We start from the raw sequence: 510000 nt of genomic DNA, 5'->3' as shown, positions 1-510000 counted from the left end.
TTCCATGGTATTCCTAGAGCTTCAAGGGGAGGGACCTGATAGAGATCTTCTATATGGGCTCTCTCTTTGCCTAATGTTTGGGCATGGGTCTCTGTGTCTGCTCTCATCAGTTGCCAGGAAAGCCTTTCTGATTTTGCCTGGGCTAGGCAATGATTTATGAGTATATAGGGACATTAAAGATATCATTAGGAGTCATTTTATTGATTTTTTTCTATTATAGGTCTCTGAGCTATCCAGCCTCCAATTCCTGGTCATCCAGACAGTGTGGGGCATGGGCTCCCACTTGTGGCATGTGCCTTAAATTAGACCCATCATTGGTTGACCACTCCCACAAATTCTGCACCTTCATTGTCCCAGTATATCTTACAGATAGGATAGATTATAGATCAAAGGTTTTGTGTCTGGTTTGGTGTCCCAGTCCCATGAAATTCTTGCCTGATTTCAGAGAAAGGCCAGTTCAGGCTCTTATTTCTCTGTTGATAAGAATCGTTGCTAGGGTCATTCTAAAAGAATTCTGAGATTTCCTACTGGTCTAGGTTTCTACATAAACCCCTCCCCCACAGATGCTGTCCTATTCCAGCCCTTTCTCCCAGTATCTCTCCTATCATCTGTCTCTGCCCTCCCCCAACTTGATTCCTGCTGTTCACATTCCCAGCTGTCCCCAGTCCACCAACAAAATCTGTTCTATTTCCCCTTTCCAAGGAGATGTGTGCATTCCCCGTTAGAGCCCTCTTAGTTACTTAGCCTTTCTGGGTCTATGGATTGTAGCATTATTATCATTTACTTAACATCGTGTTTATCTTCCTGGGTCTGGGTTACCTCACTCAGGATGATTTTTTCTAGTTCCATACATGGGCCTGTGAATTTCCTGATGTCATTTTAAAAAAAAAGATAAATAATAGTCCATTGTGTAAATGGACCACATCTTTAGCCATTCCTCTCTCAAGAGCCATCTAGGTTATTCCTTGTTTCTGGAAATTATAAATAAAGCCACAATGAACATAACTGAGTATCTTCATGGTAGGATGGAACATCTTTTGTGTATATGCCCAAAAGTGGTATAGCTTGGTCTAGAGGTAGGTCAATTCCCAGTGTTTTTGAAGAAACACCATATTGATTTTCAAAGTGGTTGTATAAGTTTGCACTCTCACCAGCATTGGAGATGTGTTCCCCTTTCTCCACACCCTCAAGAACATGAGCTGTCTTTTGATTTATTGATCTTAGTCATTCTGACAGGTGTAAAATTGAATCTCAAAGTAATTTTGGCTTTCATTTCCCTGATGGCTAAGGATGTTGACCATTTCTTTAAGTGTTTCTCACCTATTTTGCTTTCCTCTATTAAGAATTTTCTGTTTAGTTCTGTATCACATTTTTAATTGGGTTTTTTGTTTTCTTGAATTATTTATAAATTTTGGGTATTAGTCCTCTATCAGAGGTGGAGTTGGTGAAAAATGTTTCCCATTCTATAGGCTATTGTTTTGTCCAACTGATGGTGTTCTTTGCCCTGTAGAAGCTTTTTAGTTTCATGAGGTTCCACGTATTAATTGTTGATCTTCATGTCTGTAATATCTGTTCTCTTCATGAAGTTGTCTCCTGTGCCAATGCATTCAAGACTATCCTCCATTCTTCTTCTATCAGGGTAAGTGTATCTGGTTTTATGTGGGGTCTTTGATCCACTTGGACTTGGGTTTTGTTCACAGTGATATATAAGGATGCATTTGCATTGTTCTGTGTGCTAACAACAAGTTAGACCAGCATCATTTAGTGAAAATTATTTCTTTTTCCAGTGTTTATTTCTGGCTCCTTTATCCAAAAATCAGGTGTACACAGGTATGTGGATTTATGTCAGGATCTTTAATTTGATTCCATTGATCAATATGTCTGTTTTTATGCCAATACCATATGTTTTTTATTATTATATCTCTGTAGTGAAGCTTGAAATCAGGGATGATGTTACCTCAAGAAATACTTTTATTGTATAGGATTGTTTAAGCTATTCTGAATTTTTTTCCATATGAAGTTGAATATTCTCATTTCAAGGTCTGTAAATAATTGTGTTGGGATTTTGATGGAGATTTATGTTGAATCTGCAAATTGTTTTTGTAGGATGGTCATTTTTGCTTTGTTTGTTAATCCTACAGATCCACGAGCATGGGAGATCATTCCATCTTCTGATAACTTCTTCAATTTTTTTCTGCAAAGATTTGAAGTTTTTAACATAAAATCTTCCCCTTACTTTGTTAGAGTTACTCCAAGATATTTTATGTTATTCACAGCTATTGTGAAAGGTGTTGCTTCCCTGATTTCTCTATCAGATTTTTTTTTATTTGTAGATAGGAGGGGTACTGATTTTTTTTTTTTTTTGGTGTGTGTGTTTATGCGTGCGTGCTAATCTTGTATTCAGCCACTTCACTAAAAGTTGAAGCCTACTTTGTCGGTTGGATGATCTTTTTGATGTGTTCTTGGATTCAGTTTGCAAGTATTAGTATTTTTGTACCTAGATTCATAAGGGAAATTCATCTGTCGTTCTCTTTCTCTGTTGAATCTGTGTGTAGTTTGCTTATCGGGGTGACTGTGGTCTCATGAAATTTCACGATGTTTCTTCTGTTTCCCTTTTGTGAAATAATTTAAGGAGTATTGGCATTAGCTCTTCTTTGAAAGTTTGGTAGAATTCTTCAAGAAAACTGTCTGGCCCTGGGCCCTTTTTGGCTAGGAAACTTTTAATGACTGCTTCTACTTCCTTGAAAGTTACAGGTCTATTAAAACTTTTTATCTCATTTTGATTTAGCTTTGGTAAGTGGTATCTATTGAGAAAATTGTCCTTTTCTCTTAGATTTTCCAGTTTTGTGGTGTATAGGTTTTTAAAGTCTGGCGTATTCATTCTTTGGATTTCCTAGGTGTCTTTTTTTCTTTTTGATTTTGTTAATTTTGATATTCTCTCTCTTTTAGTTCATTTGGATAAGGATTTGTCTATCTTATTTATTTTCCAAAGAACCAAGTCTTTTCTTTATCAATTCTTTGTATTGTTCTCTTTGTTTCTATTTTATTGATTTCAGTCCTCAAGTTGATTATTTCCTGCCATCTACTTCTCTTGGATGTGCTTTCTTCATTTTGTTATAGAACTTTCAGGTATACTCTTAAGTTGCTAGTATGAGATCATTCCTTCTTTTTTTTTAATCTAAGTACTTGGTGGTATGAACTTTCCTCTTAGCACTGCATTCATTGTGCCCCATAAATTGGGTAGGTTATGCATTAATTATCTTTGAATTCTAGGAAGTCTCTAATTTCTTCATTTCTTACTTCACCCAACAGTCAGTCATTAGAGAGTTGTTTAGTTTCTGTGGCTTTTAGGCTTTCTGTTGTTTCTGCTGTTGTTGAAATCTAGTTTTAATCCAAGGTGGTCTGACAGGATACAGGGAGTTATTTCAGATTTCTTGTATATGTTGAGGTTTGCTTTGTGATAGAATATGTGATCCATTTTGGTGAAAGTTCTGTAAGGTGATGAGAAGAAGATATATTCTTCTGTTTTTGGTTGGAATATTCTGTAGTTATCTGCTAGGTACATTTGGTTCATAAGGTCTTCTAATTTCAGTATTTCTCTGTTTAGCTTTTGTCTGAATGACCTGTCTGTGGTGAGAGTAGGGTATTGAAGTCTCCCACTATCAATGTGGGAAGGTCAATGTGTGACTTAAGCTTAAGTAATGTTTTGTTGGTGGTGCTTTTATTGCTTTATTTTCAAACAACAATTTCCTTGTGTTTGGGGCATAAATGTAAGTAATTGAAATGTCACCTTGGTGGACTCTTCCTTTGATGAATATGAAGTTTTCTTCCCCATCCCTCTTGATGAACTTTGGTTTGAAATCTAATTTGTTAGATATTAGAATGGATCTATTAGCTTGTTTCTTTGATCCATTTGCTGAAAAAACCTTTTCCAGCCCTTTACTCTGAGGTGATGTCTCTCTTTTATGTTGAGTTGTTTTTCTTGTATACAGGATGATTGATCTTACTTACACATCCATTCGGCTGGTCTATGTCTTTTACCGGGTCCAATAATATTTAGAGATGTCAATGACCAATGACTATAAATTATAAATTCCTGTTATTTTTGCTGTTGTTGATGGTGGCAGTGGTGGTGGTGGTGGTGAGGGTGGTGTGTGTGTGTGTGTGTGTGTGTGTGTGTGTGTGTGTGTGTGTATTTCTCTTCTTTTGCTTTTGCTACTGTGAGATTACCTGTTTCCTGTGCTTTCATGGGTGTAGTTAACATGCTTGGGTTAGAGTTTTCCTTCTAGTACCTTCAGTAGGGCAGGATTTGTGAATAGCTATTTTTTAATTTGACTTTATCAAGAAATACCTTGTTTTCACCTTCTATGGTGATTGAAAGTTTTATTGGGTATTGTGGTCTGGGATAGCATCTATGTGGTCTCTTAGAGTCTGTAGCACAAATAACCAGTTTCTACTGGCTTTAGAGTCTCTATTGAGAAGTCATAATTCTAATAGGTCTACCTTTATATGTTACTTGATTTTGTTTTTTTCTTGCAGCTTTTAATATTCCTTCTTTGTTAGTATGTCTAGTATTTTTATTATCATGTGGCAAAGGAACTTTCTTTTCTGGTACAATCTATTTGGTGTTTTGTAAGCTTTTTGTAACTTTATAGGCATCTCTTTGTTTAGGTTAGAAAAAAATTTTTTTTTTTTTTTGGTTTTTCGAGACAGGGTTTCTCTGTGTAGCTTTGTGCCTTTCCTGGAACTCACTTGGTAGCCCAGGCTGGCCTTGAACTCACAGAGATCCGCCTGGCTCTGCCTCCCGAGTGCTGGGATTAAAGGCGTGCGCCACCACCTTTCTTCTATGATTTTTTACTGAGAACATTTTCTGGGCCTTTGAACTGGGATTCTTCTCCTTCTTCTATTTCTATTATTCTTAGGTTTTGTCCTTACACAGTGTTCCAGATTTCCTGGATGTTTTGTTTCAGGAATGTTTTAGATATAACCTGTACTTTGACCAATGAATATTTTTCCTCTATCACATCTTCAACACCTGAGAATCTCTATTCCATCTCTTGCATTCTGTTGATGATACTTATGTCTGTATTTCCTGTTCACTTAAGTAGATCTTTTTATTTCCAGAATCCCCTCTGTTTGTATTTTCTATTTTATTTATTGTTTCTATTTCTATTTTCAGGTCTTGAAGAGTTTTATTCATTTCCTACATCTGTTTTTGTTGTGGTTGTTTGGTTGGTTTGGTTTTTTTTTTTTTTTTTTTTGCTTTCTTGATTTTTCATTAAGGGATTTATTCATTTCATATTTAGGGAACTCAATCGTCTTCATAAATTTGGTTTTAAGGTCTTTTTCTTGTGCTTCAGTTTGGTTGTAATAATCATGGCTTGTTATAGTGGGATAGCTGGGGTCTGGTGGTGACATATTTCCTGGGCTATTATTTATCGTGTTTTTCTCCTGGCATCTAGGCATCTGGGTTTGGTGCAATTTTATGTCTAGTTGCTGATTTTTTAGTTTGTCTTTGTTGGATGGATGTTTTGTTCCTTGGTTTCAGTTTCCTCTCTGGTCTTCTGGTAGGTGTGGACTGTGGTTGAGCAGGGTGTCACCACCCAAGCTGGGGCTGGACTTGTAGCCATCATGGACTCTGGTTGATCCGGGAATCTCCACCCAAGTTGGAGACTGGGACACAGATATAAGGCAAGGTTGGGAGATTGGGAAAAGGATAGTGGGGTCAGTGAGTGAGCAAAAGAGGGGAGAATTCTGCTGATAGACAGCCTACCTGGACTTCTAGTAGTCTGTGTGGTCTTTGGTAGAGTGGTGAGTCTCTTCCCCAGTTGGAGGTTGATCTTCTAGAGACAGGCCCGATCTCTAGAAGAGCAGGGAGTCTGTTCCCTAGTTGGGAGCTGGTATGTGGTGGTGACTAGGAGAGCACAGGACTGGGGATAGGGTCAGATACAGAGAAAGTGAAAGAGTGAAGGAGTTAGGTGAGCTGGAAACCTACCTGGACTCCTAGCAGTCATTGTAGTCTCTGGTGGAGTGGGGATTCTCTACAACAATAAAGAATTGATTTTTCTATGTATTCTTTTTACTAAATAAACATTTGAAAGCTGTGATTAAATATGATTTACTGGACAAAGCCTTTGCTTTTTAAATAATCATTGCCCTAAGTACATAAAATCCACTTAAAATATGAAGCCTTCTTAAAATATTCCACTAAATTACAACATAATTTTCCTACTGAACAAATATTTAAGTCTGTTTATAAAATTTAGTCTATTAAATAAACAGATAACACATAGCATTGTAAAAGACTTTTACCTGTAATAAGTAACATTTAAATTAGTTGCAGTCTTCTTCCAAAAATAAAATCAGATGATTTTATCAACTAAAAAAATATTACATCAAAAATTCCATTCTGATTTAAAGCTCATGACTGTATCCAGGTACTTCTAACTCACTGCTAGGAGGTAATAAACTTGGTCACATTAGACACATTATTTAAAAGCTTGCTCATGTGGACTTTGAAGATGCTGAATGTATTCATTTCAATGCCACTTAACTAAGCACACTGGGTAGCTAAATGTTCCTCACCTTTTATGTTACTTAAATAATTTTGTGATTACATTTTAAATTTCACCTGATATATTTCTTAATGATAATATGTTATTTGTCTCAGTTTTAATAAAATTACAAATAAATATAAAATGTCCATTCAATGATCTCACTTTTTTTTTCTGTCTGTTTGCTCTCAGACTGGTGTTTGACGGATACAGGTTTTTCTTTATATGGTCTCATTTTCCCATATAATTTAGATGAAACAAAAAAATTACAGTTTTTGATCAAACTTAGACTCCATTTACTCTGAATAAAGATGCTTAAATATTTTGGTTAGTTCTTCTTATCCAAATCATACAAAAGACACCAATGTCTAATAACAACATTCATGATATTTTATGTTAACTGCTGATGGACAGGCTAAAGTATTCTATAGCACAATTGGCCAAGATTAAAAATATTTAATTAAATAACATTTTAGTTAAAAAAAAGCAAAACAATACACCAATAACTCAATCAAAAGTTCTATTTTTAACTGTATAAAAATAATTAAAGTAGTGCATCAAACACAAATAACTATATAAGGGGGAATTATATGGGCACTCTCATAAGTTTTGGTTATTTTATATATTTGTTTCATGTGTAATCTTCACTCTATTAACTCAAATTATTCTTGATTATTTAAACAGTAATATATGTCACATGTAAATGCTATGTCACATACAGAAGATATAAAAATATAATTCAGATCTGGTTCATAATAGTTAATCATTTTTATATGATTGAGTAGTTTTTTTTCTTAATAGCCATTACTAGCAATTCAACTCTCTTGAAGATTCTTCTTCTGGCCAATATTCAGACTTCATTTACATCAGATCCTAGGAATGACCTCTTGGCCATGACAGGCTCTATAATATTCAATATATGGCCTGTACATGCATAAAATGTTATAAGTGGTCAACAGTGAAAACTAGGAATGAAAATTCTTTCTGAAACAGCCATTCCTGTTCCCATGCTTTTTCTGAACTAACACCTTGCTATAATAAGTAAAATCTCCTTAAAACTATTAACTTAGAACTAATATCTCATGAGAATAAATAAAAACCTATTAAAATATATTAACTTAGCAAAATACTAGCTTTTATCAGGATTTCTTAGGATAACATTCTGGGGCTATAGAATAGCTTTCCCAACCCCCATCTTGATAAATCTGCTTCCCACCAATGTTTTTTAAACATGCCTTCATTTATTACTTTCTTTGTTCTGTAAAACTATAAAAATTTCATAATATTGCTTCAACTCTGGAACATGTATTTTGAGATAATCTAAATCTGTGTTTTGGGGCCATGGTCACTCAGGATGCCTCCTGAATAAACTCTCTAATTCCCTTTAACATGACAGCTGTGGTTTTTATGTTGCCACAACACCGTGAGCTATGACTTCTAACCATGTTTACATATACATTTCTAAGTGGGTCTTGTGTTATAGGAAGTTTTTTCCCCAAAATAATGACATCACTGTACAAAATACCTATTTGTTATATACACAGAAACTCTTGGTTCTACAAATATAAGAATTCTCTCTGAATTTTCTTTTTGAAGCTAAGACCAGTAACACAAACACTCAAATAACAACATTTACTTACTAGTTTTACTGAATGCATCATTTTGAAATGACATGTTGGCAGTTTGGCTTTCTCACTCGACAGCGGTACATCTTCTGAGTCAGGACAAACGGTTTAATTCTATTTCAGGTCACTGATGGCACTGCAGTGACACCTAGTGTATAAGTGAGCAATGTGCAGAAAGTTGCACAGCTAATGCTTTAGTTTTAATTCTTTTCCATTTGTGTTATTTATTTACTTATTGATCTATTTCTTTGATAATCGAATACATATATTTAATACATTCTAGTTACTCTCTCCCACTTCTACTGACATTCTCCTCTCTTACCTGTACAGACTCACACTTTCAGTTTTGTTTTATGATTGGTTCAGTTTGACCCGGGCCATCTGTGTGACCATTGGATTGGAACTGTCCACTGAAAGATGATGGAGTCAGTAGTGGGTACACAACTGAAGACACTGAGTCCTTTTACCCTAAAACTATCAATAAGAAATAGCTTAGCAATGACTTGTATGGTCACCTGAATACCTCCTCAATCTATGCCTGGATATTAATGGACCCATTGTTTTGCAAGCCCAGTGGAGGCATTCACCATTGTTGAGTTTGTGATTGCAGTGGCTATGACTTACCCAGAAGATGGTATTTCACAGTCTTCTCTTTGTCTTACCATGCTCTTGTTTTTCCTACCCCTTCACAGCAATGTTTCCTGAGGCTTAGAGGGTGTAATATAAATGATTACTTTAGAACTGAACAGTGAACCATAACTTGTTCTCAGCATTAGTTATAAGTATCTGAATCCACAAAAGTTCACTGTAAATGGAGCTTTCTCTAATTCAGGCTGAGAGTAGAAAGTGTCTGTGAGTGCAAATAGTTATATTTAGACATTGATTTAATACTATTTCAGCTTAGTTAAACAATAGACTTAGACTTCCCTCAGAAGGGACTTCTGTCTTAGTCACTATTCTATTGCTGTGAAGAGACACCATGACCAAGGCAACTCTTATAAAACAAAGCATTGAAATGGGGGCTTGCTTACAGTTTCAGAGATTTAGTCCATTATCATAATACCTGGGAGCATGACAGTATGCAGACAGGCATAGTGCTAGAGAAGTACATAAGAGCTACATCCTGTTCTGAAAGCAGAAAGGGAAACCTTAAAGTTCAATCCCAATGATACACTTTCTCCAAATGACCACACCTCTTAATCCTTCTAATCCTTTCAAAGAGTTCTACTCTCAGGTAACTAAGCATTCAAATATATGAGCCTATAGAGGCCATTCTTATTCAAAACACCACAACTTTTCTTGCCATAAGTTTTTGTTGTTGTTGTTGTTGTTTTGTTTGTTTGGTTTTTTTTCTATATTTGCAGTACAGTTGGGATTCCCTTTACTAGTTCTTTAATTCCAAGCTATGTTGTTCTTTATTATACTAACTCAGTGCCCCTATTCCCAGGGAAGCTTTTAAAAAAGTATAAATGTATGGATTTATATAAGACAAATTAAATCAGATTTTTATACAGAGAAAATATAACATTAACATTTGAAAGTATATAATTGGTATTTTAAACTTAAAAATGTGCTTAGTTTGTATCACTAGATGTATATTAATTAATTGGGAAAGCCTGACTATATTGATGTATGTCCCCAGAACACCCACTGAAAAAGTAGCTAGTATATTTCTTAGTAAATAAGTTTAGCAATTTATGTAAGTAATTTAATGTGTTTATATATTTAGCAAAATAAGAAAATACATATTTCTAAATATGTCTTTGCTTTTTAAATGTTATAAATATGAAGATTGACATGTTTACAATTAGGTTTTAGTGGCTATCTTCATTAGCTGCCTCTTTCATATTTTTTGTATGTAAAGCACCTGCATATAAATAAACATTTTGGAGTAAAATCTCAATTTTATTATGTAGCAGATAACAATTGAACATTGTCAAAATCAATGGTCACAATAACTATGTGCTTGTTATATACAGTGTTCATTAGATCACAGCATTGGTGCAAAAACAAGTTGAACTGTAATTCTAAAAACTGTCCAAATGATTCCAAGAACTCTTTGTGTGAGTATTGAATATGTGAAAAATATGACCTTTGATTTTAAATATAGGTTGTTCTTAGTTTCTTTTCCTGGTGTGATAAAATATTCTGGCAAATACAACTTAAAGGTGAAAGGATTGATTTCAGTTCACTGGTAAAGGCAGTCCAATATTGAGGGGAGGTCAAGACAGTAGGAGATTGAAGCACTTGGTCATACTACGTCCACGTCGGAAAGCAAAGAGCAATGAATGAATATATATACATGCTGATGTCCAGGTCTATGGGTCTCCTTCTCCCTCTGGGATTGTTGGCCAAAGGTCTGGGAGAGAAGTGGAAGCAGAAGCAGTGAGCGGGGTTCAGACAGCTTTAAGTAGGAGAGAAATAACCTTCCAGGAGGCAGCTTTAATGAGATAGCTCAGTTTTATTCCAGAGGGAGAGGAATATATAGGATGGGGACAGCAGCTGGGGCATCACCTAATTTGTGTTTGGCAGCACTGTTCTTTCATACAGTTGGAGCACAACATCTAATTATCATATGGACAGCAATTGGGGAGCATTTGCAGGGAACTGTGACAAAGGTCAAACTTAAGTCAGGCCTCCGAGCTCAGGGACAGCTTCCAAATAAGAAGAATAAGAATAAGAATAAGATCTCAAAAAGAGATCAGAAAGCCCCTGCTGCTGGGGGACATTGTGTTGTCTAGACATGGTGGACTGCAACCTTAAGTAGCAGGACCCTCCAGCACAGGTCCATATTCCCTGCATAGGGAATGGTACCATCACAGTTGGCAGATCCTCCCACTAATCAAGATAAATCTCCTACAGACACAACCACAGGCCAACCCCAATTAGGTAGCTCCTCACTGAGATTCCATTCTCAAGTGATTCTAGATCATGTCAAGTTGATTAGTAAACTAACCATCACAAGATCTAAGTACAAAAGAATGATTACTGGCAATCAATAAGAGAAGCAATTATTAACTCTGGAATGGAAAGAGTTGATCTAATTTGATCATATCTCTCATAACTGAAAAAAACATATTGGCAAACCCCATTCCCCCTTCTGATTGTCAATTTTTCTATCCAACATTCTGCCTGGTAGCCACTCTATGTGGAATCTGACTACAACCACCAGTAGATTGCTGGACACACTCTCTCTTTCTGCCAGCAGCCTCATTCATGACTTTGCCAGACACCTGCACACTGTGAAGCCTTGTCTGAAGTGACCCTAAGCTGAAATCATTTCAGACACCCAATTCATGAGTCAGAATAGAGTGAATACAAGAATAAACACTAGTACACATTTGGTCCACAACCTTACAGGTTAGAGCAAAACTAGGATCTAAACAACCACTCCGTTAAGGAGTGACCAGACATCCACAGTATAAAACACCAAAAAATACGAATTCCAAATGTCTAGGTCCAATTGCAAAAACCCAAACATTACGGATAATGTAGACAACACATTTTCCCTAGAAATTATCGCCCCCAGTGTATTTTCTGAGACAAGAAACTTGGCTAATACACTAAACAGTTAAAACAATGATCACAGCCGGGCGGTGGTGGCGCACGCCTTTAATCCCAGCACTCGGGAGGCAGAGCCAGGCGGATCTCTGTGAGTTCGAGGCCAGCCTGGGCTACCAAGTGAGTTCCAGGAAAGGCACAAAGCTACACAGAGAAACCCTGTCTCGAAAAACCAAAAAAAAAAAAAAAAAAAAAAAACACAATGTTCGCAAATATGTTCAAGGAGAGCAAGAGGATATAAACAAATAAAGATATGAACAAATGCCCACATAAAGACCATTAAAACATTAACAACTGAAAGAAATCCAAGATATGTAAATGGAATTTAATAAAGAGATAGAATCATTGAAGCAAATCCAAACTGAAATAAACCTCAAAAAAAACTGGAGAGGACAAATAAGTATCTCAGGTGAAGGAATCAACAACAGATTGAGTCAAGTTGAAGAGGGAATACTAGGTCTTGAAATCAAGGTAGAGAAAATGGATCACACACTCTAAGAAAAGGTTAAATCTAAAAAAAAAAACTCTAAAGAAGACAGCATGCATGAAATCTGGAACAATATAAAAACATCAAAACTAGAAATAATTGGTATATAAGAAGAAAAAAGCCCAACTCAAGGGCACAAAAAAAAGCTTTTCAATAAAGCCATAGAAGAAAATTTCCCAAGTCTCCAGATAGAAATAACCATTAAGGTACAAGAGGAATACAGAACACCCAATAGACAGGATCCTAAAGGAAATTCCTTACGTCACATAGTAATCAGAACACTAAATGTACAGAATGAAGAAAGAACATTAAGAGGAGCAAGAGAGAGAATGTCATTTACAAAGGCAGGACATCAAAATAACATCTGACATTTCAAAGGAAAATTTGAAAGCTAGAAGGGTTTTGACTGTCCTGTAAGTTTTAAATGACCACAAATGTCAGTCTGAACTATTATATCCAGCAGCAAAACTATCATTCACAATAGAAGATGAAAGAAAAGCTTTCCACAATACAAATAGATTTAAGAAATTTATGTCCACAAAACAAACTCAAAAATTTAAAAAAAAAAAAAGTCTTAAATTTCATTTGGAAACACACACAAAACAGAATAATCAAAAGGATCCAAGAGGAGGAGCTACTGGAAATGCTTTGCTGATGGAAAAGAGGGGGTCACTTATCTCTAAGAGTATAGATTCTGAGAAGTCAACTACTGGGGGATATCTTTCTGTGTGTTGTGAATGTATGTTGTTCCCATTGGTTAATAAATAAGCTGCTTTGACCTATGGAAAAGACAGCTTAGAGACAGGCAGGAAATCCAAGGAGAGAGACAGGAAAGAGAAAGGCAGAGTCAGAGGAGACATAAGTCAGCTGCCAAAGGAGCAACACGTGATGGGACACAGGTAAAGTCACAGAACACGTGGTGATACATAGATTAATAGTTACAGGTTGAGTTAAGTTATAAGAGCTAGCTAACAAGAGGCCTGCCATAGGCCATACAGTTTGTAAATAACATTAAGCCTCTGAATGTTTATTTTATAAGCAGCCATGGGACTGCAGGGTCGGGCAGGACGGGAGAAAACTTTCTATTACATTTGACTGCCCAATGTGTTGGCTCAACTTCCCACCTAAAATTTGAGAAAATTTAAAAAGAAGTTCTAAAACTGGGCTAATAAAATGTTCCTTTTTCATTTCTCATGTAGGCCAAGATATAGAGACACCAAGGTACAGAAAGATACCACAGCATTTGGGCTTGAGCACATCATGGCAGATTCCTGCCTCAGTACACAGAAGTGTCTCTGAGCTGCACAGCACACTGCATGGTGGATTTAGCTTTTAATCACACAGACAAAAAAGGTTTGTGGGCTAGCTACACGCTATCTGGTGGCAGCATGGACCCCAGAGTTGGCAGGGTAAGCGTGACTCTCCTGGGTACCTCCACCATGTTGGGAGGCTGAGATAGGTGGAGTCAGCAGCCAAGGCTGCCACTTTTCATCCTAACCTGACAGTTTAATAGATTCAAAATAGACAGATTCAAATGGAATAACCCTGTAAATATTTACATTATATGTAAAAATGTATGTAAGCTTGGAAAAGAGAGGAAAAGAAGGATAGACAGTTATGTAAAGAAATACATAATTTTAAAAAATAGAGTCTTTAAAGAGACAGTAAAAATAATGTAAAAATTAAGCCACATAAAAATGGAAATCACGCAAAGTCTGGATTATATTATATTTGGGATTTTTAACTGCAGAAAGACATTTGATTGTAAAGGCTTCTGAGTTAAACATATATATGTTTATATTTATATATATAATATATATATATATATATATATATATATATATATATATATATTATATATATATTTTTTTTGCCCCAGCCAGCGGAGTGTCAATGGTGGCGACCCACCTGCAGGAGAGAATGAAAGGGACAGGAGACATGAAAGGAAGACAGCAAGACAGTGTTCTGATCAAGCTGCAAATTTTATTCTCCTCAGCAAGGCTTATACAGCATGGGAGGGGGAGGGGGCAGGAAGGAGGGAAGGGGTGCATGATGTGCCGTATGTGCAGGTGAAGGGAAACGTTCAAGTCATGAGGCCACAGGATGTTGTGCTAGGTGGTAAGGTCACTGGTCAGGGCCCATTGTTCTGTTGCTATGCTACCTGACCTACCTGACCTGTTCTTTATCTTTGGGGACATCTGGTTTAGGGCAGAGGCTTGTTCTCTGGCCTAACTAGTACTTTTCCATGGTCTATGTCTGGTCCCTGACATTTTTTAAGGGATCTTGGCTTTAAAATATATGTCTAAGGATATGTTGCTTTAGAAAAGAGTTTCTGCTTTTCTTTCCACAGAAGATAAGAAGCGCCGGGCGGTGGTGGCACATGCCTTTAATCCCAGCACTCGGGAGGCAGAGGCAGGCAGATCTCTGTGAGTTCCAGGCCAGCCTGGGGCTACCAAGTGAGTCCCAGGAAAGGCGTAAAGCTACACAGAGAAACCCTGTCTCGAAAAAAAAAAAAAGATAAGAAGCTGTGGATTTCTTCCAGGTTAATATGTTTCCATCAAGGAAGACCCCCTAAGAGGTCTCCAGATGATCCAACATCCAGAACAGCTTCAAAACAACTGGCTCAGACAGTACAGCCTCACAGACTACTCCAGTCAAGACTTGACCATTATCGCAAATTTTCTCAGGATCCCTATAAGATTACCAATGCCCCTAATCATCAGGAAGTAGTATGAACAGCTTTGCCCAAATTCCCAAAATATTGTTTATAAATGTTTATTTTTATTTAAAGTGTGTTGATTATAAATGCAATCTCTTTCTGAAGAAGGAAGGGGGATATTATAGATATGATAGGATGAAAGGGAAGATTATTGAATCCTCTTTTAAAGAGCAACAACTTGTTTAAAATGTTTCACATTGTTATGGATTTTAATTTATTGATATAAATTTAAAGTTAATTTTGTTATGCTATATCTATTTCTACTCTTGTTTAAGATATTGTTTATGCAACTCATTTAAAATTGTAATGTATAATTAAGAAATACAGATTAATAATTTGTTATCTATGATAATAACACTAGCAGTCACATTAGTTAAGTTTTCTAGGTATACATAGATATATTTCAATTAGGTAAGTAATCTTCAAATACTTCAAAGGCCTACAGGATAAGGCATTTGAAATGTTTTTAAAAACTTAGACTTTCTGGACAATGAGACATGTCTGCTCCTGGCAGCACCAATTTACTTCAAAGAAGATGATGGGCATTGACAAAACTCCATATAGAGTTTGCTTTCTTTATGGCAAAAAGTTAGCCATTTGGGCAAGAAACCATTCTTGACTGAACTGCTTGACAAAATGTTGTATCTACTGGACATACAGGACCAATGGAAAAATGACCACTAAATTTTGCTAAAAGAAGGCAAGATGGTCCTTCAGTTTCCTTTTTTGCAGAGGAGACTGTCAAACTTCTGCAGGACACAGGGAGAAGCAACTGAGAATCTCTAGGTCTGTAGGCTAAAGATGGATGCCCCAATGTTGCAGAGGAACTTTGGGTGACTGTCCAGGCAGTCAGATATCTCTGTCATTCTAGAATTTTGGAAGTTGCTTACAAAGTACTTCCTGATGCCTTAGGTAATGTTATATCCTTCTAGGGTCTTTGATGTAGTTGAAGAGTAGATAGTTATAATTTTCCTTGGTTATGATAAAAGATAAATTAGATATGAAAATTTTAGACTCACAAATGTAGGACAGATTATAAAATGTTTTCTTTGATTTTGCCAAATACAAATGGACTAGGTATTGTAACTGTAATTCTTGCTTGATAACTGTTTGTTATATATAATTTTACTATATTAAAGTTAAAACCTTTTTTTTTTTGATTAGACAGAAAAGGGGAAGTGCTGGGGATATCTTTCTGTATGCTGTGAATATATGTTGTTCCCATTGGTTAATAAATAAGCTGCTTTGACCTATGGCAAGACAGCTTAGAGACAGGCAGGAAATCCAAGAAGAGAGACAGGAAAGAGAAAGGCAGAGTCAGAGGAGAGAGTCATGAGTCAGCCACCAAAAGAGCAACATGTAATGGGACACAGGTAAAGCCACAGAATACGTGGCAATACATAGATTAATAGTTATGGGTTGAGTTAAGTTATAAGAGCTAGCTAGCAAGAGGCCTGCCATAGGCCATACAGTTTTTAAATAACATTAAGCCTCTGAATGATTATTTTATAAGCAGCTGTGGGACCATGGGTCTGAGCAGGACCAGAGAAAACTTATAACTACAGTCAACCATACACAAACTGGCCTTGACTTGGGCAAGAGAATAACACAAAACTGGATGTGAAAGGGAGTAAGAGTGGAACTAATAAAATATATTTTAAAATAAAATGAAATGAAAAGAGGTTAAGTTTAAAAAAACAAAAAACAAGATCTTGGTTTATTGAGGAGATTTACAGCAGGTAAAGATCCATTCTTTTTTTTTAATATTTTTTAAGAAAATTTTTTCATTCATTTTACACACCAAATCAAAGATCCCCTCTTCCCTCCTCTCACCCCCCAGCCTCCCCTCCCAACTCATCCCCCATTCCCTCCCACAAGAAGGAAAGGCCTCCTATGTGGAAGCATACTCAGTAGAGGAAAGTCCAAACCCTTCTCCCTGCCTCAAGGCTGCAAGAGGTGTCCCATCATAGGTAGTGGGCTCCACAAAGCCGGCTCATGCACCAGAGATGGATTCTGATCCTACTGCCAGGGAGCCTCCTAAGCAGATCAAGCTACACAACTGTCTGACAATGCAAAGGGCCTGAGTGAGGTAACCCAGACTCAGAAGACAAACATGGTATGTACCCACTCATAAGTGGATACTAGATATAAAGCAAAGGGGAATCAGGCAACAACCCACAACTCCAGAGAAGCTAAGTAACATGGAAGACCCAAAGAGGGACACATGGACAGCCCTGGCAAGGAGAAATAGATGTAATCTCCATGAGTAAACTGGGGATGAGGGTGTGCAATGGAGGGTAGGGGATAAGGGATGAGAACATAAGGGAATGGGATGGCTGAACTGGAACAGGGAGGGAGTGGGAGAGCAATGAAAGAGATACTATGATAGAGGAAAACATTATGGGGATAGAGAAAAACCTGGTGCTAAGGAAGTTACCAGGAATCCCCAAGGATCACCCCAGCCTGGGCTACTAGCAATAGTGGAGAGGGTGCCTGAACTGAGCTGGCTTACCCCAGAGATCAGACCGATGAATACCTTAACTGTCATCACAGAACTTTTCTGCAATGACTGATGGAAGCAGATGCAGAGATCCACAGTCAATCACTAGACAGAGCTCCAGGAGTCCAGTCAAAGAGAGAGAAGAGGGATTCTATGAGCAAGTGCATCAGGATCGTGATGGGGAAACCTGCAGGGATGACCAAACCAACCAATCCAGAGGGAACTCATGAAAGTTGGATCGATGGCTGTGGAGCCAACATGGGACTGGATGAAGATCCATTCTTCTAAAGCTGATGACCTGAGTTCAATCCCAGGAACCTACATAGTAGATGAGAAACCCTACAAATACAAGTTGTGCTATGACCTCCATAGGCACACAATGGCATGCTCATGCTCACATGCATACACTCAACATATATGTATATATACTCAACATATATTTGTATATATGATACAAAAAATTTTAAAAAAGAACTCTCAAACCTAAAGTGCACTTTCTAAATACGTTATCGTTTTTTCTCCATTATAAAATAAAAAAGTTTGACATAAATAGGAAACTATCCATATCCCAATTTCAGGATTGACAGTTTTATCCCTGTAATGAGATAGTATATAGTACAAATGGCATTATACCAGAATGTAGGATTCTCTAGTTCTTTAAGTAGCCTTAGTTGCATATATATATATATATGTGTGTGTGTGTGTGTGTGTGTGTGTGTGTGTGTGTGTGTGTGTATTTGATTTCTCTGAAAGGGGATAAAGGGGATATGTATTCAATTATTTTTGATTTGATTAAAATATTCCATAATATAAATAATTTAAAACTTGTTTTTATGTAGTGCTGGGAAACATAAACCAACTATAGAAAAGTAGAAAACCATAAATTTTGGACTTTCATTAGCCTTCAAATATTTCTGTAAACTTTACCTAAATATCATTTTTCTTATTTATAAAGTATCTCATCAGAACATATTTATGTCTTAAGTCTATAATTTGTGGCTTTATGTACTAAACACTACAACTTACGTAATTTCCAAGAGTTTCTACATGCCCTGAAGTTTAACCGGATTCATCAGTCATTTTTAATCTGTTAGATCAGTGAGAGATCTAAGTTGGCTGCTTATTCCCCAAGAAATAAAGCACTCAGCTGCTATTGCTTGTCATTTCTAAGTCCAATCTCACTTAATTATGGAGTGATATCTGTAAATTCAAATATCCCTGTGGGAATACGACATTTGGATTGAAGTCATATCCAAAAATGAAACACAGCCCGGCCAGACCCATCTTAGGTCTGTGATTGTAAGCCATTAACATGAACACACACACAACACACACACACACACACACACACACACACACACACACACACACACTTCCTGTTCTGACTTTTCCACCTTACAAGTAGCTGGAGCATCAGATGTCATCTCATATAGCCTTTGCCAAGAGTCTGCTCTGCTCTTGACATTCAGCATTCCTGCTTTATGTATTGGCCAACAAAGACTGCAAAATTCACATTTAAAAATAAATAAATGTATAAACCAACCAACAAACAAACAAAATAAATAAATAAATAAGCCAGTCATAATCCCAGTGCATTGGAAGCACAGACAAGTGGATTCCTTGACTCTTGGGGCTCACTGGCCACCCAACCTAGTCTACATGATAAGTTCCAGGCCAGTAACAGAACCTGTCTCGTAAAACAATGTTAATATCAACTAAGGAACTGAGGTTTTGTATTGAGAGCTGCTGGTAGCAAAAGGCCATGGGAGTATACAGCAGGTGACATCTAGTGTTCGAAAGTTCAACCTATCAGAACCAAAGGTTTTGGTAGAGGACTAAGCCATAATGCAAGACGTGTTGGAGTTATTGCCTTGAATGAATTGGCTGTTTCTTTTTGTAAACTTCTTGTACAATAACAGCTATGATATCTCCCCATTACCATGCATTTTCATAAAATGTATATATGTAATCTCATGATTACATCTCAGTCTTATATGCACATATATCTGTGAGTGGTCAGGAAGATGACTTTTCATTTAACTATACAATTTTTATATATAGAAAATATACTAGGATACACTTTATAGCCAGATCTATTGTCCCATGAGACTGGAGACACTTAAAGCCTACTTTGTTCCTTTGCTCAGACTAACACAGAAAATAGTAATCTCTCCTCAGTCTTACACAAACTGCCCATATTTAGCTCATTTTACCTCAGAGCAAATTCAAACTAGACTGAAGGCCTTTGTAAACAGATCGTAAGTTTAAAACTTAACAGTTATGCAAAAGGTCAGAGTCACAGGTGTCTCACCAAGGTTACTAACACAAAACACCCTAAGAAAAGCCTGCCAATTCTTCACTTGCTAAGTCTGCTGATAAAAAGCTATGTCTCAGAGTTTGTCTCACTAGGCACTGTGCCCCCTCCCTCTGGTCCAGAGACCTTGGAATCTTGCATTACTATGGTAATGGCTCTACTCCTTATCATCTATTCTAGGAATGTGCTATGACCTTGAGGGTTTTGAAACTTTTCTCAGGATTGAAAAGAGTCTCCTGTTAGAAATGTAAAGATAGTCAGGCAAGAGAAGAGCTAAGAATGAGAGCTGAAAAGGAGCTGTAGATTTAGAGAAGCAGTAGAGTGATCAGAGAGCTTACTTAGAACAACAAAGTGATGGCCTGAAAGAGCACAGTGTACATAGACTTATTGAAGTACCCTCAGATAAGCAGATTCATTTGATATTCCTAAGATCATAATTCCCACAGCCTTGTAGAGCCTTCCCTGGACTCTAGGAGAAAGTTCTCCAGGGCAGGTACCCAAGGAGCTTTCAATAGCTTTCCTCTGACTTCCACATCTACATGAATTTACGTGCACTAGTACATAGAAGAACATACATATTCATGGGAGGGGGAGGATAATAACCCCTTGCTGTCCTCCAGGAAATTCTAAAAATGGTCACTTAGCTTGGTCAGTGAAGACTGGACAAAGATGGTCTTCATGGCTATCCCTGGTTTTGCCATCCAGCCATAGTCATCTCAGGCTGGAGGGACAGCTCAGCCGTTAAAGACTAGGCTCACAACCAACAACATAACAGTCATAGTCATCTCAGTGTTGCATTTTAATAAAGGAACTGAGAATTCCAAATCCTTTACTTTCCCTTTAAAATATTTAACCTGATCAACACTTTAATCTTTAATTTGTACTTTCTATCCCTTTATCAGTGTCCTTGAAGAATGTCACTCTTGTTTTAAAAAGAGTATTGCTTCTTGAGCAGACAAACATTGTGTAAATAGCATGCTTAACACTCACTTGCCCATTCCCTGACTTCCTTCAATCATTCAGCCTGCTCATTTAGACATCCCAACTGGGAATTAGGCTGTTGGTTAATATGGTCATCAGTCTTGATCACCTTAAGATACTACAGCTTTAACTTGGAGATTATCATTGTCTTCAGGTTGTGCAGTATTCATTTTAAAGACAATCTTCATGAAGGTATCTGAATCTTAAAGGTTCAGGAGTTATAAGGAGAGTTGATTATCCTTCAAAGGTACTGAGTTTTGTTCTGGTAGGCACTGAAGTCTCTAGGATTATACTCAAGTATTTTAAGAATGGTTTTTATTCTTTATCATGGTAGATGTTATCAGATTTAATTTAATCCTATGGCATAGGCTCCTTATATTGGAGCTTGCTCTTTTGTCTTAAATACTTTACTTTTGTCAAGTCCCAACTAGATTTCCCCAGTACTCACAAGACTTCTCCATTCTGCCAAGAATAGGAAAGACAGTTTCAGTAAACATCATGGCAATTGCTGTCTCCTGAGGCTTGCATGTTCTCCCAGACACATGCCCAGCTAGCTGAGGTGACCAGTGCTGAAGCTATATTGACTCCTAAGGCTCAGTTTGCACAGATTGTCTTTCTATGAACACTGTTCAAATATCATAGCTGCTCCATTAGTAAGAATGTCCCCAATGCCTCTCTAGTCTAGCAAGCTGGATTTAGCCTCTTGCTGACTATACCTCTAATACCTTTCTTCAACTACTTGAAAGTGTTACCTCCTATATTGTTGTTGTCTATAGTCATTCAAGTCTAGAGGGTGAGTCTAGCACCAGTTTGTCTTTCATAGCTAAAACTGGATGCAAGTATATTCCTGTGATTTTAGAATGTAGCCAAGGTTCAGTATATTTTCCTGAAAGCACCAGCAGATGTCAGCAAAAGGCAAGGCAGTGATATGCTAGTTGTGCAGTAGGATAGCAGATGCCTAACGACCACAGTCAGAACTGAGTTAAATAGGATAGCAGATACCTAATGACCACAGTCAGAACTGAGTTAAACAGTTCTATTTTGTAAATAGATGACTTTGTCTCCACATCCCTTTAAGTCAGGAGTTCTCAACCTGTGAGTCATGACCCCTTTGAGAGGTCTAATGACCCTTTCACAGGCATCAAATATCAGATATTCTGCATATCAGGCATTTACATTAAGTTTCAAAACAGTACCAAAGTTGCAGTTATGAAATAGGAACAAAAAGTTTATGGTTGGGAGTCACCACAACATGAAATGCTGTATTAAAGGGTTGGAGCATTAGGAAGGTTGAGAACCACAACTTTAGGGAGTAGATAGCTGGGAAGTTGTGGAAGACTCATTTTTCAGGGCAGAGATAGAAATGTCCTGAACTCAACTCAGAGAGCTACACACAAAGAAATCCTGCAGGGTTTCTATAGTTTCTATAGTCCCACTGTGAGGAAGACCATAACTCATTAAGAGTGCCTTTAGGTTCCTCTTAGCTTGATTGAACTAACACATAATTTTTTTTTAATTCTTAGTTTGATTCTCTTTTACTTATAGAAGTCTAGAAAACATCTATATTCTTTCTTTGGCCCTTTGACATGTATAATCTTTAAATTTACTTTTTGATTAGCAATATTCACACATATTTATGTGATAAACTGATGTTTTGATTCAAATCTATATTAGGTGATGATCAACTCAGGCTGATTAGCTCATACATAATTTTAATAACTGTTTATGGTGAGTACTTTAAAATCATCTCTTCTACCTCTTTTGCATTGGTAATGTAATACTGTTACGTCATTCTGTTCTTACTCTCAAGGATGTTCAGAGTAGACACTAAAGAGAACAGGAGGAGGTCTTACAGGCAGAGGTCACAGCAGTTGAGTGCCAGAGTTAGACGGAAGAATAAGTTCTAGTGTTTTGTGGTGAGGTAGATAGTTTTAAAAGCTTCTGGCTCATCTTACATCTCAGGACATTCTCTTTTGAGAGATAATCCGAAGGAACAGGAACCATAGGTGACAGTTCCTATTCCAGATGGGAGCTTAACTTCAGTGATTTCACCACACATGCATGCTTCACTACCTCCAGACAAGAGGATAAGGGAACGTTCGCTTACTTTTCTCAAATGAGGAATTGCCTCCATCAGATTGGCCTGAGGCTTTGTGGGGAATTTTCTTAATTGATAATTGATATAGGTGGGCCAAGGCCCCTATGTGCAATGTCACCCTTAAAATAGTATTCTCATGGTAAACTCAAATTGTTGATCCTAACACATTTACTGGAAAGAAAAGAATCTCACAATGTAAATGTGTCATATATGAAATCATTCTCTTAAATTTTCACTTCAAATGGAAGGATTTCTTTTTTAGCTTTATTTTTATTTTATGTATATGGGTGTTTGCCTGCATGCATGTCTATGCATCAATGGTATGGATTGCATTGTCTGCAGAGGTCAAAGATGGTGTCAGATCCCCTGGAATTGGAATTGTAGATGGTTATTAGCCACTATGTGGGAACTGAGAATGAAATCCATGTCCTGTGGAAGAGCAGCCAGTGCTCTTAACTGCTGAGCAACTTCTCTAGGCCCTGAAATGAAAATTTTGTAGTTCTATATTAATATCTTTACTAGACATGAAAAGCAGAAAGAACTGTGTGAAACTGTTACTTTATGCTCAATACTTTTCTAAAACATTTTTTATTATCTATGTCATATTTATTCTATGAAATGAATCCAGAGGAATTTATATTTTTGCCATATTGTACAACATACATCTTCAATTTATGCCACCTATTTACTGGGTTTCATATTTGATGAACAGATGACTTCCTATCTCAACCTCTTTATGATGTCATGTATGGATTTTTCATTTATTTGGCTTATTTATTTATTTGTTTATTTATTTATTTTGCTGTGCTTGACTTATTCCATCAGAGCCTCTCCATGCTTATCAATGTCAATACAAACCACTGCATTCCCTTTTTTTGCAAATTTCATACATGTATATAATGAAATATGGTTACATGCATTGCCCATTCCCCCTGTCCTACTTCCCTATATCCCTCCAACACCTACTCTAAATTCATGACTTGGGTTTTTTTTTTTTCATAACCCACTAAGTCCAACTAATGCTGCCCATATATATGTCGATATAGAGCTATCCACTTGGAATCTGAAATCTACCAGTTGCCACACCTTCGAAGAAGAATGATTTTCAATGATCAACAGCCAATAGCTCTTCAAACAGACAGGAGGCCTGGAGAGCATCTCCCCTACCTATAAGGACATTAGGTTGTCTTGATTTTTGCAGGTTTTGTATAGGCATGCAAAGCTGATGTGAATTTAGTGTTATATATAGGACAGCCATGGCATCCCACAAAACAGTAATTTACAGCATAACTCCCTGTAGCTAGAATTTTCCTGCCTGGCCCACACTCAGGACAAATCCCTCTCACCCGCCAGTCCCACAGCCGCTCAGACCCAACCAAGTAAACACAGAGACTTATATTGCTTACAAACTGAATGGCCGTGGCAAGCTTCTTGCTAATTCTTCTTATATCTTAAATTAATCCATTTCTATAAATCTATGCCTTGCCACATGGCTCGTGGCTTACCAGCATCTTCACATGCTGTTTGTCATGGCAGCGGCTGGCAGTGTCTCTGACTCAGCCTTCCACTTCCCAGAATTCTTCTCCTCCTTGTCCCGCCTATACTTCCTCCTGCCTGACTACTGGCCAATCAGTGTTTTATTTACTAACCAATCAGAGCAACACATTTGCCGTACAGAACATCCCACAGCAACTCCCTATCCTCCAGCTCTTTTCAAAGATTAGTTTTTATTCATTTTTAATTGTGCATGCATGTATGAGTGTGTCTCTCTGCGTGTAGCATGCACATGAGTGTAAGTGCCCACTAAGGGCAGAAAAATATATAAGATCTCATGGGGTTTAAGTCCCAGGAGTCTGGAGGGAGCCACAATCTGGTCCTCTGAGAGTAGTAAGTGCTTTTAATAGCCAAGCCATCTCTTTAGAACAAAGCTCTGAGATTCTTTATTCGTCCTCTGCAGTGATCTTTGCCGAGCCTTGGTAGGGTAGGGGAAGTTGAAAAGGCTATCCTATATATCACTGAGCACTCAGTCTCTTGTTCTTGACACTGACTAGTCATGAACTATGGACTGACTGCTGCCTACTCCAAAAGGAACCTGCTCCAAGGAAGACTGAGAGCAGTCGCCGTCTGTGGGTAAAGCACAGACACTTTTAGAAAGCACTTTGACAGCATGACCATTCAACAAAATAACAAAAGCAGTTTATACTTTAGGAGCTCTGACATCTCCACCCATGGGCATTTGTCTGAGATGACAGGCTTGATCTCCTGTGGAGCAAGTCTCAAATGCACTCAGAAGTCAGTGACTTTGGTGGAAGTCACAGATTCAGGGTAGGGGCAAGATATCAACTAGGAGAAGCTTACAGGTACATGGGGAGACACACAACTACATTCTTTTTAAGGGCCAAATAGGGTGTAACTATTCCACATTTTTTAATAGGCACTCAACCATTTATAAATAGGTTAAAATTCCTTGTCTTTATTTAGTAAATAATGCTACAATGAACACAAATCTTTCAGAGGCAAATGAAGCAAAAGAAACCAAACGACAAAAAAATAGATTTTATTTACATGAGAATTTTGAAGGAAAGAAGATACTGTGGGGATTTTAATCCAAATTTGATCGATGCAATCATATTCGAAGCTTTTACAAACTAGGAGAAGCCACCACTGCCCAATGCCTAATTTATTTTTAGCCCCTGCCCTTGACAAATGTGAATATTAATCTGTACCTTGCGGTGTTGTCTTGAGAGAATTAATTCACATTATATACTCAAATTAGCTAAGACTCATACAAATTAAGCAAATTCTTTAAATTTATTCTGATAAGTAACAGATGAGATATTTGGTAGTAGTTATAAGTAGACCTCGTTAGATATCTGTGGAGATGCTGTTAAGCATATTTTTAGTAGGTTCAGTTGCATTTTACTTTAAAGTGATTTCACCCAACACAATTTAAAATGATCTTTTCATAACTTTACTCACATAAAACATAACACACACACACATACACACACACACACACACACACACACACGTACAATTTTGAAACTTTCTTTGCAGCTAGTTAATTTTTCCAGTAGATGGCATTATGGTCCACAGGTTGTCAGGCACACTTAGAAAATTTCTGGTAAATATTTATATCCGTTATGCACACACAAGTAAATCTATGCCTTAACCACATTGGTTTCATATATTTTGATGTTTCTGTTACCATTCTCAGATCATATATCATTGAAAGAATCCAACAAGTTAAGTTGTTTGAACTACAAGTGCCTTAGGTAAGGGATGGTGATGCCAGTCTTAGATCAAGGGCCTCCAGAAACTAAAAGGAGTTCTATAGTTCCGTACTTCCAGCTCATGTAAACACAGCTGGCTGCCAGAGCCAGAAAGATATACTTAGATGGTTACATGGAACCACTTTTGCTGTGGTTTCTGTTGGAAGGGAAGAGGCTAGAGAGCACTTCTATGTTAGTGGACTCTGGCCTTAGAGGAAGTCACTGTTTTGTTAGTGCCTGGTCCTGGAAAGATGAGTATTACAAGAGTTGTTAGGGGCAAAGCAGGGGTTCTGTTGGCCCTAACCACCTGGCTTGGCCACCTGCCCTCAGTCAGCTGGTAGGAAAAAAACAAGTAGTATCGAAGAGCAGAAGAAGGAAATTTTGTTTTCTCTTTCAATGTGACCAGGTAGGTGAGAAGAGCAAATAAAGATGTCTAGCAATAAACCTCCCTTTCCCCTCAGGCTGTCTTCAGGGTGTTGACATGGCTTTTAGGTTTAAATAGAGAGCAAGTATGCATACCTCAGCAATCCTGAGCAGTGAGGTTCCCTGCATCAATTTCCCATCACCATCTGGGCTCAGGTCTCTCCGGCAAAATGTCATAAGTTGTCATTGCTATGAGCAATTTCTTCACTGTGGATAAGTCCCTCCAGTAACTGGACTGGATTGAACTGGTCCATGCTGGTCTGAACCTGATTGAACCGGTCTGAACCGGTCTAAACTGGATTGAACCTGTCTAAACTGAATTGAACTGGTCTGAACCGGATTGAACCGATCTGAACCAGTCTGAACTGGTCTAAATTGCACTGCAGTCTGATGTGCTAAACTGGATTAAGGCAGTCTAAACCGGTCTAAACTGGGTAGAACCAGTCTGAACCAGATTGAACTGGTCTGAAAACGATCTGAACTGGATTCAGCTGGTCTGAACTGGTCTAAACCGGATTCAACCAGTCTGAACCGGTCTAAACCACATTGAACTGGTCTGAACCAGATTGAACCAGTCTAAACTGGTCTGAACCCAGGTCCCCTGCAATATTGGATTCTGTTTTTGGTATATCACTAGGTTCTAAGTTTTCTGTTTTATGTGGGTTTTTTTTCCTTGTCTTTAATTCTAATATGTATTATTTTCAGCTAATTATAGCCAAACTTACACAAATAAAGCTCCAATATGCCTTCAAGTCCTGATAGCTCTTCTGATTCCTCAACTGGATCTCCTGGAAACCATGGTAACCACCACAGTGATGGCCCCACCCAGAAGTGGAAAGCTGTTTGCCTGAAGTGGTAAGTAGATTCAGTTGGGAGAGGCATTATGCTAGACTTGTTGAAAATAGACAAGTACATAAAAAAAAGGTTTGTTGTTGTTGTTGAGGAACTCTTTGTTTAATGAGGCAAAATAGCTACACAATTATCCGTATAAATTTCAGTGAAGTCTTCTGAAAGGCAATTAATCTTAAGTCGAAAGTTTAAACAAAACTTCCCTGTAGTTACTATTTGGTTCTATTTGCCTATAGTTAATCTATTGGAGTTAAATTGTAACATTTCAATATGTAAATGTAGAAAGCTACTAGGGTCTTACGTATTTGTCCTATAAAATGGATCCTTTCAAAATTTCGTATGTAGGGAAATATCTATAATCTTACTCAAATTGTATCCAAAGAATCGGTGACATTTCCCATTTTTGACATCTTCTTCAACCCTCCTCATAAGAACTTCGATGTCTTCACTAATACCAACCACTTCAGTGTAAGAACAAACTGGTTAGGAATTTAGGAGTGGCACAGTAGCAGTTTTATTATGTCCAGAGTCATCTTAAGTTATATGCAGGTGAGAAGAAATAGTTTAATAAATAGAAAGCTATTGCAAATGTGGCTAAGATGATGTGTTAGGTCTGCATCTTGAAGAATTTGTAAAGATCAGATGAGGAAGAACAACAGGAGCACACTATGGAGATTTTAAATTTTGGGGAGACCTTTTGAATTCAAAGAATAATTTACAGGTAATTATTTTGTGTATTTTATATTCTAGATTATGTCACTTCATCCCAGATACATTCTCTTTCCTTAGGCAAGTTGCAGACTTAGGGAGCAGTCTAAATATGCCACCTCTTAGAGATGGAGCAAGAGTGCTTATGAAACTTATGCGGCCAGGTAAGATGTTTTCAATGATGACATAATGCATGCTAACAATAAACGTGTGTGTGTGTGTGTGTGTGTGTGTGTGTGTGTGTGTGTGTGTATACACATACAGTTTTTGGTTTTTATTTTGTTTGTTTGGTTTTGTTTTTTAGACAGAGTTTGTCTCTGTGTAACCTTAGCTGTCCTAGAACTCTCTGTAGACCAGGCTGGCCTCAAACTCAAGAGATCCACCTGCCTCTACCTCCCAACTGCTGGGATTAAATGTATGTGCCACCACCACCCAACAACAAATTCTTTTTCTGAATGAACCATGCTTCAGTGGTTGTAGGTCTGAAGGCCAGAATCTTCCTACAACTAATCTTTATACAGCTCAACACCTAAAGAACGTGTCTAAATTGTTTAATGGCTAAAATAAAACCGAAAGATACCTTGTGAGACGGTTCAGTGGATGAGAGTGTGTGCCTCCAGGCCTGATGAACCGTGTTAGATACTCGAGACCCACATGGTAGAAGAGAACTAACTTCCTTCAGCTGTCCCCTGACCTCCACACATTTGCCATTCACTCACACGTATACATATACAGATAAATGTAACAAATTGAAAGCATTTATTTCTGATACCAGATTTTATGAAATTTACATTTTAGCATCCATTATCTTTTAAGTTTTGCTGGTGTACAGCCATACTCATTTATATAATGTTTGCAATTTTTTGTCAATCACCAGGTAGGAACTCAGTAGCAGAGACCACGTGGCTCCAAACCCTAAAATATGCACTGTGGCCATTTGTAGAACTTGTTTGCCTAGGGCCAGTAAGATGGCTCAGCAGGTAAAGGTGCTTGCCAACAGCCTGAAAAACCTGAATTTGATTCCTAGAACCCTCATGGTGGAAGGAAAGAACAAATTCCTTCAAGTTATCCTCTGACCTCCACTTGTCTGCCCATGGCACCTGCACTCATACAAGTGCACACCAGACACAAACTTAATTGAATATTTTTCAAAGAAAAGGAAAATGATTTACCCATTAAGACTCATCTACAAGGGTACCTTCAACAAGACCTGAACTGGAACAACACCAATAGATATGCTAACATGAAAGGAGGAAATTTCATGGGTCCTCAACCCTAGACAAAGAACTACAGACAACTAAGGATTGAAGAGAGCATGAGAAATATTTTTTATCTAAGAAGAGTCCCTTGAATAGTTATCCAGTACCAAGTGGTCATCCCTGAAATGATACATACAAATGGCATTATACAAACTGAGCAGGTTGTATTTATATATTAGTAAAAGAAAAATGGAGGCTGGATAGACGGCTCGGCCTTTAAGAGCACTTGCTAATTGACGCGGGGTATCCTTTACAGTTCTTTGTCACTTTTAGATGTATACTGATTTTTTTACTATGCTGGTGAAAACTTAATTCTCACATCTTCCCAGTATTTGCTTAAATCCATGTTCAACATTTACATTTTCAAGATTGTGAAGAAATAGTTCTTTAAATTACTGATGAAGCAGTTATTTTTTTCCTATGTACCTGTCCTTAATTGTTCACACATACATTTTAAGAACTTCTCAAAGTGATTTTTCATTTTGTAACATAGTTTGTCTGAGAGTCCATATAGAGTTCAAACAGAGCACTAATAAAAGTATCTTCAGAGAATCTGGACATCCCAATAAAGTAGCTGAGTGTGGCTGAGGTTGCCTCAAAGTTAAAGGCATATATGTAACCAGTAGAGGGAAGGACTGGCTTGACATTGATGACAATGGCACAGGTAAAATGGGAGTTCTGGACTCATAGGCTGCCGTTTGTTTAAGATAGGTACAAAAATAAGTAAACCTACCGTTAATCAGGACAGTCTCATAGTCCACTTTCTGTGAAGAGACTGCGTTGCAGGTTCTCACTCTGTTTTCCTTAAAAAGTTGAACGGGTTTCTCTTGAGTCACTGCCAGGCTAAAGGAGTTTTGCTTGCTTGTTTTTGTTATTGAAAATAACAGTTCTTGTGGGGTGGTGATGGTCATGGATCTCTGAGCTTGAGGCCAAGGCAGAGTGATCACACAGAGAAAGAAACCCTGTCTCAAAAACAAACAAAAGAAAATAACAGTTCTTCCCTATAGTTGCCTGGACGAAAGTACATACAAACAGATTAACTTTCTGCATTAATCTGAGTTGTATTTGCCAGTTGAATTTGAGCTAGTTGTGATTATAGAAGTACGTATTAACAAAAGATTATTTCAATAGATTTTTTTCTTATTCTTCAGTTTCCAGTGTTTCTTACTTTGAGTTCCTTTATTATTCTTGATCTTAACTAAGAAACAGAGATATAATTGAGTTCCTCTAAAAGGAAAACTAAAACCTTTTTATACTGAAATGTTTAACTCCCAGAAAGACCAGTTTTCTCCAGTGGATTGTTCCTGGGTGTATCAGTTACAGCAAGCCCCATGTTGGCCAACACAGAATGCAGTCCATGTGTTTTGGTAGGCTTTCCCTTGGTTTACTTTGTTTTGGCACTTTGTGTTTTACTGATTTTGAAAGACCCCCGAAGGCAGTCTTCCCTCAGGAGAGACCCTCGCCTCCAAGGAACACACCGAGACCACGAATCAGATGCAAACAGCAAGAGGCTTTATTCAGGAACATGGGTACCCGGGGCGACACAGACTCTCGAGAAGCTCAAGGGACTGGCGCGCCCACGGGCTGGAGCAGAGGGTTTTTATAGGGTCGGGCACAGGTACAGAAGCAAGAAGCCTGGTTACAGGGTTTTGATTGGATGATGCAAATGAGGCCAGTTCTGATTGGATGATTCATATAAGGCCAGGTTCGAACCCAGGTCAGCTCGTGGTTTCTCCCCGAGCTCGCCCACGCCTAGCTTCTGTCTAGGGTACAGGGTGTTTTTCTGACCTTTTTGTTCCCGGCTCTGGGGCCAGGTGGCTAACTGAGCTCCTCAGTACCTCTCAGGCTTTTATTCAAAAACAGCTAAACTAAGCTATGCTAGGCGGGGAGGCTGGGGATCTTTCAATTTCTTGTTCTGTTTTGATTTTTGTTTTTTTTTTTTTTTTTTTAAAGAGAACAGGTAGTTAGGGATGTAGGAGAAGTTGGGAAAGTAGAAAAATATGATCAAAATATATTGGGTTTTTTTGTATGTTTGGTTTTTCAAGACAGGGTCTCTCTGTAGTCCTGGCTGTCCCGGAACTAGGTCTATAGACCAGGCTGACCTCGAACTCAACAGAGATCCGCCTGCCTCTGCCTCCCAAGTGCTGGGATTAAAGGCATGCCCCACCACTGCTGGCTAAGATACATTATATTTAAAAAACAACAACAAAAACTCCAGAATTGAATAACATTTACTGTAGTAGTCTCTCTCTGGTCTCCTTCTGTCCTTTGAGTGGGCAAGTTGTAGACATTTTTTCTTCATTCCCTCCACACCTCGGATAATTTATTGACAGCTCCATAGAGTTGGCTTCCTCTTGATTTCACATTGTTAGCTCAATAGATCATCTTTAATTGGTCCTCACAATTTCTGAAGATATCTTGTGCTTCTCTTAACTTTTGTTTTCTAGAGTAAACACCATGCTCTAAGAGCCGTGTTGTCCTTTCCCGTCTTGCTTTCTGGTTCCTATGTGACAGAGTAAATTTACATAATAGATTACCAGCTTAGACTCCTCAATTCAATTCAGTCCCGACCTGCCAAAGACAGTTTTTTGTTTTATGTGTGCAGATTAAACCTTCACAACGTAGTTTTTTCTACTTACATATTCTTTTTTTTTAATTTAAGAAGTTTTTTATTCATTTTACATACCAACCACAGATCGCTCACAACATAGTTTAAAAACACAAACCTGGCCAGGCGGTGGTGGCACACGCCTTTAATCCCAGCACTCAGAAGGCAGAGACAGGCAGATCTCTGTGAGTTTGAGGCCAGCCTGGTCTACAGAGCGAGATCCAGGAAAGGCACCAAAACTACACAGAGAAACCCTGTCTCGAAAAATAAAAAATAAAATAAAATAAACCACAGCAAAGCCTTGAGCTTGTGGTTTGAACTTCCTGCCACCAGATGGAGACATGGAGCTCTTGCCAAGAAGCTCAGGCAAAAAACTTAAAGGTTGCTTTTTCTTCTCTTTGTTCTCTCTCTCTCTCTCTCTCTCTCTCTCTCTCTCTCTCTCTCTCTCTCTCTCTCTCTCTCTCTCTCTCTCTCACACACACACACACACACACACACACACACACACACACACACTAATTGATTAACTTTTTTAAATTAAACTATAGTGTCTAAATTTGAAACAGCCAGTATTTGGTTAAAGTATGTATTACTTTAACCAAGTGGACTGAGTTGCTCTTCCTAAGAGCTACCTCCTTCAAGGAGTTGAATGTAAAGAATAGTTTTAAATATGCCAAAGTCTGTTGTAAGCTCTTCTCTATCTCTCTGTCTCTCTTTCTCTTTGTTTTGGTTTTTAGTTTTTGGTTTTTTTGTGACAGGGTCTTATTATGTAGGTTTTGCTGGCCTATAATTCACAGAGATCCACCTGCCTCTGCCTCCTCAGTGTTTGGATTAAAAGCAACCACCTCCATGCTTGGCTGGATTTACTTGGTGTAATTACATAATTGCTTGTATTTGGGTATCCTTTAAAGAGACGGGGGGGGGGGGGGGGGGGGGGGGGGGGGGGGGATGCGGGATTAACCTAAGGTAGAAGCTTACAGACTGCAGACACATATGGTTGGAAGCCTGCTCACTTTTCTGAATTGCTCAGAAAAGCGTATTTTCCTTTATTTCTTTTCTAAACATGCTTTCCTTAACCCTTGGGCTTTCTTAATCTTTCTCTAAAGCTTCCCTTCCTGCCATGTGGCTTCTTGTTTACCACACATCTGGCCTCCATGGCAACTTAAATTGCATGACTTTTTTTCTTCTCCTTCATTTGCCTCCTCCTGGTAGCTGCTGAGGTTTTACAGCTTGCCTGCCCTGAGGTTATTCTTTTAAGCTCTAATAAAATTGTCCTTCATCCTCCAAAAAAATAAGTAAATTTCCCAAGACCATAGTCATCTATTGATGCAAGATTATGGGTGGATTAATTTTTTCCATCCATATTTATAATTAAAAAGTTTGTATATGATCAGGGACATAAAATTATTTAGGTATACATATGTGTAAGAGCTGGAATGGCCACAAAGCAATCCTTTGGTTCAGACTCCTCAGATAGACAAACAGCATTTAAATGATTTGTTTAGCATTCATTGCTTCCTTTTGAGCTTTTTTGTGACAGGGTCTTGCTGTATATTTCTGGCTGGCTTTGAACTTGCTATGTAGACTAGGCTAGACTTGAGCTCTACCTCCTGAATATTGGGACTTAAGGCATGTACCATCACACTTGGCCTTAAACTTTTTTTTATATATTTGTTGCATTTATATATTCATTTTTGTGTAGATGCCACAATGTTTATGTGGAGGTCAGAGGGTAACCTCAGAAATTAGCTTCCTCTTTCCATCATGTGTGTTTTAGGAACTGAACTTGGGTTATCCGTCATCAGTTTGGTGGCAAGTGACATTTACCTACTGAATCAGCTAGACTGAGCTCATTTCTTCAGTCCTACTTTTTGGTTCCATCCTTCACTCAAGGTTTTTGGTTGTTTGTTTGTTTTGTTTTTGTTTGTTTGAGACAAGGTATCACTATGTAGTTCTAGCTGTCTTCAAACTCACCGAGATCTGCCTGCCTCTGCACTGAGATTAAAGGTGTGCACTGCAGTGCCAGGCTCCTCCTCCTCCTTCTTCACCTTCTTCTTCAGTCTTTTTAAGGTTCAACTTCTTGGGTACAGTGATGTCACTCAGTTGAAACAAACTAGGTAATACATACTGTCAAGGCAAACAGTAAATGTGGAGGTAAGAACTGTTCCTTTGGAAGTGTTTTTTTAAAATCAGTCTCCTGCAGCTGAACAGAGCATGTTGACTGGAGGCTCCTGGATGAGAGACTGGTCCCTTGAGTGATTAAAAAGCTCTGATTGGTGTTTTGTTTCTCTCTCTCATTTGTTTGCTTTTAAATCAGCTCAAATATGGCTCTGTGTTTTAGAAGCTTACCTGAATTGTTTGCTGTTCCATGCTCTTAAAAATGCTAGACATAATACAGATGTGAATTGTGTTTTATTTCAGACTATGCTTTCTCTCTCTCTCCCTTACAGAGAGTACAACAACAGAAAAAATTAAGAGCTATTTGTTTGGACCATGCCAAACTTGGAGATAGCAGCCTTAGTCCATCTCGACTCACTTTTCTTTGGTCCTTCTGCCTCACAAGTGCTATACCTAACAGAGGTTGGTTTTTGATTTTTCCATTTTGAATTTGTTCTTGCTCTTTAAATTTTATCTTTAATGTGCTACTGTGAAGAATATGGATGAGATTACTATTAGATGGTTTTGAAATGGTCAAGAATACCTTAGCAGTCTTTGATGAAACGGAGGTTATGTTATAAATCCCTTTTAATACAGTCCTTCTCTTCTTCCCCTCCCTCTTTTATTTTCAGGTAGTCTATGCCTTGTTAGTCAACGCCTGCTGGTGCAGCCCTGGCTGACAATTCCTCTGATTTTCACTTTCACTTCTTGAAAAGTGGTGGTCTACCCCTTGTCCTGAGTATGCTAACCGGAAATAACTTCCCACCAAATGCGGATATGGAAACTCGAAGGAGTTCCTACCTCAATGCTCTTACACTAGCCAAACTGTTACTGACTGCCACTGGCTATGGCCGTGTGCGGGCTGTGGCAGAAGCTCGTCAGCCAGGTGTAGAAGGCGTGAGTCCCATTACATCGGTAATACAGATCGGTTTTGTTTTGGTTTTTTCATTTCTAATAATAGTAATTTTTATGGTTAAATTTCTCAGCGATTCAAAAGTCTAAAGTTCAACTTTGACTCAGTGTTGAAATTGTCTTTCTAGTGAGTATCTTGTTCGTAGGAATTTTCACTTATTGGACTGTACTTGTACTAAAAGTACACAAACTCTGCCCTGGCTTCACTACTACTAATTTTGGAGGGCTGTTCCTTCGGTTCCTTTCTGACCACGTGAGTTTTGCTTGACTCTCACGGTAAACCTAAAAACAAACCTACATGAATGAATTTCTAACTTGTGCCAAACAGATAAGAAACCAGTGGTGGTGAGTTGTAATTAGTTTAGCCTTTTACCGGTTTTCTTTCTCACCTTCATTGGCTTAAACTCTAATTATGAAATCACTGTCATTCTGTCTTTGCTTGGAGGGCATCTTTGATCCATTTCGATGAAGTTTTCAAGATATATTGAAGAGTTTGATGCCATGGTGGTGGTGGTACACGTCTTTAATCCCAGCACTTGGGAGGCAGAGCCAGGTGGATCTCTCTGAGTTCGAGCACAGCCTGCTCTACAGAGCGGGATCCAGGACAGGCACCAAAACTACATGGAGAAATCCTGTCTTGAAAAACAAAAAAAAGAGTTTGATGCCTAGTTAAAGGTCAAACTCTAAATTTAATTTTTTAATAATAGTTACTACATTACTGATAGACAACAGAAGTCTTTGAGGGGATGGAAGCAAGGATTATTACATATTCAAGATTAGCCTAGGCTACAGATCCTCTCTCTACAAAAGTCTCAAGGAAGAGATATTTTTTTTTTAGAAATTATGTAGGTCATAATTGGGGAGGAATGGAGTGTTGGTGATTATGATATGTAATTGTTTTATATATAATACTGTGATATTTAAAGGAAGAACCTTCTTATTTCTGAAATATTTCTCAAAATAAATGAAGTGATAGCTTTTGGTTTTTTAGGTTGTTTTTGTTTTGTTTGTTTCAGTTGTTTCTGGGTTTTTGTTGTTTATTGTTGTTGTTTTGGTTTTGTGGGGGGGTTTCTATTTGTTTATTTGTTTTGGTTTTCGAGACAGGGTTTCTCTGTGTGGCCCTGGCTATCCTGGAAAGCGCTCTATAGACCAGGCTGACCTCGAACTCAGAGATCCACCTGCCTCTGCCTTCCGAGTGCTGTGATTAAAGGTGTTGTCACCACTGCCCAGCTATAAATGAAGTTTCATGATACCTAAGATTTGCCTAATAGCAATCCTAGAGTAAAGAGCAATGGAGATGGAAATGAGAGGGAGTAATTACATAATTGACAATACTTGCAGAATAATGAACACCTTGGAGATAATTTGTATTATCTTATTCTGACCTCTTTCACATATTAGATATTTTCTGTAAGGCAGCCAGGTATGGTGGAAGTTTAAGGCCATACTGGGCTACATAGTATCAGAAACAGACCTAAAAGAAAGGAGCAAACTTTTCCATAAATGATAAGAAATGATTAAAATTATGTATATATGCATACATAATATGTTTTTTTTAAAGTAATTCTTAGTAGGTTAAAAGGACACACAGGTTCTTGTCAGATGAGGTGTTCTTCTTACCTGTAACTCCAGCACTTGGAAGGACAGACAAAGCAGGAGGAAAACCCAGAGTTTAGAGCCGCTGGGCTTTAATTAAGACCCTTTATCTCACCCAGTGAGGGAGGGCTCTTGTCAGGATAAAACCAGATTCTTAATGTAATCCATGACACGACTACTTAATGATATATATAATACACACAAAAGCCACGAACACACTTCTTTTCTATCTTGTCTGTAATACTCAGAGAACATCCCATTTGCCAGTTGCAGGTACTAAGGTATCATAATTATCAAGTATTTGTGGGCAATTAAAAACTTAATGTAGGCCGGGCGGTGGTGGCGCACGCCTTTAATCCCAGCACTCGGGAGGCAGAGCCAGGCGGATTTCTGTGAGTTCGAGGCCAGCCTGGGCTACCAAGTGAGTCCCAGGAAAGGCGCAAAGCTACACAGAGAAACCCTGTCTCGAAACCACCCCCCGAAAAAAAAAACTTAATGTAGAGATACCTTAAACATTTCCAAGACATAGAAGTTAGAACTCAAAGACAGAATTATTCAGCTAACTACTTCTGTTTCTCATTGATTAAAAATCTTAGTATACTATTAAATAAAAATGCTGCTATCTTTTGTATGTTAGTTTTATTTTTTATATTCCTAATTTTTCTCATTTTCTTTTTTATTTAATATTTTTATTTTATAATTAACTTAATTTCACATATCAGCCACGGATTCCCCCGTCCTCCCTCCTCCCATCCCCCAGCCCTCCCCCCAATTCATCCCCCATTCCCACCTCCTCCAAGGCAAGGTCTCCCCTGGGGAGTCAGTCAGCCCAACCTGGTAGACTCAGCTGAGGCAGGTCCAGTCTCCTCCTCCCTACACCAAGGCTGAGCAAAATGTCCCAGCATAGGCCCCAGGCTCCAAAAAGCCAGCCCATGCACCAAGGACAGGTTTCAGCTCCACTGCCTCCGGGCCTCCCAAAGAGTTCGAGCTAATCAACTGTCTCACTTATCCAGAGGGCCTGGTCCAGTTTCACGGGGGCTCCTCAGCCACTGGTTCATGGTTTACGCGTTTCCACTAGTTTGGCTATTCGTCGTCCCTTTGCTTTTTCCAATCACGGCCTCAATATCTCTCGCTCATACAGTCCCTCCTCTTGATAACCGGAGATTATGAGCAGGGTCTCCCCAAAGGGTGCACATGTAAAAAAAAAAAAAAAGTCATGATTTACTGCCCCGCCTGCAGGGCTTCAATGGGTTTTCGACCACCCTAAGGACGGAATGATAGGGACAGGAGATACAAGGAAACACACCAAGTCTGGATTCTGATCAAGGTGCAACTTTATTTTTCTCCAAGAGGGTTTATATAGTTTCTGCAGGGTAGGGGGAGCAAGAAGCTGTCATCTGCATAAGGTGGGGCAAGCTAAGGATATTTGCATAGGATGTTTACAGGGTGAAAGGGTCAAGGGCTCTGCCTCAATGTCCTGTTGCTAGGCAACCTGACTGTAAGATGATCTAGTTCCCTGTCTTATCAGGGGGTCTGTATTTTTCCACTAACTAGAGATTCTATCCTTGTCCCTGACAATTTACTGCATCTTCAGATGAGATTGAACTTGATCTGTTTGTAGAGACGTGGATTAGATTAATCTAGAATAGGGATTATAGAGAAATTTGTCCTACCTGGATGACATGTTGGCAGGGTGGAGTGGTTTGTGTGTGAATGTGGAAAGAAAACATATTACTGGAATGTTGATGAGTAGGGTACAAATGTTTGAGTCAAGTTATATACAGAATATTCAAAGAGTTAACTGTTTTGTTTTTTTTTCAGGTCAACCAAGTAACTCCTGATCAAGCTGTGGTGCTACAAAATGCCCTCAGAGCATTCCTAACCCGTCGTCTGAATGCATGCTTAGAAATGTGTCTGTTCATCTTGCTCAGCAGATTTCTGATGAGGTTAGTAGTCTAAGAGTAGTATATATACTACATATATAATAGTAGTACTATATACTACGTATATAGTAGTATATATATATATGCATATATCATGTGTTACTACACAAAATTATGTATCAATAATATACATGTTATATATTGTTTATATATAGTATAGATATAATTTTGTGTAATAACTTATGTATATACCTAATGCTTTGTGTCATAAGTGTTACTATACAAATTTTTAAATTTTTATTATGTGTTTTACCTGCATGTATGTCTGTACACAACTTGTGCCTTGATGCCCTTGGAGGCCAAAAGAGAGTATTTGGATTCCCTAGAACTGGAACTAAAACTACAGACGGTTCTGAGCTGTCATTTGGATACTGGGAATTGAAACCTGGATCTTCTGGAAAAGCAACCAGTGCTCCTAACCATTGAGCCATCTCTCCAACCCCAAAACAACTTTTTAAAAATTCACTCATTTTACTGATTCAGTCTAGAAAATGTTTTCCTAATGTCAACATAATATTATTAGTACATTAATTTTTTTTTTTGGTGAGGGTGGGGAGATTTCGAGACAGGGTTTCTCCGTGTAGTTTTGGTGCCTGTCCTAGATGTTGCTCTGTAGACCAGGCTGGCCTCGAACTCAGAGAGATCCACCTGGCTCTGCCTCCCAAGTGCTGGGATTAAAGGTATGCGCCACCGCCACTCGGCTAGTACATTACATTTTAATCGGCTTTTTGTATAATAAACAGTGTTCTTTCAAAGTGCATGTTTGATACATTTTTACATACATATAAACACTACACAGAATTTTTTTTTCTGTGCTATTGAGACTCAAGATCAAATCCAGAGTTTCACACCTATAGTCCTAAAACAGATTATTTCTGTAATTCTTCCCTGTGTGGTGTTTGTTGGTTGGTTGGTTTGTTGTTTTTTTTTTGTTTGTTTTTTTTTTTTTGTCCCTATAAAAGAGGGTTTTTTTGTTTTGTTTTGTCTTTTGGTTCTTTTTGTTTTTCAAGACAGGGTTTCTCTGTGTAACAGCCTGGCTGTCCTAGAACTCACTATGTAGACCAAGCTGGCCTCCAACTCACAGAGATTCTCCTGCCTCTGCTTCCCAAGTGTTGAGACTAAAGGTGTGGGCCACCATGCCCTGCTAAAAGTTTTCGTTTTCTTGAATCTTATTCAGTTGGAATGTGTGCTGGGACAGAATCCCAACACTTGGGAGGCTGAAGCAGGATAACAAATAGAAGGCCAGCAAGACTGGATCGCAAAAATTTAAAAAAGCAAGTTGACTATGGCTTTGTGAGTTGTCAGTGTTCTGAGGCTCCATGGTTCATTCCTTTTTGTTAAATATGATTCTGTTATAAGCCGGTTGTGGTGGCACATGTCTTTAGTCCCAGCCCTTGAGGGGCAGAGGCAGGTGGGTCTCTGAGTTGTAGGCCAGCCTTGTGTACATAGTGACTTCCAGGACAGCCAAAGCTACACAGACTGTCTCAAAACACACACACACACACACACACACACACACACACACACACACACACACAAACACACATGAGAATATGCATACACTCAAATACATCTCTTATATATAAAATAAACCTATGTATTTATCCCATTATGAACATACCATACTTTCTTTATTTGGCAAAATATACTTGGGTTTTTTTCCCCTTTTAGATGTGAACAAAACGGCTTTGAAAATTCTATACAAATATTTGACTTTCTTTTCTTTTGTTGGAAACACTTGGGAGTGCAATGGTTGTCTTACAAACTTTAATTGTTATTCTATAGGCTTCAAGATACATGCCTGATATTTGTATAATTAGAGCTATACAAAAAATTACTTGGACATCAGGATGTGGGGGGTTACAGCTGGTATTCAGCCCAAATGAAGAAATCACAAAAATTTATGAGAAGGTAAGAATTATTAAGAGAACTATATCCCTTATATTAAAATGAATGTTAGTAAATTTTGTGCATATGACTGCACTTGTACTATGTTCATCTTTAAATATCTAATCATTACATAGTAATAATTTCAGCTATCATTGAATAAAGATTTACTTTGAAAATAATTTAATCCTGCTATGAGGCTGCTTTAAAATTAAAAGGGAGATTTTGCTGTTTTCACTGAAAAGGTCTATTTCAAAGAATTTGCCTTTCTCATTCCTTTTGTCTTTTTCATTATCTTTCGGGCCTATATAAGCTAGGGTTCTGACGTGTATACCTATCTCTTGGATACTACTGCATTCTTAGCTTTGGGGGGGTTTTGTTTGTTTGTTTGTTTGTTTTTGAGTTTTGGTGGGGTTTTTTGTTTTATTTATTTTATTCTTTTATGTGCGTGAGTGTTTTGCCTACATGCACCTGTGTGTACCATGAATGCTGGGTCCCCTCAGAGGTCAGAAGAGGCTGTTGGATCCCCTGGCACTGGAGTTACGGACAGCTGAAAGCCACCGTGCACGTGTGCAGAAAATTGAACCTGGTTCCTCTATTAAATGCAATACTGCTGTTAACTGCTGAGCCAGCTCTCCAGCCCACACTGCTACATTCTTTGTTGTTGTTGTTGTTGTTGTTAAACTGCTGCATTCGTAAGAAAAACTTGAGCAGTAAGGACTCCCTTGCTCAGCAGAGCTTCCCCTTTATATCAGACATTCATTGTCCTTATTACTATTTTTGTGTTCCCGTATTATCTGTTTGGTATAGTCCTCAGTACTCATTCAGCAAAGTAATTGAAAGCCTATTTCATTCACATCGCTATAATACTGACTTTTCAATAAAATCACAGCATATTTGGGGTTAGGAAATATTTATTGGTCTGTAAAATTATAATTGGGAACAAGTTACTTAAAGATTTTTTCAAAGAAAAACCATACATAACATGAAAATGTAAGGGAAGACTCCTGGCTGGGGGATGGAGAACAGAGAGAACAAGAAGGGGAGGAAGAAGAAAGAAACAACAAAAACAAATCTTATTTAAAAAGCACAATAAAGAAATCTAATTCTTTGTAAATTAATTTAGAAAGTGCTTAAAAGAAAAATCTTATATGACTTCAAAACCTTAGTGCTTAAATTTCACCTACTCAGTTAAACTACATTTGGGGTTAGGAAACCCTTACTGAACAATTGTCCAAGGAGATTGGTTGTTGGTTCAAAAGTACATAACTCAGAAGGTCTCTAGGCGCTTCTTATTAATGATACATATGCTCAGTATGTGCCTTTAACCCCTTTTGGGTCATAGCAGAATATTGATATTAGACTTCATTTTCTGTTATAGTTGTTTCCAAACTATTCCAAAAGGCCTCAAGAGATATGGATAAAGAGAAGGACCATGGGGGCTGGAGAGACGGCTGAGGTTCAGAGCACTGGCTGCTCTTCCAGAGGTCCTGAGTTCAATTCCCAGGAACCACATGGTGGCTCACAACCATCTGTAATGAGATCTGGCGCCCTCTTCTGGCCTGTAAGCATACATGCAGAACATTGTATACATAATAAATAAATCTAAAAAAATTAAAAATTCACTTTAAAAAAAAACAAGGACTATGTAGTTTAACTGAGTAGGTGAAATTTAAGCACTAAGGTTTTGAAGTCATATTAGATTTTTCTTTTAAGCACTTTCTAAATTAATTTACAAAGAATTAGATTTCTTTATTGTGCTTTTAAAATAAATTTGTTTTTATTGTTTCTTCCCTTCTTCTTCCCTTTCTTGTTCTCTCTGTTCCCCAGCCCCCAGCCAGGAGTCTTCCCTTACATTTTCACGTTATATATGGTTTTTCTTTGAAAGAACCTTTAAGTAACTTGTTCCCAATTATAATTTTACAGACCAATGCAGGCAGTGAGCCAGACCTGGAAGATGAACAGGTTTGTTGTGAAGCGTTGGAAGTGATGACATTGTGTTTCGCCTTGATTCCAACAGCCTTAGATGCTCTAAGTAAAGAAAAGGTTTGGCAGACATTCATTATTGACTTACTATTGCACTGTTACAGCAAGTAAGTTTCTTTTTAATTTTAAGAAACTTGATTCTATTTTTATAAGTAGAGTCAAATTTGTTAGCACAAGGTATCACAGAAACCAAACACTCTCCACTGTACATTAATGTTGAGGAAATTGTCATTTAACAATGTTTGACCTAACCTCAATTTGTTTAGTTTTAGTCTGCAAAATTCAATAGGATATTGGCCTCCTGTCTTGTATTCCTAGGTTCCAACTGTTAATTTAATGTGAAATTTAAAAGAGGGCTATTATAGCAACTTACAGATTTCATACTAGAATAAAGATCAATTACGTACAGTAAATCCCTCCTTTTTTCATCTCAAGAGCATTTAATCAGTATCAGTAATATTTCAAGCTGCTTTTTATGCAAGTCATTCAGCTTTAAGGCATTCAAATCTGTAGAAAATGGTTTCCATCAATTTATATCAGTCTTATCCTGGTTTTCATATGTAAGAAAATAATGGTGGCACACACCTTTAATCCCAGCACTCTGGAGGCTGAGGCATGGACACCTTTGTGATTTTGAGGCTTAGTTGCTCTACATATCAAGTTCCAGAACAACCAAGGCTACATAGTGATGCCATGTCTCAAAAAACAACCACAAAAAACTGATTGGTATCGCTGTTATACGTTAATGGGTCAGGTTCAGCTTGCCTACTCTTCCCAACACACCATTGTGATGTAGCAGAGTATCAAGTAAGAATGTACTGATCTGAAAAGAACCTTGAGTAATTTCCTTGAACGAAGCCAGTCTGGCCAATTAAGAAGCCAGGTAGTGGTAGTGTACTTCTTTAATCCCAGCACTCAGAAGGCAGAGACAGGTAGATAGATCTCTGTAAGTTTGAGGCCAGCCTTATCTACAGAGTAAGTTTCAGGACTACACGGAGAAACCCTGTCTCAAAAAAGAAACTATTTCATGGGATTGAAACAGATGCAGAACAGGGAAAGCTTACTGCCTCTTTGAAAAAAAAACTTACCATAGTTGGACAGCTCTGTACATTGAAAAAAAAAACAGGATGAATCATTCTAGTTCCATTTAATAATGTATTTGGGTGCTGGTGAGGAAGGGGGGAAAGATGATGAGTCAGCACTTTCAATGAGGTCAAACCTGGAGGTAGCAGATTTTTGCACCCTTGATTTTCTTTCCAAAATCCTTCAGTTAGCAAGTTTTCCATGTTTAGGCTAAAAAAAAAAATTAGTGTAATAGGTTCCCTGCTTTTCTCTTGAGAACGTTCCCACTGTTACAAGTTAAACTAGTTTGCCCCCTCACTTTTATCTGTGGATAGGTGGGTGGCCAGATTTGTGTGGTACTGTGGTTGAAACCCAGGGTCTTGGTGTGTGTGGGGAGGGGGGGGGGATGATAGGGAAGCCTTCTCTACCACTGAACTGAATCCATAATCCTCACTTAACCCCTCTCTTTCTGAAACGTACAGATAACAGGGCAAAGCACTGTAGGAAGCCCTTCATCTTGTCACTTTTTGTGACTGCAATAATAAAAGAAATCCACCAAGATTAGAATACTTGTGAGATTCAGATGTCAAATTTATCTACTTACTTATTTTTAAGGCATCTGATTTTTCCCCTCTCTAATACAGGGTAAAGTTCTGTCTCTTAGGTACATGGGGCCAGAAGCACTTCACATTTTGAAGTTTTTGAGATTTTTACTCCTTGCCTAGGCTTTATCATTTGAGCATTCCCTAATTCAAAAATCTTAAATTTAGGCCCAAATCTGAAAGTTTTATTGTCATTGATTTAATTGTAACTGGTTCTTGGACACATACTCTGTCTCAAAAGCCTTTGGGGGTTCTAGAAGCAACATGACAAACAGAGATGTCTCTGCCCCCTAGGAACATTTATTACAGTGAAGTTTATGTAGTATGTAAACCTTGGTGAAAGATTGATCCATAATTGTTAGATAAAATTCCCATGTCATTTGTCCTCAGAGAACATCAGAACCACCTGAAAGGTTTGTTAGCACATTCTTGGCCAGACCTACTACCATTTCTCATCAGATCTGAGAACTGACATTTCTAACAAGTTTCCAAGTTGCTCCTCTGGTAGGCCATGCTTTTGCAATCAGTACTTCAGTACTTACTGCCTGCAGCAGTATCCTTTCTGTGATAACATAATTCCCACTGACCCCTTCTAAAATGCAATTGGATGAAAATTCTGGGGGGGGGGGTGGCGGGGTTGTAGATGTTTTAAGACTTGTTATAGAGCATTTTCTACCTATAAGAGTTTGTAGCCTATTCAAAGAAAGGTTAGAAGGCATCCCTCAAAAAGTGTTTGATCTTAGCCTTGGACATGCACTGGTAAATTCACTTACTTATGTATTTTTTTCATGTTTTTTATTTCCATTTCAGAACTGTTTGTCAAGTAGTGCAGGGGCAATTCTTCTTATTCTTCTTCTTTTTTTCTTTTCTTTTCCTTTTTTTTTTTTTTTTTTTTTTGGTTTTTTGAGACAGGGTTTCTCTGTGTTGTTTTGGTGCCTTTCCTGAATCTCCCTCTGTAGACCAGACTGGCCTCAAACTCACAAAGATTCGCCTGTCTCTGCCTCCCGAGTGCTGGGATTAAAGGCATGTGCCACCACCACCCGGTTGGCAATTCTTCTTAATGTGCACCAGATGTTGCATGGGACACAGGCCTCTACTTTTCTTCATTACTCCCCTCTTTACTGTTTTAGGGGTAAGAAACTTAAAAAATATGTTTACCAGTGTAACTAATTCCTTCAACAAGGATATTCAGGAATTTGTGAATTTAGCTTGTATCAGTTAGGGCAATCTATACTTAATCAGTAAAACATAAGGTAAGTTAAGGTTTTTTGGAAAAAAAATTCCACGCATGAACATACTGATTCATCATACTGTATTTTATCATTTTCAGAGCACAGCCAGAGAGAGGGCTAAACATTCAGGCGACTACTTTACTCTCTTAAGGCACCTTCTTAATTATGCTTACAACAGTAACATTAATGTACCCAATGCTGAAGTTCTTCTTAATAATGAAATTGACTGGCTCAAAAGAATTAGAGTAAGTCACAGTTAATGCTATGTTTGTTTACATCATTGTTAAATAATGCTTCATTAATAAATGGTTCATCATTTACAACATTTTGGCGAAGTGAATAAACTCCAAATTTAAAGGGAACCGAAGAATGTACATTGTGTTGTTGGGTTGTGCTTTACAGAATGAATGCATTGCTACTTACAGAAAATGTGTGCTTAAGATTTAGAATACATGGGCTGGAGAGATGGCTCAACAGTTAAGAGCACTGGCTGCTCTTCCAGAGGACATGAGTTCAATTCCTACTAACCGCATAGCAGCTCACAACCATCTATAATGGGATCTTATGCCCTCTTCTGGCATGCAGGCATACCTGCAGACAGAGCACTCATCCATAAAAAACAAGCTGAGCATGGTGGCGTGTGCTTTTAACCCCAGGACTTGGGATGCAGAAGCAAGAACATCTTTATGAATTAAGGGCTACATAGTGAGGCCCTGTCTAGTGGGAAAAAATATTTGGCATACTGAGGTACAGCTGCAGTTTTAGTTTTTCTGCCTTTCAGCAAATTGTCATTTAAATTTAAAATGCTGGCCTGGTGGTGGTGGTGGTGGTGATGATGGTGGTGGTGGTGGTGGTGGTGGTGGTGGTGGTGGTGGTGGTGGTGGTGGTGGCGGCGGCGGCGGCGGCTGCGGCGGCGGCGGCGGCGGCGGCGGCGGCGGCGGCGGCGGCGGCGGCACACGCCTTTAATCCCAGCACTTGGGAGGCAGAAGCAGGTAGATCTCCATGAGTTCGGGGACAGCCTAGTCTCCAGAGTGAGTTCCAGGACAGCAAAAGCTACACAGAGAAACCCTGTCTCGAACAACCAAAAGAAAAAAGAAAATGCTGATGGTCTCTCAGCCCAAAGTAGTCAGATATACTCATTCTGATAAGTCTTTTGAAGACTTGTATAAAAATTTATTTCTGAGATCTAGACTTTCCTGTTGCTATGATACAGTATCCCAACAAGGGAGAAGGAGTTTAAGGGTCAATCACATCAGGAAAGGAGGGGCAGCAGAAGCAGGAAGCTGACCCGTCATATTGAAACTGAAGAACCAGAAAGAGTGAGACCAAAACTCAAAGCCAACAAACACGTCCTTCTAGTAACTAATATATTTCCTCCAGCAGGATTTATGACCTGAAGGTTTCTCAAGTGTCCCAAACAGTACCAACAGCTAGGGACCAAGTGTTCAAACATAGGATCCTGTGAGGAACATTTCACACCCAAACCGCAACAGATGCTAGTCTTCAGATTAGCATTTCTTCTAGAAATCTATAAAGCCTGTGTCTAGAAATTTCAAGATAACTTTAACTTGCTTGACTGGAAATGGAAAGGTTTAGAGTAGTCTCACATTCTTCTTGTTCAGATTCCTCCATTTCATAAGTTAGTCATCTATAATTCTTTTTCTTTTGGCAGGATGATGTTAAAAGGACAGGTGAAACAGGTATTGAAAAGACAATCTTGGAAGGACATCTTGGGGTTACAAAAGAGCTACTGGCTTTTCAGACTCCTGAGAAAAAGTTTCGTATTGGTTGTGAAGAGGGAGGTGCTAATCTCATTAAAGTAAGTTCTGTGTTCTTGATTTTAAACCACACATCCTATCCTTGTAAGTGTTGTCATTGAATCTGATTGATAGTATTAGGTCTTTTTTTTATAAAACCTACCTTTTAAGAATCTTTGTCAAGATTACAATATTTGTTTAGATAATGTAAAACAGTTATGTCTTCCTGTAGCCATGGCATGTTTCTGGGTATTAATATGCATATAAAATGTCAGTATCAAGTGTTACTTAATTTCTCTTTTCTGAAAAATCTGAACTGTTCCTAAGTCTCTGTTTTCTTTGTTTTGTTTTCTAAGACAGGGTTTCTCTATATAGTCTTGACTGTCCTGGAACTTGCTATATAGACCAGGCAGCCTAGAACTCAGAAAGATCTGCCTACATACATCATATATATTAATTCTTTGAGGTTTTTTTAAACAGGGCAATTTAGACAATAAAGTGTCATTTTAGTATAATCTTATTCAAAGTTGTCTTATATTGATAGCCATTTGATTTTTAAAGTAACTGTAAATTAGAGCCAGGTACTAGGACTTCTGAGTTCAAGTTCAGCCAGGACTAGATTCTAACTAAATGTAGAATATAAATTGTTAGGTACTATAGCAATCAGTTCTGTCTTAATACCTAAAAAATAAATAACAAGAAATTGGGTGTGTAGGTAAATAGTTTTAAAAGTGAGATATTTTCACTAGAAACCCCACTATAATTTTTCTGTGGTATAAGGAAGTCTGAAGTTGTAATAAATTTTAAAATGATTTTCTTAAAAGATAAATTTTACCCTTTGCAGAATGTCATTGCTAATATGTATTCTTTCTTTCAACTGTTTAGGAATGAATGGACGATTTCATCCTTCCTGCATCCAATGTTTAACTGCAGTATATGAGAAATGGAGAGCTCCCAGCTGAACAGGCTATTCCTGTCTGTGGTTCACCAGCTACAATTAATGCTGGTTTTGAGTTACTTGTAGCTTTCACTGTTGGCTGTGTGAGGAACCCCAGACAGATAGTAGATTCTTTGACTGAAATGTATTACGTTGGTACAGCAATGACTAGTAAGTACTTGAAAACAAAGTTGTGATGATGAGTCTATTCTAAGTTGTTTGCTCTCTTGTCATAAACATCTTCAAATCATATTTTTGTTAGTTACTAGTCTAAGATTTTTAGCAAATACATATGGGAGTGTAAGTGGTGGTACAAGTGCAAGTATTTGGTAAATTAAACGTCATCTTTCAAATCTGAAATATAACCTATCTCCACTGTAGTCAGTAGCCCCAGTAAATGCAACCAAAATCTAAACTCATGACTCAGAAAACTTTTCAGGTCTTCATAGAGAAATGACTTCACGATTTGTTTTTGTTGTTGTTTTGTTTTGTTTTGTTTTGTTTTGATTTTCAAGACAGGGTTTCTCTGTGTAGCCCTGGCTGTTCTGGAACTCACTTTGTAGACCAGGCTGGCCTCAAACTCACGGAGATCCGCCCACCTCTGCCTCTTGAGTTCTGGGATAAAAGGTGTGTACTATCACCACCCAGCCGATTTCATATTTATTTAAGATTCTCACTATGTAGCCCTGGTTGGCTGCAAACTCATAAGAGATCTGCCTGCTTCTGCCTCCCAAGTGCTGAGGTTTAAAGCATGTTCCTTTACACAGGTGTGTGTGTGTGTGTGTGTGTGTGTGTGTGTGTGTGTGTGTTTGAGATCCTTGGCTCTATATAAATCTTGGAAAAGTTTGTAAAATGATGTTATTACTAGATTGCGTTTCAGAATAGAAAAGTGGATTGTTAAACAGACTTTAAAATTAAACTTTCAGCTGTTCTAGCAAATTTTAAATATAATGAGGTGAATTTTTTTTAGCTTAATGGAGAGGAGTTTTCCTTTTGAGTAATACATTTGCATGTTACAAATTGGGTATGGAAATACACCCCTGTAATCCCAGTATCTGGAAGGGTTTCTGTGAGTTTGAAGCCAACCTGTTTGTATTAGTTACTCAATGAGCAAGGCAACTTACAGGAGGAAGAGTTTATTTGGGCTAACATTTTCAGAGGGATAAAAGTCCATCACCATCTCAGCAGGAAAACATGCCAGCCAGCAGGAACAGTAGAAGGGCCCACATTCTGGAGTACAAGCAGGACACAGAATGAACTGGGAGTGGTGCATCATTTCTGAAGCCTCAGAGCCCACCCCAAGTGACGTATTTCCTCTAATAATGCCACCCCTCCTAAACTTACCCAAACAGTGCCACACACTAGGGACAAAGTTCAAATGCCCAAAGCTATGAGGTACATGTCATTCAAAAGGACGATACTGACCTGCATAGCAAATTCCAGGACAGCCAGGAATGCATCCCAAGGCTCTGTCTCAAAAAATAAAAATGAAAGCAAACAAGTGCTAAAGAGAATATACACTGAAAGAGTGCATTTCTGCCCATCTGTTCCCCTGGCATTTTTGATACCCACCATCATTCGTGTCTGTCTTCTCATCTTCTGTGTGTTTGGGTCCTCTGGAAGAGCAGCCAGTGTGCTTAACCATTAAGCCATCTCTCCAGGCCCCTGATACTCTTCACTTTGTGTTCCACTTGATATAGCTGTCATTATTCCTTGTCCAACTCATAAAGTGTTTTACCTATTCATTTATTGGCTGTACACATTTCACTTCAGCATATTGTCGTTTAACTGTCCCCCTAGAAAATGGCATTTATACTGTTTCCAGCTTTATACTAAGTACAGAAACGTAAGAATTTTTAGTAAGTAAGTAGATCTACTAACCTCACAAAACTTTTATAATCACCATCTGGTTTGCACCTCAAAATAGCACTGTGTGGCTGGGCGGCGATGGCGCATGCCTTTGATCCCAGCACTCGGGAGGCAGAGCCAGGCGGAACTCTGTGAGTTCGAGGTCAGCCTGGTCTACAGAGTGAGATGGGGGGGGGGAGCACTGTATGGATATAAGCAGAGATAATTTTAACTATATTTGCAAGTGTCAGGACAAGGACATAAACCCTCGCTTTTTGGGATTATTGAAACCACAAACATGAGTGAATAAATTTCATTAAAGCTGAGCAAACCACTATGTGTTGTTATATGCATAAACTAAAAGTTAATGGAGTAGAAAGATGGTTCAGTGGTTAAGAACGCTTGCTGCTATTGTAGAGGTCCTTAGTTGGTTCCCAGCATCCACACTGGGTTCTGGGGTTTTACACAGACCTCTGGCATATGTATACACAAACATACACATTAATAAAAATATTTTTTGAAAATAAATAATTGAATAGTACAGATGAAACCAAACTTAAAAAGGAAATGTTAGTGGTATACCATCTTATACGAATATATTAGAGACTGCCATAGAAGCAACACCAGATTAAAAATATGAAGTTTGGTGGAGTCAGAGATGTGGCTCGGTTGGTAAAATGCAGTGGCTTTGATGCCCAGTACTACATAAAGTAGGCATGGTGTTACATACTCTAACCCCATCACTGGGGTGGTAAAAGCAGGAGGATCTTAAGTTCAAGATTATCCTCAGTTACATTGATAGTTCCAGGCCAGCCTAGCTACATGAGACTCTGTCTCAAAAACAAATGAATAGAAATTTTAGATTGGTGGGTCGCTATTTGTGGTTATATGTTACAGCCATGTTGCTGGGGATTTGAACTCAGGTCCTCATGCGAAGCATGAGGCACACGTGGCACACACTTTACTCACTGAACCATCGCCCCAGCCATACGGTCCAGGTCTTTGAACTTGCGACAGCTGCAGGCTTCAGAATGTAAAGGCTTGAAGATTATACTGTCCTAGGTAACTCAAGGGCAGTGCATACAAAGGCTGCAGGGGACCAACTCAGGATGTGGAAACCTTACTCTGGGTCTTTTGCTTAGTAGGTGTGACAGCCTTTAAACAGCTTCCAAAAGGAAAGCAAGCACTTTCTAAGTCGAGTGGGGTGGGGTACGAACCTGTTCTGTTAAGGATGCCCAGCATACCAGTGCAGCTAGGGAGAAGCTTTTCCTCCGACCTGCATTGTAAACGTGTCTTGCATAACTCAGCCTCTCTTGTTCTGGTAAAAAAAAAAAAACATTCCACACAGCTGCCTGTAGGGTAGGGGGTAGGGGTGGGATGAGGGGTGGGGTGGGGTACGACAGCAAATCGAGCAGGTATGTGGTAAGCGAGGAACTCCCATCAAGCAGCAGGGCACCAACCCTTGGGATCCACCTGGGTGCAGTGTGGGCTTGCAATGGATTGCTCCATCCAGATGCTGCATGTGTCAGGGAGAGGGTTTTCTCTGATGTCCAGATCTTACAGGCAGACACCGTGACCCTAGTGGCAATGCTCTTATTTTCTCTTCAGATGGGCAGAGCCGTGCATACCTGTAATATCAGCAGTCGGGAGACAGAAGCAGGAGGATTGCTGCAAGCCTGAGACCAGCATGGGCTGCACAGCAAGACACTGTCTCAAAAAACCCAACAAGTCCAGGGAGATGGCTTAGCCAGTAAAGCACTTGCTGTGTGAGCACAAGGACCAGAGTCCCCTTCTCCAGAGGCACATAAGTGCTGGACAGATGTGGTCGTTGGCCTGTAATCCCAGCGGCAGGAGGCAGACAGAAGAGATCTTGGGGAGAGAAGTGGCTAGCTAGAGCAGCTAGACAGGCGAGCTCTAGGTTCAAGTGAGAGACCCCGCCTTAATATATAAGGTGAAGGGTGGTCGAAGAAAATACCTGATGCCAGTTTTTAACCTCCACATGCACACACACACACACCTACACACACACACACACACCTACACACACACACACACACACACGCACGCACGCACGCACGCACGCACGCACGCGCGCACACGCACACGCACACACCTACACACACACATGCACACGCACACCTACACACACACACGCACACGCACACGCACACGCACGCATGCCCCTACACATATACCCATGCAAAAAATAAAGAAATAAATTGGGCTAAGTATGTATCTCAGCCTGGTTTACAGAGTGTTCCAGGACAGCCAGGGCTACCCAGAGAAACCCTGTCTCAAAACAACAACAAAACAAAAACCGAGGAGTAACTTTTACATACTCACCACATGTGTAGACCCATGAAGAATTTATGTAAGTATTGCTGTGTAGCTCACTGCTACAGATGTATTTCACATGCCAGAGGTCGTGTGTTTAGTAGACATTGCCTCCAAACTTTCATGTGCAGCTTCTGGTATCATTTTTTTCCAACATAATATTTTTATTGATTATTTGGAAATTTCATATTATGCACCCAATTACACTCACTTCCTCGTCCTCCCAGGTCCATCCCCCATCCTTGTAACCTCCCTCCCCACCCAAAAAGAAGGAGAAGAAGGAGCAGCAAACACAAGTCCAATTTGTGTTGCCTATATACTCACTGGAGCATGGTAGCCAGCCCCTTAAAGAAACCTAGTTTCATTTTAATCCCATGTAACACACAGACACACTGAGGCTCAGACACACGAAGCAAGCCCACAAGGTTGCAGAGCTGGGGTTTGGTGAGAGAGCATTCCCCGAACACGCTGGACCAGAATCTCCCTCCTGTCCACTCTCTGCTCTGTGACAGGATGGTAGATGTGGAGAGAGAGGCATCAGATAGCGTAGGAGGGGCTGTCAAGGTGGATTAGCAGGACTGTCACCAAGCCTGGGGACCCGAGTGCAAGACCTGGAACCCACATGGTGGAAGAAGGGAACTGACTCTTGCATCAGACTTCCACAAATGTGCTTTGAAGTCCGTGTGGGGCACACAGACACAAATAAATACATGTTAAAAATTAGCGTATGAGGACCAGGCATGACGGCACTCCTTTGTGAGTTCAAGGCCAGCCTGGTTTATTAGCAAGTTTCAGGCCAGCCAGGATTGTGTAGTGAGACTGTTACAAAGACAACAAAACCAAAACAAATTAACATATGAAAGCAGCTCCTGAAAGAAAAAGACTGAACCCTCTTCCTCCTGGGCTACGTGCCACAATCAGAGCGTGTGTAAGAAAAGCCTGTGATATACAAGCTTGGGAAAAGGCAGGTGCTTTGTAAAGGATCCATGAAGGGTCATGTGACTCATGGCCCAGCGCTTTTGAGTATTTCTTTTCTTGTTTCACTCTCCCACTCTCACTCCCAGGAGTGCCTTCCACCCCACCCCACTCCACCCCACCCCCACTCCTTGCTTTCTTTACCTTTTTTTTTTTTTTTTTGACAAAGTTTCTCTGTGTAGCCCTGGCTATCCTGGAACTTACTCTGTAAACCAGGCTAGCCTCAAATTCAGAGATCCACCTGCCTCTGCCTCCAAAGCACTGGGATTAAAGGTGTGCACCACCATCACCCTGCTTAACTGTCTATTTGTTATTTTACGTACATGGTTATTTTTGTTCATATGTATGTCACATACATGCCTGGTACCTTCAGGGACCAAAAGAGGGCATTGGATGCCCTGGAACTGGAGTTACAGATGGTTGTGAGCCACCATGTAGGTTCTGGGAACTGAACCTGGGTCCTGGAGAGGAGCAACCAGTGCTCTTAACCACTGAGTCATCTTCAGATCCTACACTAGATATTCTAGGAGTCTGTCAACTATCTTGAGGGCACCCCTGTACTCACATGGTAGATCTTATTTATCAAGGAGGCAGGCCATTGCATACTCTGTAGAGGAGGATGGTGGCCCCACCCCCCACCACAGCCACTCCATTTTCAAATGGAGCACTGCATTTGCACATCTGTCCATGTCTCCCTCAGGCATCCCACCCACGGATGGCTTAGCTTTTCATGCCTTATCATCCATAGCAAGGACAGTGGTCCTCCCAGATAAACCTTTAGTTCTGTCAGGTCCCTGTTCAGGCATTCCGCACAGACCAAAGAGACAATTCTACTGAAGTCTAGTTTGCTGGAACAATGAACTTAATTGAGACCATTTACAGGTGCATGAACAAGTTGGCAGGCACCTATACCACCTAAGAAGAGTCTCTCCCCAAACAATTGTTATCATTGTAAGTATCCTCAAAGACGGGGGTGCCTTGTTAGTCATCCCCTTCCTACCCTCATCCCCCGCCCCACCCCCACTTGCTGAGGCCCCCACAGCCTCTGTGAGAGCGTGTTAGCCAGCCCAAGCTGGGAAGGTCTTGGGTGACGATTGACCACTGCTCTGATTTCAAGAGAACAACTACCATATCATACTCAGAGGACAGAGTTCTGCTCAAAGGCTGCCTCAAGAGTGTACACCACAAGCAGAGTGGTGGCGCGTGCCTACCATTCCAGCACTGAGGAGACAGAGGCAGGAGGATTGCCACAAGTTTGAGGCCAGCCAGGGCTGTGGAGTGAGAGCCTGGCATTAAGTAAGAGCTGAGGCATGCAGCTTGGCATGCAGGAAGACCAAGCTTCCATCCCCAGCAGCGCATAAACCCGGCAGGAGGCTTAGTGAGTGGCACAGCTGTGATCCAGCACACAGGAGCTAGGGGCAGAGGATCGGGAGTTCAAGGCTTCTTCAGCTACATAGAAAGTTTGAGTCTGAGGCTAACCTGGAATACATGAGAACCATCTATGAGAGAGAGAGAGAGAGAGAGAGAGAGAGAGAGAGAGAGAGAGAGAAAGAGAGAGAAAGAGAGAGAGCGCCACACTCACCAGTTCTACCAGGGACCAATCAGCTCAGCTCTGGGGATAAAATGCCCATTTATTGGGAGAGCAGAAAGCCAGAAAGCAGGGCTCTGGCCAAAACCACTTTGTCTTCAACAGCAACTTTTAATCCCTTTGTCTGGCGAGTGAAATCAGTTCCCAGAACACCGAGGTTATTAATAACTTTGGGACCTTTTCCCAGTCTCAAATTCTCAATTGGCAGAAGTCTCTGGTTATCCACTCCTGGATGCTCCTGTTATTTAGAGTCAGGAAGTGACTCTCTCCTCAAGAACCTGTACTGCTTTTTATCCTGCTTGGAGCTGTGCAGTGACCCTGCCCCCTGCATACCTCACCCCACAAGGAGGCTCTGCCTGACCTTGAGGTTCCTTGCATAAAGTAAGTGTGCGGCTGCATCTTTGTTTCTACAGTCTCCTGGGAAGTCCAGTGTGCACCTCCCTTCTTAAATGGCTCCTCACTGCCAAGTGCAGTTCAGAGTGTTGACCGGGAACCAGGGAGCTGGCCCGATTTAGACTGAGGTCACTTTGAGCTGGCTCCTCCCTTCATGCTGGGCGCAGGCTTCCTGGCTTCCTGGTCATCTGCTGGGCAGGTCCTACACAGGGCCAAGGTCTTAATCTGGGGACCTTTTAGTGGACACTTCTTCCAGAGAAACTGGCCTGGGAGCAGCATAAGTGCCTGTCTTTCAGAGGGCACCTTCTGCTCTCCATCTCTTCTGTCATTCTTCCCGAGGGCCCAGCCATGCCCAGGCTCTCCCAGAATCTCACTGCAGCCTCTCTGGTCCTCATCTGCTTTCTCAGCTTCTGCAGACTCACCTCTGCTTACAGCCAAATGGCAGGAGATTGTCCCAGCACCCTAACACTGCTGGGCACAGTGGGGCACACAGGCCTCCTGTCACTTCTAGCCAAAGCTGTTAGCTGGGCTGAGAAGTAAATATAAGAACATGCTGTGGGAGGCCGAGTGGTATGGCTGGAAAGGAAAGGGACTTGCATTAAGGGTAGCATCACTGCGGCCTGGGGAATGACTCAGTAAAGAGCTTTCTGCATGAGCTTGAGGACCTGAGTTCAGATCCACAGCACCCATGTAAAAGCCGAGCACAGCTCCTCGCTTCCCCACGCTGGGGAGGCACACATAGAAACATCTCAGGCCTTGCTGGCCGGATACTCTAGGCAAGTCACTGGGCACCAGTTTCAGTGAGAGACCCTGTCTCAAAAAAAAATGAGGGCTCCAGCGCCTTGAGATCTTTGGCAGCAGTTAACTCTGCAGCTCATACACGATTGAGCCTGTATGATAATGAGTATTCAGAGACGGGTAATACCTGGTGGGCGCTCACCAACCTAAGACAGAGAGCCTGTGTGGCCTGGGCAGGCATCTCCATGACCGGTAAGGTGACCTGCTGATGTCCCACACAGCCTAGGTCAGAAGCTCTTTTTTTAGTAAAAGGAGGGTCTGTAGGGTCCTGGCCCCCGTTTTGGGTAACTGTTGCCTTGCTTTCGGCCCTTGACCTTGATATCCTCCCTATGCTAATTTCCTGCCGGGTTCCACCCTCCTGAATGCTTAAGGGAAGTTCCTTGTCTGTGTATACTGCATATTGAGCATTAACAGCTTAGATACAAGATTGTAAAACATCGGTAGTAAACTTCTGCCCTCTGGGGTTCTCCCATTGTGCTGTAAGCCTGTATTTAAGACCTCCTCCCTCCTTCAATAAACAGCATTCAGCATTAAAAAAAAAAATGAGGGCTCAACTAATAAAACACTTGCCCCACTTGCCTGGTGATGTGAGTTCAATTCTTGGAGCCCATTCAAAACTGGAAGAAGAGAAGCAATTTCTCAAAGTTGTCCTATGATCTCCATGAACATGTGGTAGCCCTTGTGTGTCTCACACACACACACACACACACACACGCTAGCAATAAATTGAAGATGCTGGAAAGATGGCTGCACGTTGGCTGCTTTTCTGGAGGACCCAGGTTCTATTTCTAGCACCACATGTCAGCTCACGACCGTGTTACTCCAGTTCCAGCGGATGCCTGCTTCTGCAGGCACTGTATGTGCACAATGCTCAGACACACATGTAGGCACACTCAAACACATACAATAAAAATAAAGTCTAAAAAAAATAATAAATGTAAGCCAATAAGGTACAGAGTATTGAGGAAGATATCTGACATCTACTCTCTGGTCCCTAATTTATACACATACACACACACACACACACACACACACACACACACACACACAGGAACATGAATATACATATTATACATACCACACGCTCATGCTTTCATGCATGCAAACAAACAGACAAAAAAGTGTGGTACTGTGGCTCTCCAGCACCAACCTCATCTTTCTCATGAGACCTCTGCTTCCTGGCTACCAGACCGCATCAAAGCTTCATCCATCCCTCACTCTGAGCTCATGCCACTTTTTCTGTACATCTTTCACTATGGTAAACTGTACCTGAGTTTACCATATCAACCTTTTTTTTTTTGACAAGGACTCAATAATCAATTCCTAGCTCAAGCTACCCATGTACTCCTGACTCCTCTAGCTCCACCTCCCAGGTACTGGCATTACAGGTGTGTATGTACTACTGTCTTAGTTACTGTGTTATTGCTGTAAACTATGACCAAGGCAGCTTATAAAAGAAAGCATTTCATTTGGGGTTTGTGTACAGTTTCAGGGGGTTAGTCCATGACCACAATGGGCTGGTGGTCCTGGGTGCTATAAGAAAGCAGACTGAGCAAGCCACGAACAGCAAGCCAGTAAGCAGCACTCCCCCATGGCCTCTGCATCAGCTCCTGCCTCCAGGTTCCTGCCCTGTTTGAGTTCCTGTCCTGACTTCTCTCAACGGACTGTGATATGTAAGCCAAATAAATTCTTTCCTCCCCATGTTGCTTTGGTGATGGTGATTCATTACAGCACTAGACACCCTAAGACAACCACTAAGCCATCTCTGCAGTCTGTGCTCTATTATTTATTTATCTTGAATTTATCTTAGATTTACTTAATTTTATGTGCTTGAGTATTTTACCTGCATACACGTACACGCACTATGTACATGCCTGGTGACCACAAAGGTCCAAAGAGGGCATCAGATCTCTGAAGCTGAAGTTACAGATGGTTGTAAGCTCCCAAGTAGTTGGAGGGTGGGCTTGTACTTCTGATTTTTCAGCCTCGACCTCTCAAATGCTGTGATTAATGGTATGAGCCACCACACCTGGTTTATGGGGTACTGGGAACTGGACCCTGTTTTTGTGCATGTTATGCAAGCACTCTACCCACTGAGCTACAGCCTCATTTAACTCACCAATGCACATGATTGGCCAGCACCAGTTGGAGTTGTGGACTCAGAAAGTGTGCTAACAGGAGAAAATGTTCCCATCGAAAATGAAAACAATACCAGTCAGACAACACAGCATGTCCTCTCTCTAGCCTTCCACCTATTCTCAAAAAGAGAATTGGCAGTGGGGCCAGATGCCTGCATTGCTGATGAGAGTGGATGCTGGCTGACACTTTGTAGAAGTGTGTTTTCAGTAAATGTCAAGAATGCATTTGGGGGCTGGATAGATGGCTGAGTGGTTAAGAGCACTGGCTGCTCTTCCAGAGGACCTGGGTTCAATTCCCAGAACTCATATGGCAGCTCAAGACTGTAACTCCAGTTCCAAGGCTTCTGACACCCACACACAGACATACATGAAGGCAAACCACCAATGTACATAAAATTAAAGAAAAAAGAAGAATGCATTTGTACCTTCTGAGCCCATACTTTAACTCTGGAATTGCAACCCAAGGCAAGAATTCCAAATAGAAGAGATACTTTCTTTACCAAAATACTTCGGTTCAGGGTTTTTTTTATTTTATTATTTATTTTTTGAGACAGGGGCTATGGCCTAGAACTTGTCATGTAGAGCAGATGGGCAGGTCTCTTTAAGTAGAGAAACAGAGACTAAGGCAACATTGCAAAGAAAACAGGAAAATTTGGAGATCTGCCTGCCTCTGCTTCCTGGTGCTGGGATGACAGGCATTTGTCACCATGCCTGGCTCTGATTTTTTTTTTCCTGTAATTGGGTGTCTGAGTGGGATGTGTGTGCCACTTAGAACGTATGGAGGTCAGAGGACAGCTTTTGGGAGTGTCCTTCTTGTTGAGGCAGGGCCTCTCTTGGGGCTTCTGCTGTGCTGTGTGCTCTGGACTAGCTGGTCCATGAGACTGGCCGTTTTCTGTTTGCCACCACCCATCTCCCCTTAGCAGTCCCTGGACATCTGGCTCTTGTGGGTTCTGTGGGTTGAGCTCAGGTCATCAGTCTTGGGCAGCAAGTACTTTTACTGGGTGAGCCATCTTGCTGGACCTATTTTTATTTATTTACTTAGAGATAGGATCTCACTCTTAGTAATAATCCAAACACCTAATTAGAGGAGAATAATGATTTGCGGAAAGTTTGTTATGATACATGGTTGAGTAACTGTTGGTGAAATCAGGGTAAACTGCTTAACCCGGTCTTCATTACCGGGCTTGATGAGGGCTGCAAACCCAGACACACCGCAGTTTTAGAGGAGGAAGTCGCCGGTCTGGGTGGTTGAGCATTCACCAGTCTGACAGGAATAACTTTTAACAAAGAAGAGGCTTTGACTGAGCCACCAGCTTCACAACCTGCGGATGAAATTCTAAACAGTCTTACTAAATAAGAAACACAGAGCCAAATGCAGAGTTAAAAGCCCAAGAGATCAGAGCACTAGCGAATAGCCTTTAGCTTACCAGCCGCTGCGGTCCTTCCCCTGAGAAAGAGACCTACTTCCTGTGTGTCTGTATTTTTATTGACTTTCTGTTCTGCCTTCTCATTGGTTCTAAACCCAACCACATGACTTCTTCGTCACTGCCTGTCTATACAGACCTCCAGGTCTCTATGGTTGGTACTTGGATTAAAGGCGTGTGTCACCAAGCTGGCTGTGTCCTTGAACACACAGACTCTGCCTGCCCTGTGATTGGATTAAGGGCATGTGCTACCACTGCCAGACTTCTGCTAAATGGCTTGCTATTAGCTCTGACCCCCAGGCAACTTTATTTATTAACGTACACATAAAATCACATTTCAGCACAAATAAAATATCACCATAACAACCAGAATTCAGGATACCCCAAATGTAGCACCCAGCCACCTCAGTCAGGTTTATAAAGGCAAACAACACAAAGTTACAGTTTCATCTTCTTCCCATGCAAGCAGAAGGTCATCTCCCAGAAAACAAGCTTTTGTTTACAAAGGCAGAAACAGCAGTTGACCTTTTAACCTCTTGCTGTGCATAAGCAACAGTTTTGTTAAAATTGTACAAGACTGGGCAATTACAAAAATCAACCTTTAACAGCCCTGTACATTTGGAAGTCCAGTTTTGCTTTATAGTTCTCTTATGCACAGAAAATTTAAACTTTTAAACATAAAATTAGTCATCAACATAGCATTAGCCATCACAGGACAGAGTGCCAGTTTAATGCCAGCCATCCCTGCATGATGGGGCGATGGGGCAGAGGAAGTTTTACACACATATACATATACATGATACATATCATATCATATATATATATATATATGTATATATATATATAGTGTGTGTGTGTGTGTGTGTGTGTGTGTGTAGTAGTAGTAGTAGTAGTAGTATACAAATTGTCTATTATACCAGTGTTAGGGTCCAAGAGAAGCCCCCAAGAAAGACCAACAGTCATGTTTGCATTAGCAAGAGCATTTATTGTTTCCAACAGGTTGGGGTGGCAAATATGGACCCCGGAGGGAGGTCGCAAGCTCCTTTTAAGCAGAGTTAGGGGGATTCCAGGGAGGAGGGATTAATCTGGAGTTGATTGGTGGAGGAAAGATTAGTCTGGGGGCTGATTGGTGGGAGGCTCGAGTGGTTAGGGACCTTCCAGCTACAGGGTGGGAAAAGCTATCTTTAGCTAGCAGAAGGCTGGGGGGGGGGGTGCCTGCTGAGCCAGCAGAAGGCTGGGGGCGCCTGCTGATTGACTGCCCCTGAGTTGTGGTCTTCCTGAGAACTGCTTGCTCAGCTCCAGCCAGTTCCAGTAAATTGAAACTAAGGCCTGGTCCCTGGCAGAGCTGTTAGAACCTGCCATGGCTCTGGTCTGGTTCCCCAGCACTCTCAACCAGACTACGTTAATAACTGGAAAATCAAGAACAAGCCAGTTATCCCTGGTTAGTCAGTAATATTGTTGGTTTGGTATGGAGATCTTGCTTAGAAATGGGGGGAGGGGCCAGGTATGGTGACACAGATCTGTCATCCTAGCACTGAGGAAGCTGAGTCAGGAGGTGTAATGGGGTAGCTGTTCCAGCTTTGCCCTGGAAGTACCACCCCCACTGAGGCTTCTGGTAACTGTCACACCTATGAGGCAGGGCCGAGACAGGACCCCTTAAGACCCGAGATCTGGATGTGCTGGCTCTCCTGGTTCCTGGATCCTGGACGCTGGAGGTAGACCGAGTAGAGTTCTCCAGAGAACACCGCTGGACTGCGCTTCACCTTTCCCAGACCCTGTAACCTATCCCTTCACTTGTGAGTTACCCGACAAAATAAACCTCCCTTTTTAACTATGTGGAGTGGCCTTTATACTTGCACAAATAAGGAGGATTTGCCAAGTTCCAAGCCAGCCAGGGCTACATACTGAGACTCTGTCTCAAACAGTCTCACACACACACACACACACACACACACACACACACAAATAAGTAATAAATTGAGAAAATAAAATGAAAGAAATATAATTGGGTTCCACAATGATAGAGCCCTTGCCTTGTTCACTGTTCAGCTCTTGTGTCATCTCCAGCACTGAAAAGAAAAGAGACAGAGAGGCAGTGTTTTCATCCCAGCCTTACCTGCCAGCCCCTTGTCGGCCTCCCATGCTGCACTACCTGTGAGAGCTGAATTATGGCTCATCAGGTAAAGCATTTGGCTCAAGGCTGCTAGCCTGAGTTCCAGCCCCAGAGCCTACCTCCAATAGGGAGAAGAAATGAAGGAAAGAAGCTCCCCAAGTCTTTCTTTCTCTGACTCCACCCCACCCTCAGTAAAGTGCTTTCGTAAAGAAATAGCATTCCTACCTAGGAAGAGGAGGAGACTGAGCATTAAAAGAGATTGGGGTCCAGAAAGCTTGTCCTGGGGAGTATGAGCATTACTCATTCTCATGGGTAAGAGTGTTGTGTAGCGGTTTCCTCTGAGACTGAAACATCCTATCCTGCAGGAAAGCTGCTTTAAGCAGGAAGATAAACAACTCAAAATAGCTTCAGGAAGTCCCTGAAACCCACCAGATTCACTAAGCCTCTCCCTGGGAAGCTGAGAGGCAAAGCAGACTGAGAGGAGAAAAGCTGGACTCTCAGTCCAGCTGCCTGGAAGAAGCAGAAACCAGCCTAGCTTCCTGGAAGAGACTTAGACCACAGTCTCTTGGAAAGGACAACCTCTACTCTGTTGAGCTGCCTGCAGGCTGGGCAGTGGACTCCAGATTCCCAGCTTTGTGAGCTGTCACCCATGCTGGGGTGGGCCTCGGTGATGCAGCTGTCTGTGAGTCATTTCTCTCTTGTAAGTGACCCCTCACCCATACTCCTGTAAGTCACCCCAATAAAACTCATCGGTTCACCAAGGTAGACTTTGGTGGTAACTGTACTTTGGTCTGTCATGGGTTCCCTGTCTGGGATGAGTGGATATGTGTTCCGACTCCCCAGGAAAAGTTTTGTCACACAGCACAGAGGGATCTGAAGTTTTGAATTCCAGGCCTACCTCAGTTCACACAGTGCCCAAGCTGCCTGTGTACTAGTCCTCTTCCTCACTGTAGCCAGCTTTCTTTTCCCTCTCTCTCCATCCCTCCCTCATTCTCTCTCTCTAAAGATTTATTTATTTTTATTTTATGTGTATGACTGATTTTGCTCTCATGTATGTATGTGTACCATGTGCATACCTGGTGCTCCCTGGAACTGAAGTTACAAATAGTTGTGAGCTGTCAAGTGGGTGTTGGTAGCCAAACCCAGGTCCTCTGGAAGAGCGTACATGTTCTTAAGCAGTGAGCCATCTCTCCATCCCTCCCTGAAAAAAATTATGAATTTATGTGTGTGTATCTGAGTGTGGGTTTTTGAATGTGAGTACAGTGCCCTCAGAGGCCAGAAGAAAGCATTAGATCCCCTGGAGCTAGAGTCACAGGAGGTGACTCCACCTAATGTGGGTGTCGGGAACCAAACTCAGGTCTTCTGCAAGAACAGCAAGTGCTCTTAACAGCTGAGCCATCTCTCCAGCCTCAAATTTATTTTATTTTTAAGTGTATGTACATGTATCTATTTGTTTGTTTGTTTGTTTTTGAGAGAGGGTTTCTCTGTGAAACAGTCCTGGCTGTCCTGGAATTCACTTTGTAGACCAGGTTGGCCTCAAACTCAGAGATCCACCAGCCTCTGCCTCCCGAGTGCTGCTGGGATTAAAGGTGTGCGCCACCACTGCCCCCTGTACGTGTGTGTCTGTATGTGGCTATGTGCGCCACCACCGCCCCCTGTACATGTGTATCTGTATGTGGCTATGTGTGCCACCACTGCCCCCTGTACGTGTGTATCTGTATGTGGGTGTGTGCGCCACCACCTCCCCTGTACGTGTGTATCTGTATGTGGGTATGTGCGCCACCACCTCCCCCGTACATGTGTATCTGTATGTGGCTATGTGCGCCACCACCGCCCCCTGTACGTGTGTATCTGTATGTGGCTATGTGTGCCACCATCACCCCTGTACGTGTGTATCTGTATGTGGCTATGTGCACCACCACCTCCCCCTGTACGTGTGTATCTGTATGTGGGTATGTGTGCCACCACCGCCCCCTGTACGTGTGTATCTGTATGTGGGTATGCACGTGTGAATGTGGGTGCCTGAGGAGGCTAGAAGTGTTAGGTCCCTCTGCCTGGAACAGTCAGTTATGAGACACCTGAAGATGGTTCTTGGAATTGAACTCCGATGCTCTGAAAGAGCAATACTTTCTCTTAACAGCTGAGCCTTCAGCCATCTGTCTAGCCCCGTTCTTTTTGTTTTGTTTTTGAAACAGTTTCTTTGTGTACTCCTGGCTTCCTGAAACTTACTCTATAGACCAGGCTTAAAAGTGTTGCAGCTTACCCGGGTGTTGGTGGCCCACGCCTTTAACCCCAACACTGGGGAGGCAGAGGCAGGTGGATCTCTGTGAGTTCGAGGCCAGCCTCGTCTCCAAAGTGAGTCCCAGGAAAAGGCACAAAGCTACACAGAGGAACCCTGTCTGTTCGAGGCCAGCCTCGTCTCCAAAGCGAGTTCCAGGAAAAGGAACAAAGCTACACAGAGGAACCCTGTCTGTTCGAGGCCAGCCTCGTCTCCAAAGCGAGTTCCAGGAAAAGGAACAAAGCTACACAGAGGAGCCCTGTCTCAAAAAACCAAAAAAAAAAAAAGTGTTGCAGCTCTTCGGGGGTGGGGGTGGGGTCTCCCCAGTGGGAATGTTATGTTGCAGCTCTGAAGGGAAAGGTATCCTGGCAGCCTGCAGCCAAGGAATACCACCAAGTCACACCAAACAGCAAACCTCATACAAGAGATTTATTGGGAAAGACACAAGAGCACAAGAGGGTGGCTGCCTCTGCTCAGGTGAGAAGCAGTGGGGAACTGAATGGGAGACCCGCTTTAGGGTTTCTTGGGGGAGGGGGGCTTTTCCAGGGTGAAGATTGGTGGAATTTCAAGTCCTGAGCTTGGGTCAAACTCAGGAATTGGTGGGATTTTGAGCTCAGGGATTGGTGGATTTTCAAAACCCGGAAGTTAGCTAGGACTTTTTACCCTACAAGGCTGGCCTTGAATTCAAAGATCCACTTTTCTCTGCCTCCCAAGTGCTGGGATTAAAGGAGTGTGCCATCACACCTGGCTTTCTTTTTTTTTTTTTTTCTTAAAGCTGAGTCTCATTTGGCCCAAGCTGGCCTTAAACTCAATGTGTAGCCAAGGATGCCCTGAACTTCTGATCTTCCTGCCTCTTCCACACCTGGGATTACAAGTGTGCACTATGAAGGCCTTTAAAAAAATTTATTGCGTTTATTAACTGATTGTGTATGTGCAGAGGTCAGCCTGCTGGGATTCTCTTCTTTCATCATCAGTCCTGGTGGCAAGCTCATCTGCCGGCTGAGGCAGCTCACTGATAGGGGTGGACCCCAGGGCTTCATGAAAATGTGAGGCAAACACTCTGTCCACTGAGTCACATCCCCAGCTCTCTATTGTGTGGGAATGACTGCAACCTCCTTCTAGCTCCAGGAACCTCAGTGAGCTCTTTACCCAGCACTCCAGGAGTGAATGTGTTAAGTGAACAAGTGAAAATGACTGGTTCTTCAGGCTCCACCACGGTCTATAGCTTGCTTTTCCTGTCTGCCTCCCAGGATCAGCTAGACACCAACCCTTTCTGAGGCCTTGGAGAGAGCAGTGTGGCTTTACTTATTCATTTGTACACCCATTCATTCAACTTGTGTTTGCAGAGCACCTGTGGGAACTATTCTGGGCATCTGGGAGTTAGTGGTCAGCACAGCAGTCAAACTTCTGCCTTTGTGAGATTTCGTTGTAGACGAAATTCTAAACAGTCTTATTAAATAAGAAACACAGAGCCGAATACAGTTAAAAGCCCGAGAGATCCCAGCACTACCAGAGAGCCAAGACCACCTTTAGCTTACCACTCGCTGCCGTCCTTCCCCTGAGAGAGAGACCTTCTTCCTGTGTGACTTGTCTTTTATTGCTTTCCTGTTCTGCCTTCTCATTGGCTCTAAGCCCAGCCACATGACTTCCTCGTCACTGCCTGTCTATCCAGACTTCCTGGTCTCTATGGTTGGTAGTGGGATTAAAGACTCAAGGGTCATCTACCGCTTGGCTGTGTCCTTGACCACACAGAGACTCTGCCTGCCATGTGATCGGATTAAGGGCGTGGGCTACTACCACCTGACTTCTATTCCTGGCTCGCTAACGACCTCTGATCTCCAGGCAAACTTTATTTATTAACATACAAATAAAATCACATTTCAGCACAATTAAAGTATCACCACATTTCATCATGTGCTAGAGATAGATGCCACAAAATAAATGAGGAACTGTGCCGGGACTTGGATAGGGCCAGAACAAACTTTGGGAAAAATAGATGTGGGGTACTGTATTAAGTAGGATGATTGGGAAAGGCTTTTGTGAGCTGGGCAAAGGCCTGTAGGAAGGACAGAGCAGGCCATGGTGCAAACCGGTAGAAGCGCATGCCAGAGCAGAGGCATGCAGTACCAGTCAGTTTTGATTTCAGATGAATGTTAAATACTTTCTCAGGTACCGGGGAGAAGACTCAAGTGCAAGCATGTGGACTTGACTTGGTCCCCCAGATCCCATGGAAAAGGCCAGGGATACCTGGAGTCCCAACGTTCGTATGTCTTCCACAGTAAGGTGGTTGGGGCTGGCTGATTACTCAGGTAAAGGCACTTGCTGCCAAGCCTGGAGCCCAAGGACCTGCATTCCATCCCCAGGATCCAGAGATGGTGGTGGGAAAGAGTCACCTCTCCCAGGTTGTCCTCTGACCCCCCACTTGCACATGAACCCCGTTAATGTAAGTCTCAAACATTACCTAAGGTGCTTATACTAAAAATCATCCGAAATTCAAAGAAAAAAATTTTGGGGACACAGGGTATTACTGTTTTTACCCTGGCTGCCCTGGAACTACCTCTGTAGACCAGGCTGGCCTCAACATCACAGAAATCCACCTGTATCTGCCTTCCGGATGCTGGGATTAAAGGCATGCGCCACCATCACCCGGCTTGAAATTCAAATCTTGATTTGAATGTTTTGTGGGTTTTTTTTTTAATTTTTTTAATAGTTTCTTAGAATGAGAATATCTGACTACTGTCATTTGAGAAACATCCAACAAAAAGTTCAGATAAACAATAAGGAAGCTGGATGCAGTGGTTCCTGCCTGGGACTCCAGTACTTGGCAGGGCAAGGAAGGCAAGTCACAGAGCTTGGGCTGCACAGTGAGTTCTGTGAGATCCTGTCTCAGAAGTAAAACGGCAACACGGACTGGAGACGAAGCTCAGTTGACAGAGTGCTTGCCTAGCGTGCATGATGCTGAGCTGAGTCCCATCCCAGCACTGTAGGAAAGTCCAGCTGCTGGTGTCCAGCTGTGGTCCCAGCACTCAGGAGGTGGAGGAAGTCCAACATACATACCAAGCTTGAGGACGGCATGTATAGCCCCTGTCTCAAAAAAAAAAAAAAAAAAAAAAAAAAAGCAAATAGAAAAGTTTTTGTTGTTTGTTTTATTATTTATTTGAGACGGTGTCTCATATAGCCCTGGCAGGCCTCAAGCTCACTAGGTAGCTGAGGCTGGCCTTGACCTCCTGGTTCTCCTAGGGCTACCTTCCTGTGCAGTGGGCTACAGGCATAGGCCACGGCACTGGGGCTGAGAGGCATTCTTTAAGGAATAACACACATGGAGAAGCCAACCTAAAAACAACTGCGAGCCTACACCCTCTGAGGTAATCGTGACTAAACCCAAGCTGCCTCTCCTTTTTTGCAAGCAGGCACCTCTGTGCTGTTTTCCCAGGGCAGTCCCAACAGTGACAAACAGGGTGTCTTCAATCCACAGGGATCTGTTCTCTCACGGTGCCAGTTACAGGATGAAGACGAAGGCGTCACCTGGGCCCCACCCTCTCTGAAGACTCTAGGCAAGAACCCCACTGTTTCTGTAGCTCCAGTGGCCACAGGCATTCCCTGGCTCCTGGCAGCACAATGCCAGTCTTTGACCCCATTGCTGCATCATGTTGTCTGGGTCCAAATTAAACTGTGTGAGTCATTGGATGACAGCATGCAGGAGTCCAGGATGACTTCAACCCAACGGATACCAAGTCCCATTCCTAAATAAGGTCACATTCCCGGATCCTGGGGATTAGGACTTTGATATATTTTTCTTGGGAACACAATTCAATCTGCAGCACTCAGTGCCAAGGACACCAAGCCATCTTTGTTTCGGGAATGTAACGACTTCTTTTGGTGGGGGAAGACTTGGGGAGGTGCTTCGGTGGGTAAGAGCATGTCCTGTGCAAGCCGGAGGACCTGAGTGTGAATTTGCAGCACTCAAGTACCAGATGTGGCCATTCAAGCCTGTACCATCAGTGTTGGGAGAAGGGGGGAGGCGTATGGCTGGGACTTGCTGGCTACTACTCTAGAAGAAAAGGGAACTCCATGTTCAGTGAGCAAGCCTGTTTCAAGAAAGGAAGTAGATCTGGGTGTGCACACTTTTAATCCCTGCACCTGGAGGGGTGGGTTGGCAGAGGCAGGTGGATCTCTGAGTTCAAGTCCAGCCTGGTCTACGTAGATACTGGACAGCCAGGGCTCCATAGTGAGACACTATCTGAAACCTCTTCCTCAAAACAAAACAAAACAACAACAACAAAACCAAAAAAGGTAAAGAAAGTGGAAAGTTCAATGGTAGAGCATGTGCTTAAAGTTCCATCTTGGGCACCAAAACAGACACCATAATTGAAATTATATGATGCTGGCTTAAAGCTAGACAGACAGAGGATACTTAAAGCTCTAGTCTTGCCTCCAAGTATATATATACACACAGATCTCTCTCTCTCTCTCTCTCTCTCTCTCTCTCTCTCTCTCTCTCTCTCTCTTTCTCACACACACACACACACACACACACACACAAACACACACACACACACCTTGGATGAAGACACAGTACACTTCCAGCATTCCAGAAATCTACATCCTATCCCATCCCAGTCATTACTGCAGTGTTTGGGAATCCTCCAAGGGACCTTGACTTCTATCATCAATTGTAATTCATGGGTTCCCACTACGTCCCTCAGTTACAGTAACTGAGTAGAACTCACAGAGCAGCTAAAAACTGCCATCCTCAAGGCTGTGGTTTATCACTTGGTAGATGCAGATCCAGCTAGACACTGGAAGAGAAATGTGAGGCTCAGTCCAGGAGCCTTCGGGCCGACTGCTATGGCTTCCAGTTGTCTGCACTTCAACTTCTCCAAGTGACGATATATGATGGCACACGCCATGTATTGCCAACCAGGGCAACTTACCTGAACCGTGTCGAGGACTTCTCTAGGCCTTGGTGTTGTAGACATGCCTGTTACATACGGGGCTGACCCGAGGATCTGGTCTCACCGGAGAAAAGCAGGAACTGTGACCTGCTTCTTTCCTGGTTGTACTGGCAGTCTGGTTAAAAATGAACTGAGCACTGATGTATGAGTTTATTTGATTTTTCTCAATTCTATCCCTGTCTGTCTGTCTATCCTTAAGCCAGCATCATATTATTTCAATTATGGTAACTCTGTAGTAAGGGGTTTTGTCTGTTTGGGAACCTTAAGCACATGCTCTGCCAGTGAACTGGAGGGAGCTTGGTTTAGTTTTGAAATTAGCAACCGTGAATCTCCTAACTCTGTTCTTTACTTCTAGGAATGTTTGGGGTTTCTTGGTGCTTTGCATTCTCATATTAATTTTTGAAACAGTTTTCTAATTTCATCAAAGAAGCTGGCCGGGATTTTGATGAGGATTGCTTTGACTTTGTAGATAAACCCAGAGATCTTGACACATGGTATCTTTTCATTAAGTTTTGCATTGCCCTCCTTCACCAGTGTTTACCTTGTATACTTCTTTTTTGTTTGTTTGTTTGTTTGTTTTTTGGTTCTCTGTGTAGCTCTGGCTGTCCTGGAACTCACTATGTAGACCAGGCTGGCCTCAAACTCACAGAGATCCATCTGCCTCTGTCTCCCAAGTACTGGGATCAAAGGTGTGCACCACCACCCGGCCCTCATGTACTTCTTTTATTAAACATGATCTTAAGTGTTAGTTGCTTTGATCCTATTACAAGCGAAATGTAGGGGCCGAGGAATTGGCTCAGTGGATAAAGTGCTTTCTTGAACAAACATGAGGACCTGAGTTGAATCCCCAGCACCCACAGCAGCATGTGTCTATAACCCCAGAACTGGGGGAGGGGAGCAGAGACAGATCTTGGGGCCTCATTGGCTAGTCTAGTCCAAAGGACAAGCTCCAAGTTCACTGAGAGACCCTGTCTCAAAAAATAAGATGGAGGCCAAGGAAGATACTTAATGTTGATTTCTGGCCTCCACACATGTGCACACACATCATATGCATACACACATGTATACACAACACACACAGTACAATAGATGTTCTAATCTGTATAGTTTCCTAAGAAGAGGACATTGCAAAGATTCCAGGTGGTTTTGTGGATAGGAGTTCAAAGAGTGAGTTGTCAAATTAAGTCCTAAGACTATCAGGACAAAGCCTGAACGACCAGTTTTGGTCATTCAGACCAGAAATGGCTAGTTTTCAGTTTGTCACTAGCCAGGAGTAAGGACCATGTGCATCTCTGAGCTGCTCTGGCCTTTAGCCTCCTCATAGTGAAATCAGTGTGGGAAACTGTCTCTGTTAGGGCTTCTATCGCTGTGATGAAACACCATGATCAAAAGCAACTCAGGGAGGAAAGGGTTTGTTTCATCTTATGTTCTAGGTAACAGTTCATCACTGAGTGAGGTCAGGGCAGGAACTGATACAGAGGTCACGGAGGAGTGCTGCTCACTGGCTTGCTCTTGTGACTTACCTGGGCCTGTACCCAGGACCACCAACCCAGGGATGATACCTCCTACAGTGAGCTGGTTCCTCCTACATCAATCAGGAAAACACACCACAGGTTTGCCCATAGGCCAATCTGGAGTGGGGGGCATTTTTCACAGTTGAGGTTCCCTTTTCTAAAATGACTCTAACTGTGTCAAGCTGACAAAACCAGCCAGTATGGGGACTAAATGCCATGTATTAGTTTTCTCCACATAGCTGATTTTATGACAGAATTTGAGATTCTGCCAAAAAGTTCTTTGGTCCCTTTATCTGTAATTTTTTTAAAAAATTTTTAAAAGATTTATTTATTTATTATGTATATAGTGTTCTGCCTGCATGTGTGCCTGCAGACCAGAAGAGGGCGCCAGATCTCATTACAGGTGGTTGTGAGCCACCATGTGGTTGCTGGGAGTTGAACTCAGGACCTCTGGAAGAGCAGGCAGTGCTCCTAACCTCTGAGCCATTGCTCCAACCCCTACCTGTAATTGTTTTAATAATTTTTTAAATATATACTGTTGGACAATGATTTTTTTTTTGAGACAGGGTTTCTCTGTGTAACAATCCCGACTGTCCTTGAACGCACCTTGTAGGTCAGGCTGGCCTTGAACTTACAGAGATCCGCCTGCCACTGCCTCCCAAGTGCTGGGATTAAAGGCGTGCGCCACCACTCCCCGGCCACCTGTAATTTCTATCAAACTGGTTGAACAAACAGACACTGGTGATCCCCATTTGGGATGCTAGGTTTTTCATACACTGAGGGAGATGTGTAAAGAGTTTGATGACCTCACTGACACCAGGTGGAAGTTCTGGATATAGACTAATGTTGTCTTTGTAGCTTATACTAGTAGTTGTCTGTTGGTTATATAGTAAAAATTCTGTTATACAAAATTTTGTTTGGGGGAAGGGCTGAAGAGGCCTCATCCCTCCCTGAAGAGGTAAAGGCAGTTCCTGGAAGGAGAGACATTTTCTCCATTGGTGTTCAGGCTTTTGAAAATAACCCCTCACCCGTGCTCCCATAAGCACCCCTAATGACACTCACTGGGTCAGACTCATGCACAAGAACACACAGACATGACAGGAGAGGATAAGAACCAGCACGCGTGGGAGGGGAAAGAGGGTAACGGAGGATGAGTATGACCGAAGAACATTTCATGCTTAAGTGCAAGAGTCATAATGAAACATATGAGAAGTGTCATAATGAATGTACTAGATTGTATAATTAAATACAGGTAATTAAATATGCTAATAAAACTTGAAAATGTGTTTCTGCTTTTCTCTTGGTTAGCACTAGAAGCATCTAATTTGTTTTCTGAGACTTGGAAAATATTTTTGTTTAAATTGAGATGTGCTATTGATAGACAAGGAGGGAGCCATTGATTTAAAATGCTCTCTTGCCCAGAATCAGAATATGGCCCCTGCACCTCTTTTCCTCTCCCTGGGACAGAAAGCCAAGAAGCCATGCTGTGGCTTCCTGCCTTTTGAAACCGCTAGAGAAATTTCCAGTCTTATTCAGTACCAGGCTCCATACACACCAAACCAGACTAAATCACAGGATAAGAGGCTTTCTGTCAATCTTTCCAAACTTACAGAAGTCAAACAGCACCCTTGGGGGATTTCCTCAGAAGGCCCTCCCTTTCCTAGTCCCCCCATCATGTTGTCCATGGTAGCAGTGTCTCTTCATCCTTTATCTAAACTGTCTATCTTAATAAACTCATCTGTAAATGCAAGTTTCTCTCCTGCCAGCAACTCCCAAGTACCCGGCAGTTGCTTCCCAAAGTACCACTCAGAGGCTTATATTAATTATAAATGCTTGGCTGATGGCTCAGGATTATTACCAGATAGCTCTTACATTTAAATTAAACTATGTTTCATATCTATGCTTTGCCATGTGGTTCGTGGCTTGTTACCTCATTTTCTACATGTCTTGCTTCCTCAGCAGCTGGCTGACTAGTGTCTGCCCCAACTCTGCCCTTTTTTGTCTCTGTCTTCAGTTTGATTGTCCTGCCTAACCTTATTCTGACTCACCATTGGCCAAGCAGCTTTACTATCAACCAGTGAGAGCAACACATACTCACAGCACTCATCCCTGGGTTTTAATAAAACCCTCCCCACCAGGGCACATTATTCTGCTTCTAATGTGATATGTACTTCATAATGCTTGCCCAGCTCAAGGCCCGTCACCGACCCCATAGCCACTAGGCTCTGCCTCTTAATAAAGATTATTTTGAAGGGTAATGGTCTGTTTCTTTTTTGACCAGTCTGCTCTCATAATTTGTTATAGCAGTAGCATCTCACTTTCAGAATCTACACAAATATAAAGTATTAAGTTCAGTAGGGTCAGAGATATCAAACCTGCTTGCTAGGTTCAAGAGTTGGTCTCAGAAATTACATGTTGGAAACAACTGAAGTCAATTTAATTCACATGGTGTTTGAATCCAAGAAACGAGGCAGGCAACGTAGGAGGGTTACATATTACACAGTTAATGGTAGGCAGAATGCCTGATCTTGGGTACATTACAATAACAATGCTTTGTGGTAGAGCAGTGGTTCTCAACCTTCCTAATGCTGTGACCCTTTAATACAGATCCTCATGTTGTGGTGACCCCCCAACAATAAAATTATTTTTGTTGCTACTTCATAACTGTAATTTTGCTACTGTTATGAATTGTAGTGTAAGTACCAGTGTTTTCCGATGGTCTTAGGTGACCCCTGTGAAAGGGTCATTTGATGCCCAACAGGGGTCAAGATCCACATGTTGATAACCAGTATGGCAGAGGACAAAGTTACATGAGTGAAGACATGTAACATGTGGTGAAGTGGTATGATTACATCACTTACAGAAAAAGGCAAATTTGATAAAAATCAAATTCAGGGCTGGTATGATGGTTCAGCAGGTAAAGGTGCTTACCATGCAAACCCGACCACCCATGTAAAATCCTTATGACCCAGATGAAGGTGGATGGAATGGGAACAATCCTCAGAGTGGTCTTCTGACCCTCACATGCAGGCTGCGGCACATGCACCTCCACATCAGTGCACGTTTGAAGATTAGTTTTAACGTCTAAGCAGACCGACGAGAGAGTGAGGCTCCGTGCCATCTACACTATGATTTACTTAAATTAGAGAAAGCAGCAAAAGTAGTAAAGGTGGCACAGATAGAGGTTGAGTATCCAAAGAAAAGATGTATTGAAAACAGAGAAGACAAAGGAGTTGTTGTTGGGTGTTTTTTGTTTGTTTGTGTTTGTTTGTTTGTTTGGTTTTGGTTTTCCAAGACAAGAGTTCTCTATATAACAGTCCTGGAACTAGCTCTGTAGACCAGGCTGGTCTCAAACTTACAGAGATCCACCTGAGCTTATTCTTAATTATAAATGCCTGGCCTTAGCTTGGCTTGTTTCTTGCCAGTTTTACTTAAATTATCCCTTCTACCTTTTGCCTCTGGGCATTTCCCATTCTCTTACTTGTGTAAATCTTACTCTTACTCCATGGTTTGCTATGGAGCTGGCTGGCTGGCCTCTGATGTCTTCCTCCTCCTCTGGCTACTTCTTTTCTTTTCAGATTTCTCCTTCTATTTATACTCTCTGCCTGCCAGCCCCACCTATCCTTTTTCCTGCCTTATTATTGGCATTCAGTTCTTTATTTTATTAGATCAGGTGTTTTAGACAGGCACAGTATCACAGCTTCACAGAGTTAAATAAATGCAACATAAACAAAAGTAACACACCTTAAAACAATATTCTCCAACAAAGAATTCTATTCATAAATAAGAAAATAGAAATAACTAGGAGTAAGGATGAGGCGTGTAACTCTGCAGCATGTGATTCTGCAGCATGTTACTAACTCTGCAGCATGTAACTAACTGCAGCATGTGACTAACTCTGCATTGTGTAACTACAGCATGTAACTAACTCTGAAGTATATGACTCTGCAGCAAGTAACTAACTCTGCAGCCAGCATGTAACTAACTGCAGCATCGTGTAACTAACTCTGCAGCATGTGACTAACTCCGTAGCATGTAACTCTGCAGCATGCACAAGCTTAGCACATGGGGCTCTGGCTTCAACTCCCAGCACAAATCAACCATCAATAAACACCAGGTAGAAAATATGTTAAATACAAATCTAGGAACCATTTTTAAAAATTGAGATAGGGTCTCACTATGTAGTTCTGGTTGGCCTGGAACTCATTATGTAGACCAGGCTGGCCTTGAATTTATAAATATCTGCCTGTTTCAGCCTTTCAAGCGCTGAGGTTGAAGGAGTGCACCACCATACCAGGCTTTTGGTTCGTTCCTTTCTTTCTTTCTTTCTTTCTTTCTTTCTTTCTTTCTTTCTTTCTTTCTATTTATTTATTTATTTAAACTTTTTAAATTTTTTTTTTGTTTTGTTTTTCGAGAAAAGGTTTCTCTGTGTACCCCTGCCTGTCCTGGAACTCACTCTGTAGACCAGGCTGGCCTTGAACTCAACAGAGATCCTCCTGCCTCTGCCTCCTGAGTGCAAGGATTAAAGGCGAGCACCACGACCACCCAGCTGTTCAGTTCTTAAAGTACCATTTCATCTTTTCTTTCCTTTTTCTTTCTTTTCTCTCTCTCTAAGTCCAAGGACAGTTCTCTTTGAATTTAACAGAACAGTCCAGGATATGCAAGCTGTGAGCCTTGGCAGCTGCCCAGAGGAGGAAGATGGAGATGAGAGATAGAGAAAGCCATGCCCTTTGAGTTAAGCTTCATGGTGGTGAAGCATGTGGTCGGGGTGGTGGGGAGCTTTAGAGAAATAGTAAATTCAAAGCACCATGGACAGCACACTTAGGCTCTGGTTGGTGTTGGAAAGATGAAAGAGAGAAGAAAAAAGAGAAGTAACATGTTTCTGAATCAGGAAGGCAGGCAGGAAGAGAGGCAGACCCAATAGAATCTCACTGTGGATCAGGAGTATCTGTGTGGAAGGTAGGGTTTCTGGGAAGGAAGAGTACATCATCTCATTAAGGAGATAAAGATTCTTCCTATCTCGTCCATGTACCATTTCAGCTGCAAGCTGGCAGAGGGAGGGACTCCTGCTTGATTTATTAATGTGGCAGACACAGAGAGAAGTGCAATGTGTAAGCATGGAAGTAGCAAAAATCCCCGTGCACCATGACCCCAGGCTGACAACAGAGAGTTGGAATTATCTCTTTTTATGATTTATTATTTTTAGTTGTGTGCGTGTGTGGGTGTCTTGAGCATATGTCACATGCATGCAGTTGCCAAAGGGGGCCAGAAGAGGGCGTTGGATTCCTTGGAGCTGGAGTTACAGGTGGTTGTGAGTTGCCTGATGTGGTTCTGGGAACTGAACTCTTGTCCTCTGCAAGAACAGTTCTTGCTGTTGACTGCTGAGCCAGGCCTGCAGGCCTGAGCATTGGAGCTATTTCATCCTTAACACTAAGTGAACAAACAGAAAGTAAACCATATCCCCATCAGTGATGATTGGTCTGGATTGGCCACTCAACACAGGGTTAGAATCACACAGGGAGACAGTCCCAATAAAGGACGGTCTGGTAGACATGTCTATGGGATGTTGTCTTGACTACATTCTTGGAAATGGGAAGACCTGTCAAATGCAGGTGGCATCATTCCCTGAACTTGGGTCCTGGACTGACAAAAAAGAAAAAAGTCAGCTGAGCACAGGTACGCACACATTCATCTTCTCTCTGCTTCTGTCAATGTCACTAGTCACTTCCATTTCCTGCCTTGATTTCCCCACAGTGACAGACTGTAACCTGGAATCGGAAGCTAATGGGCCCTTTCTCCCTTCAAGTTGCTTTTGCTGCTGTATTTTATCACAGCAACAAGAAACGAAACAAGGACACACTCCTGTTGTTCGAATCTTAGATGATCTTTTAATAAAAAACTCAGAGCCAGATATCAGGGTGAAAGCTGAAAAGTCAGAGAAGCAGAACAATATATCACCACACACTCCATTTCCTTTGTTTGGTCTAGAACAAACCCAGGGCCTTGTGCACACTGGGCAAAGGCATGAGTACTAAACGCCATCTCTAGTTCTGTTGTTTTATCAAAGCAGGAACAGTTTCATTTTCCTCACTTGGTTGTGTGTTAGTGCCCCCGAGATGTGTCTATGTGTGTGGTGGGCCATACACCACAGCACACTATTTTTAGAGACACTATTTGTATAACTCCAAGTAATGGTGTTAAAATGGGAAGAATAAGGGGTACTAAGAATGTATTAGAATAAATAGCCTTCTGTCTCTCTTTCTCCTCCCTTCCCCCTCCCTCCCTCCCTCCCTCCCTTCCTTCCTTCATTTCTTTCTTTCTTTCTGGTGACAGTCTCACTGTGTAGTCCTGACTGGCCTGGAACTTGTTACATAGATCAGGCTAACCTCAGAAAAAGATCTTCCTGCCTCTGCCTCTTAAGTGCTAGTAACAAAGGTGTGCTCCATCACACCCAGCAAAATAGCCTTTTTCAAATGAGACTTGGTCTAAGTCATTGTTGTAGTTTACATCATGTTATAATGGGGAACTTGTAGTTTTGTTTTGTTTTTTTCCCCTTTGGTTTTTTGAGACAGGGTCTCTAAATATCCCTGACTATCCTGGAACTTTCTCTGTAGACCAGGCTGGCCTCGAACTCACAAAGATCCACCTGCCTCTGCCTTTCGAGAGCTGGCATTAAAGGTGTGTGCCACCATCATCTGGCCAGTTTTTTTTCTTCTTGTCTTTCTTTTGTTGCTATGTTTATTAATTTTGTATGTGTGCTTGAGCACACACACATACACACACACACACACACACACACACACACACACACACACGATCATCTCTATACACATTTCGAATTCACAGAAAAACTTGCAAGAATTGGGTCTTTCCTTCTACAATGCGGGTCTCAGGGACAAAACTCCCAGGATCAGGAGTGGCAGCAAACACTTTTACTCACTGAGCCATCTAGCTGGTCATCATTTTGTTGTTGTTGTTCAACTTTTTACATTTAGTATTGCTGTGTGTGTTCATGCACGTTGGTGTGTATGCACCCGTGTTTGAAGGTAGGAGGACAGCTTTGTGCAGTCATTTCTCTCCACCTTTTTGTAGGTTCTGGAGCGCGAACTCAGGTAGTCAGGTTTGCACAGCAAACACCTTTACGCACGCAGCCGTTTTCTCAGCCCCATTTTGTTTGTGTAAGGCTATGGCCTTTTTGCTTTCTCGGCTTTCTCTGAGACACACTCGCTAACAGCCCCTATTTGTGTTGTTTGTATAGATAGCATCCTCACACATATCTACCCCTGTAGTACCTGTATAGTCTAGAAACTTGATTTATTTCCTTTTCCCCCTACTAAACACTTTCTCTAGATATAAAAATGTCTTTTGAGATGTGCACAGCTTAAATTTTAGTAAAGGAGAAGCTAATAGATAATGCATAAATGAAAACACGTTCATTTGGTTTTGAATGCCTCAGGTGGTTCTCTGCATTTGCGAGGTCAGGTGTGCTTTGGATGGGGTTTGTCTTCAGAGGTCTGAGTTCTGGCAGCTGAGTCTCCAGTGTGTCATGGCCGAGGTGGTGGGACCTTCAGGAGGCGGGCCCTAGTGGGAGGTGGCTAGGTAACAGGGAATGCTGCCCCACAAGTGGATCTGCGCACTTCTTGTGGGACCCTGGTTAGTTTTCTTGAAAGCGAATTGTTAAAATAGAGTAACCCAGACCCCTGAGGATTGCTTTCTGGCTTCCCCACAGGATCCTGCCATCTCACCTGGGTTCCTACCGTGATTCCGTGTGGTGGCACCAAGGGAACACCCACCAGAGGCTGAACAGAAGGGGCCACCTGGTCTTGGGTTTCCAGCTTCCTGAACTCTGAACTGAAGGAATCTCTTTCTTCTTTTCCTTTCCCCTAACCCTCCCCTTTGTAGTGGTTTGGATAGGAATGGCCCCTATAGGCTCATAGCTTTGAAAGCTTGGTGATGGTGGTGGTGGTGGGGCGTTAGGAGGTGTGGCCTTGTTGGAGTAGGTGTGGCCTTGTTGCAGGAAGTGTGTCGCTGGGGGTGGGCTGTTGAGGTTTCAGAAGCCCAAGCCAGGTCCAGTGTCTCTCTTTCTGCTACCTGCAGATCTGGATGTAGAACTCTCGGCTACTCTCCAGCACCATGTCTGCCAGTGTGCTGCCATGCTGACAATGGACTAAACTTTTGAACTGTAAGCAAGGCCCAATTAAATGCTTTTCTTCTCTAAGAGTTGCTGTGGTTATGGTGTCTTTTCACAGCAATAGAACATTGACTAAAACTAACTCTCTCTTTCTCTCTCTGTCTCTCTCTCTGTTTCTGTCTCTCTGTCTCTGTCTCTCTTTCTCTCTCTCTCTCCCCCTCCTCTTTCTCTTTCTCCCTCTCCCTTTCTCCTCCTATTTTTGAGACAGAGTTTCATGTATCCTAGGCTAGCTTCCAACTCACTATGTAGCTGAACATGACCTTGAACTCCTGTTTATACATCTACTTCCAGAGTGCTGATATTGCAGCCCAGTACCTCTATACCCAGTTGATGCTGTACTCTGATCAAACCCAAGGCTTCCAACTGAGCTATATTCTTCAGACCAACCATCCCCTTTTAAAAATAAATATCTACCCTCAGGTGTTTTATTCTAGAAAACTGACTAATAACCACAGCTTGGTCATTTGTCTAGGTATGAATTTGCAAGCTGTCATGGACTAGTGTGACCTGGGAGACTTAACTGATAGCATTCAAAAGGGAATCCCCAAATTTATTTTCAGGTAGTGTACTTAGTCCTCCCTAGATATAGAGGATGGTCTTAAAACATCTGGAAAGTTGTGTTTCACATGCCAGACAACAGGTAATGTTTAGAAGGCTTATTCAGGGCTGGAGGTGTAGCCTTGAGCAGAGTGCTTGTCTAGCATTCATGAAGCTTTGATTTTCATCTTTGGACACACACACACACACACACACACACACACACACACACACATCTACCTGTAGAGCCAACTGAATTTGTCACACTTCTTACAAAAGAACTCCTTTTTGTCTTATGTTGTTTTTATTTATTAATTATTTTTATTTTACGTACATTGGGGTTTTTCCTGCATGTATGTCTGTATGAGGGTGTCAGAACCAGAGTCACAGTTGTGAGCTGCCATGTGGGTGGTGGGAATTGAACCCCGGGCCCTCTGGAAGAGCAGCCAGTGCTCTTAACCACTGAGCCATCTCTCCAGCCCCCAAAGAAGCCTTTTTAAATGACTTTGTTACTAAGATGTGGGTTTTGTGATACCGGTTTCACTAGTTGTGACAGTGTAAAAAGTAGAGCTGTCCTCTCCATTAAAGGTGAGGTGGCCTTGGCGTAGTGCCTAGGCCAAATGAGGATCACTCCGGGCGTTGACATCGGTGGGGGCATTTTGCAAGTCTGCTAGCTCTCAGGTAACTCTTACTCAAGTGTCTAATGTGTCTGCTGGTTAAGAAAAGGCACCTTTACTGTCTTCTTCAGCAGGTGGTGCCTGCTAGGTAAGTCACGTTCTAGAGTCAGAACCAGGGTGTGGTTATGAGAGTGATTTAGCAAACTGGTTTGCAATCTCCCGTTTCATCATTGGCAGTGACATGCCCCACTTCTGCTGGCATTTTAGAGGCTCATGACTCCTTTGGCAAAGACACTTTCTGTCCTGCAAGTGATAAAAACCTAGACTCCACATAGGCCTTGATATGGAAGTCAGAAGTATGTATGTGCTGCTCTTCCAGAATTTTAATTTCTCTGGGCACAAAGTAGTTTTCACTGAGACGCTAATCTAGATTATTAAGGAGTATAGGGTAAAGCTAGATAATTAGCTGTTAGTAGCTATTACTGAAGTATTTAGGCTAACCCAGCCTGGAAGAAATTGCCTCACCGAGTCATATGGAGAAAAAGAAACCTTTCTGCTTAGTGATCCCCTGTTAGGGTATGGTACCAAAAAAAAAAAAAAAAAAAAAAAAACCCCAAAAAAAAAACTATTAACTTTTTCATGGCTAACTCTAAAAATATGTTTGTGGAATAAAGTGAAGAATATGACACGCATGTTTTTAAAAAGAAAATTTAAACATTGATTCATTTAGTGTGTATTCGTGTGCTGTGGCAAGTGAGTGGAGGCCAGAGGATAACCAGCAGGGCCCAGTTCTCGCCTTCCATCACGTGGGGCCTGGGGATGGAACTCAGGTCACCAGGACTGTCGGCAAGCACCTGTCTCTCTAGCCCCATAAATGTAAACATTATTTAGTTTGTTAGTTTTTTGAGACAGAGTTTCTCTGCGTAACAGCTCTGGCTGTCCTAGAACTAGCTCTGTAGACTAGGCTGGCCTTGAACTCAGAGAGATCTGCCTGCTTCTGCCTCCGAGTGCTTGGATTAAAGGCACACCCCATCACCCTCATAAACATATTGTTAAAAAGAGAAAATTGCCGGTCATGGTGGTGAAATCCCACACTTGGGAGTTAGTGGCCGGTGAATCTCTAAGTTTGATGCCAGCCTGGTCTACACAACTTGTTCCAGGACAGCCAGGGCTACACAGAGAAACCCTGTCTTGAAAGACAAACAAAAAGCAGAGAGAGAGAGAGAAGTGAAGCATTGAAGTCCTTAACTATTGCTTGTGAGAATACCAGATGGAGCCTTCAGTCTAGAAGACAGTCAAACCACCCCTGCACAGGTTAAGAATATTGGTACCCTGGGATCCAGCAACTTCACTTTCAAGAACATGTCCAAGAAAACTGAAAACCCTGGGCTAGAGACATGGCACAAGAGTTAAAAGCACTGGCTGCTCTAGAGGACCCCGGTTTGATTCCCAGCACCCACATAGTAGCTCACACCTCTCTGTCACTCCAGTTCCAGGGGATCTGACCTCTCTTCCGGCCTCCAGAGGTACCATACACTATACACACATAGTGTGTAGACATACATGTGGGCAAAACACCCACACACATACAATAAACAAACTAGTGGAGAGTGGAGGTGCACGCCTTTAATCCCAGCACTCGGGTGGCAGAGGCAGGCGGATCTCTTGAGTTTGAGGCTAGCCTGGTCTGCAAAGCGAGTTCTAGAACAACCAGGGCTGTTACACAGAGAAACTCTGTCAGGGGGTTGGTGGCAGGGTGTGTGTGGGGTGTGTGGGTGTGTGTGGGGTGTGTGGGTAGGAGGGGTGGGGGGGAAGAAAAATAAATAAAAACCTGAAAACGTATATAATGTAACATAATGTTCAAAGCAGCAGTACTCACAACAGCTCAGAACCAGAAATAATCTGATGTTTTGGATCAATGAAGGGACAAACAATATGTGACATATATATACACAGTGTTTTACTTGTCAATAAAAAATAATGAGGCTCTATAGGCCAATTCCAGAGATAAAAAAGCTGACTAGTGGTTACTGAGGATGATCAGGTTGGGAAAAATAGGGAGTGATAATTGATACAGAAATTGTTTAACTTTAAGGTTAAATCTATATACTGCTTTTTAAAAAGCTTTACCATGGTATCTTTGACAGCTTGACAGAATATAAACTCACCTGGGAAGAGGATCTTCAGGAGGGATTATCTAGATGGATTTTGCCTCTGGGCATGTCTGTTGGGGACTGCTTCAGTTGTGTTAATTAGAGTGGGAAGACACACCCACCATGAGTGATACCATTCCCTGGGTTAGGTACAGTGATAGTTTGAATGACAATGGCCCGGAAGCTCCTGTGTTTGAATACCAGGTCCCCAGTTTGTGGACCTACTTGGGAAGGATTAGGTGTCACTGGGGACTGCGGCTTTGAGATTTCCAGATACTTATATCATTCCTAGTGTTCCTCTCTGCCTTGTGGTTGTGTCTCAAGATGTGAGCTCTCAGCAACTGCTCCAGCACCATGCCTTCCTGCCTGTTGCCGTGGTCCCTGCCATGACCACCATGGACTCTAACCCTCTGAAACTGTAAACCTCAAATAAACACTCCCTTTTATAAATTGCCTTGGTCTTACCACAGCAACAGAAAAGTATTTCAGATGGGATTAGAACTATGTAAATGCAGAGGGAGTAAACATACAGGTCATTTCTCTGCTCTTGACTGTGGTGTACTGTGACTGGCTCTTTTAAGTTCCTGTCAACATCTCTGCTATGGTGGACGGGACAATTTATCACAACAACAGAAATGAAACTAGCATAAGATTTAATATTGTTTGTTTGACAGGATCTGAAGTAACCTAGGCTGGTCTTGAACTTACTTCATATCTTCAGCAGTTTGTAGTCCAAAGCTGATCTTTGGGTGGTGTTTGTCATCTTAGTGATATTATCATCATCCTGATGAAATCATTGTGGGGATCTCAGCTAGCCATCTCGAAATTGTTCTGAACAGTTTGTAGTCCAAAGCCAATCTTTGGGTGGTATTAATTAGCTTAATGGCTTTATCATAGTCCATGTGGAATCATTGTTGTGGGATCCCATCATTTTTTAGGAGATTTCAAAGTCATTGTTAGGCATGGTCATGGTTCCCTGCAGAAATTTGTGTGTGTGTGTGTGTGTGTGTGTGTGTGTGTGTGTGTGTGTCTACTCTGTGGTTTGGAGCAATGTTGTAGCTGGAGTTTACTCCAGTCCCGCCCAGGCCCACAGCTGCTCAGACTCAAGTAAACACACAGAGGGTTATATTAATTAAAACTGCTTGGCCATTAGCTCAGGCCTACCACTGACTAGCTCCTACACTTAAACTCAGCCCATTTCTGTTAATCTATACCTTGCCACATGGCTCGTGGCTTACCAGTATCTTTACATCTTGCTTCTCATGGCTGCGGCTAGCAGTGCCTCCTGACTTAGCCTTCCTGTTCCCAGAATTCTCCTCTCTCTTTGTCCCACCTATACTTCCTGCCTGGCTACTGGCCAATCAGCACTTTATTTATTAACCAATCAGAGCAACACATTCACAGCATACAGAGCGATATCCACAGCACAATGTCAATTGTATCTGTGGCAGAATCCTGTCTCACAGCCAGTCCCAAGTTTGTAGTACAACAGGTTCCATTCTTCTTCACCGAGATATTTTTTTTGAGGGGGAGCTGTGATATTTTTGGCATTTTAATAAAAACGGAAAACGTTATTTTTGTTAGCATTCATGGTGGTTCCTCCCCTTCCCCCAGGCAGACCCCCAAACTGTCAAGGAAAGCCCCCTGGAGGGATGGGTAAAGGCTAAAGCAGGGGCTGCTATGGCTACCAAAGGATGAGCTGGTGATATGAGCTGGGGGTGCTTGCCACATGACATTCTCCACCATGACCTTGCTGCTCTTGGACACTGGAGTCTGGTGGTCAGGCCCCTGACATCTGCATCCTGAGCTCTGTACTCCAAGTGGTGGAGGCCCCAGATAGGCTGGGTCAGGTGCTGGCAGTGCTCTGCCATGGTTCCTTTTGCCCTGAGGAGACCCAGGAGGTGGAGGGGCACACACAGCATAGAAGAGAGTGCAAAGGCCCAGCCTATGGCTTCTCCTCACCATGGGTACACATAGGTATTGTTGTAGACCAGCGGCTCATAGTATACAACGTTGAAGATGAAAATGCCCATGCAGACTAATGGGGTGAAGAAGGACCAGCACCATTTCATCCAGGGGCAAGGCGGGTACCCAGTCATACAGGCAATGTCATCCATGAAGCATTCAGCTCCATAAACCCAAGCCACCACCACACACTCCCAAAAGGCTTGCCAAAGCAGGGTAGTGCCGCTAGCCGAGTAGTTAAACAACTGGAAGATGTACATCCCACCATAGGTCACCATGGAGAAATCGATGACAAAGCAGAGGACGCAGTAGAGGACCACAGAGATCTCCCTTTGGAAACGGAAGTAGTAGGAGGTTGGGAGGAGATCCAGGAGCCCAGTGATGAAGCCCTCCACTCCTACAAACTGGCTGTCCAGACCGAGCAGCAGCAGCATGAAGAAGAACAAGGCAGCCCGGCCAGTGGGGCCACAGGCATCAATGTGACAGCCCGTGGGTAGGCAATGAAGGCCAGGCCAGGCCCTGATTCTGCCACCTTGGAGATGTGCACACCCTGCTCTGTGGCCATAAAGCCCAGGATGGAGAAGTCCACAAAACCAGCAAAGAAGCTGGTCCCACTGTTGATGAGTGCCAGGATGATGGCGTCCTTGTAGCAGTTGTTGTTGAAGCGATTGTAGCTGCCTAGGGCTGTGAGGGCCCCCAGGCCGATGGCGCAAGAGAAGAAAACCTGGGTCCCGGCATCTATCCATACCTGAGGGGACCCCAGCTTCGACCAGTCAGGCTTGAGAGAGTAGATGATACCATCCAGGGCTCCAGGCAGCAGCGCTCCGCGCACCAGCAACACGACGAGGACCACATATGGGAATGTAGCAGTGAAGTGCACGATCATTCCTGTTGACCCGACCCCCTTCCACACACAGAAGTAGACCAGCACCCAGCAGGCCAGCAGGCATAGGGTCACCTCCCAGTTGAGGGACCCTGGCACCTCCAGCCCCGCAGAGAGCCTAAAGACTTTGTTCTTCCAGAACTCGATGACAGGGGACCGATGGTCAGCAAGCTGGTCACATGTGAGGTTGGCCAGGCTGGCATTGGCACAGTCTTCACGGCGAATGATCTCCACACAGCCAGGAGTGTTCCAGGTGTGGCCACACGTGGCCCAGGGCAAAGTGGTGGTGAATGACTTGACCAGGTAATAGAAGCCCCAGGCCAGCACCCATGATGTAGTAGGTGTTGCAGCAGAAGACTATTACCATGGAGGCATGGCCCAGGCCTTTGAATAGGGGACAGATATTCCAGACAGTGATGCTGCCGGCCTTCATGAATTGGCCCAGTGAGATTTCCAGGAAGAAAATAGGGATTCCTCCAACCAGGGCGAACAGGACGTAGGTAATAAGGAACACACCTCCGCTGTTCTTGTAGCACAGGTAGGGGAAGTGCCACACGTTACCCAGACCCACAGCGAAGCCCACACATGACATGATGAAGTCCATCTGGCGTGTCCAGGTCTTTCGAGGCGGCATGGCAAGGTGGCCGCTGGGCGCCCCAAGGCCCGTGGGACCATCGCCCTTGGCCAGGAAACCTTCAGGCCCGGGCTCGATGAGAGGACCCTTCTTTTCGTCACCAGACACACTATAGATACCTTTCTTGGCGATCTTCTTCGCCATGGTCACTGGGCCGGGAGGCCCACCAGGGGTCGTGTGTCTCAAGGGTGGTTGGTGGGGGCAGGCATGGGGCGGCTCTGGCTACACCTGGAGAGAGGCGACTGAAAGCGCCAAGTTCTTACCTCTAAGAAATCCTCAGCCCGTTTACTTCCTGTTTACTCACGCCTTATATACCTTTTTGCTTCCTGCCATCACTTCCTGGGATTAAAGGTGTGTGTGTGCGGTGATGGCGCACACCTTTAATCCCAGCACTGGGCAGCAGAGGCAGGCAGATGTCTGTGAGTTCCAGGCCAGCCTGGGCTACAGAGTGAGTTCCAAGAAAGGTGCAAAGCTACACAGAAATACTCTGTCTCGAAAAACAAAACAAAACAACAACAAAAAAGAGCAATTGGATATTTTAAAGAGACTTGACGTTTTAAAGACTGAATTTGTAAAGACTGTGGGACTTTGAAAACACTTATGATTTCAATGTGAGATCTTGGGGATGAATAAGAAAGGAAGGGATGTGGCTTAATAGTGATGTGTTTGTGTGTCAAGTTGATAAGGAGTCAGATGTACTGGCTGGTCTTGTGTGTCAAGTTGATACGAGCTAGTCATCAGGGAACCTCAGTTGAGGAAATGCCTCCATGAGATCCAACTGTAAGGCATTTTCTCATTTAGTGATCAATGGGGGAGGACCCAGCATACGATCAGTGGTGCCATGCCTGAGCTGTTGGTCCTGGGTTCTATAAGAAGGTAGGCTGAGCAAGCCATGGGAAGCAAGCCAGTAAGCAACTCCCTTCCATGGCTTCTGCATCAGTTTCTGCCTCTGGGATCCTGCCCTGTTTGAGGTGCTGTCCTGACTTCCTTCAGTAATGAACAGTAATGCTGAAGCTAAATAAACCCTTTCCTCCCCAACTTGTTTTTGGTCATGGTGTTTTGTCAAAGCAATAGAAACCCTAACTACAACATTGTATTTGTACATTTTTATTTCTGCTTGTGTGTGTGTGTGTGTGTGTGTGTGTGTGTGTGTGTGTGTGTCCTGGAACCAATCTCCTGTGGATGTGAGGGAAGACTGTAGTTATTTTGGAATTATTAAATCTTCTGTGTATATTTATGTGTGTGATGTGCCTGTGTATATGCATGTTCACATGGCACATGTGCTCAGGTCAGACTTTGTTGGATATTTTTCTTATTTTTTGTTTTTTGAGACAAGGTTTCTCTGTGTAGTTTTGGTGCCTGTCCTGGATCTCGCTCTGTAGACCAGGCTGGCCTCGAACCCACAGAGATCCACCTGGCTCTGCCTCCCGAGTGCTGGGATTAAAGGCGTGCACCACCACCGCCTGGGATGTTTTTCTTGACTCCATTTTATTTACTGAGGGATGGTCTCTTGAGAACATAGAGGTGACTAATTAGGGCCATCTAGTGAGTCAGCCTTCCCAAGAATGTCATCTCTAAGTCTGAAGTGCTTGGACTGTAAGTAGGCTGCCATGCCCACCTGACATTTACTTGGGAGATCCAAACTTTGGTCCTCATGATGGCACAGTCAGCACTTTACCCACTGAGTCATGTCCCCAGCTTTGGAATTAATTTTTAAGGTTTGATAGTATTGAGGGCAGTCACTATTTTTCTATCTGGCCTGGGACTCACCATGACACACAGACCAGGCTGGCCCAGAATTCACAGATCTGCTAGCCTCTCTGTCCTGAAACTAAAGGCCGACACCACCCCATCTAGCTTACTGGACATTCATCTCAGTGGGGTGCCCATGGTGTTCCATCCCCGAGCACTCCTATTTCTGCCCCCTCACTGCCTCACCTCCACCACCAGTGTTATCCTTCTTGTCATGTCTATTTTACTCTTCTTAACATTTCCCCAGTGACACCAAGGAGTGACAGTTTGTACACAAAAGTTTTGAGCACGTGAGTGCCGTTTATAATGCACTCAGTCTCTGCGTCCTCGATTCTCTAACGTCAGTTTCCCTGGAGTTCAGGCCGGGATTCCTGAGGAAGATGAGGCAGGCTGAATAGAGACACTGTCCATTCACCATCTCTCCAAGGACCAAAGCAGAGTGGGAATTCTGAGGCTTTTGATTTTCTCACCTGCTAAGTGGTTGCAAAGTATTGTGAGAATACAAAGGAAAGATGTAGTGCTGAGAAGTTAATTTCTCTATGATATAAGAAGATATTCTTACCTAACAAAAGTTAAAAAGCCTATTTCTGTCTGACACCTTGTATTTCTTAAAAGCAAGACCTGTAATCAAGCCCAGGTTTGTTCTAGGGATTTGGCAGATGCAATTTTGCTGTACTGAGCCTTTATGCACATCAGTAATAGACAGTTAAGGGGCTAGAAGGATGGCTTGTCAGTTAAGAGCACATATTGCTGTAGCAAAGGACCTTGAGTTCTGTTCCCAGCACCCACATCCATCAGCTCACAACCACCTGTAACTTCAGCTCCAGGGGATCCAATTTATTCTGACTTCTACAGGCACCTGAATACACAGTATAAACATACATACACATTAACAACAACAACAACAACAGGCAGGCAGTAGTGCTGCATGCCTTTAATCCCAGCACTCAGGAGGCAGAGGCAGGCAGATTTCTGAGTTTGAAGCCAGCCTGGTCTACAGAGTGAGTTCCAGGACAGCCAGGGTTACACAGAGAAACCTCCCCCTTCTTTTTTTTTTTTAATTTTTTTATTAGTGTTTTGCCATGAGTGTTGTGTCCCCTGGAACTGGGGTTACAGACAGTAGTGAGCTGCCATGTGGGTGCTGGGAATTGAACCTGGGTCCTCGGAAAGAGCAGTCAGTGCTCTTAACCTCTAAGACATCTCTCTAGCCCTGACAAACCCTCTCTTAAGCAAAAAAAAAAAAAAAAAAAAAAAGAAACAAAACAAAACAGAAACAAAAACAACCCAAACAACCTCCCCCCGAACCAACCAACTAAACAAACAAAAAACCTCCCTAAAAGTTTTGGTGTCAATTTATTACTTCTTCTGGGTAATGTGATGAACATTGGCAGAGCATGCACAAGGCCCTCGGTTTGATGTCCAGCACAGTATCCCCACCCTGCAGGAAAGTCACTCTTATATATGTGAATGTTTTCTTTTAATATCCTTGCCCTCAGCAGTGACCTGTCAGTGCCCTCCGGTGCCCAGTTCTATGGCACTGTTCTTTCCTTACCGCTAGTGGTAATGCATGACTGTCAGGCCTTCCCTCAGCCTGTCTGTAACACAACCTTGGTTATCTCATCAAAAAATGAGGTGAGGAACAACTGTCTCAAATTTACTCCGATGAACTCAATGACGTGGATAATTTACAGAAAGCACTCACATAAAACCTGGTATAGGTACAGGCGTCCACATACATAAACGAAGTAGATAGTTAGCTTCCTGATCTTGAGGGTAAGTCACTTTCTAACAGCTCTTGGGGCTGGGGGGTCTAGCTCACTCTTAGAGCACGTGCTTAGCAAGTGTGAGGCCCTGTTCCTCCCTAGCATTGCAAACAATACAAAACACCCCCCCACACACACACTATGTAACTATCTCCAGTTAAGGTATGGGTAACAATATGAATCAAGTGTGGATTTCTTCACTTGGCTTCCAATTTTCCCCTTTTATTAAAAGTGACTTATAAAACACATTTATTTATTTCATGTGTTGAGTTCATGGGCCACAGTGCCTGTGTGGAAGTGAGAGGATAAATTGCAGCAGTGGAGTCTCCCCTTCCATTATGAGGGGGGATAGAATTCAGGTCATCAGGCTTGTGTGCCTTTACTCAGCCTCATCTCCAGCCATCTCTTGGGCCCCTAAAAGTAGGATCCAAAAGAGTACGACATCTATGTTCACAACATTGTGTACAATAGCTAATGATGCAAGTAGCCCAGGTGGTAAACACACCCTGGCATATTATTCGACTTCAAAGACGGCACTCTGGACACAGGCTGTAACACGCACAGACAAATCTAGGGTCTGTAAGGCTATGTGAAATGACCCAGTCACAAAGAGGCCACTTGTGATTCCAGTTTCAAAGTACTCAGTCTTCAAATTCATAGAAAGTAGAATGGTTGTTATAGAGCCGGAGGGAAAAACTTGGGGAATTAAGATATAACTGGTGCACGGCTTTGCTTTGTATGACAAAAAGAAAGCTGGAGGTTGGCTACACAACAATGTAACTTCACTGAACTATTCAATAAAAACCAGCCACAGTGTTTAATTTTGTTAATAAGAAAACATTTAGAACATCCCTTCCCGTGGGTTTTCTCTTTTCCTTCCCTTCCCCGCAAACTACTCTTCACACATTGTTCTCCCAGCACACCACCCACTTCCGTTTGACCCGGCGGTGTTTTTTTTTTTTTCTAGAATGCTCTTCGTGATCCGCCCCCAACTGACTATCAATAAACTAGCTTGCATTTTCATCTTAAAGATGCTACTTTTTCTATATCCAATCACGAGCCCCATCCAGCATGTGAATCCTACTCGTTCGAACCAGTCCTCTACCCTTTCTGCACCACAGAGGGTCTGCACTTGGCTTTATTGTTTTAGCTCGTCTTTCCAGTCTAACTCCCGAGTCCTGAGGACCATACAGCATTATCGCACATCTCCCAACACATTCACATTCCTGCCCCGAGGAGTCCCCTCAAACACCCATTCGCGATGGAGGAAGTCAATCGACATTTTAAGTGGTTTTCGCCAGTGTACAACTTCAATACAAAAGCGTTCAAAGGCAAGTTGTTGGGGAGCACACGGGCGTAAGGCGGCAAAACTGAGCGTCCTTAGGCTCCTTGAAGGCAGCGCTGTAATCTGCGCAGCCCGAACCGTTCACATACTTTTGAGGGTCATGCGGGAGGGCGAGGCAGCACTGTAGTGAAAAGGCTTAGGAAAGAAACAGACACGAACTCCCTGGAGTGGCCGAAGCCTCCGACTCGCGGCTCGGTTCGCCAAAGCGCTAGAACGGTTTAAAAGCTGTGCTTCCGGTAGTGGCACTCGCCCGCATGCTCAGAGAAGCGAACCGAACGCGCTGCCAGCTACGGGAAGTAGTGGGGGTCAATTCTCTTCGCCGAAATCGTCCGATGAATAGCGGGCACCCATAACCCAGAAGTGAAAGACTGTTTGCTTCAGTATCAAACACCCGGACGATCAAAGGAAGTTCCGGCCGGAAGACTTGTCCACGCTCTCCTGATTCCTCTCTGGCTCTTTTATCACACAGCCTTCTCCTAGTCTTGCTCGAGTTTTGCTTCCACTTCCCAAGGGCCCTAAATACTCCTTAAATACTCCTTGGTTACCTTTTTCATTAAAGCACCTTTACGCTACGGGTCGCCATTAGGGTCAATTAACATCCCCCCCCCCCCCCCGTGGGGCCAAGGAGCCTGGGGCGGCCCGTGCGCCGGGCGTTACCATAGAGAGGAAGCTACCTCTCTGGGCTGAGTTTGCAGTCTCTATGGTTCAGCTGAGCTGGTGGCGGTAAGGGGAACACAGTAAGGCCGCACTGCGCAGGCGCAGTTGCCTTCTCACTTTTTTTTTTTTTTTTTTTTTTTTTAATCCCCGCACCAAGCGCTTAACCATTGGGGTGGAGGAGAAGGCGGCGGCTGTCCGGTCCGCACCCGCAACAGTAGTGAATAATAGAGCTGTAAGTACCGGGTTAAAGACGAAGAATGTTCAGACTGGAGTCCACCCGAGGGCCCTGCTCCTTTTCCGGGCGGCAGCGGGCTCAGGGTCCGGGTGGGGACGGTGTCCGGCGCTGTCAGCCGCTCTGGGGTGCACTTTTGGGGGAGGGGGCGGCCCTGGGATGGGATCGGGGTGAGGACCCAGGATGAGCGGCTGCCTGGTCCAATCCTGATCGCAGGCTGCTTTGCCGAGGGGAGGTGGGGCGGCTGTGGGGTCAAGCCTGGCTTTGTGTGCCTGTCTCTTTCAGACCCCACCCCGGGGCCCCTTCCTGACCTGGAGTCTCCCCTGCCCGGCTTGGGAGACGCCAAAGCAATCCGGGGTCTCTTTGAAAGGAACCGAGATTGCATAGAGCGGGAAGGGGCTCCAGGAGAAGAAACCCCACTACAACTAGTCATCGGCGAGTGATGGGTGTGGAGAAAGATTCAGAGGGAAGAAGGGGTTGTCGGGGAGGCAGGCCGGGCGGCCGGAGCTCCCAGCCTGGGCCAGACAAAAGCGGAGCAGCCGGGGCCCCCGGGGGATGCGGAAGGTCCCCTTGGTCCCCAGGAGGGCCCCGCTGCGAGGGTCTTTGCGAAGCTGGGAAAAGCGGACAAGTGCTGAGTTACGCCTGTTCAGCCTCCTCAACTTGCCTTTGTTGTTCTTTGGTATTGGCAGAGCTGCTCTGACGAAGATGAGTGTGTGATCTTGCACGTTAGTCTGGTTGGGTACAATGGAGCAGATTGAATCTTGCTTTCCATTTTATGAGCTGCTTGGATGAGTGTGGGGTTTTCCAAAGTCAAACTCATTACATAATATATATATAGATTGTAAAAATAGTTGTGTTTATTTTTTAAATTAAAAGAATAATTAGGTGGAGCCTTAAAGCATGTGGTGTCGCATCCGAGTGGATTTCTGTTAGGGGATTCGTTCATGAAACACTGACCTAATGGTGGAACCTGTGAGTTCTTTAAACCTGATACTTTAATTTGTGATGTGGCAATGAGTGCTTTGGATGCTCTAGTCCTTTGGGAGGCCGTGATGCGGGAGAGTCAAGAGTGATGCAGTTGCATGCTACCCCGTACCTTGCACCAGATTCAGGTACCATGGGCTAGTTAGTATCAATTCTGGCCTTCGAAATTATTATTTTTATTGTTATTCATGACACTTATGGAACTCTTGGTATGAGGGATCCGAAACAGAGGGGTAGGGTTGCTTATCCATGGAGTAGCAGGGAGAATAGCAACATTGATGCAGAGACACAGAGATAGGGAGAATAACACAGCGCCCAGAGAACTGAATATTATTATCTTTTTTACTTGCTAAGAAAGATTTAAGTTTTAATGAGCTATTTGTACATTCATCTTTGTAAAGTTGGCTAATTGCACCCTTGTTGCAGTACTCAAATTTCAGTTTCTGAAAGTCATTGTTTATTATGGTAACATGTAACTGCTAGTTTTTATTGTCAACTTGACACAACCTCCTTTCACCCGGGAAGAGGGAGCCATGACCCAGGAGTTTCTCAGATCACACTGGCCTTTGGCCATGTCTGTAAGAGATTGTCTTGATTGCAGTTGATGTGGGAGTGCCCAGCCTACTGTGGCCGGCGTTGTTCCTAGTCAGGTAGGTCTGGGCTGTGTAAGAAAGCTAGCTGACGTAGTCTGTTTTCTGCTTTTTGATCTGAAGCCATGAAACTCTGTCTTGCTTTGAGGACTCCTTGTGCTTTGTGTGCCAATTTATGCTAATGAAAATTTGTTTGTAGACTTCTGAATTCTGGCTCGATGTCAAAATTAGAGGAACACCTTACCTGGCAAGATGCTACTCCAGTGTTATGAGTTATAGGTAGGGACAGGCTGCTCTGTCCCTACATGATGTCTTTGAATTTAGTCAGATTCATGCCTGACTTCTTTGAATTTATTTACTCCCTTACCTCTTACGGATTTGGGACATATTTCTTCCATATGAATCAGTGATTTTGAATAGCAGAGTTTATGTCCCAGTACCATACTTTGTTTGAAGACAGTCTAGATTTACCCTTACCCACTCCTCCCCTCCCCCCTAAAAAGTAGAGAATCACTGAAGTGCATGTGAGGGAAACAGTGAGTGAAAGATCCAGCATCATTTCAAGTGCAGACTTTGGGGATCTAACCATGATGTTAGTTGGGAACACTTGCTCCTTTGTTGGACTTTCTTTTTTCCTTCTGGCCTAAGTGGAGGAATGAAGCTGTAAATTTGGGTGATCAAGACAGCCTTGATACCAACTGCCTCCGGACGGCACCACCCCTTAAAAGTTGGAGGGATGCCTATAGATACAGCTTTTACTCAAAAGTTTTAAAATGGGTTTGTTCTTCTGTATATGTTCATTAACTTTTGGGGGTTGTGATTTTAAAAAGAGCCTTTTCAAATTTTAAAACTGTAGTGAAGGCATTTTTTTTTAAATAGAGTTTTTAATATTAAAAGAAAAGAAGAAGAGAGCTAGCTGAGCAAGTCAGAGAACAAGCCAGTAAGCAGCGGTTGTCATGGGTCTGCTGGAGTTCCTGCTGGAGTTCCTGCTGCCTTGATTTCAATAATGGACTGTGACCTGGAGGTGCAAGCCAAATACACCCTTTCCTGCCCTAAGTTGCTTTTATTCAGTGTGTTTGTCACAACAAAAGGCAAGCCAAAACACTAACTGGTTTAAATCTTCAAAGTTTGAATGAATGAGCTTATTTATTTACAGTGCTGGGAATTGACCCCAGGGTCTTGTGTGTACTAGACAAGTGCCCTGTCAATGAGCTACATCCCAGCCTTTAAGTCTTTACTTTTGTTGACATGCATTTGTTTATTTGTCTATGCATGTGTGTGTCTGTATGTGTGAGTGTGCATGTGCCACACACCTGCTGTGTGTGGCAGTCAAAGGACAACCTGTAGGAATAGGTTTTCTTCTGCTGTGTGGGTCCCTCTGGTCCTCAGGCTTGGCAGCAAGTGCCTTTACTCTCTGAGCCACCTCACCGTCCCCAGCATTTCTTTGTGTATTGACAGCAAGCAAAACACTACAGCTGAGTTTGCTTGTCTCAGTAACAACTGTGATAGGCTCTCTGAGTGTAGCACGGACAGTGGGAATTTGCTTTTTATAGAGCAAGATTCAGATCCTTAAAATAGTTTACATGGATGGTGAGGAATGATTGGTCAGGACATTGGGATTGTCATTCGAATGTGTTTCATTTTGTTTGGTTTTAGATTTAGAATTTTTCCCCCCAATCTTCTGTTAATGTTATTTTCTTGAGCAGCTCAATGTCTTGGTTTAGAAATTTGGGTAGATAATTTATGTTCTTGATTGTTATTCTTAGTAATCTACTTTAAATCAATTTCTATTGCATTTATTTATTGACGTATATTTATTTATTAGTGTGTGTATGTGTGTCAGGTACATGATATGTAGAGAAGATCTGAGGACAACTAACTTTCTTTCCTTCTTTCTTTCTCTCTCTCTCTCTCTCTCTCTCTCTCTCTCTCTCTCTCTCTTTCTTTCTTGGTTTTTTGAGACAGGGTTTCTCTGTGTTGCCTTGGCTGTCCTGGAACTCGCCTTGTAGACCAGACTGTCCTCAAACTCACAGAGATCTGCCTCCCTTTGCAGGGATTAAAGACATACACCACTTTACCTGGCTCAGAGGACAATTTTTAAGTGTCCAATCTATCCTTCCACCTTGTGTCTTCTAGAGATTGAATTTAGGCTTGGTGGCAAGTGTCTTTACCCACTGATCCATTTTAAGGGTCCTAAAATGAGCTTTTAAATAAACAATACTTATATTGTGCAGTGCTATTGTAAATGTAGCCATCTAAGGGTAAGCATTAGTCCCAGAGTTGTGTTTCAATGGCTGTCAGTTGTGATAAGTGCCAGTCTGGTTCCCAAGCTAAATGGTAGTAGTAAATGGTAGATAATAGTAAAACAGGTTTAAAATCAGAACCAATTGGAGATTTTTTTTTTTTAAACTTAGAGAAAGGTCTAGTTTTAATTAAAACAAAAACCACACAAAGAAGAAATCATAGATGATACAGCTCTTGACTTGTAAAATCTAGTTGTCAGAAATGAACCATGCTTTCTTCACTTGGTGCCCAGCAGAGCATCATCCATAAGGCATGGATATATATGAATGAGTGTGTGAGTGTGTATGTGTGTGAGTGTGTATGTGTGTGAGTGTATGTGAGTGTATATGTGTGTGAGTGTATATGTGTGAGAGTGTGTGTGTGTGTGTGTGTGTGTGTGTGTGTGTGTGTGTGTGTGATTAGCTGATCTGTAAAGCAGTAGGGTTTACTGATAGTTTCTAAGTGGCTCCTCTCATCCCAGGGCTTTACTGATTTCTTTGCTGCCACACCTGATGATATTTCTCCCCCATTTGCATGACATCCTGTCTTATCCCGCCCCTGCTCGTGGGTCCCAACAGTCCTGAGATGGTGGTGTTTCTAATACAACACCTTGTTGACTTCTGGCCTCTTCCTGCTGGAAGTCTCTTTAGTCCTTGCTCTTTCTGGTTTTATTCCTCAGCTTCCCCTCACACTGCTTCCCTCCTGGTCATTTACTCTTCTTAGATCCTTGGATATAGGGAGTTTGAGAACATTCTGTGATGTTGGCTGTTGTGACCCATGGGACTTGTATACTAGTGGGAACTGTTGATTTTGTGAAGTAATAAGGAAATGTATCACGGAGCTGGAGAGATGGCTCTGTGCTTAAGAGTCCTGGCAGCTCTTCCAGAGACCTGGGTTCAATTTCCAGCACCACATGGTGGCTCATAGCTGTCTTGTTATTCCTGTTTCAGGGAATCTGGCTGCCACTTCTGGTCTCCGAGGGCACCAGGCACTCATGTGGTGCCTAGACATATCTGTAGGCAAAATCACCCATACACATAATAAATTAGACACCCCACCCCCTCTCTTGGTAATAGGATTAGAGCTATGGAAGAGCTCCTGGAGGCCCCGTGGGCCACTGTCTCACCTGACATCTGCAGCGTTTAATCTCCAGCCTCAAATTGCAGGTGAACCTCTTTGTTTAGGACAGGCTTTGTTTACTACAGCATCAACTCTGGCATCTGCTTTTACTTGATGAAATTAGTTATCTTCCCAAAGCAGGATGATTTAAATGTTTCTCTTCCACAAACAGCTCTCTTCTAAAGTCAGCAGGCTTTCTTTAGATTTAGATTAGATTTTTCATTGAACTCTTTCATAGTTGGGTGCCAATTCCCAAGAGGTCCAGTTACAAAGATATACATGATCCAGCATGCCAGGGGCTCACAGTCTGGGAGGGGAGACTATAACCTGAATCGGTGCTGCATGCATTAGGTGTATGCAGACACAGCTGTATCGTTTGTCCCCTCCTAGTTTATCCCTTGGTGTTCAGCATCAGATCCATAGCTGCGTGCTCTCCACACATGTGTTCTGGCACAGCACTACATCCAACATTCATTCTTAGTAGAAGCTCATCATGCTTTTAAAAAAACATTTTAAGTTTATTTCTAGACAATTTCATACATGTTCACCATGCTTTTTAAAGGCAGTTTTTGTTGTTTTGCTTTGTTTGTGTGTGTGTGTACATGCTTGTGTGTGCATGCATGTGTTTGCAGGTGCCCGTGGAGGCCAGAAGTTAACACAGGGTAGCTTTTTCAGTAGCTCTCCACCTTATGTTTTGAGACAGTCTCTACTAACCCCAGCGGCGCTTGCTGATGTAGATAGACTGGTTGCCCCAGGGACCCTCCTGTCTCTCCCTCCCCAGGGTTAGGTTATACTTCGTGTGATGCCTGCTGCCTCCCTGCTCCTGCTCTTCCTCCTCCTCTTTTCCTGTGGGCTTTTAGGGGATGGAACTCAGGTTCTCATACTTGTGTGGCAAGCACCTTACTGACGGAGCTTTTGTTTTGTTTCTGTTTTTGTGGTTTTTGTTGTTGTTTTTGGCTTTTTGAGACAGCGTTTCTCCGTGTAGCCGTGGCTGTCCTAGAACTCACTCTGTAGACCAGGCTGGCCTCAAACTCAGAGATTTGCCTGCCCCAGCCTCTCGAGTGCTGGGATTAAAGGTGTGCACCACCACTGCCTTGCTGTCCCTCTCTGTTTTTTTAAGTGTTCTTTATTTTATTAATTTTTTAAGCATTACTTTTTTTTTTTTTTTTTTTTGCCTATGTGTTTTAGGTCAGAGAACAACTTGTGGGAGTCAGGTCTCTCCTTCTACCATGTGGGTCCTGGGGGTCAAACCCAGGTTGTCAGGCTTGGTGGCAAGTGCCTTTAGGAGCCGAGCCATCTCCTCTGCCCTTAGGTCTTCTTTCAATGCAATGTGTGAAACAAAACCAAAGTCCCTCATAGGACTTTATCAGAATACACGGCTCTTTCCTCAAGTTAGTAAACCACAGCAAGAAATTTCAAGCTCTGCTCTGCATCCTGGCTCTGCTTTGGGCTAGTTTTTTTTTTTGTATTTTAGAGTCTTTTTCTATAAAAAAAAAAAAATAACATTGGGGGTGGGGTGGGGTGGGATGGGGTGGGAAGGACCAGTAGAGGGCACCCGTTTATATGGTAGTTGTAAGGATGAAATGAGGTAATACATGGAGGGTAGGAAGACTGACATGCAGTGACTGATCCACAGGGCAGGAAGAAGCTCTTACTAGCAAGTGCTCTGGTGGTAAGGAATTTGCCGTGCCCATGTAGGGAGCTTGTTGAATTATGATTGGCCAGGCTCCACTTCCTCTTGTCCATCCAGAGGTTTGGTCAGCTCAGTATCAATGGGACCTGGGCAGCCACAGTGTCAACTACCCCTGATGATTCTGGCATACCTTGAAGTCAACCTTCAAGCTCTGTACTTGGTTTAATGCTGCCAGCAATGACATTACAAAGTTAAAATGTAAACAGTTGCCCAAGTAATAGCTGGATGGAACTAGAAGAATTGACTCCTGCTGACATGACGAGGTGTGGCCCCAACTCTCGAGCTCCTCTGGAGACCTGTGTTGGTGTGTGTGAAAGAAAATGGCCCCCAGAGGGAGTGGCACTATTAGGAGGTGTGGCCTTGTTGGAGTAGGTGTGGTCTTGTTGGAGGAAGTATGTCACTATGGGGACAGGCTTTGAGGTCTCTTTTCTCAAGCTTCACTCAGTGTGAGAGTCAGTCTACTTCCTGTTGCCTGTAATGACAATGCTCAGCTATTTCTTCAGCAGGATGCCTACCTGCGTGCTGCCATGCTCCCGCCATGGGGATGATGGACTGAACCTCTGACATGTAAGCGAGCCACAATAATGAAGTGTTTCCTTTATAAGAGTTGCTGTGGTCACGGTGTCTCTTCACAGCTGTCGTCTCCCTAAGACAATGACTCTAGCGGAATGGGGTGGGTAAGTGCATGTGGAGGCCAGTAGACACCCTCAGGCTTGTCTGCAGGAGCTGCCCACCTTGGTTTTTGAAGCAGGGTTTCTTACTGGCCTGGAGCTCACTGATTTGGCTAGGCTGGCCGGCCAGCAAGCCCCAGGGATCTGCCCATCCCTACCTCCTGAGTTGTCGGGGTTACAAATGCGAACCGTCATGCCCAGATTTTTCCATGTGGGCTCCAGGGATCTGATTTAGAACCTTGTGCTTACAGACCAAGCATTTTACTGGCTAAGCTGTCTCCTTAGACTGCAGACCCATCTTTAAAAACAATTTTTTTTTTACAATTATTGTGTGTGTGTGTGTGTGTGTGTGTGTCTGTGTGTGTCTGTGTGTGTGTGTGCACACGTGTGCACATGCTGAGGTCAGGGGACAACTTGCAGGAATCAATTCTCTCTGTGTGGTTCTGAGGATCAAGCTCAGGTCATCAGCATTGATAGCAGGTGCCTTTACCCACTGAGCCATCTCATCAGCTCCCATCCCCCACACCCCTTTTTAATCAGTTGACAATGCATCCTTCTAAATGCTGTTGCCACTTTTTGTAGAGCTATAAATGAATGACTTCATAATGGCAACAGCCAGCTTTAAAAAATGAAAGTGATTTTGAAAGCATTTTAATCCCTTTTGTTCCTTTCTAAGCTCCAGGGAGTGGACAGGGAGCGAGAGTGGCCACGCTGGCACTTTGCATATGAGAAATTGAGGTCTGTAGGTGAAGTCCAGTTCTCAGAAGCAGGAGACACAGGGTCTCGTGTTGCTAGTCTTTATGTTCTTCTCTCACAGGCATCATTTTGTTAATTTTATTGAAGTCGTGGTTCATGGAGTCTTCTGATCCTTTTGCCATCTGAGTGGCTGCCATACCGGATTCTCTCCCTTCCTTTAGTGCACATATACTTGCCTTAAAAACAAACAAAACAACAAACAAATAAATCCCTAAAACCAAAAAATCTCTGGGCAGTGGTGGTGTGCGCCTTTAATCCGAGAACTCTAGAGACAGAGGCAGGCGGCTCTCTTGTGTGTTCGAGGCCAGCCTGGTCTACAGAGTGAGTTTCAGGACAGGGCTACTCGGAGAAACCCTGTCTCGAAAAATAAAAAACAAAAACTAAAACAAACCACCAAAAACCAAAATGCAACAAAAGTGTAAATTCAGCCAGTTGTGAGGATATTATCATTTATAGTCCCAAACCCAGGAGGCTCCAGCTAACCTGGATATATGGGAAAATTTTATCTCAACTCCCTCCCCCCCCAAAAAAAAACAATAAAAAAGTAAATTTAAAGTTTTGTACTCACATCTGTTTATGTCTGAGATGTATCTTTCAGGGGGGAAAGTCTGGAGCTGGGGTCTTGACCATGGCCCATTTGGGTATCTGTCTTTGATCAGGCTAGCTGAGGTCAGTATTTGCACTTCCTGTCTGTGTCTGTAACTTGTTCAGGTGATTTCCGGGTGGAATCGATTAAATTAATTGACAGCTGTAGCGATGTGGTGTAGCAATAGTACATAAAGTTGAGATTAGAAGGGGAAAGCCATGTGTGACCATCCTGGAGCTGTGTGTGGCTAGGGATTGGTTCAGGACCTCGGGGATGCTCAGCAGACACTCTTCCACAGTGCCCGACTCTCAGCCCTGCATACTGTTTCTCTTTTCATTTTCGAGTCAGAATCTCTTGTATCCCAGGCAGGCTTTGAAACCACAATGTGGTGGGGAATGGTTTTGAACTCTTGAAGTTCTGCTTCTACCTTCCGTGTGTGCATTCTTGGCAAGCACTGTACCAGCTGAGCTCCTTCCAAACCTCTGTAGTTTTATTTCTTTTCAAAATAAGAAATACTTACTTTTGGAGGGGGGGGGGGTGCCGTGCCACATGGTGCAGGTGTAGAAATGAGAAGACTCCCTGGAGGGAGGCATCAGTTCTTTTCTTCCAACACGAGGGTCCTGGATGGAGCTCAGGTCAGCAGCCTTGTCAGCAGGTGCCCATGGCTGCTGACCCGCCTCACTGTCTGCTGTTATTTCTTAGTGAGATGCCCTCCTAGCCATGCTTCATAGTAAATAGTTAAGGCTGGGTGTGCTTGATGAATAATCTTCGCACTCTACGATATCTATTATTTTAACTCTTAGTAATTTCTCATTTGAATTGATACAGCAGAATTGGTAAACTAGGATTCTTTAGAGTTTTCTTCTAATTTACTTGTTTTGTTTGCGTGTGTGTGTGTGTGTGTGTGTGTGTGTGTGTGTGTGTGTGTGTCTATGTACCGAGGTGTAGATGTGCAGGCCAGAAGATAATATATGGTAGTTGGTTATCTCCTTCCACCTCGTGGGGTCTTGGGAGTCAAACTCAGGTTAGCTGTCTTGGTAGCAAGTGCCTTTACCCACTGAACCATCTCAGAGGCCCGCCCTCTCTTATTCTCTTTCGTTGCCAATAGTGTTTCCAAAGCAGTAGGAAGAGTGCGCAGCTCTCGCCCTGTGAGAGAGGTCAGTGTTTGTCCACATCAGAATGTGATCACACAACATTTCTGTGGCCTACCTTCAAGTATTTCTTTAAACAGTTGTGCACTAGTGTCGAGCTTAAAATATTTACTAGTCAGCATGGCTGTGGGTGGAGCCCAGGTTTCCAGTTTTTCAAACACATTCCCCAAGAGCTTCTGAGGCCACTAAAGTTTGAGAGCAGCCCCTGGGGGACTCCCTTCCGGGTAATTTCACAGATTGTGTCTTTCTTGTGGGTCGAGGCTGAGTCTGTTATGAACGGCTGCTCAGACGTGCTGCACAGAGGCCTGTTGTGTGTCGAGACTGAATTGTGTCGCAGGCCTTTCCCAGTGAAGAGTAGCTGGGCTCACTCTAGGAACAATAGGCCAGTCTTTGGAAGAGAAGTTGGACTTCATTCACGCAGCTCCTTCTCGGAAGTCTCCGTGCGCTGGAGCTGTTTCATTTACGTTTTTGTTCAGTTTGGTTTTCAGACCGAGTGTCTCATGTAGCTGGGTTGGCTTTAAACTCTGTATGTCTCTACCCTGGTTTCTGGAGCATTGAACCCTAGGCTTCTTGTATGTGCAAGGTTGGCTCTTTACCAACTGAGCTACATCCCCAACTCAAACTCAGTCAGTAGGTGGCCAAGGACTACCTTGAACTTGTAATTAACCCGCCTCTACTCTCAGGAGTGCTGGGATCAAGTGTGTGCCACCACTTGGGATTTATTCAGTGTTGGTGGGATCAAATCCAAGGCCTTGTGCATGCTGGGCAAGCACTCTTCTGACTGAGCCACATCTCTAGTCCTTAAAGTTTTGATAGGACATGGAGTTCTGACCCAAGCCTTTTCCCTGGGCAGTACACAGATGTATTTTATTGTCACAGTTCATAGCTGTCAAAGATTAAATGCTCACCCCTTACCGAGCACTGCTCTAAGTCTTGCAAATAGACTTCTATTCTACTAATTTTTATGGCATCATTTAAAGGACACTGCTGTCCCCCATCCCCCTTGAGACACAGTTTCTCTATGTGGCCCAGGCTGACCTTGAACTCACTGAGATCTGCCTGCCTCTGTCTTCTGAGTGCTAGAATAAAAAGTGAGCCACCACACCTCCTGATTTTCATTTATAATGACAGGAAGCTGCGGTTTGCAGCAGTTGAGTAATCCATCGTCACAGCAGCAGAAAAGCCATACTTGGCTTCCGGATGCTTCAGCTGCCCCCTTTCCCGTTCCACAGTGTTCCACAGTGGCTCTGCCACTCGCCATCCCACCAGCACTGCGAGCGTCCAGGTTCCACACAGCCTTGCCCACGCTGTCCTGGGGTTAGAGAACTCTTTCTGTTTATAGTGCGTGTGAAGTGACAGCGCATCGTGGTGTTGATTTGGATTCCCCTGATGAGTGAGATGCTGGGAACCTTTCCTTGTGTTTACATCTGAATACCTTTGGAGGAGTGTCTGTTCAAATCCTTTGCCCGCTTTAAAGTTGGGTTCTCTTTGTGTTTTAGAAGTTTCTTAAATTAAGAAAAAATGGTTTATGTGGAGTGGGTAGGTGCACACACGTTCGTGTCCCTGCTACGGCACACGTGGAAGTCGGAAGACAGCTTGTGTGAGTGGGTTCTGGCGGTCGGGTTTGGTGGCCGGTGCCTTTACCCACAAGCCATCTCACCTGCACCAGAGGATTGTTTGTTCCTCTCATTTATTATTTTTCTGACGTTTTCAAAATTTATATGATAAATAATAAATTTTACTCTCAGAAGTTTCCCGTGTGTTTAGGATATAAGTCCCTTATCATATATATGATCTGCAAATGTTTTCTCCCACTCAGTAGACTTTCTCTTTTAAAGATATAGATTTATTTATTTTTATTTTTTGTCTTTTGCCTGTATGCTTGTTTGTGCACCACGCATGTGCCTGATGCCCATGGAGGTCAGAGAGGGCGTTGGGTCCCCGGAACTGGAGTTACAGGTGGTTGTGAGCGGCCATGGATGCTGGGAACTGAACTCAGGTCTTCTGCAGAGCAGCTCTTAACCACCAAGCCATCTTGCCAGCCCCTAGGTTGTCCTCCCTCCCTCCCTCCCTCCCTCCCTCCCTCCCTCCCTCCCTCCCTCCCTCCTTTCTTTCTTTCTTTCTTTCTTTCTTTCTTTCTTCTTTTTTGAGACAGGGTTTCTCTATGTAACATCCCTGACTGTCCTGGAACTCACATAGAGTCACCTGCTTCTGCCTCCTGAGAGTGCTGGGATTAAAGACGTGTGCCATCACCGCTGGCTAGGTTGACTTTCTTAATAATAATCTTCGGCATAGAGCTTTCAAATTTCTAACTCGTGTATGTTCTTTTTTGTTGTTAATTACTGTCATGTCTAAAAATTTAGTACCAGATTTTCAGGATAATGGAAACCTACCCATGGTCTAAGATTTTAAAATTTCACATCCACCCTTCCTCCCTCCCTCCCTCCCTCCCTCCCTCCCTCCCTCCCTCCCTCCCTTCCTCCTTTCTTCTCTTCCTTCCTCCTTCCCTTCTTCCCTCTCTTCCATTGCCCCTAAATCTGAGCTCCTCTTCTTAGGTCCTCGACTAATTTTGAGCATATTTTTGTACATGGTGGGTTATAGGAGATCCACAATGATTCTGCTACACGTGGATACCCAGCCATCGGAGCATGGTTTGTGGAGCACTAATTTGAACTTTCAAGTCCTTGTGCCTCCTCTCTCAGTAGCATTTGCATTTTGCTTTGGGTTTTGATTTCATTGCCTCCTTCTTACTTGCTCTACTTTCTTTCCTTGAGAAAGGATACATGTAGGGCAGGGGTGCTTGCCTTTCATACCAGGCACCTCATAAAACTGGGCATTGTGGCCGTAATCTCAGCAGGAGGCAGAAGGATCAGAAGTTCAAATTCATCCTTGGCTACATAGTAAGTCTGAGACCAACTGGAGTACATGAAACATTTTGTCAAAAAAGAAAAAAAAAAGTGGATTCATGAATGTTTTCTTTGTGATACTGCTTAATCCCTTGTATAAAGTTCATCAAATATGTGAATTTTTTCTTCTATTTAAAATTTTGTGTTGCTTCGCAGGATTTGTTTATTTGTTTATTTGAGGTAGAGTCTCTCACATAGTTCTGACTGTCCTGGAACTCACTCTATAGACCAGGCTGGCCTTGAACTCACAGAGAATCCACCTGCCTCTCTACCTCCTAAGTGCTGGGATTACAGGCGTGTGCCACCACTTCCTGGCTTCATGTCTCCTTTTTAGTTAGACTTTCTATTGCATTTTTAGTTACTTTATTTGTGTTGGGGGGCAGTGTTAGCAGCACCCATGTGTCACAGTGTACTTTGTGGAGGTCAGAGGACAACTCTCAACAGTCAGCTCTCTCCTCCTACCATGTGGGTCCTAGGAATGGAACTTAGTTCTTAGCCTTGGTGGCAGGCACTTAACCCACCAAGGCATCGCTCCAGACCACTTTCTCCTTTTTAACCCGGCTAGACCCGAGCCCATGCAGTGGTGCCGACCGACCATATTCAGAGTCAGTCTTCCCACATCAGTTAACCAAATGTAGACAGTTCCTCACAGGTGTTCCCTGAGATTTGTTTCCTAGGTGATTCTGGGGCCTATCAAATTGACAGTCAGTATTAATGATTACAGGATGATTGGGACACGGAAGGTATGGCGGTATATGTCCATAATCCCAGCACTCGGGAGGCAGAAGCAGGGGAGTTTGAGTTCAGGGTCAGCCTGGGCTACATGGTGAGACTCTAGATCAAACATTAAAACAAAATAGAAGTTCCAGTGACAGAACTCTTGAGTTTGCTTTATTTTAGGGGTGATTTTGTATTTGATTTTTCATTTTTTTTCTGCCCTAACCTTTTTTCATTTTTGGTAAATGCTTAGTTTCAAAATTATTTTCAGTTTTTGCAATGAAGTGTGTGTTTTTCTATAAAAATGGACTAAACAGCATTAGCATTAGCAAATTGTTTTGTCTAGAAATTTGAGAGCTGAGCTAGGGAAGACATGTCCGCTCTCCCTATTCCGGCCTGTTGTCGTGTTTCCCTCTCTGCACTCTGTAGTGCTCAGGAGGGTCTGGTGTCACTTGTCCTGGTGACAAGACCTCCCTTGGGAGTCCTTTTTGAGCTTACCGTCCAGATGTGGTGCAGGAGCCCCAGCTCGCAGCCTGGCCTTGGTGTTTGGTTTTCCAGTGTGTTTATTCCAGGTAGTGTCTTAGCATCTGGTTAGGAAAACACCTTCATTATCTACGGTGCTGTTTATGTGCCTTGGAGCCTTATTACCAGTGGAGCAAAGGCATCATTTCATCTTTCATTTCCTAGTTCTAAGCACTGTACCAGAGAGCAGAACAAATGCAGTGTATCTACTGTGCTTTCAAGGGAATTGCCCGTCAACAAAGTGATTCATCAGCTGCTTAAACTCTGGACTGGGGGCTTCGTCTGTAAAGTGCTGAGTTAGATCTCCAGAATTCTTTCTCTCACATACACAGAAATGCGAAAACCTGGGTATGGTGGCCTGAGTTTGTAATTCCAGTGCTGGGAAGTGGAGACAAGCAGATTCCTAGAGCTTGCTGGCCAGCCAGTCCAGCCTACCTAGGGAGTTAGTCATAAGCCAGCAAGAGATCCTGTCTCAAAGACAGGCAGGCAGGCAGGCAGTCAGGCAGGTAGGTAGGTAGATAGATGAGAGGCAGGTAGGTAGATAGATGATAGGTAGATGGATGATAGGTAGGTAGGTAGATAGATAGATGATTGGTAGGTAGATAGATAGATGATAGGTGGGTAGGTAGGTAGATGGATGATAGGTAGGTAGATAGATAGATGATAGGTAGGTAGGTAGATAGATAGATGATAGATAGATAGATGATAGGTAGGTAGGTAAGTAGATGATAGATAGATAGATGGATGGATGGATGGATGGTAGGTAGGTGGGTGGATGGATGGAAGGTAGGTAGGTGGGTGGGTGGATGGAAGAGCTGGTGAGAAAGTTCAGTAGGTGAAGGTGCTTGCCATGGATTCTGATGACTTCAATGCCACCCCTGGGTGGGAGAAGGGAAATGACTCCCCAGAGTTGTCTTTGACCTCCAGAGGCACTCTGTGGCACATACACATGCAACCATGTGCACAATAAATGCGTAAAGGTGGACAGTACCTGAGGGATGATACCTGGCGTTGCCCTGGCCTCCACACACATGCATACATGTGTATGTGTACATGCACAGTGACCCCCTCACCCCCTGAGCTTGAACTCCTTTAGTGCCGGTAGTAGGAATGCTGCTTTATGCAGAGCAAGTAGCAGGGGCATGCTGCTTTCTTTACTACCCATGTCTTCCTAGGGAGAAATTGAGCTGGCTTTATCTGGATTGAATCTGTAGCTCTAGCTATACCTTCATGTACTCTTTTGCTCAAAGACTGGTCCAAGAAGTAGTGGGGGTTTACTTTCATTGTTTGCTTGCCATTTATTCCATTACACCACATGCATGAGTTCCCAGTTGAGGAGGACAGCCCTCTGAGAAGAGAGGTGCTTCTCAGTGTGCGCGGTCTCAGTGTGCGCGGTCTCCTGTGTGCGCGGTCTCCTGTGTGTGTGGCCTCAGTGTGCGCGGTCTCCTGTGTGCTGCTGGGCTTACTGGTACTGATGGGCATGCCGAGCATGTGGTTCATGGCTTAGACCCACATTCTAAGTGAAAAAAGCTTTCCAATTGGTTATTTTTTTTTTTTTTTTCAGAGCTGGAGTAGATTTCCAAGTTCACCAAAGCATTTGTCTGGATATAGTAATGATGTTTTGCTGAATTGTATAGTAATGATTGTATAGAAGAACCAGGGAGGAATGACTTGAGAATCTCACTGGAATTACTTGGCTAGACATCTTTCGGGGTAGGCTGGGCCTAGAATGGATGCAGATATGGTGTGTTAATGAGAACTGAGCCCCCAAACAGCTTTTAATGAGAACTGCTGCCATTAAGAATTATTCTTGGACTGGGCTGTGGTGGCACATACCTTTAATCCCAGCACTCAGGAGGCAGAGCCAGGTGGATCTCTGTGAGTTTGAGGCCAGCCTGGACTACAGAGTGAGTTCCAGGAAAGGCGCAAAGCTACACAGAGAAACCCTGTCTCGAAACCCCCCCCCCAAAAAAAAAGAATTACCCTTGGGTTGAGGGGCTAGGGCCGTAGCTCAGTCAGTACAGTACTTGCCTGCCATTCACAACGCCCTGCATTTCATCCACAGTCCCACATAAAACTGGACATAATGGCATGTGCCTGTGACCCCTGCACTTTGGAAGTTGAGGCAGGAGCATATAGAGTTCTAGGCCAGCCTGAGACCCTGTCTCAAAATACTACTACCCCACCCCCCAATCCTGTTATCCCGAGTGATTAGTACAGACTGAAGGCTATATAGATTGCTGAGTCTTCATTCAACAAACATTCCTAATGCTATGGGGTAGAGAGAAAGGCTCTCAGCCTTTCCTAAAGAGTTCTATGTTTCTAAGGGAAGACAGACAAGTAATGAGATGGTGGATTCCGTGAGTTGGAGTGCTACTGTGGGAGAATAGAGAGGAAAGTGTTCTGCCGTAGTTCAAATGTGTGCCCCCCCCCAACTGTGTGTGTTGGAAACTTAACCCCCAAATTCACATTAATGGAATTGGGAGTGGAGCCTTTGGAGGTCATCAGACTATAATGGAGCTAAAATGTTGGGGTTCCCCCAGTGGCATTGGTGGCTTTGCTTGATGAGAAAGAGACACAGCTAGTGTGTTTGCTCGGATGCTTTTTCACACTGTGGTGTGGCAAGAAAACCTTCCCACAGATCAGTGCTGTGCTGTTCTTGGATTCAGAGTCTCCAGAACTATGAGCCAAATAAACTATTTGCTGTGAGTTATTCAGCCTGAGGTATTTTGTTTTAGCAACAGAAAGCAAACTAAGACAAGTTCCTAATCTGGGACTGAGGGAAAAGACATCTGTTTGTCTGTCTCTTCTATCTAGTGTAGCTAGAGTTTTCCTGCCTGGCCCACAGTCAGGGCAAATCTCTCTCACCCGCCAGTCCCACAGCCGCTCAGACCCAACCAAGTAAACACAGAAACTTATATTGCTTACAAACTGTATGGCCATGGCAGGCTTCTTGCTAACTGTTCTTATATCTTAAATTAATCCATTTCTATAAATCTATACCTTGCCATGTGGCTCGTGGCTTACCGGCATCTTCACATGCTGTTTGTCATGGCGGCGGCTGGCAGTATCTCCCACTCAGCCTTCCACTTCCCAGAATTCTCCTCTCTCCTTGTCCCACCTATACTTCCTGCCTGACCACTGGCCAGTCAGTGTTTTATTTATACAGAACGATATCCACAGCAATTTAGCTTTTATATATCTCTCAGTCTGTCAGTCACCTCTTTCTGTTGTGACCCGGAAGTGTGTGAGATCCAGGTGCACGCTCTCCTGTTGGGAACTCCGGGCCCGTTTGTTATCTTCCATCCATGGAGAGCTTTGTTGGCCGGGGCTCATGATCATGAAGCACACAGTCTGGCCCCAGGTAGTTATTCTTGCCATGTTCTAATTTTGTAAGTGGCTGCAGATACAAGAGTCCAAAAGCACCTTTGCTGAGAGAGGCTCTTGACACTAACCTCTTGGAGAATGAGATCCTCACCAATTAAAGCTTCTATTTCCAGAGCTTTACTTGAATCAGTAAATTGGTTTTGGAGTTTTGGGGGTGGGAGGAGACATGCCCTTTTGGAAAACTGTTGCTGTTGTAGTAGTTTGTGGATAGTGATGGCATTGTTGGCATGGTGTAGTTTTTATTGTAGTTACAAGCCCTTACGTACACTGAATATTTACTTGAAAACCGAGTCTTAGAAGATTTACTTGTGGTTTTTTATTATAAGTAAATGTACTTGATGATGTTATTTTATTTACTATTTGTGTCTATGTGTGTGTGCTTACATGCCTGGCACATTTGTGAAGGTCAGAGGACAACTTTTGGGAGTCAGTTCTCTCCTTCTGTCATATGGGGCCTAGGGGTTGAGCCTGGTGTCAGGCTTGTGCGGTAAGCCCCGCCCCCACCCTCTCCTCTAGCTCATAAGTGAATCCAGTCTGTACGAGTTGTAAATGAGACTCTTCACATTTGCGTCAATTATCCAGAAATGTCGTGCTGCTTAAATGAGTGGAAGTTTTCTAGTGTAAAGCATTCTCTCCTTTTGGTGTGTATGCTTATGTGGTTTAGGTGTATGTTTGTATGTATGTGTTCATACGGGTATGAATGTGATATATGTATGAATGTGAATCCAGGTGCATGTGCACACGTGTGGAGGCCACGTGGTGAATTCAGGTGTCTTTCTCAATTGTGTTTTCCCTTACATTTTTGGAGACAGTCTCTTGCTGAGCCAGGAGCTCACTACTCAGCTAAGCTGGCTGGCCAGTAAGCCCCAGGGATTTACCTGTCCCCACCTCCCCAGAGCCGTGTCACAAGCACATGCCACCACTCTGGCCTTTTACAGGGCTGCTCGGGCTCGAACTCAGGCCCTGTACCAGCACCGCCAGCACTTCACCTACTGAGCCTTCTCCCCAGCCCCCCCCGCCCCCTCCCCGTGCATAAAAATAGATAATACGTGCATAATTTAAAGGTTCTTTCCTCTCTGCCATCTGAGAGGAAATGACATCAGAGACATCATTGTTATTAATTACATACATGAACAAACATGCAAACCCACATGCTCCCCTTGTGTGGATGGTCGTCTGTTACAGACTACTGCATTGTGCTTTTCTAGGGCTTGCGTCTTGGAGCTTGTCCTGTAGTGCATTAAGGACTTCTTCCTCTTCATCATTTCATGAACGTCTGACTAGTGCTGTTGTGCTGTGTGCTGTGTTCACTATGGCTTCAGTTGATGGACAGTTTGTTGACTCCAGTATGTCTTATAAATAAGGCTACAGAGAAGAATTCTGTATTATTTTGTGTAAGTAAATACATTTCCAGAAGTTAATTTTTCCCATTATTATTATTTTTTTAGTTTTTTGAGACAGGGTCTCACTATGTATCGTGACTATCCTGGAACTCATTATGTATGTACACCAGGCTGGTTTCAAACTCACAGAGATCCACCTGCCTCTGCCGCCCAAATGCTGGGATTAATTGCATGTACTGTAATACCAGGAGATTGATGTTGACAGGTTTTAAACAATTTTTTTTTGTCCCTTGAGCCTTTCATACATGTATATAATGAATTTTGATCACATTCATCCCCCCTCTTCCCTCTCCAGGTCTTCATATCTCCTCAATGTTGACATATTTTTTAAAAAATTATCATTATTTTTCCATTATATGTATGTGTCTGTGTGAGCTCGTGTGCATGTTAGTGCAGGTACCAGTGGAGGCCAGAAAAGGGTGTTTGATCCCCTGGAGCAGGAGTTATAGATGGTTGTGAGATACCTGAAGTGGGTGCTGGGAACTAAACACGGTCCTCTGCAAGAGCAGTGTGTGCTCTAACCACTGAGCCCTCTCTCCAGCCTCACTGGTGTTCTCTTTTGTAAGTGTGCATGGTAATGATACTCTCACCCAGAGGGCGGGACAGACACGAAGACGTTTATCCAGTCACTTGCTACTCACACACGGGGTGGGGAACAGACTTGAAGACATTTATCCAGTCACTTGCTACTCACACGCGGAATGGGGAACAGACTTGAAGACATTTATCCAGTCACTTCATGATTGACAGCTGCTGCTTTGGATGTGCAGTAACCATTTTCTTGTTTGCCTGCTTGTTAGTGCTGAGGATCAAACCCAGGACCTCACACATGCCGGGCAAGTGCTCTGCTGCAGAGCCACACCCCAAACCTGCCATGCTTAATTTATTAATTTTGTGGCAGGGTCTTGCTATGTCGCTTTGACTGACCTGCAATTTGCTGTGGATGCTAGGCTGGCCTTGACCTCGGAGAGAGATACGCTTGCCTCTGCCGTGCCGGGATTAAAAGCATGTGCTACCAAGCCTACTTGCCATGCTTATTTTAAATTGTTGAGACCGAAGCCGGCTTGAGAAGTGTGCTGCTTTACCTGTTTGTAGTTTTGAGTCCTTTGCTCAGTCGCAGAGAAGAGTTCCTCATGTGTTCATACCCCAGCCTTCCTACACCTTCTGACTTCACATTAATACTCAGACCTTAATAGGCTCTCCTTTTGTCAACTGGGTGCAGCTCACCTCCCTGGGGACATTTGCCGCTCTGTGTCAGCTGTTACACTATCAAGTGACATATCAAATGCTCGCCTTTTATTCGCCCATGTTTGGGTATTTTCCAGTTCAGATACATCTGGGAAAATCTCTCAAGCTGGATGGTATACATGCTCCTTGCTGTTTGGACTTTGAGTAGATTTTGCTGCAAGAAATAGACTATTCATGTAGTGTTAGGAACTGAAAGTCTTATCTTTAGAGGGTACACCTATATAATACAAAGATCTTAATAAAATAAGTGTGTGTGCACCTATTCATATGTGCCTCTGGGTATAGAATTATATTGTTATAATTATAAAAAGCAGGGAATAAGTGAACACTTTAAGATTTAGATAATTGCCAGGTTTTCCCCCTGAATTGGCCTAAATGGATACAAACATTAAAGTATTAAAGGTACAGATATCTGTAGAGTGCTCCAGTATGTAACAGCAGGTCAAGGACATATGAGCCTTCTATAGATAGACCATAGGTTAGATTGTAAAACAAGCCTCAATACATTTAAAAGGATGGAAGTCCTACAAAGAGTTCTCTGACCACAGTGGAATGAAATGAAATATCAATAGAATGGAATTTGAGAAATTTGCAAATATGTTCAATTTAAAATTTGTACTCTGTAACCACCACGGCTGAAAGAGAAGCTTTCATGGTCCTATTTACGGCACCATGAGTGGACTTTCCCCCCTGCATTATGTCCTTCAAATGACTGAGGTGGGAATATAAATATCCTTTATGACAGTTACACAAAACCTTGTTATTCACCTGCTCAGGAATAAATGTTATTGAATCCCAGCAATACTCCATGAAAAAACTCAAACCAAACCAAAGCGTGTCCCAAATTAGATAATCTGGGCAGGGGCAGTGCTCAGGGGAATGTGTGGTTCCTAAGGCCCCTCCCTGAAGAGCTGGTGCCAGTCAGGGGTTGGGGAGAGGAAGCTCATTTCTGCAGTGTTGAGTGAGCTCCAGTAGTAACTCCCACCTCTGTTCGTGCAAGCAACTGTGATCCAACTCAGTGGGCTGCTAGAACCAAAAAGCAGACCCAAACCCCAAACCTAAACACACAAACCCAAACCCCAAACCTAAACACACAAAACAAAACCCCAACAAAACAAAAGATAAGAAAGGAGGAGGGGCCAGGCGGTGGTGGTGCAACCATTTAATCCCAGCACTCCGGAAGCAGAGGCAGGTAGATCTCTGAGTTCGATGCCAGCCTGGTCTACAGAGTGAGTTCCAGGGCATCTAGGACTGTTACACAGAGAAACCCTGTCTCGAAAAACAAAACAAATAAACAAACAAAAGGTAGGAGGAGGACGTGTTGGGAAGAAGGGAGTTCAGCAGGAGTGGGAGGAAGAGAAGGGTAGAGGTCAAATGACTGATGTGTTCTATACAGTTACATATATATATAATATAATATATAATATATATACGTATGAAAGAATAAAGATCCCCAGTAACCTAATAATAATAATCATCTAACAGCAGTACTTTCAACAATAAATAAATTAAGCTTTTTTATGTACAAGCACCTTTTTATGTTCGATAAAATATTTTATTTTTATTTTTACTCATGTACGTGTGTGTGTTTTCCATATGTGTACGGGTACCTGTGGGGGCCAGAAGAGTGTGTTGGATTCCCTAAAGCTAGAGTCCCAGGTGATTGTGAGTCTCCATGTGCTGGGTGCTGGGATCCAAGCTCTGGTTCTCTGGAAGAGCAGTTAATGTTCTTCACCTCTGAGCCATCTCTCTAGTCTCCTTTTGCCTTTTAAAGCAGTAGTTTAACTAATGTATTGTACAGATTTAGGATTTCTTAGTGACATCCCACATATGATATATTGTTCTGTCTACCCCTTCTTCAGGCATTCCATTATTTTTCCTTTTCCCATCGTGTCCTCTTCCCTTTCCCTATTGGTTCATTTAGGTTAGCATGCTGACCTCGACTTCCATATGCTTTCCTGCAAATGATAGCATTTCCTCCTCCTGCATGGGGGTCTGTCTGTCTTGTCTGTGTGTTTGTGTGTGTACAGTCATGAATGTGATGGCCCAAAGTTGAAGTTAGGTATCTTTCTTGATTGCTCTTTATTTTTTGAGGCATAGGATCTCTCACTGAACCTAAGGCTAGCGATTTCACTTAGTGATCTGGTGAGCCCATCTCCACCTCCACACAGATCTTCCTAATGGCTGCATTAATTTGTATTCCCACAATCAGTGTGTAAATGTTACTTTTACCCTGCATCCTTACTGGTATTCAGTACTTTTAATATTGATTCTAACCAGAGTGGGATGGAATCTTAATGTAGTTTTGATTTGCATTTTCCTGATAACTAAAATGTGAGCTTTTTTTCCTGTGTATTTATTGGTCATCTGTACTTCTTTTTAGATGTTTGTTCATAGTCCATTTATTGATTAGATTTCTTATTCTTTTAACTTTTTTTTTTTTTTTTTGAGACAGGGTTTTTCTGTGTAGCTTTGGCTCCTTTCCTGGAACTCACTGTGTATACCAGGCTGGCCTCGAACTCACAGAGATCCGCCTGCCTCTGCCTCCCAGGTGCTGGGATTAAAGGTGTGCGCCACCACACCTGGCATTGGATGCCGATCTTCTGTCAGATGTGTGGGTGACTAAGCTTCTCTCATTCTTTACACTGTAGATTACTCTATAGTTTTCCTTTGCTGTCCAAAACTTTTAAAATTTGATGTAGTTCCATTTGTCAAATCTTGCTTTTTTTCCTGAGCTATTAAAAGTCCTCCTATGCAGGACATCTTTGCTTCTGCTTATAACTTGAAGTGTTTTTCTATGTATTTTTTTCTAATAGTTTTAACATTTTAGGTCTTACATTAAGTAAGGTCTTTTGAACAGGTGTCTAGTTTTAGGCATCTACTTATGAATATCCAGATTTCTTTTTTTTTCATTTTTAAAAAGGTGTTTATGTATATGAATGTTTCTCATGAATGTATGTATGTACACCATGTGCATGCCTAGTTCCCAAGAAGGCAGGAAATAGGCATCAGGTCCCCTGAAACTGGAGTTATGGGTTGTGAGCCACCATATGGATGATGAGAATTGAATCCCTCTGAAAGAATGAGGGGTTGCTGTAACCACTGGGCCATCTCTCTAGCCCCTGTTTGTTTTTAAAGCCCTAGTTGTTATATGTAGCCATTTTTCTCTAACATGAGCTTGCCATCTTTGTTGAGAATCAGATGCTATATCTGCATTGGTTTATTTCTGGGTCCTTCAGTCTGTTCCCATTGCTCTACCTGCCTATTTTATGCCAATACTGTACTGTTTTTGTTGCTTCTGAATGACTTGGCTTGAAATCTGTTTTGATGGATATGTATAGGTTCTGCAACTTGTTTTTAGATTTCATCTGTTTGCAATATTATTTCCTATCCTTTCATTTTCCATGTCTGTGCTGATAAGGTGAGTTTCTTGCAGGTAGAAATGTGTTGGATATTTTATCTGTTTAATTAATTATTGCCAAGTCCTTGACTCAGTTTCCTGGGACTTGGCCTGACCAGGGGCAGTAAGGGAATAAAGAAAGACAAAGACAGACAGACAAAAAAGCTGGGTTTGGGTATCTGGGCTCTCAGATGGGGGGGGGGGGGGAAGCTACAGCACTGTGGGAGCTCGGTGTATTTATTATGTAGAGTTGAGCAGAGAGGTGGGGTTATTGCTGTACATCTAAACACGGCATGGGCTCTTCATTGTGAGGCTGGATCAAGGGGATAGGTTTAGCCAATCAATCCAGGTAGGAGCAGTCTCTGTGCGGGAGCAGTCTTCAGGCCATCATCCCCACATCTAGTGGGGAGGAAGCATGGTAGACCTTTTCTGCACACACTATCAACACTCACACTTGGACACCCGAGGAAGGCTTTGCCATCTCTCAACATCACACATTCAGTCAGGACTTCACACATGTAGGGCTTCCTTTTCTCTCCACAAACTGTCAATTTATGAAATGTATTTTGCCAGTATGTCTCTCTCTCTGTCTCTGTCTCTGTCTCTGTCTCTGTCTCTCTGTGTGTGTGTGTGTGTGTGTGTGTGTGTGTGTGTGTGTGTGTGTGTGTTTTAAGTCATGGTCTTAGTAGGTAAGTCCAGGTTGTCCTTGAACTCAGGATCCTCCTGCCTCGGACTTTCTGCCTGCTGGCATTTTGTGCACCTTTCCTGGCTTTTAAGTCTTTAAGCCGGAGAGCGAAGACCTTCTCTGTTTGGGGCCATTCTTGGAAGGTACATGCCAGTCCTTCCTTTCTTTTCTGCCTGTGAGAATCACTTTACTGAATTAATAATATTTGATTCTTTTCTCTTTTCCTTTGTTTGCCAACTGTTCTCTTGACATTTACTCTTTCTCATGCTTTTATGCTTGTGTTTATCTTGCATTCTTTTTTGGGTGTAGGATTCCTTTAAGTGTATTTGATAATGCTGACCTAGTGTCAGGAATTCCTTTGGTCTATGCTTATATTGAGAGGTCTTTTCAACTTTATTTTTGAAGAATTATTTGCTGAGTAAAGGAATAGAGGTTGGCAGTTGTTTTCTTTCAAGGCTTGAATTACATCACTCTATATGTCCTTCTAACCTTTAGAGTTCCTGCTGAGAACTGCCAGCAGTCTAACCTATTGGGCTAGGAATGTAAGTAGCAGAATGCCTCTTGCCTAGCATGCTTGGGATCCTGGGCTTACTCACCAGCACTAGGGCAGGAGGTGGGAGGAACAAAATAACATAACTTCTGCCTTAGGAAACCAGTAACACAGTAAACTCATAGCGAGCAGAGGGAGGTGGCATACACTAGATTGGAAAGGAATCAAATAGAAAAACATCACCAGAGCAAAAACTGGTTATTTGTAAAGGTAGCAAAATTGCCAAACGTTGAATTAGACCGATCAAGGAAAAGTGTAAGACACAAATCAGAAGTGGAAGGACATGATTACTGACTGTATTGGGAGTGGGGGAGATTACAAGAAAAAATTATATGCTAACAAATTAGAAAACCTAATGATATATCCGTGTTTCTAGAAAAGTATTGAAATTGACTTAAAGCCCAGTCCCAGAGGCTTTACATTTGGTGATTCTATCCAGTGTTTTATGAAGAATTCGCACACAGTCTTAGAGTTTGTCAAGACTGTCTAACTAAAGAACAAGAGGCAGTACTGGGATTAAAAGTGCACACACACACACCCGTTATTGTTTTTGTTTTTGTTTTTCGAGACAGGGTTTCTTTGTGTAGTTTTACGCCTTTCCTGGAACTCGCTTTGTAGACCAGGCTTGGCCTCGAACTCACAGAGATCCGCCTGGCTCTGCCTCCCGAGTGCTGGGATTAAAGGCGTGCGCCACCACCGCCCGTTGTTTTTGCTTTTTTAAACAAGGCTATAAAAAGGCCAATTCAGCGGAGGAAAGGGATAGTCTTTTCAATAAGTAATGGTGAGACAAATAAGTGTCCTTATGTAAAAGGATGGATTTGGATCCCTACCAAAATAGATTATGTGTATATATTCACATATATATGAACTTTAAATTGATTATAGGCCTAAATGCAAGCTCTAAAACTATAAAATTCTGTGAAGAAAACTTGCGTATAAATCTTCATGCCTTTAAATAAAGCAGCAGTTTGTTTTTCCTTTTTACTATATTGAAAACAAGCTGTGGTTTCTTAACTATAACAACAAAGTGGGGGGTAAATTGGTCTTCATAAAGTTTAAAAACTTCGTCAAATGACACCATCAAGAGAATGAAAAGAGATCCCACAGATTGAGAAAAAGATATTCGTAATTCTTATATATGATAAAAGAATTTTATCTAGAATATTTTTTAAAATTAATCTATAGAAAGATTTGTGACCTAAAGGCTAGCTATGATGACACATGCCTTTAATATCAACGTTTGGGAGGAAGAGGCTGGCATATTTCTGTGAGTTCAAGACCAGCTAGGAAGATTTACATAATGCATTCTGGGCTAGCCAGGCCTACACAGTGAGACATTTTAAAAAACAAAACACAAAACCCAATTGAAAATGAGCGAAAGATTTGATTAAATGTTTCTCCAGCAGTGATACTCAAATGATCTGGCATGCATGAAGCTCTTGCCTTAATCCTTAGTGCAGACCACCACCACCACCACCCCTAACCTTCTTTAATGTTGTAATTTTGTGTGTGTGTGTGTGTGTGTGTGTGTGTGTGTGCGCGCGCCCGTGTGCGCATGCATGTGCATGCCATGCTGGTAGAGGCCAGAAGAGGATGTTGGATCTCCTGGAGCTGGAGTTAAGGTGGTTGTGAGCTGCCAGATGTGGGTGCTGGGCACCAAACTTGGGTCTTCTGGAAGAGCAGCAAGTACTTTTGCTTGCTACCTTCTTCAACAAGTCATGTCCATGGGAAAAAAAAAAAAAAGAAAGAAAAGAAAAGAAAAAGAAACTCAACCTCGGTAGTCTGAGGAAAATACAAATTAAAGCCACAAAAAGACACCACTGTGTACCCACAAGAATGGTGCTAAGTTAGAGGGGCAGTAGTCCGTGTTGGTAAGTTGTGCAGGAATATTCTTAATGGGATTATTCATAGTGGTCTCAAAGTAGAAAGAGTCCAAATACGGGAAGAATATGACATGTCTGTACAACAGAATATCTTCAGCCAGACTGTGAGTGAAGAACTGACTGATAGATACATGCTACAAAGTGGATAAGCCTTGGAAACTGTGCTATGTCAAAATGTCATGCATGGAGGCCACACATTTTTTTGTCTCCATTTATATGTAGTGTCCAAAATAGCCAAACGTAGTAGAGCATTCTTGTAATCCTAGCTAAGTAGGAAGATTGTAAGTGTGAGGCCAGCCTGGCTATACAGTGATGTCTTATAAAACCAAAAAAGAAGAAAAGTCAAAGAAAAAAAAAAATGCCCCAAATAAGACTTTGGCTGGGGACATAGCTCAGTTGGTAGAGTGCTTAGTTAGCATGCACAAAGCCCTGGGCTGAATCCCCAGCACTGCATAAACGGATGTGGTTATTACATGTCTACAGTCCGAGCACTTTAGAGACAGAGGCAGGAGGATTAGAAGTTCAAGGTCATTCATGGCTGAATAATAGCTAGTTTGAGGCCAGCCTGGAATACATGAGACCCTGTGTCCAATGAGTGAATAAATATGATTCAGTGCAAGGCAATACAGTACAGTAGGGCTTGGTGAAAGACGAGGTGGGGTGGGCTGCTAAAGGATAAGGAATAGCATTGGAAGCATAGAAATGTTCTTGAATAAGATACTGGTGAAGGTCGTACAGTTTGTGCGTGTAATACACACTGCTGAATTTCGGGAGAGTTAGTGATCGGTGGTTATCCTGGTACCAGAAAGCCCTGTGTAGAAGTTGCTGGGGTCTGGTGGTCTGATTTCACTGGTAGGAGACTGAAGCTGTAGATGTAGCTGTGGAAGAGGCACCTGAAGTCAGGTATTGGTGGACTGGGTGGGTGATGCCCGTTCTCTAGAGGAACCAGTGTGTGAGCTACACCCTGTCTGATGCTCCTTGTCTTCCTAACAAGCTGGTACTCTGCCAGGATCTCATCTCCATGGAGGCCCTGCTTTGGGAAGCTGTAACCTAAGTTGTTATTACCCTCTCCTATCCAGGGTTAAGTGCCTTCATTTTGTAACAAATTGCTATGCTGATGTTGACACTAATCCCTTTATGTACGTTTAAATGTTTTTTAAAAGGAGAAGAAAAATCAGCCTTGTTAAAAAAAAGGTCTTTGTTTTCAGTTGATAGTTCATTTTGGAAAACTAAGGTTGACATTAAATAAACGGGGTTTCGTTTGAGGTTTTTTTCTGTTTAAAAAACATGAGAAGTGTGGAAGTATGGGGCTAGTAAGAGGTTTAGGGGATAAAGGTGCTGATCTGTTTGAACTCCAGACTCCATGTGCTAGAAAGAGAGTTTCTCCAAGTTGTCCTCTGATCTCCACATGCATGTTGTGGTGTGTGTACACACTCAAAATGCAATGTTAAAAAGAATATATGTTAAGTGGAAAGATAGCCATTCAGTAGAAAAGAAAGCATTCATGATCTTATTAATTAGGCTTAATTTAATATTTTATATTTCTATACTTTTTGAAACAATAGGCTTTATTATATAGCATAATTTAATATAATTCCATATCCTGTGTTGTTTACTTTTTTATTATTATACTTTCCTCATATATATATATTTTTATTTTCTTAAACATTAAAAACATTTTGTATATGAGAGTTTTTCCTGTGTCTGTGCACAACATGCATGCAGTGCCCTGGCAAACCAAAAGAGGGTGTTGGATCCCCTGGAGCTGGAGTTACAGATGGTTGTGAACTGCCCTGTGGGTCCTAGGAGCTGAACCCTGCTCCTCTGTAAGAGCTACAAGTGCTCTTAACTGTTGAACCCTCTCTCTAGCCCTTCATTTGTTTTAAAACATAAACTTTACAATCCTTTTTATAAGCTAAAACCCTTTTCTTTTTTAAGTAATGGACAGTCTGTAACACATACCGAAGCAGAGGGAATAGTGTTACAAACCCTCATCTCCCATCATGGTAGCTGTCTGTGCACATGCCTCTCTTTGATCTTGGAGAGAGTTCTGAGAAGCTGAAAAGAGAAGTGATTCTTTTTAAAAATTTTAATTTTTGTGGTGATGGGAACCGAACTGGGGTCCTCTGCACGAGCATTGAACACTCTAGCTGCTGGGTCGGCTCTCTAGCCCCTAGACAACTGCTTAAAGATGCTTCACTGCTAACAGTGTCCCTGAAGGAAGGCATGAGGGCCTTCTGAAGACGGGTGATTTAGGGGACATGTACAAGCTGCTGCTAGTGAGGGAGACATACTTATCCCGGAGCAGGTGACTGGGAGGTTGAAGGTTAAAGGTCTGAGGAGACAGAAAGGAGGTGTTGACGTCATCTCTATGGGCGTTGAAGTCATGGAGGAGACCAGAAGAGGTAGAGAGGGAGCCAGCTCACTGGAGTGTGGGCTGGTGACAGGGGAAGCTGGGCTGGCATGGTGGGGCTGAGTCTGACTGAGGTGAGGTGCAAACCCCGTCTTTGGCCCTCAGCGGAAGTGCTGCTGGGTCCCTGAGTGTTTTGTCTTCCTCCTATGCTACAGGCAGCTGTTTGCCTGTCTTCCTTGTTCTGGGTGGTAAGAGCCCCGAGTCACAGGCTGTGCAGTGTAGTTCCACAGTGAGAGTCGGTTACACCTGTCTTCCCATGGCTAGGAAGTGTTCACCGAGTGAGTGTGCAGGCTGCAGCATGTGGCCTTGGGGGGAGAGGAAAGAGAAGGAAGACGAGCCGAGCAAGTAGGACAAGAACAGCGACTCCTGCTGCAAAGCATGCTAAGCTGGGATGGCTGCAAAATCTGCGGAAGGAGCCGCAGTTTAGTGGACACGTGCTGCTTTTGACTCAGTGCGAGTCAGGTCCACCACATCGGGTCTTCCAGGGTTGGCTACTTAATAACATACCTGTCTTCTACATATGTCCTGAGACATTTCAGGTGGTTTTCGTTTATTGTTAATTAATTATAATTACATAACTCTCCCCCTTCCCTTTTCTTCTTCCAGCCCTTTCCAAGTACCCTCTGATATATATTGTGTGTGTGTGTGTGTGTATTTGTGAATATGTGTACCTGTGGGTGTGTGTGCAGGCACAGCACATATATAGGTCAGAGGGCAACCTCAGGTACCTTGTGTTAGGGTCTCTAGCTGGACTTAGGCTAAGCTAGCTGGTCTGCAAGCTTCAAAGCACCCTCCTGTGTCTCCTGTGTGGGCCGGGAGGCTGTGCTGATGTCCCCTCTTCTCACGTGACCTCTGGCCTCAGGTTCTAGCTTGAAGGCTCCCCGGCTTTGCCTTTAAAGAGAAGAAGGTTTATCTTGGCACAGTTTCTAGTATGTCAGTCCATCTGGCAGGGAAGGCATGGTGGCTGGAGTAGGTAGTTCTGGCTGTGGCCCTGCACTCTGGTATATCAGACAGCAGGTAGGACTGGCAGCCTGACTGTGCTTACTGACGTTTCTGGGAATATCACTTCCTGAGAGTTTCCTGAGTGTCTGCTTATGCGTTGACTAGCGCTTCTGAGTCCACGGCACACTGCTGTAGCATCCATGTTCAATCGTGCGATGATCGCAATCCATGCGATCTGTGCTTTGAACTTTCAGTGAGGGGGTGGTGGGTAGTGTAGTGGGAAGGACCACGTAGAATGCTTTTGTTTTTCTTTTTTTTTTGGTTTTCTGAGACAGGGTTTCTCTGTGTAGCTTTGGAGCCTTTCCTGAAACTCACTCAGGCTAGCCTCGAACTCACAGAGATCCACCTGGCTCTGCCTCCCAAGTGCTGGGATTAAAGGCATGCGCCACCACCGCCCGGCTTACGTACAATGCTTTTATTTTATGTTTACTTTTTATATTTTAAAAATAACTTATGAGGGTGGTTGTATATGCCATGGCACATCTGTGGAGGTCAGAGGACAGACAACTTTGTGGAGTCAGTTTCTCCTTCTACCTTTACATGGGTTCCAGGGATTGAATTCAGGTCAACAGGTTTATGTGGCATCTTTACCCACTGAGCCATCTTCCTGGCCCTCATTTTAAATCACATTGTGTGTGTGTGTGTGTGTGTGTGTGTGTGTGTGTGTGTTACACACACCTGTGTGTGCCTTTGTTTGCATGCAGAGGCCAGAGGAGGGCATTGGATGTCTTCCTCGGTCACTTTCTTTTTTTCTTTTTTTTTTTTTTGGTTTTTCGAGACAGGGTTTCTCTGTGTAGCTTTGCGCCTTTTCCTGGAACTCACTTTGTAACCCAGGCTGGCCTCGAACTCACAGAGATCCACTGGGCTCTGCCTCCCGAGTGCTGGGATTAAAGGCGTGCGCCACCTCCGCCCAGCTCCTGGTCACTTTCTTACTCCGTGGAGGTGGAGCCTGTCCCTGGACTTGGAGCTCATGTGTTTTGGCTGAGCTGACTGCCAACAAGCTTCACCCATCCTCCCGTGTGCTGGGGTTGCAGGTGCACGTGAGACCCGTGTCCAGCTGGTTATGCGGGTGCTGGGATCTGAACTCATGTCGTCCAGCTGGTGAAGCAAGCACTCTTCCCCACCGAGCCGACTTCCAGCTCTGAGATGCTGCATCTTAGAAAAGCTGGGTTTCCTGTGCATCTTCCTGGTTTAGAATGAAAGACCTAACTGGTAGTAGGAGAGACGTTGAATGAGAAACATATTACTCTGCCGGCTATAGTTAACTAGTTAGCTCTCAAATTTGCTAGTGAAAACAGTTTTACGGACTGAAGGGGGCCAGCTCAGGGATAGAACACTTGTCTGGCGTGCGCAAGTTCCTGTGTTTGAGCCTCGGCATTGTAAAAACAACAAACTCAGTTTTCGTACTTTTTCCTCATTATGCATTTACAGTGCCCGAACGTGATTTTTGAGAACTCAATTCATAACAAAACGGTAGTCCCAAGAGGAGTTGATGTCAACAGAGAGTCCTGTGTCAACAGCCTGTCTCCTCCCTTCCCTTTGCCTCTCTCCTCCTTTGCTTGCAAAGGAGGCTCCACCCATGGTGAAACTGCGGAGCAGGAAGGACAGTGTAGGTGCTGTCTTTGACTTTGGTTAATGTGACCAAGCCTGGGTTAGGGGTGCTCAGAGGAGCCCGTCCCATTTCAGGACTGAGTCTATTGAGAGATAGATGATAAGGCAATGAGCCTCAGTGCCCACCATGACTCTCAGAGTGGTGTGAGGGCTTTGGTGGATGCAGAAGACTGCTTTCCTAACTTGTACGTTAACAAGCTAGGAAACTGAAAAATACCAGCTTACCAAACACAGAGCTCACTGGCTCAATCCTTTGGGCTTCGCCATTCTGCTAATGAAAATAATAATTACGTTTTTCTGATACACTTGCCAAGCGTTCACGCCTCGCACCCCACATGTGATGGAGCGTGTTTGTGCGGCATGTGTTCTTTGTCTTTGATGGACTGTTTCCTAGCAGTCGGGTGCTCTGCTCTCTGGCTGATGTGTTCTCCTTTCTTCCTTTTCAGAATGGACTGCTGAATTATGAAGTATGTCAGACTCAGTCGTAGATCGTCCCTCCGCCACTCTCTCCTTCATCGCCTACTAGTTATTTAAATTGGACTTTTAATATCCACCAGCTGCTCTCCAGACACACATGGTGCATTGCTGCCATTCCCCGGATTGCATCTTTGAAACACACGCTCTTCATAGCCGTCAGCGAACAAAGAGGCCACCTCCCGGTCCGGCTACCGGGAGGGAGTCATCCTGACCGCCCCCTAGCCTTGGCCGGATCTGAATTTGAATCCTACCATGGAACCTCGAATGGAGTCCTGTCTGGCCCAGGTGCTGCAGAAGGATGTGGGGAAACGGCTGCAGGTTGGCCAGGAACTCATAGACTATTTCTCCGACAAGCAGAAGTCTGCCGACCTTGAGCACGACCAGACCATGTTAGATAAGCTTGTGGACGGACTCGCTACCTCTTGGGTGAACTCTAGCAATTACAAGGTAAGCCTTGCTCTAGGAGGTGCTCTTGAAGGTGGTGTGGCTGTCTTGGCAGATCAAAATGGTCTGGAAAAAATTCATTTGGGAAGTATCAGCCTGATCGCTCGGCTTCAAACACGATACACATGGAAGTTATGGGAAGAGATGGGGAAGCTTTTATGTGGGGACATTTACAAGCATCTGCAGCCTTGACGTTGAAGTTTCATTATGTTTTGCAGGGAGGAGGTTTTGACACGTTGGTGAATGGCCTGTCACAAATACAAGGTGTCTTTGCTGATCTCTCAGGGGTCAGAATGTAGAGCATTTTAGTTTCAAATTCCTATTTGGAAGTCTACTTGGTACCTGGCCAGAAAGAGTTTCAGTTGTCAGGGAGTGACTTTGACCCATGAGTAATGGCCTTTTGGCTTTGAAGATAAGGGCTCTTCAGGTGCAATAGGTGGAATGTGGAGGGGAGTGTCTGTAGGGAGGTGGCTATCCTTAGCCCATTTAAGTTGTGAGCATGGACCATTTTACCATTCAGGGTTGAGCTTCATGAGTGAAGTTTGAAGCACTGAAGAGGTGTTCTTCACCTGCCCCCCTCCTGCATCCCCCCTCGTCCTTTCCAGGGGGTGGCATCTCTGGATCAGGGTTGAGTGGACGGAAGGGTAGGAAGCGTGCATGGCTGCTGTTAGTGCTGGAGACTTTGTCGGGGCCACAAACACCGGGTCTCTTGTGCTGCTCTTTACTGACCCAGTTGCCTCAGGCTGATTTGGGTTTAGGAGAAGGGGCTTCCAGGATTCCTTTTGCTCCCCATTCCACATTGAAGCCCCAGTCTCAAGCAAGAGCGGTGAGCGCTTACGTCTGGTAGGACATTACCTAGTACATAATAGTTCATTCACCACTGGGTATACAATTCTCCCTGTCCTTGAAACTGAGCAGGAGCCCTGTCTCAGTCTATTCATTTGGCAGACGCTAATGAGTGCATCTCCTGTGCGGGCCACCCGGTGCTCTATGGTGAGAATGTTGGAGATGAGAGGTCAGTAGAGTCTACTTGTGCTTGTGAGGGCCGACAAGTTACCTTGTCTGTGTTTCTGTCATGGCTCTGCTACTCCTGTGTGCATGTTAAGAAACTGAGAAGTACTGTAGGAAATTTAGCAAGCCTAGTAGTGGCTGAGGTAATATCCAGGGAGGAAGAGTGCTTTCTGAACTCACAGCAGACCTGTGCACATCACTGGCCAATTTGCCTTACTTCTTCCCTTCCCTCCCTGCAGGGCCACTGGGCAGTGAGCGCCGCTGGGCAGTGAGCGCCGCTGGGCAGTGAGCGCCGCTGGGCAGTGAGCGCCGCTGGGCAGGGCCTTTTGATGCCTGTCCAGGATTACTTTCCTCCTCCTGCTTAACCGCAGGTCTCAGCCAAGGTGCTCCTCCCTCCCCTGAGGGAAGTCTGTGCTCACAGGAAGGAGGGAGGGTCCTTGAGTTGAGTCCGACTGCACTAGGAAGGGAGGTCACAGCTGGGATAATGCTGATGTTAACTAGCAACCTGTGGAGCCTGTTTCACTAAACAGTCTCTGAGTCTCAGGTTCCCATTTATAATGTCAGGATAATCAGATTATTTTCTAATCTTTACAGATTTATTGATGTTTATTTTATATGTATGAGTGTTGGCCTGAATGTTTGTTTGTGTGCCACATGCATACATTCCCCGGGGAGGCAAGAAGAGGCCATCTCCCTGAACTGAACTGGAGTTACAGACAGTTGTGAGCCACCATGTGGGTGCTGGGAACCAAACTTAGCTTCTCTGCAAGAGCAGTTAATGCTCTTAACCACTAGGCTATCTCTCCAGCCCCTTAAAAAATTTTTTTTTGTATATATGCATGTTTGTGTGTTTGTGAATGTGCATATGCTGGCGTTTGTGTGTAGGCTAGAGAACCTCAGGTGTTGTGTTTTGCTGAACTGTTCTCTTTCCAATAAAAACTCCAGAGTCAGATATTCTTATAGATCAAAGAACCAGAGGAGGAGTGACCAGCTGACCTTCCCTTTCTTATTGGAGACCCAGCCAGTGCCTCTTCTCTCCACACGTCCCAGATGGAAGAGAGTGCGCATGCACAAAAACCAAGTCCCTCCCTTCTCCTTCCTGTCTGACTTCCTTATCCGTATTCATGGCTCTCTATGGCTAATTCAGGTCAGCTAGTCGCTGGCTCCGCCCTCTGATTCAAAGTTAACTTTATTCACCAGCCTCGGAGTGTCATAGTGCGATCAAATACCCCACAGCATTCAGGTGTTGGTCCTTGCCATTCAGTCGATCTGAGACAGGGTCTTTTGCTCACTGCTGTTTTGTGTGCCAGGCCAGCTGAGCCATGAGCTTTTGGAGAGTCTCCTAAGCCCACCTCCCCTCGCCCCATAGGAGTGCTCAGATTATAGATGCTCTCCCACGTCCAGCTTTTACATGGTTCTGGGGATCTGAACTCAGCACTTCACCTGCCGAGCCCTCTCCCCAGCCAGGTAATAAAGGTTTTCTGAGCACTGAATGAGAGAGTGGGGCTCGGTTGTTTCTTGCCACTGCATCCTAAGCTCCTTAGTGGTGGCTCTTGTCGAGTTGGGGTGCTGGTCAAAACAGGTGATTGCACCACTGTTCAGGTACAGCATGTGCACATAGAAACACATGGGCTTCTGGGCAAGGCAGATATCAGCAGCACCACTTCCTGGAGAGCCTTGAAGTTTCAGTCCTTTCTCCGGGGTGGAGGGGGGTGGGGGGGGATTTGGAAAGTCACCAGAGGGAAGGTTTAAGACTTAGCACTCTGAGGAGTAGATCTTTATCTTTGCTCCCGCATGCTCTCTGTCCTTCCCCACCCTTTTCTTCTCCAGTCCTCCTCTTCTTCCCTCTTCTCTCTACTTTTTGATAGAGTCTTGTGTGTAGCCCAGGCTGGCCTGAACTTGGGTGATCTTGAACTCATGTTCCTCCTGACCCTGGTTCCCAAGTGCTGGGATGACAAAAGGTGTGTGCTCCCATGCCTGACTAGGGAAGTAATTAGCAAGCAAACCAGCTTGTTGGAAGTAAAGGGACAGAGATTGGAGTAGCTGCCAACTTGCTTGTGACCAGGTTCGCTAACCCGAGGTCACTGGGGAACACTCCGCTCTGACGTCTGCTGCTTTAATAAGGTGGTCGGTCGTGTATGGGGCTCTTCTGTGGTTTTAACCCTGCAGGACAGAGCGCGCCCTCCTTTCAAAGTGTCAGGTCTCTGAGTGCAGAGACTGCCCTGCTCCCAGCTGAAGCCCAGAGCCTGGACCTGGCAGGGGCACAGCAAATACTGGATGCAGGGTGGACTTGGAACGCAGACTGCTCAGCAGGAGTGGCTGGTTGCTTTGTTGATATTTGACACTAACTAACCTTTTAGGCTCCTTCTCCTTCTCCTTCTTACTGTTAGTCAAGAGTGCTGAGAATCTGAGGTACATTTTATTAGACTTGAATTTTAAAATAGTAGGACTAGATTAGCTTTCCAAACAGAACTTGGAAGCTGCACTTAGAGATTCTTTTAAGTTAAAGAGATGATAGTAGGAGAAAGGTGAAGTAATTGTTTGCCTTCTGAAGTGACAGTTTTCGTATGTTATTTCTTTTTCTTTCGTGTGTGGGAGGGTCATGTGTAGAGGCCAAAGGCCAGTCTTAGGGGTCATTCATCAGGAGCTACTCCCCCCCCCCTTTTTTTTGAGATAGGATTTTTCACCTGGCTTGAAACTTGCCTAGTATCTAGGCTGGCTGTGGCTAGCCATTGAACTCCAGGATCCTCCAGGGTGCCCCTCCTCAGCACTGGGATTATGTGGGGCCTGGGAATTGAACTCAGGTCCTTGGGCCTGTGTGGCCAAGAGTTCTCCCCAGTCCTTATTTTCTTAGCAGGAAAGGTAAATGCCATGGAGACAGGGTCCCACTGTGCAGTTCATGCTGGCCTCGAACTCTTGTCCTTTTGCCTGAGTCTCCCAAGTGCTGCCATTTACAGCTGTGACCCATGATGCCCAGCTAAGAAGGTGTGCCTGGGGCTTGAATAAATTTGCTTTAGATATTTTCCTGACTCTGCAGACAAGTTACCATTGACTATTAACCATGCACTTCAAACTACGAATCAGCCATCTTACTTCTTATTTAGTTATGGAGCACCCCTGCTACCTAAAATTAATAATAAGAATCTTATTATTTTGTATGTGTGTAGTGTGTGTGTGTTTGTGTGTGTGTGTGTGTGTGTGTGTGTGTGTGAATGTGTGTGAATGCCACAGTGTGTATGTGTGTGTGTGTGTGTGTGTGTGTGTATGTGTGTGTGAATGCCACTGTATGTGTGTGTGGGGGGGGGGGTCAGAGAGTATCTTTGTGGATTTGTCTCTCTCCTTCCACCATCTAGATCCTGGGACTCGAACTCGGATTGTCAGGCTTGTTGGTTTTTCCTCAGGCCCTTGGTGTCTGTGCTGTTTGACACGAACCAGAGTCTCCTGCTGTGGTTGTTCTAATGAGAAATGTCTCCCGTGGTCTTGGGCATTTGAGTGTTTGGTCTGTAGTTGCTGGCACTGTTTGGGGGAGGATCAGGAGGTACAGCCTTGCTGGAGGAAGTGTAGTGCTGGGGGCGTTGAGAGTAAAAAGTCCTGCCTCCTTCCAGGCTGCTCTGTTTCATGTTTGCATTTAAAGATGTAAGGTATCAGCTGATTGTTCCTGTTGTCGTGCCTGTCTACGGCCATGCCTTCTTTCTGGAACCCTCTGCCCAAATAAACTCTTCTAGGTTGCCTAGGCTGTGTGTTTTATCAGAGCAACAGAAAAATAGTTCACATACTTAAGCAAGAGGGAACTTCAGTTGAGGACTTTTCTCTATCAGACTGGCCTATGGGCATGTCTGTGGGACGGTTTTTGATCAGTGGTCAATGTGGGAGGGCCCAGCCCACTGTGGATGATACCACCCCTGGGCAGGCAGTTCCTGGCTATTTAAGACAACAGGCTGAGCAAGCCAGGGAAAGCAAGCCAGGAAACCATACTCCTCCACAGTTGCTGCTTCCGTTCCTGCCTCCAGGCTTCTGCTTTGACTTCCCTCATCAATGAACTGTGATCTGAAAGCATAAATAAGCCCAACAAACCCTTTCCTCCCCAGATTGCTTTTGGTCAGTGTTGTTTTTGTTTAAGATTTATTTTTATTATGTGTATGTTCATGTGAGTGTAGGTATTCAAGGATCCCCTGGAACTGGAGTCACAGGCAGTGTGAGCCACCTGATGTGGGTGCTAGGAATAGAACTCTGGTCCTCTAGAAGAGCAAATAGTGCTCTTAACCACTGAGCTATCTCTCCAGTCCCTTTTGGTCAGTGCTTTATCACAGCAACAGGAAAGCATCTTAATTTTGTACATGAGGTAATCCTGTTGGTGGTTATGGAATGAATCTTAAGTATGGGTCCTTCTTATTACTGGTCCAACCTTCCATAAGATCTCAAGGGGCAGACAGATCAGTATTTTAGGCATTGTGGAACACATGGTTTTCTAGCAAATAGGTAATTTGGGTCACAAAACAACTAAAGATAATACATGAATGAACAGGCTTGGCCATGTCCCAGCAAAACTTGATTCACAGAAACTTTGGCCCTGTGCTCAGGAACACTGAACACCTTGATATGACTCAGGTGAACACTTTCTCTTCAGCATGGGAACCATTCATGATTCATCAGGGTGAAGAGTGGGGACTTCAATTTGCATGTGATTTGGGAATGGGGGCATTAGTTTAGATTAGAGCAGTTTATTTTTAATCCTTTATTTCAGGAACACTTGCCTGTTTTAACTCTCTCCTCAGACTCATTGATACCAGTTAGAATTGCCAGCCTGTCACGGTCACGTACAGTGAGCTGGCTTTGGGCTTTCTGGACTGGGTGACGTCATCTTCAGGAGGCCGGAGAGCTCAGTCAGTAAAGTCCCTCCCTGTGAAGCTTGAGGACTTGAGTTCAGGTCCCCGGCGCCACAAAAAACTGGAGGCAGTGTCACAGATTTGTCACCCCAATGCAGGGGCTGGGCAAGTGGAGGCCGGCCAGCCTTGCCAAACCCATGGGCTCCAGGCTTGGTGAGAGAGACCCTGTCTCGAATAAGGTGGAAAGCCATAGAGGAGGACAACCAGTGCTGACTTCTGGCCTCTCTGCATACATAGTATACACCTATATAAACACACACACACACACACACACACACACACACACACACACACACTGAGTCGTTTACAAACGTTTATTGATTTGTTGTGTAAGTGTCTTGTCTTCAGGAATGTATGTGCACTACATACTTGCCTGGTGTTCTCATCAGATCCCCTGGAACTGGAGATACAGATGGTTGAAAGCCATCATGTGGGTTCTGGGAACTGAACCCAGGTCCTCAGTAAGAACAAGTACTCTTAACCAACATCTCTCTAGCCCAACATGCCAAGTCATTTAAGGGTTTAATAATTGGTTATTTAAATACTGGTACAGGGCTGTCAAAATAGCTCACTTGTGCACAGGGCCAATGACCTGAGTTCAGCTGCTACATCCCACAAGGTGGAAGGAGAGAACTGACTCTCGAGAGTTGTCTCTGGCCTTCACACGTGCACTGTGGCACAACCGTGCCTATGCTTGCCCCTTCCTGCCTCTCATACACACACAATACACACACAGGTACACACACACACACACACACACACAAGCATGCACACACACACAAGCGTGCACACACACAGGCTGTGTAATTGAATATTTATATACTTATACATCCAGAGCACACCATGGGGGTTCTGTTTAGTCTGGAATAACTTGTGGAGTGTTTCACTTTGTTGAAGTGATCATGGGAGACTAGAGGCCCTTCATACCCATAAATCTAAAGTTTCTCTTTAGATTATCCATATATCAGAAATAAAGTGAAACCCTCACATTTTGAACATGGCTTTTCTCAGTGATCTGCTCTTCCCTTTTCTTTCCTTTCTTTCTTTATCTTCTTGGTTTTTTAGAAGCAAGATCTTACTATATAACCCTTACCAGCCTGGAACTCTATGGAGACTAGGCTGGCCTCAAACTCACAGAGATTCTCCTGCCTTTACCTCCTGAGTGCAGGGATTAAAGGCCGTCACAACCATCCCCAACCCCTGGTATTCCTTTCTGGTTTCTTTGATGAAAGTCTGAAGGGAAGGAGAGACGCTGGGGTGCATTCCTGCACATATTCGGAGCCATCGTGTCCCCGCTCACCATCGTGTTCCGGAAGAAGAGTGTGTGTGACGGCCCCCGAGGGGCTGGTGGGTTGTGGCCGCCTGAGGCAGCTGATTGGGACAGGCTGTGCAGTCTGCGCAGCTGCTCTTGCCACCTTGACTCGGCTGCTGTGAAGTCACATAGCCTGTCACCCTCAACAGTGCGTGTGCCTTTGAGCTCTGTGGACACCCAGCATCCCGGAGGAGGGCGGTTTCTGTGAATACAGCCTCACAGCCTTCGCCCAGCACCTAGACAGCACAGTAGCTTCTGTGAATGCACCATCATGGGCTCTTCTCAGAAGTTTTCACAGTCACAAAGCCTGAAAAACCTAGTGTTTGCCCTTGGAACTGCCAGGAAACTTCATAGGCTTTCTTTACCAGCTACCTAGGAACACGTTTCACTGCAGAAGGAAGTTGATTGTTGTTGCTACCTCAGAGAGTATTCAAGGAGTATATTAAATAGTGCGGTTTACCTTCTTAAAACCTTCCAAATTCTTTGTCCCAGAACACACCTGGATTCAAGTTCTGGATAAGCAATTGTGGACCTACGTGCAATACCGTGGACTAATGGCAGCCTGTGGCTATGACACATTCACAGCGCCAGATGATGTTGAAGGGAGCTACTTTTTACTATATGAGACACTTACGTCATTTCCATTTTGTAGATGAGAAAACCGATGCCCAGAGAAGTCAGGTGACTTGTTTGGGGTGATGACCTAGTAATTAAGGTTCCTGGGATTTGAACAAAGTCTTTATGTAACACCCAAGGTTAAGCATTGGCCATTTGGCAGATATTATGCTGTGAAATCGCACTGTATAGAGAGGATGGGGTGGGTCTCTGCCATCACACTGTATGGCTGGTGTCCAGGCAGGGTAGGTTTGTTTAATTTAGTATTTGTGAACTTTGCCTCTGTCCATGGTTGTCTCAAGGCCTGTGCCTCACTGCTGGGAATTTGAATTTGGAGCTTCTAATTCCTTCTAGATTAGCCTAGGTAACTTCCCTGCCCTAAAAGCTGATATGGTCTGATTGGAGGAGCAGCTAGGATGTACAGGAGGGTAGGGACACACTACACAATGAACAGTCTATTGTAAATTATCCCATGGGAATGTGTATGAATGCTTTAAGTGGAAAGACGAAGAAAGGTTAATAGGGTATTCTCAGTTGGAAAGACCTGATGGAAAAGTGGGTTGAAAATGGTTGTGAAGCGACCCCTCCTGGCAGCACCAATCTACTCCCAAGAGGACAATGGGCATCGAAGACACTCCGTATGGATTTTGTCCTCTTGGCAAAACTGGCCTATTGGGCAAAGAAGTACCCTTGCTTTGACTGCTGATAGTAAGCACACTGTCCAATCTGGACAAGCAGGACACCAGGAAAAGTGACTGCTAAACCTTGCCTAGCCAGTGTAAGATCGTCTTTCAAATTTTCCTGCTTCTGAAAATGATCTGTCAGATCTTCTAGTCCATTAGCCAAAGTAGGATGCCCCAACATTGCAGAGAAACCTTGGGTGATTGTCCAGGCAGCCAGCTGTTTCTTTTATTTCTTGCTTGCACTTCCTGCTTACTCAGATATTATTACTTTCCTTCTCAGGTCTTTGGGGTCGAAGATTAGATAGTTACAGTTACAATCCTCTCTTATCTTAGCTAAGAGCATATCAGGTACAAGATTTAGACTCTTCAGGATAGGACAGCTATTGGAGCAATCTCTGTAACTTGCCAATTACCTTTGGCCTGGACATTGAATATGTGTTTCTTGCTTGATGTTGTTCTTGTTGGTTGTAGTTCCATTTTTGTTTATGTTAGTACCTTTTCTTCCTTCTAGACAACACTTGATAATTGTTTTTATTGCATATAGCTTTGTATTAGGATTAGAACCCCTTTATGTAGACAGGAAAAGGGAAGAGTTGTAGGAATTCGTTCTGTTCAGCCAATGACTTTGGGGTTGAAAGCTTTAGGACGTGGTCTTGCCTGTGTATGTGATGGATTAAGAGCAGAGGAATAGGGGTCTGCAGTTTCTCCAGTGGTCGGAGCAAAGGCAAGCCTTGTGGTTGGTCCCCCTCACCCTTGGGCAGAACGACAGGACAGCAGCTGCTGGATCAGCAGGACCAGCAGCATCGTCTTCCTTGTTCTGTGTTAGTGAGTCTGTTTCCATTGCACCCCTTAATAAATTATTTAATAGACAAAAAGAAAATGGCCGTGAAGAATGAGAAGTTAAGTCGCTAGCAGCCTTTTCTCGTCTCTCTTTGGGCAGCACTATCTGTGGCCTGTGGAATGGTTAGTCTTGCCCAAGCCACTTCTCAGAGCTCAGTGGACACATGCATTTAAGGGCAGGAGGGGGATGTGTGGGTAGGTAGGGAGGGGCCTCTCTCTCTTCCCATGCCTATCTCCCAGCCTTGGCTCCTTTCCTGAGGCTCCTGTTTCCCTCCTGTGTCCTTGAGAGGAGAGCCAGAAAAGATTACTGCCTTCAGATTAAGTGGTTTCTGTTTCTTTTCCGGCTGGCTGCTTGCTTCCGCCAAGTGGTGCATCCTTTAGGAGGCCGGGGAAGAGGCTCTTCCTGGCTTTCTGTGCACTGTTGGCATAAGGGCGCTGGGAGTTAATTTCTATGGTGCAATTAAAAAAGATGCCTCTCCTGTAAGTAGAAAAGCTATAAGGAGCATTGCTAAGCAAAAATAGACAACCTCAGGGCATATCACTTCAAGAAAATGTGTGTGGATTGTCAAGTGAAAATGGTCTTTTTGATATTTGTAGTTGATTACTTTCTTCCTAAACGTGTGTGTGCGCGCACACACGCACACACACGCATATGACAGATGACAAGCTATACTGGAAATAATTCAGATCTGAGTGTGAGCCATTTGGTTCCCCTCCTGGCTTTGTCATTTTGACCTTTGTGCTGTAATGGATCCAGTGCTGCCTTATACATGGACTTATTTGGAGGATTCAGCCGGTGCATGTCAAGTGCTGCCGCAGTGCTGTGCAGGTAGCATGTGGGCAATAAAAGAAATCAATGAAGACATGTAATTGGGGTCAAATGATAGCATGAGCTATTCAAAGTCAACTTTTGTGGGGTTGATGTGGCATGCCTTCCTGTAGCCCTGCCGTTAGCCTGTGTCCCAGGACAGGAGACTCAGACCTTCTGTAATAAGATGAAGCCCTGAGTTGTTCAGTGCTGATAATCCAGTCCCTGAGCAGAGCAGCACCTGACCAGGGAGCCCATCAAGAGTGTGGTAAAGGCTGCTGGAGTAAATGAATGCATTGAACGAGGACCGTGGTTTTTGGAAGATTTTGCCTGTCCTTTTTATTTTTAAAACAACTGTTATACTTTGCCTTGTTTCCAAAAGTTAAAATTTAAATAAGGGTACAGATACAGATCATTAATTGAATGCCAAATGCAAAGAGAGAAACATCTGGGGTGCGCAGTGCAGCCAGCAGTGAGGCTGATGAGGCCTGAAAGCTAGTGTTTACCAATAACTAACGTTTATTAAGTGCTCCCTGACTGCCAGGCTCCTCAAGGGCTTCGACTGCTGTTTGCTGTGATCTTCGGGGAAGCGTTTGGGATAAGCCTGTGATTATTCAGTCTCCATCCCAGGAGACCTCCTAAGAGAAGTTTGGAAGAAACTTCGCTGAGATTACATGACTAGGCACGCCAAGGGCAGGTTTTATTTTATTTTTAAAGTATCTCCTATGCTTTGGCAGTTTCATACAATGTATATTCTGTATATTGATCCTATATCTTGAGCATATCTATTCCAGTGTCCCTCACCCCACCAACACATCTCCCTCCCACTCAATCTCTCCCTCACTTTTTTAAAGTGACCCTGAGGCTGGTTGGTGCTGTTGCTGGATGTTGACTGAGCTAGTGCAGGTGAACATAGCACAGAGCCAAATCCTGTCTAGAACTCAGTAGTTCATAGCACGCTTCGCCATCCGCTGACCCTTCCATTCCTTCTGTCACGTTCCCTGAGCCATGTCAGGGTGGGGTTGATACACATGTCCCACTCAGGGCTCAGCACTCAGGGCTCACTTATTCTCAGTGCTCCGACCAGCCACGGCCTCTGTAGTAAATGCTCCCCGGTGTGGAAAGCAGCTTCTCTGGCCAAGGTTGGAAGCGGCTCTGATCCATGGGTGTGAACATAAATACTTGGAAGGCAGTTTGACCACATGGATAACGACGTAGTCTTACCTTAGGGGCATGACTTCATGGGCTTTTGACTGTGTTTACAGTACCAGGCATGAATTCCCTCCTGTGGACCAGGCCTCAGATCCAACAGGAAGGGGGCAGTTGCCTTTCTGCACATGGCAGGGAGTCAGTCTGGATGATACCCTTGACCTGGGGTGCCTCTGTGCAATGTGCAACACTGGATGGTTTTCAGCAGTTTTAATGGTTGCACTTAAGGGAGCACGAAGAAAAGGTCAAAGGTCACAGGGATTGTTTCAACAGACAGAGAGAAGCAACTCTTTTGGTAGATATGTGGTATGTGCACATATGTGCCCATGTGTTTGTGAATGCATGTTCTCGTGTGTGGGTACATGTCTGAGTATACAGTGTAATAAAATGAATTCAGGAATTATTAAGAATTTCAGGCTTCAGGATGCAGTCTATTTATTGAGTATTGACAGTGAATAGCCTCCATGATAAATCTGATTTTTGATTCATAGAAGATATTCTTTTTTTTTTTTTTTTTTTTTGGTTTTTCGAGACAGGGTTTCTCTGTGTAGCTTTGCGCCTTTCCTGGAACTCACTTGGTAGCCCAGGCTGGCCTCGAACTCACAGAGATCCGCCTGGCTCTGCCTCCCGAGTGCTGGGATTAAAGGCGTGCGCCACCACCGCCCGGCCATAGAAGATATTCTTAATAAAGCCTCATGAAATAATTTTGATGAACATTTAGAAATGTAGATATGAAGTCATTTTTTGTTATGTAACATCAAATCATAACCTGTTTTCTTTTAATTTTACTTATTGTTGTATATGTGCATGATTCCATGTGGTGGCCATATGTCATGGTTTGCATGTAAAGGTAACAGGAGTACTCTGTAAAGTCAGTTTCTCTGCTGTCTTTAGTGTGGGTTCTATGGATGAAATTCAGGTCACTGCCCTTTGCTCACTGAACGGCCCACTCACTTGTTTATTTATTTATTTGTTGTTTGAGACAGAGTCTCTCTTGAAGCTTGCCGTTTCAACTACATTGTCTGGCCGGCCAGCCCTGGGAGCTACCTGTCCTGGGACTCTAGACGCTTGCTGCTATGGCTAGCTCTTCTGTGGGTGCCAGGGACCCAAGCTCAGGTGCTCCTGCTTGTGTGGCAAGCTCTTAACCCACTGAGCCATCTCCCCAGCCCTGAAAGCCACTGGTGGTCTTATGTGTGAAATCACTATTTTATTATTTATAGCCGTAGGGAAAAGATGGAGAGAGTATTTCCTGGCTCTTCCGGGGGGCTGACAGACTGGAGGTATATAGCCAAGTGTGCCATGGTTGGGACAGTATGTCTCTGTGTTTGTGCTTCATTTCTTTTCTCTGTGCTTCTTTCATTATTTAAGCCTCTAACTGCGTTATCAAGTGAGACTTTCTCCTTTTTCCCAACTCTTTTTGACTCCAGGACTTCTCTTTGGTGGGGATTATACTGTGTGTTTAGGTCTGGTGCCGTTCCTTTTGCCTATTAAAAATGTGAAGTATGAATTGTCTGTATATTGAATGCTCTAAAGGGCTGTGGACAGGTGAGATGGCTCTCAGTGGGTCGAAGCTCTTGCCGCTCAAGCCTGAGGGCCTGAGTTTGAGTCCTAGAACCCCTGGTGGACAGCTGTCCTCTGACATCCACGGGTGCTGTGGCGCCCACACCTGCAGTCACCACACACACTAAGATAGTTTAAACTGAAACAAGAGTTGTATAGTACTTTAACATTTCAGCTGAGCTCTCCCCACATGCCTGGGTATCTGATAAATGAGGAATATAAGCTGAGCCAAGTGAAGTCAGGCCTGGGAAGGGGAGACATGAGAAGGAGAGCTAGGCAGCTGGGCCTGAGGACTCATGTCTAGCCCTCCTCTGGATCTGGCTATACCCTGTTCTCAAAGACCCAGTTCACTGCTCTATTTTTACCTCAGGCCCTGATCTGTTCTCTTGGGGCTGGATCTTTCCCGATCTGAGATCTTTTAGATGGAAGCAGCTGATAGCTTAGTCATACTGCTTTGAGAAAAAGTGGATTCAGAGCAGGTGGGGAAAGCCAGTGCTCTTCCCTGTGAGTGGTGTGCTGGGGCTGACCGACCGCTGTCAACCTCGTGCCCAGGTGTGGCCTGCAGCTGGCTGGTCGGGACCCTGTTGTTTGAACGTAAAGTATAGATCTTCTTGTAAAGTGAACTTGGAGGAATGAGATCCAGGGCCCCAGAACTACCGGTGGATGTGGAAGCTCATGTCATGCACTGAGTGCAGCTGTTGATAGGTGGACTTCAGAAAAAAAAAAAAAAATCCATTGAGTTTAGCTGAACTCAAGAAACAATTGGTCCTTCTTTACACATGGGAATGTCTGGTGTGACATATGCCAAACTCAATGGAGTCAGGACAGTAGAGTGGTTCAGGCAGCGTTGAAGGTTTTTTTTTTTTGGGGGGGGGGGTGGAGTCTTACTACATAGTTCAAGACGGACTGGTATTTTGGGGTCTTCTACCTCTTCTGCCTTCAAATTATAGGCATATGACATATATGCCATATAAATTCTGCCTCTTAGAGTTTAAAAATGTTTTAAAGCTTTTACTTAAAAACTTCAGCCCCCTCAACGCTGTGAGTTTGGAACACAGGCTGCTTTGTATTGGGTGTCTGTTACCTCTCTGCTCAGCTCTGTTGTCTGCTGAGAGGGCAAGTGTAGGCTGCAGCTAACGTGGCATTGCCTCTCCCTCAGGTAGCGTCGTGAAAAAGTGCATCTGAGATATTGATCCCCTTGTTTAACAGGGAAACATGCAGTTTCTTTCTCTTGCTATTTCCCAAAGCAGATGCATCCTGTTTAGGTCAGGGAATGCATACCTGGAAATGGGGACACCAATGGGGAGGGGACAGCTGTTGTACTGAGGCTCTGGGGAGGGGGTGATGCTCTAAATCTTACCTCAGTAATAGCTGCTTCATCTTCGCAGCCTCTGAGATGGTGACCTGCCTCTGGTGGCCCCAGCTTTGTACTTTGTCACTTGCTGGCAGGTGCCCCAAAGCTGCAGAGACACTTAGAACTGACTCTTTACATCAGGGCTTTCACTCATCGGCACCTGGCTGGTGATTTTTCTTCTGCTGTTTTCTGTGAAAGTGACTCCAGTTTTGTGAAGTGGGCAGTTTATAATGGAGAAGCTAGGAGCCTGGAAATCTGGAGTTAGACTGTGCTGTGTGACCAACTTTTCCTGGGGAGACACAACACACACATCTTCTCACCCCAGATAGAGGGAGCCCATGACCAACCTAAGTACGGTACTACCAAAGTCTACCTTGGAGAACCAGTGAGTTTTATTGGGGTTACTTATAGGAGTATGGGTGAGGGGTTACTTGCAGAAGCAGAAATGACTCAAAGACAGCGGCATCACCGAGGCCCACCCCAGCATGGGTGACACCTCCCAAAGCTGGGAACATGGGGCATACTGTACAGCCTGCAGGCAGCTCACCAGGGTGGAAAGTACCCTTTCCATGGGTCTCAGTTGGTCTAAACCTCTTCCAGGAAGCTGGGTTGGTTTCTGCTTCTTCAGGCAGCTGGTCTCTGAGTCTTTTCTGTAGCTTTTCTCCTGAGAGTCCGCTTTGCAGCTCAACTTCACTTTGTCAGCCTTCTTTGTGCACTCTGGCAGGGAGGGGCCTAGTGAATCTGGTTGGTTTCAGGGACTTCCTGAAGCTATTTTGAGTAGTTTACCTTCCTGCTTAAAGGAACCTCCTGCCAGATGGAATGTTTCAATCCTGGAGGAAACTGTACACAACAGGCTGTTACTATGCACACTTACATAACCTCCCTCTTTCTCTCACTGTGTGATGCGCTGTAGATTGGTGTGGTCTTCCAGTAACATTGGCAATATCAGGCCCATGGTTCTCGCCAGGATGAAAGAATAAAAGGGCACATTCGTAGAAAGCGGCTGCCCTATAGGGAGTGTGCTCAGCAGCGTTAGGATAGTGCTCCTCCCTTTTCTTTGTAGTTGGTCCAGCGCTGTCGTTGCTTATCCTTGGTTACTTGTGATTTACATTGTCTCTCAGTAGCCAACAGTGGTGAAACCTGTCAGCATCATTTCAGGAGACAGACGTTGAAGGAGTGTGGGCTGGGTCTTTGCAGGATAGTGGGTGATTTGTCCTGGTCTCTTGTTGTGTGTAGATGGGTGCTGGGCTGGATTGTGGGGTATTCTCTCTGTTGTTGTTGTTGTTACCTTTATTTTATGTGTACGGGTTTTCTGCCTGCTTGTGTACCTGTGCAGTATGTGAGTGCAGTGCCTGCAGCGGCCAGAAGAGGGAGTTGAGCCCCTGGGACTGGAGTTCCAGGCAGTTGTGAGTTGCCATGTGGGTGCTGGGAATTGAACCAGGTCCTCTTGAAGAACAACTAATGCTCAGCCATCTCTCCAGCCCTGTTGGTTTGTTCCCCCCACCTTGTTTTCACGAAAGGAAGCATTTGGAAATAAACATTTATCCCTGTGTGGATGACACTGAAATTACTTGGAGACATCTTCTGTCTCACTCCCCCATTCCCAGTGATGACGGTAAACTCAGAACGCATAGAAGCTGACTAGACTTGTAGGTGGTTGGAGTGAGGGAGAGGCTTTGGTTGCCTTGTGTGAAGCAGTTTAATTGCATACAGGAGCAGTGGATGGATTGTCCCACAAGGTTTTTAGTTCGCAGGGACTGTCTTGGTCCCTTCCTGCTACTGTAGCAAAGTAATTGCAGACTGGCAATTTGCAGTTATGAAATGTTTTCCTGACAGCTCTGGAGGCCAGAGTCCAAGATCAGGGTACTGCAGGCGCCGTGTGTGGGAGGGCTTGGGCTGAGCTTCCAAGCTGAAGCCTATGGCTGTGTCCTGGAGGGGATGACAGAACCCTGAAGAAGGGCCAAAAGGGCCTAGCCAGTTCTTCCCCAACCCTTTAAAAAGTCACTCACACCGTCTGGAGAGCTCAGCCTCATGACTCAGTTACCCAACAGGCCTCACCTCTAGTGTTGTCAAGTTCCAGCGTGAGCAAACACGAAGTCATAGCAGTGAGTACAAAGAGACCACAGAAGAGCCAGACTGGGAAGGACGGGGTGAGAAAGCTGCCCTTGATGGTGGTCTGGGGCTCTAGGAAGAAAGGGAGAGAGCTCGCTTGAGTAAAGCCAAGACGTGAATTAGAAGTATTTCTTTTGATTATGATTCTGAATACATGGTGAGGAGACTGAAGAGAAGAACTCCTGCCTGTGAGCATCCTAAAGTCGCCGTGTGGCAGGGTGGATGTGTGCCGTTTTCAGTCGTCTTCATTCCCAGAGGCTAGTTAGGACTGAGAGTCTTCCGGGTTAAGTACCGTTCTCTAGGGCAGGAGTGTTTGAATGCCAGTGAGTCTGTTGTCCATCCTACAACCGATAGGTGTATCCCTGCTTGGTAATCTCTTCGTGTAGGGACTAAGAAACTAAAACACATCTTGGGTTAACAGTAATGAATAGAATTTATATTTTCAGGAGGAGGAATTTTTTTTTATAAAAGTTCAGCAGATGTATAGAAGAACAACACCCCTCACAACCCCACTCCCTCCCCCCCCCCCCCGTGTGGGTGGGTGGATGGGTGTGTGGGTGTGAGTGCATGCGTGCATGCATGTGCCTGTAGGTTGACGTCAGCTGTCTTCCTCAATGCCCTCCACCTTGTCTTTTGAGGCAGGTCCTCTCACTGAACCTGGAGCTCGCCTACTCAGACAGATGCCCTCCTGTCTGAGCCTCTGAGCACTGGGCTTTCAGGCCTGCATGGCTGCCTCCAGCTTTTACATGAGTGCCGGGGATCTGAATGCAGGTTATACAGGAAATGCTTTAGTGACCACCATCTTATCACAGTGACTAGCTTTGGCTTGCTGACCACATGTGAATAGGGAAAACATCCTTTAAAGTACAAGGACTTTTCCATGGGTTAGCACTCTGTTCTCACAGTTACCTTAGGACTAAGTTCAGGAGGAGAACATGTATTTCTCTTCCACCTAAGAGCATAGGGCCTGTGGGAGGGAGGGAGTGAATGCTGGACTGGATCTCATAGCACCTACTGTTTCTCACTCTGCAGTCACTCCTGTGAAGAGAGTGTAAACTGGAAACTCAAGGTCGGCTGTCTGACACAGCCATTAGTAAAGGGACATTCAGGGAACAAGGTGAATCATCTTGCCTCACGATTTTTGGTGTTAGAGGTCAGGAGAGGGATCAGATTGTAAGCTAAGACTGCAGAGAAGGCTTTTTGACTGATTGAGGGCACGGCCTTTCATTTATTTCGAAGTGGTTAGAAGAATTGATGGTTCATTGTTTGTTCATTCCTAATGACGTGGATGGTGTTTTCCTCAGACTGGAATGCGGCTTTTGGCAATAACTGCATCACACTAGCTTGAAAATAACAGAGTCTGTAGGTACCAAATGTGTGTTTTTCATGCGTGTACTGTGTCTGCGTCCGTGAAAAAAGTGTGTGAATGAAAGTAAAAAAAAAAGTACTTGAAGCTGATAAGTATTTTTGGATCCCCAGTAGTGAGTTTCTCCGCCGAATTAAAAGTCCAGGTTTAATGAGCCAAGCACTCTCGGTGACTCTCAAGCCCCCCAGAAGCGAGGCAGGGGAGGGAGGAGGAAAAATCATGTAGCAAGTCTAGGGACCGAGCTGGGTGGGGTGGGGAGGAGCTGTCGCTTTTTGGGCTTTCTGAGAGGGTGGGGTTTGGAGGGGGGAGTGGGACGGAAGCCGAGCTCCCAACTGAACAGAAATGAGGAAAATGGCTTTCTAATTGCACCAAGGCTTTGTTGAACGAATCCAGCTCCTCAGCATCACTTCTCTACCTCCCCCCACAACAGATTTCATCTGGGTGCTGTTAACATTGAACTTAAATATCTGTAGAAATTCTGCATTTAGTGTATGAACTGTTTTGATGAGTTTTGCCAGCTAAATGAGCAAACGCTGGTGTGAATTTATCTATTTTAATTACCCATTTAGTACATTTTAACGCTTAGCTTAGCGTGTGCTTGTGTGTGTGTGTGTGTGTGTGTGTGTGTGTGTGTGTGTGATATGATTGCTGCAGTTTTTTTGTTTTTTTTTGGTTTCCACTTCAGAATTTTGAGATAGAAGAAGATGGTAAAATATGCTGTGGCCAAATGTTCAGAGTTGATTAGCAATGCAGAAGAGCAAGCCAAATCTGAGTGTTGGTTTGCATTTTACTGTACAGTGGAGGGAGTAATTCCAGAGAAGCGCTCGTACTTACTTTCCTCAGTACACAATGGGCCATGCGGCAGACAAGCTGGTTCTTCTTATGGATCCTGTGACTTAGAAGTGAATGCACTACATCTTCCTACCCCCCTTGGTGACAAAGGAGCCTGAGTCGAATTACAGTTGTACTGGGTTTGCTAGGGACTGGGGAGGTGATGGTGGTGGCTGTTAATGGGATATGTTTCTTTTTTAAATGCTGAAGTGTTCTAGAATTAGCAAGTGGCGGCTACACAACCCATGCATGTCTTCTAAATTCCTTGTGATGTGATGTGGGTGGATCTTATGACTTGTGAAGAATATCACTGCTTTGTTTTGTTCTTATAAAGGGAATGTTTGAAGAGGTGTGGTGATTACTTTGTTTGAGGCAAAGTCTCAAAGTATGAGGCTGGCCTGGAACTTTCTCTGTAGACCAGGCTGGCCTCAAACTCACAGGATCTACTTACCTCTGCCCCTCAATGCTGGGATTAAAGGTATGTGCCACTACACTAGCTGATGATTAGTTTTAAATTGTCAGTTTGATGCAGCCTGGAACCTTAACCAAAGTTGAGGAATTACCTGGGTTTGGTTGGCCTGCAGGCATGTCCGTGGGATATTGTCTTCGTTGTTAATGTCCAAGGGCCTTACCCATCATGAGTAGCACCATTCCCTAGTCAGGGAACTGTATGAGGTAGGAGAAAGCTAGATGAAAACAAGCAAACATTGCAAGAACATGCTTGTTTTCTCTATTCCTGCTCTGACTGGATCTGATGTTGAAGTTTCTGCCTTGGTTTCCCCTTAATGATGGACTGTAACCTGGAACTGCAAGCCAAATATACCCTTTACCCTTTAAGTTGCTTTTTGTCAGCCATGTGAGAATCTTTCTGGAATAAAGACTCTGACACCAATGAGAGTGTATCTAATAATGAGTTTTTTCTACCTTCTCTACTTGATTGGTGTGTTTTGTCACAGCAACAGAAAGGGAGCTGGACAGGAGGCTAGCGCTTTGGATGGGAAGAAATCCGAGTGCATGAGAAAAAGCGTCATTCAGGGTCTACCAGCTCCTTAGTCCTCATCATAGTGAATCACAGAGCAGTCTAGTCCTTTGAGAATGCTGAATTTCATGGGCATTTGTCAGAGCAAATGTATGCATTCTCTGAAAGAGAGTAGACTAGAGTGTATGTAATTAGATACCCTGTAGATAGTCTGCAGAATAGAATATACACAATTATTTTAAGGGGAGTTTATTAGATTGGCTTATATGACTCAAGGCTGAATAATCCCACAGTGGTTGTCTGTGGGCTAGAGAGCTGGGCAAACAATAGTTGTGTAGTCTTAAAAGCTGGGTACCTAAGAAGAAGAGGACCAGTGACACAGCCTCAGTCCAGTGCCAAAGGCCTGGAAGGTCCCTAAAGGGTTTTGGGTACAAGTCTGTGTTCAGCGGAATCTGGCGTTCCCAAGGCAAAAAATATCCCCACTCAAGAAGGCCCAGCACACGTGTGCTGTGTGCTTCTGCTTTTCTTCCATCCGTGACCAAGCCTTTGGGGGTACAGTCCACATCCAGGTTTTCTTCTTCAGATAACTGATTCATATGCCAGGCATCTTGAAACTCCCTCACAGACGATACGTGTGCTTTACTGCTTTTCTAACATCTGTCAAACAAGTCATGTTGACAAGCAAGATTCACCGTCACTGGAAAAAGCCATATAGTGTATCATTCTCACATCTGGAATATCCTTGGGAAGTTATAATCTAAGGACATTGGTAAATTATATTTTCACAAGTCAGTTTGCAGGGGCTGCAGAGGTTGCTCAGCAGGTAAGGACAGGTGGTCCTTGGTCATCAAGGCCGCCCTGCCTACCTGCAGGAATCCTGTGCGTTTTCTTTCCTTTGCCCTTTTCCTTGGTGGTCTCTTAGGTTCAGAATCAGACACATTTCTGTGCTTGCTCTCTGAGCAGTTGGCTCCAAAGCATCCCATCAAAACTCTTAAAAACAAAATGAAAACCCTCAACTGTCTTCCGGGCTGGAGACGGCTCAGTGGTTAAAAGCACTTGTACCCTTGTCCCGTGGCTCACAGTCACCCATGACTCCAGCTTCAGGAGATCTGCAGCCTCTTCAGGATGCCATGGCTACTGCACATACACACATACACATACGTAAATGTAAACTGCATTGTGAGGAGAAAAGGCCTTTAGGTTGGGCAGCGGAGACAGCCCTGTGGGTAAGAGTTTCTGCTCTGCAAGCGTGAGGTCCTGAGTTAGAATCCTAGCCATGTGTACGGCTGCATGTACTCCTAACCCCAGTGTTGGGAGGGTGGAGACAGATGAGTCCCAAGAGCCTGGCAGTCCGTTAGCCTAGTTGAATGGTGAGCTTCCAGTTCAGTGAGAAGGCCTGTCTGATGATAATATGGTGAAGTGTGAGAGAGGAGACACCTGATGTCCCTCCTGCTCTGGCCTCTGCTTGTGCATGCGTAGGTGCATCCCCACCTACACACTCGGATGTAACACACACACACACAAACACACACACACACACACACACACACACACACATACTGGATAACTAATTGGTTTGTGTTGCTTGAGAATTTCTCTCCAGCTCCCGCCACCAAGTCCCGCCAGTCCCAGAGCCCACTTATAAAATAAACACACAGACTCTTACATTATTTAAACTGCTTGGCCATTAGCTCAGGCCTGTTATTGTCTAGCTCTTACTCTTATATTTAGCCCATTTCTATTAATCTTTACTTTGCCACGTGGCTTGTGGCTTACCGGTACTTTACATCTTCCTTGTCCTGATGGCGGCTGGCAGTGTCTCCCTCTCCCCCTTCCACTTCCCAGAATTCTTTTCCTTGTCCCGCCTATACTTCCTGCCTAGCCAATGGCCAATCAGTGATTTATTTACTGACCAATCAGCAACACACTTGACATACAGACCATCCCACAGCACTTCCCCTTTTCTTTTCTTAAAAAGGAAGGTTTTAACTTTAACATAGTAAAATTACATATAACAAAACAATTATCAAGCAAGAATTACAGTTACAATATTAAAGAAGAGATCCTATCTATCTTATATTTGTAAGTTTAAGGTTTTATATCTAACTTATCTTTTATTATAACTAAGGAAAATTGTAAGTATCTAGTCTTTAACCACATCAAAGACCTCAGAAGGATATACTACTACCTGAGAAATGGAGAAGGATATAAGCAACTTTTAGGAGTCTTGTAGGGTAGACAGAGACAGCTGGCAGCCTGGACAGTCATTCAAAGTTCTCTTGTAAAGTTGGGGCATCTGTCTTCAGCCCACAGGCCTAGAGTCTCTTATTCACTTTTCTCTGTGTCCTGTAGAATGTCTGGCAGTTTTCTCTGCAAAGCAGGAACCTGAAGGACCATTTTGTCAAGCAAAGTTCAGTGGTCACCTTTGTATGGGTCCTGCATGTCCAGTTGATCAGGCAGTCCAGGCAAGAACAGTTTCTTGCCCAAATGGCTATTTTTGTCAAGGCGAAGATAAACTCCGTATGGAGTGTCTTCGATGCCCATCCTCCTCTCTGAAGTAAATCGGTGCTGTCAGGAGCAGACATGTCTCACTGTCCAAAAAGTCTAAATTTTTAAAACATTTTAAATGCCATATTCTGTAGGTCTTTGAAGTGTTTGAAGACTACCTATCTATCTGAAATATATCTATGTATACCTAGAAGACTTAACTAACATGGCTACAAATATTATCATAGATGACTAACTATTAATCTATTTTTTAATTATCCATTACAATTTTAAATGAGTTACATAAACATAATACCTCAAACAAGAATAGAAATATATATACAGTATAACAAAATTAAGTTTAAATTTGTATCAATAAACTAAAATCTGTAGCAATGTAAAACATTTTAAACAAGTTGTTACTCTTTAAAAGTAGGTTCATTAATCTACCCTTTCATCCTATCATATCTAAACTATCCCCTTTTTTTCTTTAGAAAGAGATTGTATTTATAATCAACCTGCTTTAAATAAAAATATTGGTTTTTCTCTGTCCCACACCAGAGGGCTCTTCTGATTTGGGACACAAGAATCTCTTAACCATTTTTTTTTTGAGCAATATATCTGGGTTTAGAGGGGGAGTGAGCCAATTCCATCTCTAAAGCCAGCTTGGTATGTTTGGGAATTTGGGCGTAGCTTCTCTTACTACTTCCTGCTGGAGGGGGGCGCTGTATCTTATGGGGACACAAAGAAAATTTTAGGATCATGGAGTAGTCCATGAGGCTGTATCGTTTAGCCAGTTTACTTGAAACCATTCTGGATGTTGAATCATCTGGGCCATGGTGTCATTGGAGACCTTTCAGGGGGTCTTGGCTGGTCAAACCTGATGTATCTTAATCTGGAACAAATCCATAGTCTCTGGCTTTCTGTGGAAACAAAAGCAGAGACTCTTTTCCAAAGCAACATATCCTTATATCCAAATTTTGAAGTCAAGGTACCTTTAAAATATACATTTTGGCATAACTCAACAGCTTTTACAATCAAATGTTTTTCTGCAGTTACGAATATCAAAGAGAACATAATCCAGATTCTCTGTGTGGTAGTCATCTTTACGTGGCTTATTTTTTTATATTAGCTTGAGCCTATTCCTTTTCAACTGCAGCCTTCTAAGCCTGAAATGGCGCAGTGGCTGCTGGCTCCGCCCACTTCAGCTTCCCAACATGGCGGTGGTCCGCTTTCCGCCAGCTCTGGGAGCCGTAACTCTCAGAAATAGTGGGTCTACACTTTTACCAAAGTAGCGTGTAGCCCAGAAACCTCTTTTTTTGTTTTGTACTAGCAAAGGCTAAATCCACCACACAGCTTAATGTGCCACTTGCAGGGGCCTCATTCCCGCCATACGGCGGCAGGTTGAGCATGCACGCCAGGAACCCGCCATAGTAGCTCAAACATGCAGGCTGCCACTAGCTTAAAAGAGACAACTAGGAGCTGTTTTTAGCTCCGTTTTAGAATCTTTTTTCTCCGTTTTTAGGTGGAGACTCTTGCCACCACGTTGGACGCCATTTGTTGCTTGAGAATTTCTCTCCAGCTCCCGCCACCAAGTCCCGCCAGTCCCAGAGCCCACTTATAAAATAAACACACAGACTCTTACATTATTTAAACTGCTTGGCCATTAGCTCAGGCCTGTTATTGTCTAGCTCTTACTCTTATATTTAGCCCATTTCTATTAATCTTTACTTTGCCACGTGGCTTGTGGCTTACCGGTACTTTACATCTTCCTTGTCCTGATGGCGGCTGGCAGTGTCTCCCTCTCCCCCTTCCACTTCCCAGAATTCTTTTCCTTGTCCCGCCTATACTTCCTGCCTAGCCAATGGCCAATCAGTGATTTATTTACTGACCAATCAGCAACACACTTGACATACAGACCATCCCACAGCAGGTTTGCTTTTCCCTAGGGAAGACCATTTCTCATGCCCTCAGCATTCCTCAGTTGCCTGTAGTTCTTGGTGTAAGGTTGAGTCCTCCCGGGCTTTCTCTCATCCATTCTAGCGTTATTATTAGCATATTGTTGTTGTCCTTGGTCTGCTCTTGTTTAGGCAGTCGTGCTGGTGGACTCTATGGTGTCGCTTCTGACATTCCCAGGAGACACACTCTGCCAGCAGATTCCTGGTCCTCTGGCTTTCCCAGTGTTTCCAGCCCCTTCTGCAGTGCTCCCTGAGCCTTAGGTGTGGGAGTGCTTGGATGCTTTGGGGCTGGGCTTCACAAGTCTGCATTTTGATTGGTTGTGGTTTTCTGTCTGTCTGTTGCAAAAAGAAGCCCTTGATGAGGGCTGAGGGCTGCACTTCAGTGTGGATATAAGGACAAATGTTTAGTGTGGTTAGGGATTATGCTGGTTTACTAAACTGCTGGTTGTCGGTTCTCCTCCAGACCCATGACTTCACCAGCACTGAGTGCTTGGGTAGTGTCAAACTCAGAACTTGCTTGCTTCTGCCTCCCGAGCGCTGGGACTACAGGTGTGCGCCACCACGCCCAGCTGCTGTTGTATGACTTGACCGTATTCTCTCACCGTGATGAAATGTCTGATGAGAAGCAACATTGGGAAGAAGTGTCTGCTGTGGCTCACAGCGTGAGGGGTAACAGTCCACCGTGGGTGGCATGGTGGCAGGCAGCTCCACGGTGGTGGGTAGTGCACTGTGGCAGGAGCTGGCTGTGGTTTGGACTAGGGAGGAGGGGGAGATGGGACACACTGCAAGGAGGGCCGGCCATAGCACTTAAGACCTGTCTCCCAGAAACCCACTTTCTCTAGTCAGGCCACCCCTCCTAAAGGTTCCACAACCCTCCACACAGCTCCACCGGGCAGGGTCCAAGTGTTGGACACTTATGGAGACATTTTACATCCAAACCATAACAGCTTCTGTCTATTAAAAATTTTTTTTAAAGATTTATTTATTTATTTTGTGTGTATGAGTTTTTGCCTGCATGTATGTGCATCACATGTGTGCCTGGTGCCGTTGGGGTCAGAAGAGGGCATTGGATCCCCTGGAATTGCAGTTGTGGATGGTTGTGAACTGCATGTAGATGTTGGGGATCAAACCCGGGTCCTTTGCAAGAGCAGTAAGTGCCCTTAACCTCTGAGCCATCCCACCCCTTCTACTGAAATTGTGTGTCCTTTCTTCCATACCCGCCTGCAACCAACGTCCTTCTTGTCAGCATCCCCCTCACTGCCGGTGACCCCCATTCTGCTGTGTGAAATCTTCCCTACTGTGTGTTGGTCTCCTCTGTGACCACAGTGACAGTGATTCATAGGACACAGATGCACAGGGCTTTTGTATTTTTGTATTTGTCTGCTGAGTCTCTGTACCTTTGAATTTGAGCTTAGAATAGATTCGTCTGTAGTTATAAGAATGTAAGTTATCATATGTAGCTGTAGGTTATAATACAGAGGGATCCTTTGTAGAAATGGTTACATGTAATAGGAGAGAATGAATATATAGGTGAAGAAAAGTATGATTGCTTTCGTTTCAGTTCTAGTGACTGTAGAAGCTACCACGATGCTTTGGGCCAAACAGTGCAGTAACATCTGATCTAACAGATGTCTGAAAGCGGAGAACTGATGGTTCAGGTTACATTCCTGGTATCCCAGGGGTACTTTAAGTTGTCGTTAAGTTCCCTGAAGGCTGGGTGGGTCACCTTAACTCCCTGTCACTTTGTTTGCACAGTCCTTAGAGAACTGTTTCCATGAGCTCTGCAGAAAATGTTGGAGATTGAGCTCCATGCTAGAGCGCTTGCCAAGCCAGTGCAGGGCTCTAGGTTCTGTCCCAAGACTTTGGGTGGAGGAGGGGCACAAAACCATGAGCACTGCAGAGTGACTGCAGTCCAGTCCTGGGTTAGAGGACAGCTTGCAGATGTGGGCTCATTCTTTCCATTATGTGGTTCCCTGGGATTGAACTCAGGTCATCAGGCTTGGAAACAAGCTCCATTGTCTGCCATCCCTGGCCCTTTTCATTTTCTAATGGGTGGGAAGAAGATGGTGTGTGTGGTGGTGGTGGGGGTGTGAGCTTAAGAGGTTTGGTGCTACAGTGCTTCCGAACCTCCTTTGATCGTGTTTAGCCTGGAGACATGGCTGACCACTCGTAGTAAAATTCTAGGGTTAATTTCTTATGTCTCACATGTTCTTTCCCCCAACTACACAACCCAGTTGGTAATACACTCTTTTCCTAAAGACTCTGTATTTCCCGCTGGATTTAGTAGTCTATACCTATTTGCAGGTAGCAGAAGAGCAGAAAGAATGTGAGTCCGTCCTTCAAGCCTCTCTGCCTTTTTGTCCAGCCTGTCTCTGAAACAGGGCTCAGATGCCAGTCTTCTTGCCTGGCTTGTTAAAGCATTTTCCAACTAGTCCTCTCTAGTCAAGTGAACTCTCTACTACACTTGACTATGCATTCCCCTGGATTCGCAGGAGCCTTGAGTGCTCTGCTGGCTAGAGACCTGAGCATGTGTACTCAGAGCCCTCTCAGGGTCTCTCCCACACTGGCCACTCCTTGCTCCGTCCCACCACATTCCTTCCGTTCTGGACAAGCTGAGCAGATACCTTTCCCAGCAGTGGTTCATTTGGCTGCGTGGATTGCATTTCCTTAGCTTTGTTGAACTCTTTCTTGTGGCTAACAGTGTAGCTTATGTGCTCTGGCTCCTGAGAAGTCTGGGCTGTTGCCTGGTTGAAGGAACCGACTTAGAAGTTGGTGCTTCGTCCCCTTAGGCACAGTTCACGCTGGCAGACCATGCCTGTCTTATATTATGGCCCTTTGCATATTTGTTTCAACTATATTGTCCATGATTTTGCAGATGAAGACTTCCTTTTTATTTGTCCTTGGGTTTCTGAGCGTCTGTCTTTCTTGCCCAGAAGGACCCAGTGTTTTTGTAACTGCTTATTAAATTTGGTTATATTTGACTGGATATTAAGTGTCTCTTGCTTCCTTTTATTTGAGGTGGTTATTTCTCTCTCTTTTTTAATTTGCTTTGTTCTAGAAAAACAAAAACAAAGCAAGGGGATGGTGGCACACACCTTTAATCCCAGCACTGGGGAGGCCAGGGCAGGCGAATCTCTGTGAGTTCAAGGTCAGCCTGGTCTACAGAATGAGTTCCTGGACACCCAGGGCTACAAAGAGAAATCCTGTCTCAAAAAACAAACAAAAGAAACAAAACAACAACAGCCCTTACCCCCGACCAAGTTAAAAATTTCCCTTCTAAGTTAAAAACCCTCCCTTTGAATGTGCCCTAGGATGGTGTAGTGGTACAAGCAGGACTGCTGTAATAGGAATTGGTAGAAATGGTGCTTGGGAGAAATTGGCTGACTTCCCATCTTTCTTGATGATGAAATTGGATGAGGGTCTGACCGTGAGCATCATCCTAGCTAACAAATCTGCAAGATGGGTACTGGGTGGCTGATAACAACCTTGACTCCTGTACTAGTTTGCTTTGCATTCCTGTGATAAAGACCTTGAAAAAAGCAACTTGGGAGGAGAGGGTTTATTTAATTTGGATATCCCAAGTCACAGTCCATTGAGACAGGCCAAGGCAGGAACTCAGGCAGCAGCTGAAGCAGAAGCCATGGAGGAATGCTTTTTACTGACTTGCTCAGCTTGCTTTCTTATACACCCCAGGACCATCCACCCAGGGCCCTCCTACATCAATCTTTAACCAAGAAAATACCCTATAGGCTTGCCTACAGGCCAGCCTGATGGGGGCATTTTCTCAGTTGAGATTCCTCCTTGAATGACCCCACCATATGTCAAATTGACAAAAAAACTAAGCAGAGCAACACCGTCCTAAGCATTGTTAGCAATTGAAGATAAACTAATAGTTAATTATTGCAAATGTGGTATTTAGTTTGATTGTCAACCTTACTGTAGAGTCACCTAGAAAGAGATTCTCAGTGAGGAGCTTGTTTCTTGTTTAGTGCTGAAGAATCTTTGCTAAAGTTGTGTTATGACTATTAAAGAATGCTTTGTTGTTTTGTTTGTCTAGAACTCAGACTGCTCCTTATCTGAAATCAAAGATATTTTGAGTTTTCTAAGGACATTTCTTTGATAGGACTATTCCGGAGTATGGCGGGCGGTCTGAAGGCACCTGCCACCCTTCTTAGCTGCCCTGGTCCTGATTGCCTGCAGGGATCCAGGAGGAAGGAGCTTGCTTTTCTTGACCTCTCAGCTGAGGACCCACACTCTGAACTGGGAGGAGGAGCCATTGCTAACGGGCTGTGTGAGCCACCTGCCCTCTGGGTCCACTGTGTGGGGACACTGCACACCAGCGCGAGCTCTCTGTCCACTGTGTGTGTGTGTGTGTGTGTGTGTGTGTGTGTGTGTGTGTGTGACACTGCACACCAGCGCGAGTTCTATGTCCACCGTGTGTGTGTGTGTGTGTGTGTGTGTGTGTGTGTGTGTGTGTGTGACTGCATACCAGCACCAGTTCCCTGTGTCCACCATGTGTGGGGCACACTGCACACCAGCGCGAGCTCTCTGGGCATTCAATTAAATCCTGCTCTTCTGTGCTGAGCCTTTAGTCCCTTGACTTGCACCAAAATTTTATTAGTCAGAAAAACTTTCCAAGCTGCATTAAATAGATGGAACCTGGAAGTCCACCAGGCCGTAACTTCCTTTTGTGTTTTATGAGTGTAAAACTATGCAAGTCTTAGGAACTCACCGCTCTGCCCAGACTTTACAAGTTGTACAAGCGCCCTCTGGAAGGACTGGAATGGTCGCACAGAGAAAGAGAGGGAGCTTCCTGGCCAAGTTACACCTCCAAGTCCTGGCTTGTACGGGGCTCCAAAGTTGTTTCTGTCCTTTCTTTTTTTTTTTTTTTTTTTTTTTTGGTTTTCCGAGACAGGGTTTCTCTGTGTAGTTTTGCGCCTTTCCTGGAACTCACTTGGTAGTCCAGGCTGGCCTCGAACTCACAGAGATCCGCCTGGCTCTGCCTCCCGAGTGCTAGGATTAAAGGCGTGCGCCGCCGCCGCCGCCGCCGCCGCCGCCACCACCACCACCACCACCACCACCACCACCACCACCACCCGGCTGCTTCTGTCCTTTCTTAATACTCCTCCTTCCTGCTTCTACCTAGATTTCTCTTGAGATCTCAGATGGATATAGGAGATGGTAGTTAAGCAGAGATGTATTCACCCACCTTGTAAATTTTGCTTTTTTAGAAAAGGCATCTAGATGGTTTAGGAAAGAAAAAAAGAAACTATTTCTTGTCTTCAGAACAGATGTGACTTGCATACATCTCTCTGTGTTAAATATTATAGCTTAATAGTTAATGTGTGGCAGGAACAGAGTGCCTGAGTCCAAAACCTTCTGAATTGATGAATCTGGATCTGGACCTTAAAGGTAGGCAAGATTTTGGCAGGCGAAAGTGGACACTGCAGTGGCCTGAGCAAAGCTGTGGCAGCTGGAGTGGGCTGGGAAGGTCCTGGTCACAGGCAGTGAAGTACTGGGGTCCTGTCCTTCCTTCCCTGTTCCTGGAGGAGGGTGGAACATGGGGCTTTGTTTTGCTCAGGGTAAGATGAGTACTGAGTTAGAGTGCTTCCTCCCCGTAGTGCTCAGATACTCTCCATGAATGGAGGAAGCTGGCGTAACAAAAACAGCGACATGCTCATCAAGTGGTTCTTAGGCACCGGGCTGGGCTGCGATTTCCTGCAAATTATTTTAATTCACGGTCAGCTGTCTGGCTAGTTGCTATTGCATTTCCCTTTAATGCATGAGTGGGAGAGTTGACACATGAAACTGGACTATTTGGGATCAGAACCCAAAATTCTCTGTGAACGTTGCTTCCTAGAAAGGTAGGTGGTGCTGGATCGGAAGGATAGGAGTGCCACACAGCAGTGCAGCAAGCTGGGTTCCAGGCTGCCGAGGGGTCCTCGGCAGCAGCGGCGGCATTTAGCAGTTCCCAGGGGGGTTCAAGTTGTCCTTTGTACAGTTAAGGAACTATGCGGTATCCAGCGTGGTATTCAGTGTTCCAGAAAACACTTGAGTGAGGTGAAATATGGTTATCATTGCCAAAATGGCCATCAGCATTTAAAAGTAACTTAAAACCTGGCTTGTGCTCAGTAAGCCTTCTCTCATGCCTTTGCTTGGTGGCTTTGGATTTGCTTGACCAAAGACTCCTTAACTGTAGACATCTGAAGTGTTAGGTCAGTAAGTGAGGTATCCTTAGTTCTCTGTCACAGTTCTATCTAAAACAGCTTTACAGGGGGACCATAACCATTTCTACTGTGTGCTTGCATTTCATAAACTGGTAGTATTTGTTTGTTTGTTTTTAGTGTGTGTGTGTGTGTGTGTGTGTGTGTAGGCCAGAGGTCTACTTTGGTGGGGTTTTTTGTTTTCTTTGTTTGTTTTTTTGTCTTGTTTTGTTTTGTTTTTTTCGAGACAGGGTTTCTCTGTGTAGCCCTGGCTGTCCTGGAGCTCAATCTGTACACCAGGCTGACCTTGAATTCAGAGATCTGCCTGCCTCTGCCTCTTGAGTGCTGGGATCAAAGGTGTGTGCCACCACCCGGCTTTCATTTAATTGTATATGTTTTGCCTGAGTGTATGTATGTGTACCATGTACATGCCTGGTGCTCACACAGGTCAGAACATGGTGTTGGATTCTCTGGAACTGAAGTTTAGCATGGTTGTGAACCAATATGTGGGAGTTGGGAACTGAACCTGTGTTCTCTGCAAGTGCAGCAAGTGCCCTTAGCCCCTGAGCCATGCTTCAGCCCCACGCTTGTGTCTTTTATAGGTAATGGGCAGCCAAGCTCAGATCTCCACGTCTTTGTGGTGAGCACTGTACTGATGGAGCTGCCTTCCAAGCACTAGTATTTTTAAACCAAAGCACACTCAGCCTGCCATACCTTCACGTCCCGGGTCTCCAGATGCAGCCCAGGATGGAAAACTACATCTGTACAAATATGTACAGACTTGTTTCCTTGTCACAGTTCCTTAACCTGTACAACTTTACATAACACGCACATTGTAGCAGGTCTTATAAATAAGACCGTGATTAAGGTGTATGGGAACCCATGACTAGGTTACATGCCGATACTATGGGATTTTGGTTTTTCGTTTCTTTTAAAACTATTTTTACTGGAGGCTGGAGAGTTCCTTAGTGGTTAAGAGCACTTGTTGCTCTTACAGAGGACCCAGGTTCTATTGCCAGTACCCACATGGTGGCCCATAACTCTAGTTCCAGGCAATCAGATGCCCTCTTCTGACCTCCGCAGTCTCTAAGACTGCATGTGGGTCACAAAAGTACATGCAGGCAAAACAGTCAGTGCACATAAAATAAACAAACCTAACTAACTAAATGCACGCACGCGCGCGCGCGCGCGCGCACACACACACACACACATACACACACACACACACTCACACACACAGGCCTGGGTCCACGCCATGAGACGGCACACATGTGAAAGTTGGAGGGCTACTTGTGGGAGTTGGTTCTTTCCTTCTACTACATGACTCTCGGGGATCAAACTCGGGTTTTCAGGCTGGATGGCAAGGGTCTCTACCCACTGGCCATATTTTTTGTTTTTCTGAGACAAAGTCTCATACTATCACCCAGGATGGCCCGGGAATGCTGTGTGGCCCACACTGGTCTGGAATTTGAGGCTTCAGCCTATGGAGTTTGGGCCAGGCCATTGTGACATTTTCTCTCAGGGACTTGAGTATGTGTCCTGAGGTGTTCTCCTGGATGGCGTAGGATGACCGCACAGAGCAGCAGAAAGCTTACAGTCTGAAGTAATTGCATGTTCATGAAGCAGTGCCGAGTTAGAAAGTGAGCACTGGTGTCCTACACCAGTCATGTGACTTCATAATGGACCCGAGAAACACCTGAGCCCTGCCCCCTAGCAATCCTGCATTTACTTCCTCCTGTCTCTCTCTGCACACTACAGTCTCCACTCCCCAGCCCCTGTCCTATGGTTTATTGGCTGGTCTTGTCAGAACTTTCTGGTAGCTTGGATTAAAGCAGTGAAATGTAAGACAGGCGCTGGAGGTCCATTAATAGGATCCACAGCTGTCAATCTCAGAGGGGAGCCTGGGTCAGAGGCCAGAGCCAGCCCTGTTCCTCCCTCGTTTCCAGCCTTCCTTGAGACAGCCTCCTGGTGCATTGTGAGCATTTTCTCCTCAGAAAAGAACAGGTTTTAAATGTTTGTTTAGTGCCTTCCCTGAGGGTGACTTGGACAGACAAACTGCCCCAGACCAGGAAAGGACTTGGAGGAAGGTGTGGCTTCTTGGTCCGTACAGTGTATTCTGCCTCTCCGTGTCGCATTGGCATCTAGACTGGGCTGCAGACACGGTCATGCCTGGTGATCTTTGTTTGAGTTACCGTGCCAGGAATGGCCAGAGTTGGAGCATCCTGGTGAAAAAAGCCCTGGGCTCACAGCGTGGAGTGTCAGCTGTCACTGCAGTTCTCAGGGCCGTGACAGCCTTCCTCTGCCAGGGGAGGGATGGCCATGGAAGGTCACAGCAAGTTCAGCGGGAAAGTAGCTTCAGGCAGAGCTTTGGCCTGCTGTGATATGGAGGCGCTTATTTCAAAGCTCGTTTAGAGGCAGTTCACTTCGGTTTTGTTTACTTGTTGTTAAACAGTTGTATCTTCTAGGGAAGTGTAGCTGCTGCTGGGGAGGGCTGTGAGGCCTCCTGGAGGAGCAGGGCAGGCAGCCCCAGCGGGGATAGCAGGCAGGCTGCAAGGACTGAAGGACATGGTCACAGCAACTGCTCATCCTCCCTTTATCGTGGAGACTGTGGAGCAGCGGAAGTCAAGGTTCAGCCCCAGGGGCTCATGCCCAGTGAGACTGTGTGTTCGCTTTGCCCGTGGAAGTCTTTATGCATACTTCTTGTCCTGGTATGGCAGAGCTCTCTTTTGATCTTCAGAACTCCCGATGTGGATGTTTAATTTTTCTTTGTGATGGGAGGCAAACTCGTGAGTCCTCATCACAGATGAGCCCGAAGTCTGGAGTTGCCCACCTGGCTTCTTCATGACCGTAGACTTCCTCCTCTGCCTTCTCCACCTCTTAGGTCAGAAGAGAGCTCGCAAGAGTCAGCTCTCTCCACTGTGTGGGTTCCTGGGTTTGAACTCAGATTGTCAGGCTTGGCAGCAAGCACCTTGACTCCCTGAGCCTTCTAGCCAGCCCATTGTACAGTTTCTGTACCTGTGCTCTGCAGCCTTTCATCTTCCCACATTCTCTCGCTTATCATAGTGTGCCTGTCCTTCTTGTCCCACGGTGGCCTGCTGAAGGGTATTTTAGGACCGGGGGTGTCAGATTCTGTCGTGTGTCTCCCCTCACTTCTGGGGCTCTGTGCGGGGAAAGAGAAGTCACTGGCTGACTGCCTGCTGGGGACCTCCCTGCCTTCCCCAGTCCTCCGGGGTGTTTGCAGGGTGACCTAAAGTGCTTCTGTCACTTGAGCGGCGGTCGGGAAAAGGCTGAGGAGATGTCTTCTAGACGTCTGTAACTTTGCACCTCTGGTTACAGCGTCACGGCGAGAGCTGGACTTTGGAACCCTCTTCAGATGTGGGAGCAGGTGACAAAGCTGTGGCCCACAGGCGGTGTGCTTGCTGAGGACAGCTGTGAACAGGGCCCAGCACGAAGTCGTAAACTTGTTTAAAGCCTTGAGATCTTTGTGTGCATGTGCGTGTGTGTTTATGTTCCTCAAACTTTGTAGCTGATAACATTATCTTGTGATGTCAAAAGGTTGTTCTTGCCTGGCCCTGAGACTTTCAGTAACCCTTCCATGGTTCTAAGTTAGGGGGCAGCAGTTATGGAAATCAAGCCAGCATGCAGTCATAATAGGAGACTGGTCGCCTGTCCTGGGCCAGGGGGATAAGTGACAGGGTTCCAGGCAGAATACACTCTGTTTTCTAAAACTAAGTGTTTATACAGAATGGATAAATGTTAAATGTTCTCTTGAATTTGCTTTTCATCGTTGCTTAGGCTGCACAGTTATTTCATTAAAAAATAGTTATATTATGAACTTTTAAGCATTTAATTAATCAAGTGTGTGTGTGTGTGTGTGTGTGTGTGTGTGTGTACGCATACCTATGTGTATGTGACAAAGGGTGTGATTGGAAGTGAGAGGCAAGCCTTTGGGAATCAGTCTCTCTGTCCACCATGTGGGTCCTGGGTATTGAACTCAGGTTCTCAAGCTTATCGGCAATCCCTTTTCTTGTTGATCCATCGTCCCACCTACCAATGAACTCAGCTTCCCGTCTCTCACTCATTCCTTGCTTATTTTTCCTAAAGGTAGTCCCACTTGTTAGTACTTCTTACATTTGAAATCATGACCAGATAGGAGTAGGAGATAGTAGAAGAGAAGCTGCCTGGCACCAGACAGACTACCCCAAGAACGCCGTGGAGAACTCTGGGTGGTCAGGTGGCAGCTTATGTGATCTTGGGGTGTGATGGTTGCAGGTCGAGAAGGGAAGCCAAGCCCTGATGGGGGAGCCTGCAGTAGAGAAGAACCACTTATAACTGGACCTGGAAGGGATTGGTTGGTTAGCTGAGAGGAGGAGGCACTGCGGGGGTGGGGGGGTATGGGGGAGGGAAGCCAAGGGAGGAAGGGCCAGCGCTGTCGGGAGTTTAGCTTGGTCTCAGTTGACACTACATTGGGGACTTAGAAAATTAGCTCATGGCTGGCTTGATGGCTCAGCAGCTAAGGGGCTTGCTGCCAGGTCTGACAACCTGAGTTCAATCCCCAGCACCCACATGGTGGAAGGGGAGAACCAACTCCTCCCAAGTTCTCCTCTGACCTCCACACCTGCTTGTGCCCCGGTGCAATAAATGTGTAAGTGTAATACAATTAAAAAACAGCTATGCCTGTGTATTGTAACGTTTCCCAGGTAGAAGAGATGTGCAATTAATCTGGAGCAACTTGGTTGAGACATAAAGGAGCTGAGGCCTAGAGAGACAGGTGACTTCCTTTCCAAATGTGTAAGCACAAACACAAACAAAGGAGAGGGTTTTCTGAACCCACCCTGACACTGGCACGGAAAGAGAAGACTCAGAAACCAACCCTAGAGAGAAGCAGATCCCCAGGAAAAGCGCAGTGTGAGCGAAATCTGCCTATGTGTTTCTCTGCTCAGTTTGATCCCCCATAAATAATAGACGAGTTTGGGATGGCTCAGCTTGTATGGAAAATTTCCACATTATATTGATCTGAATTGTTCGGGAGGATGTTCCACTAGGGATGTTAATAATTCTTCTCCTCCTCCTATTCTTACCTTATGTTTTATTTTTTATTCTGAGACAGGGTTCCTTTGTGGAGCTCTAGCTGTCCCGCAACGCGCTCTGTAGGCCAGGCTGGCCTCAAACTCACAGAGATCCACCTGCCTCTGCCTCCCCAGTGCTGGGATTAAAAGTGTGCACTACCACACCCAACTTTTTCCGTTTTTAATGGATTCAGGACTCCATCAGTGTTGGAGCAGCTGTGTGTAGTCTCATGTGCTGTTGGGATTGTTCTTGCTGAATGATTGCATGTATGTATGTATGTGTGTATGTATGTGTGTATGTATGTATGGGTAGATTCCTGACAAGTAGAATGTAGGAAAAGGTGTGGGAGCTGGAATGGGAGAAGGATCAGACCTCCTAGGCTGTGTGCTATGCACTTACTTTCAAAATAGCTCCCTTTACCCTGGGAAGAACTTATTGATCACATGAGCCGCCTGCCTGCCAGGCTTCTTTCCTGTAAGGACTTAAGGGGCAGGCAGGGGCCCTCGTCGTAGGCAGACCTGATGTCTGGGCCGGATGCTGTCACTTTTTCACTGTAGGCGTTCAGTTTATGTGAGGAGCAAACGTTTTGTCCTGAAATAGACCAGAAGGTAGAACACAGGTCTGATGTTTATTTAGCCCTGCTTCTTGCAAGTTATAGGCTTCCTAATGCAAGTGGTCTGACCTCTGGCTCTTGTGACCCGGATACCTGCAGACTGTTAGCGATGGGTTAGTTGGGAGACTGGTGGTCTTTCATGGGAGGGAGAGTGAGCATGTGCCTGGATCTCACTGTTGTTTTCGTTTGTTTCCCTTTACACCATGTCATAGAACGGGACCCCGTGGCTTTCCTTTACACCGTGCTTAGAGCTGCGCCGTGGTATAGGAGTCTGTAGTCTCAGTTGTTCAAGAGTCTGTCATGAGAGGTGTGACACTGTCAATTCATTATTAACTATCAACCAACCAGTAATTAATAAATTCACCTCTTCTTTTCTCAGTCCTGGGACTTGCCGTCCAGTCCTGTTGCCCCCCAGTTTTCCTCTGGCGGTGGTTGTATGAGATCAGTGTCCTGCACTGCAGTCTATAGAGGAAGGGAAGAGGGTCTGGGTAGAGGTATACAGTCAGTGAGTCTCCTTCCCTCCCAGACTGATGGTCCTGAATCTTAATCCTGATTCCTGAGTAATTAAGGAGGGTAGGTTTTAGAGGTCAAATACAGAGGGCGCCTTTATTGTTTTTCTTTAACTTGTATTGGAAAAAATTTGAAATATACTCAAAGTAGAGAGAATGTCAGAATCTGCACATAGCTCTCACCTGATTTCATGATTATCAGTTACTTGTTCTTAGAATGCCTGCTAGTACAGGGGTCCGCCCTGTTCTGGTGGACATGACCTTGGAGCTGAGGGCCCTCTCAGGTGAGGATTCCCTCTTCACCCTGAGGAAAAAACCAGACAGTCCTTCTTTCCACCCTGACAGCAGCTCCTAGGGGAGCTGAATTGATGTGTTTCAGGTTTAAAATGTTAAGGGCTTGAGAGTTAGCTCAGTTGGGCAAGCATGAGGATCTAGCTTGGTCCTCCAGAGCCACATAAAACATCTGGGTGTGGTGGCTTGTAGTCTCAGTGCTGGGGACCAGGAGACAGGTGGATGGTTGTGACTCATTGGCCAGCTAGCCTAACCTACTTGATCAACTTTAGGCCAGTGAGATTCCTTTGTCTTCAGGGAAAGGTGGACAACACCTGTCTTAGTCAGTGTCTTAATGATGTGAAGAGACACCGTGGCCACAGCAACTCTCATAAAGGAAAGTATTTAATTGGGGCAGGCTTACAGTTTCAGAGGTGTAGTTCGTTGTCATCATGTGGGTCATGGTGGCATGCAGACAGACATGGTACTGGAGAAGGAGCTGAGAGTTCTACACCTGGATCAGCAGGCAGCAGGAAGAGAGCGAGCGATACTGGGCCTGGCTTGAGCATTTGAAACCTTAAAACCCACCCCCAGGGATACTCTTCCTCCAACAAGGCCACACCTGCTAATAGTGCCACTCCCTGGTGACCAAGTATTCAAGTCTGTGAGCCTGTGGGAGCCGTTCCTTTCCAAACCACCACAGCACCTGTGGAATAATGCCCGAGATTGTCCTCTGGCCTCCGCACATTCATAGCAGCACAGGCCGAGTCTTTTCAGCTATTAGGAGTTTCATTATGACCTTTCCTTAATTTTGGAAAATTTTTGTGTACATGTGTCTGTGATATGTGGTGTATGCACATGAGTGTGGGGGTGGGTACATGTACAGACTTAGAGCAAGACATTGGATGTCTTTCTCTATTACTTTCTCCTTATCACTGTCTTAAATCTCAAGTTTATATGTGCTTGTAAAAATTTCATAGTACAAACACGTACAATGTCCCAGATGAGTAGTTGGACACACTGCACACAGCCCATGCACTGAAGGTTTGTTTTTGTAACTGAGTCATACTGTCTATAGTTTTCTGCCTTTTTAACTTTGTAATGCAGGCTTAATTCCATGTTAAATATGTCAGTCTGTAGTGTTTCTTTCAGTAGCTGCGTCACATTTTTGATGGTAAAATGCTGTTATTTGTTGTTAGACATATGCATGTGTTAGATATGTATTTAATTACATTTTATTTTATTTTGTTTGTGCATACACACATGCCTGCATAGATGTGTGTAGGCACAAGTGTGGTCAGAGGACGGCTTGTGGAAGTCACATTTTCTCCTTCCATTCTGTGGGTCCTAGGGATGGAACTCAGGCTGCCAGCTTGGCAGCAGGCACCTTTACTGGCTGGGCCTCTCTCTAGTACTTGTCCTGTTATATTTTAATGAACCCCTTCCTTTAAAATGACTAAAAGATTACTGTATGTATTTGGCCAAGCATCTTACATGGACAGAGTACATTTGTTAAGACTAAAATAAAAAACCACTCGATACAGCACTGCTAATCATCTGCTGGCTTTATTGCATTGTTTTGGTTGACAACTGTCTTCTCTTCTCTTGAATCCATTCCAGACTTCCAGGTCAGTAAATAATCATGATGGTGGTGATGATGATGATTTTAACTGCCTCCCTGAAACGTAATTCACTGTTAGAAAATTCACTCGTTTATAACACGCAGCTCATTGTTTTGCATATTCACAGTTCTAGAGCCAACATTGTCTAATTAAAAATTACTGACTTTATTTACTTTGTGTGTGTGTGTGTGTGTGGATGTGCACACATGCCACAGCATGCATGTGGAGGTCAGAGGACAACTTGCAGGAGTCCATTCTTTCTTTCTACCTTGTGGGTCCCAAGGAATTGAACTCAGCTCATCAGGCTTGGCTGCAAGTGCCTTTCTTTACCTGCTGAACCATCTACTGGGCCACCACATCTAACTAAAATCTTCATTTTCTGAGGAAGGAACTCCAGAGTCATCAACAGCCATGCTCCAGCTCAGTACCTGGCAGAGGCAACCAGTAGGCACCTTTCCATCCCTGAGTACTTTTCTGTCACTCTCCTGCATATTTCATGAGCGCTATACAATACAACATGTGTCCTTTGTGTCTAGTTCATTTCTCTGGCGGGTACTGGTTTCAAGTTGTTTTATTCATGTTGTGGTATGAATTTAGCATAATTAATTTCGTTATTCCCAAATACTCGTTGTAGAGATGTGGCCTATTTTGTTATTCAGTTGTTATACATGTGGGTTGATGGATTCTACTGACGGTTGTGAATAGCTGCATTTTGAACATTTGTGTGTTGTTGTGTAGACAAAGCTTTTCTGTTCTCATGAGTCTTTCTTGAGGAGTGGGATGGTTAGGACAGAGCTTCTCTGAGGTTAATACTGACAATAGCAAGACTGCGTCCTGTTACAGTCCCACTAGCAGTATATTTGGGATCCAGTTTTTCCATGTCCTTCCCAATGGCTGTCGTCATCTCTGAGTTTTGTCATCTGTATGTCTAAAGATTGAGCAGTCTGCTCCTGTGTCTTGGCCCATGTGGGTTGCATATCTCACGAGAGATGCCTAGCCCACCTCCACCCCAGGGACCTGGATCTAAAATCTTCCAGTTTAGATACGGCACAGCTTTTGAATGCTGCCTGCAGTGAAACTAGGTTGCTGATGCCTGCAGTTCAGTGCATTAATATTTTCATTAAAAAATCTTTAGAGTGCACAAGCCACATTGCAAGCTTCAGTATAAAGCCCGTCTTAGGACGACTTTGGGTGTCTGTCTTGTCTTCCACCTTCTTTGAGTCTTACCTCAGAGCTCCAGATTGGTTGGCTCCTCAGATTCTGGAGTCTCCCTTCTCTGCCTCCTGTCTTGCTGTAGGAATGCCGGGAATAACGTCACATAATGCTGTACCCAGCTTCACATGGGTGCCGGGATCTGAACTCGGGTCCTCTGCCTCCTGTCTTGCTGTAGGAATGCCGGGAATAACGTCACATAATGCTGTACCCAGCTTCACATGGGTGCCGGGATCTGAACTCGGGTCCTCTGCCTCCTGTCTTGCTGTAGGAATGCCGGGAATAACGTCACATAATGCTGTACCCAGCTTCACATGGGTGCCGGGATCTGAACTCGGGTCCTCTGCCTCCTGTCTTGCTGTAGGAATGCCGGGAATAACGTCACATAATGCTGTACCCAGCTTCACATGGGTGCCGGGATCTGAACTCGGGTCCTCTGCCTCCTGTCTTGCTGTAGGAATGCCGGGATTAACGTCACATAATGCTGTACCCAGCTTCACAGGGGTGCCGGGATCTGAACTCGGGTCCTCTGCCTCCTGTCTTGCTGTAGGAATGCCGGGATTAACGTCACATAATGCTGTACCCAGCTTCACAGGGGTGCCGGGATCTGAACTCGGGTCCTCTGCCTCCTGTCTTGCTGTAGGAATGCCGGGAATAACATCACATAATGCTGTACCCAGCTTCACAGGGGTGCCGGGATCTGAACTCGGGTCCTCTGCCTCCTGTCTTGCTGTAGGAATGCCGGGATTAACGTCACGTAATGCTGTACCCAGCTTCACATGGGTGCCGGGATCTGAACTCGGGTCCTCTGCCTCCTGTCTTGCTGTAGGAATGCCGGGATTAACGTCACATAATGCTGTACCCAGCTTCACATGGGTGCCGGGATCTGAACTCGGGTCCTCTGCCTCCTGTCTTGCTGTAGTCATGCCGGAATTAACATCACATAATGCTGTACCCAGCTTCACAGGGGTGCCGGGATCTGAACTCGGGTCCTCTGCCTCCTGTCTTGCTGTAGGAATGCCGGGATTAACGTCACGTAATGCTGTACCCAGCTTCACATGGGTGCCGGGATCTGAACTCGGGTCCTCTGCCTCCTGTCTTGCTGTAGGAATGCCGGGATTAACGTCACATAATGCTGTACCCAGCTTCACATGGGTGCCGGGATCTGAACTCGGGTCCTCTGCCTCCTGTCTTGCTGTAGTCATGCCGGGAATAACGTCACATAATGCTGTACCCAGCTTCACAGGGGTGCCGGGATCTGAACTCGGGTCCTCTGCCTTCTGTCTTGCTGTAGGAATGCTGGGATTAACGTCACATAATGCTGTACCCAGCTTCACAGGGGTGCCGGGATCTGAACTCGGGTCCTCTGCCTCCTGTCTTGCTGTAGGAATGCCGGGATTAACGTCACATAATGCTGTACCCAGCTTCACAGGGGTGCCGGGATCTGAACTCGGGTCCTCTGCCTCCTGTCTTGCTGTAGGAATGCTGGGATTAACGTCACATAATGCTGTACCCAGCTTCACATGGGTGCCGGGATCTGAACTCGGGTCCTCTGCCTCCTGTCTTGCTGTAGTCATGCCGGGATTAACGTCACATAATGCTGTACCCAGCTTCACATGGGTGCTGGGATCTGAACTCGGGTCCTCTGCCTCCTGTCTTGCTGTAGTCATGCCAGAATTAACACCTCATAATGCTGTACCCAGCTTCACAGGGGTGCCGGGATCTGAACTCGGGTCCTCTGCCTCCTGTCTTGCTGTAGGAATGCCGGGATTAACGTCACATAATGCTTACCCAGCTTCACATGGGTGCCGGGATCTGAACTCGGGTCCTCTGCCTCCTGTCTTGCTGTAGTCATGCCGGGAATAACGTCACATAATGCTGTACCCAGCTTCACAGGGGTGCCGGGATCTGAACTCGGGTCCTCTGCCTTCTGTCTTGCTGTAGGAATGCTGGGATTAACGTCACATAATGCTGTACCCAGCTTCACAGGGGTGCCGGGATCTGAACTCGGGTCCTCTGCCTCCTGTCTTGCTGTAGGAATGCCGGGATTAACGTCACATAATGCTGTACCCAGCTTCACAGGGGTGCCGGGATCTGAACTCGGGTCCTCTGCCTCCTGTCTTGCTGTAGGAATGCTGGGATTAACGTCACATAATGCTGTACCCAGCTTCACATGGGTGCCGGGATCTGAACTCGGGTCCTCTGCCTCCTGTCTTGCTGTAGTCATGCCAGAATTAACACCTCATAATGCTGTACCCAGCTTCACAGGGGTGCCGGGATCTGAACTCGGGTCCTCTGCCTCCTGTCTTGCTGTAGTCATGCCGGAATTAACACCTTATAATGCTGTACCCAGCTTCACAGGGGTGCCGGGATCTGAACTCGGGTCCTCTGCCTCCTGTCTTGCTGTAGGAATGCCGGGATTGACATCACATAGTGCTGTACCCAGCTTCACAGGGGTGCCGGGATCTGAACTGGGTCCTTACGCTTGCACAGCCAGCATCTTCTCCATTGAGCCGTCTCCCCAGCCCCGAACGCCATTGTTAGGGAACAGTATGAGCATAGCCCCGGGAAGATTTGTCTATCTCCGAGATTTCTCATAGTTTAACTTCTGAGAGCCTCAGGGGTGTGTCACCACAACTTTCCCTTTCCTCCTGGTCAGAGTGAGGCACTTCTTGGGATTCCTGGAGAATTCCTTGACTTTCTGTAAGATGGGTGTAACAGTGCCATCCACTTGATGGGACCTTTACCAGCCAGGTTAGTGGGGTCACTGGATTAGAAACTAGGCTGTATGTATTTTTTAATCTCATTTTTTGAATCTCTGTCTTGCATATGTTCTATAATTGTATTGTATATTTGCATAGCAGTGGATTGTATGTTTCATGAGTACACATTAGGAATTCTAATAAGGATATATGATCAGATGTGTTAGAGGCTTCTGATTTAAACTGTCAACCACCTTAAGACCGAGTAGAACTTATATCTTAGGTCTGTGATGAACTCTGAGGAGGCCATAGGTGGAAGTCTGAGGCCGCCATTGCCATTTCAGTGTAGACTACAGAACAGGATGAACAGGAGAGCTCCAGCCGCGGAGATCTTAGAGCCCCGAAGACCAATTGGAGTTCTGTAGTCAGGGAGGCAAAGGCGGAAGTGGCGTGCTTGGTGGCATTTGATGGCAGAACTGAATTAGGATGTAGTCGAGCAGTGGTGGTGGTGGTGGTGGCGGCGGCGGCGGCGGCGGCGGCGGCGGCGGCGCACGCCTTTAATCCCAGCACTGGGAAGGCAGAGGCAGGTGGATCTCTGTGAGTTCGAGGCCAGCCTGGTTGGCAAAGCGAGTTCCAGGAAAGGCACAAAGCTACACAGAGAAACCCTGTCTCACAAAACAAAACAAGAATTAGGATGTAGACGTAGTGCAGGGTTTCTCACACAGGAGCCCATCTCCTCATTCTTTGTCCCTACGGAAAGAAGTGCAGAAGCTGTGGGAGAGACGACTTACACGGTAAAGTATGTGGTGCTGGAGCCTGGGGCTCCTATTCCATCTCTGCAACCCTCGTAAAGAGAAGGAGAGAACTGATTCACAGAGTTGTCCTTTGACCTCCATGAATGTGCCACTTCCTCCTCATGCATAATAGTAACTATGGAGAGAGGGGCCGTGGGAGGAGCTCGGGGAGAACAGGGGTGGGGGAAAGTGATGTAACTGTATTTTAATGAATGAAATACGGACAGAAGGATGTATGTCAGGAAGTATTCATGTTTATCTTGACTTTGAATTCAAGAGAAAGATGTTTTTCCAAGGGAACAAGAGGGAATCTATTCAGCGGAGAAGGTTCTAGACAGGGAGTAACTAGGTAAAAAATTCTGTGTTCGGACTGGAGAGATGGCTCAGAGGTTAAGAACCCTGGCTGCTTTTCCTCACATCCTGAGTTCAAGTCCCAGCAACCATGTGGTGGCTTACAACCATCTATAATGAGATCTGGAGCCCTCTTCTGGCATGCAGACAGAACACTGTATACATAATAAATAAGTAAATCTTTTTTAAAAATTCTATGTTCATGGAGCTTGTGTTCTGTTTGGAGAAAGAATCAATTTGCAAGTCACCTGAATACATTTTTCAGAATTTTGGAAAACTGTTTACCACAAAGAGAGCAGGTCACTGTGGGAGGCTGAAACTCGGCTTTCTGAGTTGCGTGAGTGTGTGTGTGTGAGGGTGTGGACACCGTGAGCTCTAAGCTCTGTACTGCCTCTTGGGACTTGGTCTATACAGAGGTATTGCCCTTCACCCATAGCTCCACTCCCAGCCCCTCGGACCTGCTGCCTTCTTCAGCAGCGGAGTCCTTCCATGGTCTCATCACCAGAAAGGTTGGAGAATTCTTTTTAAGCCTCATAATAGCTTTTTCCTTTAAAAAAAAAAAAAGGTTCTATTGAGATACCTAGAACTGGCCCACAGGTACTGTTCACTTGTCCTCTCCGGATGTGCAAAGCTGTCATCACAGTTCGTTTCCGGGCGTTCTCCGTCCCCATAAGATTCCTCCTGCCTGTTCGGGGTCATTCCTATTCCGAACCGCAGCCCCAGGAAACCGTTTGTCTCTTCTGTTCCTGGAAGTTTCTTGTGAGCAGATTTATCCAGTATGCAGATTTATCCTTGGCGTCTTGTTTTTTCACCGCGCCTCGTCTTTTCTAAGTGCATCTGAGGTAAGGTGTGTGTGTGTCACTGGTTTCTCTTTCGTTGTTAAAGGGTGTTTCATCGTGTGGAATACCAAGTTCTGTTCGATCTCATTTGTGCTGTAGCTCCCTAGACTAGATTACCAGTGTCTTAAATCCCGCCTCTTTCCCGCAGGTTGATGTGTGACGAGCTCTTGAACACTGTCCTGTGTCATGGCTGCCCTGTGTCCCTTCCACGGCCTGCCTCCTTTCTCCTTGCTCATTTAACTTTATTAATTAATTAGCTAATTAATCACAGACAGCAGTGCTGGGGGGTAGTGAAAGTTACCTCTAAGTAACATTTACGAAATGAAAACTTCTGGTTCTGGTTTCCATTCACATTCTTTTACATTTCTGTGTGTATATGTGTGCATGTATGTATATGAGTGTGAATGAGTGTGTGCACATATGCATATGGCAGCCAGATTAACAGCCTTGGGTATCATCCCTCAGAAGCAGGCCACCTTGTCTACCTTGTCGTCCCCCGCTCCCCCCCCTCTTTTTTTTCCGACAGGGTCTCTCACTGGGACCTGGGTCTCGCCAGTGAGGCCAGGCTGGCTGGCCAGGAAGCCCTAGTCATCTTCCTGTCTGTCTCCCCAGCACTGGGATCGCAATCTGTGCCAGCAAACTCCAGCCAGTGGGTGCGGATGAGCAAAGGCCCCTACATGTCGCCATAATTACCGTATTGGACTAGGTCGTCCCAGAATACTTCCTATTATTGATGTTGTTGTACTGGGCAGGCCTGACTTCCAGACCTAGCTCTCTAACTCTGCCCAGCACTGTGAGTTCACCTGACCCCTAGCTAGCCTTTTGAGGCCAGTGTTGCCTCCTGTGAAAAGTGCAGTGTCCTAAGTCCCTTTCTAATACTTACATCTCTGTGTAGGGGCAGCAACTGGCCATTAGCTGATAACAAGTCCCGAAACTTCTCTGGATGGTATTCCAGACAAGGATTTAATTAAGAGTCAGCCCAGTGGTGTTAGTGTGACCATGAATGTCCAGGAACTCCCTAGGTGACTGCTCTTAGGACGGCTCTGCGAAACTGGTCCTATCGTTGATTCTCGATTCTTCCAAACTTATATTGTTTTCCCTCTTGGGTTTGCACTGTGCTCTTAATCTTGGAATCGGAAGTGAGCACAGTGTAGAGTGCTAATTAATTTCTCTTTAGTTGATACCAGGCTGCAGCTGAACAATGGAAGCAACAGCTAAACAATGTGTAGATACAGCAGCACGTACTGATTCTCAAGGACAGCCGCTGTGTTCTGTGACAGTGTTACCATAGAAGGAAGAGTATCTTTATGCCTGCAGATATCCTAATAACACTGGTGCTAAGAGGGAGCAGCACACGTGTGGACATGTGATCATGTGATCCTAAGAGAAAGCAGCACACGTATGGACACGTATGTCCTAAGAGATAACAGCACACGTGTGGATACGTGTCCTAAGAGCAGCACACATGTGGACATGTGTGTCCACTTGTTTGTGTTTGGAGGACTGGGCCAGTAACATGAAAGCTAGCTGCAGTAGGATGCAGATCCACTGAGAATGGACTGTAGATCTGTTGGCTGGGGAGGTTTCCATAGCATTCTCAATGGAGACTGTATGTGTGGGCATGCCTGATGTGTCCAGGGTGACTGCCAGTGTTACCAGTCGTCATTGGTGCTGTGCTTTTAGGCAGGCTTGCCTTTTCTTTGCATTTCATGACTTTGTTTCTTTACTTTATCTGACTTGTGTGTGTGTGTGTGTGTGTGTGTGTGTGTGTGTGTGTGTCTGTGTGTCTCTGTGTGCTCGAATGCATGTGGAAGCCAGAGGTCAGATGTCTTCATCAATCATTCTCCACTTTTATTTTTATTATTATTAAGTTTAATTTACTTGTTTATTTATTTTTGAGGCAGTGTCTGTCTATGTAGTCCTGGCTGTTCTGGAATTCACTATATAGACCAAGCTGTCCTCGAACTCAGTAGAACCGCCTGCCTCTGCTGGGATTAAAGGCATGTGCCATCATGCCCTGTTTGATTTTATGTCTGGAGATGATGGCTCACTGATAATACTACTACATGGTCAGCAAGACCTGGGGATCCTCCTGTCTCTGCCTCCCTAATATGAGGATTACAGGCATATGCCACCACATCTGACTCTTCTGTGGGTTCTAGGGATGGACACTGGGTCCTCACACTTGATTGCAAGCACTTTACCAACCCTGCCCTAACACATGTTTTCCTGATGAAGAGGCGGGGTCCTTATGGGTACCTACTATGTACCAGGCATATTGATGAAGCTTGCTAGCCCTCCTGTGTGCTCTGTAGAGTGGATGTATTGTTAGGTGGTGCTTTTCAAACGTGGAGATGGGACGGTTGGCAGTCGATGGCTGAGTCTGGTGTTCCCTGTCCCCAGTGAGTCTGGGCTTAGGGAGCCCGTGTGTTTTTCCAGGACCTGGCATTATCAGGGCACCGGAGAGTCGGGCGACTTTGGAGGTCAATGTGGTGTTGGTGGGAGGTGTTGTGACTTGTCCAAGGTCGTCTTCTAGCTGGGGAGAGGTGAGCAAGCCCGAGGGCACCAGGTCAGTGTATAGAGCTGAAAACTGCCTTGACCGTCAGAAGGCTTGGGTGGTTTGTAAACCTCATGGCCTTGGATAATCTCAGTATGGGTTTGTACTGCTTTGCTTCTCCCAAAGTGCCTTAGAGAGTCGAGTGTGGTCCAGTTCACGAGTCTAGTCCTGTGAAGTTTGTGTCTCTCTGGCTTGGATTTTCTCCTATCCCAGGAGCATGGGGCCAGCTGTTTGCTGCAGCTGTATTGCTTGTGTCTGGTGGGTTACAGGTGGCATTCTCTTTTTATTCCCTCCAGATCCTGGAGTGACCCAAGGGCGTTTATGTAAAAATAGCACTGTCCCCACTGCTCTTTGGAGCTCGCTGTGTCAAGAAAGTGCCCCAGATGCTTGGGTCTTTCCTGGCCGGGGTGAATTCTGTTTGTTGTCACTCAATCTGCACGGGAACTAATGGCACCTGCTTCCGTTCCTTCTCTTCTTTAGTCAGTCCCGGTGTCCAGTAGGAGGGCGTTCTGTGCATTTGTGTTTCTCCATATATTCACCAGGCTGTGAAGTCCTCACTGAAGGGAAGCCAGGTGTGGAGCTATGTAATCATAGTGTGTAAACTATGCCCCTGTAATCCCAATACTTTTCCCTTTGGCATATCCAAATTCTCAGTGCCGCTCACTCTTGTGCTTGGGGAACATTTTTAAGTAGCTAAGGGCTTCCTTAGCACACTCGGATCCCAGCAGACCAGCCAGGAGGACTGCCAGGTGACTCATGGAGGGCATCATTGGATCCTGCATGCCAAAGGGATGATTCTCATTCTCAGTGGGACTGAGATTTTATTGTGCTGCTCAGAACAGCATACAGTTTAAATTGTATAAATTGTTTATTTTAGGAGTTTATTGTGTGTTGCAGAAAGCACAATTGTGGATAAGGAGGGTAGGAGACGAGTGTGCTGACTCATGTTAGGACTGCGTTCTATGGATAAGCCCATGAGTTGAGCGTCCACTCATCTGTTATGGTACTTGTAGAAATGATGCCACGGATGTTGACCCTGACTGCACTTTACCTCCTGTGCCTTTATGTCCAGAAATCAAATTGCTGGAGCATACCGTTAAATTATATTTGGTTTCCCGCAGACATTTCCCACACTGACACTCAGTTACACTCCATCAGTACACAGTTCTTATTCCTTTGTGCTGTTTCTTCTTCCCTCCCCTTCCCTCTCTCCCTCTTTCCTGCAGTTGCTGCCTAGACAATGTCAGCCTTGGCTGTGTCTGAGCGTCCGTCTGCTCCTCTGCTGTGCACCTGCACTTTGGAGTGCTCTAATCCATCGCCTCGTGTGCTGTATTTATTCCCTGACTCCCTCCTGTTTAATTTCCCTTGCTCTGTACAGGGCTCTTTAAATAGAGCCCATTCATTGACTCTTAACTTGGTCCATTCGTTGTTTGGTTCTTTCAAAAAACCATCTTTGGAATGCTATTTTCCTCTTCCCAGGCAAATCAAAAGGCTATAAAAAGTTATTCTTACTGTCTGGGTTCCCTTTCCCAGAAGGAGGACCACTTGCTACAAGGTTATCGTCTTCTTACCTGTGGTCAGATCAGACCTCTTTAGCTCTTCCCCAGGAAAAGTCCCCCACTCCTCTCGGGAATTCTATCCAGGACACCTGTTACATGCAGTTTCCCTCCTTTGCTGTCCCTTACCTGTGGCAATTTCTCAGACATCCTAGGTTTTGATCTTAACAGTAGCGTACTGGTCAGGTGTTTGAGTTTCTTTCCCTCATGTTTTTCTTGGGATTACTCATGGTTTATAGGCTTGGAGAGACTGTCACAGAGGTGAAGTGTATATTACATTATATTAAGTTTACATCACCAGCATGACTTAGCATTGTTCATGTGGACCTTGGTCACCTGGGTAAGGTGGTTTATCAGTTTCTATACTGTAAAGTCAACTCCCTTCCCTACTGTGCCAAACTAGGAAAACTTAAATGCCCTGGCTCAAAAATAAAATCAGTAATTTGAACTAAAAATTTTTTAAAAAAGAAAATGCTCATAAACCTATTTTAAAAGCTAGGGGCGGGGGCACACTCCCTTGTTTCCAGTAGTCAGGGAGCTGTGAGTTTGAGGCTAGCATGAGCTACACACTAAGTTCCAGGCCACTCCGGAGCTATATAGAGTGGGTCTCAACAAGTATCTAACTTATTCCAAGGCTGGTTTGGTATCTGACCTAAGTGGATCTGTTTGGAAACCGGACGTGAACTAAGATACGGAAGCCTGTGAAGTTTATAGTCACAAACTGAAGCAGTCTGTCCATAGGCTAGTGTCAAAGACAGTTCCTCGGCTCTAATGGGAAAGTTTGGGAGATGATGCAGTAATCACGGCTGCCCTCTATCGGGGCACGGAAGAAGTGCGGGAAGGGCTGCGGTGCTTAAACTGTTTTTGAACGCTCAGGCGAGGAAAAGAGGTTTTGTGGTTTCCAAAAATTGCACCAAGGTAGAGCAGGGCTCTAACCGATGCAGGTGTGTTGTCAGGCGTTAGCAGTACTGTCCTCACTATGCGTTCATTGGACAGTAGCGCAACCCCAAGAAAAGGATGGTTGCTCGCAACCACGCAAGCCCAGCAGCCAGGAAGCTCCAGGCCCGGGTAGGCTTGCGGTGATCATCGTGGGGGGCGCCTGACCCAGCCCGCGCGGTGGCCAGTATTTTCTACAAGTCCAGCTTCCGACGCCGAGTACCCTCTCTGCTTTCCTGAAACTCCCGAGGGGCTTTCAGACGCCTGCTTGGCTTTACCCAGAAGGCCGCGCGCCACACATCTGAAAATTTGCATACGTGCCTCTCTGGGCGGGACCGGAGGGAGGCTTAGTACTGCGACCCGGTTAATTTGCATGCGCAACTCTGGGGCGGGGCGGGGCGGGGCCGGGCCGTGATGGGCTCCTGTGGGTTGGGCTGCTTCTATTGCAGTGGAGTTTCGCCTCGGCGAGTTTCTGAAACCGGTTTTTCAGTGCTTAGCATCCTTTCTTGGCCAGCCAGCCCAGGCTTCCCAGTCATTAGGCGCCCCGGGCTCTGGGACCGCAGGGACCAGATATGCCGGCGCTACCTCTCTGCACCGCTGACGCCGTGCCTGTTTCCCGTTGCAGGTGGTTCTCCTGGGCATGGACATCCTGTCTGCGCTTGTGACGAGGCTGCAGGACCGGTTCAAGGCGCAAATCGGCACCGGTAAGCCGCGAACAGCAGACTCCTACTCCGGACTCACCCCACATCACTTTCCCCTCTAATCCTGAAATATTTCTTCCTGCTGTGATCTTCGCATATAAAATACTGCCAGTTGAGGACTTTATGCAAGATTAACCATCAGATTTGATGCCAGCCAGTACATGTTGTCCCCAGCCCTCCCTCTGAGAGGCAATTTTCTTTGAAAAGTCCTACAAAAAAAAGGAGCCAGTTGGCTTTTCCCACGGTTTAAAGGTCACTAAACCAAGATGTTTCATGGTGGCAATGTAAACACTAAGCAGTTCTATTTATTCTACTGTTTCTGTAGAGAATCTCTCCATTCCTCTTTCCTTTCTTCTTTCTGTTTTGTGTGGGCTCTGTGTGCCAGTCAAGGACTCTAACCACTGAGCCACAATGTTAGCTGGCATTTCCCAGTGGCGTTCATCATCAGTGTTTGTCTTTTCCTTTTCTGTAGCTTTGGGTAAGTGTGCTCACTGAGAAAGATGGTGGGACCATATAAAAGCTTACTGCTAGGAATTTGGTGTTTGAACCATTTTCCATTTCCCTCCTACATTAGCTCAATGTAGGAGAATTCTCATGGATTCTCACAAAAGGGAGGCCTAACAGGCTTGGGATAGGAATGGGTGGGCTGGGCTGGCCCATGCTGCAGTGTATAAATGTGGTGTGTGTCTTATGTGTGCTATAAGTAAAGCATATTGATCCCCTTTGCCCCTAGACAGGACCTGTTTAATGGTTTTTTGTTTTGTTTGTTTTTTGTTTTTTTTTTGTTGTTGTTGTTGCTTTTTTTTTGGTTTTTTAAAGATTTATTTATTATGTATGCAGTGTTTTGCCTTCATGTATGCTTGCAGACCACAAGAGGGCACCAGATCTCATTATGGATGGTTGTGAGCCACCATATGGTTGCTGGGAATTGAACTCAGGACCCCTGGAAGAACAGCCAGTGCTCTTAACCGCTGAGCCATCTCTCCAGCCCCTGTTTTTTTTTTTTGTTTTGTTTTGTTTTGTTTTGTTTTAACTTTTAAAATTTTTATTTTATGTGCATTGGTGTTTTGCCTGCATGTATGTCTGTGTGAGGGTGTCAGATCATCTGGAACTGGAGTTACAGACAGTTATAAGCTGCCATGCGGGTGCTGGGAATTGAACCCGGGTCCTCTGAAAGAGCATCCAATGCTCCTAACCACTGAACCATCTCTCTAGCCCCGTTTAATGTTTTTATTAGCACATGTTAATTATATAGCATTGCATTTTACACATTAATGTATTTTGATCATATCCCCACTCTTACCGTTACCTTCTGTCCGTCCCCCCCTTCCTGCTGATGTCTTTCCTTTCCTACCCAATCCCTCTTCTGATTTCATGTTTTTTTGTTTTGTTTTTTTTCTCCCATGACCGCTGAATTTGATTAGGGCTGCTTACACAAGTGTAGGTGAAGGGTTGTTTTAGGGTAATGGGCCTTTATCCGCAGTGTAACCACTGATGAAAACGTCTCCCTCTTCCATCAACAATTAACTCAGGGAAAGAGAGGTCCTTGAGAGTCCTCCTACTTTAAGTTCCTTCTTTCCCTCCCTCCCTCCTTCCCTCCCTCCTTCCACACTGGGTGCCATATAGCCTTGGCTGGCCTTGAACCTTCCACACAGCAAAGGATGACCTTATGACCTGATCCTCCTTCCTCCATGGCCCAAGTGCTAAGATTTTAGGCATGTAGTACTTACCCAGCTCTTTCCTTCCTTCAGGTTTCTTTTGGGTCACCCTTGCTTGCCAGGGCCTCTATTTAATATTTTGTTGGGTTCCACATATGTTGAGACTGGCTGGAGGGAAGCTGGGGTAGAGACAGTCTGCCCAAGTACGAGGTTCTGCCAATGTCTGTGGTTACGGAATGCACTTCAGCAAGGAGAGTGGTCTGACCAAGGATGGGTGGCTTTGGAATGGCTACCCATGGAATAGGCTTTTAGAATTCCTTAATTAGGCCAGCTTCTTGCAGATGAGCAGTGGCTGAGCTCAGATCCCTAGATCTGTTTTCATTTAATCGTTTCCATTTTGGTTTCCAGTGTTGCCAAGTCTAATAGACAGACTGGGAGATGCTAAGGACTCCGTGAGGGAGCAAGACCAGACCCTGCTGCTAAAGATCATGGATCAAGCTGCTAACCCCCAGGTAGGACAAGAGAAGCATGCCTGTGTGCACAAACAGTGTTCATGCAACTCCCTGGGCTTATTTCTTTTAAGCTGATGGGTTAGAGATGGTCTTAGTTAGGTTTTCTGTTGCTTCAACAAAACGCCATGACCAAAAAGCAAGTTGGGGAGGAAAGGGTTTATTCAGCTTACACTTCCACAGTACTGTTCATCATTGAAGGAAGTCAGGACAGGAACTCAAGCAGGCAGGATCCTGGAGGCAGGAGATGATGCAGAGGCCATGGAGGGGTGCTGCTTACTGGCTTGCTTGTCACAGCTTACTCAGTCTGCTTTCTTATAGAATCTAGGACCACCAGTCCAGGGATGGCCCCACCCACAATGGGCGGGGTCCGCCCCATCAATAACTAATTAAGTAAATGCCTTGTAGCTGGATCTTAGGGAGGCATTTTCTCAACTGAGGCTCTTTCCTCTCTGATGACTCTAGCTTGTGTAAATTTAACATAAAACTAGCCAGTATAGCGATAAACATTCTTATGGCCCACAGTCCCTCCTCATATGAGAGATTTAAATATATAACTAGAAAATGTATCATTTGAATAAATTAGTGGGCTGGACATTGGTATTGAGTGTTTGATTAATCTATTAACGCCTTTTAGCTCATTTATGGGACTGGCTCTCCCTTTCTCCGGAAAGGGGCAGCTGGTGGTATCTGAGGAGCCAGTAGGCCTGGCGGTGGCCTGGTCCCTGTATGACACTTAGAGGCTTGCTAGAGTGGATGGACCCAGCCCTGTCTCCCAGGGTCCCACGGATCATTGTTGGGGGATGCAGCAAGACAGCCAGCAGCGGTGTCCCAGGGGAGTGTTGGGTGAGCCTGGGTGAGGAGAGCTATTCCAGACAGAAAGCCGTGTATGCCTGCTGTCATTTGGGCTGTCCTGTTCTCAGTCACAAAAAGGGGTAGTTACACCTCCTCAGGAGTGTGGGGAGAATCCAGTAGTGTTACATAAGGGCAGGTGTTTGATAAAATAGTTCCTTGTCCTGCTTGAGTGTGACTGTGAACGAACCCTGGGGGCTGATGGGAACGGGGCCAGTTTGGTTCCTGTGAAGAGGCTCTTATTCTGTGAAGGGCTGCGGAATTCTTACCCTCTGACTTGTTCCTTGTCACCTGCAGTACGTGTGGGACAGAATGCTCGGAGGCTTCAAACACAAGAACTTCCGCACGAGAGAGGGCATCTGCCTCTGCCTTATTGCAACACTCAATGCGTAAGTCCGAGGGGACCTGCAGACTGTGCGTGGCTCACGCTTTTTGTTGTTGTTGTTGTTTTATTTTGTTTTGTTTTGAGACAGGGTTTCTCTATGTAACAGCTCTATAGCTCTGGCTGTCCTGGAACTTGCTATGTAGACCAGGCTGGCCTCACACTCACAGAGAGCCACCTGCCTCTGCCTCCCGAGTGCTGGGATTAAAGGCATAGGCCACTACCACCCCAGCTTTTTTTTTTTTTAAGATAGGGTCTCATGTAGTCCTCTGGTCTTGAACTTACTTTGTAATTGAGTATGTCTTGAACTTCTGATCCTCCTGCCTCCACTCTTTAAGAGCTGGGATAATTGGCACAGGCCAACATGTGTCCTGTTTATTTGGCTCTAGGGCTCCTAGAAATGTCAAATATAATCTGAATCCAGCCCCTTGGCTAAAGCTTTAAAAACAAAACAGAACAAAAGCCGCCACCACTGCCCTTTATTCTGAAGTAATTAGATCTACAGGTAGTTGTAAAGAAATGAACTGGGAAGGAGCGCGGTCCCTCTCCCTGACCAGTGTAGGACTTCACGTAGGATGGTGTGGCCTTCAGGACCCTGCAGGAGGTACGGGTGCTGCTCCCAGAGCTTGCCCAAGTTGCCACAGCTGCACACAGGCCTTGTGTGTGTGTATGAAGCTCCCACCCACTGTCCTCCTGCCACGCATTTTATAGCCTGTGGCAGCCACTAATCTGGACTCTGTCTCTATGATCTTGCCACTTCAAACTGTTGCTCAAGTGGTGTCAAGCCTGTGTACCTCCCAGGGTTGCCGTCTAGATTTCCACTTAGTTAAATTCCCAGAGCTTGCACTGTGTGCCACTGATGGTGATAGTCAGTTTGTTTCACTGCTGAGTGCAATCCTTTGGAATAGAACCTATGCTGGAGTATAGATTATATGGTATAGCATATATACTGTAGATGTAGTCCAGTTTATTTAGTCATTCATCCATTGAGGAAAATGTGGGTGACTTCAAGTTTGGGCCTCCCGGGAGGAAAATTGCTGGGGTATGTATGCAAATTTCTGCACAAGTGTGAATTTTCAGTTCCCTTCAGTAAGAGTACAGTGGAGGGGCTCTTTTCATTGTTTGTTCATTTATTATCCTTGGGAGTTTTGCCTGCATGTCCTCCTGTGCACCACGTGAGTGCCTGGTGCCCTTGGAAGCTAGAAGAGGGTGTCAGATCCCCTGGAACTGGAGTAGAGATGATTGTGAGCCGCCATGTGGGTGCTGGTATAGAATCCCTGCTTTCTGGAAGAGGAGCCAGGGCTTTTAACCACTGATCCACCCCTGCACTCCCCACCCCATTTCTAGTTTGTAAAAGAAACTGCCGACGTAATTTCCGGAGTTGTCTGTGCTGTTTTATGCAGCGTTCACAAAGGATGTCCGTGGCTTCAGCACTGCAGTGGTGGGAAGGCTGGGGAGATGTTGAGGTGATTAGGAGTACTTGCCTCTCTTCCAGAGGACCTGAGTTGGGTTCCCCGAGCCCACGTCAGGTGGCTCACAACTGCCTTAAATTTCATTTCAGGGGATATGACATCCTCTTCTGGCTTGCACACAGACAGACATGCGCACAAATAAAAGCAGAAATAAACCCCAAAGAAAAGTGACAGGCTTGGGTTCCCCAGTAGAGCAGTGTGTGTTCAGGTGCCTGCAGCCATCTTGTCAGCGGCAACATTAGCAGAATGTCTGAAGCCGCTCCAGAGGTGACCCTGAAGAGTTTGGTTGGGGCCTCGGAGTTTGGCAGGACAGGAAGTGTGGCCTGACACAGCAGAGCGAGGGTCTGAGGCAAGAGGGACAGCAAGGCGCAGGCCCTGTTGTAGTCTTCGGGCCAGGTCATAGAGGGGCCTGAGCCCAGCAAATGGGCTCTGGAATGCTTTGAAGCCACTGTGAGTAGATGGAGGGAACCTCGGTTTAAGGGGCTAATGCTGGGTGGGGGTGGAGAAGGGCAGATGTGGGCGCCGGCCTCTTTCTGCCCCTTGTTCTCACTCATGCCTTTCATTTCCAGCTCTGGGGCCCAGACGCTAACACTAAGCAAGATTGTGCCACATATATGTAACTTACTGGGAGATCCCAACAGCCAGGTGAGTGGACAGACCGCAGCCTGGGAAAATGCATTCTGGTGTTCTGTGCGTGCTGTGTGCGTCAGGTGGGCGGGCGGACTTACCTCTGGGGAGCTCTGACTCAGATTTAAGAGATTAGCTATTCACTAGCATTTATAAACTATTGCAGCAAATGAGTGGCCGTTCTACCCTCTGCTGTATGTTGGGCTGAGAAATCACAGTGATTTTTGTGTACCAAATCCTACTTTATAGTCTATCAGTTATAAACGGCCACAGGGGCTGGAGAGATGGCTAAGAGTGTTGGTTGTTCTTGCAGAAGACTGGGTTCAATTCCCAGTACCCTCATGGTGGTTCATAACCATCTGTAACACTGTGGTGCACAGATACACATGCCAACAGACACTCATACACATAAAATCAAATCTCAAAAATTAAAAGAAGCCTAAAATGGCCACAGCAGTTCTTCAGGAAGATTTCAGTGCTTTTGCCTTGACCTCTCACCCTCAGGCCTTCGGCCTTGTTTCTGCGTCTTTTGTTTCCTGCAGAAGAAGTCCCATGTGGAATGTCAGTGCCACTACATGGTACCTACTTGAGGTTATTATCTCTTATTAAGCTGCTTACAGGCCAGTGATGGGGTGTTCATGGTGGACCTGTGGGTGGCCTTGGATCTGCACCAGAATAGTGTCCACTGAGTGCACTTTGTGAGACGGAGCAGGCCAGACACACCATTTAGTGTGACAGCACTTACAACTTAACGACCTGCTGTCTGGTTTGTGGAGAAGTCCAAACATCTACCCCAACAAGGCAGGCTCACAGAATAAGACAAGCTCCCAGGACTAGGCAGCCTCCCAGGGAAGGCGGGCTCCCAGGGAAGGCGGGCACACAGGACTAGGTGGGGTAGATGCTAGGGGAAACTCAATTAGCGAGCGTATAGCACACGGTGTATTTCTGTAACTGGTGCGAACATCATCCTCCAGATGTAGGAGAGACACTCACTGACCCCACAGTGTGATAGCTGGCAGGACTCTTCAGGGCATCATCCTTCCTCACAGCAGAGGTGACCTCGCTGTGCGTTAGTACTAGATGGTGTTTAAAGTGGCGATGCGGAAGGACCACCTCACCAGCCCAGGACCCTCTGCTGTGTGCTGTGGGAGTAACATCAGTATTGCCCTGCTCAGAAGCTCACATCCCAAAGTAGAAATCTGAAAGTGATATTCTTGTTCCCTTTAAAGCTATTCAGATGAATCTCAGAGTTCTTCTTGTTCTTCCCAGGTTTTCACTTCTGAAGTTGTCCACCAGGGGAACCTCCATTAGCAAGCACATAGTATACAGCACCTAGAACTGCCTGAACTATGGGACAGTTGGGGGCCGTCTGTTCTTACATAGCACTGCTCCCTGATTCCACTTCCCTTGTTCAAGTCCAGAGTGGAAGTTAATGTGTGAGATGTCTCTAGGGTTTTGGGATGTTCCCCTTATTCGGGAGTAACTAGGGTTAAATATCACATGTCAGCACAATCCCATATTCTGAACACATTAGTTCAGTTGTTTTTGTATTTGATATTAGAGATAGCATTGAGTATCAATTTGAAGAGAATATATCAAACTTTGAGCTCTCTAGGTCAACCCAGAAAGCCTAGAGGGCAGACATGTCCTGGCCATGCATGGCTGACCCTGGTGTTCCTCTTGCTCTTGAGCCTGCCTCCCTGTTAGGGCAGTAGTGTGGGTTTGCTTTTGAGTCTTCCTTCACGTGCTTGGGAGGGTGATTGTTCTTAGTCCCTGGTGTCACTGTTGGACACAACTTAGTAAGAGTCTCCTTAGCCTGAGGTGGACACTGTCATTTGCAGAGATCCCACACCTGCCACATCCAGTGGGTTTTTGAGAAACCCTTAGCTGTATTGTTTTATTTATTAGGTTTTCAGGACAGGGTTTCTCTGAGTGGCCCTGGCTGTCCTGGAACTCACTCTGTAGACCAGACTGGCCTTGAACTCAGAGATCCGCCTGCCTCTGCCTCCTGAGTGCTGGGATTAAAGGCGTGCACCACCGCCGCCGCCTGGCCAGCTGTATTGTTTTAAATAAGTGAAAATGATTTATTGTACTGGCATCTTAGAGTGTCTTCACAATGTTGGTATGGATATACTTTGCATATACCAAATCTTGGGAGTCCTGGTTAGACAACACACATACATTCATGTGCCGAAAGACAGTGTTCATTATCCAAAGTCAGGCACCCCGGGTTGATTTTCAGTAGTAGTAGCAGTGCAGCCTAAATGTGAAAGGCAGGCCTTTGAGCGGGACTGTGTCTAACTGCTCTCTATATAACTGTTATCAAGACTGTATAAATTAAAAGAAAAAAAAAGCTAGGAGAAAAAAACTACAGTGGCATATTCCCTGAGTCTCGGCACTTGTGAGGCAGAGGTAGGTGGACCTCAGAGTTTAAGGCCAGCCTGATGTCCATGTGAGTTCCAGGTCAGCCAGGACTGCATAGTGAGACTCTATCTCAAAAATAGAAATTAGGAACACTTACTGCTCTTGCAGAGAACCTGAGTTCGGTTCCCAGCACTCACATGGCAGCTCACAACTGTCCATAACTTTAGTTCTGGCACACACAAAATGCACACATACACACACACACACACACACACACACACACACACATATACACACATACACATGTACATACACATATACATGCAAGGCAAAACACAAATACACGTAAACTTTAAAAATTAATAAAAATAAAACGAGTGAAACAATTTTTTAATCAAATGGAAAATATGAAATTGTATCAACAAACTATATCTCAAATTTCTGCCCAGAATCTGGTAGGCACTTGTACTATATGGCCCCCAGGCATGGCCTGTTACAGTGTTTTGATCCATAGGCCTTTAATAAGAAAATCCTTATTCCTTTTTTATGTTTTTGTTTATTTCCATTTCCCATCTTGTGAAAAATAAGGCCGGTACTTCAGGGTGACTTTTAGTTCCCTGTAGTAGACAGGATTTATTGGCTTGAGATTCGCTACTAAACACTAAAAACAATCCCCACAGCTACATCTGACTTCAGATTCCTTTTCTTTCTTTGGCAGAGCTAGAGATTAAGGCTGAGGCCACGTGTGTGTAATGAACCCCCCCCCCCAGCTCTAGCCCTGCCCCCACATCTGCCTTTGGAGTGATCTCTGCACGTAAAACACCCTGCACTTGGCATGCACACTGCACCTACAGGAATATATGCACCACCTTGCCTCACTAATGCCAGTCACCTCAGCCATCCACTGTTCCACCGTCAAGCTCCAAGCCCAAAACTTTATGAAAAGATTAACTTTTATTTTCATTTATGTGTGTGCACATGTGAGTACGGGTGCCTGAGGAGTCCAAATAAGGCTGTTGGATCATATGATGCTGGGATTACAGGCAGTTGTAAGCTGCCTGACATGGGTGTTGGGATCTGAACTCAGGTCCTCTCTAAGAGCAGTACAGATTCTCAGCCATCTCTCCAGCCCCAGCTCCAAATCTTCATTAGAGGCCCTGTCCCTGCCTTGGGGCTTAGGGATTCAGCATTTGAGTATTGGTGGCTGTAGCATGAGATTTAAGAGAAGATGAATGAGCTGTGATTTATTACAAGAAGAGGTTTATACAGATCATGACCTGTCGTGCGACACCAGGTCACATAGGGTCGGGGCTGGCGCCCATGTCCCTCCCTCCTTTATGGTACTGCCAGCCCCCCAGTATGACACAAGTATGCAAGCCTGGCCTTTAGCTTAGACTCTTTCTCAACTAGCTCTTACAACTTAATTAACCTGCTTTTATTAATCTACATTTTTCCACATGGTTCAGTACCTCTCCTCTGTACCATATGTCCGACTTGTTCCATGTCTCATTGGCATCTCCACGTTCCGAGATTTATCTCTTCTTCTCTCTACCTGGAAATCCCATCTGTCCTCTCCTGCCTAGCTATTGGCCATTCAGCTCTTTATTAAACCAGTCACAGTGACATATCTTCACACAGTGTAAACAAATATCCCACAACACCTTCATACTTTGGTTGCATTGCTACAGAACAAATCTAAAACTCAGTTGCATCCCTGTCACTTCCTGCCTGGCCCTTATGCCATTCTGTATTGAAATTTATTGTTTTCTTTTTGTTTGCAAAATTGTAAACTCACAGAAAAGCCAGAAGAACAGTCAAGTGAGCACTTGGGTCTGTCAGGTAGCCCTGGCAGATTTATTTTACGCCTGCTTGTGCGTCACATACTTGAAGATGTGTATTTGTTCTCTGAACCTTTTGGAAATAACACTCAGATGTAATATTTTTACTCCAGAAAGTTCAGTGTTTCATATAACAACAAAAGTATTTTCTCATATAACCACATGTTTTTAAAAAATAAACATATGTATCTGTAAAGAGCTCATTTGTGGGGGTCAAAGGGCACCTTGTGGAGGCAGTTCTTTCCTTCTGCTTGGGATCTGGGGATCAAAGTCAGGCTGTCAGGCGTGGTTGGTAGCAAGCCACTCTCCCCGCTGAGCAGTCTCAATGACCTCACGTGCCATTTTTATACTATAGAAATTTAGCATCAGTACATTGATATTTAATGTGTACTCCATGAATTTTCTCCAAGAAAACACATCCATCCCGTCCCTTCCTCCTTATTTCACTCCTGTGTAGTAGATCCTTGTGTCTGGGCAGATGATGCACTTGTAGTTCGTGAGGGCCCAAGTGCCTCCTGCCTTTGAGCAGCAGGGTCTTATTTGGATCCTGACCATCTGCCGCACTTCTGAACCTGGCAAAATCTGACTCTTCTGAACACTGACGTGATTCCTCCCTCCCTCCTCCCCACCTTCTCTCTCTCTTTGTAGGTGCATGTGCGTGTGTGAGCATGCATGCACACATGCCTGTGTGTACGCATATGCCCATGGAGGCCAGAGGACAACTTAGATATCATTCTTCAGGCACTGTCCAACTTATTTTTTGAGATAGTCTCTCTACCCTAGAATTCAGTATGTGGGCTCTGCTTGATGGTCGTTGAACCCCAGGATCCATCTGTCCCTGCTTTCCCGGTGCTGGGAGTATAAAGATGTGCCCACCTGGCTTTTTTTTCACATGGGTTCTAGGGATCACCGGGGTCCTTGTGCCTACGCAGCCAGCACTTTACCCAACAGCCCTGTTCCTCCCTCTCTGCTGTGATCTTTGGTTTTGGACAGTGTTGACCACATCCTGCCTTCTGTTAAAAGTGGCATTTGTGTGCAGTGTTTCTTTGTTTTAGCATTGTAAATTCCTTGAATGTAGGGCCCTTGTAGCAGGTTACTGCTCCTTTTTGTTTCTTGTTTTAATCTCCTTACACATGAAGCTGATGCTTTACATAATGTACTTATATAATATCTTAGTTACTAGAGACACCATGACCAAAGCCACTTATAAAAGAAAGAGTTTGTATAGGGATTACAGGTTCAGAAGGTTAGAGTCCATGACCGTCATGGTGGGGAGCTTGGCAGCAGGCAGGCAGGCATGGCGTTAGAGCTGAAAGCTCACATATTGTTTCACAAGCACGAGGCAGAGAGAGCTAACTGGGACTGGACACCTCCTCCAACAAGGCCACACCTCTTCATTCTTCCCAAACAGTTCCACCAACTGGGGGCCATTCTCATTCAAACCATTACATATCTGATGCCTTCCTTGTAGCGTAGTTCATTGTTTTTTTTTTTTTTTTTTTTTTTTTTTTCATTTTGAAAATTCTGGTTTCCTGATCTTAAAGAATGGGGAGAACTTGGGGGTCTGTTTAAAAAGCTGAAGACTTTTTCTACAATTTGGATTTTCTATGATTTGGGATTGTTTTATGGGAGTGGAAACACCCACATGTGCCGTTTACATAGTCTGGCATGTACGAGGATTGTGTGCATGGTTGTGCTGGTAGGCTGGTGATAAACTGGGGTGGCATATAGACTGTTAGATTCTGTCTGATCGAGCTGGGGAGTGACATGAAGACCTGTAAGACCTCTTCTCTTCTGTCTAGGTTAGAGATGCAGCAATAAACAGCCTGGTGGAGATTTACAGACATGTAGGCGAACGTGTGAGGGCAGACCTCAGTAAGAAAGGGCTGCCACAGTCCCGGTGAGTGCTCACTTTCTCCTTTTTCCACTTAAAATTTTATGTATGTATTTGTGTCTGTGTATGGGGTCCTTGGGCCGTGTCGTGTGTGGAGGTCAGAGGGCAGCTTACAGGAACTAGTTCTCTCCTCGTGAGCACTGGGGCTTGACTCACGTCAGACTCGGCAGCAAGTGCCTTTACCTGCTGCCCCTTACAAATACGTTGTACGCATTTATTGATTCTGTAAATGTTTGTGGGTCCTTTTCCTCCACCCCCTCCCCTGCTCCTTTTCAGGTTTCATCTAGGTTCATGCTCCTGTCTTTGATGTGGTAATTTTATTCAAAGAATGCATGGTTGTGAGGCTGGTGGCTAGATGTCCTCTCCACACCAGACGTCAGTGGGAGCCTTTTATCTTATTCCCTCAAAAATAAGACTTGGGGGGCCGGGGAGACGACTCAGTAACGTGCTTGCCTTGTGAGCATGGGTGCCTAGGTTTGAGCCTCAAAAGTCACTTTAAAAAGTTGCCTGTGGTGGCACGGGAGGTGGAGACTAGAAGATCACTAGGGCTCCCTTCTCAGCCAGCCCAGCTGAACTGAAGAGCTCTAGGCCGTTGTGACTCTGTCTCAGAAAGGAAAGCGGTTGGCCCCCAAGGTTGGTCTCAGACTTTCACAGCTCCCTCCACGCACCCCCTCACCTACCTCAGATACTCATGCCGACATCTGGCCTCATCCATACCTAAGTTACAGAACACTGTGACCAAGGCAACTTATAAAAGAAAGCATTTCATCGGGGCTCGTGGTTCTAGGAGGTTAGAGTTCGTGATCATCACGTTGAGGAGCGTAGCAGCAGGCAGGTAGGCATGGCGCTGGAGTAGTAGTTGAGGGCTTACATCTGATCCACACCAGGCAGGCAGCACGCACATGCACGCGGCATGGAGTGAGTCTTTGGAAAGGTCCAAGCCCACCCCCAGTGACACACATCCTCCAAGGCCACACTTTCTAATCCTTTCCAGACAACTGGGGACCAAGCATTCAAATATGTGAGCCCCTAGAGGCCATTCTCATTCAAACCACCACTTCCGTTCTGGGCCCCTGTAGGTGTGGAGCCATATCATAATGCAAAATGCGTTTAGTCCAACTTCAGACAGCCACATAGTCTGTCACAGGCTCAGTGCGGTTTAAAAGTCCAAAGTCTTTTCTAAGACTCAGACAATCTCTGAATTGTAAACCCCTGGAAAACCGAAACGCTGCTTAGATGCTTCTGTCATGTGATGGCCCAGAATATGCATTAACATTCCAGAAGAGAGGAAGGGGGCAAATGAGGAAGTGCTGGTCCAAAGCAAGACAGAAAACCAGGAGAGTAAGCTCTGGTTCCTGTAGGCTTACTTCTAGTGTCAAAAGGCTTAGATGTCTCTTCCCTTCCAGCTTGTCTGACTGCAACACACTTCTCTCTCCTGGGCTGGTTCCACTCCCTGTTAGCAGCTCTCCTTGGCAGATACCACCTGGCTCTGGCATCTCCAACATCTTCAGGTCTCCAACGTGATCCGTGCTTCACTTTCACAGAGTCATACAGTTACCTCTCTAGGCCTCCATGTGGGGACTGTACTGCCACAGGCCTGGTCTCAGCGGCTTTCCTCAATCACAGAGGAAGACTCCATAACTCCTTCATGACTCTTAACACCAGATCCATGTGCCAAAGCTGCGGAAGTTCCGCTGCCTTCCTGGGATGGAACCTGCCCCCATCCTTGAATTACATTTGCATAAACCTTTGATTTGTTGTTGCTCTTCAGGAATAGGTCATTCTTTAGGCCCTTTCCTCCACAGTTAGCTAGATGGGAGTTTCACCTTGAGAATTTCATTCTCTTTATTTTATTTCTTTTCACCTCTTTTGGCATCAACCAAGGCTTTAACATTAAATTTCCCAGTGCTCTTTTTCTCTTCAAACGTGTGTTTTGTATTTTCTTTTTGGTCCACTTGGTCTTTTTCATTGTAGATCTGCAGAAGAGTGGTTACTAATAGCTATACAACAGAGTCAACATGAGGCTGTCTTGACATCTCCTCTGCCAACAAAATTAATCCAGAACTCTTCAGTTAAGCCTCAGGCAGATTTTTAGGACAGGGGCAAAAAGCACATTCTTTGCCAAAATATCAGGAGAATTGTGTCTAGTTAACATTCTTCTATGAAACGTCTTCGTGAGCAGGCCTCCATCATCCACATTTCAGGAGCCAGGCCCCCACAGTCCACATTTCAGGAGCCAGGCCCCCACAGTCCACATTTCAGGAGCCAGGCCCCCACAGTCTACATTTCAGGAGCCAGGCCCCCACAGTCCACGTTGCTGTCAGCACTACTGTCTTCCGAGCTCTTACTAGAGTGACCCACTAAGCTCTGCTTACAGCATTCAACCACTTTCCTAGTCCAAAGTCTTCCACATCCCCTGCTCCCCTCCCCCCAGAAAATACCCAAACCCAGCGTGGTCAGGCCTGTCACAGCACTGGCCCACTCCCTGGTACCAACGTCTGTGTTAGTTACTTTTCTGTTGCTGTGACAAAACACCATGAGTGCCTTAGAGTTTCTACCACTGTGAAGAGACACCGTGACCACGGCAGCTCTTACAAAAGAAAACATTTACCCGGGGCTGGCTTACAGTTCAGAGATTTAGTTCATTATCATCATGGCAAGAAGCATGGTGGCATGCAGGCAGACGTGGTGCTGGAGAAGGAACTGAGGGTTCTACATCTGGATCAGCAGGCAGCAGGAAGAGAGAGTGCCACTGGGCCTGACTTGAGCAGCCTACCCCCAGTGATACACTGTTTCTATCAAGGCTGCACCTATTCCAACAAGGCTAACTCCTTTGTAAGGTGCTGTTTTCCCATAAGCCTATGGGTGCCATTTTCATTCAAACCACCACAATGAGCAAAGCATCTTACGCAAGAAAGCATTTAATTGGGGCTTGTGGGTCCAGAGGGTTACTTGGATGACCATCATAGGCGGGGGACCGCGGCAGCAGGCAGGAAGGCGTGGAGCTGGAGCAGTAGCAGAGAGCTTACATTTGCAGACAGCTAACTGGGAATGGCAGGGGCTTTTGAAATCTCAAGTCACCTCCAGTGACACACCACCTCAAGGCCACACCTTCTAATCCAGTGATTCTCAACCTGTCTGGTGCAACCCTTTTGAGGGTCAAATGACCCTTTCACAGGGGTCACCTAAGACCTTCAGAAGACACAACTATTTACATTACAATTCATAACAGAAGCAAAATTAGTTATGAAGTAGCAATGAAAATAATTTTGTGGTTGGGGGTTTATTTTATGGTTCCAGAGCAGGAGGAACTATATTAAAGGGTTGTAGCATTAGGAGGCTTGAGAACCACTGTTGTAATCCTTTCCAAACACTTCCACTAACTAGAGACCAAGATTTCAACTATGAGCCTATAGGGGCAATTCTTATTCAGAACACTACAATGTCCCACATCTTTCAAAGGTGTTGGTATTGAGACAGTCAGCACTCATCATTTTGTGGTCCTCTATCTTGTGTACACCCAGCACCTAATGCAGCAGGTACTTACACATTTGGTTTAGTGAAGGAAGCCGTTCTAATACACACCTCCATATAAGTAGTGGAGACCCTGGGGATACATCTTCAAGTTAGTGTTCTGTTGAGCAGTGTCACTTTCAGTGGAAACAGCCCCTCACTAGGCCCGAGAACACTTGAGCTAGAAATGGCTCATTAGAGATAGAATTAAAAAATAGAGTGTAACAGCAGACTTTCTATATCTTTGACAATCCTATAGGGGCACAACTCCCCAAGCCTGTCTCTATGTCCCTAGAAACCACAGGGGCCCAGAGACTCAAACTGACTTTTGAGAGGTCACACAGTAATGAGTCAGAGCCAAGACTCATTTCTTTGGACTTGGCTTTTTCATTTTCTCTGCTCTGTTTCATGGAAGAGTTTCTGGAGTCCTGGTCGCTGGGGATGTGGCATGGTGTGTTGAAATAGAGCATAGGAGTCATTTGCCGTGGTGTGTCAGGTCATGTGACCTTGATGCAGGTCTGCTTCGAACAGTGGGTGGAGCCTGACTCCAGGACCCTGTGATGCACATGAGATAATCAGATGGGAATAAAAGTGCTTTAATTTTTAAATTACATTTATTTTATGTCTTTGATGGTGGGTGTACCATGGCACCCATATAGAGATCAGAGGACAACTCTTGACTGTGTCCTTCTACTTTATGTGGATTCTGGGAATCAAGCTGAGGCTGTGGCTGATGGCTTAAACTGTGATTGTGATGTGCATGTGTGTATGTATGGGTTCATATGTGTGTGTTTGTACATGTATGGGCTCGTGTGTGAGTACATGTGCACATATACACATTGTCTTAGTCACTCTTGCTATTGCTGTGATGAAACACCATAAACAAAGCACCTTGAGGGAGGAAAGGGTTTATTCAGCTTACACTTCCTCATCACCGTCCATCATCGAAGGAAGTCAGGACAAGAACTCAGACAGGGCAGGAACGTGGAGGAGTGCTGTTTACTGGTTTGCTCATCATGGCTTGCTCAGCCTGCTTTCTTATAGAACTCAGGACCACCAGCCCAGGGATGGAACCGCTCACCATGGGCTGGGCCCCCTCCCATTGATCACTAATTAAGAAAATGCCTTACAGCTGGATTTTATGGAGGCATTGTCTTAATTGAGGCTCCCTCCTTTCAGATGACTCTAGCTTGTGTCAAGTTGGCATAAAACCAGCTAGCGTCCATATGAAGGCCCAAGGTTGCTGTCAGTAACCATCCTCAGTCACTTTTCCGCCTTATTTATTGCGGTAAGGTTCCCACTCAAACTCAGAGCTTGCTCTAGGGATCCCTTGTCTCAGCTTTCTGAGACCAGATTTACAGGAGGGCCATCTCATCTATGCAGCATGTACATGAGTTCCGGGGATCTGAACTCCGGTCCTTGTGCTCAGGGGACAAACACTTTAGCCACTGATCCATCTCCTCAGTCCTTGGTACAAGTTTTAAACTTTGATTTTCCTTTAGTCTCTTCCTTCAGGTTGGGATTTTTTTTTTTTTGTGTGTGTGTGTGTGTGTGTGTGTGTGTGTGTATTTATATATGTCTGTCTGTCTGTCTGTCTGTATGTATTTGAGACAAGGTCTCACTGTGCTGCCCTGGCTAGCCTGGAGTTTATCATGTAGACTAGGCTGTCCTCTGCTTCTGTAGTGAGTACTGAGATTAAAGGCCTGCACCACCGAGGTTTTCTCAAAAATCTTCTTTTCTTTAAACACACACGCACACGCACACGCACACATGCACACTTATTTACTTGTGTGTATGAGAGAGAAAGTGAGGGATGGCAGAGCTAGATGGTAGATAGTTGTAGAAGATGTGCACACACACACACACACACACACACACACACACACACACACAGAGCATGCATGTGGTACGCAGAGGACAGACTGTGGGAGGTGGTTCTCGTCTTACACCTTATGGGTTCTGGCGGTCAGACTCAGGTTGTCAGACTTGGCAGCAGGCACTGTTACCGCCTGAGCATCTTACTGGCCCCAACTCGTGTATTTTGGTCCCTCTCTATGTTAGAAACTTTGGTACCCTTATTCAGGAGGGGAGACTTAAGCTGAGCAAGAGAAGCTCTTACTGTTTGGATGAAGTTTGTTGACTGAGATTCTCAGGATTTGTTTCTTAGGGATGACTTCAAATTTATATTTTACATTATTAAAAAATTCTAGCAAAGATTTAAATATAAATCTTACAGCACAATCAACTATTTGGGTTGAATTTAATGTAAATATTCAGATTCAGAAAAACTAGAGCAAAATGGTAGTGGTGATTTGTCAAACTAGTAAAGAAATTAATTTCTTTTTTGAGGGTAGTGGGAGTTTTATTCAAGGCTACATGGATGCTAATCTGTACTTTACCACTGAGGCATACCCCAAGCCACAAGATGTTAAACTAAAATCTGAAGATTAAAAAATAAAACCATTTGATAGCTTCAGATGGTGTGAGGTCAGCTTTACTTGTCAATTTGACCCAATGTAGAACCACCCAGGAAGAGCTTGTCTACATTGGGTTGGCCTTGTGAGCTTGTCTGGGGTGGGGAGTTTTTAAGTTTATTTTTGTGGGACAACCCAATCCACTCTGGGTGTCGCTATCCTCTTCGCATGGGGATCCTGAACTTGGAGATCGAGCGAGCACGCAGACATGGCTTCTCTTGGGTCTCAGCTAAATGTGACTGTTTGGTGGTGTGCTGCCCCGACTCCCCTGCTGTGATGGACTGTAGCCTGGAGTTGTGAGCTGGAATAGACCCTATCTCTCCTAAGCTGCTTCTTGTCAGGTGTCTTATTACCACAACAGAAGAGAAACTAGGGTAGAGACCTGGAACTCACCTGTTTATATCTGTGCCATTGACGGTGTCCGGGAGAGGCCTCTGAAATTGCTGTGTTGGAAGCCAGCAGATGAAGTCAGTACTCCATGCCTAAGGAATGCTTGTTGGTGTTCAGCTGCCCACAGCCAGGGTGCAGGTCTCTGAGGTGTAACCATGATGGGAGCCCTGATGGGGGCACTACTGAGCAAAGAATGAGGGAGTTAACCCGGACTGTGGCAGTGATGGAAAGGGCATTCTGTCTGGGAGAATTCCAGGTGAAGATAGGTACCAGGAACAGTGATGTTTCTTTGGATGTTCTCCTGCCTGGTTGTTAAGGCTACCACAGTGTGTAGACCTCACCCCTTGGAGAGACCTACAATACTGTTTTCACAAGTGCCTTTTGTAACTGGGACTGTCCCAAGAATGTAAGTAATGCTCACCTTCTTCCAGAAACTTCAGAGACAGCCAGATGAAAGGGATACCTCTGCCCTAACTTGTAAACCTGCTGGCATGTTCCTGGCATGGCAGAGGGTGTGGTTGTGACACAATAAATGGTACCCAAGTCAGGGCACACCCTGGCAACCTGGGCAGTGAGCCTATTTATAGGCTTGTCCATCCATCCAAGGTCTTTGTTGCTTTAAAAGGGAAGGTGATGGAAACATCTTAAGAATTGACATTAAGCCGTCTTTCCGGATCTTTAGTAACCACTGGATTTGAATGTGAGTGAGAGTGTTACTCATGTCTGGCCCTGAGGTGGTGGTTGGACTTTTATTTCGGTCTCCACTTTGATTTGTGGGTAGTGGTGGTCTGGAGTAAATTTGGGAAGGACTCTGAAGCTGTTCCTGGACCTGGGAGCTTTGAAAAGATTAGTGATCTCTCCTGTGGGATAGGAGGGGGAGGCACCGGAGATGGCAGTTTCACCCCTTCATCTGCAGTAGTGTTCTTGGCTTGCCTGTTCCTTCGACTTTAAGCTTCAGAGGGAAGCAACCTTCTCGTTCGGTGTCTAGTTAGCTTTGAGGTAGGTACCGAATGGACATGCAAGCATTTGTTGCATGAATGAGTAAATGAATGAACTAAGACCAGTGTGTGTGAAGTATTTAGTATTCCAGAGAGTATTTAGTATTCCAGAGAGAAGGCAGCAACATGGCAAAGTACTAGCTCTCTGGTACCATGCTGTGACTCTCAGGTGACCCTCTGCATTGTTACCAAGAGAGCATGGCTCCCATCTTATCCTCCAAGGAGTTTCCATTCTGGCTCAGAAAAGACGTATGTGTGAAATGGTTAGCTCTTAGGAAGGGAGGGCAGGAAAGCGCTAACGACTAGCCTGGTCCCAGGAACAGGCAGGCGGCAGCTGTTTGGATGCAGAGTGCTGTGGTTTGGCACATTGGTGTGGTGTTTGTCTCACGCAGAGTGAGCGAGCTCTTTTGCTTGGGGGCCTCTGCGTCTGCTTCCAGGTGATGTTCCATCGCGTGTCTGTTCCCTTCGTTTCCGTGTCAACTAGGATAGACTGTTTTGACCCATCAGCAGTTTTGCTTACATTTAAATGCCAAGGCGCGATAATCTGCTATTAGAAGTGTCGTGTAGATTTCTTGAGCTGAAGCGTGTTCAGTCACAACATTGTTTTTAGAAGGAGTTATTTATAACGTTTGGAATTATCACAAGTCAAAGAAAGCCTGTAGTGTGAAAATAGCACATTGTGAAAACTTTATCCAAAGTAGCAGTCTGCTTCAAAAGAAGCAGGAGAAATGCGAACTTTTAAAACAAATTAAAGTTTTCTATTTATTGTGTGTGTGTAGGATATCGGGTGTCCTGCTCTGTCACTCACTCACCTTATTCCCTTTGAGACAGGCTTTCTCACTGAAACTGAAGCTAGGCTGGTGGTCAGGGAGACCTGGTGGTCCTCCTGTTTCTCACCCCTCACAGTGTTGTGGTTATGTGGTTACAGATGTGTGCATGGCCGCAACCAGTTTTAACATTGGTACTGGGGATTCGAACTCAGGTCCTCATGCTTGTGCAGCAGCACTGTTACCCATAGCGCTAGCACTTGAGCCCCAAGTGTGATCTTTTAGCCTGAGTCCTTAAACCAGTGATGGAGCCATTCTAGGTGTTCAGTTACTGGATATTATCCATTACTGACGGAGTTACTCTTCTTGCTAAGTGGCTTTTATAATTGGTCATTTTGGGTGTGGGGGCTGATGGTTAGTTTTAATTATCAACTTGCTACAATTTAGGATCAGCTGAGCATCTCAAGGAGCGCCTATCTACATTGGCTTGGCTTGTGATCATGTCCCTGGGGGTTGTCTTGACTATGTTAGTTAAAGTGGGAAAACCTGCCCATTGTGGGCAACACAGTTCCCTTGGGAGGGATTTTTTATATGCACGGGAGCTGATTAGAAGAATGTGTGTATTCATTCTCTCTCCTCTTGACTGTGGGTGTGACTAACTGCTTCTGTGGACTTGACTTCTCTACAGAGATGGACTGTAACCTGGAATTGTGAGCTGAGATAGACCCTTCCTCTCCTCGCCTGCTTTTGTTAGGGTATTTTATCACAGCAACCAAAATAAAACTAAGATGTCAGGGGCAGTCAACTTAATAGTGTTTGTTAATCATAAATGGTGATATTGATATTCCATATATATATGTTTTGTTTTCAAACAGGTTGAATGTCATTTTTACAAAATTTGATGAAGTCCAAAAGTCTGGAAATATGATACAGTCTGCAAATGGTGAGTGGGAAAACCAGTCTCCATTTTTGCATTTTTCAGTTTCATGGCAATAATGCTTTTGAGCTATTTCTGAATGGATACTAGATGTTTCAATAAGGTTTTCTAGGTCTTAAAAGTCAGGTTTCCTCCATTTACTTTTCCAGGCCGGTGGACTTACCACTGGCTTTGTTTCAGAAGCTCCATTGATCCACAAGCTAATCCATTCTCTCATGGTTCCACTAACTGGCTGGTGCAGACCTCGGGGTACTTTGCCTGCGCTGTCCTGGCAGGATCCGGACATTTGGCTCCTCCTCCTCCCCCATGTCCATAGTCTGTGTTCATTTAGCATCCAGAGTAATCCTGCTAGGATGCAAATGAGGTGTTGTTGATCACCCATTCATACTCACAGCCAGACTGCAATTTAGTGGTCCCCAGGCCTGGTAGTGTGGCCTAGACCCCTCTTCTAACATCGTTCTTTCTTTCTGAAAGTTCTCTCTGCTCCTGCCATGCTAAGTTAGAACATTCTGAGCATCTCTGTGCTCACGACTCCCACTTCCTGAAATACTGGTCCCTGGTATCATTATGGCCTCTTCTGATGCATGTGGTATGGAGAATGATCTCCAATAGTAGCTCTACTTGCGGTTGTAAATGAATGAGTTTCTTAAATGTACAGCAAACCAAGTGAAAGAATAAATAGGTAATAGATAGTAAAGCATCATCAAATCAGGTCCTCAGAACATCCAGCCAAAGCCTGCTGGGGAAGCAAGCCCCTTTATGGCAGCCACTTGAAGTTCATGAGGAGAGAGCCCCAGGTAGGAAGAATGTCCTCTTGGGTGAGGTTCCCAAGTAAAAGAACAAATAGCAACAGATAAGAGATGGCACCATCAAATTGGGTGCTCACAGTATCCAGCAGAAACGGATGGGGGAGGATGAGACAGTCAGCTGGAGTCCCCAGTAGAACTTTCTCTCCGAGGCTGAGCTTCTCATTGCCAACCTTGCAGCTTCTCTTTCCTGCTGCAGGCACTCTGTTGGTTAACAGCTTGCCATCTGTTTTCAGGGGTACAGTGTTTTACTTTTGGGCTATTTTGTTTTCTTGCTGCCCTGTCACAGTGTCAGTGGGGCCAGCCTAGCCCTTAAAAGGGGGTCTTGGAAGACACTTGGCATCAACATGCTTGGGCCTGAAGTTGGGGTGCCAGCCTTGCTTCCAGAGCCGACTTCTCAGTGAACTCATACAGCACATGACGATTTAACGATGGAATGTGCATTACCCCCTCGCCCGTCCGTCCTGATCTTCCTAGTGGAGGCCCCAGAGCACTGTGGTCAGGGCCTTCCTGGGGCTCTCTGCCCCCGCCCCCATTTGATACTCTAGCAATCTCACTGGAGAAGACTTGCTTACTTGTGGGGTAGGGTCTTCACTGTATCCCTTACTTTCCTTTATTCCCACTGAGCATAGCCCAGTCCTTCCCAGCAGTCTCTGGCCTGTGCCAGGTGTGGGATAAATACCGTGATATGTGAGTCATGGCCTGTCGATTCGACACCTTGGCTGGCCTTCACCATAATTTTGATGGTATTTGAGGACAAACGGGTCACTTTTGTGATTCCCAAAAGGAAGAAAAGACAGAAGTAAATTACTATAAGAATGAAAAGCCATCCAGGGATCAATTGCCAACAGAGTTGAGTGTGTGTGTGTGTGTGTGTGTGTGTGTGTGTGTGTGTGTGTGTGTGTGTGTGTGTGAGATCCCTGACTTGGTTCTACGGAGAAAGAAAGCTGACTAGTATAAATAGCAATGGGGGAAAAGAAATAATAAACTTATTTTCACGACGTTTGCCGGTACACTTGGTGAGAAGGAGAAGGTGGCTCCTGTAACCCTTTGCTGACACACTGAGTAAACTTCAATCAGGAAAGAACACAGGGTTCCTATCTGCTAAAGGACTATCACCTGCCTTGTTTGTGTGTTACATCGTCCCTACTAGAGTGTGAAGACACCCTAACAGCAAATGAAGCCTTTAACTCAGTCTCTGTCTATGGTTTTGCCATTGTGGACGTTCTGTACAGACGGAATAAAACACTACCTGGCTTTTCTGTTTGGCTTCTTGCACAGCACAGTTGTTTCAGAGTTTACCCAATAGGTACCATCTATCCATGCTAAATTCTTTCTTTTTTTTGTGGGGGCAGGGATGACAGTGTTGCTCTGTAGTACTGTCCTAGAACTTGACCAAGCAGGCCTTGAACTCATAGAAATTCCCCTTGCCTCTGCTTCCCAAGTGCTGGATTAAAGGCATGCACTATCATGGTTTCTCTGTGGCCTGATTCATGAATAGAGACACTACTTCAGCTCTAAAATAGTGTCTTTTCCGTGATCTGTGTCATTTAGGTTCCTGATTTGAAGTTTTACCAGGCTTTGGTCAGTGTTAGGATGGATAAATGCTGTTCGGTGGGTGGTGACTGGTGTGTGAGTGCCCATGTCCCCCCAGCAGAAGTGCAGCCAGTATCGGGGAACAGCTGGCAGGGAATTGAGATGTATAAACATCCTGCCTGTGTGTCCCCTCCTGCCACTCTTTAGCTTTGCAGCCTGGGGCAAGCAGGTAAACTCTGGAAGTGCCTGTCTGCTGTTTGCATGTCTGCAGAATGAGGCGCCCTGTGAAGATTTGCAGAATGCTAACATAATGTGTGGAACCCTTAGCACAGCGCCCCGATGGAGCTGACACCCCAAATGATCATTCAGTCCCCTCCCTCCCTCACCCCCTCCCTCCCTCCCTCTCTTCCTCACCCCCTCCCTCCCTTCCTCTCAGCATAAAAAGGATGCCAATAGAAAGTAAATTCACACTTGTGATTTAAAAAAAGTATTTCAAGATACTGGACTATGCATTCAGTTTCCTCCTGAAATCATTGTTTTTATTTAGATGGAGTTTTAACCTATTTAGAGCTAGGAGGAGCAGGAGAGGTTCCCTCTCCAATCCAGGGCCCTCTCTAGTGTTACAGGTGGCATCATGGATTCCGTGCACTAATGATAATGTTTAGTCTCTCTCTGCTAACGCAGCGAGACGAATGTCATTCTCAGCTTCTGTAAGAACTCAGAATTTGGGATTGATTCTGTTGCTCCTCCAGCCTCTGCTTCTGACAGGTCTGAAATCATCTGACATAACAGCAGACAGGCATGTAAGTGCAGTGTCAGATTGCCTCAGTTGTGCCTTCCAGGGAAGGGAGCTGGTGGACTCTGTCTACCTGCTGTTGCTGCAGTGGCCTTAGATCCCAGGTTGTAACCTGCAGGGTTATGTTGTGCACTGCGGCCATTGTTCTTTATCTGTACCAGTTACGACCGTGCAACAACCGAGTGGCCTCATGTCAGCACTCCGGGATAGATGTAAGAAATACTAGCAGTTCTTCTACACAGCATGTCCCCAGGAATCTCACAGCAGCTATTCTGTTTCTAATTAGCTGTCTCATAGTTGCTCCTGGGGTCTGCTGTCAGCTGTCACTCAGTCACCACACAGCCAGTGTCTTCCTTATCTGGAACAAGTGAGTCACCGTGTTGGAATCCAGTGGTTTGCTGGGCACTTGATTCTGTGTGATGGTGACTGCACAGTCTCTTCCTCAGACCATAGCGATGGAAGGTGACCTCTGTCAGTCACTTTGAAGTGTTTCCACATGGTAGAGTCAGCTCCCTGGCAATGGTATTGTGGCAGTCAGAACGTGCGCTGGAATTATTAGACATGTTGATGCGCCTTCTGCTCCAAGCAGTCTCCACATTTAATGTAAAAATCACATTCATTTGTACATACGCACACCATGGCACTCAACTGGAGGCTGGCAGATAATTTCCTGGAGTCAGTTCTCTCGGTCCACCGTGGGAGTCCCGGGGATCGAACTAAGGCTTGGCAGCAAGCACTCTTACCTGCTAAGCCATCTTACCGACCCCTTTGCTCATTTTAAGCTGTGCTATTTTAAGTCTTCATGCTTTGAGCTGTATGGATTCTTTCTAGACGTCTGGATCATAAGACTCAGCTCATAAATAATTGGCAGATGCCCCCCCCCCCCATTCTGCAGGTCATCCCTTGTATGTGATAAAATCTAAGACTTTGATGAAGTGATGCATCTCTTTCTTTTCCTTTTGTTACCTGTGAATGGTGATGCTATTTTCAATCAGAAACAGGAGCTCTAAATTAGCACTAACTTGGACAAACTTTTTTTAAAAGATTACTTAACTTTTGGACAATTTCATACATGTATAATGGTCCACTGTGATCATATTTACCCCATTGACCTTCTTACCCCTCTTCTCTGCTGGCCCTTTATTCTCCCTGTCTAGACCCTCCTACTTTAATGTGTGTGTGTGTGTGTGTGTGTGTGTGTGTGTGTGTGTGTGTGTGCAGGTCTTGAAAATAATTATCATGAACACATATTTTTACAAAACCCCCTAATGTTAAGGGCAATACCTCTAAGTAAGAGATAATGCTCATCTTGGGTTGTTTCTTGACATGCTTAAAATTGTATCCTGTTAAAGCAGTGGGCTTCATTGTTTGTGAGTGTGACATGATCGTGACTGAAATTACCACTGGAGACATAGCCAAGTAACAGTGTAAAATGGGCTTGCTGTCTGAAGAGAACAATTCATCTGTAGAGGATTCCTCCTCGTTGCTAGGCTACCCAGGGGCGTTCAGCTTTGTCTGGCAAAAATATGGGCATTAAAAATATGTTGTTGTATAGATGTTTTTTTTTTCTTTTTTCCATCTCCATATAATTAGCAAACCCCTTGAAGAACAGATTACAGTTTTCCCTTCTATGGTTTTCAAAAAGCAAATTATTTTCTGTGTAAGGTTTTTTTAAATCAAGCAGATGTGCTGTGCTTACAGGAGAATTCGGCCCTCAGCATGAAAGAGCATTAATTACGGACTAAGCAGTATCCTTTACCTACAGCCACTTAACAGTCTTGAATTATGTTTGATTGACATGAGGCCAGGGACCTAATTGGGTTAGAAAATTCACATGGTGTTGTTTCCTAAGAGAGGCTAACATGTCGATGAGGGAATCTGGAAAGCATCATGTTGGTTAAATGCCTGGAAATGCCATAATATGTATCTAAAGGAAAGAACAAAATACTGTGTAGAGATAAAGCCACACACACACTAAATGAACAGATAATGATGAAACTGTTATTTGTTACGTACACGAACGCACCTAGGGTATGATTCTGCTGCCAAATGTGGCCTTCCTTACATTTTTACAGTTGAAAATAACTTGCAAAATGTTACATGGTTCAACTTTGGTGGAGGTGAGGACTCTCTGAGCCTGAAAACAAACCACTGATGAGCACGTTAGGTAAGGCTGTTGCCAGGTGTGCAGAGGACAAAGCGTTCATTTAAAGGCGAACCTTTGTTAGGCAGCCAACCCTCCATTACCCACCTACAGGGCTTTAGAGGCAGGGTGCTGCCTAAGTGGTCAGGTGGAGAATGGTCCCATTCTCCTCTGCTTGGTTATTAAGCTGTGCGACTCTCAGGCTTGGAGAGTTCAGGGTCTTCGGAAAGTATCTCCAGACTCGCAGATATGTGGGTAATGTGCTCCCAAGCCAGCAAATGTGTTGAGCTGTGCTGAGGAGAAGCCCACTCAAAATAGCCTAGGAGATCACCTTCTCTCCGCAGCTTCAGTGGAGTGAGCAGCAGGGACTGAGATCACTTGTCTGGTGGTGCGTGGTGCGTGGTAGTTAGGGAAAGGGTGTTTCTAAAGGGAGTGGAGAGTCGGTTTGTAAAGCCTGAGTAAGCTGTAAAGAAGACTCTTATTATCTGAGTAAAGACAGATAGAGGCAGTCCCCTCCCCTTGCTGTTGTGAAAACGGCAGGCGGGTCTAGGCTTTTATTTTGGAGTGAGGTGGCAGTTGTCACATACTGGCTTTCCTGAAGAAGGTGTGGGAGGAAAGTCTGCTGATGCCTCAGCTGCTTGTGAGGAGGACTCACAGCATTTTTATCTCCTACCAGATCGCTGACAACATGACCACTGGGAAAGGTAGGCAATTTTTGTATTCTGGAAAGTGTAGTTATTACCGATGGATTTGGAAGCCAAGAAAAAGATGCAGGGCAGTTTATAATCTTGTTAACCTATACCCATGGATAGAAAGTAAAGAACTTGTTGCTGCGAGTGTTATTTGCAGCTAGGCAGCGGAGATCACAAAGCCTGCAGGTTATTAGGGTAGTAAAGTTGATAACTTTGAAGCCTAGAAGGACACACAGAAGCAAAGGCTGGCCAGGTGTCCCCAGCGGGGCTTTTGTGCGCTTTTAGTTTTTCTCTGCTCCTTTATGTTCTTGGGATGTTGGTTATGGGGATAAATCTGTTTTTACCATCTCAAAGCATTTGTTAATATAACTACACTATCTTCAGAAAGAGTCTACTGACCGGGAACATCTGAGTTTCTCCAGCTGCAGCTGGAAGAAAAACAAGCTAGTAGAGGGCGCGCTTTCCGCCTTCCAGTACTCCCCCTTTCGAAGGGGAGATTCTGTCAGGTGGCAAAAGTTAGAGGGAGCCCCTCAGCACACGGTGCTCACACAGTCCTCTTGCCCATCCTCTGTCTTCTTCCATGGAGGATTTGCCCGGGCTCAGACAGTGCTGAGGGACTGGGAGAGCTCCCACAGAAAGCAGGATTGTGTTTACGGCTGAGTGCAGCTGATGCTCTAGGAGCAACCTGTTCACTATCCTGCTGTCCTAGGAGTGGTGCTCCTGGCAGACATAATCTCTTGTCTCTGAGGGACATTTCCAGGCCCTTAACTGAAGCCAATACAACTGTTCACAGTAACTCTGTACATTGGTCTTCCACCGTAGGGAAGTGGGATCTTAAAGGGCGCGTGTCTCCAGCTTGTTTGCATTTTTGTATTAATTTATTTTTTTGTATGTGCATGGGTATGCATGTGGAGGTCAGGGGATGACTTGCAGGAGTTGGTGCTCTTCTTTATGTGGGTTCTGGGCTTGAACTCGGCCCATCAGGCTTGGCAGCAAGTGCCTCTATCTGCTCAGCCATCTTGGCCCAAGATCTCCTTAGACTAAGCCTGGTTTAGCTAAAATCGAACAGGAGTTTTGTTTTGGCTGAAAACAGTCCTATTGGAAGATGCCATATCTCTGCTTAAATTTCTATGTTGGTAATCTCCTGGATATGGTGATGGTGGTTTTTTTTACCTTGTAATTGCCTGTTGTCAGGGTTACCGGCTGTTTAGGAAACCAATACCCGGGTGGGAACAATGAATAATTCACGTTCCAGAGAGTCTTTCATTTGAGACTTTGAAAACTGTTACTGATAATGGTCTGCCCTAAGTTGTATTTGAGGGCTGTTTTCTAAACATCAGAACAAAATAATCCGGAAGTTGGAGGTCTGTGTTGAGGGCCTGGGAAGAGTCTTTGCTGAATCTGAATTTAGCGTGGATACTACATGTCTGCTGGGAGCTCCTTCCAAGGCACCTGCCTTCTGTTGTTGCCACGCAGCTTAAGCTGCAAGTGTGAAAGGAAACGGGGACCTGAGACCACTCTATCTTTTTTTTTTTTTTTTTTTTTTTTTGTTGGTTTTTCGAGACAGGGTTTCTCTGTGTAGCTTTGCGCCTCTCCTGGAACTCACTTGGTAGCCCAGGCTGGCCTCGAACTCACAGAGATCCGCCTGGCTCTGCCTCCCGAGTGCTGGGATTAAAGGCGTGCGCCACCACCGCCCGGCGAGACCACTCTATCTTAACGTCTGTCAGTCTATGGCTATTAGAGATAGGCTGGGAGTCTGCACATGATGACAGCTACGTGTGCATTCAGTGTTTTGGTATTCTCAGAGCATATTCTCCCACTTTGCCATCTGTCTGTCTGTCTGTCTATCTGTCTATCTCTATCTATCTATCTATCTATCTATCTATCTATCTATCTATCTATCTATCTATGTTTTTTTATCCTCAAAAGGGAGCCCGTTTTGATATTCTCAGAGCATATTCTCCCACTTTGCTATTTATTTATTTATTTATTTATTTATTTATCTATCTATCTATTTATTTATTTTTGGTTTTTTATCCTCGCAAGGGAGCTCCTTAAGAGTAGGCCTGAGGTTTCAGGTTTTCAGTGTTTGGATTAGTTTCAGGACACAGGAAGATGCTTCACTCTGCTGTCTTGATCTAAGACAGTTACCCTGCTATCTGGAATGCCCTCTGGCTGCCTCCTTTTCGGCTGTTATTAAAGCTGGAATAGTTACGTTTGCTTCTGTGATTCTGAAACTGTGTCTTGTTTAGTAACTGCTGTAGAGAATAATTCAAAGAACAAAACATCAAAAGAGACATTAAGCCAGGCTTTAGAGCCAGCTGCATTATCCCCTGCTTGAAAAATTAGCAGCTGGGAGATTGAGGCAGGAGGATAACAAGGTCAAGGCACTGCACCTTATCACTGAAAGGTGCCCTGAGGATGGGGTGCTTCTGTCAGACGTTTGCTGAGGAGGTTTTGGGGGTGGGGCAGGATTCTGGCAAAGGAAACTGTAATATGGACTCATGAGTTTGGTTTTAGAGGCAACTTGATGTTGTTGGAGGGGAGCACGTGGAGAAGATGGCCAGGGCTCTGTGTACCATGCACAGAAGCTGATCCCTTCATTGAATGCCATTATGGTGATACGGAGATTTAAGCTACTATGTGGGTGAGGGAGATGGACACAGAGTGGCCACTTGAATTTGATCAAATGCAGTTTATCTGTCATAATCATTTCATAAAAAAGGGGAATGGGCACCAATGGGAAGCAAAGAAAGAGACCATTTCAGAAAGGAAGATAGACCTTTAAGTGAAACAAAGTTAACTTTGTGAGAAATGTGACAGTTTTTATCTTCAAGAAACAAAGTGTTTAATTTCAAATTATGTATGTCTGTGTGTGTGTATGTGCATGTGTGGGTGCGTGTACCCTCAGGTTCCAGAAGAGGGCGTTGGGTCTTCTGGAGCTGGAGTTGTGGGTATTTGTGAGCTGCTTGATGTGGATGTTGGGAACTCCAGAGCACTGAGCCACCCCTAGCCTCAGTTTTCCTTATTTTTCCCAGTTTCATACAGACTAGTGTAAATAATCAAACAATTTTGCCAGTCCTTCAGGTAGCATTTGGGAGTACTGGTGGCTGTGTTATAAGTAGGGAAGGGACGTTGGGATAAGGTCTCCTCTGCTGGAACAGTGTATGACCTGAATGGGCGGCCTTTCTGTCAGCTTCAGTTTCCTGACCAGTGCAGACTGGAGAGTGTAACTCCTGTGCTGCTGTGAAAAGCAGATGGAGTGACGCATGTAGGTGGTATGGCACAGTGGCATCACACCTGACACTTAAGCGCTGTCCTGTGTGTTACAGGGATACAGTCCACTGAGACAGAATAACATGAGCTAACAGGGAGTGGAAACTGGACCTTATTTTTTTTAATGTATGTATGTGTGTGTATGTGATGTGTACGTGTGTACACGGGTGTATCTATGTAAGTATGCACACCTTGGAGCTGAAGTTACCAGTGGTTGTTTACTGGGAACTGAACTCAGGTGTTTTGTTAGAACAAGTGCTCTTAACTGCTGAGACATCTCTCCAGCCCTTGGGCCTTTGTTTTATGTAATATGGTTGATATTCTGTGTAGATACAGAAAGCTCTCTTAAGATTCCAAGATGCAGAATCAGATGTACAAGAAGATCTCTAATCAGCCAGGCATGGCGGTGCACTCCTTGAATCCTAGCACTCAGGAGGCAGAGGCAAGCAGATCTCTGTGAGTTCAAGGCCAGCCTGGTCTACAAAGCAAGTTCCAAGAGCAGGCCTACATAGAGAGGCCTGTCTCAAAAAAAATGAAACAAAACAAAACAAGAGGAAGGGGAGGGGGAGGAGGGCCTGAAAAGAGTCTGCCACCTCGTCACCAGATCTCCTCATGTGTCACAGGCTTGTTGGAGAGGAGGTAGGTCTTAGAGCTGAAGCAGGGAGCATGCACAGGCAGCCAGGCAATTGCTGCTGAGCCAAGAAGTAGAGTAGTACTCAGAAAGCAAAGGAAGCAGCAGAGAGGCTGTGGGAGAGACCAGACAGGGCTCCCTGTGGCCCAAGGCGGGATACTCCAAGCTACAAAAGAAGGTTTTATTAGACTGTAACAGTGCTCTTGAGTGTGGGTGCATGCACGTACCTCCTTCTGCAGAGTATGGGCTGGGAGGCAGTGGGGTTTGTTTAGCACTCTGGTGTACCTGAGAGCAGGGTCTAAAAATGAGGTCAACTAAAGGTTCATGTGGTAGCCAACTTTATTTGGAGCATCAGACAATTTATACTCTGAGGGTTAAGAAGAGTCATCTGAGTAAAATATACCACCACAAGGACAAGCCACATGTGGCAAAAACATGTTTCTCCACAGAGGCACATGAAATAACAGCAGCTGAAGTCAACTCACTCCTGTCTGCTACACCTGGGAGGAACATGGAAACACATTCCAAGACCAATTCTGTGTTTCACAGAAAATGGGGTCACAAGACTTTTGTCTTGTATTCTTGGGGTTTTCTCACAAGCACTTAGAATTCTCTTGATTCCGTTCTTGGACTCTGTTCGGACTGGTTGGATAAATATGATATATCTGTATCTTAACTGTCTAGAAGAGACTTAGGAGATCAGTAGAGCACATGTAAGTGTGTATGCAGAGAAGATTAAAGAAGGAAGAGGAGCCCTGAATGTGGGGCACCACCCCATAGCCTGGGGGTCCACACAGAATAAGAAACAAAGGACAAAGCCCACTAGTGTAGGCATTTGCTCTGGGTTCCTGGCTCCTGTGTTGTGAGCTTTGCCCCAGGGACTGAAATTGGCAGATAAGATCTAGCTTTCCTCTCTATTTTTTCTTGTGGTTTTTGTTTTATGGCCACCGAAATAACACTTAACAGATGATAAACATGACATTCTACCTCTGTGATCTTCCTCTTCCAACCCAAAAGCCTCTGGAAAAAGCACACTGAAGTGTCTTATCATAACTAGCTAACTCTCGATCCTCAGAATGGATAATGTCATCTGAAAACTTGGGAAGACAAGACACTGTGAGAGCCCAGAGCAGGCTAGGGAGACTGGCTGTGTACCCTTCTTGTAGCCCTGAACAGGAAGGACCTTGTCTGAGGACTAGGGGTGCCAGGCAGACTGTGGCTGCTAGGTAATGAGAATGCATCAGCCCTGGCACTTTAGGTGAAGCAAGTCCACTGTGTTACTGTAAGACGTAGGGAAACTGGTGTGGTGGGTATGGCAGCTGTTACTTTTAGTAACTCTGCAAATACAATACTTTCCCCAAAGTTTATATTAAATATGTAAAAACTGGAAAGAAGTAAGGAGGTTGGAAAGAAGCTTTTTATTTGCTTTGTCTTCTCATAATGCTATAATTATTTAACCACATTTATACATGAATTGATTTTATTTTTGAAAACAACTTGATCTGGGTTTTGGATGGTATGCTTGTATTTTTTAAATGTTTTCTTTATTTGAAACACACACTATCATTTGCTTTTTCAGACAAAAACTAGAGTCATGGAAGCCAGCAGGGTCACTTTCAGTGATAGGAACTCCTGAGGTGCCCACATGAGACGAGAAGGGCCTGACCTCCGGGGCCTTGGTAGAACTCGAGATCAGAGGGTAGTGAGCATTCTGAGTAGCACCAACCTATTGTATTGGTATTGGGGTGGGTAAATGAGTATTGAGGTGGGTAAATCAGAGAGGTTGTGGGGAGAGATGGGAAGGAAGAAAGAAGGGCTAAGAGCGACGCCATGTTTTGGCTTGAGTAAGTGGAGCCAAGTGAGTCAGGAGCCAGGTCTGAGGTGGGTTGGTTATGGCTGATGATGGTTTTGGAATCCCAGATTGAGATATTTATTAGACTGTTGGTCTTTATTTTAATTGCCATTTTATTATTTCTCTTTCTCTTTTCATGGAGAAGTGTGGTTCTGTGCCACTCCTAAGGGTTCCTGAGGACTGAGGTTACTGAAGCCCAGATGGGGAATCTCAAGGCTTATTTGCACAAAGAGGAAATAGCTCACGGTGTAATCACTGCTAAGTACCATTGACATTTTGTTAGGAGGTTATTCCCAAATTTGGCTCTGAGCTTTCCAGCTCTCTTGTCCTTGAGCCTGCATAGTGGCTGTCATGAAGAATTGGGTCAGTATGGCCACACTGATAATTAGAGTGGCATTCCTCAAGACTACATCTGATGGCTGTGGGGTGTGGGCTCTGCTAGTGACTGGTATAATACTCCTTCAGGTCAAGGTCAAAAGTAAAATAAGTACTGTGGTATAAAAGAGGATGAATATTTAATCAGCAAAAGGAAATGCAGTGGTTCTTGTTAGTATGGTTTTTTACAGATTGTCTTAGGTGTTGATATTTTTATTGTTTAAAACTTCATTTTAAACTTTTAGTTTTTCATCATTCATATAAAACTCAGCTTTTGTCTCTTAATGTTGCTTAAATTCTCCTCCCTTTCCATGAATTATTAAAACTATGTCTCCCGCTTTAAGATGCACTGTCAGGTTGGAGAAATAGCTCAGTGGGTCACGTGCTTACTGCACAAGTGTGAGGACCAGAATTTGGGTCCCTGGAATCCCACCAGCAGCTACAGTCGCCTGAAGGTCTATGGAGAGATAGAGGATGGAAAAAACACCTTGACCAAGGCTGCCTGTAAAAGAAAGCATTTAATTTGCCCTCCGGTTTCGGAGGGTCAGAGTCCATGGTGGTAGAACAGAGAAACAGCTGAGAGCTCACATCTTGATTCATCTAAACCACAAGAGGAGGAAGGGAGGGAGGGAGGGAGGGAGGGAGGGAGGAAGGGAGGGAGGGAGGGAGGGAGGGAGGGAGGGAGGGAGGACAAGCACAAGAGAGATCATGATTGTTTACTTGCACTGGGAATTGCATGAGTCTTTTGAAACCTCAAAGTTTGTTCCAGTGCCACACCTCCTAATCCTTCTCAAACGGTTCCACAAACTAGAGACCAAGTGTTCAAACATGTGGGCCTATAGGGGCCACCACAAAACTTCATCCAACTCTTTGGGGTCCAGTTTTTGGGACATGATTAGTTGAAGATAAGGTCATCAGGGTAGATTCCCATGTTTGAAACCTGGTGGTTCTGTCAAAAGAGAGTGTAAGAAGGATCTGGAATACAGCTCTGCTAGTAGAGTATTTCACAAAACTCTTCCAGAATCTCCTTTACTAGATCCCAGCTGGATCAAGAACAGAGAGGGAGAACAAGGAATAGGAGACCATGGTAAATGAAGACCACATGAGAATAGGAAGAAGCAAAGTGCTAGAGAGGCCCACAGAAATCCACAAAGATACCCCCACAACAGACTGCTGGCAATGGTTGAGAGACAGCCCAAACTGACCTACTCTGGTGATGGGATGGCCAAACACCCTAATTGTCATGCTAGAAACCCCATCCAATGACTGAGGCATCTGGATGCAGAGATCCATTGCTAGGCCCTGGATGGAGCTCTGGGAGTCCAATTAGTGAGAAAGAGGAGGGTTTATATGAGCAAGAATTGTTGAGACCAAGGTTGGATAAAGTACAGGGACAAATAGCCAAACGAATGGAAACACATGAACTATGAACCAATGGCTGAGGGGTCCCCAACTGGATCAGGCCCTCTGAATGGGTGAGACATTTGATTGGCTTGATCTGTTTGGGAGGCATCCAGGCAGTGGGACTGGGTCCTATGCTCAGTGCATGAGTTGGCTGTTTGAAACCTGGGGCCTATGCAGGGTCGCTTGGCTCGGCCTGGGAGGAGGGGACTGGACCTGCCTGGACTGAGTCTACCAGGTTGATCTCAGTCAGCGGGGGAGGCTTTGCCCTGGAGGAGGTGGGAATGGGGGGTGGGCTGGGGGGAAGGTGAGGGGGGCGGGAGGGGGGAGAACAAGGGAATCCGTGGCTGATGTAGAACTGAACTGTATTGCAAAATTTAAAAAAAAAAAAAAAATCTCCTTTACTGGATGTAGGGCAATTACACGTCTCCCCCCTCAAGTACAGATACTCGCAATCTCCCGCTACTTGACACCGCCTTAAAATTCCCTTTGCTGGGTAAGATTCCCTTCCTGGTTTTAGCCTGCAGTTGTGTGGCCTATACATGACAACAAGAAACCCAGTTTGGCTTGCTCTGGTACCTAGATGCAATCAAAAGAATTTTAGAAAGCCAATTTTATGCAGCATGAAACAAGTTATTCTTGGTCTGTTACTGTTTGCTTTGTAATTATGTAAATAATTACAGCAGTGTGAACTGCAGCTAGTTGTTAGAGTAGGGTCCAGGCTGATGCTGAGGTGCTAGGACATTTGCTCTAAGCACATGTGTTTTCTGACCACAGAGAACCATCAATTATAATACCCAACTTTTATTACTTAGACCTAGAATTACTCAGATTTGAATGAACATTGTTGAGAAGAAACAGACTCACGAATTGACGGGTAAATAAAACAAATCCAAACTCTTATGTACTCACATAGAGCTATTTATTAGAAAAAACTTCTAGATTTCTAAACAATAACTTACATTTTTGCAGGGTGTGTAGTATATACTTCTGATTCCAGCCGCTGGGGAGGTGGAGGCACGGGGCTCAGGAGTTGAAAGTCACTCTTGACTACATGCTGAATTCAAGGCCATCCTGGGCTGCATCCTACAGAACAAAAAAGTCTCTTTGTTCTGCCCTGTGTGCCTTTTGAACCATGGGTCTTGTAAGCTTATGTAATGGTCGCATTTCCCTGGGAGGGACTTAGAAGTAGCTGAAAGTTCATATCCAGGAGTGCAAGAGTTGGTGTGAGTAGGTTTACACTCCCTTTCTCTGTCCATGTGCAGACAGCTAAGCAGGTCTCCCAGGTGTGTGAGGAGCATTTTTTGTTCCTAACAGGCTTGGTGTCTGGAGGCAGAGAGCTCACACTGACTGGTACCTCATTTCTTCCTCACTCTTGCTCCAGCGGAATGGGCCCCAGTTGTGTGGCTAAAAGAGGAGCAAGAGAATAACCCTAGCTCTGACCTTTCACTATGATGGTTCAGTAGGTAAAGGAGCTAAGCTACCAAGCCCGATGAGTTTGATCTCTGGGAACCACGGGACAAAGGAGAGAACCAACTCCCTCAAGTTAAACCTCCCCTTACGTGTGTGTGTGTGTGTGTGTGTGTGTGTGTGTGTGTGTGTACACGTGGTGCATGCACACACACACCAGTTAACTAAATGTTTAAAAAAAATTAAGAATTGGCCCAAGAATGACCCTGAACAATACGAAACTAAACCCTTAGGGCAGTGGGACCTTAGATTCAGGACAGAGAGTTGGACCGCAGTGTAGACCGAGGGATGCAGAGCTTGAAATCACAGCGCAGGGGTGCAAGGAAGCAGCGGCCAACCCTAAAGACACGTGTGTGTCCAGTCAAGACAAGGCTTTGTCATACCTACAAGACATCATCGTACCTGTCAACTCCCAAACCCTTACAGCCCCTCTCCAGTGGCCAGTCAGGGAGGCCAGTGCCGGCCGCCCTTCTCCTCCTCCAGTCTTCCTTTTGCTGGTCTAGTGCCGCCATGTTGGCTTCCATGTCCATTGAGCCGTGGCCTCAGTATCACCAGTGGCTATTCATGACTTGGGAATTTTGGTCTCGGTCCTCTGCTTTCTCTGCCCTCGGTGAGAACAGCCCCAGAATTAGGAGGTTTCTGTGCCCGTGCTCCTGTGAGGGCGGCTGGCTGCTTTGTTTATTATCCTCTGTGAGAGAGATTCCTTGCTCTTACATTTGCTCAGAAGCTGTCTCTGGGATTTGTTCTGTATAGGGAGGTGTTCAGCACCGTAGCCTAAAGTGATCCTGCCTTCAGCAGGACGTGCACACATTTAAAAGAATCTCACACTCCCAGTTCTTCAGAATCAAATAAAGCAGTGAGTCACATCACGGGGCCTGGAGGAGGGCATAGAGGACCCTTTCTAACTTTATTTGGCCTGTTCTGTGTGTGTGTGTGTGTGTGTGTGTGTGTGTGTGTGTGTGTGTGTGACATATGTCATACTGGACATGACTTCAGCAAGGTGTTGCCGCATGTGTGACCCCATACTGGATTGTGAATGCTCCAGGGAACTGTGGCATTCCTTCCTTTGTTCCAGCCCTAGCAGAGGACCTGGGAGTACAGTCTTACATAGTAAAGAAATGCTGGAGAGATAGAGGCAGAAACATGCTCTGGGTGGCTGTTGGCATCCAGTGGTGGCAGCCTTCCAGTGGTGACAGATGGGCCAGGTCGGTACTCTGAGTCCACCCAGTTTCATCACAACAAAGACAAAAGGATTTCCTTGAGATCAAATCACTTCCAGAGCAATGCTGTGCCCTGCCTTCAACTTCCTCTGTACTAGGGAAGCCAGAAAGAGTTTGGGAAAAATTCAGAGATTGATGCTATTTGGTTAAAACATACCCTTAATTTAGATTCTTTTCTTTTCCTTACAAAAGACATGTTTCTTTCCTATAGCCACGAGAGAGTCATCATTGAGCCTCTGTCCCTGGCTGTCCTGGATCTCACTCTGTAGACCAGGCTCAGAGATCCACCAGCCTCTGCCTCCCAATTGCTGGGATTAAAGGCATTCCCCCTCTGATTTCTTTCTGATATTGAGCCTGGATTAATTGTGTGCCTTTAAAAAAATAATTTATTTGTGTATGTGTGCATGCTTACCACATGTGTGGGTACTCACAGAAGCCAGGAGAGGGCATTAGAATCCCTGGAGCTGGAGCTGATTGGGAGCCACCAATAGGGGCTCTGGGAACTGAACTCAGGTGTGTGGTAAGAGCAGCAGGGGCTGTACCCTCGCTCCAGGTGCAGCTGTTCTGGTTGCGTGCCTTTTTTTAATTAATTAATTAGTTAATTGAATCATTCGTTTGTTTGTTTATTTATTTAAGACATGGTCTCAACTATGTAGAGCAAGCCAACCTCGAACTCACAAAGATTTGCCTGCCTCTACCTGCCTCTTGTCTCCCAGCTAGTCAGATTAATTAAAAGCACTCTGCCTGGCTTTAAGAACATTTTTAAGGAACATTCTATTCCTAATTCTTCACCTGTGTTGACTTTTTTTGGGGGTTGCTTGCTGTACTTGCAGCATCACAGGTGAGTCTGAGTCCTTGGAGAATACCCACAGTGCCTGTCCAGGTGTCCTGTATGATTTGCATGAAATCTCGCGGAGATTTGTTGAGTTACAGGTGACACAGTCCTCTTCTAAGTGGCGTGTGTAGAAGGGGGATGGACTGGTCATAAAACTGGGAAGTCGAGGGTCAGTGTCGCTCTCGTTCCTGGAACGTGAGCCGGACATTAGTACTCTCCTTCCCCTTCCAGCTTTTCTTTCCTTCACATTGCTCGTAGGCACACACCCTGTTTTGCTGGCTCCAGCATCTCCAGATTTGCTTCTGCTCAGCTTCTGTTTAGAAGTTCTAGAATTAGTTGCCGTGATGGGTAGGATGGGGCCTTGCCTCTCTGCCGGGGCTGGCTTCTGTAGATGAGATAGATGGGGCGGACCTGAGAGTAGGTCAGTAGCTGGGTAGGTGAGGTACCTGAACTGCTGCCAGCTGTCAGGGCGGGCAGGGATTGGCATGGTGCAGCCATGCATGGGATGGACCCACCAAGCAGACAGGCGCATTTCTCCCCCATTTTCAGACAAGGAAACAGAAGTTTACCTGTTTGCATTATTTTTTAAAGATGTATTTTATGTGTAGTAGTGTTTTGTTTGCATGTATGTATGTGTACCACATGTGTGCCCAGCGCCTGTGGCGATTAGAAGCAGCAGTCTCCTGTTTCCCAGGATGCACGGGGAATGTGCCAGACAGATTAAGAGACTTGTGCAAAAGCAGCTTTGTGAGGACTCAAAGCTGTGCAAGATGAAGAAGGAAGGTGTGCTAGGGTATGTGTGGAAAAACAGCCCATCTTTGGGCTTCGTCTCAGGAACGACGAGCATACTCTAGTTGCTAGGCTACCCTGCTGTTTTCTTCATGTAACAAGGAGGGTGAAGTGAAGGCTGCCGGGAATCCCATCAGCTCAGGTGCTGCTGGTACAGATGAGAGCCAGATATTTCCTCCTGTGGGCTTCCCTCATCAAAGCCTGCCCAAAGAGCAGACAGGCAAGCTTCATTATTAGGTCCTGATCCTCCTGAAGATGAGCATCGAACATACATCTCTTAGTTTTTTCCATGTTTTTGGTTTTTATGAATGAGTGTTGAAGTTTTCCAGGGAAACTCAGAGCTCGCAATTCCAACTTCCACAGCTAGACTTGATTTCTGTGTTTAGATTGGTATCTCTGCTCGCCTCTAGTCACAGCCGCACACCTCAGGCAGAGGATGATCTTTCAAACTATTCTTTTTTTGTTTTTGTTTTTGTTTTTGTGAGACAGGGTTTCTCTGTGTTGTTTTGGTGCTTGTCCTGGATCTCGCTCTGTAGACCAGGCTGGCCTCAAACTCACAGAGTTCCACCTGGCTCTGCCTCCCGAGTGCTGGGATTAAAGGTGTGCGCCACTGCCCGGCTCTAACTATTCCTTTATTTATTGATTATGTGTATGTGTGTGTACACATGCACATGGAAAAGTCAGAGGACAGCTTTCTGAAGCTGGCTCTTTCCACCTTTGTGTGGGTTCCTGGAATCGAGCTCAGGTCTTGCTCAGCGACCACCTTTACTTGCTAAGACATCTTGCTGACCCTTTTTCGTTATTTTTGCAGTATGACATTTGTGTGGGGCTTGGTGCCGCCACCCTTCCTGGTCAGGGTTCAGTTCTCAGGAGGCTGTGCTGTACCGGTGTCTCTCATTCTGCCGGTTCAGTTCATGGATGACTGTGTGCTCCGGCCTTTTCTTTTTCCCAGGAGTCTCCCTGTTGTGCTTTAGACTCATCTTCTCTCAGTGGTTCTCAGAGGCGCACTGGTTGGCTGCTGTCTCCCACCATCAGGCGGACCTGTCAGTTTGACTCAGGTTCATCTTGAACGGGCTTACCAGGCGGGGGTTGTAGGTTAGGGAGAACTCCACTGCCATTCTGTAGAGACCTCACAGACCTTTGGAATGTCCTGTCCCCGTGCTGTGGGAGGAGAGGTGAGGCCCAAGTGGCTGAAGAATTGAAGGTGGCTGGGAACTGAAGGCTTCAGTTCGCTTACTCCTGAGTCCTAGACTGTCAGACAAGACAGCAGGAGTGGCTGTGGGAAGGTGCTGTTCCCGCTGGTGGCTGAAAATAGAATGGATGCTTTCTTTGGGCCCAGGAGAATGTCTGTTTCTGCAAGATCGTTTTCTGTGGGTAGCATCCACTGTGTGATAAACCTTGACCTAGTGTGAGCAAAGCTTGCACAGTTAGAAATGCTCATTTCCAGGTATTTGCTGTGGTCTGGGCTCTAGAGCACTCCTGGATTGACTGATGTCTACTTAGTCGAAACCCTGAAGAAGCTGGGTGTCTGGATGCTAACAGAGGCCAGGTGTAGTGGAGGAGGCCTTTATCCCAGCATTTGGGAGGCAGGGGCAGAGGCGGCAGATTTCGTGAGTTCCAGGCCAGCCAGGTCTACATAGTAAGTTCCAGGTTAGCCTTGTCAACAGATTGAGTTCCATTCCAGGACAGCCTGGTGTACAGAGTGAGTTCTAGGACAGCCTGGTCTACAGAGTGAGTTCCCGGACAGCCTGGTCTACAGAGTGAGTTCCCAGACAGCCAGGGCTACACAGAGAAACCCTGTCTTGAAAAACAAGAACAAAACAAAAACAGATGCTAACAGATATCAGTGTGCATTGTGATTCAGTTGAGCAATACTGAACTATGTCAAGAGCCCAGGACTGTGTATCTGGGACAGCATGGAGCCACTCTGTCACCAGCTCAGTTATGTAAAATGACCTATTTGCCTTTTAAGGAATGATCCTTTCTACAGAGGAGAATTTTCCAGTTTACTAAAACTAGTCTTCTTTCTGATTGTCCAGACTCCCTCCTCCTCCTGCTCCTGCTTCCTTAGAATTTCCCACACTATACTTTGATCATACGCACCCAGCTCCTCTTTAAACCCTCCCAGATGCACCACCATCTCTCTGCTCCCCAACTTTGTGTCCTCCTTTTTTCTTTAATAACCCATCAACTCTAATTTCTGCAGCCAGTATGCTTCTGGTGATGGCCCATCCACGGGAGCCACTCACTTCAGGAAGACTGAGTCCCTCCCCAGAAGCCATCAACTGTCCATAGCTCCTCAGTTAGGGGCGGGAATGAGCTGCACGCTGGAGTGCTGACTGGCTTGATCTTGTGTGGGTCTTATGCAGTAGTCCTGTTACATCAGTAGATGCTATTTTGCGCTAGTCTACCCTAATCTCTGGCTTCTAGAATCTTCCTGTCCCCTTCCATGATGGTCCCTCAGTCTTGGGAAGGGTGTGATATAAATGTCCCATTTGTGGCTGGGCACTCTACACTCATGTATTCTCTGTGTGTTGATCAGTTGTGTGTTTCTGTGTTAGCCCCACCCACTTCACAAAGAAATTTCTTTGATGAGGTCTGAGAACTGCACTAATCCATCAGTAGGAAGATGAATTTAGACAGCAGATTGATACTATGTCCAAAAATAATAATTGTTGGTTACCCCTTAGGCCTGTGAGCTAGCTCCCTAGCCTTGGGTTCTTGGCCAGATTTGTAGGACCAGGCTGCATCTCCTCCTGTGGAGCAGGTCTGATACCAAATCAGAAAGCAGTTGGTTACCCCATAACTTTCATGCTGCCACTGTACCCCTGGGCATATCCTGCCATGCTGGTCATGATTGCAGTTTACTGGGTTCACAGCTCAGTAAGACTCTTGATGACCCCCCTACCAACCCCAGCAGCCTGGGCAGCACTTTCTAGTACCAGCCAACAGGGAGGAAGGAAGCTTCCTGTCAGTACTAACGTGGTATCCGCATGCCCTGTGACTAATGTCTGTGGTGTCTGCAGCGAGAGGGTCTTGCCATCAAGTTCTGGTGGGCAGTTAAAAGCAATGGTGATAGTCTCTATTTTTTTTTTTTTTTTTTTTTTTTTTTTTTGGGAGAGGAGGTCTCTGGGATACCTCTGACCAGCAATTTCAGGGGAGGTATCCCACATAACTTGGAAGATGGATAACCAACTCTAAGAATGTCTGAAAAAGCCATATGAAAACCTATTATTTTATAAGCTTCCTAAATAAATGTGTGTGTGTGTGTGTGTGTGTGTGTGTGTGTGTGTGTGTGGTGTGTTTGCATGTTTGCACATGTGTGAGCATGTGAATTTAAAAGAGTTTAATTAGGCCTAGCCTCTTTTTAATTTATGGTTTTTTTGGGAGGGGGTAGGATGGGTGCATAAATGTGCATGTATTTATGGAGGTAAAAGATCAATTTTCCTTTTCTGGAACTCACTCTGTATCCCAGGCTGGCCTCGAACTCACAGAGATCCACCTGCCTCTGCCTCCAGAGTGCTGGGATTAAAGGTGTGCGCCACCACTGTCCGGCTCAGTTTTCCTTAGGTGCTGCCCATTGTGTTTGTGTGTGTGTGTGTGTGTGTGTGTGTACCCATGCACATAGGCAGTGCTGTGGGACACACGCGGAGGTTAGAAGACACTTGTGGTCATCAGTTCCATACGTGTTCCAGGGACTGACTGAGGCTGTCAGCCTTGGCAGCGAGTGTCTTCACCTGATGAGCCATCTTGCGAGCCCTGTGCCATGCTTTAGGACAGGTTCTGTCACTGGCCTGGGCTAGTTGATTAGGCTAGGCTGGCTCTCTGCCTCCCTAGAACTGGGATTAAATCACATGCCCCCACATGTGGATTCTTTGACTTAGTGGGGTCTGGGGATGAACCTCATTTTCTAAGCATTTTATTGGTTGAGCCTTCCTTCTCCCCAGCTCCAGCCTCCTTCAGTTTAATTTTTAAGGGTTAAAAAAGCTGAGAAACTTAGTCTAAACTTCTGTTTTAAGCTACGTTAGTTTTTCAACTCATAGACTTGTTATTTTTGTCCCCAAACATCTTCTCAGATAAAACACCATGTCCAGCTGTGGATCTAGAACATACATACCCGATTCTCCTGTGTTTTGATGAGTCTCCGGCTGAGGCAGGAGAGACAGTTAGCGGGCTGATCCTGGGGTCAGGTGAAAACACTGGTGTTGGGGCGCTTGTCCTGCTGGAGCGCTTGTCCTGCTGGAGCGCTTGTCCTGCTGGAGCGCTTGTCCTGCTGGAGCGCTTGTCCTGCTGGAGCGCTTGTCCTGCTGGAGCCCCGGCTGCAGTGCGGCTGAGTTCCCAGGTGTCCTCCGGCCCCGTGCTGTTGTGCTGTCACTGAGTCCATGCAGTTTGTGGGTCTGCTCTGCAGTGGTCCCTGCCAGACCTCCAGGTGGCTTAGCCCCTGCCACCCTGTAATTAGCTCTGCTGGGAGGATCACGTCAGTGAGATGTTTGTCCCCAGTTAAACCCCATGCGGGCTCTGTTGGCGCTCCTTCCTCCTTCCCTTCCCTGGGATGCATTTCCTTAGGTAATGGCTGCCCCACAGGTGTGCCTTCCCAGTGGTAGTGAGCTTTAAAAAACATACCCTCTTTGAGGACAGAAATACATCAGCTTCTGTTTTCTTCATAGTTTGTGTTGTGTTCCCCAAACTTTTTGGGGGTGGCAGGGGTGACAGTCTAGTACAGCAACAGGTAGTAAGTAGCCCAGTTATGGTTTCTAAGCCGACAAGTTAACTTGCCCAGGAAACAGGAGAATATATGAACGTTGTGTGCTTTATTTTTAAAATAGTTTATTTCTTTAATGTGTATGGGTGTTTCGACTTCATGCATGTACGTACACCATCTGTGTGCCTGGTGCCCAAGGAGGTGAGAAGAAGGAATTGGGTCCTCTGGAGTTACAGACATTTGTAAGGCACCATGTGGGTGCTGGGAATCCAGCCTGGGTCCTCTTGAGGCCATCTCTCTAGCCCAGTGGTTCTCAACCTTCCTAATGCTGTGACACTTTAATACAGTTCCTCATGCTGTGGTTGAATGAAAAAAAGAAATCAAAAGTAAAGGGAATGACTGTTCCTAGGTATGGTGGAGGAGAAAGTTTATTCTAGTTATATGGGAGAGCATAGCCAGAGGCAGGGACATCTGGGAGAGTCCAGAGTGAACATGACCCTGAGCCATGGGGGGCAGGGGCAAAGGAAGGGAGAGAGGGGAACCAGGCGCAGCAGCCAGGAGGCCCAAAAGGGAGTAGATGAAAAAGCCAGGTGACCCCAGGTTGGATTATACAAGGCAAAGCGGCTGGGGGAGGGGCAGCCCAGCCGTGGACTGGAAAAGTTTGTGGTGGGGGACATGGTGTGCCAGCCAGGAGGGCCCTGTAACAGGTAGAGACTGAGGGATGCTGGGAGATCCCTTGTGTTAAATGGGCACCTCATGTGTTTGTCCTAGGTTTGAACCCTAACAGTGATGTGACCCCAGCCACAAAATTATTTCATTGCTACTTCATTCATTTATGAATTGTAATATAAATATCTGGTACACAGGATATCTGATATGTGAGCCCAAAGGGGTCACAGCCCACAGATTGAAAGCCATGGCTCTGGCCCCTGGTTTTGCTTTAAATAGTCCTTTATCTCTGTAGAAATGAAAACATGGAAAGAATAAATAATGAATTAGATTGAGAAGAAAGTCGTACATTTTTGTGTGTTACTGTTTTTATTTCTTGACGTAAATCCAGCATCCCAAGTGTTCTGCCTTGCATCCCAAGTGTTCTGCCTTCCTTTTGTATGAAAAACTTCTGTAGCATTTCCTGGAGTGAGATCTCCTGGGGACATTTTGTTTGTTTTTGTCTCAGTGTATTTTTATTTTGCCTTCTTGGTGTTGATTTAAGTGTATTTATTCCTTTTATTTATGTATTTGTGCATATCCTGTGGCACGTGTACACCAGTCAGAAGACGACCTGGAGGAGGGTCTCTCCTTCCACCCCGTGCCTCATGGATCTGGAGCTCATGCAAGTGCTGTTACCCACCAAGCACTGGTCCTGCCTTTATTCTTAAAATGTGTTTTACTAGTTTTAAAACATTAAGTTGATAATTTTTTTTTACCAGTTTCAAGATGCAGTTCTGCTTTCTCTGACTGGGACGCCTCCTGTTCCGATCTCGTCTTGGGTCTGTCCTCACGATACCTGTGATGCACTTTCCTCTCTAGGGCATTTTCACTGGTTTTAAACAATTGTACAATGGTGGGCCTGGGTATGTGTCTTGGTTAGCCTTAATTGCCAGCTTGACCTAGCTAGAGTCATCTGAGAGGAGAGCCTCAGCTGAGGGCATGTCTGTGAGGAGCCCAGCCCACCGTGGGCAGCACTGTCCCTAGGCAGGAGTACAGGGTTGTAGAATAAGAAGGCTAGGTGATTCATATTTCATGTGTTTCCGTTTGTTTGGCTATTTGTCTCTGTGCTTTGTCCGACCTTGGTCTCAACAATTCTCGCTCATATAAACCCTCCTCATTCTCGCTAATTTGACTCCCAGAGATCCACCTGGGGCCTAGTAATGGATCTCTGCATCCAGATCCCTCAGTAGTTGGATGAGGTTTCTAGCACGACAATTAGGGTGTTTGGCCATCCCATCCCCAGAGTAGGTCAGTTCGGGCTGTCTCTCGACCATTGCCAGCAGTCTGTTGTGGGGGTATCTTTGTGGATTTCTGTGGGCCTCTCTAGCACTTTGCTTCTTCCTATTCTCATGTGGTCTTCATTTACCATGGTCTCCTATTCTTTGTTCTCCCTCTCTGTTGTTGATCCAGCTGGGATCTCCCACTCACCCAAGCTCTCTTTCCCTCGACCCTTGCCCTTCACTACCCCCACTCATGTCCAGGCTGTTCATGTAGATCTCATTCCATTTCTCTGTCATTGGGCGATCCCTGTGTCTTTCTTGGGGTCCTCTTTTCCAGGTACCAATGGCTGAGGGGTCACCAACTGGATCAGGCCCTCTGAGTGGGTGAGACAGTTGATTGGCCTGATCTGTTTGGGAGGCATCCAGGCAGTGGCACTGGGGCCTATGCAGGGTCCCTTGGCTCGGCCTGGGAGGAGGGGACTGGACCTACCTGGACTGAGTCCACCAGGTTGATCTCAGTCTGTGGGGAAGGCTTTGCCCTGGAGGAGATTGGAATGGGGGGCGGGCTGGGGGGAAGGTGAGGGGGGCGGGAGGGGGGAGAGCAAGGGAATCTGTGGCTGATATGTAGAACTGAATTGTATTGCAAAATAAAAATTTTAAAAAAAAATTTAAAAAAAAAAAAAAAGAAGAAGGCTAGGTGAGCAGGATCCTGAGTGAGCCGGAGTATGAACTAGTAAGCAGGGTTCCTCTCTGGTTTCTGTGTAAGAGTTCTGCCTTGAGTTCCTACCCGACTTCCTACAGTGGTGGACCCTGGCCTGGAAGTGTGAGCTGAAATAGTTTCCTCCCTCAGTTGCTTTGGCCCCAGAGTGTTTCCATCATAGCACAGAATGCTCTTCTCTGTTGGTGTCTTATTTGCTTGTTTTTCCAGCTTCCTGGATCTGGGGGCGTATTTTCCTCATCAAATCAAGTTCTGATTATCGCTTCTGACAGTTTTCTAGTCCCTACCCCATCCTGCTGGGAGTGCATCTTCCAGTGTTAGACTCTGTTGCTGTCTCATGCAGCTCTCCAGCTTTGTTCCCTCCCACCTCCCTCCCTCCCCTCCCCCTCTCTCTTCCTCCCTCCCCTCCTCCTCCTCCTCCTCCTCCTCCTCCTCCTCTTCCTCTTCTCTCTCACTCTCTCTCTCTCTCTCTCTCCCTCCCTCCCTCCCTCCCTCCCTCCCTCCCTCCCTCCCTCCCTCTCCCTCTCCCCCTCTGTCCTTTCTCTCTCCCTCCCTCCCTCTCTCCCCCCTCCCCCTCCCCCGCCTCTTTCTAAAAAGCATATTTTATTTCTTTAATGGTGGCTGAATTCTGCTGTTGTGTATTTTAAGTTCTCCAGTCCCCTGCATCAGATGCCCTGGAGCTGGAGTTACAGGCTGTTGTGAGCCACCAGATGTGGGTACTGCAAGCCTCCTTAACCACTGGGCCATCTCTCCAGCTCCTACAGTTTTTCATCATCTGATTGTGCAGTTCTTACATACAGACTCTGTAGACGACATTTGGCCCGAGTGTATTTTATGTCCTTTTGACAATCGTTGTCACCTGACTGCTGTTTTCTTTTTCTTTTCATCACTCCAAGTTGACTTTAGCCTCCTGAGTGACTCACATGTGCCACAGAAGTCCTTGGATTTGGTACATAAGCTTTAATCTTGAATCATTAAAATGTTTATAAATCGGGTTGGTGAGGTGGCTCAGTGTGAAAGTGCCTGACACCCTGAATTCATCCCCCAACCCCACTGGAACAGAGAAGCATTTCCCAAAAGTTGTCCTCACCACGTGTGCACCGTGACACTTGCACGACCACCCACATATGATGATGATAATAATAATAAAATAAATGTAAAGTGATTATAAATAGGTTGAATTTTAAGAACCACAGATATGTTTTCTTTTTTTCTTTTTAATTTTGAATGCAATAGAGGCGACAATAAGCCTTGCTGGTTTGAAGGTTTAAACATGAATAGTATAATGAAAAACTACTCAGCTTCTGCAGCCTAGAAAACATAATTTTTGCTTATCCATCTAATTGGCGTGTTTGTAAATGATAATGTAATTCAGTGTTGGCAGAGATATGGAGCAGGATAGACACTCCTTGAGTTTCCAGACAAATGGACATTTATATGGCTTTTCAGAAGATAAACCTAGTAGTATTAGTAAACATTTTCATACTGTTTGACCCAGTAATGTTGATTGTTGGGGTTTCTTACTCAAAATGGTTTAAATTCCAACAAAAAGCCACTTGTTGGAAGGTGTTTGTTGCAGTCCTATTTCTTTCCATTTTTTTTGTTGCATTTTTTGCATTTTTGTTTATTTACTTATTTTGTGTGTATGTGCACACATGCTCACAAGTATGGGTGTCATGGTGTTTCTGTGGAGGTCAGAGGACAATTGGTGTGGGTTAGTGCTATCCCTTCACCATGTGGGTTCTGGGAATCCAACTCAGGTCACCAGTCTTGGTGGCAAATGGCTCTACCCACCGAGCCATCTGGCCAGTTTACCACCTGTTTCTAATGGTGAGGTATTATGCAGCTAAACTGCCTGACAGTGAGTGTCTCAGGGGGACATTTTCACTCACAAAGTACTTTACAGCCATTAAAAACAGCTTCATGAAAAGTACTCCATCACAAGGAAAAAAATTGAAATAAATTAGTATTTCAAGGAGATGTATTGTCCAGCCATTGTTTTTAAAAATGCCTATGCCCCATGCATGATGGCACACACCAGTAATCCTAACTCTCAGGATCATGAGCTTGAGGCCAGCCTGGGCTACAGAGCAAGGCCCTTTGTGTGTGGGGGGGTGGGGGGCGACTGACAAATGGGGCTAGGGAGATGGCTCAGTGAATAAAGCATTTGGGGTGCAAGTATGAGGACTTGAGTTCAAATCCCCAGAACCCACATAAAATGTGGGACATAGCACATATCTCTGTAATCCCAGCACTCTGTGTGGAGTTGGGAGCCAAAGACAGGAATGCTCCAGCAGTTCATGGGCCAGCCTGTGGAAAAACGCAGAAGAGTGCGCCTGTTAAACACGGTGGGAGGTGAGGACAGACACCTGAGATTGTCCTCATGTGCCCGGTGTGCATGCATGAGTGCACTTGTGTACAACACACACACACACACACACACACACACACACACACACACACACACACACACCATAAAGCCTACAAACTGGAAGACAGTGTGTAGAGAAAGAGTCAGGTGTTGGTAGTTGCATCCCAGGCTTTCCCAGGACCTTACATTCCAGTCGATCAGGCACATCTGTGCTCTCAAGACTGATGATTGTTCTGTGCATGGGTGAAAACACAGCATTTTATTTTTGTTTTTGTTTTTCACAAAGGGTTTCTCTGTGTAACAGCCCTGGCTGTCCTGGAACTTGCTTTACAGACCAGGCTGGCCTCGAATTCACAGAGATCCACCTGCCTGTGCCTCCCTACCACTGTCCACCGAAACATAGTTTTTAAACAGTGACGTCTGTGCTTCTTTTTCAGATAAAAATTTTGATGACGAGGATTCTGTGGATGGAAACAGGCCTTCTTCTGCCAGTTCCTCATCATCCAAGGCTCCATCTAGTTCCCGGAGGAATGTTAGCATGGGGACCAGCCGTCGGCTCGTGTCGTCCAGTCTTGGATCTAAGTCTTCAGGTAGGACCCCGTCCTGTGTGACCCCATCCTGTGTGACCCCATCCTGTGTGACCCCGTCCTCTGTGACATCCTGTGTGACATCATCCTGTGTGGCATTCTGGGCTCCTCTGTCATAGCACCTGCCTACCCTGTCCCCTGAGCACGAACTAGTTCCTGTGCACATTCTCGCGTGCAGTCTCTGGTTGGCCTGGCCCTTCTCTGTTGATGCTGGGGAGCCGGCAATGCTGGTTTAAGATGCCAGGTGGGCTCGCCTGTCCTGTGAGTCCAGCCATTGAGAGCAGACAGTACAGAGGAAAGAGCACAGTCCGAAGACGAAGGTCAAGATCACACCCCAAGCCCTGTTTGGTCATCTGGAACCAGTCTGGCCTTGACCACCATCAGACATTTTACCAAATCTGTCTTTAAGACCAGAAGCCAGATGGAAAATTGTGAAAATATGATTTGTTCCTACAGGCAACATTTTCCCTTGTGAAGGTCAGTGTGAGTACTGGGGAAATAAGCAGTGGGAGGCCTGTGAGACGGCCCAGCAGGTAAAGACACTAGTGCACACACCAGTGATAACGGAGCTCAGTCCTTGGAACCCTGCTCCCAGTACTCCTTGTCTTAGACCGTTTGACTCCTTGTTATTTATACCTCTCTTTGCTGTCACATTTTAAATTTGCACACCTTTTTCTTACTCTTTACCTCTAAAACATTGTGTAGACACTTGCTTTAAAATGGTGCTCACCGATGGTTGTGTCTTGGGGTTGAGGGTAGGGAGAGGGATAGAGTCCCACAGCTGTGAAGGCCAGAGCTGAGCAGACTCAGGGAAAGCCTGAGAGGAGGCACTAGTGCTGCCCCCTGGTGGTCTCTTCTGGGTGAAGGAAGGGCTTGAGAGCGATGTCCCCTGGTGGTCTGTCCTGGAATGACAGTATCTTCATTCCCAAGGTGCCACTGAGGCAGCCCTGTCAGCCTGCCCTGGGAGCTGTGTTGGCCACAGGAAGACCAGCGTTACTTTGCTTCAGATGTTTGCCATTCTTCCTGATCATTTCGAGTGCTACTAATTTTTGATTGTTGAGTTTATGTTTATTTAACATACAATGCACTATTTTAAGAGCTTTATTTATTTTTATGTGCATGAATGTTTGCTAACATGTATGTGTGTCACTGTGTGCATATCTGGTTCCTGAGCATTAGGTCCCCTGGAACTGGAGTATAGATTATTGTAACAGTGTGGGTTTTCTGCAAGAGCAGTAAGAGCTCTTAACCTCTGAGTGATCTATCTCTTTCTTCAGCTGTTGTAAAGGGGATATTCTCAGTGTTTCATTCACCTCCCTTGTAGCATGTTTCAAGACCTCGTGTGTGTGTGTGTGTGTGTGTGTGTGTGTGTGTGTGTGTGTGTGTGTGTGTACACATGTGTGTACTCAGACATGCTTGTGGAGGTCAGAGGACAACTTTGGGGCGTCAGTTCTTTGCTTCTGTGATGTGGGTCTCAGAGAACAAATTCAAATCGTCAGACTTGGTGGCCGGTTCCTCTACCTGCTGAGCCGTCTCACCTGCCCACCTCTTTCCCTTTAATTCGTTTTTTATTCCCGATCTTCCCTTGAGTGATGTCAGTCCCGTAAACAAGGGTAAGACAACTCCTTCATCACCTGATGGCTGCTGTCCTGCCCCTCCGTCACCCACAGCCCCTCCAGAAGTCTCCACTGGGTGGGTTTTGCCCTCAGCTGTACCCCCTTCCTTTCTTTCTTTAACACCATAGTCCTGACTGCTGTAGAGTTTGGGTTTGCAGATCCTGTGGACTCAGGCCGTTGCTCTCTGCTCCCAGCACTCTAATCATGTGATAAATCGAAAGGAGCTCGCAGTTCTGCATCACAGCCTGTGACTGACACTGTGAACACATTTGCTGCTACCTGGGCTGTCTGTTTTTTGTTTCATTTTCTCTAGCAGGTCCGGTAGGGTCCTACAGCAAGTCACGTGTCTGATAAGAGAGCTAACGTGCTAATCTCTATAAGTCACTACTGGGGCTTCAAGGATGAGCACAGACACCAGTGTCAAGACTTAAGGAACAAAACAAGACGAAGTTGTTGTGTGGGGTTCACTCCCGTACATGACATCAGAGTGGTTAAACAGCCTCAGCATGAGCCAGCACACCTTCCTGCACTTCCCTCCCCGGCCCTTCCAGAAGTCCCCACTGGGCTAGTTTTGCCCTCAGGCCTGCCTTTGTTTGAAATGTACCAGGAGGCATCTTAACACAGCTTTGTGGGGGAAACTTGAGCGGGTGACTGGATACACAGTTGAGGGGCTGGACAGAGTGTGTCGGCTACTCTTGCAGGGGACCAGAGCTGGGTTCAGCCACCCACAACTGCTGTGAGCAGCTCAGAGGCTCCAGTGCCCTCCGGCCTCTGTGTGCAGCCACACACAGGCTCATACACCTCAATAAAATCAATCTGGTTTTTATAGGTTTTAAATGTCCGGAATGCAATTTCAATGGTGCACAGTTCTGTAGTATATGTTCTATACAGTGTTGAGTTCACATTACCTTCGTTTTTAAAGTTAATCTTTGTGTTTTTTAATAGCTGCAAAAGAAGGTGCCGGTGCTGTGGATGAAGAGGATTTTATTAAAGCCTTTGACGATGTTCCTGTAGTGCAGGTCAGTGTGGGTCTGTGCTGCTGTTAAAGTCAGGGTGGAGAAGTGGCCCAGTGGTGTAGAGCCGTAGCTCAGGTTCTTCCAGTGGACTGGGTTTTGGTTCCCAGCACTCATATGGGGATACTCACAACTGCCTGTAACCCCAGCTCCAGGGCATACAACACCTTCTTTTGGCTTCCGCAGGAACCTACAAATGTCTCACACACACACACACACACACACACACACACACATATAACACATGCACAGACACACAAGAGTAATAAATAAATAAGCAAACAAATCCTTTTTTTAAAAAAAATCAAGGTAGAAAGTCTTTAGATTTCATTTTTCAAACATACCTGTGTCAGTTAGCTCTTTGCTACATCAATGAAAGGCCTGTGGCAGCTAGCTTTATAAAGTGTGAAAAGAGTCTTTTAGCTCCTAACTTTGGAAGCCCAGAGTGTGGAGTATATGGAGCAGGCTCGAGAACCACGCCTTGACCGCAATACTTGATGGTGTGGGGTGGATGGCCCTGGGACAGCAGGCAGCTCCTGTTAGACCAGCAGAGAGGACAGGGTGGGGACAGCTCAGGCTTTCGTAAGAGCCTCCTCAGAATGGCCTCCCCAAGTGACCCAAGGCCTTAACGAGCCCACTGCCTGTTAGTCACACCATCCGGGCTCCTCACCTTTTCATTCAGTGGACCTTGGGAGTTCATGTCCAAAATCCTTTACCTTTCAATGTGGAAACTGAGATTGTCAGGACTCTCGGAGATCTAAGGTACAGATTAGAAAATGTGGGAGCCCGATAAACTGACAAGAACAGAAGTCCTGTCCCATGGATGTCTCCGTAGAGAATGTTGGTCACGGTGTAGAAAAGAGGTGGTTGGTGACAATTAGAAAAGATAGACACGTATTTAAGATTTCTTTTCTTGGAAATATGAGCTAGAAGGTTTTAGCACCTGGAAAGCTGGAGAGAATGGTTTGTAGAAGTGTGGTTTACACCGTCTTTTTTTTTTTTTCTTTGAGACAGAGTTTCTCTGTGTAGTTTTGGTGCCTGTCCTGGATCTCACTCTGTAGACCAGGCTGGCCTCAAACTCACAGAGATCCACCTGGCTCTGCCTCCCAAGTGCTGGGATTAAAGGCGTGCACCACCACTGCCCGGCGGTTTACACCATCTTTGATGCTTCACTTAACAGATGAAGTCCGGGGGACTGCCTCTGCCTGTGTCCTCTGTTCTGATTGGGGCTGATTCTCTCTTTGTGCTGGGCTGTGGATTCCTGCAGCTCCCCTTGATCCCTGGGGTACCATAGTGGCCATCAGGTGGCAGACTCCACAGGCTCAGGTTCATCCTTAGTACTTGGCCTCTTGGTTGAAGTCTCACAGTAGGATTGAGGGCTAATGAGTGAGAAGACTTGAAAGTGTTAAATTAGAGTTGCCCTGTGAGCCTGGCACTCTGGTTTCCCTTCTGTTGGTGTGGTGAAGCATCGACCAAAAGCAGTAGTGAAGGAGAGGATCTGCTTGGCTTATTCCAGGTCACAGTCCATCATTGGGGGAGGTCAAGGCAGGAGGAAAATGGCAGGCCTGCTTGCTGTCACACAGCTGTCCCTCTACCCAGTAAATTCACTCAGAGCCAATGAAGTACGGCAGAAATGATGGCGGATGCTGCTTGCTGGCTTTCTCTCCGGTCCATGCTTAGCTGGCTTTCTTATACAGCCCAGGAGCCTGCTCTGGTGCTCCCTACAGTGGGCTGGGCCCTTCAGCATCAGTCAACAATCAAGACAATGCCACACTAACATTCCCACAGGCCAGTCTGATCTGGGCAGTCCTTCAATTGAGGTTTCCTTTTCAGACAATTGCAGGCTGGGTCAAGGTGATCGTTAGAACCTGTTAGATGATGGTTAGGATGCCTGATGACCTGAATTTGAATCCTGAGGAGGGATTGCCAGAAGTTGCAATGCACCATGGGACACTGGCCCCATTTCTTGTTCCATCATACACATTCAGTAATAAGTTTTTTCAAAAATGCCTCATGCATCTCTGTCTGTTTTCTTTCTCTTGTACACAAACTCTTTTGTTGCGTTACTAGTAAAGATGTCCACAGCAAGGTTGCTTACATGTGGCAGCAAATAAATGTAGGGGTTCCTGTTGATTGTGGGTACGGGCTCACTAAGATGAGCATGCCCAGAGAATTCCTCATGTGGCGGGAGAGTTTCTTATTATACTTCCCTGACTTCATGTATTGAAAAATCATCTTAATTCTGTACGTTGTCTTCTGTTAAGTATAAATTAATTTTGCTTCCAGATTTACTCTAGCCGAGACCTCGAGGAATCCATAAACAAAATTAGAGAAATCCTGTCAGATGACAAGCATGACTGGGAGCAGAGAGTAAATGCTGTAAGTGCCGCTTTCCTGTGGTTCCATTACGTTTATCTACATGTTTACGTGTTTACAGACATAGGGATACTTTACACACAAATCACCATCTGTACATTTTACTCTCTTAGTAAATGACCTCACCTTCTTTTCTTGTTTGCTGTGAGTCTTGGGTTCTGAGATTGTTCCAGGGTAGTCTCACTATGTCCCGGTTGCTTCTTGTTGTTAGATAAACACCTTGACTAAGAACAACCTGGAAAGAGAGGTTTATGTGGCTCACGGGTTATAGTCCAGCACTAAAGGAAACTGGGGTAGGACTTGGAAGCTGGAACCTGGAGGGAGGATCAAAAGCAGAGGCTGGAGGAGTGCGGCTTACTGGCTTCATGGCTCCCTCAGCCTCTCAGGACCTCCTGCCCAGGGGCAGCACCACCTGTGGTGGACTGGGCCCTCTCACCTCAACCATCAATTAAGAAAATGCTCCAAAGACATGCCCACGGGCCAATCTGACGAAGGCAAATCAATTGAGGGTCCCTCTTTCCAGATGACTCTAGTTTATGTCAGGTTGACAAAAAATAATGATAAAAATTACATGCTGTGTAACCCAGGCTGGCCTTGAACTGGGGATCTCCTGCTTTTGCTTGTGGAATGCTAGACTTAAAGGTCCTGCGCCCCCACACCCAGCCCTACTTCTGTTTTTAAAACATACCAGCTTCCTGGGAGTGGTGGCACATACCTTCAATCCTAGCACTCGGGAGGCAGGCGGATCTTTATGAGTTTAAAGCGAGCCTGGTCTACATAGAGAGTTCCAGGACAACCAGGGCTCCACAGAGAACACTGTCTCAAAAGCAAGCAAACAAATGAAAACCAAAAACCCCAGCAACTTACGGGCTAGAGAAATGGCTCAGCAGTTGAGAGCACCACTGCTCGTACTCCGGTTCTGGGCGCCAATGCCCTTTTCTGGCCTCCATGGTGCCTGCATCCTTGTAGTGCACACAGACTCATGCAGGCACACACGTACACCTAAGAGGTTTTTCTTAAGGCAATCATATTTATCATGGTTGCTGCATTTTAAACTGGAGTCTTAGTTGTGATTTAATTTGTTCATTATATACTAGGTAATAACTGCCTGTCCAAATTGTCTTTGCAAAAGTCGTTTCTAGGAGCTAGAGATATAAATCCAGCAGTTAAGAGTACCTGCTGTTCTTACAGAGGACCTTAGTTTGGTTCCCAGCACCCATATCAGGTGGCTTATTACTACCTGTAACTCCAGCTCTGGGGGATGTGACACCCTCTTCTGGCCTCTCAGCAGGCACCTGCACAAATGTGGCACAAACACACACACACAAATCTTTTTTTTACAATTGGTTCCTATCATCAGTTAACTATTATGTTTATATCTATATTAATGGCTTTTTGTTATGTAGATTCAGTGTTTAGCAATGTTTTCCACACCTCTGACTTTTCTCGGTCCCATTAGCTAAAAAAGATGAGGTCGTTGCTTTTGGCTGGGGCTGCTGAGTACGATAACTTCTTTCAACACTTGCGTCTTCTGGATGGAGCCTTTAAACTCTCTGCCAAAGACCTGCGGTCTCAGGTAGTGCGGGAAGCTTGCATCACATTGGGGTAAGGACTGCGACACGCTCCATTCCCCTACACTGGACCATAGCCTCTCTCGGAGCTTTAGAGAGAACTGCTTGGGCATGTCTGTGGGGTCACCTCTAGTCAGTCTGCAAGACCCTCACCTGCTAACATTTATGTCCGTACTGTTAGAGTAGCTGCTGCCCACTGGTGTAGAGTGTTGGATTTTAAATTTTACTCACTGACATAGCTCTGAAGCCTCTATTGTACTATTAATAGAAAAAATGCAAGTGTATGGAATTCTGTCTTTGAGATCTTTTCATGATCTTTTGCCTCCAGGATATATGTGTATTAGGATACGTGTTTGTTTCTCAAAGAGTGCTATAGCAATAAAGTAAATGCAGGGCCGTGGGCTCCATTAGTGCTAGAGCACCTGCTAACCTGCAGAACCCTCAGCTCAGTCCTCAGAATTGGAGAAAGAGAGAGAAAGGATCTTGACAAAATGCTACAGTGCTGTTTTAGCTTTAGCGAAACTTCAGTGTTGTGATTACACGCGTCAGAATGTTGAAGTAGTAGCCACAGCAGCTGCAAGCGTTATAACTGTGTAAAGTTTTAGAGTAGGTGGATCTTAAAGCTTCATGTTTTATATGCAAAACAAAAATAAGATCAAAAGGGGTAAGTGTTGTGTTCATGGCAAGTAAGTCTTCATGTAAGTCTTTGGTCTTGGAGTTGTTCTTTGCTCTGTTAATACTTGTTTGGAAATTATTAAGAAAAATGTGTTGGCTGATGGCTTCACCAAGTTCTGTACTTGTTCATCGTAAGTTCATTTTTAAGGTGTCTCTGACCCTTGCCTTTTATCTATCTCTAGAGGACCGTGAAGGAGGGCTGTCAGATGTTGAGAGGCTGTGTGTGGGAATGTGACTACAGCTGGTCCTCTCTTGTTACAGGCATCTGTCATCAGTTCTGGGAAACAAGTTTGATCATGGAGCTGAAGCCATTATGCCAACTATCTTTAATTTAATCCCAAACAGTGCCAAAATTATGGCTACTTCTGGTGTTGTAGCTGTGAGGCTAATCATTCGGGTAAGTATGTCATGGGGCCACCGATGAAAGACCAGAGTGGTAGATCCTGCTGGCCCGTGGGACATAACAGGCACTCCTCCTGAGGGTGTCTGTACCATTGCAGTCTGTCTCCACATGCAGCAGCGTCTCTTTCCCACGGATGGAGATGTCCAGAGCTGCAGGGTTTGTGCTGTGTCTTGTGGGCTGGCTGGTGCAGTCACTGAGGGGCACATCTTAGACCCACCTGCCATTGGTTCCAAGTACTTGACTGTCCAGAGCATCTGTCTTTTGTCTCCCCTCCACCACGTCTGTTCTTCCTTCCGTGTTAGCTGTTTGTGCTTATGGTTGCTGTTTACCTGAAACTCATTTACTAATGGCAGCAAACAAGGAGCTGGAACTCTGCACTTGAGTTCTCTGGCGCCTGATGTGAGCAGCGGCCAGGTGTTAAAAATCCTCATGCGCGTTTTCAGGAAGAGTAGTTCATGAAGGCTTCAGAAGACCTCTTCTCTACTTCCTCCTCTCTGCCACCCTCAAGGCAGCTGCCTACCATCAAGCCCAAGGACCTGAGTTCAAGCCTCAGGACCCACATGGTGAAGGGAGAACCAACTCCCACAAGTTACCTCTGACCTCTACACATGTGCCAACACACACACACACACACACACACACACACACACACACACACACACACACATTCAGAAAGACACTAAATAAATAAATAAATAAATAAATAAATAAATAAATGTAATTTGAAAAATCTTGAAACTCTACAGAGTGTCCCCAGTTCCCACAGGATACTTAGTATCATCTTCATCCTTACTGTTTTTGCTTGCCCTTACTTGCAATATTAAACCCAAAGCCATTGTATTTCCCACTGAAACAGTGTTAGGATGGCTCAGCATGACGAGGCCCTATGAATGCACACTGCCTCAGCCACTCAGATGCTTCAGTGACCTCAGACTTTGTGACTCCAGACTGCATCCTGTGGTCTGTCCTGGCCCTGTCAGTTCTATAGTGGCCTGTGTGTGACATTTCAGGGAATTCTCTTTCCTTCTTCAACACTGAAGAACTTTAGACTGAATGTCCATGTGCTGTGAGGTCATGTGCCGTGGGTCATGTGTTCTGTTGCATCTTGTTCCGGGTCTGTGTTTCAGGTGCTCAGCTCTGTTTTCATCCTTCTCCACAGCACACGCACATCCCTCGGCTAATCCCTGTCATAACAAGCAACTGTACCTCTAAGTCTGTCGCGGTTAGAAGGTACGTGTTGGAAGTTCCTCTTAATTATCTTGCAAGTCTCTAAAAACAAGATGAACACCAGATCTCCTCCATGGATAAAGTTTCACATTTGAAGTTACTATTTAAGATCATTGTAACAGCTGCTTCTTGGTCCAAGATCAGTAAAATGCTCTGTGGCTGGCAAGATGGTTCAGTGGGTAAAGGTACTTGTCACCAATCCTTAATGACCTGAGTTCATCCCCAGGACTCTCAAAAGTTGTCTTCTGGCATGTGGGAGCATGTGTGCATACACACACACACACACAAAGATCTTTAAAAATATTTTAAAGATCTTAATATTTTGCAAGGGAGAGAGAGAGAGAGAGAGAGAGAGAGAGAGAGAGAGAGAGAGAGAGAGAGAGAGAGAGAGAGAGAATGTGTGTGTGTGTGTGTGTGTGTGTGAGAGAGAGAGAGAGTGTGTGTGTGTGTTACCCTCAGAAGCACCTTGCTGGCCTATCTTTGCTTATTTCTGATTCTTCTTTACCTCTCCTTTTTCTTTTTTTCCCCTTTAAATGAAACTTACCTACTCAAAAGATAAACTGATTGATCTAAGCTGTTTTCTTTTCACCAACAGACCCCTTACTAAGTTCTGTGTTTCTTCCTTACCACATTTCAGGCGCTGTTTTGAATTTTTAGATTTACTTTTACAAGAATGGCAGACACATTCACTAGAAAGGTGAGCATCTGTGATTCAGAACCGTTGTCTGACCTGTGAGTCCTGGGGGTGAGTGCCGCAGCAAGTGGTGGAAGGAAGGAGTGAATCAGGCATTTGCTAAGTGACTGTCGTTTCTACTGATGTGAGCCGCTTCATACTGGAGACGCTTTAGGGAACATCATCCTTCCAGATACTAGTGTGATATGGCTTGTGTAGTTCAGTTGGTGGGGTGCTTGCCTAGCATGTCAGAAGCCCTGTTCCATCCTCAGTCTTAAATAAACTGTGCCTATAATCCCAGTGGGAGAAGGGGTGGGGGAGGTGAGAGAGGGTAAGGAGGAGAGACAGAAGGAGGGGGTGGAGGGGGAGTTCAAGGGCATCCTCTCTCCAGCTGGCAGTATGCATTATCATTGTTATGTGGTAGGGGGCAGTATCGGTACAGGTTCTATTTGCAGCTCAGCGAGGATTTAGAGCTGCCCTCACCTGATACTTGGCAGGAATTTCACTCACTTGAGAAGGTTTTTAATTCCCTGTCATTGGTCAGCCGTTGTCTTTATGGCAGTTTGTAGCAGATTACTTTTACGTATCAGAATTTAAAAGCAGCACTGTGTCAGGATTTCTGAACAAACATGTGCCTATTCATTTTCTTTGATATTTTTAGTTCCTGTCAATTTTAGGTACCTGTTCTTCTGAGTTTGGAGGCAGTAGGTGGTAGTATTGTGCCACAGTTTTGAATGGGCATCATAGTTGGTCAACCATTTTTCATCATACTGATAATAGACGCTAGGGAATCCATCCCAGTGATTATAGAAATCAAAACTAAGACTCAGTTGGAACTCCTAAGCAAATTTCTAATCGGAAGCACTGGTTTTCAGAAACTGAGGCTGTCTACCAACTGAGAAAAGCACAGGAGTTGGAAAGTTCTTGCAGAGGTCTGGTCTTTGTTAGTCGTGGAGACAGTATTTTTTGGAAATTTTATCTTTATTGTTTAAGGAGATTTTCCCATTATAACATGCACATCACTGGCCACTTTTTCCCTGGACATCTTCGTGTCATCCTGACCAAAATATATATTTTTTCCTTTAATAAGGCAAAGGGATAAGAGATAGGCACACTACATTAATTGAGGCACAGGCCACAGAAAACATGGATGATGGATGAAAAGTGTAGAACTTGTTTGGTCCTCAAAAGCTAAATAAGTATGATTCAAAAAGAAGTTAGTTGTGATTTAAAAATAGTGCTATCTGGGGCTAGAGAGATGGCTCCATGGTTAAGAGCACTATCTGCTCTTTCAGAGGACCCAGGTTCAATTCCCAGCACCCACATGGCAGCTCACAGCTGTCTGTAACTCCAGTTCTAGGGGATCCGACAACCTCACACAGACGTACGTACAGGCAAAACATCAATGCACATAAAATAAAAATAAATATAAAAAAAATAGTGCTATCCACATCCTTCTTCAAGAGTAGGGTGGCGATGGGTAAGAGGGCATTGTGTAAAGGGGGTGGGGCGTGTTCTTAGCCTCTGAGCTGTGTTTTAACTGACTAACTTTGGCGTGAAGCCAGCAGACCCACATGGCTATTTTGAACTTGATTCCACAAGCCTGTTTTCACCCACTGAAAGTTGTGCACTTAATGACTGCTATTGCTCTTTTTCCTAAATGTCTAGACACATATCAGTATTAGCGGAAACAATAAAGAAAGGAATACATGATGCTGATTCTGAAGCAAGAATAGAAGCCAGAAAGTAAGTTTCTCTTGATTCCAGCTCATCTTTCAGACCCACTCTATGGACTGTCTTATTCAACCCTATAGGTTCTTTAAGCATATTCTGTTAGTGGTAACTGTTAGGTGTGACTCCAGAAGTCCACTTTAGTGTGTTTCTCTAAGTTTTTGTTGACATTTTGCTCTGTAGGTGGTTGCCGAAGTGGAACTGAATATCAATAGGACTAAGGTTGACAATAGGATTCTTGTTTTCAAACTTAAGACAAATCATGAGTTAGTGCTGGTTCCGACTCTGTGTGTTCATTCACTAAACTGTTCAAAGCCATAGAACCCAGTGTTCCTTACCACATTACCGTGGGAGATGACAGCCACAGGGCATTCTCTTCTTGGCATCATGTTTGAAAACATGAAATGGTCACTTAGCAAGCATGAATCATGGGAGGGGGAGTTGGATTGACTGATGCCTGGGTTGTCATGGTGATATGTCCAGTTTCAGACTCCCAGTGGAACTGAAAATGCTTCAGTCATATGGTTTCAGCCCTCAATCTAGGACCTCCCTGGAGATCATAAGGTCTTGCAACTTAGAACCTTTAATTCCCATTTTGTAAGTGAGACAGCAGCTCAGAAAGGTCAAGTAACTTCTCCAGCATCCAAAGCTGACAAGGAGCAAGATGGCTCAACCGGTAAAGGCACTGGCCACCAAGCCTGCGGACCCGAGTTCAGTCCCTGGAGCCCACACTGTGGAAGGAGAGAACTAACGCCCACGGTTGTCCTCCCGTCCCCACATGTGTGCTGTGGCACCTCCACCCCACCCTGCACGTCGTCGACAAACAAGTCAAAGGGCCTTTCCGATTTAAGCTGGAAGTTGTAAAGCCAGGACTTGTCCGAGGCCTCCTTTGTTAGTTCTCTGGCCTTGTGCCCGTCACTCCTCTGAGCGGGTAATTGGAGGCCTCGAATCCCAAAGATGCTGCATTAGTATATTGGGCTATCAGGGTCCTCTGACTAGCCCGGGGGTTCGTCGTTTTTCCTAGGTGCTACTGGGGTTTCCACAGTCACTTCAGCCGAGAAGCAGAGCACTTGTACCACACTCTGGAGTCCTCCTACCAGAAAGCCTTGCAGTCCCACTTGAAGAACTCGGACAGCATCGTGTCTCTGCCTCAGTCAGACCGATCTTCTTCCAGCTCTCAAGAGAGTCTCAAGTAAGGGCCTTGGCTTTGCTGACCACAGTGCAGTGTTGTGTGTGTAAAAGTTCGCTGCACAGAAGCGCACATTGAGGCTGTGTTTTTACCTGAGGACCTGCTATAGCTCCCCAGGCGTCAAGGTAGACTCTGGTTCTAGGTAAGATGTGTCTGGGAGGTGAGAAACTTGGCCTTGGACTCTGCCACAGACTTTTCCTTTTCTGTCATAGCAGAATGAGCTAGAGAGCACCATGAACATTAATGAATCAGGGAGTCCTCCAAGAGGATGTGAGTGCTGCCCGGAGACAGGTTCAGAAAGGGAGCTTCAAGACATGGGACTTCGCCGGCAGCATGTCTGCCCTGCACTGCCCTGCTTCTGACTTCTGTCCCTGTTATTGTTTTGTTCTGTTGGAAAGGTCATTCATCCCAAACATAATGTTAACACTCTATCAGATGTGGGGTGGGTAAGATAATGCATTGCCTGAAGAGTTCCGAGGACCCTGAGCATCTTCAGGCACGCTGGCTCTGTGGTTGTGTCAGCACAGATAAAGCACACTTTTGATAACACGTTTATACATGCCTTTTGCAGCCGGCCCCTTTCTGCCAAGAGAAGTCCCACCGGCAGCACCACGTCCAGAGGTAAGAGCTTGGCCACAGAGCCATAGAACCACAGAGCCACAAAAACGCAGAAACGCAGCGGTGGGGGGCCTGCTCCTGCCTGCCCTGGGTGGGCTGCTCATCTCCTGAGGCTGCAGTCAAGGACAGGACGCTGGGGCCTGCTCTCAGCCCACTCAGTTGGGAGTCATGTGCTACACTGCCATCTGCTGTGACTCCTCAGCGGGGCTCCTCTTCACCAGGGCCCCCTGTTTACATTGTCTGGGTGGCTAGGCAGGCAGAAATCAGGCTCTGTGGCCTCTCCTCCCTCCCTCCCTCCCTCCCTCTCCTCCCTCCCTCCCTCTCCTCCCTCCCTCTCCTCCCTCCCTCCCTCCCTCCCTCCCTCTCCTCCCTCCCTCCCTCCCTGCAGCCACGAGTCCTTTTGCTCCCCGGCTCACATAAACGGAGAATGAGAGCAGCAGTTTGGTGGCTGTTAGAAGCTGGGAAAGGGTGTGTTTCCAGAGAGGGCATAGCTAGGTGGGGACGCTTACTTTATTTCCTAAGTGGGCCATAACCTGAGACTTAAGTTTTCCATTCCTAGAACACTGGAACAGTAGATACCTCACAGGCAAGGTTCCTGTGCTTTTCTTTGCATTGCGTGAACTCCAGGGCAGTGAGGTACTTCCTCCCTCCAGTGAGGTACTTCCTCCCTCCCGTGGGCACCGACATGTGTTACAACTTAGTGTTTGTCTCTAAGAAAAACAGAGCAGCAGCATGTAACAGTTTGTATTTGAAATCCCACGTGGTCAGTCCTCCCTGACTTCTCTTCCTTTACCACTAAAGGCTCTACAGTTAGTACCAAATCTGTGTCAACGACAGGATCCCTCCAGCGGTCTCGAAGTGACATTGACGTGAACGCAGCCGCCAGTGCCAAATCCAAAGTCTCCTCGTCCTCAGGCTCCACCGCCTTCAGCTCTGCAGCAGCGCTGCCCCCAGGGTCCTATGCATCTTTAGGTAACCAGGCTCCCTCCTGTCCCGCTGCCCAGTGACCCTGGCCTCTTAGCAGATTGCAGGCCTCTGTGGCTGAGGGAAGCCTCACTGTTGCAAGGAGGTCTGAAGAATAAGTAATTGCACTCAGGGGTAGTTCCCAGCCGCCCTCTGTCCAGTGTCCCTTCTCTCTGGAGCATCAGTCTGTTCCATAAGGACGTGTATGCTTTCAGGCTGTGTGGTCCTCGTGTCCTCTTTTCTACAGCAAGTCCTGCCCCGACCCAAAGCCACTGCCCGTATTGCCCGCACTGGCTTTCCCCCTCCTACCAGTGGGAACAGAGCCAGATGGCTTAGTGGGGACTCAGGTTTCCTGTAGTTGAGGGTCTCTTAGAGTGGAGGGTGGGTGACAGGAGGGTTCTAAATGAACGTGATGGACCTTTAGCGGACTTAAGCACAGTTGTACAAGTGCTCTGCCCTACATGTGGCCTGAGGGGCGTACATCCGTACTGTAACGACTGCTCCAAAGAATTATTTTTTGACATCTAACATAATGTAGGTGCTGACACTGAGCACCCTCTCTGTGCCAGGCTGGTGGTGTATATCATTGTATTTTTATAAACGTGAGCTAGTCAGTCAACCCCCAATGCAGAGGACCTTAGCGTAATTGTAACACGAGAACCAGGTTACTCATTTGTCCCGTTAGGGATTTCAGGGTTACTGCCAAGCTGATGTTCTGAAGTGCTTTGAGATTGGAAGCATGGGGACAGGAAGGTAGCCAAAGAAGGTGCCACTTGTTCCCTGTCACCATGAGCAGGCTGTGCAAGCTTTGCGTCTGTTCCTCTGCCGATGACCTTGTGGTGATGGCAGCCATCTGACTCAGGGACATGTTGAATGGTCAGTGGCGTTACCTGAAGGGCCTTTGTAAATGACTGTCCTTCAAGGGAGAGGAAAGTCGAGTTGACATAAGAACACTGTTAACCTGAGACGGTGTTTGTCCTGGAACCGTGTGTCCAGGCAGTCCAATTCCCCTGAGCCCAGACATCCTCTTGAAAAGAGGCCCAGTATGGGTTTTCTTCTTCCCCATGGCAACTACTGCACCATTAATGTAGAAGTATAAGGTGGTGTTTTGTAATATTTGGTGAAGGGAGAAGCCACAGGCGCTCCCTCCCGTGGTGAACAAGATGTAATCTAAGTATTTACAGGGGTGTCAATACTTTCGGTCTACTTTTACTTTTTTTCTCTTGTTGTTGTTTGTTTTATTTTTGTTCTTGTTTTTGAGACAGGGCCCTGCTGTGTAGCCCCAGCTGGCCTGGAACTCACTCTGTAGACCAAGCTGGCCTCCAGCTCACAGAGATCAGCTTGCCTCTGCCTCCCATAAGGTGTGCCTGGCTCACCTTTAGTGTCTTTAGTTAGCATTCGCTTGACTGGTTTTTGCCAGCCGTTAGTAGCATATCCAGGATCCTGACTTCCTTGTATACACTGGGTATTTAGTTGAGGCCTGATTAGATTCCCTAGTGCTGATGAAAGCCCCAGGGGTTTGCTCTGGCAACAGACACACAACCCTTCAGCTGCACTGGGGATGTCCTCTAGCACAGGGTCCCCTCTCTAGACAAGAGTGCAGCACTGACTAGTCTCTCCTCTCCCCAGTTCCCTTGACCTTACCCCCCACCCCCACATGCTGCTTGAGCAAAAAGTGAAGTAGGGCATAGTTTTGACACTGCGTCCAGGCCCCGCTTAGGTTGACCGTGACATGCGACTTGTAAACGTGGAGCATTAAAGCTGATAACCGTTTTCCAAACTTCTAGAGTCCAGACACGTGAGGGAAGACTTGGAGTACGTAGGCCTGGATGCAGGTACCAAACGCGACAGCTGCTGCTGCTGCTGGGCGTGTAGTTGGGATAGGCCTCGCTACAGCCTCTCAGCTTCTCACTGATTCTGCTCTTGGGGTGACTCCTTAGAACCTGGACTAGTTGCTCCTCTACGCCCCTTCTCCTGCTAGAACTTCCAGGGACTGGGAACTTGGAGGATAATGCAGTTGACGAAGTGGAGAGCCTGAGTCACACATGTCGACTGTGGCACAGCCGTGGGTCACTGTTCTGTTTTGCTTTCCAAAGGCAAATCCTGTTACTCCAGACTGAGCTAACCCTGGTGAGGGCACACTTAGCCGGCTTCCACCTCTGCTCTGCGTTTGAACGTGTTTCCTTTTTGGCTTTGTTTGAAAGTGTACATTTTGCTTTTTGAGTAGCTAATAACATTCTGCTTTTTAATTTTCTGACTGTCACTAACTGTTCCCTGTTGTCCCCTCCCTTGTTTTTTAATTGGCTTAAAGACGGTACTGCCACTAAAGCGGAGGGTAAGCGCTTTGTCTCTGTGATTGAGGTGTGTGTCTCTCTGGTCCTCTGTTCCCACCGAGTGCTTCCTGGTGCCCACTTGTCCTCACTGAGGTCCCTGCATGATGTGTTGCACGATGTCCCGCCCTCTTTCTCACTCTGTCCCCAGCGGCTCCTGGCCCTCCCTCTACCTCCGCTCTCCCCCCTTTCCTGTTTAATCTTTGTTCTGGTGAATCAGGGCACTGAAGGGTGCTGAGGGTGGTGACAGTGCCGAGGCTACGCTGGGGAGGAATATTGGTCATCACCTTGTATGCCGCGGCCTTGGGGTATGGTGCTCATGACGCCTCCACATGAGCTTCACTTTCTTCTTTGTGCTCCGTGGGCCCCTCGGGTTTGTTTCTCCGGTTTTCAAAGTGAACGTCTGTGTCCAGTCCTCAGGTTCAATGCTGGGGAAGTTTTCTCCTGAGCCATAGACGTTTTTAATGGTGCTTTCCTCTCCTTTGAAGAGCAGCGCTGAAGCACGTGGTGCTGTTTTTATCTGTGTCAATGTCACGTGCCCCTGTTAGTTCATTTTCACACATCGATCCTCTCACCAGCCACATGGTAACAGCCTTCTCCACTGAGCTCTGAGCTCTGCAGTCCACACCCAGAGAGAAATGGCTGTGTCCACGTCCCCTTGATCCACAGTTTAGGCCAAGAAGCTCTTGCTGAGTTCTTGCCTTGTTCTTTGAACTGGACACAGCCGATGCACTCTGTACTCACCTTACATTACCAACTACTAGGCAACGTTATCCTTTCCCAAGATTTCTGGGTAGAAAACAGGACAAGGCTTCAACAGTTGCATTTAAAGAAGTGTTGCCTGTTTGAGACAGTGGCTGGGACCCCCAGCCCTCCAGAAAATGCCTTCAGCAATCAAGAAGAGCCTGTTTAGTTTGTAACTGTGAAATGGCCACCATGTAAAGCAGTCTAGGTTTGAGCAGGGTAGCTTTCTGTAATTTTTAAAGTTTGTTTGTTATTGTGTGTGTATGGTGTGTATATGAGTGACGGACAGTTTTCAAGGGAGTCAGTTCTGTCCTTCCATTATGTGGAATCCCTGGGAATTGAACTCAGATTGTCACACTTGTCTGGCAAGAACTTTAACCACTGAGTGCTCTCACCAGCCCCAGCAGTCTTCTTATGTATACTCTCATTTTGTTTGGAGCTGGGGTCTCATGTAGCCCACGCAGGCCTCAAACTCTCCATCTAGCCAAAGTTGACCTTACAGTCTGATCCTCCTCCCAGATGAGGCCGAAGTGACAGTTGTGCCCACCACACCCACAGTTATCGGTGCTGGAAATCAAGCCCAGGGTTTTGAGCATGCCGAGCCAGCATTTTGCCAACCGAGCTACATCCTCAGCCATACTATTCCTGAGGCCATAGTCTGGGTTCTTGGGAGTCAGAAAAGAGGATAGGCTTAAATTTTTTTTTGAATTACATTTATTTACTGGTGTGTGTGTGTGTGTGCGCTCGAGTGTAAGTGTGAGCACAGAAGCGAGAGGATGACTTGTGAGACTAGGTTCTCTTCTTTCATTATGTGGCCCAGGGACTAAACTCAGATCATGAGACTTGGTGGCAAGCACTTTTACCTCCCAAGTCATCTCACCAGCCAAAGGAATAGAATTTTTAAGAGGAACATAGTCCCAAAATCCATATTTCTCAGACATGTCTCATGATAAGAATTACCTAGATGCTTACAAGAGAGACAGACAGATAGACAGACATCCTGGGTATTTCCTCTGAAGATGCTGATTAAGTCAAAAGGATCTAGAGAACCTGAACTTGAAGTCTTGCTGGTGATTCTCAAGGTTGGACAGATGTGTGAAATGGATGGACAGATGTGTGAAATGGATGGACACCCAGGTGAAGCTTTTATCTGGGTTAACCAAAGGCTGTGGCTGGGTGTAGTTTTGATGCTGTGTGATGATTTTCTTGTTCACAGATAGTAGTACTTTCTGGTTCTCCAAAGGAACGATCCTGTGTTTCCTTGTCCTAGATGGAAGGGAAATGGAAAACGAGAATAGAATAGAATGGAATAGAATAGAAAGAATGGAATGGAATAGAATAGAACAGAACAGAACAGAATAGAATGGAATAGACAGAATAGAATAGAAAGAGTGGAATAGAAAGAATGGAATTGAATAGAATAGAATTTCATGTCGGTCACTTTTCTGTTGCTGCAATAAAATGTCATGACAAAAAGTGACTTAAATAGATGGAATTGGGCTTTGGATTCCAGAGGGGAGAGTCCATAATGGTGGGAGAGGCGTGGAGCAGGAAGTCAGATCACATCTCAGAAGACCACAGTTCCCAAGGAGCCTCCATGATGGAGAACAGTCATTTCTGCAGGTGGTAGCCTGGAGCTCGGGTGGGAAGCAGGAAGCAGAGAAGACAAGCTGGAAGTGTAGCCGGGACAATAAACTCTCAAAGCCCGCCCCCAGTGATGTGCTTCCTCCATCAAGGCCCCACCTAAAGCTTCCATAAAGCATCAAACAACATCACCAGCTGGGAACTGTGTGTTCAGATATATGAGCCGATGAGGGTCAATTCTCATTCAAACCATCACAAATAGTTTATACAAAATGAAAAGTACTTTTTCCCAGAATGCCCTCTGTAACAGAATTTAAATTGGCCTGTTGTCCTCCCCGCATTGAGAATTCTTTACTCCCCTTACTGCTTTTTTAAAATCAATTATACAGTCCCAAGCAAAGTTAAACTGGCCATTCAGTCACTAGACAAGGTACTAAGTCACTTTGGGATAGAAGTGATGGCAATCATCTGTTTTTAGCAAATGAGAATGAGCGGGGCAGTGGTGGCACACACTTTTAATCCCAGCACTCAGTAGGCAGAGGCAGGCAGATCTCTGTGAGTTCGAGGCCAGAGTGAGTTCCAGGACAGTCAGGACTACACAGAGAGACCCTGTCTCGGGGGTGGGGGTGGGGGTGGGGGTGGGGGGAGAAAAAAAAGGAAGAATAAGACTGAGACATTAGGGAGTTTTACAGGAAGAGGACAGTGTTTGCACTAGGGTAATGATGGAGCGGGACCTACCAGCTGTCTCTGTGCAGACAAGCTGTCCCTATTCTGTGGTTTCAGCTGTGAGACTCGGAGAGCTGGTGATGCTAAAACAAGCGGCCAGTGGTGAGAAAGGGCTGTTGGCTAGCGTGGTAGGTATGCTTTTGACCCCGGCACTCGGCAGGCAGAGGCAAGTAGATCTTGGTGTGTTCACGGCCAGCCTGGCATACACAGGAAGTTCCGTGCTGCCTGGGCCTCCATAGTCAGGTCCTGTCTCAAGGTGGGGTGGGGGTAGGGGCGCTAATGCAGCAATATACCACTTGGCGCCCTTCTCAGGGTTTCTCATCTGAGCTGCTGCTGCTGCTTTTTCGTCTTCGTCTTCCTCTTCCTCTTCTTCCTCTTCCTCTCCTCCTCCTTATCCTTCGCACATTCCTATGTTTGAGGGTTTACATGCACATGTGTGTGTTGAGGCCCAAAATTGGCATCTAGTGTCTTCCTCATTCACTCTCCAGCTTGCTTATTAAGATGAGGTCTCTGGCTGAACCCAGAGATCTCTGATTCTTTCGAGTCTAGCTAGCCAGCTGGCCCTGGGATCCTATGTCTACCTGCCAACCTTTGGATTTACAAGTGGCCACCTTGCCTACCTGACTTTTATGTGAGTGTTGGGGATCCATATTCTCGTCTTTGTGCTTGGGTAAGCACTTTATAAACTGAGCCATCTGCCCAGGCCTCGGGTCTTTTTGAAATCATTGTACCTCTTCCCTTCTCTTTCAGCAGTAAAAGGGATGGGTCCTGGAGCCTCAGTATAGGAGGCTGCACTTTACCGCTGAACTAGACACCCAGCTGTGAGCCTTTAAACATCTTTTTAATATGTCTGTTAAATATCTTACAGTCTCTAATCCCAGAGACAAAAAACAGTCCAAACTGGGTGTGGTGGCACACTGCCTATATTTAGTTCCCTTCCTTCAGAGGCTGAGGAAAGGGGATTGCAGCAAGTTCAAGCCTAGCCCATGCTACAGAGAGAGACCTGTGTCCAAAGAACAGCCACCAAGGAAGTCAAGTCAGGTCAGGTGTGGTGGCGTGTGTCTGTAATCTCGGCAGGTTGGCAGAAGAGCTGCTTTCGTAGAGAAGCGACTGTTCTTTCATACTCTAACCGCCTGTCAGTGTACTCGGTGAGGGACTTGAGGATTTGGGTGTAGGAAGTATACTGTCTGCCATGGTGCTCATGAAAACTGATGATTATGTGTATGTTGAGTGAATGCATGCACTTGAATGCTTAAAAAAAAAAAATAACCAAAAGCATTATTCCCCAAATAAATTACTTCAAATGAAAAGTTACAATGCCTCAGCGACCTGTGGGAATAGATAACTCATTGTTTCATAGAATAGGTAATAGTATTATTAAGTTCAAGCCAAAGGTCACATTAGGGGCGTGGAGAGATGGCTCAACGTGGGCAAAGCAGTTACCATGCAAGTGTGAGGACCAGAGTTCAGATCCTCGGCATGCATGCAAAAGTCAGCTGGACGTGGTGGTCTGCCTGTAATCCCAGTTCTTGGGAGACAGACAGGGGATGCCTAGATCAAGCTGGCTAGCTACACCAGCTGAGTCAGCACGCTCTGGGTTCGGTTGAGAGACCCTGTCTCAATGTATAATAGAGAGCAATTGAGGAAGACCCTCTGTCAACATCAGCCTTCCACATGCATGTGCACACACTTTCACATGCACCTGAACCCCGCTATGCACTCGCGCACACATACACACACACACACACACACACACACACACACACACACACACACAGAGCCAGATTACCTTAACTTCTGCTGAATTTAATTAAGATTATACTAAAAAATACATAGCCTCATCTGCCATCTATAAAAAAGAACTTAAATTTTAATGTGATTTTGCTTGGAAAGAAGCATTTAGTAGTGCTATTTATCTAAAAACTCTGAATTTTAAGTAATTGGCCTTTCTTCGTGACTGAAAATAAGTCTGTTTATAAAAGTAAAAATCGTATACTTGTTTTTTAAAAGCTTAGTTCTTTTGAGGGTAGGAGTGTTGGTAGCAAACTGACACAGGGTCCAGGTCTTCAGTTCTGGCTGTGTTGAGAGCCAACTGTGCATCAGCAGAGGCTGGGTCACTGTGTTCCAGCAAGTGAGATGTGAAATAGGTGGGTGCTGGAACAGCCCAGTGTAGAGAGAACTGAGGCAGAATTAGAAGACTTCTTGTACAAACCTAGGAAGTTTGAAACAACCTTGTGCAACGAGGCTGCTTCTTGGGATTTTAGTTGCCTTAGACCAAGACTTCTGAGATTTCTACTCACTATCCTTTTTACCCAAGAAATGTTTATACAGCCCCTCGGTATAGAGTTATCTACAATAAGTATGTAGATCAAACAAGGTCTATAAGTTATAAAGAATTTCATTTTGAAACAATTCTTTGGCATACATACAATTTTACCATTTATTAAAGACAAAAAGCACATTTGTATACAAATGAGACAAATGTACTTGTTTACTTTTCTGTAAAGAGGGAAATCTTGCCTGAATAATTGGTAGTGCAGAACACAGAGCGTTGTCAACACTTTTCAGAACTGATTGTTGCATAGATCACCACTTTCCATAGTACAAGATGGCGTGAGTATGTCTGGGGCCGTTTCAGAAATCATCACAAATTCTGTCCTAACGCCCAGTTGAGATTCATTGAGAAGACTTTAGCTAACTCAAGCCAGCAAGTCAAACAGTGATCTTTACAATCAGACATTCTCTAAATCAATCAATAAATAAAGTCAGACATTCTCGTCAGTATACTCACCAATAGACTAATATGATTTTTGCCTGAGAGATGATGGTAAGAAAATTTGAGAAATCTTTACCTTGTTTCTGTAAGAGCAGAGAAATTTGTGTATGAAAAAAATAACACAAAAACTTTACAGCTCATGACATACTACATACCTACAGGCAGAGCCGAATGAACGCTGCGAGGGGCTCATTATGAGTTTGACTTTGATTCAGTTTTCGGTTTGACTATTCACCAGCTGTTTTACTGTTCAGTTTTCTCACAATCCCCACGTTTAGTTAGGGGTCCACAGTAAGAGGCTTTGGGCTGCATTGACCCTGGAGAACTGCACCTGTAAGTCAGATTTAGACCACAGCTTCAGGCTCCCATGATTTAGGTAGGGTCCTTTCCAGAATAAGAATTCTTAGCAATGTTAGAATGCTGTGAAATTGGAATATTCTTCCTTGATTCCTTGAATGCTGAAGGCTTAACTCTTCCTAAATTCCTTGCTTCTCCCAGTGTCTGCTCTTTTTATATGTATTTGGTGCATCCCTGGCTCCTTCCTCTAAGTCTACAATTTTTCCTTCATTGTTCTACAGTTATTGAATTACTCTTACTATTCTCGCTTGGACTGGCTTTGCCCCCTTTCACACTGTTCTGTCTGTCATTTAATCATAGTACACAATTGAAGCACGTTCTTGTGGTTTGCTGTGTTTGTGCAGTAGCTGGTGATTCTCTTGAAGACCACAAAACATTATGTGTTTTTCCTTTAAAACGTCTTTAGGCACTTCTAACTGCCAACTAATTAGAGTAGAAACCAGTTCCTCTTCCTATGAAGAAGACAGTATCGAACACAGCCCGTCAGAGGCCCTTTAAACTATGTAGCTACTTCTCAAAGGATTAAGGAAAGTTAAAAAAAAACCAAGAGGCCTTTTCAGGCTGTTCCCATAGCATAGCAGTGGGAGTACCAGGGCACACAGAAAGTAAGACCTTGAACTCACAAAGGTGCAAGGCGTTGGCCCGAAGCCAGCCAGCCTCGACAAGGGACCATACAGCCCTGAAAAAGTAGATGCAGGCAAACCGTCTTCAGACTGTCTTGTCGTCTTCATTGTCTTTCTTGGAGAAAACAGTCTTCTCTAATCCCTTCTGACTGAGCTCTGTACATATAGTAAGCTCAAGTTTCCACCCCTGTTGTGGGGTCTGAGACACCCCCCTGCTGTAGAATTAAGTGGTCTGGGTTTGTAGTTCCCCTGAGGACACTGAATTTTCACAGAAGGAGCCACCCTTGGATCTGTCCCTTAGGCTTTCGATGTATTCTATCAGCAGGTAGGAGAGAGGGCCAAAGGCACTGCGTGTGTGATGCATCAGAGAGATAAGACAAAATGAACCCTAAAGGACTTTAGAATCAGCTGTGGAGTGTCAAATACCTACTTAAGGTGGTCAAAAGAAATACGAAATTTGCATTTTTAAGTGAGTGAAATACATAGAATTTAGTAGCCAAAATGACCCCCCCCCCCAGTTGAGAACACACTGCCCATGCAGAGTAAGCAATGCAGCCATCCAGCTCCAGGTGCCGTGAGTACAGGGTCCAGGTAGAAGGTGGCAAAGCTGGCTAAACCATTGGCTGACCCCGTGGGCACTCACTGTCATGACTGCAGTGCAGAGCAGGATACGTAATACGCCTGCATCACTGGCCAGCAAAAGGCAACTTTACTGGAAAGAGACAAGAGGGCATTGTGTGTGGGGGGGGGGTGGTGTCGGGGTGACTGAGCCCCTAGGCCTTGCCTGACAGTCTGTCAATGAGGTGTACCCCCAAACCCAGCATTTTAAAAGTCTCTTGAGTCAACACTGCTTCCCTGCTTCTGTTCACTTTGTGTTACATGAGTAAGACAGCACAATTAAGGCAAATAAATGAAACCGTGTCGTTTGAAAAAACTGATGGCTGGCTTATTTTATAGATTAGGTAACTGCAGATCTACATACAAATTAATAAAAAGTCTAGCAAAAGTCCTAAACTTAAGGTCAAAATGTTATGATTAAAAGCCAGGTGTGGTGGCATATGACTGTAAATCCCAGGACTCAGGAGGTTGAGGCAGGAGGATTGCTGTGAGTTTGAGGACAGTCTGGACTACATAACAAATAACAGGTCAGCTTGGACTGCCTAGCAAAGCCCTGCCTCAAGAAACATTGTGTGTCTGTGTGTGTGTGTCTGTGTGTGTGTGTGTCTGTGTGTGTGTGTCTGTGTGTGTGTGTCTGTGTGTGTGTGTATACATATATATGTGAATGACACATTATATGTTAACAAAATAAATCTAAAAGTACTTTTTGTAATTAAAATAAAGTACCTTTACCTGAGTATAAAAACTGAAGTAGAGCTTTGAGAGAAGCATTGTAAATTAGTAAGAAAAGAGTTGAGGACATTTATTTGAGATTAGTCATATTGAAAAGATAAAATCTCTCCTTGGCCCATATGAAAAATCCATTCCACAAGTGTGCTCACAAATAAGTTGTTGACTAAAGCAATATATTTTATAATTTTTAAATCCCATTATAATTTTAATTTTAAATATGCAAAACAGTGGCATATGTTTCTTGATCATGCAAGTGTATTTATCCACAAAAAGAAAAGAAGTTCCGAGGCCTAAGTACTAGCTTAGGACCGTGTTACCAAGTGCTGGAGAGTGAGAGTCCTCCAGAGGGATTTAATTCTTCAAGCTTCGTGGGTACAGGTGTTCATTCAAAAAGTGTTGTGTGTGCCACCTAAGTATTATACTTGTAATAACTTTAAATAGATTGCTTTTTCGTGCTCATTTTGCCCGATTGCCTTCTTGGGTTTGCTGGGTGCCTCACCTCTGCCCGGCATGTGAACTGGGCAGACTTCTCCCCTGCTGTGCTCTTCCTTGTTTGTACGTTGCTGTGAGAATTATGATTTGACAGAGATCGTAGTTCTCAGAAGAATAAATAATTCAGCCTTTTAGTAAATGTCCAGTAGGAAATGTAGCCCAGGCTGGCCCCAAAGTTACTGTGTAGCCAAGAGTGACCTGACCTCCTCCTCATCCTCCTGCCTCTCCTCCCAAGTACCAGAATCACAGGTGTATGCCACCGTACCCAGCTTACGTGTCTTTACAAACCTTACTGCAGTCACTGGTTCCACCCTCCACCCCAATGCTGCGCTTTCTCGGGCCTTGTTTCTGCCTTCTTCCTCTGCGAGCTTCCTCTGATGCTGGGATGGTGCCAGTCGTGTCCAGTTCTAGTTGGCTTATAGAGAAAGGCATTTAGTGCTTCCTTGAATCCAGAGACGCCTTGTGGGGAATTCAAAACCACACTCATCTCTGCTCATCCTGCTGTGGTCACACTGGTGTCTAACTCTCATGGGGGGCCTGGCTGACAGAAGCCCCAGCTCCCGTGTGGTCAGCCGCGTCAGTGCCCTGTGCTTGTGGTGTGGGTGCTTACGTAGGTCGCGCTGGCTGAAGGTGTTATGAAAACATTGTTTCTGCTGTATCCTCCAGGTCGGATCCGCACAAGACGGCAAAGCTCGGGGAGTACCACCAATGTTGCCTCCACACCCTCGGACAGTCGGGGCCGCAGTCGCGCCAAAGTGGTTTCCCAGTCTCAGCGTAAGCAGTGTGCTTTATGCTTTGGTTCCCTTAGCTTTCTTTAGTAGCACAGCCCACAGCTGGACAGACTTCCAGCGGCTCTGAGACACTCTGTCACCACACTGCTAGGTAGGCTTACGAAATGGAACGTTCCAAGCGTGCTTTGGTCTCCTTTCCAAGTCATGCATATTCCATGGGCTGAGCAGCTGACTCTGAAGTGCTTGAGGACCTGAGTTTGGATTTCCAGTACCCACATAAAAAGCTCGCTGTGCTGTGACACACCTGCAGTCCCAGCACTGGGCAGGTGGAGATGTCTGGATCCCTGGGGCTTGCTGGTCAGCCAGTCTAGTCTCATTGGTGAACCTCAGATCCTAGTGAAAGACGCTGTCCGAAAAAGAAGGTAGTGGTTGAAAAAGGTACCCCACATCTTCTTCTGGCCTCCACACACACATGCACACACAGGAACATATCACACACACACACACACACACACACACACACACACACACGTTGATAGCGTTAGACATTACAATACATTTTCACTCCCTATCCTGAAGTCTCTTCAAGTCAAAACTTACGTAATCTATTTTTGCGGTATGATTTTCTGTGGGAATGGGAGTTGAGGGATATCTTAACATTTCTTTTTTGTTACCTCTTGGCTGTGGCCTCTGCTTGGATTCCCCACCCCAGCTGGGTTAGTGCTGTGTCTCTCTGGCTTTAGAAATCCAAATGTCACCTGGATTTAGGAGGAGGTGAAAATTGCTTCTCTAGTGGGATTTAGGAGATTAGGAGAGGCTTAAATCTTAAAATTCAAGAACATACTGAACCGGACCTTGAGGCTCCTCAGTTCCACTTTGGCCAGATTGTACTCACAGGAACGGAAGCCACTAACTAGTAGCACATAATTGAGCCTACGCCCCAGGCTTACACATACAAAATCATTATTTTAATAATGATTTGAATGAGGTAAATGTATTTTTACTACAGGAGTGAGTACAGACATTCATAGTGGGCATCCTATGGTTTGATATGAAGTAGATTTATTAATTCTAGATTTAGGGCCCTTAAGGATTGAACTATTTTAGATCTTTGAAGATAAGGAAAGTCATAGGTAGTCAAGGGTGAAAACAGTGTATAACAGTGCTCCTCCAGCCACTGGTGTCTTGTTAAAGATGGAGGTGGGGCACAGGTGACCAAGTTCTGCTGGTTTCCCTCTTGCTAAAGCTGAGAAGATGTGCTCTGAGAGGCAGAGGGTTTGTCTTCTCCGCATCTCTTAAGCTTGGCACATTATAGATGGATGTTTCACGAACAGACCTGGGATAAATGCTAAGACTGTGTGCTGTGCGTCAAAGCACCCTTGGAACAGTAGCGTTTTGCTGCTGTGCTTGGGAATAAGCCATTTGTGTTGTGTTGCATGCTGACCTTCTGTATTGTGTTGTTGTCTTTTAATCCACTTTTTGCCTGTCCTTTGGTCTGCTCTCCTAACGAAGGATCCAGATCTGCTAACCCCGCTGGTGGTAAGCCATTTCTCTTCTTGCCTTTCTGTTGCCGTTGCCACTCTCCCTCAGCCATGCTCTTTGCACAATATTAATTCTCTGGTACGCTTAATCCTTCTGCATTTCCCTGTATTTCCAAATACGAGAGTTTGAAATGCATTTCTTTTTGCCCTTGACATAATTAAGTTGATTTTATGTTCAAGTCTGTTCATAATGTGCATCACTGACTTTTTTTTTAAAGATTTATTACTTATTTACCACGTATATAGTATGCCTGTACATCTGAAGAGGGCACCAGATCTCATTATAGATGGTTCTGAGCCATCATGTGGGTGCTGGGAATTGAACTCAGGACCTCTGGAAGAGCAGCCAGTGCTCTTAACCCCTGAGCCATCTCTCCAGCCCGCATCACTGACTTCTATGATGACTTTTCTTCCAAATTGTGCATAGTTTAATCATTACTGGGTATTAATTTTCTTGTGTAGCCAACCAAGTGACTCATTTGAATGATGATAGTTTAAATGTATGAGGTATAATTTTGAGGCATATTATAAAGTACATTTTTAAATCGTTATAAGAAAGAGTAATTTGTGAATAAATGTTTCAATAGTTTTGTTTGGTTTATTTTTTTCCTGAAGGTCATTCTATTCTACAGCATAATACTTTATATTTTATGTTTTAAAATTTTATTGCCTTCTCTACTTAGGGAGATAATCTGTTAAGTAAAATGTTGCTGTTTTCTCTGAGAGAATTCTGTCCCATATTTAGCTATTAATAAAGATTAGCAGTCCCATTATTTATTTCTGACTTCTGGTTTTATTGCATATTTTTCAGGGATTATGGCCCATGTGGTTTCCTTTTTTTTATTTTTTTTTATTTTTTTGAGATTTGTTTTGAGGCTTAGTACACAGCTCATATTTATAAAATACGGGTGTTAAAATGAAAAAAAAAGTGTTTTAGGATATCCACAGTTTGCATGTGAAGTCGCACATCATGAAATGTTAGGCAGTTGAGTATAGTTACACAAACTGAGTTTGTGGCCACAGCATCACTGGAGAATGCAGGCGGGACAGGTTGTGTATGTGACCTGTTGCTAACAGATGGGTTGTCGTTGTGAGTCATGGTTGTATGTGTGTGCTTGTCATCAAATACTCCGTGCACACCAAGTTTGGATTGCTGCCTCTGTCCCTTTCCCTGAGGCTTGCTAGGCTTTTCTATAGAGTCTTTTAATAGTTATGGCTTTCCTCATTTCTCCCTATAATCTTGTCCTTTGCCTGTGCAGTATTTCAAAGCTATGTTGTTTGGAGTTTGTATTTATTTATTATCTTTGTGGCCAGTTACCCTTTTACCAGTGTTTGTGCTTTTAGTTTTGTTGCTTGATTTAAGTGTGTTACTTGATTCTTATAAACAGTATCTATTTTCACTTCATTTATTTTATCAGTTCACAGCCTGGGGGTGTAAGTCAGTAGTAGAGCGCTTGGCTAGCACAAGGCTCAATCTCCAGATGGGAAAAATAAGTAGACCAAAAACTTCCTGTCTTAATAAATGAGTGGTGTCCAGCCACATCCATTTCAACACTGATAGATGTCTAAGAAGTTTGGTTGTATTCATATTTCTGTCTCTCCAGGGATTATACTTAATTTTTAGGCTATCAGCTCTTCGGGGTTGTGAGTGTGGTTAGTGAGAGAGTATTTGCAGAGGGCCATGTACAGAGCTGTGCTGTGGTGCAGGCGGCTTCTCTCACTGTCACCTTTGCTGTTAGAAGCTGTGTCTCCACAGAGTTGCTCATGGGTCTTCTGAGCAGGGATGTTAGTTTAGGATAAGTAATCCTATGTCCTCCGTTTAAAAGAACAGTGTTACCAACTAAAATGCTGTTTTATATCAAACTTAATGTTTCATCAAATTCGTGTGTGAAAACTTGTTTCTTTAATTACTGTGGGTTGTCATCTGCTTTCTATTTACCTTTTACCATCATTTTCTTTCCCTCTTAGCTGGCAGCCGGTCAAGTTCCCCCGGGAAGCTGTTGGGCAGTGGCTATGGCGGACTTGCTGGGGGTTCCTCAAGAGGCCCACCTGTAACACTGTCTTCAGAAAAACGGAGCAAAATCCCCAGGAGTCAGGGATGCAGCCGAGAGACAAGTCCTAACCGGATAGGATTAGGTAAGGATTCTCCAAGACTTGAAACCTCCCTCCCAGCATGGCTGTTGTCTTGGTTGTGACCTCATCACTGTCTGATGCAGAAAGCGGAGCTCTGCCTTTGAACTCGACGTGAGCTGTACTTAAAAACAGGCCTTTGCTTTGTTGCTACACTGTACAGATTGCACTGGGATTTCATCAGACTCCACAAACGTGTGGAACTTCTGCTTCCGTCTGATGGGGTGGGAATTCATCATTTGCGAGCGCTGGAGTAGGAAGTGAGAGTGCCTTTCCTACGTAGAAGCACTGTGGCTCTTCAGTTTTCTTCCAGTAATTCGTTGTAGTCACTAACAAATATTAATTTTCAAAAGCATTTCAAGGCCCCTATTTTTATTTTGATTGCTAACCTAATTGGTAAAATTTACAGTAAAAGAATATGTATACTTTTGACATAATTTTGTTGAAACATGAAAGCTAGAGATGCTATAAATACTCATTTGAGTGCTGTTTAGTTTCTTTATAACACAGATGGTTCTCAGTACCTTACAGACATGATACACTCTAACTCATATGCTCCCTTCTAATGTGAAAATCTTTCAAGATACAATACCAAAAAGTTATTTATTGCCACATCTGCTTTTATTATCTATCTGTCTGCTTCATTAAGTACAGATTTATTACTGAGAAATGAAAGTACTGTTTCTTTAACTTTTCTTGTTGGCTTAGTGTTCATATCCATGATTCTTCTCAACTTTTTTTTCATTTGAATGTTTACTGTATACTCTTTTTTTAGACCCAAGAATTAGAAGATAAATGAAATAAATTTAGCTTCTCATTTTCAGACCCTTCTAATCTATTGGGAAGGGGTGGGAGCAGGTAAAACTGCATGGTGTGCTGTGGCAGGTGCTCAGGGCCCATTAGAAAGGGGACTCTTAGCTTGGTCCACTTGACCTTCTAGATTTTCTGGTGACAGGTATCCTAGAATAGGTCCTGCTTTGAAGTACAAGGAAAAGCTACTCTTGGAAAAAGAGAAGCAGCCGGGCAGTGGTGGTGCACGCCTTTAATCCTAGCACTCGGGAGGCAGAGCCAGGCGGATCTCTGTGAGTTCGAGGCCAGCCTGGGCTACCAAATGAGTTCCAGGAAAAAGGCACAAAGCTACACAGAGAAACCCTGTCTCGGAAAAAAAAAAAAAGAAAAGAAAAAGAAAGAAAGAAAGAAAGAAAGAAAGAAAGAAAGAAAGAAAGAAAGAAAGAAAGAAAGAAAGAGAAAGAAAAAGAGAAGCAGGTCCAGAAGCGGCTGGGCAAGAAGGACTATTAGCCATGTGGGGTGGCTGGCAGTCAAGAGCGGTGACTGGTAGGGGCTCAGCCAGGGGCAGGTGATAAGGAGTGGGTAAGATTTGATTTGACTCAAATTTCCAAGGTGAATGTCTGAATTGTCTCATCCGCTACTGAAACTCATCTGCATTTGGCTCAGGTTTGGTTTGGAAGATGTTTTATTTTAAATCTAGGTGTGACTCTTCCGCTGTCTTTTCCATTGTTGATTTCTGAAGCTTCTGCAAGTTGTTTGTGTGTGGTGCATTCCACTCTGCTATCTGAAATCGTCTCTTCTGTTTAGGACTTTGAGTGTTTATCAGGAGCACTACTCATTTCAGTTACTTTTCTGGCTGTAACGAAGCCCCTGACAATGGCCCTTAGGTGGAGAGCTTATTTTGGATCACAGTTCCAGGGGACAGCCCATCTTGTTGGAAGGCTTGTGGTGGGAGTATGAGCAGCTGGTCACGTGGCACCCACAGTCGGGAATCTGAGATATGGATGCTGATGCTCAGCTCACTCTTTTATTTAGTCCAGGACCCCAACCCATGAGATGGGTCCTCCCATCTCCGTTTACCCTGTCTAGAAACACCCTTACAAACATGCCCAAAGGTATGTCTTCTTGGTGACACGTCCTGTCCAGTTGACAATCAGCCACCAAACAACCTTTTACATTCTGCTTGAAATTAGGGAATAACACGATTTCAGTAATCTCGTGTAACTCTGGGACCTGCTGCTCCACAGTCTTTACTCCAATGGTCCATGTGTATAGTAGAAAAGGAACCTGTTCTGAGCTTTGAAGGTCAGTATCATGAAACAGCAGTAAAGGAGTTTGTTTCCTTCCAAAGAGCTCATATTTGAAGGTGAGATTTTTTTTTTTCTGTCTGTTTTTTTTTTTTTTTTTTTTTTTGAGACAGGGTCGTGTGTAGCCAGGCTAGCCTAGAACTCAGAGACCTCTATCTCCCAGGTGCTGGGATTGTATTACCATGTCTAAAGTATTACTTTGAAGGAAGATACTTCTTTGGTGCTTATGAAGTAGATGAGTTGTACTGGAATTTTAAGATCATACATGAAGTTCCGATTGAAAGTGTTTTATTTCTGCACATTGTGAGAACACACATATAAAGATACATATGAACAAAATGTGCCTTTACACTTACCATTTATAAGGTGGTAGATGCTAGTATTTTTCAGTAATAGATTGTTTACTGTGATAATTGAGTTTATACTAGATATGTATTTGTGTGTCTGATCATTTGGTTTACTGCTTAGCAGTTTTAAATACAAATATTCAAAAGAGGGATAACATGTTTTAAAAATGTTTCCTAAAATCACTAAACCACTTAACTCAGTTAAAACTTAAGCAGTTTTAATGGCACTAAACTGGGCTTAGAATTTACATTAAAAGCTAATAATAAGGCCAGGGAGATGGTTCTGTGGGTAAAGCTGCTAGCCTCCCAAACCCAGTGACACAAGTTTGATCACTGGAACCCACATAAAAGGCCAGATGCGGTGGCACACCTCTGTGATCCTAGCACTCCTGCTCCCAGGCGGGAGGAAGAAGGAGCGCCTGCGAGCTCCCGGGTGCGTGACTCGGGCAGAAACGAGAGACACCCTGCCTCGGCAAGGTGGGAACTGACCTCTGCACATGTGCCGTCATCCGCATCTTCTTACACACACACACACACACACACACACACACACACACAGAGAGAGAGAGAGAGAGAGAGAGAGAGAGAGAGAGAGAGAGAGAATGCTAAAGACAGAAAACCAATTCTAGTGAGATCTACAAATTATCTTCTTTTGTTTTAAATACATTTAACCCAATTTTCAAGTTTCTTGTTATTGAAATAATGCCAGTGCTCCTGTTGTGGAACTGTTCCTTTTGTCCTTGAGACAGGCTTTCATCCTGTAGCTCAGGTTAGCCTAGAACTGTAGCTGTAGTTCAAGGTGGCCTAGTTGCCAGGAGTCTTTCCTCAGCCTCCCGGAGCTGGGGTTACAGGCATCGTCTATCACACTCAGCTGCCGTTTAAGACTTACTGAGAAAAAAGCACGGAACTGGACAGTCAAGAAACAAAGCCCTGCTTGGTCTCCCTCTCCAGAGACTGACTCATCTCTCTCTCTCTCTCTCTCTCTCTCTCTCTCTCTCTCTCTCTCTCTCTCTCTCTCTCTCATTCTCTTGCTCATTCTCCCTTCTCCTCCCCCTTCCCTCCCCACCCCCCATAAGCTCCCCAAACAGTTAGGAAAGCACATCCATAAGTTGTCCCACTTTGAGTTTCAAAGACTTTGCAGATGTGAGGCCATGGAAATGGCCAGCATCACTAGTGACTGTTAGCAGTTGCCTCCAGGTGGCTTCTGGTGTGCATCTACTCAAGAGACTAGAAAAACCGTTTAACATTTTTGCAACCTATATTGTGTGGTTTAATTTTAAACATCTTACGACTTTCTGGTTAAAGATTTCTGGAAGATTGAAGTTAACTAAATGATTTCTTTTAGTTATGAAACTAGATTTGCTGAGAAATGAAAATGTCTAGAGGCATTTTATGCCTTTAGCATCTCGTAGTTTTCATTAATTCTCTTGTACCTTTGCTTTGCTGTGCACTCAGGTTGAGTCATTCCTTAAAAGGCAAAAGTAGGGTTGGAGATATAGCTTAGTAGTTAGAGCATAAACTCTTGCAGAGGACAGGAGTTCAGTTGCCAGGATCCACCTCTAACTCTAGCCTAGGCGGCTCTGGTGCCCCCTTCTGGCTTCTACAGGTATTGCGCTCACGTGGAGTACTGTTGACATACACAAATACACATAAGTAAAAATGAAAATAAATCCGTTTTTTAAGACAAAATTAAAGGTTACCCTTAAACACTGTGGTGTAGGGTAGAGTCTATCAGAAATACAGACCAAACAAGTGGTTCTTCAAGACCTGCCAGCATTTCATGTAGGCAAAAGGTCAAGAGTTTTCTAGAGTGGCTGCTGTTAGGAAGACCAAGTATATTTTGCCTGTTCCTCTTACACCTCCCCCATGCCATTGTCTCTTCTAGGGTGTTTGTTTGGGCACTTACTAACAAGACAAGCTGACTTTCTATTCTAGGTAGGTAGGTAGATAAGTAAGTAGGTGGGTGGACGGGTGGGTGAACAGATAGATGAATGGAGATTATATGAACGAGTTTTGACCACTTAGTCTATAAAATTAATTTTCTGTGCTTATTACAGATCTTTCTGTAGATTAATCTTGGAACTAATGTTGGAAGTGTCTGTTTTTTCTCTTGTGGGTTAAATTACCCAACATTTGAAATAGCACTCTTACCACAAAATGTACTTTAATGAGATGTGGGTCAATTATGGACAAATTTCTGACAAAATAGTAGTCAGAATTCTTTTTCTGTATGCCATATCATACAGGAGCCCATGAGTGTGGATGGCTTATCAAGCAGTTTGTGTAGGCATTATTCCATATCGCAGCTGTTCACTCTTCCGTGGTCTTTATTGTCCTCATAAAGCAGGCCTACTCCAGAGAGAGCATGGATTTTCATTTCTCTCGCATCTCTATGAACTGGAAAAGACTGAGCATGCACTTATATGAAAATCCACGAGGACTTCTTGAGCTGCCTGTTTTGAAACAGTATAAAGTGTCGGGATTTCCGTGGATGATGTTTGGCGAACTCTGAAGTGTGTGTGTGTGTGCACTGTCCCCAGTTCCCTTCTCATATAAGTGAGGTGATTCTTTTCCTTCCTTATTTTCCTGTGGGGCAGGTGAGAACCAGGCAGACCAAGTAGTTGGACCAGTGAGGCAGCTCTGTGGGTCACTTTGTGACTCTGGTACAGTAGTCTCTAAAGATAAGCAGCCCTGCTGTGTACACTTGAGGAAGCTCCTGTGTGTTGATTGGTACAGTGTGGCTCTCCTGATATGACCTATTCAGAACGGTAGCAGGAGTCGCCGATTAAACAGTCACCAATACTGCGAGTGCAAACCTCGGTGTTCCTGTGTCATTCTGTCCGAATGAAGAAGTTTCTAGTGAGGCCTTTGGGGTCGATCATTTAGATTATATCCTTGCCTCGCCTTCCCTTCCGGTAGATTGACAAGTGTCTGGACATCACTTACAAGCTCTTGGGGTCAGGTTCCACCCCAGCACAGAGCTGTTGGGCACACACTAAGTGGCTCCATTTCTCACTTGCACCTTCTTCTCTGTTGGGTAGTTTCATGATTCTGGTTAGTGAGATGTTCTTGTTTCAGTTATAAGTCTTTGCTCTGAAATACTAGGCTGTGTTCATTGTGATGTAGAAGATATGCTTGTTTTCACATCAGAGAATCAAGCTCACTAGTTTCCAAAGTCTCAAGGATCATTCCTACCTAGTCTAGAAGCTCTAGACCTCTGAAGATGAGATGTCTCTCCAGCTGTGATGGTAGGCATTCCTCTGCACTTACCCTGTACTCAGTGTTTCTGAAGAGTGTTTGTCAGTGATTTATTTCTGTTTCCTCACATCAAGAAGCACAGGTATCATAGTCTTCCTGAGCTTCACAGCCAAGATATTATTAGACCTTAGACTGTTGTATGACTTTGTCTAACAATCCAATGTTTCAATAATAACCTGTCCAGAGACAGCTATAAAATACTATTCCAAGGCTAGTAGAGGAATCTTCTTGCCCCAATACTGAGATTGTCATTTTTCTTGCTGTAGAGATCAGAAGATTATAAGCAGCCAATCCTGATTTCATATCTGTTGGTTTAGATGGTTGGCTTATGTGTGTGACATCTCCATCTTGACAAGGATGTCAAGAGCCATTTTCTTTTCATTAGGGGAGTTTGTAGACTTCAAGACTGGAGCCTTTATTCCTATTATTCATCCATATTAAATGGTCTTTTGGAGAACCAAGTGCCATGAAAACAGCTTTCGTCTCCAGAGCTCTTGTTGAGATGTCTGCTAAAGCCACAGATGTTCATTGTTTCTGACATGCTTAAATCTTACTATATTTGATGCCAGGCTGCCCTTTGGGAAGATTTCATTTCTCACATTTAAGTGTAATTTCACTTCCTTGTTTAAATCCACAGCCTTCTGAGGGACAGAGCACAGTTGAATTTATCCAGACCGTCCTGTCCATAAGACCTCATCATGGGCAGGTGGCCCATACTTCCCAGCATAGACAATGTCATAATTACATTTAAGCAAATGTGACTGATGCTTGTGAGTTTTTCTGTCTTCATTAAACTTGTTCGCCTTCTCTGAAACCCCTCATGCTGCACGCTAGCACGGAGCAGCCGTATCCCCCGACCCAGCATGAGTCAGGGGTGCAGCCGCGATACCAGCCGTGAGAGCAGCCGCGATACCAGCCCTGCTCGGGGCTTCGCTCCACTCGGTGAGTACCCACAGGCGCTGCGCAGGGGCTCCCGGTGCTTCTGCAGACACTGCTGGGTGGAATGACCGCTTCCCTCTGCTGCCCTGTGATCCTGTCTTCCTTCTCTCTTCCCTCTTCCTTAGTCACCCTTGTGGTCCCCTCTGCATGCATAAACTTCAGCAACTACCAGTTTTCACACATTAGAGGAAACAAACACCATTTCAGTCTGCCATGGCCCTATGTGGCCACCCGTCCCTGGGCAAGCCCATTCCTGTGGCAGGGTCTAACATAAGGCAAAGCTTAGCTGAAGTGAATGGCTTCACGTGAATTCACACTTAGTCATCAGATTTCTGGTTTGCCTTGATTTTTCCTAAAGAGGATGGAACCAAGGCCTCAGGCTTCCAGGGTGCTAGGCTCTGAGCCACGCCCCCAAGCCCAATATATATTATTCAGAGGAAGGACAAAAGTATAATCATACCATGTTTTGAAAGTGAAATGGGTTTTAGTTTTAATAGCCCTGCCTTCCTCTAAAGTGGACATAGTGCATCTGTTTAGTACAGACTGTCAGTTCCCAGAGGTGTCCATCCACACACTAATGAAAAGCTTCTTCTCCTTCGATGGTTATTTTTCACTTGTTTGGCATGTCTGGTGCCATCCGGGGTGTGTTTTACTCTTAATGAACATAAGAATGGAAGTAATTTTGTGTTAGACCCAGACCGGAAATGATCCCAGTTCCCAGTGAAGCAGGGGCCTCAGCAGGCTGTGCTTTTTTCTTTTGACTGTGTGATTAGCCAGCTGATCTTTTCGCTCTGTAAATGTCGCTCTGAGAGAGACAGTAGTAGATCAAGTCTCGCTCTCTCTCTCTCTTGCTGATGCCAGACACCTCTTCTGATGCCTTGTTTTTTCTCCAGTGTCGGTGACTGAAGTGGAGGTGTAGCCTCTGACGACGGATACCCAAGGCCTTCTGGACAGTTCTCTTACTCTAGTGGCTCCTTCCCTGGGTGGTCAGCTTTCCTTCTGTCCCTCTGTCAGGCAGCTTTGCCAACACAGGTCAGGTGTGCTGCAGCACCCACACGCCTTGGAGTTGAATCTCAAGATAGCAGCAGTGGGCCTACTCATGTTTAACCCCTTGCTGAACTGGTGATTTTTCCTTTTCAGTTCAGGCTGTACACCTGTGCGCCTTGGCTCACTATCTGACCTTCCTAACAACCTGTTACATGAGTAAGCAGTTCAGTCTGTGGATGATTTTGTGTGTTAGAAGCAGGTCAGCGTTTTTCTTATTATGGCTGACATTTTGCACTGTCTGTGGACCCAGCCTTGAAGTCTGACACACAGTTGTGGACCAGACAAGGAGGGCTGAATTCTTGGTATCTAGATTGAACCCTGAGCAATTGATTGATTACATCAGTTTTGCTCCTTGGGTAAACAGATCTGCTTAACTGTGTTGGTGACATCTCAAAATATTCCAGTGTGTAGTTGCTGCTGCCAAGGCAGAAGCTGCGGCTCCCAATGAACTCTGGCTTCATCAGCTGCTGACTTCTGTTGTGGTCGGGGCAGTAGGAAATGCCTCTAGCTGAATTTTTAGACCATGCCTTTTACCTCCTTGGGTTAAATCTGGCCCCCAAACTTGTGTCCAGAGGGATAACAAAGGGCACCATTTGAAGCATCAGCTGGCACACTGAGTGACGAGCACCCTTATCATCAGCCTCCAAGCCTGATCTTACAGTCAGACATTGAAGCTGCGGAGCCAGGTGTGATTTTGGCTCCCAGCCTGCCTTGTTCAAAAGCAGTTCTGGTGAGTGTCTCTTAACCCTTGAGGTAAAAGCTTTGTAGTGAAGTCCTTACTGAGTTAGACACAGAAAAGGGCTCAAGAGATTTTACTGAAGTGTTGGTTTCCAGGTTTGGAGTTAGGACCAGAGGATTCAGAGAGGCGTCCCAGAAAGTGGTTGTCCTGTGGGAGCTTGCTCCATATCCCTGATTGCCTCCTTTTTCTTGTCTCCATGATCACTTTCCACCAGTTACCCTTTGAGTAAACTTACATGACGAGACTGCATTAGGAGAAGGAAGGAAGGAAGGAAGGAAGGAAGGAAGGAAGGAAGGAAGGAAGGAAGGAAGGAAGGAAGGAAACTGTTCCTCAGTGAATGCAGAACGCTCTCTGCCTCCACAGAGGATTGGTTCCAAGGCTGCCTGCAGATGCTCAAGTCCATTCTAGAAAATGCTGGAGTATTAAACAGCCTATGCTTCTCACACCCCACTGCCCGTACGTTCAAATCATTGCTGGATTGTTTATAATATGAAACACAGTGTAAGTGCTGCATAAATGGTTGTTGTGCTGTGTTCTTTAGGGACTAATGACAAAGTCTATTCAAAATCTACAGGCGTGGAAGCTGTGGACAGTTGCCAGTTGTACCTGCTGTTTTTAAGTTTGTAACCCTGTGTTGAAGCCTCTCAGTAGTCTTAATGCGAAGCAAAATTACAGACTTGAACTCTGCTGCCAATCAAGTCAGACTTTGTTTGACACAAGGGAGTCCTCCATGGATTCCACTGCTGGGTGTTCACTTGGGGATTCAACAGAGGAGTCATTACAAAGCAGACGTTCTATAGAGTACTGTGTTCAAACCAAAGAAATACATTTTAAGAAACCTACAGACAGATCAAGTATTGCTTAAATCCATTTTCAATGTAAGCTTCAAGATAGAGCGCGCATGTGATAGATAAGAACTATGCAGTTCACTCTGGTCTAAGGGAACCATAACCAACTTCCTTATCTAAGAAAGTGGTAAGTCTTGTTCTAGACCCCTCACCTCAGTGTTTTGTATGTGAATCCTCCGAAAAGAGGATTTTCCCTTTTTTTATTTCAAGCTGCTAAAATTTGTATTGCTTGACCAGGTAATGTTTTCTTCTAAATATCACATCTACCTCAGGGTATATATTTTATAAAATGGCATGAGCTTAGAAATAAAATTACATTTAAGGTTGGAGGTTTTTAATGCTTTGTGAATAAATGTGTGAGTTTTAATGTATGCAGAATAATAGAGGGGGGTAAAGGGTTTCACCTCTGTGATTTTGTTAAACGTGAGCATTCTATGTATAACACCATGACTTTTCCAGAGCAATGAAAGGCAACAGGTATTTTCTATTGTTTTCACTAGATGAGTAACTGAATGTTATATGGACCTGTGACATCAGCATTTCAAACCAACTTCTTATTCCATATTATTTCTCAAAATTACTCTCTTCACAAGGATGGAATTTAACATCTATTTCATCAGGTTGATGGATTTGTAAACGTATTACAAATACTTATTCATAAAATGTTATCCTAAATGTAAGTTTCCGCTGACCTTCACTGCTACCCCGAATGCTAATACTGTCACCAGTGCTGCTGTGTGCTGGCAGTGGGGTGTGTCCCCGTTAACACTCTCCATGACAAACTAGAGGTAGGTCTGTGACTAACACCACTTTAGAGATGAAGAAACCAAGAGAAACAGAGGGTTAGTGTATTACCAAGGGCCACAGCCAGCTGTGGGTAAACCAGACCTGCCGTTTGTGTTTCTGAACCAGTGCTCACACGGACCCCTGCACTGTGTCTCCAGGGAAGGCGTCTACACTCACTGCCCGGGGATGCTGAACAGTCCAACAAGTGCATTGATAACTAACTAGGGTAGCTGTGCAGTAGACACCAGTCCTTTCCACTGGGCAGAATGCATTGTTGAGCCCCCTTGTGATCCATGAATTTCTGTTGAGATAACATTATGAACCTCTCTGCTTTTGTTTTTGGTGCATGGTGGCATATGCATCACATACCAGTGACCCATCTCGTGAGCTGAGTTAATGATCCATCCTCTGCTGTCCGCCCTGGGTTCAGGCAGTGCTCTGACTCCTGGTGTTCTTCATGTGGCTTATTTCTGTAATGGCTGATGGAAGCTTCGTGGTGTGAATTAAACCTGGAGTCTGAGTCCGTCAGTGCGTCCTTAGTATGAAGCACTGTAACGAGTGCCTCTGTCCTGCCTGTGTGTGTAAGAGCTGTGTGAGGCCAGCGGCCACCATGCAGTGTGGGGGCCAGTCCTGCTGTCCATTCATACCCAGCACCATTTCTTCATGAGAAACGCGGCCTTGGTGGTAGCAGCCCCCGCACTTCCTCTGGTACTTGTGTGTTAACCCTGTGGGTGTTGCCGTTCCTTTTACCTGCAGCCTCTCGACGTCATTCCAGGTCCACTAGTGCTCTCTCCACTGCTGAATCTGTTGGGCAGTCAGGTGAACAAGTGCTAACTGCATGACTCGGCTTCCCATCCGTCCCCACCCCATGTCAGCCTCTGTTGTCATCCTGTCGGCTAGCGCTCGCTCGGCATGTGTGCACTTCATGTCCACCCTCCCGCCTGTGTTTTCTTTTTTTCAGTTGTCGAATGTTTATGGTTCTGTTCATAGGCTTGATGCTTGGTCGCCTATTTGGCATTGTTTCTCTAGCGTTCATATTTACATCGAAACAAAAATCAGGGAAGTACTTCCTTCTTCCTCACACCCCTTCCCAGGAAAAGAACAGCCCTACGCAGGTGTCACTAGGCCTCCCGTGGGGAAGGAGGGGTGCTGTCATCCAGCAGGCTCACTGCAGTGTCCTGTCAGAGGCTAAGTTAGTGTGTTAGTGTCAGGCACCAGTTCCACACACCTCCAGTGACTGCACACAGAGTTTCACACACAGGAAGGTACATACAAAGCCCCGAAAGCTTTACAGAAAAGCAGGGTCAGGATCCAGGCCGTGAAGAGGCAAGAGGTTAGTCTCACTGCCTGTGAACTCCAGACCTGCCTTAGCTTCACTTACCCAGAACTCACTGGCCACAGGAGTAGAGAGTGAATGTCTACAGATGCATCCGTGTGCCTCCTTAACTGGCGTCCTGTTCATACACTAATAACCCCTAATGGCTAGTTTCTCAATGGAGTCAGCATGCTCTACTAAGTCACATGCCATTAATGGTGCCAATGCTTACCTGTTTATCAAGTTACTTGCCCTCGCATTCTTTCTTCTAAACGAAGCCAGCTACATGTTTTCACCATGTAGGCTCGGATTGAATGTGTTCCCTTAAGGATTAGGGGCCAGGCCGAGGGCACAGTCCTCTGTATCCATCCCTTGGAAAACAGCTTTATCATGTTGGAACAGTGAGGATGGACGACAGTGTTTTGCCTGGTGAAAACAAAAAGTCTGTCATTTTGCTTAGATCTACACAAGCATGTCCCCTTCAGATCCACAGGTCACAGTGTCTACTTTATCAGATGACCAACAGTTGCTGTGTGTGGCAAAGCTATATGCATCTGGGGAGCACTGAATCCTTGCTTTATTCTTAAAAAGTTTTAATTTTCTGTCTGAAAAGATCCTGTATTATCCCTGGAATAAGAATTGCTGGCATGAAATCTACTTGTGTTTTTTTGTTTTGTTTTTTAATTTCTGTTTGTTTTTAAGACTTTATGTTTATGCTGGGTAACTTTTAAATGGCTTTTAACTGAATTACTCATTTCCTTACTCATAAATCCCCTGCTATCTACCCTTTTTTAATGGAAAAAAAAAGACTTGAACCAAAATTACTTACAAAACAGCATGCATATAACTCTTAATTCTATCCCTGCTTCACGTTCTAACAAATAAGCATACATGTGTAGGCATGAGTTGACCGTCCAAGGTCTTTGTAGTTCATAAGCAGCAGTAACTCACCACCAAAACCTAATGGAATAAGATGACATTTGTAATCATCAGCAAGTGCATTAAAAAAGGGGATAGTATAACATACAGTTTTTGTTTCTTTATTAAAAAATTCGTGACTGTGTATGAGTCTTTTGACTAGCAGTGTGTAAATTATTTTTCCTGCCTGTGGTGGTAGAAGGTGATATTTTTAAAAAGCTAAATAATGCTTCATTTTTAAAGTTCACTAATTTTGTAGATAGTGTCTTATTCCCTGTCCAATGCTTAAAGATATCATTTCATAAGAAATTCCTAGAGCCCAGCCAGGTGAATCAGCAGGTAAAGGCACACCACCAAGCCTGACAACCTGAATTGGGTATCTGGGGCCCACAATAGAAAAAGAGAACTAACTCCTGCAAGTTGTCCTCTGACTTCCATATGAGTATCATAGCCCCTCCCCACAGAATAAAAAATAAATTAAAATATAATTTCAAAAGAAAGATCAATTCCTATAAAAATACATACTGTATCTTATTCCAAATGCTGTATTGCTAACGTGTGACTAAGGCAGAGGTTTATTTTTCCTTGTCCAAACAGTGTTTATTAATGCAGGAAAAACATTTTTTTTTATCTTAACATATTTTTTCTTCTAAAGGTTTCTATGTATTAGGATTTTAATGAGTAAACTTTTCATCAGTAGATGATGAGCCCTCCCTGGAATGTCTAACGTCCAGGAACTTTCTCCTGCTGTGGTTTTAGTCTCCAGCACTTTCTAAGCTGGTTCGCTGACTCAGTGGGACTTTAAGAAGTAAGTCTTCATTTACCTGATGAAGACACCCTAGGAGGCTGGAGAGGTGCTCGGCCGTAAGAGTGCTCACGGCTTCTCCAGAGAACGCGTGTTGAGTGGCCAGTACCCATGTTATGCCGCTCACACGTGCCTCTAATTCCAGCTCAGGGCATCCAGAGCCCTTTTCTCGCCTCTTAGCACACGTGTGGCATACACTCTCACACATTCACGCAAATAAATTAAAATAGCTTTTAAAAAGAACTTTGGAATAATTGCTTAAATTGCTAACATTTATCTAAGTTTTTGGATTCCTTCTGTCTTATGTATATAAAGTTTATCGTTCAAAAATCCTTAAAGGAACTCAAGTAAAATTTAAATGAAAGATGTCTAAATGATTAATGTTCTGAAAAGAAGGCACTAGATTTTTATGGTGATTATTAGATAATTTTAGTAAGTTGATCTTTAAATAATAATAACACTAAGGAAAATTTGTACCAAGATCAATTTAATAATTTATTTTAAATTTTAACTTTTCCCATCACTTTGCCTTAGATATTATTCCCCAAACCATGAAGCTTGCTTAAGTTAGGCGAACTTCAAGGCACTTGCCTCTAGAAGGAAAGCTAATGGAGTAAAAGATTCAACCCAGAACCCTGCTCCCTTCCATGAGTTCTCCTCTCTTCTGCCCCAAGCCTTTCCCGTGATAAAATGTCCAGAACAGGCTCCACTTAAAAAACAAACACACAAACAGGGAAAAGCACTTGCTGTGACTCATTAGTGTTGAATGTGAATACCTCAGCCCTACCACTGGCAGGCACGTCCAGTGCCGTTCTCAGCGGCCGGAGAGTTTCATGTCTTTCTGTCTGTAGTGGGAGGAGGCAGGAGCCCTGGCAGAGAACTGAGAAGATGCAAGTCGACTGACGTGGGTTCTGCTTTTGTTTTTGAATAGATCGGTTTGGGCTGGGCCAGTCGGGAAGGATCCCTGGTTCCGTGAATGCCATGCGAGTGTTGAGCACCAGCACAGACCTGGAAGCGGCCGTGGCGGACGCGCTGGTAAGAGGCACGGGGGGATGGGCACACAGCTGATCACACATCCTTTTCCGTCTTGACACCGCATTGCCTAAGATCAGGTGACTACGTCGTCATGTACGCGCTCAGAAGGGGTGTGAGTAGGGCTGGGGTGACGGCTCCACGACTAAAGCACATGGAAAGGTGAGGACCAGAGTTCAGATCCCGGACCCACGTGGGTACCAGGTTCAGGGGTGGCCTGCCTGTAACCCCAGCATTCCAGAGGCAGAGTGGGATCCTCTGAGCAAGCTTGCTGGCTAGGTTACATTAGCAGCTTGTGGGTTTTAGTGAGAGACCATGCCTCAACTGAGTAAGACAGTGAGCAAGGATGACCCTCCACATCCTCTTAATACACACGCGCGCACGCTCACACGCACACGCATTGACATGCTCATACACCACATATATACACAGGAGAAAAAGAGAAAAAAGTTCTGTAAAGTTTATTATTTTTTCTTTCTCACACTTTTACCTCTTTACAACACATAGTGAAGTCAGCCTCCCAGGAAGTAGCAGCATTGAGAACCTGACCCGTGCATGCTCCTTGGCACTCAGGAGACTGTGATGACATTGGGCTTCCCACATGTCATCAAGCCACCTCTGGTGTTCTGTCTGCCATAGCTTCTTTCCCACAGTATTTCCCGTTTTCATCCTCTTGCCTCCGGTGCTTTTTGAGTTTTGCCAGCACAGCCCGCACACATGATCGTAACTGCAGACGATGGAGTTTGAGACCCGACAGTTGTATTTACTCTGTTCCGTGGTTCTGACCTGGGGGATTGCCCCACCCCTAAGAACGGATCAACTCTGTATTTGAGAAGAGTGGCCTGGGGTGGGGAGGTGGCTCAGTCACTGAAGTACTTGTCGTATGAGCACCAGGACCTGAGCGTCATCCCCAGAACCATCCATAACTGCATCAGGGATGGGACGGGCTCATGTCTTGGGCTTGCTGGCCAGCCAGCTGAGCTGAGTCCATGAGCTCAGGAATAAGTGAGATCCTGTCTCAAAAACAAGGTAAACAGCATCTTAAAGAATGGTACCTCAGATTCAACCCCTCCCCCCCCCCCCCACACACACACATGCATACACATGAAAATTTTCTTAAATATTAAGGTTTGGTCTCTAAATATCTAAAGCACTAGTGGAGGGAATTTTTGCATATTACATTATTATACTAAAAAAAAAAAAAGTCAAGTGCTCATGTCTACTTCAGTCTGTGGCACAGCAAACTGTTCGGTAGGGTCAACCTGTGGTGAGCTTGCCTCCCAGCTGGTAGGAACAGCCTCCCACACCCGCTTCAAGTGCTCAGCATCTGAAATAGGTGCTCTTCAGAATGGTCTCATGGTTCTGCCCTCTGCTGTTCTAAGAGTTATCCTCTTGTTAGGAAAAGAGCACCCACACAACACTGTCTTACTTTCCAGTCTAAGGTTTTGGATTCAGCCCGTGCCACCTGACCATCGCTTTGTGGCCTGTGGCTACCGGGAATCCCGCTTCCATCCCCTCGCTTCTCTGCCTTGTTTGGTCTTGCTCAGTCAGGTGCTTTCTGTAATGCCTATCTGTGAGCAAGCTGTTGACCGCTGTCAGAAGGCTTTCCTGGGTAGGCAGCCAGCCTGGCCAGCTCTGTTCATCAGCCTAAGCACAGAAGGACCTTTTTCTGGCAGTATTGCTGGAACCATGGTTTTAACCTAAGAGTCGAGAGCTGGAACAGAATCCAGTGAGGCTTTCTTTTTCCAAGTCAGAGTATTCTGAATCTGCCTTTTATATATGCGGAGATCCTATAGGAAGTGGTGGTCAGGAGCTGGGAAACAATGGAGCTGAACCCTCAACTAAGAGGCAGATTTTCTGAGCTGTTTAAAGCCCACGTAAGGGACCATCTGCAAAGTCTAGGAGGCAAAGTGGAGCTGGAGAGTTCAGACCTTTGCTGAGTGACGTGAGCGACCTCTGAGCCCCAGGCCCGTTCTGTCCCTGCCTCCCTCGCTCCGTTGTCCACTCTGTCTGGTCTGTCCGAGTGACCTGCTGCTGAAGGGGAAGTGCCGGAATGGTAGGGAATCCTTGCCTACAGAATGGAAGCCCCTGGGGTCAGCAGAAGATCTCATAGGAACAATACTGGATGAATGGTGACTTAAGAGATGTGCCTCCTGGGTGTGGGGAGTCTCAGAGAGAATTCTGCCGTGAACCAGAGAGCCTGGGGAGAGGCGCAGGACTAGGAAATGTGTTTGAAAAGCAGTCTGCTACCATCTCCTCAGACAAACCGCTTGCCTGCCCGTGTTTTGGTTTGCTAAGAGATGTTTGCTCTACACTTTTGTTGCCAGAACAATCCCCACATATGCTTCTGACATAATTCTCTATGCTTTTTCCCCCGTCCTCCAATCCTTTCCTGCCTCCAGCTGTTAGGAGACGCCAGGAGCAAGGTACCCGTGCTTTCGCTTTTGTTTACGACTTTTCTCTGTTGCAAGTGTGTTTCTTTTAGAATTTAGTTGAAAGCAGCACAGAATGTAGTAGTTTTAGTTAGAAATTCTGGTCTCACGTGTTTCTGGTAAGCATTCTGGTTTGCTGTCTTGTGATGGAGTCGGTCACCTTTCACATACTTCTGTGTTTTTGTTTTGTTTTTTATGTCACTCTCCCTCTCCTTTTAGTGTTTCATTTTATTAACTCAGCTTGTGTCTATTTTTATCATAATTTCATGAATAGATCTGTCAACCAACCTTTTTTCTTATTTTAGGAATCTGGCTTATATGTAAGTGTAAATCATATGGTTTATTATCTAAATCAAAAATATTTTCAAAGGTAAAAAGGGAATGCTATGAATAACTTTGTTGGAACAGGAGGCAGTACAGTCGTGAGCAAGCTGGTATTCAAAATAATTGACATTATTTGAAAATTAAAACATTCTGTGTGGCTAGAGTCAGTAACTGCGTTTAGGAAACACTGTACGTGTCAACCTTATCGTTCTGTTGTACTATATACGGGTTTAACACACTGTCTTATATTCAGCATGTGAGAAAGGAGTGAAGAGGCTGTTGTGGTCTGCTTAAAAAGAAGCCTGTTAGGCTGGAGAGATGGCTCAGAGGTTAAGAGCACTGGCTGCTCTTCCAGACGCCCTGAGTTCAATTCCCAGCACCCACATGGTGACTCACAGCCATCCGTAGTGAGATCTGGTGCCCTCTTCTGGCATGCAGGCATACATGCAGACAGAACACTGTATATATAATAAATAAATCTTTTTAAGAAAGCCTATTTGCGTTATAAAACCAAGTGATGTTATTAACTAAAGTGGCTCATGCAGTATGGGACCCTTCCACCACTGACATTTCAACTGCATGCTTCTTAAAAGAAAGCGTGATTGTTCAAGCTGGGGCACCCACAGACCATGCTTGAGGTGGATTGCTCTAGGCTCTGGAGGGGCTGAGCATGTGCACACGTCTGCAGTGTGTCAGGACTTTTATCCTTCAGAGTTCCATTGAACACTCGCAGTAGTCAGCTGAGGCAAGTGTAATGGTTCCCCTCCCTGCGAGGAGTCACGGAGGCAATGGCATGGTGCCAACAGTGATGCCAGGTTCGGAACCCAAGACCCCTGCCACCCATACACATACACGCACTTTCTACAGGACAGCAAATCTTCTCTCCCTCACCAAGATGTGCACCGTGTCACTTCTGTCACTGCCTTGACAGTTCCCCGATCTGTAAGCATAGAAGGTGTATGCGTGTGTGTCTTTTTACACTGAGGTCTGCGCTGTAGTTTTTGGTAAATGACTCCTGAAAGGCTCACCTTCCACTTCTTCCTTACCCCGCCCTCATGGGACGGTGCAGAAGAAGCCTGTGAGGAGGAGGTATGAGCCCTATGGGATGTACTCTGACGATGATGCCAACAGTGACGCCTCCAGTGTGTGCTCTGAGCGCTCGTATGGCTCCAGGAACGGGGGCATTCCTCATTATCTGCGGCAGACTGAGGACGTAGCGGAAGTTCTCAACCACTGCGCTAGTTCCAACTGGTCGGAAAGGAAAGAGGGGCTCCTGGGCCTGCAGAACTTACTGAAGAGCCAAAGAACACTGAGGTGAGATCAAGACACTCTGCCATGAGCTATATCCCAGTACCCTGTTAGACTCACCAGGGGCTTTGAGGGAGGCTGCCATTACAGAGTCCTTGTGAAGTTCTAGTCACTGGGTGCTAACAATGGGAAGACATAGTGCCTGCCACGCAGATGCTTGGAAACATCTAGAAAATTCTCTGCAATCTGTTAGGCTGCTAAGACATTTGGTTCCCACAAGGTGCACTCTGTCCATCAGATGATGCTCCTGAGGGGTCAGGTACAGAAAGCAGCTGCACATTGCTAGGCCTTACTCCTCCCCAGGATCCAGGATAAAATGTCCTGTCTGTAAAGTCATACCACTCCTGTGTACCGAGCGAGCCCTGGATGACACAGGGCCCTCCCCAACAGCAGCAGCACATTAGCTTAACAGTGATTATTGCTTGTACCTTCCTTTGATATTTCATAAAGGTTTTTTTTGGTTTTTCAAGACAGGGTTTCTCTGTGTAGCTTTGTGCCTTTCCTGGAACTCACTCTGTAGCCCAGACTGGCCTCAAACTCACAGAGATCCACCTGGCTCTGCCTCCCGAGTGCTGGGATTAAAGGCGTGCGCCATCACTGCCCAGCTTCATAAAGTTTTTAAATAAGCAAGTATTACATACACCAAAAAAGTATGCATTTATGCCGCATTTCATTACATCTAAGCTGCCACTGGCATGGCATTATTTTATAACTCATGAAATAATAGACAACTAGTTAGGTATGGGTAGTTTGTGCCTGTAATCTCAGCGCTTGTGAATCTGTTAGTTTTGGGCCAGTCTGGACTACCGAGTGAGATCCTGACTCCATCCCTCCCCAAAATAAAAGGAAAGAAAAAAGGATGATAAATTCTGTTCACTGATCAAGCCTGTTAATATGTCCTTGGTTTTAAGACCAACCTGCTAAGCAGCTGTGAGTGAAGAGTGTGGAAGCCATGAAACACACTGTATTACAACTTCTGAGCATTGCTGCAGAGAAGGGCAGGGTTTTGTGGGTTGTTTTTGTTTTTGTTTTTTTAAGAAAAAAAAAATGTGAGCCTGAATAAGTTTGTGGCTATGGGTAGAAGACCATTCTGGCTCCATGTGGTTCGTGAACTGTTGGCGGTCCAGTCTGCCTCTGCACACCCTTGCTTCCCTTAGCCCCTTCTGCCCATGCAGATGATGGGAGAGATTCTGTCACAAGCTTCTGGAACACAGGCACCTTGTGATTGGTCAAGGTTGTTCTGGAAGCTGTTTGGTCTTGTTGACTAGTCCACTTTCTGGATTCTCCGTGTTTACTAGGTTTACCCGCGTGGTCCTTGCGAACCTGCTAGCACTGATCTAGGTCCCTGAAGGATCATTGAGGCGTCTGTGTCTCCGATGTGTGAAGAAGGTGGATTGTCCCAGGGTGACGGGAAAGAAGAACTCTTCTCCCCACCTTGATGTGACAGGGGGACTCAGTTATGCTGAAAAGTTGGGAGAAAAGGCACAGGGCACAGTGTGCACTGAGGCTTTCTTTGGCCCCAGTCTTAACTGTTGTCTTGTACTCTCCTCAGCCCTGTGGCATAGGCTTATCTTCAGTGCCCAGCTGAAAGAGAAGATGCCATTGTACGTGTTAAGAGTGCAGGTCTGTGGTCCAGTGAGATGGCTCGGTGGGTAGGGTGCTCACTGCTGAGCCTGGCAACCTGAGTTCAGTCCTTGGACCCCTGCCACGTGGTAGAAGGAGAGAATTTACTCCCACGGGTTGTCTGTGACCTTCACACACGTGCATGTGCACACGTACATAAATAGTTAGCCTGGCGGGTGAAAACAGACCTGGGCTGAAGTAAGGGGACTTGGCTCACATCTGTCCACCTCAGGGTGGCAGTGAGCAGACGGCAATGAAACCTGTTTCCTCATCTTACAATGAGTCTAAGGCTGGCCTTTAGACTCTCAATTTCATCACGAATTAGATCAGACAATTCACTTGAGATAGGTTTTTTGTGGTTGTTGTTAAATCGCTAAAGATTAGGTAAAGGGTTTCTAAAGCAAAGCCATAACTAGCTGCGCGGTGATACTACATTTTAAACTCATTTATTTCCGTTTTTCTCCCCTAGTCGAGTAGAATTGAAGAGATTGTGTGAGATTTTCACCCGAATGTTTGCTGACCCTCACAGCAAGGTAACCAGGCCTTATGTATCTTCGTCTGCATGCCTGTGTGAACTGTGTACTCCACCCCAGGACTGAGAGACAGTTCCCCAATAGTCTTCATTAACATCTTCCTAAGTGCAGTTCTTGGGAACTTACATGACCATCAGTTTCAAATTAAATGTGCCTCAAGTAAGGAGTGTCATGAAAGGAATCAGCCGGAAGCTTTTGTTCAGTCAGCAAGCATTTTTGTCTGTCTCCTAAAGCCAAACAGTGTGCTAGGTTCCAGAATATAATATAGTAAATTTTTAAAATGTTACAGTAGTGGGAAAGTGTATATGATTGCGTTGGTATCATGTAGAATTTGTATTCATAGGATAAGATAGAAAAATGGAAGTATTTATTTATTGCCTTTATTGGAAAACCAAGTTCAGTTATTTCCCCCGATGGAATCTGGCTGTTCCCGATCCTAGGTGGTACCCTGCCTTCGGGTAGACAGTGGACACCAAGCTTGAGGACTGCTGAGGAGAAGCCATCTAGAGGGTGGAGCAAAGTCCTCTCCAGGGGTGGTACTGAAGGGGCCTCTTTACAAGAGTTCCTTGGCTCTAACAGTATTTTAAGTAAATACTGTTGTTCGGGAAGAAGCTAGTAAGGGCTGTTGATGTCGAAAGAGTGAGAACATGGAGAAATGCTGACAAGATGGAGTTAAAGGGTAAACACCAGATAGATACTGGAGTGTGGAGATGAGTAGGAACTAAATTCAGTGTGGATAGGATTGCACTACAGTTTCCTAGTAAAGATGGTCTCTTCCAAGTCACGCTGGAGAAAAAAGCCTGTGGTAGCCACAGTCCAGCAACTTGCTTTTCTTTCTTCTTTCCTATCCTTGCGTCCTCATAGGAATTGTCCTTGAAGTAGTAAATATCCATCCACCCACCTATCCAAATGTTCACCTACCCATCTGTTCATCCATTCACCCGTCCATCCTTCTATCCTACCTATCCGTTCATTCATCCATCCATCCATCTACCCACTCAGCCACCCATTCATCCATCCACCTATCCATCTATTCATCCATGTGCCCACCCTCTACCCATCCATTCACCCCTCTACCCAGTCATTCAACATTTCCTGAATCCCTGTCTTGAGGTAGGGAAATGGAAAACCCGGCAAGCCCCTTGCCTTGGAGGCACTCACAGGAGCACGGGGCGTGTCTCCTCCTCTTTACTCCTAACAGCTTTCACTATATCAACTGTGAAGCCTGTCTGCGAAGGCTTTCCAGATAGGACAACATCGAAAGTGTTCATTTAAAATCCCCCATAGGCTGAGTTTAAAGGCCACATAGATACCCATAGATGGGATCGTCAAGATTGTCCTCCATGGCAGTATTAAGAACGATACAATCTAAAGCATAAGCCTGCTGTAACTGTTAAGAGTTATACCATAAGGGATATTATGTTAGATGGTTTCACATTGATGAACTTTCTGTTACCCGTTACCTCTAGATTGCTGATTCAGAAGCAGAATGTGAGGATAAAGAAGGAAATTTGTTTCCATCAGAAGGCTCTTGTCCAGTGAGTTGGAGGTCTCAGTTTAGTTCATATTTATTAGCCGTCTGAGCCAAGCTAGGAATCCCACCTCTCAGAACTCACTGACTTTTTTTCCTGAGCTGTCACTGGAGACCCCTGGTGGTGAATAGTTACTGTGGTAGAATTGAGGAGGTGTGGGGTGGGTGTTCCAGCACAGCACCAGGGTTGGGGAGTCCAGTGCCACTTGCTTCCCTGAGACCAACTTAGGGCGTACTCCACTGTGCACTGTTTTACCTCAGGGAGCAGCAGTAGCTACGCAGTAGTGGCATGAGAATTAACAGGAGTTGTCAGTCGCTCCTCTGATAACCCCTTGACAATGTCGGAAACTGGCACACGTCAAATTACTGGGCAAAAGTCAGCCGTTACAGAAACATGGGTAGGGCTTCTGCCCCTTAACATCCTGTAATAATATGTGTTGAGTGCTAGGGATTGAGTCAGACTGGTATAAAATCAGAACAAAACACCACCACCCCCGCCTCTCTCTCTCTCTTTCTTTCTCTCTCAGAAAACCCTGCAGGATTAAACTCTAAAAAGTTTATTTCTCTTTGTACTGACAGTTACAGGTTTATAATGAGGGAGAAGAGAGTATTTTATCAGTTTGTAGCTTTTTCAGAATTCTTAAAGGAAACTGCATGAAACTGGTATTCCTTTGCTGTGGACTAACATGGAATTTGTTTTGTTGCATGGCCTGGTGTGCGGTGGAATTCACAACAGAGAGTAAGTGTCAACCACTCCCACCCCCCCTCCCACCCCACCCCACCCCCACCCCACCCCCATGTCCGCTGTGCATTTGTCTCTGATGATGTTAACCTATGTGACAAGACTGGGCTAGGCCAGCATGGGCGGGCATGTGCACTGTGCGCGGGCGGGCTGTGGAGGAGATCCTGAATGCAGGCTGTGATGTGCTTGGTTTTCTCTTCGTGCAGGTTTTCAGTATGTTTTTGGAGACCCTCGTGGATTTTATAATCATTCATAAGGATGACTTGCAAGACTGGCTTTTCGTCCTTCTCACACAATTGCTTAAGAAAATGGGAGCAGACTTACTTGGATCTGTGCAAGCGAAAGTTCAGAAGGCACTGGACGTCACCAGGTAAGCACTTAGGGTCGTGGCCGTGGTTTTAGTCCCATGTCTCACCCGTCTAGGAGATAGAGTACCATGTCATCTCCAAGTTGTCAATAGTTTATGAGTGCCTATAGATATATAGAGTTCTAAAAATTCCCTTTCTTTTCTAAAGAATTTAGAGAGATTATTTAGAATATTTGTTTATATCTTTCTGAAGTTCTTAGATTTTAATACTTCATTGTTTTTTATAATTTGCGTCAGAAATTTATCAATATATGATATAGAAATCTTGTTGGACCGTAAACTGTCTCTACATTGGCAGTTCTGGGGCTAGAGAGGTGGCTCAGTTGGTGCTAAGGGCATCATGAGCACTTGAGTTGAGGTTCCACAACCCTGTTTGTACCCATACTCCTTGCACTGGGGCGGTGAGGACTGATTCCTAGGTGCCGAATCGGTGAGCTCCAGGTTCAGTGAGAGACCCTGCCTCAAAACGTAAGATGAGGAGTAACCGAGGATGGCACCTGAGCTTGACTTCTGGCCTCCACGTGCTCTTCGTGTGTGTGTGTGTGTGTGTGTGTGTGTGTGTGTGTGTGTGTGTGTGTCCAGAAATAAATAATGCACACACACACGCACATACAGAAATAAACAGTTCCTCGGTTTAGAGTTTGAAACACCTAACAGTCTTTGTAGCCCATCTGGCTGTTAGAGCGGCTCAGGAACATTTACACACTGCGCCGCTCTCCAGAAGCCTGGTGTCGGCTGTGCAGTTGAGGGCCTTAGCATGCCTGGGCTAGAAGTGAATGATCTCAGAGACACTCGCAGTGACCTGACTGATTTGGTAGAAGGTAGAGGCAAAAGGCAGACTCACAGATCTTTGAAAAGAACAAGCAAGTGTCTCCCAGGCGTTAGGACGTTATCACCAGGGCAGTAACTTTCCTAGAACCCAAATCTCACACTCTAGGATAGACCCCAGGTATCACGGGATGTTCACAGCCAAGGAGCTTAGAGGTGAGTTGGTATTTCCTCAGAAAGAAACGGAAGCCACCCTGACTTGCCTAAGGTCACAACTAGTATTGGTGCCAGGGTTTCTGCCTTTGCCTTTTTGTCTGCCACTGTGATTCCAGACCGCCCTGTAGCCTGTGTCCTGCCCTCCCGGACCTTCTTGCTCAGGTAGCACATGCCACTCCACCATCACACCGTGCTTGCCGCTGCTACCTGACCAACCGCCGTGTGGGATTTGTGACTCTACACTCTGCTACCAGCAGGTGTCTTCCTGCACCTGCTGATTTGGATAATTTGCACAGATTTTGAACACATTTTCTTCTAATTTTAAAAGAACTAAGAGTAGCATACACTGTGATAAGGCTTCTAAATTCTTCTTCCTCTGGATGGTTCATTATAGCAGAACGGGGAGCAGCACTTACCCAGGGCCTTGAGGCCTTACAGAAGGTTGGCCCGGGATTGACTGGGAGGTCTGGTCAGATACAACCCTGCAAACAGCCATACAGCTAGGAAGGAGGGTCACTGACGGCCTGACAGCTGTCACCACTGTGGTCTTATAAAATAGGACCCAGTGTTCCCAGACTCTATAAAAGGTCCAAAGCATAGATTTGGGTAACATTAAAGATCTTTTTGTGACACTGTAAAGACCAAATAAAACATGTGTGAGTCGGTTAGTCCAGGGGTGTCTCGACTTTGGTAAGTTTATGAATGAAAGATTCATTTAAGATTTTTTGAATGGTGGGAATGTTAGGATTATAGTCCTAAATTTTGGTGATTAAGGAATACAATTAGATGTAGCTCCATGAATTTTCTCTCTCTCTTTCCCACCCCAGTATCCTTCACATTCACACACATACACAATGAGAAGAAAACAGAATTGTGAGCTTTTGTTAGTTACTTTTCCTTGACCCCTTTTCTTGTAAGAGTCCTAATTTTAGGCAGGGGAGATGGCTCAGCACTTGCCCCACAAACGTGAGGATCAAAGAGATTGCCAGAATCCATGTACAAGCCAAGCCAGCACGATAGATGCCTGTAATCCCAGAATTTGGAGAGTACAGGTGGGAGATCTCCAGGGCAAGCTAGCTAAACTGGCCAGAATTGGTGAACTCTGAGTTCAAGTAAGAGATACAGTCTCAGTAAACTGAGTAATCGAGGCAGATCCTCAGCAGCATCACAGGCACACACATGCACAAGCAAAACCAGAGAAAACTTAAGTAAATTTGGTGTGTGTCTAAGGCATCTGTTCTCAACTGAGATGTAGAGCTGTTCCTGTAGGAGAGGTCAGGTAGATGCAGAAACTCCCGGAGGACACAGTGAATCATCTCGGTGATCATTCACCAGGAGCAGCTTGCTCCACTTCCCTAACCTGCCCTGGCTTCCTTGCCTCGAGCTATGCCAAAACAGGCACATTTTCTGCCGAAACATACCCACATATCTCCACCTGCTGGATGCAGAAGCCGGAAAGGCTGTCATCTGTGGCTTATTGACGACTTGAATAGCGACACTAAAGTGTACTTGGTCCCAGAAGTCGCCACTGTAGCTTCCAGCATGTAAACAGATGTGGAAATAAGGTTGCTCTGGGGCTGGTTTATCACTCTCCAGGGCAAGGGGAGCCCAAGGCTTTGCACATGGTAGGCAGGTGCTCTGCCATTTAGTGTACTTTTTATTAGTAATTATTATGAAAACACTGGTTCGTAGTGTGTTCTCCTTTATAAAACTTTATAGTTTCTTTATGTTCTTCAATTTCCACTTCAGTCTTGGAATACTTGATAGCATTTCTTCCTGTATTAGAGGTTCAGACCTGCATTCTTAGTCACTTTCCCATCCCTCGGTAGGAAGTCTCTTAAAAGAGGCCCAAGGAAACAGTCTTATCACTCGGCCCCAGGTACTCAGCTACCTTATCTTCCCTGCGATGAGGACAAGAACTTACATCCGAGTGGCTCCATTATGCAGTTTGAGTCTGGCAGTAGTGATTGCCACACTGTAAGGATGCAAGGATTGACGTCCCCTAGCCAGAAGCCCCGAGGATCGCTTGATTGGGTCAGACATGTACAGTGACTGTGGGACATTGGCTTAGTCACAGGCCTGAGGCTGGAGAAGGGGCTGCTGGGACACGAGGCATCTCTGTGAGCCATAGCTGTGCAGAGAATTTCCCAGCACTGTGCGTGACATGGGCATTCTTCTGTGGTGACTGCAGGAGAGTCACCTGCACATACAGCACTAGGAAGACATCTACTTAGCCTCGGCAGAGTCAGGGTCAGCAGCCTAGTGCAGATGGAAAATGGGATCCAGGGTCAGCAGCCCTTCAGTAAGCAATGTTCAGAAAGGAGGGGAGGAGGCAGGAGGCAGGAGGCTGCCTGCTTCCCGACATCTTTTTCTAGTCATCAGTTTTAAAGTGAAAGTAGCTCTCAGAGTGACCTATGTTCCTTTCCCTGAGTTTTCTCTATGTAAATATTAATTTAGTATTTATATAAAATGAAAAGCGCCATCCATAAAAATGTAAATGTACTTTGGAATATATACAGCATGGTACTTTGTGTAGTTGTCTGTTCTTCTCTGTAATAAATTTCTTTAACAATAAGAACTTGTTTTTGGTCCTAGGGACTCTTTCCCATTTGATCAACAATTTAACATTTTGATGAGATTTATTGTGGATCAGACACAAACTCCGAACCTCAAGGTCAGCGGCTCTTCATGTTGCTTTTCACATTCACTTTCCCCTGTGTGGCTCATGTTGTGTCAGGTTCTGCATAACTGGGAGCACCTCTGTCAGCTGTCTGTGGACATGCTCTCCTTTCTCTTGGTCCCAAACGGCTAGTTCCTTGCCCAGGCAGATGCCTCACTCTCAGGATCTGCCAAAACAATTGTGCCATATTACATTCCCACCAACAGTGTCCTCACCGACAATTGTGCGTTAGCCTCTTCCCAGTTGCTGCTGTAACTAGGAAAGGAAAGCGTTCTCATGTGCTGAGATCGGTGCAGTGTTAGAATACTTTCAATAGAGCACTCTCTAAGACGTGTAGAAAGCCACACCTGTAATGACAAGGTCACTCAGTTATGTTACTATACAAAGGAAGGGTGTGTGTGGTCAGATGCAGTCTGTTCCTTGGCCATTGACTTTTCCTGAGGCTCTAGGATGGGTCTCATAAATAATAGTACCTTGTTCCTGAGATCAAAAAACAAGGGAGAAACTGTCTATGAGCTGGGGGTGGTAATTGCCTCCCAGGACCTGACCCAGAATGCTTCACAGAACTGGCTTAAGAGCTAAGCTTGGCCTCCTGGCCAGTGGGAGAAATACTGTCTTTAAGAATCTAGGAATGGGGCTGGAGAGATGGCTCAGTGGTTAAGAGCACTGGCTGTGCTCCCAGAGGACCTGAGTTCAATTCCCAGCACCCACATGGCGGCTCCCAGCTGTGTGTAGCTCCAGTTCCAGAGAATCTGGCACCCTCACACAGACGTATATGCAGGCAAAATACCAATGCACATAAAATACAAATAAATAAATCTTTAAAAAAAAAAAAAATCTAGGAATGTGGGTGTGAAGTAGGCTGCCGCTTCATGCAGAAACTTACCATGGAGAGGAGGGGAAGTTTTTCCTTCATGGTGTTCACTATTCTGCTAACCATCAGCTAAGACTTGTATTCAGTTTGTGACATGTACTTAACATTTATAATCACTGTTCTCCCAGGTCAAAGTCGCAATCCTGAAATACATCGAGTCTCTGGCCAGGCAGATGGACCCCACAGATTTTGTAAACTCCAGCGAAACAAGGCTTGCTGTTTCTAGAATCATAACGTGGACTACAGAACCAAAGAGTTCAGACGTGAGAAAGGTATGTTCACAGAGCTGAAGCAAGACTGCAGATGCTTCCTAGGCATGCACAGACATTCCCTGGAAATGTGCACACTGCCCCACACATCCGTGCCATCAAAGCTGTGCTGTTACTGCTTCCCTGTCCTGCTCTGCCCATCTCTAGTCTTTGTGATAACAAAGCACTAGTACTGTGTCTGCTGGTAATGTACTCCGATGATGGACTGGCAGATCTGGGGCTCACTGGCTGCAAAGGTATCTGGGAGTGAAATGTAGGTAAAACATTTGAAAGACACTAAAAGAGCCAGACTTTAAAAGAGCCAAATCAATTCTGTTTATATGCCAACCTGGAGTGTGCCCTCTTTAACTTGGGAAGTGGAGTGTGCCCTCTTTAACTTGGGAAGTAGAATGGGATTCAGGTAGAATTCAGATTTGTGTATGTGTGTGTGTCTGTGTCTGTGTCTGTCTGTCTGTCTGTCTGTCTCTCTGCCTGTTTGCCTGCCTGCCCATGCACATGTGTTGTGCATTGTATGTGGCCAGGTATCTTCCTCTGTCTCTTGCCACCTTACTTTTCAATCAGTTCAACTACAGTGGCCGACCAGTGAGCTTCAGGGATCGTCCTGCCTATTCACATAGACCACCATGCTTTTCCCGAGGTGCTGGTGATCTGCACTCAGGTCTCGTGCTTGTAGAGCAGGCACTTTACTAACTGAGCCGTCTCCCCAGCCTCAGTAGTCTGATTTTTTTAGACACCTAACACCAAGCTGTTATTTCATTGCTTTACTGGCTCACAGGAACTATTTCCTACTTTCTTCCAAAACGCCGTATGGGAGGCAGGCAGCAGTGGAACACAGCCTGCCATTGCTTACTCGGCAGTCCTCTGCTTCACAGAAGCGGTATTCACGGATACGTGCGAGCATTTCCTCACCCCACCAGCTGCAGTGAGTCACACTGGGTTGCTGTAGCTGTCCCATTCTCCTGCCACTATTCCAGCTTCTGCTTGGGCGTCACACGTGCCACGTGGCTGTTGTGGCCTTTTGCGTTATCTAAAAGCTTTGTGAGCTGGAGAGATGCGTCATTCAGTGGAGTGCTTGTCTCAAAAGCATGGGGACAGTCCCCAGAACCCCTGTAAACAACTAGGCTAGTGTGTGCTCACCTCGACAGCTCCCAACAGGGCTCGTCCCTCTGCCATCCAGGCCTCTTCTCCTCCTCACAGCCTGAAGATCACATCTGGTTGGACGTCAGGTACTTCACCAATGCCAGAAGGCCCCAAGTCTTCCCTGGGGACTCCAGCTGCTGTCACTTCTCCAGGGTGGTGTTCAGACACTTCCTGAAAGGCACTGCCTTAGTGTTCTGTTGCTGTGAAGAGACACCATGACCACAGCAGCTCTTAGAAAGAAAACGTTTATTTGGGCTTACAGTTTCAGAGGTTTAGTCTATTATCATCATGGCTAGAGGCGTGATGGCATGCAGGCAGACATGGTGCTCAAGGGGCTGAGAGTCCTACATCTGGATTGGCAGGCAGCAGGAAGACAAAGAGACACTGGGCTTGGGTTGAGCTTCTGAAACCTCATAGCCCACCCCCAATGACACATTTCCTCCACCAAGGCCGCACTTACTCCACCAAGGCCACACCTACTCCACCAAGGCCACACCTACTCCAACAAGGCCACACCTACTCCAACAAGGCCACACCTCCTCAACCAAGGCCACACCTACTCCAACAAGGCCACACCTACTCCAACAAGACCACACCTACTCCAACAAGGCCACACCTACTCCAACAAGGCCACACCTACTCCAACAAGACCACACCTACTCCAACAAGGCCACACCTACTCCAACAAGGCCACACCTACTCCACCAAGGCCACACCTACTCCAACAAGGCCACACCTACTCCACCAAGGCCACACCTACTCCAACAAGGCCACACCTACTCCAACAAGGCCACACCTCCTCATAGCACCACTCCCTATGGCTACACGGGGCCATTTTTTTTTTTTTTTTTTTTTTTTTTTTTTTAAAGATTTTTTTATTTATTTATTTATTTATTATGTATACAGAAGAGGATGCCAGATCTCATTACAGATGGTTGTGAGCCACCATATGGGTGCTGGGAATTGAACTCAGGACCTCTGGAAGAGCAGTCGGTGCTCTTAACCTCTGAGCCATCTCTCCAGGCCCCTACACGGGGCCATTTTTGTTCAGACCACCACAGACAAGTGATTCCTGGGCTGTGGACAGCTTGTTCTGTTCTGAGCAAAGGATGGAAGTGATTTCTCTCAGCCTCAGACTAAGGAGTTTAGATTGACTGATGAAGCCCAGGTACAGGTAAATTGGAGTTCCGAGTTAGTGAGCAGTGTTCTTGGTTATCCGCTGTCCTTTATCCACAGCCTGGAAGCTCAGCAGCCAGTGGCAACAGCAGGTGTGAACTGGCCAAGCTTCTAGTTTGATGCTTCTGCTCACCTCTGGGAATGGGAGGTCATGCATAGCACAGGTGCCCCAAGAGTGGGAGTCCACTGCTGGGAGCTAGCAAGGGACTTCTCAGGACCCAGTTTCTAATGACGATAAGCATGTGTCATAGCGAGTTACAGGAAAAACTGAGGAAGTGACCCTGAGCAGAATGGGGGGCAAGTGATACATAGATTTCCCAGTTGCTCTTCTGGCACCAAGGCCAGAGCATCTCTGCCATCTGCTGTCCTGTAGCCCCTTTGATAAAGAATATTTTAATTCACCATCCTTTTTTAAAACCTCTAAGCATTTATCAGAAGAAAGTCCATTGGTGAAGTGTAACCAGTGAGCCACTTTGGGATTTAGAAGATGCAGTAGTAGTGGTTCAGTGGTTTTGTTTGACTCAGAAGTCATTAACAGATGTCACTGAATATAACAAAAGCCTTGGAGTCGCTGGCTTCCCAGCTCCAAGTGTAAAGATGTGTTACATTTTGTCAAGACAAAATGGTGAGATACATATCAAATGCTGTTTATGAAAGAGGCCTAGCAGCTGGGACTTCAGGGCATGATGCTGGTGTTTTCCCCACTTCCGTTGAGTGCCCTTTGATAGGGATGCAGATACAAAGAGCCTACAGAAACAGCAGGGAGCAGAGAGAAAATAAAGTCTTAATATGCAGTCTGGAGCACGTCCCTGATAACCAAAGACTTCCCATCAGGCCTCCCCTCCCGAAGGTCTCCTCTGCCAGCCGGAGGATTTTTCTGCCTCTGAGTCTCTTGACCTCTTTTCAGGGCTCACCTAATTGGGTCATGCCCACTCAGGTTACTTTTCCCTTTGTCTCATAGTTAACCATCTAGAGACCTTAACTGTATCTGCACATCCCTTCCTCCGTATGATGATGATGAGAGGCATATCCATCATCCTCTCAGATCCCACTCACCGGAGGGGGATTTCATGGGGCCTGTACTTGGGGCCAGCCTTGCATTGTGCTTCCAAAGCTCTTTCAATGGCTTGGCAGAAACCTTGCATCGTTATATAGTAATTCCTTAGCTCTAAGAAGGGAGATTTGTGTGTATGCGTGTGGGCCAGAAGTTAACCTCAGGTGTTGTTCCCTTGGGTTCTATGTTTTTTTGAGATAGTCTCTCACTGGCCGGAAGATCTCCCAGTAGGCTAGGCTGTCTGGCCAGTGAGTCCCAGGGAACCTCCCCTCTCTGCCTTCCTAATACCTGGCTGGAGAGAGCTCTGTGGTTACGAGTGCTTACAGCTTTTAAGGATGCAAGTTCTACCCCAGCACTGCGTCAGGCAGCTCACAGCCACCCCTAACTCCAGCTCCAGGGAATCTGTCACCCTCTGGGCTTCCGTGGGCATCTGCACACACATGGCAGACTCTCACACAGACATCCACTCATAAATGAATAAAAAATCTTTAACAAAATGCAAAGACAACACAGCAATAGTCATGTATCTCCATGCCTGGGAGTGGTTGCTGTTGTTATTTTATCACCTATGGGAAAGGGTCCATGCCACCACACATGTGTGAGGTCAGTGCACAACGTGTGAGAATCGGTTCTTTTTCACCACGGAGTCCTGGGCGCCAAATTCAGGTCATCAATCTTAACGTCATGCTTTTGCCCACTGAGTTGTCTCACTAACTCCATACCCGGGCCTTTTTATGAGTTCCGGGACTTTGATCTCAGAGCCTCATACTTGTGTGCAGGCACTTTACCAAATGAACTATATCCCAGCCCTAGAGATTTCTAAAAAAATAATTACACATTTATTTACTTCCTTACTTGAGCCTCTCTGCAAATTGTGGTGCAGTTCATCTACTTAGCAGGTGCACCTCTACATTCCAGACACACTCTACTCCGTTTTAATCATCTAGGGTGTCGTGGCTCTGAGTGCACAAGGCTGACCAAATAGATGCATTGAGACACGGTATTCCAACACATGGTCTTTGGCCCCCAGATGATTCCTTTTAGGTCCCCGGAGCTTACTGCTTCCCGGGCATAGAGTCACTTTTACCGGAGTGCCCTGTTTGAGCACTGTCCACTGACACTTGGGAACGCAGGTGCTGCTGAGAACAGCCCCACTCGCCCAGAACAGGAGGCATATTTGAAGCATTTTCTGCATGGATATAGTGCCTTCACAAAAGATGGACAATTGTGATGTGACCTGTGCCCTGCAGCTCACTGTTTGGGCTAGACTGGCTGGCCAGTGAGCCCCTATTCTAGCCAGACCTGTGCCCTGCCTCCTTAGTGTTGGGGTCACAGGCACGTAGCCGCAAACAGCTTTTACATGGATGCTGGGAATCGGGGCTCAGCTGCTCATGCTTACCTGGTAAGCATTGCTGACTGGCCCTCCTCCCCAGCCTGTGAAAGTCCTTTCGAAGCTCTTTTAAATTTCAGTTTATTTATTTTTATTTTAATTTATATTTTACTTTATTTTATTGAAACAGGGTGTCATTGTGTCAAGCTCACTATGTATGTGGCTGAGGATGACTTTCAACTGCTTTTTAAAAAGACTTTACGAGTTTTATTCCATTTTTCATGTGTGTGGGTGTTTTGCCTGCATGTATATATGTACATGTATACCATGTCTGTGCCTGGTGCCTGCCAATGTCAGAAGAGGGCAATCTATCCCTACAACTGGAGTTCTGGAGGTGGGAGCCACTATGTGGATGCCGGAAACCAAGCTCAGGCCCTCTACAAGAGGAACAAGTGCTCTTAATCACTGAGCCATCTCTCTAGCCCTTTCATTATTTTTTAAATTATGTGTATCTGTGTGTCTGAATGTGAGTATTAGCATGTGTGAGTACGGGTGCCCTTGGAGTCTAGAAGAAGCCGTCATCCTCTGGAACTGGAGTTACAGATAATTTTGAGCTGCTGACATGGGTGTTAGGAACAAACTTTCTTGGATCCTCTACCAGAACACTGTGTGCTCTTAACACACACACACACACACACACACACACACACACACACACACACACACATATTTGTCTCCATGACCTTGAACTTCTGATCCACCAGTTCTGAGATTACAGACCTATGCCACTGCCCACAGTTTATGTACTTCTGAGGCTCACACCTGGCGTATGTAGCTCTGGGGATAAAACCCAGGGCCTCGTGCATGCTGGGCAAGCACTCTTCCAGCTGAGCCACACCCATGGTGCTTTTGAAACACTTTAAACTGATGCAGGCTGTTGGAGTTCAGATTCATTGACTTCCAACCTTCTTAATACTCCTTTTGTTCCTTTCTTAGCTCCATTTTTAGGGATGTTTCACATGGCAAGAGAAGGGTGTTTTAATAGTTAAGACATTTTTGAAAACCAAAACCAAACTCAGAGCATCCAAAGGGTATTGCCTACCAGACTGTGCCTGGTGGAAGGCTCCCGGAGACAACTGGCAACTTACCTGGACTGGCTACTCGAACATGAACCTTTTCTTTGTGGAAGTGTGCGAGCCAGACTTTAGAGGTCACTATACCTTTCCAGTGCTCTGTTTGGTGAAAGGGAGTGGAGTATGTTGTCATAGAAACAGGTTTGCTGTCTGGCCTCCTTTTGGCTTCTGCCTGTGCAGCTGAGCAGGTCATTTCCTCCCCTGAGTTCTTGTTTGTTGTCTGCAGGGGCTGACAGTACTTGCGGGGGGCATCTAGGGCAGGTTTGGTTACAGTAAGAAACAGATCCTGTGGCCTCATCTGCTGTGTATAAGGGTTGTCCAGGATTTGCGGCTGCTGTTTAGAAAACAGATCGGAGACCAGGCTCTTTCCAGCACTTAGGAAGTCATGTGATCTATGAAAGGCCATCTAGTTAAAGGCAATAGAATTTTTCCCATAAAATGTATTTGTTAGTTTCTTTCCTGTGTGTGCGCGCGCATGTGCATCTATGGTGCTGGAGCTCAAACCCGGGGCCTTGAAATGCGAGGCAGGCCCTCTGCCACTCTGCTGCACCTCCGGCCCTTGGGTTTTTTGAGACAGGGCTTCGTGAAGCTCAAGCTGGCCTGGGACTTGTGGTCTCCTGCCTCAGCTTTCTCAGGGCTGGGGTTCGAGGCGTGCACCTCTATGCCCAGCCAGAGTATTTCATTGCGTGTTCCTATGGTAGGATTCTAAATGCCAAACGTCTGCTTATTTTATACGATTCTTTTTATCCACACATGTGTCACTTGTCAGCAGGCTAGCAGGGACCTTTCACAGTTGCTTGGTGATTCCTTAACTGCCAAATATTTTGAGAAATGTGATAGATGAAGACATGGCAAAGAAACCTAGGAAGTATAGAAATGCCATTGGCTGCATCAGGAAAAGTATGTAAATGGTCTTTGAATGGTGAAATTCCTAAGTGACTTATGAGCAAGATGGCCCAGAGGGTAAAGGCTCTTGCCACCAACGCTGATGACCTGACTTTGAGGAAGCAGAGAACTGACTCTTGCAAGTTCTCTGCTGGCCCCCATATGCATGCTGTAGTGCATGTGCACACCCCCACTGCACACACAAATAAATAAATTAAATTTTAAGAGAGAGAGAGAGAGAGAGAGAGAGAGAGAGAGAGAGAGAGAGTAAATACAGAGGCAACATAACCTAATCTAAAAACTACGAGTTGACTCTCAGCTTAACCATGACTCTGACTCCCTCTCAAGTCTCACTTTGACCTCTGATGGCCACAGGAAGCAAGAATTCTCCTCCCCACAGGGAGGATTATGGTTAAATAAGGAACCCAGCAAACCCCTGGGTGCTGAGGTCTCACTGTCCCTGACTTCTGGCTCAGGCCCTCAGCCCTGATGAAGCTTCGCTGTCTCTGAGCCAGCAAACAGCCTTGACGGACCTCTCCCGCTTTCTAATGCACCTGGCCCGCTTCTGCTCACCAGTCTCAGCGGCAGCGGCAGCAGCAGCAGCAGCAGCATAGTCGAGCAGGGGAGGATGGCCCTACTAGGTCAGTTCCTATCTGCTCTGGGCCTGGAGAAGGACACTTGGAAGAAGGTTGTAAACAGGTAGATTGAGCCCATGTACTAACTCTAAGCACACCCTCCTTTGCCTTGCATTGTCCATACCGGTCACCCTTGTGAGGCCACTGAGAATTACTATTAATGTGATGATGTGTGACCGTGTGTGCCTGTGTTTACCACCTTCTCAGTGAAATGGTTTCCAAGGGTAGCTCACTGTCATACTCAATACAATCGCAAGGGGAGAAAGACAAATCATAACTCTCCAGGGCTCAGGGAGGCACCTTCCCCTGAGCAAGGGCCCAGTTAGATTGCTCGCTGGATGAAGATGTTTGCTGCCATGTAGAGGAGGTGAGACAAGGAGATCCCTGGGGACCTTCAGCCAGCCAGCCTAGCCTGCTCGGCAGACTCAGTCCACTGAGTGACCCTGTCTGAAAAACAGGTGGACAGCACCTGAAAAACCTGGAGGTAGTCCTCTGGCCTTCACATCACACACAGACACACACACACACACACACACACACACACACACACACACACACACACAGAAAATCTCACAATACCTGTCTTCAGTGGTTTCGTAAAAGCACATTCACTGTTCTCAGTAAATGAGAAAACTCTGTGTCCTCCCTCTCTCTACATCCGAAGTTTTTGCAACTGAATATCAGCACTGTACATTTGTCAAGGTTTAATTTATGTCTGACAGCTTGGAAGAATTCCCTTCTTCTGTAAGGTGTACAGCCACCAGGCAGATGGTGGTCCTAGGAGTTCTCAGCAAACAGTGACATTTGAAGAACCTTTTACTTTCCTCCAGATTCTACTGGAAGGGAACAAATGAGAATCACTCAAGATTCCTCTTGATCCTTAAATTGCCCAGACCCCAACAGTTTCTAAATTGTCCGTTAGAAAAGGTTAGCAAGGGGCCGGGGAGATGGTTCAGTGGGCAGAGTGCTTGCTGTGCAAGTGTGAGAGCCTGAGTTCAGATCCCAGCACCATGTGAATGTGGGGCATGGCAGCAGTCATGAAATGCCAGAGGAGCAGAGACGGGCAGATCCCCAGAACTCACTGGCCAGCCAGCCTATGCAGATGAGTGACCTGGTTAAATGAGTTGGAGAACAGTAGGGGTGGACATCTAGTTTCCACAAATACACACACACACACACACACACACACACACACACACACACACACACACACGAAGGTTAGCAACACTTAGAAATTTTTGTCAGGCCACCTTAGTGGTTGTGGCTATGGTGGAGATATCAGTGCAGGGGCACGTGCGAGGATGTGGCATGCCTTTCTCCACTTTCTGAGTTGTTAGTAAGTGTAAGTTATGCCCCATGTTTCCACAAATGTTCTCCAAGCAGTTTGGTATTTGGAAGTGGTCTTTCTGCTTGTTTTTGAGGCAGCATGGCTAATTAACCCTGGCTGCTCCTTTTCTAGACAGTGCTAGCCTTGAACTCAGAGCTCCCCCCACTTCTGCCTCCCAAGTGTTGCGTGGAATGACCCTCCAGTGGGATCACCTTGACAGCAATGGCAGATATAATCACCTTTCTTGCTTGCTTCACTTCTCACTAAATCACAGGGTTGTAGACAAAATATTTTAGGGCCATAACAGTCTCACTGTAAAACTTGGATTTGAAATCTTTTCAAAAGCATATACTTAACTTATATTTTAATTTCTGAAGTTTTGATCTGATTAGAAAAAGATTGTACTTTGTAAACATCTTTTAGCCGAAGTTGCCTTTTGAGGTCTGGAGAGTTGACTCTACAGCTGAGAGCACTTGCTACTTACGCAGAGGACAGAGTTCAGTTTCTAAGTACAGCACCAGGTGGCTCACAACTGTCTAACTCCAGCTCCAGGACATGCCAATGCCCTCTTCTAACTTCTGCAGACATATATACACCTATGCACACGTGTATGCACAAACACATACAGATAAATAATAAAAATAAATCTGTTTTTAAAGTAAAAGGGGCTGGAGAAATGACTCAGCAGTTAAGAGTACTTGCTGTTCTTGCAGAGGACCCTAGTTTAGATCCCAGCACCCACTTGTAATTCCTGCTCCACAGAATCTGACACACATACATTTACACACTCACTATATATATAAATTTATATAATATACATTAAAGTTAGCATTGGGATTATTTGAAAAAAAAAGCTAGTGGGTTAGAATTTAAATTATTGCGTACTTTCTTTCCACAGATAAGTGTATTCATATTAAATAGCCAAGAATTTGTACATTGTCTGGGGCTATAGGCCTACAATTCTTAAAAGATGCTGCTTTTTAATTAGCATCATGAAAAACTCAGGTTAGTTTGTGGTGTTATGTAACATCATCCTAGGAGGAAATCTGGTCTCTTAAGAGAGACCTTTAAAGACAATGGCACATTTCACGTGAAGACTGTTCAAGAATGTGGTAGTGCCTGGGCTGTAGCTCAGCTAGTGAGTAGAGTACCTGCCTAGCATGCACAAGGCCCTGGTTCCATCCCCAGCTCCTCATAGTATGGGCATGATAGTGCACAGCTGTTAGCTTGTTATCCTGGCGCTCGGGAGAAAGAAAAAGAGAAAGAAAGAAAGAAAAATATCATTCTACTTAGTTTTTAATTTGAACCTATGCCCTAGAAAAATATCCCAAATACTTGACTGTAATTCTAAAATTTGTAGCCTCTGAAAAAAGATATCATATAGTTAGTTTAAATGAAATAGAAACTATTTCTAAAGACTATAAAGAAACTATTGTATCTTTAGAAATAGTTTTGCATAATGTCTTTTTCCTTTCTCTTGACTCTTAGAAATGAACAAGAAATGACAATTGGCATTTACCAGAAGTATCTTTCAGCTTAGTTTTTGAGGTGGTTTTTTTGTTGTTGTTGTTGTTGTTGTTTTTTTTTTTGTTGTTGTTTTTTTGGGTTTTTTTTTGGTGGTTGTTTAATACAATGTCTCACTCTTCACCCTTGGCTGACCTGGAGCTCACTGTGTAGACCAGGCTGCCCTAACTGGGATCTTCTCTGCCTGCCGTGCTGGGATAAAGGTGTGTGCCACCGTGTCCGCTTTGGCATCTGTGCGTCAGCCTCCTCATTCATTCCAGAGTCTTTGGGGCTGACTCCCTGAGGAGCACTTGGCTTGTGGGAAAGTCCCTGTCTCCTGTTTTAGCTCATTGCCTTCCCAGGTGCACCAGCACTGCCAATGTCTATGCATTGTTACCTCAGTTAATAAAACACTTCCCAAAGTGTACTCTTGTCTATCATCGGGATCCTGTTTGTTTCCCCAAAGTCTGTGTCCTTGGTTCTTAGGCATAAAAAAAGAAAGTTTTCATGTGTATTTAAAATTGGTAGTTTCTTAGTCAAGTGCAGTGGGTGGAGTGTCCGAGGATAAACCCAGCAGTGGTTTACCTGGAAGCTTCCTCTTCCCAGGCTGCACCGGGGTACACTGCCAGCCTGTCCAGCTCTCACTGGAGTGAGAGCAATCTTAAACATCTAGTATGTTCTTATTGTTCTATTTACTGACTTCCTTCCTAGTGCTAGACAACAAAAGAAGTGTGTCAAGACCAGGGCATTAAAACAGAAGCAGGCAATGTTCCTGATAAAAGCCGGGCTCTCTCTGACTGATGCGACCATTTTCTCCAGATTTCAGTTCTACAGAAATGCTCTCCTTGTGAAGGAGTGTTAGTGAACACTGTTGAGACGTGGTGTTAGACATCTCTTAGCTATCCCTTCTCTTTGCAGGCAGCACAGATTGTGCTGATCTCTCTGTTTGAATTGAACACGCCTGAATTTACCATGTTACTTGGTGCCTTGCCAAAAACATTCCAGGATGGTGCCACCAAACTCCTGCATAACCACCTCAAGAACTCCAGTAACACCAGTGTGGTAAGTGCCCTGGTTATGGTTCGGTCCTGACCTCCAGGTGACCCACCCAGCTGCAAGGCTGATGGACAGCCGGCTTCCCTGTTCTTTGTTAATAGCTGTGAGCCTGTGGAGGTTGGGGTCCTTTCTGATCCTGGCGTCCACCCTGGAGGTGAATGGACTTGGTACTCATATGTGACCTTTCTCTTAGGGTAAGGTTGTTGAGTCAGTTAACTGTTCACTCAGTTGTTCTATTATTCAGTCAGTCTTTGAGTCTGTCTTAGATATTTTAGCTCTGTCATGAGAGAAATGCTTGACTGTGTGTATCAGGCTAGCACAGCTGTGGTAGTTCCTTTTCTCATTGCTCTGACAAGAGGAGCTGAGGGAAGGGATTTGTTTTGGTTCACATTTCCAGGAGGGTTCAGTCACCATGACGGGGATGCCAAAAGCGGCAGGCGTGAGGGGCAGCCGGTCACGCTGCATCTGTAGTTAAGGAAGTAGTGCCTGTTTGCCGATGCTCAGCTCACCGTCTTCCGTTTGTGCAGCCTGGCACTCCAGCCTTCAGTGGCATGATACTGCCGGTGTTCAGGGTGGATCATCCACCATAATTAATCCAGTCTTGGAAGTTTCTCACAGACACGTCTAGTGATTCTGGATCCCGTCAGATAGGAGTCAGTAATAACCACCATAAGCTGACGATGGTCATTAAGCTCCAGGGATTCCTACAGAGCAGTTATCCGTCCATCAGCTAATAATTTGTGGAGGCTGGGACTGGGGGACATTGTGGACAGCTCCTACCCATTTACACATGGCTTAAGAGACAGAGTGGAGTTGGATTTGGATTTTCGAGAAAGTCTTTGGACAATGATACCTACACTCCTTTGCTCCAGGGATCTCCAAGCAATACAATTGGCCGGACGCCTTCCCGACACCCCAGCAGCAGGACCAGCCCCCTGACCTCACCCACCAACTGTTCCCACGGGGGACTATCTCCAAGGTAAGCTCACTCCACAGAAGTGAAAACTGAGGATGCCTGCTTTCCATGCAGCCTGGCTCACTTCAGCTTGTTAGCAGAGTGCTCAGAACCAGGGGAGTAGATTCCGCTCCTCCCTCTACCTGTAACTGTGTGGTCTCTGGCGGTTAACTCCCGTGCTGCAGTGAGCAGCTTGTGCTCTGTGTTCTCTGTAGTTCTGCTAGCTCTAAACACTGAGCCTGGTACCTCATCGGTTTTAAAACTGAGGTCCCATGACTCCCGGAGGAAGCCTGTCAGCTGTCCTCTAAGAGCTGGAGAGCCCTAGTGGTATTTATTGAGTTATCTATAAACCCCTCAGAGTCTACACTAAGCCTGATGTAGTTTTCAAGTCAGGGAGCCGCTCCAGGCCTGCCCATGTCCCATTTAAAGCAGACGCTGCTCTGAAAAGACAGTGGCTGGGGACCTGAGCGTCGCAAGGTTCCATACGTAGATTCCTGTGAGGACCACGCGCAGTGGCCTTACAGAGTCGGGGGTTAACTTCTTACTTGCTTGTTTTTATTTTGCGAGACAGGGTCTCCTATGTGGTCCTGACTGGCCTGGAACTTTCCGTATGTATCTTGCCTTAGCTCCAGGTCGCTGAGATTACAGTCATACACCACCATGCCCAACAGTGGGCTATGACTTCAAAGGAGAAAGCGCTCTGTCTTAGGGCTTGTTAGAGGTCTGCAGGGAGACTTTGATGACTCCCTCTTGTGGGTTGGCATTACCTAGCCCCGCAGAGTGGTGCTTCTATGAAGCCACAAATTTTCTAGACCAGCAAGGGCCACAAGTGCTGTGTTTTATCTATGAGAAGTCAAGGTCTTTGGACTGTGAGAATCTCGAAGAGTTTTGTCCTGCAGTACTGTCATGAGGTCTTAAAATGCAGTGAGAATATGCTAAATGTGCCCTTCCCTGGTCAAGGCCTCCATCTACTGGAAAGATGGCCACATTTATTCCTGGTTTGGTTTTCCCTTTGAGACAGGGTCTCTTAGCCAGGCTGACCATATAGCAGAATATAACCTTGAATTCCCAATCCTGTGCCTCACTTCCCCCAGTGCTGGTATTACAGTATGTGAGACCAAGCCTGGCACACACTTGTAAATGTAACTTTTTGTGAATTTCTTTCTTACCAGTAGAGTTCTTTTCAGGCCCCAGGTATACTATCAATATTATAGAACAAAGGATATCAGTTTTCTCTTGGGGAAAGCATGTTGTATGTGTGTTTATTTGTGTGTTTGTTTGTTTGTTTGAAAACATGTGTTTTAGAAGCTGTTATAGCAGCTTGCTTTTGTATTGCTGCTTTGTATTGTATGTGATACCTGATCTGTAATATCTGGTCTGCTGTTACATCTCCAGATTGGATCTGTGTGTTGTCAGGATTTCAGTGTGTTGTTAGAATTAGACAATGTGACCAGAAGCTGAAGAAAATACATCTGCCCTCCCCCAGTGTGATCGGCTACTAAGATCTCTGAAGTATATGTTTTATCCTGAGTGACCAGGGTCCAATCCAGACAGTGAAAATTTGATGGAAAATGCATATTCTCTCCAAATTGTTGCTTTGTCTAGACATGATGCTCTGCACTGTTAACTGAGAAGTCTGTTCTTCCATAATGCATAGTTCATGTATCATATCTTCTAGTTATTGCATTATTAGGTAATAAGAAAAGATACCTCAAATGAAGTATTTTATTATTTTGTTTATTAAATGCCTAAATTTAAAAAAAATGGGTGGGTGTGCTAGTAGAATCTATCAAAGAACTGGCTAGAAATTAATCTTTGTAGATCTCCAAATCATTAAAAATTTCCATTAATTCTTAACCATAGCTTTTTTTTTTTTAACTCTTAGTTGAAAGAAATGAAGAGGTTTATTTTCAATATCAAAAGGTCTGGCTGTGGCCTACATATTTTCTTGTTGCCAAATCTTTTTTTAGGGAATTATTTAGTTCTTTCTTTAAAAAAAAAAAAAAAAAAATGCCCCCCGTCAGTGCTCAGACATCTGGCCAGCCTGCCCCAGCCTGAGCTCAACACGAGAGATGGTTTGTCTCCTGGTAGAAACTGCCCCTCCTGGTTGTATCATTGGAAGAAACTCTCAAGTGGGCGCCATGCTTTCTACTAGGGAAATTATAAAAGAAATGAAGCTTTAGACTCAGCAGAAGGGTTGAATAGCTTGCCACGTCTCAAGAGAGTGATAAACACAGCACGTGCAGCCTCCGCCATGTTTCTGTGTGGTACCCTTGAAGCATGATCTGGACTATAAAGTGTTAGCTTTTTATTCTGAAGAAGAAAAAAAGAACAGTTATTTGTTTTTGTTTTTGTTTTTTATTGAATTCTGAACATCAAGATGAACTAGGATTTAAAATTTTTTTGTCCAAAAGTTCTGTGATTTGATGGTAGTGATAATAAGGGATGGTTCAAAAGCCGTGACAGCTCTAACATGATGCTAGCTTTAGATTTGTCCCATGAGGAAGTTCTTTTCATCAACCCAGTGGTAATCAGAGATGCCAGCAGGCTAACTCTTTGTAAACTGTCTCATCACTGATCAGTTGTAAGAGAAGAATGGCAGCCAGCTATTCCCAACTAATGAACAAGTATGACATGATATCTGAGCAGAGATTTATGACCTATGTTTTTTTTCATTGTTTAATAAATACTTGTATCTTAGCTCATTTTGCCCGTTATGATTTTGTGGTAGAGAAAGAGTTGCATTTCCAAGTGTCTGGGGTCTTGCTCCAGTCTGATGGATGCTCCTGATGAGCGTGTCCTAGAACAGGATGGAACTGCATGGTCACCTCTGGCAAAGCCGCCCTGCAGTGGCTCTCGTGTTTTCTCCTGTCAGAGTGAAGTGGCACCTCTATTCCCCCAGCCCAGAGTGGGGCTTCAAGAAGGGCTTTAGACCCTGTACCGCGGTGACCTCTCACCTCCAAGCTGTGTTCTCCCTACAAATGGCTTCTGTGACCCCTCAGGGATACCTGCTGTGAGAACCGTGTTAGTGGGTACCGAAAGTGCTAAGGGCTCAGTCGGTAAGCCACATGCCTTGCAAGCATGAGGACCTGAGTTCAGAACCTAGTTTTAAATTGTTTGAAAAAGGCCCGGCACAGTGGTGCACGCGCGTATTCCCAGCAATAATGTGATGAGAGGTGAAGACAGATTCCCAGAACATGCATGCAAGCTAGCCTACCTGTGCTACTTGGTGAAGCTCTAGATTGCAGAGGAGGCCTTGTCTCATATAGAAAATAGAAGGTCCCTGAGTACTGGTGCCCCTGAGGTTGTCCTCTGACCTCCATACATACACACATGTACAGACTGTGCTGCAGCAGGCAGGATGCCGTGGACTCTGCCCTGTGTTCTCATTCCGTCCTCTGCACTTGTAGCAGAGGTTAGGACTTTCCCTGGGGACCTCCACAAGCCTAGGCCAGGTAGTGACACTGTGGCCAGCAAATAGAGACCTGTGTTCCCAGATGTATTTTAGTTTCCTTTGGATGCTACAGAAGCAGAGGGATGCCATTTCATTTCTTTATTCTATTTCCTTCTCTGAGCTAGCTAACTGAGACTGACTGCCCCCATGTACCCACCCTCCAATGGCACTTGTCCCCTGAACTCCCACCAGATCCCCAGGGCAGGAGCACTGTCCATCTCTGAGGGCTGAGTCACCATAATGTGGTCCAGGAGCATGTCCTTGCTTCCTTCCCACTTCAGCTGAGTCTTGAGAGTGCCACCTCTGGTCATTTCAGGAATAACCACTAGGGTTTCTCCTAAGTGCTTCCAGTGCACTCCATCCCAGGCAGGCAGGTGTGCCCTCTCACAGGTATGTACACCAAACTTGGGATCTCGGTTGACCCTTAAAGTCAGCTTAGCCCATGGTTGGGAAAGAAAAGAATAAAAAAAGAATACCGAGGAGCAAAGTGTAAGATGAACCTGTTCTTTTTCTCTGTGTATGAAGTACTAAATTTTGCTCCAGCTAATTGGATGGGACTTTGTCAGGAAAGAGGAGACTTGAAGACACTCTGCTGGAGTGTCTTCCTCCTCCCCTCCGCTTTGCATCTATGTTTCTCTCTCTGATTTTCCTCTTCTGATCACTGCAGTCGGTTGTGGGGTTGGAGTGCCGATGGGCTATCGAAGCCCCCACCTCCCTTTTCTCAGCCTAACTCCATTCCCACCGCTCCCTCCCACAAGACTCTCAGGCGCTCTTACTCTCCCAGGTAACATGCTACCTGTTAAATTTGTTCAAAATGTCACAATATTATTGTGTTTCCAAGGTTGCTCTGGATCTTTTGGAAAGCCTCTGCGCTCCTCTGGTGTGAGCCTTGCTTCCGTTTAGCCTTGCAGGAATGGAGCCTGGGTGAGCTGTGTGAGCAGGAACAGGCTTGGGAGCCAGGCTGCTGCTCCGTCTAAGAACAGTAACTTCTTTAACCACCCAGCCAGACTCGTCACCATTTACCCTCATGGGCTGTTTGGCCTGGAGTGGCATTCAGGACACATCTTGATGTCCATGTGGCAGTGCAGGGTGCAGTTCCCTTAATATGAGTGTCAGGTGCAGAAGAGCTCTGCTAAGGGTCGAGTAAGACCTCTGCTTTGCACAAGTTGCTCTTTCTGCACGAACGCACAGACCGACTACTTTCCTTATCAGCTGTTTCACAGCAACCAGACAGGATGGCCTAAGAGCTAGTGTCTCAGTTTGCTTTCTACTGCTGTGATAAAACGTCATGACCAAAAGCAGCTTGGGGAGGAAAGGCTTTATTTCAGCTTATAGCTTGTAGTCCTCCTTCCAGAGAAAACAGGGCAGGAACCTGAAGGCAGGAACTGAAGCAGAAGCCGTGGAGAAGTGCTGCATCCTGGCTTGTTCTCATGGCTTGCTCAGCCTGCCATCTTATACCACTCAGGACCAGCTGCCCAGGACATGACACTGCCCTTAGTTTTTTCCCCACATCGATCATTAGTCAAGAAAATGCCCGCCTACAAGCAGTGTGATAGAAGCATTTTCTTAACTGAGGTTCCTCTTCTCGGATAATTCTAGCTTAAGTCAAGTTGACAAAACCAAACAAAACCCCCAGGATAGGTAGCTTCATTGTCTCATCTCCCTCAAGATGCCCTACCTAGGGCTGAAGCTCCAATTTTGTGGTGGAGCTCCTACCTAGCATGCCTGAGACCCTAGGTTCAGTCTCCAGTACTGCCAAACAAATAAATGTGTTAATTGGGAAAGATGCCCTACTTTCAGATAGGACATTATTTGTTGCACTGGCTGCTGGCGGGACGTGAAGCTGCCCGGCACCAGCTGAGTGACAGTGTCACAGGTCTAGAAGGACAGGCCTTCTGTGAGGTTTTAAAACAGTTATGTCTGTGAGCCCAAGAATGCTCTATGTGTTCCTCCAGACACCTGTTCCAGGTCTCTCAGATGCTGTCATAAAGATCCAAAGCTAGGGCTGGAGAGATGGCTCAGTGGTTAAGAGCACTGGCTGCTCTTCCAGAGGTCCTGAGTTCAATTCCCAGCAACCACATGGTGGCTCACAACCATCTGTAATGAGATCTGGTGCCCTCTTCTGGCCTGCAGGCATACATGCAGGCAGAACATTGTATACGTAATAAATAAATCTTTTTTTTTTTTTTAAAAAAAAAAAAAAAAAAAAAGATCCAAAGCTAAGAGCATGCCTTTCCTAGAAGCCTGTCATCGCATGGGCAGAACACAGGCGGCCCGGCTGTCACTGTGCTCTGTAAGAGGAGTGTGTATCCAACTGTGTAGAAGGATAAGAGTTTTTTAAAAAAGAAAAGAAAGAAAACCAGAGGGTCTGTGAGGTAATGTGCCCATGCCTGACAACCTGAGGTCAGTCCCTGAAACCCACATAAAGGTGGAAGGTGAAACCAACTCCACAAAGTTGTCCTCTGACCTCCTCATGTACATCATGGTGTTTGTGCATATGTGTGTGCGTACACACACACACACACACACACACACACGATAATAAATTTAAGAATTTAAAAAGCGAATCTGGAAAACAAAAAGCAGCAGCCATGAGTTCCTGTGACAGCTGATGCACAGACTTTTCTACTTTTAATGATAACTGCACTTGTCCCTGTTTTTTGAGGTTACCCTTGTCACCCAGTGTAGATCCGCTTCATCGACTGTCCCCCAACATGCTGGCCTGTGTGTCCTTCCACACACTGAGCTTCACTCCAGCCATCAAGATTGCCGTTCAGAGGACACCCCTCTCCAGAGTCGTCTTTCCCATAAGCACATAGTAACACATCAGTCTAACTCCCCAGTGGATAACAGTTAGTACACACTTACACCTTGGGGTGTGGCTTCCCTGTTGTGCACAAGGCCCTGGGTTCAGTGTCCAGCGTTGAGGGTGAGGGGAAACATAAGGAGAACTTGTGGTAAGCAGCTGAGGAGAGAAAGCTGAGTGGAAATGACTCTTTCTTTGTGTGGTAGTCATCTCCCGAAACAACAGAAAAGAAAGGTCCGGAGAGCAGACTTCCTCTCTCCCTGTTTGGTTTCTTCTTGGTGTCCTGACGCAGTGCCCCTTCCCACCCACCATCTGGTTCTCCACAGGGCAGTCACTGGGCTGCTTTAGGCTGCAGTGTTGGGTAACAGGACCTCAGACTGTTTGTTGGCTGGCTGAGTTACTCTTCCTAATCTAAGACTCCTAAGGAAGCCCTGGGGTCTAATCTGATGTTTACAGGTGATCAAGACCTGGTCTTTAACCTGAAAGATTACATCCTGGGATTGTCTCCAAACTGAAATAAGGCATTGTGTGCCACGTGCAGGTTCACCTCACCAGCCTCTTCATGGTCTACTTCTGGGTCCTCCCCCTGGGCCCCATGTGTCATCCCTCAAGTCTCAGGTTGGGGCTCTATCAGTTTCAGTCCCAGCGCCTACTTCAGGTGGCTCACAAATGCCTATACCTTTAGCTCTAAGGAGCTAACACCTGCTCCTGGCCTCTGTGAGTTCCTGTGCAAGCATGCACACACACACATGCACATACATACACAAAAATAAAAGCTTAAGTCTTTTAAAAATAGATTTAGGGTTGTTTGTCCAACCCACTTCCTGACGACAGCCTTCCTGGGAAATTCTTTTTTTTTTTTCCTGAGAAGCGGAGACTTAAAGGGTATTGATCTTTAAAAAGATTAATCCATAGATATGATAGAAAAGGCAGACGGGGATGGATGATGCACATCACTGGACAGCAGTTGTCTCTCACACCTAGAACTCAGCTTCCTCCCGAGAGACACTGGAACAAGTAATCCTCGAGGAATAGCCTCAGGAGAGTGTGGACACCCACAATGCTCCCAACTTGGCAGCTGGAGTTGGTTCATTCCTGGAAAGGGAGAAGGGAACAAGAGCTGGCAGAGCCTTTGTTATCTTCAGAAGAGGCTGTTGTGATGGCGCAGTCATTTGAACTGAAATGAAATATTGTAAGGGCGTTTGGGTTGAAAATCACGGGGTGAATTTATCTGAAAGCCAACATTCTCTGAAGCAACACGTGGAAAATAATATTGTGACATCCCTTAAAAGGTTGAACGTTCCTCCAGACCACTTCTCGTCCATCCATCACTCTCTCAATTCTTTGAGTTTTGTTTTTTTTTTCTTTTGCATGGGCTATGCTATTACCTTTGGTTGTTGTGATTAAAAGTATTTAAGGCATTCTTTTACATCTTGTATATATATTTTATTTGAGTCATAATATTCAATCTTTCTATATAAAAATAGTGTACTGGTCAGATGTATAAACACTTCTGAATGTAAGCTGGTGTTGCAGAGTGCCTAGGAAAGGAACATGGAACTCCCTCTCCAGTCATACTTTTAACACTTCTGGAGAGTTGCCCTTGGGGACAGCCTGTGACCTAAGAATGCCTAGAACCCATGAGTTCTGCTCGGTCTGGTTTTCAATTTAACTCCTTGTGGGTGCACACATTGGCTTCAGCTGCAGATGTGTTCAGGACTCGTATTTCATTTCACTGAGTGCCAAGGCCAGTCTTTGAGTTGGCACGTGTTATCTGAACTCTCCTAGTCCAGCTGATGTGTGCTTCCTTCCATTTATCAGGAATGAGGGATTCCATGTGGACCAGTTGTGCAGTGCTAGACCAATAGCTTCCACCCAGAGAGTCAGCTCGGTGCTGTTGCTGTAGCCAGCATTAGAAAACATCTGGATCATTGCACCCTCCAGTGGGACGAGATCTGGCCACTCCATGACACTTACCCAGTTCCGATTGTGTTTGACAAGAAGGAAACTTACTTCTTGTGCCATATATGGCTAGACAGTTGTCGTTAGGAACAGACCTCAGCAGTGGACACCTTGCTCTTCAGCTCTCACGTTGTGGAAGAACTAGCAATGCCGCTTGCTTGTTTGTGTCCAGCCAAGGATTGTCCAAGTGCACAGCGCCTCAGCTAGCTCAGGACTTTCTATAAGTGAAATTTGTTTCCAGCATCTCATCCTTTTTCGAATACTGTGTTAGTTACTAGTTTTCTATCACTGTGATAAAATAGCATAACCAAGGAGCTTACAGGAAGAAGAGTTAATTTGGGCTTATGGTTCCAAAGGGATCATAGCAGGAAGTAGCAGGCATGGCAGCAGGAAGCTGAGAGCTCACATCTTCAAACCATAAGCAGGAAGCAGGAAGAACAAACTGGGGCGAGACTATAAATATAAATGCTCAAAGCCCACCCCCTAGTGATGTACTTTCAAGGACACACCTCCTAAACCCCCAAACAGTGCTGCTAACTGGGAACCAAAAGATCAAATATCAGAGCCTGTGTGGGACATTCTCATTCAAATTACTAAATTCCACTCCCTGGCCCCCATACACTCGTTGTTATATGATCATGCAAAGTGTATTTAGTCCAACTTCAAAAGTTCTCATAGTCTGAAAGCCCAAAGTCTCTTCAGAGACTTTAGGAATCTCTTACTTGTAACCCTGGAAAAGCAAGATAAGTTACAGATTTCCAGTGTATAGTGTCACAGAAGAGACACTGCGTTATCCGCCATAGCTCCTCCTGTAGCACAGGTCTTGACGACGACACGGAGCGTCTTAGCACTGTTTCTTTCCACAGTGTGCAGTCTCTGTCTCTCTGCCGCACTTGTAGACTGCACAAGTGTTGTCGGTAACAGCCATGCCACGGACTCAATGTTATCCTGTCTTGAAATTTCCTCCTCCAAAGAAATTAGTCCATTACTTTGTAATTTAGCCTCAGGCAGCTTCTTTGGACAAGGGCAGCCAGATTCTTTCTCAAAATATCACAAGAAAGTTCTCCGGCCCAGTTCCTGGTTCTGTTCCCTTCTGAAGCCTCGTGAGCTTGAGCGGCTGCGGTCTGCATTTTCCTCAGCACTTACTGTCTTCTGGGCTCCTGCATGATGGCTCCCAAGTCTTCCACATTCCTCCAAACAACCACATGGCTGGGTTCTTCAGTCTCTGGCACCAACTTCTGACCAAGACAGAAAGTTTATTTAGGTTTACAGTTTCAGAGGTATAAGAGTCCATCATGGCAGGCAGGCATGGCAGTAGGCAGGCATGGTGGCAAGAACAGGAAGCTGAGAGTTCATATCTTCAAAAGTGAGCATGATGCAGAGGGCAAACTGGGATGTAGGCAAAGCTTTTTGTTCTCAAAGCCCATAGCCAGTGATATAGTTCTCCAGCAAGGCCACACCTCCTAACACCCGCCCCCCCCCCCCAAAGACTGCCACCAACTATGGACCAGTTATTAGAGCTTCTGGGAGATAGTCTCACTGAAGCTACCACAAATGCTTTCTAAAGCAAGCAGTGCTTTGACCGTCCTTGGCTGATGTCCCAGCATGCTTTGCTTCCTCTGTTGTCTACCCGTCCTGTGCTGCTTGTCTTGAATTCTCAGTGAGGGGAGGTGTGGGTGTTTTCTCGTGGCCCTCTTTGTTCAGTGCCCTTTCACACATCCAAAGAACATTAGCTGATATACTGCGAGACACCAAGACTCCTTTTTTCTTTTTGAAAACCATTTGTTTCATGTTTCATTATTATTAGTCTCAAAGGACAGCAATTGACATCACTTTCCCATAAAGGACTAGTATTGTTTCTACAAGTGTTTTTAGATGTTCATCCAGGAAGGTGGCTCATCTCTTTAAGATTTGCTTTAATAAAAGAATCTGATATTCCCAGCAAGCTCCTGGGTAGACGACATGGGAAGTAGAGCCCCAGGAGCCCGGTGAGGGTAGGTCTGACTTCGACTCCCAAGCTGGTGTCTTGTATTTTTTCGGGGTAGGGTCTTACTTGTTTCTCCAGATTGGATTCTGGTGTGCACAGCCTGGTCCTGTGAAGTGGTTTGCTCCACTCTGTAGAAGGCTCTCTGTAATCCGAGCTTATTTCCATGTGCCTGTTCCTCTAGAGTTTGTACATTTGAGACCAGTAACAACCAAACCTTTTTTCATCTCCAAGAAAAGAAAGTCACTTTTCCACCTCCATCTCCTTGTGCATCCAGTCACCGATGTCACTCCTGAGTTCGCACATTCTTGTGGTTTTGTTGTTCCTCACTGGTTCCTGGGTGCTGTGTGATGTGTCTGGGGCCAGCTTGGACGTGAAAGATGGACAGTGGCGGTGCCCTGACAAGAGCTGCCCCCTTTTCATCCCAACTAACCAAAAGACCCCAAGTATAATTAGTCTTACTCCAAGTCATTTAGGCCGGTGTCCTAGTTTTTTACACATACCTCCATTTTTCAAAAAATGCTTTTTTTTCTTTTAAATTATAGCATGCTGGACTATGATACAGAGAACCTAAACTCTGAAGAAATCTACAGTTCTTTGCGTGGAGTTACAGAAGCCATTGAAAAGTTCAGCTTCCGAAGCCAAGAGGACCTGAACGAGCCAATTAAGCGAGATGGCAAGAAGGATTGTGATATCGTGAGTATCCGGGGCCAGTGGACAGCTGTGTCAGCTGAGTGGCAGCGGACTTGAGTCTTTCCCACACTGAACTCCCTGGTGACACTGTTTTCTACTCTGGTGTTAAAATGATGGTGTTGTTAGAGGCCTAAGGCAGTTTAAAGACATTTCGGTAGAGATTCTCAGCTTTTATTCATCTGTCTTGGACATGTTCTGCTTCTGTGATGTGATAACGTGGTGAGTCTGGGCCCAAGCGATGCTCAGTCAGTAAAGTACTTGCCACACAGGTATGAGAGCTTGACTTCAGAACCACATTAAAACTCGGGAGGCAGAGGCAGGCAGATCTCTGAAAGGCCAGCCTGATCCACAGAACGAGTTCTAGGATAGCCAGAGCTACACCGAGAAACCCTGTCTCAAAAATAAATAAATAAATAAATAAATAAATAAATAAATAAATAATACAAAACAAAAAGCTTGGCATGGTAAAATGTATCTGAGTGTCTGAAAGCCCAGCTCTAGGGAACCAGGGACCCTAGAGCAGCAGTTCTCAGCCTGTGGGTCGCAGCCCCTTTGGGGGTTGAATGATCCTTTCACAGGGGCCACCGAAGACCATTAGAAAACACAGATATTTACATTATGATTTATAACAGCAAAATTACAGTTATGAAATAGCAACAAAAATAATTTTAGAGTTAGGGGTCACCACAACATGAGGAACTGTATTAAAGGGTCACAGCATTAAGGAAGGTTGAGAACCACTGAGCTAGAGGAAAAGGTGTTAACAGAGGGCCCAGAAGTCTCCTGTGCTCTTGAGACAGGTGATCTGGTGAGGTCATAATGTCTGAGAAGGAGAAGAGAGTGAGCAAGCGCAGTGACGCATTGAGAACGCCGTGATTCTAGCTGTGGGTACGTGTGGATTGCAGGGCCCATGACAGCTAAGCCAACCTAGAAAGTCAGTGACGGAGGCCAGAGTAGAGACTTGAGAGGCACTGAAGAGTGAGTCTGTGGTCTGAAAAGAAAGTGAAGGGTAAAGGGCCCCGACACCAGGTGAGGACAGCGTCCTGAGGAGCAAGCAGTCCAAGGAAGCACAACTGGGAAGATGGGAAAGAAGCCAAGGGGTGAGGTCCTGGGGGACCAGGGACAGAGCTTCAGGGAAGACAACCCGCTTTCCTCGTGGGAAGTCCATGTGAACTTGCATGCATGATGATTTACCATGTGGATGTGCTGTAAGTGGACACCCAGTGTTCTGTTTGGGGTCATTTCAGTGCTTTCTGTGTTTTTTTTATTATTATTAAGAAAATTTTTTCGTTCATTTTACACACCAATCAAAGATCCCCCTCTTCCCTCCTCCCACCCCCTCAGGCTCCCCCTCCCAATCCACCCCCCAATCCCCTTCCACAAAAAGGCAAGGCCTCCCATGGGGAGGCACATCCAGTAGAGGCAAATCCAAGCCCCTCCTACTGCCTCAAGGCTGCACAAGGTGTTCCATCATAGTAGTGGGCTCCAGAAAGCCTGCTCATGCACCAGGGATGGATTCTGATCCTACCGCCAGGGGGCCCCCCAAGCAGATCAAGCTACACATCTGTCTCACCATGCAGAGGGCCTAGTCCAGTCCCATGCAGGCTCCACAGCCTTTGATCCAACTTTCATGAGTTCCCACTAGTTTGGTTTGGTCGTCCCTGCAGGGCTTTCTATGTTTTAAAAACACAAAGGTGCTTTGATAAGAATTGAAAGGTGTAAAAATTGACAAGAGAAAGAAAAGATGGCGAGGCCCAAGAAACCTCACATTTCCTGGGGACCCATGATGTGAAAGGGACAGGTTGCCAGGGCTACAGTGCCATTGGTGATTAAGGCATTGGATTTTGATCTGTTTGCGTATATGTGGAACTGGAACTGGAACCAGTGCTGACAACTGAACCACACGCAGCTCCACCTCTGATATGTGTTCCTAGTGTACTCAGCTTGTCATGGTATCTGTCATAAACAGTCCCTCCCTGAAGTACAGACAGCCCTTCCTATGCACAGGCTCTTCCTCAGTGGAGTCGATCAAATACGCACCAGAATACTCACTAGCAGACCTGTAGTCTAAATGTATACAGACTGTTTTCTTTATTGAGGATGGATGTAGGAGGTCCAGGCTCACTGTGGGCAGTGCCACCCCTGGGCCGGTGGCCCTGAGTGCTTTAAGAAAGCAGGCTGAGCAAACCATGAGGAGACAGCCAGGAAGCAGTGTTCCTCCATGGCCTCTGCTTCAGTTCCTGTCTTCCTGTTCCTGCCCCGAGTTCCTACCCTGACTTCTTTTGGTGAGGGAGTATGACCTCAGAGTTGGAAGCTGAAATAAACCTTTTCTCCCCGAAGTTGTTTCTGTCATGGTGCTTTCTCACAGCAACAGAAACCCCAATTCAAACAGGGAAGAAATGGTTTATTTCAACTTACAACTTAGAGTCAAGCATTGCAGGAAGCCAAGGCCAGAAACTGGAAGCAAGACCTGGAGCAGAGAGTGCAGAGGAACACTGTGTCCTGGCTTCCTCCTCACGGCTTGCTTACACAACCCAAGACTGCCTACTCAGGAGTGGCTCCACCCACAGTGCGCTCGGCCCTCCTCATCAGTCATTAAGTAAGAAGATGCCGTACAGACATGCCCACAGGCTAGTCTAATGGAAGCCTTCCTAACTGTTCCCTCTTCCCATCACATAGTCCGTGTAATGCTAATTGGTGTCACGTTGTCAGGAACTGACCAGTACAGACACACTTTCAGCTAAGAGGCTGAGGGGAAGTCAGAGCCAGTGGACTTGTTCCTCAAGTGCACACGTAGGTCTGGCCTGCCAAGGCAGCGCACGGACGCAAGTCAGAGCTGGTGGGCAATGGCTCACACCAGAAGTGACAGTGTCGAAAATGTTGGAAAATCCATTCTGAGCAGTTACAGAGATATAGGGACCAGGTATCCAGGTTCCAGTCTGCTTTCAATAGACGTTATAACATTGAGTGTAAGAGAGATTATAATGCTTTAGTGAAATGCAGGTGCTATGTGAGATTAATGGAATTGTCTGGAAGTCAATAGGATTATATATATATTATAATAAATATAATTTTATATGTATGTATGTATGTATGTATGTATGTCTTTCAAGACAAAGTTTCTCTTTGTAGCTTTGGAGCCTTTTCTGGAACTCACTCTGTAGCCCAGGCTGGCCTCAAAGAGGCCACAGAGATCCGCCTCTGCCTCCTAGGTGCTGGGATTAAAAGCGTGCGCCGCCACCACCACCCAGCTAGGATTATATTTAACACACGTGATTGTCAACTTTACCCATAATTTATTCTAAGTAAAGAACTCAGCAAAAAAAAAAAAAGAATGGCATTATTTCCATAAAGTATCATGTTTCAGTATTAGTCTACAAAACTTTACACATGAATTGCTTATACAGTGAGGAAAACAAAAAAAAAAGTCAATTGTATGTGTATTGGAATGCCCATCTTTGTAAAATCTACATGAAGAGAAAGACAGAAAAGAACTAATACACAAAAAAGTAAGATTGGAGGGCTGAGAAGGTGGCTCAAAGGGTAAAAACACTTACTGCTGAGTTCAGTCCCTGATACACAAAGGTGGACAGAGAATGGACTCCGTGAATCTGTCCTCTGATTGCCGACTTGTGTATGATGTACACAACACACACACACACACACACACACACACACACACACACACACACACGTAGTAAGAGTTACAAAGTCACCCGTGAATTACCTTCTACTCAGGAAGCTGCTATTGAGGTATAGTTTACACCTTGTTGGTCTGAATTTGTGGAGATCTATGCCTATATTATTTATTCTCTGGACCTTCAAAAAATACTTATTTATTTTATGTATATGAGAGACCTATCTTCACACACACCAAAAGAGTGAATCACATCCCATTATAGATGGTTGTGAGCCACCATGTGGTTGCTGGGAATTGAACTCAGGACCTCTGGAAGAGCAGTCAGTGCTTTTAACCGCTGAGCCATTTCTCCAGGCCTGTTCTCTGAATCTTAAGTATAATATAGAATCTTATTTGTAGGTGTCAATGACAAATGCATTCCAGATCTTCTATGAGGTATATGTGCAGAGAGTTGCAAGCAAGGATTCAGACAGGTATCGTAGGCTAGCATTTACAGTAGCATTAGTCATGACAGCCGAGGTGAACACAACCCCAGTGTGGATCAGCAGGTGCAAGGGTAAAGATGTGGCAGGCAGCCCTCCAAAGGGAAGAAATCTGACCTGTGTTGTAACCTAGATGAACTTTAAATGCATAATGCCAAGTGAAATAAGCCAGTTGCAAAGGGGCTAGTATTTTCTTATTTCCTTTACCTGAGATACCTAGCATAGCAGATGAGTAGAGAATAAACTCAAGGTTTGTAGGGGCAGGGGAATTGTTAATTATTGGGTGTAGGATTTGGGGGGAATAATGAGAAAGTTTGGGGTATAGCTAGTGTTGATGATTACACAAAATAGTGAATGTATCTAATGTCATTGAACCATGATTATGTATGGTTGAAATGATAGGGTATGTGTATTTACCATAACTTTAAAAATATATAAACATACAATGGCGGTTGTATCTTGTTAGCAGCACAAATTCACTTTTGTGGGAATCAGCAGTCTGTTCCAGATTCCTAGAAATCATGTCCAGGTGAGGAAATAGGCTGCCCGTTGCCAGCACTTAGCCCAGACATGTTCTCATAGTTGTCATGTGGGGGCTGAACAGGCAAATGTGCCCAAGGTAAAGTCCTGATCCCCGGTCTCGGTTACATTTCTGTTGCTGTGATAGAACAGCATGAGCAAAAGCAGCTTGAGGAGGAAAGGGGCTGGGCGGTGGTGGAGCACACCTTTAATCCCAGCACCCAGGAGGCAGAACCAGGTGGACCTCTGTGAGTTCGAAGCCAGCCTGGTCTACAGAGAGAGATCCAGGACAGGCACCAAAACTCCACAGAGAAACCCTGCCTCGAAAAACCAAAAAAAAAAAGAGGAGGGAAAGGTTTGTTTCTGCTTATAGTTCAGTCCATCCCCAAGGGAAGTCAGCTGATGCAGAGACCTGGGGCTGGGGGTGGGTGCATGGGTGATGCTCACGGACTTGTTCTTCATGACTTGCTCAGCCGGCCTTCTTCTAATGCCCAAGGCCACCAGCCCAGGGGTGGCAGCACCTCCAATGGGCTGGGCGCTCCCACAGTAATTATTGATTAAGAAAATGCACCAGAGACTTGCCCACAGGCCAGTCTTCTAGAGGATTTTTCTTTTTTCAGTTGAGGCTCCCTCTTCCCAAATGACTCTAGATTGTGTCGAGTTGACGTAAAACTAGTCAGCAGAGCAAGACTATCAAAACCATGCCAGAGACCATTGAAAGACAACTGTTAAGACAGACGGGAGAAAAAAATTCAGTACTAGGTATCCAAAGAATGGAAGAGTGGTTATGGCCTGGGAGATACTTACTGTGTCTCCAAGTTAGAGGTAATTTTGAAATAATCTGGCTGACCCTCATTATTATCTCAAAAAAAAAAAATCTATAAATCAAGGGGCTTATTTGTGGATATTTAGAATGCTTTAGGCTCTGAGCAGTACTCTGGCTTTCTCCATGGAGGTGTTGTTAAGGTACCGTTGAGAAGCCCCTACTGTGGGCATTGGAGCCGAAGGCCACAGTGGTCTGAGGCAGGCTTCTCAAGAGTGGACAATGAAGGACATACTCCTCCATTTCCAAGGAGCTCTTCAGACCGCACGGTAGCAATCCTTAAGAAAACTCATGAATCCAGTGAACCACCAAATAACAAAGGAAAACAGGCTAAAATATATAAGCAGATATAGGGATGTTCTATTCAGATAGAAATAACAATAGCATGGAGCTGGGGAGAAGGCTCCATGATTAAGAGAGAGCACTTGCTGTTCTCCCAGAGTTCGGTTCCCAACGCCTCTATCAGGCAGCTCACAACTACCTGTAACTCCAAGACGAACACCCTCTTCTAGCCTCTGTGGGGACAGACAGACAGACAGACAGACAGACACACACACACACACACACACACACACACACACACACACATACTTTTTAAAATGTTTTAAATAAGATTAAATATCAATAACTGCTCTTTTGTCAGTGGCAGCTTGCGAATGGAAATCCCTGGCCCTTCTAAGAAATTCCTAAGCATCAAAGAAAGCATGTGGGCCGGGTGTGGTGGCACATGCCTTTAGTCCTAGCATGGGGAAGACAGCTAGCTAGGTGGATCTCTGAGTTCAAGGCCAGGCTGGTCTACATAGTGAGTTCCAGGCCAGCCAGGACTGCATAGTGAGACCCTGTGAAAGAAGGAGAAGCGGAGGGAGGAAAAGAAGAGACAGACAGACAGACGGGGGAAGGAAGGAGGGATGGAAGACAAACAAAGGAACAGGTTTGTCAGGAGGTCCAGAGTGACTGTGTGCTGTGTTCCAGGTGTCCCGAGACGGGGGAGCAGCCTCACCTGCCACCGAAGGCCGGGGAGGCGGTGAGGTGGAAGGAGGAAGGATGGCTTTGGACAACAAGACCTCCCTGCTCAACACGCAGCCTCCACGTGCCTTCCCGGGGCAGCGAGCACGGGAGTATAACCCGTACCCCTACTCGGACACCATCAACACCTATGACAAGACGGCTCTGAAGGAGGCGGTGTTTGACGATGACATGGAGCAGCTCCGAGATGGTCTGTCTGCTTGTCTACCCTTCTGTGTCTCCTACACACTTCCCTCTGTCACCCCAGCCTTGGGGGCCCTGTCACACAAGTAGAAGCATGGGGTCTGCCCTGGTCCATCGTTTGCTCAGAACTGCTTACTGAGTGCCTGCTGTGTGCTTGGGCCTGGGAGGTCCCCTGTGAGTAGAAGCCTGTTTGGTCTTACCCTCTGAGAGCTGCAGTCTGTCCGTGGAGGTTCTGCTACCGGGACTTTTCTAGAATGCTGCCTAAGTGGGGTGGCTGACCCAGGGCACAGGCATCTAATGCTGCTCTCTGTGAAGACCTTGGTCCTTACTGCCCTGGCTCTCGTAGCCATGAAGGTGAAGTCCCAAAGCCATGCGCAGGCTTCCCTCTTCTTTGGCAGTGTGGCACCCGGGGTCTTCTCAGGCTGTGCCCTGTGTACCAGAGGGAGGAGGCAGGGCAGCTGATGGTAGTTGCTTGCCTACCTCATGCTGGCACTTTGCTGAGAAGCATATGCCCGTTAGCTTCTGAGACTGGAAACGGCCCTTCTCATTTTACAGGCTAACAAATAGATTCAGAAAGATTGAGATACTTGCCCAAAATATAACAGAGGGTTGTGTCCCTGGAGTTCTTCCGAGTCCCGTGTCAAGATCAGTATCCAGGGACAGAAAATGTGGCTCAGGGATTGAATTGTACTTCGCACATGTGAGGCCCTGGGTTCAGTCTGCAGGACCAAAGCCAGTGACCGGCCAGTGACTACTGGCTGGCTAGTGTTGGTGCCAGCAACTGAAGCTTTTCTTCTCCACCTCACTCATACTCGCTAGCTTGGCTCTACAGTAACTTCACGTGACATTTTTGCAGCTCGTAGTAGATCTGTTTTGTTTGAGTGGAAAATTATGTAAATTAGCATTCTAAATAATTAATAACTGTTTGAGTGCTTTCTTGTAATCATGCAGTAACTGGGTTGGCCTGCCGGAAGGAAAGCAAGGCCCACTTCCTGGCATGATTGCTCGAGCCTGTTGGGTTACAGACTCAGAATGAGCACACTTCGGAGGGGGCTGCTGCATGAGGCAGGGGGCAGGCTCAAGGCACAGAAGGAATAAAGGACCTGATACTGTGCAGTTCTGAGGTAGAAGACAGTTCTCCAGCTGTCCAGAACAGAAGAGGCATCAAGGGTCAAAAATCAATCCTGGAACTGTCATTTCCCTGGATTTGCCTAGCGCTAGTCCCCTGGCTGTGAGCCTGGGCTGGCCGGCGTTTGCTGTGACCCATGCTTTCTGGGAGAAGGGGATGATTTTTCCTTTGCTTGTGGAGTCGCTGCACCTGATACTTCTTTACTGCTCTTGACCAGAGGCTAGAGTGTTGGTTCCTCTTATCCATCACCTGTTACTGAAGAGCTGATGGAGAAAGGCAAGCGTTCAACATGTGAACTTCCTTATGTCCTTGTCCCTTAATCCCAGAAGCTAAAGAAACTTGCAAATATGCCTCAGGAGTGCATGTGGTGACTTGTCTCCACAGTGGTTCCCCAAGCTCCCCGTTTAAAGTTGAGTTTTCAGGGCTGAGGGCTTTTCAGTGAGTATGGCCAGGAAAGAGGTGCCTTTGAGCCATGTGATGTAGAGAACGGGAGGGCCTTGGGAGAATGTACGCACTGGAATGGGACAGATGTTAGTCAATGGGAGAATGGGAGGGCCTTGGGGGATATCCAATTTGTGCGTTGAAATAGCTCTCCTACTGGTTAGAGGCTGTCCAGTAGAGAGCCTGACTCAAGACTGTGGTAGTAGAAGAGAGTTTAGAAAAAGATGGTTGTTTTTGTTTTTTTTTAAACCTCTGTGTAAAAATAGACAGGGGGAAATGGTAAGGAAGGGAGGACTCACGGACTCCGGTGTTGTGCAGCTAGCCTGGCCCTCTGTTCTCACAGCATGGTAAAGATGTCGGGGGTACACAGGGGGAGGCTGGCAGCCAAGCAGAGCAGCGTAGGAGGGGAAAGGGTAGCATCAATCACTGGGAGTCGAGGTAGGAAAGAACGTGGCGGGAACGCTGTGGCCAACATCTCCTGAGGTTCCATGTTGTCTCCACAGTGCCCATTGACCACTCGGACCTGGTGGCTGACTTGCTGAAAGAACTATCTAACCACAACGAGCGTGTGGAGGAGCGGAAGGGAGCACTGCTGGAGCTGCTCAAGATCACCAGGGAGGACAGCCTGGGCGTGTGGGAGGAGCACTTCAAGACCATCCTGCTGCTGCTGCTGGAAACTCTAGGGGACAAGGATGTAGGCACTCACAGCCCTTCCCACATGGGGCCTTCCCTGATCGGGGCTGACTAGCTTCCCTTTGGGGGTTCTGTGCCTGGTTTACATCAAATCAAGTGTTCATCCGGTTTCCACATAGTTCCTGAGCACTCACGAGCCTGCAACAGCCACATTAGCTCACGTGTGCAGACCCAACAAAACACCGTCCTGAACCTAGATACTTTCACACAGAGTTTTGCCCAAACCCCATAGTGTAGGTGGTAGCCTTGCAGGATTCATCTTCACACAAGTGTCACTTTTATTCCGTGTGAAATAGAGAAGTTTATTTTTAAATTTTTTAACTGATTTGCTGGGAAGTGGTGGCAAATGTCTTTAATCCCAGCACTCGGGAGGCAGAGACAGGAGGACCTCTGTGAATTTAAGGCCAGCCTGGTCTACAGAGCAAGATCCAGTCAGGGCTGCATAGAGAAATCCTGTCTCGGAAAAAAAAACCAAAAACTAATTTTTGTGGGCACATACAACACATGGGGGGGGGGGGGCGGACACAACTTGTAGGAATCACTTCTTTGCTGCCTCTGTGTGTTTTGGGGATTAAACTCAGGTCACTGAGCCATCTTTCCTGCCCAGAAATTATTTTTTAAAAGATAGGTTCCCAAGGTGTATTAATAGTTATAAAACAAAACCTTGATCCTGGGACATTTGAATGTGACAGAGCAGGCTTTGTAGCATGGCCGGGCTGTGACGCTGAACCTGGTACTTAGTGGCTAACCTAGGAGGAGGTGATCCAGTCTAGCCTCCTGCCTGTGGAACAGGCCCCTACCGCAGAATTGGAAGGGAACAGCTGGGGTTAAACTTCCTGAGTAATGTCCGTCTCTCCACATTGGTTTTCCGTGGCCTGACAGAGCTGGAGCACAGGGCTGGGAGGCGTTCCAAGAAGCTAGCCCAGTGTGAGGTCATAGGCCAGACCCAGGGTCACAGTGCTGGTGACTGGTGGCAGCAGGAGTGGAGGAAGGAGAGGGCAGTAAGTGCTGCCCTGGGATTGTCTTCTGACTCAGGAGGAAAGGTCTGGTGTAGGGGAGTGAGGCAATGAAAGTCCACACTGACTCTCCTTCCAGGCCCTGCCCAGGGAGGCCGTCACTGCCGGGCTCTGCGGGGAGATGGGATGACGTCACACAGAGGGCGGGCAGGTGCTGTCTGTGTGCGTTTGCACAGTGCACAGTTGAGTGACAAGGAATCAGGATGTGCTTCTCGGCTCTGTTTGCAGTAAACTCCGCTCTCTTTCTTGAGATTAGGCGTCTGTTTAGAATGGCTTTTCTCCAGACACATGACTTGGGCCTTAACAGCTTGAGGCCTGTTGCATGGGTGACCTCATCACCCCAAAGGTCAGGAATAGACACGGGTCTCCAGCTGACCTCAGAGAGTTCACAGCCTGGCAGGCCCTGTCCGTGAGCTCGTCCCTGTGTGTGTTTCACGATGAGGCCAAGCTTCCATTTGTCTAGAAAGGCTAGGGAACTGACCGTGAACTTATGTGTGCCGTCTTCATTTGATCCGCAGTATAGAGTTCATTGTAGAAGCCTTTGCCAGCCTCTCCAGGTGCTGGGTCCTAAAGATGGACCCATGCATCAGTGCCTGCCCTCCTGGAGTTGACTGTCCAGGAAGCCCATGTTGAGGAGACTTTTGAAATCTGTGTAGAGGGGCCTTTAAGAGGCTAGACCCCCTGGAACAGATCTTTCCTGTGAGCCCATGCGTGCTGTAGGCATGGACAAGGGCCACATACTATTTGGTGACATTTCTTTTCCCCTCACACCTAGCATTCCATTCGAGCTCTGGCACTGAGAGTTTTACGGGAGATTCTGAGAAACCAGCCAGCAAGATTCAAAAACTACGCAGAACTGACGATCATGAAGACGCTGGAAGCCCACAAAGACTCCCACAAAGAGGTGAGCCCTGCTCCCAGGAAGGAGCTGGTAAAGGGCCTGCTGTGCAAGCCTGAGTACCTAATCCGTCTCCAGAATCCACATTAAAAAGCCAGTGACCTGCTGGGCGGTGGTGGCACATGCCTTTAATCCCAGCACTTGGGAGGCAGAGGCAGGCGGATCTCTGTGAGTTCGAGGCCAGTCTGGTCTACAGAATGAGTTCCAGGACAAGCTCCAAAAGCTAAAACCCTGTGTCGAAAAACAAACAAAGCCAGTAACCCAGTACTAGGTAGAAAGAGAAAGGTATATCCATGGGATTGCTAGCCTACTCAGCAAGCTCTGAGCAAACGAGACCCTATCAAGAAAGAGGGGAAGGGAAGAAAAGATAGACAGGTCATGAGGAATGACACCAGAGATGGACCTCCGGCCTGTGTGCATGCACATACACACGAGTCCAGTGACAACCTCCATCAGCAGACACATGGAACCAGAGTGGTGGCTTTAGAACTGGAGCAAGCTCAAGATGGTGAAGAGTGGGTTGACCCCACCAAGCCGTGAGCTTGTCCAGTACAACCTCTTGGCTCTGCACACCTACTGTGAGAGTGCTCGTGGACAAGGCTTATGAGGAGAGCAGTTCTTATATCAGCAAAGGGAACGAGACCCTGAGGGTAGTTTTTCTCCTGGCCATGATTTGGCTGCTTGGGCAGTTACTGCTTTGACCTTCTCAGATGGTGATCTGGAGGAGGGGTGTCCTCTGTCTCTCCCTGCTGGACACACACATGCAGTACATAGCACATAGGACTGCTTTGACCTTCTCAGATGGTGATCTGGAGGAGGGTGTCCTCTGTCTCTCCCTGCTGGACACATGCATGCAGTACATAGCACATAGGCCCAAGGAACATTTCCAACAAGTGACGGAGTCTCTAAAACCTGCCTTGATGGCATGATGGTGACACTCATGTTTTGCACAGAAGGCATTCCACTTACACACACACACACACCACACACACACACACACACACACACACACTTAACATGTGAACCAGACAGGATAATATGAGATCAGCTTCATTGTTCCCAGATAAAGAAGAAAGGACCTAAAAGGCCTGCTCAGTAAGTTCGTAGCAGAACAAGTGCAGACCAGGTCTTGGGTCTCTGATGAAGGACAAGCTATCTTGCACCGACTTTGTTTTTTAAATAGCTTGTCCTTAGTGAGAATCAATGACAAAAAATTGACGTGAAATTGGTGTTGTTTTATAGCTAGGATTCAGGTTGGTCCAGTTGGAAGTTTGGATCCCAGAGTGGCTGTAAGTCAACACAGAATTGTAAACTTACTTAAAACACTAGGAAGGGTGTGTGTGTGTGTGTGTTTCTTTAATTATACTTTGTTTTGTGCGTGCACACATGTATGAATGCACATGTGGAGACAGAGGACAGTTTATTGGAAATCAGTTCTTTCCTTCTATCATGTAGAACACAATGGGTCGAACTCAGACCATGAAGCTTCAGCAAGCACCTTTACCTGCTGGACCCCCACTCTTCTTTAAAATGCAATTGTGCGGTTCTCAAGCATGCACTTTGTAGATAACAGTATTAAATACGGCAATGTCAAAAGGCTGGCCACACCTGACAGGTGGTAGCAGCTGTTTGGGTGACAAAAGACAGGCTTGAAATGAGATTACCGTGAGCGAAGGGGGCTGGAGAGATGGCTCTGTGGTTAAGAGAATTGGCTGCCCTTCCAGAGGGCAGGTTAGATGCCCAGTGTCTATATGACAGCTCTCACCATGGGTAATTTCTGTACCAGGGGATCCGAGACCCTCTTCTGGCCTCTGAGGGCACTAGGCACGGCATGGTGCACATGCATACATGCAGGCAATATACCGTATACTTCTAGCTTTTTATTATTAATGTTTAAGTAACTAAGCTAATGCAGTGTTTGAGCACTTTTTAACCTGGGCATCGCAATATTGAAAACCTGTAGACTCCAAATGTAAGTTAAAATGTACTATTTTGTGTTTCTTTTCCTTGAAAATGGTTTAGAAAGTATGAAGTTCTCTTAAATGGCCCAAGAAAAGAGTGAGATAATCTCCTGCTCAGACTCATTTCTCAGTATTCTGTCAGCATGAGAGTCCTGTAACCGGAAGGTGCCATACTGCCATCCCAGCAGCCTGAGGGTGCCGGCGGGACATAGTGTTCCGAGGTCTGTGTTGGCAGGCCCTCTCTGCTTTACATGTCTGGGCTCACCTTGACTCCTGCCCTTACCACTTCCTCCTGCACCTCAGGCCGTCACGTGGCCAGGAGCAGCTCAGGCACCTGCACGTTTAGGTTTGGGGTTTGGTTTTCATTTTTCTTGAAAATTCTTCAAGTTTTTTTTGTGTGTGTGTGTGTGTGTGTGTGTGTGTGTGTGTGTGTGTGTGTACACTTATGTGTGTGGTGCAAGTGTATATGTGTGTGTAGAGGCAAGAAGTCAGCCTTGGGTGTTCCTCAAGTATTGTCTCCCTTTTATTTTGAGACGGAACCTCTTAACTGGCCCAGAACTTGACCAGTAGGCTAGGCTGGCTGGCCAGAAAAGAAGACCCCGTGGGTCTGCCTGTCACCACCTCCCTAGTTCTGTGACTAAAAGTGCCACTACACCTGGCTTTTTTATTTTTAGTAAATGTATGCGTGTGGGCATGCTCATACCACTGGGCACATGCAGGTGGAGGTCCGAGGACAGTTTCAGAAGTCACCCCTGTCTCCTTCCTTCCACTCTGGGCTCCAGGGACCACACTCAGGTCATCGAGCTTGCACAGCACATGCTTTTACTTGTCTGAGCCATCTTGCCAGTCCATGCCCGGCTTTCTGATACAGGTCCTGAAGATTAAACTTGAGTCCTGTGCAAGGCGTTAGCAACTGAGTTCAACACCACCACCACCACCCCGCCCCTCTTCGTTTCAACCAACCTGTCTCCATCCCTGGTCTCTGAGTCTCAGGATACTTCAGAATAGTTAGCTCCACATGCAGTTCCTGTGGTGGCCACACTGGTGGCATCATTTTTGTCTAAGTCTTGTTGTATTTTCTACATTTAGTACTTATGACTACACACATACTTAGAAGGGATCCATGGTGCTTTTAGGTTTCTATGTCCATCATCCAGAGGCAAACATCTGTTTTCCTGTCCGATCAACACTTCCAAAGTCCAGGGGCCCTCTCTTAGAACTACCCTCTCCAAAGAAGGAGGCGGTTTTACATTCCCCAACAAAACCCAGGCCTTAGGAGAAGACAAGTCCTGACCGACTCACACAGAGCCGCTCCAAGAGACTGGAACACCAGCCGTCTTCCCTGTCACAGGGTCGTGTCCCACACTGTGAATCTGGCTGTGGAACTGTAGCAGTGAAAGCTGGCTTCTAGAAACCCAACACTTTGAAACTGAGACACATCTTAAAAGCTACTAGAGGGCTAGAGAGCTGGCTGAGTGGGCAAGTGGCATGAGGACCTGAGTCCAGATCCTCAGAACCCACATGACCCAGGCTTAGGAGCATGGATGTGTGCTCCCAGTGCCCTTAGGGCATGATGTAAGGGAGAGACAGGAGAAGCTTTGTAAGCTCACAAGAAGCGAGGCTACCTTACACCACAGCAAACTTAAAAAGAACCCTGGTGAAAACAAGGGGGAAGGTGGGAATGATGCCTGAAAGTTGTCCTCATGCTCCCCGTGTTCACTGTCTCTCACACACACACATGCACGTGCACACGCACATGGGGGTGGGGGGATGGGGGAGTGGGTGCTGGAGAGGTGACTCGGCAGTTAAGAACACTTGCTGCTCTTGCGGAGGACCGGTTTTTTTTCTCAGCACCCACACAAGCAGCAGTCACTCCAGTTCCAGGGGTGCAGTGGCCTCTTCTGGCCTGAGGACACTGTGTACATACGGTGCACATACATACATGCAGGCAAAATGCCCATCTACATAATGTTTTGAAGACTTAAAAAGGCTGTTATTCAAAATTGGGAGGTACAACTGGTGCAGGATGGCTGGTTTCCTTACCTCTCTCTGTAGGTTTTGCTTTTAAATCTTTTCCAGTTAAATTTTATATTTTATGATCTCAAAGCATCAGAAAAGCAAAATCAGACTAAAGTCACTTGAAACTAGAAGGGCAAAGAAAGCTCCCTGGCTGCCTGGCCTTCCCCAGCTGTGGGATGTGTTTGATCAGTCCTTTGACTAGCTAACTGTGACCAGAGGAAGCTTGTTCCTGAGCGGGATCCTCCTTCAGGTGCCTGTTAAAATTCCCAGCCAGCCCCGTCTCCAGGGCCCCCTGTGTTTTAGAATGACCTTCTGCAACACAGCAACCCAGGAACCTAGAAGTCACTGCCCCTGATGGACCTTGCTTTCTCTTATCTGGTAGCCCCAGGCCCAATCGGGGTTATCTCTGTCTCTCCCAGGTCCGGGGTAATAGCAGCAAAGTAGCAGTGGCTGTTGAGTGACAGACCTAAATCCTCACGGACTCTCAAGCTCTAGTTTCCATGGGCCCAATCTTGGGATCTGACCAGAACCCCTTTTCTTTTGGAAATTCTTGCTTCTTAGTAAACAGACAAAATCAGAAACCTAGATAGCATCGTTGTGCGGCCCGTAGCGGCCACGCCAGCAGTCTGCTGCTGCGACACCAACTCCTAGTCACTGTTCGGTCAGTGACCAGGGCAGGTGGGAGGGGGTTCAAGTCTGGGGTGTGCTTACGTTTGTTACAGCAGAGATCATTGTGCGGTGCCTCGCAAGAGGCACTGGGGACTTGTGTCTAGTGGACCTGGCTAGTCGGTCAGGGTAGACAGCCTGGACAGCAGGAAGGAGGGAGAGGGAGAAAGACTGGGATGTGCAGACAGAAGGACACCCAGGCTGAATCCCAGGAGTGCTCCTGGGCACACAGCCCGTGCAGCTTCCGTGGGGACATACCTTGTCCACCTCCAGGACTGTCATATGGGCCAGGCCCAGGCGGCGGCGCCTCTGCTGCTGCTGCTGTTGGGACAGAGTAAGTCTTCACTGACCCTTGGGGCCGTGCCACGTGCCCTTGATGCACGGCTTCGGAAGGCAGCTGCTGTTGGATGGTGAGGGGGTTTGCACACTGCTCAGGCTGCCACTGGAGGAGTCTCCACGGCACTCTGATGTCTGGGGCTGTGACGTGGGGAGAGGAGTGCCTTGTGTCCCTCTCCGTGGGGCTCATATTGGTGATGTGAGGTGAGGCGGCTAGTCCCAAGGAAAACTGGACGTCTGTCCCCCTTACCTCTCCTGTTGAAGAAAGTATGCTAATTTAAAAGAAAATAAAAGAACGGTTATTACATTTGTTTATTTACTTACTTTGTGTGTGACACACAATAAAGGAAAATGTAATTTAACTGCATTTCATTGACTAGATCCAAGAGACCTCTGTTTAAATTATGGGAAGATGACTTGTATCCCGGAGCAGCTGCCGCTCTCGGTCTGTTCTGTTTGTGCTTGCACTGGGCTGGGAGGCACTGTAAGCTCTCAGAGATGGACAGTGGAGTTAGCCAATGCAGAGAGGGGCTCCGCTTCTCATCACTTCACTGTGCAGCACTTCCGGGCTGGGCCTACACCCTGCCACTCCCCACCCTACCTCCTCGGCCCCCCCATTCCGCACATTACCCCTGCTGACCCCGGTCTGCCCAGTGAGTAGGTGGGTGTCTTGTTTATTATTATAGTTAGTGTGAATGTGAGGTGGGGCATGTGACCATTAGAGGTCAGAGGACAATGTGTGGGAGTCATTTCTCTCTCTGGACCCCAAGAGGGTCCCAGGAGCAAAGTCAGGTCATCAAGTTTGGCAGTCAGACCATTAGCCACTGTGCCGCCTCACTGGTCATGAGTACACTGATCTCGCTTTGCCTCTCTCCTGAGGGTTTTTGAAGCCTTTTGTATGTGTATGTTTTTTCAGGGAAAAACACCCATCGGGTTGTGATGAATGATAAGATTATACAGTCCAAAGTAATTCAATTCACAGTTCTCCCTTCAGTCCTTACTACGTAGCTTTCCTGGTGAGAAAAACAGGCATGGACATGGGAAGGATTTTACCTCAGCATCTGCCGGCTGCTTGGTAACAGAATTAGCTCCAGGCTGGAGCCTCCAGAGCCTGAGTTTTCTTTGTTTCTCCCTCTTGGTCTCGGCATGGCTAGATGGCACTCTGTTGACAGAGTTGACCTACAGTTGCCCTCCACGCTAAGCCCCAGCTCCTGCCTGTGCCATTTTGCCACATGAGTCTTTCATGATTGTATTATTATTATTATTTATTGACAGGGTATCTCTATGTATCCCTGACTGAACTGGAGCTCTGTGTGTAGCCCAGGCTGGCCTCAAACTCAGAGATTTGTCTGCCTCTGCCTCTTGAGTGCTGGGATTAAAACATGTGTGACCACACCCTGTTCCCTCCTTTTTCTAATGGACACCAAGACTCCATGTTGGCTGTGAGGCTTTCTGGCCAATCCCAGAAGGTGGCATCGGCATCTCTTTAGCTTCCAAATGCTCCAGGAGCTCAACTCCAGGTGCCCTGGGGAAGAGCTCTTGGATTCTTGCCATCATTGTTTTTGGATGTCTGCTTTTTTTTTTTTTTTTAATGCTCTCAGTTGTTCCGATGCATCTGAGACAGAGCCAAATCAAACTTGGTGCACTCCAAACACGCAGTCCAAATGTCGAGAACTTCTGTGCCTTAAAATTAAGAAACCTAATCTTTAAGCAAACATTCATCAGTATTTTGAGTCATGATCCCATTTCCTTAAACAGCTAGTGTGCAGGAGGATCAAGAGATCAAGGCCAGCCTGGGCCGTAAAGCTGGACCTCATTGTACACACAGCTACATGGGACAGTTGCCTTTTTCTAGCTAGACACTTAATCCTTAACGATGGAGAGGAAGAGTTCCTGCGTTTCTAAGCAAATGTAGATGTGAGCTTGCTCCTGCTGACCCTACATGTCTTCCCCCGCCCCCCTACACACACACACACACACACACACACACACACACACACACACACACACGCGCGCGCACACACACACACACACACTTTTTAAAACACCCTCAGCGGCACTGGCAGCCACCTTGTCTGTTGAGCATGTTGCTTCCTTTCCTTCTGTTACTTGTGTTTACTTTTGTTCTCTATTTGCTTACATTATAATCTCACTTCTTATGTTACAGAGAACATAGGGCAGAACCTAAAGTTCACCCTGATACAGGCAGCCTGCCAAAACCGGTGTCTGTCTTGGGGAACTTTCTCTCACCCTGGGGGAAAGAGAGGCCTTCAGCTGCTCATCCTGATGTGCAGTCCCCAGCAGTGTATTTGCAGATGTTCTCAGAAGTGCACGCACATCAATGTACTTGTTGAAGTGCTTCATGCCCACACCTCTAGAATCCCTGCATGTCCCAAGGGGACACCGCTGGGGCTGGGCTCACTTGCGCAGACCTGAAAGGGTGTTTTCCCAGCAGTCACTGGACAGCTGTTCCCTTGAACCTGTACAGCAATAGCATGAGAGACAGTCTTCTCACTGTGAGGCACCAGAGGGGGTTGGCTGGCTTCTCCTGGGACTGACTGGCTGGGGCCTGACTTTTACTCTGTCCTCAAGTCGTTGTTTGTCCTGCTCTTTGCTCCTGGTGAGATCTTCGGTTCTACCTGCCACGCGTCAGTGGTGTATGTGTGTGTGTCTGTGTTTGTGTCTGTGTGTGTATTGTATGTCTATGTGATGTGTGGTAGCATGTGTGCCATCATGCACCTGTCGTAGAGATCGAAGGACAGCTTCAGGAGTCAGTTCTTGCCCTCCGCCGTGTGGGTCCCTGGGGTTGGAGTCAGGGCATTAGTCTTAGCAGCAGGCTCCTTTAACCACTTGAGCCATCTCCAGTCCACCGCTCGGAGGTTCTGTGACTTATTTCCTTACAGCCACTGAAAATAGGCTTGTGTCCTGCTTGCTTCCCGTGTTCTGGGCTAAACACAGTCAGAGGTGACTGCACCTGAGCTGACTTGTATACTGTGGGGAGAAAAACATGATAGCACAGCAAGATGACTATGGCAAACATACTGACTGCTGTGTGTACACTGGACTTTGGACCCAGCCTGGAGTGCAGAGAGATGGCAGAGACGGGATCTCGCCTTCGGGAGCCCTTTGTCTAATAGGACGTGTCCGCAAGGAGATTGCACAGCCTCGCAGGCTTCTCCTGAGTCATGAGTCTTAAAAGATGACTTGCCCAGTTGGGTAAGGGATATAAGGGACAGATAGGAGTGTACAGGGGGTGGGGCGGCCGCTGGCCAGGAAGGAGCCAGACCTCACTGAAGACCCGGCCCCCGCCACAGGTTGATATTTTAGAGGTCTGGGGAAAGGGTAACCCTGTCTTGCTCTAGCCCTGGACCGTGTTTCCCACTCAGGGTACTGGATGTGGCACATGTCCTTTGGTATTTGGACAGAAGGGAGACAGGAGGAGGCCTGAGCTGTGCTCTCTAGCACCCAGTAGCTCCAGGTCAGTTTTTCAGATGTGTGTTGGTTGCTTTTCTTGTTGCTCTGAGAGAAAGAACTTAAGGGAGGAAGGATTTAGCTCAGCTCACAGTTTGCAGGATGCAGTCCATCATGGCAGGGACGGCATGGCGGCAGGAGCGGGAGGGAGGGAGGGAGGGGGTCACACCACATCTGCTGTCAGGAATCAAACAGATGCACGCTGGGCTCAGCTCACGTCCTCCTCTTTACTCAGTCCAGGACCCCAGGCCAGGGGATGGTGCTGCCCACATTTAGAGTGGGTCTTCCTGTCTCAGTTAACCCAGCCTAGAAACTCACAGACTCACAGATGTGCCCGGAGATTTATAGCCTAGATGTTTCTAGACCTGTCAGGTTCCCAGTATTAACTAACAGATGCCAGGTCACTACACCTGGATTCCAGCTATGGCATGTTTCACACAGCTGAACGTAGGGAGTTTTTAATCCCAACATAGAGTCTGAGACAGTTGAGACTCTTGACTGAATAAGTATCTTGACAGCTGAGGTCTATCTACCACACCACTCACCCCCTCTGCCAGATTTCTGGAACAAGGGGCCACACAGCTTTCAGGACACCCGAGAATATCTTTGCCGCTTCCCATCCCTTACCAGCCTCCTCCTAGCCCCACCCTGCCACACAGAAGAGAGCCCTCAGGAGCTTGTCTCTGGGCTTTCACATCCTGACACAGCCCCTCCAGACTAACCACCCTTACGCTTCCCTGCACCATGAAGGCACGGACAGGTCTCTCCTACCAGACTGGATGCTGGAGCTCAGTTCCCACACCTAGGAAGCAACTGCTCAGGCCTGGGTGAAAGACACAGCCTGACAGGAAGGATGTGAGAATGAGCAGCCACGGACTTCCAAGTCCACAGCGAGGAGTACAACAGCCACCAAGAGAATTCAGAGAGGAAGGTCCTTCTTGAGCAGGGACATGTTCCTAAGCAGAGAACTGGGGACAAGAGAGTGACTTAGCCCGCTAGTCAGAGCCAGACACCTGCGAGGGTCCCAGCTGTGCCTGGTTGGAAAGAATTCTACAAGAAAGTGTCACCAGGATCAAAAGCACGCACGCTCTGGTGTGGTGTGGGCTGGTCAAGGAGGGGCAGGACACTCATGTGAGCCCTGTGTGAGGGGTAATGCATGTCCTGGACCAGCCAGTCTGGGGCGGTGGGCAGAAACAGCAGTGACCATGGCAATGATTATAGCAACATTAGCACTGTGCACAGCACTCCACCCCCGTGGCAGGGCTGCTGCTCAGGGGTGGCTCTCTGCCCACTCCCTCCCAGGAACTGCCACTTCTCTGACCTCACAAGACACTTCAGGTAGATTTCTATCAATGTCTCCTTCCAGGAAGGTTAATGTTAGTGGCAACTTTTCAAAGTAAAAAGCATAAAGAAGGGAAAAAAAAAAAAAGATCCTGGAAGCAGACCACTCTAAGGGGCATGAGCCATTTTGTGCATTGCCACCAAGGGGTGTGTGTGTGTGTGTGTGTGTGTGTGTGTGTGTGTGTGTGTGTAGACACTAGAGGTCAGCTTCAAGGGTCGATCCTCAGATGCCATCTATCCTTTCCTTTGAGACACGATGTCACTGGCATAGAGCTCCCCAGTTCAGCAAGGCTTGTCACAACAACCCCAGCAATCCCTTTGACTCCCAGCACCGAGATTCCAAGTGTGTGCCACCTTACCTGGCTGTTCTGCGTGGGTGCTGGGAGTCAAACTCAGGTCCTCATGCTTTCACAACGTGCACTTTACTAACTGGATGCCCCCCACCCCACCTGAGCATTTTTATAGTGATGGACCTCACATACTGGGTGTGAGTAGCTAACTCCCATGGGGAACTTCATGATGAAAATCCCACCACTAACATGGCCAGTCCTGAATATATTAAATAAAGTGGCCATGGCTATGACTATGGTAACTCAGAAGGATTTCCCTTGACAGCTCTGTGGAGCGGAACCTACCCAGGGACTGATCAGACACGCTCCTAACAGAGCACTGTTTGCAGAGAAGGCAAAATCCAACCATTGATGGGGATCCCAGAAGTCTGGCCCTGCCCCTTCTACAGAGGGGATTGTGGGGATCAGGTGGTAGGCAGCATCTAATTCAAGGCCCCAGAGTGACCAAAATCTGTATGTGTGGCCTCAGAGCCCAAATCTGGCCTGGCCCAAGTGGCCTGTCTGCGCACATCTACCCCACCCTGGTCTACTGTGTGACTTCCCAGGTGGTTCAAATGCTGTTTCCAGGGCCAGTCACTTGTAAGGATGGTGGGCCAGCAAGAGTGGACAGAACTTCTGAGCTGAAAAGAAAGGCAGCAGGATGGACTGGAGAGATGCTCAGAGGCTAAGAGTGCTTCCTGCCCTTGCAAAGGACTGTGCATCAGACAGCTCTGGCCTCCGTGGGCTTTCATGTGAACATAACCACACAGACATGTGCATAAGTAAAAGTAACTTTTAAAATATATTTTAAAAGGCTATAGATTTCTCAACTGCACACTTTTAATCCCTGCACTTGGGAGGCAGAAGCAGGTGGATCTCTGTGAGTTCAAGGCCATCCTGGTCTACAGAGGGAGTTCCAGGACAGGCTATATAGAGAGACCCTGTCTCAAACAAACAAACAAAAAATCAATCATGGTTGGCAGGATAGTCCAGCAGGTAAAAGGGCCGACTGACCTGAGTTGTCCTGTGACCTTCATATGCATACGTAGCGTGTCCATGCCTGCTCCCAACAGCAGCAATGACAAATATATATAAACATTTTATTGCAAGGGTGAGGATGACCAACGCTTTGGGTTGTTGGCTTGCTTTGTTATTATGTGAAGATTGGACTGAAGAATTAGCTGCAGAGAGGAAAGTTGTGGGTGATTGTGCAGTTCAGGGCTGGGCTCGGGAGAGCCGTAGATTCTCATTGTACTCCCTAGGAAAGTGCTTGCCTGTGCGGCCTGCTGTCCTTGTTTACGTACCGTTTACCTAAGGTGCGTATGAAGGTCTGCTGTATCTGTGCTGTTGCCCTGCCTTGTGTGAGATGTCCCCATTTTACAGATGAGGAAGTAGAATACTAGTTCTTACAAGGGGCGTGGCTGAGATGTGTGTCCATGCAGCACAGTAAGTGCTTTCCAGTTCTTTCCACCACAGCCTCGGCACTCTTCCCTCCTCTTCATAAAGGAGGATTGTCTGTGGCTCCAGAGACCAGAGCTGCTCCTTCAGCCGTGTGGCAGGCATTTTATGCACTTCCTAAAAAGTGCAAGGGGAGAGCTGAGAGTGTAGTTCACTCAGTTGGAGTGTTTGCCTCAATGCAGTCCTGGGCTCCATCTCCAAAACGGCATGAACTGGGCTGATGGTGCATACTTGGAACCCCAGCACTTGGGAGGTAGAGGCAGGAAGATCAGAAGTTCAAGGTCATCCTCAGCTGTATAATGAGTTAAAGCCCAATCTGACTTTTTCTCAAATAGAATGATGGATATAATTAATTAGCTAATTAAAAATTAAAGATACAAAGTAAAGAGTGTCCTGGGCACAGATTCCTGGACACCGGCTTCCCACAAGAGATTCCCTAGGAAAACAGCCTTCTCCTGGAGCCAGTCCCTCCCAGAGGACATCAGTATAGAAGACACTGGTTTTCTCCAGGCTTTGTGTCAGAGGGTCCCGTTGACCCTTGGAAAGTGTTTACTTTCAGGTCCTAATCTTCCAGGGCAGAGATTCTTTACCACAGTGAGGCTGAGAAGCCATGTTACTAAGGAGATCTCAAGGTGGTAGGTGCAGCTCTAAATACAGGTGCAGCTACTGCTGTGTGAGCAGGGGACACACGTGGAGACCACTGTGCCCAAGTTTTGGCCCCAACCCCCAGGCCTGTACTTCCTTGTCCCACACAACCCAGGTTGCTTTTAATTTTCCTCAGCAGTTTTGGAGGAGGTGGGTCATTGTCATAAAGGTCATTTATCCTCCTGGAGCCAGGAAGGAGTGGTACTGGTCCTTTTCAAAACACTCGAGGCAGGCTCCACTCAACTCTGTGGTCTTCTTTCAGGTGGTAAGAGCTGCTGAGGAAGCTGCATCCACGCTAGCCAGCTCCATCCACCCGGAGCAGTGCATCAAAGTGCTGTGCCCAATCATCCAGACGGCCGACTACCCCATCAACCTGGCCGCCATCAAGATGCAGACGAAAGTGGTAGAGAGGATCACCAAGGAGTCCTTGCTGCAGCTCCTTGTCGACATCATACCAGGCCTGCTGCAGGTACGCTGCTGTTGAGGGTCGACTCGGGCTGCTGCACGCCCAGGGGGACAGGCTGGAAGCCACAAGTGATGACCCTGTCCTTGGGACCTGCAACTCTTCTGTTTAAAGTGTTTTGTTAGCGTGTTATTGATAACGAGTTTCATTGTGGCCTTTTCCTTCTGTGCATTCTGTCCTGTCTGTCCCCCACTGCAGTCTCCATCCCTCTCCTGAGGATCCCTTCCCTTCCCTTCCCTCTTCCGCTTTCATGGCTTTACTTACTTACTTTTTGTTGGTTGTTTGATTTGAAAAGCTCAGGTTCTATACCAGAGAGTATTCTCTAGCTGATGCTCGTTTTAATAATTAAGATCTAGTCAAGTCCTTTTAGTCATAGTCCACCGGTGTCCTTTGTTAAAGAGGCAGAGGACCCCAAGAACACACGGCCACTGGTGGCTAGTCTAGAGATCTAGGTATATTCCTTGACAACCTGGTGCATTTCATAAGGGTGGCTTACGGGAGTGTGAGGGGTTATCCACAGGAAGTGCTGCGCCACTGAAGAAACTGTCTCTCCCTTCCCCAGCAACCGTTAACCATTGGATGAGGGGTCCCTCGTGGGCCCTTCTCTTACCCCTGTGACAGGATGTTGACAGGCCCAGGCTTGCACAAGCATATCTTCGTAGCCCACCTGCTTCTATGTGCAGCAGAAGATAATTGATAGCCCAAATCAGCCCCCGTGGTTCAAGGAATGAGCCTTCTGTTTAGTGTAAACATATGCTGTTCATTGCTTCAACAAACGCCTGTTGCAGACCTCCTGTGGACCAGCCCTAGGCCAAAGGGGCGAATGGAGTATACATCATACATACTTTGCTGTCCTGTGTCTGTGCTTGGTGGGGCTCTCCTGCCCTCTATGAGACATGGGGGGTCACACAGCAGCTGCAGGTGACAGTGTCCTGTGCTGTGTCAGGACACAAAGCAGGCATCAGTGGAGAGAGGTAGAGAAACTAGCTTCCCGTTTCATGCATGCTGCTGGTTGCCGTTTGTAAGGGTTTGTTTGGACTTACTGTTGAAGACTAGATTATCCAAGATGGAGGAAAGACACAGAGGCGGTGCAGTTGCCAAGGCTATCTGTAGCAGAGCACACGGCCCTCATTTTAGGTGGGACATGAGGGACACAGGAAGTCCCTGCAGTCCCTGGACCGTAGAGAAATCTTGCTTTTAGGAATAGCTAGTTGTATTTTTTTTTTAAAGTGTGAGTGTGTGTGTGTGTGCGCGCGCACATGCTGGTCAGAGAACAGTTTGAGAGGACTCTGTTTTCTCCTTTCACCCTGTGAGTCCTGGGTATCAAGCTTGGCAGAACATGCCTTCACCTGCTGAACTGTACCCCTGGCCCTCTCTTTTCTTTTAAGCCATTTCCGCTCAGGCAGTTTGCTCCACCACCGAGGAACCTGGATGAGGCATTTGTTTCTCCACAGCTCCCCAGGGGTTTTCTCTCCATTCCTCCTCCCTCTTGCCATCTGGAGTGCCAGGACCTTGTAACAAAGCAGCCCCCCTGGCACCCACGTCCTCCTGCCCCTGCATGCCACTCATGGCGCCAGTCACTTTTGACCCTCCAAGGCAAAAGCTCTCTAGATTCACCTGCAGGTCTGAGATGTATGTGGTTGTTACTGACAAGTCCGGGGTTGCGATCCGAGGGCATCTGTGGAAGCACTGACGGGGAGGCCCAGCTTTGATCTGACTTCCTCTCTGCGTTCCCCTTCGACTCTCTAGGGTTACGACAACACCGAGAGCAGTGTACGGAAGGCCAGCGTGTTTTGCTTAGTGGCAATCTATTCCGTAATCGGAGAAGATCTGAAACCTCACCTTGCACAGCTCACGGGGAGCAAGGTATGTATAGTATTACCTGCTGTTGCCCACACCTGGGCCGCCAGCTCATCGTGAGCCCCTGGGTGGCAGCTCTTTTCACTGGGTGTGTTTAGCTGTCTGACTTCTCAGAAGGCGTTTTCCCTAAGGTGAAAATGACTGGCTATGTAGTTAAGCCATGGGAAGGTGGTTCTGAATGACACACCATAGGCCGTTCCTACTGGTTTTGAAAAGACAACCTAACTTTCTGAAGGAAGACAACCTTGCTCAGGAGCCAGGTTGCCCCCATCCCCCATGGAATCACTAAAGAAATTTACCTCAGGGTGGGCAAGTTGGTTCCGTGGATAAAAGTGCTTGCCATGAACCCTGACAGCCTGCATTTGATCCCTGGAGCCCACATAAAGGTGGAAGGAGAGATCCAACCTCCACGTGCATTCTGTGGCATGCACATTTACACACACACACAACAATAAATTCTTTTAAGATTACCTCATCCTTGAACAGATTGCTGGACTGAGTTGAGTGCCTTGTGGGCATCAGTAGGAATAGCATCCTCGCCCTGGGCCTGCTGCACCTCAGGCACTGTTCCATACGCTTGGCATGCCAATGGAGAGCAGAAGCCAGGGGCACAGGGCCCTACTCTTTGTAAGAGGAATTTTCTAGTGAAGTGTGTTTCAAGTTGGGCTGCTGTTTTGGCACAGCTGGGGAGCACCAGAACCAGTGCCTCACTTCCCCGGAATCCGGGCAGCTCTCTGCCCTGCCGCGAGACAGGACTCCCTAAGGGGCACCAATGGTCACTCCCTCGAGCCTGCCCGAGGGTGCACGCTCCTAAGAGGGCCCTGCTCCCTGTCTGAGAAGAGCTCTGTAGGGCAGTGCTTCCTTACAGTTCAGCTGCCGCTTTGACACTGGGAGGCGTCCTAGCCAGGCCTCTTTCCTCATTGACCCTGGGGGCCACTTGCTTATGGAAGCTCACGTGTACAGTGTCAGAAGTTTGATGGCCCACAACCCCAGCCACTCTCTACCTGTCAGTGGCTCTCCCTTTAACTGTAATGGCTCTCCACATGGTCAGGTGTCCCCTGAGAGCGAAGCTAGCTGTCTGTGGTTGAGAACCGCCTAGTCCAGAGGACATACTCTGAAGAGCGATGGAAAGAGGCCGGAGAAGCAAGTGGGGGAGTTAGCATGAGGCTGGGGAGTGCTGGCCTAGCGTGCACAAAGCCCTGGGCACCACCTCACGCTGATAAACCGGGTTTGGTGCTTTGCACCTGTAATCCCAGTGCTCAGGTGGAGGCGAAAGGATCAGAAATTCAAGATCATCTTCAGCTACATGGTTAAAGGCTAGCCTGAGTTACATGAGAGTCTGGATGGGTGGGTGGGTGGGTGGATGGGTGGGTGGGTAGGTGGGTGGATGGAGTTAAAGGCTAGCCTGAGTTACATGAGAACACAGGTAGGTAGGTAGGTAGGTAGGTAGGTAGGTAGGTAGGTAGGTAGATAGATGATAGATAGGTAGATAGATTGATGGATAGATTTGCCGTACCTGACCCAATCTCCACTCTCTTCCACCTCCTTCCTGCCAAGACTCTGATCAGATTGTTTTGTTTTGTTTTTTTTTTTTCCCAGAGACAAGGTTTCTTTGTGAAGCCCTGGCTGTCCTAAAACTCACTCTGTAGACCAGGCTGGCCTGGAACTACCTCTGTAAACCAGGCTAGCCTCAAACTCTGATCCACCTACCTCTGACTCCTGAGTGCTGGGATTAAAAGTGTGCGACACTACCCGTGGCTCGGATTGCTTTCTTAACTGTTAATGAAAATGGTAGTGGTAGTCACACAGCTTCCCACCTCCTCTCCTCCCCTCCTCCTTGGGGATTCAGAGGTGGCTGAACTACAGTGACCACCATCAAGGCCCTATTCATAAAGGAAGTTGGGCTTACAAATGAGTTAACCTAAAACTATTACCCAGCCCTTTCCGATATATGTGGTTAATGCATGTCTCTTCTCTCTTATGGGTTGGAGTCTTGCTCTGTTACTTGTGCCTTGGTGCACACAATTTCTAATTCCAAGGAATAAATTTATTTGTCTCTTTTTCTTGTTTCTTGGACCTTTGGGGTCCCACTCCAGAAACCGTTACCACATCCACTGTCAGGAAGCTGCTGTCCAGCCCGCGTGTGAGTGTCAGATTTTAGGCTCGTAGATCTCTCAGGTTCAGCTTTGTGGCTCACTTGGGCTGTTTTTTAACTCCGCCCCTCTCCATCCTATCTCTCCCTGTTGTCCCCCCACCCCAGGCAGCTTTGCCTCCGCCTCACTGTCCTTCTGCGTGTCCATGATGTCATACTCCCGTGTGAGTTCCAGGAACCACACCGGAGAGAAAAGTGTCTGTCCTTCTGAGACCGGCCTGACTCCCTTGATGTGGTCAGCCCCAGTTCACACATTTTCGTGCAGATAACACAGCTCTGTTGTTCCTTATGGCCGAACAAACCCCGCTGTGTGTGTGAACCACGTTTTCTTTATGATCCCTCTGCTGTTGGATGCCTAGTTGGCTCCGTTTGGGTTCATTTTGGTCTGTGGTGTGAAGTAAGGTTAAACTTGACTCTGTTGCAGATAGCTGTCCATCTCCCAGCAGCATCACTGTTGGTAGAACATCTTCTTTCCATCGCAGTCTTGACACCGTTGTCAAAGTATCCATGGGAAGGGGTCCTTCTGCAGGGTCTGCGCCGTTCCCCCGGTGCATGCATACAGAAGTCTCTATGCCAGCACCGCATGGTTGGCTTTGGCTTTGTGGGGGTTTTGTAGGTTTTGCTCTGTGTGTGTGTGTGTGTGTGTGTGTGTGTGTGTGTGTGTGTGTGTGTGTGTGTCCTGCATGTGACATGGCACATATGTGGTAAAAATCAGAGTACAACTTGCCACTTGGCTCTCCCCTTCCACCGTATGAGTCCTAAGAATCAAACTCAGCTCATCAGGCTCGGGAAAAGTGCTTTTCTCCGCTGAGCCATCTCACTGACCCTAGTGTTTTGGGATTTTTGAGATAAGGTCTGGCTCTCTGGCCCAGACCAGCTTCAGACTTGTCCTCTTGCCATAGGCATGAGCCACCACACCAAGCTTGACTTCATCTTTTTTTCTTTTTGCAGTGCTGGGGAAAATCAAAACCAAGGCCATGATAGGTTTCCTGGGGTCAACCACAGTACTCCCAGGTGTGGCTGGCATCAGTGGGTGTCTGTAGGAGGGTCCTGGGAAGCAACAGCTGGGTCTTTATCACTGTGCTGTGCTGGCCCTGCCCCTATGAGCCTTCCTCAGCAGCCCCGGCAGCCCAGCCTTCATGTCACTTGTTCTCTAAGTTTTCCCCGTGTACCTAGACCCTGAGCTTGTCAACAGCAACTCAGCCAGAGCATCTGGGTACCGACTGTCTCCAGGCACCGGACTGCCAACCAGCCGCCTTCTTGCTGATTCCCCTGCTCACTCGTCTTCGTTTTCTCTCTGCAGATGAAGTTGCTGAACTTATACATAAAGAGGGCCCAGACCACCAACAGCAACAGCAGCTCCTCCTCTGACGTGTCCACACACAGCTAGTGGCTGTGCCAGTCTGTGCAGAACACACATTGGGGGTGCCTCGGAGAAGCCCCATCAGCTGCCCAGTGCATTCGAGGAGGCCGCACATAATTTATTACAATCAGTATTTTGGTCCCTTCCAGCTTTTGTGTAGAATTTTGCTGGTATTGAATGTAACGGAAGCAAGGCCTGTCTGTTATACAGTCTCCCTAGAAACAAAAGGACTGAGAAATGAAGAGCCATACTTACACGTGTCTTGCACCGCCTGCTGACATCACCAAACCATGGAGGGTACAGTTCTTAGAAACCAGAGCTCTCCAGCCAGTGCTTGGTACACAGTAGCATATTTTTTCAGTCCATATGGACTTGGGGGTGGTTTGGGGTGTTGCTGTGTGTTCTTTATGCTTCTGTTCTTAGAGTGTGGTCAGACGGGACAAGAGCCCCACCTGTTTTCCACCTGACGCTGAGAAAGGCTGTGTGTGTCTTTAGGTTTTGTCTTAAGAGACCTTGTCAAAGTGGGACTGCAGTCTGGGCAAGGCAAGGACAACCCCCTGGATGTGGCCTCAGGACAAACAAGTGGGGTTGGCTTCTCGGGGAGACAGGAGCACCTGGGGATGGAATCAGCAATGCCACTGCTGTTCTCATGGTTGCATTAAATAAAAGGTGACTGCAAAACGCCAAGATTGGAGACAGGCTCGCATTGTGTTACCTCCCAGGGAGTCACTGGCCTCACCTCCTGAAGGTCTTTTGACGTAGCAACTAAGGTCGAGTCTGGCTAAACAGATTCTGAATAAAATTTTTAAGCCAAATGACAATTCTTAATGCAATCATGCAAACTTTCCTAGGCTGGCCTTGAATTTGATATCCTCCTGCCTCTAGCCTCCCAAATACTGGGGTTTATAGATAGGGGCCACATGCCCAGCAAAAGACTCTTTAGGGGTGTTTATTTTAGCAAAGCATGCACTCTTCCAGTACAGAGCCCACTTCAACTACCGGAGATGAGAGGTTGGGCACTTGGCTTCTTAGCCCCGATTCTAGCACTGCTTCTCTGACCTTCCAGATGATTGGGTTGGCCATTGGTGGCACACACCTTTAATCCCAGTACTTGGGAGGCAAAGGCAGGTGGATCTCTGAATTCTAGGCCAGCCTGGTCAGTTCCAGGACAGCCGGGGCTATGTAGAGACTCTGTCTCAAACAATCAAAAAGACCTATGCTGTATTTGGAAATACACTGAAAATGAAGGCCCCTAATGATATGTGTGTGTGTGTGTGTGTGTGTGTGTGTGTGTGTGTGATGAGTGGCTCACACATGTAACTGCCCCACTGCTGCTGTTTGGAGAACTCAGGGGTGCATTTTAAGGGATTTGCTGTTATTGACTGGCCTAGAATCAAAATATAGCAGGACCAGACCTTACTTTTGGTTAAAAAATGAAAAATCCAATCTGTTAAGAGTTCATTAATGAGATTCCTTCTCACCCTCCACTAGGGTCCCTCCATGTTGTAGCCACTGCCCTGTAGAACTGTGTGAGCTGACCAGGTTACTTAGGAGTTCTCTTATGCCTGATGCAGTTAGAAAGACCCTTCTATGGAGTTCTCTGCCCCACAGAGGGTCACCATGGCCCCCACCATAACCAGACAGTTCCAGAATATTGCCTGATTTCCTCACAAAGGGCTAGCCTCGAATGTCACATGCCCTCTTCAACCTGAGTAGAGAGAATACAATCATTTCACAGGTCTCTTGGGCTCCATCTGGAGACTGCTGCCCACAATGCTGAGGAGACTCGCATGCCGCCGCCACCACCTCACGGAGGGCGACTGCGCCCCTCTCGGAACCCTGACAGCTACAGCTGCCTTGCCTTGCCTCACCTCCCAAAGGACTCTGTTCAAAGCACCTAGACCCTGAAGGACTCTTCACAGCACCCAGAACTGTTTGCCTACTCATCTATCTGACTATCCAGGGCCTTGAAACCCCCTACCCTGTGTCCAGGGGGACTGCTCCTCTGACTTCCCGCTTCCTGGCAAGCCGCCCTTCCCTCTCCTGGACACTCGTGTGCGGTGTGGCCCTGGTGCCCACAGGTGGCCTGGGCTCGCCTTCTCTACGGCTCACTACTAGTTTTCCCACACCTGTGCAGGTGACGCCCCAGGTTTGTCTCAGACATCTTCTGTTTCTTTCTCTGCCACCCTTACGGAAACTCACACTTTAAAAGACAGCAAATTAGAACTTCGTAGACCCCCCCAACCAGGACTCTGCTAACAATGTTCAGAAGAAATAAATGCTCTGAAAACAATCAGCCACCAAAATAGTTCACACGCATGGTCCCTGCGCCCCCAGATTGGGTGTTGTTTGTTTTGGGTTTTTTTGGGGCTTTTTCATGTTACATCCATATCTGTATTTATATCTTATTTGTTTCACCTTCCAAGTGTATCATGGCAAATGTACAGATTTTTTTTGTTGTTGTTAATAATGTGCTAGGATTTGCTAAAAAAGAAAATTAAAAAAAAAAAAAAAAACGAGTTTGTCGTGGAATATGAGAGACAATTCAGTTGAAATTGTGTGTGTGGTACTGTCTGAACCTTCAGGTGACCTGCAGTTTCTTGCCAGATTGTCATCATCCTGCTGTGTTTACAAAGACAATGAGAACACGCCTCTTTGTGACATTAAAGGGTCAAACCTGAGAGGGCCAAGTAGCTCAGCCAGTAACGGGACTTGCTTTGTGGTCCTGACAAGCTGAGTTTGATCCCTGAACCCACATAAATGTAGGAAAGAGCTAACTCCCTCAAGCTGTCCTCTTGCCTGCGCATGAGGGCCACAGTATGAATCTCCTCCCCACCATATTCATACAATAATAATAATAATAGATTTAAAAAAGGAACAAAGGCCAGGCATGCCTTTAATCCCAGCACTCTGGGAGGTTTTCTCTGTGTGAATTGAAGGCCATACTGAGCCACAAAGTGAGTTCCAGGAGAGCCACAAACTGTCCACAAAACACAAAACACTAAGGTCTGGCTTGATGCTACACACCTTTGATCCCAGCACTCAGGAGGCAGGGTCTACAGCTTGGTCTACATAGTGGGTTCTATGCTAGCCACAGTACATAGGCAGACCCTATCTAAAAAAAAAAAAAAAAGCCAGGTGGTGGTGGTGCATGCCTTTAATCCCAGAATTTGGGAGTTAGAGCCAGGTGAATCTGTGAGTTCAAGGCTAGCCTGGTCTACAAAGTGAGTTCCAGGACAGCCAGGGCTACACACAGAAACCCTGTCTTGAAAAACCAGATGATGATGATGATGATGATGCATGCCTTTAATCTAGCACTTGGGAGGCAGAGGCCAGCCTCGTCTACATAGTGAGTGCCAAGACAGCCAGGGCTACATAGAGAGACCCTGTCTCCAAATTAAGAGAGGTCCAACTGTCGGGGAAACCCCTCCTCCATCCAGTGTCTCCCGTGAGCCCCTGCTGTGTGATGAGACAGAAAGGGGGTACATGGGATATGAGTTGCTAGCCGTTCTCCAGAGCCGCTGCAGGAGCAAGTGCTTGTCTGAACCCCGTTTTCTCAGCCAAGCAGCACCACTCTCTTCTAGAAGAGTTTGAAGCAGGGAGGAAACTGACCCTGGCTCCAAGACCAGACCAGACCTGATGCGGGCCAGTGCTGTCCTATACTATATCGGCTCTGCAGCTCTTGACCTAGAGTAGGGCCTGGCCCTGGCTGCTGGGCACCAGCCTTAGGAGAGAGGACACATTGTGGTGGCTCCACATCCTCCCTGAAGCCTTTTAAAGTGTATTTCTTGATTTCTAAGATCATTGTTAAGAAGGTAACGTGCCATCTTGGTGTGTGTGTGTGTGTGTGTGTGTGGTGTACGTGCCGGCCAGAGGACAGACTCAGCTGGTGGTCTTCACGTGCTGTCCACTTTGGTTTTTCTTTTCGAGACAGGATCTCTCTCTCACTGATTAGAATTTTACCAAGTAGGCTAGGCTGGCTGGCCAGAGAGTCCCGGGCATCTCTATTTCCTGTCTCCATTTCTCCTGCATTAGGATTACAAGTCCACAGCACTGTGTTTGACTTTTTAATGTGCGTCCTGGGAACAAACTCAGGTGCTTTATTGCCTGGTGACCCCTGTCTCTGAGTGTAACTTCTACATTACATAACTCACAGAAATAGTCAAACACAGCATTTCACCTTTTTATGACTGTCCTAATTTTTTTGATGGGTCATAATGTCCTCACAATTCCCCCGTGGTAAAGCAAGTGTCACGATTCCCTCCTTTTATAAGGCTGAATAACACCTGGATAGACCCCGGTCCTGGAGTCTCACAAAGGATGTTGAGGGCTTAGTTTTGAGAGACTGGGGTAGAATTGTGAGTTCAAGTCCAGCCTAGGCTATGTAGTAAGCACCCATCTCAGAGATCAAGACAGGAACCATTTGGCAGAAGTGCTGTGGGAACTTAGAGGTGATGTCAAGTCAAGCAACTCTTGGCAGTTGGTCGCCTGCTCTGCTCCCTCCATGGACCGGAGTACACAGGCTGGTGATGTCACCCACACCCCTCCCTGCATACTCGAGTTCCATTACTCATTAGCAAGTATGGAAAAACCCTGAGAGAGGAAGGATGGACTCGGTGTTCTCTGGTGCTCTAAGCCCAGCACCATTGCGACTCCTTTTCCAGGAGGCAGCCAAGCAGAGATGGTTCTAGGAGGATGGCAGACCCGGAGCGGGGACAGATCCCCTAGCTATTCTCGGCTCTGGGGGTTGAACTTATAGCTTTCTACTTAGCTTTGAAGGAAGTCGTGGAAGGGGTCTGAACCCCCTGAAACTGCTAAGGGTCTCAAGATGAGAATCTCTGGCTTGAAGTCCCTTCATGCTTATGACATCTTCACATTAGCAGTAAGGGTGACTGGGCACTCAACATCCTTTGTGAGGTATTTGATGCTTTTTAAAAAGATTGTAATTAGGGCTGATGAGATGACTCAGCCAATGAAGGGGTTTGCCACAAAGCCTGGGACCTACAGCGTGGAAGGCGAGAACTCTTGAAAGTCATCATCTGACCTTCACAGAGAGAGGTGACAGGAGAGAAAGACAGACACAGACAAAGACACACCCACCCACACACAGACAGACAGACAGACACACACACACACACACACACACACACACACACACACACACATTTTTAAATGTAGGCAAGGGGCTGGAGAAATAACTGTCAGCAGTTAAGAATACTTGCTCCTCTTTCAGAAGACCTGAATTCAATTCCCAGCAGCCACTGAGTAGCTCACAGTCATCAATAACTCCAGTTCCAGGGGATCACATGCCCACTTCTGACTTTCAGGGCACCAAGCATGCATGTGGTGCACATACATATATGCATACAAACTCTTATGCACATAAAATATAAATCTAAAGGAAAAAAAAAACATTTCACAAGCTAAAAATGGTGGTAAGGTCCCTTTCGTTCTGCCATTGAACAGCACGAGCAGGTTTCCAGCCAATCTTGTCTCTGGCTCTCATCTGGCCATAGGCATGCTGGGATAACAGACACAAGGCCACCACAATGGCTGTTTACTTGGATCCAGGAGTTGAACTCAGGCTGTCTGGCTTTTGCAGCAAGTATGTTTTACCAGCTGAGCCCTCCCACCGGCCCATCCAATGTTTCTGAAGAATTCTCTCATATGTGGCTTATCTGCAGATAATAGAGCTGCTGTCCTGTTCCAGTTCCAGAATGGAAAACTGAGGCACAAGGAAAACCCCAGCTGGAGAGTAACAGATGGAGCCAGGGCCAGCCCTAGGCTTCTCCCTACCAGCTCAGCCCCTCCCTTCACACCCCAGTGGGCCATTTGCTTTCCCTGCAGTTACAGAGACATCTGGGTCCTTGTGTATATCAGAACCCTGGGGAGCTCCAGCCCCTTAGAGCATTGGTGAGCCTGAATGGATTCCTTCCTAGTAAGTGACCAAGTGATGCTGAGTCTGCTGGCCTGTGTCTCAACCTTCATGAACATTCAGTCTGGAATCTAGACTGTGGCAGAAAATAGCACTTGGCCTCAGGGAACTTAGCCTGGGGGCCGCCTTGCCTGATGTTGTGGGTAACTATAGCAACAATCAACAACACCATAACTAGGACCATTGGAAGTGAAATAGGCTAAGCTGGGGAGATAGCTCAGCTGGCAAAGCACTTGTCAAGTTCAATGCCCAGAACCCACGTAAAAAGTCGGATATGGTGGCGCACCCTTGTAACTCCAGTACTTGGGAGGACGCCTGGGGAGCCCTCGACTAACGTGTGAGCTCCAGACCAATGAGAGACCCTGACTCAAAAATAAGGTAGGTAGCAATCCTGAGGTTATCTTCTGGCCTCCACATATGTGTGTGCATGCATGCACACACACACTCATATACCAACACACACATACATATATACACACACAATATTTAAGTGAAATGGGTACCGTGTTAGAGACAGCACAGGCAGAAGTGTCCAGCCATGTTGAACACAAAGCCCTCTGTTCAGGGATGGACTTCCTCCCTGACCTCTCTGGTTCCTCCTGTATTTATTAACTCACACTTTGGAGGTTCCAGGCAAGAGCGAGCAAAGGTCATGTGAACGGGCATCTAATCCTGGATTACGTATTGAAATGCATCCACTCCATGTCCTCCTCTGATGTGGGTCCTGCTGCCAGGCTATGGTCCCAGAAGCTGGCTCCTCCTCAGACCCCTTCCTGTATGTATATCCTGGAAGCAGGCCAAAGATGCCCCTGCCTCCCTCCATGTCCTACGAAGGCCTGAGTTCCAGAGGGACCAGTCAGGGGGGTGTGGGGTGGAGCGAGAAGGCATCTGGTTCAGGCTCTGAGCCCCTTCAGCATCCTCCCCTAGAAGAGCCCAGAGAGCGCCTGAGGCACGTCTGATGCCTTACCTGGTCAGTGTCTATTGGTCTTCCACTTCCTGGTCTATACCTGAACACCTCAGGCTGCAGGAACAGTGAGTGATAAGAGCTTACTATCTGCAATCAGTCTCTGCGGCAGGAGCCCTGATTACTCCTGTTTCCTAGACAGGGAAACAGGCACAGCAAGGTCAAATAGCTTGCTTGGGGTCACACAGCTACTAAGAAGCAGATCTGGGAGTCAAATGCAGGAAGTCAGGCCAGTGAGCAAGGGTTCTTGCTGCCCAACCTGACCTCATGACCTGAGTTATATCTATCCCTGGAACCCACAGTGGGAGGAGAGAATCAGCTCCTGCTGATTGTCCTCTGGCCTCCGCGTGTGTACACACACACACACACACACACACACACACACACACACACACACACATGCTGAAGTCTCCTCTCACTTTCTCTGACCCACCAGTCCATTTCCTACCCCTGACTCTTGTTAGTAAATTCTCGGGCCCTGGCTGGTCTCAGACCAGCTCAGTTGGTCAGGCCGCCAAGCTCACAGTTAACCTCCTGCAGAACCTCTAGGAAGCACTAGCAGGCAGGGCCTGGAAGGGAAAGGGGAGCACACACTAGTTTGGGAGAGGATAGGGGTGTAGAGAAGGAAAGAGCAGTTGATTTCACTGATTGTTTTGAGCCTGAGTATCTCTTGTATCTCAGGTCGTCTAGAACTCTAAACCTAGTGGAAGATGACCTTGAACCTCTGATCCTCTTGCTTCTACTTCCAGAGTGCTATGATTACAGGTGTGCTCTGCCACATCCTGTTTATTTGATGTTGGGCTAGAACCTAGGGCCTTATGCATGCTAGGCAAGCACTCTACCAACCGAATCATAACCCTAGCTGCAATTTCACTGATGTTGATGGTTGGCTTCCTAATTTGGGTTCACGGGTATTTGTTGTTGTTGTTGTTGTTGTTGTTGTTGTTTTGAGACAGAGTTTCTATGTGTAACAGTTCTAGCTGTCCTGGAACTTGCTTTGTATACCAGACTAGCCTCCAACTCACTCTGCCTTCCAAGTGCTGGGAGGTCAAGGTGCTGTATCCATTATGTAATAAGCACTAGTTCATTGAAACAACAATAACAACAGAGGTGACTTATGCATGTATTTATTTACTTATCTAGTTAGTTTGCAGTACTGGGAATGTAACCCAGGACCTTGTGCGCCTGGGCAAGTCTTCTGTCAGAGCAGCCACATCTGCAGTCAAAGCCAATGTTAAAGGGGGCAGGGCTGAAGAGATGAGGACTGATTCCCAGAACCTACCTGAGGCAGCTCCAGGGGATCTGACACCCTCTTCTGTCTCTGTAGACACCTGCACTCACTCACACATGCTCATACCCACACACATAGTTAATAAAATACAGCCTTTTGAAATGTTAGAAAAGAAGTTATTGAAAGCTTCATGGAGTAAGATTATTCTGGATTGTATTCATTAATTTATTTACTTTAGTGTGTGTGTGTGTGTGTGTGTGTGTGTGTGTGTGTGTGTGTGTGTGCATACATTTGGGTGTACACACTATGGTGTGTTTGTAGAGGCTGGACGACAACTTGCTAAAGTTTGTTCTTCCACCATGAGGGTCCCCACATCAAACTCAAACTCAGGTCATTGGGGTTGGTGGCACCTTTACCTGCTGAGCCATCTTGCCAGCCCTGATGATTCCATTTAAGACACTTGCATTCCACTAGGAAATGCAAGTCTAACTTCTGAGGGAACCCAGAGGGACCGTGGGGACTACCCTAACAAACTCTGTCACTTGGTAAGTTATAAATACAGGTTTTCTATAAGATGGCTAGTCAATGTCAAATCCTGAATTTATAAAACAAAGCTAGCTGTGGTGGCTCCCACCTATAATCTTAGTATTAGGGAGGCCGAGGCAGGAGGATCCCCAGTTCAAGGACAGCCTGAGCTACACAACAAGACTCTGAATCAAAAAGAAGTAAAGAGGTCTGGAGAGATGTCTCAGTGGTAAAAAGCACTTGCTGCTCTTGCATAGGACAAGTCTGGTTCTCAGCCCCCACATTTGGGGGCTCAGAACCTCCAGCTCCAGGGGAGCTGATACTGTCTTCTGGTCTTTGTCGGCCCCTATATAAACATGTGCACATAGACACACACAATAATAATAATAATAATAATAATAATAATAATAATAATAATTGCAGAATGATGATGATATTAATGATGAGTCTTTTTTTTTTTAATTATAAAGTAAAACTCTAGTCAATGGTCATGTCTTTTGGATTTTCCCTCCAAAAAAGCAAAAGAGCAGCCATGAGGGTCATCTTGAGCTATTTCCTGCCCTAACTTCTGCAGAGGCACTGGCCAATTTGTGCTCAGAGTCACTGGCACCCGCAGAGTAGGGTTAGATTCAGGACCCAGGGCAGAAGCCAAGAGCAGCTCCACCCCCTGAAGACAGTCCACGTGCCGCATGAAAGCTAAGGGTTCCTACCTTTGTGCTATATCCTGATTCCAAATTTGTATTTCAGGCTGTGGTTTTGTTTTTAAACCTCCTTTCCCTGAACACATGTCTCAAGGGTGTAATGAACAAGAATAGGGTGAAGCTCTTGCTATGGGGAGTAATCCACACAATGCCCGTTAGGGGCCTCACTTTGGAGGACACACTGAGTCAGCTCACCTCCCGTGGTATTTTCCTGTAACCTCCACCACCAGTGACATGGAGGTCAGAATTGCCTTGCATACTTACCTTGCTCTGAGACCATCCGAGAAATGTAGTTTTGGGTTTTTTTGTTTATTTCTTTTGTTTTTTTAATCAGTGAATGTTTCTTACACCCCAAGAAGATCAGGATTTTCAACTGGGGATGGAACTCTGCCCATCTTCAGCACTATCCACATGGCAGGAATTCCCTCCTGGGAAGACATGGCATCTATGCCCACCTCATAAGGTTATGAAGACAAAGCAAAGTACAACCCCAGCACAAGTCACCCTGGAAGCAGATGCATTTACTGGGCACACTTACGAGCATGGGTGGGTCACCAGCATGAGTGGGGGGCCCCCCATACAGCTCCGCTGGAAAGTTACCGCCCAGCATGGATAATGGCTTCCCCACAGCTACACAGGAGGACTCAGTTCAGTCAACCTTCCCCAGCCCACACACCTTAACACCTCCCAAGACTAATTAGGGCAAAACTGCATATGAATGGCTGGGAGGAAAAACAAGGGTCTCAGGTAAGAGTCCAGTGACTGTCCCCATCTCACCCCCTTCCATGAGGGAATGCAAACAAGGACCCAAACCCGATTAGGATGGACTCTTTGGGCCAGGCAGAGCTGACTGGAGAAGGTGGCAGATTTTTCGGAGAGGTCTTTGTTATATAACAACACCCCAAAGGAAAATCAAACAACGCAGAGAAAGGATAAAAAAGAAACCAAGAAGAGAAAGGTCTTCTTGTGGGAACCTCTAACGTCCCCAAAGGACTTTATCTCCCACAGAATTTCCGGAAAGGGAAAGAGGGTCTTCATGGAAGCCAGGGTGCTTCCCTCTGCAAAGGAGAATGGGAAATGTAGCTATCGGTTTTGTGTTTGGTTGGTTGGTGTTTGCTTCTTCTTGTTTTCATTGATTTTTAAGTTCAGATCGAGGGCCAAGGATATAGCTCGGTTGGTAGTGATTGCCCGGTATGTACAAAGCCTGGATTCAGTCCCCAGTGCCACATACATCAGCCATGGTGGTGCACACCTGTAATCCCAGTTGCAATCGAGAGGTGGAGACGGGGATCCCGAGTCCAGGGTTGATGTCAGCTACATGATGGGTTTGAGGCTAGCCTGAACTACATGGGACCCTGTAAAACAAACTCTAAGGAAGGGGGCACCCCCCACACACACACACACGCACGCACACACACACACACACACGCACGCACGCACGCACGCACGCACGCACGCACACACACTTGTGTGGAGTCAGTATATCTCATCGATTCTCAGACATGAGTTTTGTTCCCACATTTCCTGTCTCCACAGTTTGGATGCCGCTGACAGCTGGTAAAACTTGGTTGGTGGGCTGTTTTGCGATATGCCTGGGATTGTCTGGAAGCTCGTACAACTTCCTTGGGGGACTGAGGGAATCCATACTGAGTCATAAGGAGGAAGGCTAGTATCAGTGACTTCAAAGAAACTGTCAACAGTAACAGAAGCCAACAGTAAAGCTCTGTCTGTGAGTGATGGCCATACAGTGCTCTTTTGGAGGGTTGGCGGTTGGGATGCTCAGTAGGGACGTGAACTGGAGATCCTCCTGCCTCAGCTTACTGAATGATTTACATGTGTTGACATCCTAGTCCATGATTTTAGAAGGAAAGGGTTTTGTTTTTAGAATATCTTTCATTAGTTGACAGTTTCACGCCTGTAGATGATGTATACGGACCCTCAACCCCCCTTCTACTCCCAGGCTCCCCCTCTTCAGATCCTCTTCTTCTTTGTTGATAACCCGCTGAGTCCAGTCAGTGCTCCCTGCTGGGATGTTGATTGGTCTTACTGTCTGGATCCAGGGCCGGGAATAATAGCCGCAGGGAGTTAATGGGCACAATGGCCCCGTCTCAGGCAGAAGCCAGTATTTCACAGCTTTCTTCCCATCCTCTGGCTCTTACGTCCTTTCTGCCTCCTCTTCCATAATGTTCTCCTCTCTGACGCTGAGAGAGGGTGTTGATACAGATGTCCCATTTAGGGCTGAGCACTGAACAGTCATCTGTCCAATTATGAGTCCCTGTATTAAGTGCTGTTTACTGTGCCTCATGGTTTTTGGGTTCTGTTGTTGTTTTGCTTTTGGAGGGAGGTCTTATTTAGCCCATGGTGCCCTTTAACTGAATTCATTATGTAGCCAAAGCTAGGCCTGGACTTCTATACGTCCATCTCTCAAGTGCTGGGATCACAGGCGTGTGCCATCATGTCTGCGTCGCTTCTCTCCTTTCCCTTTTTCTCGTTCTTTTTTTCTTTGCTGAGATATAGGGTCTCACTCTGTAGCCCAGGCTAGGCTGAACCCAGTGAGCCCCACGCCTCAGCTTCCTAAATGCTGGGATTGTGAGCCACCACACTTGGCTCCCCCGATGCTCTTGATGGCCCAAAGCACAGCCCAGTTTGCAAAACCAGCAACATGCACAAAGTGCATTGGACAGGGATTGGGAAGAGCGGGGCACTGATCTCAGTTTGGGCCCTCTGGAAGAGCTGCAAACACCCTTAACCACTGAGCTCTCTCTGTAGCCCATACATGGTATCTTTTAATATGAACAAGATGCTGGACCAGGCAAGTCTCTCAGTGGATGGAGTGCTTGCTTAGCTGGCACTACACCCTGGTTCCATCTCCAACTCTGTATAAACTGAACGTGGTGGTGCACATCCGTAATCCCAGCACTCAGGATTTGGAGGCCTGAGGATCAGAAGTTCAAAGTCATCCTTAGCTACACAATAGAGTTCAAGGACAGTTTAAGTTCAGGCTGAGCTAAGTGAGAATTCTCAGTGGGGGGTGGGGAGAGAAGATGCACATTTAATAAGAATGTCTTTATAGCTCTCTTTCTCTCCCACTCACTTTCTATTTTCATGACAAGCTGTTTTTGTATCCAGGCTAGCTCTGAACTTGACATCCTCCTGCCTCTGTCTCCTGAGATCATGATTACAGTGTTTTCGCATGTTGGCTCAAACATAGTGGCATAGCTTACCACTGAGGGCATCTTGCAGTCACGGGGATATGCTGTGCAAGCATGAACAGGTAGAGAGAATCCTGTTACCGGACTTTCCTCATTGTTCAGACAAACAATCTGGCAAAGCTATCAGAGGAACAAATGAAGACAGAAGAGGAGAGGAAAGAAGGAAGGAAGGAAGGAAGGAAGGAAGGAAGGAAGGAAGGAAGGAAGGGAGGAAGGGAGGAAGGGTTTCTGTTGGCTCACGGTTTGAGATGACACAGTCCACCATGATGGATAAGTCATGATGGCAGAAGCTTGAGATATCTGGTCACATTGTGCCCATCGGGAAGTCAGAGAAGGACAAATCCTGGTGCTCAGCTCACTTTCACCAAGGCTCCAGTCCATGGAGTAGTGCCACCTACAGCTAGGTTATATCTACCCATCTCAGTTAAACCAATCTAGAAAACTCCCTCTGTCTTACATATCCTGTCAAGTTCCAGATCCTGTCAAGCTCACAAGTAATATTAACCATCATATCAAGTGCTCACTATAATACTTTTGAACAACACATTAAAGAATTGGACCCTTGAACTTACAGATACATGATGCTGGGAGCCAGAACCCTGCATGGGTGTAGGTGTTTTGTTCTAAGATCCAAAGTCACAGTGGACAGGGCAGGGGCTATCCAATGGGCCAAGATTAATTTCCAAAACTCCCAAGGAACAGAAGAGAAGTGTGTTTCCCTGGGAGCCCCAGGGTCTTGCAGAACCCCAGGGTCCTCAGCTGATCTGTGGCTCAAAACATCCATTAAGAGCATTTGCTGGGGGCTAGAGAGATGGCTCAGCGGTTAAGAGCACTGGCTGCTTTTCCAGAGAAATCCGGGTTCAATTCTCAGCACCCACATGACAGCTCTAAACTATCTCTAACTCCAGTTCCAGGGGATCTGACACCTTCATACCAACACACATAAAATAAAGTTAAACAATTAATTTTTTTTTTTTTTTTAAAAGAGCATTTGCTGGTCTTGTAGTGGACTTGAGTTCCTTTCCCAGCACCCACATGAATTAGCTCACAACCACATAACTGTAGCTCCAGGGAGATGTTACCCTGCATAGATGACTTTCTTTTCCACTGCCGGTCCCAAATAACGACACGGAGACTTCTTATTAATTAAGAAAGCTTGGCCTTTAGCTTAGGCTTGTCTCAACTAGCTCTTACAACTTAAATTAACCCATTTATATTCATCTATATTCTGTCACGTGGTGTTACCTCATCTCTCCATGCTGCTCATGATGCTTCCGCTGCCTATGGCTAGCAACTGCCTTCTTCCCAGAGTTCTCTCTCTGCCCGGAAGTCCCGCCTATACTTCCTGCCTAGCTCCTGGCCATTCAGCTTTTTATTACACCAGTCACAGCAATACATTTTCACACAGTGTACAAATATTCCACAACAGCCCTCTTCTGGCCTCTGTGGGCACCTGCACTCACATGCCATACCCACACACAGGCATACAAACAGACACATAATTAAAAATAAAACTGTCACTGGGACGCGATTTGGCTTGGTCTTTGACTGGGGACTCTCCATGGCCAAATATCTTCCAGCTTCTTTCTAGTTTTCTAATTCTCAGCTGGGAGCAGCAGACAGGGCCTCGCTTCTCCACGCAGACTTCAGGGGCTCAGTTCCTGGCTGCACTGCCCCCAAGCCTTACAGGTTTGGCCAAGCTGCTGAGCCTCAGAGCTTGGGGCTTCTGTCAGTGAGGTGGGACAGTGATGCCCTCAGGTATGTGAAGACCTGCAAGGGAAGCTCATGCTTTCTGTCCCTTCTCCTGTGACCCAGAGAGGGGTGACTACTGACTCCTCAGACTTCCCTGCCACTGCTCCCGGTCCCTGAGGGAAAGGTGCTGCATGTGGCCTCTCTCAGAGGCTGGCACTTGCAATAAGGACATTTGCAGAAGGAGGTGTGAAGCTAGCAAGAGCTTCCTTGGCCCCAGAGGGAAGGCACTGCGCCGCCGAAGGGCAAGTGGCCAGCTCCACCCAGGGCTAGTCTCTGGGTCTGCTCAAGAGGGCACAGCAGCCCTGTGAGCTTGAGGAGTTCCGGGGCCGAGGATACAGCTCGGCTGGTAGAGTACCAATCTTGTATGCTTGAGGCCTGGATTTAATCCCCACTCTATAAACCTGAGTGGTGGCAGTTGTCTGTGATCCCAGTGGGAGGTAGAGGCAGGAACATCAGAAGTTCAAGATGACCATTGGCTATGTAAGAATTCAAGGCAAGCCTAGGCTACATGAGACCCTTTTTCCAAAAATAATGATCTCTTATCTACTTGGTATATGTATGAGTTATTAACAGGTTATGGTATAGTTTTGTGGGGTTTTTTTTTTTTGGTTTTGTTCTGTCTTGTTTTTGTCAGGCTGGGGATGGTCTCAGGGCCTTATGCATTCTAAGCTCACACTATCCAATCGAACTATATCTTAGCCTGTTTCCTCATGCACATGTATCTTTGTAGTTAGTGTGTACTTCACACTCCCAGCATGCAAGTGGTCAGTGGCCCTTTGTGGCCAGTGGGTACCAGGGTAAGTGTTTTTGACTATTGATTTCTAAAACTTGCTGAAGGGATACCTTTCCTGTCATTTAAATTTTTGTTCTTTTTGAGGTAGTATCTCATGTATCCCAGGCTGGCCTCGAACTCTCTGAGGGTGACCTTGGACTTCTGATCCTCCTGCCTTCACCTCCAGAGTGCTGGGATAGCCATGCATCACTGTGACTGGTTTTATGGAGTTCTGAGGATTGAATCCAGGGCTTTGTGCATGCTGGGCAAGTACCCTACCAACTGTGTAAGTGTAACACAGTAAGTCCCTTTTTTTGTGCACAAATAAGTTCCTTACACTTATTTGTGGCTTCTATTTTATTACAATCTATTATTTGTTGTGTGTGTGTACACAAGTGTCTATGTGTGCTGGTATTACTCATGGCATGGCGTACAATGTGGCAGCCAGAGGTAAGTTGCATAAGTCAGTTTTCTCCTTCTACCCTGTGGGTCCAGGGATGGAACTCAGATGGTCCGGCTTGGCAGCAAGCACCTTTATCTTCTGAGCCAAGCACCTTCATCTTCTGAGCCATCTCACCTGCCCTTACTTTGGGTTTCTGTTCCGTGCGACAGAAAATAATTGTAACCAGCTCCTGAGGAGCCACAGTGGTGATAACTGCTGAAGGAACTGGACAAGGCATTCGAGGCGCCCAGCCAAGAGGAGCTTCTGGCCGAGTTCGCTCTACGTCACACGCGCACCTTCACCCCCAGGTACGTGACAGCTCCAAGAGGCTGCAGCATCTTTGCCGTAAGTGATGACTCCAAGTTCAGAGAGCATGGCAGGTGCCGGCATGCCCAGCTGACGTGTCTCCTCCAGGACAGGGTACTTGACACCCTGCTGCCCTCTGGTCTCCGGAGTCCCCAAGGCTGGGAGGCCTTGTGGCTTGACTGGAACCCCTGCTCACTCCTCCCGGACTCCCTCACAGCTGCTGGCCCTGGAGTGCCTGGCACCTCCATACAAATGCTTACTCTCTCTTCCTCCCGTCAAATCCCAGCCCCTCCCCAGGCCGCATGAACCCCTATTCACCCATTCAAATCATATTCTTAGAGTGAGGGTGATGTCCATGGAAAACCGGGAGCCCTTGTGGAACTGTTACGTGGGTGACTCCTGGGACGCTGCAGGAATGGAGAGCTTCTTTTTGCTCCTGAAGGACCCTGGGGTTGATTCTCGGGGCAGACACACATGCTGATCATAACAAGCTTTTTCCTGTACCAGGTGAAGGATGGCACTCTGGGCATGAGGACAGACAGGGACTGTGGTTATCAAAGAGCAGGACCATGGCCCAAGAGTCAGCAGGGACCTGGGTGCACAGACTAGACCCAAGTCCCAGCTGTGGTGTCCACTTCCTGAGCCTCAGACTCTTTGTAAGATGGGAGAATGTGTCAAGAAGATTCCGGCCACTGGGCTGGTGAGATGGCTCAGTGGTTAGGGTGCCTGCCTCCAAGCCTGACAACCTGGGCTAGATCCCTGGAACCCACATGCTGGAGGGAGAGATTTGACACTAGGCAAGTTGTCTTCTGACAGTCACTCGAGGGCTGTGTCATGCACCCTCCTGCAAATAATTTAATTATTAAAAAATGTGTTTTGAGACAGGGTTTCTCTGTGTAGCCTTGGCTGTCCTGGAACTCGCTCTGTAGACCAGGCTGGCCTTGAACTCACAGAGATCCGCCTGCCCCTGCCTCTCAAATGCTGGGATTAAAGGCGTGTACCACCACCGCCTGGTCAAATAAATTAATTTTTAAAAAGCAATAAAAAGTCAATATTCCAGGTCATATGCAAATCACAGACATTTACAAAGCAGAGACGGGGAAGGTGGTCCATCTGCATATCTCTTCTCTCTACAGCACACTAATTGTGTCCCCAAAGACTGAAGAGTCAAAAGCTCAGAAATTCATCATTATCCTCCCAGCAGGAATCAAAAGGCTGCCTCTGCCCTCCTGAGAGAAGTTTTGTGGTCACCTGGTACACACTTGGACAACAGGCTCTACATTTCCTTCCCCCTCCCCTCGAGCGGGTTACAGCCCAGAAGGGAAGCCTCACTCTTCCCAGGTTTAGGTTCTCAGGACCAGTGTTCATTCAGCAAGCCTCCTTAGTTTGCTGTTTGGAGGGTTCCAGCAATCTTTGTGTTGGCTGGAGCACTGAGGGGCTGGGATGCCTGAAGGCAGGTGAGGGCCCCTCTCCGATGGAACATTTGCTGTTGTTTCAGACCTGGGGCTGAGGGAGAAGCTTCCAAGTACCCTGGGGATCTGCCTGGGCCTACTCCAGCATTACTTCCATGAAAAGCCTTCAGGAGCCCAGGGAAGGGGAGAGAACCAATAGAGACGCATGGTACTACCAACCAGGGGTAAATTAACCCCACCTGGTCCAAGCCCTTGGCACGTGTTTGTCTTTGTGGATTCCCTTTCTCCAGTTATTAGCACGTGATGCGTGCTCACATGGAGGTCTTCATTCATCGCTACCACCGTCCATTGCTGCCATGCTATTACCTTTACCGCCACCCACCCACACCCTGGAAACCTCCGAAGCCCTGCTGTCACCCCCACCCCCACCCCCCACGTTCCCATAATGGTTTTTACTTCTGGGTTTTTTGGTTTGTTTTTTTCGAGACAGGGTTTCTCTGTGTAGCGCTGGCTATCCTGGAACTCGCTCTGTAAACCAGGCTGGCCTCGAACTCAGAGATCTGCCTGCCTCTGTGTCCTGAGTGCTGGGATTAGGCTGGCTAGTTTTTACTTCTTCAGTGACACTGGCCAGTGTCAGCTGGCTGCTCACCCACTGGCCTTGCTAGAAAGACAGGAACCTCTGGAAGGGCTGGCTTCTTGGCACTTCCTAGGGTGCTCTCCACCTGAACACATGCACCTGTCACAGTCCCTAATGGGGAGCTCAGTGGTCAGGATGTTCATTACAGAATTCTTTAGTATTAATATCTGGGAGAGTGGGAAGGACAGACAAAGGTGACCGCTTCTTCCAGTTTCTCCATGGGACCTCTGGGGCTAAAATGGCCTCTGCATTGTCACACATCCAAAGAAATGGGTGTGATAGCCTCAGGAATGTTGACCCCCACCCCACCCCACCCCCCGGAAACATGTGACTTCCAGGAGCATCCAGTGCAGCAGAGGTGGTCCCTGGAGAGGCCAACAGGGAGTGACTGACACAGTGGCGCCTCACAGAGCAGTGGTGACCTGCAGCTGGAGAGAGAGCGGGGCCAGCAAGGAACGGAGGACTTGTGTATCTATGCCGTCTCAGGCTGTGAAGGGCTCGGGTCGCCAAAGACTCACTCAGTTACTTCCCATAAGCAGAATGTAGCCTGACTGCCCCAAGGCATGGTCTGTGGGTCCAGCTCCAGGGGTTGTACAACTTTCTGCCTGCCCGTGTCCACTGTTCACACTCAGCCAGACTCACCTTTCCAAAAGCAGATTATAAACAACATCAAAACCTTAAAGGGCCAGAAAGATGCTAAATGTGCTTGCTGCCTATCCTGAGGCCCATAGTGAAAGGTGGCACATGGGTAAGGGTGCTTGCTGCCTGTCCTGAAGACCTTAGTTCAATCCTCAGACCCGCATAGTAGAAAAAGAAATGACTCCTGCAAGCGGTCCTCTGAACTTCACACATGCCAAGGTACAATGCCGCGCACCCCCCCCCCCAACAGAGGTGTAGGGTAGGGACGGAGAGAGAGAATTGTAAACTAAAAAACAACCCTAAGGGAAGGAAGTGGGGGAGGCAGTGGAGAGAGACCCCAGCTTCCTGTGTTTCTGTTGCCCTGGACACTTCACCCCATTTCCTAAGCTCTTCTGTAGGTCACAGGAGCCCGGCTTGTCAAAGCACAGGGTTGTCACAAGCCTTGTGTTTCTGTAACTACTTTCTCTTCAGATGCTTGCTAGGCTCAACTAAGGACAAACTCTGGGCTCTGTGTAACACGCCCAGGTGTCTATTTTATTTTACGGAAAGGTCTCCTGCATTTCCGTAACTTACAGTGTAGCAGATAATGACCTTGAACTTGTGATCTTTCTGCCTCCACCGGTGCTGGGATAACTGGTCTGTTCTACCGCACCTGGGCTTAGAACCTAGGGCTTTGTGTATGTTAGGAGAGCAGTGAACTGCATAAAGACAAGAAAAAGCTACAGGGGAGAAAAAAGGCCATAGCATCAGTGTTCAGTGCAATGAAATACAAAAGCAACTTTAAGGCGACCCAGAGTGCCGAGGTGCTCCTTCCACTGACAACTGCCCCGTGGCTCTGGGGATCTGCCCCTGGGCTCAGCGTCGGGGCTGAGAGGCGAGCAGGCCGCAGCAGCGAGGGTGGCCGCGTCCCCAGGGTCAGCGGCCAGGAGCTAGCTCCCGGAAAGGCACAGGACAGCTCAGCCAGGTGCGGCCAGCGCCGCCCTCCCGCCGCGCTAGCCGTGGGGGGCGGGCCTGCAGTGACCACGCCCCAGAGTGCCACGCCCACCTGAGGCCCATAAAAGGCGCCGCCCGCCGGCTGCTCGGGTTCGAGTGCTGCTTTGGGGTGGACTGCTGACGGCCAGCGACGCGGCGGCCAGCTCGGTGCCACGCCCCAGCCGGTGCTGCGGGAGCCCCAGCCATGCTGTTCTGGCACACGCAGCCCGAACACTACAACCAGCACAACTCTGGCAGCTACCTGCGGTAAGACCGGGCAGCACCTGCCTGCGATCCGGGTCAGGGCGCCGGCGGATCAGTGCGGCCTCCAGGGTGGGGACCCTCCCCCGGGAGACCCCCGGGGGTCTGATCGGGGAGGCGGCGCGCTGATGCCCGCGGGGCGACTCTCCGAGGTCTCCCTGTTGTCGCTCGCAGCGTCCCCGGCCGGGTCCCGCAGCTTTCTCTCTTCCCTTCTCCAGTTGGAGAAATAAACTTGCCACATCCATCACGAGCTCGTGTGTCCCGGGAAGCCAGGCCCCGCTCTTTGCTCTTCGCGGCCCGTAGGCCCACAGGTGGGTGGCGGGAGCCGGTCTGCGCTGCAGCCTTGCCGGCCGAGGCTCCAGGGGGCTGGCCGTCCCTGCCCGGGTGAGCTTGGTGTGGCCCCCAAGGCCCCGGCTTCACCGAAATCTCTTCTGCGGGGATTTCTTTGCGTACTTCAAGCGAAGAGGGTCCCGCGGGTTTTGCAAAGTTCTCTGAACTCCCTGTTTTAGGAAGTAGACCCCCCCCCTACCCCCACCCCTTTTCCTTCGATGACTGTGGGATTCTTTTTCCACTGTGGTGCAGCTGACTGGAGGGCTAATAGGCAGGCATTTCATTTTCTGAACTCGCCAGAACCAGCTTCAACCTGTCTTTATTTCCATCCTAGTCACAGTTTATTATATGTGCCTTACTTAACCCAAACGGTGTTGGACGTGGGCTCGCTCAGGAAAAAGTGAACTGGCAAGCAGAAGTCAGTCCCAACTACAGAACCTTAAGTGCGTCTTTGGACCCCCAAATCTCCCCGCTTGGATTTTCTGTTATTTATTTGTACTTTCCAGCTTCTGATTCATTTATGTCCAGAATTTATGCCTCTGGGAAGGCACCCTCTTCTTAGCAAGCCAAGGACTGACCAGATTTCACTGGTGTATCTTCAGTTGTTGTTTGTTTGTTTGTTGAACTCAAGTCACAGAAAGTGCCAATCAGCCCAGGGTCTAGACTGCAGATCCCGGTGTGTTGAGAGTTATGCAAAGCCCACTGTTAAAATGCTACAGAGTAAGTACATGTTAACTGTGTAACACTATAGGGTTGCTTGTAGTTTCCTTTGAATTGTAGTGAGTGGCCATTAGGTATCTCATCCTATTTTAAAAATGAATTTGAAGGTGACCTTGAGCTGAAGGAAGCGTATTTGAAAGCTAGATGCATAAGACATCATCCTGTTAGGGGACGGTTTTGTGAGAGGAGAGGTGTGGTTTTTGCATCTGTGCCTGCGATGGAAGTTTGTGAGCCAGCCCAGATACTTTTAGGCTCTGGACTTTGCAGGGGAGAAGGAAGGAACATTGGGGCTGAGAGCCGCTACAAAGCCAGGCTGGCTCCTTTGAGGAAGCAGTGGGTGAAGACAGCCCGTACTCCCCTCTTGGAAGCTGTTTTATTATTATTATTATTATTATTATTATTATTATTATTGTGTATTTCTACTTTCCAATAGACCCAGTGAGGAAGTTTTTCTTTGTTTTGCTTTCCTTTTAAAAAAATGTTTTAAATTTAATTTTATTTTCCACAGTGCTGGGATGAACCCTGGGACATACACTTCTTCCGTTTTGACAACTTCCGGCCCTCCTTTTTATCATGATTATTTTTGTTCTGCTAGAAGTTCTGCAAGCCATCTGACTTCACCGAATAGTGAATGGCCTTCCAGTCCCTCCCTCTCCTTTCCGTTTGATGTTCTGGTGACTTTTATTCCTTGGCAAATAAGGACACCAGGCCAGAGAAACAAGTTAGTGTTGAGTGACGGTTCTTAACAACCCCCCTCGTTTTTTTAATTTAAAAGTAACAGTGCATGGATTATTAACTTAACATGGTCTGGGCAAACATGAGAATATGCAGTTCTTAGGTGAGCAGGATGGCTTGCTCCTTCCCGAGCTCCTTGATAACTGCCCAGCCCGGAGAAGGGGCAGGAAGGTTTGCTTCTGGTGAAGGTGCAGCTGGCCAGCCCCCCTCTCGCTCTCTGGGCAGCAGACAGGAATAGCAGAAGAGCCCATGCTGGGAAGGTTTCCCAGGTGTGCCCAAAGGCAGGTTTTCTGAGAATTTGTTAGACACCGTCGGGGTGTGTGCTGGGTTGTATTTTGTGAACACTCATTTATGATGGTGTACAGGGAACACATCGTACTGGTGATTATGCCGTGAAGTGGGGTCAGCTGATCTGATTCATGGCCCAGACCCATGGAGGGAGGAGGGTCATCAAGATAGGGCGGGACACCTTTTGGTAGCTGTTTCTGTGGCAACATAGTTTAGAATCTTTAAGCCTTGCCTGCCTGCAGGTCATTCTGATCCTCAGGGATTTCAGTGTTCCTTGCAAGGACATTATATGAAGTCCTGGCAGCTCAGCAGACTGAGGTGAGACAGTTCATTGAGTCTGGGAGTTCAAGGCCAGCCTGGGCAACATACTGATACCCTCCTGAAAAACTCTAGAAACCAATTCCTCTGCCACAGGGTGTTAGGAGGCTGATGTGTACATGTATGTGATGTTGTGTGTACATGTATGTACATGTGTGTAGGGGCCATAGGACTGCCTTTCAGTATTGTTTTTGTTTTTTGAGACAGGGTCTCAACTATGTAACTCTAGCTGTCCTGTAACTCTCTGTAGATCAGGTTGGCCTCAAACTCACAAAGACCCACCTGCCTCTCCCTCCCAAGTGATGCGATTAAAGGCGTGCGCCACTATGGCTGGCCAGTCTTTAGTAATGTTCCTCGGGTACCATTCATTCTGTTTTTTGAGGCTGGGTCGCCTGAGAAGTAGGCTAAGGTGGCTGGCCAGTGAGCCTCGGGGGTCACCCTGTTCCGTCTCCCCAGCACTGGGATCTCTAGTGTGTGCCGCTACACTCAGCTTTTGTAGGCTGTGGGCTCTGAGATTGACTTCGGTCCTCATGCTTGCAAATGTTTTAATGACTGAGCTGTCTCCCCAGCCCAGGGCTGATGTTTTGGTGTAGGGAACATGATTTAGAGGTGAAGGAAACAGCTCTCTGAGTATTCTAAGATTTGCCGCTTGGGTAAGAAAACTGAAATCAAGGTTTTCTATCTTCATGGCATTTTGGAGAGATCATTATGAGCTTTAAAACAGGAGCTGTGGGCTGGCAGCATGGCTCAGCAGGTAAAGGTGCTTGCTACCAAGCCTAATAACCTGAGTTCAATCCCAGGAGTCCACAAGGTGGAGAGAGAGAACCAGCTCCCAAAAGATCTTGATGTTAGCACACATGCTTATATGCAGTTGTTCACATGTACGTGTGCCTGTGCACACTCACACATACAGATAACCAACTAAATAAATACATGTCGGAAATTCAAAAAACAACAAAACCCCAAGTGGGGTGGTGGCAGTAGTGGGGGCGCCTGCCTTTAACCCCAGTGCTCGGGATGCAGAGGCAGGTGGATGTCTGTGAGTTCAAGGCCCAGCCTGGTCTACAGAGTGAGTTCCAGGACAGCCAGGGCTACACAGAGAAACTTTGTACTTGAACCCCCTCCTCCTCAACAGAAAACCCCAAATAAACAAGCCAGTTGTCCCCTTTTTGGAAGAGATGGAGGTGTGTGTCCATCTGGGCGAGGAGGCTACTGGCTCTTCAGTTAGGTAGCTTACAGTTAGGAAGTACTGTCAAGCGGAGGAGTTGATCACAGAGGAGAAATCGGGGCTGGTGAGGCGGCTCTTGGTAAAGGGGCCGAGTTTGACTCCCCGAGTTCAGCCCCTGGGACCCACGTGATAGGAAAGACCTGAGTTTTGCAAGTTGTCTGTGACCCCCACACATGTCGTGATATGTGTGTGACTCACCCCCCTTACACTAAATAAATAAATAATATAAAAACCGGGAACAAAAATTGTTCAGAGGATTATCCTCAAAGATGCTTTGAGCAAGTGCTTACAGATAGGAAGCAGGTGCCCATGTTGGGGCTATAGTTCTGTGGTACAGCGTTGTTTAGTGTGCACACCACGGTTTGAGGTTCAGTCCCTGAGAAGTACATCCCTTCCCCAGAAAAAAAGGAGAAAAAAAAAAGAAATAGCTTTCTAAGAGAAAAAGAAAGAGCTAGCTGATGGTTTCTGTTGCTTAGGTTTTGGGAGATGGGGCTAGGATCATGAAGTAGTGGTTACATCTGAGATTTGGGCCATGTGGGTAAGGAGGTAGGTCAGCGTGTCACACTGGACTCTGAAGTCATCTTTGGTACCATGGCCTGCATCCATCTCGCCTGACATTGCTCTGTGTTCCTGGGCTTTGCTTCTGATCTCATCACTTCCTGTGTTTTACAGGGATGTGCTGGCTCTGCCCATCTTCAAGCAGGAGGAACCACAGCTATCCCCTGAAAATGGGGCCCGCCTGCCGCCCCTACAGTACGTGCTGTGTGCCGCCACCTCTCCAGCTGTGAAGTTACATGAAGAGACCTTGACATACCTCAACCAAGGTAGAGGCCTCCATAGGGGTGGAACCTGGGTGGGCGGACAAGTGGGGTAGTTAGCAGACGGTGTCCAAGACCCTGGTGGCCTTCTTTAGCTGTGACATGGGACAATGGAAACAGTACAGGCTTCGGGGTCAGTCACAGGCTTCGATTCTGTTGCTAAGCTGTGCTGTGTGGCTTCCCACACAGGACCACCATGACTTCACTGGGTAAATGGAAATATTGCAAACTGAGCTGGGAGTAGTGATGTGAGCCTGGAGTCCTACTCCACGAGCAGAGACAGCCTGGACAACAGAATGATACTCCTGGAAAGGAAGGAAGGAAGGGAAGGTCAAGTGCGGGTCATCTTGTAATATTCCTTCCTCACACAGCCTCCAAAAGTCGGGGATTGCTATTACTGTGGGGTGCTTTTGTTACACTTTGATACCTGGTCTGCTGTCCTTTGTGGAGTAACAGCTGGCCTGTATCCTCCTCAGCTCAGGGTCTGGCTTCCACCCACTGGAGAGCAGCTGCCCCTGGCTGCCTAGGTCACCGTGGCTCTAGCACACTGACCTGCTATTTCTTATTCTCAGAGCCTCAGTGATTTCTGGGTTTGGTTTTGTTTTGCTTTGTTTGAGACAGGGTTTCTCTGTGTAGTTTTGGTGCCTGTCCTGGATCTCACTCTGTAGACCAGGCTGGCCTTGAACTCACAGAGATCCGCCTGGCTCTGCCTCCCGAGTGCTGGGATTAAAGGTGTGCGCCACCAGCACCCAGTCCTCAGTGATTTCTTGTGGAAAATAAGAAAGTCTGATTTGGGGGGCTGTTTAAAAGGGTGAAGGTAAGTGACCTGCCTGGCGTGATGGCAGTGTGCAACCACTAACCCTTCCATTTTTGTTTCTTTGTTGTTTTTTGAGTTGGAGTCTTGCTATGTAGTCCAGGTTAGTCTGGAACTCAAGATCCTCCTGCCTCAACCTCCCAAGAAGTGCTGAGACTGTGGATAGGCTTGTGCTCTGTGTCTAGCTTTCAATGCTCCTTTAAAATTTTTCGTTACATTCATATATGTATGTATGTGTGTGATTACGTTATGTATCTGTATAAGTGTATGTGTGTGTGCTTACGTTTATGTATAGCTGTGTGTGTGTGTGTGTGCATGCACACTCGAGGTCTGAGGAGTTTGTTCTCTTTCACCATGTGGAACTCAGGTCATGGACTTGGCAGCAATCAGCCATCTCATCACCCCATGTTCCCACTTTTGAGAGTTCCGTTTGTCAGACCCATGAGCCAGTTACGTAGCTTACAGTTAGGAAGTACTGCCGAGCGGAGGAGTTGATCACAGAATAGAAATCGGGGCTGGTGAGGCGGCTCTTGGTAAAGGGGCCGAGTTTGACTCCCCGAGTTCAGCCCCTGGGACCCACGTGATAGGAAAGACCTGAGTTTTGCAAGTTGTCTGTGACCCCCACACATGTCGTGATATATGTGTGACTCACCCCCCTTACACTAAATACATAAATAATATAAAAACCGGGAACAAAAATTGTTCAGAGGATTATCCTCAAAGATGCTTTGAGCAAGTGCTTACAGATAGGAAGCAGGTGCCCATGTTGGGGCTATAGTTCCGTGGTACAGCGTTGTTTAGTGTGCACACCACGGTTTGAGGTTCAGTCCCTGAGAAGTACATCCCTTCCCCAGAAAAAAAAGGAGAAAAAAAAAAAGAAATAGCTTTCTAAGAGAAAAAGAAAGAGCTGGCTGATGGTTTCTGTTGCTTAGGTTTCGGGAGGTAGAAGACAGTTTTACACTTTCTTTTCTCCAGGCGTTGGATGAACGGATCTCCTGAGGGCCATTGGATGGGGCTAGGATCATGAAGTAGTGGTTGCATCTGAGATTTGGGCCTGGTGGAGAGTTTCACTGGTGTCTGTCCTGATGACGGGACTGTAGTTAGCACGTCTCCTGGACTGCCTCAGAAAGAATCTGGTTGCCATCACCCAGTTCACTGGTTCCTCCTCTGCTGTGAGTTGGAATCTGGGAGGGGCAGTTGAGCCCTGGTAAAAAGCTGCCTCCATTCTGCAGAATTGCCTCTTGGATTTGACCTTGCCCGGGTCCATAGCTCACGGTGACCCGGGTCCATAGCTCATGGTGAATGGAAGTGCCTGGACTACCCCTGCATGGAATCTGCCCCGTCATTGCTGGTCCACCCCTGAGGAAGGCAGGCTTCACCCCTGTAGGCTGGACACTCTCTACTGCTTCTGTGGTGGCTGTTGGCCATTGATGGCAGGTGGCAGGCCAGTTGGAAGCAGTCCCTTGTGTGTTTGCACAGTGGCTTCTGTCATTGTCCTTTCTTGCTCGGTGAAGGTTAACTGCTGCCAACCTTCTCTTTGAGCAGTTTCTTTCCTCATCAGCCTCCCCCCCCCCCCCCTTCCTGCTTAAGTTGGAGAGTGAAGGAATGAGGCCACTGAGCTGATGTGGGTCTTGTTTGGGGCCATGTCCCATGTGAGCTGGTGGGTGAGCAGTGAACAGGGACATTGTGTGTTTGTCCCCTGCCCCCATTGTAAGGCCTCTCTTCGGTCGTGTTCATCCTGCCCCACCCTGTCATTTAGCGAACGGTACAAAGTGTTTGATGGCATACTAGGTCTTATTAACAAGTTTACAAGAGAACATCCTCGTCCCCATCACAGATGTTAAAGGCCCCACCCTGTGGTTCCATCCGCCTGCCTGTGTTAGTTAACGTGGTGTAATTCCTTTGGATGCTTACAGATTCATTTATTAATTCACAACAATGGAAGCTGAGCCCAGGGCCCCCTGCACAACAGTGCTCTAGCACAGAGCCACACTCCCTCCATCCCTACCTACTTTAAGTTATGTGTTCTTTGATGTTTTGAGACAGAGTGTCTCTGTTTCCTAGGTTCGTGGAATTTCCTGTGCATCCCAGATTGACCTCTGTCTAACTCCATTTGTCTCCGTTTTCCAAATGTACTGTATCGACTGAATAGTAATGTAATAGATGTTCATCACAGAAAGTGTAGACTGTTTACAAGATCCAGCTGTTTAGAAGGGCTGGGACATAGCTCACTTGCCAGAGTGCTTGCCTAGCATGCAGGAAGCCCTGGGTTTGATCCCCAGTACCTCCTAAAACAAGTGTGGTGGTACACACTTATAATCCCAGGACTCTGAGAGGCAGGACTTATCAGAAGTTCAAGGTCACCCTCAGCTACATAGAGGGAGGATAGCCAGGGATGCTTGAGAGCCCGTCTTTACAAGGAAAGGAAGGAAAGGAGAAAGGAAGCTCTCAGAATTATAATTTTAAAAATGAGTTATATGGGTTTGGTGTGGTAGTGTATGAATTTAATCCCAGCACTCAGGAAGCAGAGACGGGGATTTCTGTGAGTTTGAGGCCAGCCTGGTCTACATGGTGAGTTCCAGGCCAGCCAAAGTTTCATAGAAACCTGTCTTTAAAAAAGTTACTATTTACTTTCTATGCTTTCATCCTCTCTGTGGTAACTACTATGTGACAGTATCCATACAATGTGTGTAATGTATTCATTGTTGCTAATTTGCATGTTTCTGCCAAATTAAAAAGTATCCAGCTGAAACTCAAGAAAGTAACTGAAAAACAGAGCAAAAGGCAGAAAACTCAAAAACCAAATTTAAGTCTCCTCTAATATCGTGTGTGTGTGTGTGCGTGTTCGCTTCTTTAATTCCATTTATTTAGTGTGAGGGGGCATTTTCTTGCTACAGCACACTTGCAGAGGTCAGAGGACAACTTTGGGAAGTCAGTTTTCTCCCACCCCCTGGGTCCTGGTGGTGGGAGTAGTCAGGCTTGGCAGCAAGTGCCTTTACCAGCTGAACTATCTTGCCAGCCTGGCTATTAATCTTCTATATATTTTATATATGTGTCTTTTAAAACTGGAATAATATAGTGTTGTACCATAAACTCTGTTACTCTGGCCAGTTTTTTGTTTGTTTGTTTTGTTTTGTTTTTTCAAATAGGGTTTCTCTGTGTAGTTTTGGTGTCCTGGATCTTGCTGGGTAGACCAGGCTGGCCTCGAACTCACAGAGCTCCGCCTGCCTCTCTCTGCCTCCCGAGTGCTGGGATTAAAGAAAGGCATGTGCCACCACTGTCTGGCTCTGGCTAGTTTTATATTGTGAACAGTCATTTTTGTTGTTGTTGGAAATTAAACACTGAAGGACAGTGAGATGACTGAATAGGTAAAGACACTTGCCACCAAGACTGACAACCTGAGTTCAATCCCCAGGACCCACATGGTGGAAGGAGAGAGCTGATTTTGGAAAGTTGTCCTCTGACCTCTACATATGTGCCATGGCATGGGCATGTGCACACACACATACAAATAAATGTAATAATTTTTAAAAAATTAAACTTTGAGGACTGGGGATATAGTTCCGTGGTAGAGCACTTGTCCAGAAATTAAACGTTGGTAAACATCTTTGCATATACGCATTGGTTATCCTGTAGTTATATACCTAACAAATAGAATTATGGCATTAAAATGTTACACATCTTGACAGAGTGTCTCATTGCCAGTTTTCACATGAGATTTTGTTTTTTTAATAAAAATCTTGGTGTAGTGTCTTAGTCTCTGTTCTGTTGCTGTGAAGAGACACCATGAACAAGACAACTCTTAATTATAAAAGAAAGTGTTTAACTGGAGGCTTGCTTACAGTAATTTCCTTAATGTCCTTTGTAAATTTCTCTTGAGGTACTGGTCCCATCTACTGGGAGAGACACCATTTAGGAACCATTTAGCGGTCATATGTTTTTCTCTGTCAGCCATTTAGCTCTATTTTGTAATAATTACACTTGTGTGTAGCATGTAAGATCTGAGGGTCCTGAGCATACTCAGCAAGCACTCTACCACAGGGCCAACACTCCCAGACCAGTGATTACATTTTATTATTATATCTATTTATTTGTTTGCTGTTGGTTTGTGTGAGTGTCTGCAAACCATGCATACATGGAGCCTTCACTCCCAGACCAGTGATTACATTTTATTATTACATCTATTTATTTATTTATTTGTTTGTTTGTTTGCTGGTTTGTGTGAGTGTCTGCAAACCAGGCACACATGTGGAGATCAGCGGAGAACTTGTAGGAGTTCTGTCCTTCAACTACATGGGTCCTGGGGCTCAGTGCGTGTCGGTCAGGGTTGGCCATCTTGCCTGCCCATTGCTTGCTTGCTCATTGATTGATTGATTGATTGATTGATTGATTTGCATTTTAAGCATTATGTTGGGTATCATATGGTATGTGAGCAATAATTACTCAGAAAATTTGTGTATCTTTTCTTCTTTTTGCTTTTAATTAACGACAATACTATATGAGGTGTCTTTTCAGCATACCTCCCGTCTAAGTCCTTAACCAGGACTAACCTTGATTAGCTTGAGATCAGATAAGATTAGGTGCCTTCTGGGTTAATCTGTTTTACATCTGTAATCTCAGCTCCTGAGCATGTCATTCAAGGCCTTTTTGGTCCATTGACAGGTTTTCTCTTCAGTTATTTGTATTGTGTTGGCCCTACGGTATTTATTGCATTCTTTTTCTTGGTGGTACTGAGGATAGAAGCCAGGGCTTTGTGTGTGCTAGGTAAGTGCTTTATCTTTGAACTGTATCCCCAGTTTCTTTTTTTTTTCTTTTTTTCTTTTTTTTTGGTTTTTCGAGACAGGGTTTCTCTGTGTAGCTTTGCGCCTTTCCTGGAACTCGCTTTGGAGACCAGGCTGGCAGCCTCAAACTCACAGAGATCCGCCTGGCTCTGCCTCCCGAGTGCTGGGATTAAAGGCGTGCGCCACCACCGCCCGGCTATCCCCAGTTTCTTACGGTTTTATCTGTGTGAAGCCCGTCCGTGTCTGTCTCTTGTAGAGATGATGTGTTTAAAGTTCTGAGGACGGAGAGCACCATATGTCTATCAAAGTCTTCTGCACCGCTGGCCTCCATTCCCTGGGCAGTGTCCGAGGAGTGCCCTGGCAGTAGGACTCCGGTAGTCATGTCATACCACACAGGCTGTCCTGGTCCCCAAACCTGGTGGCAGGTTTTCGATGTGGGAAAATGGTTGGAAAACAAGTATATCTTTTGAGAAAAAGATTCATAAAGGAGGGAGCAGCTGCAGAAGAGAATGAAACCTTGCAAGTTCGCTGTTGGGGTCAAAGGTCCTTGTGGACACAGCTTTTCTGACCGTGGAGCCTGAGGGGAGGGAGGAGGAGGTGCAGAGGCAGTGGAGCAGAAGAACCCCAGGTGCCTCTCGCTTGGAGATAAGAGGCTTTTTTCTGAGTGCTTGCTGAGGAGAAAGCCTTGGTATTTGCCACCCAGACTAACTCTTCCTGGTTTTCTTTATCACATTTATTTATTTGTGTGCTTCTGAGATAAGACAAGATAGGGTGCACTAACTGTGTGTGCACGTGTGCACGCATATGGAGCACACCCAGAGTCAGAGGACAGACAGCCTGCCCGGGTTGGTTCTCCTGTACCATGAGGGGTCCCAGGATTGAATTCAGATCATCAGGCTTGGTGGCAAGCTCCTTGCCGCGCCGAGCCATCTCAGCAGCCTTGAAACAGCCTCGAACCTTCAATCTAGTGATGAATTGTCACCAGAGCCTTGATTTCATTCACTCGGGAACTTTGAAGAGAGGAAGACCGAAGGATGGCAAGAATGGAGGGCCAGCATGGCTGACGCCGCGTCTTCCAGTCTTCCAGCAAGTCAGGGACCCCTCTCCTTCCCCCCTCTCCTTCTCCCCTCTCCTTTCCCCCTCTCCTTCCCCCCTCTCCTTCCCATGACTTACTGTAAACTGGGCAAAGAAAATCCCTTAGGTAGGTGCTCCTGGGAAGAGTGAGCTGGAGATTGCAGAGCTTAAAGTCGGGCACCGGGCTCCAACAAGCCCATTTCTGCCATTCTTGTTTATAGAGAGGAAACGTGGGCTGGTGGGTTGGCTCAGCTGGTAAAGGTGCTAAGCATGACAGCCTGGCTTTGATCCCAGGACTCCTGTGAGCACAAACAGTGGTGGAAGGAGAGACCTCTGCCAGTTGTCCTCTGACTGCCATAGAGTGGTGTGTGTGTGTGTGTGTGTGTGTGTGTGTGTGTGTGTGTGTGTGTAAAATTAGCAGTACAGTGTACCTTGTCGTGCCACTGTGTCTGACACTTGAGAATTAGAGAACCTTTTTTTTTTTTTGAGGCAGTCTTATATACCCCATGCTGGCCTCAAATTCATAGCTGACGATGATCACACACGTCTGATCCTCCTGCCTCCACCTCCTAAGAGCTGGGATTACCTGAACAGGTTTATGTAGGACTGGGGATCTAGCCACACCACAGCCTTGGGCATAGCAAGTAAGCACCCTGTGGACCAAGCCATATTCCCAGTACCTAAAAACATTTCTTTTTTTTTTTTTTTTTTTTTTTGGTTTATCGAGACAGGGTTTCTCTGTGTCACAGTCCTGGCTGTCCTGGAACTCACAGAGATCACCTGCCTCTGACTGGGATTAAAGGCATGAGCTACCCTCCCCACCCCCTAACCCCCACCCCCACCTCCAGCCTAAACCATTTCTAAATACCACCGCTGTTGAGTGGCAGAGCCTGCTAGGTGAGCAGGAAGCCTGTTCACCAGAAAAGTACTTTCTAATAATCCATCATCCCCATCTACAGCTGAGGATCAGTCAGGCTCAGAGCCTGAGTCTTAGTCCTGCCCTGATATTCTCTTCTAGGTTTACTCTAAAATAAATTGTTCTCATTTTTTTTTTTTCAGGTGATAGCCTTTAGGTGTCTTTAAATTCCCTACTCTCCGCACCTACCTGGTCAGGCAGGGGTCTGGGAAGTGATGGAGCTATAGTGGGTCATGAGGAACTTTCTGGAAAGGGAAAAGTCATTTGTCAAGCCGGGTTTTATTTTGGGTAGGTCTAGGCCTCCCAGGATCTGTGGGGAAAAATCTCTCCAGGGAAAGAAGAAAGAAACCCGCTCCCTTCAGGGAGGGAGTTTAGAGCGTTGGGTTTGGGCTGCATAGGACTGCACAGGAAGGACTGCACAGGTCCCATCTCCTGCTTGTACAATGGAGTTTAGCTTTTCCCCAGCCCCTGGGAAGTCCTTTAATCCCTGGGCTCCTGGCTGTCCTCTCCAGGACAACCTCCCTTGTGACTGTTGCCTGGAGAATTAAGTGTCCCACAAATGTCTGGTTACATTTTTCCTTCTTCCAGGTCTGTCAGTGACTGAATTTAAAGAATGAAGTGGGATTAACCCCTCTGCCTGCTCTCCTCCATAGCTGAGTTTTCTTTTTCAGATTAATATTTAGCCCAAAGTTTGGGAATATAAACACAGAAGACAAGTGTCCCTGAAGCACATTACTTAAAAACAAAACAAAATGCTCCCCCTCTCTTTTTTTATTTTAGAAGGAGTAAACACTCATTGTGACATGAGCGGCCGAGCAGAGACATGCCTGCTCTAGAAAATGTCCAGCAGTTTCTGTTTTCTAGATTTTTTTCTTGGTCTCGCTAGCATGGGCATATGTGTATGTATTTGTTTTCGTCTTTAAGACAGAGTTTTAGTATGTAGCCCTGGCTGGCCTGAAACTCAATATGTATGTAGACCAGGCTAGCCCCAAACTCTTAGAAATCCACCTGCCTCAGGCTTCAGAGTGCTGAGATTAAAATCATGGGTCACCATGTCTGGATGACTGAATCACGTATAAGTTTTTATGATATGAGCATTTTCCTTTTTAATTTTTTTCTGTTTTTTTTGTTTTGTTTTGTTTTTCCTGAGACAGGGTTTCTCTGTATAGTTTTGGTTTCTGTCCTGGATCTCACTCTGTAGACCAGGCTGGCCTTGAACTCACAGAGATCCGCCTAGCTCTGCCTCCCGAGTGCTGGGATTAAAGCTGTTTGCCACCAACGCCCAGTTTTTTTCTTTCTTTCTTTTTTTTTTTTTTTAAGACAAGGTTTCTCTGAATAGTCCTGGTTGTCCTAGAACTTACTCTGTAGACCAGACTGGCCTCAGAGATCCTCCTGCCTCAGCCTCCTAAGTGCTGGGATTAAAGGCGTGTACCAGCACCGCCTGGCTTGAACTTTTTCCTTTCAAAGATAAACAAGGTAAACTGCCCCACCAAATATCCTAAGGGTACTTGTTGCACTGGAGGTGTGGCTTGGGGAGCATTTGCCTTCTATGCTCAATTGGAAGAAATTTGATAATCAAATCTGCTCACTTATTATGTGGATAGTGTATTTAAATCTCTGTTTAACCAGTTTATTTACTTTCTAGATTTTTTTTTTGGGGGGGGGGTTTTCAAGACAGGGTTTCTCTGTGTAGCTTTGTGCCTTTCCTGGAACTCACTTGGTAGCCCAGGCTGGCCTCGAACTCACAGAGATCCACCTGGCTCTGCCTCCCAAAAGAGTGCTGGGATTAAAGGCGTGTACCACCACCACCCGGCTTGATTTTGATTTTTCAAGACAGGGTTTCTTTGTAACAGCTCTTGCTGTCCTGGAACTCGCTCTATAGACTAGGCCAGCCTTGAAATCATAGAAATCCCCCTGCCTTTGCCTCCCAAGTGCTGGGATGAAAGGGTTGTACACCACCAAATGGCTACTTTTTAAATTTATTTTAAATTTTTTTTTTAATGTGCATTAGTGTTTTGCCATGGGTTCCAGGTCCCCTGGAACTGGAGTTACAGACAGTTGTGAGCGGCCATGTGGGTGCTGGGAATTGAACCTGGGTCCTCTGGAAGAGCAGCCAGCATTCTGAACCACTGAGCCATCTCTCCAGCCCCATATTGTTTTTAATTTTAAAAATTACATTTACTTATTTACTTTATGTGTGTTTAGGGGGCAGGTGCACAGTGTACTATTGGTGCCACTATGGAGGTTTGAGGACAATGGAGAGAAACTGGTTCTCTCCTTCCACGATGCGGGTCCTCAGGGTGGAAACCGGGTCACCAGGGCTTGTTGGGAGGCCCCTCACCAGCCTCTGCTTTTGGAGACAGGTTCTCATGTAGTCCCTTCTGGCCTTGAACCTGCTAGCGACCAAACCTGTCATTTACTCCGGACTTCCTGCCTCCGTCTCCAAGAGCTAGGAGTACAGGAGTGCATCACCATGCCCAGCTCTCTTCTTCGGTTTAGATCTGTCCAGTTAACATCTTCAAACTCACTGGGTAGCCAGGGATGATTTTGAACTCCTCCTTCTCTGCCTCTCTCTCCTAAGTGCAGGGATTACACCAGGCACAGTTTTTATGGTGCTAGGGATCAAAGCTAGTGCAGTATGTACGCTAAGCAGGCACCCAGTCCCTCCACATCCTTCAACTTTAAAAACATTCATTTATGTGTGTGTGTAAGTGGGTGGGTGCACACCTGGGTACAGGTTTCCATGGGGGCCATAAGAGGGAGTCAGAGGCCCTGGAGGTGGAGTCACGGGTGGTTATGAGCCACCTGATATATAGAGATGATGGGAACTGAACTCTGGTCCTCTGGAAGAGCAGCAAGTGCTCTTAACCACTGAGCCATCTCTCCAGCCCAGCCCCTCTACACATCTTAGCATTGGAAAGACCTTTGAGTAACCCGAGGGCCACTTCTCCCAACCCCCATCTAATTGATAAAAAAACTGAGGCCTGGAGGGGATAACACTTTTCAACCTACATAGCGGGGTCCTAATCATCTCTGAGTACAATTCTGGTTCCCCTCTGGGGCTCAAGGGTGGCAGTCACATGGCTTCTAGAATGTGTAGTTTCTTCCTCTGTGTTTGAGTCTCAGGGCAGAAGGCTAGGGATCTGTTTTCACTCTGCAGGCTAGAATGGAGAAGAGAAACTCTGGGTACACACAGGGGTCTGTTCTTTCCCTTGAAGAGGACTCTGACTTGCTGGCTGAAGACCACTCTGTGTCTGAGAGAACCTGGGGTGTTCTTGACCTTCCATTCTCCAGCTCGTTACTGAGGATTCTGTGGATCCAGAATCGGGGGGGTGGGGGGGAGATCAGGTGTTCTAGGAATCCAGAGTGCAAAAATTAGAACTCCCCACCCCAAGCACAGGACATTTATTATCCTACCTTGCTCTTAAAATGTCTATGTACTAGCATCCCTACAGAAATGCAGAGTCCTCTGGGTGTCTGCCACCAGGACAGCTGATCAGAACCTGCAAATTGCTGGTGATTATAATAAATGTATTCAGACTATAGAAGCATGAGCTAGCCTTGGTACCTCAGCCATCCATTTCATAGGTGGGTAAACTGAGGCTTAGAGAGGTTGTATGAGTTGCCTCAGAACATGCAGTGGTACCCTTCCTCCTTCTCTTCCCTTCCTCCAGATCTCTTTCCCTTTCTCTAGGGTCTCTTATAGTCCAGGCTAAGGGATGGCCTTGAACTATTGATCCTCCCAAGTGCTGGAATTACAGGTATACAGGCCACACTCACTTTTATGAGCTTCTGGGGTTGTGCCACCACACCTGGCTTTTGTTGTCTTTTTTTTTTTTAAAGATTTATTTTTATTTTACACATGAGTGTTCTTCCCATGTCTTAGTCACTGCTCTATTGCTGTGAAGAGACACTATGACCAAGACAACTCTCATAAAAGAAAGCATTTCATTGGAGGCTTACTTACAGTTTTAGAGGGTTAGACCATTATTATCATGGCAAGAAGCAGACAGGCATGATGCTGTAGCCGTAGCTGAGAGCTTTACAACCTGATCCACGGAAGGGGGGCAGGGAGCGAGGCTGGAGAGGGCTTTTGAAACTTCAAAGCCCATTCCCAGTGACACACCTCCTCCGAAATCCTTCCCCAAAAGTTCTACTAACTGGGGACCTCATTCAAACATGAGCCTGTGGGGGCCGTTCTCATTCAGACCACCACACCCTAAATGTTTGTATGTGCACCACGTGTGTGCCTGGTGCTGGTGGAGGCCAGAAGAGGACATTGAATCCATTGGAACTAGAGTTAGAAATGGCTGTGAACTGCCTTGTAGGTAAAACCAAATTCAGTTCTGTAAGAACAGCAAGTGCCTTAACCACTGAGCCATTTTTCTCGCCCTTGGTCTGTCTTTTAAGAGCATTCTTAGAAAACAGCTTTATTGGGATGTAATTTCTACAACATGCAAACCACCCATTTAAAGTGTACAGTTCAGCTGGGTGTGGTGGCCAATCTCAGCCTGTCACTGTGTCCCAGCATGTCACTTTTCCATACAGCAGAGGCAGAGGCAGCAGGATTTCCAGTCTAAGGTAAGCCTGGACTACATAGCAAGACTTATCTAAAAAAGGCAATTTAATGCTTTTTAGTATATTCAGCTAAATACACCAACATCATTTTGATTAATTAGATTATTTTTGTCCTTGGCATCCATGAGCAGTTAGTCTTCACCAACCCCAACCCTTCTAGAGCACAAATACATCAATAAATGGGCATCAAGTCCAGTAATCATCCTATTGTTATTAAATTTGCCTTTGCTGGGGCTGGAAAGATGGCTCCAATGGTAAAGTACTTGCCACAGAAGCATGAGGACCTGAGTTCAATCCCTCAGAACCCGCGCGGGGAGCAGGGGGGAAGCTGGATGTGAGGGTGCACCCTTAATTCCAACACTGTGGAAGAAGAGGTAGGATGGTCCCTGGGGCTTGTGAGCAAGTGAGCTCCAGGTTCAATGAAAGACCCTGACCAAAAAAAAAAAGAAAAGAAAAAGGAAGATTGGTGGAGGAAACCCCTGACACTGAGTACTGGCCTCTGCATGGACACACATGGATATGGACATTCAGTTTGCATATTAATGGTGTCCTGGATTGTTGGCCATTTGAGATGACTTCTTTATCACTCAGCCATGATGACCACGTATCAAAACCTTCACTCCTTAAAATCACAGAACCATCTTCTACTGTGCAAGCAATGTGTCCATATTTTATTTAATTGTTCTTTAGTTGGTAGACAGTTGTTATGGCTCTGTGTGTGTGTGTGTGTGTGTGTGTGTGTGTGTGTGTGTGTGTGTTTCTGGGGTCTTGTTCATAGTAAAACACTATTCTGGCTCTGAGTTAAGTTCACCAGCCCTTGTGTTCGTGAACACGTGTGTGTATGTATGTGTGTGTGTGTGTATGTGTGTGTGTGTGTGTGTGTGTGTATGTGTGTGTGTGTGTGTGTGTGTGTGTGTGTATGTATGTATGCTTGGGTTGGGATGCAGGCAGAGGACAGCGTCATTGTTCCTCGGGTGCTAAATACTTTAATAATGTTTTAAAAACCACATTTATTTATTTACTTACATTAGCTTATTTATTGTATATGTACATGCCATGGTATTTGTGTATGTGGAGGTCAGAGGACACTGGGCAGAAACTGGGTCTCCCCCTCTATCTTGTGGATTGAAAAGATCCCCACCTCTGTATCCTGAATACTGGGATTAAAGGTATGTGACACCACAGCTCAGTTTAATCTTTAAAGTAGTATAACTGTGGTGTTGTGTGTATACAAGAATTTCCTGTGTTGGCAAGAGGTAAAAGTGCTTGCCTCCAAGCCTGATGACCTGAGTTCAGTCCCTGGGATCCATCCACATGGTGAAATCAAAGAGCTGACTGCCCGTGGTTGTCCCCTGACGCCATGTATATATTCTTTTGCCCCATAAGTACATGTATTTAATAAAGAATCTTAAAAGAGAACTTGCTTTGCTGTTCTTTTCTTTTCCTCTTTCTTCCTGCCCTGGTCTAACCTCCTGGCACGTTGACAGGTTAACATATGAGTACTTTGGTACATAGTTCTGCTCAGGCTGTCCTGCCGATGCTGCAGGGACTCCCTCTGCCTGGCTCTGTCTCTTGTGCCTTGAGCAGTTCCTCACTTTTTGCACTGTAAGGTGCTTCATGTTCTTCCGGTGTTTGCCCTGCCCCAGCCCCGGCAGCAGCCCCTTCCCTGAGAAGTGTCCAGGTCATGGTTTTTTTTGGGGGGGGGGCGTACATACCCACACATATCTATCTTACATATTCTGACTGGGGGCCTACTGTGTGTCAGGCATGATACCTCCTCCACGACACTCAGCAGGAAGGAGGTTAAGGCCTTCCAAGGGCACAGAGGTCATGGACCTTCTGGGTCAGGACTTGGGTCCTTGGACAGAAAGGCCTTTGTCCTGCAGTGTGCTGGCTCCTTGACTGAGTGCACTCCACCACAGTCACGGGTGCTTGCATAGTTCCATACACATTGGGGCGACAAGACAGATTACCCATGCTGGGCTGCATGGCCACCTCACTGTGCTTTTCCTCCTCTGTCATTCTTACGGGACTCTTGGCACAGTGCCCTCCTTTCTCTGGGGTGATAATGGCCTCTTATATATTTTACGTGGCATTCATTCCCCGAACCAGCAACTGTTGGAAAGTAAACAACCTGTAAATCTTGGCTGGCCCGGGCAATTGCCTTCTGTTCTTGGGAACATGGTGATCTGGGCAGAAGGCCCTGCTCTGGGTTCTGCCCACTGGGTAGAACTACTCTGGTTTGTATGCTGTTCTTGCAAAGGCACCTGGTGGGCTCTGCCCATTGGAGGCCAGCTGGGATGGGTTACCCTGGGCAGCACTGTGTACGCGAGAGCTGGCTTCTGGGGGACAGTTGGCTGCCTGATGGAGCCCAAGTCCTGAGGATGGGTCCCTGCTGGGTCCCTTGGGGTATAGGGTGGTGGTGCTGCAGGAGAGTTATTTGTGCAGTTTAGAGTGGCTAGCACAGGGGTGGGGCAGGAAGGGAAAAGCGCTTTCCTTCCCTTACTGTTGTGGTCATGGGGAGTGCTCATCAGAAGCGCTGCAGACAGTATTTTGCAGGTATCAAAGAAAGAGACACAGGGAGGTTGAAAACTTGCCTTTGGAAATTGGGGAAATGGCTGAATGGCTAGAACACTGGGCCAGCGTGAGGACCAGAGTTCAGATCCCCAGCGCACACGTAAAATGATGGGTGTGACCGCACCTGTACCAGTAACCCCAGTGCTATAAGGGGTGGAGACTGGAGGATAGCCGGGGTTTTCTGGCTGCCAGCCTAGCTCCAGGTGAGACACTGTATCAAGGGAATAAGACAGAGTGATAGAGCAGGACAACCAATGTCCTTTGTGGCCTCTGTGCGGTGCTCAGGAACCTGTACACGTATGCATGTGCAGCACACACACACTTAACTCTCTTTCTCTTACACACACACAACTTCACAACTTGCCTGTGAGACTAGGGGTATATCTCAGTGGTAGATTGGTTGCCTAACACAGATGAGGACTCTGTTTGGTTCTATTATACACACACACACACACACACAAAAAAAAAAAAAAAAAAAAAAAACCAAAACCAGAGATTCCTTGGTCACACAGACCAAACCTGGGAGGGTCCGGACTCAACCCCAGGGCATCTGCCCTGATCCTGTCTCCCTTTTCCCTTTTGTGCTTCGGTCTAGACTGCAGGCTGCTGCATCTTTGCCACTGACCCACAGTACCCCACAGTCACGGGTGTGCTGGCATCCCCTGGACCTCCTGTCGCCCTGCATCGTGGGCCCTTCGCTTTTCTAGACAGGATCCCAGGCTGACTTAGTGCAATGGAGTCTAAAGTGAACCCCGGTCCTCTTGCCTCTCTTGACTTCTGGGATTACAGGTGTGCAACTTTACACCCCGTTAGTTCACTGCTGAGTAGCAAACCCAGGGCCTCGCGCGCACACCAGATGAGTGTGAGGAGTGCTTGACCGACTGAGCTACATCTCCTGCTCCAGCACGGTGGAGTCTCCGCTGCCTGGGCCGGAGCCGCCTCCCATCTGGTCGATGTGCCTTGCACATGTTCTGTGCCTCTCGTGGTTCCCCTTCCTCAAATGCCCACCTGTCTGATTAGCCTTGGGCACCAACTAGACTCTGAAAGAAGAAATAGCAACCACCGTTGCCCTGAGCATCGTCTATGGCCTGGAACAGCTCGAGGCAACTTGCCAGTCTTCTTAGTTTGTGTTTCTTCAGATGCTTCATAATATGCTCCCATCTTGTATGTTCTTAACGGTTTTCTTAAGGCATTTGAATGGAATTTTATTGTTTTATTTTTGGTGTGTGTCTATTTGTATGTGTCGGGGTGTATGTATACACTGGTGACAGATGGAGGTCAGAAGACAGCTTGTGTAAGTCTGTCTGTCTGTCTGTATTTATCTGCCTCTGCATCTGTAATAGGTAGATAAGTATGTGTATGTTTGCATATGTGTACATGGTATGCATGCCATGTGTATGCATGTTTGGATGTGTGGGAGTGCATGTGAACACATGTGCCTGCCTGTGGAGGTCCAAGGCTACTGACGTCAAGTGTCTTGCTTGAATCATTTCAGAGTTCATGCATACAACATAACCCTTTATTCCCATTTACCGTATGTTTCTAGAAAACAAGGACTCTTTTTTTCCCTATTTTTTTTTTTTTTTTACGTATTATGTGTGTGTACGTATACGTGTGCAGGTCCGCCAACAACCCATGGAGCTTGGTTCTGTCCTTCTACCATGTGGGTCCCAAAGTTGAGCTCAGGTGTTCAGGGTTAGTGGCAGGCATCTTTACTAGGTGACCCATCCTGATGCCTGCAAGGACATTATTTTATATTCCCGAACTGAGCAAGTTTAGCAATAACAGCACTTGTTGTATGCCTGGACAGTGTTGATAAGGCCCTGGCATGGTGGTGCACACCTTTAATTAAGTACAGCACTCAGGAGGCAGAGACAGTAGATCTTTGTGAGCTAGAGGCCAGCCAGGGCTGCATAGTGTGACCCTGCCCTGCCGACACCCGTGGTTTTTTTTTTTAACGTGGTGGAAATCAAACCCAGGGTCTTGAGCATGCTAGGTGAGTGCTCCTTCATGGGACCAAACTCCAGCCCTAGACAGCATCGTTTGTAACAGGTTTCTGGCCTGATTGAAGCTCCCTCAAGGATGAGGCCTTGCATTCAGTCTCTCCCATTAGCTGTTTAGCCGGCACCTGTCTGCCTTGATTCTGAAGGATGCAGGCCAGGTGACTGTATAATGTTACTCCTTTTAAGTTCACCTCCTGTGTCCAGATGATGCCAGCTTGGACCCTAAGTGAGTGTGTGTGCCTTGTTCTCTGCTTGTGTATTAGTTTCCCGGGAACACAATGGTGGACATTTTAGTGTGTGTCCAGGGTTTAGCTGTCAGTACTGCTGCTTCATGCAGCCTTGTGCTAGTTTTTTTCTTTTGTGGTTTTTTTTTGTGTGTGTCTAAGTATGTGTGTCTATGTGTTTGCATGTGTGTGTATATGGGCATGTGTTTGCACACGTGTGTGTATTGTGTGTGTGTGTGTGTGTGTATTTATAGATGTCGAGCACAGACTGACGTCTAGTACCTTCCTTCACCATGCTCCACCTTACATATTGAAGTAGGGTCTCTTGTGACCCCTGAGTTTGAGGCTTGGTTTTTACGCTAACCAGAGTTTGAGGCTTGGTTTTTACACTAACCAGCTTGTTCCAGGGTCTCCACCTCTCACATGCTGAGATATGGACGGGCTTCTGTGTTCACCTGGCTTTTATTTTTTTATTTTTTATTTTTATTTTATTTATTTATTTATTTATTTTGGTTTATTTTTATTTTTTGAGACAGTGTTTCTCTGTGTAGTTTTGGTGCCTGTCCTGGATCTCACTCTGTAGACCAGGCTGGACTTGAACTCACAGAGACCCGCCTGGCTCTGCCTCCCGAGTCCTGGGATTAAAGGCGTACGCCGCCGCCGCCGCCGCCGCCGCCGCCGCCGCCGCCGCCACCACCACCGCCGCCATCACCACCACCACCCAGCCTCACCTGGCTTTTATATGAGCAAGCCCTTTACCTGCTGATCTATCTCACTAGCCCTGTGCAAATACTTTAAAGCACCAACCAATGTGCACTGTAAACTAGTGTCCTGGTGGTGGGGTATCTGAGGCCATTAGTTACATGTCTTGTTGCTGTGACAAAATGCCCCGTAAAAGCAGCTCACAGAAAGGAAGGGTTGTTTGGGCTCATGGTCCATCGTGGCAGGGAAGACACAGTGGTGGGAGTGTGAGACAGCTGAGCATGCCACCAGGAGACAGGACAGATGATGTGGGGGCTCAGCTCACCTTGTCCCTTGTATTGACCCTGTCCATGGGGCTCAGCTCACCCTGTCCCTTGTATTGACCCCTGCCCATGGAATGGCACTGTCCACATTAGGTTAGGTCTTCCCGCCTCAGTTAGCGTAACCTAGAAAGTTCCTCACAGATGTGCCCAAAGATTTGTCTCCTGGGTGATTCTAGATCCTGTCAAGTTGACAATCAGTCTTCACCATCACATGAGGGTTGTCAAAATGTCAGCTAGAATGTATGACCAATCTTCCATCAGCATGGTGGAAGATCCAGATAATGACCTGTTCCTCCTATCCGTGTCTTGTGGGACATTAGCAGTCCGCTGTGTTTGATAACCCGATGTGAACCAGACTCTGTTATTTTTACTTAGCATCTTTTAATCATTCCCGGGGTAAGGAAGATTCCATGCTCGTCTTGGTTCACCAGCTCCAGCTCTTATTTGCATTAGGGGGTTATGGTGGAATTGACTATGAACAAGAAACTTGGAAAACTGTTCAGGAAAACAGTGGGACAGCTGCCCCCGGGCCCTGTAACTTCACCATGATGCAGGGGACTGCAGGCAATGGCGAAGAAGTACAGAAGAGGAAGAAAGTCCACAGGAAGGTTGTGGGATTATATGAAAATCCACATTGTGGGCCAGCAGGGTGTCTCAGCCGATACAGGCTCTTGTCATCATGCCTGATGACCTGAGTTCAATCCCAGAGCCTACCCCTGCAGGTTACCCTCTGACCCGCCACCAGGACACCTGTAAATCTTTTTGTTGAAACTCAGCTGTGCCCTTTCCTGGCCTGCATATCCCTCCCGAGCCGCTTCCTTGTCCTAGTGGCAGGGGCCTGGCCACTATGACTTGCTGGTCCTGATCACAGTTGGTACCTGAGGAGGAACTTTGATACTGCCAGGGACGTTGTAGCAGTGGTTTTAAACCTTCCTAATGCTGTGACAGTTCCTCACGCTGTGGTGACCCCCAACCATAAAATTACTTTCCTTGCTACTTCATAACTATAATTTTTCTACTGCTGTGAATTATAATGTAAATATCTGTATTTTCTGACGTTCTTGGGCGCAAGGGGTTGCGACCTGCGAGTGGAGAATTACTGACTTAAGGAAAGAAGAAAATAAGATTTATGTAGCTCTGTGTGTGTGTGTGTGTGTGTGTGTGTGTGTGTGTGTGTGTGTGTTCACTACCTCTTCTACCCCCTGCCCTTATGGGTCAAGTGAGGAAGGGTAAGGGGCTAGCAGGCAAAGCCAACAGAATCTGGAAATTTCCTTGCCCATTCTGGTGGCCCAGGCCCCTTTGGGCATGTTCCAAGCCATCCCTCTGAGGTAGAGGTTAAGCTGAACTGAACTTAAATTACTGCAGGGAGTCCCCACCCCTCTGAGAGCCACAGTACTGTTCAGAGCTCTAAGACTGAAGAAGGAAGGGGTCACTGGGGGCTCAGCCGCCACTGCCTGAGTGGGTGTGAGCCCTGCCTCAGTTCCTGCCACTCCCAGGTCACCTTGGCTCCCTGGGTTGGGCTGGGAGCCACCTGCCAAGGGCTAGTTTACATCACAAAGTGACCTGGGGCTAGTTCCCTGCTATCCCTTGGCAGGCCTTTAACAATTTGAGTAGAAGACTGGGCTGGGTCTTCCCAGGCAATTTCCTTGAAGCTGTTTGCTGGTGTCACCTGCCTGTCTGTTTTTTCTTTTCTTTCTACTTCCTCCTGCCAGGCTGGGACCCTCAGACCTCCCAGCACCAGATTCCCTGATGGGCACACTGTCACCTGCCCAACACTCTGCACCAGTTAAATGTCAGTATTACCCACATTTCAGAATGCAGAGACCAGGCTGGGGAGGTAGGCTCCTTGAGATCCCACAAGAACAATTGTTTCCCCATTATTATTAATTTTTTATGGTTTATGATTGTGGGTGGTGTGGTTTTTTGTTTGTTGTTGATTGGTTGAGTTTTTTGTTTTGTTTTTTGAGACAGGGTTTTTCTGTGTAGCCCTGGCTGTCCTGGAGCTCACTCTGTAGACCAGGCTGTCCTCAAGCTCAGAGATTCACCTGCCTCTGCCTCCCAGAGTGCTGGGACTAAAGGTGTGCACCACCATCACCTGGCGATTATGATTTCTTCTGTGAAGATGTAATATGTACTTTAAAATACATATTGATTCAAGTGTAAAGTGATAGGTGGCTGAGGGTGTAATTTGGTTGGTTGAGTGTTCACCTAACATGAACAAAGCCTGGCATTTGACCCCAGTGTCCCATAACCCCATAAATTGAGGATAATGGTATGTCTATAATCTGTAATGTCAATACTCTTGAGGCAAAGGCAGGAAGATCAGAAGTTCAAGGTCATTCTCAGTTATCTGGGAACCCTATGTCAGAAACAAGCAAAACAACACAAGAACTCCTCTGTTTCATAACTTTGACATTAAAATTTCCATTTCCTGTAAGGACTCTTTTTTTCTCCTCTCCATTCTTAAATAATTGCTTACATGTTAGAAAAGATCTTAACTTGGCAGAAGGATACTGTAAGATGCTTGGGGTAGCCTTAAGTACATGCCTTCCAGACAGGATCAGTTGAACGAGAATCCCACACAACTGCCTGGCCCCGTCACACACTAGGTGTTTGAGCTTGTCCTGGGAACTTCTGGGCCTGTGCTTCTATCCAGTGGGACTCCTGATCCAGAGTGCTGCTATTGGCTAGTTGAGAGGCCTTGGCAAATCAATATTCCAGTCATCTCTGCCGCCAGCATGCCCCCATGAGTGAAGCTGCTGGTTATCGCTGTCCAGCGGAAACCCTCATGTCCTGCTGCACTTTTGCTTGGAGTTTCGGTCATATTCATTCCTTCCCTTGACCATGGACACCCTGCCTCTTCTTCAGAGTCCTCTCCTGTGCTACCTCCTTGCTTCTCGTACCCATCCATAATCAGGATGAGTGGACCTGGCCTTCCCGTCTCCTTGTCCCTGAAGGAATTATTCAAATGCTGCTTCATCCTGTCCCTTTCCCTGTGCTGTTTGATGCACCTGGAAAATTAAAAACCTTTCAGGGCAGGAGTGTGTTAAACCCTTTGCAAAACCCCGTAGCTGTAACAGAAGAGCATTGTAAAGAATTTGACATGGGGGCTGGGGAAGTGGCTCAGTTGGTAAGATGTTTGCTGTGCATGGGATTTGAGTGAGACCCCTAGAACCCACATGAAAAGCTGGACATCATGGGGCTGGAAAGATGACTGGGGTTATGAGCACCTGGTACTCTTTCTGAGGACCCAGCACCCACACCAGGAAGCTCCCAACTGCCTGTAACTACAGTTCCAGTGAATCTAACACCCTCTATTGACCTCTACAGGTATGCACACATAAACAAATAAGAATTTAAAATTAAATCTTAAAAAAGAAAGAAAAAAGAGCTCGTGCTGGTATTTCCAGTATTGAGAAGGTGGAGACAGGTGGGCCCCAGGGGATTGCTGGCTTACCAGCCATTGGTGAATCCCAAGTTCAGTGAAAGACTCTCATCTCAAAAGATATGGTAAAGAACCAGGCATCGTGGCGCACTCATTTAATCCCAGAATTTAAGAAGCAGAGGCAGGCAGATCCCTGTGAGTTCAAGCCCAGCCTGCTCTATATAGAGGTCTCAAGCCAGTCAGAGCTAAATAGAGACACCCTGTCTCAAACAAAATAGTACCAACCAATCAGCCAGTCAAACAAAAACCAAATCAGTCAAAAAGATAAGGCAGGGAGTGGTTGACAGGGAAGACACAATCTAGCCTCTGTGTATGTGCACACATTTGCAAATAAGAACATTATACATATACACACCAGCACATGAAATCACATTGAGGCTTTGGCACAGCACCTACTGTGTGCCAAGTAGTGCAGCTGTGAGCCAAACAAAGCAACAATTAGGCTGGGTGGTGGTGGTGGTGGTGGTGGTGGTGGTGGTGGTGGTGGTGGTGGTGGTGCACATTTTAATCCCAGCACTCTGGAGGCAGAGGCAGGAGAGTCTCCAAGTTCAAGGACAGCTTAGGCTACAGAGTGAGTTCCAGGATGGCCAGGGCTACACACAGAGAAACCCTATCTGGAAAAACCAACCCTACCCTCAAAACAACAACAAAAACCCCAACAATTACACAAAGACTCCAGACATGATCCTGGTCTTCAGAGAGCCAGTTCCCTTCTCCCCATGCTGGTACAGAATAGTACTGGCCAAGCCACCCAAGGTGAATTTGGTCTATGTGACCATGCTCATCAGATAGCATGGGACCATGCCCCCCCTGTGAGGGGTGGGGAAAACAGTCTGGTCCTAGTGTGTTAGCCTTGACAGGGCAGCTGGATGACTTGGGAGGGACAGGGTGGCTGGAGGAAGGACCAGGAAGATTGCATGGGAAGAGCATTGATTCCCATTTGATGGAGAAGCTCACCATGGGATCCTGGCCCACAATCCACGCAATGGGCCTGACCTGGAAGTGCTACCTCTTGGTACAGACTTGGAAACAATTCTCTATCTGGCAGGAGTTGCCTCTGCTTGGCCTGAGTAGAGGTCATCCTGCAGAGCCTGGGGCCAGTGCTAATTGCCCCCATGGGCTCCTGTAAACTCCTGTAATGACCACTTGGGCCTCTGTCAACACCATCTACATTCTTCAGCAAAGGCAAGGACCCTGGAAAAACCAGTTAGGGTGTGGAAGGCCCTTAGTATGTCCAGGCCTAGGGAGTGCTGGACTCTTGGTTCAGGGGCCTAGAAGCAGAGCTTAAAAGCCTTAGTTGCTAAGAACATACTTGAGCTGATAAAAATGCTTGGTGCTAAGTTTGATTCCCAGCACTCACATAAAAACGTTGGACATGGTGGCACTCTCTTGTACGCCAAGCTCTAGGGAGGCAAAGACAGGTGGATCCCTGGGGCTTTCTGGCCAGCAAATCTAGTCAATTTGGCAAGCCACAGGCCAGTGAGAGACTCTCAGAACACAAGTTGGCTGATGCCTGACGAAGGACAGCTGTTGTCCGCTGGGCCTCCACACTTAGGTGCTTACATTGCACTTCTGTATACACCCATACTGAAGAGCATCCGCACACACAGACACACAGTGGCGACTAGAGAAGGGTGCATTACTGTGCATGGCCGGCGTCGGGTCCAGGCCCAGAGGCCGTGGTCAGGAATCTCTGTGGGCCACATGTGGCTGGGGCCCTTCCACTTACTCCCAAGGCCCCAGGGTTTGCCTAGTGTTCCCTGTATAATTGTTACTCAGCAAATATTTGCGCCAAATGGTTTGATTTCCGGTTCTATGCCCATTCTGGAATCCTTGCTCTGGCTTGTTTCTTTGGCAGCTGGTTCTTGCAGCTCAGAAGGCTGGAGGAGAAGAATCACAGGGCCGGGTTGTTTCTCGGGCACCTATGGGAGGTGCCACTGTTGGCCATTAACCTTCTGGTGTCTCCAGGCAGTTCTTGGCTTGTGGCCACATCACTTTTCTCCACCTCTGACATTCTCCTTTCCCTCTCTGCCACTTCTGTGTGTCTCACTGTGCATGCCATTGGATTTGGGGCCCAGGGCTTTTTCTCCAATTGTCCCCTCTCTAACTAGTTGCCTTTTTTGTTTAAAAAAAAAAATATGTGTGTGTGTGTGTGTGTGTGTGTGTGTGTGTGTGTGTGTATGTGTGTAGGCTTTCCTTCTACTGTCTCACTAGCTGTGTGTATGTGTGTGAGTGTGAGTGTGAAGACTTTCCTTCTACCATGTCACCAGCTCCTTGTTTTGTTTTTTGACAAAGAATCTTACCACATGGCCTATGCTGGCCTTGAGCTGTCAATCCTCCTGCCTCAGCTTCCCCTACACAGGGATTCTAGGCTGCATCACCATTCCCGTCAGTTATAAAGCTGCTTGTAAAGCCGCCCAGGAGTCGCTGGGCTTTCGGCCCCGGCTTTGTTGGATTCGGTTCACATTTATGTGCGTGTAGCTTTAGAGCCGTGCCTCCTCTTGGTCTCTGACTTCAGGCTGGGAAGGGCTTTCCCTAGTAAGCAGCTCCTAGCAGCTGTTCATTAAAATAAAGCCTTGAGAAATGGATTGCTTATTTATTCTGAGTCAGGGTCTCACTGTGTAGCCCTGGCTGGCTTGTAACTCATAGTGATCTACCTGCCTTTGCCACCCAAGTGTCAGCATGCCTATCTGAGAATTTGATTTTTAAGTTTTTAAAATGATTTTATGTGTATGGGTGTTCTGGCTACATGTATGTCTGTACACCGCATGTGTGTCAGTTCCCCATAGATGGTTATGAGCCACCATGTAAGAGCTGAGAATTGAAAGGCAATCCTTTGGAGGAGCAGCCAGTGCTCTGAGCCATCTCTCTGGCTCTGAGAAATTTTTTTTTTTAAATCAATTAATTTTGTTTTTTGTTTTTTTTTCAAGACAGGGTTTCTTTCTCTGTGTAGCTTTGCGCCTTTCCTGGAATTCACTCTGTAGACCAGGCTGGCCTCGAACCCACAGAGATCCTCCTGCCTCTGCCTCCCGAGTGCTGGGATTAAAGGTGTGCGCCACCACCGCCCGGCTAAAATTTTTTTAACTGAATGTGTAAAGTGCTTGTTGCGCAATCATGTAGACCTAAGTTCTGAGCCCTTGAACTTGTGACTAAACTAGACGTGGCTAGGAGGCAGAAACAGGAGGATCAGGAATTCACGGTCCTCCTTAGCCTCACAGCAAGTCTGAGGCCAGCTCAGGTGACATGAGATCCTGTCTCAAAATAAAATTACAGAAAGAAATGGGAAAATGTGCTGCCCCCTCCCTCAGGTCAGTCATATGAAATTCGGCTGCTGGAGAATCGGAAGCTAGGGGACTTCCAAGATCTGAACACGAAATATGTGAAGGTGAGTGAGCCTAAACATGCCAGAGGATGAGCACTGTGGGGTGTGAGTACCTGGGGCTGGGGATGGTAGGAAGGCAGCAGAGGGAGGGGCAGCCTCCTTCTCATCCAGGAGCTACAGTACTGCCCCCGTTTATGGAGGGCACTGTCCCCCATGAAATGGGGAGGCAGTGGACCAGGGTAGAGCGGCTCACATTGGTGGAGTGTGCTCTGGGTTACCTACTTTTGACCTCAGTTGAACCTTTCTGACCTACATAGAACAGCACATAGTTAGACCCGTCTGTGAAGCTGTTAAGAATACTGGGAGCCCTGGAAGGCGGCATCCTTCTTACCATTGTCCATGTTCTTGGGGTTCTGAGGAAAGGAAGCCCCAAGAAAAGGGGCTGGTGAGGGGCGGAGGGCTTTCCCTGGTCAGGGGCAGGGATGCACACTCTTTGGGGTCCCCCAGTCCCCACACACAGCCGTCTTCGACATCTGCCCTTCACAGAGTATCATCCGCGTAGTTTTCCATGACCGCAGACTGCAGTACACAGAGCACCAGCAGCTGGAAGGCTGGCGGTGGAGCAGGCCTGGGGACCGGATCCTGGACATTGGTGAGTCTCCCCAGCCAGGACCAAGCCCGAACACTTGGGCCAGGTCGGGGGGTTCTTTGTGGGTGCCACTTGGATTTATGCTCACAGGGAAGCCCAGCATGGTGGCACATACATGCAGTCCCAACACTGGAGATGCACAGGCAGAGATATTGAGGTGGAGGCCATGCTGGTCTACATATAGTGAGTCGGAAAGAAAGAGGACGATGAGATGGCTGGGCTGGTAAAGTGCAAGATTGAGGACCTGAGTTCGATCCCCAGAACCTGTGTTAAAATAAAAAAGGAGGACCTGAGTTCAATCCCCAGAACCTGTGTTAAAATAAAAAAGGAGGACCTGAGTTCGATCCCCAGAACCTGTGTTAAAATAAAAAAGGAGGACCTGAGTTCGATCCCTAGAACCTATGTTAAAATAAAAAAGCCATGTGTGGTAGCAAAGCTCTTGTAATCCCAGCTATGGGGAGGAGAAAGAGGCAGATCCCTAGTGCTCTCTGTCCAGCTGGCTGAGCTGAGTTGATGAGCTTCAGATACAAAGAGAGACCCTGATCTGAAAACCAGGTGAAGAGTAACACCCAAGGTTTACCTCTCATCTCCCTGCGTGCACACACACACACACACACACACACACACACACACACACACACTCTCCTGGCACGAATACCCCCATACTCATATATATAGTTGGAAGTTTTCCCCGGCTGGCCGGGGGTCGGGACAAAACTCTCCCACTCGCGTCCCCCAAGTAAACACACAGAGACTTCCAACTACACACATGGAAGGAAGGGAGGAAGGAAGGAAGGAAGGAAGGAAGGAAGGAAGGAAGGAAGGAAGGAAGGAAGGAAGGGTAGGTCATGAGAGTTTCAGTGGTAACTCAGCCACAGGGTGCCACCCTCAGGGAGTTCTCTATACAAGAGTGCAGAGTCTTAAAGGGTGACCACCCTGGCTGGTTGGAAACTCTACGTAGACCATGCTGGATTCAAACTCACAGGAATCCACATGCCTCTGCCTCCTGAGTGCATCATGTGCCACCATGCCTGGCTCCTTCAAGGATTTTGATAAGTGGCTAGGGAAGGGTGGGCATATCACAGAGCTGGAGGGCTCAGGGCTGGCCCACAGCCCTCAGCTGATGATAGGGTATGTATACCCGGCCAACAGCCAGTCCTTCCAGATGGAATCAGGGGAAATTTTCATAAATTTTGTAACGCCTTTAATCCCAGCACTTGGGAGGTAGAGGCAGGCAGATCTTTGTGAGTTCGAGGCCAGCCTGGTCTATAGAGCGAGATCCAGGAAAGGCTACACAGAGAAACCCTGTCTCGAAAAACCAAAAAAAAAAATAAATAAATAAAAATAAAAGAAAGGATAAAGACATCAAGCAATCCACAGCAATTCCTCCAGGCTGTTTACCAGTAGAAATGGGTAAAGCTGAATTTCAGATTAGCTGCGGTTTCAAACCACAGGAGTTTGGGCCCTATCTGGGATCCTTCCCTCAGTGTTTGGGAGAGGCTGACGGTCGCACTTTTGTGTGTGTGTGTGTGCAGATATTCCACTGTCTGTTGGTATCTTGGACCCCAGGGCCAGCCCAACCCAACTGAATGCTGTGGAGTTTCTGTGGGATCCAGCAAAGAGAGCATCCGCTTTCATTCAGGTGAGGGAACCTGAGAGCTTTGGGGAGTACCCATCAGCGAGCCAAGATGGCCGACTGTTGAACAGAAAGTACTAAGAGAGGGCACAGGATGGGTGGACTCAGGGTCGCAGGTCAGGGGAGTTGAAGCAAGGACTTGGAATGTTGTAGAATCATGTTTGGGTTCTTGCTTCCAGAATGCTGTGAGGCTAAAAAAGATTTGGTATTCGCAAGACTAGGGAGATGGCACAGTTTATAAAGTATTTTCCACAAAACCTGAGGACCTGAGTTCAGTCCTCCACATAAGAAAGACTGGAATGGTGATACACTGTGTTTGGGGGTGGGGGTGGGGTGAAAGCAGGTAGACCAGTCAGGCTGGCTCAATTAGTGAGTCCCAGGCCATCCAGAGACCCTGCCTTAAAAAAAATCAATCAAGATAGTGTGCATCTGAGGGATCACACGTGAGGCTGATCTCTAATCTCTATGTGGATGCATGTGCGTGCACACACACACACACACACACACACACACACACACACACACACACACCACTCCATTAATCGAATCAGTATTTTGGAGTGGCCTGAGTTTGATTCTGTGTACTAAATAGTGAAAGGATTGAACTGACTCCCAAAAGAGGTCCTCTGCATGGGCCCTCTGGCATGCACCCACCCACATTTACACACACACACACACACACACACACACACACACACACACACAGAGTGAATAAAAAGGTAACAAGTTTTTTTTGTTTGTTTGTTTTTTGTTTTGAGACAGTGTCTCTATGAAGCCCTGGCTATTCTGGAATACTGTCAGTGGTTGTCAACCTATGGGTTGCAACCCTTTAGCAAACCTCTATCTCCAAAGATACTTACATTAAGATTCGTAGCATTAGCAAAATTACAGTTATGAAATAGGCAAGAAAATAATTTTATGATTGGGGGTCACTACATCCTGAGGAACTGCATTAAATAGGAAAGTTGAGAACCACTGTTCTAAATAGACCAGGGTGGCCTTGAACTCACAGAGATCCGCCTACCTCTGCCCCACAAGTGCTGGGATGAAAGGTGTATGCCACCATCCTTAGCAATAACAAAAGTTTTTAAAGTCACTGTTGGCTGATGTGAATAATTGGAGAGGAACATTCTCCCATTCTAGTCGTTGTTGAGTGAGTTCATTATTTGCATCCTATGTGGCTTCTGCTTTGTGTTACCCACTGTCTGGGGTTCAGGTGGCCAAGGGCATGGCCGTGGTCTGCTGTGGCTCTCGACTAGCCTGGCTCTTGTTGATGGGCTGTATGGTCTTTTCATATGAGCTTTGCTCCCTATTGTTTGTTTTTGAGACAGGGTCTTTCTGTGGAGACTCAAGCTGGCCTTGAACACAATCTGCCTCAGTTTCCCGAGTGCTAGGATTATAGGTGTGTGCCACCACACTTCCCCTCCCCATTTTGAGTCTTAGTAGTGGTCCATATGTGTGTTTTATAAAGTATGTAAGAAACATGCCAGGTCCATAGGAAGAGCTCAAGGAAAACTAGCGACAGTCGGTAAAATGCTTGCTGTGTACCATGAGGGTTTGAGTCTGATCCTCAGCGTGTAAGAGCTGGACACAGTGACCCCAGTGCTGAAGTGGGGAGAAGACAGGATGCCTGGGGCTTGTCCCCCAGCTAGCCTAGCCAAATCTGTGAGCACTAGGTTCAGTGAGAGACCCTGGTTCAGTGAGAGACCCTGTCATGGTGGGTCTTTATCATCCCAAGCCTTTAATCCCTGCACTCAGGAGGCAGAGGCAAATGGATCTACACAGTTGCATCCCAGGACTGCCAGGGCTATCTGTCTCAAAGAACAACAACAAAACAAAAACAGATACCACCCCCCCCCAAAAAAAAACACAACTATAAAACAACAACAACAACAAAAATGTTGAATGAGGAGCACCTGAGGAAGACACACAATGTCAACATCTGTCTTCCAGATGTATGGACATGTATACACACATACATTGGAACACACTGATACAGTTTTTAAGAACAAATAATAATCTTGTTGCAAATTTTAGTTAATTTGTATTGCAATAATACTGTATCTTCTAACATTACAGTATTAGAACAGTGCATAGGTATCCATTGCCTTCTCTGTAGTATGTACTCAGAGATTTGTAGATGAGTTTGGCATTCTGACTATGGCTTCAGACTGGCTCAGTAACCAGGACACCAGGATTTCAGAGAGCAACAGAAGTGTGCTCATCTGCCCTGCAAGTCTAGGATTTACCTGGGTAAGGGGTGATACTGTGGCTACTGTGTTTAGCCCAAAGCAATGATAAAGACTTAGCTGATCAGACAGAGCTCTAAATAAAGGGACAGAGGTGGATGATGTGTGTGTTCTGTGGCTAGAGGGCAGGGAGGCCTTGCGTGGCCTTTATGGGGTAAATGGGAAGTTAAGCAGAACAGGGAGTTGAAGGCACGAATGGTCACCGCCTTGGAGGAGAGGTGCCTTACGGTCATCCAGACTCCCCTCCCCTACCTGACTTCAGGTCTCACATTCCCCTCCAGGTGCACTGTATCAGCACAGAATTCACCCCCAGGAAGCATGGGGGTGAGAAAGGAGTGCCTTTTCGGGTGCAGATTGACACATTTAAGCAGAACGAGAATGGGGAATACACGGAGCACCTACACTCCGCCAGCTGCCAGATCAAGGTGTTCAAGGTAGGATGCACTGCACAGCCAACCCTGGTCAAACCTCCCTGCAAAATGGCCCTTTGCTATTGCTTAGAGCATAGACCCAGCTGGGCATGTGGTCTCCCGGGCCTCTGTGTGGATTGCAGCTCCTGGACCTGGCCTGCCCCTGCCCAGACTTCTCTTGTTCCTCAAAAGTGTTGGAAGGGGTGTCTCCCCATTTCAGTACAGGGCTCTGCTTTTGTGAGAATGACAGACTTTGTATCTTTTTAGAGTTGTGTTTTCCCAGACTCCCAAGCATTTCACAGGTATTCATATGTTCTCCTGTGTAGTGTCTCCTTAAACATGAGGGCAAATGCACTATACCAGTGCCTTTAATCCTAGGCAGAGGAATGGATCTCTGTGAGTTTCAGACCAGCCTGGTCTACAAAGTGAGCTCCAGGCTGCCAGGGCAACACAATGAGTGAACTCCTGTGTCAAACAAAACAACAACAACAAAAAAGAAGTAAACATGAAGTCAAGGGGACTGGGGCTATTCTTGGAGGTCTAGCCCAATGCTGTTTTTCTCTTCATTGGTTGGCTCTGTGTGTGTGTGTGTGTGTGTGTGTGTGTGTGTGTGTGTGTATGTGTGTGTGTGTGTGTGTGTGTGTGAGAGAGAGAGAGAGAGAGAGAGAGAGAGAGAGAGAGAGAGAGAGAGAGAGAGAGAGAGAGAGAGCATATTTACAGTTGTCAGAGGACAGAAATCAGCGCTCTCCCTCTACCATATGGGTCCTAGGATTGAACTCAGTGTCATCAGCCTCTACCCGCTGGATGATCTCACCAGTTCACTGTCTGCTTTAGTTTTTGACACAGGCTCTTCCTGAACCTGGAGCCCGCCAATACAGTAAGACTAGCTGACCACTGAGCTCCAGGGATCCTACTGTCTCTGCCTCCTCAGCCCCGGTATTCCAGGTGTGCGAGCCACACCTGGCTCTTTCCATGGGTGTTGGTTCCAAATGAGCATGGGTGAGGCCCTCACACATGCATGGTGGATACTCCACAGGAGCTCTACCATTGAGAAGACCCTCAGGCTGGCTTTCCCTTCAAAAAGACCATGGTGTGGCTCAGTGACAGAAGATTGGCTCTAGCATGCAAGGAGGTCCTGAGTTCTGTCCCAAGTACCAGGAAAAACAAATTCATCTTAAAGAAACATCTTCAGAGCCAGGCGGTGGTGGTGCACACCTTTAATCCCAGCACTCAGGAGGCAAAGCCAGGTGGATCTCTGTGAGTTCGAGGTCAGCCTGGTCTACAGAGCGAGATTCAGGATATGCTCCAAAACTACACAGAAAAACCCTCTCTCGAAAACAAACAAACAAACAAAGAAAACAAAAGCAAAAAACAAAAACAACGACAATGAAAAAGAAACATCTTCAGAAGTCCATCAGCCTCTTGCTGTCCTGATTCACCCTGCAGCTCTCACGCTGGCTCTTATCTCCTCAGTCTGGATTGATTGTTTCCTGAGGGTGAGAGCCAGTGCTCTTACAGTCTCTTGTGCCCTCGGGGAAATGGACGGTGCAGCAGGCCTGTGGCATCCTTAGAGGATGAGGCTAGCCCATGACTAGCAGGCTAAACTGCTTCTGTCCCCTCCCATCAGGGGTTGCTTTGGGTGATTAGCCTTAATACCTGTCCCAGAATTAGAATCCCCCTCTTTACACCTAGGTGAATTTGGAACCTGCTGGAAACACCTGCTGGCCCTGGAGACCAGGGGGAGAGACGATTTCAGATAGGGATGTGGTAGAGACAGCAGGGTCCTGCTGATCCTCGTGAGCAGGGATAGACAGAAACTAAATAGTCACAGCTATACCCACAGACCTGGAGGCAGAGCAGTTGAGGCTGTCCCTCTGAAAGCAAGACTGCCGTCACCCTCCGTGTGGCCTGGCACTTTGAGTCCATGGCAGGCATGTTACCTATAAAGTATTTTTTCTCTCTGTATGTAGAAGTGGTGTTTGTGTGTGTATGTTGAGTATACATGTGTAGTGTGTGGAGGTCAGGGCTCAGCCTTAGGTTCCTCAGGGTCTTATTTTTGAGACAGGTTCTCTCACTGAACGTGGAACCAACCCATTAGGCTAACGGATCTACTGGTCTGCTTCCCGCCTCTGGAATTACAAATGTTTGTCCCTATGTTCCGGGATTTTTACGTAGTTTCAGGGGGATCAAATTCAGGTTCTTGATGTGTCGAGTTTCTGAAAGAAAAAGCCAACATGTTCTGACCAGCCAGCCCCTTGAAGGACGTGAGGTGGAGAGCTTCACCCCACATGCATGCTAGTCGATGGTCTGGCCGTATCTGCCTCACCTATGGCCTCTCGGGCAAGAAGGAGAGGCTAAGACTTTAGACACAGAGCAGGAGGCTACATGTGACTGCCATGACCCTGGGCCCTAGCAGCTTCTTTGGTACTCACATTGAATACTATGCCTGCTCTTAGTGACCCCTGTGGCTCCTTGCAAGCTTATCATGATCTGGGGTTGGTGTCACCCTGAAGGAAGGAGGCTTCCCTGAAAGCCCTTGAGCTGGGGAAACCAGAAGGCGTCCCCTGAGGAAGGCACACACTGGAATGAAAGGTCTGTGGGGCCACTAGACCTGAACTAATTGTTAATATCTGCACATCACAAGTGCATAATAAAACCGCTCAGTGCTAAAGCGCTGAGGGGCTCTGAGTCTTGTACCTGTGCTTGCCAAGCAGGATGGGAACCTTGGGAGGTGACACAGGAGGGTGGGACTGTCCCCTCAGGCCTCTCCTGCCAACAGCTCAGGCCCTGAGCCTCTGGTTTGTAAAGAAGAAGCAGCGGTGGCTGTGAGGCCGGGCACTCTTTGTAAGTCAGTTTGGCCCCAGCAGAGACAAAGATGCCACTGAGATTGAGATATATTGAGGGCTGGGTGAGCAGAGTTGAACATGGCACAGGCTGAGTCAGTAGACACTCTCCCACCTCCCTTCAGTCTCTGTCAGTCACCTCAGCACTGTGGTATATCCCATCTTGGTTCTCCATGGCTTCTTCCAGAAGAAAGAGGCCATTGGTAGCCATCTTTCCTAAGTACCTATTGAGCTGCCACATGATAGACTCAAGATTCCAGGGGTGGAAAGAAAACATGGCACTCTGGAGGTGCAAGAACTGTCCAGCCTGCTCTCCAGGCCCCAGGTTGAGGTGAGAGCCTGCAGGCCTTGGTCTACCTTCCTCAGCCAATGGTTGCCTTCTGGCCTAAGTGGACCCTGTATTCTGTACTTGCAGCCAAAGGGAGCTGACCGGAAACAGAAAACCGACCGGGAGAAGATGGAGAAAAGAACAGTTCAGGAGAAGGAGAAATATCAGCCGTCCTATGAAACCACCATCCTCACTGAGGTGAGCTAGGGCTGGCTTGGAGTGAGCCTGGAGTGAGCCTGGAGTGAGCCGGGGACATGGCGCACAGTAGTGGAAGATTGCCCATCATCAGGTGGGAGGGAGCTTTGGAGAGTGCCCAGTGCGCACATCAGATGAGGCCACTGGTGCATTACCCTGAGGTCCCTTTGAGCCCCCTGCTGCCTTTGTATGTGCTGGTGCTTTTGAAAATGCGGATGAACAGGGCACACATTCAGTCATGGGGTACAAAATGTAAAAATATCTCCCCCATCGACTGGTCAATGCCTTGGCTCTTCCTCCTCTCTCAGCTTCTCTCTCTAGGCACCCAGGGCCTCTGATTCTGTGGGCATCTGTCTTTCTCTGCAATTAGGACAATGTGTACACACTTTAACCCATGCCCGTGTCTGTGTATTAGCAATACACATACTGCTGGGCTGTGTTTTTTGTATTTAGTGGCTCATTTTGCACGTGACTCCCGCTGTCCTTTGATAACAGCCTTCTAGTTCCTTGTCTAGCTGTGGAGGCCTGATGTGGACATGCACATGGCAGGACTGTGTACAGCACCCTACTCTATGTGAGCTCACTGGCTGGTAGTGTCAGCATTGGCTTTTGGTTGTTTGTTTGTTTGTTTTTGAGACAGGGTCCTCTATGCATCCCTGGCCGTCCTGGAACTCTCAGTATAGACCAGACCAGGCTGGCCTCCGACTCACGGAGATCCTGCCTCTGCTTCCTAGGTGCTGGGATTAAAGTTGTGCGCCACTAGGCCCAGCAAGCGCAGACTTTTTATAATTCCGTGCTAGGGCCCGAGAGATGGCTCAGGGGGTCTAAGTGCTGGCTGCGGAAGCCTAGCAACTTGAGTTTGATCCCCAGATCCAAGGTGGAAGGAAAGAACTGACTTCTGAATGTTGTCCTCTGACCTTCATACGCAAGCCATGCCATATGCATCCCAGAACACACACACACACACACACACACACACACACACACACACACACACATTCATATAATAAAATAAATACACAAGTAAATTTAAGATTTAGTGTCCGAGCTGGAATCCAAGATCTCAGGTGCATACACTGCTCGGCCACCGAGCCCTAGCCCATCCCCAGTCCTGGCTCTTTCTTTGGACAGATATAGAAATGTACTTCCTGTTAAGCCTGACACCACAGAGGCAGCCCTCTGCAGCCATCCATGGGTTCAGAGTGCTCCTGAGAGGCTATCACCAGCTCTTCCTGCTTCCTGTCACTGGCCTTTGGTGGCTTCACTCTTGCTGGCCTGTTTTCCTTAAATAACCATTGTGTTGGAGATTTTGACTAGTTGGATTCCCTCTGAAGGTGTGTATAAGACCCAGGATGGCCGTGCATGCTCAAGGCTATGTTGATGGTGAGACTTGCAATATAGAAATCCAAGAGGCGGGTGGCCAGGTCCCAGCTGTGCATGTGCTAAGGCACATGTGAGGAATGTTTGCATAAGACAGGGTAAAGAGCTAATGTGGCTGGCAAGTATGTACTGGCACTTTATTTTTCCTGAGGGTGGCAGTGGGCAGGGAGCCCAGAACAGGAAAACTTCCGCTTGCTCTCTGCCAGCAGAAGGACACAAGGACTGTGTTTCATGCATTTTCTTCCCATGCCTGGTCCATACCTGACTGATGACTCTGCCAGGAGTACCCCATCTAGTGATGTTTCTCATCCTGGCTGAGCCCCAGCGTCTCTGTTCTAATCCCGACTTCCCTGAAAGTAGAGAGTGTGTCGTAGCTGAGCAGGCCCTCACCACAGCACAGCCTGACTGGTACAGAGAAGCCAGGCTGTGACCTTGGGATGCCAGCGTGCCCCTTCTATCAGCTCATCAGATTTCCTCCCCTGGTAGAATTTAGCATCAACAAATTCCAGCCCACACTCACAACGGTTAAATATTTACCAACCTGGCATTTGGTGGGGGATAGTCAGTCTTTAGGAATGCTTCAGACTGGCCCTCTCCAAGCGAAGTCATAGACCTCCAAGGGAGGGAAGGGAAGAAACACAGGCTTGGGGTGCTCCCTTTCCCTGAAGGTTTCTGTTCTCTCTCCAACACCCCCAACTGGCCTGTGTATTGGAATGTCCGCCAAGGGAAGGCTCTCACATCATGCCCGTTTCTGTCTTTTGGAGCCCAGATGGGTACTAAAATGGAGTAACTGTACAAGTCGTCTGGGGGAGCTGTTCTTGAAAGAGCTCCAAGACCCCTCCTGCCTGCTGCAGCCCTGCATGCAGGTCCCTCACTCAGTAGAGTGGTTTTGGCTCGGAACTAATGCTGTTCTCTTTCTCTTTAGGGGCAAGCTCTCCTCCGTATAATGCATAGCTAAACATATTGACCGCTTGGGTTTTGATTAATCGTCTTCATTTGTGGGCTTGGGCATTACATGCTTCTTCCCACCTTTGGTGTGACTACCAGGGAGCTCAAAGGGGTGCATTCCATGGTTTGCCTGCTCCAGACGACTTCCTGAGTTCTAGGTCTCTTCCGTCATGTTTGTTGGGTGACCCTAGCAGTCTGACTGGCCATGGCTCATCGTGAGTGCTCAGTCAGAATGAGCTCTATGCTGACACAGCAGTGTGTTAGGCATCAGTGGTGATGAAGACTTACTTGGACAGGTCTAAGGACTCTGGGCTGTGTCTTGAGCTTCTCCCAAGACCACTGTTGAGTCCCGCTGTCCTCTATCTCTTCCCACAGTGCTCTCCATGGCCCGACGTCGCCTACCAGGTGAACAGTGCTCCATCCCCAAGCTACAATGGCTCTCCCAACAGCTTTGGCCTCGGTGAAGGGTATGTCCAGCCTTTCTTTCCTTGGGGTCCTGGCATGTGGTGGGGTAGAGGTTCCTTTTTTGGTCTTCCTTCATCCCATGGCCTGGCATCTTATTTGGGTTTTCATGTGGCTAACTGGTGTTATCAATTGCAGCCTATTCCTCACCTGCTCCCCATGTTGGGGGTGGAATCCAGGGCCTGGTACATGCTAGGCAAGAGCTGTGCCGCTGAGCTACATCCTCAGCTCCCGTATTTAGCTTTGGGTTTTTGAGGGCAGGCTTGTATGTGGCCCAGATTGAACTTGAGTTTGTTGGTTAGCACAGGCTGGCCTTGAACTCGGAATCCTACTTTTTCAGCCTTTTGAGTGCTCGGGTTCCAGGTGTACGCCATCACACCTGGCTATGTGCAGTGTGTTTGTGTGTGCTCTTTTCTATATAATTCCACAAGTGGCAACAGGTTTGTGAGAATTTACCTAGAAAACCAGTGTTCTCCTGAGGTGGGTGCTGGATGGCTGAGGCATTTAGAAGGTCCTCCTTGGTTTTCTTTCTACCTCTTGTGCATGCTTCCTGAAGGGACTGTCTACATAGATGCCTCCAACCCTGGGTTTCAGTGTTTGTAGCACCAAAACTAGTTTTGCTGAACCTTGGCTGACTCTACAGATAGGCCATGTGGTCCCAAGACACAGTGATAGGACAGTGCAGACATCATAGGCAGATTCTGACTGGCAGGCTGTGCAGACACGATGGCTTTGTAGTAATGACCTGGTAGTGAGCAGAGAACTCCAGCCCGGGTGCTGTTAGTGAGCACAGAATCTCTGTGTTTTGTGCCTTGAGCTCCTGCTCAGCCGTCCATCTGTAATAAAAAGTCGGGGTTGGAGGATGGAGCTGGAGCTTATTGGTAGAGAAAATGCCTGGTTTGATCTCCAGCACCCGCTGTGGTGGCTGGCATCTGTGATTCCAGCATTCTGGAGGTAAAGGAAGAGGATCAGCAGTTCAAGGTTATGTAGCAAGTTCAAGGCCAGCCCAAGCTAAAGAAGATAATACTCAAAGGCAGACAGACAGACAGAAGAAAAAGCAAGGCTGCCCGTGTGTGAGCTTAGTTTTACCGTTGTGAAATGTCTTCTCAAGAGTATAGAACTAAAAGAAAAGGTCATTTAGATCAGGCAGACCTGCTCTTTAATGTCTACCTTCTGGGGAGTGACTGTCTTAACTTCCCTCAGTCCTGCTTTCCCCGATGCAGAAGAGGGTTAGGGGTTCAACACAGGGTCCTGAGGAACGATGTACCTGTGAAACAGAAGTGGAATGGCTGCTGGGGTGATAGCTGGGATGAGGGTCATCTCTACAAGGGGCCTGTATGTGCCTGTGCATGTGTGAGTGTGCATGTAGAAGCCAGAAGTTGATGTCAGGCATCTTCCTCAATCATTCTCTTCCTCACTTTTGAGCCAGGGTCCCTCATTGAACTTGGAGTTCTCTGACTTGGTGAGCCTGGCTGACCGGTGCTCTCCTGTGATGCTTCCGTCTCATTTCCCAGGACTGGGATTAGAGGCATGCCCTGCTGCACCAGTGTGTGTGTGGGTGTTGGGACTTGAACATGCTTGCATGCCAAGCACTTCTGTACCTTCCTATTGGGAAAAACCCAGGCCATGTTTTTCTTCCTAAGTGGGTACCAACCTGTGGATTCAGCACAGTGGCCCTTATGTGCCTCTCTGGCTAGGATTCAGTTGATGATTTGGGTCCAGCTGCAGCTTCCAGATTCTGGTCCAGGAGCTGAAGTACTGGAAGGGGTGTGTCCTGTGTCCTGGTTAGCTTGTCCTTTCCTTAGGCTGGACCTTGGGTATTTTAGCTATTTCCTTGCACTGGGACAAAAATTCTTGATAAGAAGTGATTTAAGGAAGGATTTATTTCGGCTCACAATTCAAGGAGATACAGTCCACTGCTGTGCAGAAGCCATGGCAGCAGGAGCATGAGGCAGCTGGTCCAATTAGGATGTAGGATGCAGAGATGGATGTTGTGCTCAGTTCCTTTTCTCCCTTATAGTCAGTCCAGGACCCCCACCCATGGGATGCTGCCGCCCATGTTTAGAGTGGGTCTTCCCACCTCAGTCAACTTGATGTAGAAACTCGCCCTCAGACATGCGCACAGGTTTGTTTCCGTGGTGATTCTAAACCCTACCAAGGTGAACCATCCCAAGGGGTGAGGCTCCACCATGCAGCACATGATCCAGTCACGGTGGACGAGCTCTTCTTGGTTGTTGCTGCAGACTACACAGGTAGAGTTACTGTTGCTTGGACAGTGCAGTCATCCAAACCTCCCATGCAGTGACAGTTGAGTTCAGGAGACATCGTGAGAGGCCGGGTCTTATGTTTGTCTGTCATATGTCAGTCAGTCTTCCAGGACTTACTTTTAAAGCAAGTCACACACCTGCGGGAATGTAGGTACCATGTAGATTCTGGAACCTTCTTTGTGTCCCTAGAAGCTCTCAGGCTCACCTCCCTTCTCTTTTCCATTACAGCAACAGCTCACCTACCCACCCAGTGGAGCCCTTACCCCTGGGCAGTGATGTAAGTGTGCGTGGGTGCTGGCGGGCTGGCGGTCCCTCTGGCTCTGTGGCCATTTTGAGCCTCTTTTCTCTCGCTCGCTCGCAGCATCTGCTCCCGTCAGCCTCTATCCAGGATGCCCAGCAGTGGCTGTACCGCAACCGCTTCTCACAGTTCTGCCGGCTCTTCGCCAGCTTCTCAGGTGAGCGTTGTGCAGTGAGGTTTGACAGCCACAGGAGTCCTGGCTTACTCTTAGTCCCACAGGCCTGCGGCTGGTCCAGGGAAAGTGGCTTCCCTTTCTTACAGCTTGTGGTATGACGTTTTGTCCCTAGACAGACCTTGTCAAGTTCAACTTGCGGGGCAGTTTGAGTGACGGTACTCAGATCCTCTTAGCTGTTGGTACGGCTGGGCCCTGCCCTGCCCAGGTAGGGCTCTGGATCGGTTCCTCTTCTCGTCGATGTGGCAGAATACCTCAAAAGCAACTTACGTGGGGAGGGCGGGGGAGTCATGGCAGCAAGAGCATCATCCGTGGTATAGAAACCGAGATGGATGCTGGTGCTCAGCTCCCTTCCCTTTTTTATTCAGTCCAGAAGCCCAGCCCGTGGGATGGTGCTGCCCACATTCGGGGTGAGTCTTCCCACCCCAGTTAACCAAATCTAGAAACTCCCTCACAGGCATGCCCAGAGGTTTGTCTCCTAACTGAGTGTAGATCCTGTCAAGTTGACAGTGTTAAAAACCACAGGCCCTCTTAGCCAATCAGGGCCGCTCATACCTGTCATGTGGGCCCTACGTGTTTCCTCCAGGGCTATCCCCTGGAGTTGGAGGTGAACCTTAGGCAGGAGAGAAGACCTGCTTTCCTCCCCTCTGAAGGGTTTCTGAGGGGTTGGGGAGTTGTCGGCAGCAGAGGGAAGAAAGGAATCGCTAGCTTTGTCTCCAAGAGCATTCTTCATGGGAGGTAGAAGGGCAAGGACAACCAGGCACCTTGTGCTGCCATAGGAACTGGCCACTTCAGTGCACTGTGACCTGTGCTGGGTGAAGGAGCGGGGAAATGGCTCCTGTGACATATGCTGGGTAAGGGAGGGGAGGAGGGCTTACCCAGGGGTCCTTGAGTGCTAGAGAGAGCTGGGGGTGGTAGGGGAGAGCTCGGCCAGCAGAGAGAAAGTGCAGAAGTGTGAGGTAGGTGAACTGAGGAAGCAGTGAGGTCAGGTCACCAGGGGGAGGTGGCCTGGATTCTGGTAGGACCATAGGAGGATATTGGCTTTCAATCCCAATACAAAGCCAATCATTCTGGATTGGAGCTGTAGCTCAGTTAATAGATTGCTTGCCTGGCATGCACAAGGCCCCAGCACCACATAAACTGGGTGCAGTGTACTCAGGAGGTAGAAGAATGAGAAGTTTAAGCCCACCCAGGGTTACATGAAACCATGTCTCAAAGAAAAGAAAAAGCAGGGGCTGGATGCAGGGGAGGAGCCATTGTGTCCGCAGAGCTACTCTGGACATCACCTGAGATAGAGATAATGGAGGTGACGGAAGAATCCTGGGAATCTGGGATCTGGGGACTCAGTCTTTAAAGACGTCACACTGTGGGCGTCCTTACTAACCATCACTCTCCTCTCTTCCCGTGAGACACCGGCCTCCTCTTCCCTTGAGTGGGTTGGCAGGTCTGTCCGTGTCTCTTGGGCAGCTAGTTTTCTGCCCTTGATTTGAGCTAGTCCCCAGAGTGTGTCTCTCTGTATTGTCAATCTGCAGCGAGCTGTATGCTTCTGCACAGAGACACACGCGGGTCCTTGGTGGCGGCATGCTGATCAAATCTGCACATAGATAGAACAGTGCTGATGAGCACGGAGAGCGAGGTGGGGTCTTTTTCACCTTTGACTTGTGAGCGCACTAGCTTTCAGCTTCTGACGTTGTATGACTGTGACCTTCTGCGGTTATGCCTTAAGTCATTTCTCCTTGTGGAAGGTCTAGTGCCCACTGAGGATGAGGCTGGCTCTACTTTGCCCAAGCCCTGCTGTGGGGTCAGCATGTATACACCATGTGACTGGTGATGTGTTATTAGTTGTTTTTTATCCTTTTGTGGGGGGGGGCCCACCACCCAACTTCCAAATAAACCACATGCAGAGGCTTATTCTTAATTATGAATGCTCGGCCTTAACTTGACTTATTGCTAGCCAGCTTTTCTTAAATTATCCCTGTCTACCTTTTGCCTCTGGGCTTTTCCTGTTCTCTTACTTATTACTCTGGCTGGCTGAGTGGCTGGGTGGCTGGGTGGCTGGCTCCTGGAGTCCTCTTCCTTCTCTGGCTCCTTTTTTCCTCCCAGATTTCTCCCCCCCCCCCCCATATATTCTCTCTGTCTGCCAGCCCCGCCTATTTCTTTCTCCTGCCTCATTATTAGCCATTCAGTTCTTTATTAGACCATCAGGTGTTTTAGACAGGCACAGTAACACATCTTCACAGAGTTAAACAAATGCAACATAAACAAAAGTAACACACCTTAAAATCATATTCTACAACAGTGGTGGATGTCTCCACTTAGGTGCTGACCTGCTGAAAATGTCCAGGGACGATCTGGTCCAGGTCTGTGGCCCTGCAGATGGGATTCGGCTCTTCAATGCCATCAAAGGCAGGTGGGTGTCAGTTTAAGACAAACCAGCCAAAGCCTGTGGCCTCTGGGCTGCCTGTGTATAGCAAGAAAGAAAGCCCACCTTAGCCTCTTGAACTGTGGGTAAGCCTGCTGGTGGGACTAGCTGATGGAAGGAATCTCTCTTTTGGTGCGGGGGTGAATGCTGGAGGATGTGTTGGGAGGGATGGAACAGTGAAGTGAACGAGATGCCATGTGGAGATCACTCAACTCCTGGCTGCCATGGTCCTTGCTCAGATATACCTCAGTATTAGTTAAGTTTTCCGTTGCCATGACAACGTGCCTGACAAAGGCAGCTTATGAAAAGAAAGGTTTATCCTGGTTCATGGTTCGAAGGCATGGTGCCATGTCCAGTGCAGCTCGGGGACGGACCAGACTGTGGCTGCTAGGGAATGAAGAAAGTACAGACACACATACAGGAGAGCTGGGTTTGGATAGACAGGATACCCTGACGATGGAGGAGCCTCAGTGTGCTCATTAGAGCTGAACAGCGAGGTGGGGTTATGGCGTGCCCCTGAACAAGGGTTAGTACATACAGGTAAACAGGAGGGAGGTTTTACGGTGTACAGCTGAATGGGGATGATTTAGCTAATCTCAGTATGAACGGTCTCCATAGGGGAGCAGTCTTCAGGCCATAAATATCAAGGGGGTGGAGCCATGTGGATGTTTTCTGAACCCACTGTCAAATATTCACACGTGGACTCTGAGCCTCACTCCAAGGCAAGGCTTTGCCACTTTCCCATGGGTCTGAGGTCCTTGGCATGGCCAGGTCATGGCAACAACACACAGTCACTGAGGACTTCCCACCCTCGGGCCTTCCTCCGCTCCCCACACTGCAGTCCATCAAGGAGGAAGCCATGGCTGCAGTGGGGAGGTCGCCGGTCACATTGTGTCAGGAAGCAGAAAGAGAGGATTGCTGCTGGTTCAGACTGCTTTCTTCTTTGTGTGGGGTCTGAGACCCCAGTTCGTGAGGTGGTGCTGCCTACATTAATGGTGGGGCTTCTGACCTCAGTTAACCCAATCTGGAAACGCCCTCTCTCACAGAAGTCTGTCTCCTACATGATTCCAGATCCTCAATTAATATTAACTATCACAACCTCCCTCTCCTCCATTGGACCCAGAGCCTGTGGATCTTGGCCTTTAGTCACTGGCCCAGACTCTGAACACTTGCAGAGTCCTGACTGAGAGCTGACTCCCCAGGGGCCGGGTATGGCCTTGAAAACCACAGTGCAGTTTTCAGGGCGATGTTGTCTGCAGAACTCTCCACCACGATGGAAATGAAATGGTCTATGATAGTCCAGAAACCTCTGGCCATGTGGACTCGTACAGTGGCACTGGAATTAGCATCACAGTCAAACCAAATTTAAGTGTTTATTGAAATGTTGTGCTCTTTATTTTTTCTGGTGCTGAGACTAGAACCCAGAGCTTGTGTATGCCAACAAGTGCTCTGTCATTGAGCTATGCCTGAGCCTGGAAGTTAAAACAGAGCAGCCAGCTGGGCACAGTACAGTTGTAAAGTAGAGAACACAATTGAGGGTGAATCCCAGATCTGCCTCCTTGGAGCTGTGCAATGAAAAATAAAAAGCCATTTGCCCCCCTGCGCCTCAGTTTTCCTGTATGTGGAGTGGAGATGAGCCTTGCTCACTCTCGTGAAGAACTCTCTGTCTCTTTTCTTCTCCCCTTCGGGGATGAAACCCAGGGCTGCACACATGCCAAGCACACATTGTACCACCAAGCTATACTCCATGCCACCTCTTGAGATTCAGGTCTACAGAAAAGCCTCAGCTTGGCAGGTTGCAAAGAGTCGTCTACCCCCTTCCTCCAGAACACCCTGTATGAAGCCATAAAGATCCATCAGGACCGGATTCTATCCCTGAAAACATGTCCGTGAGAAGCATGCTGCATCCCCAACACCTGCTTCTTTTCTAAATCCCTCCATACTGCAAATTCTACTCTAGGTTCTGGAATATTCTAGAACATTCCAAAATACCGTAGAGCAACATCCCATCCTATCTGCTAACTATTTCCTCTTCTTTTGCCAGGAATGTGAGGCCAAAGATGACCATCTATGTCTGCCAGGAGATGGAGCAGAACCAAGTCCTCTTGCCCCAGAAGCAGGATGGCAGTGGAGACAATAACCTGTGTGGTGAGTGGAGCAGAGCCTGCAGCCAGACTCCCGAGCCTGCTCAGTTTCTGCTCTCAGTGTTTTAGTGACTTTTGTCTTCGCTGTGAGGGAGGTTTGTTAGGCCTCACAGTCTGAGGGCATAGTCCCTGTGGCAGGGAAGTCATGGCCGTGAAAGTGTGATGGTCACATCACATCCACAGTGAAGAGGCAGAGAGCAATGAACAGTGGGGCTCAGTTGGCTGTCTCCCCAGCACCCACTAATGGTCTTTAAATACCCTTCTGCCACCAGGAGCCACTGCGTACGTAACCCCTGGAAAGGTGTCATAGCGCTCTGTCCTCCCACAGTGCAGGGTACATGCACACCAGGCACCACATCTGAATTCCATTGCTCCTCTAGGTCCTCCCCTCCCCTAGCTGGGTGCCCTGGGGTCTGGTTGGGTCCAGGATTCAACATATGTGCCCAGGAGAGAGAGAAACAGCCAGCCCGTGCTTGCTTGTTAGTAGATTCCACCAGTCTTCTCAGCTTCCGACAGAATCCGTGGCTCTGGGCATGAGCATCCTTACATGTGAGCTCTTGCCTTCTCAGGATGGGGTAGGGACACATAATCAGGTTCTTGTGTCCTTAAACGAAGGCACTTGCTCCTCCTCCCCAGTGTACCACGCCATCTTCCTGGAAGAGCTGACCACCTTGGAGCTGATAGAGAAGATCGCCAGTCTGTACAGCATCCCCCCGCAACACATTCACCGGGTTTATCGGCAGGGCCCCACGGGCATCCATGTGGTGGTGAGCAATGAGGTGAGCTGACCTGGCCCTCAGGAAGAGCCCCAGATCCCCAAACAGGAGTAGACTCTCTGGCAGCGGTTCTCAACCTGTGGAGCACTACCCCTCCATCAAACCTCTGTCTCCAAGAATATTTACATTACGATTCATAATGGTAGCAAAGTTACAGTTATAAAGTGGCGATGAAATAATTTTATGGTTGGGGTCACCACAACATGAGGAACTGTATAGAAGGGTCACAGCATTAGGAAGATTGAGAGCCCCATAGAGTCTACAGGTAAGGGTGTCTCAGTGTTTTCTATGCATGTTGCTGGCTGGAAGCTGAAGCTGTAGTGACCGCCTGCAGTGTGAGGGAAATGTTCTGACCACAGCTGGGTCGGGGCTACCAAGTCGATGTAGTGTGACTCTTCCTGGGAAAGCATGAAAATATCTTCTCCCCCGAGATAGGGCATTAACTACAGACTAGAGTGACAATTCCAGGACTGATTCATTTATTAGGTTTACTTACAGGAGTGTAGGTGACCCCACAAGAGCCACGCCACCGAAAAGTCTTATCTCCGTAGCTGTATAGATGGAGTCTCTTTCAGTTAACCTTGCAAATTGATTACATAAACCTGGGAGGGAGGTGCAGGAAGAATCAGCTTCCTTTGAGGAGCCGAGAACCCTCCTCCTTCCCTCCCTCCATGAGGGACTGGCAACAAGCCCCATAATTAAAAAACTTTTTATTACATTTATTTACTTATTTTGTGAGGGTGGCAGGTGGGTGAGTGGGTGCATGGGTGCTACTGCACGCAGGACGTCTTAGTCTCTCCTTCCACCATGTGGGACTAGAGATCAGACTTGGGGCAAGCAAGTTATTAGCTTGGCCATCTCCATGGCCCAACAGGCTCCTTCTTAAGGGTCCCTTGTGGGTAGTCATAGCTGCTGTGACTAAGATGGTAATAGCTGTTACGCTCAGAGGACAGCTTTCTTCATGTGCCTTGGGACATGTGTACAGTCAGAGGAATGTGTCACCCATCAAGTAGGGAGCGAGTCTGAAGAGGCCGGTAGTTAAAGGAGGGTAGGGGTGGCTCCTGGGAGACACTAGCAAGGCCTCCTTCAGCGATGAAGGTACACACCACCGAATCAGTGCTCAATATAATCCCGTGGAAGGAATATGGAACTAGCTGCTAGCACAAGGTCCAGGAAGTGACAGAGCCCTGTTGGAACCTCACCCCAGCCCTTCGGGGAGTGATGTGTTGAGCAGACTTGCCTACCAAATTGGGCATCCCTTGCCCATGATGGAACAGGTGATCTTAAGCTCGTGTCCTGGACCTTCCTTCCACTGACTGGTATTGTATCGGTTAGCTCTCTGGCACTGTAGCCAATACGTGGGATCATGAACTTAAGAAGAGAGATTCAGTCTGGGCAAGAGCTCACCTTGAAAGTGTGAGCACCCGGGTTCAATCTCCCGAACCCATCCATGTCAAAAGCTGGACATGGTGGTATACCTCAGTGTAATCTCAGTGTTGGAGAGAAGGTATACACACACACACACACACACACACACACACACACACACACACACACACACGACAGTTTGCCTTACAGTTTGATAGATTTTGGTCCATCGTCAGTTTCCTGTTGTTTAGGGGCTGGTGGTGAGATAACCCATCGTGGTAGGAGAGTGGCTGAGCAAACTGTTCTCACTATGGCCAAGAAGGAAGGGAGTGGGGGTGGGGCACTAAGGTCCCAATATCCCCTTCAGTACTAACCCTGGTGACCTAACTTTTTATTGGGCCCATGGAATCACAGAGTGTTGGGATTACATCTCTGTACTGTATCATACTTGGTTTAGGCAGCTCTGGAAATGGAACCCAGGGCTTTGTACATGCTAGCTAAGCATGCACTCTAGCAATGGAGCCACGTCCTCAGGCCCCGGAGGATTTCTTTTTGAGAAGATACAAACCATGAATGTATGTGCCTTGCAACTTCCCAGGTCCCTGAGGAAGTCCCTCCCCCACTTGCCCTGTGCCCTCAACAACAGGCAGTTAAGTGAGCAAGGCAGAGAACAGACCTCAAATGCCACCCTGGCTAAGTAGGCCATTCTCATTCCCCCAAGTCTCCTTCCCACTCAACCCGAATCAATTTGGAAACCTTCAGCTCAGAATTACCCAGAGTGCTGGAGGAAGCCTGGGCAGCAAGGAGCCAGCCCCTGGGGTGCAAGGGCACTCAATTAAACAAGGGAGTTACTGATTAAGCCCTTGTGGGCCCTGCTTAGGGCTTTTCATGCCCAAGTGGCTGGGCGGCCAAGAGTCCGAGCTGGAGCAGGCTGAGGTATAGAATAAATGTACTTCATGCACCATTAGGCTCTGCAGGGAGGGTCAGGGTCGACAGGTGGGTGCATTTGTAGGATTTGAGGCAGTAGTCCAGAGCATGCAATAAAAAGTAGGTTGCTTTTTTTTTTAATTGAAAGGGGCTTTGCTTACCCTGTTGGGTTTGGCATGCATGCTTATGTTTATATTTTAACTATTTCTGAAGTGTATATTAGGAAATGCAGCCTACATGTAAAGATTTATAAAATTAATGTACATTTTGTTTTTAAATCTGATTTGTGTGTGTGTGTGTGTGTGTGTGTGTGTGTGTGTGTGTGTGTGTATGCTGTAGTATATGTGTGAAGATCATAGGACAATGTGTGTGAATGGTTTTTCTCCTTCCTCTGTGGGTTCTGTGAATCAAACTCAGGTCTTCCAGGCTCACATAGCAAGGGCTTCTACCTGCTGACCCACCTCACTGGCCCTGACTCACACATTTTAATAGGTTTTCAAGTCCTTGTACCCAGTTTACTAGACTATAATGGTTATAAACCCCTTGGCAGGATTGCACCATCTTTGACCCTTGCTTGTTCATGTGTATTTTATAATAATCATCTTTTTCTTTTCTCCCTGACGCATTAGGGGTGGGAGCAGTACACGTGTGTGCTTGTGGAGACTGGAAGATAGTCTTTGTCTGTTGCCCCTCAGGCACCGCCCACCATGGCTTTTAAGACAGGGCCTCTTTATGTCCTAGAGCTGGCCGAGAAATGTGATGGCTGCTCAGGGAAGCTCAGCAATCCTCCTCTCTATCTGCCCAGCCTGGAGTTACAAGCCCACAGCATCATGCCTGTTTCGTTTGATTGGCTTTTAACCTGGGTTCTGGGGGTCAAACTCGGCTCCTCACGGCTGCAAAGCACTGTGCTACCAACCAGCCATCTCCTCAGCCTAGTAGGCTCCTTTCTTCTGCCTACTTTAAAACTTAGAGGTGTGGAATAGCCACGCATTCCTCCAGGGCCCCCCCCCCCTATTTTTTCCCCTCCACCATGGTTTTGATTCATGAATGCTGATGTGTGCAGCTGAGGGTCACTATACCTCTGAGTGCCATGAATGATTAGGTCCCAGTTGGCTCCCTCTCCTGCCACTGACAGTGCCCGGTATGGTATGAGCTTTATGTGACCACAGTGTTGCTCTCAATGTTCTTCAGCATGTCTTGAGGGCGCACGTGCCTTGCAGGAGAACCCCAGGGGTGACTTCCAGTAGATGAGTTTTCTAAAGGTTTGTCACCCCCCAGAGGTGCTGGTTCCCTTGTATATCCCGGTTACATTTTATCATCATGATGCTCCATTTTACAGATGGTACGGTGAAGCCAGGAAATTCTTTTTTCTCATGATCACTGGTTAGAAATCACAGTGAGAGCTTGGGATAGGTGGCTGTGGGTCATCTTTCTTGCTCATGTGGGGAGTAGCAGCCCCTTTCTGTTGGTCTTTGCAAGCCATGGACACACATGTCAGTTAATCACTGTTGGTTGCTTTCTTGTTACTGTAATAAAATATGAGACAAGAAATGATGCAAGGGAGGAGCCTTTATTGTGCCATCGTGCTGGGGAAATCATGATAGCAGCAGGAGCCGGGAGGCTGCTGGGGCCACCAGGGAGCAGAGTGACCAGGAAGTGGTGTCTAGCCATAAACACTCAGGACCCACCCATTGACCCCCTTCCTCTAACAAGGCTCTTCCTCCTAAAGGTTCCTCAACTTTCCCAAATAGTGCCACCAGCCCTGGACCAAGTATTCAAAGACATGGGTCTATGGAGGATATTTTTCATTCAGGCACAATTATTTTGTTTAAAAACATGTTCCAGTCACGAGCCTCTTGAATGATGAGAAAGCTTTGCTGGGTGATTTCACCGCTGTGGAAACACCCCGGCTTACAGGCACTCGGAACCTGGATGATGCATGCCAGTCACTAGACATGGCGTTGATGCCACTGATGCAGTCAAGTGACCTGGTGTGTGAGCACACTCTAAAACAGTAGCGCCAAGGATGGTGTGGCAAGTGTGCAGATCGGGAGTGGTGTGTGCGGTGTGTCGTCTTCTGTACCGTACTGGCAACACACTGGAGGGTTTACATTATCGCCACAGACATGAGTGATGTTAACAGGATGGCAGTGCCACCAAGCAGTGAGAACTGGTCAGCTCCATCAATTGTACGTGTGTCCTGTGGCTGACCAAAATGGAATGTCTGTGGTATGTGACTTAATTTTTCTTGTTTGATTTTGAGACAGAGTCTCACTCTGCAGCCCTGGTATGCCTGGAACTAGGTGTGTAGACCAGGCTAGCTTCAAACTCAGGGATCTACCTGCCTCTGGTGCCTGTGGGCCTGTGGAGGTCAAAGGAGGACCTGTTGCTCCCAGCCGTCCTCATGCTCCCACAGCGATCACTGACCGGGCCGTCTCTCCAACCCCTCCAACCTTTCCAGCCTTGCAGTGATACGATGACACCACTGAGAAAAACACGTCTCTCTCTTGCCTTTCAGATGGTTCAGAATTTCGAAGACGAGTCTTGTTTTATCCTCAGCACATTAAAAGGTAAGCCCCTCCCTGCCTTCCTGATTGAAGTGTGTGTCTGTGTTCCCTGCTGTCATAGGCTGGTGGGTGGCAGGTGGGATCTGCCTGGACAGGGTCCCTCCAGAAGATGCTGAACTTGGAGCAGCCTCTGGGAGAAAGAAAAAGCCAAGCTTTCTCATACCTAGTCCTAGCCATGCCAGAATGAGTGACATCTTCAGGGAAACAGCAGGCCTGAGCGTTTGTTCTGAATGACCTTGGTGTTTGGGCTTTCATAGAAGGTCTCCGGGAAGCCCAAGCAAGGACTACAATGCCCAGCAGAGTGAATCAGGGCCTTAGAGGATCCATCTGAGCCAGATGTCTTGAGAATGGCAGGATGCCTATACTCTGCTGAGAGTGAGCCTGCGTACCAAGAGTCGTGTTAATTTGCGCAAGGCAGAGAAAGGCCAGCTGTGACGTTTCTTGGCTGGGAGGATCAATGGATGGGCTTCATCAGAACAGAAGACCGGAGCCTGGAAGGTGCCTCAGTGGATGAGAGCACATATTGCTCTGGCAGAGAATCCAAGTTTGGCTCCCAGCACCCATGTCTGGTGGTTCACAACCACTTGTAACTCCAGCTTCATGGGATCCAAAGCCTGTTTCTGGCTCTGCAGGCATTCATTCATTTGCACATACACGTACATAACATAATTAAGACTAAAATAAGACTGGGTTCTTATTTTAAAGAATAAGAGACTGGGTTCCAGACTGTGCTGCAACCACTTCCTGTCACGTTCTGTGAATCTAGGTTATGTTAGTTAGCTTTCTGTTACTGTAACAATGCCCGAGATAACCAAAAATGAAGGTGAGTTTGTCTGGGCTCAGTTCCGGAGGTTTTAGTCCATGGCCAATTGGGCCCATAGCAGCAAGGCAGCGTGTGATGGTGTGAGTGTGGTGAACTGCTCTGCTCACTGCAGAACAGCTGGAGAGTGAGTGAAGAGGAAGAGCTAAGACTCAGTGTTCCCTCCAGGGACATGCCTTCTTTGATGTCACCTTCTCCCGCTAGGCTCCACTCCCTCATGGTCCCACCGTCATTCACTAGTGCCATAGGCTGGAGACTAAACCTTCCACAACGTGAGCCTTATCCTAAATAGAGCGCAGAGAATGGTTCTTACAGGCCTCTGCGTGGAGCCTCAGCATTGTAGAAAGCCATCATTTGCCTGTACTCCTTGGGTTATGGTGAAAAGGCTCATGGTAAAAACCAGGGTACCTGGGAAGATCAGTACAGTGCTCGCCATGCCAGCATGAAGAGGAGTTCAGTCTCCAGAGTCCATGTTTGTTTGTTTTTTAAAAAGCTGGACATTGGTGGTGCATGCCTGTGTTCGATCCTGGCACTGGTGAGACAGGAGGGTGGACCCCTGAGGCTCTCGGGCCAGCGAGCCTAGCTTACTTGCTGAGCTCCAGACCAATGAGAGACCCTGTCCCTAAGGAATGATACCCGAGGTTGTCCTTTGGCCTTTGCACAGGTGTACACACACACACACACACACACACACACACACACACACACAGAGTAATTACATAAGGCAGATGCCAAAACCTGGTTAGCATCTCCGCTTGTATAAACGTGCTCTTCCTTATGTAGCTAAGTAAGTGGTTTTGCTTCTGTCTTAGTACATACTTTCGGGGGACACCCAGGCCCCGCTGCACCTCCTCTCTCTCTCCCCCTCTCACACATGCCCACGCCCCGTGTTTCTCTTGCAGCAGAGAGCAATGACGGCTACCACATCATCCTCAAGTGTGGACTCTGAGCAGCCGAGACCTGCGTCTGTCCCCACCCCACGCATCCCCGGCTGTAGAAGTCGCACCCACTGTCGGCCGCTGTTCACCTAACAAGCTCAGACTAGGAGGGACTCTGTCCGGACCAGGAAAGCCAGCGACAGCCATGGACACAAAGTCTGGCCTGCAGAAAGCCAGCAGTTCCCTTCTCTCTTCTCTTGGCTTTCAGCTTTTCAACAGTTCCCTGCTCTGTTTCCCAGGCAGACAGTGGGGACACACATCTCTTAAACCCCGAGCCTGTGGTCGGAGGCTCCTTAGTTGGTCCCTCCTGACTACTCTTTGCCTCACCTTGTTCTGCACCTCCTTCTTGGGCCACTGGCTTCATGGCTAGCTCTGCCAGCCTGACGGGGACACCCACAGCTCTCCTCTAGTACTCACTTCCCTTCTCATGGACCTGGTGGCAGCCTCTCTCCTGTTCTTGGATGAATTACTAGGACTGGGGCTATTTATTTTGTGCCTTCCGCCTCTTCCCTCAGTTGCCTTGATTCTAAGGAGCTGCCACATTCAAGCCTAGATGGTGTGTGCATGTCTGCCTTGACATGGTTGATGCCACACTAAGCCGGTGTGACCTCATGGTCATTGTATTAGTTATTTTTCTATAGTGTAATAAGGTAACCCGATAAAAGCAACTAAGTGCAGACAGGGCCTGTCTGGCTTCTAGAGTTGAGGAGTGATAGATTCTGTTATGGTGAGGACGGTGTAGTGTGGAAAGATGGTTGAATTCATTTTCATGTACGCAGGATGCAGAGAGAGAATGCACACGAACAGGAAGTGGTACAAGCTTGCAAGCCCTCAGTGACCATCCCCAGTGATAAACGTCCCCCAGCAAGACTGCATCTTCTAAAGGTCCCATAACCTCCACAGACAGTACCACCAGCTGGGACAACACGTTCAAATACACGAGCCTATGAGATAAAAATTTCTCATTCAAACCACACATTTTGCCCCTGTGTGACCTCTCACAGCTGCTAATTAGGGACTGGAAGATGGTGTGGAACTTCCTCGCCAGGGAGGAGGGATGAGAACAAAATGATTCCTCTTGGCCTACTGCAGTGTAATCTCAATGAGTAAAGAGTACTGAAGAGGTGAGGATTGAATTGGATCCAGTGGCCTTGACCATCAGTTTAGAGCTTTAGGTTGGGGTATGGCTCAGCAAACCCCTTGCCTGGCAAGTGTGAGGTACTGGGTACCATCCCGGTCCTGCAGCAGGAGGGATTTATGGAATTCCCTTTTTGAGACAACTTTGGTTAACCAAGCTGTTTGCCAAGTCTCCTCAGGGAAGTGTGTTCTCTGCAGTGCTCTCATTTAAGAGTCTGTCTTTCCCAGTTGTAGATGTACTTTGTCTTGTTGGTATGGTTGAATCACCTTTTGTTTTGTTTTGGTTTGGTTTGGTTTTTGGTGTTTCAAGACAGGGTTTCTCTGTGTAGTTTTGGAGCCTTTCCTGGATCTCGCTCTGTAGACCAGGCTGGCCTCGAACTCACAGAGATCCACCTGGCCCTGGCTCTGCCTCCTGAGTGCTGGGATTAAAGTGCTAGGATTAAAGGCGTGCGCCACTGCCGCCCAGCTGAGTCACCTTTTTTAACTAGGGGGAAATTTGAGGATCAGTAGCTGTGGTAGACCCAAGAATTCATCTTCATTTTGCCAGGGATCTGTGCTGGCCCAAGGCTTCAACTCCTTCCTAATCCAAGTTCCCCCAAAACATGGTGAGCCCTCTGATCACCAGAGCTTTTGTGGGATATTCTTCTAGGCTTAAAGATCATCAGGCTTTGGCAAACATTATTTTACAGGCAGAGAGGCTGTTCTTCCAGCGAGGCTGGGCTCTCAGTTCCTTGTCTTCTGGGAGTGTGTGGGTGGGGCTGACAGCTTTATTCAGATGTTGGTGTGCTGTGAACATATTGGCACAGACCTTCGTGTGGACAGGGTTTCATTTTGGGAATGTGCCTGGGAGTAGAGTGGATAGCTCTTAAAATAACTTTACCTCTTTGAGGAACTGCCCTGTGTTTCCCACATAGCTACTGCACCTGTTTACGGCCCCACCAGCAATAGAGGACGGTTCTAGTTTCTCTGCTTCCTCACCAACATTTGCTGTGATCTCTCTCTCTCCTTCCCATCCTCCCCTCCCTCCCTCCTTCCTTCCCATCCTCCCTTCCTCCCTCCTTCCCTCCTCCCTTCCATGTTGTCCAGTCTGTCTTCAAAGTCGCTAGGTAGAAGAGGATGGTGGAACTTCTGGTCCTCTACCTGTCTTCTGAGTGCTAAGAACACAGCAGTACCTCCACTCTAGTTTCTGCCCTGCTGGGACGGAAGCCAGGGCTTTGTGCTCCTCCCCTTGTGTTGATCGGTCTTTTGTGCCACAGTGTCCTGCGGTGTCCTGCATTTCTCTGATGGCCAGTGATGTTCAACGGATATGTCACGTGTTGATTGGCCATTTGTATGTCTTTGGGGAAGCATCTGTTCAGTTCCTCTGCCCCTTTTTAAACTGTGCTATATCTATTCATCGAGTTGTCTAAGTTGTTGGTAAATTCTAGGTGAAGTCCTCTACCAGTTTTTCTCCATTTTGTAGATTGTCTTCACCCTCTTAATGGTGCCCCTTGATGTGTACAAGTTGAACCTGGTTGAGCTTGGTGGCACGCACCAGCACTCCCAGTACGCAGAAGGCTGAGGCTCCCAAGTCGAAGGGCAGCCCAGCCTACATAGGAGACCCTGTCTCAAAAACTATCGTTATTATTACTTTCATTTGGGTGATGACTGAGTTACCTACTTCTCCTGCTGTGTTTTTGATGTGGATTCTAAGAAACCATGACCTAATGCAAGCTCAGGAAAATCAATGTCTGTTTTCGCCTAAGAATTTGTGAAGTTTTAGTTGTTACAATGTTCTCTGCTCCAGTTGAAGTTGGTTTTACATGTATGGTGTGTAGAGGGGGGTCCAATTCCATCCTTTTGCATGTGAGTGTCTGCTTTTTTACCCCTAATTACTGAAAGGCCTGGCCTTTGCTGTGACTAGTCACTTTTGCTGAAAGCCTCTGACTCCTGGATCTCTCTGGGATGGAATTGTAGTTGCTGCTCATCTCTTGTTTCTTCCCCCTTCTCAGTCTGCATTTGGGTCTGCTGATCTTACATCACCTCCCCACTCTGCCCCTGCATTCTCTCTGTCGTCCTGTTGGCAGGACTGGGTGACACTCCTCTGTTGTGCCATCTTTTCTGGTACATGACCTACCACTTCCTAGTTCTAGAGGAAGATCACGCCCAAGCATTTCCATCTTTGCATTGAGAGACAACTGAGTCACTTAGAGGAATTTGCTCAGGGTCAGTCACTGGAAGGAACAGAACTAGGTTTTGGGCCTCTGACTTTCAGCCCATCGAGTATCTGTGGCCACTGTCCCCAAGTGATGGCTCTACATGGGCCATGTGAGCAGAGACTAAACTTTAATTCTAAGGAATGGGCATGTTGATACCTTTCTTTCTCAGTTCCAAGTCGAGAGCAAAAGATGGCATGCCTTAGAAGGGGCAGATGGCATGGGAAGTTCCAAGTCTTGCCTTGGGGTCTGTATTAGTTATTTTTTCCCCACTGTTGTGACAACATGTTATGATAAAAAGGCAACAGAAAGGAGGACAGGTTTTCTGGCTCACGGTCTTGGGGGTGCGGCCCATCATGGCAGGGAAGGTATCGGCAGGCGTGAGGCAGCTGCTCACACGGCATCCACGTCAGGAAGCAGAGAGAGATGGATGCTGGGCTCCTCTCACCCTCTCCTTTTTGTTCAGGGCAAAACCCCAGCCCATGAAACTTGAAGGTGGATCTTCCCACCTCAAATAGCTAATCTAGAAACTTCTTCACACACTTACCTGGAAGGGGAGAGACCATGACCAAGAAGATGGTTTTCCCAGGGGAGACTGCCTCTTTGCACTCTGGATGTGCTGGTTTCTGATTTTCCCCCAAACACAGGAAACTTGACTGCATAATTTTTCTTGCTCTTGCTGAGTAAATGAAAAGAATAGAAATGAAAACCTCTCACAGACATACCCGAAGGTTTGATTCCATGGTGATTACTAAATCCCACCAAGTCGACAACCAAGACTAATTATCTTGGGGATCTAGAAAAAGGTCAGACATTGCCCTAGTGACCTCTCACCCAGTCTGCCTGGAGCCTCTTGAGCAGAGCTATTAACCTAGAGCGATCTTTACAGGGAAAAAGCCGGAACCCACAAGCACGTCACCAGTTCCTAAGTCCAGTGTTGCTTCAGGGGCTGGCCCAAGCCGCTGAAGTTCAGGAAATCATTAACACGTCAGTGGGAGAAGTAGAAGGGCTCTTTAGCTGCTGTCAGTGGAAATTGAGGTTGGTGGGGGCGTGGGGAGTTGAACGTGGGCACTCTTAGGTACACTGGGGGGCGGGAGCAAGAGTCAAGGGTCCCAGGCTGCATCATGAGTGACTGTGTCCCTTTAACGCGAGCTGAGCAGTATATCCACTTGGTAGAGTGTCTGTCCCTAGGTTTGCACCCCAGCACCACCCCCAAAATGAAGTAAGCATTGACTTGGAGACCTCGGAACCTGGTAATGGCAGTCAGGAGGTGAATCTGAGCCATGGCAAGGCTTTATCATTGTTTCCCAGTCATCAAAGTCAGGCAGTAGATAGGTGACCCTTGCTCGTCCTGGGCATGCCCAGTGCCCCCAGTGCTGCGGCTGCTCACCAAGCCCCAGGCCTTCCCTGCCATCTGCAGCTAGATGTTTGTGTGTCGGTGTGGACCTCTCAGTGGCACGCTGCTGCCATCCATGCCAGTCTGCTTGGCCAGTATGGAAAGTTCATACTTGTTCTCTTCTCCCCTTAAAGACAGGGCCACCAGGCTGAGAACCAGTGAGATCCTGGGAAGCACCCTGGCTTCCTGTCCAAGGCCAGCTCCAACTATAAGCTCTCCAAACCCCACTAGGCGTATAGAGGTTCTGCTGAGGTCCCCTCTAGGCGTTCCTGTCAACCTATGGTAAAGTGCTCTTAGACGCTGGCCTGGACCATCAGGCTATTCTTAGGACTAGAGTGGTGAGGTCTGTGTTCCCATCCTTCCAGGGAGCCACCCCGCACCCCGCGCTACATGTTCGCAAACGGGAACTGAATCCTATGCTGTAAGTCTGGTTTTGCCATCAGTCGGATAATAGAGAACATTGTCTTCAAACCTAGTTTAGGAAATGATAGCCCTGCATCAACAATTATACTAAATTGCTATATTTTGAATTGCTTATGTTAAATCATGCAGGACTGGGGTGTGGCTCAACGGCAGAGCGCTTGCCAGCCATGATCGAGGCCCTGGGTTTGATCCCTGGCACCATAAACCATACATTGTGGAGAGTTGGATGTGGTGGTGCAAACCTGTAACACCGACCCTGGTGGTGATGCTGGGGCTGGGTTTGAGGGCAGTTCTGGGCTATTTAAAAAAAAAATGGAATTTTGTTTTCTCTCGTGCCAACATAATTTTACCTCTTGGCCCTTAAGTACTGAAATATTTACTCCCTAACTTCTCCCTTTTGTATTTTTAATGTGTTGTATTTTATTTTGTAGTGAGAGGGAACAAAGCTAGAACCCGGGGCCTCACACATTTGAGGCAGGTGTTCTACCACCACGCTAGCCCCTAGCTCCTCAAATTGAGCCCAGAACGCAGAGATCCTCAAGCGTGCAAGGCCAACGCCCTGCTGCTGAGCTGCACACCGGCCCTCAGTTGCCTTCTCCTTCCGATTGTTTAAAGGCAGTCTCAGGTGTGACGGACTGTCTTAAATAACAAGTGCATTTTGCATAAACTTAGAAGAGGCTGTATTCAGAGAAGAAGTCTGGAATGCTCCTTGCCTTCTGGGTATCTCACTTCTGGAAAGTTCTGGTCCTCACTTGGCTCCCACGGACTCTGCCCAGCCTCTCCATGGGAGTACAGAGGTCTCTTCCTCAAATGCCCCCTGCTACTTGGAGCCCTGCTTGGCCTTTGTCATGGTCCCCTGGCCAGGGTTTGACAGAAGAAAGAACTTTGGTGCGGTATTCACGGGCTGCCGAGCTCTAGGGGGTGGCAGTGGCCTGAGCTGCTCACTGGAACCTGTCCTGGAAGGGATAGGCTGATTTTGGCTGGTGCCCTGACTAAAGCCCTGTTAGCACAGCACCCCAGGAGTCTTCAGACCCTTCCCATGTGTGCAGGGCTGTGAGTGCCCGGGCAGCTTCCTGCCTTCCTTGGGCCCATGTTTCTAGGTCAGTTCTGGCAGGGCAGTGTTGTGTCCTTCAGGGATGCCCATCTCCCATGGCTCGCCTGTCACTCGTAGACCCTCACAGGCAGCAGGCACTCCTAACTGCCTCCCCTGGGTTCCACTTTGACAAACTTCATTGAGTTTTTCCCCAGCCTTCTGCCTGGGCTTCTAGCTGGGGAAACCATGGAAAAGTTGGGACAGACCAGGGTCCTTACAGACAGCAGGTTGAACATCCTGTTTCCCAAATCCAAAATTCTACACCAGGCCTCGTGAGACAGGTCACATTCAAAACATGGATACACTACCAACAAAATTACCCTCGGGCCATGTGTACAGCATATGCAGAAGCACGAGTGGGTTTTGTATTTAGATGTAAGTCCCATCCCCAAGATAAACATTATGTATGTATCAGTAGCTCAAGATCTGAACCCACCCCTGATCTAGGGTTTGATCTGGGATGTGAAACCTTCATGGACTGAGCCAGGATGAGTGTCTGGCATCCAGTCCTGGTCCCATCCAGGCCACACCTGTTAGGTCTGTGGACAAGCTCAATTCCCATGTAGCTGTCCTGAAGCTTTGTCCCTGGGCTAGCAGTACTGCTGGGGAGAGCTTTGTGGGGCTAGAGTATTAAACACAAGCGTAGGGGGACTGTTTCATGCCCTGACCTGTCTTCTGGGTTATTTACTGTGTTCTCTTATGTCCATGCTTTAAAGTGATTATTTCCTGAGGTGTCCCTTCTTCCTCTACATCGGGTGATTATTTTCTAAAGGTGGTGGGGGATTTTGGGGGGTGGTCCAGATTGGTCAAATGTGTGTGATAGGTCATGGGGAGGTGGCTATGGAAACTCAAGTTGTCATAATACCATGTTGTTTTTGTACCTGAAATAAAGCATATTTTGCACTTGTAAATGAGAAATCTGTATGTGGGCTCTGTGCTGGGTCAGAATGCAAATAAAACCATTTGTACTAAACCCCTGTGGCTGGGACCTCAAGTTGCTTTGTTTATTGAACTGTAGCAAATGAATTCACTATTGTGGAGTATTTGGAGACACAGCTCAGTAGCATTAGGTACATTCTCGTGCTGCCCTGGGCTCCACCTTTAGTGTTCCTGCAGAACTGAAACTCTGTAGCTATTAAACAGTAGCTCCCCAGTTCCTTTCCCCAGCCCTCAGCAGCTACAACCTACTTTGCGCCTGAATCTGTAAATGAGGAGCTTCATTTAAGTGAAATCCAGTATGTGTCTTGTGTAGGAGATGTATTAGGATCTCCTCCATCCTCAAAGCTGAGTGATACTCCGTTGTGTGGCTGGACCATGTGTACATCTGTTCACTCTCAATGGACACAGGCGACTCTCACCCTTGGGTATAGTGAATGACACTGCTCTGAATATGAGCTTTCCTGCTTTCCAGAAGTGAAAGTTTTAGATCATGTGGTATTCCGTTTAATTTTGCAGCCAGAGGTAGAAACCACTGCACATTCCCACCTGTACTGCTTAAGGTCCTGAACTTAAAGGCTCTGTATAGTAAGGCTGACTTTAAACTTCTAACACACTGAACACCTGTAATCTCAGCAGCGAGGCATGGAGGATCAGAAGTTCAAGGTTATCCTTGAATGAGATACTGTCTCAAAAAAAAAGTGACACCCACCCTGGGTCCCTGCAGAGTCACCTAAGGGCCCCACAGGCCTCTGATGTCCAAGGCTTGTGCCCAGCACTCCACTCCCCTATTACCTCCTGGGTCCTAGACTGCTGTTGACCTTGCTGATGCCCCCATTGATGATTGGGAAGGCCTGTGACTTCTGCTGCCTCTGTGTCCCTGCGACACACGTCTCTTTACCCTCTCAGAGAGATGTGGAGCTTGCAGAGCTAGCTTGGGAAGGCCTGGTTTAGACACCATGAAGTATGTCCTCTAGTCTCCTTAAATCTTAAGCCTGCTGTTTTATTACACTTATACATTTTTTAAATGAAGACTGCTAATTTCTGCTTCAGACCAATGCATGAAGGTAAGTTATTTCACTCTGGCACTTTGTCCTGGGGTTCCCAATATGACTGTGGTTACTCTATAGAAAACTTCTCTTCCTGGGGCTGGGGACATAGCTCAGCAATAAAGTGTTTGCCATTTGATGAGAACCAGAATTTGATCCACTGGAACCTCATGAAAAGAAAAAAAAGCCAGGGGTTAGTGTCTCACTCCTGTAATCCCAGCATTGAGGAAGTGGAGGCCAGTAAGGGAGGGTGCTCATTAGTTCAGTAAGCTCCAAGCTCAGTGAGAGAAACCGTTTCAATAAACTAGGGAAGCTGAGTGTGGTGGCGTATGCCTTCAACCCCCGCACTTGAGACAGGAAGCCAGGGGCAGGGGGACCTCTGAGTTTGAGCCAGGCTGTCCACATAGCCAGGGAGTCCAGGACAGCAAGGGCTACGTGGAGATACCCTGTCTCAAGAAACAAACAACAACAAAAAATTAGGTAAAGAAAGATAGAGTAGGACCCCCAGAATTGACCTCTGGCCTTTACAAGTGCACACACACACACACACACACACACACACACACACACACACTAGTGCACACATGCACATGTGTATACACCCACACATACACACATGTGAGGATGAGAGAGGAAAGGAAGAGAACAAACAGGAAGGATGAAAACAAGAAAAATGCCAATGCTGAGTGCACTGGTTCTGTCTCGCTGCAGCCTGAGTCTGGTACCAAGGTCCACGGCACCTCTGTTTAGGCACCATAATCAGCCCTTTACAAAAAGAGCCTGAGGCTGGGTCCGCTTGGTAGAGCGCTTGCCTAGCATGTTCAAAGCCCTGAGTTTGATCCTCAGCACTGCATGAACTAGACATGGTCATACATGCCTGTAATCCCAAAACTTGATAAAGGCAAAAGGCTCAGCTGTTCATTCTCGGCTACGTAGAGAGTTCGAGGCCAACCTGGGTTACCTGAGGCCCTGTTCAAGCAACAGCAAAACCAAGGCGACTCTTCCCTGGGGAGCCCATACCATGCCCTGGGGGTGTGTCCTCCTTTCTTTCTGAGCACCCCTCTTTCTGTGTTAACTTTCATGCTTAAAATCTATATCAAGCCAGGTGTGGTGGCGCACACCTTTGATCCCAGCACTCAAGAGACAGGCAGGCCGATCTCTATGAGATCGAGGCCAGCCATGTGTGTGTGTGTGTGTGTGTGTATATATAAATTTCAGGTCAGCCAAAGCTACACAGTGAAACCCTGACTCAAAAAAAAAAAAAAAAGTTAAAATACCTTAATAAATTACAACTCTGCTTCATTAAAAACAGTGGGGTGAGAGGCCATTGGAGCAGAAGGGCCTTAACTTGGGAGAAAGGGGATAGGGAGATGAAAGAAAAGAAAAGCTGAACCATGAACAGGTTGATCTTTAGGGGCTGTTTATTCATAATTCATTCGTTCTCTTTTTTTCAACCTGTAGTCCTCTTGAGCTCACAGTGTGGGGCACCAAACACTAGAGACATGAGCTGAGAGAGGGTGACTGTCTCCCACTTCCAGAATTTTCCAAGGCCCCTACTTGTGTGGCAAACTCAGCCACTCCCTGTCACCTTTAAGAAAAAAGTCAGTTGTTGTGGGAGAGACGAAGTGAGGGTGCAGCTTCCAAAGCCCCAAGGGTGATGTTTGTGTACAAAACAGGAGGGCAGTGCACACAGAGGCCCACTGTCAGGCAGGGCTGAGGAGTTTGGGAGCGGGCTCCTGGGTGACCCAGGCTCCTGGGTGGCCCAGCGGTGGCGCTGTGGTGGGAATTCAGACTGGCTGCAGCCCCCCAGACCTGGAGGGGCGTGCTGTGGAAGGCGGAAGCATTAGCCTCACCCTTCCAACCCCTCATTAGGAAAACAGCGCAGGCCGGCTGGTCTGATCTCTGTGGTTCCTGCTGCTGCTGGGGAACCTGAGGCCCACTGAAAGGAGGCAGAGAACTCAGGTGCCCACACCATAAGGTGTGAAGGTTGAGCCACATCCTTGTAGCCTGGGCTGGCCTTGAACTCCCTTTGTAGTTAAAGATGATCTTGAACTCGGATCCTCCTACCTCCACTTCCTGAGTGCTAGGATTGCAGGCATGAGTACTAACCCCAGTTTGTGTGGTGCTGGGGGATCGAACCCAGGGCCATATGTATGCTAGGCAAGTGTTCTACAACTGAGCTACATCTTTAGGCCTACACCCTGTTTTTCTCTGTGCCATATGCAATGCTTCATGTCTGGCGCCGACCAGTGCTCCATGCCTCTGGACACCAACTGGGTGTCCTACAAATCTTCAACTCATATGGCAGGAGAGTAGAGATTGGAAAGAGCTTCATCATGATTAGCATGAAGCCAGTCAGTAGAAAAAACCAGGAAGGCCTACCCCAGCTGGGCTTCACACAACAAGCATGTGGGAGAAGTCATGCAAATGGGGAAGAGGTGGGGCTATGGAATGACCTACAGGAAGGTCCCGAGGCTCTTGGCCCAGCATGGTTTCCTTAATGACACTCATTTGTTTGCTGTGTGGATATATGCACACACATGCTACCTTATGTATGTATGTGTGTATGTTTGCTGTGTGGGTACCTTATGTATGTATGTATGTATGTATGTATGTATGTATGTATGTATGTATGTTTGCTGTGGGGTATATACATACACATGCTACCTGGGGTATGAGGAAGTCAGCAGAAACCTGTGAGGGCAGTTCTCTCCTTCCGGGAATCAAACTCAGGTCTTCGAGCTTGGCAGCAAGCATCTTTATCTGCTGAATCATGGAGCTGGCTCCTGGACCAGCACTTTGCAGCGTCTGCCTTTCCCCCAGCTCACTAGCCCGCTTTCCTTTTCTCAATAAACTGTCACTGTTCTATTTCTGTGTCTAACCATGTGTCTCTGGTCAGATCCTTTGTCCTGGGACACAAGAGCCTGGAAACTTTTACCACTCATTGTGAGACCCGAGTTAGTGCACCCCAGAGTGAAGACAAGGTAAGGACTCCAGATGACAACACAATGAGTCTCCAGGTTACCCACAATGCTGCAAATGAGAGGGTCCCACGCCCCCTCGTCAAGGTCAATGTTTCTCTGGTGCCTCACAGAACTAAGGGTGTCACTCGGTCCATGATTTGTACATTCTATTTCTTTAAGACATTTTTACGTTATTACAGTGTATGTCTGTGTGTGCATGAGTATGTCTGTGTGTGTATTTATGCCTGTGTGTGTGTCTCTGTGTGTGTGTGCCTGTGTGTTTATGTCTGTGTGTGTACATCTGTGTGTGTGTGTATGTTTCTGTGTGTGTGCGTGTCTCTGTGTGTATGTCTGTGTGTGTATATGTCTGTGTGTGTGTCTGTGTGTGTATGTCTGTGTGTGTGTGTGTATGTCTGTGTGTATGTATGTGTCTGTGTGTGTGTATGTGTCTGTGTGTGTGTATGTCTGTGTGTGTGTGTATGTGTGTGTGTGTCTGTGTGTGTATGTCTGTGTGTGCATGTCTGTGTGTATGTGTCTGTGTGTGTATGTCTGTGTGTGCATGTCTGTGTGTGTGTGTATGTGTGTGTCTGTATGTCTGTGTGTGTGTCTGTGTGTGTGTCTGTGTGTGTCTGCGTGTGTCTGTGTGTGTGTATGTCTGTGTGTATGTATGTCTGTATGTCTGTGTGTGTGTGTGTATGTCTGTGTGTGTGTGTGTCTGTGTGTGTGTATGTCTATGTGTGTGTGTGTGTGTGTGTCTGTGTGTGTCTGTGTGTGTGTATGTCTGTGTGTATATTATATGTGTGTGTGTGTGTGTGTGTATGTCTGTGTGTGTGTGTCTGTATGTCTGTGTGTATGTCTGTGTGTGTGTGTGTGTGTCTGTGTGTGTGTGTCTCTGTGTGTGTATGTTTCTGTGTGTATGTCTGTGTGTGTGTGTGTCTGTGTGTGTGTGTGTGTGTGTGTGTGTGTGTCTGTGTGTGTGTGTCAGACGACAACTTGCAGGAATCAGTTCTCGCCTTCCTTCTTATCATCCCAGGGACTGAATTAAGTCGGCAGACTTGGCAGCTGGTACCTTTAGCCTCGGAGCCGCCTCGCCTGCCTCTGTTTACTCTGTATTAGGGGCGTGATGAAGGACACAGGCTGCCACATGAAAAGGCCCATGAAATTTATCAGGCCAGTGTAAACTGCAGGAGCTTCTTACCCCGGGAGGGTGGCATGTCACCTTTTGGCATATGGAGAAGTTTGCCAATGTGGAAATCTCTGAGCCTCTCATTTTAGGGATTTGTGGGGAGGTGCTAAGGACAGAATCCAGGACCTTGAGTGGTAGGCAAGCTCTACCACTGAGGCACACCCCCTTTATATAGGGCTTCAGAGAGGCATTGTCACATTGCTGCAGACTCTAGCTCTCCTCTCCCTAATGGGTGGGGGTGGGGCTCAAAATTTCTGTTTCAAGACCGTGGCTGATCATCCCTGTGATCAACATATGGGCCGTCTGGGAGGTCTCCAAGAATCATCTTGTAGCAAAAGATGCTCTGTCACATCGGAAATGGCATGGGTTTCATTTTTTAAAATGTACTTATTGCTGGTCATGGAGACACCTTTAGATCTCAGTACTCAGGAGGCAGAGGCAGGCAGATCTCTAAGCTGGAGGCCAGCCTGGGCTACACAGAGAATTCCAAGCCTGCCAGGACTACACAGTGAGTCTCTGTCTAAAAAAAGTACTTATTTTAAATTATTGTTACTAATACTGTTGCATATGGGGGATGCAGGTGTGTGCCCCTGTGTGTGTGTGGAGGCCAGAGGAGGATGTCAGCAGTCCTCTGTCACTCTCTATACAGCAGAAGGCCCCGAAGTGGGTGTCTAAGGAATCAGGGTGATGCCAGGTAGACGGGCAAGTTCCTACTACCCCAAAGTCTCGAGGGTGGCTTTCTCTGTAAGGGAGGAGTCATTTGAGGGACTAAAGCATGGCGAGAACACAAAGGTGTCTCTTTCTGGGTTGGGTGACACTGGGTGGCTTTGTGCTAGGTCACTGAGCTGTGCCTCTGTTTTGAACTTTCCTGCATGGGAATTCCCTTGCACAATGGGGAGCCTGGTAGAAGAGGGGGCACATAAAATAAATGAAATGTGCCATTCTGCTGGAGGACCCGCCCTTGGGGTGTGTCCAGCTGGAGTGCAGTTCCTGAGACTTCTCTTGCATTACTTTCCTGTAGAGGTGTGAATGGGATGCTAGGCACCCTCCCTCGGGACCTCAGCATCTCTGCCATACACCACGGTCACTTCCAGGCCAAGGCTGGTGTAGTTTCTCCACTGTTCCTTGCATGGGTACTGAGAGCCCTGAAGCCGGGGTTTCACGTTGGGGTGTGCAGAGATAACCCTTTACTGTCTTATCACAATTTATTCCTCTCTCTCTCTCTCTCTCTCTCTCTCTCTCTCTCTCTCTCTCTCTCTGTATAAGCATGTTGCCCACACCCACGTTTGATGTACCCCTCTCCCTGCTTCACAGGTTCAGGGTCAACAGAACCCTAACACACCTCACTTCTGACCTCCTCCTGACCCAGGCAGGCCCAGACACATCCTTTGCCTTCATGACCCCATAAGGAATCCCTAGATTACAGATTTTTTTTTCTTGGTCACCTGATGCCAGGAGCTCCTGCACCTGCCCAGAAGATCTATCTATCGGTCATCTTCAGGAAAAATAATCCCAGGAAGCCAGATGTGGTGACTTAAGCCTGTAATCATAACACCAAGGCAGGAGGATCATGAGTTTCCAAGGTAAGTTGGTTCACACAGTGGTGTATGCATGTGAGTTCATGTGTGTATACATATGTGTGTGCAGGTGTGCACACCCATACGTGCACATGTGGAGGCCAACCAGAGGTTGACAATGGGTGTCTTCCGCTATTGCTCTCCACTTTTTTTTTTTTTTTTTTTTTTTTTTAAGAAAGGGTCTCTTGCTGAGCCCGGAGCTCACTATTTCAGCTAGGCTTGCCAGCCCTTGCCCCCAGAGGTCCTCCTGACTTCGCCTCCCCAGCACTGGGAATACCTGTGCACCGCCTGGCATCTATGGGTGCTTGGGATCTGAACCCAGGTCCTCAGGCTTGTGCACCAGGTACTTTCACTCTCTGAGTCATCTCCCCAGGCCCCACTTCCCATGAGGCTTTTCTTTCTGAGGACTTCAGGTCCCGGGGTGAATGGCTTCCAGCGATCCAGTGACCGACAAAGGCCTCTCCACCGCTTCACTGGCATCGCGAAGCAATCCCGCGGCCATCTCTTACGCTCTATCAGTCCCCTGAATCTGTTTCATAAATGCCACGGAGGCCGCGTCTGTCATTGGCCCCATGGATTGGTGTGAGGATGCCAGCCCATGGGATGTGGGCATTCATTCTTACCCTGCTGTGTGCAGCCACCCACAGGGCCCAGACAAGAAGATGCTCAATAAAGACGAGGGACCAAGCTGGGGACATGGCTCAGTAAGAGTGCTGATTGTGTAAACATGAGGACCTGGGTTCAAATCCTTAGAACGCCCATGTAAAAGCCTAGGTGTGATGGTGTACACAGGCCTGTCACTCGAGTGCCGGGGTCAGGGGAGGGCAGAGACAAGTGGATGGCTGGGCTTTTCCAGCTTCTAGCCTGGCTCTAGGTTTGAGAAGAGATGGTGTCTCAAAGAAACAAGCTGGAAAGTGATTCAGTAGGATACCTGTCCTACTGCTCTGGCCTCCATGGATGTGCACCATTGGTGAACCACACGCATTTTGTTCACGCACGCCTCTGCCCCCAACATACACACAGAGTGTCCAGGCTGGGCCTCCTGCATGTCTCACACCTGTGTACTCTTCACTTGGCTGTCTTACACCCGCCTGACTGTCTGACACTGAGACCTGATGGCTGGCACTGATCCCCCACCTCCGCCCCTCCCCCAGCTGCCTGACTCTCCCCTGAATGTTTCCTCTCAGAGCCTCAGAGGGACACTGGGCTCTCCCAGAACCTGGTCCCAACTCACAGGGTCTGGTTGCCTCCAGTCAGGTGAGTGAAAAGGTATGGTCTCAAGGTTCAAGGGAGTGGGCCTTCGGTGTGGCACTCTAAGGGACTCCCCAGCCTGTGACTCAATGCCATTTTCTCAAGCCCTGTCCACCTCTGGGTGCCAGACCCCAGCATCACCTCACTTGGCAGAGCCCAGAGTGTGGAGTAAAGTTCCCACACCATGAGCCCCAGATCTGAATTAGAGCTTACCCATCCCCCAGGACTCGGGGCATGAAGTGAGGGGTCGTCTAGAGGATGTGGGAGGAGCTGCCTAGAAAAGGCCCTACAGACCAGCTTTGAAGGTTTGGGTGTTTTCTGGATGTCGTGTTTGAGACTAATATGTGTGTGTTTGTGCTTTCTCTGTCTCTGTCTGTCTGTCTGTCTGTCTGTCTGTCTCTGTCTCTCTCTGTCTCTCTCTCTCTGTCTCTCTCTCTGTCTCTCTCTCTGTCTCTCTCTCTGTCTCTCTCTCTCTCTCTCTCTCTCTCTCTCTCTCTCTCTCTCTGTGTGTGTGTGTGTGTGTGTGTGTGTGTGTGTGTGTGTCTGTGTCCACAGAATCAGAAAAGGATGTTGGATCCTCCAGAACTGGAGGCACAGACAGATGTGAACCACCTAACATGGGTTTGGGGAATTGAACTTGGGTCCTCTGGAAGAGAGGACCACACATACTTAACTGTTGAGCCATTTTCCCACATCTGTGCATGTGCACCTCTGTGTGTGTGTGTAGGCACACTCGCCTGTGCATGTATGTGTGGAGGGCAGAGGTCAACATCAGGTTTCTTTCTCAGTCGCTCTTCACCTTATACTTTGAGACAGGGTCTCTCACGGAACCTGGAGCTCACTATTTGGACCAAAGCGGCTGGCCAGTGAGCTCTGGGGTCCACCTGTATCCACGCCTCTCTTCCCCTCAGCACTGGGGTTACATGGGTGCTGGATACCGGAACTCCTCCTCCTTGAATAGCAAGTACTTGACCCACTGAAGTGTCTCCCTATGTCCTGTTTATTTTAAAATGAGTCTCACGTAGCCCAGGCTTACCCTGAACTCACAACATAGGGAAGAAAGACCTTGAACCTCTGACCTTCGTGCTTCTAGCTCTCTAGTGTGATTACAGGTGTGCACTTCATGCCTCTTTATGTGGTGCTGGGGATTTAACCCAGGACTTTGTACATGCCAGGCAAGCACTCTACCAACTGAGCCACATCCCCAACTGAGGACATTTTAAAATATGACTCCAGCACTGTGACCCACACTGGGCAATTGCTGGGGTACAAGGAATTAGTTTGCGTTGTTTTGAGCCTCTAAGGGTGTTGGCAGGAGGACTGGACTGGCGGAGCGCAGTGGGCAGGTGAGGCTGCGGTGTGGTCAGCCAGAGAGGGAGGAAGAGACTGGACTGCAGAGCTCACAGCACTCCTCACAAAGGCCTGGGATGAGCCCGAGGCGGGCCCTAAGTGGAAGAGAGTGGGGAGCAGGACTCACGGGTGGGGAACAGGAGTGTTCCTCAGCCTCCTTCAGGATCCTACACGAAGCAAGGCTCCGAGCTGAGCTGACAATCCCAGTCAGCAAGGACCCTGGGTCCACAGGAGGAGAATGAGTCGCTCGGTTCAGTAAAGACAGAATGTCCTCAAGCAGGGAACAGGGAGTGGAGGGCAGAAGAGAACATAAAAACGAAGGCAGGGATCTGGCAGATGCCAGGTCTGTTTTGTAACCACTGGGTGAATCACTCCTTCTCTCAAGGCCGGCATCCTGTGTCACATCACCGTCCTGTGTCTCGTGTCGTGAATGACACATCATTCTGTCCCCATCCTATTCACAACGGTAACGGTGCACCTGGACCCGGGCTGCTCAGAACTGGATTTAAATCCTCCTAGGCTGGTGTGTGAACTTGGAGAAGGACCCTTTTGAGTCCCAGTGTGGGCCTCACGGTGCCGTGGGAGCTCCGGGTGGGATGAGGGGTGGATTGTTCAAAGCAGCCCCAGGCAGGCCTGTGTCTGTCAGGCCGGCCCCTGAGTGTCCCAGTGGTAACATGTCGCCTTTCCTAGCTGCCACAGATCCCTCACGTGCAGATGAGTCACTTAGGCAGTGGCCTGGGGCTGGCTCACCTGGATAGTCTGTGTGTGTGTGTGTGTGTGTGTGTGTGTGTGTGTGTGTGTGTGTGCAGGTACATGTGAATGTCTTTGCGCTTGTGTGTAGAGGCCACAGGATACTCATGCTATTGTTCTCCAAGTGCCATCCACTCTTCCTTTTTCTGTGTTTTTGTTTTGTTTTTGAGAGTACTGGTTTGAAACTCACTTGGCCGACCAGTGAACTGTCACTGACTCCCCAGTACAGGAGTTAAGTAAATGTGCACCACCATGCAAGCCTTTCTTTCTTTCTTTCTTTTTTTTTTTTTTTTTTTGGTGTGTGTGTGTGTGTGTGTGTGTGTGTGTGTGTGTGTGTGTCCTCAGGATTGAGCTGAGGGCCCCATGCTTGCCGGGCAAGCACTTACTGAGCCCTCTCCTCAGCCAGGACATTCTTGCCAGGCTTCACAGCACATGGGAAGGACCCAGGCCTTCGCTATATCAACTTTTGCCAAAGTTTCATTGAGCTAGACCACATACCTAGCATGCATGACAGGGCCTTGGGAAGCACCATGTCCCCTGCAAGGCCAGAAGTGTGGCCCAGAGTACCCGCTCGGAGACAAGAAACCTCACGATGAGCCCTCAAGTTGGAGTTGATGGGCAGGGCAGAGTGAGCTCCACAGTGTTGGGAGATAACCTGCACCCCTGAGGCTTAAGAGGAGAGCGTTGGAGCAGCGGCAGCCAGAGTGTGCATATGTGGGGTGAAGACGGGGTCATAGCTGAAGCCACAGCCAGAGTGTGCATGTGTGGGGTGAAGACGGGGTCATAGCTGAAGCCGCAGCCAGAGTGTGCATGTGTGGGGTGAAGACAGGGTCATAGCTGAAGCTGCAGTGCAGGCCGGGTGCTGAACGGGGACGTGCAGAGGAGACAGAGGTGGGGGTACGACAGCACAGCCTTGCCCCTGTACCTCACCTGCCTCCCTCTCCAATTGCAGTCGGAAGGTGCTGCCAACTGCTCGGTGATGTTCTGGGGCCAAGTCTGTCCCTGGCCTGCTGCCGCCACCACAGGGCTGGGTGCCAGCCGCCCGCCTCTGGCAGACAAACTGCCTCTAAGGCCTTGGAGTCTTGAGGTCATCAGCATCTTCACAGATTGGCCCAGGGAGGAGCAGCCCGGGGCTCTGAAGAGTCAGTGCTCCTGGGCTGGGCTCTGCAGCCAGCCTGATGCCTCTTACCAGTTGGGTAACTAGACTGGACAACTGACTGAGCCCCCAGCGGCCTCAGCGGCCTCATCTGTGGAACGGGGCTGCTGTTGGCCCGGCAGTGATGCTGTGTTAGGTTAATTGAGCTCATCTTGATAACTGTTCAGGGTAGCCCCGACCTGGTGGGAGTATCACACTAACAGGAACCCTTAGTACAAGGACGCTGTCCCCTTTCTGAAGATAAATAAGGCCAGCTTCCTCCTGCCTGATCCTGTCGCCCTGTGTGATGGGCTAGCCACATCTGTCACCATTCAAACCTTCCTTCAGTATCTAACCCAAGCCTCCAGCCACTCCTGGGGTCTCTTAGCCCAGAGCAGTGCTCCCCACCGGGCAGGGCCAGCATGCATTCTATGGCTTATGCATCTCTTCCTCCAGGAAGCTGATGGCATCATAAGGATTGAATAGGCTGGGTCCTTGGCTGCCCAGAGCTTGGTTGTAGACATGGATGGCTGAGACTGGATCTTAAGGTTGGTGCTGTCTCCTCTAGACATGCTGCTTCTTATAGTTAAGATTTTGGGGGATGCTGAAATGAGTGACCTGGTCCATCTTAGTTCCCAGCTGCTGGGACTAAGCATTGTTGTGGCTAAGACATCCCTTTAGCCAAGACTCGGCCCCCATTCTGCCAGAGGATGAGGGCTTGTATCTTCTGCACGTTTGGACCTTGAATGATGACTGTATGGAGGTATAAAGACGTGTCTTCTGGCTCCTGCCTGAGACAGGTCTGCAGGGTCATCTCCAACTTCACAGCTGTTGGTGTGGTGGGGATGAACGGTCTCTGCCCCACCCCCAGGAGATACCACTCAGCAGTCACCCCTCTGCTCCCTCTCCTCTCCTCTCCCCTGCCCAAGCAAGTGCTCTTCACGTCTTCTGAACTATTTTCCTACCCAGCCATCTGAACCCCAGGAAGACCACTGATCTTGCTAATCTAAGTCCTGCTGGGTGGCATCAGAACACTCCTGAAGCCCCAGGAAGAAGGCCAGGTGGGAGCGGTGCACCTTTGGGCACAAGGTGGTACCAACTCATGCTCCCCAGAGTTCCAGATGTCCCAAGCGGAGTCCCACTCCTGGACTCTGTCATGCTGTCCCCAGATGGGAGATACCTGCCGCGTGTAGTACCTGGCTCCCATTGGTGGAATCAAGGAGTGAGAGCCTAGGCTGACCCAGGAATAAAGGGGAAGAGTATCCGGGGGCTTGGGTTAGGGAAACAGCTTCAAGTTGTCTTTGCAGTGCTTCAGGCCTTCCGCAGCAGCTCTGGACAGGGACCACAGGCACTGGACAGCCAGTGTGCACTGAGCTAGTGATAGGCAGCAGACACCTTTAAAAAAAAAAAAAAAAGTAACTGTGGGTGTGTATGCACGTGGAGTCCAGAGGACAAACTCAACTGTCGGGTTAGGGCAGTTGGCAGTGAGCCGCAGAGATCTGCCTGTTTCTACACCTGGAATTTTGGTGGGGGTTCTGGGAATTGAACCCAGGTCCTCATGTTTGTGAGGCTGAAGCTATCTATCTTTCCAGCCCCTGGGAGCTGCTCTTTAAAACTCTCCTGCCTTACCAGTGTCTTCTCTCACGGTTTCAGTTATGCGGGCTTCTGGCTGGCATTTCTTGGGCCCCTTGTATGAGCAAAGTGTAGGGTCTGGGTTCAGATTTGACCCCAGGCTGGGACTTCATACAGGATGGAACAGCCCAGAGTTAGCCACAGGCTGGCTAAGGTTATGGTTGGAGTTGGGGCTGGAGGATTGCTTCATCAGTAATACGCTTGCCTTACAGACGCCAGGAACTGAGTTCTATCCCAGGAAATCGCTGCGTGTGGTGGCATGTATTGTCATCCTGGTGCTAGGGAGCTGGAGACAGGACCATGCTCAGATCTCCGTGTCCAGCCAGCCTAGCCTACTCAGGGAGCTCCAGGCTAGTGAGAGACCCTCTCTCAAGGGAAAGATCGATGGCATCTGGGCAACCAAACCTGAGACACACATGTGTGTGCATGCAACTGCATATTCAAGGCACATGCACACATGCGTACTCACACCCAAAAGTCTGACTGGTCAAGGTCAGAAGCCAGAGCAGCAGGGGCAGCTTGTAGCTTGGGTCATGTCCATAAATCTTAAGGGATGAAGAGCATTGAGATGAAAAAGATTTCAAGTCCTAAGGGCCTGAGTGCCCAGCACAGAGAGCAGCTCAGGGGCCTCTTTGCTGTGCCAGCCACCTGGTCAGCAGGGAGCCCGCTGCATCTCAGAATTTACTATACACCAGGCTGGTCCACTGGGGGGGTGATGCTGGCTTCTTGCAGACAAAGCCATGGTCTTTCTTTTGCTGGACATTCTTCATCCTCTGGGCCCCCAGTGGGCTTTGGCACTAAATGCTGACACTATGAGTGAGGCCAGTGTCTCTGGGGGACAATTCCCTTCCTCTCAGGGGCTTTGCAATTCAATTTCATCTTAGTAGTTAAAGATTTATTGACTATGAATGATAAAAGGAAATTCGGGAACTTTCTCCACTCGCAGGGATCTACCGTTCTTCAGTCTATCTACTCTCTCAGCTGTCCACCCATCCACTCACCCCATAAGCATTTCATTTTTTTTCTTTTAGTTCTATAATGTTCTGAGACTTTGCTGAGCCCCCAGGGACTGAGGGAGCACCATCTGTAGGTGGGATAAGAACACCACAGGACAGAAAAGGCCTGGGGTTCTAAGGGACCTGCAGGAGACAGCCCACTTGGCCTGGGAGACTTTTTTATTTAGGAAGTTTCCTGCTATGATTTAAATACGAAATGCCTCTCAGAGATTCCTGTTTAGACACTTGGTCCTGGCTGGTAGTGTTGTTTCAGCAGGCCGTGTGGGACCCTTATGAGGTGGGGCCTCATGGGAGAAAGAAGGGCCTTATGGGTTATAGTCAAGACCTATTCCCCTAAGTTCTTCTCAGGTATTTGGTCTCAGTGTGGAAAAAAGTAACACATTTCTCTAAAGGTCTTCACCAGAGGCTTGCATGATGGCCATTTGTCAGAGAAGAAGCAGACATCCTGATGAACAGGAACACGGTGCACCACAACTCATGGTAAGCTAGTGTGGCACAACCTCTGGGCATTTATTATTATTATCATTGTATATTATATTATTATATTGTATTATTATGTATTTTGAATTCTCAAATATTTTTCTCATTACATTGTGACAAAATGCATGACAAGAAGCAACATAAGGCAGGAAAGATTTGTTTTGGCTCACAGAGGAGGTACAGTCCATCATGACGGGGCTCACAGTTAGAGGAGACACAGTCCATCATGACTGGGTAGGCACAGTGGCAGGAGCAAGAGGCTGGCTGGTCACATTGCATCCACAGTCAGGAACCAGGGTGAACAGGAAGTGGGGCCTGACTATCAGATCTCGAGGCTCACCCCCTTTTCTCCAGACGTGTTAAAGAACCTTCCCATTCAATGCCACCGTCTGGGCACCAAGCGTTCTAACATTCAAGAGTATAGGGGACATTTCACATTCGAACCAGAACAGGAGGCGAGGTTGCAGACAAGGTGGGGCCACTGCGCCAGCCAGAGGTCTCGTGGCACTTCTTCCCACCGATGGCCTTGAAAGGACTCTGATCACAGGGCTGGTTTGGTGTGAGCTTTAGTCTGCAAGTACCATACTAAGACGCTCAGCGATTGGCAAGCTCAGCTCTCAGCATTCCAGTAAGGAGGGGGTGAGGGCAGGAGAAATGTGGTTCTGAGGATGTAAGCCACATGGCCCTGACTCCAAAGTCCCACAGAGACCTGTGGCTTGTGGGTGGCCAGGGCCAGGGAAGGGATGGACAGCGAGAGGCCTCCCCAGGGAGATGCGTGTGGAAGAGGACAAGGGCTTGCAGCTGACTCAGGAATCCACATGGGTCAATAGCTCCAAGAGGGTTGTGTCCGGCAGCCTGCAGCTTTCAGCCAGAGGGCTGGGGGCAATGCTAGGGCATAACAGCCTGGCCACAGATACCATGCCAGCCTTTCGACCTCCAGAGCGACCAGGGGTGAAAGGCAGTTGCCATCAGTGGTCCTGGGGGTCCTGGTATTACCCAGGACTAGACCCTGGCTCTGCAGAGTGTAGATGCAGGTTTCTTCAGGCTGAGTGGGACTTGTTGCTCATCCATGTGGACAGGCAGAGGCCACGGACGGGGAAACTGAGGGCAGAGAGCAGAGGGCAGGGAGGGGGCAGAGTGTTGGAGAAGTACCAGGGCTGTGGTGCTGGGTTTTGTGGCTTTCTCCCCCTCTCTGGAAAGAGGGAACATGTTGTTCAAGCGTGACCTCAAGCAGGAAACCTGAGGCTTGTTGATCTTGAATCCTTGCCGGGATCTTGGCCCCGGATCTGGGCTTGAGACCCAGGGCATACATCATTTAGCTCAGGGCATACATCATTTAGCTCAGGGCATACATCATTTAGCCTATGGAGGGGGAAAGATGAAGTCCAGGGGGATTCTGGGTGCATGTGGCTCTCTTGCATTGCTTCCTGCGGGCACAGATGGGACCTTTTGGGGACTCTACTTGCTGCCACTGCCCTTGGCACCCCATGCAAACTTCAGATAGTCATTACTTAAAGTGCCTGGTGCAGAGGATACTGTAACTACTAGTTTATTGACTCCGGGAGCTCAGCTCCATGTCATGGAGGGAGGAATTATGGATCAGATACCCAAGGAGCAGAGCAGACAGCGCACGTCATGTGACATCAGTGACCCAGATCTTGCCCAGTGTTTCCTAAAGAACACACTCCCTGTCACAGACAGAAGCCTGAGACATTGCCAGAGCTACTGTTCTCTGAGAAACAAAGCTGACTGCTGCTGCTGCTCCTTCTTTTTAGCCCAGCTGGCCTTGAACTTGCTGTGTAGCTGAGTTTAAAATTCTGATCTGCCCACCTTCCAAGTTCTAGGATTACGGATATGTACCACGATACTCCATTTATGTGGCACCAGGGGCCAAGCTCAGGGCCTCATGAATGCTAGGCAAGCGTTCTACCGCTGTGCTATATCCCAGGCCAGCGCTTATCACTTCCGGGTGGGGTCCTGTAAGACAGGACGACCTTGGGGAAGAAGAGTCAGGGCACGCTGTGAGAAAGGAAAGAAGGTGTCAGAGCTCAGAGGCAGAGGAGCCTGGGCCGTGTTTCTGACTAGAACCCTGCCCCCTGCTCTTGCCTGCTGCCCTTTCAGCTGGAGATGTGTGACCTAACAGGGGTGCTTGATGGGCACGTACACAGGACTGTGCTACAGGGACAGAGAGGTGACCAGAGCAGGTCATCAGGGACAGGCAGAGGCCTGGGTTTGATGTATCAGATTTCCTGTCCTACAGCTAGAGAGAGACATAGAGGTCCTGGAGGGCATTGGAAGGGCATGCTTCAGTGGCCAAATCAGGACTTGCTCAAGGTCACCTGCTTCCTAGTCCCCTGTAGTGACTGTGGTAGAAAAGGCAGGAAGTTACTTTTCCCCTTGCTGTGACAAAATGCCTAACCAAAGCTACTTAAGGAAGAGGTTTACTTTGATTCACGGTTTGAGGGTGCAGATCACCGTGGCGGGGAAATAGCAGGAGCATGAGGCAGCTGGTCACGTGGTATCGGCAGTCAGGACGTAGGGAGATGGGTGCTGGTGCTCAGCTCACATTCCCCTTCTTACTCAGTCCTGGACCCCATGGGGTGGCTCCTCCCACACTCAGATGAATCTTCCTCTTCTGGTAAACATACCCAGAGGTGCCTTTCCATGGTGGCTTAAAATCCTGTCATGCTGGGCTGGAGAGGTGGCTCAGAGGTTAAGAGCACTGCTTATTCTTCCAAAGGTCCTGAGTTCAATTCCCAGCAACCACATGGTGGCTCACAACCACCTGTAATGAGATCTGGTGCCCTCTTCTGGGCCTGCAGGGATATGTGCAGACAGAACACTATATACATGATAAATAAATCACGCCTTTAATCCCAGCACTCGGGAGGCAGAGCCAGGCGGATCTCTGTGAGTTCGAGGCCAGCCTGGACTACAAAGTGAGTTCCAGGAAAGGCGCAAAGCTACACAGAGAAACCCTGTCTCGAAAAACCAAAAAAAAAAAAAAAAAAAAAAATCCTGTCACGCTGACAAGAAGATGAAGACCCACCACCCCCTCCTCACAGTCCCCCATGCTAAAATGGTCATTTACAAATGACTGCTGTCACTTGCTGCTCATCTCCGTGTCACTTATTACAGTTGTCTCGTATCATTGAATTGTTGCAAAACCTACCCCTGAATTGTTAGGAAACCCTTAGAGGCTTATTAAGCCAGCTGTATAAAATGGAATGGTTAAGGGCCTACTCAAGTGCACACAACAGGTAGAGTTGAGATTGGCATGTGTGGCATGTCTGACCTGAACTCATGGCCCCAGGCCACTGTTAGGTGCTACTCTGGTAGACAAACCCTGCGTGTTGCCAAAATCTGGAGGAAAGAGATGACACTTGAGTTGTCCTAAAATGTCAAGGCTTCCTGGAGGAGGTGGTACCTGAACTAAATGTTTTAAAATATCACTTTTTGGTCTGGGAAAGTAGCTTGCCATGGAGGCAGCAAGACATGAGTTTGATCCCACGCACCCATGTAAAATGACTGGGTACATCAGTATGGCCTTGAGTCCCCAGCCCTAGGGGAGTAGAGATGAGTGGACCCCTGGAGCACGCTGGTCAGCCAGTCGAGCAGAATTAGTGAGTTTTTGCTTCAGTGAGAGATACTGTCTCAAAAACTAAGGTGAAGAGAGACTGAGGAAGACACCATCATCAACCTCTGATCCCCGTAGTCACACAGATGCACGATTGCATGTCACTAGCATGCACACAAATACGACTCTTTTATATAGACATTTCCAAGCACCCACAAAAGTAATGACAATATGAACTGAATCTTGAAGGAATGAGGGAGAAGAGATGACTATTGGAGCATGGGATTGTCAGTTTCCCAGGTAGGCGGGCCCTATAAATCCTGAGCAGCAGTACCGTGTGTGTGTTGTTTTGGGGGTGAGGTAGCACAGAAGAAGGGCTGACCTTTGCAGTCTAGAGGATGACCACTCCTTGTCTTTGGACTACTGCCCCTGAAGCATCTGCTTGCGGCCATAGCAGATGAAGGGCTTGCTGTTTGGGGCAGCAGCAGCAGTAGGTAGGTGACTTCTTGTAGTCTGGCTCAGGTAAATTCATAATGGGGACTCCAGTCTTTGAGCACTGATAATCTTAGAATGAGCATGAGAACCTAAGTCACCAGAGACTTGTGGGTGACACTGTCCTGGGACCTCACAGGAGCCACAGCAGGCAACAACTGACTCATGGCCAGGGTCAAGGGCACGTTTGTTTACACAACAGACATGGTTGTTGCTTGGACTGGAACGTTTTATAGTAGGTGATAATTTTTGACATTGAAAATGTCCCCACATGGAGTTGGAGATGGCTCAGTGTGTAAAGTGCTTGCCTGTGCAAGCATGAGGAGCTAGGATTGAATTCCTAGACCCCCATGAAAAGCCAGACACGGTAGTGCCCTGCTCTAGTCCCAGAGTCCTATGGGGAGATGGGAGGCAGAGACAAGAGCATCCTTGGAAGCTCTGGGACCAGCTAGCCATGTACACAGCAGTGGTGTGTCTTCTGACATGTGTTCTATGGCATGCGCGCGCGCGTGCGCGCACACACACACACACACACACACACACACACACAATGTCCCCAGGTGTCATACAGCAAGCAGTTAAACTTCCTGAGGGTTAGAGGATGAAAGACTCCCAGAGATGCCTCTGGCATCAGAAGTTGTCACTCTGCCACAGCCAGGGTCACCATGGATGTGGTCTACAGATAACTGCAGTGGTGGGCCCGTTGTTCACGCCTCCACTCACTCACACACTTGTTTGCTCTGCCTCCTTCCACAGCTCTTCCCTTTCCTGGTGACCCTCATGCCTTTCCTATCCTTTCCCATCACCTAGATGAAGAGAGAAATGACCAAGAAAGCAAGCTCTCTGGCACCCTCTAATCAATTACTTAATTTATTTATTGTGTGTATATGTGTGATGTATGCAGGTATAAGCATGTATACATGTTTGTGTATGTGCATGTATGGAGGTGCCTGTATGGAGGTACCCATGCACATGCAAACACTGGCATGGGGAGACCACCAGGGTAGTCTCCTTGATCACTCTCTACCTTATTTCTTTGAGACAGGGACTCTCAACGAACCTGGAGTTCAAGGACTGGCTAGGCTGGCTGACCACTGAATTCAGGGGAGCCACGTATCTCTGCCCACTGTGTCCAGCTTTGACATGAATGTTGAGGATCCAAATTCAGCTCCTCATTCTTGGGTGGTAAGAGCAATCTCCACAGTCCCTCCTGACATCCTTTCTTAATTTCCGTCTTGCATCTATCTTTCTCAGGCTGGCTTTGCTGATGGGCAAGGACCAGCAGAGAACTGTATTCGGGAGCCACTCTGGAGCCGCTCTAGCACACGTGGCAAGATCAATCCCTCTATCCTCACGCGGGAGATGGGGGGCAGCTGACAGGCACATGAATATCACCGTCTTTCAGCTGTATGCCCTTGACAATTACTTAATTCTACGACTACCCACTCCCTCAGCTCATAAAGTAAGACTAGACTATCTCCCGTACATGAGTTACATCACAACCGTAGGACCGTGGTGAGCACACTCATTTGCAATCTTATCTTGTCCCATGGCAACCATATGAGGTCATCCCTTGAGAGTGGGATCTGCTAAATCACTGAGTTCCTTTCACAGAAAGGGAAACTGAGAGAGACTGAAGAGAAGGTCAGTCATCCCCCAGAACCCAGGGCATATAAAAAAGTAGATATGGGAGCACACACTTGTAATCTCAGCTCGGGGGAGGCGAAGACAGGCGGATCCCAAGGACTCTATGGCCAGCCAACATAGACTTCTTGGTGAGTCCTAGGCCAATGAGAGACCCTGCCTCACAAACCAGGTGGCTGGTGCCTGAAGAGTGATACCTGAGACTGACTCAGTATCCATTTCCTCTTCATAGTTCAGCAATAGGTCTTTTTTGTCACTCACAAGTCAGAACTTGGACTCACACAGAGGTCGAGTTGACTGTAAGCTGAAAAGGGTGGAACTCAGCAGCAGAGCAAGGTGCTCACAGACCGTGTCTCCATGAGAGAGCACGGTGAGTGCTCACAGACTGTGTCTCCATCAGAGAGCACGGTGAGTGCTCACAGACCGTGTCTCCATGAGAGAGCACGGTGAGTGCTCACAGACCGTGTCTCTGTCAGAGAGCACGGTGAGTGCTCACAGACCGTGTCTCCATGAGAGAGCACGGTGAGTGCTCACAGACCGTGTCTCCATGAGAGAGCACGGTGAGTGCTCACAGACCGTGTCTCCGTCAGAGAGCACGGTGAGTGCTCACAGACCGTGTCTCCGTCAGAGAGTACGGTGAGTGCTCACAGACCGTGTCTCCATGAGAGAGCACGGTGAGTGCTCACAGACCGTGTCTCCATGAGAGAGCACGGTGAGTGCTCACAGACCGTGTCTCCGTCAGAGAGCACGGTGAGTGCTCACAGACCGTGTCTCCATCAGAGAGCACAGTACACAGACTGTCTCCATCAGAGAGCACGGTGAGTGCTCACAGACTGTGTCTCCGCAGAGCACAGTGCTCACAGACCATTAATGAGCACAGCACACAGCCTGCTGCTGTAGGAGGGGATGCCCTACCTCCTCTTGTTGGCTCAGCCCGGGGGATAAAACAGGATTGCATGTACACACCTGTGGAGTGCATTCAGAAAAGAGAGGGAGTGTGACACCGTACTCCTCAAGGAAGAAGCCACCAGGAAGAGAGAAGGCTCAGACCTGTCACCTTCGGATGCCTGTGGACAAGGGAAGGAAACTGACTTGGCTCTGCTCCCGTGTAAGGACTTTTCTTCCCAGTGGAGGATGAATTAGCTGCTTTTCTCATAACGGTGGCAAAAATCCCTGACAAAAGCAACTTAAGGGAGATAGGATTTTTCAGGTTCACAGTGTGAGGGTTCCGTCTGTTGTGGTAGAGAAAGCATGGTGATAGGTGGTCGAGGCAGCTGGTTACATTGCATTCTCTGGTTACATTGCATCCAGTCAAGAAACCGAGAGGGATGCTGACACTCAGCTCACTTTCTCCTTTTTATTCAGCCCATGGGATGGTGCTGACTGTATTTAGGGTGGGTGTTCCCACCTCAATGATCTCAGTCTAGAAACTTCCTCACCTTTGAGCCTGGGGCTTGTCTCCTAGGTGATTTTAGATCCCATCAAGTTGATAATCAATATTAACCCTCTCAAGGATATATAACAGTCCAGTGGCTACATTCTGAGGATGCCCAGCAGCTGTGGGTTAGACCACATTATCCATAGTAATGCTTTATCTCCAGGACAATGCTTAGCCTTTCCAACTCTAACACCATGTCTGGGGCATGTCTCTGTGGCAGGATAGTTGCCTAATACATGCAAGGCCCTGGGTTCATTCTTTCATACTGCAAAAAACCAAAACCAACTTTTTAAAATATTTATTTTATTTTTAAGTGTGTGTGTGTGTGTGTGTGTGTGTGTGTGTAGATGCTGGAAGAGTTCAGAGAAGGGTGTCAGACCCCTGGAGCTGGAGTTACAGGCAGTTGTGAGCCACCCAATGTGGGCGCTGAGAACAAAATTTGAGTTCTTTACAAGAACAGTACACATTCTTAACTGCTGAGCCATCTTTCCATCCCCCCAAACTCTTTATGTTTGCTTGTTTTTTGTTTTTCCTGACAGTGTTTCTCTGTGTAACAGCCCTGACTGTCCTGGAACTCTCTCTGTAGACCAGGCTGGCCTCGAACTTACAGATATCCACTTGCCTCTGCCTCCCGAGTGCTGGGATTAAAGGCGTGCGCCACCACGCCCAGCTCCCCCCCTACTCTTAATGCTTATTCAGCTTTAAAGACGTTCTTACACTGTACTAGATTTTGCTGAGTGTTAAGCTTTCAGTGGGATCATAAGAACTAAGAGAAGACTTTACTCTGAGTAAGTCATCATCCAGTTGATGAGTTCTGATCAGTGTGTCTGTGGAATGGGAAGCAAGCAGAAGCCAGGCAGGGTAGTGCATGCCTCTAATCCCAGCACTCGGGAGGTGAAGGCAGGAGGGTCACCATAGGCTCCAGGCCAGTCTGGGATACACAAATGAGACCAAAACTAAATAAGGAGAGTGGATGCAAAAATATATCCCGGCGGTTGGTAGAGGTCTGTCCAGCATGTATAAAGCCCTGAGCTGGATCTCCAGCATGCTGTGAACTGGATGTTATTGCCCATGCCTACAATTCCAGCTCTTGGGGGAGGAGGGAGGCAGAAGGATAGGGAGTTCAAGATCATCCTCTATTACATTCAAGTATGGGGCTAGCCTGGGCTACATGAGATCCTGTCTCAAAAAGTGTGCGTGGGGGAGGAGAATAAAGAGGGCAATGGGTGGGCAGTAAATATGATCAACATATAGTATACACATGTGTGAAATTGTCAAATCATTTTTAAAGCAGCAAGCAGAAGAGCTAACAGCCATATTTCATGTGTGCTGCACTCCACCAAAGCTTAATAACAAGCAATGCCTAATGTAATACTAGGCAGACCTGGGACATTTAATAAACAATGCCACTGGCATGTAGAGTCTAGTTAAGATTTTTACGGTGCTGGGGATTGAACTCAGGGTCTTGCATATACTAGACAAATGCTCTACTACTGAACAACACCTTTAGCTCACAGCCATTAGAGTTGGAAAGGCTCAAGTTCTCACTGTGTAGCCCAGGCTGGCCTCAGCTTTTCAACAAGTGCTGTTGTTATTTCTACAGGCTACACCAGGCTGTGAGACGAGAGCCAGGCCGCCCAAGGCTATCTGGATACCAGGAAGTAGAACTTGGATCCAAATACAACTCTATTTGTCTACAAACACGTGCACTTGACTATTTCTCTAGGGAAAGTGGAAGATTTTTGAAAATTTGGCATCCAGTAACTTTATGGGTAATCTGAGGAGGGGTTGAATTCTCCCTACGTGCTAAATGCCATGTCAAGGTCATCCGCCTTCACCCTTAGAAAGCAATCAAAACATGTATTATTAGCCCAAGGAGTTGGACCCAGCCAGGTGGCAGAGGTTTCTCTGTGTAGCCCTGGCTGTCCTAGAACTAGCCCCGTAGACCAGGCTGGCTTTGAACTTACAGAGACCCTCCTGCCTTTGACTCCCAAGAGCTGGACTAAAGGCATGTGCCACCACCGCCCAGCTTACAGACATCAGTTTTACAAAGAACTTAAATAGGATTTTGTTTGTTTCTAATGCTTGTGTGTATGTGTACGTGGGTGTGCATGTTTATGTGTATGTGGGCACATGTGTAAACATGAATATGGAGGGTAAACATTAAGTGTCATCCTTAGGAATGTTGTCCATGTTCTTAGGGGTCTCTCACTGGCCTGCAGCTTGCTAGGCAATAGTGAACCAGAGACACCCTGTTTTCATCTCTCGTGTTGGGGTTACAAGTGACCACCACTATGTCTGACACTTTCACATGGGTCCTGGGATTAACCCCAGGTCTTTCTGCCTGCAAAACAAGCACTTTACCAACCGAGCCTCCCCTGGGCTCTGTTGGCTTTTGGTTGAGATAGGATCGCACACAGCCCATGCCGGTCTCAAATTCACCACGTAGCTGAAGATGACCTTGCTCTCCTGATCCTTGTGCCTCTACCCTCCAGGGGCAGGGGTTAAAGGCACACACACACACACACACACACACACACACACACACACGCACGCACACACACGCACACACACACACACACACACGCACACACACACACCCATCAGCTTAAATAGTGTTAACCAGGTATAAAGTTGTCAGTGAAGTAACTAACGGCATAAAGAATAGCAAATTCTAGTGGAGGTAATAACTCCTGCCAGTGTCCCCTCCCGTGGGGAGGAGAATTAGGGAAGAGACTAGAATCACAACAGCATAAGGGCTTGGGGCATAGACTGTGGGAGAGGACGTGTTCAGCTGGAGACAGGCACCGAGAGGCTGGCCTCCTGTGCTGGCTAGTTTTATGTCAACTTGACACAAGCTAGCGTCACTGGAGAGGAAGGAGCGTCATTTGAGAGAAGGCCTCAGTAAGATCAAGCTATAGGCAGGCCTGTAGGGCATTTTCTAACTAATGATTGGCGGGGAGGGCTCATCCCATTATGGGTGCTGCCACCCCCGCCCCCAGCAAGTGTAGGTGGCCCTGGGTTCTAGAAGAAAGCAGGCTGAGTAAGCCCTTAGGAGCAAGTGAGTAAGCAGCACTCCTCCATGGCCTCTGCATCAGCTCCTGCCTCCAGGCTCCTGCCCTGTTGGAGTTCCCATCCTGATTTCCTTCAGTGATGAGCAGCAATATGGAAGTGTAAGCCAAATGAACCTTTTCCTCCCCAGCTTGCTTTTTGGTCACGGTGTTTCATCACAGCGATAGTCATCCTAAGTAAGACACACACCCCCATGCACACTTATGAAATTGAGGGTGAGGAGCTGAAGGTGTCTCAGGGGTCAGTGATGGTGAACCATACACACCCTGCCCTGCTGCCCAGCTGCAGAAACTGGTAGCTTTTTTTTTTTTTAGTGACCTCTGCTCATCTGGGGAGCCGTCTCAGGCTGACCTGCTTCCTGGCACGTCCCCGCCCTTGGCAGCAGCTCTCACCCTGGTGGGCAGCACAGCTCACTTTTGACAACCTACAGCTCAGGCATGCTCTAAGGACTCCGTTCCTCTCTTGGAATCTCCTGACACCTTCTCTGGCCTCGCTCTGTCCCCCTGTTCTGGCAGGCCCAACCTGGCAGCGGTAACTGGCAAACATCACTCCCCTGCCTCAAAGCTACAAACAAAGAAGCAGCTTAACCTGAGCAGCCACCTGCCTCACAGAGGCCTCAGGAACGTTGGCTGGGATGAGCCCAGGGCCAACTTCCCAGAAAACAGGTCTAGAGGGAGGGAGTGGTGTGCAGGCCTGTCTGGCTTGTATTCTGAGGAAGACAGTTTCCAGGAAAAGGAGCCTCTCTCTGCGGGGCGCTGGTGTGGGGGGCGTGGCTTGTTTCAGTTCACCCATCCCGGGAAGCCAAACAAGAGGATATTTATGTTGTTGTTCATTCAAACTTTCATTTTATTGTTTTTTTCTTTCCTTTCTTCCTCCCACCTCTCCCTTCTTGTGCTCTCTCCTCTTCCTCTCTCTTCTTCTGTCTCCTCCTCTGTTTCCCTTTTCCCCTCCTCTCTCTTCCCTTCCTTTGTCTCCTACTTTTCCTCCCTTTCTCTCTTTCCCTCCTTCCCTCCTCTTTCTCTGTCTTTGAGGGTCTCACTGTGTAGACAAGGCTGTCCTTAAGCGTTTGGCGATCCTCCTGCCTCAGCCTCCAAGAGCTGGGACTATAGGCATGTGTGTACTATAAGTAGGTTTGGTTTATTTCTTCCTCTGAGTTGGCTTTTCTTTCTTTTTTAATTGTTGCATGCGCGCGCATGTGTGTGTGTGTGTGTGTGTGTGTGTGTGTGTGTGTGTGTTGTTTTGCTTTTTGAGAGAGGGTTTCACTATACACCCACATTGGCCTCAAACTTGTTTCCTCCTGGCTCTGCCAGTCTGAGTCTGGGATTACAGGAGTACACCAATACACCCAGTCTTTTTCCATTTATTACTATTTATTGTTATCATTATTATAGAGTCCCATATAGCCCAGGCTTACCTTGAACTCACCACACCAGTGAGGGATGACCTTGAACTTCTGATCCTCCTGCCTCTACCTCCTAAGTCCTGGGATTACAGCTGTGCACCACCGGTGAGAAGTTCAGGAAGTGTTGGGGATCAAACTGGAACTTGGTTCACGCCAGGCAAGCACTCTCCAAATGCCCTCCGTCCTCCAGCCTGCTCTTTTTCTTGATGATACGTACCCAGTCACGCTATGGGGCAGGAGTGGTGCCTTCTTAGGAAATTCGGGGGAGGTGGAGGGACAAACTTTCCGCCTTGGAAGAACTTAAAGATCTTCCTATAGCTGAGGAAGGACAAGGAACAAGCATGGGTCTGATGCCTTCATTCCAAGGTGACGAAATTTGAACTTTGGGTTTTTTGTTTGTTTGTTTATTTGCAGTTCATATTCATTTGTCTCGAGACTTTACTTTATTGGGAGGGCAAGTTCAAGTTTGAGGTTTTCCTTCTTCTTGGGTTGTGTTATGGTTCTGGGAGCTTGTTTAGTCCCATGGGATCCAGGATATTTAATGAAGTCCAAACTCTTTCTGTGTGTGTGTGTGTGTGTGTGTGTGTGTGTGCGCGCGCGCGCGCGCACACACGCACGCGCGCGCATGAGTGTGTGCTCAGGGGTGTGCCTGCCACAGTGCACATGCAGAGGTTAGAGGACAACTCAGGCATTGGTTCCCACCTTCCACCTTGTTTGAGATGGAATCTCTGTTGTTTGACGTTGTCTACACCGGGCTAGCTGGCCCCAAAGCATCTGGAGATGTTCCTGCCTCCGCCTCCCCTCTCTCTGTAGGAATCCTGTGATTACAGATGTGCAGCCTGATGCCTGTGACATCACTTGCATTCAAGCACTCTGCTCTCCAAGCCACCCCCTCTCCCTGAATGAAGTAGTGAACACTTCACTCTGCTCGCTGTGGATCTGTCTCCTCAGTGTGTGCACAGACAGGTGCACACTTACACTGCTACACTAATTGCTGCTCGGCAGTCTCCTCTGTCTCCTCACTCCTGGTAGCATACCTCACTTTGCTGGCAAATGTGGCTGAATGCACTCAGTACTCCCAGAGACATCCAGGGCGAGCTTGCAAGGATGACACAGGGACCGCTTATGAGAGCCAGCTGCATGGTAGTGTGGGTACCAGGACTCAACATCTCTTCCTTCCTTCCTCCCTCCCTCCCTCCCTTCCTCCCTCCCTTCCTTCCTTCCTTCCTCCCTCCCTCCCTTCCTTCCTTCCTCCCTCCCTCCCTTCCTTCCTCCCTCCCTCCCTCCCTCCCTCCTTCCCTCTCTCCCTTCCTTCCTTCCTTCCTTTCTCCCCTCCCTCCTTCCTTCTCCTTCCCTCCCTCCTTCCTCCCTCCCCTCCTTTTTTTGTATAGGTGTATGCTTGCTTGTATATGGTGTACATGTTGTGCAGGTATGTATACATGTATCATGTGCAATTCCTGTGGAGATCAGAGCTCAACCTTGGATGTTGCTCCTCGGAGACCTTGCTTTTTGGTACAGGAACTCACCACTCACCAAATGGGTTAGAACGGCTAAATGGAGAGACACAGGGACCTACCTGTCTCCACCTCTTCAGCACTAGGATCACACTCAGCTTTTTTACATGGGTTCTGAAGCTTAAACTCAGCTCCTCATGCTTGTGCCTAAAGTACTTAACCAGCTGAGACTTCTCTATAGCCCACCATATTCCAAGTCCTTTCCAGACTCATTTTAGTAGGCGTGTTGTTATTCCCTCTTTGGAGTTGAGAATGGGTTCAGAGAAGCTGAGAGAAGCATCTCTCAGCGTAGGAGGGACTCTGTCAGATTCCTCACTGTCCTATCCTGCTGTCTTAACATAGAAACTGAGGTCCCCGGGGGAGCCACCTCTGGAAGCCAACAGTCACAGGGCTCCAGGTTGCTCCCAAGATACGTGGGTTCTCATGGCCTGGGCTCAGCCCAGGGAGAGTGACAGCATGGAATGACAGCTCCCAGGTGTTTGGTGGCCTGGTGGAACAGGGCATGCTAGGGACTTGGCTCTTAACCAAAGCACCTGAGCCACTGCAGATGGAAGGGACTCAAATGTGTGGTTTTCCTGGTGCATGAGCGGGCAGGGCTGGGATGCTGGGGAGGGAACAGGGCTTGGTGTCACCTGAACCTCAGGGAAAGGGTGGCAGCTCTCCTCCTCCCCACCTGACTGTGCCCTGGGGGACACTTGGCCCCACCCTATAAGGCTGACCTGAGGTGCCTGAGTGACCTCTGGGCTCCAGCCTTCCTTCTGCAGACTGGGGAAAACAGCTAGAAATCCAGAGCACAATGTCTCTCAGGCCTGGAGCCTAGAAATGTCCAAACTCAGCATGTGAAACCCCCACGAGGAAAGTCAATAAAGGACCCGGGAGATGGCCAGCCAGTAATGTGCTTGTGCAGACAGGAGAACTTGAGTTCGGTCCTCCAGAGCCCATGTGAAAAGCCAGGCAGAGCGGTGCATGGCCACTGGCGCTCCTGCCTGGGGGTGAATGGCATAATGTAGGGCTGGGGGTGCACCTTAGCTGGCAGAGCACTGATCCAACATGCGTAAAGCTCTAGCTTTGACTCCCAGCTCCAGGCATGGTGGTGCACACCTGTAATCCCAGCACTCAGGACGTGGCAGGAAGAGAATCAGAAGTTCAAGGTCATTCTTGACTACAGAGAGAGATGGTGGCCTGAGAATCAGGAGATCCTGAAGGAAGGAAGGGAGGGAGGGTGGGAGGGAGAGAGAAAGAAAGAATAGGGGGAGGGAGGGGAGGGAAGGGGAGAGGAGGGGAAGGAACAGAAAGGAAGAGCGAACTGATAGGAACCAGGTTAGCCCATCACCTGAACGAATCCGTTAAGGCATCTGGAGCAGCAGTTTGTAGCACGGTGACAGCGAGACAACATTTCCAAGAAATGGACACCGAAGCAAGCCCAGCTCATGAGCTCACGGACAACAAAGCAGAGAAGAAGGTCAGGAGGCAGGACCCCTGGCTGGAGATGGTGTGGTGGTCCAGGAAGAGAAGGCAGCCAGAGCGCCCAGGACAGTGTGATGGGAGCTGCTCAGTGGGGCCTGGGGGATGACAGGAAGCACGTGGTCCTCCACTGGCTGGGCCCACTACAGCTCAGAGAACTAACCGACCCCAGCACAGATCGTCTCAGCCTTTCTTGAGTTTCTGCCATGGCCTCACACAGGCCTCTAGACAGCTGAGTTAGATGTCCTTTTCCAAAGGAAACCCACTTTGCCTCAATTATTCACTTTCCTCTAATTCTTAATAAGGCTCGTTTGTGCTTTGTGTACACCCACCAGAGTCCATGTCTGAATTTTCACTGGTGTGAACAGGAACCTCAGATCTACTGTCTGAGGCTGACCTTTGGTGACCTTGGGTGTCTGTCCCCTTAGGACCCTGGGTCAAGCACAAGTAGATGGAGAAAGGTCCTGCTGTACTAAAGAAGCCTGCATCACCTTCAAGTTGACAATCAAGGTTAACTGTCACACCCATCGAAGTTGGGGTGGGGGGAGGTGAGGGGCCCCAGCAAGCATGCAGGGTGAACCATCAAGCCTGTTTCTCCCAACAGACCGGAAGACCACACAGTTCACAGCATACGTGATGCAGTACTCAGAGACTGGCACAACTAGACTGCCTCTGGGCAGTCATCCAAACTGTGAAAAGATGCTCCTAAAGAAAAGGACAAGGGCCTGGGAGGTGGCTCAGCTGGTAAAGGAGTTGCCTCCCAAACAGGAGTTCGATCCCTAGCACCCATGTGGAGGGAAAAAAGCCAGGTGTGGTGGCGTGCACTTTATACCCAGCACTGGAGGTGTGGACCGGCAGACCCCTGGGCTCAGGGCCAAGTCAGTGAGCTGCAGGCCAGTGAGGCCCTTTCCTCACTGAACAAGGGGGCAGTGTCCTGAGGGATGACTTCTGTCTTCGTCTGCTTTCCGGTGCTGTGATGAACACCAAGAACAGAAGAAACGGTGCATCCTGAGGGAAGCCAGCGCGGGAACTCAAGCAGGGCAGGACCTGAGGGCAGGAGCTGATGCAGAGGCCGTGGAGGGCTGCCGCTTACTGGCTTGCTCCCCGGGACTTTCTCAGCCTGCTTTCTTATAGAACCCAGGACCACTTGCCCAAGGATAGCACTGCCCACTTCCTTGACTAATTAAGAAAACATCCCACAGACATGCTCACGGACCAATCTGAGGGAGGCAGCTTCAAAACTGAAGTTCTCCCTCCCAGGGGACTCTAGTAGCATCTAAGGTTGACCTCTGGCCTACACACACACACACACACACACACACACACACACACACACACACACACGGGGGGGGGGGGGGGGGACAAAATAAAACAAAAATCCAGTGCTGGGTGTGGTGGCACATATCTGTAATCCAAGCAGTTGTGAGGCTGAGCCAGGAGGATTGCCGTGAGTTAGAGGCTAGTCTGGGTCACATAACAAGAATTTGCATTCATCCTGCTCCTTAAAGTGTTTAATGTGGTAATAAAAGGGAGTAAAGAGGAGCCAACGCACAGGGAACAAATAGAAACAAATAATATGATGTTATATTTCAGCAAAAACGTGTCATCAACAGCACTAAGACGGGGCGGGGAGAAGGGCTGGAGAGATGGCTGAACTGTTAACAGCTCGTCCCTCTTCCAGAGGACCAGAGTTCAGTTCCCAGCACCTGTACTGGGCAGCTCACAACTGCCTGTAATTCAGCTCCAGGGCATCAGCGCCCTCTTCTGGCTTTCAAGGGCTCCTGCACTCATGCACAAACCCCTACACAGACACACAGACACAGATGCACAGACACACATACACACACACACACACACACACACACACACTACAAAAACAAAACAAAACAAATCAGGAGTGTTCAAAAAGAAGAGGAGAGAGAGGAAGGAAGAGGAAGAGGAACAGTGCTGACTCACGGACTGAAAGGCTGAAGACGGCACTCCTTGTCAGTGTAAGCGGTGTCTCTGGTTCTTGTGAGGTCACTTTCCCCACTACCGATCTGTGAATCAACACAATTCCAGTCACAGATCCGTGTAGGCCTTTTCGAAGTCAAGCTGCTCCTAAAGTTTATGCGGAAGCCCCGGGGCTCTCAAATAACCAAACTAACCTAAAAAAAGACAAAGGTTGTGGCTCAGTGAACACGTGCCTAGCACATGCGAGTCCGTGGGGTCACACCCCCGCACTACCAGAAACCAAACATGATCAGATTTCAAGATTTATGAAGATGTAGTAGTCATGACTGGGGCAGAACTTTTTCTGTTTTCTTTTGTCTGTACACATGTGTCTATTTGTGTGCGTGAGAGTGAGTGTGTGTGGATGTGTGTGTGCATGCATGTGGAGGTCAATCATTCCTCAGGTGCTACCTACTGTGGTTTTTTTTAAAGATTGTTTGTGTGTGTGTGTGTGTGTGTGTGTGTGTGTGTCTATACATGTGTGTGTTGGTGCACACAGATGCCAGAAGAGAACATGAGACCCTTTGGAATTGGAGCTCTAGGCATCCATGGTGTGCTGGTTTGTTTTGGGGGAGTTGGGATCTGGACTTTGGTCATTATAATCATTCAGGGAGTACTCTTAACCACTGAGCCATCTCTCCAGCCCCATCCACATTGTTTGAGACAAGGGTCCCTTACTTAATAATAGTAATAATAATAGAATAAATGAATGATTATTTAAAAAGAGGAGGTGGATTGAACTTGAGGTATGACACCAGAGGTTGACCTTGGTCTCCACATGTATGAACACGTGTAAAACCCCACATGCATGTGCCTGCGCGCACACACACACACATACATATCACATGTATTACCAAACACCGAACACTGAGAATACTTGAGGTATGATGGGGATACAGACAACATGCTCAGCTGGAGAAGTAGGTTAAATTGTCCATCATAGGCTAGTGTCGGTTGAATATGTTATTTCATTGAGTTCTGCTATATTTATCTTCCTGTTATTGATTCCTTGATATTTATGATAGAAAAAAAAAAAGAAGGGAGCTGGAGAGATGGCTCAGTGGTTAAGAGCCCTTGCTTCTCATTTATCAGAGTTCAGTTCCCAGCACCCGGTTGAGTGTCTTACAACTGTTTATAACTCCAGCTCCAGGGGATCTGATGCCCTCGTCTGGCCTCAGAGATCCCCTGCAAGCATGTACACACACATACACATAAATAAGAATAGAATAAATCTTAAAAAATAAATGAACCAGGCATAGGGGCACACGCCTTAGTTCAGAGCTCGGGAGGCAGAGGCAGACACATCTCTGTGAGTTTGAGGCCAGCCTGCTCTACATAGTGAGTTCCAGACCCACAAGAGATACACAGTAAGATCTTGTCTCAAGAAGAGGAGGGGGAGGAAGAGGAGGAGGATAAAGAAAGATTTGTGATAGAAGCAGTATTTACACAAGAGCCTAAAGTATTTATTGTTTTTGACAGTTTTTCTCTGCTCTCTCTCTCTCTCTCTCTCTCTCTCTCTCTCTCTCTCTCTCTCTCTTTCTTTTTTAAATTAAATTAATTAGTGTGTGGGAGGGCATACATGCCACATCACGTGTGTGGAAGTCAGAGGACAACTTTCAGGGGTTGGATTTCTCCTGCCACCATGCAGGTCCTGGGGATTAAACTTAAGCAGTCAGCCTTGGGGGCAACATCTTTACTTACTGAGCCATCTTGCTGCTCTGTGTTTGCCTTTTATAGAAAAAGTTGCCAGCTCATACTCCAGTGTATGCAGACATAGAAAATAGTGCCACAGTCCTCCTCCATGTCTTAATCCACTGAAGATGTGACTAATGGATCATAGCTCTCTTTCCTAGATGGGCCTAGACAAGGCCACAGAATCTGTTTCAATAATTCCTTCAGGTAACCATTTAAATCCACCAGCATCGGCACATGGACATGAAGCCTATTTGCTATCCCTGGATTTGTGGATATGACTTGTTCTGGTTTTGTTTCTGAATGCTACGATTTAAAAAAAAAAAAACACCCCAAGAAAAATCAGGGAATGAAAGGTTTATTTGAGATCACAATTCCTGGTTAAAGCTCATCATTGAGGGGGAAATCAAGGCAGCAAGAACTTGAAGCAGCAAGCTACATCCACAGTCAGGAGAGGAGAGAGAACGCATGTACTTCCTGCTCTGCTCTTTCTCCTCTCTTATATTGTCCAGGACTTGAGCATAGGGAACAGCGCCACCCTCCGTTAGACTGAGTCTTCCTACATCCATCGACATAACCTAACAAGCCTTCACAGAGATGCCCAGAGGTTTACCAAACCTAGTTTGCTGATCATTGAGACTTTCTTCCTAGGTGATTCTCTATCACGTCAAGTTGATAGGTAAAACTAACCACCACGAGCCATAAGTAGTCAGTCCTCTCAAGGCTGAGTGATGCAGAATCCAAGATCTAAAGCAGTTCAAAGCAGATGAAGTGTACAGTCCCAATGGTAACACTCTGGAATGCTCCACTCACCTCGGAGAAGTGACAGAAGGACCAGTGAGGTGGCTTAGTGGGCAGAAGAGCATGTGCTAAGCCTGATGACCTGGGCTCTGTTGTAGAATGTTATTTTAATACATGTTACATTTGTTTGTGCTGTGAAACATTTGTCTAAGGATGCAAAGATGTGTTGCGTTCTTCTATGTTGCATTTGTTTAACTCTGTAAAGCTGTGTTACTTTGCCTGTCTAATACACCTGATTGGTCTAATAAAGAGCTGAATGGCCAATAGCAAGGCAGGAGAAAGGATAGGCAGGGCTGGCAGGCAGAGAGAATAAATAGAAGGAGAAATCTGGGAGAAGGAAGAGCAAGAGAACAAGGAGAGGAGGACACTAGGGGTCAGCTACCCAGCTACATAGCCAGCCACGGAGTAAGAGTAAGATTTATGGAAGTAAGAAAAGGAAAAAGCCCAGAGCAAAGGGTAGATGGGATAATTTAAAGTTAAGAAAAGCTGGCAAGAAGCGAGCCAAACTATGGCCAGGCATTTATAATTAAGAATAAGCCTCCTTGTGTGATTTATTTGGGAGCTGGGTGGTGGCCCCCCAAAAGAGCAAAAACAACCAACAACAAGGGTTCAATCCCCATGACCCCGTGTGGTGGGAAGAAAAAGCAATTACCCCAAATTGTCTTCTGACCTTCACCTGTGTGCCCTGACATGTGTACATACACAGGAATGTAATTTTAAAAAGATATCGATGGGAAAAGTGATATTAATGTGGACACAAGGATGAAGTAGTCTTTTGTTTACATTCTAGTGTCTCCTCATTCCCCTCCTCCTCGTGATTGGCTGAGGACGGAGCTTCATGCACCATTAACTTGAAGTCCTTTCCACATGTCCCCGTGGCTCGCACGCCGGTGGTGACCTGAGAGATGACAGTGTTCCTCTGGCACAGGAAACTTTAAGAATCTTAAACATGTAATGTGGAAAAAGTAAGAACAATGGAACCTTGTTGCTGAGCCATCTGGCCCCAAGGTCCGTGGCGGAGGGTGGGGCTGAGCTCTTGCTGAGGGAGCTGGGGACGGCCCTCTTGCACTTGGCAGTGGTCTGTACGATGTACTTCAGTGCCCGCCCCACTGAAAAACACCACGGTCCGCACACACTCAATCACACACACCTCATAACATCTAAGGTATTTACGTTGGACCCTTTTTGTTTATGCTGGCGAGCTTTTACTTTAATAACAATGGCTGACACACATCAGGTGGCGTTGTTTCTATTGAGTATAACAATCGTATGAGTTGGTTTCGGTCATTTTCATGTTACAGAGGGCATGGAGAGCAAGAGCCTCCCAGCTTTGGGGAGTTTAGGAAACCCAGCTAATAAGTATTTCTATGGGGGCTTGTGTCTAAGATAGTCTGGACCCAAAGTTAGCTTTCTCCAACTTCCTGGGGAGACACGAATAGCTACCTACTCACTCCTCTTATGGTACTGATTACAGATCGAAGTAACAATTCTAATTGCCAAACCATTACTCTTTTTTTGGTTACTTCCATGAGCACGGTGACTCTCAGAAGCTACATCACCAAAGAAGCCTACCCCGACATAAGTGCCCCTAGCTCAGGGAACACCAGCACCCCAAACCTCTATTTCCAGAGACTGGGACATGTTAATGGAGTGGAGCTGTCTCCTCCAAGAGCTGAGGGCCAGAGATCAGTCCTGAAGGGGCTTGTAGGACACTGGGAAGCATCCAAATCTAAATCTTCCCTCTCTCCCTCTCTCCTGACAGAGTTTCATGTAGTTGAGGGTAGCCTTGAATTTGATATGTGACTGAGGATGATCTTGAACCTTTTTTTAATTAAATTTTTTTCCTTAGATTTATTTATTATATGTACTAGTGTTTTGCTTACATGTGTATCTGTGTATCATGTACATCCTGGGACTGGGGTTATGGCCATGTGGTTGCCGGGAACTGAACCAGGTTCTCTGCAAGAACAAGTACTCAATCACTGAGCCATCTCTCCAGCCCTGATCTTGACCTTTGATCCTCCTGTCTCCACACCTCGGCACTGGGTTTAGAGGAATGAGCACCCACACCTGGTTTAGGCAGTGCTAGGGATTGACTCCAGGGCTTTAAGCTTGCTAAGGGAGCACACTACCCACTGAGCCACACTCCCAGCCCTGCAAGCATTTCTGTATCACTTGTCTCAAACAAATGTATCAGCCCCCGCCTAGTGGTCTGGAAGTGGCACCTCGGCTTAGTGTCAAGAGTTCCCCTCCCCTGAGTTCCCTATCTGTGACAGGGTGAGGTCAGAGGGCTACAGACCAGCCCGTTCAGGACTGAACCTGGGTGGGCATGGGGAATAGTTAAAGGGAAGTGCTTTGTCGGGCTGGACCTGGGTGGCCCTATCTGCAAAGCTGGGGCTGCTGTAGGTCCAGAGAACTCAGACAAACTGCCCCCCCCACCCCGCGCCACCAACCTTCAGCCCCTCCAGTCACCAAGACAAGCTTGGATTCCCTGCAGGTGGGCAAGAAGGGGTAGACGGGGATCAGGAGGGTTGAGGAGTGGAGAGGAAAGGCCCCCCCCCCCCCCCCCCCGCACTGTATGGGATCAGACGGGGTTGAAGCAGACGTGAGAGGAGGGTGGGGCTGCTCACCGGGCAGTGACTGGTTGTTGCCTCCATGAGTCTTCAGGATGGGGCAGATGCCACTCTGGTTCGGGGTGGCTGAGACTGGACTTGTCCCAGGGCATACTGCTGAGGTGAGCACCGTGGCATTGCAATCACCAAACAGAACGGGCACAGTGAGAGCTGCTGGCCCAGGTGACACAGGGGAGGAGAACCTTCTGGAAATAGTCAGAGAGCTTGAGAAAGCCCTGGGAACGCTAAGCACGGAGCAGGGATTTGAGACCTAGCATGTACACAGCCCAGGTTGGATTCCAGTGGCGCTCCCCTGGAATCCCAGTGTTAGGGAGGTGCAGTCAGGAGGGTTAAAGTTCGAGACTATCATCAGCTGCAAAGTCGGAAGCCAACCTGGGCTACATGAGGTCCTGTCTAAAAAAATGAAGTGTTCTCTGCAGCCACACTAAAGTTGGGGTCCCAGCAGGTGTTTTCCCCAATGTTACAGTGGTAACCATGAGAAAGAGGTTAGCTCTGCACCCTCAGATGCCCTGTGCCTTCTAGACTACCTTCGTTCAGGCCTCACAAGGCTTAATTTAGTGAGCCTTCCAACACCTCCATTCATTTCTAAAGTGTTTGTTGAATGCCTGCTGGTGTCCTGCATGAGTCTCGGCACAGGACTGCAGCTGAGATGGAAGAGGGTGGAAATCTCTGCCCAGTGGGGTCTCACAGCCGAGGATGGACCGCAGATGAGAATCCAGGAATGAAGCAGGAGGGCTGGGCTGGGGCTCAGTGTGTAAAATACTTGCCTGGAAACAGGAAGCTGTGGTCCATCCTGTGGGTGGTATAAACTTGCTATGGTAGCTCATGTCTGTAATCCTAGCACTGATGAAAGGTTGTCTTCAACTACATAGAAAGTATGAAGCCAGCCTGGGCTCCATAAACTGTCTCAAGACCTCTCCCCAAACCAAAACCATAACAACAAAAAGAAACATTTCTCTCAAGCTATGCTTCTTCCAGAAAGCCCTGAATGCACCTCTCCTGTTTGCTCTCAGAAGCTAATCGAGGTTTAACCTTGGATGGGAGAAAATTTCTCAGTGATTGTTATGATGACATCTACTCCTTTAAGCCATCTCTTGGACGTCTCCTGAGACCAGTCTAGCGCTCCATGCATGTCCTGGTCTAGGAATCCACCAGGAACACCTCAAGGAAGAAAAGAGACATCACACAGATCCTTACCACCAGAGTGTCAAGAAAGTTAAGGAGGCCTGACTCAGCTAGTCCAAAGATGGACATGCTCCTGGAAGGAGGGACATGAGCTGGACGAGGGGACAGGTGACATCTCTGAGCAGAGATAGGGAAGGTATCCACAGTCAGATGGTATCAAAGTCCTAGCCCACCAGTATGCTGGTTAGTTTTTTGGGGGGTGCGTGCATGTGTGTGTACCGGGCATGTTCAAACACATGCCTTGGCATGTATGTGGAGGTCAGAGGACAACTTCATCTTATGGCTTTGGGGATTGAACTCAGGTTGTCAGGATTAGTGACAGGTGCCTTTACCTACTGAGCCTCTTGCCAGGCTGTGCAGGTTAGTTAATTGTCAATTGCAAGGATCTAGAATCATCTGAGAAGAACATTTCAACGAGGGATTGTCTAGGTCAAGAGGACCTGTGAGCGTGCTTGTGGGAGATCTTCTTAATTGGATTCATTGATGTGGGAAGACATAGCAGCCCACACTGAGTGCTGCCATTCCCTGGGTTTGAGTCCTGGATTGCGCAGGAGTCAAGAAGCAAGCCCAGTACTTAGGTGCGCACGCCTCTGTCTCTCCCTGCTCTTGACTGTGGATGGGGTGTGACTGACTGTCTCAAGTTCCTGCACCTGACTTCCCTGCAGTGATGGCGTGTGACCTGGAACTGTGAGCCGAAATAAACCCTGCAGTGATGGCGTGTGACCTGGAACTGTGAGCCGAAATAAACCCTGTCTCCCTAAACTGCTCTTCTGCTGGGATCTTTTTATCACAGCAACAGAAAAGAAACTGAGGCTTTGGGCAAGTGACTTAATCTCCTTGTGTCTCCATCAGTAAAATGGGAAAAGCAGCGCCCACCTCGAAGGGCTGTTGGGTTGCTAGGTGGGATGGTGATGGAGAACAGCTGGGACAGAGCAAGTCCTTACCACACCTTACCACTCACCACAGACACACAGCATGAGCCGGCTACTCATGGCTTCTGCCTCTGCAGGTCCAGCCAACTGTGACTGGAAGGCATTCAAAACAAAGTTGTGTTTGCACTGAACCCACACTTTTTCCTCTCGTCATTATTTCCTAAACAATACAACTATTTCCATAGCATTTCCATTGTACTCAGGATTATGAGTAATCTAGGGACAATTTAAAGTATATGAGAGGACATGTATAGACTCCAGGCAAACATTAGCCATTAAAAAAAAAAGTGTGTGTGTGTGAGTGTGTGTGTGTGAGTGTGTGTGCGTGCATGAGTGTGGAGGCTAGAGCATAACCTCTGGTGTGATTCCACAGGATGCCATCCATCTTGATTTTTGAGACACGGTTACTCATAGGCTTGGAAATCACCAGGCTAGGTAGACTGGCTGGTCAGTGAGCCCCAGAGATCCTCACTGGGATTGTAAACTCACACCACCATATCCAGCTTTTTACTTGGGATCTGTGGATGGAACTCAGGTACCCAGGCTCGCAAAGCAAGCACTTTACTGACTGAGCCGCAGACCAGCATTGTTTATTTTCTACATGGAGTCCAAGCATCAGCAGGTTGTGGGGGATGGTCCTGGACAGTGCAAAGCATACCGCCGTCTTCCTTCCTGAATTTTCTTCCTTCGTTCTCCTTTATTTTTCTTCTTTCCTTCTGCCCCTTATTTCTTTTTTCTTTCTCTCCCTCTTGTTTCTGTCTCTCTCTTTCTTTTCACTTTTTTGTTTATTTTATTTTATTTTATTTTATTTTATTTTATTTTATTTTATTTTATTTTATTTTATTTTATTTTATTTTATTTTGAGACAAGATTTCTCTGTGTAGCCCTGGCTGTCCTGGAACTCGCTCTGCTAGATCAGGTTGGCCTTTGCGTCCCAAATGCTGAGATTAAAGGAGTGCATCACCATAGAGTGGCTTTCTTTTTCTGTTTTTAAAAAATGTTTTGGCAGTGCCGGTACTTAGCCAGGGCATCAGACATGCCGGGGAAGTGCTTGACCACTGAGCGTCACTTCCATCCTAACCTCTATCTATGCTCACACAGAAATTTCTGACCCATGTCTGTTTTTCCACCTCTCTGAGTCTTAGACATGTGTGAAGAGAGAAAATTCTGTTTCAAAGACGCAAGGGAAAAGCAGGAGGCCCAGCAGGTATTTGGCTGCTCACAGGGCTTTAACAAAGGTTCAGGCACTGAGAGCCAAGGCCTTCTGGTGGCTTGGGGGCTGGGACAGAGTGCTGGGGGTGTGGCACCTGGTAAGAGTTCTGGGCTCTTCTTGGGGTCTAGATAAGCAGTTTGAAGACGATAATTGCAAGAGAGTTCAGGACAAAGATGGGTTTGTAAGCCTTTGCCTCTCTACTTCCCCAGGCTCTCAGGACATCTGGTATACCTCACTGGGCAAGGCTAGGTCTGTGTTTCCAGTTTCCAGCTGGAGTTGAACAAAGAATTCATCTCTTTATCTCTTTGCACATCTTCCTCTCCATCTCCCCACCCCCTTGCCCGTCTCTCTTTCTGATAAAAATCTGAGGTAGGCCAGGCTGACCTCGATCTCATATAGCCAGTGATGACCTGAAACCTCTGATCTTTGTGCCTTCACCACTCCTGTGTTGTGACTACAGGCATTTGCCACCACACTTGTTTTCATGAAGTGCTGGGGATTAAACCCAGGCAGACAGACTTCTCTTAGGACCATGGGAGTCCAGTGCGGGTAGGGAGACATATGGTGTAGTCAGCAAAGTGCTTGTCTTACAAGCATGAAAACATGACTGTGATCCACAGAACCTATGTAAGAAAATCTAGGTTCAGCTGGGCGGCTGGTGGTGGTGGTGCACGTCTTTAATCCCAGCACTCAGGAGGCAGAGGCAGGTGGATCTCTGTGAGTTCAGCTACAGTGAGTTCCAGGACATCTAGAGCTACACAGAGAAACCCTGTCTTGAAAAAAAAATTTAAAAAAGGAGAAAGAAAAGAAAAGAAGAAAGAAAGAGAGGAAGGAAGGAAGGAAAAAAGAAAGAGAGAGAGAGAGAGAGAGAGAGAGAGAGAGAGAGAGAGAGAGAAAGAAAGAAAGAAAGAAGAAAGAAAGAAAGAAAGAAAGAAAGAAAGAAAGAAAGAAAGAAAGAAGAAAGAAAGGGAAAACCTAGACTTGGTAGCAAACCTTTGCAATCCCAGTCCTGGCAAGGCAGAGACGGGTAGGTCCCTGGGACCCAACGGCTGCATAACCTGCCTTCTCACATTCCTGGTCAGTGAGAGACCCTATCTCAAAAAAACAAGGTGGGTGGCTGCATTGGTTGCTTTTCTGTGGCTGTGATAAAACACCCCGACCAAAAAGAAATTAAAGGGAAAGGGTTTATTTTAGCTTACAGTTCCAGAGGGATGGAGTCCATCATGGTGGGGAAGGCATGGCCGCAGTCAGGAAAAGCTTGACCCAGGATCTGGACTCTGGTTCGTCACATCTGCATCCACACATAGGAAGCAGAGAATGAACAGGAAGTAGGGTGAGGCTATGAACCCTGAAGGCCCCATATGGCATATTTCCTCTAGCTAGGCCCCGCCTCTTAAAAGTTCCTTAACCTCCCCACAAAATGACACCAAGTGGGTACCAAGTTTTCAAACATATGAGCCTATGGGGGATATTTCTTGTTCAAAACACCATAATAGCATGCCTGAGCAACAGTAGCCGAGGTTGGCCTCTATATGCACGTATATGCACCTGAACACACACAGACACGTACAGACAGACACACACACACACACACACACACACACTCACACACACATGTCATGGGAAGTCCAGCTTCCTTCTGGGGTCAGAAGAGCTCAGAGACCACATGAGTGTCTGGTACTCAAAGATGTCAGAAGAAGGTGTCAGATCCCCTGGAACTGGAGTTACAGGCAGTTGTGAGCTGCTCTGTGAGTGCTGGGAATCGAACCTGGGTCCTCTGGAAGAGCAGCAAGACCTCTTCTCTCTAGCCTATGGACATAGTTTTCATTTGTCTAGGTGACTACTGGGCTGTATAATTCGTGTATGTTTAACTCTTTGGGATACTTGTGGACTGAATTCTGAGTGGCTGTCCCATTCTATGTCCCTACTAGCAATATATATGAGACAGCCCAGTTTTGGAGCTGGCAAGACGGCCAGTGGGTAAAGGTACCTGCCACTGAACCTAGGGCCAGAGTTCAGTCCCTAAGGCCCACATGGCGGAAGGAGAGAACTGAGTTCTGCAAATTGTCCTTTGACCTTCGTATGGAAGTCCTGGCGCGTGCACATACACATGCACAATAAGTAAATGTAAGAGAGCGAGCTAGGGAGCTAAGTTTCTTTTTGACTTCTTTTTATTACAGCTATTCTAAAAGGCATCTCATTGAAAAGTGTCTTACTGAGGCTTTCTTCTTCATTTTCCTAAGGCTTGGAGAGGTTGGACGTCTTTTCATGTTTTACTTGCCATTTGCATGTGCTTATGTTTGTAGTTGTTCATGTAAGTGCAGATGTAAGTGAGTGTGCACATGTGTGGAGGCCATCCACTATGTATCCCTAAGACAGGGCCTCCCAGTGGCTGGGACACACTGATTCAGTTAGGGTCGACTCAGGAGCATCAGGGATGCTCCTGTATCCATCAGCTAGGGTAGGCTGGCTAGGGAGCATCAGGGATGCTCCTATCTCCATCTCTCCAGAGCTAGGATTACAGGCAGGCACCACCATGCCCGGCTTTCTTATGTGGGTCCTGGGGATCAAACACAGGACCTTGTGCTTACGTGGCAAACACTTCATTGAACAGACCACCTCCCCAGCCAGTATTCTGAATGAAAAGTTCAAACAAGACTGTGAAGCATGCTTGTTTGTAGACTCAGACTCCTGCCAGGGAAAGACTGATACACCTCTGGCCTCGGTCTTTCCTGCAGAACCCAGGGCCCCAACAGTTCCAGCCCTAGCTACAGGGGCTTCCTAACTAGCATATGGCAGACACCGGCTGCCCGTCACCCCTTGCTCTTCTCTGGCTTCATGGAAGTTGCTGGCAGCATGCCTCTCTTAGTGCCTCTTTCTAAGTGAAGAAAGTGAGGCTCAGAGAGGGTAAGAATAGAGCTCAGGATGGCCCTGCAGCACAGTAAGGACTCATGGCTGCTGTGAGGGAGCTATGATCTCAGGAAGAGTGCCAACCTTCTCCCTGCAAAATGACAATGAGAGAGCCCTTGCCCTCGTGGTCACTGTTAGATCAGGAGACAGGATGGGAGCAGAACTCAGGCCAGCTCCAGCACACAGTGAGCGCTCCACCAACGGAGCCCATGCTGTGCTGTGCCACTTCACGTTAGGTTTAGATTTAGGGATAGAGTCTACATAACTCAGGCTGGTCTGAAACTCACGATGCAGCTGAGGGTGACCTTGAACTCCTGATCCTCCTGCTTCCTCCTCCCAAGTGCTGATTACAGGAATGGACCACCACACCTGGTTTAAACAGGAGCAGGGAGGGAACCCAGGACTTCCGGCATGCTAGACGAACATTCTAGCAGCTGGGGTGCGCTCTTCCTGTCAGAACTCTGCACCGACCATGCGGCCACTGCATCACCACTGGCCACACACAACACCCTCATTCGCCCTGTCATGCTGAGCATGCGGTACTAGCTCAGGGCCTAGCCGCTCTCCTCCAAGATGCTAGGGACAGATAGAGAACTGGCTCTGTCCAGCCGAGCCACCTGCCCCAGACTTCTGTCCTGTGGAGGAACTGCACATGGCAGAGTGTGACCTTGTCCCAGCCCTGCTGGTGGATGCAGGCCAGCTAATGGCAGTCCCTCTGGCTAGTGGGTCACCTTTCTGTGGGGGACACACAGGGACCAGAGTATACAGACACAGACAGACATGCATATCATACATGTACACATTACACACTCACACAAACCACACCCATATACCACACACACACACACCCCACATACATTCATCACACTTTCGTACATATAAATCTCAAATATACACTCAGACACACTCTCACACATATCCCTACAATGCTCACATACACCCTTTCACGTGAGCACATACCCTCACATCCTGTGGACTCAACTCCCACACCTTCGCTCACATACCACAACATGCACACTCTCACACAGGCTTTCACAAACACAGACAACACCACATCACTCGCATGCTCACACACACTCTTGTGTTTTGCTGTGGAAACCCACAGGGCAGAGGGGGCTTTGTGTCCCATGTGCCTTCCCCGCACCAGGCTGGGCAAAGCGCTCAGCAGCGGGGCTGGCTGGCTGAGGGGAGGGACAGGCGTCTGGGAGGACAGTTAGTGATGACCATTCATCCTTCAGCCCAGCCTTAGTCTGCTGAGCACCCACCACAGGGTGCTCCCCTCTGGGCTCTTGCTTGGGTCAGTGAGAAGGTGAACAGTGGTGAGTCAGGGCACAAGGGAGGAAGGTTTTCTACCGTGCCCCATCCTCTGGGATACAACAGGGGACACCCAGATGGGTGGCCACGCCTCCCTCTCTTTCATCTCCCTCTCTCCTCCTCCTTCTTCCTTTCTCATGTGTCTGTGTATATGGTGTACAAGAATACGTATATTTATGTTGGGGGGTGCATGTGAGTGTGTGCACGTGTGTGCACGTGTGTGTGCGCGCACACATGCACTTGCATGTGGAGGCTGAAATCGGGAGTCTTCTTTACCTTCTTCACTGAGATGGGTTCACTCAGTTGACTCCAGAGCCCACAGTACAGCTAATCTCACTCCCCAGTGGGCTCCAGGAGTCCTGTGTTGCTTTCTAAGAGCTGGAATTACAGAGGGGTTCCCACACCGGCCCAGCCTTTACAGCAGATGCTGGGTGTCTGAACTCGAGTTTCCATACTTGCAGGACAAGCGCTCACCCGTCAGCAATTCCATCCCACCCTGCTTCACCTTTTCTAGTCTTGAACATGAATGCGGGGCTAACCTCAGATGAGGTAGTGAGCTGGCCCTGCCTCTATATGAACCTGTCCAGGTCCCTGACTTGTCTCAGAATCCTGCCCTTCCTAAAACACTGATGATTCTGGGTGGCCCCAGGGATCCTGGAGGCCAGCTGCTGCCCCAGGAGCTCCCATCTGAGCCATGGACCAGAGAGGGGCTGTAGGACGACCAGAGGAAATAGCAGATGAGGATGAAGGAAGCAGTCTGTAGTGCATCATGGCTGAACTCCGGCTGGTCCTGGGAGAGATGGCCAGCTTCTTGAGTTTGCTTCCACAGAGAGTGAGAGATAAGCCAGAAGGCCAACCACTGGCAGTCTGAGCCTTCGTCATTTGCAAAATGTGGCTACCAGGACTGGGGGTGTGGCTCAGGTGACAGAGTGCTTGCCTAGCATGCAATCAATCCATGGGATCCATGGGATCCTTGGGATCCTTGGGATCCTTGGGATCCATTTCAGTACCACATAAACTGGACATGGTTGTACACACCTAGAATCCCAGCACTTGGGAACAGTACACAGGAGGATTGAAAGGTCAAAGTTATTCTTATATAATTCAAGGTCAGCCTGGGCTCAAAGTGGAGCCCAGAAACTGTTACCAGAATAAGGATGGCCAGAAGGATCCAGATTCCCTACCCTCTCTTTCATTTTTAATTACAAAAAAACTCTTTCGGAGACAAGATCTCATGTGTGTGGGCCTCACACTTGCTATCCTCTTACACAAGGGCTACAGATGTTCTACCACACCAAGCTCGTGCAGTGCTGGGAGCGGAACACAGCTCTCTGAGGAAGAAAACTGAACTTTGAGAAACAGTCCATCTGATGGGCATGTGAGGAGGTGGGTGAGAGGCCTTTGGGGGAGGTACCGACTTACCATGATATGGGGGCAGCTGCTCCAGGGCAGCTGAGGTACCGACAGTGTCTGGAACCACCGGGTGATTTAACTCAACCTGTGCACACAGCAGGCAACCAGGGCAGAGAGATCTGTTACCAGAGGCCATAGGGCCATGAAGAGCCAAGACCTGGTGTTTCCTCATCCTTGGCCACGGTGAACAAAGCAAAACCGAACCAGGCTGACAACCCAAGTGACGTTCAGTCCCCTGAGCCTGTACAGCTGAAAAAAAAAAAATTAGCCCCCCAGGCGTTGGAAAGGTCCATACACCCTTCTCTTTGCATGAAGGCCACCAGGCCCCTCCTGTTCTGTTCCTCCCTCCTCTGCACCCAGGGCCCAAGGGGACAAACTGGAAACCTCAGGTCCTGAGCTGAAAGTCAAGTTGTCAAAACAAACTCCCTTTGTCTCTTTTACTTCTTCCGTGTTTAAACAATAACCATCTGAATATGCAGTCATTATACACCCTGCCGTTTCCCCAGCCCCGACTGCCAGTCCTGCTGTTCTGAGACCTGAGTGTGGCTAGAAAGCAGTGTCTGGCTGGTGATGTGGGCCATGCCACAGCCTCTTTTCAAGGATCCCCTCCACAGTGGCATTGCCCCTCATTATCAACTTTTGCTCGTCAAAATACAGCCACATGTCTCTTATTATTACATTTATTTGGTGTTCACATGTGTGGGGGTGCAAGAGGTCAAGACAACTTGTGGGAGTCAGTTCTCCTTCCACTGTGTAGATTCAGAGGACTGGATTGAGGTTCTCGGGCTTTGTGGCAGGTACCATCACCTGCTGAGTCACCTCCCTGGGCCAGTGTCTCATTCTTTGAGAGTACATTTCTCTGCCAATCAAATGAACCAGACCTCTCCACCAATGTCCAGCTTGGTCAGTCCCACCATATGGAAGACAGTGGCATTATGGAAAGAGGCTGCTGTCGGGAGACAGAACTCTCCAGCCTGAAGGGAAGGATGCCTTTCAGGGGTGGAGTTTGCAGCCCTGGGCAGCTGATGAGGAGGGGTTGTGTGCATTTGCACGTTCCTGAGTATGTGTGTGTTGGGAGGGGGGTGGTCTCATGTAGCCCAGGCTGGCCTCAAACTCTGCTATGTTTCTGAGAATAATCTTGAACTTCTGATCCTCCTTCCTCTAACTCCTGAGCGCTGAGATTATAGGCATGTACCACCACTCCTGGTTTATGTAGTGATTGGGATCAAATCCAAGGCTTTGTGTATGTCAGGCAAGTACTCCATCAACTGAGCCCAACGGAGCTGCCTCTGCAGCCTGAGACTGTTTCCTTAACTGGATTGAGTTTCATTTCACTTGAAGTAGCTGCACAGGGTAGTGGCTGCAACATGGGGGAGGAAAGTATGGTGGGTCAGAGCACCCCTAGTGTTCTTGGTAGGGCAGAGTGGGGGGCAAAGCCACATCTTACTGGCTGTGACTTGGTCATGCCCGTGAAAGCCCATCACACGGTGGCTGCTGTAAATGGGAGAGCCAAGGTCCTTGCTGGGCTGGAGGCCTGGTCTGCAGGTGTGCCTTGGAGTTCTGCATAGTCAGGGAAGCAGTGTTGACATCTTAGCTATGACCCTTGCCTGTGTGTGACCAGCAATTTAGCTCTAGGCAGAGACAATCAGGGCTGAACAGCACAAGGCTCCAGAGCTGCAGGCCCCAGATGCCACAACCTCCAATCTCTAAGAGGGAAAGACCAAGGGAACAGCTCTTGGGACAGTATGCACATCCTTAACATCTGTAGGAGGATTCTGGGGGCAGGAAGGAGCCATCTTTCCCCAGATCTTTTTTTTTTTTTCTTCTTTTTTTTTGAGTCAGAGTCTCATTACATAGCCCTGAGTGGCCTGAACCCAGGCCTCAAACTCACAGAGATCTGCCTGCTTCTGCCTCGGCCTCCTGAGTGCTGGGATTAAAGGTGTGCACCACCATGTCCAGCCCTCTCATCTCTTAAAGCAAGTCCTCCAGAAGCAGGGAGAGGGCTGGAGATGTAGCTCAGCTGCTAGAACGCTTGCCTAGCATGCACAAAGCCCCACGCTCCAGCCCCCTCTGCATAAATCCTCTCAGCACTGAGGTGGAAGCCGGAGAAGAAAATGTTCAAGGTCATTTTTGGCTTACATACCCAAGTTCAAGGCCAGTTTGAGCTACTCAGGACCCTCTCTCAAAAAAAACAGAGCATGAATTGGGAAGGCTGGGCTCTAGGAGGGCCTGAAGATTCCTGAGGCTGGCCTTGGAATACCGACTTGAGAGCATCCTGTGTGCCCACAAGAGACGTGGGTTTCTCTAACCACTTTTGCACTGAATTTCCTGGCCTTTCATGAGCATTTATATATATATATATATATATATACAAGAATGGTGACCCATTTCTGCTCTACTGAAGGGAAGACTGAGGTTCATCGTGTACCTTGTTTAAGTCAAAAAATGGCAGTGCTGGGATCTGTCCCCAGGTCTGCTTGACTTTCACAGACAAGCGTCGCACTGTTTCAGGCTGCCAGACAACCCCACCTGAGTTCCCGGGGAACAGCCACCACGACTGGCACTAGCCAATACATAACATAACAGCAGAAACAAGAGTACTGTCTTTGTTCAAGGATTTATTTTTTTATGTATGTGTAGGTCTATGTGTGAGTCTGTGCATGTGAGTGCAGGTGCCCGGGAAGGCCAGGAGAGGGAGTTTAGATTCCTCCTGAGCTGGAGTTACAGGCTGCCTAGCATGGGTGCTGGGATCTGAACTTGGGTCCTCTGCAGGAGCAGCATGTTCTTTTTTTTTTTTTTTTTCTTCCAGACAGGGTTTTCCTGTGTAGCTTTGCGCCTTTCCTGGAACTCACTTGGTAGTCCAGGCTGGCCTCGAACTCACAGAGATCCACCTGGCTCTGCCTCCCGAGTGCTGGGATTAAAGGCGTGCGCCACCACCGCCCGGCTCGAGCAGCATGTTCTTAACTGTTGAGCCAGCTCTGCAGACTCTGTGCTTTGTTTCTGTTTGCTTGTTTTATTTTCATATTTCATTTATTCTTATTTATATAAGAACAAGGCCACAGCAGAGCATTCCCATCTGATCTCCGTGTAGGGAGCTGTTCTGAGCATCTCCCCCAGGAACAGAACAGGGTGACAGGATGACTGACCACCGCTTCCAGTGGCATTTGCCAGCACAGCCTTTGTGGCTTTCTTGAATCGGGGAGGAGAGACAGGGAAAGGGATAGGAAGGAAAGGAGCCCTCAGCCCGGAGTCTGGTGCAAGCCTCTCTGAAGACCAAGAACCCCAGCACAACGAACAACATCTGCCGGCGACCTTCCTCCCTGCAGCTGAGAATCTGAAGCTTTTTAGAAACCTCTTTAGAAACCTCCTTTACAGGGTCAGGCATGTCCTAAGCTCCCCAGGCAGCCTCAGCGGCTTCTGTTTCTACCTGTCCGATTATAGCTCTAGTGGAGCCCTCTCCAGAACACGTGCTGATCATTTATCACAGAGAGAGATGGGATAAAAAGGTGCCTTGCTGTCCTTTGAGGCATTTCAGAGCCCACAACATCACCTACTGGCTGACATCATCGCTGCTCTCCTTTGAGAAGCCCGTGCCCATATTTGAATGTCTTACCTCTCCCTTTCTCTTAACCCCTAAGATTAAAATCTGTGTTTAAAATGCCTGTAAGTAAGCCGTGACTCTTCTCCGAGAAGCTCACATCAGGCTCTTAGCTATGTTTTATTCTCCCCTGAGGACCTTTCTATTTTTATTTTGTACATACGAATTTTTTGCCTGCATGTGTGTAGGGAAAAATATTACCACGTACATGCCTGGTATTATTATTATATAAAATATATTATATAATATAAATTATTTTATATTATATAATATAAATTATATAATATAAAAATATTACCACTCACAGAGGCCAGGAGAGGATATAAGATCCTCTGGAAGTGGAGTTAACAGTTGTGAGAGTCGTGTGGAGGCTGGGAACTGAACCAGGGTCCTCTGCAAGAACAGCAAACGCTCTTAACCACTGACCCATCTCTCCAGCCCTGGCTGTCCGTTTTTTAATAAACCCTACCCACGCTGTGGTAATCTGAGTGAGAAATGTTCCCCACAGGCTCACATATTAGATAGGTTGGTCCTCAGTTGGTGGCGCTGTTTGGGGGAGTGGTAGAGCCTTTGAGAGGCGAAGCCTTGCTGGAGGAACACGTCGCCGGGGGTGGGCTTTGGGAGTTTGTAGCCCCACCCACTTCCGGTTCACTCTGCTTCATGTTTGCCATTGAGGACGGGATCTCTCAGTTGCTCCGGCTGCCCCCTGCCATGCCCTCCTTGTCCTATGGATTCCCCTCTGAAACTGTAAGTCCAAATGAAATCTCTCTTCCTTAAGCTGCCTTTGGTCACGGTGTCTTATCACAGCAACGGAGGAGTAATGAACACACCAGCTCTTCCTGAAATTCTTTTCTGCATCAAAGCCGAGGGTCTGGTTTTACTTGGGTCTGGGTCTCTGAGCAGTGGTTCTCAGCCCTCCTAAGGCTGTGACCCTTCAATACAGTTCCCCACGTGGAGACCCCCAACCATAACACGATTTTCGTTGCTACTTCACAACTGTAATTTTGTTACTGTTATGAATCATAATGTAAATATCTGGTATGCAAGATATCTAGTATGTGATCCCTGTGAAAGGATTGTTCAACTCCAGAAGGGTCATGACCCACAGGTTGAGAACCGCTGGATTAGGAGCACTCGGGCTGCGGAGGGCCGTGGCGTGGAACTGTGCCTTTACCCTGCCATGACTGACACTCGGAATTTACCTCCACACCTTACTGGTGACAAACCAGCACTGGCCTGCCTGACCCCACCCTGGAGACAGGAACCTGCTGAATTCCATGTTGTCATGTTGTCAACCAAGTGTTTTGACTGTGCTGCTCAGAAGGGACCTTCAGAGCTTGGGTTTGTGGTTGACGCCTGGCATCCCAACCCTCAGGAGACCGAGCGGAGAGGATTGCTACAGTTTCGCGGCAAGCCTGGACTGCAGAGTGGAACTCAAAACAAAACAAAACACCAAGAAAGAAGGAAGGAGGAGTGGAAGGAAAGCTTCAAAAGAAAGAAGAATTACAGAAACTCACTCAAGGAGTGATTGTGAGGACAGGCGTCCTCATCCCCATGACACCATGTTTTCTAGAGCTAGAAGTCACTTGAGACCTCAGGCTCCAGACAGCTTGTTTACAAGACTAACCATCCTCCCGCTTGGTTCTGGCCACTAGGAATCTCATACATTTACTCCACTTCTAGCATTGCTGTACATGTTTTGATATATTGATTTTGACTTGTTTTTAGCTTTACCCATCATTAACCAAACGAAACCCAATCAAACCAAACCCAACCCAACCAAACCAAACCAAACCCAACCCAACCAAACCAAACCAAACCAAACCAAACCAAATCAAACCAAACCAAACCAAACCAAACCAAACCAAACCAAGCCAAATTAAACTAAACCAAACCAAACAAACAAACAAAAAACCCACCCATATACAGGAGCTTGGAGATGGCTTAGTCAGTTAAGTGTTTGTCATGCAAACCTGAGCGCTGGAGTTTGAGTCCTAGAACATACAGAAAAAGCCAGGAAGGTGGAGACAGGGGATGTCTGGGGCTCACTGGCCAGCCAGTCCACCTGAATTGGCAAGGTTCAGATTCAGTGGGAGACCTTGTCTCAAAATGTAAGATAAAGAGCCGGTGAGAGCACAGCAGGGAAAATCACCCACTGCCAATCCTGATGCCCTGAGTTCGGTTCCCAGGACCTTCATGGTGGAAGAGACCTGACTCCGAAGGGTTGCCCTCTACCTCTATATGTGTGTTATGTGTGAATGTGCTCACACGTGCACATACATACAAACACTATCTATCATCTATTTATTTATCTATCTATCTATCTATCTATCTATCTATCTATCTATCTATCTATCTATCTATCTTTCTGTCTATCATCATTCTATCTACCTACCTATCTAACTGAATGAATGAATGAATGAATGAATGAATGGGTTTTCAAAATAGCAATGTGGAGAAAGCTCAAAACACTCCTCCAGTCTCTGGGGGCTGTCACCTCACATTTCCCCTGCAGGTTCTCTTCAACTGTTCTTACTACTGGTCGGTCTTTGGTGGCTGCAGTCTGTGTACAATCCAGAACAGATGGGAGTTAACACTGCCAGGATGAAGCTCCCGAGCTTCTTAATGAAACTGTAACATCTTAAAGCTGTGGGAAAGACCCTGGAGAACACAGAACCTGTACCATGACAGCATTCAGCAGCTGAGGAAATAGCATTTGATGCTGCTATACCAGACAGCCTGTGTCTGGAGAGGCCACTTGTGGACATCGACCTAAAGTGGCATCTTATAAAAGGGAAGCTGTTGCAGGAAGGCATCGAGGTTGAGGGAGTGGAAGAGGCTGTGGCTGGAGCAGAGGAAGAAGAGGTCTTGGGTGATAATGTCTCTCTAGATGACTATTTCAAAGTGATGAGCAATTTGGGATGCTTTTGCACAAGTTTTGTTTGTTGTTATTTTTGTTTGTTTGTTTTTTTGTTGTTTGTGTTTTGAGCTGCAGCAAGCCAGGGAAAATGGGATGCTGAGCACAGCTGGGCCTGAGGGAGGGTCAGGATGCCTGAGGGAGGGTCAGGCTGCCCACAAGCGGCTTCATGGACTCGCCACATTGTTTTTCTCTAGGACTGGAGAGGTACCAGAATATTTGTAAACAGATATATCTCAGAAGAGGGGCTCAGTGGTTAAGAGCACTTGCTATTCTTACAGAAGACCTTAGTTCACTCCCCATATGAATCTGCTCACAACTGCTTATAACTCCAGCTCTAGGGAATCCAAAGCCTTCTTCTGGACTCTGAGAGCATCTGCATGCGTGTGCACATACCCTATACACACACGTGAATGTACACATAATTTAAAATAAAATATTTTTAAAATAATAAACATTTTAGAAGGTTTCTTGTTGCTGCTATTGTTTGTGGTATTGAGATTTGAACCCAGGGCCTTGTGCATACTAGCTGAATGCTCTACCACGGAGCTACACCCGGCCTGTTAAGCATGGAAAAAACCAGCTAGCAAACAGGGTGTAATGGATAATCAGTGTAGCTGCTGTACAGAGAAATCATTACACTTCATAGCAAACTAGTTGCCTCCCTCATGTGTGTGTGTGTGTGTGTGTGTGTGTGTGTTGCACACGAGTGTGTATATACCTATGATAGCACATGCAGACCCGGAACAGGGTATCTAGTGTCTTTCTCCATTACTCTCCACCTTATTGCCTTGAGACAAGGTCTCTCACTGAACTGAAAACTTGCCACTTTAGCTAGGCTGGTGGCCAAGCTCTCAGACCTGCCTGTTCCCACCTTCCAATACCGGGGTCAAAGGCTTGCATAGCCAAGTCCAGCTTTTTATGTGGGTGCCAAGGATTTGAACTCAGGCCCTAATGCTTGCAGAACAAGCACCTTTACCCACTGAGCCATCTCCTCAGCCACCTAACTTCTGTTTAATATTTTATTTAATTGTTTTCTTTTCTTTTGGTATGTGTGTTTATGTGCATATTCATGTCCGTTTTTTCAGGTGTGTAAGCACATGTGGAGGCTAGAGGACCACCTCAAGTGAGTGACATTCCTCAGGTGCTGTCCACTTTGGGTTTGTTTTGTTCTTAAGGTGGGGTCTCACTCTGTAGCCCTGTCTAGCCTGGAACTTACAGAGTTCATCCTGCCTCTGCTGGGATTAAAGGCATGCAACACTTGTTTTTGGAGACAGGGTGTCTCATTGGCCTGGGACGTGCCAGTTAGGCGAGGCTGGTTGGCAAGTCTGCCCAGGGGTCCTCCTGTCTCCATCACCCCAGAGCTGGGATTATTGGCGTGTATCACAGCCTAGACTTTTACAGGTTCTGGAGTCCAGAAAGAAGGGAAATAAAGGGAGATACCAGCACCCCCTAACTTCAGAGTTTCCCTAGGTGTGCAGCCACTGTTAGTCAGATGAACTGACCAGATTTAACACTTCCTTATTATATATGTCAAAACTTAAACTCTTCCCGGTGTTTTTGCGGGGGGGGGGGGGGGGATCTCTTGCCTAGGTGTGTCTCAATCTTGCTCTGTAGCTGGGGATGACCTTGAACTTCTGACCCTCTTTCCTCCATCTCCCAAGTGCTGGGATTACAGGCATGCACCTCCAAGCCTGGCTTGTGCAGTGCTGGGGATGGAACCCAGGGCTTTTCGAGTGCCCCAAAAAGCACTCTACCCACTGAGCTACACTCCCAGCTCCAGGGCTTTCCAATGTTATTTCAAGTCTTTACCTATGACTTTGCATAAACGGACCCTGGCCCATTATTTCCAGGGTAAATACTGGAGTCTGATTACGTATTGACTGTAATAAAGGCTGCCATTCTAACTTGTTTAAACCAACGCCATACTGTTTCATGCTGCAGAATTTCCCACTAACACAGCCCAGAACAGGAATGGTTGGGTAAACAGGGATCAAAACCGAACAGAAGCCCAGAAAAACACTTATCTCACCCTGACAATGACATCTGCTTTAGCAGGCAGCAAAATCAAAGCCCGCTCACAGTCAGGGGTGCGGGCATCACACCTGGGGCTGGGCCTCTTTCTCCTCACCAGTGTGATCCAGTAGACAGGCGAGGGCTCTCCTAGAGGATGCCAAGCAAAACCCAACTGGCACTCCACCTGGGGTTTTGGGTCTCTTCGCCAAGCCAGGAGCCACAAACAGGCCTTCCCTTCTGCATGACCTTGGACGGGAGACCTGGCCTGCCCCAAGCACGTGGCGCCTGCCTAGTACCATGTGGGACTCAGTAGATGGATTCCCCCAAATGGTTCAGGGGTCAGTGGGCTTGAGCATGTGTGCCTGGGAGGAAATGAGGAAACCATCTGTGCTGGTGTGTGTTCCATCCAGCCACAGGCAAGGGCCTTGTGTGGGTGCCCGCCCTGTGACTCTCCGGAGGAAGTGACTGAGGTTGGAATAGTTGATTTGAAGTTGGGATTTATTTTTCTGTGTGTGTGTGTGTGTGTGTGTGTGTGTGTGTGTGTGTGTGTGTTTTCATGTGTGAAGGTGAATGTGCATTTGCACATGAGAGTACGGGTGTGCTCACACTGTGTGTATTTTTGTAGGGGCCAGAGGTCAATCTCAGAAGCCGTACACTTGGGTTTTAGAGACCTGGTTTCTTGCTGGTCTGAGACCTGTCAGTTCAGGTAAGCTCACCAGCCAGTGAGCCCCAGGGATATGCCTGTCTCTGCCCCCCAGCTCTGAGGTGACGGGTGCAGCCCCAGGGATCTGCCTGTCTCTGCCCCCCAGCTCTGAGGTGACAGGTGCAGCCCCAGGGATCTGCCTGTCTCTGCCCCCCAGCTCTGAGGTGACGGGTGCAGCCACTGTGCCTGGTGTCTTGTGTGGGTTCTGGGGATCAATCTCAGTGCCTTACACTTTTGAAGCAAATGATTTACCCACTGAGCCGTTTTCCTAGTCCCAAGGGATTCCTTTTCTTTACCTGCTTCACTGGGAGTAGAGTGGGCTTGCAATGGGCTGCACAGATTTTCAAGCACACGCCTTTGTTTTTAGAACCCACATTCTCGTGGGGCCGTCACTGCTTGCCACTCACAGTAACCAACATGTCCCTCACCTCCAAACCTGTCCTGTGACCCTTCACAGTCTCTTTAAGCCCACCCCCTGGCAGCACCAACCTACTCCTCTCAGTCTGGATTGCTCTGAACTTTCTAGAACTAGGTGTCAGTAGAATTTCACAGTAGATCTCTTCATCCTCATTTTGCGGTGCTAGGATAGAAATGAGGACCTTTGGTGTTTTCTTAAATATATTTTCAAATTTTTTATTGCATCTATCTATCTATCTATCTATCTATCTATCTATCTATCTATCTATCTGTCTGTCTGTCTATCTATGTGTGTGTCTGTCTATCTATCTATCTATCTATCTATCTATCTATCTATCTATCTATCTATCTATCTATCATCTATCTGTCTGTCTGTCTATCTATCTAACATCTGTCTGTCTATCTATCTATCTATCTATCTATCTATCTATCTATCTATCTGCTTGTGTGTGTGTGTTCTAGTTAGGGTTACTATTGCTGTGATGAAACACCATGACCAAAGCAATTTGAAGAGGAAAGGGCTTATCTCAGCTTACACTTCCAGGTAACAGTCCATCACTGAGAGAAGTCAGGACAGGAACTCAAACATGGCAGGAACCTGGAGGCAGGAGCTGGTGCAGAGATCATGGAGGAGCGCTGCTTACTGACTTGTTATCTCTGGCTTGCTCAGCCTGCTTTCTTGTAGAGCCCAGGACCTCCAGCCCAGGGGTGATTCCACCTACAATGGATTGGGCTCTCTCCCATTGATCTACCAATTAAGAAAATGACTTACAGGTGTGCCCACAGCCCCATATTATGGGGATATTTTCTCAGTTGAGGTTTCCTCCTCTCAGATGACTTTAGCTTGTGCCAAGTTGATATAAAATCAGCTGGCACAGTGTGTGTGTGTGTGTGTGTGTGTGTGTGTGTGTGTGTGTGTATGGCATGCACTTGCTAGCATGTATGTGTGGAAGTCAGAACACAACTTGCTGGAGTCTGCTCTCTCCTACCTTGTGAGACCTGGGGCTAGAACTCAGGTTCTCAGAGTGGACTGCAAGCACCTTACACACTGAGCCAGCTCGCCAGGCTAACCGAGTGCTTTCTGCACTCCAGACAAACATCTACCTACCCTTGAGTCCCACTCTGGCCCTGAATAGGCTCCTTAGAGTGGTTTCTTCCACGGCTCTGAGAGCTCATGTCTTAGCAGGCTCCAGCAGGTTGGGTTATCCCTCATCATGTCAAACCCCTGGGGCCAGCAGGCCCTCAGCCAGTCACAGATGTCACCTAGGCATAGTGTAGAGATGGAGTCTGGCCCGGATCCATCTTCGCATTCCACCACAGCCTCTGTAAGTAGCCTCAGCGTGCGATCCACCCCTGTGTGGTCACCATGGCTTCCCCTCAGGCCTCCTGGCCTCCTGCTCTGTCACCTTTCCACACCCTCTTCTGGAGAATCAGAGTCCTGCTCCCTGAGCCAGAATCCCTCCTGTCCCAGGGAGGGAGTGGACAGACACCCCTGCTTCTCCAGCTGGACCCTGAGGAGCCAAGGTGGAGACAGAGCTCATGTTCAGTCCCCAGCACCCAACACAACATACCACAATAGTGGGTCTTACGTTTGCACAGATTTGTCTTATGTTTTGTGTATGTGTATGCATGTATGTCCACACGTGTCTGTGCCTAAAGAGGCCAGAGGACAGCTCAAGTACCATCCCTTCTCAGGCGCTGCCCACCTTGGTTTTTTGTTTTGTTTTCAATCTTTAAAAAAAATTATTTTTAATTATGTGTGTGTGTGTACATGAGTGCAGATACTCATGGAGGTCAAAAGAGGGTGTTGGATCCCCTGGAACTGGAGTTACGGTGGTTGTGAGACATTTAGTGTGTGTACTGGGGACTAAACTCAGGCTCTCCTGAGAGCAGAATGTGCTTCTATCCTCTGAGACATCTCTCCAGTTCCATTTTGCTTTGTTTTACTTCTGCCTTCTGAGAGCTGAGATGAAAGGTGTGGGTCACCAGGTCCACGTCACACTTTTTGAGATGGTGTCCCTAGTGGGGGATTAGGCAAGGCCGGTATGGTGGTTTGAAAGAAAATAGCCCCCAAAGGGAGTGGCACTATTAGGAGGTGTGGCCTTGTTGGAGGAAGTGTGTCACTGTTGGGGTGGGCTTTGAGGTCTCCTATGCTCAAGCTCCGCCCAGTGATGCAGTTCCCTTCCTGTTGCCTGTGGATCAAGATGTAGAACTCTCAGCTCCTTCTCCATCCCCAAGTCTGTCCACATGCCACTATGTCCCACCATGATGGTAATGGACTAAACCTCAGAAACTATAAGCCACCCAGTTAAATGTTGTCCTTTCTAAGAGTTACCGTGGTCATGGTGTCTCTACAGCAATAGAACCCTGACTAAGACCGCTAGTTAGCAAATGAGCGCTGGGAGTCCAAGTGTGCACTGCCTTTTCTGTGGGTTCCGGGAACTCAAACTCGCATCCTCATGTTTGTGTGACGAGTGCTTTCCCGCTGTGCCAGACTCCAGCCCTCGGTTTACATTCTTCAAGCCTCTTTTACATCACTCCTGAGGAACCTGTGCTGATCAGGGAACCTCACTTCAAATTTGCTGGGTCCCCAAGGTTCCCAGAGGATAGGGTCTGTCCTTGTGTCTCCCAGAGCAAGGGTGGGACCTCCCTGGCAGCCCTTAGCCCATTCTGCTGTGTTTACCATCTCCTGAGCCTCAAAGGAGGCTCGTGACATGCGGAACAGGAGACTAGAATAGAAACAGAAGACCATAGCCAACTCTCCCTCCCATTTCCCCTCCTCCCTCCTCTCCTCCCTCCTTCCCTCCTTCATTTCTCTCCTTCCTCCTTCATCCATTCACTCATTCCATTTGCACAGGCCCCATCAGACCCAGGTCAGGGCACGGTGCTGTTGTGCAAATTGCACCCTACACACACATTCCAGACACGAGACTGCGAGGTCCTGAGGAACATGTTTGCATGGTGGTCTTGACTCTGTCTTAGGCCTCAGAAGTCCATGGTCAAGGGTAGAATGAGTAAATGAGAGGAAAATATCCTTAAGACATGACATGTGTAGCTATGTAAAGAGCACTGACTACCCAGGAGTTGCCACAGCAGCGGGGCCTGCCTAGGGGAGGCAAAGACATTCCAGACAGATTGGAGGAGAAGGCTGCGAAGGCAGAGCTGAGATAGCAAGACAACCCAGGCAGAGGTGGAGGCAAGCAGGCCTACTGTGAACCTCACAGAGGGGCAGACTGATAGGGATGGGATGGGTCACAGCGGACTGCAAGGATTCCCGGGAACTTTTGCTTCCTCTCCTCTTCCTGCAGGGATAGGCCTGGCCATCCTGCTCATCCAGCCAGTGGGATGCATCCGACATTGGCAGGTCCATGAATGAACCTGCCCCCGACCACAAGAAGGGCAGGAGCTGGCTGGCTGGGCCTGGTTGGTACCACCTGCCTGCTCACTGCTCTGATGCCCTGCACGTCAGGGTCAAATGATGAAATCGGATCTCAATCCAGAGATGCGGGACAACGTGCCTCTCTGCTACAGTCCTCCAGATGCAGGCTCCAGCCCTGACACCTGGCTCACCTCCACTGGCACCAGGCCCTTGAGCCAGGGCCAAAGTATCTGGGCTGGGCCGGGCCAGGCAGAGTGTAGGACGGTGAGGTTTCCCGGGACTGGTGCCCAGAGACCTCAAAGGAGACAGGTACATTGCCCTCCTCCCTATCCTGCGTAGGCCTGGCCAGGCTCTGCTAATCATCAGCAGGGGGTCTGGGGGGCTGGTTCAGTTGCTAAAGGGCTTGCTGTGCAAGGGGGAGGACCCTAGTTGAGATACCCAGCACCCAAACAAACACAACGTCAGGCAGGCAGGATGGCCCACTTGTAATCTGGAACTCATGGTGCAGAGGCAGGGGATCTCCGGAGCAAGCTGGGTAGATAGGCTAGGTGATTCTACATGCTCTAGCTTCCAGTGAAGAGCACCTGCCTCAGTACATAAGGTGGGAGTGGCCCAGGAAGACCCCAACATCTACTGCTAGCTTCCACATATAAACACACGCACGTGCACACATACACATCTTCAAATGCTTCTCCACTAACATACATGTGAACACACATACACCCACACACATCCACATGCAAATACCAGAAGGGAGACTGTGCAAGGTCCTAGGCCCCCTCCCCCTCCCCACCCAGTCAGTACTCCCAGAAGCTCCTCTTCTAAGTGCTCAGCTCAACAGAACTCTGTGGGGGCCCCCTCGAGGTCAGGAGACCCGACAAAGGATGCTCTATGCAGTCCCACAAGTGAGCAAAGTCATGCAGGCCCTTCTTTGTCACCTGAGTCTCTGGTTAAAACAGAGATGTACTCTCATTAAGAAATGTGGAGAAATACAAACAAGTAAGAGGAGAGAACAGAAAGAAGCAGCCGCATCACCGGAGACCAACACTATTCAATCCACGGCAGCATTCATCCATCCCAGCATTCTCCACATGCTGTGGGGGCGTGTTTCTGTGCTCAAGAACCACTGGATCCACTCAGACCTTGTGTGTGCGAACGCATGCACGTGTGCATGTGTGTGTGTGTGTGTGTGTGTGTGTGTATACACACACACGTGTGCATGCATGTGTGTACGTGTGCACTAGAGCTGCATGTGGAAGTCAGAGGACAACTTTTAGGAGTCAGTTCTCTCCCTCTCCCGCATGGGTCCTGGGGATCAAACTCAAGTCATCAGGCTGGGTGGCAAACACCTTCACCTGTTGAGCCATCTCGTCAACCCTGTACCAGGCTTTATTTATTTATTTATTTATTTATTTATTTATTTATTTATTTATTAAAAGTTTTTTTTTTTCATTTTACATACCAATCCCAGTTCCCCCTTCCTCCCCTTCTCCCACTCCCTGCCCCGACTCTCCCCATTCCACCCCCCATCCACTCCTCAGAGAGGGTAAGGCCTCCCTCGGGGAGTCAATAAAGTCTGGCATACTAAGTTGAGGTCCCCAGGATAGGATGGTGGTGGATTTCTCCTTGACTAGATTCCTCCTAGCTCCTCTCAGTAGTTTCTTGACTAAGCGTCAGCCCAGGCCTCCAAGGCCTTGAGCAAGACAGTGTCCATCACCTGTGAAGCCTCCACAGGCCTCCTGGGATTACAAGGGAAAGAATGTCCCCCACCCAACACTCAAGAGGGTCCCAATGAGGGCTACATTTCTCTGCCCCATCTCTACTAATTTGTAAAATGACCCAAGTGGGGACAGTTCCTAGTCTAAAGAGACCTAGGACATAGGGCAATTTTGTTTCACCATGATTTGTTTCTTGAGACAGGGTCTCAGGTAGCCCACGTGCCCTTGTAGTTGCTATACAGCCTATGATTACCATGATCTGAACTTCCAGCCTCTACCTGAGTACCAGGATTACAGGCATGTGAGACCATGTGTGGTTTATGCAGTGTTGAGGTGGAACCTAGGACTTTATTCACACTGGGTGAGCCTTCTACCAACTGAGCAGATCCTCAGGCCTCCAATGGCTTCAAAAATACTAAGTGATAAAAACAGATAAAATACTAAATAAACAAAAAATGTTAAATGGTGCTAGTGGGCAAAACAACATAATGGGCTTTACATTTTTAATTTTTATATTGTTATTTGTATATATCTGTGTATGTATATATGCATATATGTATCTGTCTGTCTGTCTCTGTCTATCTGTGTGTGTGTGTGTGTGTGTGTGTGTGTGTGTGTGTGTGTGTGTGTGTATGAATGCCACATGGAGGCCAGAAGAGGGTGTTGGATCCTGGGATCTGGAGTTAGGATGATTGTGAGCTCTGTGGCTTGTGTACTAGGGAATCAAACTCAGGTCCTCTGCAGGAGCAACAAAGAGCCATCCCTCGAGGCCCCACACAAATAACTATAGAACATTGCAGAAGACATCCCAAAGTGCTGGTGGGAAAAGGGACTCATCAGCAGACAGGAGGCAGCACATGGGACTCTCTATGACTCCCTCATCTTGAGTATTGTCCTGGATGGTTTATGTCAAATTGACACAAGCTGGAGTCATCCAAGAAGGGAACCTCAATTTAAAAATGCCTCCATCAGATCCAGCTATAGGCAGGCCTGTAGGGCATTTTTTTTTTTAACTAGTGGTGGATGGAGGGCCCATCCCATGGTAGGTGGTGCCACCCCTGGGCAGGTGGTCCTGGGTTCTATAAGAAAGCGGGCCGAGCAAGCCATGGGGAGCAAGTGAGTAAGCAGCACTCCTCCATGGCCTCTGCATCAGCTTCTGCCTCCAGGTTCCTGTCCTGTTTAAGTTCCTACCCTGACTTCCTTCAGGGATGAACAGTATGGAAATGTGAGTCAAATAAACCCTTTCCTCTCCAACTTGCTTTTTGGTCATGGTATTTTATCCCAGCAATAGAAACCCTGAGACATGTATATTTTAAATGTCTCATAAAGAAACACTGATACATTAGGTGCTTTTCTTGTTGCTGGGACGAAATACCTGACAGAGGTAACTTCAGGGAGGGAGGGTGGGCTTGTGTGGCTCACAGTTGGAGGGTGCACAGTTCATCACAGTGGGAAGTCAGGGCAGCAGCAGGAGCGTGACACAGCTGGTCACATGGCGGCCACAGTCAGGAGACCGAAGACAAATGCTGGTGCCCAGCTCACTTTCTCCTTCTTGTTCAGTCCAGGACCCCAGAGTATGAACTGGTGCCGCCCACATTTAGGGTGGGTCTTTCTACTTTAATTAACCTAATTTAAAAAAAAAAAAACCTTCAGAGATGTGCCCAGAGGTTTGTCTCCCCGCTGATTGTGGATTCTGTCAACATGAACCGTCATAACTGGAAGGTTCTCTCCTCTCATTGCCTGAGACAGAGCACAGGACCTTGTGCAGGGTAGTAAAGCCTCTACCACTAAACCACACCCCCAACACTTGACCCTTTCGGTGCTTATTTTGTATACTGGAAATCAAACCCAGGCCCCCAGGCATACAGGGCAAACACTCCACCAACCGATCTACACACTTCCAGCCCCGTGAAGCATTTTTGCACATCTTTACCAACTACTGAAGAAATCCGAGATAAAATAGTATGGGGAAAAATGCATGGTGTGCAGTTAAAAAAACAAAACAAAACAATGACTTCATGAAATTTGTGGGCAAATGGATGGAACTAGAAAGAATCATCCTGAGTGAGGTAACTGAGACCCAGAAAGACAAACACGGTATGTTATGTACTCACTCTTAAATGGATATTAGACACAATGCAAAGGAGAACCAGGCTATAATCCACAACCTGAGAGAAGCTAGGTAAAAAGGAGGACCCTAAGAGGGACACACATGGATGGCCCCAGGAAGGGAATATAGTTTGTCTGTTTATTTATTATTATTTATTTATTTATTTTGAGATAGGGTCTCTCACTGACCTAGAAGTCACCAAGTAGGCAGGACTGGTTTACCAGCAAGCCCCAGAGATCCCTCTGTCTTCTTTCCCCAGCACTGGGTTAGCCTGTGCTACATCTGGCTATTTGGCATAGATTCTGGGGCTCTAACTCAGGACCTTCTGCTTGAACAGCAAGCACTTTACGAACTCAGCTGTCTCCATGTTGGCTCTGTTTGTCCTCACAACCTTCTACTGACCCACTTGTCTTTCCCCGTCACTTGTTGGTGGAATTTGTATCGTTTTCAAAGGGGATCCATGTATGTGGATTAGAAAATTCAGACGAAACAACGGACCCGAAGTAAAAAGGAAGTTGCTGCCCCACCCTTCTCTGACCCCAGTTTTCTGTCCAGGGCTCAGGGCGACATCTCCAGTGAGTACACGGGACAACATCTGTGGCCACATGCTGTCAGGGAACCCCAAAATGTGTGTGTACATGTATGTGCATGTGACCATGTGTGGCAGCGTATGTGCACATGTGTGTATATACTTGTGGAGGCCACAAGACAACCTCAAGTGTCAAGATTCACTCACTGGCTTGGAATTTGTTGATTCAGCTGAGCCAGCTGGTCACTGAGCCCCAAGGACCTACTGTCTCTGCCTCCTCGGTGCTGGGGTCACAAACACCAGCCGTCACAGCCAGCTTTGAGGTGGGTTCTGGGGAAGAACTCAACTCTTTACACTTGCACTGTATCACTTTATGACTGAGTCTTCTCCCCAGGCCCCAGATTTGCCTCCTTTTAAAAGGGGGATCTGGGGCTGGAGAGATGGCTCAGAGGTTAAGAGCACCGACTGCTCTTCCAGAGGTCCTGAGTTCAATTCCCAGCACCCACATGGTGGCTCACAACCATCTGTAATGAGATCTGGTGCCCTCTTCTGTATACATAATAAATAAATAAATCTTAAAAAAAAAATAAAAATAAAATAAAAGGGGGATCTATGTGTCTCTGCTTTCCCATGTAGGAAATGGGCATGAGAGTTAGCTGTCCTCTCAGGAGTTTTGAGAGAACCGAGAGAGTTAGGTAACATGTGTGTGGATTGCGGCCAGGCGGTGGTGGCGCACGCCTTTAATCCCAGCACTTGGGAGGCAGAGCCAGGCGGATCTCTGTGAGTTCGAGGCCAGCCTGGTCTACAGAGTGAGTTCCAGGAAAGGCGCAAAGCTACACAGAGAAACCCTGTCTCGAAAAACCAAAAAAAAAAAAAACAAGAGTTCCTGCGAGTTCCTTCCTGCTTTGAGCATCGGGCCGCCGGCCTCTGGCTCCTGGCCTCTTCCCTTGTGCCATGGCCCCGAAACGGCAATCTGCGCTCCTGCCTCAGTCCAAGAAACCCAAATCGGCTCCTGCCCCGAAGCTGGAGGACAAGTCGGCCTCTCCCGGCCTGCCGAAAGGAGAAAAAGAACAGCAAGAAGCAATTGAACACATTGACGAAGTACAAAATGAAATAGACAGACTTAATGAACAAGCCAGTGAGGAAATTTTGAAAGTAGAACAAAAATATAACAAACTCCGCCAACCATTTTTTCAGAAGAGGTCAGAATTGATCGCCAAAATCCCAAATTTTTGGGTAACAACATTTGTCAACCATCCACAAGTGTCTGCACTGCTTGGGGAGGAAGATGAAGAGGCTCTGCATTACTTGACCAGAGTTGAAGTGACAGAATTTGAAGACATTAAATCAGGTTACAGAATAGATTTTTATTTTGATGAAAATCCTTACTTTGAAAATAAAGTTCTCTCCAAAGAGTTTCATCTGAATGAGAGTGGCGACCCATCTTCAAAGTCCACTGAAATCAAATGGAAGTCTGGAAAGGATTTGACAAAACACTCAAGTCAAACACAGAATAAGGCCAGCAGGAAGAGGCAGCATGAAGAGCCGGAGAGCTTCTTCACCTGGTTCACTGACCATTCTGATGCAGGTGCAGATGAGTTAGGAGAGGTCATCAAAGACGATATTTGGCCAAACCCCCTGCAGTACTATTTGGTTCCTGATATGGATGATGAAGAAGGAGAGGCAGAAGATGATGATGATGATGATGAAGAAGAGGAAGGCTTGGAAGATATTGATGAGGAAGGGGATGAAGATGAAGGTGAAGAAGATGAAGATGATGATGAAGGGGAGGAAGGAGAGGAGGATGAAGGCGAGGATGACTAGCACAGAAGACTGATGGATTCCAACCCTCTTTTTTATTTTCTGTTTATTTTTTAATTTTCTCCAGTCCCTGGGAGCAAGTTGCAGTCATTTCCCTCCCTCCCCCCTCCAAGCCCTCCTGTGCTCAGTAGCCCTGTTTTTGAGGTCTCTTCTCAACACCGTGGTTCTCAACCTATTTTGGGGGAAATACCTTGAACAAAATACAACAGGAAAAGAATCTCCACTATTCTGTTCTGAATTCATTTTTATCCTTTGTTGTCTCAAACTGTGGATTCAACACCACCACTGTGCTCTGTGGGAAAAAAGAAAACCCTTCGGCCCCCTTGGCTCTGCTGGAGGCTGGGGGTGCCAGGCCCCTGTGTAGTAGTGCATAGACTTCTAGCTTTTTTCCTTTCTCTGTATATTGGGCTCAGAGATTACACTGTGTCTCTATGTGAATACAGACAGTTAGCATTTACCAACATGTATCTGTCTACTTTCTCTTGTTTAATAAAAAGAAAAAAAAAGAAAAAAAGGGGGGGGTATAGAAGGTCAGCAAGGGTGGGTTGAGGTGTCTGGGGGGGGTAAGTGGGCATCGTGACAACATGGTTTCTCCTTTGGCATGTTTGATGGTGATGTTTAACAGACATCCTTGCAGTTTAAGATGACACTTTTAAATAAAATTCTCTCCTAACGATGACTTGAGCCCTGCCACTCAATGGGAGAATCAGCAGAACCTGTAGGGTTTTATTTGGAGTTGACATTCTCTGTTGTAACTTTATTTTTAATTTTTAATTTTTTTTTTTTTTTTTTGGTTTTCACTGGAAGGAAAAATGCTCATTTTAAATGTTGAAGTGTACAAGTTGCTTTGTTACAATAAAACCAATGTGTACACAAAGGACCGGATGCTTTTCTGTCAGAACAGATGTTCAACAAGACCTTCCAAGTTTGACCTGCATAATGACATCATGTCAAACTTTGTCTCCCTAACTTCGTATTTTTTGATACGCACTTTGCAAGATGACCTCAGGGCTATGCAGATTTGAGTTAAAGGGATTTGAATCATGTCTTAATGTCTCCATAACTGAGTGATGTGGGTACAGTTTGCTGCAATGGACTTGTACCCTTGATTTTTATCTCAATTTGGCATTTTTTAAATGGGCCTTTAGTTACCTGGATATCATGACAGCACCTGCTCCCACCGTGTCACAGACCGTTACTCTAATGCCATCTGTACGAAGGACAGCTGCTGGTGTGTCTTCATTGGCAGTATGAACTGGCCAGGGAAGTGGGCTATCAGAGTATGCAGTCCATGGGGTGGTCGGGAGTGCTGTGTCCCAGGTATGTAGCAGAAGCTCTCAGCTGTGACTCTGAATCTGGGTGGATGAAGAGCTCTGCTCCACGCCATTGTGCAGAAAATGTTTTGGGAAGCTACCTGATGCATAAGCTTTTTAATGCTGTAAAATAGAGCTAAAATTAAATGCCACTTTTTCAGAGATGATTAATGGACAGCCTGGTCAAATTCAAAGCTTTTGATGTATAAAACTTTATAAATGGAACTACTCCATCAATAGGCAAAGTGTAACCAAAATCTGTCTAGATGGATAGTGTGTAATTTCTGCACAGGACTCTGTTTAGTAAATACATCACTGTATACGTCAGGAATCTTGCTCCAATAAAGGAACATAAAGATTTTTTTTGGAAAAAAAAAAAAAAAAAAAACATGTGTGTGGATTGCTTAAAACAGGGATGTAGTGTAGTAAGCATGTGGTCACGTTATTTTAATGCTGTAGGAGCACAGAAAGACAAGGCCACTGGCTGTTGTCCATAAACATGTTTTGGCCTCAATAGGTCCTAACTACTGTGTATAAAAAACAGTCTACACCAGAGACAAGATCTGGTCCTTGACCATGTACCTGACTAGCATTGTGACCTTGGTCCCTGTCCCTTGTGGAATCTCCAAGTTCTCTCCTACAACAAAAGGTGCTCTCTCTTTGTTTGGGGGGGTTGATCTCATGTAGGCCAGGATGCCCTCAAGTTTGCTATGCAGCCAAGGATGACCTTGAACTTCTGATCCTACTGTCCCTACCCCAGAGTGCTGGGACTGTAGACACAGGGGATTGGACACAGGGTTTCATGCGTGTTAGCCAAACAAGCTACCACCTGAGGGGCATTTCCAGCCAAATAGGAGGTTTAAACAGTGGTCTGACCCTTTCGTGTTACCTTATCAGTGGATTTGGAATCTCGTTTTATAAAAGAGACATTCCCACCCTGTCCTGGACTCCTTAAGCCCTGGGGCTCATTTTGAACTAACAAGGCATGAGCTTCAGGTATGTACATGCTCACAGGTCAACCGGGCAGTGGTACAGCAGCCTGTACCACCTTCTGGGGCTGCAGCCTGGTGCCCTTCATCCAGCACAGCCCTGCCAACATGCCCACTCAGGTGGGCTGGAGCCTGAAGTTCAGCACAGAGATAGCTGGACAGTTCCCAGGGTACTCAACAGGAACTGAGGCCCTAGGTCATCCACAATGACGCTCCTTATTGATCGGGCACCTTGGGTTGGGGTGGCTTAGTTTGTAAAGCGCTTGCTTGGCAAGCCTGAGAACCTGAGTTCAATCCCCAGGATGCACTTAGGGAAAGGAGAGAGCTTTCTTCTGGAAGCTGTCCTCTGACATCCACAAGTGTGCTGGGGCATGCGTTTTCCCCACACCAAGTAAATAGATGTAAAAAAAAAAAAAATACTGAAAGCCAGGTGCAGTACTGTGCACTTATTATTTCAGAGATGGAAGCAGAGACAGGAGGATCCCCGGCCTGCTGAGCAGCTGGACTAAGCTTTTCAGAAAAGTTTCAGGCTAATGAGAAACCCTGTCTCAAACAAAACGTGGGTGACACTTGGGGAAAGACACCCACGACTGCCCTCTGACCTCCACATGCACACACAGGTGTGTATGTATATGTCTACACAAACATGTGTATCTACACAAACACATATGCACATACTTGAACAAACAAAAATTAATCAGGTGGGGGTTGGTGAGACGGCTCAGCAGGTAAAAGCGCTTGCCACCAATCCTGACAACCCAAGTTCGATCCCTGGAGCCCATGGAAAATGGAAAGTCCCGTGACTGCCACATGTGCACCCACATTCAAACACACACACCAACAATACTTGAATTATTAAACAAATCATGATCAGGTGCTTTGGATCTTTCCTATCGGTCTTCCCTTTGGGGAACTGGGTAGCTCAGGTCAGCCTCAGGAAAGGCAGAGATGGTCCTAGCTGCATGGAAAGTGCTTGACCAAGGAGAGGAAAGGAAGTGGCCACATGCCAGGCATCATGGGGGTCAGACTCAGCCTGCTCCTTCACCAGCCAAAGTCCTGAGCCAGTGGCATAATCACTGTGGACCCAGTTTCCTCCAGGGTCTTGAATCTTGACATCCATGCTGACTGTCAGGGGCCAACCCAGGATCTGCAGCAGAATGTGGGTGTCTGGAGCCAGCCTGGGCTTCCAGCCAGACTCTAGGCTCTCATCACACACATCCCTTCCACACCACTTCTATATACCTTCCCCTCACACACCCTTGCTTGGCCAGCCTCCTACCTCCCACCAACCAAACATGCCCCTGACACCCCCCACTGTCTGCTACTGCTTTCAAGACCCCAAACTATGTATCAAAGAGACAGACAGAACTCACTTGCAGTCTGTGTACGTGGCCGTGGCCATGGGTGGCCAAGAGTGACCAAGAGGTGTTGGATGTCCCCAGAACAAAGCCTCCATCAGATTTATCCCAGGCTGTGGGACTGAATGTGTAGGAGGGGGTGGGGAGCACAGGGGTGAGCTTCTCTGAGGGTATTCCTGGGATCAGGATCAGGCTCGATCACTGGAGGTAGGTAAGTCTCGGGGAATAGCCCTGCATCACAGATCAAGACCACACGTGTGTTCGTGTGTGTGTGTGTGTGTGTGTGTGTGTGTGTGTGTGTGTTCCTGTGTGTGTGTGTTCCTGTGTGTGTGTGTGTGTGTGTTCCTGTGTGTGTGTGTGTGTGTGTGTGTGTGTGTGTGTGTGTTATACATACATGCATGTCCAAAGGGCAGCCTCAGTCAGGTATGTTTCCTTGGGAGCTGTGCCTGCTTTTTGTTTGTTTTAGCTCCTACTTGACAAGTGGGCAGCTTTGTTTTTCGTGGGTCCTGGGCATCTAACTGAAATCCTCATGGTTGTAAGGCAAGCACTTTTCCAAATGAGCTATCACTCTGTCCCCTCAAGACAGTGTTTTAAAGATAATATCTGTCTGTCTGTCTGTCTGTCTGTCTCTCTCTCCTTCTGTGTGTGTGTGTGTGTGTGTGTGTGTGTGTGTGTGTGTGTGTGTGTGCAGGTCCTGTAGAGGTCAGAGGGCAACGTCTGTTGGGGTCGGTCTTAACCTTCCATCTTGTTTGAGCCAGGCAAGCTGGCCCCAGAGCTTCTGGGATCCTCCTGCCTCCGCCTCCACCTTGCTGTGAGAGTGCTGGGATTAGAGAAGCATGTTACCACATCTAACACGATGTGGTTCCAGGCATCTCAACTCGGTCCTCACACATGTGTGGCAAGCTCTTTATACACTGAGACACCTCCTCAGCCTTCAAGACACTTTTAACACCTCTGGCCCAGGCGTCCTTCAGAACTACACATCCCCCCAGAGAGGCCAGACATTGAACCACAACTGCCGCTCTCCCCCACCCTCTGTCCAGCCCTCTCTCCTGATGTCCTCGCTATAACACAACATCAGTCTCGATTTCACTGCTGCCACTGAGCTCTTTAACCAGTCCATGGCAGCGTAGGTGAGCGTGCTCCCAACATGCATGTAGACACACTAAGTGACAGCCAGCACCACTTCCTCCCCTTGCCTCGCCCTGTCTCAGAGATGCTGCATCAGGGGGTTATAAGAGCTCCGTGTAGTGTATTTAAATTTCATCGCAAGGCTTTGGGCCAGTTACATGCATATTTTTCTTTTTTCGAGACTGGGCCTCATATAGTCCACGCTGACCACAAATTTGATATGTAGCCAAGGATGACCTTGAGCTTCTGGTCCTCTTATCTCAACCTCCCAAGTGCTGGGATTATAGGTGTGTGCCCCCCATGTCCGCTTTAAGCAGCACTGAGAATGGACCCCAGGGCCTCATGCATGTTAGGGAAGCACCCTTCCCACTGAGCCACATCCCCAGCCCCATTACACTTTATTATTATTTGTATTCAGTATTCATTTACTGCTCTCGCCCCCGCCCAAGTAGTGGAGCAAACAGAACAGCTTAAATTATGCTTCTGGTAGCTTATATTTGTAGAATGATCCATTTCTTAAGTTACACATTAATTCAAGGTTTCATTAAGTAGCTCAATGCCTTGGGCAACAGATTACTTATAAATAGTATAATATTTAGTGGTTCCTTAGTTTTGCAGTCAGACATTATTAATGGCCCATGACTTGAGTCAGGATGAAGTTTGAGCATAAGCCCACACCTGAGTGCGCTGAGTGATGGACAAAGCGAGATGACATCAGCGTTATGAGCTACCACTACCATGACTTTGGGGAAAGTCAGGTCAAAATCCAAGAAAAACCAGACCAAAGTTCCTTTTCATCGAAGACAGCAGAAGAACTCCAAGTGCTGGTTGACCAGTTGCCCTAGTCACAGGAAAAGCATCTTTTCAGGACACCTTTCCCAGGTGGCATTGGGTACTACGGACAACCTGCTCAGTCTTTCACCAAGCAAAGAAAGTAGAGGTCCTCCCCAACCAGAAAAGGTGGTACACACCTGCTGTCCAAGCTCTCCAGAGATGGAGGCAGGAGGAGAAGGGTCTAAGGTTATCCCGGCTGAATAGTGACTTGAGGCCAGCCTGGGCTACAAGAGACCCTGTCTTTAAAAAAGAAAGAAAAGAAGAAAGCTGAGGAGGCAGCTCAGTTGATAAAGCACTTTCCTCACAAGTTTGAGGACAGGGTGGGTAACTGAGGCATCAGAGATGGATGTTTGCACAATTGCCTGAAGAATACTCATCCCATTCTGGAGAGATGGGTCAGCAGTTAGTACGCTACAGTGCCGGTGCTCCTGAAGTTGTACGGAGCACTTCTATTTGGGAATCATCCTTAATTATTCCCCACTGGTCACCTGGGGTCTGGGATGAGTTTGCAAGAGTCCAGGGCTGTGACCCATCAGGTGAGGGCACAGGAGAGAGAAACCCGGGGTTTCTGTGATGACTCAGTTGGAAAAGTGTTTGGGGTGCAAGCAAGAGGACCAGAGTCTGGGTGCCCAACACCCGTGTCAAAGTCACATGCAGCAGAGTGACTTGTAATCCCAGCACTGGGGAGACAGATCCACGCAGACTGCTGGGGCTCACTGGCCCCAGTCCTACCAAATTGGCAAGCTCCAGATTCAGTGAGAGACCCCGTCTCAGACAACAAGATGGAGGGCCACTGAGAGTGAGATGACTCAGCGGAAGGAAGCACTTGCCATCACCCAGGCTGAGAAACTGACTTCCTCTCCAGAACCCTTGTTAGAAAGGGAGAACCAACCCCTTAAAGTTGTCCTCTGAGTACACACATAGCATGGCATGCATCTATGCACAGATACACACACACACACACACACACACACACACACACACACACACACACACCACAAATATAAATTAAAAAATTCTAATGTTAAAAAAACAGCAACAGCAAAGTAGAATATTGAGAAGACATTTGACACCAACCTCTGGCTTCCATAGACATGCAGACATATGTTCTCATTCACACACATACACACACAAAGAGAAAGAAGCCTGAACCATACATCTGCTAGAAACTTCAAACTTCTTCCTTGTTGTCCAGAGACACAAGACAAGCCCACCTTCCAGTAAGGCCTCTTCTCCAACACTGCTGGGCTACTGCAATCTTGAATAGCAGGTGGCACTTTCAGGGTATGAAATGGTCACTCAAGAGCTGGTGGCTCCTGCTTGTCATCCAGTTACTAGGGAGACAAAGGCAGGAAGTTTTCGAGTTCAAGGTCAGCTTCTGCTATGTAGTTTTTAAAAGTAAACTAACCTGAAAAAACCCAGACACACACGAACATCACAGCTAGGTATTAGGTGGGAGTAAGAAGTCCCCAGCCACAGAAGCTGGCTTCAGCCCTGCCTGTCACACTCCTGGAAATAGATTTCCACTGTTAGCGGTGTGCCTCTGATGCACATTCCTGATGCCTGATCCACGCATATCATGCATTTCTGGCTACCCACTGATTAGGTGTCTCTCACGGGTGACAGTGAGCACTTCCCGAAAACATGGGGTTTGCAAGGTGGAAATGGGGCCTTGTAAGGATTTTGCATCAACTTGGAGTTCGAGGGGAGGTCTCATGCAATCATGCCTGTCAGGGATGAGGTGCGGCATGGAATGGGAGCAAAAGTGGTGGATTTGAACAACAGAGACACACAGAGAGAAGGGTGTGTGTGTGTGCTGAAAGAGGAAGCTAGCAGGGCTGGACCGGCAGGATGAGGCTGAGGGAGGCAGGAGGGCAGATGATAGAAGAGTGAGAAACAGGGAAGAAAACCTTCACAGCGACAGCACTCGGGAGGCAGAGGCAGGCGGATCTCTGTGAGTTCGAGGCCAGCCTGGTCTACAGAGCAAGTTCCAGGACAGTCTCCAAAGCTACACAGAGAAACCCTGTCTCAAAAAACCAAAACAAACAAACAAACAAACAAACAAAAAACAAAACAACAACAACAACAACAAAAACCCTTCACAGTGAGCTCTCCTGCACCTTGTACAGTCAGCTGGGACCCTGGGACATAGACTTTATTGCTCTGAGGCTCCCTCCACCTCTCTCTCTCTGTATAGTGTATGCATGGGTGTGTGTGTGTGTGTGTGTGTGTGTGTGTGTGTGTGTGTGTGTGTGTATTCATATGCCCATGGTGAACATGTGGAGGACAAAAGTCAACCTCAGGTGTCGTCCTCAATCACTCCTCACCTTATTTTTTGAGATAGGGTCTCTCACTGAACCTGGAGCTCAGTGATTGGCTAGGCTGACTGGTCAGTGAGCTCTCAGGATCCTCCTGTCTCTGCCCCTCCCCAGAGTGGGATTCCAGCACGTCTCCTCTTCCAGTCTTTGTTTGTTTGTTGTTAATGTGGATGTTGGGGGCAGAACTGAGGTCTTCAAGCTTGCGCAGCAAGTACTTCATTGACTGAACCGTCTCCCCAGCTCAGTCCCCTGCTCAGCTGTAAATCAGAGCTGTATGGGCTAGGCCTGCTGGAGCACGTCCCATATCCCAGCATTCAGGAGAAAGAGGTTAGATGGTCCATCAGGAACTTCAGGATAGTGCAGGATACACAGTGAGGCCTTGTCTCAACAAAACAACAACAACGACAACACACACACACACACACACACACACACACACACACCCTACAATACAGTATCAAGACTGTTGTCATAGGCTGTTAGCAGGACAAAATGGCATTTTATATACAAAGATATTCAGCCTGGGCTGGAAAGGTGGCTCAGTGGGCAAAGTGTTTGCTGTGTGTGAGGACCTGAGCTGAGTCCTGGGAACCCATGTAAAAGCAGATCTGGAAATGCACATTTGCAACCCAGCACTCCTACTACGAGATGGGAGGCAGAGGCAGGACAATCTCCAGACCTCTGTGGCCAGCTAACCAGATAGATTCAGTGGAGAACAAGATGGGAGGTAAGGAGCAGCACCTTGGTTTGATCTCTGACTTCTACAAGCACTCAAGCACTGACACCCACCCCAACACACACAGTGTTTTCTTTGAAGAAGCTACTTAGCTACCATCAGCCACCATCAACACTTCATAAATGCTTTTTCTCTTCCTATGGTGTGTGTATGGTGGGGGGTTGGCTACGTGTATGAATGTGGGGTGTGTGTGTGTGTGTGTGTGTGTGTGTGTGTGTGAATGTGGGTGAAGGGTATGTGTGGATGTATAATGTATGTGGATATGTATGTGAATATGGTGTGTGTGTGTATGTTTGTGGGGGTTGGCTATATGTATGAATGTGGTGTGTGTGTGTGTATGAATGAAGGGTATGTGTGGATGTATAATGTATGTGGATATGCATGTGAATATGGTGTGTGTGTGTGTATGTTTGTGGGGGTTGGCTATATGTATGAATGGGGTGTGTGTGTGTATGAATGAAGGGTATGTGTGGATGATGTATGTGGATATGTGTGTGGGTGTGGTATGTGGATGTGTGTGTGTATATGTGTGTGTGGTGTGGCCTCAATCTTGCCTGTCACGTATGTGGAAGTCAGAAGACAACCTGTGGGAATTAATTCTCTCCATCTACCATGTGGGTCCTGGGAATTGAACTGAGGTCCGCAGGCATGGTGGCAAGTGTCTTTACCCTCTGAGCCATCTGGCTGGCCCCATCATTTCTTCTTAGGATAGCAGGGGAATTGCTAGGTAGATGTTCTGCCAAGGGCCCCGAGATAACCTGTCGCTTAAGGCCATTATGCTCTCACAACTCATTTAAGTGCTGGAAACTGCGCAGCTCAGGAATGGAATGTTCCAGCAGGGCGATTTGATTTTCAAATCACTTCCCTCTGAGCTGTAGTCTCCCCCAGAGCAAAGCCCTGGCCAGGGCTTCCTCACACCCATGGACAAAGCTGGTTGGTTGAGACTAGGGTGGAGGAAGGGCACCCTATCCTGCACTCCCCACCCCCACCCTAGCTCCAGAATACATTTATAAAAACCAGGCCCGGCAGAGAGGGGGCAGGACCCCTGCTCTACAGCAGGTGAAGCTGTGGGTGCTTGTGGATTCCCACTATTCTTTCTCACTCTAGTTGACTTCCTCAGGCGTCTGTCCTTGGAAGGAGGAAACTTAAGAATCCCCTGCCCCCATTCCTGAATTGTCCTCCTAGAACCTCCCTTCAGGACAAGGCCAGCAGAGGGCGCCATGACAGCCGGGTGCAATCTAGTCCTCAGCCCCTTTGAGCTCTGCCACCTGTGGACCAACAAGGACCACAGAGCAGCCCTGCTGTCTCTGAGCTCAAGGGCTAAGCAATAAGCTTCGGAGGAGTGCTTAGGCCCCTTGCCTCACACCTGTCAGTGAGCAGTTGACTCCACCTGGTTTGAGGTGGCCAGTCAAACTCCTTTTCTTTTGGGACAAGATCTCGTGCAGCCCAGGCTGACCTTGAATCTGTTATAGAGCTGAGGATGACCTTGAACTCCTGATCCTCTAGCCTCTGCCTGTTGTGGACTAGGATTGCATGTGTGCACCATCACGCTTGGTGGATGCAGGGCCGGGGCTTGAACCCAGGGCTGGGGCTTGAACCCAGGGCCGGGCTTGAACCCAGGGCCTCACTCATACTCGGCAGCACTCTACTGACTGAGCTACACACTCAGGCCACTTGGGAGGGGGTTTGTTTCACTTTGGGTTACTCTTTGAGGATTTCATACGTGAACACAGTGTATTTTGATCATATTCATCCTCTCTTCCCAGACCCACATTCACCCCCTGATCCCCTCACTCCTTCCCGACTTTGAGTCCTCTGGTTCTTCTTTTCCCTCTATATCCCACCCAGTCCAATCTGTGCTTCACATATAGTCACAGGTATGAGGCCATCCCCTAGAGTATGGTCGACAGTCCAGGGGTCACACCCTTAAAGCAAACTCCTCTAGAAGCCACCGGTTGTCAACAGCTCCTCAGCTAAGGGCTGGGGCTTGTGAGCCCCTCCCCCTCCGTGTTGGCACGTTGACTAGATCGTTCTTGTGTAGGTCTTGCACAGGCAGCCACAGCTTCCGGGAGTTCAAGAGTGCGGTGGTCCTGTCACGTCCGGAAGAAACTCTTACTCTGGTCCCCCTCGAACTCTGTCTGTTAACAATCTTACTGTCTCTTCTTTAGCAGCGGTCCCTGAAACTTGGGGAGAGAGTGTCACATGGATGTCTCATTTGAGGCTGACCCCTCCATTGTCACTAGTTTTCCGCACTTTGATTGGTTGTGGCTGTCTGTGTTCACCCCCATCCACTGCACAGAGAAACTTCTTGGACGAGGCCTGAGAGCTGCACTCCTTACGGGAAGGGAGCTCACAGGGCTCACAGCTCGGTTGTTTCTTTCCTTTTTTCTTTCATAACTCAATTGCATGGTTCTTGCACATGAACTTGTAGCTGACAATGTCATTTTGCAAAAGATTGGCTACGCCAGCGTTACTTTATTGTGGAGCCACAGGCTCGAGGGTCTGCGGATTCCTAGGACACGGACAAGTGGCCACCACCGTGCTGACTCTAAGCATCCATTAGGAGAGGAACAGAGGCCCCAGGCAATCAAGCTGACCACCGTGGTTCACAGAGTCCATGGAGGTAGGCAAGCTAGGTCTCCTCTCAGACTAGGAGATGACAGGGAAGTGTCCCAAGTGAAGGCCTGGGACAGGACACAAGACTGAGACAGGAGAATGGCTGTCAACCTCCCTCCTGGGCTCACTCGGAGACTTCCCTCCTAGCCCTGCTTTCTAGTGTGGACATAAAGTCTCCCCGTGGCTGAGGATACCTGTCTCCTTTTGTCTTCTCTCCACATAATACCTGCCCAAACACCTGCTCAACTGGAAGATTCTCCTAGAGCTTTCCAGAATGATCCCCAGCCAGCCCCTGTAATGGGAACAAAAATTTTCAGAAGTATCCCTGGCTGCTCATGAGCTAGGGGGTCTAGGACACACTGTGTTGGGTCCTAGTGTTGATATTGTTCCTGGTGGCAGGGTGGCAATGGGAAATTCACCCTGAAGGCCACTGAATTAGTTTCTGTGACAAAATACCTGACCAAAGCAATGTAAAGAGTAAAAGGTTTATTTTGGGTCACAGAACAAGGACACAGTCCATCATGGAGAGGGAACCTTGTGTGGTGGTATGAAAGAAAATGACCCCTAAAGGGAGTGGCACTATTAGGAGGTGTGGCTTTGTTAGAGGAAGTGTGTCACTGTGGAGGTGGGCTTTGAGGTCTTATATATGCTCAAGCCATGCCCAGTGTCTCAGACCACTTCCTGTTGCCTGCAACTCGAGATATAGGACACTTGGCTACTTTTCAGTGCCATGTCTGCCTACAAGCCACCATGTCACACCATGATGATAATGGACTGAACCTCTGAACAGTAAGGGAGCCACCCCAATAAAATGTTTTCATTGTAAGAGTTGCTGTGGTCATGGCGTCTCTTCACAGCAATAGAAACCCTAACTAAGACACTTGGCAGTAAGAGCTTGAAGTGGCAGGTCACAGTGAATCCAGTCAGGAAGCGGGAGAGAGTGCTCAGCTCACTTTCTCCTTTTAATTTGGTCAGGCGCATCAATCCATGGAAGAGCACCACCTATGTCCAGAGTGGGTGCTCCCTCCTGAGCTGACCTAGTCTGCAAAGTCTCTTGGGCACATCCGGAAGTTTGTCTCTGTGATGGTTTAGTGTCATTGTCACTTCGGCACAACCTAGAATCGCGGGAAGAATGTGCCTCGAGGGACTGTGTAGATTGGGGTGGCCCGTGGGAGTGTCTGTGGGTGATGTGGGAAGACCCAGCTAAACTTTCTCCCCATGTCACCTCCTTTCAGAGTATTGTATCCCAGCAGCAGGAATGAAACTGGGCAGTCTCCCAGGCAATTCTAGACCTTCTCGCGTTGACAATCATATTGACCACCATAACCACCTGGGAGAAGTGTGTCCCCAGATGCTTTGACAGTCAGCAACAACTCAGATGGCCCAAGTGCTGACCTGGCCCGCTGTGGTAGGAAGAGTGCTGTCACCCTAGAGGGTGTCAGGCATCGCCAATAGTGACAGTTGCTTTGAGTAGCTTGTGTCTTTGTGCACGAGGGCTCTCTGAGTAGATGGATCAAAGGGAGGCCGGCCAATGAGGAGTTTCCGAGGATGCTGACACAGAGCAAGCTGGGTGCTGTGGCTGCCCATAGCACCCCAGGGAGGAAGCATCAAGAGACCTTCCACATGGTGGGGAACTCCAGGAAAGGGCCCCCACCCCTCTGAACCTTGAGCTTTCCTCTGCAAAGGATTTGTTCCTTGGGAGAGTTCGCTGCTGGGTGGTTACTGCTGATCCCCACAACTGGTCCGTGTGCTCAGGGTAAGTGATTGTTGAATGTTCAGCCCTAAGCCCACCAACTCCATCGCCTTCTTCAGGGTTCAGCGACATTGTGGAAGCGGGGGGGGGGGGGGGGGAGATGCTATGAGTTGGAGGAAGGGGTGGAGTGCTGTGGAGTGTGGTCTTCTGAACACAACATGGACTTTGTGCCCTTGAACTCATAGCAGCTGTGATTACCTGCACAAGAATTACCAAGATCGACCTATGCTGGCTAGTTTTATGTGAACTTGACATAAACTAGTCATCAGAGAGGAGGGAGCCTCAGTTGAGAATATGCCTCCACAAGATCAGGCTGTAGGTAAACCTGATTGATGGGGGAGGACCCAGCCCACTGTGGGTGGTGCCATCCCTGAGCTGGTGGTCCTAGGTTCTATAAGAGAACAGTTGAGCAAACCATAGGGATCAAGCCACTGAGCAGCACTCCTCCATGGCCTCTGCATCAGCTCCTGCCTCCAGGTTCCTGCCCTACTTGAGTTCCTGCATTGATTTCCTCAGTGATGGACTATGATGTGGAAGTGTGAGCCAAATAAATCCTTTCCTCTCCAAATTGCTTTTGGTCATGGTGTTTCATCACAGCAATGTAACCCTACCTAAGACAGGGCCCATCAATATTTAATAATGGGAGAAGGCAGAAAGGCTCTTGAGGCTTCACTGTCCCTAAGGAACTACAGGCAGATAAAGGTTGCCGCAGAAGGAGAGACATTTCCTGTAAATATCCCTCTCCCATGCTCCTGTAAGTAACCCCAGGTAAACTCACTGGTTCACTTAAAAAAGACAGGAAACTAGAAGACTAGTTGGGAAAAAGGGATCAGCAAGCATGGGAGGGGAAAAGAGAATATGGGCTGAATATGATCAAAATGCATTATGTGTTTGTATGAAATGTCACAATGCAATCTATTACTGTGGATAATTAACAGGAAATTTAGAAATATTTCTGGATAGAGAGCCGGAGAGATGGTTCAGCCAGTCAAGGTTCTTACTCTGCAAGCCTGGTGACCCTAGTTTGATCCCTGGAACCCACGTAAAGGTGAAAGGAGAGAACCAGCTTCCCAAAGTTATCCTCTGACCTGCACACGTGTGCACACCCACTTATTACACATGACACACGCACCCTCCCATACATCGTACACACAATAATCACGAATAATAATGACAACAACATTAAAATATTATTGGCCAGATCTGAAGGCTGAGGGCTATAGGCTTGCACAGCCCAGCCCTGAACTGGCCCCCCCCACTTCATGCTGTCCCCCAGTGAGTGCCCCACTTCCATTAATGCCACACCTGCTTCCTGTGTTTCCAGGTGTTGAACCCATGAGGCCATCCGTGCAGTAGTCTACTTCTCCCAACGATGAGCTTCTAGCACCTCAGAGATGAGTGGGAAACATCTGCTCCTAAGGCCTCGTTCTGTGCTCAACCCTACTCCTGGGCCAGGCAGGACAAACACTGATGGCCTCTGTGCCCACCAATGCCCCCCTTGAGAGTAACAAAGGTGAGGTCATCAAACCCTGCATCTGGCTGCTACCGGGGGTCCAAGGTTACCCTAGGAGTCGGCTGACTCATCTCTCAAAACTGAAATCCCCCCCACCCCTCACGCCCCGCCTCATTTCTGGCCATGTACTGCCACCTGCTGGCCAGACAGGTTCTCCGTGCAAGGCAGAAATAAAGGAGAGCTGTGGGAGTTTCCTCTTTAGTCCTGCACAGGACTGAAAGCGTCTGTTAAGACGTCACACGTGAAAGTGTTATGGTTGAGGCTGACTTCTTATACATCCTTCTGTGAGTGTGTGTGCCTGTGATTCCCATGTTTTCACGTGTGGGTGTGTTTTCGGGTTCTTCTGCAGTGTGCGTGCGAATGTATGCGGAGGTCAGAGGATGATGAAGGCTATCTTCCTTGATGGCTCTCCGCTTCGAACATTGAGGCAGGGTCTCTCACAAGCCCACAGGTTGCCAATCCAGCACATCTGCCTTGCTCTGGGGACCTCATCTCCATCTTCTGAGCTGTGGGATTACAGGCGGGCTGCCGCATCCATCAAGCTTATGAGGGTTCCGGGAATCTGAACTCTTCCTGTCCACACCTTGGCATGGCAAGCACTGACGCGCTGAGTCGTCTCTGCAGCCCCGACATTGACTGCTGTGAGTGCCCTTTACCCAGGCCGTTTGAGAACAAGATTATTCAAAGAGAACTGCAAGTGTTCATGTGCCGTCAAAGAAATGAGGCAGTAATGATGCAGTTCCAGACCCCACGCTGGTGCTGTGAAGAGGCAGAAAGTTCCATTGCTGACTCACCCTGGGAAGTGCATGGCTTTACGGTGCTTGTCCTCTCAGAATGACCTGATGTCACACTTGACAGTAGCCTTACGTGGTCAGTGTGCAGAAAAATTCAGGAATGAAATATGATTTGCTCATAGGGAATGAATGGACCAGAATCTCTTTCCAAAGGGCTGAGATTTAGATAAGTTCGCGGGTGAGATATGGTGTGTGTGTGTGTGTGTGTGTGTGTGTGTGTGTGTGTGTGCTGGTGCATGTCTGCACATGGAGGCCAGAGGTCAACAGAGATTAGCCTTGGGCATCATTCCACTTTTTTTTTTTTTTTAAGACAAGGTTTCTCAATGGGACCTGGGATGACTATTCAGTGAGCCCCTGGAATCCATCCTTCTGTTTCCCCAGAGCTGGGGTTCCATGTACATGCTACCACATCTGACTTTAAAAAATGAAACTTTTAAAATAATTTTAAAACTTTCTCTCTCTCTCTCTCTCTCTCTCTCTCTCTCTCTCTCTCTCTCTCTCTCTCTCTCTTTCTCTCTCTCCCTCCCTTCCTCCCTCCCTCCCTTCCTTCCTTCCTTCCTTCCTTCCTTCCTTCCTTCCTTCCTTCCTTCCTTCCTTCTTTCCTTATTTATGTGTATTGTGGAGCTTCCTGAGTTTATGTGTACACAGCATACATATATGTGCCCATGGAAGCCAGAAAAGGGCACTGGATCTCCTGGAACTAGGGTTGTGTGTTGCCTGATGGGGTGCTGGGAACTGAACTGGATTATCTGCAAGAGCAATCAGCGCTGGACCACTGAGCCGGCTCTCAAGACCCCAACACAACTTTTCACATGGTGCTGGGGATTAAACTCAGGTCCACATGCTTTTGCTGTATTTCCTGCTGCTGTGAAGAAACACTGTGAACGAGGCCACTTACCGAAGAGTTTATTGCCTGTACTTCCAGAGGGATAGGAATCCATCATGTTGGGGGGCTCTGCGGTAGCAGCAGCCGGAGCAGGAAGCGGAGAGATCTTCAGCTGCAAACAGGAAGAAGCAGAGAGCAAAGTGTAAGTGTGGCAAAGCTAAGGGCCCTCAAAGCCGCCCCCAGTGACCCACTTCCTACAGCAAGGCTCCACCTCCAGAGGTTCCACAGCCTTCCCAAACAGCGCCACCAGCTGGTGCCCGAGTATTCGAACAATAAACCTGTGGGGGATATTTCTCATCCAAACGACCACTCATGGCAAGCACTTTCCTGACTATCTCCCACCACTCCGGCATCTCTCTTCTGTAGGATTTAAAGCCAGTGACTCTCAGTTCCCGGTAGCTCCAGATGCTCCTGGGGTGACCCATGGTGGCCCATAGCTTCAGGGATCATTTGTCAGTGGGCTTCAGGCCTCTCCCCTGCCTTTGGCCCATTGGCTTCCCTCTGTCTTATTCTCTCTCTCTCTCTCTCCTCTCTCTCTCTCTCTCCCTCCCTCTGTCCCTCCCTCCCTCCCTCCCTCCCTCCCTTCTTTCTCTTCTTCTTTCTTTGGGATTATGTAGCCCTGGCTGGCCTGAAACTTAATGTGTAGACCAGGCTAACACCAGCTCCTAGGTACTGGAACACCATGCCGTGTCAGGTAGCTATTGCCAATGACATCTACTTTATTTTAATAAACATGTCTAGATATTTCTTTTCTCTTTCTCTTCTCCTCTTCTTTGTCTCCCCCCACCCCCAAGACGGAGTCTCACTATGTAGCTCTAGCTGTTCTGGAACTCACTGTATAGACCCAGCTGGCCTTGAATTCTCAGATTGGCCTGCCTCTGCTGGGATTAAAGGTGTGTACCAAGAGGCCTGGCATGTCTAGATATTTCTAGTGTAGCTTATTTTTTCCTTAGTCTGTCCAGTCTAGAAATGAAAGTCCTAAGTTTATATTTAAGTATTTAATATGTCCACAACGAGTTTAATCAATTGTTGGGGTTAAAATAGAAGGGAACACAGGGAGGTGAGGGGAAGGGAACACAGTTCATGTAAGGGGCTAATCTCATTTCTAGTACCAATGACAACGTCAGGGATCCCCAATGCCAGCGTTTCTTTATTATTTAACACTTATTTTATTTGTGTGTACGTGTGTGTGTGTGTGTGTGTGTGTGTGTGTGTGAGAGAGAGAGAGAGAGAGAGAGAGAGAGAGAGAGAGAGAGAGAGAGAGAGAGCTCATGCTGAAGTGCAAGTGTGGAGGGCAGAGGATAAGGCTTGGGAGTCCATTCTCACCTTCCACCATGTGGGCCGTGGGCATCAAACTCAGGTTGTCAGCCGTGGCAGCAAGTGCTACCAAGATGACCCTCTGAGTCATCTTGCTGGCCCAAGACCAGTATTTATTTTTCTTTCTTTCTCTCTCTGTCTCTCCCTGCCACTTTCTTTCCTTTAACAATTGCAGGTTTGGTGTTCCCTACAGTCCTGGCAAGCAGGAAAGCCCACTTGAACCTCATTGCTCAGAATTTTCTTGGGTTTCTCAGCTATGCTCCATTAATTGCGCTATGACTGATTTCAGCCATCAGTATCCAGCCTTTGCGTCTTGACTCAGAGCCTGGCCTTGTGTATTGCAGAATATTCCTTTATACTGTGTGAGGATGTGTCACTGTGATTAGTTTTAATAAAGAGCTGAATGGCCATTAGCTAGACAGGAAGAGGTCAGGCGGGACTTCTGGGGACAGAGAGAGCTCTGGGAAAAAGAAAGAGGGAGTTGCCAGCCGGATGCAGAGGAAGCAAGACATGCAGGAGAGAGGTGAAAGCCACGAGCCCCGTGACAACATGTAGATCAAAAGAAATGAATTAATTTAAGTTGTAAGAGCCAGTGGGACAAGCCTAAGCTATAGGCTGAACTTTCACAATTAATGATAAGTCTCTGTGTCCTTATTTGTGAGCTGGAGGCCCAAAGGAAATCCGTTTACATTTATGTCACATATTTGGTCATTCTGTGAAGAGTCCTGTGATGGATCATCTTTATTGTCAACTTGGCTAGATTAGAATCAACACGGAAACAGGCGTCTGGGTAGACGTGTGTGTGTGTGTGTGTGTGTGTGTGTGTGTGTGTGTGTGTGTGTGTGTGTGTTTCAAAATGGTTTGACTGAGGAAGAAAGGCTCACCTTTAATCTTGGCTGCACTATCCTGCAGCCTGCATCTGTGAACTGAATAAAAAGGAGGAAGCGAGCTGAGTGCCAGCCTCCATCTCTCTGCTTCCTGACTGTGGTTGCCATGTGACCCGCTGCCCCACGCTCCTGCAGCCGTGACTTCCTGCCCTGATGGACTGTGCCCTTGAATTATGAGCCAAAATAAACCTTTCTGCCCCTGAATTGCTTTGGCCAGGGATTTTTATCATAGCCGTGGGTGTTCGTTTCTTTTGCTATCATAAAACACCGTGATGGAAATCAAGTTGGGGAGGAAAGGGTTTATTCCACGTTCACATCACAGTCCATCACTGAGGGAGTCAGGAAGCACACTGCAGAACCCTGGAGGCAGGAGCTGACCCAGAGGCCATGAACAGTGCTGCTTACTGGCTTGCTCTCCATGGTTGCTCAGTCTACTCTCTTTCTTACTTCTTCTTTGTGGTTTTAATATATTTATATGTGCCATGTGTGGAGGTGATGGTGGGGGCCAGGAGAGGTTGATCCCCCATCCCCAGCTGTTAAGCATCTGTGAACCACCTGATGTAAGGGCTGAGAGTCCAACTCAGGCCTTCTGGAAGAGCAGCGGGTACTTTTAACCGCTGAGCTATGTCCCCAGCCTGTTTTCTTACACCACCCAGGACGATGGGCTCAGGGGTGGCGTCACCCACAATGGGCCGGGCTCTCCCACATCAGTCACTGTTTAAGAGACTTGCCCACAGGCCGATCTGGTGGGGGTACTGTCTCAATCACAGTTCTTCCCAGGTTCTAGCCTGTATCAAGTTGGCATAAAAACTAGCCAGCACACCATGGGAAAAATAACTAATAAAAACAGTATCTATCTTTTTAAAAAAGATTTATTTTATTTTTAATTATGTGTGTGCGAATGAGTGTGAGTTCTGTGGAGGCCAGAAGGTGTCAGATTTCCCTAGAGTTACAAACAGTTGTGGGCTGCCCTGTGTGGGTATTGGCAACCGCACTTGGGTCTTCTGGAAGGTCAGTGCACACTCTCGACTACTGAGCCCTCTTTCCAGCCCACAAGTCCTTGTCCTAGGGGACACTGTTGTCTCTGCAGTGTGCCCCAAGGCTCCCAGGTCCAAAACCTTAGGAGAGCTGGCACTGTATAAAGATGGCCACCTGGAATCTGAGGGCCAAATACAGGCTTTTTGAGTACAGTTGAATTCTTTACCATGGATCATGCTTTTTTTCATTAAATTTCTCTATTCTTTGGCTCATATCTTGAACAAGAATCCTCATTAGTACTATGTTCTTTGAGTCCTTGTCCTGCTACGCCGATGTGGCCAAAGGAAGGTGGGTCTGTGCTGCCTGTGGAACCACAGATTTACCCCTTAACACCTTCAGGCCACAAATGCCACCCTGGCAGGGGTGAGGCTCTTCTGCCCCCGTGCACCACTTACCTCTCCTGGCGTGATAAGCATGTATCACCATGCCAGACTATTTTTTTTTTAAATGTGGATTCTGGGAATTGAACATAGACCCTTGTGCTTACAAGGCCTTATGGACTGAGCTATATCGGCAGGCCTGCCTTCCTTTTTGAGACAGGTTCTCAGGTATCCCTGGCAGACTGCAAATTCTCTCAGTAGCTGATATGCCGTGAACTTCCGTCTCTTCCTCCGGAACTGTGGGATCATAGGTGTGCATCACCACACCCAGTTTGTGTGACTAAAACTCAGGGCGCCGTGCACACTCGGCGAGCACGCCACCAACCCGAGCGATACCCGAGCCCCTGGGAAAAGTTTGTAAGATGTTTTAAAGTCACGCGCACTGACGCCAGGTACTCGTGTTGAACTGATTTGCAGCTGTGCCTCACGTGGGCACCGGCACCTCCTTTCTGCTGATCCCCCCGTGTGGAGCTGGCTTTGAAAAGGCAGCTCTGGCCCGGTCCCAAGTGCTGAGACAGCAGAGCTTGCCAGCTTGACGGTGGCATGGTTGGTCGTAGCTCACGCTCCTGTCTTCCCGGGGGATTTAGAGCCCACTCGTCACCAGCTGAAGTGTCAAGGATTTCTTCCGCTGGAGGAAATTAACTTGCATTTTGCACTTTTTACCTGTAGAAATGTAACTGTCAGTCAATCCCTCACCTGCGGGAGAGATGGCTACATCCTTCCTTTCTGTAAACAGCCTTCTCTGCAGGTGAGGAGAGGGAGCTGAGGGGGTCTCGGCATTCACAGAGTGGGGCCCTCTAAAAACACATTCTTTTGTTCGGTCTGTGTGCATGCAGGAACACACGTGCACACACATGACCACAGCACAGTGCCCTCCTGGAGGTCAGAGGACAATCTTCAGGAACTGGCTCTCCTTCCACCAGGGGACGTCCATCAGCGTACCAAAGCACATGCTGGCCTCCAGGACCCCTCAGTGTCACAAGTTACACATTACAGGGTCCATCCTGGCTCTTCTCACCTCCTCCCCTACTCTAAACTTCTCCAGCTCACAGGCTTCCCTTCCACCAGCTACTCAGTCTCCTTATACCCTATGTTAGATATGCTCTCTCTCTCTGGTCTCCCTTCCCCTGTCTGTGTCCCCCCCTCCCTCTCCCACCTTCTGCAATCTCCTGCTCTCCCTCCTCCCCCTCTCTCTGTCTCCCTCCTCCCCTGCTCTCCTGTTCTCTGTGCTCCTCTCTGTGCTCTGCTCCGGCTTCTCTCCTGGCCAGGCAGGTCCAGTCTGCTGGCCATGTTCAGTCTACTTCTTCCTCTCTCTGCTCTGGACTCTTCCAGAAGCCCTTGGCTGTTCTCTTCCTCATATCTACAATAAAAGCCTTCCCCTCAAGCCTGCCATGGAGCGGTCATGTCCTCAGTTTATACATTCATCTGTGTGTGCACATGCGTGTAGGTGCCTGGAGGTCAGAAGGGGGCATCAGGTCTCCTGGAGCTGCGGGCAGTTGTGAGCTGCCCAACATGAGTTCTGGGAACTGAACTCTTCCTCAGGAAGAGCAGCAGGCACTAGCAGATGCTGGGGGATGTCTTCCTGTATGCTGTGAATATGTGTCACTATGATTGACTAACAAAGAAGCTGCTCTGGCCTATGGTGAGTCAGGTTATAGCCAGGCAGGAAATCCAAAAGAGTGAGACAGGAAGAAGAAAGGCAGAGGCGGAAGAGTCGCCAGCCAGACACAGAGGAAGCAAGATGACAAGGCAGAACTGAGAAAAGGTACCATGCCATGTGGCTAAACATAGATAAGAATTATGGGTTAATTTAAGTGTAAGAGCTAGTCAGTAATAAGCCTGAGCTAATGGCCAGGCAGTTATAATCAATAGAAGCCTCTGAGTGATTATTTCATAAGCAGCTGCAGGACTGCCAGTCCAGGTGGGACTGTAGGAAACCTTCCAACTACATTTGGTGCCCAATGTGGGCTTCCGACTACAAGCAAATGCTGAGCCATCTCTCCAGCACTCCTCCCCATTTTAAGACAAAGAATCATGTAGCCTAGGCAGACCTTGAACTTACTATGTAGCCAAAGAGGACCTTAAACTTTTATATAGAAGTTGTGTTTCTCTGCTGGCTATGGGCAACAGGACCAAAGGGTACCTTCATTGTGGCATTTGGAAGGCAGTGGCTGAGGCACTGTGCAGGGAGTGTGTAGCCTGAGTGGTGCCTAATCATGGAGCTGCAGACTCAGGGGGAGATCTGCTTGGGTGCAAACACTCTGTCATGGGAATGGCCATTTCTTCCCAGAAGGTCACAGTTCAATATGTAGCAATTGTTGAAACCTCCTAAGCAGACCTTTAGATACATCCTGGGCTTTGGTACGGCTGTCATCCAACCCAAGTGGCAGAGTCTAGCATTAGGTGGGAGGTGGCCAGATGGACCACAGATGCTGCCAGTGTCTCTGCTGTCTGTCGACTCAGCTTCCAGTCTCCTGCCATCTGAACCTTATCAGAGCTGTCTTCCTCTGACAGAGTCCCCCTATGCCCCAAGATTCTCCACCCAGAGTGCTCAGCACTAACCCAACCCCCACAGCCCAGCGAAGGGGGGAGAGAGAAAACGGAGGAGAGGATAAATATGATTGCCCATCTATTATGTGCTAGTCACAGTCTGGGCCCTGCAGCCTGACAGGCCAGGCTCAGCAATCCATCCTCAACAGGCCAATTAAGCGGATTAGTAATAGTGAGAAGCCCAGAAAGGAGAGCTATTCACAGTGGCCATGCTGGGAAGAGGAACAAAAAGAGTCAGTGACACCGAGTGTGTCTTGGAGGCACTAACATCCAGGAAGTTCAGGTTTAAGTGGAGGGCCAGAGGTGCACATCCTGGCCAAGTTGTGGCCCCGCCCATCACTGACCTACCATTGTCTCCTTTCAGTCTCTCCTCCTAGGTGGTGTGACAAGTTGTCCACGTCGTGTGGCATCTCTTCCTGGGAGACAAGCTCCCCCTCTGCCTGGCACCGAGGCCCTGGCTACTTCTCTCAGCCTGAGATTGCCGGGGAAATGCCAATGTCATGGGGTCCATTGTTTCAGGAGTTTGATAGCTGAAGGGAGGTGCACAGGGTTCTCTTTCGAGGAGCTTTGTTTTTGCTAGAACTAAAACACTCATTTCCTCAAGCCCCTCAACAGTTGCCCCTTCTGGAATCCCCTGAACAATTTTGTCCTCTGGCTTTATTTCTGCTCTATAAACACACGGACCCTTTAGTCGTCCCCGCCTCCTCCCCTGAGGCCCACCACCTAAAGGAAGCCCTGAGCCCTTTGTCTGTCACCTGTGGAGACCTTGACTTTGGCTGTCCTGGGGCAGAACTGCAGTCCTGACCCAGCACTGTAAACAGATACCAGGGGCTGGGGAGCGGGCTTAGTCAGTGTAGTCCTTGTCTTGGAGGTGTGAGGACCTGAGTTCTACCCCCTGAGTCCACCTAAGCAACCCAACAAAGCCATCATCTGTGGCAGGACACAATTTTAATCCCAGTGCTGTGGTGACAGTCTGGGCCTTGCCGGCTACTCAGCCTAGCCTACTCGGTAAGTTCCCGGCCAGCGAGAGACCCTGACTCAAAATACAAGGTGGACAGGACCTAGTGAACGACATCCCAGGTTGCCTTCTGGCCTCTACACACGTGTACACATATATCCGGATACAGAGATGCATCTGCACACACAGGAACACGTGCGTGCACACACAAGCTTCTAGCCCCATTGGTGCTGGTTTTGGCCGCAGTAGGGAAGCAAGAACACTAGGTGGCACCATTGAGCCATGTTCCACTTCCAGCTCCCGCTTCTCTTGACTTTGGATCCGCCCTCTTCAAACTTCCAGAACTCCAGATTTCCCCAGACACTCTGAACTCTGGAATCTCCCCTAATCTCCAAGCACACCTATACCACGAACCCCTATGTCTCCCTAGACCCTTGCGCCCCCAAATTCTGGGTCCCTCCTTCTGACTCCCAAGATGTTAGATTCCTAAATCCTCAAATCATCTCAGCCCTAGACCCTTCCAGTTCCCAAACTGTCAGCTCCAGGTTCCCATGGCCTGCAGCTTCCCCTCATGCCCTCAGGTCCTTAGCCACTCCTACCTCCAGACCTAGCTGCCTAGCGGCAGAAGCCTTAGACACTGTTCCAGCCTTCAGATCCTTCTAGGGTCCTTATGTAAGTGTCCTGGTAGCAACTAAGCTATTCTAAAGGGACACGTTGCCCCTCCCTTTGGCTATCAGACCATTGAGACAATGGACCCCAAGAAATTAGAACTTCCCCAGGAATCTCATGTTGGAAGAAGGAAGCAGCTGAAGCCTGTTGCCAGCCAGAGCGGGAGCTTGTCTCCCAGAAAGAGACTTCACACAGTTCTGACAACTCAGAACACCGTGCAGGACAGCCTGGAGCCCAGACAGTGAAGACGGGAGGCCCACACCTTGACCAGAACTGCTTAGCCATGCACAGCTCTTGCCCTCTGTTGAAATCTGAATCTCATCGGTGCTCTGAGGATGGATTTAGGGGGAAAGTGGACCTCTTTATTTGTTCCTCTTCCCAATGTGGCCCCAGTGAGTGGATCTCTTCTCTGCTTTTCGGTATTCTCCTGTCTAAGTGTCCTGTTGAGGGCAGGTGGTCCTAACAACTTCAATACTGCTTAGACCCCTTCAAACAACCGGATACCTATGACCACCCCCAGACCTCTACACTCCACACAGCTAGAGACCCCAGGCTTCAACTTTCCCCACTGACCTGCCCCTCAAATCTTCATGCCAATATCTGTGTCCTCCAGTCACATCTGATGCCCTGGGGGAGTGCCAGGAGCCTCGGTGTTGGTCACCCAATGAACTGGAAGATGGGTACCTCCCTCCCTGTGGTGACTGCCACAACACCAAAGCTCTGGAACCTACCAGAGATGGATCTGCATTCTGCACAGATGAGTAAAAGGCCTGGGGAGAAGAGGAACTTGTTCCAGGCCACTGCACGTGAGTAGCTGAAACCCAGGCTAGCCACTTTAGGGCACACACAGTGCCTGGTATACAGTAAGTGCTCAACAAAGTTTGATATCATTAGCATTACTATAACCCACACACCCAGATCAGCAATCTTGGCTGCTTACCCAGGCTGACCCCGCCTGAGGCCCAATATGAGACCATTCTATCTTCCCAGTACCAAATGGTCAGAACACCTCCCAACTTAGCAACATCTGCAAATTTAATTAACAAGCTGTTTATCTTTCCGGCCAAGCGATTAATAAAGGTGTCAGACAGGACAAGGCACTACACAGCCTTCTGTAGGACCCTGAAAGTGCCCCCTCCTTCTGCTCCAGGGGACCGGCCATTCATCAGAGGTGTGATGAGGGTGTGCTGGTGAGGATTACAGAGAGAGAGAGAGAGAGAGAGAGAGAGAGAGAGAGAGAGAAAGACAGAGACAGAGACAGAGAGACACACAGAGAGAGACAGAGAGAGAGAGGCAGAGACAGAGAGAGAGAAAGAGGAGAGAGAGACAGAGAGACAGAGACAGAGAGACAGAGATAGAGAGACAGAGAAAGAGAAGGAGGGAGAGGGAGAGGGAGAGGGGGGTTAGAGAAGAAAGCAGGAATGACACGAAGTCTCCACTGGACACTGTGCCCTCCTCCCGCTATCAGCAAACAGGTCGTCAGCCTGTTTTGTGCACTGGGCACTGGGCAGCGCTCGGGGAGTCAACTGACGGAGTGTGGGCATGGTCTTCTCCCCACAGGGGTGAGCGGTAAGAAATGAACATAGAGCGCAAGCTGAGATCTCCAATGGTGGGATTCGTCAAACTGCTCACCCGCTGGTTTTGCCATGTGCCAGCTCCGGGAGCATAAGCCATGACCAGTGCCTTCTCTGTGTTCCGGGCATGAGGACACATGCATGAGGAGCTGGGGAGCCAGGCTCCTCCTCGGAGTGACGCCTTCTCACCAACACCTAAAAGTTGCCATTACAGACTCCTGCCCCGACACAAAAGATCCTGTTTTTGGGTTTGTGGTTTTTGTTTGTTTTTTTTTAGAAGCTGTTTAGATTACGGGAGTTGGTCCAGGGTATCATAGTCAACATGGTTCACAATCCAAAGTACAGCTAAGACAGGAGGGGCAGGTTAGCTGGTAACTCACTTGCCATCCAAACATGAGGAGCTGCGTTTGAGACACAAAACCTAAGTGACAAGCCGGGCGTGGCCAGTGGCACGGCTGAGCTGGTAAAGGGCTGGCTGCAAGCCTGAGGACGGTTTCATCTCAGAGATGCACACGGTGGAATAGGGGATTAATTCCTACAAGTCGTCCTCCGAGGACCACGTGTGCATTGTGTCACATACACACACACATGTGCACACACACACACACATACACACACAGGCAGACAGATACACACACACACCATACACACACATGCACACATACATAACACACATACACACATATGTACACACACACACACACAGCAGACACACACACAGGCAGACAGACAGACACCACACACACACACACACACACAGACACACATACACACATACACACACACACCATACACACCACACACACACACACACATGCACACATACATAACACATACACACACAGCAGACACACACAGGCAGACAGATACACCACACACATACACACAGACACACAGACAGACAGACAGACACAGACACACACACACACACACACACACACGCACACACACGACAAAGACAGCATCTGATCGTTTTGCCCTTGCTTAGAGTATGGTCTCCCGGACAAGCAAGGGAGGAGACATATTCAGCCCAACAAGCACCTTTTCAGGTGATGGACAGGCACAAGGTCGTGAGCCATGACTCCCCTGAAGGACAGTGACTTAGCACAGCTGGAACTAAGCATTGTTGGAGGTTTTCACTGCGAGTGAAACCACCAGGAGTTCCCCCTACACGGAGATCTCAAACACCAGACTGCTCCGCCTGGCACACACACACACACACACCGGGCTGGGGGCACACCCTGGGGTCCTGGCACACTGTACTCAGCCTGACAGAAGAAGCTCTGAAGTGCTCCTGCCCCCAAGTTCCGGGCCATTCCTTCCCAACTGCACTTTCTACTTGTGGTGGTGATACTGTTAACTTGGCGGGATCTAGGGTCGCCTAGGAGACGAACCTCTGGGCATTTCCATGAGGGGATTTCTAGGTTAGGTTGACTGAGGTGGGAGGACCCACTCTTCACATGGCCCGAGGCTCCAGACTGAATAAAAAGGAGACAGCAGTTGAGCACAGCGTTCATCTCTCTGCTTCCTGACTGCCGATGCTGTGTGACCAGCTGCCTCACGCTCCTGCGGCCATGATGGACCTTGAACTGAGAGCCCAAATCAGCCCTTCCTCCCCAAGCTGCTTTCACCAGGTAGTGAGTCCCGATTCTCCTCTTGGGTGTTTATGTCGCTTACCTTCAGGAGGGTCCCCAAGCAAGTCCTGCCACCCTGGTTGCTCTAATGTCACTTGCTCCTGTAACTTCGACAAACTTCACTCTGTATCTGGACAGCAACCCATGCTAGATTTGGGGTGTCAACTGACCTAAACCAGTGCCCCAGGAATATGGGGGGGTTAACGTCATAGGCCAGGCCAGGCTGGCCTCGAACTCCATGTAGCCAAGGATGACCTTGAACCTCTGATCTCTTGCCTCTACCTCTCACATGCTGGGATTACAGACTTGTGCCAGCATGCCTAGTTTATGCTGGGGGTGGAACCCACGGCTTTGTACATGCTAGGCAAGCGCTCTACCCACTGAGCCACATTCCAGCCTTTACCAGGAGGGACAGATGGACTAAATAAAGGCCTCTCGCCCTTTACCTCTCAAGCTCAGTGGTCCTCAACCTTCCTAATGCTGTGGTTCCTCGTGTTGTGGTGAGCCCAACCATACCATTATTTCATTGCTGCTTCATAACTGTAAGCTTGCTGCTGTTATGAACTTGTAATGTAAATATTCGATATACAGGATATCTGATATGTGCCACCCCACCAAGGGGTCACAACCCACAGGTTAAGAACCGCTGCTCAAGCTGGTGGTCTGAGGCTCAGGTCATTGTAACTCTTCGGGAGGTCTCTGACTCACTCCCAGTCACTCCCAGGATGCCACCTCCACAGTGTGTCCGTCTGTTGGCTCCATTTCCCTCCTAGTTTTCTTCCCTGCTCAACTCCTGTCTCAGCTCCGTCCTCAGGGGGATCCAGGCCACGCAGGAGAACACAGCTGTGAGAGAGGACTGCTCCCCCGCCATGGTCGTGGTACTCAGCCAGCAGCCTACAGCCGCGCCTTGCCAGCTCCTCACACTGTTCTGGAGCGGCCCCAGCCATGGCTGAGCAAAGCAGACTGTCCAACAAGCAGGTCTGCTGTCCCACACCCTGGGCTTCAGCGTCCTCTGCAGGTGACTGCAGGTCCTGCAGGGGAGTCCGGGACTCACCTGCACTGTCCCCTCTTATCTGTCCAATAAACGCTCGTAGCCTTAACTTCTGCCCAGCTTCTGGTCTGTGTGCAGTCTAACAAGAGCTACTGTATGGCATTGGGGGGTTAGTGAGAGTGCCAGGGAAGAGTGTGTGTGTGTGTGCGTGTGCGTGTGCGTGTGCGTGTGCGTGTGCGTGTGCGTGTGCGTGTGCGTGTGTGTGTGTGTGTGTGTGTGTGTGTGTGTGTTTCAGATTGGAATAGGAGTGAGAGGGTTAACTGAAGCCATACTTAGATACTTTGTGCCTTAACATTTTTTTAACTAAAATTTTCTTTATTCTTGAGAATTATCTTAAAATATGATCACCCCCACTGCTCATTTTCTCTTTATATCTCTCCAACACACCCCCTCCTAACTTTGTATCCTTTCTTTCTTTTTTTTTAATTACCTACTAAGTCCAATGCTTGGTGCTGTCTGTGTGTGAATGGTGTGAGGCCATCAATGGAGTGTGAGAAACCCACCAGCCGCTACATCCTCCAAAAAGAACAATTCTCCCTTTCCAGCAGCTACCAACCTCAGTGAGGGTGAGGCTAAGGGAGAACCCCTCTCCCAAACCAGAATCTTGGCTGTTAATGCCCTAGCATCCTTAGTGGGCCCCTAAGTGGCTGAATGGCCGGAAGACGTGGCCAGACGTGGACCAGCTGGCATTCGGGAGTGGCAAACAGACATAACGTGACTGGGGAGATAGCTCTGTGGGTAGAGCGCCTGCCTCACAAGGATAAGGACCTGCATTTGGATCCCCGGCATCCACATACATAGCCAGGTGGCAGCCTGACTCTGTAACCCCAGCTGGGGAGGCAGAGGGAAGTGGACCCTTGGAACTCATCGGCTGCTCGGACTGGCTGAATTGGTGAGCTCCAGGTTCAGTAAGAGACTCTATCTCAAAAAATAAGTGACATAGAGTGATAGAGGAAGACACCTGATGTCAACCTCTGGCCTACACACACACACACACACACACACACACACACAACACGTTATCATACATATACATACACGATGAGGCTTGGGTGGGGTGGGGCTGCCCATGTGAGAACAGCTCCATTCTGTACCCCCGTGAGTCAAGAGACCAAGCGAATTGAAGGTCACATGTCACTAGTGGATGTTGTGACTGGACTTCTCTAGTCACTGAGGGTGAACTGGGGCCTGTGTCCTCTAGGTTGAGCAGTGTGTGTCTTTGGGGAAGGGGATTCCTGGGAGAAGGGCTCCCTCTGCTCCTCCAGCCAAATCTTAAAGCTGGTAATGAGTCTTCCTTGGGCTGTGAGGTCCCCTGTGCAGGCGCCAAGACAGTTACAGGGTCCAAGGAGCACATGGGTCTCCCTGTGGTCAGTGTAATTCTCCACATCCATTTAGTTAATGCTAGCTAGCTTTGGGCTGCAGCTGCGGGTCACATCACCGAGAAGAAAACAGCTTTCTGAGAGGCATCCACCGCCGTCTTGAGGGACCACAAAGGTGCAGACGTAGCCTCACTTTGTTACACCCAAGCTGGGTACCAGATCCAGGATCCACGAGAGTGCAGGAGCCTGCAGACTTCCTTGAGGAAGTGATGGAGACTTAGGGGTCAGTGGGGGCCAGCCAGGGTCCTGCTGTTCAGAAGGGGGAGTAAATGTAAGGTCACAATGTAACCGTGGGGGCACAGAGAAAGAGACCATGTGGGATCAGGGGAGGGAGGTTGAATCTAGGAAGGGTTTAGATGTGTCTGAGGGGTTAAGGGGATGGAGATGGTTGTTCAGTGAGTGGGAAGCAGGCACGGAGCCCACCCGGCTGCCCAGGGCTGGGCACAGGTAAAAGCAAAGGACAGGACCTAATGGACTGGACAGAGAGGCTTAGCTGGAGAGAGCTGGAGGGACCTGGGCAGGATGGAAGGGCAGCTCTGGATCCCAGCATTCGGGAGATGGGGAGATGTTCTCTCAGCTCCTTGATCTTCACAGAACAGGGGTGGGGCTGAGAGGCAGCCAGCCGGGCTGGTAAAGTACTTGCCGTACAAGCTTGAGGAGAGGAGTCTGATCCTCAGAATCCACGGGAAAGGGCCGAGTGTGGTGGTACTCACCTGTAATCCCAGTGCTGGAGAAGGAGAGACAGGATAGGCAGACGCCTGGTCTTCCAGTGAGAGATCCCATGTGTTAAAAAAGAAAAAAGAAGGACGTGGATTTGAGAGTGAGCAGGAGTGTAGCTCATGGGAGGGGTTGGAGGAAGAAAGGGAAGGGGAGAAATAGTGTATTATAATCTCAAAAACGTTTGAAGGAGTATTTTAGAGAGCACAGCAGAAGGGTAAGAGCACCTGAGGTACAATCATGAGGATCGGAATTGAAATCCCAGCATCCGTGGAAAGCTGGCTGTGTTTGTACATGAGTGTGTAAGCTGGCTGTGTTTGTACATGTGTGTGTAAGCCTAGTGCCAGGAGGCAGACACAGGAGGAACTGTGGCACTTGCTGGCGGCACCCCTAGCTCCGGGTTTAGGGGAGACCTTGTCTCAAGGGAAGAAGATGGTGAATCCCTGACGTCCTACTATGACCCGCATACATCCCACTCACATCACACACACACACACACACACACACACACACACACACACACACACGCACGCACTAAAAGTAATTTTTTAAAAAGGAGAGTGGTAAAAGCAAGAGCTAGTACCTCTCAGCTTGGCAATCAACAGCTATCTTTTCCTGTTAGTGGGAAGCAGGAAGATTTAGCCTCTGCCCAGGCAGCAGGGAAGGAAGGCACCAGAAGCGCTTCTACCAGCTCATTTGCATTTCAAACAGCCCGGTTTGTTTTATCTCCTAATTAGCATACTCACCCTCAGCTGCGGAGAGTCCATTAGAGGGAACTCTGCTCCAGGCCCGGGCTCCTCCTTTAAATATTTTTAAAGTGCGTGATTAATACACTTGCCCAGGCACTGCCTGGACTGTGCTGGGGGTCAGGGGGCAGGAAAAGAAGGGAAAATGGCTGACTGGCTGATTAATCACTGACTCCCTCCAATAAATCACAGCAGATGGCAGGAGCTGGCCGCCCGCCCTCAGGGGCTGCTGGCTGGCTGGGGCTGGAGCAGGGTCGGAGGAGATCTCAACACCTGGGTTATGTTCTCTGGCCTTCATCAGTGGCACAGGCCTTGGGCCCCTCCCACTCTGTCCCCAAAGTCCCCAAGTTCAAGAGAGACTGACTATCGGGGCGATAGAGGCGTGTCCCACTCATGCCCAGGTACCCCAGGATAGCTGTGCATGATGCTCAACACAGAATCGAAAAGTTACTTAAAATTTTGTGGTGTATGGTGTGTGTGTGTGTGTGTGTGTGTGTGTGTGTGTGTGCTTGCTGTGGTGGTGGACAACCTTATCCTCTCCCGTGTTTGAGGCTGGGTTTCTCCTTCTCTTGTACCTACCTACAAGCTGCTGGAGACCTCCTGTCTCCATCTGTCACCTGATTGTTGGAGTGCTGAGATTTAGATGTGTGTGTGTGTGTGTGTGTGTGTGTGTGTGTGTGTGTGTGTGTGAGACCGTTCTTATTATGTTTTTTTGCTTGTTTGTTTAAACATGGATTCTGGGGATTCAAACTCGGGTCCTCATGCTGGCCACATGAAGAGATTTGAAAAGAGTTTTTAAGTTACATATTTATGAATTTAGTTTATGCGCATGCCACGGCCCCAGTGCAGAGGCCAGAGGACAATTTGCAGAAGTCTGTTCCAGCATGGAGGTCCCCACACAGGGGTCCCCTGGGAGAGCAATACTTGCTTTCGTCTGCTGAGCCAACTCCCCAGCCCCTCCCCCTTTTTAACTCAATTCCAGTTTGAGAAGAGAAGAATTTTGTAGATGACAACATCTGTCATAATGTCAAACGGTTGCACACACT

General features: G+C 46.7%; 3 protein-coding genes, 1 non-coding gene and 1 pseudogene across 4 annotated transcripts; 3 read left to right on the top strand and 2 right to left on the bottom strand.

Annotated features, from left to right (window-relative positions):
- Window positions 1-83472: 83472 nt before the first annotated feature.
- On the bottom strand, window positions 83473-85511 carry LOC131924966 (sodium- and chloride-dependent creatine transporter 1-like; annotated as a pseudogene).
- A 5501-nt stretch (window positions 85512-91012) lies between these two features.
- Window positions 91013-332286, top strand: Clasp1 (cytoplasmic linker associated protein 1). Its single transcript, XM_059280301.1, has 38 exons — window positions 91013-91116; window positions 123123-123600; window positions 173468-173546; window positions 175610-175713; window positions 176860-176951; window positions 178986-179061; window positions 185048-185145; window positions 194157-194224; window positions 222200-222352; window positions 224911-224984; window positions 227265-227357; window positions 228814-228959; window positions 229862-229997; window positions 231163-231233; window positions 231868-231927; window positions 233572-233649; window positions 234659-234826; window positions 235395-235444; window positions 236243-236413; window positions 238192-238239; window positions 248053-248160; window positions 251627-251794; window positions 265818-265921; window positions 268321-268344; window positions 269744-269988; window positions 272075-272138; window positions 274618-274781; window positions 278358-278436; window positions 279445-279588; window positions 290687-290830; window positions 291697-291803; window positions 302531-302681; window positions 309115-309358; window positions 311425-311615; window positions 313406-313534; window positions 326017-326223; window positions 327967-328083; window positions 331533-332286. Exons 2-38 carry the CDS (start codon window positions 123406-123408, stop codon window positions 331617-331619), a joined length of 4437 nt encoding a protein of 1478 aa, XP_059136284.1. The 5' UTR covers window positions 91013-91116; window positions 123123-123405; the 3' UTR covers window positions 331620-332286.
- LOC131925889 (U4atac minor spliceosomal RNA) lies at window positions 172804-172928 on the bottom strand. Its single transcript, XR_009383388.1, has one exon. It is a non-coding gene; the product is annotated as a U4atac minor spliceosomal RNA (small nuclear RNA).
- Window positions 332287-351227: 18941 nt separating the features above from the next.
- Tfcp2l1 (transcription factor CP2 like 1) lies at window positions 351228-407101 on the top strand. Its single transcript, XM_059280356.1, has 15 exons — window positions 351228-351359; window positions 355645-355796; window positions 380536-380612; window positions 381096-381201; window positions 382734-382840; window positions 385365-385517; window positions 388752-388862; window positions 391563-391654; window positions 394145-394193; window positions 394278-394371; window positions 396706-396796; window positions 398853-398956; window positions 399589-399731; window positions 404542-404593; window positions 406313-407101. Exons 1-15 carry the CDS (start codon window positions 351298-351300, stop codon window positions 406357-406359), a joined length of 1440 nt encoding a protein of 479 aa, XP_059136339.1. The 5' UTR covers window positions 351228-351297; the 3' UTR covers window positions 406360-407101.
- A 69807-nt stretch (window positions 407102-476908) lies between these two features.
- Window positions 476909-477910, top strand: LOC131925219 (protein SET-like). The gene has a single exon (XM_059280507.1). It carries the CDS (start codon window positions 476947-476949, stop codon window positions 477814-477816), a length of 870 nt encoding a protein of 289 aa, XP_059136490.1. The 5' UTR covers window positions 476909-476946; the 3' UTR covers window positions 477817-477910.
- The last annotated feature ends 32090 nt before the right edge of the window (window positions 477911-510000 follow it).

This window comes from Peromyscus eremicus, chromosome 15 (assembly GCF_949786415.1).
Source record: "Peromyscus eremicus chromosome 15, PerEre_H2_v1, whole genome shotgun sequence".
NCBI lineage: Eukaryota > Metazoa > Chordata > Mammalia > Rodentia > Cricetidae > Peromyscus > Peromyscus eremicus.
Note: the sequence above shows the minus strand (reverse complement) of the source record. Positions and strands in the feature narration are given on the sequence as shown.

Bases quoted from the DNA above. Each gene is read 5' to 3' on its own strand.
- Tfcp2l1 (XM_059280356.1), top strand. From the start codon at position 351,298: ATGCTGTTCTGGCACACGCAGCCCGAACACTACAACCAGCACAACTCT. The intron at 396,797-398,852 runs GTGGGTGTCAGT...TTCTTTTGCCAG, and splicing joins TTCAATGCCATCAAAGGCAG to GAATGTGAGGCCAAAGATGA. The intron at 404,594-406,312 runs GTAAGCCCCTCC...TTTCTCTTGCAG, and splicing joins TATCCTCAGCACATTAAAAG to CAGAGAGCAATGACGGCTAC.
- LOC131925219 (XM_059280507.1), top strand. From the start codon at position 476,947: ATGGCCCCGAAACGGCAATCTGCGCTCCTGCCTCAGTCCAAGAAACCC.
- Clasp1 (XM_059280301.1), top strand. From the start codon at position 123,406: ATGGAACCTCGAATGGAGTCCTGTCTGGCCCAGGTGCTGCAGAAGGAT. The intron at 231,928-233,571 runs GTGAGCATCTGT...CTAAATGTCTAG, and splicing joins CAGACACATTCACTAGAAAG to ACACATATCAGTATTAGCGG. The intron at 279,589-290,686 runs GTATGTTCACAG...TTCTCTTTGCAG, and splicing joins AGAGTTCAGACGTGAGAAAG to GCAGCACAGATTGTGCTGAT.